This window comes from Engystomops pustulosus, chromosome 2 (assembly GCF_040894005.1).
Source record: "Engystomops pustulosus chromosome 2, aEngPut4.maternal, whole genome shotgun sequence".
Classification (NCBI taxonomy): Eukaryota; Metazoa; Chordata; class Amphibia; order Anura; family Leptodactylidae; genus Engystomops; species Engystomops pustulosus.
This window is the reverse complement of record NC_092412.1, coordinates 97844465-98406494: the sequence shown is the minus strand read 5'-3', so window position 1 is coordinate 98406494 and position 562030 is coordinate 97844465. Positions and strand designations below refer to the sequence as shown.

Genomic DNA, 562030 nt, shown 5'->3' with positions numbered 1-562030 from the left:
TTGTTATGGCGAACCTCTTACAACAGAAGACAATGGAGCAAATAATTTCTAGAAGAAATAATACTGTAAAATTTTCATGGAGAAAGACTAAGTAGTGCTGATATATGCAGGATGTGAATAACAGTACTGTGCAGTGTCCTCATATATAGGTTAGGAGTTTTAATACTGTGCAGTGCCTATACATACAAGAGTGAATCCAGACAGTGGCGTAACTAGAAGCTGATGGGCCCCAGTGCATGCCAGTCTATGCCAGGCCCCCTGACTATAATGTATGGTGTATAGTAATAGTCTTCTCATATGGAAGTGACATAGTTAGGGCCCCCTAAACCCCTTGGGCCCGGCTGCGACCGCAACCTCTGCACCCCCTCAAGTTACGCCCCTGAATCCAGATATAAATAAGAGTATAATAAGAAAATACATACATTATACATAATAAGAGTCAAAGGGGGAGATTCTTCATACGCCGGCACTTGATGAAATATCCAACCACCTTCTCCCCCTCCCCACCGATGCCACCGCCGGATACATCAAGAGGCTTTGGCCTTGTGACCAGTGGCGGACTAAGGAAGCCATGGGCCCTGGGCAGTATAAAGATTGTGGGCCCCAGTCAGTCTTCAGTTTTACAGACATATATACAGCCTTTTTTTTCCAGATTTATTGTGCAAAGTCTGACAGAATTGTGTCGCACACCCCATGTTAAAGGTGCACCAAAAATTGTGGTGCACTATGTGCAGGGAGTGCCAGATTGGAGTGCCAGATTCATGAAGAATGTGCACCACAAATCCTGAATCTGGTGCCCCCTGCACACTACACAGGCAAACTGCACATAGTGAAGACTGCACTGTTCTTAGTAAATGTGTCCATATGACTTCTCCTGGCTTTGACGCCTACTGCTTAATTTTCTCCCAGATGTCTTAATATCTTCGCATTGCACCACTAAAAATGCCATAGTCTTACAGTATAATGTCAACAAAATATATGCCTTACAACACAACTGTCCACACTGACTGTCCCCATAAGTAAAACATCCAAATTGGGGATCTCCAATTGTATTGTAATATACACTCACCGGCCACTTTATTAGGTACACCTGTCCAACTGCTCGTTAACACTTAATTTCTAATCAGCCAATCACATGGCGGCAACTCAGTGCATTTAGGCATGTAGACATGGTCAAGACAATCTCCTGCAGTTAGAACCGAGCATCAGCATGGGGAAGAAAGGTGATTTGAGTGCCTTTGAACGTGGCATGGTTGTTGGTACCAGAAGGGCTGGTCTGAGTATTTCAGAAACTGCTGATCTACTGGGATTTTCACGCACAAACATCTCTAGGGTTTACAGAGAATGGTCCTAAAAAGAAAAAACATTCAGTGAGCGGCAGTTCTGTGGGCGGAAATGCCTTGTTGATGCCAGAGGTCAGAGGAGAATGGGCAGACTAGTTTGAGCTGATAGAAAGGCAACAGTGACTCAAATCGCCACCCTTTACAACCAAGGTAGACAGAAGAGCATCTCTGAACGCACAGTACATCGAACTTTGAGGCAGATGGGCTACAGCAGCAGAAGACCACACCGGGTGCCACTCCTTTCAGCTAAGAACAGGAAAGCTCAACGAAATTGGACAGTAGAAGATTGGAAAAACGTTGCCTGGTCTGATGAGTCTCGATTTCTGCTGCGACATTCGGATGGTAGGGTCAGAATTTGGCGTCAACAACATGAAAGCATTGATCCATCCTGCCTTGTATCAATGGTTCAGGCTGGTGGTGGTGGTGTCATGGTGTGGGGAATATTTTCTTGGCACTCTTTGGGCCCCTTGGTACCAATTGAGCATCGTTGCAACGCCACAGCCTACCTGAGTATTGTTGCTGACCATGTCCATCCCTTTATGACCACAATGTACCCAACATCTGATGGCTACTTTCAGCAGGATAATGCGCCATGTCATAAAGCTGGAATCATCTCAGACTGGTTTCTTGAACATGGCAATGAGTTCACTGTACTCAAATGGCCTCCACAGTCACCAGATCTCAATCCAATAGAGCATCTTTGGGATGTGGTGGAACGGGAGGTTCGCATCATGGATGTGCAGCCGACAAATCTGCGGCAACTGTGTGATGCCATCATGTCAATATGGACCAAAATCTCTGAGCAATGCTTCCAGCACCTTGTTGAATCTATGCCATGTAGAATTGAGGCAGTTCTGAAGGCAAAAGGGGGTCCAACCCGTTACTAGCATGGTGTACCTAATAAAGTGGCCGGTGAGTGTATATTACAGTATTTTCTGGACTATAAGACGCACTTTTTAGCAAGAAAAAAATCTTTCTAAAAAGTGCCTGCGTATTATAGACCGGAGGTTAGGAGGATCCAGCACTGTCAGAACCTCCTGACCTCTGTAAGGGAGATCGGGTGATGCCCTGATATAGAGCTGCACCCGATCTCCCAGACAGGAGTCTCCTACTACTCTCCCCTCTCCCCGATGTCCTACAGTTCCAGGACCTGCGGTGATGTCAGAATCATGTGACTGATCACATGCTTCTTACATCACCACAGGTCTCATACTGCCATGCTGCACTGGGACATGGTGAGAAGAAGGGGAATGGGGGAAGTGTGTGTGTGTAGTTTTTTGTGTGTGTAGTTGTGTGTGTGTGGTGTTCTGTGTTTGTAGCTGAGCTCGTTGTGGAGCTGTGCTGTGTGTGTGTGGTGTTTTGGGTGTAGCTGAGCTGTGTCTGTGGTTCTGTGTGTGTAGCTAAGCTGTGTGTGTGTATCTGAATGGATGATGCAGTTCTCAGTGCATGTAACTATGGATGATGCAGAGCTGTGTGTGCAAATGTATGTCTGTGTGTGCTGTACTTTAGTTCGACAAGCAGGGATATTTTAATTGGTGTATATTTCCTTTTTTTTGGAAGCCTAAATCTGCGGTGCGTCCTATAGTGAGAAGCGTCTTATAGTCTGAAAAATACAGTATATTCCCCCTGAATAAATGATCATATAATAACCCTCTAATATAATGCATTTGCTTTGTGTTTTGAAACCTTGTGCAAGCACATTGGACAAAACTCACCATAACTAACCAAAACTCACCAAAAACACATATGTATAAGTAACAAAATGTGGTTTGATTTTTGTCAGAGTGCAATATGTCAGTATATACCAGTTTTTGGTAGAAGTCATTTGCGTTTTTGCTTTTTTTCATGCACATTTGTGATTTTACAGAGTTTTCTGTGCGTTTTTCATGTGCATGTTTCAAATCATATGATTCATTAATTGGTACCCACATGCCGCTTTCTGCATTTTTTTCACATCACCTAGCAACCCATCCATTTAAAACGCATTGCTCTTGCGAGACTTAAATGGGTTATGAAAAACGCATGTGAAAAAAGCAAATAATAACAACTCCATTGAAAACAATAGGACAGTGCTATGCGTGTTTGGAACGTCAAAAGCATGCGCAGAATTCACGTGTTAATGTGAGTGTGAAAGGGGCAAACAGTTTAACACACGTCACCTGCTTACAAATCACATGTGTGTTTGTGTCCTCTAGTTATTATATACCACATTGTTATTATTTAATTACAGCACCCACAAATATTTTTATATATTAATATTTTTATTTACAGTGCCACTCTTTGCTAGTATGAATAGTTAAAAAGATCATCACTTACAGGAGTGATGCCAACGCTCACCAGCCAGGTATGTCACTACTCATGAATTGAGTATTTATTGAGAATTTATTCTGGGGGAACAACTAAGGAAGGCCTGTGTGTGACCTTAATCCAGGATTCTAACCTTTTTTCGCAGATTTGTTTGTTTCTCCCCTATTGGATCTCTTTCTAGTCCTAATTAGTCCCCTGATGATTCACCTCAACTGGTGATGAAACGCGTAGGGCAGGGAAGGACGGGGAGGACTTTTTCTTGATATGCCCATAGGATGATACAGTGCACTTGTCTAGGGATGATGGGTACTGTCCTTGTAAGGACGGGAGCATTTGGGGCTGTAGGGACCATATAGAGTTGAGGGCGAGTATATACAATATCCCCCTCCTAGGTCCATCACAGGAATACATATCCTGAAGCCCGACACTCGATCTGGTAAGACTGCTCCTTTTTTATTTTAATGCTGGTTTGTTTTTGTGTTAGTATATAACTTCTGTAAGTGATGATCTTTTTAACCATTCATACAAGTAAAAGTTAAGTTTTAAGTGGCTAGTCTTTTGCTGTTGTCGTATTTACTTAGAGGCTAGAACATTACAAGTATACATTGTTACAGGAATAGATTTGGCTTCATTCCTTTGTTGTTAATGAGTAATGGCTGGCTTTCTCTCTATGGGCCTGAATCAGAACCAATGGCTTAATGAAGCAAAAGAAATATTTTCAGATAAAAACTTCACACAACCTAAATACACCCCCTCCTACAACACAGCATGTAAGGAATTGTTAAAAATATATAAAGAACAAATCATATCATGGTGGGTAGTCCAATGCATTGATAATTACATCAAGAATAACATCGTCCCATGAGTAACCTTGACAACAGCAACATGTATATGTACCCCAAATTTACTACATAAATGGGAACAGGAGGCAACAGCCTTTTCCTTAAAGCTACTGGGAGGAGAAAAGTAAATTAAATGAACTTGAAAAAGCCCTTAAAGGAAACCTACCACTTGAAGTGGCAGGTTTCCGATGGCAATACCGGGCACCAGCTCAGGGTGAGCTGGTGCCGGAGCTTATTTTAGTTAGTGACACAAAATATTTGAGAAGGCCAAGAAAGATGATGCGTGGCTATCGCAAAATATCAATTTTATTTCAATACAACATTAAAAAGATGAATAAAACAGTGTAAAGACAAACATATTTAACAATTGGTGGTCCATACCATACCTGGGATTTTGCCTCGCTTTGCGCGTGCGCCTAATTTTTGTTTTTGGCGCAGCTGCGCCACTTTTTCTGCGCACGCGCGGACGTTTTTCCTGGGCGGTTGTGTCGCAGTGCGCCTCAAATCCCGCACCTGCGCAGTTCTCCACACTCATTACGTCCTCCTGTGTCTCATCCCAGACATCTAATCTCGCGATACCAGCCCACAACAAGCGGGGCTTCTTGATAGGCCAGCTGTTCCTTAAATGTCTCACTCTCCTTTACACTCATCACTCCCTTGAAGAAGCGCAACGGCGAAACACGTGTCGGGGTCTTACGTGTGGGGTCCTACTTATTGGTATGGTATTGGTCTCTGGTTTGCTCACTTTGCATTTTTGTACAGCAGCATTTAGCTGAATATTTGTTGTTTACATTGTTTGCACCTTATTTGACCATATAACCTGCCGGAAGCCCATAAGGGTGTTACCTGGTGACCTACATTTTTTTTTTTTTTTTTTTTTTTTTTTTATTCCTCTGTGTGGTCTATACATTTCACCAATTGTTAAATATGTTTGTCTTTACACTGTTTTATTCATCTTTTTAATGTTGTATTGAAATAAAATTGATATTTTGCGATAGCCACGCATCATCTTTCTTGGCCTTCTCAAATATTTTGTGTCATTGACTTTGACGGATGGCGAGCTGGCCTACGCTTATTTGTCATACTTTCTTTTTTGGTAATTTATTTTAGTTAGTGTTTTAAACCGCGGTATCGTGGTTTAAAACACTTTTTAAACTTTATAACCGGCGCAGGTAGGTACGCGCTCGGCGCTTACCATGCGCGCGGCTCTCATTCACTTCCTATGTAGCCGCGCGCACGGTAAGCGCCGAGCGCGTACCTGCCTGCGCCGGCTATAAAGTTTAAAAAGTGTTTTAAACCGCGATACCGCGGTTTAAAACACTAACTAAAAAAAAGCTCCGGCACCAGCTCACCCTGAGCTGGTGCCCGGTATTGCCATCGGAAACCTGCCACTTCAAGTGGTAGGTTTCCTTTAAGGAACAAATCAAGGTGACAAAAAATTCAGTGGGAAACCTGATTTCACCACGAAGGAATCCCAGCTTCAGTCCAAACTGGAGAAATTCCAGTATCACCTAAAAGAACAATTTGTTCACGATCTCCAAGATTTTAGAAAAAACAGTGTACCCTATAATTGGAGAACAATCGCAACAGAAAGGCGGTCATACTGGAGTCTCTTAAACGGACACTGAGAGATCAGATAGCGAATCAAGAAGTAGACGTTATCAGAATAAACATTTTATTAACTGCAAGACAAAAGGGGTCCTCTATAAGATAACATGTGGGTGCAGGGAGGGGTAGTCGCTGGAACTGCCGCAGGAGTAGTCTCAGGGGTCTGATGCTGAGGCTGAGAGTCAAGCAGCTGTTGGAGAGCGGAAGCGACTTGTCCTAAAAGTTCTCCTTGAGCAGCAATCCCCTGCGACTGCCGGGCGACAACACCGGAAAGTTCTACCAGTATCTGACATGGCTCCTTTGTGGGGTCCATGGCCGGATCTTACTGTCAAGGCTGTGAGTCTGTGAACCCTCTGGACCACCGCAGGTGATGGTACTAGACGACACCTGGGATACCTGGTCTTCAACAGAGCCCGCCGCAAAGCAGAATGGTCTTGCTGCGGCAGGGTGCCACCAGGTCGCTCCACAGGTGCGACTAGCCTTCGGTGGCTGCCAAGGTAGAAACGCAGTAGACGGTCTGTACCCGGGGTGACAGCAGGAGAACAGCACAGGAAGGCACACTAGGAGATCGCAGGAGCTGGAACACAGCAACGGACTGGCACACGGATCAGGAACACAGGAACGGTCTAGCACACGGGACAGCAGGATACACAGAAACTCAGGACACACAGGGGAGCTTTCTCTTCAGGGGATGGCTTGAAAATCCAGCAAGGGTCACAGGAAGGGGCAGGAATTTATGTCAGGCCAGGCCAATTATCGGCGCTAGCCCTTTAAATCTTTGTGAGCTGGAACAGGTGCGCCTTAGGAGATGGGGGATAATAGGGTCTCTACTTGAATTTGTAACCTTTCAGGACCCTTGCATTGCAAATAGGCGATATGCTTGTAGTGTATAGCCAAAACATGACACAGAAGCCATCCCTAACCCCAGACTCCTCCCCCTCTCCCCGCCCAGTTATTCCCTTCTCGTCTATGTCTTGTACTGTCTACCCCCTGTTCATATTTTTGTCTTGTTCTATCATTGAAAAGGATGGGCGGACCCCCGCAGCTGGTAGTTTACAATCTCTACTTCAATATAATTTCACAGTCTGCTGCCATGTCACTGTATGACATGATGTAATATGTATATTAATGCTGGGGTCCTGCGAGACCACCCTTCTTGCCTTGGAAATTCTGTTCGCAATTGTTACTCTTTTTTCACCAATAAATGTTGATTGAACATAAAAGGAACTGGCTCACATAAAGACCGCCCCAGGAAAGGAAGACAAAGAGTCACCTCTGCTGCGGAGGATAAGTCTACCTAAGCCACCAGATTAGAGACCAGGTCAATACCACAGCAGACACATATCTACAACAACTGTTGGACATCGGACCAGTGGAAATCTGTGCTTTGGTTTAATGAGTCCAAATTTGAGATCCTTGGTTCCAACCACCGGGTCTTTGTGTGATGCAGAAACCTGGTTCCCACCGTGAAGCTGGAGGAGCAGGTGTGATGCTGTTGGTGACACTGTTGGGGATTTATTCAAAATTGAAGGTATACTGAACCAGCATGATGACCACAGCATCTTGCAGCCACATGCTATTCCATCCGGTTTGCGTTTAGTTGGACCATCATTTATTTTTCAACAGTACAATACCCAAACACACCTCCAGGCTGTGTAACCAAGAAGGAGAGTGATTGGGTGCTACGTCAGATGACCTGGCCTCCAGACCTGAACCCATTCAAGGTGGTTTGGGGCAAGATGGAGCGCAGAGTGAAGGCAAAAGGGCCAACAAGTGCTAAGCATCTCTGGGAACTCCTTCAATACTGTTGGAAGACCATTTCAGGTGACTACCTCTTAAAACTCATCCAAAGAATGGCAAGAGTGTGCAAAGCAGTAATCAAAGCAAAAGGTGGCTACTTTGAAGAACCTAGCAAGACATATTTTCAGTTGTTTCACACGTTTCCGTTAAGAATATAATTCCACATGTGTTAATTCATAGTTTTGATGCCTTCAGTTTGAATCTACAATTTTTATACTCATGAAAAAAACTAAAGGTGTGTCCAAAATTTTGGTCTGTACTGTATGTAGTGATTGCATGTTCTGTGTGAATCATCAGTGTGCATTTTCTGAGTAATATGTTTTTTTTGCTACTTTCGGTCACCAGATCTATACTATTGGTACACACCACTAGGTTCTTTCAAGTGACCTGGAAAAGTCAGTAAACTAAATGTCAAAACCAACTCGGTGATGTCGTAATGCCACAGTTCATTACAATTGTTATTCATTGTCAAGAATTCTGAAACAGAAAAGGTCTTACATTTAGATAAGAGGAAGTGGCAAAGTGCTGCACTTGGAACATCTGTGAGCTGTCTGAAGGCGGGATCTGTGAGCAGTGTGGAGAAGTGAGAATACAGTTCATTAGCCTGTGTGGAAGATTGAAAGGGACTAGTGTTCCTCTGTAATAGCCCCACTGTTTTCTATCTTGCTAAACTTGCATATCAATGAAGAGAGCCAAGAAAAAGACCATTTAGGTTTGCAAAGACTGGTCCCATGCCATTATTGTGGCAGACGCTGTGGAGGAAGCAGAAGAAACAATAAGGCCTCCATCTTTGAGATATGACATGAGTAACTGTCTACTCATTAAGATAAATTTATGTTCAGGAAATGACCAACATTAAACTCAGAGCATGAAAAACAAGTTGTGACCTTTTATATAGTACTATGTATAATCATTATACATCAATAATTTAACTACATAAAATAATCTCTGTATAATTAAGCCTTTAAGGAGCATGTCATTTTAGTTTTTTGCATTCCCATTTTTTACTTCCCTTCTTTAAAAATAAATTTGTTTTTCTGTTCTGACTTCTCTTCTGCCTTACAAATTGTACTTCCTAGTGACAACATTTCATATTCCATGCCGAATACTGGGAAGCTGTAAAAAAATTCCAAATGCAATGATATTGTAGAAAAACATATTTGCGCCGGTTTCTTGTGCTACTCGTTAGTGGTCTGTTCCTACCATATATGAAGAATTTGCTATGGGGCGTGTACTAGCCTGATCTGGCACTGGGAGCTAAGACTACTTAGCTCCTGCTGAGTGACAGGTCCTGGAGTCTCATACAGATTCCAGGCTGCCATGGTAATTGTAAGTCGCTCCCTGATGACAGCATTTGGAGTGACAATCCTGTCCAAGATGGTGGCGCCTATGCGCCACTGGCATTTACCTGCCGCCAGCGGTTTTGCGGGTAGGTGGTTAACACCCGTGATTGGTGGGTGGGTGTTGGCTGCATGGAGCTTGAAACAAGTGATTGGTTAGTTTGTAATTGTGTTGGAGTTTCAGATTTCCACCAATCTGAAATTAGGTTGCTATTTAGAGTTCTCAGTTTTGTAAATTAATTGCCATTACTGACACTGGAAATTTCTGTTTGCACAAAAAAAAAAAATAATAATGTTGCAATTTTCCAATACATATAAAGGAAACATACCATGAGGAATCTACCATCAAAGTAGACCTGATGGTATATTCCTTCTGCCTACCTCTGCCATAATCTGCAATTTAATAATATTATAACCTAACTTGTCAAAAACCATAAGTAATATGTAAATAGGCTGGAGAGGCTACTGGGGCGTGTACTAACCTGGCCAGGCACTGGGAGCTAAGCCTAGTAGCCTCTGTAGTTAATTTACATATTACTAAAATAAAGTTTTTGACTAGTCTATAATATTTACTAAAGTCAAATTTGTTCCATTGTGTGAAGGGTATGCAAATGTCTGTATTTATGAATGTGCCTGCTTAAAATGTTATAAAGAGGCATTCTGTCTAGCTCTGACAGAGTAATTCTGCCATAGTGATTTTTTTACATTTTGTGTCACTATCTAAAAATTATTAAAAACGCTGCATTTTTCACTATGCCCTTTACGCTGCATAATAGGAAGGGTTTTCTCTGTAGCAGACACCTTATTTATATAACATACAGAACAGGATTACACTGGACCCCGCTGTGGACCCACTGGACCCCGCTGACGATGACGTAAGCCGACACCTGGGACCGGAATCTAAGTGGCACCCAGTTTTCAACAGAGCCCACCGCAAAGCGGGTTGGACTTGTTGCGGTATGGTACCACCAGCTCGTTCCACAGGTGCGACTTGTCTGTGGTGGCAGCCAAGATGAGGTACAAAAACATAAGGCAGGTTTGTGGTCTGGGACAGGCAGGAGGTCAGGGCAGACGGCAAGGGATCAACGTTAGAGGCAGAGCAGAAGGTCAGGACTGGCAGCGGAGGAGCGTAAACGGGAAGTCTGGGGTCACAATGGGAAATCAATAAACAGGCACAGGTGAACAATACAAGCTTTTAAGGAAATATAGCACAAAGATTTGGCAGGGTGTGCAGGGAGAGGCAGACTTAAATGGTATTCTGTGAAATGGACAGAGCCAATTAATGGCACACTGGCTCTTTAAATCTTCTGAAGCCGGCACGTACGGTCACCCTAGGAGTCTGGGACGCGTGCGCACTGCCGAGGGAGCGGAGACAGGAGTCTGGGACAGCTGGGGCACAGGGAGGGCCATGGGCGAGCCCGCGCCCCGAGACATGGGATTCTCCAGTAAAAAACAAGTTAGCCCCTATCTACTAGATATGGCCAAACTTGCTCATCAGTGAGAATCATGAGAATGGGGGTCTGTTGTACCCTGAGATAGAGAGAGCAACTGGTTACACATGCAACGGCTGCTCCATTCATCTCTATGGTTCCGGTGGAGATAGTTGAACACCATATATGTTCTTGCCTTGTCTCCATAAAATTTAAATTGAATAGTCTTTTTGTTTTTATAATATAATCACAAAAAGGAGAATATGATAATCCACAAAAAATTAAAATGTCCAGTTTATTCCATCAGAGTTAAAAATAACATAAAGTGCATGATCCCCCTAAGGACCTGCACCTTTTAAACTTTACAATTCAGTTTTATTCATGAGTATGTTCGAGCACGTAGGTCTTACAAGACCTGGGTATGGTGAGTGAGATGACTATTTTTCTTTTTTTGTGATTTTCAGAAATCTGTCCAGAAAAAGCACAACCATATCCAGACTTAAGTAGTGGCGAACCCTATGAAGTCCCTGCAGGCTACCAACTGCCTATATCTTATCATCTGCCATTTTGACATGATGTATACAAATTTGCTGTGGGTTGCTACATGTATGTTTTTAATACAATGAATTTATGTTTGAATAAAATTAGTTTTGTCTTTTGGATGAAATATGTTTTCCCCTGACTTTTTTAAGTTTGTTATATCTTTCTTTGATTTCTTTGATTTTGTTTCGGACAATCTGACTATTCGGACTGAGCGCAGGATTTAAGATTCAATTTGTGTTGCAAGATAAAGCACTTACACACACCAGGAAGAAGAAGGTGAACTCCGGCAGACCTGAGCGGGTAAGTGACACATGCAGGATATCGGGCGCACGATCTTAGTGAATCGCGGCAGATGTGCATTCCGGTCGGACAATGCCATTTCGGGGATTGTGCAGGACGGGTAAGTAAATGTGTCCCAAAAGGTATTTAACAGTGCACATACTCCATTCTTTAGTGTGTCAGGTTGGATGCCAGGGTCCCCTGACACTGTGGGCCCCGTAGCAGATGCAATGGCTGCTACCGCTGTAGTTGTGCCCCTGCTGTGATGTCAGAAAAGTAAAGCAAAGAGATGTTCAGTTCCCTTTTGTTTTATACTGATTACAGTTATTTTAAATATTTAATTTGTTGGATTACTACAATTTTCTACAAACCATACAACATCTGATCATAGTAAAGCAACTGTTGAAATATTCCCTTATCACTTCTTGAAAGATTATTACAAACGCTGGATGTTGCAGGGCTTTTCATAGCCTGAATGTCAAGGGACTTCAGCGAATGGAAAAATCATACTACATCACCACTTCCAATTACCTAGTTACCAAACACAATATAATACTCGGTGTATTCATAAGGAATAGTGTACACAATGCCATAATCATCTATTTATGTGTATTATTTTTTATATTTCCTGCAGCTGGAAATAGACATTCTACAAAAGAGGCAGAGGATTGTCAAATTCTCCTTCAGATAAAGTTTCAAGCTGTGTGGGAGACCTGTAACATGTGAGACTGAATCTGAGCTGTGTAATCACAATTGGGTATCAGCTATTACTATTCTATGTGGGTTGTTTGCAACAGTTGCATGAAAAATCACAAAAACACAAAAAAACATTAAAAGTCGCAGAACATAGACCAGTAGGGACTGGTTTCAATTTGCTCCAAAACTTGCGCCTAAATGTTAAGTCAAAAATCATTAACTCAGTCCAATTGTGAAAACTAGTCTATGCGAATACTGAATTTGGTGCCTGCTGGGTCTATGTCAAAGTGAATATGTACTGTTCTATGTTCATTTGGCGCAATTGAAAGTCACAAAGCAGCATTTGTAACTGCGCCAAAGAAACCCCAAACATACACAAAAAAAACCTATTATATGTTAACCCCGATTGTATCAGTTTCCATGGACATGCTCTGCTTGTTGAAACTGACATCTGTGATGAAATCTTACGGACCAAGCAACTTGTACATGGTTTCATTTCCACAGACTGAGCATGCTTATGTGCAAGTAACCTAATGCATTGCCTATAAGTTTTCATAATCTTCAAAATTCACACTGTACTACAAAAGAAATATGCAACATCCCCCACCCCCGGGGCGTAGCGTAGCCCAGAATACAGGAGTGGCTGGAGGTTGCGGCCTAGGGTGTGCTGATGTCACGGTTCTTGGTATGGGGACCGGAGGGCTGTCCTACACCCTGGCAGGTCTCCAGCAGGTGGTGTGTGCAAAAAATATGGAGGGAGAGGCTGATGTACTGGTTCTCCCTGGGGCAACCCTAAGTGTCTGTAAGATAGGTTCCTGGGTAATGGATGGGGAGCTCGTGGTGGTAGACAGCCGTATCCAGGGATCAGACTGAGGCAATGTTGTGCAAATTATCTTACGATTCTTTATAGAACAGGTAGCAGGCATTGGGCCTAAACGGTTAACAGGAGATCTGGTACTGGTGTGGTCGTGGAGAGGGTCTTCAGGAATAGTGCACCAGCCTGGTAGTCGATGCAGGCTGGGATGGAGCTGTGTCCAACTTGTGGAAGCTGCAGCTCTGGATTGAATCTCCAGACTCGGGTCCTGGGATTAAGTTAAGTGTCAGTGCTGAAGGTGTACTACACACTGTCTTTCTCTGTTCGCTCTGTCTGTGTAGACAGACCATGCGGTCTAGAGCATGTGCAGGCTCCTGAGAAGGAGCATGAGGTCCAAGAGGCCAGTGCTTCCACTGCACAGGGGGTTTATTACTCCCCCTGGTCAGGTGGTAGCACCTCTCCAATCATACTCCAGTTTACAATCCAGCCAACTCATTGGTCAATTACTTACACATAGTTTTTACTTACACATAGTTAACTGGGACACTTTAGCAATATAATGCATTATTTTATGCAAGCTCCTAAATGACTAAATGTAAAAGTTGCTTGTCTGGAAATAAAAGCAGGTTAAAATATTTCATACAATGGAAAAAGTTTAGTAGATGACATATACAGCTAAAGAAAAAATATGCATAATTGGTATGGCTGAATCAATAAAGACCCAAACTATATAATTATTGTGATATTAATCATAGGGTCAACATCTGCAAAGAGTTTGTATGTTCTCTCCGTGTTTGCATGGGTTTCCTCCGGTTTCCTCCCACACTCCAAAACATACTTGTTGATTAGATTGTGAACCCCATTCGGGACAGGGACCGATTTGGCAATCTCTGTGCAGTGCTGCGTAATCTGTGTGTGCTTTATAAATATAGGAATTATTATTATTAATAATCCAGGACAGTTGTCAGGCTAAGAGGTTGTGGATCCTCTGAAACACCGCGGACGATGGCACAAGCCACTACCTGGGACCGGAGTCTAAGTGGCACCCGGTTTTCACCAGAGCCCGCCGCAAAGCGGGTTGGACTTGCTGCGGCGTGGTACCACCAGGTCGTTCCACAGGCGTGACTTGTCCGCAGTGGCAGCCAAGGTCGAGGTACAGAATCGGCAGGCAATCTCGTAGTCGAGGTCAGGCAGGAGGTCAGGACGGGCAGCACAGGTTCGTAGTCAGAGTCGTAGCAACAGGTCAGGACAGGCGGCAAAGGAGTGTAGTCAGAAACGGAACCGGGGTCACAACAGGAAATCTTAAGAACAGCACAAGGCATCAAATACAGCGTTCTCTAGGGCACAAGGCACAAAGATCTGGCAAGGGTAACAGGAAGAGGCAGGGTTAAATAGTTTAAGGGGGAAAGACCAGCGCCAATTAGTGGCACGCTGGCCCTTTAAATTTGCAGAACCTGCCGCGCGCGCCCTAGCTTTTGGGGACACGCGCACAGCCGAAGGGGACGGAGCAGCCACAGACGGAGCCGAAGCCAGCGGGACAGGAGCCTGGACCCGTGAGTGGCACTTGCGGCACGCTGACGGGGGACCGAAGGCACGGTTAAGCCCGCGACCCGCGACGGGGATTGCGGGACCACCCGTGACAGTACCCCCCCCCTTCGGCCTCCCCCTTTTCCTGGGCTGGAGGAATCTCTGCAGGAGGTCCTGGTCCAGGATATTGTCCTCGGGCTCCCAGGATCTCTCCTCCGGCCCGAACCCCTTCCAGTCAACCAAGAAGAACTGCTTACCCCTCACTGTCTTGGCATCAAGGATCTCCTTTACCTCATAGATGTCAGAGGAGCCGGCCACAGGAGCAGGAGGAGACAGCTGTCGGGAAAAGCGGTTCAAGATGACAGGCTTGAGCAGGGAGACATGGAAGGAGTTCGGGATGCGCATGGTGGGAGGAAGGCGCAGCTTATAGGAGACTGGATTGATGCGATGCATCACCTCGAAGGGACCCAGGAAACGAGGACCGAGCTTGTAGCCAGGAATTTTAAGCCGGACGTATTTGGAGGACAGCCAGACCTTGTCACCAGGAGAGAAGAAGGGGGAAGGCCTGCGTCTTTTATCGGCTTGAAATTTTGTTTGAGTAGAAGCCTGTAATAAGGAAAGGCGGGTCTGCTCCCAGATGGTTTTTAAGTCCTGTACCAACTCAACAGCAGGAACATCAGAAGCCACGGGTAGAGGTAGAGGCGGGCGAGGATGGAGTCCATAGTTGACAAAAAATGGAGCGGAGCCCAAGGAACTCCAAGGAGTTGTAGGAGAACTCCGCCCAAGGCAACAGAGTGGACCAATCGTCCTGACGGGCAGAAACAAAGTGGCGTAGATAGCAGCCCAAAGTCTGGTTAACTCTCTCCATCTGCCCGTTCGACTGGGGATGATAGGCGGAAGAGAAGTCCAACTTCACCTGTGGTTGGCTACAGAGAGAACGCCAAAATTTCGAGACAAACTGTACTCCATGGTCAGAGACGATGTGTCGTGGAAGTCCATGGAGTCGGAAGATGTGGTGAAAGAACTGGTCGGCAAGACATGGAGAAGCTGGCAGAGGAATAAAATGGGCCATCTTAGAGAACCAGTCAGTCACCACCCAGATGACGGTATTGCCTGAAGAAGACGGTAGATCCGTGATAAAATCCATAGCAATATGAGTCCATGGACAGCTGGGTATCGGCAACGGCAGAAGAAGACCAGCAGGCTTAAGACGTGAAGGCTTATTCCGGGCACAGGAAGTACAGGCACCCACAAAATCCCGGACATCCCTGGTCAAGTCTGGCCACCAGTAGAATCGGGTAATGAGGGCCATAGAACGCTGCACCCCAGGATGCCCAGCCACACGAGAGCAATGTCCCCAAGACAGAATTCTCCTCCGTAGCACAGGTCGTACGTATGTCTTGCCAGGAGGTAATAGACGAAGATCCACTGGCGGGGCCAGTACAAGTCGGTCAGGAGAGATGACATGACGAGGAACCGGTTTTTCCCCAATGACATCCGAGGCACGAGAAAGGGCGTAAGCCTTGATGTTCTTCTAGGCCGGACGGAAATGAATGAGAAAATCGAACCGGGCGAAGAAGAGTGACCAGCGAGCTTGGCGTGGGTTGAGTCCCTGAGCAGTCTGGAGATAGAGGAGGTTTTTGTGGTATGTATAGATGCTGACCGGAAACCGAGCTCCCTCCAGGAGATAACGCCACTCTTCTAGGGCAAGCTTGATCGCCTATAATTCTCAATCTCCTATACCGTAATTCCTCTCTGCGGAGGAAAAAGACTTGGAGAAGAATCCACAGGTGACTGTGCGGCCTTTGGGACCCTTCTGCGTGAGTACTGCTCCGGCCCCTACCGAGGAGGCATCCACTTCCAGATGAAAAGGCTTTTCAATGTCGGGACGCACAAGGACTGGAGCTGAGGCAAACAAAGATTTTAAGTTCTTAAAGGCCTCCTCAGCTGCCGACGGCCAGAGTCGGGGATTGGCACCCTTCTTAGTAAGCGCCACAATTGGAGACACCAGAGAGGAGAAACGCGGGATGAACTGGCGGTAATAATTCGCAAAGCCCAGAAATCGCTGTATAGCGCGCAGTCCCACTGGGCGAGGCCACTGAAGAACCGCCGACAGCTTGGCAGGATCCATATGGAGGCCTTTGTCCGAGATGACATAGCCGAGAAATGGAATACTCTGCTGATGGAACAGACACTTCTCGAGCTTGGCATAGAGACGATTGGTCCTTAATCGACTGAGTACTTGCCGTACTTGGACTTGGTGGGTCTCAAGGTCCGGAGAAAACACGAGGATATCGTCCAGATAGACCACCACACAGACATAAAGCAAGTCTCTAAAGATGTCATTCACAAACTCCTGAAAGACGGCTGGTGCATTACAGAGTCCGAACGGCATCACCAGGTACTCAAAGTGTCCATCACGGGTATTAAAAGCGGTCTTCCATTCATCCCCTTGGCGGATACGAATGAGGTTGTAAGCCCCACGAAGATCCAATTTGGAGAAGATCTTGGCTCCACGAAGGCGGTCAAACAACTCAGTGACCAATGGCAACAGATAACGGTTCTTAACCGTGATTTTGTTAAGACCGCGATAGTCTATGCATGGTCGGAGTGACCCGTCCTTTTTGGTCACAAAGAAAAAACCTGCACCAGCCGGAGAGGAAGACTTGCGTATAAATCCCCTCTGCAGATTTTCTTGGATATAGTCCGACATGGCTGTGGTTTCTGGTACTGAGAGCGGATACACACGACCCCGTGGGGGAGAAGTGCCCGGCAACAGATCCACAGGACAGTCGTAGGGACGGTGAGGTGGCAACGTCTCAGCTTGCTTTTTTGAGAAGACATCACGAAAGTCCTTATAACATGCAGGAAGACCCTCCAGGGCCTTAAGGGTCACAGAAGAAACCAGAACAGGCACAGGACGAGGCAAATCCACACAGCGAGATTGGCAGTCGGGGCCCCACCGAAGGATCTCCCCCGTCTTCCAGTCAAGAACGGGTGCGTGGAACTGCAGCCATGGTAGACCCAACAGGATGGAGGATGTGGAACGTGGGAGCACATAAAAGGACAGTCTCTCCTTGTGCAGCACACCGACTTGCACGGACAGTGGCTTGGTGCGGTAGTGGACCAGGTCAGAAAGGATTTGTCCACTGACGGAGGAGATGACCAACGGCCTTTCAAAGCGGACCACAGGAAGGTGATGCCGGGAGACCAAGGCAGCATCCACGAAGTTCCCCGCGGAACCTGAGTCCAAGAAGGCAGAGACCTGGATCTGGGTGCCGGTGCCCATGCTGAGAAGCACCGGTATCATCAAACGTGGAGAAGCTTTGCTCACACCTAGGGACACTCCTCCCAAGAACCCTAGGTGCTGGCGTTTCCTGAAGGTTGGGGACAGATAGGACAAGACCCCAGGAAGTGTTCAGGACTGGCACAGTAGAAGCAGAGGTTTCCCTGACACCTTCTGATACGCTCCTGGGAAGAGAGTCTGAGCCTGTTCACCTCCATTGGCTCCTCTACAGGTGGTACATCAGGAGGCTGGAGCAGTCTTTGAAAAGCAGGAGCCAGGCGAGGAAATCATCGTGGGCGAACTTGGGGTTGCTCTAGGCGTAATTCCTCAGCACGCTCTCTAAATCGCACATCAATCCGGGTGGCTAAGGTGATAAGACCACCCAGGGTAGACGGCAGATCCCAAGCGGCCAGAGCGTCTTTAACATGAGAGGTAAGTCCCTTCTTGAAGGCTGTGGACAGGGCCGCGTTGTTCCAGGAGAGTTCCGAAGCCAAGGTACGGAACTGGACCGCATATTCTCCCACGGATGAGCCGCCCTGGCGGAGATTCAACAGCGCAGTCTCAGCAGAAGAGGCCCGTGCAGGTTCCTCAAAAACGGACCGGAACTCCGCTAGAAATGCAGTGAGATTGTCTGTGACTGGGTCGCCTCTGTCCCAGAGAGGAGTTGCCCAGGCCAGGGCCTTACCAGAGAGAAGGCTGACGATGAAGGCCACCTTGGATCGTTCCGTGATGAATTGAGACGGCATCAACTCAATATGCAGGGAGCACTGGGTTATGAAGCCCCTGCAAGACTTGGGATCACCATCATACTTCCCGGGCATAGACAGCCGTAGCCTCGGTTCAGCGGCAGGAAGAGAAGCCGGGGTAGTGGGAGCCACTGGAGCGGCCTCAGGAACCTGTTGTTGCTGCTGGGTGGCCAGCAGCTGCTGCAGCATGGCGGTAACCTGTTCCAGCTGTTGACGTTGAGCGACAATCTCTCGGGATTGTTGACCCACGATGGCAGCCAGAGTCGGCCGAGTAGGAAGCGGCACCTCAGCGGGATCCATGGCCGGATCTTACTGTCAGGCTTAGAGGTTGTGGATCCTCTGAACTACTGCGGACGATGGCACAATCCACTACCTGGGACCGGAGTCTAAGTGGCATCCGGTTTTCACCAGAGCCCGCCTCAAAGCGGGTTGGACTTGCTGCGGCGTGGTACCACCAGGTCGTTCCACAGGCGTGACTTGTCCACAGTGGCAGCCAAGGTTGAGGTACAGAATCGACAGGCAATCTCGTAGTCGGGGTCAGGCAGGAGGTCAGGACGGGCAGCACAGGTTCGTAGTCAGAGTCGTAACAACAGGTCAGGACAGGCGGCAAAGGAGTGTAGTCAGAAACGGAACCCGGGTCACAACAGGAAATCTCAAGAACAGCACAAGGCATCAAATACAGCTTTCTCTAGGGCACAAGGCACAAAGATCCGGCAAGGATAACAGGAAGAGGCAGGGTTAAATAGTTTAAGGGGGAAAGACCAGCGCCAATTAGTGGCGCGCTGGCCCTTTAAATTTGCAGAACCTGCCGCGCGCGCCCTAGCTGTCGGGGACGTGCGCGCACAGCCGAAGGGGATGGAGCAGCCGGCGGGACAGGAGCCGGGACCCGTGAGTGGCGCTTGCGGCGCGCTGGCGGGGGACCGAAGGCACGGGTGAGCCCGCGACGGGGATCGCGGGACCACCCGTGACAACAGTGAATTGATAGTTCCACGACTGTGTTTGGAACCAGGGGCGATTATAGCATATTTGCTGCCTGAGGCGAAAATCCTTGTTCAGTAACCAACCTCTATTTCCCTGGTATTTTTGGCAGGGGAACAGGAACAAATCTGACAAATATTTTATAGGTGTCCATATTCTGTTGAGTAAATGCTGCAAACTTTACTGACAATTGTTAAAATTCCAACAGGAATTGTCTGTGTCTAACTGTCTCTGGCACGGACTGTCTCTGACTATGTCTGTCTCTGACTCCAGGTTTCTCTGTCTCTTTTATTGACTGTCACTGTCTGTCTATGATTGTCTTGGATTGTCCCTTCCTTATTAAGGCTTATTTTTGACACTGTCTCCAATTACCTCTGACTGTCTCTGTTTGTCTCTGGTTTCCTCTGTCTCTGACAGTCTGCCTGTGTCCCTGCATAGTAAGGAGTTAAGGTGCTATGTCCATCAGCATATAAATTGCACCTGTTAAAGAGACAGGTGTGATTTATTTACCTGGTGGGCATAAGAGTCCCCAAAGGGTCAAAAAAGTCATTAGTAGGTCCATGATTAGGTTGTTTGGTTAAGTACTGTATGTTTTTAATTTTGATATATTTATTAATGCAACACTATCATTTTCCTTTGGGGAGGAATAAAGTCGTATCTTATCTTAAACCTCAGGATTTTTGTTTCTTTGTTCATCCTAACTTAAACTAAAGGTTGTCTTGTGTTTTAATATATTTTTTTTAAATAAATTAAACCTGCTGTATGAAAAAAAGATTTCTTCATTTTGCTATCTTCTGTCATAAATAACTTTTTCAAACAGCAATTAAATAGATACGGCGATACCAAATGTTTATACTTTTATTTGTTAATTTTTTAAATATCTTCTAGGGAAAGGTGGTTTGAACTTTTGGGGTTTTATTTTTTTTTTACAATTTTTTTTAGACCTACGGTACTTTAACCCTGGGGAGCCTGATTGCTCCTATTGCAGTATATGGAAAATTAGCTTCTGAGGTGTTATAAAGACCTCAGGCTGTCATGGCAACATGGTCATGTTACCTTTAACTTTAACTATGCTTTCATGACAATGGAAATCCCCGAAAATCCCATCAATAGCGGAACCTACTATGAAGATCTGTAATAATTGTATAATTTAGTGGTCTATAGCTTTTAATTGTGATACTAGTACTAAATATTATGAAAAGTGGGAGAAATGGTTGGAAACGTCTTACTATAACGCTTTGCCTTGTTAGAATCTACCTTTTTAGACAGGAATAAATAGGAGAAATGCTACAAATTGGACACTATGTTCATGCTATGCTTTGGCCAACATTCAGATTGCCTACTGTTATTGTAGTGTTTTTCTTTGTTACTGTTGTTACACTTTCTATGTGTCTAATTTCAAAGACTACAGTACTATACATGTAAAACAATGATGCTTGCTAAAGTTATCATCACTATATTTTAAAAAATATAAGCCTGACTACACCATGCAGGTCGTTTATCTTTATTTTTCCTTTTTTTTTCTTATTTTGCTACTTTTTTTGGCGTATTGCAATTTTTGCACCTTTTTGGGGACTTTTTGAAATGTCCACTGAAGTCCACCAGACGTTAATTTATCGTCAGTAAGACACATTTATCTTCTATTCAAGATGTGCTCAATTTATCTTTTCACATTAAAACATTTTTTTGGCGCAAAAAAACAGGCAAAAACAAGCCAAAACAGAAATAATATAAATGACCCCCTATGTCCGACACTTATTCGGGTCTGCCGGGATTCACTAAGGTTCGTGCACCTGATATCCAGCAGGTGTCGCTTCTGCGCCGAGGTCCACCAGAGTTCACCTTCTTCGTCCCGGTGCATGTAAGTGCTGATCTTGTGACACAAATTCTTTTTTAAATTCCCCAGTTATTCCGAATCTGTTGAGTTGTCCGAAGGCCACACCCCCGATTTCTGTAGCTTGAAACCTGGCGCCGATGCGACACAATCCGATCACGTGCGCCAAAATCCCGGGGTAACTTACTTTTTTTTTTTAAATTCCGCAATTTTTCAGAATCAGCTGGGTCTTCCGACGGCCACGGCCCCTGATTTCCGTCGCGTGCATGCCAGAACCGAATCGCCACAATCCGATTGCATGCACCAAAAATCGGGGCAATTCGCAGCAAATCGGAAAAATTCAGGAAACCTGATGTAAAAAAGTGATTTGGGCCCTTAGTAAATGACCCCCAATGTACAAAGTATTATAGCAGTAACAAATATCACATAGACAAAACAATGTTTGTACGCATGGAGCCTAAATAATAGTGTTAATTTTTATATTGCAGAGTATCTTGCATAAGAAAAATGCATCCTGTTCTGCTATCAGGAACATACAGAGCTATTCAACAAGTCTATGGTGCCACCCTCAGTTTATAGAAGGTACAGCATTTAAAATAAGTTGAAAATCTGGACTGTAAGGAAAAAAAAGGATGTTTCTGGGAAGGTTACAAAAATGGCACTATAGATCCTACATATAGATCCACATAGGAATGTCCCTTCCCGCCTCTGTAGTAAACAGCTCCCAATCTGTCATTTCAAAGCAGGCTTGTAGTTCCCATTCTACCTCCTCTGTCCACAAACTAATCTGCTTAGTACGAATGGGTAGTCTGTATCTCATAGGGCAATACTTAGGGTGTAACAAAGTCAGATTATGGTCAGATGTGCCCATAGGTGGTAAAGGTCGGTAGGCATCCTTTATGTTTACAATGGGTCTAAAACCTTCTATCCTCTTGTAGGATTCAGGACATATTGGGAAAACCTAGGTAGAATCCTACTCCCATCCACATGATTAAAGTCGCCCATGACAATAACCAAACTGTCTGGGTACCTACTTTGCTTGTCGCCGACCAAACCTTGCAGTACCTCACAGGCGACTTCCTTGATCGCCGATGGAGGAATGTATGTCACTATCATTATAACCACAGTAAATTCCCTGGGTAGATATGTAGATCTGATTGCCAATGATAAAAGCCCAATATCTTTACTGCAGCGTTGGGCACGAATGGTAACTTGATCCTGAGGGCACCATACATTGTTGATAAAGACCATAACCCCCACCCTCTGTTCTTACCAGACTGAACCCTGGCAGGGACACCAATGCATCCGTAATATTCGCATGGAGCCAAGTTTCAGTAAAACATAGTAACACATGTTACTTTTCTTGTCGTAGACCAGACTTTGCAATTCCACCAATTTGTTCCAAATTGACTGCACGTTCCTGTCAATATGGAGGGGATACAAGGTTTATTACCCTTTTTCTGCATTTTTCGCTTCTTCCCTCCTCAACATCATCTTTAGGTACCCATGGTCTCCCCAAAAGTCCCTTCAGAATACATCTCCTTAAGGATAATAGCGTGTATCTTGACCACGTAATACGTTTTGATTCACATACATTGAACATTCATATCCTTATACCCGCAGTTTCTGGTGTCTCATTCAGCCATTCCAAGTCTCCTGTTAAGGGGATTGTTCTGCCATATGCAGTATGATTCCTGATAGGACAATAGTACTTAGTATAGTTCGTACAGCCAGTTCTAGCTGACAGAGATAACTTGTGAATACTTTCAGTGTCAGTTGGGCTAGTGTCCCAAACTCAGGGGTTGTACCAGGCACCATATTTTGTACAGGCGGCTCCCATCGCGGCCACTCAGGTAGCCCATGCCATGCCAACACACAGCCCTGCTCAGTGCGCAACCGATGGGGCCACCCTGCATTTATACAAGGTACTATCCCACCGTCGTCGCCCCGAGTCGCGGGTTGGCAACAGCTATATGACCCCTTTAGCAGGGAAGGAAACATCCTGAGCACGTAAACCGACACCCTCTGGCTCCTTAACTCCCTGAATAGCCAGCCCGTTAGGGAAACCCTCCATATACCCCAGGTTCTGGACTCCCCAAGGACACATACCTTCACTGACATTTTTCATGCTGAAGTCTCCTTTTGCCTCTCCGTCCGTCTTCAATACTCAAGCCATCCAGATCCATGCTACAGTCCCCGATCATACTACTCAGTCCTTCCTGGTCCTTGGAAGGAGATGGAAAATCCTTGCAACTTATAACCCGAAAACTGTAACTCTAACTCCCTATGTCCACCTCTCCAGCCCTCCTACTAATGAGACCCCCAGCTCCTCAGGTCCGCTACTCAGCTCCATGGGTCGAGGGTCATTACAATACCCTCCGGTCTGCTGTTTGGCATTCCTCCTGGTTCCCGAGGGCTTTCCTCAAGCTCAGGGACTCCCTCGGCTCCTGTCCCTGTTTTACGATCATGGTCCCCGTGTCCGGCGATGTGCTCCGGCGGACTCTGTTCTAACAGCCTCCCCAGGCTGCCAGCCCCACATTCACACGCAGGAACAAGGAGAACGGGAAGCAGATAGACAGACGAACAGACAGCAGAAGTGACATGCAGCCAGCACCAGTGCCAGATTAAAGCTGCTAAATTTTTATTTATCATATTATTTTTTACTGTTCCCTTATAAAGAATGGATGGACCATTATACAAGCTCTTATACCTCTTGTGTCACCCCCTTCATCCTCAGTCCAGTGCTCCCAGGAGAATTCTAAGGTCCAGTGCAGAGACTTGTGTCCCCAGATGGATTCTCTGATCAAGTGCAGAAACCTGTGCCATCAGGAGGAGTCTCTGGTCCAGTACAGAGACCTGTGCCCCCAGGAGGATTTGCTGATCCAGCGCAGAGACCTGTGCCCCCAGGAGGATTCTCCGATCCAGAGCAGAGAACTGTGCCCCTAGGAGGATTCTTCCATTCAGTAAAGAGACCTATGCCCACAGGAGGATTTTCTGTTCCTCCGTTGTGCCAGTCTGACACTGAACAAGCCATGCACCTGTGCGTCCGTCACATGAACGTTTATTCATAGGAAGTAAGCAACGGATACAACAGGAAAAGATCGAGAACCATAAGGAATTGATATCGAAAGTATGTTTGAAAAGTAACTAACATTTAGTCATAAAACAATCATATTTATTTGCTGGAGCTGGACAACTGCTTTAAACATTATCTTTACCTTTTTAACTTAAATTTAAAGTGAAAGATAATATTAAGTCCAAAATAACTTTTTTTCTGTGAGAAAATCCTATAACAGAACCACTGAAAGAGGCTTAGCAAAGTTCTTAGAATAAAAATGTAAAGTTCTAAAAACCTTAAACGTTCAATATGATCTGTAATGTTTAATCTATTCCAAGTTCTAGAAATTGGTTCAGTTTTCATCAATAGCTCCATGAACCTATACAAACCACTAAACACTAAATTATTTATACAGATTACCACTTCTTGGGCTATACTCAATTATTTATATAGAAGACCACACCCTGGGCTAAATCATTACATAAGATAGTGAACTGTTTTGAGTATTCTCTCAAAAACTAATTATAATGTTTTCATTTAATTCTATGTGTGTGTGTTGGGGGTTAATTGCACTAAGCTTTTGTGTATAAAATGTTGCAAAAATGTTGTATCAACTGATTTACTCTAAATTTGTGTCTTCTTGGAGAGTGAACCAAGTACTCCATTAGCAGTGTTGACCTTTTATATTTTATAATATATATTACTATATATTGTCATGTTATTTTGTTTGTTTTTTTGTGGTGAAGGAATCTGAGTTGCTTGCATGTATTTTTGTACTTTAGCTCAGTGATGTTCAGACTTTTCTTTGATGAACTCTGCAGACATCTTCGCTGCCTCGTTCCTGTATCTTTTTCATCAATTCGGTTTTATAGTAGAACGGTCTGGTTGACACTTATTTGCAACTTTTTTTCCAATTCTTAACTGAAAATGATACTACTTTTATCAACTTATCTAAAACAATAAGCGTGCAACATACAATAAATGTGCTCCAAAAACACTATGAAAAAAAGAAAGATCTGGGCTAAATGATAAATCTGCCCCTATATATTTGTCTCAGTACATATAATGAAAAAAGTAACAAAACAAGAATGTTCATTTTACTATGATGTACTAAGTTATACAGTAAAATAAAGAAGTGGCTTATGTAAAGTTCTCTAACTTCCCTAAAAAAAAGCTCCCAAGTATTAAAGTCATATAAAACAAAAAAAGGAAGAAGGAAGGAGGAAAGGGTGAGGGGTGGTGCTATCCAGTGTGCTCCTCTCTGTCCATTGAAAACATGTCTGCTCTGATACACTCTGTTCTCTATGTTCCCACACACAGTGCACTGTTCCACCTGCAGCTGCTCCATTTATTACTCTAGTTTGTACTAGTTCCGCTTCCTGAATGAGATTATTTAACCATCATCATGGTCCAGCAAGCCCAGCAGATCGCGACACACGGTCAACAGCTAGGTCAAGTCACCCCCATGCTACAGCAGATGATGGCTACTCAGCATCAGTGCCAGGTTCCTGCGACTTCCCCTGTTACTCCAGTTGGCCTGCCTGCCATGGAACCCTGGTTGAGACTTTCCCTCAAAGTATGATGGGGACCCCAAATTGTGCAGGGGCTTTATCACCCAGTGAGCTTATGCCTACGCAGTTCATCACGGAACGGTCTAAGGTGGCATTTTTCATCTGCCTCCTCTCCGGGAAGGCCCTGGCATGGGCTACTGCCCTCTGAGACAGGAGAGACCCGGTTACAACGGACATCTCTGAGTTCCGGTCCGTCTTCGAGGAACCTGCATGGGGCTTCTTCTGCCGAGACTGCTGAACCTGCGTCAGAGGGACTCATCTGTGGGAGACTATGCAGTTCAGTTCTGTACCCTGGCCTCTGAACTCTCCAGGAATGATGCAGCCCTGACTTCAACCTTTAAAAAAGGCCTGTCAGCCCAAGTCAAAGACGTGCCATCTACCCTGAGTGGTCTCATCACACTGGCCACTCGGATTGATGTGCGGTTTAAGGAGCAGGCTGAGGAGTTACGTCTAGAGCATCACAAGCCCGGGTTCCACGTTTACCTCGCTTGGCACCTGCCTTCCAAAGGCTGCTCCAGCCTATGGCCGTACCGTCTACAGGGGAACCTGTGCAGGTGGATGGAACCCGACTTTCCCTCCAAAAACGTTCCAGACGACGCTACACTTCATTGGGGCATGTCCCGTCCGTCCCCAACATCCATAGGTGAGAACAAATCTTCTCCACGCCTGAATATTCCCGTCTTGCTCACCTCTGGAACAGGTGCCCAGTTCCAGATTTCGGACTTCTTGGACGAAGGTTCTCCAGGGAACTTCGTGGAGGCCACTCTGGTCTCAGGGCATCACCTCCCAGTCATTCGCCTCGAAAAGCCTTTGGTCATCTCCTCTGTCAGTGGTGAAATCCTCTCTGATCCGGTCCAGTACCGCACCAAGCCTCTGTCCTTGCAGGTTGGTGTGCTACACAAAGAGAGATTGTCTTTTTATGTGCTACCATGGTCCACGTCTTCCATCCTGTTGGGTCTACTATAGTTGCAGCTCCATGCACCCATTCTTAACTGGAAGACGGGGGAGATCCTTTGTTGGGGTCCTAATTGCCAGTTTCGCTTTATTCCTCATCCAGTGCCAGTCTTGGTTTCTTCTGTGGCTCCCATTCCCCTGGAGGGTCTTCCAGCTTGCTATCAGGACTTTTTGACGTCCTCTTGAAGAAGCAGGCTGAGACTTTGCCGCCTCACCGGCCCCACTCTCAGTACCAGAAACCACAACAATGTCGGACTACCTCAAAGAGAACCTGCAGAGGGGGTTCATACGTAAATCCTCTTCTCCTGCTTGTGCAGGCTTTTTCTTTGTGACCAAAAAGGATGGGTCACTCCGTCCATGCATTGACTACCGCGGCTTTAACAAGGTCGCAGTTAAGAACTGCTATCCATTGGCGTTGATCACTGAACTGTTTGACTGTCTTCGTGGAGTCAAGATCTTCTCCAAATTGGATCTTTGAGGGGCCTACAACCTCATCCGTATCCGCGAGGGAGATGAGTGGAAGACCACTTTTAATACCTGTGATGGACACTTCGAGGACCTGGTGATGCCATTTGGACTCTGTAAGGCACCAGCCGTCTTCCAGGAATTCGTTAATCACATCTTTAGAGACTTGCTTTATGCCTGTGTTGTGGTCTATCTGGAAGACATTCTGGTATTCTCTCCAGACCTTGAGTCCCACCAGTTCCACATACGGCAAGTCCTCAGTCATTTAAGGGCCCATCGCCTTTACACCAAACTTGAGAAGTGCCAATTTCACCAGCGGAGTCTTCCATTTCTCGGCTATATCATCTCCAACAGAGGTCTCCAGATGTATCCTGCTGTTGTCTGCTGTTCTTCAGTGGCCTCTTCCGGTAGGACTACGTGCAATACAAAGGTTTCTGGGCTCTGCGAACTACTGCCGCCAGTTAATTCCGCATTTCTCCTCCCTGGAATCTCCCATCATAGTACTCGCCAAGAAGGGTGCCACAGGCCGCTGAAGAGGCCTTCTCTAAATTGAATATTGCCTTTGTCTCAGCGAAGCCCTTACATCTAGAGGTTGATGCTTCCTCAGTAGGAACAGGAGCAGTGCTTACCCAGAAAGGTCCTAAAGGCCGCACTCTCATGTGTGGTTTCTATTCTAAGACCTTCTCCTCTGCAGAAAGGAATTACTCCACAGGAGATCGGGAACTTTAGGCAATAAAACTTGCCTTAGAAGAGTGGCGTTAACTTCTGGAGGGAGCTCATTTTTCGGTCTGCATCTTCACAGATCATAAGAACTTCCTCTATCTCCAGACTGCACAGCTACTCAATCCACGTCAAGCCCTTTGGTCACTCTTCTTTTCCTGATTTTATTTCCTTATCCATTTCCTTCCGGCTGAGAAGAACATCAAGGCTGATGACTTTTCTCGGATGTCACTGGGGAAGAACTAGCTCCTCGGCATGTCATCCCTCCTGAGTGACTGGCATGGGCTGGGCCTGTGGATCTTCGACAACTACCTTCTGGCGAGACCTACGTATGAACTGCTCTCCGGTGGAAAATTCTGACTTTGAGACATTGCTCACGTGTGGGTGGGCACCCTGGGGTGCAGAGCCTTGTCACCCTCATTTCAAAATTCTATTGGTTGCCAGATCTGGCCAAGGATGTTGGGGACTTTGTGGGTTCCTGTACTTCCTGTGCCCGGAATAAGTCGTCAGGTCCCAAGCCTGCTGGTCTTCTTCTGCCATTGCCGATATCCAGCTGCCCGTGGACTCGTGTGGCTATAAACTTCATCACAGACCTGCCACCTTCATCAGGCAATACCGTTATCTGGGTGGTAACTGACTGTTTTCCAAAAATGTCCCATTTTGTTCCCGTCAGGTCTGCCATCTGCTCCACATCTTGCCAGCCAGTTCTTCTGTCATAGAGTCAAAGATATAAAATTAGTGCTCTCCTCCTTATACTGTTTGTCAAATGGCGAGAGCCTCTCACCACCTCATCATGGACTGGAAATAAAAGATATCCCCAACTCTTTGCATCGCCAATCGTCCTCCTTTAGTGGGTTGAAACACAAACCTCGTCTCGTTACCGTGTCCGCGGTGTGTTCCCGATCCTACATCAGGAGGTATGCGAAAGTGCAGATTGCCAGGTTCAAAAGGGAAATAGTGAAGAGGTGGTGAGAGGCTCTCGCCATTTGACAAACAGTATAAGGAGTAGAGCACTAATTTTATATCTTTGACTCTGAGACTTTGTGGCGTATACGGGAGTATGCCATATTAGTGGCTCCTCCATATTTTGTATGTTACATTTTCCATCTTTCCTGGATATTTTATTATTTATTTCTGTATACTAGATCTTCTGTCATATCTTCCGACTGCATGGACTTCACCAGCACATTGTTTCTGACAGGGCGTTCAGTTTGTCTATAAATTCTAGCATTCCCTCTGAAACCAACTTCAAGTGAAATTGGACTTTTCTTCCACCTATCATCCCCAGTCTAATGGGCAGATGAAATGAGTTAATCAGACCCTGGGCTACTATTTACGCCATTTTGTTTCTGCCCATCAGGGCAATTGGTCCACTCCGTTGCCATGGGCAGAGTTTTCTTACAACTCCTTGGACTCCGCCATGGAACTGAAGACCATCTGGGAGCAGACTTGCCTTTCCTTATTACAGGCCGATAAAAAACGCAGGCCTCCTCCTGTTTTTGCTCCAGGTGACAAAATCTGGTTGCCCTCCAGGTATGTCCGGCTAAAGAACCCTAGCTACAAGCTTAGTCTTCATTTCCTGGGTCCCTTCAAGGTGCTGAGTCGCATCAATCCAGAGTCCTACAAGCTGCGCCTTCCTCCCACCATGTCCATCCTGAACTCCTTCCATGTCTACCTGTTCAAGCCTGTCATCCTAAACTGCTTCTCCCTGCAAGAACCTCCTCCTGCTCCTAAGGCTGACTCCACTGACATCTGTGTGATAAAGGTGATACTTGACATGAATATGTTGAGAGGGAAGCAGTTCTTCTTGGTTGTTTGGAAGGGGTTCGAGCTAGTAGGAGAGATTGAGTCCGATATTGAGCCCGAGGACAATATCCTGGACCATTATCTCCTGCAAAAATTCCTCCAGCCCAAAAAGAGGGGGAGGCTGAAGGGAGAGGGGGGGGGGGGGAGTACTGTCATGCCGTGCCCCCCCTCCGTGTGCCCATGCTCTGCGGTACATTCACTTACCTGTCATTGAGATTTCAAGGGCCAGCGCACCTTACCCAGAATTCTATTTAACCCAGCCTCTCCCCACACACCGTGCTGGAGCTTTATTCATCATAGCCTTAGAGAAAGCTTGTTCCTGTGCGATTATTCTGATTTCCCTTTCCTGACCTCGCTTCTGTGCTGCCTGTCCTGACCTGACCTTCCGCTATGTCCCCGACTCCAATCCTGTGCTGCCTGTCTCGATCTCCTGCCTGTCTCTGACCATGCTTCTGCCTCATAATTCCGGAATTCGCCTTGGCGGCCAAAGTCACGCCTGTCAAATGACCTGGTGGTACCACATCCAACCCGCTTTGCAGCGGGCTCTGGTTTAAACCGGATGCCACTTAGACTCCGGTGCCAGGTGTCGGCTTACGTCATCGTCCGCGGTGGTCTAGAGCATCCAGTACCATTGATCCTGACATGGTAATATAAATTAAGTAATTGGGTATTATGGCTGTCTGATAAGCAGCAATATGAATTTTGAAAATAGCACAATATTCAATATTTTTTCTTTCATTTAAAAAACACAAAACATATTACCCAAACTTTTCAACTAACACAAAATGCAGTGTATCATGAGAAAATAATAGTAATACCTACTTGAGTATGTAAATGCACTCTAAATATAAACATCTGTACTAACACATCAGATTCTAAAAATAGGGCTCTGTCAAGAAGGAGAGAAGTGGCTTTGGCGGGAAGGGGTTAATTGAAGAGTACTAATAATTTTGTCCACATGTGTACATATAGATTTAGATGTCAAATTTCCGATAGGACTGACTCCAAGACATAGAAAGTGCAGAAATATAAATTAAAAATCTCTTCATAAAACTATGCATCAGGCTGCCCAGCTTCTCTGTTGCTGTGAAATTGTAAAATTTGTCCTAAGTAAAATATAACACAAAGAGGGGTATTTTTTCAGGCAAAAATGTAAAATTTCAACACTAACATTTCAAGAGCAATTTTCTAAATCCAGACGCATCTGCTGGATGAATGCCCAGAATGACCAGGAGAAGTTCCTAGCACTGTGAATTAGTTCATTCATAAAATTTATATTTATCAAACTGAGTAGTAATCCAATATTCAACCCCTACCCACACCTGGATATAACAGTATGTGGGGATGTAATTTGGTTTTAGGAAGTCAAGGAGTTAAACACTGAAGTCAAGCTTTCCCTGCCTTAAAATGCCCCCTTGACTGTAATTGATGGTCCTGCGTCCAGGGACATCACTGCTCGGATCTCCTGAAGTCCGGATGATGTTGTCAATCACTTGGGAGGAGGTGTTCAGAGGCAGGGAGGGCATGACTTCAATGTTAAACTCTCCGCCTTATTTCTAACATCTAACGTTAAATCTGGTTTTCTGGGTGATCCCACCAACATGGGTCATGAAAGAAACATGATCTAGAAGCTGGTCAACTGCTTGACAGCATGCTGGTAGTGGTTTATTTGGCCAATTTGTGATGACAGGTTCCATTTAAAAAGAACAACTCTTCTTGAAAAAAAATAAGCCCTTAACCAAATTTGTCAGCCGAAAAATAAAAAAGTTATGCCTCTGAAAAGATGGTGATGCTAAAATTAACCAGATTTTCTCCAAATAAGCTTTTATTAAGTAATATTGGAAAAAAATTTAAAATCCATAAAAATTTGGTATTTTCGTAATCGTGGCGACCCATAAAATAGAAATAACACATTTTTATTGTATGGTGAATGGCCAGAAAAAGTAAAAAAAATCTTGCTTTGATGATTTTAATTTCCTCCAAAGAGTTAAAGGGTTATTTCAGGAATATGAACGTCTGATAATAAATCCATAATGCTATAAATAAATGAATATAACAAAACTCGATGTCATTAGTCACAAAATGGAGTTTAAATAGTTTGATTTTATAATTCACAAAATGTTAAGAATGTAAAGAAGACGGAGTTATCACCAAGAAGACCGCCACTGGAAAGTCGAATGATCCTATAGTGCTCAGTAACCCCTCCTCCCTCCCAGTGATGATGTAACAGATTGTCCTGCACTGTTACCATATCAATGATATGTAACTGCCATCACTGCACATTACACCACTGAGATGATCACCACATTGGCCATACTGAAACTGCAACCAACCAACTAGGGCGAAATATAGACCCCCACCTCCATTCATTTCTAACTAATAAAAAACACCTAAAGGGTTAACTTCTGAAAAGTGCTTTTTCATAAATTGAGGGGTTTAGTTTCCATTATGGGGTAATTTACAAGTCCCCCGGACTTCAATTCTCGTGCATGCGCAGTAATTAAATGAAAGGAGACATCAGTGGGCAGCAGAGAGCAGGAGCAGGAAGAGAGCAGGTAGCCGACTGGCATCTAGTGAGCATAGGGCAAAAACTGGAGCCCAGGGGGGCCTATGAAGAAAGAGGAGTGTCTGAATGGCCCCCATATGACATATAAGTCTGATCGACAGACCAGCAGTCCGCATTATTCATTAGGGGGCCACTCAGGCACTCCTCTGTCCTCATAGGGCCCCCTGGGCTCCAGTTTTTGCCCTATGCGCACAAGATGCCAGCCGGCTTCCTGCTCTCGGACTATCTGCCGCCCACTGATGTCTCCTTTCATTGAATTACTGCGCATGCACGAGAATTGAAGTCCGGGGGAGTGGCGGCCTGTGAAGAAAGGAGTGCCTGGAAATCGGTTATATGTCATTTGCTTAAGGGACTATTACTGAAGTCTGATTGAAGCCAGGGTTATGACATGGACTGCTTTAGAAAGGGGCTGGTGAGTAGATTTAGTAGGTATGTTTGGATGAAGGCACTCATTTTTGGTGACAGGTTCACTTTAAGAGTTTGCACCGCTTTTGTGTCGTGGTTGCATTTTGTCAAACACTTTAGACTGTACACCTAAAAGGGGCAAGATAGTGTGTGTTCCTACTTTGCACCACATTTATTACTGCAGTGCAACACTATTTTGTTGAAATAGCTTCCAAAGTGCACAAAAAGGTGCAATTGTGTGCAAATCCTGAAAAAAGACCAGATTAACTAAGAGTGTGTGACACTATTGGATTGTCTGGCACAAACTGCACATTAGTGAGGCAAACTTTGAAAAGCCACTGCTTGTGTTGGTAGCAGATAGTTGATAGTAGCAGAATCCAAGGTACAGGTCAGTAGTAAGGGCAGGTAGAGATGGGCAAAACCGAGAGCGGAATATAAATACACAGAAGAAAGTCAGGAAACATAGACTGGGTCCACCACAGAATTTCAGGCAAAAGCAGTCTTGCACAAGAAATTCAACAATTAGGCAACTCCCAGCGTGGTGGGATGCCTTTTATCACCAAATACGTATACTGGTTTAGCCTGAATGGTTCCTTTACATGGCTGCGCTATTTAAAAAAATCTGCAACTTACCTGAGGTAGTTAGTCCGCTATCATGTTTCTCTACCCTGCCTCTCTGCTCCTGATTAACAGGTCGCACTGCTACCAGCATTCTTCTGATATGGAAGTAGTACTTTGGTTGCGGCCACACGTGGCGTTTGTATTGCGGTTACAAATGCAATTGCCCAAGGGCAGATTATGGCCCGGTCACATATGCGGTTTTCATGGAAATGCATGCGATCGGTAATCAACACCTGTGGGGAAAGGGTGCACATTTATGAAGACTTTTAGACCATTTTCTGGTCACATCTATATAATTGATGAGGGGATCTGGGTTAGCAGTGTCGCCGCCAGGGGGGCAGGGTAGCTTGACTGTATAATGCTGCTTTTCGCCTCCATGACAGGAAGAGAGGACATCAATAAAAATCAATAAACATCTTTTTAGAAGAATAGGGGGCTTTAATCCCATGGATAGAGGCATCAGTGGAACAAGTTTAAAGACATCTAAAAGGTTATGTGTGCGGTTTGTTGGGCGGTGTTGCTGCTGAAAGGTTCTCTTAAAATATAATGAACCAATGCACAGCTATGCCTTAGAACCCAGGATCTGACAACAGAATCCAGGATCTGACAACCAGGAACAGGATGGTGTGAGGACCAGGGCATGCTGAGTAGCATGGCAGAAAGCAGAATGAGTAACTGGATAGTGACTACAGCAAGTAACATACATAAATTTCACTTGCAACTATTAACATATGCTTAGTTATTCTTGTCTTGTAACTGCTTTATTACAGTTTTGCTCTTAAAATCTGAATTTCATTTTTTTAAATTCTGTTTGTATTTTATAAATCCCTATTAGGCTCAAACCATTTCTTCATCAATCTTGTTTGCTTTGGTCATTGTCCTGCAGTACGTTGTCTTTTCTTATTCCCCTTGTAATCTGGTGTAGGAAGTGACTCTTCTAGTAGGCTTCAGCTGTGAAACAACCCAATGGGGGACATTTAATATAGTGTTTCTGCCAGTTTTTGGCGCTCTCACCGCATGTTCAGCTCTCCGACCTATTTATTAGCTGGCGGCGACTTTTTGCACGTGCTCTGACTCTACTCCAAAAAGAGGCGTGGCTTTGGCAGAGTGGAGACTCAGACACAATTAATATGTGTTGCAGCCATTTTTGGGCGCTGTAAACTGGCGGAAGTAGGCCAAAAGAAATTTGGTGTAGCAGGGACCCAAAACAGTGCTATTGCACTGTTGCCTGTTCTCCAACTGTTGGACATATTTCTAGTGCTCGGGACAGATTTTGGTCCCAGGGACAGAAATGTATCTGCACAGCTCCACGATATTAAATGTGTATTTTCTTTCCGAGAGCTGGTCGGTAACAAAGCCAATGCAGACACCGACATGTTATGTAAATGTCCCGCACTATAATCAGACTTCCTCCGATGAACTTGACACTTCTTTCAATTTGCTCGATTTTCACTTGATTACTCTAGACCATTTGCACCTATGAGAGCCCAGTGTAATGACTTTTGTGTTATCGTTTCCAATCCGATACTGTTCACTTTTGCAAATTAGAGCCATTGCTTCTCATTGTGTCATCTGTGTCATCCTTAAGCCATGGTGTGCAACTAACGAGTTTCTGGTTTTACCATAGCTTCTTTCTTGTACTTATGCAGTGTGAACATGGTGTTATTCTCACTACTTTTCTGCCTAGTGTTTTGATAAGACCCAGTAGCATTCACATCCCCAAGACTGAGAGATCAGATGTCCAGAGAATGCTCAGGGAATGTAAAGCATGCCCCTGGTCCACATGAAGCATATTCAATATATCAATGAGACCATAGGTATATTTCAATCCTCCTTTATATCTAGCTCATAAAAAGACATAAAGGCAACAGTACATCACCAAACTTCGGCAAGCAGTGCCATAATCCATTAGAAAACGGGTCCACATGAGGTCATAGGTAAGTTTCAAATGTGCAAGATGCTTAGGCATCTGCCAGACTGACCAGCTTGAACGAGTTTAGTTCAGCGGATCGTTGTTCAGACTGGTTAATCTGGCAGACAAACATATTGACCAATATTTACTAAAATTGCTTGCAAATATATTTAAGAAGTGTCCAAGACACAATTGTAGCACGCACTGCACTATACCTAATGCATATGCACTGAAATGGCTTTCCGGTGCTCAGTCAGACTGTGCGCTACATTTAACATGAAAAGTCCTACAGTATTATGTGGAACGCTCCATATTAAGGGTATGGTCACATGCTGCACTAGCGCTGCATTTACAAGAGCAGCGCTAGCGTAATAGGGGAATGCCTCCTGGCAAAAAACGCATTTGCCATGAAACGTCTGCGATCAGTAAACAATTGGACACGTTTCACTGGAAACACTAATGAGGTGAGGCCGAAGTACAGCCTCTGTGCTTTGAAACGCTGCACACCAAAAGATTCATGAAGAACGGGCGCCACAAATCATGAATCTGGCGCCCTCTGCACACTACACAGGCAAACTGTTTTTAGTAAATGTGGGCCAATGAGTATCTCAGAACAAACTCACTTGTGTTAAACCTGCCAAACTCTGTATTTAGAGATTCCATGCTATAAACAATTGTAAAGGTTTGTTAGACTTTTGAATGAGGTGCTCTATCACGCCAGACTATTGGTTTTATATATATGATTGTGCAGTTGCACATGAGTTTCCAGTTTCCAAAAAACTTGCTCTGTCTCTGCTGGATTTACCAATAAAAACCAAGAATAGCTGAACTGAACTCATAGGGGTTGATTTAACACTGCTTTTACTATAGTTTTCTGGTGTAGAAGCAGTGAAATAATTGCAAATTCTTGCAACGTGCAAGAATTTGTGATTAAAACGGTGAATACGCCACGCCATGTGGGGGCCACAGGAGGAGGCCGGCGGACAAGGGCCCACAGGAGGAGGCCACAATGAGGGAGGCTGGAGGATAGGTGAAATTATACTGTGCTTGCAGGTGGGGAAAGAGGACATGGTTTAGAAAAAAAACCTGCAAGAAAAGCAAAACGGATGCACTCATATGAATCAAAAACGCAATGTAAAAAACCCATAGAAACGTCAGATGTTTCACCGGCCTGTGGGTGAGCTGCATCAGAACCGTCTCGGCCATTGGCTGGTTCTACATTAGGCACTCGGAGAAATAACTTCTGTGTACTGGTCCTCAGCTGGTTTATTGTATGACCCAATTTTGGCATCCGCCCCTCTGTACACTTTACTCGACATCCAGATGACAATAATGATTACCCGGATAAGACATAAGCACCGCACGACCGATAACTGGAAGAAGGAAGCGGCACTACCGAGCTTTCTTTCCAGGATGTTAGTGTTTATAAAGCTGATCGTATTAAACCCGTGACAGCAGGAAGTGACGCACGTCACTCCAGTAAACAGTGCTGTTGCTGGGCAGCGGATCATACGGCGTGCGCGCTCCCGATACTATTGGCGGCCGTGCCCACGCTGCTCGTTCACGCTGTGGGCAGATCTCCCTCTGGAAGTAGACATTACATTACGGAAAGCAGACTTACAGCCCCCATCACCTACCGGCTACTCCCAGCGCTTCAGAGATGGGTTGTTGTTTCTCCAAGCAAGCGAAGAGGAAGGAGAGCGCTAAGGAGTCTGCAGCTGGGGAGCAGCAACAGCTCCAGCAAGTGGATGGAGGGGAGAGCAAGCAGTACAGCTGGGATAAGAGGGAGAAGGTGAGCTCCACCCGCCTCTACCTGGCACAACTGATCTACCCATTGGGCTTCACACATGTCCTGCACATGCAGATCTAGGTGTGCCTCAGCCCTGGCCCCATCCTGAATACCCAAGACTCCAGTAATAGGGGCACAGGTCCTCCAGAGCAGAGGGGTTTCTATAATTGTCCTCTTCTTTAGAACTGCTCTATTCTATGCCTTATATGTACCACACTGGGGATTGCCGTGCACGTATGTCGATTTTTTTTTTTTTTTTTTTTTTTTTTTTTGGTATTTTCCATAAAATTAAAACTACAGACCAAGTAACATCCAAACCAGAGAACAGAAAAAATTCATCCATGACATCATCTTTTTAAAAATCTCTTAACTTGATTGACATTCTCTTACTCTAAATGGGTGGTTACAACTTTGATTGTCTCCAACCCAGGGGATAGCAATCTGAATAGTGGGGGTCTGACACGCACCAATCATGAGTTTGATCCTCCATAATCATGTCTTACTGCTATATTCAGTACACTAAGTGGCATAAATTGCTGAGCACGGCACTCTGATATTTCTGGCATTCTCATTGAGTATGAATGGGAGTGCTGGAGATGACCAAACAAAGTGGTCATCCACAAATGGAATCCAGACAGAAAAACCATAATTGCTTGGCCCTGTTGTCATTTATTGCAGCACGAATGTTAGGAAATGTTGGTTAAGTGGTGTGTGGGTGTTTGCTGCAATATTCTGCACACTCCCACCCTGTTAGAGACTGCTTAGCCCATGAGCCTTTTCCATACTCCCTTCCTGATGTAATGTTATGTGCCAGGAAGGGGTTAAATGCCGTGCACCACATTTATCAAAGGTTTTTAAGGTCACTTTAATGTGCCAAGTGTTACATATTTCCTTGCCTAAACTAAGCCAGTAGGAAGGACAAAGTTAGACCAAACGGGCTTAAGATACACCAGATTTATCATCCAGCATCAGACGCTGAGAAATCTGGCTCAGTATACGGCTTCATTCACACAAACGTTTGGGAGACGTATATACGTCCCCCATACATTACAATGTCCTCACAGTGCCATACCGCTCCGTACCCTGTAGAAAGTTTGGACATGTCCTATCTTCCAACGGAATACGGCGCCGGGCTCTATGTTAGGCTATGGAGAGGGGCGGTGGTGAGCGGTGCTATGGTACGTCATGCAACGGTAGTGTGAATGTCGCCTAAGACTGTGTAGTCTTATATTTTTTTTAGACTTTTTGATTATTTTCCTTGTGTGTTTGCTGTAGCTGTGGCTGCTGATATATTTGAACCCCCACTGACGTGACAGTGATGCCGTATCCTCAGGATACAGTATGTGTACAAGTGTGAAAGTTTTGGAAAGCCCTGTTTAGTTAAAAATATAATCTCTCAATAACTAAGTCCTTTAGTCATTTCCCTTCTGAGAAAAGCAGAAATAATGTGAGTCTTGGTCATATGATTACAAACCACTTGAACTTTGCTGTATTTACTGGGACCTCCTAAAATACATTGCATCTTGTTTATGGATATGGAAAGAAATCTGCTGTTTGCTAATGAGCAAAGTAACATCCTATATACACTCAAAGGAGGCAACTCCACTTGGGGAAAGGAATCTCCATGGTGACTCCTGGTTAAGTGAAACTGGGTAGATGTAGAGCATCTCAAATATGATCTAAACATGTGTTATTGTCAAAGTGTGATCTGATACAGTATATTAAAGTAAACCTATCACCTATCATTTTTAGCTGATGACTGATTCCAATAGCCTGTTCTATGCTACTATAGAATGAATAGACTATTGGAACCCGTCACCTGCTAAAAATGACATTCCTGGTGACCGGTTTTCTTTAACCCCTTTAGGATGCAGCTACTTTGTGACCCAAAGCTAAGACCCTTTTTTTGTAATGTTGCTTTATGTCATATTTTTTTGAACACTATATACTTCATTCATAAATTCTGTTTACTAAACAGACCGGATGCAAAGTGCACCACAGGTTGAATATACACATTGCTTTTGCATTGTGTTTAGAAACGCAATGCAATTGGGGGGCAGCTCAGACCATTCATATATACATTTCCATTGAAACGCATAGGCTGTCAAGCTTGACCCTGCCCAGACCCCCTTGCATTTTGTTTCAAAATGCAATGCAAATGCAACACGTGAATGTATCCTGAGTAACAGCTGTACTTTTCAATTACCAAGGCTGCCTGCCTTCCAGATTGAAGGCACGGTTCTCTCTCGTCTTCTGTTTGTTTACATTGCTGAGTAGTGAGTATTAACCTGTTCTGCCTTCTCCCTGGCTGTATTATGCTATGAGCATTATTTTCCAACATCAAATTGAAAGTGAAGGGGTTAATCTTCACCACTTACAGCTTTTTAAACAAACACTGGGAGATAACTAATAGTTGCTCCCCTAGACCCACACTGTACCGGCTGGAAAACTGATCTAGTTGCTAGGGGTGTCCATTTGTTCAGCCGGCAGTATGTCTGGATTGTCTCTAATGTCCACTTGACATAGTTCACCTTGGTTTCCCATCCTGTGATGGATGGGGAATGCAGGTGGTGTGTCCCTTGATTTTACCAACTCTTCCTGTGTGGTATGCTTTGTGTAGTGGCTGTATATATATATAGGTTACCGCTACTACAAGACGTTATTGTTTTTAGCAGTGCAGCTTATTGTGTGCTGTACAGCCGTAGCTCTCCCAGGGATGCTGGTGTGGTGCCACCCTTCCACAGCTAGGTAGACAATGAAGCCACAACGATTTACATTAAGTGTGAAATGTCTACATTTAATTGCATGGTGGCCCAGTGGCAACTGCTATTACATGTTTGAATGCTAAAATTTGCATGGCATAAGATTTTTTTTTTCTTGTACTTTTTTGTTTCCTCCTTAAATCAAAATTTCTCTAGGGCCAAATGCACTTTCAAGAATAGTTTTTGATTGTAAGACCTTGGAAAGGAGTAATGATGTAAATATTGAACTTGTATACATGATGCAGAATACTATTGTGTTGCATTAGGGAGGGGAAGTACCGTTAGAGGGTCAGTTTTGAACAGGCATTTATGTTGTAGGTGTCTTGTGAATTATAATATTTTTGTTTGCTTCCTTTGTATCTCTGCCTAGTAACAAAATCTTCAGGATTGCTCTTGGTCTAGGGACTTAACTGGTGAATGCAGTCTTTGTGAAGTCAATCTGGGAGGTGAAAGCTGTGTGTAACACAAGATAAAGCTATGGGGCTGTGTAAAAACAACTCTCAGTATATATACAGGGATGACAGCCAATATGGCTCAATAGGTGCTTTCTAACCCCCGAGCTAAAACTATTTGTATGTTGACTTGTGAAAACATGGAAATTTCCTTCCTAATTTCCATTTTCAAAGGCTAATTGTTTCAAGTATATTTTTGAAAATAAACTGCAAATGTCAGTAAGAAGCTTCTGTAAATTAGCAATTTACAATCTTTTATCTTTTTTCAAATATATATTTATTGAAAGCAATTCAGAAAAATGTATAAAGATGATCTAGCCAGTGGCCCAACAATGCATGCGGTGAGGCTGTAGACTGTGCTCTGTACAAGAGGTCAACTGGGGTATACCCGAAACAATTGCATACACCCCATGCACAAGGGATAACAAACCGCAAAAATTCTGAGAACGATAAGATGCCACAAGTGGTAAAAAAGTAAATCCAATAAATGTGGTAGCCAGTACGGGTCCCACAGCTCCCTTCCCATTATGAACTTATACACTCTTTCGTTGAGACTGTCAACTTCCTTGGCATTCTGATAATGGGATGGAGCAAAGACCTGCTACCATCAACATATGAAACACAGGCTCTAGCCTGCTACACTAATTCACTATTTTACTTGTTGGTTCAAGGAATGTAACAACTGAGGAATATAGTACCATACTTGGCTTGGAGGTCCACAAAATACTATAAGGTTCTAGACACTAGGTCCACTGGGTCATTTCAACTTTTTTCTTTTTTTTTTCTGTCACCAGTGACCTCACTTTCACTAAAGACTGAGTACAGAAGCCCATTACATCTGCATTGCACTTATGCCTTTCTTTTTTCTCTAATTATTTATAATATAATTATGTGTTATAACTTGCCTTGCACCCTGACAGAATCCTATGTGTAGTCCCAGGGCTTGGGCTTTGGTTTGGTTTGTAATTCCAAAAATATGTGACATGTTTGTGCTACAGAATGCTCAGCTCTCAGCCCCCACCTTTGTGGTCCTGTACAGCTCCTCCCTACTGCTCCCTCACAGAGCTCGCAGCCTGGTCACAGAAAATCTCCATTACTTTGTTTGTTTGTTTAAATAATAATGTTAGCTTGGACATCAAATTCAGACTGTGATAGCTACCTACATTATTATTTTTATAGTGCAAATTTTTTAAGTTTGACATTTTTACATGAATTGAACTAAATGCTTTAAATTTAAATCCCACAGGTAGACCCAAAGGACTACATGTTTAATGGCCTCAAAGACCAAACCATGGGACGTTTGCCTGATAAAGTTGCAGGGCAACAATTTGTCATACAGGAATGTGAGAACTGTAACATCTATATATTTGACCACTCTGCTACCATCACCATTGATGACTGTACAAACTGCCGAATCTTCTTGGGACCTGTAAAAGGCAGTGTGTTCTTCCGTGACTGTAAGGACTGTAAGTGTATTGTAGCCTGCCAGCAATTTCGCACCAGGGACTGCAGAAAAATGGATATATTCCTATGCTGTTCTACTCAACCCATCATAGAGTCCTCCACTGGCATGAAATTTGGATGTTTCCAGTACTATTATCCAGAACTGGCTGCACAGTTTAAGGATGCTGGTTTGAGTATCTTCAACAATACATGGAGTAACATCCATGACTTCACACCAGTGTCTGGAGAAACTAACTGGAGTCTTCTTTCCAGCGATTGTGAAATCCTGGATTATGTCCCTTTGCCAGACAATGATGAACTGAAGGCTGTACGTGTTTCAGTGGATGTTAACAGGAGCATAGTTCCCGTCACTTGGGGACAGAGACAGAAGAAAAGTGATGAGTCGTGTTTGGTGGTTTTCTTTGCTGGAGATTATACCATAGCAAATGCCAGAAAGATGATTGATGAGGTAATTGGCTAGAAAAGAGTGTATTTATTTGGTTTCAGTCCGACTCTAATACCAGAGCATTCTAGAAACCCGCTTAACTGTGTACTGATCACCAGTGAAAAATGCTTCACCTAAAGGGGAAGTTAAAGGGTTTGTTCCAAGTAGTGAAAGGACATCTACCACCAGGATCAAGGATTGTAAACCAAGCACACTGACATAATAGTGTGTGTGCCACCTTTGACAGGATAGACTCTTCTTTGGGCTTCTTGTGCCCTTATTGCTAAGAAATATTTTATTTTGGAAAGGATATTGGTGTGCTTGGTTTACTATCCTTGATCCTGGTAGATGTCCTTTAAGTTATTCCTATCCACAGGAGCTGAGCACAGCACACTTGCAGCACTTTTTGAGAAAATTTACTAGAAACATATGTCTTTGGTTGTTTTCACAATGCCGTGTACTCTCCTAGGCAGGGCATTTTCATTTTTCTCTCTGTCTACACATCCGTGAAAAAAATGGACTTGTGAACAGACCCAAAGGAAACAGTGGGTCCGTTTGCCCTCCACAAAAAAAGGCCAGCACATGGAAATCAAAAACATCGTATACATGAGCCCTAAATGATACTATTTAGTGTTCTATTTTATATTAACATTCCCAGGACAACTTTTACAGCATATTCTACACGGTCATAAAGCACTAATGGCGCTTCTGATGGCTAATCACTGGTGATCATTACTGATCGCATCTGTTTCAATGGGAATGCAAATGTGATCAGGCCCGGAGCCCCGGCCCCAGACTTTTGCATTGTATTTCTAAATACAATGTAAACACCCTATGTGACCGCATCCTAAACATTCAGATAATACCTCTTCTTCCTTTTTTTTTTTTTTTAAAGTATCGGATCGAGTATCACAACACTTTTCTGGGTATCATATCGCACTCAAAGTTCTGGTATCTGTGCAACCCAAGTAGAGAGAAAGGGAGCAGCTCTAGTTTTATTAAAAGAAGAAATTAGAATCCTTTTATAAAATTTTCTAAATTGTATATAGTAGCCCAACTTGATATATTAAGGTGTGTGTGTTGTTTTTTTTTACTATATTACCAATAGGGAATAACTGGCAGATGCTTTGCATCAAAAAAATAGCTATTATGGGATAGGTATATATTTACCAAAATAAATGGCAATAAGATAAAAAAAAAGTCAGGACTATAAATGGCTCTGTACCTGTATATAGTGTTTTTTTTTTTTTTTTTTTCCTAAAAATGATAACCATAATGTCATAATTTGCAGATGATCAGCAAGGGTTTATCGCTCATTCAGACTAAAGAGGTTGTAATGAAACCAGAAGACGCTAGAAGAGTTTTTAAAGAGAAAACCACTGAGTATCTTCCGATATTGGAGAATGGTATGACTTTATTGTTGTAAATGTAATTTTTTTTTTTAATAAAAAAAAAAAAATTGGTGAAGGAGGATTGCTGGACCCCCAGTAATTTTGAGAATGAAGGAGCTTGAAATGGTTCCTCTGTATTTACTCAGATCAGGAGGTTGCTAATCCACATCAGCACAAAGTAACTGCAGATCCGGATAATATGCCATTACAACCAGTCAATCACAGTAGGTGATACGTAATAATGGGTAAAAAAAGTCAGATGTAGCCGTAGTTTAGCTGGCGATGATTGTGCCATAGACTTTTACAATCCTTGTACGAATAGATAGGCATGTCTTCACACTGGAGCAGACCAGATCACGATTGGCACAGAATGCTCTAGTCTTGATAGGTTTCCAAGCTAGGAAGATAATAATAATTTTGATCTTGTTTGTAACGTGGCTTTTTATCATCTTTAGAACCGAGGTAAACCTAAAATTTACAGCAATAATTAACAAGTGTTGTAAATTGTCTAACTCTATGGGGGTGCGGGAATTGGTGCAGCCACTGGATAGGATTTGACTGCAAACTGCTGTAGTTTGGCTGGTAAAAATTTAAGTTGTGGTTATGTAAAATTGAAATCTCAGGAGTGTGAAAATGAGTCTGGAGCACAAAATGGCTACATGCAGTCTAACCCCTTAAGGACAGCCTTTTTTATTATTTTTTTTTTTTTTCTCCTTTACTTTCAGAGATATAACTTTTTTCATTAGAGCTGTATGAGGGCTTCTCTGGGTAATAAATTGCACTTCGCAGTGAAGGTATTTTTTATTCTATGCCTTGCACTGGAAGGCGTGGGAAAATATCGGAATGCAGTGAAAAAACGCATTTGCACCATTTTCTTGTGATCTCTGTTTTTACGACTTTCGCTCCAAATAATACTTCCACTTTATTATTTGGTTTGGTACAATCACAGGGATACTAAATTTATACAGGTTTTATTGTGTTAACACATTAAAAAAAAAATCTTAGATGTAAGGTGTGTTTTTTTTTTTTTTGTTTTTTGTTTTTTTTCCATTGGTACCATATTGAAAGTTTCGGGACAAGCAAGTATAAAAATTATTTTTTTTTCTACATTAAGGGTCCGTTGTTGCTTTGGAGTTTAATGGAGATGGAGCAGTACAGAGCTGCCAAGAGGTTACTGCTGGCATCTTTAGCAGTACAAAGGTAAGTTGTATCAGATCTTCTTTATATTCTTATCTCTTTATTTTATGTGTGTTTAGTTTCTGATCTAAAACTAAATACTTCTAAGGGGAAAGTAGAACTATGCTCTGGAATATATAGGTTTATATGATTTCTAAATAGACAATGATTTACCTATGCTGGTGTGTAGTCACAGTAGATGATCAATCAAATAAACCTATGCATAACAGGGCTTTGCTATCCAGGAGAAATATCCATAAGAGTTAGCTTTTTAAGGCGACTCCAAATTCCCTTCAGTTTACAATCCCTTGACCAGACTCTATTCTTAGAATCTGACATGTCACAATAATTTGTTATAACTTTGAAATGCTTTAATATATCAATGTTATTTATTTCATGTTATCCATGAAAATTTATTAACACTTTCAAGGGAGACTCAAACAAAATCAATTTTTATTTTGGATGTTAGCAGGTAACTTTTTTTTTTTTTTTTTCCCCGTTCGCCAGAACATAAAAATAATATTTTATCTTTATTCTATGGTTCACTATGATTATGGTTATACCTCATTTATATAGTTTTTCTAATCTTTGCTCAGTTTTACTGAGCAAAACCAATACTGTATTGGAAAAAAAAACATTTGTTTTTACTATTGTCAACATTTCAGGGGCATAACTTCTATATTTTTGCTGACAGATCTGTTTAAGGACTTGCGAAGAGTTGTTGTTTTCAGTGGTATCATATTAGGGTGCATAACTTTTTTTGATCACGGTTTCAATATTGATTTAGATTTATTGTACAGATTGATACGGACGCAGTGATGCCAAATATGTACATTTTTGTGTGTTTTATGTACATTTGGATTTGTTATGTAACTGGGGTTATTAGGGGACATTTTATTACATTATTATAAAATGATTTCTACTGGTGTTGGTGTGTTTTTTTTTTTTTAATTATAAACTTTTTCCACTTTTGGGCTTGAAGTAGTCATCCGATTGCTTGTTCAAGCATTGCAATACATGTGACCGTGGCAAACTTACACCTGGGATCAGAGTTTTTCCGATCCCGGGGGTTAAGTGCTGGGTCTGGGCTGTGATGTCACCGCCCGACACCGGTACCAGCAGGAACCAATGTCCCGCAATCTGCTTCTGACACACCGACACAGGCGGCATGTCAGAAGAAGTACACTTAATGGCCACTGTAAAAAAAAAATATATATATATATATATGAGATACGGCGGTCATTAAGGGGTTAATTCTATCCTATCATCCATGGTTAGCAATTCCATGAATTGCCTTAACACATTTTAAAGTAAATTAACCATCAAAATAACCGAAACTCTGGTAATCCTCTTATATCGTTAACCATGGCCTCTTTCCTTCTAAAGTCATATTGGAAAATGATGCTATTAAGTGTCAAGTGGTGTTACCAGAGTTCCTCCTTGCTGCACTGTCTATTCGTCTCCTATAAAAGGTGCTTATGTGTGGACGCTTTCCCAAAGTAGCTCTATTTGCGACGTATAATTGAACTGCGTGCACTACCATTGGATTAACTGGCCATTGTGTGTGGTTTGAGGAGCGGTTATTGTTGATAGGTTCTCTTTAAGTTGCCGTACACGGTGTTGCTGAGTTTTGGGGGGTTTTTTTTCACCTCTTTTAATACATGTATATTCTTCTTTTGTGCCAAATAGGTATTTGTTTCTGAAAGCAAGACCTCCTCTTCTCATGATGTGGACAGTTTCTTCAACTTTGCTGATATGCAGATGGGAGTATAGAGTCCAGCTGTAATTGTTGATGTAGACCTACATTTAGCCTCCTATGGATAACTGTGAAGCTCTATAATGCATCTCAAACAAAATCATGTGAAGACTTTGTATAAAGAAATGGTATGTTTACAGCTGGATAAAGTGCTATCTAGAGGGCAGGAGCGGCAAAGTACATTTTACCAACTGTATCATGAGAACAAAATTTATTGAATAACTTGTCATACATTGTTGATGGATTTTATCAAAGAATTAGTCCTTTACATCTTGTGAAAACTTGGATATTACTTATAGTTGCCAATAGTGTAATGAATGAGGAGAGATTCATGTTATCTATTGTTTGGATTTCCTCATATAGTACATTTCCAGGAGGCGAAGTGTAGATTAACATGTTAGCTTGTATAAGGCCCATTCAACAAGTTTTCTGGTCAGTATTCTAAAGCCAACACCAGAATTGGGTCATAAACACAAAAGATGTACAAATTATTCCATTTATACTTTTTCCTGTGCAGGATGTACTTGTTTGTTTGTTTGTTTGTTTGTTTTTTTTTGTTTTGTTTTTTTTTAAATGGTTTTAAAACTGTTGTGCAAAACTGGCTTAAAGGGGTTGTCTGGGTTCCAAAAATATATATTTATATATATTATGCCTGGAGGGGGCATTTGTTTAGCAATGCCTGTTACAGCAGTTGCAGTCTGTAGCCAGTGAATTTACAACTTATAACTGCCTGCGGCTGTATACAAACAGAGGCCGGCAGTAACTGGTGGTGCTGGAGCTGTACGGGAGGGAAGTATGCACTATACCTTATTTTCATAGCCTCTGGGGGCATATATTAAGTGAACCTGGACAATCCCTTTAATACTGTATATTTGATTTTATTATTGCACAGCGACTTTGAATCACTGAAAATATATGCAAATTTGGGGGGAGGGCAGCTTATCATACAATTTATACCTGTCTCTTGTGTCAGCCGTATTGGGAAAGCTGCAGGTTTTTGCACCTCAAGCTATAAATAAATGGGGGTTATAGGGATGTGGCCTAACTTCTTATTTGTGCTAGAAATTGTTGTCAATTATAGCTTATAGGGGTTGTCCACTTTAAGCACATTGCAGCAAATAATTAATATTGTTTGTGTAATGAAACATTACTACATTTTCCAATATACTTTCTGTATCAATTCCACAATTTTTTTTTATTTTAGATCTTTGCTTGCTGTCATTCTAAAGGAAGCTATGTATACATCCTGTATATAAACACCGGTCCATGGTCATGTGATGCTACATAGGTATATGGCTCATTAATATCACACAGCTTCGATTACACTGTGTGTTATAACGAGTCATGTGACATCACATGACCATGGATCGGTGTTTATCTAATGTAATGTAAACAATGAAGCTTCCTGTTTTATGACGGCATATAGACTACAAGCAAACATCTTGGAAACCGATACAGAAAGCGTATTGGAAAATTTAATAACTTTCCATTACACAAACATTTATCTGTTATTTGTTGCAATGTGCTTAAAGGGGTACACTCATCTGGACATTCACTTTCATTAATCTGATAGATTACCCGTGTGAAGATATTTTCTCATAAATGTAGTCATATGGTCCCGAAGAAACAAGAGTGTCTCCTTGGATACAGCCACCTATGCTGAGAGATTGCACAAAGAAACAAAAGGTTTTTGCATATAAAATGTCTGGGAGTTACTGCAGGTCCCACAGCCATCCTGTGGTAATGATTGCTAAATCCAGGAGGTCATACATGGGTCAATAGCGCATGTCTGGCCACTGCTGCCAAAATGTGAGGTGGTCGTATCCGAGGAAGCTATCTCATTTCTAAGGGATGACATTACTACATTTATGAGAAATTATCTTCACACAGGAACATTTTTTTATTTTAATAACATCCAATTGAAGAAATGTTTACGTATGGAAAATAAATTTAATTAAATATGAATGCATAGATGGGAATACCCCTTTAATGTAAGCAGCCCCTTTAAATCTCTAAAGCGTATACGATGTAAAATCCAGCACTTGTGGTGAATAAAAAAAATCCTTATTTCACCCAAAAATTAAAAACATCTGTATGCCAGGTTAAAGTGCATAGTACCAATATGTATCCATGGAATACAAAAGAGAAACACTCAGACGACCTACGCGTTTCGGCAATAAAATTCATGTCCTTACGCATGGTCTAACAAACCTTTAGCTCATATCTGTGAGTTACATTATGTGAGCTACACAAATAGGTTTGTTAGACCATAATTAAGGACATGAATTTTATTGCCGAAACGCGTAGGTTGTCTGAGTGTTTTTCTTTTGTATTCCATGCATACATATTGGAACTATGCACTTTAACCTGGCATACTGATGTTTTTAAAATCCTTTATTTCATCCAAAAAATAATCTTTTTATACACCACGAGTGCTGGATCTTACATCACATACGCTTTACCATTTCCACACTGAAGTTGGCATGGCTACTCTTCTCGGGCACCGTTCACACTGAAGGAGGTCATTTGGGAGTGAAAAGGACAATTCCCATTATGGTGAGCTGTTGTAATTCTTTTACTTTTTACCTTCAAATCTCTACCCGCAAATATGTCAACAATGTTGCAAAATTTGCATTCCATATGGTTGTCTACCATAAAAATTCTAAAGAAGTGCTGTATATTTAATGTTTTGTAATATTTATTTTATAATTTTACACAGATGGAATACATTTTATTACAGTTTATAAAATGCACTTGTAAATTGATGATTTTATACTGTGAAGGCAGAATGTTTGTAGGCAAAACATTGTAAATTATCCTTTTGTTACATGTAAATAACACTGAATGCTATTTGGAACTGTGCACATTTCTGTAAACTGGAAGTAAAGCTTATGGTAAACATAATCTGCCTTGCACACCAATACAGTACCCACTGATGTGTTCTTCCATCATGAAACGGTGAGCATTTTGGGGTACGGTTCTCTCATACATGCATTTTTTTTTGGGGGGGGGGCTTAAATGTTGTGGCCAAATATCATCTCTTGTTACGTCTACCCATAGCGTTTGGTGAATGGGAGAAAATCCGGAACCATATAAAGCCAAGGATGAAGGAATATGGAGAAGCAAGATTTCTTTTCTGTGGACATGTTTGTCTTTCAAGTTTTCAGCATTAAGTGTACCATGAAGGAACCAGTCATTGGCTGCATACTGTCTACAATCCCAGCACTAGCTCTTTACAGAGTTGTGTTGTATAGCAACCTTTTGTCTATAACGTGAGCAACATGATTATTTAAATAACTTGGCTAAAACGGGTGATGGCAAGAATCTTTGCATCACTTTATAGGTGTCATTCAAAATAGTTAAAGAAAGTGATTACCCATGCTACCCCTCTGCCCTTTTTTTGAGGAAATGTATATCTTTAGAATGCTTCATAATGCAGCTTGTTTTTTTTATTGTACAAATGATAATTTTTTGCTATTTTAGCTAAATCTGATATATGCATGCATTTAAAAATAAATTAATTAAATCACTTTAGTCTTTTCCTTTCTCCAAGAATTGTATAAACCATTATAAAACTTATCAATGATTACATAAATGAGTGCTTCTGCACAGACTAGGAAGAGCCTGATGGAAGTCTCTATCCTTCATAGTTAGAGGGTGGTATTACTTCTCTCTACTTCTGCAGGGCATGCAGAATAGAATCAGCACTCCTTAGTTTTTCAGTGAATCAGAGACTTCCTGCAACGTTGGTTATCCAAAACAATATTTCTCTCTAAAATGTTCTTCAATTCTAAACATTGCATTTATTCCTTCTCTTAGGTTTCAGCGAATCTATTGTGAAATTAAAGGAGCAGTAAAATGTAATGTGATGTACCTGAAGGGTTCAGTTTCTGTATTAATTTCTACATTCAATTCATTGATTATTTCTGTGTATTATTGGGTGATGGAGAAAATATTTGTTTAGTTTTAATATAAATAAAGTAGAATTTTGGTATTCTGAATTAATTGAAGTTTTTGGGTTTTTTCAAAAACTTTTTATTCTGATCTGGTATATTAATTTCACATTTCTAATGTTATCAATCGGCAAGAAGGTAGGTTCCAATAAAATGCCACATTCACATGTAATGCCAAGCAGTTGAGATCCTGCCTTGATATTATGTTGTTTTTAGGCCAACACGAAGGCTACCTGGACCTCTCCAGTTTTAACCCTTTTTACCCCTACACTCTGCTTTGGAGAGATTGCAATGCTGCTAACTCTTGTGGTGGTCCCATATTGAATGGCAGCTTCCCCATCATGCACAGAGAACAGAGTTGACAATGGTAGGGTAAATCTAAGGTCCGACCCAGGTCCCAGACCGCATGGGATTGTATCTGGGTAAAGAGCTGTGCTCCTAATAAGTAATTCCTTTATTTGTATAACACACAGATTACGCCCCGCTGCACAGAGCTTGCCAAATCGATTAAATCCGAGGAACACTAGGCCGTATCGCCCCCGCCTCAGGTGGCAGATTGCGGACCCTTTTTGGGGGCGGCAAATCACTGGTAGTATGGACTGGCCAAAAGCCACCTGGAGGATGCCCCTTGACCTCTGCAGGGACATGAAGAAGAGAGGTTAAAAAGTTCCCTCCCCGCATCCTCCCGCCAGTGATTTCAAAATAACCACACTTGAGGAGGATACAACGGTTTTATTAGTATGTTATAGTCACATACAAGTTTTCATCCATAAACCTAGACAGCAAACTTTACTTCAGGGTGGGAATATATAGGCCGTCATGGTGGACTAATGGAAATGGAATTACCGGTAGGTAACTAATTCATGATTTCCACTTCGTCCCCCATGACGGCCCACCTGGAGATTTACAAAATGAGTAAGGAAATTAGGGAGGGATAACTGCTTGCAGAACCTTGCGTCCGAAAGCTTTTGATGAGGATGGTAAGTCCAGTCTGTAGTGCTTCGAGAATGTAGAAGGGGTGGACCATGTTGCAGCCTTACAGATCTGCTCCAACGAGGCTCCTCTTCTCTCTGCCCAGGATGTCGACATGGCCCTGGTCGAATGCGCTCGGATTCCTGCAGGGACTGGTGTTTTCAGCCATCTCGCAATGGTTGATCCACCCGCCAAGGTTCCGTAGCTTTTATGTAGAGCGTCTTACGTCCAAAGAGTTCCATTTTTGTTCTTTCTCAGAGGATGGATTTTCACAAAAGGAGGGGAGCATAATCTCCTGGTTCCTGTGAAAGTTAGAATTTACTTTTGAATCAAAGTTCGGGTCTAACATAATAATAATTCTATCTTCCAGAATTCTCATATAAGGCTCTCTGATTGAAATTGCCTGTATTTCACCTAGCCTTCTGGCCGAGGTGATAGCAATCAGGAATACAGTTTTTAAGGTTAAGTTTTTAACATCAGAAGAGTCAATTGGTTCAAACGGTCCTTTTGATTAAGTGTTCAAAACTAAGGACAGATCCCAGGAAGAAGTTTTGTTAATAACCTGGAGGAGGCTGTAATAAACCTTTTAACCCACCTGTGTTCAATGAGCGGCTGGTCAAAAAAGGCGCTAAGAGCCAATACCTGGACCTTCAAGGTACTAGTGGATAGTCCCAATTCCAGACCTTTCTGGAGGAAATCAAGGACCTGTAAAAAATTAGGATTAGATTGGATAGGTGGGTTGTCTTTACAAAAATAAGAAAACTTCTTCCAGATTTTGTGGTAAATAGCAAATGTAACAGATTTCCTACTTGCCTTTAGAGTCTTGATAACTTTACTGGAAAGTCCTTGAGACCTTAGGTAGCTGGATCCAGGCTGCAAGCTGTAACCTTCCTAGTTTCGGATGATGTATCGGACCCTGTGATAACAGGTCCCTTGACAGCGGGAAAATTATCGGATCCTGCTGCAACATCCTTTTTAATAGCGGGTACCAGCTTTTCTTTGCCCAGTTCCCAGATAAATATAGTTCTTGTTTTCTCCTGACTTATCTTTGCAAGAACTCTGGCGATCAGGGGAATAGGGGGGAAGGCATAGGCTAGGGGAACGTTCCAGGGATGAGAGAACACATCCAGATTTTTCTTGCTCTCCCCTTTTTCTAGCGAAAAGTAGTGATGGCACTTGGTGTTCCTTCTCGTAGCGAATAGGTCTATCTGAGTATTTCCCCAGCGGGATACCAGGTTGTGGAAGACTTCTTTTTTCAGACACCACTCGTTTGGGAGAATTTTCTCCCTGCTGAGAAAATCGGCTTTTATATTCTCTGCCCCTTTTTAGGTGAGTGGCTGATATCCACAAGACGTGATCCTCTGCCCACGAAAATATTCGCTGAGTTAGAGTGCTCAGAAGCGGGGATCTGGTTCCCCCTTGTCTTTTTATATAAGATACAGTTGTCATATTGTTTGATAAGACCAGAAGATGATGGTGGGATACATTTGAGCTGAGGGCCTCCCATACTGCACGCAGTTCCCGATAATTGGAAGACCTTCTGGCCACTTCGTTTGTCCAGGTACCCTGGGAGAAAGGATGAGGCATTACTGCGCCCCATCCCTTCTGACTTGCGTCTGTTTGAATAGACATGTATGGGTTGTTGGTCCAGAATATCCCTCTTTTCATGTTTTTCTCTTCCAGCCACCATAGAAGATCTTCTTTCACTGCAGTAGGAATCAGGACCTTTTTGTCTAGATCTTCCTGTCTTTTGTTCCAAGACTTCAGTATCCACCTCTGAACGATCCGGGTGTGTGCCTGACACCAGGCCACTGAGGAGATACATGCCGTCAATGACCCCAGAACCTTCATGGCTTCTCGGATTGAGATCGTAGACCTTTTCCTGAACCTCTTTATTTGTTTCCCGATGTGTACGGCCTTTTCCTGTGGAAGGAATGACATTTGGTAACTCGAGTTCAGATTTATACCCAGAAACTTTCTTATTGTGGCTGGCAAGAGTTCCGATTTTTGATAATTTATTATCCAACCCAAATTCTCTAAGGTTTCTATCGTGCAATTTCTTGATGAAATTAAATCCTCTAGGTCTTTGCCAATAATGAACAAATCGTCCAAGTAGGGAACGATAAGTACATCTCGTTGCTGGATAAAGGCCACTACCTCTACCATCACCTTGGTGAAGGTTCTTGGGGCTGAGGATATGCCAAAGGGGAGTGCACAAAACTGGAAGTGAAGTGTAGTACCCCCTGGAGATAAGACCGCAAACCTTAAGATTTTTTGTGAGAGTGGGTGGATAGGCACATGATAATATGCATCTTTTAGATCTGTAGTGCACATTAACGCATCTTTGTGAATGAGGTGTGTGGCAGATCTTACCGACTCCATTCGGAATTTCCTGTAGATGATGAAGTCGTTGAGGCGTTTCAGGTTCACAATCAATCTGTTTGCACCATTTTGGTTTCTTCACCAAGAAAAGAGAAGAATAAAATCCAGATTGTTCCTGCTGATAATAAGGACAACACTTCTTGCCAGATCAAACCGTGGGATGTAACAGACATAGAAGATGGTGATATATATCGCGTAGGAGGAAGACTGATAAATTCTATTTTGTATCCATTGAGTAGTATATCCATCACCCAGGGATTTGAAATAACTTTTATCCACTTCTCTTTGAACTTTAACAACCTTCCTCCTACCCTGGCGTCATTGTTTTCTATTTGTATTTGTATCTGCGGGAGAGGAGAAGAGAAATCCCCTTCCTTTACCTCCTTTTGGGTAGCTCCAGCTCCCCCTCTTTCCTTTGTCTCTGTCTTTTTGGTTCTTGAAGTCCCGAAAGGGCAGTTTCCTCTGTGCTGGCTTCTCCGGAAATCCTTTCTTCTTGTCAGAAGCTCTTTCAAGAATTGTATCCAGCTCTGGACCAAATACAAATTCTCCAGAGAATGGTAGGCTGCACAATTTTGCCTTAGATCGCATTTCCCCACTCCACTGTTTTAACCACAGTGCTCTTCTGGTTGAATTAGTAAGCGCTCCTTCTTTGGAAGAAACCCGAATCCCTTCTGCCGCGGAATCCGCCCTTAATATGAGATTCTAGCTCATTGAGCCAGTAGAGTAGGTTCCTTGCTACGGACGTAGCTGCCAGGTTTGATTTTTAGGTTTAACATCGACGTCGCCCAAGCCTTTCTTAATAAGGAATCCGATTTTCGATCCATAGGGTCTTTTAGCTGCGCTGAATCCTCGAATGGGAGGTCCGTTTTTTTTTTCACAATCTTCGTGACTTGAACGTCTACCTTGGGACAGGAATCCCATAGTTTTGATTCGTCCGGTTCAAATGCTAACCGTTTCCTGAAGTTTTTTGGACAAGACAATCCTTCTCTCCGGTTCACGCCATTCCTTAGATACAAGTTCCTTTAGGGTATCATTTAAGGGGAATACCCTCTGATGTTTTGTTTTAAGGCTACCAAACAATTCCTCTTCCTTAGATCTGGGAGGAGGAACATCTTCTATCTCTAGAGTCTGTCTAATGGCCTTCAGGAGATTGTCCAACTCCTCTATTTGGAACAGGTGTCTTGAATCCACAGTTCTAACTGACTCCTGCGAGTCTGTCGGATCATCGCCTTCAATAAACCCCTTAAGTTCATCCAGGAAAGAAGATTTTTCTTCCTTCATAAAATTATCTATACAGGTTTTGCATATTGGCTTCCTGTAAGATTCGAGCATAGAACGAAAACACATATTGCATTTCTTTACTCTGCGTTTCTCCGATTTTTGGGGTTTTTCAGGCCTACTAGCCTTATCCCCTTAATCCTCCTTGCCCTTTCCCCTAGACCCCTGGTCTTTCTTTTTCCTAAAAGTCAATAGGAGGATAATAAGTGACCCGATATCTTTTACATAACGTAAAACCATTCCTGCACAATTTACCCCACTTACTGAGACTAGAGGATGCAGGAAAGTCAGGTCTGCTTCATCAGCCATAACGAGACTACCAAAGTGCAGGAGACACGAGAACCAGCAGTAATCCACAGAGATCTTAGACCGAAGATCAACGTGACTAGCCCGCTTTAAATACCTTAATGGGGAGCCCATCCCCCATTGAAGAGGCTACCGCTGGCCTTCCCGGCTCCCAGAGATGCTTTGCGCCTTTTTTGGCACCACTTCCGGTCGCGGCCGGAAGTCGACATTCGACCTCGAGGACGCCGGTATGTGTAGTTTTTCTTCGGCTGCCGCACGTACAACCTCCCAGATTGCGGTGCGGCGGACCGGATGCAGCCAGCAGGGAAGGCCAAAGCCGACCGAGGACCCCAGTCCGCCCGGATTTTGCCGAGGACGGCATACCGGTAAGAACTTCGGGCCCCCCCTCCCCGGAGGAGAGAGGGCACCTCTCTTAACCTGACCTCAACAGGGACATGAAGAACACTGGCGGGAGGATGCGGGGAGGGAACTTTTAACCTCTCTTCTTCCTGTCCCTGCAGAGGTCAAGGGGCATCCTCCAGGTGGGCCGTCATGGGGGACGAAGTGGAAATCAACATTAAGAAGTGTTAACCCTTTAGATGTTTCACAGGGGTTAAAACAAAATGGAGTTATAACTTCGAAGCTGAAAATTTTTTAGACATTACATTTAATTTTGGCCAAAAATTAAACCGTCACAAAGTTTAAATTGATCTAAACAAAAAAAACCAAAAACTCCCCGAAAGTTTGATACATATGTTCGTGGGCTCTTTTGTTATCATCCATATTAATCTTCTACTCTTTGATTTGTCATCAATATGCTGCTTGCAGCCAAGTCCAGGGAGATATCTGTGCATCCGTTGTCACAGGAACATCAAGCTGCTTGGAAATGGTCTCCTAACCATCTACAGGCCACTGACTGATTACAAGTTTGTAGACACCTGTTATGTTAACTTGTGGAAACCCTTTAATTTAACATATCCCTTCACTCAAATGTTTTTCTTGCGTACCATTATTTCTTTCCAGGTTTGTTTCATGGTTGAAAAGCAATGTCTGCCTTTATTTGTTTACTTTCATGTAAATTTAATTTATTTTTACTTTTGTCAAATTATTTTTATAACCACTGCGAGGCTTTTCTTTCATTAAACAAGGAGTAACAACAATTTTCTCCACGTGTGTAATGCTCAGTAGGTTAAACCTCTTCTAAAGTTTCTTCTAATGTCACGGAATCATTGGTACACAAGAAAGCTCTTATTAACCGCTTAATGCTCAGCATCCGTTATATCGGACGCTGAGCCGATGCCGGTTCAGCTCAAGATCTGAGCAGTGCCGGCTGTAACCCCCGTGATCGCAGACAACTGAACTGTGCTGAACCGCGGCATCTAACATGCCTCTGGGGGGTCTTTCCCCCCACGATCGGCACCCCTGAACCATTTCAGATGATTGCTTGTTCAAGTAAAAGAAAAAAAAATATAAAGTAATAAATTACTAAAAATGCCCAAAAGCCCCAAAACATACAAAGAGACATATAACCCCCCAAAAAGTCTAAATCATAACACAAATCCCATATATATAGAATTACCGCGTCCGTAACAACCCGTAGAATAACAGTAAATAATTATTGAACCCATATGATAAACGCAGTAAAAAAAAAACTGTTATAAACCCTCCAAAAATTATGAATTTTACCTATTCAATCCCCAAAAAAATGCTATAAAAAGTGATCAAAAAAACATATGTACTCCGACATGATACTGGTGCAAAGTACAACATGTCCCGCAAAAAACAGGCCATCAACCAGCTCCGTAGCCAAAAAAGTAACAATGTTATGCCACTTGGAAGACGGAAATACATAAATGATAGATTTTTCCCCAAATTAGAGTTTTATTTGACAAATTTAGTAAAACGTAAGAAAAAATATTCATATGTAAAATTTCATTCAAAACTGTATCCCCAAAACGGTCAATTCTGAACATCCGGAAAGGCGATATTCGGTTTGTAAGCCGCGTGCCATCAAAATAAATTATCCAGACATTTCAAAAATGATGAAAATGTAAAGTAGACAAATGGGAAATGTTATTCAGCAACTTACTTAGGTGGTAAATCTATCTACCTGAAAACGCAATGATTTTGAATTTCAAAAAATTCATATTTTCTTTTTCCATGACGTCCCCCATGACGGCCCACCTGGAGGATTACCCCTTGACCTCTGCAGGGACAGGAAGGAGAGAGGTTAAATGTCCCTCCCCCTGCATCCCTCACCAGTGTTCTTCCTGTCCCTACACAGGTCAGGGGGAAGAGAGGGTCTCTCTCCTTCTCATCTCCTTAGGGGGGTGGGAGTGGAGGGGGACGCCTTGGAGGCGCGGCACCTGGTGCTAAGATCCTCTCCTCTCCGGGCCTCGATCGGTTTCTTTCCTGGCAGACATCGTGGAGGGGTGTTGGGTGTGATCCCTGCGGTCCCTCTGTGGTCTACGGCAGCACCGTAATGTTCCGGCTCCCGACGGTGAAACGCAGCCGCGTTCCACAAGGCCCGATGACAACTTCCGGTATGCGTTCCAAGGCTGATGACGACTTTCGGTTTTGCGTTCCACAGGGCCCGATGACGACTTCCGGTCCGCGCGTCGCACCGGAAGTGACGCCGGGCCTCTCGTCATTGGCGTTCGGGAGTCAGGAGCGTGGAGCGGTGAGTTTAAAAAGGCGGAGAGTCTATTAGAGACCTCTCTTGCTACCAGGACGTCCGCAGCTTTTGTTCTTACCTAAGTGTGTCACAAGGCGCAGGTTAGTAAGATGTGTCCATGGCTGGCGTTTTTTTGTACTTGCACCGCTCCACTCATACCTCTACCTCCTCCCTTGTCCACAGGCAACATGGACCCAGCCCCCCTTCCTCAGACATCTGTAAGTTAAGGGGGTCTGAGGGGCGGAGTGGTGGAGGGGGGGCCCTGAATATACATACATCCCCTATACATCCTCATGGTTTTCTTCTCACACCTAGGAGAAAAAGGAAAAAGAGAAGAAAGAGGATAAAAAAGAGGAAAGGAAGGAAGATAAGTCAAAGACTAAGACTCTTCCATCTCGTAGATGCAACATGTGCTTTAACAAACTCCCAGAATCCTACAAAAAACTTCCTTCATGGATGAGATGAGATCGATGTTTAAATCTGAAGTAAAAAGCACAGTTGCATCCCTCCTTTCCAAAGGAATTCCTCCAAAAAGGTTCAAACCCTCTGAACCCAATCCGGAGGAGATGGATTCAGATCCTGAAAGGGCTTCCTGTTCCTACCAAGGTGGTGAAGAGGAGCAGCTAGACAGCCAGGAGCAAAAAAATGATACTAGATTCCTCTTTCCTATGGATAACGTGGACACCTTACTAAGGGCCGAGAAACATTGAATGTTGAAGAACCTAAGTAAACAAAGTCTGTACAGGATGAGCTCTTCGGTTGTTTAAGAGCAAAAAAGAAAAGAGTGTTTCCAGTCAATAATGTGCTGGAAGACCTTATCCAGGAAGAGTGGAAAGACCCAGAGAAACGGCTATCAGTAGCCAAAGACTTCAGGAATAGACTCGTATTTGATGAAGAAAAATCTAAAAATTGGAATTCAATTCCGAAAGTGGACATCCAGGTTACGAAAGTGGTTAAGAAGACTGACCTCCCCTTCGAGGATGCGACTCAACTTAAAGACCCCATGGATCGCAAATCTGACAGCGTCTTAAAGAAAACCTGGGAATCAGCGATGCTGAATCTAAAGGCAAATATCGCAACTACATCTGTCGCCAGAACCATGACCTGCTGGTTAAATGGGTTAGAGAACCAGATTATCAGCGGAACCTCGAGAGAAAAACTCCTAGAGTCTCTCCCTCTGCTGAAACTAGCAACCACCTTTATTGCAGATGCGTCAGGGGAATGCGTCAGATTCTCCGCCAAGGAAGGAGCACTCTCTAATGTCGCCCGTAGAGCCCTCTGGCTCAAGCAATGGTCGGGAGATTTTAGGTCAAAATCAAATTTATGTGGCATACCGTTTACCGGCGAGTTCCTATTTGGTCCAGAATTGGACACGATCCTGGAGAAAGCTGCAGATAGGAAAAAGGGCTTTCCAGAACGCAGACAGAAGAGGCATTCCTTTCGTGATTCCCGCAACAAAGTTCCATCCTATCGTGGGAAAGGAAAACAAAGCAGATGGAGCTACACAAAAGGAGGTAGAGGTAGAGGTTACAGTTCCTTCCAAAGTACCCAACCCAACCCTGCCCGAAAACAATGACGCCAGGGTGGGGGGAAGACTAGCTCTTTTCCCCGCTCAGTGGGAACAAAATATAAGGAATACATGGATTCTACAAGTTATTCGGAAGGGCTACAAGATCGAGTTGAACACTCCACCTCCTCAAACGTTTGTGACAACAAGAACTTCATCTCAGCTTCTTCTGTGGGAAGAAGTCCAGTCTCTGTTACTCAAAGACGTAATATCTCCTGTACCTCCTCATCAACAGAAGAAAGGATTCTACTCTCCCCTCTTCTTAGTTCAAAAGCCGAACAGAACCTACAGAATGATCATAAACCTAAAAAATCTAAATACCCATATCAAATACAGGAGATTCAAGATGGAGTCCCTAAAGTCCACAACACCATTAATTCCAAAAGGAGCAGCTCTATGCACCATCGACTTGAAAGACGCGTATTACCACGTCCCAATCCATCCCTTCTCTCAAAGATACCGGAGATTCGCGATCTTGTCCCCAGAAAATCAGGTAAAGCACTTTCAGTTCAGAGCTCTACCATTCGGGATCTCCTCGGCTCCCAGACTATTTACAAAAATTATGGCAGAAGTGGTAGCAGTCTTAAGACAAAAGAACATACTACTAATCCCTTATTTAGACGATCTCCTCCTAATCTCCAGCTCAGAGGAAACCCTTTTATTCCAGAGAGACACGACAATAGCAGTCCTAGAACACTTAGGTTGGATAGTAAATTTCGAAAAATCAAATCTTCAACCAAGCACCAAGTTAAAATTTCTAGGAATTCTACTGGATTCAGTGCATCAATGCTCCCTTCTCCCAGAAGAGAAAGTCAAAAATCTTGTTTTGCAGGTGTCAATGTTCCAAAGCAGGCAGAAGTGTTCAATCAGAGAAGCCATGAAGCTCCTGGGCCTTCTCACGTCCTGTATAGCCGGTGTCCCCTGGGCTCAAAACCATTCAAGAGACCTCCAGAATTGGACCCTTTCATCTTGGGACAAGAATTTAAACCATCTGGAGAAGAAAATCAACATTCCCCTATGGGTAAAAAATTCTCTAAACTGGTGGAAGACAGTAGAAAATCTTACCAGGGGCTTAAAATGGAGCAATTGGCCAATAACGTCCATTTTGACAGACGCAAGCAAGACAGGTTGGGGAGCAAAACTCCCAGGGAAACTGGTTCAGGGCCAATGGTCTCAGTCAGAGATAAACAGGTCCTCAAACTACAAAGAACTGAAGGCAGTCTGGGCAGAAGGTCTGCTCGGAACAATTACAGGGCAAAAACCTCAAAATATTATCGGACAACACAACCACAGTTGCCTACCTCAAACGCCAAGGGGGCACACAATCCACATCTCTACTCAAAATATCAAAAAAGATCTTTCTTTGGGCAGAAGAAAATGTCCTCTCTCTGACGGCAGTCCATCTGAAGGGATCAGAAAACAAAGAGGCAGATTTCCTGAGCAGGTACACTCTAGATCCCCACGAGTGGTGCCTAAACAAGGAAGTATTCTCCCACTTGACTCGGAAATGGGGAATACCGCAAATAGACCTATTTGCCACCAGGGAGAACAAGAAAGCAGACCACTACTTCTCCTTACAGAAGAGCACCCCAGACTACCTTCTAGATGCCTTCTGCCACAGTTGGCATGCAAAGCTAGCCTATGCCTTCCCTCCACTTCCTCTGATTTCAAGGACGGTGCAAAAAATAAGACAAGAAGACCTAAAAATTATCTTGATAGTTCCCTTCTGGCCAAAAAGAAGCTGGTTCCCAGCACTAAAGAATATGGCATTAGAAGAACCAGTCATTCTCCCCCAGAGGAAGGATCTCCTATACCAAGGGTCGGTTCATCATCCCAATCCAGAGTCATTCCATCTATCAGCCTGGATCCTGAGAAACAAATGCTGAAAGCTAAAGGTCTCTCAGAAGAAGTCATTGCAACATTACAGGCAAGTAGAAAGCCAGTTACTTCAGCGATCTACCACAAAATCTGGAAAAGATTTGTATCCTTTTGCCATCCTGAAATCCCTAATCTGTCTTCTCCTAACATACAGCAGATATTGGAGTTTCTTCAAGCAGGGTTGTCTAAAGGCCAGCACGCTAAAGGTTCAAGTCTCAGCCCTCAGCGTCTTCTTTGATGTCTCTCTGGCTGACCATAGGTGGGTAAGACGTTTTCTTAGAGCATCCACTAGGCTTAGTCCTAAATGTCCTATCAGGACTCCTCCCTGGGACTTATCAATAGTCCTGAATGGCCTTGTACAAGGTCCCTTCGAGCCTCTAGAGGACGCAAGTATAAAAAATATCACCTTAAAAACCGCCTTTCTCGTTGCTATAACAACAGCTAGAAGGTTGGGGGAAATTCAAGCACTCTCCATAAACGACCCCTACCTGAAAATTATGGATGATAGAATATCCTTAATGCTTGATCCAAATTTCCTGCCCAAAGTAACAACAGATTTTCATTGTAACCAAGAAATTATTCTCCCCTCCTTCTGCCAAAACCCCAAATCTCCGGGAGAAGCTAAATGGCATACTTTAGACGTGAAAAGAATAGTGCTTCACTATCTCGAAATAACTAATAGCTGGCGGAAAGATTCAAACTTGTTTCTTCAGTTCCAGGGCAAGAACAGGGGGAAGAAAGCGTCGAAGATCACCATTACCCGCTGGATTAGACAAACTATCCGGGACTGTTATACTATCCAAAACTTAGAGGTTCCTACAAATCTAAAAGCCCATTCTACCAGGGCAGTGGCCACTTCTTGGGCAGAGAGAGCAGGAGCATCCCTGGACCAAATCTGTAAAGCCGCAACCTGGTCCAGTTCCACAACTTTTGCAAGACACTACAGATTGGACTTACATTCTGTCAAAGACTTATCATTTGGTAGAAAAGTTCTACAAACAGTAGTCCCTCCCTAAAAATTCCCTAAGTTATCTGGTATATCTCCAGGTGGGCCGTCATGGGGGACGTCATGGAAAGCGAGAATTAGACTCACCGGTAATTCGTTTTCCATCTAGTCCACCATGACGGCCTGGAATTTTTTCCCAACCCTTACAAATATTATGTTATGGTTTTTGTTGTATGTGGAGTAACATGCTAATAAAACCTCTTGCATCCTTCCTTGGTGTAATCATTTGGTAAGACACTGGTGGGGGATGCAGGGGGAGGGACATTTAACCTCTCTCCTTCCTGTCCCTGCAGAGGTCAAGGGGTAATCCTCCAGGTGGGCCGTCATGGTGGACTAGATGGAAAACGAATTACCGGTGAGTCTAATTCTCGCTTTTTTTTTTTTTTTTTTTTTGTAAATAAACGCAAAACTTATCAGCCAAAATTTACCACTAAAATGAAGTACAACATGTGGGGAAAAAACAATCTCAGAATTTAGATAAGTAATAGTGTTCAAAAGTTATAACCATATAAAGCGACGCAAGTCAGAATCCAAAAAATTGGGCTGAGCCTTAAACTACAAAATGGCTGCGTCCTTAACGGGTTAAAAGTGAAGTTTTAATATCAAGAAAGGACAGCAGGTATAAACAAAGGGGTTAAAATCCTATACATACAATGCAAAAATAACAGTAAGTAAAATAAAAGGGAGATTGATCAGGTTATGGTGTAGAAGCACTGATATACCGTAAATACTCGAGTATAAGCCAACCTGAGTATAAGACGAGGCCCCTAATTTTACCACCAAAAACTGAGAAAATCTATTGACTCGCGTATAAGCAGAGAGTGGAAAATGCATTGGTCACAGCCCCCTGTACTATATAGCCAGTCCCCTGTAGTATATAGCCAGCCATCCCCCAGTTTACCCAGCCAAAAAAAGACTTGCATACCCGCCTTCTGGCGCCCCCGATGCTGGGCGCGGCTCCTCTTCTTTCTCTCTGCTGTAACAGCCGGCAGAGACGCGATCACGCTAATACAGCAGAGAAGAAAGAGTAGCATTGGGGGCGCCGGAAGGTAACTATAAGTTGTTGTTTATTAGTTTGTTTGTTTTTTTCCCCCATTGACTCGTGTTATAAGTGGGATGGATTCTTCAGCACATTTTTTTTGCACACGAGTATATACGGTAATCTGAATTTCTTGTGCAATGAAAGATTGCGATTATTCAGGTGACTACTCCATCTCCACGTCAATTGGAGATGGAGTATTGCATGATTGGAGTGCGTCTACGCAATTTTTTTAAAATCGGCAAACATTATCCAGCGAATGTTCGCTGTTTTTTACCGAAAACTACACTGGTCTGACCTGGATGGACGTAACCCTAATGGATACGTCATGAGTTCTAAGCTTCTTGATGTATTCGCCGGGGCAGTGGGAGGGCGTGGCTTTATCATGGCGCAACGATAATTGCCCGCAATAAATTCCATGATAATATAAGCCTGGTCCTGGAGTAGCAAAGAAAAATCATCAATCCATCTGCTAGGAATCCCTAAATAATATCTACTTGCATCAGTGACTCTTCCACCTAAGAAATATTTCTGTTAAGGCAGTGATGGGGAACATTTAAGGCCCCAAGTGCCTGAACTACAATCAAAACCCACTATTTATCCTAAAACATGTCAATTTAACCCTATATGTGGCAGCCTTTTTTCGTTAATTTTTACTCCCCACCTTTAAAAATCTAGAACGTTTTCAGTTCTCCAAGTAAAGAACGGTGGGTGGTGAAATTGGCAAAAACAAAAAAAAAAAAACACATTTGCAACATTTTCTTGTGGGCTCGGTTTTTATCTCTCACTGTGCGCTCCAAAAAAACATGTCTACTTTTATTCATGTTTTTTTTTTATTTATCTTAAACCTTTTTTAATGGGAAATTAACACAGGTTCCCAATGATGCTAGCACCTATCGTGGGTGTTAGCAGTCATACGCAGCAAACCCCACGCCTGTATGAGGAGTGCTCACCCTGTGAGCTTTCTCCATACATCCCTAATAGCTCCATGTCGTAATAGTACTGCGTGGAACTTTAAATCGTATAAGCGGACTAAGGACGCCAATACGTTGAAAGAAGGTGAGGAAATTTGGATTATCATTGTAGCATACATCTAAAATAATAGGAAGAATCGAGAGGCTCGTAGTATGCGCTCAAATGATAACAAGCCCTGTTGTGGCTGATGGTTGCAGGAGGTTACCAAGAGCCCTGTCTGGTGCCCAAAGAGAGGGCTCTGAGTGCCGCCACCACTACCCTAAAGGTTTGAAATCATTTCAAATCTTTGGTGATGTCCTTCAAGCTAATTTGCATAATTTCTGAAAAAACAAAAAGAGGAACTGACTTTGGAGAGGGGGTACACACCAGCATGTAAATTTGTTTAGTTTATATTACTGAATCCTGCTGGCAGATTTCCTTTAAAGAAAATCTACCACTTGCACCAGGTAGTTTTTATGTAATTACACTTGCTGGCGGTATGACCCTGAAAAAGGATATTCTCTTCAGTAATGCTTAAAATCATCAAATCTGGAGAAAATAGATTTATTAAAATACTGTATATACTCAAGTATAAACTGACCCGAGTATAAGCCAAGGCCCCTAATTTTACCACCAAAAACTGGAAAAACCAACTGACTGGAGTATAAGCCAAGGGTGGGAAATGCATTGGTCACAGCCTCCCAGCCAGCACCCTTTAGTGGCCACCCAGCCCCCTTTAGTATAGTCAGCCCACAGTTTTCCCAGCACTTAAAAAAAATAAACTTACATACTCACCATCCGGTGGTCCTGATGCTCAGTCGCAGCTCCTCTTCTGTTTTCTGTAACAGGCAGCAGAGGCGTTGCGGCTCTGCCAGCTGTTACAGAAGAGGAGCTGTGGGGACCGGGGCATCGCGGAGAAGACAGAAAAGGAGTCGCACCGAGCATCTTGGGCGCAGGAAGGTGAGTATGTAAGTTTATTTTTATTGATTTGTGTATAAGCCGAGGTGAGGTTTTTCAGCACATTTTTTGTGCTGAAAAACTTAGCTTATATACGGTAAGTAAATCAGGCTTGGGCAGGAGAATGTGAAGGAATTAGTGCAGAGACCAGAATAATTTTAAGCCGACGAAGCCCCGAGCAGCTTGGATAATGCTCCCAGGATCTCCCAAGCCTAATTTACTTCTTTTTATAAATCTATTTTATACGGATTTGATGATTTTTTTTTTTGTGTTATGAAAGATCCTGTTTCAGGACCATAATGCTGACATATAAGTGTGATTATATATAAACTACTTGAGGCAAGTGGTAATTTCCTTTAAAGGAAACCTACTATCAGGAATTTAGGTAGATCTGATGGCAGGTTATCTACACACCCCAGTAGCCTTTTAGAAAAATTTGCATATTAGATAAACTCTAGATTTGATTAGCCATTGTTATTGGCTTACGCAAGCATAGTTTGGGGTTTTAGACCCCTTTTACACTTTTGATGTGTAGAACTTGCATTGCACTCTGACCCATTCTATTTAATGGGTTTTGGCAAACTTGCATTTTTTGTTCACGTGCGTTAAAGGTAACCTGTCATCAGATATTGACCTAATTAACCATTACCAGTATCTTGTGAAGCAGATTAACACCTTCCAGATCATGTATCTGTCAAGTTCTGCCCCTTTTCACACAACCTCAGGTTCTCTAATGACTAAAATTCACAGAGTGAGCTCTAAAGAAATCACACCAAGACAGAATATGGTATAATATCTCAATCTCTGTGATGTGATGCCATGAAAAGCTAGGCAGATGTGAGAAACTTTATTTGTGTCACAAAGGATTATACATAACATTTAGTGAGCCTTGTTGCCAGAATTTTTGCTAGGATTTTAACATCTGAGTTTAGGAGGGAAATTGGGCGGTACGAGTCGGGAAGCAGGGGGTCCTTGCCAGGCTTAGGAAGAACTACAATAAGGGCCTCTCGCATGGAGTCAGGGAGGGAACCACTGTCGAGCGCATCGGAGTACAGGCTAAGTAGATGGGGGACCAGGGTCTCACAGTTATCCCTATACCACTCACCTCCCAGCCCATCAAGTCCAGGTGTCTTACCGGGGGGCAACGATTGGATGGCCAGTTCCACCTCCTCCGCCGAGAGCGGAGCATCAAGCTCCGATGACTGTGCCTGTGTGAGCCTCCAAAGTGGAAGACTGTCAAGGAATCCGGAGATCTCGACGGAAGAGGCGGACAATCTGGAGCTGTAAAGAGAGGAATAGAATTCATGAAATACCATGTTTATGGCCCGGGGTTCTGTGATCATGGCTCCACTACTGTTAAGGATAGAGGGAACGGAAGCACAAGGACGTTCAGCCCGCGATAAATACGCAAGCAGCTTCCCATTTTTATCTCCGAATTCAAAGATGGACGCTTCCCTGGCTAGCAGGCGCTTACTGGTGCGCTCCTTCACTACAGCTAGATGGTTCCTCTGCGCCTGCGCCCAAGTCTTTTTATTCCCCGGAGTAGGTTTCTCTAGATAATCCTTTTCTGCATTCACCAGTGCAGCGGTCAGCCTCTCCTCCTGCGCATTTAGAGACTTTCTATGGCCAGCTACCCCCGACATGAACGCTCCCCGCACCGAGGACTTGTACGAGTCCCAGACTAGAAGAGGATCAGGATGGGTTGAGTGTACATCCCAGAACTCGCTGTGCGCTGCCCTAACAGTACTCTGGACCGCTGGGGATTGGAGCCAGGCCGGGTGCAGGCGCCATAAGCGGGAGTCGCTGGGGGGCCTAGAAGGAGACTAATGAGCAAGGCGGAGTGGTCCGACGCACTGCGCGGGCAATAGGATACCTGATCAACGTGCGGCAACATATCAGGGGAGACAAAGGCCAGATCAATCCGAGAGAAGCTCTTGTGCACAGAGGAATAGAATGAATATTCTCTCTCTTGAGGGTGTTTACTACGCCAAACATCGGCGAGGTCTAGAGAAGTGAGCCACTCGTTCAGACGGACCGAGCCTGTGTCTAGGCCGCTTGTGCGATCTAAGGAGGGATTAGGGACTGCATTGAAATCACCAATGCAGAGTAACGGGCTTGGAGGCATAGCAGCAAGTTTACTGGAGATTAAGTGCAATACAGCTGGATCAAAGGGAGGGGGGACATAAATAGACGCTATAGTAAAGGTAAAGCCCCACAAGGCGCAATGTACGATCACAAAACGGCCAAAGTGATCCGGCGCTACCTGTATGACCTCTATGGGAAGCGCTTTGGATATGAGTATGGACACTCCCCTAGCGTAGACAGAGTAGGAGGAATGATAACCTCTAGCCACCCATGCCCGCTTCAGAGAGAGGACCTTCTGACCCGTAAGGTGTGTCTCTTGGATACATACAATATGGGGGGCCTGACGCTTAATGACATCTAACATCAGGGCCCTCTTGAATTTAGAATTAAGTCCCCTCACATTCCAACTCATTACCTTAAGTGAAGACATATTAGCGGAAGGGAAAGGGGTGTGGGGAAGGAGACGTGAGCAACCAAGCATTCATCCTTTCATACCACAGAGACATAGACAGACAGACAACAGTGAGCATAACAAATATAACAGAACTGAACTAACAATCCCAAGAATACAAACCCCCTGTCTAACACCCTAACAGCAGTAGTGTAGACCTATACCCACTAACAGTCAAATAGTAGAACAGTGGTCCCTAACTCAAGACAAACCTACACCATTTGTCCCGGGACCTTCAACCCTTAATGTATAGATGATCAGGAGGTTATTAGGCAGCCATATTTAGAGAGAACCAAAGAGGAGATAGGGGATGGGGGGGGGAAAGGAGGGAGACGCAGGGAGGTAATGGTAACAGGGAGGGGGGGGAGAGGAGAGGAGGGGGGAGGGGAGAGGAGGGGGAGGGGGAGGGGAGAGGAGGGAGGGGGAAAGAGGGAGAGAATGAAGTGCCATATGTGGCGCACTGGTCGATATGACCAAACAGAGAACACAAATCAATCACAGGGTACATTTGTGAGGCACGTATTGTGTAAACAAATGTTAGAAAACTGTAACAGTGATTTGGGACCCCTAGATAACTATTCAGGACTAAGTCCAGCACTGTCATTGCATATCAGATAAAAGGATATGTGAGTCCAGTCACTCAGGAGGTGCGGGCCTTCCAGCTGGAGCCCGTGGAGCTGCATCAGCCCAGTGAAGTGCTTCGGTTGGGCAGGTGAAGAAACGAGTCTTCTGGCCGTCCACAATTCGGAGCTTGGAAGGATACATCATGGAGTATTTATACCCCTTGTCACGGAGACGGGCACGGACCTCGGTGAATTGTGCTCGCTGTTTCCTGACGGATGCAGAGAGATCAGGGTAGAAGGACACTCTGCTGTTGGCATAGAGAATTTCTCCCTTGGTACGGACAGCCCTGAGGATAGAGTCCCTGTCCCTAAAGTGCAGCAGCCGGGCCAGGAAGGGTCTTGGATTGCCCCCTGGAGGGCCAGGGCGGGATGGCACACGATGGGCCCTTTCCACTGTGAAGAACGGGGAGAAGGTATCTGCAGGAAGCATATTTTTGAGCCAATTTTCAAAAAAGGATACAGGGTCAGACCCTTCCACTTTTTCGGGGAGGCCGACCACTCTGACGTTGTTCCGTCGCAGGCGGTTTTCGAGGTCATCAGCTCTGTCGATGGATGTAGACATTTGGCGCTGAAGCTCTCTGATCTGTGTCGGCATAGGCCTCTGGACGTCCTCCACATCAGATATTCTGCGTTCAGTTTCAGTAATTCGCTCTTTAGCTTTGTGGACATCGTGTCGTAATAGAACAAAGTCCTGTCGCAGCTCATCCACCTTGGTGACCAGTTTGGATTGGCACCCGTTAATGGCCGCCAGCACCTCTGCAAATTTCCGATCCAACTCCGTGGCCGCGTCAGACGGATCAGCACCCTCTTCATAGCTTACAAGCTGTGGCGGGCTCTGGGAGCCTTCAAAGAGGGATGGAGAGGAGTTTGGGGACCCCTGAGGAGAGCAAGGCTGTGTGCGGGAGAATCTCCCTAACTTTTTGGCAGCGTTTGACTGTATCTGTTCCAGAACAGCTTGGGATGTGGAGCATTCCTGCGCATCCAGGGGTTCCAGGGACTGGAATGGAGGATCTTCATGGACAGATTCATCATCCGATGGAGGCGCGGACACCCCGGGCGCTGCTTTGAGCATTTTAGCCGTCTTCCTCCGATTACCCATGGCGTCTGGGCAGGGGGGGGCCAGTGATAAACAATCAGGAAGCCTAGCGTCCAGTAGTTAGCAGAGATACAGTCCAAACCCACGTGGAGTATTGCAGCGGCACTGCAAGGGTTAATATAAAACAGAACCCAGGAGCAGGGGATCACTGGGAGTATGGGGGACTCCGTGCTGGGCTGTATAGCTTGGGGTCCCCAGGGCAGAGGTGGGCAGCAGCAGGGGAATTACTTCCCTACCTGGTCCTGGCTCATTCCAGCAGTGTCAGGGTTAACCCTGCGCGCCTAGGCCTCAGGCAGCGCAGGGGAGTCCACAGGATGGCGCCTCCAGCAGGATGAAGGGCTGGCTGGAGCGTTGCCACAGTGCCCTCGGCGGTGGGAGCAGCGTCCCAGGCTGCAAAAGACAGGATCTCCCCGGCGATCGGTGTAGCAGCACCGGGCGGCTAGGAGCGGGCCGCCGCGCGGGTCACGTGGCCGGCCGCGGGGAAGCACGGAGGAGCGGCGCGGAGTCCGTAGCCGCCTCCAAAACGGCACCGGAGGACAGCGGCAGGTGTGTGGGGCACCCCGGGGCAGAGGGGAACGGGCACAGGTGAGGGATGGCTGCCTTAGGAGGGAGATGGGGTGTCGGGTCCCGGGAGCTCCGCGGCGCACGTCCTCTCAGTCCGGCATCAGGCCACGCCCCATCAAAATCCTTTATTTATATAGCGGACACAGATTATGTAGCGCTGCACAAAGCATGGCAAATTGGTCCCTTTCCCCAATGGGGCTCACCATCTTAACAATCTAACAGTATGTTTTTAAAGTGTGGGAGGAAACCGGAGGAAACCCACGCAAACACGGGGAGAACATAAAAACTCTTTGCAGATGTTGACCTGGATGGAATTAGAACCCAGGTCCCCAGCGTTGCAAGGCAGAAGTGCTACCCACTCAGCCGCCATAATAAAGGTAACCTACTATTGGATCTACCTTAATAGGCAGAATCCTGATCGTAGGTTTTCTTAAAAGGAAGTCTATAATAAAAATCGAAAGCATGATAAATATTTATTATCCATGGCCTTCTTTTTTCTTAAGTTTTAAAATTATACTGAGCCAAAAGGGCTCTGGAGGGTGTTACCAGAGCCCCTCTGTGCTGCAGATTCACAGCTTGCTACACTTTGCAGGAAAAACATGTGTACTGTATTCAGCTCACCTGAGTGCAGATAGGGCTAATGCTGGTGCACAGAATGAATCTGAGTCGGGGTCAGTGCAACAATTTCAATAGGAGAAAATCCTGCATTCAGGCATACATTGCTTGAAATAGAAGGTTAAAGGGAACCTGTCACCAGGGACCTCCTTTTCATTAAAAACAGGTTGCAGAAGCCCTTGTATTGAAAATGTACCTTTCTGCTGTCTGTAAGCATTTGCATTACAATATAATTGTGTGCTATAACTTACAGAATCCTCTGTGTAGTCCCAGGGGTTGGGCTTTGATTTGGATTCATTTAAAAAAACAACTACGCCCCAGTAGCCTCTTAAAAAAATTTACATATCAGCTGATTAAAGTTTTCTAAAAGATAGCCGGGACGCGAGGATTAGCCCAAAAAAGGGCTATCCTCACGTCCCATTCATCCACCTACCACGCGTTCTACCTTTATAGTGGTGGTAGGTTCCCTTTAAATACCTAAACACCTAAAAACCAACCCAAAACAAATAGCGATGCAGTTTTAACTGCAACATGTGACTGCACCCTGAGGGTGCGTTCACACGTTGCAGTTAAAACTGCAATGCAAGCAGCTTTGAGGTGGTTTTAGGTGCAGTTTTGTCAATGGAACAGGTGAAAGACATGAAGTGAACGAGTGATTGACATTTGTGGAGCAGGTTTTCCCTTCAAAGGGTGCAGTCACACGTTGCAGTTAAAACTGCATCGCAATCAGGTTTGAGGTGGTTTTAGGTGCAGTTTTGTCAATTTCCCAGGTGAAAGACATGAACTGAACGAGTGAATTTGATTTTGAAGGAGAAAGCTGCTCCACAAATGTCATTCACCTGTTGATTTGATGTCTTTTACTTAAAATAAAATAATATAAGTAATATCACCTAAAACCAACCCAAAACTAATTGTGATGCAGCTTTAACTGCAACGTGTGACCGCAGCCAAAATCAAATTCACTCGTTCAGTTCATGTCTTTCACCTGTTCAATTGACAAAACTGCACCTAAAACCACCTCAAAGCTGATTGCGATGCAGTTTTAACTGCAACGTGTGAACGCACCGCAATCAGCTTTGAGGTGGTTTTAGGTGCAGTTTTGTCAATTTAACAGGTGAAAGACATGAACTGAACAAGTGAATGTGATTTGTGGAGCAGGTTTCCCCTTCAAAATCAAATTCACCCGTTCAGTTAATGTCTTTCACCTGTTAAATTGACAAAACTGCACCTAAAGCCACCTCAAAGTTGATTGTGATGCAGTTTTAACTGCAATGTGTGACTGCAACCTCAGGGTGCAGACACACCCAGGGTGACAGGTCCTCTTTAAAAATAAAATCAAAATTACAGCAAAAAGAATTAAAATAAACTCACAAACCATATATTTTCTGAAAGCAGACACTTGCCCCATTTTCAAAATTGCATTAAAGAGTTTATAGACATAGGCGCCTTCATGAAATTTTGATTTAAACTAAAACATTTTATAAAAAATACTTAAAATTGACTTTTAAGTGCATTTTGCAATTAACATTCAAAATTTCCTCTAATATATTTACAAATCTTGAATACTTATATAAACAAAATATACTTTCCTAAAACCGTAAGATGTGAGGAGATCATACATACCCCACATGTGTATATTCACCAAAATATGCAGCAAAGAGAACGTTAAATTCACAGGGGACACCAAACTGTGCGAGTGTCACACAGATCTATCACTGTATGCTCCCTTACACAATGTAACCCAAATAAATAACTATATATCCATAAACCAAGCTAATGAGATAATAAAAGTCACTTTTAGAAGTGCGCCATTGTATTAGCCGCACAATAACAGAACCCTCCGCGCTTCATAAGAATTTGAGAGAGAACGTCATAACATAGGTGTAAATAATGGATGATGGTGGGAAATAAAAACTTTATTTATGAACATGTTCTGGGTTGCGGTGTTAGTATGTAGTCACATTAGGTGAAGAGGATCAAATGTTCATCGTATCAGTCAATTTTCACAAAAAAAAACTAAATAAAAGGCAATAAGAGAGAAAGTGTGTTCTTAGATAGTTCTGCCTACAGAAGGGTTAAAAACATGAATATTAGTTGATATTATTCCTTCTCAAAATGTAGTAACATATAAAGTGAATATTTCCATTATCTGTGAGGTGCAGCAGCTCCTGTGCCGGGAGGTGGGATGATGTTATATCAATGCGTCCGCCGGCCTCCTCTGCACACAGCAGCAGCTTGTGTGATAACCGCTGAGCCCTGACGTCACATAGGATTGGCTACAATGGTGGAGGTCAGCCCAGCAATTCATCATAGGACTATCCTTCATCCTCATGAAACACAGAAAGGCTCTCACCATATACCCAAAAATAAACCCCAGTGTCAAGAAAAAACTTCTACACGGTCCCTGATAAATCTGCAGCCTTATATAATATTCAAATATATAATGTTTTTCCCCCCTAAAATGTAATGATTATATGTTCCAATAAATAAGATTAAAAGCTGTGAGTGCGGCGTCACTTATAAATATGTAGATATTAGTGTGTTTCATGCAGTTGCTACCAGTACAAGAGACAAAGACATTTTAATTACCCCTGTAGTCAGGCATATTGTCAGCCATTCAAGGGTTAATCCTTCAGAATCCTTAGTGTGACCTCATAGATGTGCTGATGTCACAATTCCCACTTATGATAAATTGACCTCTGAATCAGAAGGGGCAGGGAATGGGTGATAAGACGCCGAGGCGTGAAGAACCGCGGATCTATGGACCCCCGGTCGCATGGACCCCCGGACGCATGGACCCCTGGACCTCGGGATCCCGGATACCTGGGTGACAGATATGTATTGGCAGAGACCCTCTAAGCCCAGAGGAAGGGCGATCCTTCAGCCATGGTTTCCCTAGAGGTTTCCTCCACAGGGGGTTTTTCCTCTCCTGAGTGCTGAAGGGTGACTCTTCGTGAGTCAAGGGTCTGCCATGGGATGGGATTATAAATAAATATTTGGTTATTTAGTTCCCAATTATTTGTATTTTGTCTATTTATTGGATCTTTTTGGTTAAATTCCGGTATCAGGAAGCTGGGTGTCATCAGCTACTAACAGCTTACACCCCAGTGTAGCACCCGTGTTTGACCTGTTAGATGCCGTGGTCTGCTTCATTCAAATGCCTCCTGGGGGATTGTCACCCCATGATCAGCCCCCCATTCTGCTGTTGATGGGTGACAGTAGTTGCTATGGCAACTCTGAGTTCCGATCAGGATCCCAGGACTGTCCATAGTCAGAACCCACACAGATGGATCTTACAATCTCTGTATCAGCCTCTGCACAGGGTGACAGTGATAACATCCTGCAATACATCAGTACTACAGGGAATTATAATGGACAAGGAATCATCTGATGTTTATGTCCCATAGTGGGACTAATAAAGTCTACAGACATGTGGGTACATAGGTCTCCGTATAACCCCCCTGAACTGATATGCAGGTGCAGAAGACCCTCCAACCTCCTCTATACACCCCTGAGCAGTCTGAGCCTTCAACCATACAGTAAGTCCCTTCAGGCTTGCTGTTTACTAATCCTATGACAACTGACCCGCTCCTTCACATACTCACACATTACTAACACATATGCTACATACACACACATTACTGACACATGCTCTACATACTGTACATAGATAATGAAGAAAGTAGCAGCACTCCGTCTTCCAACTCAAGATTTTTTATTCACATGTGGATACACGTCTACGTTTCAGCTAACTCAATGTAGCCATTTTCAGCATTAGCTGAAAATATGCTCTGCATACACACATAACTGACACTTGCTAATAGATGGACATGTGTCCACAAATGCCTCATATTGATATGTTCACATAAATAAATCCACATAATATCACTAAAACTGTAATAACTAGAATTCTGTTTTTCAGTTAGAAATTTTAAGACAGTCACAACCTGCAAAATATAGCAATAAAACAGAATAAAACGTAAAGACGCCCGTAAAGCCTATATCATTTTGAAAGCAGACAACCAGGCGATGCATTTGGCAATTAAAATTCTAAATTTCCTCTAAAATATGTACAAATCCAGATACTTATATAAAGAAAATATACTTTCCTAAACAAGCAAGATGGAAAGAGATCATACAGACCCCACACCAATATATTCACCAAAATATGCAGCAAAAGGAACGTTAAATCCACAGGGGACACCAAACAATTTTTGCAGAAAATTGCACTGAGCGTCACACAGATCTATCATTGTATACTCCCTTACATAATGGTAACCCAAATAATAACTATATATCCATAAACCAAGCTAATGAGATAACAAGTCACGTTTAGATGTGCGCCATTGTATTAGCCGCACAATAACAGAACCCTCCGCGCTTCATAAGAATATGAGTGAGAACATCATAACATAGGTGTAAATAATGGAGGATGGTGTCATAGAAAAACTTCATTCCAGAACATGTGTGTGTTTGGTGTTACATATATGTTTATGGACATGTTCTGGGTTGCGGTGTTAATATATAATAGCGACATTAGGCTAAGAGGATCGAATGTTCATTGTATTAGTAAATTTTCGCAAAAAAAAATCACGAAATAAAAGGCAATAAGATAGAAAGTGTGTTCTGCATAGTTCTGCACAGAGAAAGGTTAAAAACATGAACATTAGTTGATATTATCCCTCAAAATATATTTCCATTATCTGTGAGGAGCAGCAGCTCCTGTGTGCAGCAAATTCTCCCCTGATGGAGGAAGGGGGGGGGTCACACTTCAGAGGGCTGCATCTCTGGCTCTGTGACACATAGAACCTCACTTCTGTTTTCCTAAGAAAGAAGAGAGTCTCCTCTTTTAGAAGAATCTAAATTTGATATTCTCACTTTAAAACTGAATATCTTTGGATCCCTGGCACCTAGAAACAAAATTCAAGATTCATTTGAAAGAAGAGATTATCCCCTTTAAGGGGGCCCTGGGCAATTGCCCACTTTGCCTACCCATAGCGCCGGCCCTGGCACGAGCTCACCCTGAGCTGGTGCTCTGTATATGCATCTTACACCTACCACTGCAAGTGGTAGGTTTCCTTTAACAGGTGAATGAGATTTGTGGAACAGGTTTACCCTTCAAAATCAAATTCACCCATTCAGTTCATGTCTTTTCACCTGTTAAATTGACAAAACTGCACCTAAAACCACCTCAAAACTAATTGAGATGCAGTTTTAACTGAAACGTGTGACTGAACCCTCAGGCCGCGGTCACACGTACCGCTAGGCGTGCGTCATAATGCGACGCTAGCGCACAGGGGGAGGTCCTCTGCCCGAACGCACATGCGTTTCCAGGGAAACGCATGCGATTGTTAAGCCGATCGCATGCGTTTCTCTGGAAACGCATGTGCGTTCGGGCTGAGGACCTCCCATGTGCGCTAGCATCGCGTTATGAACGGACGCCTAGCGGTACGTGTGACCGCAGCCTCAAAGTTGATTGCGATGCAGTTAACGCATGCATTTTGTTAACGCATGGTTAACATTGCGTTTACAAACGTAAACGGTAATGTAATTAGGCAAATTACCTCACATCAGCTGTTGTATATGCGTTCCAAACGCAATGAAAACGCAACCAAAACGCAACGTGTGAACGCGCCCTTAGTCAGTAAAAAGTAGTTCGGAGTATTCAAATCAAGCAAATTATAAGGGTACCCATACTTTTTAATGCATATTGCACGTTTTCTGTAAGTACAATAAACCTCATTCCAATCCTGAAATATTACTGTGTCCATCAGTTATTAGATATATCAAACTGAAATAGCTGTTGCAAAAACCCAAATTTTGATAACTAAAAATGATTAAGATTAATAGGGGTGCCAAAACTTTTTCATTTATATGATTATACTTTTTCAATATTATAATGCAAATGCTTAGGGAAAGCAGAAAGGCAGATTTTCACTGCAGCTGTAATGGGCTTCTGTAACCTTTCTTTAGTGAAAAAGAGCTCCCTGGTGACAAGTTCTCTTTAAAACATTGCTTTATTTTAGACACAAAAAATGAAAAACATAATGGCACCATAGGCTCTGTCAGAGTCTGTCTATGAAACCAATGTTTTTGCTTTATTTTAGGCACAAAAATGAATGTTTTAACCTACTTTTTAAACCAATATATGCCTGGATGCTCGAATTTTTTCCTATAAAAATACACTGTGCAGGAGCATCCCCCCTCCCAATATGTAAGATTACAGCAGGCAATGGGCAAGTGCTGATAGAGCAAAGGGGAGGGGGAAGTGCTCATGCACAGTGTAGCAGCCTGCGAGGCTGTGTTCACCCAATGTTTTGCATCTCTCATTGCGTTTTTGATGCAATAAAAGACCAGTTTGCACACACATTTTACAATCCTAATCAGATGAAAGCAAATGTCTTCTGCACCCTTGAAAAATGCATAGAAGTTGGGACTTTGATAAAAAAATTTAAGGGTCACTGCTTCCCAGCAAAACGCTAATGAGAAAACACAATGCAATTAGAAGTTGCGTGTGCTTTTTTAAAACCGCAACATAGAGAAAGTAGGGCCACAAACACATTCATTTAAATACAACAGGAAGGGGAGCGTCTTTTCATGTGTCAAAAATGCACTACATTGTGTGAAGATGGCCTGAATCTGCAACACAGAGGGACTCTGGTAACACCCTAGAGAGCCCTTTTGGCTCAGTATTATTTTAGAAGTGGATTTTAGAATCAATGAGGCCATGGGTAACAACAGTCAGGGCGCCTGTGGATGTAAGTCTTAAGGAAGGCTTATCATGATGGAGTTTTATGGTAGATGAAATCTTAGACAGTGTGGGTAGCAGTTCACTGTATTGAGTACAATAGAAAGTGCTTTTGAGGAATCGCACCTGGCCGCCTTAGAGAGAAGCACATGGCAGGCAGCAGGCATAGTGACAGGCGCTCGGTTCATCCCGCTCTGTGTGTGCAGGGAGGGGAGGAAGGGATGGACACCAGGGAGGAAGTGGAAGAGGAGGAGCGGAGGAAGCCAGCGAGCAGTGTCAATACAATAGGCTTCTTGTGTGTGTGTGTGGATGTGTGTTCCTGCTGGGAGGAAAGGCTGAGGCGGCTTGGTCTTGCTCTGTGTCGGCGGCCGGGCGGTCTGTGCTCCGGGCATGTGTATGGGCAGCGCTCTGGACTGAAGAGGACGTGATAGACTGGGCTGGAGCCAGTGTGAGGGCAGGAGAGCTACAGGGAAGGTGAGAGACTACTTCATGTCCGTAGCGAAGGCCATGTACCAGCACATGCGGGCACTGCCTACATCTGTGCTCCTGCCATTCTGTGTGTGGCGGTCAGTGTGTGGAGCGTGTCACGTCAGCGAGCGCGTCCTCCTCACACTGCAGCCGCTACTGAAATTTGGCGCCAAGGCAACCTGAGGACAAGCGCTGTCAGGGACACTGTCTTGTGTGACGTCATCGCGGCTCCTCAGTGACTAGGTGACAGGACCAGGGACTGGCTGTGACATAAATAGTCCATAATAGTCCTTTCTATCCTAGGCCTAATTGACATGAATGAATGTAATTATCAGTTTTGTTTCCGCAACCAATATAAAGCTTTCCACCCTTGTGGAGATCTGTATGTGCACACAGAATAAATACTTTGAAGACGCTTGTACTCTGCACTAAGGACTGATTAAGTACTTCCAATTTTTTGCACACAGTGAGTACATTTTGTGAGTTGGACTATGTTCACATTTAGTTTTTGCTTCCGTTATTAGTACACGTTTGGAATACAGATTAGCTAATTGATTTGGAAGAGGTGTTATTCCATCCAAATTTCGATTTTGCATAAAGCCCAAATTCCTGGACAATCGTAGCCATGGTTAGCTGCAGTAGTTTGACGGACTGGCTGTTCGGCCACCAATCTGGCATTATGTCCAGGACAGCTGAACCCAGCCGTAACGACTTACTATCTCTTAGGAGGAAGGTGTGACACGAGGTATGATGACTGGTCATACAATGGTCCACCCATTCTTATAGGGCAATAATGGCAAACCCCTTAGATGCTCTGCTCTGTCACAGGTTCCAATTGTATAGGCACCAGAGGACACCAATACAGTAGAAAGAAGGAGAAGAAGTTTGGATTATCATTGTAGCTTCCTTCTAGGGTCCTCGGCTACCTGGGACTGCAAGAGGCCTCGAGTCCTGTCTGGCGATGTCTGCGCTGGGGTGATGGCACAGGTGCCCATAGAGAGGGCTCTGAGTGCCACCTCTGGCACCCGTGCCATAGGTTCCCCACCACTGTTATAGGGGATCCGAATAGATAGACAAAATAAATTAATAAATAATGCCGCTTAATGAACTAGCCATCAATGGCCATCTTATATACGGAGTAGCCTGTAGCTTTGTATCTAATGCCTGCAGGATATTGAAGAAAGATTTGAAGTTACATGCAATTGGGAAGTATGATAGGCCTGCCGCGATTGTTTCACACCTAATATATTGAACAGGTAAATTAACGTACTCATAATTCATTAAATGATCTGATGTTTGAACAAACATTGTCCTAGAAAGTATTGGGCATGTAGAGGACTTGCTGTGCTAGTGGCGTCGCCTTCAGCAAGAAAAGAGTTGTAAGAGAATAAAATCATGTTTTTCTACACGTCAATAATATATATTTAGAATGCTCCCCTAAATGTATTTCCGGTATATCTATAGGACCTTGAGCTTTAGTGTATGGCATATACAGGCAGTCCCTGACTTAAGAACATCTGACTTACAGACGACCCATAGTTACAAACGGAGCTCTGAATGTTGGTTATTTACTGTACTTTTGTTACAGGCTACAATTATCGTCTGTAACAGTTATCAAATGTGTCTGAAGATAATGTTTATTGTTAATCCTGATTCTTATGACAACCCAAAAGTTTTAAAATTCAATTGTCACAGAGACCAAAAACATTTTTGGCTGGGGTTACAATTATACAGTATACAGTTCCGACTTACATACAAATTCAACTAAAGAACAAACATACAGAACCTATCTTGTACGTAACCTGGGGACTGCCTATACTCGAATTCTAAAGATGTAAAAATGCCAGGAACTGTACAAAGAACACAAAACTGTATGTGAGGTTATTCAAAACATCTAAACAGCTTGGGCTATGCTGACATGTGTGTTTGGCAGGTTCTGTCATACATTCCATTATTGGGAGAAAACCTAGGGCACTACCCCAAGTATTTTTTCTGTTCTTAATAATAGATGTGAAATGGAAGGTAACAGTTGATTCATTAAAGTCTATGAGGAACGGGAGAACTCTTAAACGGAGATGGTAACGGAAAGCCCAGATTCGGGTATGAATGACCCTGGCTGTCTCACTTTCAGTATTGTTTTTCAATGAAAAACACTAAAAAAAGATACTGAACCACTTATGTGACATAAGCCATGAAGTATTTCCTTTCAGGCTGCTGTTGTGGCTCCTGGCTAACCCCTGGCTATGTTTTACAAATACACTGCAATACCACTGTTGGACCTAAACATTTCTGGGACCAGATATTCCATAAAAAAGTAGTCTTGTTACATATATAGGGATTAAGGGATGAACGTCTTAGTTTAGCCCAGTGATGGCTGTAACATGTCAAGATGTTTTTTCTGAAACGCAGCAATGCAGAAAAACACGGGGTGCTTGCGCAATCTTATTTGTCTTGAGCGGGCACCTGGATACCAGCACAGCTGCACAAAGTATGATTGTGACCCTTTCAGACGGCCAGTTGTGCCTAAAAGGCTTTTGTACCTGGCAAACACGGAGGCCTTGCCATGACAACACAAAAGCAATCCGCAATCTTGTTTTGAGGCGACAGTTAAGAGGTTTGTCTCCCCTGCGCAGAGCTTTCTCTGTGCCTCACTGCACTACGATTGAGCAGGTGGGCCACTGTGCAAAGTATGGTCTTTGTCCCAATTTTGCCTCTTGGCTTTTGATGCAGAAGTGACAGATGAGGAGGGCTCACGCCTCCTTTCCTCTGCACCAAATCTTTGCTTTTTTATGGGGTACATGTTAAGATTATAGGGAAAAAAAAGTAGAAAAGATGCTATAAGAAACGGCAGTACACTAAGTAGGGAATAGTGTGGTAAATGATTTAAACTTTATAAAACGCACCAATGCAATGCTGACTGAGGGGACCAGGGGGTGGACCTGGCCGGAAGGCAAGGGTATTTTTGTTCTCAAAACAAGCATCTAAGAATTTGCACAAACTCTGTAAAAAGGAATGAGTAGAAAAGTAAGTACAAAGAGGGATAAGATGAAGAGGAGGGCTGAGTTTAGGCCTATCATTTCGGTAATGCTGTTGATGTGGGGTATACTTCACCTAGTCTTCACCCAGGTTTAGTGATAGATTGTTGTGAGCAGGTCTTTTCAACTATCATTTCCTACTGTCATGGCCTTTCCACCAGGGACAGAGTGTCCATTTATAATGGGGAGGGATATTTTTGTCTGGCTGCTGTAATAGGAAAGGGGCACTACACTTTTGTATGAAGAAATAGGTAAGGTTATGTTTATTTACATGATCTATACTAATGAATGTCCCTGGTTACCTCACAGTTTGAGATAAGATATACATTTACACCCCTTCTTTCTTTCTTTTGGCAGCAAGGGCAGTCTAGAGCTGGGGAGCTGCTGAATGCATATATGATTTACTGTACAGTACTTGAAACTGTTGGGCTACATTCACACGAAGGTATGAGGGACGTATATACGGCCCCTATACACTTGTATGGGCTCAAGGCTCTGTACAGACATGTCCTATCCTTGTCTGTAATACAGCGTTGTGCGCTGTATATTCCCATGGAGAGGGGCGGGTGAGCTGTGCTCATCCCCTGCTCCTTTCCGCAGCGCTGATATATGCCCGCTGTACTACGCAATGGCGGGCATACATCATGTGAATGTAGCCTTATGTATAGTGTTGGAAGGGGATTGGTCCTGCCACAACAACTGTTGCATTGCTATGTGCAAATAGGACGCCTAACCAGACAAACAGCCACTCTCACCACAGACACAGGCCGGCGGGGAAAGGGAGGGGGGAATTCAGGAAAGAAGGTGACACGCAGAAGGGAGGGCAAGTGGGAATGGGGAACAAACTAGGACAAGATAGACTAAGAAGGTTTTAACTATCAAACCCTATTATGTGGGAGGGGAAATAATACCAGGAGTCATTCTATAAAGGTTAGGCAGAAGTTGCACCAGAGTATCCTCAAATTAGTTCTCATCTGTCATGGGGACCTTGTTCATGATTGAGTCTTTCAATTGGTATCGATGAACCCGGTATATTACATCACTTGGCGGGTCATTGTGAGAAGGGTGGGATTGTAATGCCTGATGGTCCCTTTTGATCTCCACCGGGGTATCATCTGGGAACTCTAAGACCGAATTGAAGAGGGAGCGATGCATCGAGTGCAGCTGGTTCGATTCCACCTCCTCAGGGAGACTGCGGATGCAGATGTTGTTCCTTCTGCCCCTGTTTTCTGCGTCATCCAGTTGATCTGAGAGGTATTGAAGCTGGAAGGAGTGCTCGGCAAGGATAGCAGAGTGGTGGCCTGGGTAGCCTCAGTAGCTGTGGCTCTGGCCTGGAGCTGCTGTACTTCTCCACTCAGGACTGCTATCTCAGCGCCGTAAGAGCTTTCATGGCGGGACACATAGCATTCTTTATGCATGTACTTTATGCATGTTCAGGTCCACCAGGCAAGCAAGAACGACTGACAGCCATCATGCACCAAAGACACGGGTGTGGGTGATGATCTTGTGCCCTCAGGACTCAAGGGTAGAGAGTGTGATGAGGCATCTCTCTCAGGGGACTGAGTGGCCACATGAGGTATTTAATCTCATGAGATGGGCGCACCTGGTTGATGAAAAGTAGGGGCCCCGGGTCCTATTCGCTGTGGGATCTGCGACCAAATCATAGGTTGCGGTTCCGGGATGATTATAGGCTGTAAGACGTCCCACACATATGAGATGATCTGTGGTGCGGTTAGGGGCCTGTACCTGGAGAGGGGGCTCTATCCTGGACCCCAACCGGTCTTGTGGAGGGGATCGTCAAAGGCAGGAGAGGATCTTCTGGGGCTAAGCCCTCCTGCAGTTCCATCCTCCCGGTACCCCGTGGGGATGGGCATGAGGTCTTCTCCAACAAGGCCAAGAAGCCCACTCAGGAGTGGGCCTGATGGATCTCTGCAACCACCTGGATGGAGCGCCTGGAAATGGCTGATTGGCGCAGGCGTGGACAGAGCCAGAATATTCTGTCGGTGACATGGGTCGGAGGCCGGTCCTGGTGACCAGGGAGGGAGCACTGACCTGGTAAATTGTATGCAGCGGCCAGGCCCTCCTCCTGTCCCAAGCTTGGCCTGCCGCTGCTCCCTGCTCGGGCGATCTGGTGCGGCTGCGGAGCAGGATACCCTCCAGAGTCTGCTACCTTGCCCTGAGTGCAGGCATGGGTGCCGGAGTATATTTTCCAATATACTTTCTTTATCAATTCCTTGTGGATTTCTAGATTTCTGCTTGCTGTCGTTCTATAGAAATCTTCTTTGTTTACTACTAGTGGACAGAAATCTGACCATGGTCACACAGGTGCATGGCTCGTCATATCACAGACAGTAATCACAGCTGTGTGTTATAACGAGCTGTGCACCTGTGTGACCATGGTCAGATTTTTGTATACTAGTAGTAAACTAAAAAGATTTCCATACAATTACAGCAAGCAGAGATCTAGAAATCCACAAGGAATTGACACAGAGTATATCAGAAAATTGTATAATTTTTTTTATCATAAAAGGAATGACAATTTACTTACATGGCAATATCCCTTAAAGGTAGAGGTAGATTTCCTTTAAAGGGAACCCGACACCACTATTTTTACAAATACAGGTAGTGACAGGTTCCTATAGAGCTCTAGTAACTATCTGACCCCCTGCTTGTCTCTAAAAAATATTCCCCTGAGATTCCCATATATTGAACTTTATAGTTTTATCTGGTAACTAAGCATGGCTACATGGAGTCCAGGTGGTCGTGGCCTCCTCGGGCTGAATCCAGCAGCTTCTCTCCATCCCTATCTCTGTATGCTGCTATAATGTCATGTGACCAGGGTGACATCATCACAGGTCCTATAGCTTTTGTTGCATTAGGAACTGTACACTAAGCATATATGTCATGAAATCACAGCATAGTTTATCACATGAAATCATAGCAGCCTGCATGGAGAGGAGTAGAAATCCATGGAGGCTGCTGTGATGGTTTTATGTGGTCAGATATGTACATGGGGTAAAGTTTTCATATTAAGTAGCTCAAGGACCTTTGATGTCACCCTGGTCACATGACATTAGGCCACGCCCCCATGGACTCGCTCCAAAGCTGCATAGATACCAGGCAAGATTATAACTCTGATTTTATGGGGATCTGAGGGAAACTACTTTTAGCTACAAGCAGGAGGTCAGATAGTTACTAGAGCTCTATAGAAACCTGCCACTACCTGTATTTGTGAAAATAGTGGTGACGGGTTCCCTTTAACAAAAGAAAAAAATTCAATGCCGCACTCATAAAAGCAAATGTCAACAGAAAAATTAATGTAAATTTTTCATCTGGTCAAGCAGGCCTATCAATCCATTGCTGACATCTGTTTCCACTCTACAATTAGTGTCTGCTCAGTAGCTAAATCTGACAGGTCTTTGGTGTTTTACTCCGTCACATCAGTTTTAACGGTATACCCGGAATGCAGATTGTTACTCTCGTTCTTTTCTCCTTCTGGTTAGACCTGTCTATTTTAAGCAATAGCTGTTTTATGTGAAGTCGTCTTCTTCTCAAATCTTGAGATTTGATGCCTGTTTAAACAAATGGTTTGATTCCACATTGAACAGCTATGATAATTGTACATTAGCAGAACATTGCACATGCACAATACTCATCAGTATTTGATCCAAATCCATCTTTTATCTTTTTTGAAATATCATTCAAAATTAGCTTGCTGGCAAATGTTAAAAGAAAACTATTTTTTTTTAAATTTTTTGTTTTCATAACTGAAATGTGTTGCCTATAAAATATATAACCATTTATTGCCATCCCTGTCAAATTTATAAACCATTTTTTGATTATTAACTCTATTGTGGTTGATTTATGAAAATGTTTTTTTTGTTTTTTAAGATAGATGTAGGTCCTAGATGTGTATGAAATATGATTGGAAAATACTGTTGACGTAAAATTAACTTCAATGGGAACCTCTCTAAGCTTGTTTTTTAAAAAAAAAAAAATTCTAGGTGGTATATCATTATAGACTTCATTGCCTTAAAGGGATATTCCCACGAAGACAAGATTCTTAAATATACAGGCGGTCTCCTGCTAAAGGTATCTGTAATGAAGCTTTATTGTTAGTCCTGGTTGTTATGACAACAAAAGATTTTTAAATCCAATATTCACAGAATTTGTCTGGAGTTAGAATTATAAAATATACAGTTCCGACTTGCATACAGATTCAACTTGAGAACAAAGCTACAGAACCTATCCTGTACGTAACCTGGGGACTACCTGTACTGTAATAATAATTATTTATCTTATTCAATGTTATAAACAAAAATACAGCATTTCACAGATATACCGTAATTCCAACCTGTCTAACAGGCCTAGAGAACACAATTTAAGTTGCCCCGGGATCTGACCATATATCTTCTATCATTTATGGTTAAGCATTTTTCTCATGAATCGCTTCTCCTGTCTGCTACAAATATTTGCTAAATTGGCAATAAAACTTAATAATACTGTAAACTAAGGGGGTTAAAAATTGGCTTTAATGTGTAAACATCACTAGGGGATTCAAATTTGAGAACTTTCTTTCATGGGCAAACCCCTTTATAGTGTAATCCTGTTGAAAGATGGGAAGTGTAGCAATTTAGCATGTTGCATAAGAGTAAATGCATGGACTGTACTGCTCTCCCCTCTGGACTAGTAATAGGCATTTCTTTTACTTTGGTTTCAAATTCTACAAGCAAGTGTTAAAACATTTAATAATGTACTACAATGAAATTTAAGGGTGACCTACCCTGGCATGTTTTTTTTAAATTCTACATAGTCTAAAAATCCTGGGCATTTTTTCTTATTCCTGTGCTGTTGGGGGGACACTTGGAACACCAGGGAGCCTCTGTTTAGGTGCTATAAAAAATGCAGACAATACTTTTTGGGCCGTCAAAATGATTGACATCCAAATTGACTTTATTATAGTCTGTTAGATTTTCTGGCCCCTTATAAAGCCTGTCCTTTTAACCCCTTATAATCATAATCTTTATATAGCGCCATCAAATTTTGTAGCGCTTTACAGATTATGAGGAACATATACAAATACAATAAGACATAAGAGGTATAACATTGTCATATGAAACAAAAGGAATGATGGCCTGGCTCGCAAGAACATAGTCTATGAGGGTGACACAAGAGGTGTAATGTTTCAGCCATTCTTTATAAGGGAACAGAATAAAATGTAATAAATTAGAAAACTGCTGCTTGAACCACTCGACAGCTGCCATTTTCTATACCTAGTCCAAGGTTAATAGGACTGCAGAGAAGCCTGTAGCTTTGGTATCTGGCATTTTTTTTTTTTGCTGGATTACACATTGGAGAGCTACACAGAATGGGTTGGTAAAAAAAGAGAATTAAAGTTGCATGCAGTTAGGAAATGTCATATTCTTGGTTTTAAGAGCATGTTTGAAGCTTTGCAGAATGGGTATTAGTCTGATAGCCTAGTCTAGGGTAAACGCTCTCGGAAACGGAAGTTGGGGTTTCCGAGAGCTTTCCCTGCCACACCACTTAATGGGCAAGACCCTGGTCGACGGTAAGAGGAGAAGAGAGAGATCCAGAAACAGGGACTGAAAGTGCAGACCGAGAGATTTGAAGAAAACCCAGAGAGTACTGTTTCCTTCAGGCAATAGAGAAAAGAATCCTGAGGAGTAGCTGGTGGTCCACGGTATCAAATGCTTCAGAGGGATGCAGAAGAACAAGGAGAGATTAGTATCCTCCAGATTTATCAGTGAGGAGATCATTAGAGACTTTACTGAAACTGCTCTTTCTAGAGTGCGTAATGTGGAAACCCAGCTTGCAGGAAATCTTGGTGAGAGTTGGCTGAAAGATACTGGGTTAGTCAAGAATATACCAGGCGTTCCAGGAATTTGAAGATGAGAGGGAGATTAGAGCCTGGTCGCTAGTAGCAGTACTGGATGAGTCCATGGAATCTTAATGCTGTTTTTTTTCTTATCTCAAAGAAGAATCCATTGAAATCATGGACATTCCAACTCTGGTGTAAACTGGGCCTTGAAGAGTTGGAAAATCTACTGTGCATGAGCATATTCATAGAAGAGTGTCCAACAGAAAACCGTTACTTTTTGACAAATTACAGTCTTCTAGTGACACATATTTATCAATTTAAAATGAATACACATACAACGACTTTATTAAGTAATTTGCTGCAACTTTCATTCTGTACAAATAGCTCTATATAAGGCCAAAATGTACACCACTAGTGAAAAGACCAGGATGAAAAGCCTCCTTGTTAAAAATCCAAGATTTCCTACACTAGACAAGTTTGTTTGGTTTCCTGGTTCATGTGTCTGCAGCTGTTGTTTTTTCCAGTTTTTTACATTGGTTTCTTCAGACTATAATTTTCCAACTTTCTATCAGGAAGTTCCTGTGCAGTTACATGCTGAATGGAGAGAAGGGACATCTGCTAAGTTTGATGTAACCCACTGCTTGCCATGCAATGGATGAAATTGCCATTTGTAAAATTAAACAAATGTTCATTGATGATGTTAACCCTTTAACGCTGAAGCCACTTTTCACCTTCCTGACACGGCCCATTTTTTAAAATCTGACATGTGTCTATTTAAGTGGTTATAACTTTGGAACGCTTTAACATATCCAGTTGATTTTGAGATTGTTTTTTCGTGACACATTGTACTTCATGTTGGTTGAGAAATTTAATCAATATATTTAGTATTTATTTATGAAATAAATGGAAATTTGGCAAAAATTTTGAAAAAAACAATGTTTTCCAAATTCAAAATTTTCTACTTTTTGGAAAGTTGGTCATATCACTAAAATAACTTGATAACTAACATTTTCCATATGTCTGCTTTAACTTGGCATCATTTTTCAAACATCCTTTCCTTTATTTAGGATGCTAGGAGGCTTATAACTTTAGGTGCAATTTTTCAGATTTTCACGAAAATCATCAAAACCTACTTTTGGAGGGTCAGTTTAGTTAGAAGTGACTTTATAAGGCCCACATGACAGAAAACCCCCACAAATGACACTATTTTAGAAACTACACCCCTCAAAATATTCAAAACAACCTTTTGGAATTTTGTTAACCCTATGAGGGTTTCATGAGGGTGAAAGATAAATGAAAGTGAAATTAGAGAAATGTAATTTTATCTTACTATAGATTCATTGAACACTAAAATTTGCACCTTCACAATGGGTTAAAAAGGAAAATGCATTTTACAATGTTGAGGGCAATTCCTCCTGAGTATGCCAATACCCATTTGGTCACTGTACCCTGCTGTACGGGCACATGGGGGCACTTGGAAGGGAAAGAGCGTTGTTTCGTTTTTGAAGGGCAAATATGGCTGAAAAAGTTTTCATGTGTCAGGATGCATTTGGAGAGCCATAGTGGTACCAAAACAGAGGAAAGCCCCAACATGAGACACCATTTTGGAAAGTACACCCCTTGGAGAGTTTAGCAACGTGTAATTTGTGTATTTTCCCCAACAGGTGTTTGATTCAATTAGGCCCCAAAAGGGATAAAAGGTGAAAATTTTCTCAAAAAAGTCACTTTTACCCCAAATTTTTGTAAGCCACAAGGGGTAAAAGATGAAACAACCCCATAAATGTGTAGAACTATTTCTCCTAAGCATAGAACTGCACCACTTTTGCATATAAAATGTTGTATGGGTACACAGTAGGGCTCAGAAGGGAAAGAGGGGCTTTGACCTTTTAGAAGCCAGATTTGACAATCATCCTTTACATGTGTCAGGATGCATTTGGAGAGCCCTAGTGGTACCAAAACAGAGGGGAACCCCAACAAGTGTCACCATTTTGGAAAGTGCACCCTTTGGAGAATTTAGCAAGGTGTAATATGTGTATTTTCCCCCACAGGTGTTTGCTTGAATTAGGTCCCTAAAAGGAAAAAGATGAACATTTTCCCAAAAAAGTCACTTTTACGGCTAATTTTTGTATCCCATAAGGCATTAAAGATGAAACAACCCCAAAAAATGTGTACTAGCATTTCTCCCAAGTATAAAATTGCCCCACACATGCAAATAAAATGTTGTATGGGTACGCAGTGAAGCTCAGAAGGAAAGAGGGGCGTTGGCCTTTTAGAAGCCAAATTTGACAGACATCCTTTACATATGTCAGGATGCATTTAGAGAGCCGTAGCGGTACCAAAACAGAGGGGAACCCCAACAAGTGTCACCATTTTGGAAAGCATACCCCTTAGAGAATTTAGCAAGGTGTAATATGTGTATTTGTCCGTAAAGGTGTTTGATTTAATTAGGACTTAAATAGGAAAAAGGTGAAAATTTTCTTATAAAGGTCATTTTACTCGTAATTTTATATAGCCACAAGGGATAAAAAAATGTAATAACCCCCCAAAATGTGTAAACCTATTTCTTTCAAGTGTAGAAGTACCCCACATGTGTATATAAAATGTTGTATGGGCGCACAGTAAAAGGAAAGGGGGATGTTTGCCTTTTAGAAGCCAAATTTGACAGAAATGTTTGACATGCATTTGGAGAACCCTAGTGGTATAAAACAGAGAAGAATCCGAAAAGTGACCCTAATTTTTGAACGCACACCCCTTAGAGAATTTTGCAATGTGTAATATATGTATTTGCCCCTACAGGTGAATGATCCAATTAGGCACTAATCATTAAAAAGGTGAAAATTTTCCTATAAATGTCACTTTACCCCTAATTTATGTAAGCCACAAGGGATAATATATGAAATAACCCCGAAAAAGGTGCAAAACTATTTCTCCCGAGTGTAGAAGTACCCACATGTGCATATAAAATGATTTATGGGCGCACAGTAGAGGAAAAGAGGGATGTTTGTCTTTTAGAGGCCAAATTTGCAAGAAATCCTTCACATGTGTCAGGATACATTTGGAGAGCCGTAGTGGTACCAAAACAGAGGAAAACCCGAAAAGTGACCCTAACTGTTGAATGTACACCCCTTGGGGAATATAGCAAGGTGTAATATGTGGTGTAGTGTAATACACGTGGTGAAATGAGCATTTGAACATATAGGTGGTTTCCAAATACGATGTGCAATGGAGTCCAAGATGGAAATTGCAATTATTTCTGGAAAGTTCAGTGCCCGTTATGTGGCGCCCCTTATGAAATAATGGAGGGGTATAGGGAGCAAGGGGACATAACAGTTGTTACAATTATTCATTTTACCGAAATTAATTCACAACAGGTTGGGCGTGAATTGTGAATGTGTTGCGTATAAGGAGGTACAATATATCAAGGGACCGACTAAACTTTTGTCACTCTGGAGCTGTCGCAGGTCTCTTAGTAGTATGTAGTGTCCATCCTAAACCTTCTTTTGGAACAGACTCTTTATTGAGTCCTACCTTTAGAAGCAGCAGAATTCACTGGGAAAATGCTGTCCTAGAACATCTAAACCAGAGGTACAGGGGCCCCGTCCTTCTTGTCCCAATATTAGTTTCCTAATATCTTCCGCTTGAAAAACGGAGAAATGATACGGCAGGACATGCACATTGGAACAGCTCGTAAGAGTTGTACAGCGTAATCTGTACAATGTGCACAGCCAGCACTTTTGTACCATATCTTCGTTTTCGTAGGGAAATTATCGCCAAGTGTTGCTCTTATTCACCCTAGCGATGCCCATTGTGACGAATATTGCTGCCTTTGGCTGGACCAAATCGACCAGCCAATAGCAGCAAACATGGACAGAGGGGGGCAACAAAACCCCTCTGGACCACAAGGCACAATTGGTGGCTGTCAGGAACAGCCGCCACCCTACCCCGATCACCCTGTCTACAGACATGGTGACCGGTATTACTGACGTCATAAGTAAATTCGCTGCTATTGGCTGGTCTGAATTGATGAGCCAATAGCAGCGATCATAAACTGGGGGGGTGTGGGGGCAACGTAACCCTTCTGGTCCATGGGGCAGGATGGATAGCTGTCAGGAATAGCCGCCATCTTGCCCCGATCACTGTGTCTGAACCGTGTGGGCAAGTCACTACCAGCCGCACCGTTCTATAACAACGTGCGTTGGGAATAGGCTATACAATCTTTATTTATTTTTTAAGCAATTTAGACAAATAAGGGCTTATTTTTTGCGAGACGAGATACACTGTAAAAAAAACCTTTATTTTAGTGGGGTTTTAGCTTATTGAAGCAATTTTATTAACTTTTTACATGTGGAGGAAAATAAAATCATCAATTCTTGTTTTGGATTTTTAGCATTTTTTTGGGGGGGTGTTCACTGTAGCATAACAATAATATATTATCTTTATTCTACGGATCACTACGATTACGGTGATACCTCATTTATATAGTTTTATTTATATTTGTCCAATTTTATTGAAGGAAAACTAGAATAGAAAAAATTGCATTTGTTTTATCATTGCAATTTTTATAGCAGCATAACTATAGTATTTTTTGGTTTACGGAGCTGGTTGTAAGCTTATTTTTTGCGTGACAAGTTGCTCTTTTTATTGGTATCATTTTGGTGCTTGTAACTTTTTTGGATCACTTTTTAGAACATTTTTTGTAAAGCAATTTGATAAAAAGTTTCAGTTTTTGGCAAGTTTTTGGTTTTTTTTTTTACCACGTTCACCGAGCGGGTCCAATTATGATTAGGATTTATTGTACAGATTGTTACGGACGCAGCGATACCAAATAAGTGGGGTTTTTTCGTGATTTAGTGTTTTTTATACTTTATTACTTGTGTAAAGGGAAATGTGGTGTTTGGGGGACTTTCACTTTCTTTTATTATTTATTTTAATTGTAAAAACCTTTATTTATTTATTTTTCCTTTTTTTACAGTTAATGCCATCTAAGCTTGAACAAGTGATCTTCTGATCACTTGTTCAAGCTTTTTTACAGGTTACACAGTGCAATACAGATGTATTGCACTGTGTAATGTAAGACACTGAGCATGCTGCGCATGCCCAGTGTCTTACAGCCGGGTCCTGTCAGAAGGCAGGGACCCGGCACCGGGAGGCGGATCGCGCAGCCCCGGGCACCGGCAGTCCCGGGGCTGCGATCGGAGCAGCGGACCCCCCCGGTAAGCGCCGCGGGGGGGTCCGATTCAACTTAAATAAACTTTAAATGCCTCTAACACGCCGCGGTCAGCGCGACCGCGGCGTGTTAGGGGTTAACACCCGCGATCGGAAAAATCTCCGATCGCGGGTGTTAGTGGCGAGTGTCAGCTATACTATATAGCCGACACCCACAGCTTCTGGCGCCGGCTCCGTTTAGGAGCCGGCGCCAGAAGCTTGACGTAATAGTACTGCATTTTGCGGGAACGCACCTCCCGCGATGCAGTACTATTACGTCAAATGTCGGGAAGGGGTTAAAAAGAAAATAATGTAGGGGAAAATAATTCTCAATAAGAAAGGTTGGAGTTCTTCATATATAGCAACATGAAAAAACTGGAAAGCCACTGGATCTGAGGGGGGTCTCAGGGGGTGCTGAGACCCCCACAGATCACGAAAACGAGGGGTACCTCCTCCGGACACCTCGTCGATCCGTCATTGTAATGGAGCAGACGGTCGTGCATGACCTTTCTGCTCCATTAATCTCTATGGAGCTGGCGGAAATTGCCAAGCGCAAGCACCGCGCTCACTGATCTCCGTCAGCTCCATAGAGATTAATGGAGCAGAACAGCACTGAGAGCCCCACTGATCAGCAAGTTAGTCCCTATCTCGTTGATAGGGCCTAACTTTTGTTCGTGGGAAAACCCCTTTAAGAGAAAAGGAGTGAAATGCATGTGGATAGTGATAAAAGATAACAATATGTACAAAAATAGGAATGAAAAAAATTTAGATGGTTCCACTATTGAAAATTTTTGGTTGTCGAGTATAGTAAACTGTAGGGTCCATTTGTTGTCTTTATTGTTACAATGGCAAAGACTGTTAATGTAATTCAACACATGTAACCAGCACCAGGTTTTACTGTGTGCAGCGCTGTGCCGTGTCCTCTAGCCTGGCCTGGCTTGCTTATGCTTCACATGTTTTAGTGTCCATGTGCCACTTATTAGTTTATAGCCACTAAAGATGTTCAGCTGAGATAAAAATTAATTTGTTCAAGGGGTTGTCCACTTCCAGCAAATATTTGATATGGTTTTTGTAAGGAAAAGTTATACAATTTTCCAATATACTGTATCTAGCAATTCCTCACAGTTTTCTAGACCTCTGCTTGCTGTCCTTCTATAGAAAACTTCTATGTTTACTTCCAGTGGCCAGAAATCTGTCCATGGTCTTGTGATGGACAGACAAGAGTACCAGTCATTATTATCACACAACTCTGGCTCGCTGAGATAACAGTTAGTGCACCTGCGTGTCCATCACATGAGCATTCACAGGTTTCTATCAACTGGAAGAAAACCTAAAACCTAAGCAAGTGCAGATCTAGAAAAGTGTGAGGTATTGATATTGAGTTTATAAAAAAATTGGATAACTTTATCTTACACAAACCATATTAATCATTTGCTGAAAGTGGACAGTAAGTGAAATTAAGGAAATGCAATGTCTGCTGTAGGAAATAAACTGTTGAGACCTGATTTGTTCACAGTAGATTAATTTTTTTTCTTTTCTGAAGAGGATGCGTCAGGATGAAGCGACACAGGCACCTCAGCAGCAGCGATAGCTCGGACAATGAAAGTGAGTAATACAGCGAAAGCTTGTAAGAAATGCTGATGCCTTTGTCTTTTGTTCTTTCGACATTTGAAGCCATAGATTTTTTTTTTGACTACTAGAGATAAACAGTAAAAGGGAAATCGTATATACTAATTCAAGATTTAGTTGCTTACTAATAACGCCTCAAATAGTACTACAATTCTGTGCACATCTATATAAGAAAATTGAAAAATACTAGGCATATATTGGCAATGCATATTCAGTTGTGTACATTACACCATTGCATTGAGAGTGAAACAAAATATGCCAGATTGATCATGCTTTGGAGATGATCATTTATTTTCATTGGTTAAACAATCTAGTTGTAACATTTAACCCCTTAAGGACGGAGGGTTTTTCGGCTAATTTCTCGCTCTCCAACTTCAAAAATCCATAACTTTTTCATTTTTCCGTGCACAGACCTGTGTGAGGGCTTATTTTGTGCGTAACAAATTTTACTTTCCCGTAATGTTATTTATTTTAACATGCCGTGTACTGCGAAGCTGAAAAAAAATTCCAAATGTGGAAAAATTGAAAAAAAACCGCACGTGCGTCACGTTCTTGTGGGCTCAGTTTTTACGACTTTCACTCTTCGCTCCAAATAACACGCCTACTTTATTCTTTGGTTCGGTGCAATCGCGGTGATACCAAATTTATATAGGTTTTATTGTGTTTTAATACATTTTCAAAAATTAAACGAATGTGTACAAAAAAGAAAAAAAATTTTTTGCCATCTTCTGACGCTAATAACTTTTTCATACTTTGGCGCACGGAAATGTGCGAGGGGTCATTTTTTGCGAAATGAGGCGACGTTTTCATTGCTACCATTTTGAGGTCTGTGCGACATTTTGATCATTTTTTATTTAATTTTTTATGTTATGTAAAAAGGTGTAAAAGTCGCATTTCGGACATTTGGGCGCCATTTCCCGCCTCGGAGGTCACCGCCGGCCGTAACCGTTTTTATATTTTGATAGATCGGGCATTTTGGGACGCGGCGATACCTAATATGTCTGTGATTTTTACTGTTTGTTATGTTTTATATCCGTTCTAGGGAAAGGGGGGTGATTTGAACTTTTAATATTTTATTAATTTTTTTTATTTTTTAAACTTTTTTTTTTCTTTTTTTTTTCACTATTTTTTAGACCATCTAGGGTACATTAACCCTAGATGATCAGATCGCTTCTACCATATACTGCAATACTACAGTATTGCAATATATGGCGTTTTTGCAGGTCTTACATTACAATGAGCCACTGGCTCATTGTAACGAACCTGCATAAACCATGTAGCCTCGTGTCAAGAGAAGACCCGAGGCTACCATGGTAACCGATCGCCGCCCCCCGATGACGTTCGGGGGCGTGGCGATCGAAAAAAAGATGGCGGCGCCCACGCGCCGCCGTCTTTTAAACGCCGCCCGCGACTTTGCGGGCGGCGTTTAGAGGGTTAATAGCCGCGATCGGTGCAAGCACCGACCGCGGTTATTAGCGGTGGGGGTTTTGTGCAAAATGCAAAAACCCCCACCTCTGTATGAAGAGGACTCAGCCCGTGAGCCCTCTTCATACATCCCTTATACCTCTGCGCCGTAGAGCTACGGCGCAGAGCGTTAAGGGGTTAAAGAGGGATTTATTACGGGCATGGCCTATTTTGACTTTATGGACCCAGACCCATTTTTGACATGTGTCAATTTAAATTGTTATAACTTAGTAACACTTTAATATACCAAGATGATTTTGAGATTGTTTGTTTGTTTGTGACACATTTTATGTCATGTTATTTGAAACATTTGAGTGATATATTTTTAATTTATTTATTGAAGAAACTGAAAAATAGCAAAAATTTTAATTTTTTCACTAAGTCTTACCACAAAAATGTCTTAATAAATAACATTTGCCATGTGTCTGCTTTATGATCGCAATATTTTTTTAAATTCTTTTTTATGTGTAGGATGTTAGAAGGCTTTTATGTTTAGAAATGAAATTGGCCTTCATAAAATGAAATTTCCAAAGTGATTCTAATTGACATAAACAACAGAAAACACTTCTATTCCTTTCCTGACATTCGAGGAAAGTCATGGTGGCTTAAGGGGGTTAAAAGTATTAGGATAGCAAAACGTTGGTACTTTTCCCCTGAATGTGGTTCAGCTCCAGGATTTAGGTTGCAATACCAAAAAAAGTAGAAAGGAAAAGTAATGTGCTGTATGCAGCCAATGTGTGCAACACGGACATCAAGCAGCCAGGACTCAAGGAACACATTACCCGCTCTCTGATGGCTTTATCCCTCAATGACATTTCGGACACACACAGGGAAATTTCATATGATTTGCCTACATTTTTTGAGCTAGGGTTGCATTCATCGTAAGGATTCTGTCTAAGGGCTTCACTAGAGTTTCCATAGAGATGAGATTCACATATAAATATAAATGCCACATATACTCGAGTATAAGCTGGGTTTTTCAGTACAATTTTTGTGCTGAAAAAGCCCCCACTCGGCTTATACTCCAGTATATATAAAAAAAATTAGTACTCCCCTCCGGTGCTGTCCCACCACGTCCTCTTATCCCCTGGCTTGTTTTCTGTGCTAGTCTCCGGCTTCCCGGCAGTGTGGGCAGAGGCACGTCCATGCTCTCTTCCCGCACACACGCCGTGACATCATCGGGCGGCGAGACGTGCATCGTAATGTGTGCTGGAAGAGAGCATAGTAGAGAGCCTCTCCTCGCACTGCTGGGAAGCCGTAGCCATGCTGAGAAGGCGTGCAGGGGGAGAAGAGGCAGGGTGAGCGCCGGACGTGAGTACTAAGTTCATAATTTTATCAGGGGCAGTGTTGGACATTCTATTTAAAGGGGTATTTTATTTGAGAGTAGTTGCAGATTATTTTTCATCCTAGGCTTATACTCGAGTCAATAAGTTTCCCAGTTTTTTGTGGTAAAAATGGTTACCTCGGCTTATACTCGAGTATATACTGTAGATTGATCTTCTCAGAGATCTCTCTATGTATTAGTACATTATCCTTATAGATATTTATAACACAGTTAAATTGAATTAATAAAAATGTATGATTCAAAATAAATCTTACATTTTATATTAACATTACCAGGACAAACTTTTCAATACATGAACTGTCATCATGTAGTAGTAGTATCATTATCCAATTCCAAATTCTGGTAGCAGTGCAACCCTGCAGGTCTAGTCATTTACTGTTACAAAAGCTGGTGATGGGTTCCCGTTAAATAGGTTTCTTACTGGTGGGGTGTCATCCCTGGGACCCATGTGTCCAAAATGTGAACGGTATACGAGTGTCTTAACCTTTTTGCCTTAGAAGTGGCTTGTAACTCACTAACATGTAATCAGCTATTGGACACTTATTGAGTTAACAACTTGCCACTAATGTATTCTCATTTTATTTGCAGGTCCATCAACTTCCTTTTCTTCCTGTTTTCAATACAGGAACAAGGGCAAAAACTCCACAGAAGAGGAAAAGAAGTCTGCAGAGGTATATACTACAAGTCCTGGAGGCAGAACGTCATTTAACTCCTTAACAAACAGGCCCTTTTTTGTTTTTGTGTGTTTTTCATTACCCATCTTCAAAAATCTATAACTCCTTTATTTTTCCATACAAGGGCTTGTTTTCTGTGTTACAAATTTCACTTCATAGTGATGGTATTTAATATTCCTTGCTGTGTATTGGGAATCGAGCAAAAAATTCAGTGAAATTGGTGAAAAAATACATTTGCACCATTTCCGTGTGGGTATGGATTTAACGGCTTTCATTGTGCACCCAAATGACATGTCTCCTTTATTCTTTGGGTTGGTATGTTCATAGGGATATCAAATCAAACTTTTTCATACTCCAGTGTACGGAACTATGTGTGGTATTATTTTTTTGCGAGCTGATCTGATGTTTTGCTACCATTTTAAGGACTGTACGGCCTTTTGATCACTTTTTTATTTTCTTTATGTTGGAAAATGGTGAAAGACATTTTCAACTTTGAGCGCTATATTCCATTATGAGATTAACGCAGGGAATGACATTTTATATTTTGATAGATTGGATATTTTGGGACTCAGCAATTCCAAACAATTTTTTTTTTACTCATGATTTTATATTTATATCAGTTCTAGGGAAAAGGGATTGATTTTTTTTTTTACTATTTTTTTTTCTTTTGAACAGTGTGGCAGTATATGGTAACTGTACTGATCGTGCATTACGTTGTAAGACGCTTGGCTATATAGCATCTGATCATTTGTTACAAAGGCCCAAGGCTGTTGTAGCAACAGATTGTTGCTCCCCGATGATGTCAGTGGAGGGACGATCAGATCCACGATAGAGGTGCCCACGCCACGCGCTGCCGGCTTTTTATTGCTGTGGCGATTGGTGGTAGACTGATCGTTAATGTTGCTGCTGTGTGTTTTCTGAAATATGCAGCAAATGCTCACCATTTACAGGGAAGGTTTAGCCCGTGAGCCCTCTCAACACCCGCAGCCTATGTGTGACATATAGATAGGTCACACGTTGTTGAGGGGATTGTCCACTATTTAGTAGCAGTTACTGTGTCTCTGCTTACTGTTGCAGCTCGGTCCCTTTTTCTGAATGCTACTGAGCTGCACAAAGGATACATGGATACACTTGTCACATGTCCTACTTATCATTGCTATCCAGAAAAGTGAGCATGAGCAGAACTGAAAGCAAAGTGTTGCAGGGGTCTGTGACTTGTTGCCGGGTTTATTTTAAAACTAAATTTAACCCCCTTAGTGACCACCCATACGGATTCAGTCACTAAGGGGCCTTAGGCTAGAGAAACCCGTTGGCCTAATTGAAAAACAGAACATTTTGAAGTTTGAAAATAGCAATTTTTTTCAAAATGTTTACCAAATTCACCCTTTTTCATAAATAAATGTTAAATATGTCAACCAAAATTTCCCACTATTTTGAAGAACAAAATGCAACGGAAAAACAAACTCAAAACACTTTGGTAAGGGTACATTCAGACAGCTGTATGCCTGCCCGGCCACAGCTGTGCGCTGTTCCATAGAGAACAGCAGCACATGGGGAAAGATGGAGCATGCTCTATCTTTTCCCCGTGCATGGCGTGGCACCATATAGACGCCCTATGGGGACATATAGACGGCGATCTGAATGTACCCTAAGTTAAAGGCTTCTAAAGTTATAACCGAATAAAGTGACACATGCTGGTTTAAAAAAAAAAAAAAAAAAATAGCCCTTGGTCATCATGGTGCAAATGAGCTTGGTTACAAAGGGGTTAAATATTTTAAATTCAATGCTGTTTTTTTAATAATACTCTTTACTGCCTGAAAAAACACCTTTATAAGATGTTAAATTGCCTCCTGTTGTAAAAGAGTCACTTGACAACTAAGCTCCTCTGCGGTTGAGGTAGGAGATGGAAAATATGCTGGAAATAGTATGGCATCTGCTTATGGACTGTGCCATTATCTACGTTTTAAATGCCATGTACAATTTTACAAGGGTTTAATACCCTTTTACTACTAGTTTTACAAAAGGAGAGGGTGTTGGCTGGGCCAAAAAATTATGCAAATGTGAATTTTGGTGCAGTTTACTCCAGAAAACTAACATTTTATTTTAGTTTATTTCTTAACCTAAACCCAGATTGGTTGCCTTGGCAGCTGGGAGCTGATATGTTATTGAGCAGACTGTAATAGAGAAGAAGTATAACCACAATATACTGCAATACAGTTGTATAGCAGTACATTGTATAAATGACCCCACCCCCTTGAGGGCCTGAAAGAATTGTAAAAATAAAGCACATATGAAAATATACAAAATCATAAATATGTTAGATTCCCCCAAATGTCTGATCTCACCCATACCCTGAATGTCATAAAGTAGATAACATCCAAATCTGAATTTATGCTTTTTATTCAAATTTTTATGGGATATAAAATGTCAAAACTATGAGAAAAAGGCTGTACAGTTATCTTTTTATCAAAAATGGCCTCGTGTTTTTTTGGGGTTGTTTTTGTAGTACAAGGTTATTTTAAAAAAAATTATTTATTTTAAATGTATATGACATAAACAAACTACATACATTTGGCATTTCCACAATCATACTGAACCAAAAATAAAGGGTACAATTTGTGTTGCAGATATCAAGCCCTCCTATAGCTTTGTACACTGAAAAATTTAAAAGAAAAACAATGTGCTGAATGGATTAATAATCCAGTAGTGAAGATATTACTGGGGATTGCCTCATGAATTGTATTCCCTTGACACTCAATTAATACCATCAGTACAGCATTTACCTTGGCAAACATTTAATAGAGAAGGCTACCTGCCATATATTTCACAAGGACAATAACCATAGATGTATTTTACACTCTAGAAGCTTGGATTGAGATGAATGTTACTCTGAGTACTGAGACAAGTGATTTGCTCCATGTTAGTTGTTACACTGAAATGTTGCAGATGATTACTGAATTATTAAACAATACACATTCATTGTCTTGCTGAATATCCTCCTCCTGCAAGGCCGTTCATCGTTCCAAGAATCGGACATGGCTAGCAGTTAATGGCTTGCCAGGTCTGGGACATTTGCCAGGAGCAGCTGTTAGGTCTCTTTAGATCTCTAGAAATCTTGTGTCCTATTTTATAATGAAATGGAGCAAGTTTAATTTTTTTTTCTCAAACTGAACTGGCATCCTATTTCTTTATGATAAATACAAATCTATAAATTTTACCCTGAGTTAATCTATATTTGTATTTGAATGACTGACCCCGAATAAATACTTTATTGGGTGGCTAATAGCTTGATTACTGAAAGTAGTGTAAATACTGTCCTTTTATCAACAAAATAAAGGTTCCTTTTGTGCAATTACAGTCCTTGTAATAATCATTGGTTTATAAAATTAGATTTCATTATAAACGGATTTTAATACTGTATATTGGTCTGCAGTAAGAATTTATTGATAAAGGAAATCTACCACTGGATTGTAACTTAACTAACCATTCATGCTGCTAGCTCCTGAGAGTGTGATAACATGCATGTGTTTGTCAGGAGCTTTTCTTCAGTACTTTTACTTATATTTTATGTTTATTTAAAAGAAGCACACATGCTTTGGGCGGCAGACACCAGAGCTTCCCATCAGTGTGAAAGAATCCAGTGGTAGATTTCCCTTTAAGGCTTCTGTGTGCAGTCACACATGGCGCTAGCGTTGCATTTACAAACGTGACGCTCAGCACTCCCCAGACATGCAGTCCCATGTCACATACACCTCATGCCACCTCAGCACCTGTCAAACATGCAGTCCCATGTAAAATACACCTCATGCCAACTCAGCACCTGCAAGACATGCAGTCCCATGTAACATACATTTCTCCCCTGACCTTATCACATCCACTCCTATCAAGCCCCCTCACCTCCATACACATGTATGCACACAGTACCTGTACACGTTCTACTTGCAGGCAGCCATTACAGCTCTACATCCTGTGAGGGCCACGGCCCTTTCCCGGAGGCTCCGCCCCTCCCGTGACATCACGGCTACCCGGAGCAGCTCCATTCTAGAGGCTAACAGTGCTGTAGTGTGTGCTGAGCAGTGCCGGCCTGCTCACTGCCATTGTAATGTACTGCACACGATTGCTGTGCGCTCCGGACCGCTCAGCCCACACACTACAGGAGATAATTGCCAAGCGTACTTTTACGCTTGCCAATTATTCTGGGGAGTAATGGCGCCTCATCATGCATCTATGACGCTTGGTGAGGCGTTAATGCGATCTCTGGCATACCGCCATGTAGTGTAAAATGCATACAGTGTCCCCCCATGTAGTATAAAATGCATAAAGCGTACCACCATGTAGTATAAAGTGCATACAGCATACTGCCATGTAGTATAAGATAGATACAGCATGCTGCCATGAAGTATAGAATAGATACAGAGTACCGCCATGTAGTATAAAAGGCATACAGTGTGACACCATGTAGCATAAATTGCATACAGCGTACCGCCATGTAGAATAAAATGCATACAGCGTACCACCATGTAGAATAAAATGCATACAGTCTGCGCCATGTAGAATAAGATAGATACAGCATACCGTCATGTAGTATAAAATGCATACAGTGTCCCCCCATGTAGTACAAAATAGAAGTTGATAAATATCACAAATGCAGCATATACATACAGCATATATACACATAAACAAATAGTAGATACAGCATATACACGCACTGCACATACATACATACATACAGCAAATATATACACACATATATACACATATTCATATATACACACATATACGCACATACACACACATAGGCATATACATAAACGTGACGCCTGGGGGTGTGCATTGGCCTAATCACATACGCGTTTCAAGTGAACTGCAATCATTCGGTAACCAGCAAAACACCAGGTGCTAGTTAATGATCTTATGCGTTCCACTGGAAACACATATTTGATCCAGTGAAGGCCCACTCCTGGGTGCTAGCCGCTGGCACTTTGTGTGACCGCACTCTAAGTGGGAAGTGGAGAAAAGGGCCTATGACCCAGTAGCAATTTACATGAACATTTGTGCCCAGTGTTGAGCCAGCATATGGTTCTGTTAAAGTTTTAATTGGTTTGAATGAATTCTACATCGTTTCCCATTATTGCACGTTTGTTAAACTTCCATTACGCTTGTCACGGAAATATTAATTTAATGTGTGTAGAATAGTGGAACTATGGGACAATTGGCATCTCTTGAAATGTCCAGGCAGCTTTTACAACATCCTGGAGTTCTTTACGGCTTGATGAACGCTGACCTTGTAGACTGTTCTGTGCAGGCTTCATCCAGGAGTGTCCTTTGCTTTTGTTTGTATGCACAGTTGTGCTGGTAGATGTATCAGGGAAGTTGGACTGTCAAAGAAATTGTCTGTGGATGTATTCTTGGGAAATGATTTGGAGTAAATGACATCTGTGTATGTGCTTGATGTACCATCCAAGGGGATGGATTTGGCATGTAGGACAGGATTGTAACAACAAAGTTATGCCTGCACCAGAACCAGAGACGTCCCAGTATGAGAAAGCTAAGAGGGAGGGGTTGGTGAATAGGCCCCCCAGAGATAACTCTGCAGTTAGCAGATATGGTTAAGGGTGTGAGAGGCTGCCAGGATGGAGTCACTGAATCTGCACCTCAAAGATCTACAGTCCTGAGTGTGGATCGGGTGGATGCCATTATCAAGCAGGGGTTCTAGGGCAGACTAGGGGTTGTCCAGATGAGTAAGGCTCAAAGCATGAGCCACAAAGATGCCTCTACTCAGACTGGGGAGATGAAGTGTGCCTATGAGCCAAAGACTGCTTATACACAAGCACCACTGCTGAGAGAGAAGACTGTCCACAGTGAAGTCGGGTTCCCAGGGGTGAGTGTAGGGAAGATATGACCATATGTCTTTTGAAGTCTGCACAAACCGGTCTTCAGGTGATAATTTATGAAACTTTAAAGAGAACTTGTCAGGGAAAATTAACCCCCTAAACTACCGTATGTACTCGTGTATAAGCCGAGTTTGTCAGCACAAAAAATGTGCTGAAAACCGTCCCCTCGGCTTATACATGAGTCATAAAAAGAATTTAAAAAAAAATAAACTTATATACTCACCCTCCAGTGGCCCCGACGTGCAGCGCTGCTCCCCCGATGTCCGCGCGGGTCCTCTTCTGGCTACCGCGGCCGTGTTCTGTCTTCTCTAAAATCGTGCTGGGCGCCGCCACGTTTCACCCCCAGGCGGCGCCTAGTATAACGTCAGCAGCGGCACGTCATACTAAGTGCCGTCCGGGGGAGAACAATGGCGGCGCCCAGCAGGAAGTTAGAGAAGAAAGAAGACGGCCGCGGGAGCCAGAAGAGGACCTGCACGGACATCGGGGCCACCGGAGGGTGAGTATATAAGTTTTTTTTTTTTTTTTTAATGCGGGGCAGTGCTGTATACTACTGGGGGCTTGCTGGTTACATACTAGGGGGGTCTGTGACCAATGCATTTCCCACCCTCGGCTTATACTCGAGTCAATAGGTTTTCCCGGTTTTTGATGGTAAAATTAGGGGTCTCTGGTTATACTCGGGTCGGCTTATACTCGAGTATATACGGTAAATATATTTTCATACTGCCATTAGAAAGCATTGCTTCTATCTTTTCATTGCCCCTCTACATGCCTGTAAACTTAAGCAATGAGGTCCTAAAGCTGTATGCAAATGACCTGCGAGATGTCCAATGAGTCATTAGCATATTCAAGCTGTCCAGCTTATTCATGAGTGGGAGGCACAGCCACACCCCCAGTGCTTGACTGACAGCCTGTATAATGGTGTGAGGTATAATGGTGTAATGTCTCCTCCATGTGCTTCCTAGTGCTGGCAACCACGCCCCCTGCAGCCTGTGTGTATGAGGTAGAGGTGACAGAAATGGTGACAGAGACCTGATGACAGGTGTCCTTTAAAGAACTCCAGGATGTTGTAAAAGCTGCCTGGAGACTTCAAGAGATGCCAATTGCCCTATAGTTCAACAATTCTACATACTTTAGATTAATATTTCCATGATGGTACTAATGCTGTTCTGATAATGCATGACTTCCGATATAATATATATGTGTGTATATATACATATTTATATATGTGTGTGTATTTATTTTAGGTGTTCCGGAAAGACTTGATCAGTGCCATGAAGATTCCAGATTCTCAACATGTCAATGTGGAGGACTACTATCACTTTGCAGACACTTGGAAACAAGAGTGGGAGAAAGGTGTCCAAGTACCTGCTAATCCAGATTCTATCCCACAGCCTTCTCTCAGGTAGAAAGCAGAACATCTGCGATAATGTGTGACCTCTGTGTCTGGTGTTTTATATACAAGGGGGGAAATGTATTAATGCGTCTGTCTTTAGACCACTGCAGAGACTGTTCTCTGCTGATTTATCTGGTGCAGTATAAGATGCTTCAAATCTAAATGGTTGTCGGCAGGGGGAGCGAGGGAGAGAGTGGATGTTGAAGGGGCTGGTTTGAAGAGGAGGGAGTCCAGTAAGATAAACTAAAGGATTATAAAAAAGTAAAACAATTTAAGGTCTAACCAAAAAATTATTTGTATTGAGAATTATATGCCCTTTTGAAACTGGTCATCACTGAAAAATGCCCTCCGTGATGATGGGTTCCCTTTTAAGACAAATTAAATTTTACATTAGTAGGGAAGTCACAGTTCCCCTCTGTTTTTAGGCTTCGGTTATTTGCATTAGTAATTGTGAGCCAAAACCGGCATGGTAGAACGCACAGAACAGGCACAGGTCTTTCCGGCAACTATACAGAGGTAAGGTATAATAGAAAGACTTGTACCTGTTCCGTGTGTTCGACCACACTTGGTTTTGTTGGTTTTGGCTCACAATAATTGATGTAAATTGACTGAACACGTAACAGAGAAGTGAGCTGAGCCTAAATGATCAGAGTCCAAACTACAGTATAGGTAGTGCCCAGGTTACATACAAGAAAGGTTCTATAGGTTTGTTCTTAAGTTAAATTTGTATGCAAGTCGGAACTGTATATTTTATAATTAACTCCAGTCAAAACATTTTTTGGGTCTCTGTGACAATTGGATTTTAAAAATATTGGGTTGTCACCAGGATTAACAGTAGAGCTTAATTGTAGGCTACTTTGATAACTGTTACAACTGTTTATAGTAGCCTAAAGGCTAAAGTTATGTAAATTGCTAAAATCCAGAGGTCTGTTTGTAACTAGTGATTGTCTAAGTTGGGTGTTCTTATGTTTTATGTTTTATACTGCTGTGTAAAAGCACAAGATAACTGTTCTGTAGTAAGTAACTTGCTGTATCTTTTGTGCTTGTTCTGTTGTTAGTGGCTGGATAATTTTTCCACATATGGTTGCAGTAAAGGGTCAAATGCTATAAATATTTTTTTTTGTTTGAAACATCTGCTTCTTTGATATTTTAGGATCATTGCAGAAAAGGTGAAGGAGGTTCTGTATTCTCGACCACGAAAGTACATCCATTGTTCAGGCCAGGAGCCAACAGAGCCTGGTTATATCAACATTCTGGAACTTGCAGAGAGCATGTGTCGTTATGATCTTGATGATGTGGACCTCTTTTGGCTTCAAGAATGCAACCTTGAGTTAGCAGATATGGGTAAATACAATTAATTAATGGACTGTTGTAGAAATTGGAACTAAGGTCTCTTGCCCATGAGTGAGTTCTGTCAGTGAAAATTGCACCGTGCACTGAATGGATCTCCCTACTCGAACCTGTGATCCTTGGAATGACCTCAGAATGTCAGTTTATTCCGGTGATCAGACATTCGGGTCAGTAGATCCCTTGACGCACAGAGCAATTTTCACAGACTGCAAGAGGCTTAACATGGATGAGAAACCTAGGATCATTTATGATGGAACAACAGATTGCTATTACTTCAGTATCTCTTTGCACTATATTATATCGATTTTTAAAGATAAAAAGTTCTAATTTCTGGCTAATGAAACCTCAGTTATCTGCTGTTGGCACACAAGGGATGTTAGGCACTTTACGTAAGGATTTATATACTCTCCCAGCCCTTTCATGCAAAATTATTTATTACAGGCTTTTAAAAAAATGGTAAATCCACAATAAACTGTAATACAATTGTATACAGTTAGGGTTTTTTATACTATATTCTGATTTACAAAATTCTAAAAGTATTTATCTTCTACCTTGAACACCATGAAGGAAAAAGTCCAAATTGCCTCTTTTTATAGGTGGTAAAATTGTGAAAAAATCTTAATAAGGGATTTAAGGGCCATATATTTCTTTAAATGGTATTTGTGAAAAGTGGCAGCTCAGTTTGCACAGCTCAGTACACTGAAGTATGAGAAAAATTTTATTTTTTAAAAAGGGAATGAAGACCTGACAATTCTCTATAAATGTTGTATGTGCAATATGTCTTATGAATATACATTGTTGGTGTCCATTTAACATCATGCTGCTTCTTTATTCCTTATTCTGAGTGATCCTCGTGTAGTGTTTACCTGCTGTGCTTCCCATAGGATGTGCTCCTTTGGATGAAAACACTATGGAGAAGACATTAGAAGTTCTGGAAAGGCAGTGCCATGAAAACATGAGTCATGCCATAGAGACAGAAGAAGGTCTAGGCATAGAGTATGATGAAGATGTCATTTGTGATGTATGTCGGTCTCCTGACAGCGAAGAGGGCAATGATATGGTGTTCTGTGACAGGTGCAACATCTGTGTTCACCAGGTGGGCTTCACTTTTTGTAGGCACCAAATTGGGCATTTTTTGCTTTGTAGAAATCACTGTATCTCAGATAAAGTCTAGTGCCAACACCAAAGAAAATACTAGTTTGTGCTTTGTATTTTTTTAATTGTAAAATGTTTTGGGAATTTCTCTTAAAATTCTAATGTAGCAGTTGACATTTCAATATAAATATAGTATAATACATCTATAATATATTTTATAGATGTTTTTGTTATAACAGTTTTGCTTGGCAAATACTTTGTTCAGCTTGGTGAGTAGAACGGAGCTGCAGAATACAATAAAAAAAAAAAAGTTTAAAAAAAAAAAATTAAATCCAGTCAACACCACTCCCCCTTCCCATAAATTAAAAAAATAATCTCAACAAGTATATAAAAATACTTTTTTGTTTGTTTTCCCCCTTTGTTGAAAGGCATGTTATGGTATTCTGAAGGTTCCTGAAGGCAGCTGGCTGTGTCGCACCTGTGTGTTAGGTGTACATCCACAGTGTATTTTGTGCCCAAAGAGAGGAGGAGCCATGAAGCCCACGAGAACTGGAACAAAATGGGCACATGTCAGCTGCGCACTTTGGATACCGGAGGTATGTATTCTATAACCTAGGTACACTTTTCTAGTCAAAATCCAATAATAAAATGGCTCTTCTGTTGATCAGTGAAGCTACATGCACAGCAGATAGGTTTTTTAGGTATGGAAATAGTTAATAATCTGCCTCCTGTTCTCACCCATTAGCTGTCAGTAGAGTAGGGACCAAAAGCTGACTTACACAACTGCTAAAAACAGGGAGAAAGTGAGGAAAAGGAAATTATATTTCTTTAATAAAGTATATTGCAAAGTTTACTATTATAATCTGCAACAATAGATTTTTTTAATAGAAAATAAGTAATAACACATAAGAGAGAAAATCTCTACAGTACCATATCCATTACTTTTAGGTTGGTTTTACAGTAACAAATTAGTATCTGCACTGGTGTTTAGCAGGGAAGCACAAACTCCTTCCATTATAGATCCATGTGCAAGGAACTCCGTCCTAAAGTGTGGTCTGTCTGTAACGCAAGACTCTTCACGGTCCATTGGCTGATCACAGATAGTGTGAAACTAGTCCTAGGTGACTAAGTTTGCCTCACTATTAGGGTTTCTTTTAAAAAGTACAGTATGGTAAAGGTGCAGGTAAAAATCAATCAATATTTTTTGTTGAACAGTTTGTATACCGGGTGCTTTGGCCATGAGTTGGACATATTTTGGGCACATGTATCATCGCATCTGGAATGTGCTAACTGTGCTGCAAAGGAAAGGGCTGGTCCTATTCCTTGTTTGCAGTGGGGGCAGTCATTTGTCATGGACATAGGTGGGGTGAGCGGCACTCACCAGCTGATGTCACTCAGGCTGCAAGCAACACAGCTTCCCATTGTCTGTGGCCTGCATTGTTGGTATTAATGAACAGAACCTCTCTCCTCCTCAGCAGTAGATATAATAAGTTTCTCCCCACTATGGCATCGTCTATCAGCAGGAATTACGATAATAGAGATGTCATTTTTTTTTATTCAAGGTCACAATTGGATTAAGTGACATACACGTCAAAATATTTTCAGATATTATAACTAAATGAGTTAGTACACGCAGACATGTACATGCTATGGAACTAGGAAAAAAAATCACTGGAGCATCTCTTTAAATTTATACCATACCTTTTTATTAAAGGTTTTATTCACAATACTTTAAGCATATTGAGCAGGTCATCCTTTTAAAATATCAATTTAAGGACACAGTGAAATATACTGATGTGATCTTTTTTAATTTTTATTATTGTATATATTGTATAAAACTCAGTGCTGTCAATGTTTTTGCATCCAGGTGAGCATTGCTTGCCCTGAAAGAATGGAACCCATCACCAAGCTTTCTCATATACCTCCAAGTCGATGGGCATTGGTCTGCAGTCTCTGCAAACTGAAGACAGGAGCCTGCATCCAGGTATAGTATATATCTTTTAATCTGCAAAAGATTTGTCTGAATATGGCTTAAAAATTGTACTTTGCAATGTATAATAATAGTATAATAATTATATGCAATGTATAGTAAACCAGCCAGATGGTTTCAAGAGAAAGTCTGCTCCAAGGCATATGATCCTATGTATTACAGAGCCTTCATATGTTCCTTAAAAATAATGTAACATAACTCACTTGACAGGTTAAAGGGTTGGCCTTGGTTTGTTTGCAAGATAGGTGATAATGTGCTTATTAATATTGGTCCAACCAAACGGATCACCTCCAGTCATGAAAATGGGTTTTTGCCATTTTCAAGGACCTGTATTTGCGGATGGCTTAACTCTCTATTTTGTTTAATGGATGCATTCTCACTGATGTTTTTTTTCCTAGTTCTGTGTTTGTGTGGCTGTAATTACTGGTCATGTGCTAGTGCCTTCCTATTGAAGTCCAAGTCTCACGTTTTTGCTAATTGCATTCAGGTTTATTTGTTTTTGCGTATTGTTTTTTCATTCTGTTGCACGACACACATTTAAATATATAGTAGAAGCCAATGCCCTTATTTAAGTGAGGCTCCAGTTCGTGTGGATCCAAAAAAAACTGATGATTTACAAATGACACACGGACTGTTTTTGGGGATGAGGCATAGAAAAGCTGACAAATGTGTGCAAAGCACAATGTAAAAACGGATCTACAGAGTTTGCGTATGTAGGAAAATAACGTTTGTGTGAGTGGGCCTTTACTTTGTTTAAATTAAGCCAAGTGTGCGCCCTGTGGCTCCATTCACTGTTTAGGGGACTGGGGCTACAGCGTTTTGGCTATTTGAATAGAGTTGATTGCTCATACTATATACTGTGATACTATATGACAGTATATGAGCTTTTTACTGTAGATCTGTATAGGTCTGCCGCCACGGGACAAGTAAATCATCCTCATCATCAGATACCATAGGCAGTTGATGTACCTGAAATATAAGATATTAGTTCAGCTAGCAGTTGACATCCCACACTCTTCTTTGCCCCCATGACTCCTTACAGGTGTTTGAATACAGCATTCAAATATCTAATTCTGTATGCATACAAATTTCCTAGAATAGAGTCATTATGTGATGGTCTCTGTCCAGGTTGGTGGTGATTTGTGGATCCTGAAGACAGGTTTTCTTTAATCTACGAAAAGGAGATTTAATTTTGTGTTTCAAGTCCCATTGGTGTGTACTGGGATCAATGTTTAGTGAGCTTCCAGACCTTCTACAATAATGCTGTTCCTAGCTGCTAGACCACAAACCAAAGAGTGGCTTTTTGTAAAAATACCCTCTACTTCGGCAGATTCTAGAAGACATGCACATGTCTAGTCTTATGGTTCCGGTCTTGTTTGTCTCCATATTATTGCTTCTGTAACAAAAGTGGGATAAGAATTTCTTACTACAAGATGTTACATAAAGTACATGTTCATGTGGATATCAACCTATGATATCAATACAAATGTCTATTATAAAAAGCAAAGCTTGTTGTTGTGAAAATATACTGCTAATATTCTGTCTCCGTGGATTTCATTTTCTTTGTAGTGCTCAGTTAAGAGTTGTATCACAGCCTTTCACGTCACTTGTGCATTTGAGCATACGTTGGACATGAAGACTATACTTGATGAAGGGGATGAAGTGAAATTTAAGTCATATTGCTTAAAGCACAGTAAGAACAAGAACTGTTCAGTAGATCAGGACGAGCCTGAGAAAGTTCATGTTGACAACAGACAAACTGAGAGTGAAAAAACTAGCCTTCGCGCCCAGAAACTAAAAGAGTTGGAGGAAGACTTTTACACAATGGTAAATGTGGACAATGTGGCAGCTGAACTGGGATTGCCAAAGCTTACAGTGGATTTGATATATTCTTTCTGGATGTTGAAACGAAAAAGTAATTTTAACAGACCGCTTGTACCACCAAAAGAAGAAGAACAGAATGGTTTAATGCAGCCAAAGGAGGACAGTATTCATACCCGGATGAGAATGTTCATGCACTTAAGGCAAGATCTTGAAAGAGTAAGTCCTTGTATTCATTATTTAGCAAATTTCACTTAGAGAGGTCTATATTAGTAAAGGCGTGTATTCCCTTTGAGATTACAATTCTGCTGCATATTTTTGTAAATCTGTAATGCTGTTCCTTTGTTGTTCCTTCTTAGAAATTTGAGTAAATTATCAACTGCAAGTTCCATATGTGTGTTCCTGCAGCAATCCTCCAACTGGCAGCACCCCAATTGGCTAACAATTCATAAATATCTGGAAGGAATAATAGCATAGGAATTAACTTGACCCAAGCACTGCCCTGTACCATGAATTAGTAGCAGTGGTTAAAGAGGTGCCATAGTAGCCAACCCCTTCGATGTGGGTCCAACAGCTAGGTTTTTTAAGTTTCCTATCAATGGGAAAACCTCTTTCCTAGCAGAAATTATTGAAAAAGATCTCTGAATGAATTGATTAAATTGATGATCCTATTTATTTTTTTTAACTGATATACAGGTTAGAAATTTGTGCTACATGGTTAACAGAAGAGAGAAACTCAAACTGTCCCACAGTAAAATTCACGAGCAGATTTTCAACTTACAAGTCCAGCTTGTCAATCAGGAGATGGCAGCAGGTAACCTACTTATCTTAAGTTCAATTTTCTTTTCAGAGAAGAGGAATACAAGAAGACCATGGGTTATAGAACTGACTGTGATACATAGTTATCTATTTTTGTGCACAGTATACTGTATGCACCGAGATGAACCTTCAAATATATCTGTAGAAGTTTTGCAGCTGTGTAATTTATTCATTTATATTTTCTGCTAGAAACCATCAAGATGCATAGTGCTAAATTACAGAGATACCGTTTGTTTGCTACTGAAATTTAGAAAGGAAATGTTCCCACCGTTCTCAGACGTGTAACATGGGAGCTGTGTCCTGTACACTGAATCTCTTTTTCTATGGGCTTTTTGTTCTCGTTTTTGAGTAGTTGTGTATCCTGATGATTTCTAGCCAGACCAGGTGCTTCAATGGGTATTTAGAGAATATCCTGTAACAGGACTGGGTTTGGGGGTAGTATTGGCTATAAGGAGCTAATTGATATTCTTAACACTTACCCCTGTAAAGATTGCTTTTATTCTTAAGTCAAAAGTGCATTGTATGTTACTGTATTAATGTAAACTCTTCTATTTAGGGCACTCTACTGTACTTTAGGACTGTTCTCAGCAAGTGACGTGCATTGGTAGCCAGGTGTTCTGTGTTATTTCTAGATGGGCTCTTCTGTATGAAAGCATTCTTTGTAGTGTGGCAGACAAGCATTTGCTCTATGAGAGACGACTTTTGTCTGGTACTTGTTGTTAAAATCTAGTTACTAACCAGTTAGTGACCACCATATGACTTTTTATATTGGTCACTAATGGCCGTCACTTAGTACATCTTCTACAGCACGTTTATAGGTCTCCTGTGTTGGGTGAAGAGGTTGTTCAGCTGTTTACTCACAGCATATAAACCCCTCAGATACTGCTACCTCGTGGGAGTTTAGGAGAGTGGCTCTACAAGGCAGGGGCCCTCTGTCTGTATTTTTACACCGACAGTTTGATAAACACCAAACTGTGCCATTTGCCATAGAAGAACTCAAACTAAAGAGTTTTTTTTTTTTTTTTTTAATAACTATAATTTTGTATCAATACCAGAATTGTGCAAAGTTCACTTATTTATACTAGACAACTGCACTGTTCTCATAACGTATAACCATATCCAGTCATATTTTATTTAACCATAAAAAGCAGTTGACAATTTTTAATTCCTGTAAATACATAATTATAAATATGCCATAACATGTTTAGCTTCTTTATTCTATTTGGGTACCTATCTAATATATTTTGCTACTTTATGTCTCTAGGGCAGCCATTATCGAGCGTGCTGGAGAATACATTGTTTTACCCTCCGCCAAGAATAACGTTGAAGTTAAAAATGCCCAAATCAACACTAGGTGACTATAAAAACTGTTCAGTGAAAACTGGAAAGCGATCAGGCCTGCTTGATAAAAACAATACTTCACTTCATGGTAGTGGCAGAGAACTACAGAAACATTCAGAGGTCACTAAACACTATACCCACTTTGCATCTGAACAAAGAAGGAATGGATTATTAGAGAGTAGTAATCCCCGCACTGAGAATCAGGAACCCGTGAATCAGCAAACTTCAAGATACAGGAGCTCAGGTAAACCAATGTCTCTACAAGCTGTAATTCATGGACAGTCTTCAAATGGAAGTGGGAAAGTTCAGCGTGAACATCTCAAGTCAGGCAAGTCGAATGGAATTTTACGTTCTAGCGTAGACCGAATCCAAAGGGAGAGCTTAAGCCAAACATCTCATGACCAAGAATCTTTAATCACAACACCTTTGTCCAGATCCGGGAACTTTAGAAGATCTAGTGTTGAACATTTTAGCCGATCATTCAAAGAAACCACAAATAGTTTGGTGAGGACCGCAGAAGATCTGTGGAGCAGTGAAAAACCTCAAAAAAGGCAATCTGCAAAAGAGCGATTATGGAACAAACAGACTATTGAAAGCCAGTCTTCTGGGACTCCGTATCAGGATAACGATGGCTATTGTCCAGACCTTGAACTGAGCGACTCAGAAACTGAAAGTGATGAAAATAAGGACCACATGCGACTAAGGAAAAGCAGCTCAAGTCGGGAAAGTCCTAACAAAGACTTAAATAGAAACAGTCGTAACAGAAGCAAAAAGAGTGCAATTCCACACAGCTCAGGACAGAGGTGATAGCACATCACTTCTCCAGTCCAGTTATTTAATGCTTGTGCATACCGACATGCAAAAAAGAGCGCCATCTCCTAAAATCCAGTGATGGAGAAGAAAGATTTCCATTATAGCTGGGTCATTGTAAGGATGGGATCTTGGAGAATGCACAGGCTTCAGTGTTTCTTTCAATGAAGTATATGCTGGAATAATATGAACAATTCCATTTTTTATATTGTTTTTACCACCAAAATGTCCTTTGAGAATATACAATACAAACACATTGTTTAATTTATATGGGACAGAACTCTGTACCATAGTTTTAATATGCTTTTAAATCTCTTTGCTAACAAAGAAAAAAGTATTACTTTGTGTAAATACTTTGTTTTTAATGTGAGTTTTATTGGCAATGTACAGGAATTGTTTGTCGTGCAATGCACTTGATGTAAATATTTTAACTGTATAACAACCAGATGCCAATGTGTGAATATTGTTTACAAAAGAAGTAACAGTAGAGTTACCTAATTTATCATTTTATTTCAATCACTTTGAGAAACTAAGCTAAGCATGGTGCATTTGCATGTTGAATCCACAATATTCAGCAGAATTCAGAAATGGCAGCTTGAACAAATCGCACTAGGCACCCAACACACTACCCTTTCAGTCTGTTCTGATAGAGGAAAACCTAACTGGAACACTCAGAACTGGTCTACATAAGCAGTTGCAGTACTTTGTACTCCCTCCCCCTTTTTGATAATTTTTTTTTATTTATTCTAATGGTTGCCAGCAGTCTAATACAGGATAAACATCATTTTAGAAAATCTGTGTCGTAGGATCAGTGATTTGATGAAGCATTGTGGCGATAGATTTTCTACCGCTTAAAACATACTGGAACCCATTAAGTAAATGCTGTGGGTGGTTCCTCCATTTCCAAACACTGTAGGTTGCCTTCAATAATTCCCTAGGAAAGAAACTTGTTACACGTGATGCCTGATCCGTCACACTTTTCTTGGGGGAGGGAGGGGACATGTCACCTTTTTAAAGTAATGGGAATTAAATTTTATTGGGATATTGTAAACCTATATTACATATAATATATCCTATCATATAATATCTGGAAGAAGGATATCATTAACATTGCTTTGTATTCTTTAAAAATAATACAGCAAAATGTGGATTGGATACAAGAGCGTGACTGGTGCAACCGGTTTCTTTAAAAGTTGGTTTATTAATATACACAATTCGATTTGTTTCATAATGCGTTGTCTTAGCCTACAAAGTTTTTAGCCCAAAAAAACCTCAATAGCGCTGAACCAATACTTCATATGGTACACATAATTAATCTTTATTCATCACATCAGTCATACACAATGAGTTATCCCAGTCCAGATATTATCACACTTGTTAGTTTTTTATGTGTATCTCTTTTAATGGGGTGTTTTTAAAGGGAACCTGTCACCAGGAGACCCATTTTAGCACTACCCCTGTCCCCACAGAGCATTGTACATACACTGCCAAAGTATTTTTGTATTAAAAATTGGTTTTACAGAAAAAAAGATATGTTATATTGTACCTTTCAGTAGCATGTGCTGTTAGACTAGGCAGTTGCCAAATGGGAGGGGCTGGAAAGGAGCAGTTTTCCCCCCACCCTTGGGGAACAGCTACTCCATGTGACCTTTTCAAATATATGAAAACACCCATCACTTGGCTTAGCGACGCCCCCTGCTCCTCTACAGCCAATCCCGAGTGAGGGGAGTTCTTCATACATTTGAAAAGGTCACATGTTTCCCAAGGGTGGGGGGGAACTGCTCCTTTCCAGCCCCTCCCAATTGGCAGCTGCCTAGTCACACAGCACATGCTAATGAAAGGTACAATATAACATATCTTTTTTTCTGTAAAACCTATTTTTTTTTTATACAAAAACACTTTGGCAGTGTATGTACTATGCTCTGTGGGGACTGGAGGAGTTCTAAAAATGGGTCTCCTGGTGACAGGTTCCCTTTAAATACTTTTTTCTGGTCATTGTGTATGACTGATGTGATGAATAAAGATTAATTATGTGTATATGAAGTATGCTAGTGCTAATGAGGGGTTTTTTTTTGGTAAAATATTAGTTCAGTGGTCCTCTATTTAGCCCCTTATTATTTGTATTATCAATTCCTTGTGGTTGATATTTTTCTGGTGACTAGCCTACAAAGTGTTTGGGTGAAGATCTGCTATTTTGTCCCTGAGGAATTGCCATCAACTAGTAGTTTACCTCTTCCTATACATACTGTATACCTCTTTTATGGTAGTCATAAAGTGACAATATGTTTGAAAGATTATGCACTTGCAGTTTGTATAAATATTGTGTTGCAAAATCAAATGGGTTTTCAAGAGAAATATAAATATATTTCTTTAAAACATGGGATTCTTAACTCCTTACTGTTCAGGTACTTTTTGTAGTTTTTTTTTCACCCTCCCCTTTCTAAAGCCATAAACTTGAGTTGCATTTTTGATGGCACTATTGTTTGGATACACTAAATTACTACAAAAAAAAAAATTATTTCACCACATTTCAAGTTTCGTAATAATTTTATTTTTTTTACATAGTTGGTTCTTTGTGAGCTTATCTTTTGCAGCACAAGTTATGGTTTTTATTAGCATTTTGGTGTTTATTTTTCTTCTAGTTCTTTTGTTGTTTTGCACATTTGTTTAACAAGTTTTTGCTTTCTTTTGCTTTTTTAATGGCTTTTAGGCTACCTGCACATGAAAAATCAGTCCTCCACCAACAGCACTTCATGAGTTAATGACTTACACCCGCTACAGTTCTTAATATGCTGCTTTTAAAACGAATGTGACATCTTAAGTGTTATCCTCTAACTGCACTTCCTAACACAACTCCAAGCATGCTAATATAGTACTAGCAGCAGGTAGGGAGCTGGGTAAGAGTTGATTCACCCATGAACCAGGTAAATAGGATTTGAATTGGGAGCATAGTAAATTTTAAGAGATTTACTATGTGCTCAAGTACTAAAAAGGTTCTCTTTTAGTCTTCCATTTCCTAGTTTCCTATTTATTGATGCCTCCTGCATGGTAAATGTTTAGCTGGCCAGTCCTCTCTAGACACTTCCTTTATGACAAAAGAAACCATAGCGAACCAGGCAAATGTCCGAAGTAGGGTGTATGGGGTGATAGATAATTTTTTCGAATATACTTTTACTTCCTGGGAAAACCACAGTATAAGGGCTCTTTCACATTGGTGTTGTTTTTCCACATACATGGTTCAATGATTTTCACAGATGCCTTTTTATTGGTGTTTTCACGTTTTGTTTTGTTTTTAACGGATCCGCAGGAAAAATTTTGAAACCAGTCCATTTTTCATTAATGCGGATCACAGAAGGCAATAGAAGTCTATGGTTCTTCAAAAAAAAAAAAAAAAACTTAACACCTGATTTCACAGCATCCGCAGAAAAAAAACACCAACCTGTTAAGGTTCAACATTTCTTTGAAAATCTTTATTTTGCGGACACATCGGAGACAAAACTTCGATGGGCAGCACACACCCCAATGTGAAACCACATAGGACCTGTAGGCTGGTCACATGCCACAGACCCAGCACAGTGCAATGTACAGGAGTCTTTATCATAGTGGAATATGATGCAAGGAGGCCCTGTCTGCTGATGGAACATCAGGCCTGATGTTTTTAAACGCATCCAAAACGCAAGTGTGAGGGGGTTTGGACAAAACACATGCATTTCACATTAAACGCACGCGTTTCGGCCAAAACTGCTCCCATTAGCGGTTTGGATGAGTTTTAAAAATGTGACAAAAATACCATGTGGGAAACCGCTCTTACAGGTGCTGCCTGGCAGACTCCTTGCCCTCTACTGCACTACGCTCAGTCCACAGAATGTGACCAGCATATTGTGTGGCTTCTACAGACCAAGCACATTTGTGTGCTGGTGCATAAGTAACAAATTTCTCATGTGCCTAGGCAGGCTAAGGTCTCATGGAGACAGACGTGTGCTCCATGCAAGTGGAGAAGGGGGGATGAGTGCACCTCATACATCAGCTCTCCATAGGGAACTGAGCAGACTCCCAACAAATTAGTCCAATGACAGGACTTACTCTACATGTTACAGCACAACTGCCTGGCCAGATCACAACCTGCAATGAGGAATAAATGTTTATTCTATCTTTGTGTCATGCTGCATTTGCATTGTTAAAGCTTACATATATTTTCAATACTTAAAGTGTAACTGTCATTCTGAGAAAAAAAAACATCTAAACTACATGATTCCACTCCAGGTGTCCCTGAAAATCATTACTGAAAGTATTTTGCCTCTCGGTCCTCATTTAGTACCTTTTTGGGCCCATAGCAACCATTGTTTCCAGCTCTCAAAAAAACTACAAACCACAAGAAGGACCTGTATCCTGTGACCTCATCACCAGCACATGCTGCTGACCAATGACACCATATCTATCTATGGATCTATCTCATATATCTATTATCTAGTCATATCTAATGATCTATGTAAACTTCAGCACAGCACATGAGGGGATGACTTGGAGAGTCTCTCCTGCCATTTCCTGCTTTGGAGTGTGAGGTGGTGGGGAAGGGGGGATTGTGATTGATCTGCATCTTCTGTCTGTGTGGTTTTGTTTATATACAGATGTAGGGGAAGCTGAGGGAGAGATAAGTGTAGTTGTGTGGTTACTACATTATTTGGGGCTCCTGGCAGCACTGAGCTGTGAGGTAAACAGCTGGGAGCAGAGAGGGGGGGGTGTCTCATTTTCCCTCCCTGTAGGACGGAATGTGCCTAGCAACAGCTATCTGAGAGATCACTGACAACAGGGGGAAGGCTGCAGAATACAAGAGGAAGGAGCAAGATTTGGGCAACTAATCCAATTGCAAAAGGGAAATTACTTGCCCTACAACATATCAAAAGTTTTTTTTAAATGAGTGTTACTGACACATGAGGTGTGTTCAGGATGTGTCAAAAAGACCCAGGATAACACTTCTATTTCAGTAACCAGGGCAATGACACATCTGAATACTCCCACAATTAGGTTATTATTACAAAAAAAGCCCTACAAATGGAAACTTGGTGTTACAAATGTTTGCTTTAACTTTTAAGATTTACAATAATATTTTATGAGCGTCTCTCATTGGAATTCACCAGAAAGGCTTAGATGACTGACTGAGATGGTGAAGTGCTGTACTCCGGGTGTTTCTAGCAGCCTCAACGGGTTTTGACGCAGGAAAATCTGAGTTGGTTTTTGATGCAGATTTTGAGCCTCTACTCATCAATGGTAGTTTCTGCTTAAAAATAGCTCATGTCTTTTACATAGTGTTTTATTGAAGACCACTAAATTTTGCAGCAGATTTTACTGCATTTTTTTGTTGATTACATATTGTTTTTTTTCTTAAACACAGCATGCTCTAGGTAGTGGTTTTACAACTTTTTATTTCCAAAATAAAAATGCTACAAATATAACAAGCTAAACATTGCCATGTTTTTTATATAGGTACAAGTCTATAAATCACCATGAGTGAATGGGAGTCCTTCTGTAGTCTAAAATTACTGAGTTTCACACTGATGTGCCAAGAACAAATATACTAGACCTTCTGCTTATAATAGCACATTACATAACTAACCCTACTGAGGCCCATATTTAGCTTTTGAAAGATCTAGAAGTGTGGAAGGTGAGAGCAAAATTGTGATTTAGGATGTATCCTGGTACTGTAATCTCTTTACCTGTACTGCGTGTGACTACAGGATAGGGGGAAGGCAATGCAGGAACCCTGCGCTTCCCAATATTAAGACCCCTGTTTTCCTTCTCTATAGAAAACCATGCTTAACGTGAAACAACAACAAAATTAACCTAATAATCCACCAACTGCATCTCTTCAAGCAATGCGACAGCTTCCAGTTCATCCTGCAGTCTGTGTAGTAGCACTAACAAAAAGAAAATTTGGAGTGTTATACAAATAAGCTGTACAAAGTCATGAGGAGCTCAACACCATTTTCTACATCGGAAATGTGCATTGTGTCCTAAGATATCACTATCCAGCTCTCCTGTAGGATGGAAGGTCATCTGCCACAACAAAGGGGCATGCTGAAATGGGGATAGTTAGGAGTGCTCTGGCACCCTGCCTAAAAATAAGGTGTTAATCTCCATGACAAAGTACTGATAGTGGTTCCTTTAAATGCCCAGCAGAGTAGTGTGCTGGTAACAAATTCGCAATGTGTCAGATGTTTGTTTTCAGAAAATGTTATCTTGTTTTTATTTTAAAATACTTAAAGGGTAACTTCCTTTTCAGGAAATGAATGTTATTGTTTGTGTGATAAAAGGTTATACAATATTCACATATACTTTATGTATGAATTCCTCACAATTTTCTAGATCTCTGCTTGCTGTCATTCGATAGGAAGCTTCCATGTTTATTTCCAGTGGATAGAAATCTGACCATGGTCACACAGGTGCGCGGCTCGTTATAACCCATTTCTCTGATTTACTCTCTGTGATACTAACGAGCCGTGCACCTGTGTGACCATGGTCACAATTCTGTCCTCTGGAAGTAGCTATAGAATGACAGGTCTAAAAAACTGAGGAATTTATACTAAAGTATATTATATAAATTTTGATAATACAAACAATAACATTTAATTTACCGAAATGGGAACATTCCAATTTTTTTAATTGCTTGTATTCTGCAGTAAAAGCTTCTAATTCAATGTAGTTGAAAACTTGTTAGGCTTTTGCAGCTTTCCACTGCTTTACAGTAGCATTTGAGTAGATTAGTTTGCTAGTTGCACTTACTGCTTGCTCTTTTTTGCTGGTTTATGACTTGATCGAAGTTCAACTTTGACCTGCAAAGAATATCTGGGGGAAGTTTCTTGTGATTATCCTCTGGTAACAGTTGGGAGAGTGTAGGATTCTGATATCAACACACCTGAAAATAGTAATTGCCATAAAGAAGTAACTCTTCGCGTATGCTGAAAAACCAGAGAGAGAGAGATTTATCATACACTCCCGCTCTGTGTGCTGGCATATGATAGAGTCCTGCCTCACACCGCCATGACAGATACATCATGATGCTTAGACCTCATGATGTATATCCCGGCTGTGTTTACGCAAAACTATGCCAGGTCCAACCGTTTTTTTTCAGTCAAGGCCTGCGAACATTCAGCAGGCTTTTAGAAAGTGGGCAGGCACGGGCATAAATGCTGGCTCAATCCACCGGCAGCCGCGCCCTCAAGGCGTAGAGGTGTAGGGGCACTGATATATGTCCTGCAGAGTGTTTTTTTATTGATAGCAAACAGACAATGTATTGTTCTCTGCTTACATTCCCTGTTTCTGGACTTATTACCATTTTGGTTAAATATTGTTTGGTGTCTTAGGACTCCAATCATCATAGAGTTATGTGATATAAGGAGTGTCTTTATTCCCTGCAAACCTGTATTATAGTTCACCACTGCTATTTATCAGGGAATAAAGCACTCCTACATGCTATATCATCTTATGGTGATCTGAGTCCTGCTCCCGTCACTGTGGTCAATCTGTGAAATCCAGCAGCTGCAGGTCAGGCCATGGCTCTTTGTTTTAGCCCTTAATGTGTTATAGTCATTAAGAATAAGTGAATTTTCCAATAGTGGTATACATATGTTTTAATAATAAACATAACTGTCTGACGTGAATTAGTTCTTTCATATTTAAGATTTGGTCATAAATTAGCGAAAGTTGTATAGAAAATTCAAGAAAAGTGCTGGAGAAGACTTGATAAAGAATAACATTCTGCAACTATTAGTGTTGTGTATATACATGAAAGCTGTGGAAACCAAATTAAAGGGGTATTCCCATTTCAGCAAATTGTTGTTTTTTTATAATAAATACTTATACAATTTTCCAATATAATTTCTGTATCAATTCCTCTGTTTTCTAGAGCTCTGCTTGCTGTCATTCTATAGAAAGGTTCTGTGTTTACTACTAGTGGATAGAAATCTGACCATAGTCACACAGGTGCATGGCTCATTCGTATCACAGAGAGTAATCAGAGCTGTGCGTCTGTGTGACCATGGTCAGATTTTTGTCAGTAAACATAGAGCTTTCCATAGAATGAAAGCAGAGATCTAGAAAACTATAAGGAATTGATACAAAAAGTACATAGGGAAATTGTATAACTTTTTAATTACGTTTGCTGTAATGGGAATACCCCATTACGTAAATTTTTTAATTGCATGGGAAAAGGAAAACGTTTTTTTTTTCCATTTTTCACAGCAAAATACATACAATTCCGTTATAAAAGAATATGAAGAGATCTCATAGAATATTGTTTGTTTGAATGTCTAATAGAATCACATTTTTTAATATTTAGTTTGGCTATTTTCTATTTTGTAATACGCTAAATCTTTATGTAAAGGGTGGTGCCCTTTTTATAATCGCTACTTGTGATCATAGCCAGAACGACAGAAAGGGTCACCCTCTGAATACCTGACATTGAAATATTTCACCATATTACTGGTTTGTTGTCTTTCTAGCAGCATAGGGCTCTGCTGAATATGTTGGTGCTATATATATGCAATGGAGAATTACATTTTGGCTTGCAGGATCATATGAGAATCAAACCTCTTCCAACGCTATTACACCTCTGCTTATCTATGCTGCCTGTTATTAAATCGTGGATTCCAATTATAACCTTCTTTCCTCATCTGCAGATCTGTTTGCCCCCTGTACATATGTACATCATGTAACTTTGTTTTATATATAAATATTGTATATATTCAATTTTGAAATTTCTGATGTCCCTGATGTTTTAGAAGTACTTTTTCATTAAATTATGTATTTGACAACCTGATATTTAGAATGTGATTTCTTTATGGTTAGGTTTTTAGGACACAACATGGTAAAAATGGTGAAAGTCAAAATGTTTCATTTTTTTTTCCTTACATTAAATGGTTTCTAAAAGTACCTTCTAGATTCTTTGAATATTGAACCAAAGCAATCTTTTCATAGACCAAGCTTTCAGCATAGTCTCTGTTCCTGCCTCATGTTCATAGATAATATTAATCAATTGTACTCACACAGATTTGCAATGTTGTGTAATACACGTTTTTTTTTCCTGATAATCCTTATCCATAGGCCCTGTCATCTTAAGGCCTCGGCACACGACTGTGTTTAGGGGTTGTGAGAAAACGACAGCTAATTGCAGCATTGCTTGCATGGTGTATGTGGTGTTCACCTGCTGATGTCCACTCAGCCCAAACAGGCTGCAAACAGTGGATGACTTTCCCAAATTTGTGACCTGTAACCCACATATGTTCATGTGGGTCTAGGCCAAGAATGGGCCAAAAAAGTTGGTAAACGGTTTTTGTGGCCCGTCTGACATCGCCGGGGAAAGTGTCCCCAATAGGAAATGACTGTGCGTGCATCACACCGAACTTTGACCCCAATATAGTCCAATGAGGCTGTGAGTTAGCTGACCGTAAGACCACTATGTAATGTTTTATGTTTCATACTATAATTATTATGGGATTAAATATACCCAAAATGTGCTTTTCATAACAATGTCATGAAATCCTGGCAAAACTCATGGATTGTCAGGCTTTCCTAATGATTTTACTATTTAATTGGGTGTTTTTTTAAGTCTTGTATTTGAAGCCAAAACCAGACAATCTACACCTGATTCTGGTTTCAAAAACGGCATACAAACTGGAATTTTGTTATTAAATTTTTAAACTATTTTAATTTTTCAAGAATATAACAGTGTCCAAAACGAAAACATCCAGCTCAGGGAAGTACAATCATACAAGAAGGGCATGATCGGCATGAAAATCTCAGCATAGGATAATTAAATCAGTCAATGATGCAAAAACAGAGATAATTGCCCCCCCCCCATGGGGCACCCCTTCTCTAAGGTGGAGAACACCCATTCTCCCAACCATTCACAAATCACGCAGACTGAGCTATAAAGCAGTCTGGGCTGCCACCCACACACCCCAAATCAAAGAGAAATGATCCAGGGTGCCTCTACAATGTAAGTGAGTTTATAAACTGGAAGTTCTGCATTAATCAGCCCGATCCATTTGGCTAACGTAGGACGCTTAGGTGGCTTCCAATTCAGCAAAATAGAAGACACACCTGAGGAGAGCAGACACCCGGGAGACCCAGATGCTCATTAATGTAGGATAGAATGCCCATCCAATAATACTGAATGGATGGGTATTACCATACCATGTGAAAGGAGGTACCCGTACCCTCTCTGCATCTAGAACACATATCTGAGGAGAGTCAATGCAAGTGCAAATGTGTCAGATACACTCGGTGCAACCACTTGACCTGTATCAGCTGGTCCTGAGCACTGATGACTGTTGAGCGGTAGTTGTGTGTGATTTCCTTAAGATGATGGTCCTCTGGTTCATGGATATCTCATTACCATATATTAAAGCTTCTCGCAGTGGGTGAGGGCTGGGAGTCCATCAATTGCTTATTAAAGCTGGGTGTAGGCATCCCAAGGTCTTCGGTTCTGTCAGTGGCTTCCATGGGACTGTGCTCAATCTTTAGTTCCTCCCTCCAAAAACTGGACCCCAGTGTGTGGCGCAATTGCAGCCACCTATAGAAAGCTGTAGGAGCTAGATTAAACTCTTGACTAAAGGATGCAAAGACAACTGGAATTTCTAAATGTACTTTAGTGGGTTAATTGTTATTTCCCAGCTATTTCTAAATTTGTTAAAACTGAGGAAAAGTCTTAAGACCCATGCATTGTACTGTACTGCATTATGACTCCATACAACTTTCAATGCTAGCCATATATATATATATATATATATATATATATATATATATATATATGGCTCTGATTTCATGCTGTATTTTGTTGACTGTTGTTTTTTGGATATTGGATATACTTTAACCTAGAAGCATTGCCAAACAATATTAGGTATCTATATGATTTCATATAGGCCAAATTAGCAATGGGCCTAAACCTGCAAGAACTTTTTTTTGCATATATTTTGTATATATTTAGATGATGGAAAGCTTTCAGTAATGCGTGCAATAACACTATGTGGTATTTTCTTTTTACACCTAATGGGAATCCAATATTCATTATGGATTTATGTACCTTATAGCCCTTAACCCAAATGGAAAAAGTTAATCAACAAGTTAAATATTTCTGCCTAGTTTGTGGCATTGTGTGACCTTTGGTCAGTAAACTACTTCTGTAAAGTCAGCTCTACTAGTTTATTGAATACCAAAGCCCTGATCAACCATATTAGTAGTATTAAAGATCTTCCCATTTAGAGTTTAATCACAGCCAATTTGTTGAAATTGAAATGGGGTTCTAGCAATAATAACCAGGCTGTTATTTTTTTCCGTTTTTTTTTTTTTAAACAGATGTCCTTCATAATTAAAAGGTTTGCTATCCTACTACTTCTATGTCTTCTGTGAAGTATGCAAGCCGCAAACAACGGGCCATGTGCCATTGTTTGTGGCCCACAGGACATCGGCGGGTGAGCTCTAATTTCCTCACTGCGGTGTGACCGCCATGGGAGCCGTGAAGTAGTCTAACACTGTACATTAGAAGGGTTATCCAGGGAAACATTCAGAGTTGGACATTGACTTAATAATAAATAATAATAAAGAGTTATTTTTCAATAGGAAGGGCAGAAGGCGCGTATTCGTGTTGTGAAAAGACCGCTAATTTGCAGAATAGTTCTAGAGACGAATAACAGGGATTATGCAGGTAGTTTTCCCATGTGCATGGTCCCTTAAGAGAAATTGAGTTCCAGATTACCAGTAAGTAATATTGCAATAATAAATAAAATTTAGACCGTGTTTGGACACACTATGTGTTTTTTTTGTTTTTTTTTTGCGCTGTGTTCATATCTTGTTATGAACTCCCCCGTATACTCCAAATGTGTCCACAGACTCGTAGACACAGGTTTCCTTTTTCCTCTGTATACACAGTATATGTACCATCTAGCAGGAAACTCTGGATGAAAAAGTGCAGCAGTCCACTCTATATCATCCTGCTTTCTGCTGGAAATAGCAGTATATGTTCAGTGGAGGCTATGGGTAGCAGATGCAACTGTACAACATTCATCCTTGGCCTCTGCTGAGTGTGTAAGTATCCATACAAGCACAGTATAGTCACTTAGAAGACACGATTTGTCTCCTACTGTAGGAGCATGTAGTGGGATACGTTGTAGCTCTTTGTTGTTAGTATCCACCTGATGTATCCTACAATGGAGGCCTAAAATCGCAATGTATATCTAGCCTTCGGCTACATTCACACGAACATATGGGGGACGTATATATGTCCGGCGTATATATGTCTCCCATGCACGGCAAGGGGCTCATGGCGCCCTACGGGAGCGGTACAGTGCGGCACCATACCATTCCGTAACCAGGAGAAAGATAGGACATGTTTATCTATGGAAAGGGGCGGGGTGAGCGGTGCTCATCCCCTCCTCCTCTCCCCGGCGCCAATGTTTGCCCGCCTTACTACACTACGGTGGGCATACATCGTGTGAATGTACTCCTCTGCTACTCCTCTGGGCTCTGGGTTTTCTGTGGGCATGTGCAAAAGAGGCATAGGCTTCACTCTTATAAAATGCAATATTTTAATTACAGAATTACTCAATGTGACATTGGCATACTAGCAATTTTTTCCCAGAGGGTAACCTGAATTAATTAATGATGTGAATTGCCAATGTGTGGTATATTCTTTTTAATATAATTTTGAGCTGATGTTAATTTATATTTTAAAATTCTTTTATGAATGTGCTTCTATGTGTTTATCTGCAGTTGTTAGTTTGTCAGCCTCGGCATTATCCAGTAGAGAGACAAATTGTGGTTACTTGCCTTATGAAATTGCCAAAAATTACTAGTAAGAGGCTATGCCCCACTGGAGGCCATCAATAGGTGTGTGTGGGGGAGATGTCACAAACCCAATGGCAATTAGTACATAAGTCATAAATAGTTAAGCTGGCCAATCCCTTTAAAGTTGTAACGTATCTTTTCCATTACATTAAAAAGAGAAGACAATTGATTTTGCCAAGGGATTATTGACTGCATTTGCAGACGTGGGTCGGATCCATGTAAGATCTGGTTAAGATTTTGCTGGGCTAGTAAGAATGGACATTCTTGAAAGTGCTGAAGAAGCTCCATGTTTCCACTCGATTAGACAGAAATATTTTGTTAATCATGCTAAGCTACAGATCTCAAAGTGCTTTAACTACAGAAGTTAAATATTAATAGGCTTGAAATATATAAGACTGGAATTATTGCAACCTGTTGAAATCAATCCACTGCAGTGACTCTGGACCGATATCTGCAGGTAAAGTCTTATATTTGCAGAACATAAATGACAAGAGATGACAGTCCAGTACTCTGCTTTTAAATCTATTGTGACTTTTAACTATTTTATGGGTATTGATGTCATGCACTTATGATTTGCTTTGTCTGTTAACCCAAATTATTGCATTTTATGCTGTATCTGGAGCTTTGTTAGCATGATGCCAATTTGTTTTTGGGTCAAAAGAGTGCAGGACATTGAATGTTCTCAGGGGAACTGTATCACCAGAATGACATACAAAATTTGTGTTGATAAAATTGGGACAATTAAATCCAGTTTCCAATCTGCCAACACATGTTGTCAGCTTCACACATTTTTTTGATTGGGCAAGATGCATCTGACAGAATTGTCTGAAAATTTAGGACACAGAAAGGACCATAGCTATAAATGTCCCAATATTTCTTTATATTTAAACATAGTAAACTCGCTCTAATTTTATTTATTTATAGATATTTGGATAGCACCAACATTTTCTGCAATGATGTATTCAGACTGTGATCATTAGACTGGGCAACACCAAGTCACTATTTCAGATAAATAATAAGAAACGCATGCACTGGTGCTCTGGAAATCCCAATCCATTTATTCACAAGTAATGTAATTGCAGTCACACTGTTATAAATAGATGATGCTTTTATTATATAGAGAGTGAACAGTACTTAGCAAACATGTTTTTAAATATTCCATACATTACTTGGTTATAGAAATATCGGATGGTAAACTTTACCTGTTTCCCTGCCAGTTTGCGCAGTAGGGTCCCTGCACAAGCAAATCTTGCACTTGTGCGGTGAGGAGCCTTGCTGCCCATGCTGGGTATTTGGATTACAAGGCTCACCATGCAAGGTTTGCTTGTGTGGTGAGCCTACCTCATGTGTAGGAGAGGTACAGGGGTGGTTTAAGCCTGCCCTGGGCCATATGAATATTATACACTGCTCAAAAAATAAAGGGAACACTCAAATAAAACATCTTTGATCTTAATGAATTAAATCTTCTCATTGAATACTTTGTTCTGTAAGAAGTTGCTGACAACAACATCACAAAAAATTTATCAATGGAACTCAAATGTATTAACCAATGGAGGTCTGGATTTTGAGTCAACCACAAAATTAAGAGGAAATACACACTACAGGCTGATCAAATTTTGATGTAATGTCCTTAAAACAAGTCAAAATGAGGCTCAGTATTGTGTGTGGCCTCCATGTGCCTTTATGACCTCCCTCTTGGCATGCTCCTGTTGAGGTTATAGATGGTCTCAAAAGAGATCTTGTCCCAGACCTGGACTAAAGCATCCGCCAACTCCCAGATGTGCTCAATCAGATTCAGGTCTGGGGAACGAGTGGGCCAGTCCATAGCTTCAATGCCTTCATCTTGCAGGAACTGCTGACACACTCCCGCTACATGAGGTCCAGCATTGTCCTGAATTGGGAGGAACCCAGGGCCAACCGCATCAGCATATGGTCTCACAAGGGGCCTGAGGAGCTCATCATGGCACCTAATGGCAGTCAAGCTACCTCTGGCAAGCACATCGAGGGTTGTGCGGCCCTACAAAGAAATGCAACCCGACACCACTACTGACTCACTGCCAAACCGGTCATGCTGTCGCTGGCAGCAGAACACTCTATACTGCATCACCAGACTCTTTCACGCCTGTCACACGTGCTCAGTGTGAACCTGCTTTCATCTGTGAAGAGCACTGGGTGCCACTGGCGAATTTGCAAATCCTGGTGTTCTCTGGCAAATGCCAAGTGTTCTGCATGGTGTTGGGCTGTGAGCACAACCCCCATCTGTGGACATCGGGCCCTCATACCATCCTCATGGAGTCGGTTTTTAACCGTTTGTGCAGACACATGCACATTTGTGACCTGCTGGAGATCATTTTGCATAGCACTGGCAGTGCTCCTCCTGTTGCTCCTTGCACAAAGGCGGAGTTAGTGGTCCTGCTGCTGGGTTGTTGACATCCTAAGGGCCCCCTCCACTGTCCTGGTGTACTGGCCTGTCTCCTGGTATCACATCCAGCCTCTGGACACTACCAATAGGAAAAACAGCAAATCTTCTTGCCACAGCTCGCATTGATGTGCCATCTTGGATGAGCTGCACTACCTGAGCCACTTGTGTGGGTTGTTATGTCCATCTCGTGCTACCATAAGTGTGAAAGCATCACCAACCATCAAAATTGACCAAAACATCAGCCAGAAAGTATACACAAAGCACTGAGAAGTGGTCTGTGCCCCCCCTTCTCAAGATCCACTTGTTTATTGAGTATGTCTTGCTAATTGCCTGTGAAATTGATTGTCAATCAGTGTTGCTTCCTAAGTGGACAGTTTGATTTCACAGAATACAGATTGGTTTTCTCTTCCTGACTTCAGTGATTTTTGACTGATGCCTTACAGACCCATTCCTTTCAATGGGCTTTTTCACACTTCAGTTTTTTCAGTGATTAGTTTAGAACCTATTCTTTTTGTGTTCACTCACAACAGTAGATCAGTGAATATAAAATGTGAAGTGTGAAAAAGCCCACTGAAAAGAATGGTTCAGTAAGGCGTCAGTGAAAAATCACTAAAGCCAGGAAGAGAAAAACATCTGTACGTATGTGTCCATAAGCCAAAATCAAACACATTTATACACTTAAATACATACACATAACATTCTACACTCACATATAGTATATACAAACTCCTACTGTATATACATACAGTATTTATGCATCAAAGTTGCATATATAGTGTTTATATACATACATATAGCATACATCATATTATTTTACATATGGTATACAGCAACTGTGTACACACATACATGCAGTATAAAAACACCATATACACATACTGAATCTATATACAGTATACACACACATACTGCATATACATGCAGTATATACACACATACGGTATATACAGCATATACACACATACTGGGTATACATGCAGTATATAAACACATGCGTTATATACAGCATATACACACATACTGCGTATACATGCAGTATATACACACATACTGTGTATACATGCCGTATATACATACATACAGCATATAAACACACTTACACACAGCATATAAACACATATACACAGAGCATATACACACTTACACAAAGCATATAAACACATATACACACACAGCATTTACACACACTTACACACAGCACATACACACAGCATATAAACACATATACACAGAGCATATACACACACTTACACATAGCATAAAAACACATATACACAGAGCAAATACACACTTACACACAGCATATAAACACATATACACACACAGCATTTACACACACTTACACACAGCATACACAGCACATACACACAGCACATACACACAGCACATACAGCATACATACATCTAACTATAAATACATATATAAAGAATTACTTACTTTTCTTGCAGACCAGGATGCTGACTGTGGCATCATGTCAGCGGGTGGCTGCTTCTTCTGGACTGGTAGGCTGCGGCATCATGTGGGCCTACATGCCCAGGAAGCTGCCGAAGTAGTAGGCCGACCGCGGACGCGGTAAGCCAGCCGGGTGTCCGCAGAAGAAGCCGGGCGTACAACAGCCGGGCAGGAGAGGGGGTAACGCACGGTCGGACTAGGCTGGGCGACCATGGTTGGAGAGGGTTGTCTGGGCGGCCACGGAAGGAGGGGACCGGCCGAGTGTCCGCGGAAGGAGGGAGCCAGCGGCAGATGAAATCTACAGGCCATGCTGCTGTAGCCGTCGGGACGGGCTGAGTGGCCGCAAATGAAGAGGCCGAGTCTGGCGGCCACAGATGAGGTGGGCCGACAGCGGACAGGGACAGAAGGCGGTCCCATCGCCCTAATACAAATTTTGCCTTGGCTGTTCTTCCCGGGCCCCTGTGCCGCCCGGGCCCCGTAGCAACCGCTACAGCTGCTACGGCTGTTGTTACGCCACTGTGTTGCTGATGGAAATTGTGTGGGCCAGAATGGAGGTCAATTTTACTTATTTTACCACCCTAAGCCTGTGTTCAGGAGATGTCTATGAAAATGATATTTTGCTGATCTTACAAACTCTTTGGGAGTGTGGAGCGTCACAGTTCTATTGTGGCAGAATATCATTAAATTTGATGGGGATGTCTCACATTGTAGGTATGACAATTTTCTGGCATTAAACAAGTGTCACATCTGGTGCTTTGTACATTTTTTGCAGAAAAATCTGTTAATTTTGTACACTGCAGACCTTAACACTTTTTAACTGCTATAATAAATCTGAAATCCAGAAGAGCTCCAAAGACAAAGTCTAAGAACTGACTCATGTATCATTCCTGATGATAAATCTCCCCAAATGATTCCAAATTGAAATGCTAAGTCAGGGCTGGCGCCAGCACTGGACGTGACTAGGCAAGTGCCAGGGCCCAGGGCTCCTGTGAGGCCCACATAAGGTTGTACATAAGGAATACATGGGGTCAGGGGGCTGGCCTGTATCTAATGAATCCATAGGAGAGGGGGGCTTTATTTAAAATAACCATAAGGGGGCCTACTGAAACCTGGAGCTAACCCTGTGCCAAGTGAGGGGACATTAAAGGGGTTTTCCCATGAAAGAAAATTTTCACATTTCAATCCCCTAGTGATGTTAACACAATAAAGATCATTTTAACCCTTTACTTCACTTTGCTGTTTTAGCTCCTTTCACTCCCTATGCTGCTCAATGCAAAATCTCAGCGTGTGAGTGGGGACTCTCTAAGCAGACACATTATGATCCATCTAGTTATGTGGGGTGACAATGTGGTTACATTATCAGGGTACAAGATGTATATACACGTTCATCTGGCTTCTGACATTGTACTAACACACTGACACATAGAAATAAAGAGGAGACAGATCAGAGATGCCTTAGATGATGATTACACAGTGGCATGACAGACACAGGCTAACAGACCATTACACTTGCAACACCCTCGCCGATGCAATGGCGAGGTAGGGTTTGCGAATACGTCCCACCTGCATGTAATCACATTACACTACAAGGTCCTGATAGGACATAGGGGTATTGCAGTGGTGAATCCTGCCTGGCAAGGCAGAGGTTAAGTATTTTGTATGATGCAAGATGCTGTTGTCCAATGATATGTGTTACATCCTGTGCTCTGTAAGCTGAGATGTGATTGGAGGAGCAGCCACCACCTGACCAAAGGGAGGTAATAAAACTCCCTGGCCAGGAATGTTCTGGGTCTTTTGAGATCTTCTTTCAGAGAGATTCAAGTGTAGGAGAATCCTAGAGTGAGTGAGTAATCTCTGTCTAACCCATACCAGAGCAGGAAGAGCCTAGCCCCTGCCTCTGAAGAGTGGAGTATAAGACTAGAGTTAGTGTAGTGAGGAAAAGGGGTATCATCTTACCTTTAAAGGTGATACCTGAAGCCCTACAGGACAAGCTGAAGCTTCCTACCAGGACACAGCTGCCTCCCAGCCTGCCCTCTACATCCAGGCTGGTGAACTAGCTCCTGAGGCTCCCTCCAACTCACATCTCAGCACTCCATCTACCTGTTAAAGGCACGTTTGCTGCGGTTCCTGCGGTTCAAATAAAGAACTGTAAGTTGTTTTCTTCAACTTCTGTCTCCGTCTGGTCCCTGCTAATACGGCTGCCTTCATCACCGGCACCCTGTCCATCACCCAGAGACTCACACTCGGGACATTAAGGGGTTGCCCCAGGGAGATTCGCTATAGAAGCCTCTCCCTCATCTTTTCTTGCCAACACCACCCTGCTGGAGACCTGCCAGGCTGTAGGACAGCCCTCCGGTTCCCCCGTACCAAGCACCGTGACAATAGCGCGCTCAGGCCGCAACCGCCAGCCACTCCGGTACTGCGGGCCCCGGCTGACTCCAGGCCTCACCTCAAAGGGCTAGGCCCCGGTGGGGGATGTTGCACACTGTTACACTGTGAGCTCTGCTACATCTCCCAGACATGTGCCTGCTTCCCCCTTCCCCCGGATCAATTATCTCCTTGTAGTTTGCAGACTCTCTGCTCACGATCTCCTGACAGGAAGTGATAAGTGAGAGTCTCTGAGCTCCGTTCAGGGGTCGTGGCTATAGCGGCACAGCAGAGACAGACAGTAATCTCAGCTCCACGATCTTGCACAGAAACCCTAAGTCAGAGGTTACATGGTCTTGTCTAGGGGCTACTGAAATTGTGTACAGCACGACTGATAGAGATAGCTTGGAGTTATATATTGCAAATGCTGCATTTTGTTATCCTGAGTACCTTTAAAAAACTTGTTTTTGTGGGAAAACCCCTTTAAGACAAAGCTAGCATATACTATCTGCATTCACATCTCAATTTCATTATGGAGTTTTTCTTTATTCACACATGATTGAATGTGTATATGTATAAAACAAACACTTTTTTCCCTATTTATAATGTATTGTCTGGGAGTTTATTTTACAAATCTGTATTGAAGTGAAGTGTGCTTTTGCTCCAATAGGTGGCATACTCCGTCAAACACTCCGTCAAAAGCTTTTTTTTCCCTCTTTGCAGAGCAGACATTATGTGTGTGACCTGTCAGCTGACAGAGATTCAGGAAATTCAGAGCTCAATGCGAACTGCCTACTTGTTGTAAGGATTAGGTTTTTCAATCTCAAGCCTTTCAAAAAAGCAACTTTCTGATTTCTAAGAAAACTATTTTAATTCTGTAAGTGCAATAGATTTGAAACAGAAAATTTTCTTGTTAGGTTAAAAAAAAGTTAGCAATTATTCTGATGGCTTTACACGAACAGCATAGACCCTTGATATGTGTTAGGCTTTTTCTAAATATGGTATATGCTGTCTAACTTATGTATTGTAACAGTGTCTAGAATGATTTGGGATGTTTTACTTTGTATGATGTTTTTAGTTTTCAATTGAAAATTAAGAAATTGTATTTGTTAAAGTGTAACTTCTGGTAGGGGGAGCAATGGCCAACAGGGTTAAATATTAAAAAGCAATGGCAATGAAGGTTAAATACTCCAAAAAATTTGACAGTGGGAATAGAAATAGGGACAGTTGCAACAATATTTACAGTTAAAGTAAGGCAGCTTATTTTCTTTAAAACTTTACAAATATTGGGTTGTTGTAATATCTGTGCCCATTCGTACTTCACCGCCTTCCTCTATCCGTGCGGCTGAGGATAAGTGTGTTTAAGTTTACTTTCTACCTTAATGGTCTGAACACTGATTTACTCATTTCCTAGCAGTCTTAGTAGATTTCCACCACTCCAGTCTGTCTTTTGTGGAGTTTGATCTTGTTTGCAAACAAACTGTTATCATGGTCAGAATCTTCATAGTATCATAGTATATAAGGCCGGAAAAAGACGCAAGTCCATCAAGTCTAACCTTTAAGAATTAAATAAATGTTTTATCCCCATAACCCGTGATATTTTTTCTCTCTAGAAAGGCATCCAGGTCTCTCTTGAACATGTACATAGAGTCCACCATAACAACCTCCTGTGGCAGAGAGTTCTATAGTCTCACTGCTCTTACAGTAAAGAACCTTTGTCTATGTTGATGGTAGAATTGCCTCTCCTCTAGGCATAAAGGATGCCCCCTTGTCTTAGGCCTAGGTATAAAAAGATCTTTGGAGAGATCCTTGTACTGTCCGTTCAGGTATTTGTACATAGTAATGAGGTCTCCCCTCAGTCGTCTTTTTTCTAAACTGAATAATCACAAATTTTGTAATCTATCATTGTATTCTAATCCCCCCAGTCCCCTAATAATCTTGGTTGCTCTCCTCTGCATCCGTTACAGCTCTACTATATCCTTTTTATACACTGGTGCCCAAAACTGTACACAATATTCCATGTGTGGTCTGACCAGGGATTTGTATAAGGGCAAAACTATGTCTTTATCATGAGAATCTATTCCTCTCTTGATACATCCCATAATTTTATTTGCTTTAGCCGCAACTGCCTGGCTCTGGTCACTAAAATTAAGTTTACCATCTACCAATACCCCCAAGTCCTTTTCAGCTCCAGTTTTACCAAGTAATTGACTGTTTAGAACATAATTATACTTTTTGTTTCCACGGCCCAAGTGCATAACTTTACATTTATCTACATTAAATCTCATCAACCATTTCTTTGAGGAGTTCAAGCTTCCACAAATCCCTCTGTAATGCTAAACTATCGACCTCAGTATTTATTACTTTACACAGCTTAGTATCATCTAATCTTCCTTTTTCTTCCCTATCTGGATTTCAGGAACTGATCTAATTGCCTTTGGGGCCGGAGCTCTAACATAAATCTCATAAATGGCTTTGCAGACCTGGTCGATGGTCTTATTTTGAGCTAGATGCCATTCATTTTCACTTCTGTATCTTGGATTATTTTAGCATTTGCCTGTTTTCTGACTATGCATTTGCCTGTTTTCTGACTATGCATTTGCCTACCAATTTTGTGCTGCATTTGTCCTCTTGGTTTGAACTATCTGCTCAACTTCTCTTTGGTGTTTGTATTGTACTGTATTTGTTTTCACATTGGTTCAGCAAGGGATAGTTGACCAGTTGTCACCTACCAATAACAGTATGCTGAGCAATTTTGTCCTTGTCTGTCCTTCCTGTCCATCCAGGCCGTTACCTTACAGCAGCATAACATCACAATGGAAACCGAACTCCAAACAAGTTATAACATTTATTTCACCAATGGTGCAATGGATCCTGTACCACTCGTGAAATAAATCTTATAACTTATTTGCCTGAACCTTGAGTCTGGTTCATCAAAGCCTGCACCCCACCCAGGACAAGATCCCTAGTGTTGCTTCTTCATACATCTGCCCATTCAACTACATATCCCTTTGAACACTAGATAGATTTGTTTTCAAGCAAATAAACATAAGATAGCCTTTGCAAAGAACTATCCATATTGGTAATACTAGTATTTCCAACCATTTTTATTACTGTCTCTAATATTTCAGAGCCATGTCTTCCATCAAGATTGAGTGTGTTGTCACTGAGAGGTACCGTATTGGAGAGTCACCAGTCTGGGACGAGAGGGAAGATGCTTTAGTGTATGTTGATATTACAGGACAGAAAGTCTGTCGCTGGAACCCCAGTACTAACAAAATACAGAGTGTTTCTTTAGGTAAGAGTGTGGGCCACCATTAATAAGATAATGATGGTCTGTTATTTTTTCCTTTCCTTTGCCAAATCAGTCCCTGTCCCAATGAGGCTCACAAGCTATTCAAACCCACGCAAACACGTAGAGAACATACAATCTCTTTACAGATGTTGACCTGGATGGGACTTGAACCCGGGACCCCAGAGCTGCAAGGCTGTTGTGCTAACCACTGAGCCCCCGTGTGGTTAAGTTGATATACATTAATTCTTTTTAGCTACATCTAAATTTATAATTGGGTGCTCTTGGATAAATTCACAATTGTTTTAATGCAGTATAATGTTAAAATTATAAACTTACCGCACCTTCTATTCTAGCACTGGGCACAAGAACACCTACAGTATATCCATTACCTTTTCTTTTATGTCAGAGTTGTTTATGTTGCCTCCTAGCTTCAGTGCTCAATATGCAGAAAAGTATAGTTTTTCTAGTATGTCTGTCTATATTGTAACATCGAATCTTGATGTAAGTATTTTATTCACTTTTTTTCTGTATGCTATAATTCAATAAAACATGTCTTGAAAAAGATTCTTAAATAAATATGACAACTAATTTGGTCTCTTTAGAAGAACCAGTTGGCTCTGTAGCACTTCGCAAGTCTGGTGGCTATGTAGTTGCCACAGGTACAACATTTGCAGCCCTCAACTGGGAGGACCAGTCACTAACCACTCTTGCTCGAGTTGATGAAGATAAGCCTAACAATCGATTCAATGATGGAAAAGTGGATCCAGAAGGAAGATTCTTTGCAGGTGTAGTTGAATTTAACTGATCCATGTCTTAATGGTCCCAGAGATTTCATTCTGGTGGTGGAGCACATCTCTGAATATAGTATGAGGCTGGAACCTCTTAGTATATTTGGCATGCAGTACCTTGGGGGAAGGAGGGTGAATTAACATGGGAGTTTAATATGCCAGCCTTAATAATTTGCCCCAAATGTGTTATTTATGTTGCTAGTATACAGTTTAGACCTTCCAAAAGTAAAAACATGCCTGGCAGCTCTACACTCTGAGTAAAGGGTGGTTTATGGTAATCACCTTGAATAACTGTGCTTTCCAGGAAATTTGCCAAACTCAATCCAATTAATTGCTTTGGGTTAATGTCACTACATTTTTTAAGTGACCCCAGACGTTCCTAAGGGTTAACTTACACTGTGTTCTCATAGGTACTATGTCTCAGGAAATACGACCAGCAGTTGTGGAGAGGAACCAGGGTTCATTATTTACTTTGCATGCTGATCACTCAGTGGTGAAACACTTTGATATGGTAGATATCTCAAATGGCTTGGATTGGTCTTTGGATCACAATACCATGTACTACATTGACAGTCTCTCGTATGCCGTTGATGCATTGGATTATGATGTGAAAACAGGAAAAACATGTAAGTTTGCATTATTTTTACATTGAATTAAACAAAAACAATTTCACTTTGTTAGTTTGGATTGTAGATTAAACAATAAATAAGATCACCAATCTTTTAATTAATATAATTGAAAATTCCATTTTGGCTTAATGAAAGTCAGTGTAAATTACAATAACTGCTTCTTTTTGTAGCCAACCGCCGCCATGTCTACAAGTTACAGCAGGATGAAGGGATCCCTGATGGCATGTGTATAGATGCAGAGGGGAAACTTTGGGTTGCTTGCTATAGTGGAGGAAGGGTCATCCGTATTGATCCTCAGTCTGGTATGATATGTAGTCATATAAGTCTTACTTTCTATTCTGAATATTTTTTTAAAGATAAATTTGTTGCAGAACCAGATTTTAAGGGGTATACTGATCATGGGAAGACAAAGTTTACATTTAATGTCATTTACATTGAGGATATAGTTCATTCTGAAATGCATGTCATATAATATCAGGCCACCAATGGTAACTCCAGGCTTCAATCACACGAGTAAAACTGATCCAACATTCATTGGGTGTGATGTCATTGTATTGAGGATTTTCAAGAGGTTTAGGAGGAGGGTGGTGGCGATTGGGTCCCTTGAGTATCTGCAATTCCTGGATGTTTTATTCAATTCCTTAATGGACACTGGAGTAGCAGTCCATGTGGAACTGGGAATTATTCTCTCCCTAAGCTCTGGCAGGTGGTTAAGAAAGGCCATTTAGGGTACCTTCCTAGGAGATGTTTCAAATAGTAGCCTCTACCTCTTCTTCAGTCGCACACATTTTATAATATATTTTAGGAGTGCTTAATAGTAGGTCCACTTGATGTAATATTTAGTATAATCTTTCTTTTTATGCTATAGGGAAAGTGATCCAGACTGTAAGGCTGCCAGTGGATAAAACTACTTCTTGTGCTTTTGGAGGAAAGGATTATTCAGAAATGTATGTCACGTCAGCCTGTGATGGTATGGATGAAGAATGGAGTGCCAGACAGCCCCAGTCTGGAGGAATCTTCAAGGTAATTCCGTGGTTTTTCATACTTCAGTTCAATCTTCAAACACACAGGGGCAGTGTTATCGGCTTCTTTAGGACAAATATCTTTATTTGTGCAAAACTGAAATGCTGGCGTATCAGATAAATATTCCCAATTAGGGTTAATGTATCCAAACTGTCTGACTGCAGAATGCATTCCCTATGAGTTTTGTAATAATGATAAGTATTATTATAATAGTGGTAATGAAAGTAATTACAGCAATTTTACATTTAGTAGTTATAAATACATACATAAATAGATAGAACAGGGCATAGCCTAGAAGACATGAGAGCATTTTAACTGCTAACTCGGGCTCATGCACACAAACATTTCTTTTGGAACATTTGCTAATGTATAAGACATTTCCTCATGTATTTCTATGGGTTTATTTACAAGGCCATGGTTTCCAAGTCCCTGTGTATGAGCAAACTGCTTGAGCAACAAATTTTGGAGCAGGTCCTATTCCTTCCCTTGTTTGGAGCTCGGGTAGTCTTTCCTACAGTTATTGGGGGACCTTGCACGCCCATGACACAGCCTGAAAAGAATGAACCACAGGCCTAACTGCCATGACTCCAAAAATAACAATAACATGAATGTAATATGAGCAAATCTTTTAGTATACCTTTCCAAAAGAAGTCTAATATCCATACCTCCCAACCATCCCGGATCCAGCAGAACATTCCCCAATTTCAGAAGCCGCCCTGCCCGGCAGCAGGTGTGGCCTCGGACATGTTGACCCCCCCCCCCCCCTTCCCATCCCATGAAGATGTACGATCCACTCTCTCTCACTACAAATACACTGCCCCTTTCTCAGCATCCTGCCCTCCAGCCTCTTCCTGTGGCCCACTGTCCTCCAGCCTACTCCTGCAGCCTCCTCTACCTGTAACCTCTTGTCCTCCAGCCTCCTCTACCTGTAACCTCCTGTCTTCCAGTCTCATATTGTGGCCCCATGTCCTCCAACCCCTTCCTGTAGGCTCCTGTCTGGGCTGGGGTTCAGGATGAGGATAGAGGACAGGAGGTTGCTGGAGGAGACTGGGGGATAGGAGGAGGATAGAGGACAGGGGACGGCTGAAAAACAGGAGGATTCTGGAGGAGGAGGGGGCAGGGGGTGGATAGAGGACAGGAGGAGGCTGAGGAACAGAAGGAGGATAGAGGACAGGAAGCTGGGGGACAGGAGGAGAATAGAGGAAAGGGGCCTGCTGGAAGGCAGGAGGCTACAGGAGGAGGATGGGGGGTAGGAGGAGGATAGAGGACAGGAGGAGACTGGGGGACAGGAGGATGATAGAGGACAGTAGGAGGATAGAGAACTGGGGGCTGCTGGAGGACAGGAAGAAGCTGGGGTACAGAAGGGGATAGAGGACAGGAGAAGGCTGGAGGACAGGAGGAGGATACAGGACAGGGGGTTGCTGGAGGAGGCTGGGGGACAGAAGGGAGGATAGAGGGCAGGAGGAGACTGGGGGACAGGAGGAGGATAGAGAACAGGGGGCTGCTGGAGGAGACTGGGGGGCAGGAGGAGGATAGAGGACTGGAGGATGCTGGTGGACAGGGGTAGGATAGAGGACAGGAGGAGGCTGGGAGAAGGAAGGAGGATAGAGGACAGGGGGTTGCTGGAGGAGGCTGGGGGACAGGAGGAGGATAGAGGACAGGATGAGGCTGGGGGACAGGAGGAGGATAGAATACAGGGGGCTGCTGGAGGAGGCTGGGGGACAGGAGGTAGATAGAGGAAAGGAGGAGGATAGAGGAGGGGGGCTGCTGGAGGAGGCTGGTGGATAAGAGGAGGATAAAGGATAGTGGGCTTCTAGAGGACAGGAGGATGTTGGAGAACAGAAGGTTGGAGGACAGGAGGAGGCTGGAGGATGAGAGGGCTACAGAAGGAGGTTGGAGGACAGGAGGCTACAAGAGGAGGCTGGAAGACAGGAGGAGGATAGGGGATATGAGGCTGCTGAAGGACAGGAGGTTACAGGAGGAGGCTGGGGGACAGGAGGATAGAGGACAGAAGGCTGGGGGACAGGAGGATGAGAGAGGACAGGGCAGGATAGAGGACTGGGGGCTTCTGGAGAAATGGCTACAGAAATGGGGCATTATACTATGTGCGCGCCATTATGTGCGCGACATTATACTATGTTTAGGGGTGGTGCAAGGGGCGGGACAATGGGCACGGTTTAGGAAAAATGGGAGGGACTTTTTTGTGCCCAAAAGTTAGAAGCATTGATATTTTTATATTGTTACTCAATGATTGCATTGTTTTATTTGTTTTACAGATAACTGGACTTGGTGTAAAAGGAATCCCACCAACGGCATTTGCTGGTTAAACAAGAAGACAAAAAGTAAAATGAGAACAAATATATGCTTGCCAGCATTTCTCCTGCATAAATATTTATGTGGTTAAACAAAGAAGTAAAATTAACCAAGAACATGGTTTAGCTTGCGATAATCTTCATGTGGAATTGCTTTATTAATAAACCTTTTATAGGTCAGAATAATAAATAGTCGGTGTATTTTTTCACCGTATCTAGCTACATAAGTATAAATGTGTGATTGTAACTTGCATGTGTGAGTATAAAAATATGTAAAATTTTTTAGTGGGAAGGGGGGCCCCATGCCGAAGCCTTCTATGGGGCCCTGCCACTCCTAATTACGCCACTGAGAGTTAGCAATATACAGGACAAATCAAAGGGCACATATTTTTTAAATAGATATATAGATTGATGATCCACTTGTGGCATAACAGAAAAAAAAGAGCAAACAATATTCATACCAAAAAAAACCCATCTTTATTTTATCAAACAGTGAAATATAAAAACAATATTAAAAGACATTTATCACTAATAAGATTGCTTGTTCCATCTAGGGGGGACTTTTTTTAACAGGTTTTATTGCATCTTTAAAGGAAGTCTACCATTTAGAAACACCCATCATTAGGCAAACATACCTGCCCTGCCCTCCCTTTCTCTCTCCCGAGAGCCGGTGACGTCATCAAGCTCTCAGGAGCATAATGCCCAGTTATACACTGACACCAATGCTTCTGAATTAGCTCTCCGTGGCTGCCATATAGATCCTGAGAGCTCGATATAGATCCTCCAAAGAGGAGCCGAATGAGCCGAGGAGGAGACAAAGAACCAGCGAGGCACCGGAGCATTGGAAGCAAGAAGAGAACCTTCAGGAGGTGTCAGAAAGGTACAGTACAGTGGGTTTTTTTAATTACAGGCTTGGCATTCTGGGGAGCATGGGCTGGCTATATGCTACAGGGGCAGGAAGGCTAAATACTACAGGGGGTGTCTGGCTTTATACTATGGGGCTGACAGGCTACATACTACAGGGACTGGCTGGCTATAGACTGCAGGGGCTGGAAGGCTATATACTGGGGGACAGGGGCTGGCAGGCTATTAATGGGGTGAGGGCAGGAGCTGGCAGGCTATATACTACATAGGCGCTAGAGACTAGCAGGCTATATACTACAGGGGGGGTGGCTAGCTATATGCTTCAGGGTCTGGCAGGCTATATACTGGGGGATATGGACTGGTCGGCTATATACTGACTGGAGGCTGTGACCAATGCATTTCCCACCCTAGGCTTATACTCAAGTCAATAGGTTTTCCCAGTTTTTTGTGTTAAAATAAAGTACCTCTGCTTATACTCTGTTGGCTTATACTCAAGTATATACGGTAAGCCTTGAGGTGAGAAGAGCTCCTAGTCCTATATCTTCAGGCGTTCCTTCGCTTAAATAAGCTGCTAGTAGATTGCTCTACAACAATACTATTTACTTATGTTTACCTTGTATAAATTTGCTGTATACTATTCCTGTATTTAACCTGTACATATTTGCTGTGATTTTTTTTACCTCTGGCAGTAGTAGATTATAATATACGCGGTTTGGGACTGGGTTTGGTTTTATAACCCATTGTGAGGTGACAAGCCTATTATCCAACTAGCTCTCTCATTTACAATTACATTATAATAGTAACATTGCTTCTGATTGGTCAACATTATTAAAATTCTTCTCAAGCAGAGAATTACCAACTTTGTTACCATTATCCTGAATTGGAGGCCCCCAGTGAGTTGATCAGGCTCATAGAGAAAACCCTATTTGCATAGTGAGTAATTTAATTTTGCAACACTAGACTTACCCTTGCGATGGCAGGGGTGTTGCAACAATATTACTAACAATATCCACATACAATACCAAAGACCACATACAACCTATGACTGACATTACACAGGCTGATGCTGTCTCACACACTAGTAGTCAGTCAGTGACATAGACATTAGTGACATCTAGTACCTCACTGGTGTTTATTTGCTCCATTAGGAAGTGAACATCATGGGGGCGTGTCCGGATGCAGACCAGGACAGACGCCTGAGCCTGTAGCTCCGTCCACCCGGGCCGAATTTAGCGACATCAGGACTCACCACAGCCCAGAACCGGCACCATTTGGGGAACCGCCGCCGTACTAAGGCTCCAGTGACCTCACCGGACTGCTCCGGCACTCCCGCTCCCCGCACTTTGGATGATTTCATAGTCCGGGAGACCCACGCCGTATCCAAGATGGAGCGGAGTGCGGAGATCCGGCCGCACGCCAGCACACAGGACCCACCTCTACCAGCCACAGCAGCCCTGCAGCCCGGCGACCAGGGGGAGAAGCGGAGCACAGCCATAATCAACAGAGGGCAGTGGGAGAACGGCCCTCCAGAGGTACAGTCACCTGCCCAGAGCCCCCTACCTCTGTCTGAGGGGGGACATAAAGAGGAGCTGCCCCTGCTTATAGATCTGGCCACATAAGCAGGAGCTGCATGTCTGCAGCCAAGCCCTAACCACCAGGCCTTATCATCTACAGCTGTATCCCCTACTGCAGCATCCCCTCTTCCACAGAGGCCACAATATTGCCATACGCAGAGTCCCTCTAATAGAGAGTTGGATGATATGGATTATGCTAATACACCCCCCACCCGAAGAGTGATCTCCAGAATCACATCAATCTTCATTATCAGGCCCGCAGCGACATCCACCAGCAGATTGGTGGTCCCATGTGCATCAGTTACCCACTAAACAAGACTTCCAAGCGCTGATACTTGAAGTTAAGGACACGTGCAGGTTGGCCATAGCTGAAATGCGCCAGGACCTAACGGCAATAGCTAACAGGGTGGATCAGCTGGAAGACGACCGTGCCTCCTCCAGAGGAGCAGTGAACACTCTCCATTCCCGCCTTCTAGAGCAATCTGAGAAAATTCAAGATTTACAGTCGCATGTGGAGGATCTTGATAATCGAGGCCGTAGGAACAACATCAGGGTCTGGGGAGTTCCGGAAGCATAGAACGTCGAAAATGTTCCGGAGGTTCTCAACCTGCTGTTCTCCTCCCTGATAGGAAGGAATCTGGAAGACCCTATCAAGACACCGAGCGCTTAGGCCGAAACCAGTTTCTGGACGCCCTAGGTATATTATCTGTTGCATTACAGATTTCCTTCTGAAAGAAGAGATTATGGCTAAAGCATGGAACAGGCCGCATGTTGATTTTAAAGGTGCTCAGGTCCAACTATTTCAGGACCTTTTATGGGTCACTTTGCAGCGTAGGAGAACACTACGCCCATTTCTAGAAATACTGCGGAAAGCTGATATATCCTACAGATGGGGATTCCCCTTTAGTTTGACGGCCCGTAAGGATGGCAGCAATATTGCGTTCCCCAGCGGATTTGACTGATTTTTGCACTTACCTAGACCTGCAGGTTCCAGTTATTCCAGAATGGAGATTACCCGCACCGGATCCACCATTATCGCCGACTTGGCAACGTAACACTCCTAGAAAACAACACAGAAGATCTCTGAAGCCGTTTAGATCCTCTCCGACTTCCACGTGCCCACGCATCGGGCTTTAGGAAATTGATACGTAGATATGACCTCTTCGATATATAGCGTATAGACTTTTTTGGGGGGGTATATTTCAGTACTTCACAGTTTACACTCTGCCAATATAGGTTTAATATCCTGGTCAGACCATGCTCCGGTCACGGTCGAACTGTCGTTCTTAAATCCTCCCCCTAGCCCTCTCTACTGGAGACCCAACGAGACCCTCCTATCCCACAATGTCACCAAAGAGGCACTACGCATATCATTACTCCAGTATTTTGCAGATAATTCCCCAACAGCCCCTTCGCTGCACATACTGTGGAAAGCGCATAAAGTAGTTTACTGTGGATATGCTATATTCCAGGGCACTTAAAAGAAAGCGGTGGAAGCGGTACGGCAGCAATGTGCACGGGAACTTAGAATATTAGAAAGCAAATTGGTTGCCCGCCCATCGCTCACAATTTTGCAAAAAGTCCTAGCCACCGGGGCCCAATTAAGAGAGATAGATTTGGTAGGAGCAGGAAAGCTTCTACGAATATGGTAACAGGGCGCATACACTACTAGCCCGTCAACTCCAGGATAGGGCTGTGGCAACTAACCCACATAGCCTCGGGGATAATACAGGGACCGTTCACTATAAACCGGAGAAGATAGCACAAATATTTGAAACTTACTATCATGATCTATATAACCTGCCTGCTCGTTCCCCCTCAGGTCCCCAGGCTCGAAGGGTGTCTTTGGAGCAATACCTTAGTGAGTGTAATTTTCCTAAATTGTCCTCTACTGCTTTGGAACTACTGAATCAGGAGATTACGGAGGAGGAGATACAGGAAGTGGTTAAGGCCCTTCCAAACAGAAAATCACCGGGTCCCGATGGCCTGCCATACGCTTATTTTAAAACGTACCTAGACATCCTGACCCCTAATATCATCAAACTATTTAATCCTTTTATGACTGGCACCCCAATCCCCAAGGCTATGTTGAGGTCTTTCATAACGGTGATCCCGAAACCGGGAAAAGATCCTTTGGATTGCATCAGTTACCTTCCTATCCTTATTGAACTCCAACTTGAAGATTTTTACTAAAATACTGGCGAACAGATTAGGGGAATGGCTCCCGCACCTAATACACAAAGATCAGGTAGGCTTTGTGCGTTTTAGGCAAGCAGGAGATAACACACGGCGACTAGCTGACCTGCTTGAGGTCATTAGGAAAACGGACGGGAGTGCTCTACTTCTAAGTTTAGGCGCTGAAAAGGCGTTTGATCGCCTGGATTGGGGTTTCATGATGGCGATCCCACGACATTTTGGTATGAAGGGGCCGTTCCTGCAGGCCCTACAGGGGCTTTACTCTATTCCCAGTGCAGCGTTACGTCTTCCCCATGGTAATTCTTTGTTTTTTGCAATCCGCAATGGAACTAGACAGGGATGCCCACTCTCCCCCCTATTATATGCGCTGAGTATAGAGTCGTTGGCAGCATACATTCGCTCATCAGTAGATGTGACAGGGATATGAGTGAGGGACAAACAATTCAAGATCTCTCTTTTCGCTGATGATGTGCTTCTAACACTTACAAACCCTATAATAAGTCTCCCTAAACCTCTACAAATTATTGGATAACTATAGTTACTTTTCCGGATATAAGATCAATAATAATAAAACGGAGGCCCTTCCAGTAAACGTTCCCCCAGGGAAGCTGGAGGCCCTTAAGGGCTCTTTCAAATATACATGGCAAACAGAATCACTGAGGTACCTAGGGGTCTGGATAACTCGCACATATAAGACTCTATATACAGCTAACATTCCCCAAATGATTAAGGAAATTCAGGATCTTCTAACTAAATGGCAGCCACTACATATTTCATTGTTGCTATATCTGTTGCTATATCTGTTTGAAACCCTCCCAGTGGCGGTCCCGATGGCAGTGCTGGGCAGGTTGCAATCAATGTGTTTGGGATTTGTATTGGGTGGTAGAAGTCACAGGGTTTCTAAAGTGGTACTGACAACAGGAGCCACTAATGGAGGATTAGCCCTCCCTGACATTAAGCTTTATTATTTAGCAACTCATCTCCATCATATCATCTCTTGGTCCACAATGCATGCATATACTAGATGGACAGATCTTGAGAAACTATGGCTAGCCCCATTACATCCAGCTACACTAATATGGGGCCCCCCACCAGTTGGTGCAGTAGCCGCACTGCTAGGTCCTATGCAGTTCACCCGAGATAGCTGGTATAGATGTAGGGTACGTTTCCAACTTGCTCCTATGCAGTCATTGCTTACCCCAATTCTTTTCACATCGCACCTCCCGGATAGTCTCACTAATAGCTATAGACCCTGGGTTCAAGCAGGTACATTTCAAATTTGAACTCTATTAGACCCCCTTACACGTAAGATACTCCCTCTAAGGGAATTAGTGGACAAACATTCTTGTCCGGCAGGGGCGGAGTTCATTTTATCATCAGATTAAACATTTTATCTCCTCCATATTGGGATCAGAACCCCCCCCCCCCCCAGACCTAAGCCCTTTGAGTTCAGAAGGGCCTTCTACCAAGGGCCTGATCTCCAGTCTGTACTCCATACTTAATGAGCGTACTAATGTATCACACCCCTACATGAGCAGGTGGGAATCGTGGTTGGGTAAACAACTCACCCCTGAACAATGGCAGAATGTCTGGGCACAGTCACGCCAATCATCTATTTGCACCTTATATAAAGAGAACCAACTTAAAATCTTATTAAATTGGTATCGTACTCCCCAGCTCCTACACAAATTCGACCCGTCTGTTCCTAATATATGCTGGAGATGGGGAGGACCTAATCCTACATTGTTTCATATTTTCTGTAGTTGCCCTGCCTTGCTCCACTTCTGGCTGGAGGTTAGGTCCCTTGTTGGGGGGATCCTTAATGTGCAAGTCCCACTGGACCCTGAAATTTATATACTAAATCTGTATCCTAGTTCTCTCAGGGGTCCGAGTGCCAGGTTGTTCCTACACATAATAACAGCGGCGAAGTGTTTGATTTCTCTGAATTGGAGACATCCTGCTTCTCCATCATTATTGGAATTATATACATGTCTTAGGGACCTCTGATCAATGGAATATATTATGGCTGTGCTTCGTCATACCACCGATAAATTTGAGAAGATATGGACGTATACAGCGCTAGATTGATTTCCTGAATGTTACGAGTATACTGCATGGGATGTTATCATACTTATGCTATACCATTAGGAATGCTTTACCTATTTCCTCCCGTCCATAATAAGAATAAAAATTTCTGGCAAAATTTTAGCAAGTAATTTATTGTCCACATTTTTTAAAGAAATCAGCCGATATGAGTCTACCAACCTATTATTCATATCAGCTTTAGAAACGAATACTATTAGTTGAGGGAGGTAAGATCCCTTTAACCAATGAGGGAGGTAAGATCTCTATAACCAATTAACTATTCAAACCTAACTAGATGAGTCAATATTTCCTTTTTATGCATGATATAGAACTCTGCAGGGATCCCATCGCCGAACAGTCCAACACTTCTTCTACCTCATTTTTTTCAATATCCTTCTTTAGTGCTCCTCTCCCTTCCACTGAGAGTTCCAGTATATCTATCTCCATCAAATAATTTTTTTAGCTCATTCTGTGTATTATTTAATTTATTCTGGCAAAAGTTGCTAGCGAATAAATCAAATCTATATAAACTCTATTAGCATCTTCCCATATCTTTCTGTTGTTTTCTGATGGATATTTTATCAAATCCTCCTCCAGTCCCTTAACCTTCCTACCCATATCTTTTAACCCCTTATCTAAATTCATAATTTACAAAAAATAAGTCATTTATGCTCTTACTGACCCATTCCTGCTTACCTAATAACCCTAACCAAAATGGTGCAATTCTAAATCCTCTATATATTTTAACTCTATTAACATCTAAATCCACAATCAATGGAGAGGGATCTGAAATTCCCCTAACACCAAACTTTATTTTATCCACTAACTGAAGTGTTTTAATATATGCAAAGGCTATATCTAACCTAGAAAATACCTTATGAGTGGATGAATAAAATGACTATTCCTTTATCCTTGGGTAGTATTCTCTCCACACATCATGCCATCCAACTCCTTCTATCACTTTTGCTAGTATATTATTCTTATGTGATGAAACTTTACCATCTTTTACTTATATTGTGTCTACGTGTACTTGCATTACTGTATTAAAGTCCCCTTTCACTAATAAGTGAGGGTCCCCTAACCCTGTATAAAAATTTTATATCTGCGTGAAGACCTGTGAAGAAAATGGTGGTGGTATATATATATATATGCGATCACTCATTTTTTCCCGGCTATTTCCCCCTGTAAGAAGATATAACACCCCTCTGTATCTATCTTAATTTTTTTTGCCAAAAATTGAAAATCCCAACAACTCGCCTCTAGAATAGAAAGAGCAAAGGGAATAATTCAGTTTTTCTACCCATTTTTTCTTAAAGCGGTATTCCCATCTGGACATTAACATTTAATTAAATTAATTTGCCATATGTAAACATTTCTTCAACTGGATGTTATTAAAAAAAATGTTCCTGTGTGAAGATAATTCCTCATAAACATAGCCATGTTGACCCTTAGAAACAAGATAGGTTCCTTGGATACGACTATCTCACATTTTGGCAGCGGTGGCCAGACATGCAGTATTGATGTCAGGTTCGCTAGGGAGAATGTTGGGACTTCTGGTTCTTCTGCTGGTGCCAGCAGCGTTCTCCGACCCCCGGCGCGTATCCACGCAAACTCCACCTCTCGTCCCGGGCAGCGGCTGCTAAGATCTCGCGCTGTCTAGGAGTTGTTCGGAACTGCTGGGACTTGTGGTACCTCTGCATGGTGCCTGGTTGTTCTGCACCATGAGGGGTCTATTCCCAGAAGCTGTCCAGCTCCTATTAGGTTCTGGAGGTGGAGTTCTGGCTGCATAAATTGCAGCTTCACTAGTCACCTGTGCCAGTGTTTGAAATCCCTTCATCACTCGCTCACTGCATTAGGTTGTATTGCTCTGTATCTGTATCTGTGTTGTTGTGACCTCGGCTAGTTTTTGACATTGTCTCTTTGCTTACTGATTTTGCTATTGACGTACCCTCTCGTTGTTACTCCGGCTAGTTTACCATTCTTTTGTGTTTTATGTTTGTCAGTCTGTTTGTGTTTCCCTTCCCACACTTATCCAGTGTATTTCGAGTCTTCAAGGAGTCGCCCCACGGTTTAGCGTGGGGGGGCTATAGGAAGGGACAGAGGTTGGGACAAGCTCAGGGCACACTATCCCCTGTCTTCTGTGTTTCCCAACCCTAACAATTGAGCCCTGCCTGACACCCTGGCTTCAGCGATCATTACCACAGGACGGCTGTGGGACATGCAGTAACTACTCGGAAATTTAATATTCAGAAACCTTTTGTTTCCATGTGCAATCCCTCCAGCAGAGGTGGCCGTATCCAAGGAGTCAGTCTTGTTTTTAAGGGACCATATGACTACATTTATGAGAAATTTTCTTCACACAGGAAGATTTTTTTTAATAACATCTAATTGAAGAAATGTTTATATATATGGTAGATTAATAAAACTGAATGTGAATGCCCAGTCAAGAATACGCCTTTAAATAGTTCTCATTTTTCTGCAACTGCAAGTGCAAGTGAGTTTCTTAAAGAGCTACAAGAGCCTATGACACCTTATCAACTCAAATACCGCCAACCGTTTACATACAGGAGTAGATCGGTTGAATAAACCATAGCTAAAAAGCGGGAGTAGGAGAGAGAGAGAAAAAAAAAAATAAGCTAACTTATATTATCAAAGACACACAATTTCGTAAGGGCTGGTGGTTTAATATTGATTATTAACATGATAACAAGAGCAAAATCACATTTTTTTAAAAAAAAGGTTTTATTTATGCATTTTTTTCAACAAACAAGTATACAACCAAACAAGCAGTTGGCTTTGATTAATTGTGCATATCACAATGTAGCTCTCTACATGTGCAAGGGGAGAAAATTAGCATACTAATGACAGCCAGTAGGGACTAAGCCAATGACCCCAATGGGAAGAGATATCTTATAACACCAATAAAAATTTAAACAAGACAGAAACAACACACATTCATACATATTCACCCAGAAATACAGTCGCAGCTCCTCCACAACCCACCCAGACGAAAGCAGGTAAAATTATCCAGTCGTCTCAAACCATCTAGACCAAATTTTCCCAAACTTATCAGGACATTTCCGACTTTCATAAAATATTTGAAAACAGAGGACATAGCTATTGACTAGAGGCACCATAGCCACAGCGTTAGTTTTTCAGGGTCCTTCCAAAACTATAACATTGCGGGCACAGACGAGTAAAAAATATTTTGTCATAGTGGCCTTGAATTGCCTCCCCAATGACACCTAACAAACATACCTGAGGGGTGAGAAGTATAGGAAACTCAAGGTGAGAATGAATAAATAAGAGAACCTCAGACAAAAAATCAGACACCCTTGGACAATCCCACACACAATGGAGAAATGTCCCCAATGCAGCCCCACAACGGAAACATAGATACGAAATTGAATTAGGAAGTCTCTGGCACTACCCACTGGATCAAAGAAAGAATGTTCCACTTCTTTCCAGCCCTTCTCCGCCAGGTCAGGGATATCAGTACACCACTTGCTGGGGGCTGAACTGGGAGAAGTAGACTGGACAAATGTATAGACCTGCGTAAGGGGCTTGGGTAGGTCAAGAGCCCTGAGGAGCCCCTCCAGCTTTCATAATTCCAGTGGGGGAGACAGGGAGTTAAATTACGCATTTACAGCTTGATGCAACTGTAAATAGGAAAACGACACACTCCTCGGAACCCCAAACCGCTCACCAAACCGCTCACCAAGAGCAAACACAGGGGCGTACCGATCGTGGTCGCAGGGGTCGCGACTGAGACCCGGCCCATTGCCAGTCACAAGCCTGCAGCTGACAGCAGGCAGATGTTCCGTCTGGTCCGTGCGCTGGATCAGGGGGGCCCGGAGCTGTCACAATTCAAAAATAGAACTCCCACCGTCCCACCCACCTCATCCGCCACACCCACCTACCTCATCGGCCATCCCCACGCACCACATCGATCCCTTAGGCTGACGAAGGCTTAGTGACGCGTTTGCCTGCGCCGGGTCTGCTGAGGTCTATGATCCGGCACCTGACCTGGCAGACGCATCATCAGCCGTCACCTGCGCCTATCTTCAGGTGAGAGAGCGTGAAGAGGAGCGGAATAACTAGGTAAGAATTTTATTTTTTATTTTACTTAAATACATGGGGCCCTGTTTCTATTTGGGGGGGGGGGGGGTATTATTGAGTTCTTAATTCTGAAAGAAAAACTTCACAATAGCATGTATATGCCTATGTATGCAACATAATGTTTATCTGCACATTATAAAATATGTAAATGTGTATTAATATCTTAATACACATGTATTAAGATATTACCTATGGAGGACATTGATTAAGACTACTTGTGGGGGGGGGGGCATTAATTATGGCTACTGGTGGAGGGGACATTAATTATGGCTACTGTGGCTACTGGTGGGGGGGGACATTAATTATGGCTACTGGTGGGGGGGCATTAATTATGGCTACTGGTGGGGGGGACATTAATTATGGCTACTGGTGAGGAGGGGGGACATTTATTATGGCTACTGGTGGGGGGACATTAATTATGGCTACTGGTGAGGGGGGGACATTAATTATGGCTACTGGTGGGGGAAACATTAATTATGGCTACTGGTGGGGGGGACATTAATTATGGCTATTGGTGGGGGGGGCATTAATTATGGCTTCTGGTGAGGAGGGGGGACATTTATTATGGCTGCTGGTGGTGGGACATTAATTATGGCTACTGTGGATACTGGTGGGGGGGACATTAATTATGGCTACTGTGGCTACCGGTGGGGGGGCATTAATTATGGCTACTGGTGGGGGGACATTAATTATGGCTACTGGTGAGGGGGGAAATTAATTATGGCTACTGATGGGGGGATTAATTATGGCTACTGTGGCTACCGGTGGGGGGGGGGCATTAGTTATGGCTACTGGTGGGGGGGGGCATTAATTTTGGCTACTGGTGTGGGGGGGACATTAATTATGGCTACTGGTGGGGGGGACATTAATTATGGCTACTGGTGGGGGGGACATTTATTATGGCTACTGGTGAGGAGGGGGGGTATTTATTATGGCTACTGGGGGGGCATTAATTATGGCTACTGGTGAGGGGGGGGCATTAATTATGGCTACTGGTGGGGGGGATTAATTATGGCTTCTGTGGCTACTGGTAGGAGGGGGGACATTTATTATGGCTACTGGTGGGGGGACATTAATTATGGCTACTGGTGAGGGGGGGGATTAGTTATGGCTACTGTGGCTACTGGTGGGGGGGCATTAATTATGGCTACTTGTGAGGGGGGACATTAATTATGGCTACTGGTGGGGGGACATTAATTATGGCTACTGGTTGGGGGGACATTAATTATGGCTACTGGTGGGGGGGGGCATTTATTATGGCTACTGGTGAGGAGGGGGGGCATTTATTATGGCTACTGGTGGGGGGGGCATTAATTATGGCTACTGGTGAGGGGGGAACATTAATTATGGCTACTGGTGGGGGGGATTAATTATGGCTACTGTGGCTACTGTTAGGAGGGGGGACATTAATTATGGCTACTGGTGAGGGGGGGATTAATTATGGCTACTGTGGCTACTGGTGGGGGGGCATTAATTATGGCTACTGGTGAGGGGGGACATTAATTATCGCTACTGGTGGGGGGACATTAATTATGGCTACTGGTGGGGGGCATTAATTATGGCTACTGGTGGGGGGGACATTAATTATGGCTACTGGTGGGGGGGGTGGACATTAATTATGGCTACTGGTGAGGGGGCGACATTAATTATGGCTACTGGTGGGGAGGACATTAATTATGGCTACTGGTGAGGGGGGGACATTAATTATGGCTACTGCTGGAGGGGACATTAATTATGGCTACTGTGGCTACTGGTGGGGGGGACATTAATTATGGCTACTGGTGGGGGGACATTAATTATGGCTACTGGTGTGGGGGGGATATTAATTATGGCTACTGGTGAGGTGGGGGGACATTTATTATGGCTACTGGTGGGGGGACATTAATTATGGCTACTGGTGAGGAAGGACATTAATTATGGCTAGTGTGGCTACTTGTCGGGGGTACATTAATTATGGCTACTGGTGGGGGGGGCATTAATTATGGCTACTGGTGGGGGACATTAATTATGGCTATTGGTGGGGGGGCATTAATTATGGCTACTGGTGTGGGGACATTAATTATGGCTACTGTGGGGGGACATTAATTATGGCTACTGGTGGGGGACATTAATTATAGCTACTGGTGAGGGGGGACATTAATTATAGCTACTGGTGGGGGGGACATTAATTATGGCTACTGGTGGGGGGGACATTAATTATGGCTACTGGTGGGGGGGACATTAATTATGGCTATTGGTGGGGGGGGCATTAATTATGGCTACTGGTGAGGAGGGGGGACATTTATTATGGCTGCTGGTGGGGGGACATTAATTATGGCTACTGTGGCTACTGGTGTGGGGGACATTAATTACGGCTACCGGTGGGGGGACATTAATTATAACTACTGGTGAGGGGAGGACATTAACTATGGCTACTTGTGGGGGGACATTAATTATGGCTACTGTGGCTACTGGTGGGGGGGACATTAATTATGGCTACTGGTGAGGGGGGGACATTAATTATGGCTACTGATGGGGGGGACATTAATTATGGCTACTTGTGAGGAGGGGGGACATTTATTATGGCTACTGGTGGGGGGACATTAATTATGGCTACTGGTGAGGGGGGGACATTAATTATGGCTACTGGTGGGGGGGATTAATTATGGCTACTGTGGCTACTGGTGGGGGGAATTAATTATGGCTACTGGTGGGGGGGGGCATTAATTATGGCTACTGGTGGGGGGACATTAATTATGGCTACTGGTGAGGGGGGACATTAATTATGGCTGCTGGTGGGGGGATTAATTATGGCTACTGTGGCTACTGGTGGGGGGGGCATTAATTATGGCTACTGGTGGGGGGGGACATTTATTATGGCTACTGGTGGGGGGGATTAATTATGGCTACTGGTGAGGGCAGGGCATTTATTATGGCTACTGGTGAGGAGGGGGGACATTTATTATGGCGATTGGTGGGGGGGATTAATTATGGCTACTGGTGAGGGGGGGATTAATTATAGCTACTGTGGCTACTGGTGGGGGGGGGGGCATTAATTATGGCTACTGGTGAGGGGGGGCATAATTATGGCTACTGGTGGGGGGGACATTAATTATGGCTACTGGTGGGGGGGACATTAATTATGGCTACTGGTGTGGGGGGGTGGACATTAATTATGGCTACTTGTGAGGGAGGGACATTAATCATGGCTACTGGTGGGGGGGACATTAATTATGGCTACTGGTGAGGGGGGACATTAATTATAGCTACTGTGGCTACTGGTGGGGGGGACATTAATTATGGGTACTGTTGGGGGACATTAATTATGGCTACTGGTGTGGGGGGGACATTAATTATGGCTACTGGTGAGGAGGGGGGACATTATTTATGGCTACTGCCCCCCCCCCGGGCCTTAATTATGGGTACTGGCGAGGGGGGGGTACATTAATTATGGCTACTGGTGGGGGGGGGAATTAATTATGGCTACTGGTGGGGGGGACATTAATTATGGCTACTTGTGAGGAGGGGGGACATTTATTATGGCTACTGGTGGGGGGACATTAATTATGGCTACTGGTGAGGGGGGGACATTAATTATGGCTACTGCCCCCCCCCCGGGCCTTAATTATGGGTACTGGCGAGGGGGGGGACATTAATTATGGCTACTGGTGGGGGGGGGGAATTAATTATGGCTACTGGTGGGGGGGACATTAATTATGGCTACTTGTGAGGAGGGGGGACATTTATTATGGCTACTGGTGGGGGGACATTAATTATGGCTACTGGTGAGGGGGGACATTAATTATGGCTGCTGGTGGGGGGGGACATTAATTATGGCTACTTGTGAGGAGGGGGGACATTTATTATGGCTACTGGTGGGGGGACATTAATTATGGCTACTGGTGAGGGGGGGACATTAACTATGGCTACTGGTGGGGGGGATTAATTATGGCTACTGTGGCTACCGGTGGGGGGGAATTAATTATGGCTACTGGTGAGGGGGGGACATTAATTATGGCTACTGGTGGGGGGGGATTAATTATGGCTACTGGTGGGGGGGACATTAATTATGGCTACTTGTGAGGAGGGGGGACATTTATTATGGCTACTGGTGGGGGGACATTAATTATGGCTACTGGTGAGGGGGGGACATTAATTATGGCTACTGGTGGGGGGGGACATTCATTATGGCTACTGTGGCTACTGGTGGGGGGGGCATTAATTATGGCTACTGGTGGGGGGACATTAATTATGGCTACTGGTGGGGGGACATTAATTATGGCTACTGGTGGGGGGGACATTAATTATGGCTACTGGTGGGGGGGGCATTAATTATGGTTACTGGTGGGGGGACATTAATTATGGCTACAGGTGAGGGGGGACATTAATTATGGTTGCTGGTGAGGAGGGGGGACATTTATTATGGCTACTGGTGGTGGGAATTAATTATGGCTACTGGTGGGGGGGGGACATTAATTATGGCTATTGGTGGGGGGGGGATATAAAACTTACCATAAAGAGACAAAGGCAAGGGTTTTCACAAACTAAGTTGTTTCTTAGTCATTGCGATCAGCGGATCTAAATTGAAAGCTTTAAAGTCTTGAGGATTGAGTGAGACCTGAACCACCAAATACCTAAATTGAGATACTACCAATAGTGGAACAGCGAGAGCTATATCCATTTAACCCGTAACCCAGAAAAGGACCCAAACCTCTCAATCAATTCTGAAAGAGATGGGGAAGCAACATCGTCAACAAGGTACACAAGAGTGTCATCAGCGCACATGGACACTTTTTATATGGAGCTCCTATCAATATGTTTAATAAGAGTAGACTTCCGAATAGCTACCGACAGTGGTTCAATGACCAAAGCGAATAAAAGAGGGGACAAGGAACACCCCTGTTGAGTCCCTCGTTCTAAGGGAAAGGATTTAGAGATATAATGGTTTGTTCCCACCCTGGGTCGAGGGAGAGGATAAAGTAGATGGATCTAAGCCTGAAAGCGGGGTCCAATAGCATAGCCAGGAATAGCCATAGGTATTCTCACTCAACTAAATCAAAAGCCTTACATGTGTCCAGGGATAGAACAAATCCAGGATCTCTGTCTTGACCCGCAGCTCCAATATTTAAAAACAACCTTTGGATATGTATATCCGTCCCCTTCTCAGGCATAAACCCAGTCTGATCCGGATGGACTAGGGATAAGATAACTTTAGCAATGATTTTAACATTTTCATTAAGCTCCAATTCTCTGGAATGCCCTTACCTGGACTCTCAGACTAATACCCACCCTCCAAAGTTTCAAACGTGCTCTTAAAACCCACCTTTCTAGGCAAGCCAATCACACTCGCTAACTGCATGAAGTGTCAACTCTCCCTTTACTAATCCATCCTATGTCCTCCTCCTGTCTATTATCCGGCAAACACCAGATATGTACCAAGCTCCAGACTTCTCTGCAGTCACTTTCCCCTTGGACCTTGTAAATAAGATGGCCTCTGATGGCTGGTTCAATTTTAATTTCTTAAATTATTTTATTTTGTTCCCTTATAAAGAATGGCTGGAACATTATACAATCTCTTTTACCTCTTGTGTCACCCCTTAATCCTCATAGACTATAAGTTCTTGTAAGCCTGTCCCTCACTCCTATTGTTCCATATGAATGTTTGAACTATAGAGATCAGCATTTGGGGTGTTGATAAGGCACTTAGATCCTATTGGCCATTATGCTTTTGTACCAGCACATTCTGGGAAAAAAGTTAATTAATTGTGCTCAGTTCTCAGAGACCTTGTACACAGATATTGTTTATACTAATGCTGAGAAGAATAAGATAAGTGGCTCCAGAATCATATTATTATGCAGCTTCGAGGACAGACTGGCTTCTCATTACATGTCACAGGGTATTAGCTGACAGGCGAGCAAACATGTTACATAAAATGAAGTTTGAATCATGACATTAACTTGACAATGGTCAGGGAACATGGCCGCTGTATCTAAGATGGCGGACAGTAGTCAAGATGGCGTCCGAAACCAGTGCGACCTCCTTAACACTCTGTAATGTAATATTATATTTGTATATGTCCCCTATGATTTGTAAAGTGCCACGGGATTTGATGGGGCTATATAACTAAAGATTATTATTACTATTATTGAGAGAGATGAGTCGGGGGAGGAACGGTCCTTACCCGGTACCACAATCAGGGCCTCATGCATAGACTCCGGGAGGACCCCCTTCTCCGCCGCTGCTTCAAATAGCTCTTTCAACCGAGGGCAGAGAGAATCACATCTACTTTTGTACCACTCTGCACCCAATCCATCTGGACCCAGTGCCTTCCCAGGAGAGAGGGATTGGATGGCCAGCTCAATTTCAGGTTCTAGAATAGGGGTATCTAACTCACACGCTTGGACACAAAATCACATATTTAAATAAAAAAGGGAGAGTGACCAGAGAACCCTTTTCAGTGAAAAGTTGTGCAATGTAGCAGGCCATCTGAGCCAGTGAATAAAGTAGCTACTGCTCGCCCCCTATCCCTAATAATACGGCGTCAAGTCAATGTTGGTTCAACGGAGCTGAACCATCAATGTTGGGATCGTCGGTAATCTACCTCTGACATCCCCGTATAATACCTGCGGTTGAAGCAGGGTCCCTTTAAATGCTGCAGCCAGTGTGACGTGCCGGCAGTGTTTTCGATTATTTCTATGTCAACCCAGGGGTTTGAGCTAAGACGCAGGGCTGTCCATAGTAAATGCTTGTAAGGTCCTGTCACAGACAGGCCCTTTCAGGCAGTAAATCAGCCTCTGCATCAGCATAGGCTGACAGTTCTAATACCCTTCAATACACGCCCACGTCCCTATTCCCAAAGCTGTATAGGTGCTGAGATACGCCGCTAGGTTGGCGTGGTCGGCTGGACTCCGCGCAGCTTCTGTGCCCCTGTAAACAAAAAGGGGCACAGCCCAGCGAGACAGCGGCACGGGACAATGGGATCCGCAGAGGAAGTTAATACAATTTTGTTTTTTAAAAAATCTCTCAGCAGCCGTAGGTTTTTAAAACAACCCCTTTATATGTAAACTGGCTACGTCCTGAAGGGGTTCATAATAGTTTAAAATGTTCCAATTTAATAGATCTAGCACAAAACTTGGCACAAAACATTGACTTTTGTCAATGTACTTTATGTCATAATTTGGCATAATGAAGAAAAAAGTTTATTTTATTTAAAAAATACTACACATACTGTGTGTAATGTTGTGGTTTACTCTTTAATTATGAATGCTAATGTGCAGATTCTTCTGTGTATGAGTGATTTGTGTTGTCACCACCCCCCTTCTAAAGGTAATGCAACATTCCATCTACCCAGACAGCAATAAACACTCACTACTGGGCTGATCCATTATTCTACCTATGGGGAGGAACATTGATTCACTGACCAATGGCTGCTATTGTGGGCGGGCTGTTAGCCTGTGTATTGTTGGGAAGTCAGTCAGTGGTGCGGGGGGTAACTCCGGGCTTCACTATGTCCTCAGCGCTCAGGTGTCTCCCCTGATCCCCTCTCCCTGCAGTGCAGGTAAACCAGATACTTATTAGAGCGCTTTCTTTTGTAATATGCCCGGGCATCCTCTGCTGATCACAGGTTAAGGTGCTGACACTTTATGCTTGGTCTATGTGTTGTTTATCTATAGGCAGCTCTTGCTGTATGATTGCTGTGCGCAGCTCTTGCTGTATGATTGCTATGCGCTGCTCTTGCTGTATGATTGCTATGCGCTGCTCTTGCTGTATGATTGCTATGCGCTGCTCTTGCTGTATGATTGCTATGCGCTGCTCTTGCTGTATGATTGCTATGCGCTGCTCTTGCTGTATGATTGCTATGCGCTGCTCTTGCTGTATGATTGCTATGCGCTGCTCTTGCTGTATGGTGTTTAGCTGTGCGCTGCTCTTGCTGTATGGTGTTTAGCTGTGCGCTGCCCTTGCTGTATGGTGTTTAGCTGTGCGCTGCCCTTGCTGTATGGTGTTTAGCTGTGCGCTGCCCTTGCTGTATGGTGTTTAGCTGTGCGCTGCCCCTGCTGTATGGTGTTTAGCTGTGCGCTGCCCCTGCTGTATGGTGTTTAGCTGTGCGCTGCCCCTGCTGTATGGTGTTTAGCTGTGCGCTGCCCCTGCTGTATGGTGTTTAGCTGTGCGCTGCCCCTGCTGTATGGTGTTTAGCTGTGCGCTGCCCCTGCTGTATGGTGTTTAGCTGTGCGCTGCCCCTGCTGTATGGTGTTTAGCTGTGCGCTGCCCTTGCTGTATGGTGTTTAGCTGTGCGCTGCCCTTGCTGTATGGTGTTTAGCTGTGCGCTGCCCTTGCTGTATGGTGTTTGGCTGTGCGCTGCCCTTGCTGTATGGTGTTTGGCTGTGCGCTGCCCTTGCTGTATGGTGTTTGGCTGTGCGCTGCCCTTGCTGTATGGTGTTTGGCTGTGCGCTGCCCTTGCTGTATGGTGTTTGGCTGTGCGCTGCCCTTGCTGTATGGTGTTTGGCTGTGCGCTGCCCTTGCTGTATGGTGTTTGGCTGTGCGCTGCCCTTGCTGTATGGTGTTTGGCTGTGCGCTGCCCTTGCTGTATGGTGTTTGGCTGTGCGCTGCCCTTGCTGTATGGTGTTTGGCTGTGCGCTGCCCTTGCTGTATGGTGTTTGGCTGTGCGCTGCCCTTGCTGTATGGTGTTTGGCTGTGCGCTGCCCTTGCTGTATGGTGTTTGGCTGTGCGCTGCCCTTGCTGTATGGTGTTTGGCTGTGCGCTGCCCTTGCTGTATGGTGTTTGGCTGTGCGCTGCCCTTGCTGTATGGTGTTTGGCTGTGCGCTGCCCTTGCTGTATGGTGTTTGGCTGTGCGCTGCCCTTGCTGTATGGTGTTTGGCTGTGCGCTGCCCTTGCTGTATGGTGTTTGGCTGTGCGCTGCCCTTGCTGTATGGTGTTTGGCTGTGCGCTGCCCTTGCTGTATGGTGTTTGGCTGTGCGCTGCCCTTGCTGTATGGTGTTTGGCTGTGCGCTGCCCTTGCTGTATGGTGTTTGGCTGTGCGCTGCCCTTGCTGTATGGTGTTTGGCTGTGCGCTGCCCTTGCTGTATGGTGTTTGGCTGTGCGCTGCCCTTGCTGTATGGTGTTTGGCTGTGCGCTGCCCTTGCTGTATGGTGTTTGGCTGTGCGCTGCCCTTGCTGTATGGTGTTTGGCTGTGCGCTGCCCTTGCTGTATGGTGTTTGGCTGTGCGCTGCCCTTGCTGTATGGTGTTTGGCTGTGCGCTGCCCTTGCTGTATGGTGTTTGGCTGTGCGCTGCCCTTGCTGTATGGTGTTTGGCTGTGCGCTGCCCTTGCTGTATGGTGTTTGGCTGTGCGCTGCCCTTGCTGTATGGTGTTTGGCTGTGCGCTGCCCTTGCTGTATGGTGTTTGGCTGTGCGCTGCCCTTGCTGTATGGTGTTTGGCTGTGCGCTGCCCTTGCTGTATGGTGTTTGGCTGTGCGCTGCCCTTGCTGTATGGTGTTTGGCTGTGCGCTGCCCTTGCTGTATGGTGTTTGGCTGTGCGCTGCCCTTGCTGTATGGTGTTTGGCTGTGCGCTGCCCTTGCTGTATGGTGTTTGGCTGTGCGCTGCCCTTGCTGTATGGTGTTTGGCTGTGCGCTGCCCTTGCTGTATGGTGTTTGGCTGTGCGCTGCCCTTGCTGTATGGTGTTTGGCTGTGCGCTGCCCTTGCTGTATGGTGTTTGGCTGTGCGCTGCCCTTGCTGTATGGTGTTTGGCTGTGCGCTGCCCTTGCTGTATGGTGTTTGGCTGTGCGCTGCCCTTGCTGTATGGTGTTTGGCTGTGCGCTGCCCTTGCTGTATGGTGTTTGGCTGTGTGCTGCCCTTGCTGTATGGTGTTTGGCTGTGTGCTGCCCTTGCTGTATGGTGTTTGGCTGTGTGCTGCCCTTGCTGTATGGTGTTTGGCTGTGTGCTGCCCTTGCTGTATGGTGTTTGGCTGTGTGCTGCCCTTGCTGTATGGTGTTTGGCTGTGTGCTGCCCTTGCTGTATGGTGTTTGGCTGTGTGCTGCCCTTGCTGTATGGTGTTTGGCTGTGTGCTGCCCTTGCTGTATGGTGTTTGGCTGTGTGCTGCCCTTGCTGTATGGTGTTTGGCTGTGTGCTGCCCTTGCTGTATGGTGTTTGGCTGTGTGCTGCCCTTGCTGTATGGTGTTTGGCTGTGTGCTGCCCTTGCTGTATGGTGTTTGGCTGTGTGCTGCCCTTGCTGTATGGTGTTTGGCTGTGTGCTGCCCTTGCTGTATGGTGTTTGGCTGTGTGCTGCCCTTGCTGTATGGTGTTTGGCTGTGTGCTGCCCTTGCTGTATGGTGTTTGGCTGTGTGCTGCCCTTGCTGTATGGTGTTTGGCTGTGTGCTGCCCTTGCTGTATGGTGTTTGGCTGTGTGCTGCCCTTGCTGTATGGTGTTTGGCTGTGTGCTGCCCTTGCTGTATGGTGTTTGGCTGTGTGCTGCCCTTGCTGTATGGTGTTTGGCTGTGTGCTGCCCTTGCTGTATGGTGTTTGGCTGTGTGCTGCCCTTGCTGTATGGTGTTTGGCTGTGTGCTGCCCTTGCTGTATGGTGTTTGGCTGTGTGCTGCCCTTGCTGTATGGTGTTTGGCTGTGTGCTGCCCTTGCTGTATGGTGTTTGGCTGTGTGCTGCCCTTGCTGTATGGTGTTTGGCTGTGTGCTGCCCTTGCTGTATGGTGTTTGGCTGTGTGCTGCCCTTGCTGTATGGTGTTTGGCTGTGTGCTGCCCTTGCTGTATGGTGTTTGGCTGTGTGCTGCCCTTGCTGTATGGTGTTTGGCTGTGTGCTGCCCTTGCTGTATGGTGTTTGGCTGTGTGCTGCCCTTGCTGTATGGTGTTTGGCTGTGTGCTGCCCTTGCTGTATGGTGTTTGGCTGTGTGCTGCCCTTGCTGTATGGTGTTTGGCTGTGTGCTGCCCTTGCTGTATGGTGTTTAGGCCCCTTCCACACTGGCGTTTTTCACGCGCGAGTTCTGCGCGTGCAATTGACGCGCAGAACTTGCATTGCACTCTGTCCCATTGTATTCAATGGGTCTTTCTTCATTAGCGTTGGTTTTCACGCGCGTGCTTGCGTTCGTTTTCACGCGCGTCAAAATCGCAGCATGCTCTACTTTTGCGTGTCACGCGCGTTTTTCCCGCCCCATTCAAGTCTATGGAGATGCATCAAGAACGCATTGCACTCGCAATCATTGCAAGTGCAATGCGAGTGCAATGGGTTTTAAACGTAAGGGTTGCTAGGTGACATGAATAACAGTATTTCCCCTGCTCGCGAACGATCATTTAATTAAAAAAACACAATGAAGAACAGTGAAGAATAGAATAAAAACAGTGAACACAGGATCATTTAAGAGAAAAACACAGTGCAGAACACAGTGCAGAATAGATTACAGATGTTCGGCACATCTGCTTACTTGTCGGGAGATACGCGCGGAACGGTGCGCCCAAAATAGCATGTGAAGAACAATATATATGTGTGAAGAACACATTGCAGATGTATTTAAATATATTGTTCTTCACATGCTCTTTTGGGCGCACCGTTCCGCGCGTATCTCCCGACAAGTAAGCAGATGTGCCGAACATCTGTAATCTATTCTGCACTGTGTTCTGCACTGTGTTTTTCTCTTAAATGATCCTGTGTTCACTGCGTTCACTGTTTTTATTCTATTCTTCACTGTTCTTCACATCTGCTAACTTGTCGGGAGATAATATACACGGGGAACAGTGAAGAATAGATCGCAGATGTTTGCAACTTATCAGAAGACATTATTTTTCAATTAAATAACACATTTTAATCCCAAACCATGGTCCCTTTGAAAAATGCTCGAGTCTCCCATTGACGCGCGGAAAAACGCAAAAAAAAAGCTAACAACACGCGCGTGAAAAACGCAAAAACGCTAATTACTCCAAGGAAAAAATGGAACAAAAACGCAGCCAAAAACGTCAGTTTTTCACGCATTGCACCCTGACGTGAAATGCAACGCTAGTGTGGAAGGGGCCTTAGCGTGATGCTGTTTAGCTGCGCGCTGCTCTTGCTGTGTGGTGTTTAGCTGTGTGATGCTGTTTAGCTGCGCGCTGCTCTTGCCAGGGATTAACCCTACTTAGTACACACATAAACCTCCCCCGGATGCAACATCTCATAGTTCCCTTTTTATTTATTTTTTTATTTTTTGGGTTCATTATTCAAATATGTTTGTTACTATCTTCCTGTTTTTCCTTGCAGAACTGCATTGATATTGCCTGACAATTCCATAAAGTACAATTTTATTAGATTATTTTCTCTTAATCTGCCTCTAATATCCACAAGATATTTTTTAAATGTCTAATTGACGCAGGTCCCTTCTCTAATATGATTTGCATAGGAATGAATTGGAGTAAACCATGAGATACACTGATTTCATACCCCAATTAACTTATGTGGGAGTTACTGAAACCGCTTAGCTCTAGCAGCAGGGCGCAGGTTTCGCTGTCTCGTTTTAGGAATGTGGGTCTTGAATGCTTATCTTGTGGCTATGCAATAAATGTCTTTTTTTTTTTTTTTTTTTTTTGTTCCCTTGTTTCCTATTCTAATTATGTGAGAAGTGGAGCATGTGGGCTGATACAGGGCTTCTCGGATTATATATAACTATGTTTGGATATTACAGACTGACACCTCCAATCAGTTATTCAAGGACCAATCATGGATTTAGTTTCTTCTTCCCACTTAAATTTCCAAGGCAGAAGTAAAAGACTGAGGGTGATGCCACACATGGCGTTTTGAACCCGTTTTTGGTCCGTTTTTAAGCAGTCCCTCAAAAAACTCATGCGTTAAGAAAACACATGAGTTTTTTGAAAACTCATCTGTTTTTGACAGGTTTTACCAATTATCTTAATTAAAACTGGACTGAAACGGATGCGTGGCATCACCCTTAGGCCCCTTCTACACTTGCGTTTTTCATGCGCATGTTCTGCACGTGCTTTTGGTGCACAGAACTTGCTTTGCACTCTGACCCATTGTAATCAATGGGCTTTTTTAGACTTGCATTTTTTTCATGCACATACGCGCGTTTAAATCTCGGCATGCTCTACTTTTGCAAGTCACGTGTGTGAGAAACGCACCATACAAGGCTATGGAGACGCATCCAAGTGCAATGCGTTTTTCACGCATCAATTGCCATAGAAAAGATAGAGCTCAATCCGGAGTCCTTTTAACGCGCTTTATCTGTGCATGAAAAACGCATTGAAATTGCATTGAAAATGCACGTGAAAGACTGAGACACTGAACAAACTCTGACTGAAAACTGACTGAACTCTGATGCAAATTGTCAGTTTTTCACTGATCAAACACTGATCGCACCCTGATCAAACTCTGACGTGATCTGCAATGCAAGTGTGGAAGGGGCCTTACAATATACACCGATGTAAATGAAGTCTTACAGAGGTTGTCTTGAAGGCAATTGGTTAAGATTTTCAACTGAGAGGAGGAAAGATTAGCTCCAGCCCTTATGTGATACATTTATTGGGATAAATAAGAATGCTTGCTAAGGGGAAGACTCCCATTATAAAATGAGAAAGTGATGCTCAATGTGACAGTTTCTTTAGTTACATATTTTATAAATTAATTTATTCAGGATGGGGCAGTTGACAAGGCAGCAGTTTGAAGCCCAGCTGGCATTGGACAGATCTTATAAGTTGTCATTGGAACCAACACCCGGTGACTATCATGTAAAATGTAGGACTTAATTGGTCCTGGTGCCTAGATCCTATAACCTTTTAAAAACTTGACTATAAGGTTTGTTAACCTAGGAAAGGGCCTTAGTCTTAGTAGCTGCACTCTTGTCTAACCTCAATCTAGTTCTATCACATTCCATTGTGTCCTGCATCCATATAAAAGGTGAACGCCTAAATGAAACCTTTTTCAGGCTGAGGGAATTTCAGAAAGAACGTGTTTATACATGTATTACAAAATGTCCTTAGTGCCACTATTAATAAAAATAAAGCATTTGCATCAATTAACCATCCTTAGCTCAGAGTGACATATGGCTTAAGTATGTTCTTAGATCTAAGTGAATCTATTTGACTTGGTTAGGAGAAGTGGTAAGTAGACTCAATTTAAATTTTGTCAACACTCAATGTATATTTTACCCGATCCACCCTTGTTGCCACAACTCATTAGTATGCTGTGGATCTGAAATGTGCAGAATCCCTTGTATTCTGGGAATTTTTTTTCTGCTAAATGTAATGTTTTGTAACCCCACCCACATGTATTATACTGTAAAATGTCACAATATAGAGATCTTAGACCTGTCCAACACATCCAGACCTTCAAGTTCAAGAGCTCTTCCTCCATCAAAAAGTGAGCGGTTTACGATTGACTGACTGTGGATGCTGAACACACAGATAATTTCCCCCCCCCCCCAAGGGAAACACAACATATACATTTTACAAAAACTAATTGTTTACAACTGTTCTATACGAGGAACACTCCTCACATATCAAGGTACACACACTTTACTCAAAAGTGATTTCCTTATCATTTCAGGCTCCTGAACAGTGACAAAATGGCAGAGCTTTTTCAGAAAGGTGAAAACCAAATGTCAGGAAACCATCAATGGATGTCCCATCTTTGTGAAGAACTGTGGGATATTCCCCTGTACAATCTATCAATTCCAGGTAACATTTTGAATATCATTTGTGTTTGTTTGCTTTTTAGTATTCCAATAAAAGGGTGCGCCAAAAAAATACATAATGGGGCTTAGAATGAGTATGGTAACATTTCTTCTACATTTTGTAAGTGTTATAACAGGGACTAGAAACCCAAATTTTTAAGTGTCTCTTTGGACCTGTCCCATTGTTTAATGGATAGAACTCGGTGGGTTAGTAAGTATGGGCCTAGTCTGTCAATATTTAGAATTGGTTTTAATACTTGATTTCTTCTTAATTTTTATTTTCAGGAAGTCATGACACAATGACTTATTGCTTAGACAAACTGTCACCAGTTGACCCGAGTTCTTCCAAGTTGTTGCTCTTTTTTGAGAAATATGTGCCTTCCATCACACGCGCCTTTATTTTAAAGTGGTGCATTACACAGGTATTTCAGTGTTTTTATGACTTCCTTTACTTCACCAGTCATTAGGTTACCATCAATGAGGGCAAATATTCTGTTTTTATAGCATTTTTTTTATTACTGTATATACTCGAGTATAAGCCGACCCGAGTATAAGCCGAGGCCCCTAATTTTACCCCGAAACTGGGAAAACCTATTGACTCGAGTATAAGCCGAGGGTGGGAAAAGCATTGGTCACAGCCTCCCCAGTGTATATAGCCAGCCAGCCCCTGCCCCAGTGTATATAGCCTGCCAGACCCTGCCCCAGTGTATATAGCCTGCCAGACCCTGCCCCAGTGTATATAGCCTGCCAGACCCTGCCCCAGTGTATATAGCCTGCCAGACCCTGCCCCAGTGTATATAGCCTGCCAGACCCTGCCCCAGTGTATATAGCCTGCCAGACCCTGCCCCAGTGTATATAGCCTGCCGCCGCTGCCGCCGGACAGATCGCACAGAAGATATACAGGGGTCGCCGGAAAGGTGAGTTTAGATATAGTTATTTTTTTGACTCGACTATAAGCCAAGTTTGGGTTTTTCAGCACATTTTTTGTGCTGAAAAACCAGGCTTATACTCGAGTATATAAGGTACATATTCTACACTATATATTTTCAAAGAATAAGTTCAAAACCATGCCATTATTCCCTACTCACCCCTCCCTCACTCCCCCAAACTATCAGTCTTGGGGTTCCAAATGTCTAAAGTCATCACATGTGATGAAAAGCCATTAAAGCAGCATTGAAACATTTCTGGAGAACTCGTTACTGTTTTAGGTAACCAGTTTCATAACTATTTAAATAAATTATGTCTCATTACACCTCTCAAACCTTAGACTGATGCCCAGATTGTTCTTTTCAGTGTTACTGCATATTCTCTGTTCATAAGCTACAAGTCAGGAATTGACCCTGCCCATTGTAAGGCTACATTCACACTGCTGTATGGCTGACGTATATACGTCCCCCATAGACAGCAATGGGCACATGCATGGTCACACGTGCGCCACCGTACCGTTCTGTAGCCAGGAAATAGATGGGGCATGTCCTATGTTTCCCAGTAATATGGCGCACAGTGGGCACATCGTCGCGTCAATGTAGCTTTAAATTTAAAAAAAAAAAAAAAATGTATCATGTTATATTTAAACATTTTCCCTGTGAGATTGGACTGAATTTGGCTGTCGCATCATTATTATGTATATCATTTCTACATATTATTCATTTTGCTTTAAGACTTTAAGTGTTATTGAGCAGCTGGACGCTGGAATCAGATACCTGGATCTCCGAATTGCTCACCGACCTGATGTGTTCTCAAACCTCTATTTTGTACACGGCCTTTATACAACCCAGACTGTAGAGGTAAGGCAAATGGCACATATAACACATGTTTGATCAAAATGAGATCTGGGTAATTTGATCTGGGATCAACACTCTGAAAGCCTTTTCATGTTTCTCAACCACTATTGTCTTCTGACTGCACACATAGTATTGCTAAGTCTTGCCATTTCTGTCCACATTTAATACTTTTAGCAGAGGGGAGTTTGTGGGGTTTTATTTTTAGTAGTTCTGCAACTTTCTTTATGTTATTTACAGAATTTCACATGCAATCAAGTTTTTTTTTTTTTATACTTATATTACATTTTGTCATTTGCTGCTACCTCTACTCAAAGGGAGTTTTCCTTGTACGGTATGAGGCCATTTACAGCTTGTTTTATTTTTTTTTAAGGCACCCAGGAAAGCTCCTAGATGGCATGGAATGGAATAGCGTAGCAGACAGTACTTTTTCATCCTGCTTACTTCTGGGAGAAACCCCCCCCCCCCCCATAAAAACACGTTCAGGGGAGACTGATGCCACTGTATAGTGTCTTTACACTACTACTACTGATCGTGTCTGTCCCCTCACATATGTGGCTGCTCAAATATGGCCAGTTGCTTTAAGGGAAACCTTCATAGATAGAAAAGAGGAAAAAGAGCTGGCACTCGCCACTAGTTAAAACATATTTATCTTTATTCCCTCTTCCTTTAAAAGGAACATGCACAAGCGGTAGAGGGAGAGATAAATTAGCAGAACTGGAAGGAGTGTGTAGGACTGCCTGTTTCACGCTGCTATGAGCGCTTCAGCTTGCCTCAAAACACTCAGCGTGCACACCTGTATTTAAATGGTGTCGCCGTAACACGAGTAAACAAGTAATGTTTACACATTATGTAACACAAGTAAACTTACAACTTTAAAAGCCTCTGGTTAAAAGCAGAAACTGGGTGGATCATATCTAGATCGCGCCCACTGTGGCAAGAACTGTGATTGGACCTTAGAGGGAACTGTCTTCTATAGTTTCCTCCAATCAGGACTTGTGTGGGAGTGCTCCTTAGACCAATGGGACATGAGGGTAGGGGTTCGTCATTTTTTAAGGAGAAATTATGGTTCGGTCTTTCTTATGGCGTACAACTAAAGTTCAACGGGGGAAGAAGTATTAATGAGGAATAAGGGACTATACCCATAATACATTTCCATTAATGTAATAGGGGTTTTTTTTTAAAAAAAAACCTATATCATTCTTGCTCCCAAGGCTCCTGTTTTGATAATCCACTATGCTTCCCTTCTTAGAAGTCTTTTGCTTCTATTGTCTCCGTTAATCGCAACAGGAATTTAACATGTTCTATTAAAAAAGGTGCCCCTTTGCCATTGTTTTTTTTTTTTTTTTTAATGCTCGTGAAATCATGTAAACGGCTTAAGTATAGTCTTACCTGTATAAAAATAAACATGGGAACAAAAAATGACATAAACAACATAGCATGATCTGCACATAATAAATTGCGCAATTCTGTGACTTATGCCTCCAATATTAAGTGTCTGTACTGTATACATAAATATACATAGAGATGGCGGCTCCCAAATTTAAAATTGCCTCTAGGAATACATTTTTGAAACCAATTATTTTTTCCTTTTGTGTAGTCTGCTGCAAACGATTCGATCTTTGATAGTCCTACTTATTCTAAATGTCACTGTCCGTTATCTGCCACAGTTTTCATTTGGGGGGGGGGGATCTGTCTTTATTATATAGCTTTTTTGATTTACCATGAAACCTCCTGAGCCAGTCACTGCCTGCTACGGATGTTTGCCTCTACTGTATAAGCATACATTTGGATATTTTCTAGCCCTCTGTTGTTGTATCCTTACAAGGGAGGGCAAAAATGCTATGTGAACATAGCCCCACAGTGGCAGGGATGTGCCTAGGAGGGAGATCAAAGGGGGGGGTGTTCTTGTTAAATTCCTAGATAACTACATAATTTACCATACACGATTCATCAAACACCATATTTGTGATACTGGAGAAAAAGGCATGACTTGCCAATATTAAGAATGCCATGTATAATGCACATGCAAAGGTGGGGGGTTGTTGAGCTGGTCGGAGGTGTGGATGGGAGGGTTGCTGTCTTTTTATTGCATTCTTCCTGCTAGCAGGTAGACAGCCTATTGATTTGACTGTACAACAACTCTGTATCGCTGTTCAATACACTATATGTTCAGTTTTTTAATTGGTATACAGATGCTTGTATATACATGCTTCTGTACAGCCTTGCAAAAATTCTAATAATTGTTTAAAAAAAAAAAAAAAAAAGTACAGCTATCTTTTAGAAACTGTGGTGCAGACAGTTTCTTCAGACTGATGTAATAATAACAATATTAATAATCTTTATATAGCACTAAAATGTTCCATAGCACAATACAAATGACATTTCGAATTACACAGCACCATGCTAGTTCTTTATAAACATTGTTTTTTTTTTTTTTTTTTTTTTTTTTTTTAACTTGCTTACTTTGTGCATATTATACCTATAGCTCAGTTACACTATTTTGTTTTTCTTTTATTTTCTAGGAAACGCTACGGGATATCAATGACTGGTTACAGCAGAATCCTCAAGAAGTCCTTATTCTAGGGTGTGATAATCTACAGTCCCTGTCCTCAGAGCATCACATGCGTTTAATAAACTGCATACATGGGATATTTGGATCCAAATTATGCCCCAAGCATGTATGAAACTCAAAAGTAACCATATATTTTCATGTGAGATCCAATCCTGGTTATTTATATATTCAAAGAACATGTGATGAGGCCGCAGTCCAGTGAAATCAAAGAGATCTTTTATTCACCCAAGGCAAAATAAGGTGCCATGGGTGAATAAAAGATATCTTTGATTTCACTGAAGTGTGGTCTCATCATAGGTTCTTTTGAATATTGCCTGTACAATCCTGTGGATGGGGCATGTTTGAGGTGAGCACCACACTTGGACTTGATCCGCTACGCTCGCTGTGCTGCTCCACTAATGGACTGGTTATTATATTTATCTATATATTTCTATATATACAGATAGATGGATGTAAAATGAACAAACAAAAGCCTAGTCTCCCTTTACAAGTTGTAAAAAGGGCACATTGCTTTATCTAAATTACAGCTGCAACACTGAGGTTCCAGTATTGATCTAGAACCAATTGTTTTTACAAGACCAGTTCAGTAGAATAGTGGACACTTCAGCTGTAATACCCATAGAAAAATAGTTCCCCTACTACACTACATAAAAGCAGCCTAAGTTAATATTCAAAAGTTTGTTCATCTACTTACTCTTCAAAGGGAACCCGGTAGCAGAAAGTGCAAATGGCTTATTACAGTGATGGCCAACCTTTTAGACAACGAGTGCCCAAATTACAACCAAAACGTGCGTGTTTTTCGCAAAGTATCAATGTGACAATTTAAGCAGTAACTTATTACTCCCTGCACTTCTTTAAATTGTATAGGCACCTGAGGACACCAATACAGTAGAAAGAAGGAGAAGTCGTTTGGATTATCATTGTAGCTTCCTTCTAGGGTCCTGGGCTGCCTGGGACTGGAAGAGGCCTAGAGTCCTGTTTGGCAAACTCTACCCTGGGGTTATGGCACGGGTGCCCATAGAGAGGGCTCTGAGTGCCACCTCTGGCACCCGTGCCATAGGTTCGCCACCACTGGCTTATTAGATCAATATGTTAAAAGCACTATGAAAAAGTTAGACCCTTTTAAAATCCCTTTTAGTTAATGCCGCTGTGTGGTGGCATCATCCAGAAAACCAACTTGAAAGTGAGATGGTAATCTGTTGTAAAACATCAAGGAGGCAGACAGTTTAGCAGTGAAGTCAAGCTCTCCCAACCTCAAAGTTCCCTGTGCTGTGATTGACATCATGTAGCAGACTTCAGATTACTTGCATCCCTGGACCCAGGAACATCGATCACAGCAGAGGGAGTTTTCTGAGGTCAGGAGAGCTTGACTTCAGTGCTAAACATTTCAAACAGTTAATTTTCTGCATGATGCCACCGGACTGGGTCATGACAGAAACATGACTTGTAAGGTGTTACTCTGCTTTACAACCTACAGGTAGTGGTTTATTGGGTCAGTTTCCTCAGACAGGTTCCCTTTAACCACACCTTTTCTTGGACAGGTTTAAGAAATTAAAATGTCTGCATTTACATATTTTCCTTTTGATTTTGAGTATGAAGTAACAATTCCGCAAAAGCAATATCTCGGTTATCAAAATCATCTCTGTACATTCCCTTGAATGCCTCCTGGCAGTAATTAAATGTACAACTGGCTATTACTAATGAACATGATTGATTGATTGATTGTTTTTCACAACTATATTTCCATTATGAATCCCTGAATCACAGAATTTAGAGTTCAATGGAAACTCCAAACTGAATTTAACGTCTTAGTATCTGTAACAGTTTATGTATGTTTCTATTTACAGGAAGAGCCAACACTGAGGAATATGTGGAACAGAAACTATCAAGCCATTGTGTGTTATGATAATGATTTGGCGTGGTCCTATGATTATCTGTGGCCATCTATTCCATACTGGTGGGCAAACACAACCAAGACCAGATCATTGATCCACTTCTTGGAGATGAAAAAGCACATTGGAAGACCAGGTATCGGATTCTTCATGTATGTTTTATTTTGTTTGTGGTAATGACAAAATGGGGTAGAAACAGAACATAATATAAGAAGTGGTAAAGGGGGATCCCAGCATTAAATAAAGTACTTATTTAAGTCTCTTACAACATAACATTTCTTTGGGTTATTTTACAACTTCAAATCCCATTGTGACCACGGATCTAATAACCAAAGCAGTAAACATAGTGATATACAATGCAAAAACACAGGACTGTTTTTTTTTTTTGTTTTTTTTTTGTAAGTGTAAAGTTACAATCATTTCCTCTAAAGGTCCAGTGTGGAAAATGGCACCATGTTGGCAGTAGATCCACTGGCTAAAATGGGAGGGCTCAGTGTACAGCACCAGTTTATTTAAACACATCCCATTGTTTGTCTCCACACTTTGAGATTGCAGTCCATAAACCTACTTGTATGAATAATTCTGGGTCATCCATGATCCAGCTACACGTTCCTGGACAACTTTGGTAGGTGTTAACCACTGCAAACCGGAACAGGGAGTGCCCAGGTTACATACGAGAGAGGTTCCATAGGTTTGTTCTTAAGTTGAATTTGTATGCAGGTCGAAACTGTATATTTTATAATTGTAGATCCAGACAAAACATTTTTTTGCCCCAGTGACAATTGGAGTTACAAAATTTTTTGCTGTAATGGGACCAAGGATTATCAATAAAGCTTCATTACAGACACCTTACAGCTGATGATTCCAGTCTGGGACTATAGTAAAAGTATCCAGAGAGCTTCACCAGAGGTCACAGGGGGCAGAGGGGTCCGTCTTTAACTAGGGGCTGTCTGTCGTCGTGTTGGAGGTGATATGACAACTTTGTGCTAGTTAGCTTATTCAGATCCTTACGCTTGGCAATTTCTTTTCTCCTTCCAAAATATCAAATTTATTCATTCTTTACACTTTTCATTTAATTATAGCTTTGTCAACTGTTAAAATAGAAAATTTAGTACCACTCTAATTACAAAACACATTAATGTTTGTAATTTGATTAATTATGTTATGTTGCATTATCATCTCTTCGGTCTTTACCAAAACTATTTTTTTTTTTTTACTTTTACAGATGGTTTTTTTGTGGCAGGTCTCAATTTAACAGAGAATACACCATACATCTTAAAACATCCATTTGGTTCTATGAAAAAAATGACTTTACCGAAGCTTCCATTTTTGTGTAAGTGGGTACAGAGGCAGCATCCGGGGAAGAGCAGAGATGCCACCAACATTATTGCAGAAGATCTTATTGGTACAAATGATTTTGTTTCTGCTGTGATAAAGCTGAATATGAAGCTGTTGGACAGAACTGATGGAGATTTGAACAATGGATTACATACAAATAGGACATGAATACCACTTCAATTTAGTAGGAAAAAAAAAGTCTGGGTAAAACTAACAGATTTTTTTCAAGAAGAAAAACACCATATAAACTGCCAAATGATACAACAAATCCTGTGCTGATTTGTTTGGAAGCCTGCATCGTGGCAATTCCACATCATCCATTCTATTGAGCTGTACCAGGTTGGGATGTTTACAAGACTACAAGTTTCATAGTACTTCCAAACAACAAAATTGAATGGCAAGATGTTTAATTTGATCAAACTTACTGTATACGAGGCCAAAGACGTACAAGTACATTTTTCTGTTTAGTCATATTGTTTTAGTTTACACAGCAGTATTCCTTCAGGTTACAGGCTCTCAAACATAGTTAATAACCTTTCAGACATGTGTCTGCCTGCCGCTGGCAAAATTTTGGGTTTTGGGGCGGGGGGGTTCACCCACACATGCTCGATGCTTCATATGGCTATGCCATAGTACAAAGGTTAACCATCTATTTGACTCTTTAAAATTCTACATTTAAATAAATTCACATTATATGTTATGGCTGTATTCAGCATATGCATAATGTGGCAAGAAACTTGAATGTTTAGCTGTATTGAGGTTTTGTCAACTGTGCTTCTTAATAGAGGCAACTTGTAATCCAAACTAGAAACATTCTGTGCATGTAAGAGAAAGGATTTATGTTTGGTGTAGACAGATTTTGCAATTAACCCGTTCACGACCGTGGCGTAATAGCACGTCACGGGTCGGCCGCGGGTGCATGGAGAGGGCTCACGCGCTGAGCCCTCTCCATAGCCGGTAAGTCTTTGCTGCATAATGCGGGTGTTTTCCCGCTGATCGCCGCCGTCTTCAAAAGGCGCATGGAGCGGCGATCCGTCGCCATGGTAGCCTCGGGTCAACCCATGCATTACAATGTGCTATCAGCACATTGTAATGTATGAGTAGTAAAATACACATATACTGCCATACTGTAGTATGGCAGTATATGATAGGATCGTACAGACAACTTAGGGTTAAAGTACGCTAGTAGGGAGTCTGAAAAATAGTAAAAATAATAAAAACCCTAAGAACTCAAATCACCCCCCTTTCCCTAGAACTGATATAAATAGTAAAAATCATTAAACACATCAGGTATCGCCGCGTCCGCGTTTAATCCCGTAAAGGAAAATTGCGCCCAAAGTTGAAAATGGCACTTTTGTCATTTAAAAAAAAAAAAAAAAAAAATTCTATAAAAAGTGATCACCAGGTCGAACAGTCCTAAAATTGATAACATTGTAAACGTCATCAAAAAACTACACCACCCACAGCTCTGTACACTTAAGTATAAAAAAAAGTTATTAGCGCCAGAAGATGGCAAAATCCCCCCAAAATTTTTTGTACAGGAGGTTTTAATTTTTTTTTTGTGAAATCCGTATGATCCAAGCCCACAAGAAAAGGAGAATTATTCTCACCGTTAATTCGGTTTCCATTAGTCCACCATGACGGCCCCAACTGGAGGATGACCCTTGACCTCTGTAGGGACAGGAAGCAGAGAGGTTAAATACCCCACCCCGGCATCCGTACTCCAGTGGCTACCAAATAACTACACCGGTCTTGGATGCAACCCATTTATTTTATGTTATTATTGCACACAGAACAACAGGTAACTTAAATTTTTGAAAATTCAGGGTGGGAATATATATGGGCCGTCATGGTGGACTAATGGAAACCGAATTAACGGTGAGAATAATTCTCCTTTTCCATAGCGTCCCCCATGACGGCCCCAACTGGAGATGTACCAGATAAGTAATTTTTTAGGGGGGGACAACAGCTTGTAAGACCTTCCTTCCGAAGGACTGGTCTCTAGCACTCTGAATATCTAGCCTATAATGTTTGGCAAAGGTTAGATGAGTTGCCCAGGTAGCTGCTTTACATATGTCCTCTAGTGAGGCCCCACATTTCTCAGCCCAAGAGGCTGCCACTCCTCTGGTTGAATGGGCTCTAATAGTCCCTGGAATGTCCAAGTTATTGGCATTGTAAGCTTCCTTGATAACAGTCCGGATCCATCTAGCAATGGATGCTTTTGAAGCTTTTTTGCCTTTGTTTCTTCCTTTGAACTGCAGTAAAATGTTGTCATGTTTTCTCCAGGACTTGGTAACTTCAAGATAATGCAGGAGACATCTTCTGACATCCAATGTATGCCATTCCCGTTCTTTAGCATGTTTTGGGTTCTGACAAAAGGAAGGTAGAATAATCTCTTGATTACGGTGAAAAGATGAGGCTACCTTGGGTGTGAAGGTTTTATCCAACATTAGTACAACCTTGTCCTCATACATTTTGAGATAGGGCTCTTTAATCGACAAGGTTTGAATTTCTCCTAAACGCCTAGCGGTTGTTATAGCTATAAGGAAGGTGAGCTTTAACGTCAGTTCTCTAAGATTAACCGTTTCTAGGGGTTCGAATGGTATTTTCGTGAGGTAATCTAGTACTAATGAGAGATCCCAATTGGGGATATTCTGTTTTATATGTGGTCTTAGTCTACTGGTAGCTTTGACAAACCTTTGGATCCATCTGTTTTCTGCTAGTGGGGCATCGAAGAATGCGCTGAGGGCGGAAATCTGGACCTTTAAAGAGCTTGTTTTAAGGCCCTTGTCAAATCCCGCTTGCAGGAAGTCTAGCACCTGTGAAATATTTGGGGATAGTTGGTTAGGAGGAATCTTGTCACAAAAGGATACGAATCTTCCCCATATCCTGGAGTAGATTTTGTGAGTAACCGGCTTGCGGCTTGCTTTGAGCGTGGAAATTACCTTATTTGATAATCCCTTGGATATCAACAACATCCTTTCAGGATCCATGCCGAGAGCTGGAGAGCCTGTGGGTCTGGATGGTATACTGGACCCTGGAACAGAAGGTCGTTTAGAGGTTCCAGCCTGATAGGTTCTTCCAACGCCATCTTCCCTAACCACGGAAACCAGTTCCTTTTGGGCCACCAGGGAACAATGAGAATAACTCTGGCTTGATCCACTCTGATTTTCTGAACCACTCTTGATATAAGAGGTATGGGGGGAAATGCGTACATCAGAGGCCCGTTCCAGGACTGACTGAAGGCGTCCCTTTGACCAAATGGAGTCTTTGGTTCCAGAGAGAAGAAATGAGGAACCTTCGCATTTTTGCTGGAGGCAAAGAGATCTATTGCTGGTTGACCCCATCTTTGTGTGAGACGTGCAAAGATGTTCTCGTTCAAACACCACTCGTTTTGATCTATGACTTGACGACTGAGATAGTCCGCTATCAAGTTCTCTTCCCCCTTTAGATGGGTGGTTGAGAGAGAGCAGATGTTGGTTTCTGCCCATGCAAAGATCTTCTCTGAGAGACTGAGGAGATCGGGGCTCCTGGTGCCCCCCTGATGTCGAAGGTAGGCCACAGTCGTGGTGTTGTCCGAGTATATCCTTATGTGTTTCCCCTTCAAATTTCGAGTGCTGGCTCTCAAGGTCTCTAGGACGGCTCTCAATTCTCTGTAATTTGATGAGCGGGATCTGATCGATTGTGGCCATAGGCCCTGAGTGGGACGACCTGCTACGTCTGCTCCCCAGCCTGACTGACTTGCATCTGTCCGGATATTTATTACTGGCCAGGGATGCCATGATATTCCTTTTTTTAGGTTTGAAGTGTCTTTCCACCAATCCAAGGATCGCTTGACCACTTCTGATATCCGTATTTTTTGATTCAGGTGCTGAGGATTTCTGTCCCAAGACGCCAATATCCAGCTCTGAAGGGATCTTGTGTGGCTCTGGCTCCACTGTACACACTGAATGGTTGACGTCATAATTCCCAGGATCCTCATGGCTTCCCGTACTGTGCATTGATCTTTCCCCTGAAATATTGTAGTCTGTTGTATCAGCTTCATTATCTTCTCTGGTGGTAAGAAGGACATTTGCTGAACTGAGTCCAATAATGTTCCTAAAAAGACTACTTTTGTACTTGGGGTTAGATTGGATTTCTCCAAATTTATTATCCAGCCTAACTGTTGCAGGATTAACATTGTGGCATTTCGGTGGTGTATCAGTTCTTGTTTTGAACTGGCCACCACTAACAAATCGTCCAAGTAGGGTATGACTAATATCCCTTTTTTCCTCAGGAATGCTATCACTTCGATCATAATTTTTGTGAATGTCCTTGGGGCTGAAGAAATCCCAAAGGGCAGCGCCTTGTACTGATAATGTACTTCTTCTCCCCTGGGTGACCGTACTGCGAATCTGAGAAATTTTTGTGAGTTCGAATGGATTGGCACGTGGTAATATGCGTCTCTCAGATCTATGGTACACATAAAGGCTCCCCGTTGGATCAGGACAGCCGCTGAGCTTACTGTTTCCATCTTGAACCTCCGGTAACGTATGTATCTGTTCAGGTTCTTCAGGTTGCAAATCATCCTGAATGTGCCGTTCGGTTTTTTTATCAGGAAGAGGGGAGAGTAGTACCCTTCTGTTAGATTTTTCTGAGTCACAGGGATGATGACATCCAGCTGTACCAGCTTTTGTATTTCTGACCAGAGCAAGGCTGAGAGATTTTCTGAGGGTTGTTCTGTCAGGACAAATTTTTTGGGAGGAAGAGAGGTTAGTTCTATATGGTAACCTTCTTGAAGAATACTTAGTATCCAGGGATTTGATGTTATCTGATCCCATTGCGAATGGAACCTCAATAATCTTCCCCCCACTCTGGCGTCATTGTTTCCTGTACGCTGGAGCGGAGTTACTGGCACTAAGTAGGAAGCCCCTTCCTCTTCCTCCTTTAGGGTAACTCCACTTACCCTGTTTACCTTTCCCTCTGTAAGCCTGTTTTCTATCTTTCCTTGGATTAGTTCTTGATTCAGGAAAGCCTTTCTTCCTATCCGCTGCTTTTTCCAGAAGCGTGTCTAGTTCGGCACCAAATAGATATTCCCCTTCAAACGGAATACCGCAAAGTTTTGACTTTGACCTAAAATCTCCCGTCCATTGGCGAAGCCAGAGTGATCTCCTGACGGAATTAGATAGTGCTCCTTCTTTGGCGCTTATTCTAACTCCTTCTGCAGAAGCGTCTGCGATGAAGGCTGTAGCCGCTCTTAATGTGGGGAAGGTACTTAATAGCATCTCTAGGGGTGCCATCTCTAATATGACTCTCCAACTCGGTCACCCAGTGAAAAAGTGTGCGTGCCATGGATGTTGTGGCAATATTAGATTTTAAATTTAACATAGCACACTCCCATGTCTTCTTCAGAAGACTGTCTGCCTTCCGATCCAAGGGATCTTTAAGCTGGATCGCGTCTTCAAATGGTAGGTCCGTTTTTTTGGTCATTTTTGTGACCTGGATATCTACTTTAGGCGTAGAATTCCAAACTTTGGTTTCAGCTTCATCAAAGGAAAGACGGTTTTTAAACTCCTTGGATATGGAAATCCTGTTTTCAGGCTCCCTCCATTCTTCCAGTATCAATTCTTTGAGAGTGTTGTTAATTGGAAACACACGTCTCTTCTTTACCTTAAGAAGACCAAATAGCTCATCCTGGATAGTCTTGGTCTCCTCCACTTCTATTTTGAGTGTATCTCTCATAGCTCTCAAAAGTGGCTCTAGATCTTCAGTTGCTAGCAGATATCTGGATTCCATTTTACTAGCTGAATTGGAGGGCCCAGGATCCATATCAACAGATTCTTTGGTTCCTTCAGAGTCCGATGCTGAATCCGACATGGATTCTATAATCCTTTGCCTTTTATGTGGAGGTTCTTGAGGTATAAATGCCGCCATGGATGTTGTAACTGATGTTCTAACTTCGTCTCTGATAAAGTTACGCATCTCATCCACGAATGAGACTCTCTCTTCTCTGAGCAAATTATCCACACAAGATTTGCAGACTGGTTTTTTGTAGTCTGTGGGGAGCTTTTCTGAGCACATACTGCACTTTTTTGAAGTAGCCTTCTTAGTGCCCGACTCCTTAGCTCTCCCTTTATCCTTCTCCTTTTCCCTGGGATCCTACCAAGGAGAAGGAGGAGTAATTAGTCCTTAACCGGACACCTATGTGATAATATGGGATATGTGGGTGACCCACCACCCTATCCCTAAATGACCCCACTTACAGGGTTCAAGGATATGAGGTCCATGTTTGAAGCCTCCACGCCATGCGCCTCCATATTCCCAATGGTGGAATCACTAATATCAGCAAGCCTGAACATTTAATAAAAAAATTACATGATAGCTACTGACAGATTTGAACAGTAATGTATAAGTGCAAGGGTACCTTCAAAAGCTTGAACAAAGGATATACCGCACCAGTTCCTAAGAAAAACATACATTGGGATATAGACCTATATCATATATGGCATAATTGAGGCAGAAATCAGCATATAACCGACCTTGATGGCTGGGGAAATGCTTAGAATGGCGTCCGATCTTGAAAGTACCTGAGTCAGGACTGACATGCGATCATTAGACCTCAGATCAACGTGCATATCCCGCTTTTTGAGTCTTACCGCTCCACGCTCCTGTTTCCGGGTCGCGCCATCATGACGTCACATCCGGTTTCGTCATTTCCGGTGGACGTCATCACCAGAGTCGGACGGAGCCGGCACACGTGACCTTCGTGACGGACGCGCTCCGGGTGTCCTTAGCTTCACGGAGCTGCGGGCAGAGCCGGAGAGATGTAGTCTCTTCTTGCGGCAGAGGAAAGGACCGAGGTCCGATCGAGGCCGAGACTACCTGGGGTAAGGGGAAAATCCCAGCGCCTATCATGATCCCCCCTCACCGTCCCAACTACTGGGGATGAGGAGAGACTTCTCTCTACTCCCTGCCCTGTGTAGGGACAGGAAGCCACTGGAGTACGGATGCCGGGGTGGGGTATTTAACCTCTCTGCTTCCTGTCCCTACAGAGGTCAAGGGTCATCCTCCAGTTGGGGCCGTCATGGGGGACGCTATGGAAATGCGGGTTTTTTACCAATTTCACTGCATTTGGAATTTTTTTTCCCGCTTTCCAGTACACGGCATGGAATAATAAATACCAACTCTATGAAGTGTAATTTGTTACGCAGAAAACAAGTTGTCACACAGCTCTGGACATGGAAAAATAAAAAAGTTATGGATTTTTGATCATGGGGAGTGAAAAATGAAAAAACAAAAAAGGGGTAAGAAGAAAATACTGAACCATTTATAATACATGATATAAACCATACCTCTAGAACAAAAAAAAGAACACCTTTCATTACTATGAAAATATTTTATTTAAAGAATATAATAATGACTTCCTTACAAAGAAAGTATTGGGGAACTTTATACATTCAAAAATGTTCATGTAATCAAATAGAATAAATAGCAGCATTACTGTAAGGCTGCAGCCAGTATCTCTCTGGAATCTTTACCATATTACTTGTCCCAGTACGAAAAGATTTGTCTTCTCGCTACAAAATCCAATCACTTACAAAATAGCTTTTTATATTTTCCATATGCAGCATTGGTAATAATGACAAGCACATCAGCTGATCCGTCTTCTGGTAAAACCTTCACTTCTTGGACCGATGCCTCCTTGTACAGCCAGCTATAACAAATGCATCACAGGTTATGTGACAGTACTATAGGAAAGCAACTGAAAAATGTTTTGGCATATATAGCTTAAATGTGTAGGTTATATAAGATCCAAGATCTTCCATGTTATCATTAAGTTATATGACAAGCAGCTCTTCTCTCATATTAAAGTAATATCTATTTCAGAAATACAACACAAGTAACATGTTAATAATCAGTTAAAATTTACATGTGAAGAAACAGAATTGCATCCCAATGCTACTGGTAAAGCAGTTTTATATCTCTACACAATGAAGAGGAGCAGAATTAATAAATAATAATAATAATAATTCTTTTATTTATATAGCGCACACAGATTACGCAGCGCTGCACAAAGCATGTCAAATCAGACTTGTCCAGGATAAACATGACTGTAGTTTTCTAATATATTGGTTACATCTAGTTCAAAACATTAAGTTTCATTTTAAAGGAAATCTACCAACAGGATAAAGGTTTGTAATCCAAGGACATGCGGGTGTGTGCCCACTCTGGCAGGATCTGCTCTTCTTTAAGATTCTTCTGCCCTTTTATGCATGATGGCTCCAGTCTCCTTTAACACTTATGGAACCCAGAGCCCCTAAGGATAATTTGCATAATTTTAAAAGCCTTTCAAAAAAAAAAAAAAAAAAAGAAAAAAAAGATCCTCCCACAGGGGGCACACACCAGCATGTCAGTGTGCTTGGTTTACAATCCTTCATCCTGGTGGTAGATGTGCATTAAAGCCTCACCGGTTTACAGCTCTGAGCTGTTAGACATGATATCTTAATACTGTATCTGCTCCAGTAGGAACAGTATTACATACCTTAATTGCGGACTTTCCAGTTTTATCCTAATTCTCATAATAATCCTCCCTGTATTTGCCAGCACTGTGCTTTCAATGGATTCTTTCAGCAGGTCAACGTTATAACCAAGAAGAGCAGACACAAGTATAACAGGCTCAGAAGTGTCATATCTAATACACAAAGGAAAAAAAAAAGTATATTATATTTTAACATTTTCATTATCGTAACTAACTTCCATGGACATGTTTGTGGGGTATGTCAGAGAAGAACAATATTACAGTCATGTCGTATCAACCACAAAATTGGATAATTGAGGGTTAAAGGAGGCATGGACCTCCCTTAATGAAATCTTGCATGGGCTTTTCTCGTTCTACCATTGGGGGACACCTCAATATGGGTATAGGCCTGGCTCTTAGGAAGCGGACAATAAGAAAAAAAAAGTGTTGGCTCTGCTCCGGGGGGCTATATCCTCACCACAAGCCCTATGCTAATCAGTTTTTAACCTAGTGTCTGTAGGAGGAAGAAATTAAGCTTCTGCACCTAAAGAGGAGGAAAAAAAGGTAGTTTTTGAAGCAGGACAGGTGTCTGCATGAGTTGCTGCTTCTGAAGGTGCTTTTTTTGCTGGTCACTTTGCCCCACACTGTGCATCAGCAGAAGGCATTCCAGTGCCCAAATACGGTGCAAGGCTACCAAGAGGATGATCACATGGCACCTAAAGACATTGGATAGGTAAATGCATGGGGCATTGGGCCCCTTTTGGGCATTTCTAAGTCTGGCTTATTCTGCCTGTCTTCCCTCTCCAGCAATTCTCATGGAAGTGTCCTTCCCTCCCCCTTCATTGGGAGCTGATAACCACTGATGCCAGCATTTCTGGATGGGGAGCGGTATTAAAGAATAAGATGGAATATTACTTGAGCCACGTGGTTTGATTAGCCGAGTGGTCCCTCCATCCTTTCGATGCTTTGTCAGATTGAGAAATGGAGGGGAGGGCACCGTGGACATTGACTTATTTGTCTCAATCACAAGCTCCCCGCTTATGAGGCAAAGGCAAGGGATCGCAGTGGACACAATGTTAATACTCTATACCTCTTCCCTCCATTACTTGCTTGGGGATGCGGGGAAGCAGAAAAGGTAGAATGGGTCCCAGCCATCCTTGTGGCCCACATTGGCAGGGCAGGGCTTGGTACATAGATCTGATGTTTCTCTTGGCAGATATATATGGGCTCTTCCACTTTGTCCTGACCTATTCCTAAGGTCAGCTATTTCACCTGAGTTTATCTTGGCTCCATTTGAGGGTGGCTATAGAATCAGCATTGCTGAGATCCAAAGGATTCCATCCTTTGGTCTGTTCCTTTTCCAAGCTCCTTTCTTCTTACAGTTGGGGCTGGACCCTGGCCTTAGTATTGCCTCTATAAAGGGTCAAGTCTCTGTTCTGTCCATCCTGTTCCAGAGAACACTTGTTGTTCATCCTCATCTCCATTCAAGCCCCTGCAGGAGGTATCCTTATGCTTCCTTTCTTGAAAGGTTGCCTTCCTGATGGCAATAACATCCTTACCTGGATTTCAGAGCTGGCCACTCTTTCTTGTTGTTCTCCCTAGTGCTTCATAGGGGAAAAAAGGGAAATTGGGATTTTTGTAATTACGGTAAAATCAGTTTCTTTTGGGACACAGTTCCCTACCTCCACTTTATGCTATATCCTATTCCGGGCACTTGTTGTGCTTTTCCCGGGTTCAGGACATGTTGGTTCTGTTTTATATTTGGTGAGGTTATAGCCACGGTGGCGGAGCTTCCTAGTGTCACCCTCCTAGCGGCCGGGCCTATACCGATAAACACATTTTTAATTTACTAGTAATTAATAAGTATATATAGAGGTTATTGATGGCAAAAGAAGCACTACAAAATGACTACAATGAAACAGAAATAAAAAAAACTTAACATCAACATTTGTGTTCTGCCACATTTGACACGCCTAAAAAAGATTAAAGTTGTTTGTAGCAAAACGTTCACTTACATTGGCACTAAATCAATTTTGTTATGCACTTCTATCATGGTGTCAAGGAGCTTCTGTGGAACATTCAGGTTCTTCAGGACGGCAAGTACGCTTTTCTTCTGATTCTCTGCTTCAGGGTGACTGATATCTCTTACATGAACTAACAAATCCTGATACATTAAAAAAAAAAAAAAAAATGCTCATTATCCAATAGTCCAATAATAATATGCGGATATCCAATAGTCTGCATATGGCAGGATATTAGATATCATCATCAAAATTGCTATATACTGCAATACTATATACTGCAATACTATTGTATGAGCAATCAGACCCTGTAGGGTTAAAAGTACCCTAGAGAGTCTGAAATAATAATTAAAATTTTTTTTTTTTTTAAAAATGTGAAAGTCTAGCTCGGTTTCTAGACAGTGAAGAGGTACACAAACTCAGAAGGAGGAGATAGTTTGCATAGGAGCGACCCTGAAGGGGGGAGAAGAGATGCAATACAGCAGATGCCCATTTTGATTTAAAAACTCATTTTTATATTCTTAATTTTTTACAATAAAAACATCCGCCTTAGAAAACATTTCATCCAGGGTTATCGCTTGGTTTGTACTGCAAAAGGTGAGTTAAATATTAAATTATTCTTTTGGATTTTTTTTACGTTGTTATTTCAGATACAATAAGTTATTTAAACACGTCACAGATTTGTGCTGGTGTCCTGTTGCAAAAGCCACCCAATCGCCTTTTTTTTGTTTTACACGATGGCCATTTAGTGACAATATGTGATAATGACTTTTCCAGGAGCAGTTACTGCACAACATGTAGAAAGCCATCTGAAGTTGCTAAAGAACTACATGTAACTCATTGGTTGGAGAAGAACGACCAACGTGATACTTACCGAATAGACAACATCTTCCAGCGTGGCAGAAAAAGATTCTATTAAATTATGCGGAAGTTGAGAAAGAAACCCAATAGTGTCCACATAAATCACTGGCATGCGACAAGGTAGTAGTCCACCATGTGCCGTGACATCAAGGGTGGCAAAGAGCTGGTCACGTGGATGTAAGCCTATATCTCCAGTAAGTGCTTTTATCAGGGTAGTTTTTCCTGAAATTATATTTAGAAAGGTTTTTAAAGGCTTTTAAACAAGAGTGGTGATGCCCAGCAAATAAGAGAATGCTACAAACCGGAGTTGGTGTAGCCCATTATAGAGATGATAGGAAACTCTCGGCGACTACGTTGGGTCCTTAGTAATTTCCTCTTGCTCCTCAACTTCTCCAAAGCCTTTTTAATCTTTAGTTCCCTTTCTTTTAAAAGCCTCTGCTGGATCTCAAAGAAGGTTTCACCTGAAGTAAAAAAAATAATGAAATATGATGATGATTACGCATGTAAATAAGATTTCTATAAGGGGGAGCAAACACAATACCTGATCCCATGATATATCGAGATCCACCACCCTGCTGGTCCAAATGGGCAGTTTCATTTTTAAGTCTAGACCTGTCGAAAATACAAAGAAAACACAATGACATAATAATCATCCATTATTAACGTTGAAGGAAATCAACCACTTGCACAAAGTGTTTTTGAAGTTGAGCTCACTAACAGATCCCTGCATCCATGTTGATTAAAGAGGGTATCTTTATAAGTCCCTGGACTATCCGAATGCCAAGATAAAAGCGGTTTAAAAATATAGCAATTACAGCCTGGAGTGCCGTAGAGTAATACGGAAGACCTCTTTATCTAAATATGCAAACCTCTTGAGTGACATAAGAAGTGCAAAGGATCCTCGGGCTGTTCTGCTCTGGGTCCTGACGCTGGCGTATTCAACCAGAATCAGGACTCAGGACTCAGGACACAGACAGGAGCAGCAAGAGACTTGGCCTCCTGCACCAATGTACACGTCCATCGCTGATTGGACTCAGCAGGGTGGGACAGACGAGTGGACAAAGGCATGACGAAGGAATGCCTGCTTAGATCTTAGAACTACTAGAGTGACCCGGGAAAACAGGTCTGTGGAGTCGGCCATTTTGGTGTAGTTGTCAGAGTTATGGAAATTGAGCAGTTGGAATTTTGGGTTACCGATTTCACAGACCTGAGGTCCACGGCTTGTTATATTAGACAGGCTTTGTGATATGAGCCATACTATGATGTGACCATGGACAGATTTCTATACAATGTAAGCAAGCCTACTATAGATTTAAAAGAAGCATAGGTCTAGAAAACCATACATAACTGATAAAGGAAAGGATACTGGATTACATTATACTTTTTCATTCTAAAAACAATAACATGTTTTTTCTTTAACCCCTTCAGTACGTAGCCAGTTTGTACGTTAAGGCTCAGCCTCTCTTTTGTAATCTGGCATATGTCGCTTTATAGAATTATAACCTTTGAACACTTTAATGTACAAAAATGATTGAAACTGTTTTTTCATGACACATTGTACTTCATTTTGGTGGTTAATTTTGCTTGATATGTTTTGAGTTGATTTATTAACCCTTTTCCGACATTGGACGTAGTACTATGTCACGGGCAGCAGGGACTTGAGGCATTGTGACATAGTACTACGTCCCACTTCTGGCACCGGCTGCATAATATAGCCGACACCTGCCACTAACACTTGCGATCAGAGATTCCTCGGATCGCGGGTGTTTACCCCTTACACGCTGCGGCGCATACCTGAGGGGGGTCTGCTGCTCCAATGGCAGTTTTGGGGTCTGCACAATCCTCCCCGTGAGCTGGGTCCTGCCTTCTAGCAGGACACGGCTGTAACACACTGAGCATGCATGGAACACAGTGTAATACATCTGTAATACACTGTGTTATAGGAATACAAGCTGGAACAAGTGATCAGAGCATCGCTTCTACAAGCTAACCTGTAAAAGTTATAAAAGAAAAAAAAAAAAAAAAAGTTTAAAACACCCAGTAAAAGACTTTTTAATAAAATAATTAATTAAATAAAGTGAAAGTCCCGCATCCGTAACAATCTGTATATGAAGTCAGTAACATTATTGGATCCGCTCGGTGAACGTAAAAACAAAACCCGAACAAAAGAACAAGCCAAGAATGTTAATTTTTCATAAAATTCCTTCACAAAAATGTTCCAAAAAGTGATCAAAAAAGGTTCTGTGCGCCAAAATGGTACCACTAAAAAGGACAACTCAACACATAAAAAATAAGCCCTAAACCAGCTCTGTCAACCAAAAAACATAAAAGCCTCCAAAAAGATGGTGACACAAAAGTAAATTAGATTTTCTCTACATGACTTTTTCTTCAGTAAAGTTGTAAAAATTATATATAAAGAGTCAATAAAATCTCATCAATAAGCTAATGACCAAGTAAAATGAAATATTTGTAAAGTGCATCTCATGTTGTAGAAAATAAGCCCTTAGTTGTCCAAATTGCCAAAAAAATAAAGATTGTATAGCCAATAAAAAGTGACAATGCATAATCTGCTCTGAATGGCGCAGCTTCCCTTCAATGCCCTGGCGTCTGCCCATACAGCAGTCACCACCACATATGGGGTATTGTTTTAATCAGTATAAATAGGGTATCAAACTTGTGGATTGTTTTGGCATTTTATCCACAGAGAACGTGTAAATTTTTTAAAAAACACATTCATTTAACAAAAAAAAAAAAAAATTTCAAAATTTCAAAATTGCACACAATTTAGTTTTAACACCTGTAAAACAATTAAAGGGTTAACGAACTTCATGAATGTTGTCTTACATAATGGGGTAATTTAGGGGGAATTTACTATTATTTAGGCCTCACAAAGTGACTTTAAATCTGGGTAGGTCCCTCAATAGCAAGATTTTGCTCCTAGATCGCACATAAAGTTCAAAGCCTCCTACAAATGAGATGATGCATAAAAAACCATGTCAAGATGGTCAAGCAGACATTCAGTTAATGTTAGTTATCAAGTATTTTTGCTGTTATGACTATATGTTGAAAAAATAGAACATTTTGAATTTCGAAAATCAAAATCATAAATAAAACACAAAACTTACCACCAAACATGAAATACAAAGTGTCATGGGAAAACTATTTCAAAATCACTTTGATATGTTGAAGCGTTCCAAAGTTATAACCACTTATAGTGACACAGGGCAGATTTGAAAAAAAAAAAGTGCCGTGTCAGGAAGGTGAAAAGCGGCTTCGGTGGTAGGGGGTTAAAAGTAACAAAAAATTTTTAAAATTCTAAATTATCCGATTTTGAGACCCATTTTTTTTCCTCACAAAATCTAAATTGAAATTTTTGGGATGATTTTTTTTTTTTTTACAGAGTTTGAAATATAAATTATTCGAATCCCCCCCCCCCCCATTTTCAAAAGTATATCTCTCAAACTATTAAAAACTGCTTTTAGGTAGATTTTTGACCCTTCGAGCACTGCATAGTAATAAAAACAAAATGAAGGTGAAATTTTGTCCAATTCTGTCAGCAATAGTGCAGAGACGTGGATGTTTTTTTGTTGTACGGGTACACAGAGAGGTCGCAAAAGGGAAGGAGTGTCATGCAGCTGCTAGTTTTGTCCTATAGAATGTAGCAGATTTTAGTTTCCTCTTTAGCACCCTTACGTAGGCTATAAAATTGGCACTATTTTTGCGGGATGAGATGCATTTTACAGTGATAACAATAGGGCATGACCACCCCAAAATGGTGAAAACTTATTAACTATTTTTGGGAGCAAAGGAGAAGTGAAGCATCAATTCTGGAATAGTTTTTTTGACTCTTCTTTGCATTCCCCATATAGCCTACTAAACATCTTAACTTTATTCTATGGATCAGTACAATTAGCATTAGGATCAGGGTTACCAAACTAAATTACTAAATACTAAATTTGCTAAATAAAACCTAATGTAGGGAAAAATCTATAGTTTATGCATCGCTGTCATCCAAGTGGCATAATTTTTTTTAATTTAAATCTACGGAGGTGGTTGATGGATTGTGTTTTGCTGGACATGTTGTATTTTGCACCAATATCATATGTTTATATAGACTTATTTTTTTGATCACTTTTTATAGCATTTTTTATGGGATGAAATAGGTAAATATCATAATCTGGTGAGTTTATTTTTTACTGTACATTGATCATTGTGCAGGTTCAATAATGAGTTTTACTCCATGTGTCGTTACGGAAGCGGTCATAATATATAAGTGAGGATTGCGTTATAATTTTGACTTTTTTAACATTATATGTCATTTTATGTGTTAATGGGGTGTATGGGCATACAACTGACACCCACACCCAGTGTATACAGATGCCGCTTCAGCTCCAATTATGACCTGAAGCGGCATCAGCTCATAAATCCGTCAGAGAACAAAGCCCAATGTTATCCCATATCTACAGAACAACAAGCTGATCAAAATGCCATAGAAAATAACCAGAGCAGCAGAGGACATACTTGTTCTGTCACACAATTTCAACAGGGAAAGTGGTCAGACCCTCAACTATCAGGACATGTACCATGAAAATCAAGAATGATAAACCAGGGACACTTACTCAGATCCAGGCACCATGACTGAATCTTTTTTATATTTGTTTTTCCGTGCCCTCCTCCTTCTAAAGTCAACTTTAAAAATTTTGCTCATGAGCCTAAAGATCAGCCCCTGCATGATGCAGCTTCACAGGCCGTTACACTGATATACAGAACACCAAGACAGACTTTTGGAAAGATAGGCCGCTATACATTAAGGTGATAAATATAGATCAAACTGTAAATCTTAAAAAACAATAATATTTGTAAATTCCAATGGCTGATAAAAGCCTTCAATTTCCAAATGGCATTTCTCCCAATGCCAGCATGAACTTGGAAACCACCCCATATATCTCTTACAAATTTTAAGCAAGTTCCTGTAGGCCGGCGCAGCCCAGATCAGCCTTGGAACGACCTCAGAAAATATCAATTTAAATGGAAAAATCATTTTAAAAGAAACCAGGTCTCTCTTGACTTTTTGAGAAGAGCCCAAGTACTACCATTACCCATATCATTGTTATCCACACTGGTGGAATGACATCAAGTAATGTACAATTAATAGTTAGTCTTTTACTTCCTGCCATTTCAAACCCTTTACCCAAACCAAAAGATCTGAACTAACTTTGGGTCCAAAGACAGATGACTATTTACCCAACTGTTGAATAGTATTAAAAATCAAATCCCAATCTATCAGCTCCAATGTGGGAAAAATGCTCACTTGAGCCCAAGACCAAACATTCCCTATGAAATACTGACGCAAATCGAAACTTAGTCACAGGTAAATTATCTGTACGAATGAAAAAAAAGGGGCCTTCCGAATTTTAATATAACTGCTGATAGCAGATACCAGACATACTTTAGAAAAGCAGCTACCTAACCTCAGCCCTTTCCCAATTGGTTCATTTTTGAATGTTTTAGACAAATAAACAAAATATTGTCTTCCAGTAATCCTGAACTTTCATACTGGATGCCATTAACTTCCTCCTCGATACCAATTCATCCAAGCACGACGGTGCTCTAAACACTGTACACATATAAGTGGAACAGCAAACATCTTGCAGAACAGTTTAATCAATAAATCAATTGTAAAAGGCCTCTTCACATCCTTCCTTGAGTGAGAACGCTTGTAACCTCTTAAAAATAGCTTGACCTGGAATTAATTGCCTCCAAATTGAAAAATTTCGAAAAAAAAGGCTATCCCCTGAAACCGTTTTACCACTGAAAGTAACATATTTACAAATGATAAAGACAAAAAGATTAGCAGTAACAACAGATGTATCCAGCGCACTACATAAAGACGATGGCAGGAGCATCTGAATGCATGCAACACAGTATTCTCATCCACACATTTGTGAAAACTGAATAGAATAAATTCCAGGTTATTTTCAATAGATGCAAATTGAACAGCGGGGAGACGTTGGCGCAAAGTTGGGGGTCTATGTGAATAAATGGTATGGGATAGGTGTCGCTGCTGGTATAATATGAGCCGCCCGAGCTCATAAAAGTGTACAACACAATAGAAGTGGGTTTTTACTGTAGTGACCCTGATGCAGAAACATATATTGTTTAATCCTTGAACTTTAAAAAAAAAATAAAAAAACAATTAAAACATTCAGAACCTTGGAATATCTGGGTGCAGGCTGACTGCCGTACATAAACACATTACTTCCACACAAACAGAAGCTTCTTGAATTGTGCAGACAGGACTAATCTACCCAGCTAAGTTGTTCCACCAACCTCTTGAGCGCTTCTAAGATAATATCCATGCTGGAATAAAGCACTACATAACTCAGGTTACTTTCCACTCAAAACCGCTGAATAAATGCAAAACCCTTGTAGCAAATTATTAAAGGAATGAGAAAAACCCTATTATGCTCCTCCTCCTTCTCATCCTTCTGTAAGAAATCATTTTAAGATGGCAACAGTGATAAAATATCTACTATTTTTTTCTCCAGATTCTCTCTTTTATTGCTATTGTGAATCGCTATCTCTAGCCCAGTGCTAACCGAGCAAAGACAGTGGAAATATTCCTCACAAGCTCTGTTGCTAAGCTTTCTATCTGGGGAATTACAGACTGACCCACATGAACAGTCTCACTTTCTGTTGATAGTTGCGATGCTCATCTCCACTCCGTCTGGTTGGCCAGCTCCATTGCTTATTGCTTCCCGCACCAACTTCCCCCAAAGATGTCCCAGCTCTCACCTTATCGCTCTCACAGCTCCTAAAAAACCGCTTCCGGTGCTCGTCTCAGACCTCTGAGACACTGGCTCCGCTGTTGCCGGTGAAGCACTTTGGCTCCTGATGACATCTAAATTGTGCACTTGCACAGACAGGCTTCGCAAACAAGGGTGCACAGCTATGAGGAGCTGCGCGCCCAAGCTATCTCGTAGGAGGATCAAAGAGGCTATTGGGGTGTGGAGCAGCTGCGCCATGTAGCCTCAGCTGTGGCTACTCCACGCCCCAATAGCCTCTTTAAAAAAAAATCTACATATTAGGGAAATAAAAATTATAAAAAGATTGCGGGGACGTGCAATAGATGTACCTACCACCCGATTTACCTTTATAGATAGATCCGTGGTGGTAGGTTTCCTTTAAGGCTGATCTTCACATGTCAGATTAAGATCGGATTTTCCAACAGAAGTCCAGTTCTGCTAAAGATTTACTACAGACATCCAGTTTGAACTGTAGTGGACCAATGCTAACTTCACTTACATTTATTAGGTTAATCCACGTTTTTTTTTGACCCAGAATAGGTTACACAGAGCTGATTCCCAACTTAATGTTTGCTTGGAAATTTGCTACGTATGCAAATGGGGGCTGTAGAAACTCTGTTACAAGTCGGAGTGTAAATTACATGTGAATTAACAGTCAAATTTAAAAAAAAAAAAAAAACCTTACACATAACAGATCCTGAACAGCTGGTCCAGAAGAACTGGATGAATAATATAATATGTGAAGCCCCTTTAACCCCTGGAGCCCCATGCTAACAAATGAGTTAGACCACCCATGACACTTGAAAATTATTTAGCATCTGGAAATTGGAAACAAGAAAACCAAGAGAACTAAAAAAAAAAAAAAAGGAAACCATCTGTTGTCCTTACCTCAGCAGTGGAAGCTCAGCTAGTGCAATCTGTAACTTGGCTTCTTTTGTGCGTGCATTGTAGCGGAAAATACTTAGGACCACACTATATCTATCGAAAACTTTCACTCCCCAGCTGGCTTCCAGCTCTTTCTGTTGTAGTAAGTATAATAAAATAAACATTGTTAAGATCAAGATTGAAATCTACAAAAAATAAGTTTATTATCAATAAAGGTTGTCTCAGAGGGTGATGGCTAATCTTAAAGGGGTTGTCTGAGAAAAAAAATTAGGAGCCGAGCCGTGTACTCACCTCCTCTGTCGCTCCTGTTTACCCGTGCTGCGGTCCCTCTGATCCATGTCCCCGTTTGTTTACAAGGGCACGGAAGCTGTGCTCAGGGAGATTCTGGCTGGCAGAGGTGGCTTGCTACTCCCATTCGTCACCATATCTTAGCACCTGATATAGTGCTGAGAGATAGGGGTGGATGGGAGTGCCCGGCCACCACAGCTGACCGGAAGCTCCCCAAGCACAACAGGGGCACGGGACATCAGGAGCGATGGAGGAGGCAAGCACATATTTATTTTTATTTATTTTTTAAAATCCTGTCCAAGCCCGGCTCCTAATTTTTCAGAACTCTCGGACAACCCCTTTAAAGGACATTTGCCATCAGTTAACTGACCTAATAAGAAGTTTGTCAGGACTACTTTTACTTTAACTCTAGGGCACGGTTATGGAAATATAGGGGCACATGTATCATAGTTTCAGCTAGCCAAATTGTCTAATTTTAGCGACTTTTGACGTTTTTGCGACTTTTAACTTTTTCATGTACGCCTTGGTCTGCACCTTGTGCAGTGTGCATTATGCATCTTTGTTTTCCAGATGTTCTGTGCGAAATTTTTTTTTTTTTTTTTAAATTGGTTACTTCTAAGGGTGAGGTCACACGCAGCAGTTTAATTGTGTTTATAAAGCATTTTGAAACTCATGTGTTAACATTGCGTTTACTATGCATTTTGTAAATTCAAATGTTAACAGTAACGTAATTAGGAAAATACACTATCCTCAGGTTTCAAAATGCATTAAAAATGCAACATGTTAAATCCCAAATTTGTCCACTCTTATATATAATTCCCTCACGTGGCTTGTGTCTATGTGGATTTGAGACATTTACAACAAAAAAGTCTCAAAAAGAAGACATAATTTGCACCTGCAAATGAACTGAACAAGTATCACAAGTAAAAAGACAGGATCATACATAAGTTGCAAAAAAGAGCTGCCAAATGTCTGTAAAATTCACCTCAGAGAGACCAAACTATGATGCATGTGCCCCATAGTTATAAATGTTATGCCAAATACCCTAGAGCGCTCAGGCTATGTCACCCAAGCACTCCCCCCGTAGTGCTCGCATTTTTTTTCAATATACATTACGGGGTTAAACGCCCAGAAAAATCACTATTATATTTTGATAAGGGGTTAAAGAAACCTGTTCTCTTCAAGGGGTTGTCCCGAGAGGATACTTCTTTCCTGGTCGCATATGAAAAGTTATTTTCAATGTGCCAGGGTCAGAGAGCATGAGGCAGGGAACTGTACATTCTCCATTACTGGCATCAAATGTAAAATCTGGAGGGCAGGCGTAGATTCCCGCACTGTCAAGTTACCTCACTTGAGGCAGAAAGTCTCTCAACGTTCAAGAAAACGGCAGTGAGCTGTGGAAGTCCTCGAATGATTTCTGCAAGACAGTAAATGAAACAGATAAACGTGTTCAGTAATGACATCTGGAGGACAGATTCTCCTTGCTGTTAATAACCACCCTGGATGACACTACTATTGGAGTTACCGCTTTTACTGTCCTATATCTTAAAAGGGCTGATCATTGACACAAAATTCTATTCACGCAGTCCATTTAAAAGCACCAGTTGTCACTTATGGCTCCATTCATGATGCTGCTTAGTTCCCTAACGCTGTAGACTGGCATTGATATCACACATACCCGACACCAGAGGAGACAACTGGCACATCATAGATGAACCTCCTCAGAAAATTGACAACACAAGAATGAGAGCTGTGGTCTACATCTCACTCAGCGCTATACTTAAAGAGGACCTGTCACCCAATTTATTGGCACTAAGAGCTGCGGCGGGGTACAATGTAATTGTCGGACAGCTCGCAAAGCTGTCCGACGTATTCATGAGGGGGCGGGGTTGGGGCATGGCTAGCGCGTGGCAGTCACTGCCGGCCTATGGAGCGAGCGGGGCGGTCCGGGGAAGAGGCAAGCTGTCCGATGATTACACTGTACCCCGCCGCAGTGTTTGATATCGTTACCGGAGGTTTCCGGTAACGCTATCACTCTAACACTGCGGCGTTTGATCAAGCACTAGGAGCTGCTTACTTTAGTAAGCAGCTCCTAGTGCCGAAAATGTAGGTGACAGGTCCTCTTTAAATGTGGCTTTGCTAAATGGCGTTATCCTGGGGTTGACAAACATGGCCTCTTTCTTCCAGAAACACCGACTCGTCTGATGGTAAATGCCAGTACTACAGCTCAGCTGTATAAAGATGAATTAATCTCAACTGTAACATCGCATTTCGGAGAAACAACACTAACCCCTAACAGCTGTCCGTGGGGGTACTGGGTGTCTGACCCCTACTGATCCGATCCCCTATGGCAGTGGTGGCAAACCTATGGCACGGGTGCCAGAGGCGGCACTCCAAGCTCTTTCTGTGGGCACCCGGGCCATCTCCCCAGCACACCATACAGCCATTCCTGCAGTTCCTAGCAACTTAAAAGATGCTTTCAGTGATAGTTACTTGGGACTGTAGGAAGAGGGAGAATTTGTAGACAGGGCCAAATTATCTTATTATTAGAAGCTACAATTATGCAAATTATTCCTCCTTCTTTCAACTGTGTTGGAGGCCAGTATGATTGAACTATGTTGAAGAACAGGGATCAATAAGTTACTGCTTTAATTTTTGGTTGTCACCTCGCTATAAATGAGAGGGGTTTGGGGTTGCAGTTTGGGCACTCCGTTGCTAAAAGGTTCGGCATTGCTGCCCTATGGTATAAATAAAGCTAAGTTCACACAAGCAATGGAAGAGGCTGGCGTCATTTATAACTGAATAAATAATGTGGGCTGCAGCACTATTTTTATGGTTCAATAAGAGTTTATTGAGTAAAAACACAGTTGTGAAAAAGTGACAGTAATATGAACAGTAAAAACGAAGTACAAGTGCCCAGAGACCTACATAGCGGTCTAAGTATTCGGGACGCAGCCCCAAGATGTAGCTTTGTATATTGACAAATAACGCAGGCGTAGGCACTTAAGGTACATTATTACAAAAACAAGTAGTAAGAACAGCTAGAGGAAAGGGAGATTAGGGGAGGATGTAAGGGGGGGGGGACGGAAGTTGGGGGTGGGGGGGTAAGGGAGCCCCCCTGGCTCAGCGGGGTCTTTGAAAGAGATATACTTGTATCAGGAGAGTGATGATATGGAAGATACTTCAACTATCAAGGGTTACCCGTAAGCCATGTGGCACATAAGTCTGAGTTCCTCCACTGTGTCCATTTCGACCAGGTGGAGAAGTAGGTCTCCATCCGGTTGCCGTCCGACGCGCGGAGTTGTTCCATGCGACAGATACGGTCTATTTCCTCAACCCACATCAAGCGGGTAGGGGGGATTGTAGATTTCCATAGTCTGGGGATCACTAACCTGAAGGCCACCAAGAAATGCCTTAAGATACCTTTCTTAATGTCGCGTAGGCGACCTGGTAGCATTGAGAGTAGCGCCATTGCGGGTGAGAGATCCCCAGAGGCTCCACACATATCCTTATAAAGATCCCAAACGGCCGACCAGATGGAGGCCACAACCTTACAATCCCACCAAACGTGGCGCATAGTTCCCAGGGCGGAGAGGCAACGCCAGCAGGTTGGCGAGGCTGATGGGAACATGTTGTGGAGGCGAACTGGGGTCCTATACCAACGGGTGAGGATCTTGTAGTTTGTTTCTTGAATTTTACCAGACACAGACATTTTGTGGGTGAGGATAAGGGATTTCTCCCAAGATTCCTTGGCAAAGTTCTCCCCCAGCTCCTTTTCCCAGGTCGACATGTAAGATAGGAGATGGTCCTCGGTATCAGTATCAGATAAAAGCCTATATAGAAAAGACACACCATGGGGAGGTACAATTTGTTTAGAGCATAGGTTCTCGAACGTGGTTAGGTCCTGGGTAAAACACTCTGTGGGGTTCAGGGAAGCTAAAAAGCTCCTCAATTGGAGGTAATGGAGCCAAGCCCCTGGATAGCTTCCCTTTTCACCTAAAATGTCAGAGAGGGGACGAAGTCCTGTATCAGATAGAAGGTCAGCAATTTTTCGGGGTTTCCCGTCAATAGGTTCCAGGAGTGGGGAGGATAATAGCACCTGGGGTAGGCCTGGGAATTCCCTGGCAGGAGAAAGGGGGCCAGGGATGCTGGTTATATTAGTAGCGGGTGCGAACTTGCTCCATGCTTTCAAAACCCCTGACATTAGAGGAGAAACTTTGAAGATCTCCCAGTTGGTTTTGGGGGGTAGCCAGAATAAGCCCGGTAGGTTACTAGGGTTGGGGAAGGCACTCTCAATACTAACCCATAGTTTGTTTTTGTTCTGTGAAGCGATGTCAAGGACTATTTTACAAATGGATGCTCTGTAGTAGCGGGTAAAGTCCGGTAATCCTGCCCCCCCGTCCTCTTTATGTCTAGTCAGGAGGCTGTATTTTATTCTGGGGGAAGATTCCTTCCAGATGAATTTAGTGGCAATTTTACGTAAGCTTTGAAGAAAGGATCTCGGGAGGTCTAATGGGAGCGTCTGGAAGAAGTAGAGGATTTTAGGTAGCGAGTCCATTTTAAGAGAGTTTATTCTGCCAAACCAAGAGAGTGAGAGTGAGCTCCAGGATTTGAGGTCTGTCTCTAGAGATCTAAGAAGGGGAGCGTAGTTGAGGTCAAATAGTCGTCCAATGTCCGATGGGATCCGGACTCCTAAATATTTTATATGGCCATTAGCCCAAGAGAAGGGAAGGGAAGAGCGCAGTGAAGGGATCATCGATTCAGGTAGGGAGATGTTAAGGATGTCAGATTTTTGTATATTAACCTTAAAATTACTGACTTTACTGTATAGCTCGAATTCCTTCAAAATGTTGGGGAAACTGTTGACAGGGTCTGTAACATACATAAGTAGGTCGTCAGCGAAGAGTGATAGCTTGTGGGTTCTACCTCCTATCCTGACCCCCCCAATCGCCGGATTGTTCCTCAGAGCGTGCGCCAGAGGTTCCATAACTAGAGTATATAGAAAGGGAGAGAGAGGACAGCCCTGACGGGTGCCATTACAGATGGGGAAAGGAGCTGACAGGGAGCCATTGACCCTAACCCTAGCGGATGGACCTCTATATAGAGCCATGATCCTCTCTCTCATGCGGCAGCCCAGGCCCACCCCTCTGAGCGCAGCCTCGAGAAACCCCCAGTGGACCCTGTCGAAGGCCTTTTCGGCATCTACTGTCAATAGACAAAGGGGTATCCCCGAACGCCTTGCCCAGGAGGAAATGGCTAAAGTTTTTATCGTGTTGTCTCTCGCCTCACGTCCGGGAACAAAACCGACTTGGTCTGGGTGTATAAGATCGGGGATGAGAGGGGAGAGACGGGTCGCTATAATTTTGGCGTACATTTTGACATCGATATTAATTAACGAAATAGGCCTGTAGTTGCTACATATTTTGTGATCCTTATCGGGTTTCGGAATTACTGAAATATGAGCTCTTAGGGTTTGGGGTGAGAAGGGACTGCAGCACTATTTTTGTTGTTATAAGTAACAGATGCGTCAGGAAAGGTATACAAAGAAGTTGACGTAAACAGATTCTGTATACCTTAAAGGGGACCTACCACCACGATTCTACCTATAAAGGTAGAATAAAAAGGAAAAAGCCAGCTCACCAGTAGTTCCTCTCTTGCAGACCTCCAAGGTGCACGGGTAAACGTGTAAGCCCACACGAGCATAGGAAACTCAAATAGATAAAAATTCCAGCACGATCACGGAGGACGCTTGAAATATTTCAACAGTTTTATTCCATGAATAAAAAGTCACAAAAGTCCACGCCCCAGTAGCCTTGTTCCTCCGCCTACCATGTAATCTTCGGCCCTCGTGCGAATATCCTGCGTTCTGCGCATGCGCAGGACGCAGGCCTACGGGTGCGGGTCCGTAGCTCCGAGGCCGGCGCTACTGCGCATGCGCAGACGTCATGGTAGGCGGAGGAACAAGGCTACTGGGGCGTGGAGTAGCCGCGACTAGTAGCCTCATGTCCGGCTACTCCACGCCCCAGTAGCCGCTTAAATAAATTAGCATATCAACTGATTAAGGTTTACGAAAGGATAGCCGGGACGTAAGGATTAGCCCAAAAAGGGCTATCCTTACGTCCCATTCATCCACCTACCACCCATTCTACCTTTATAGGTAGAATTGTGGTGGTAGGTCCCCTTTAAGTATTAGGTGTTCATTTTCCTGTACCACACCAGGACTAACAGATGGCACTATCGGTGGTGTGAACTTAGCTTAAAGGGGTCCTCTAGTCATAGCAAGTTAGGCCCTATACACAGGATTCAGTGATGGGATCCCCACCAATCAGAAAGTGGGGGCATAACTTGCTATGACTGAAGAACCCCTTTAAGAAAAATCTCTTTAATCCTTTAAGTATTTCATAAAACATCAAATAAAACAGCAAATAAGCAAAGTAACTGTGCAAAATTCATTAAGACAATACCTGTAAGAAACTGAAAATTTCCTTTGCCAAAAATGAGTTTACTATCAGGGGTTTTGGTAGACATGATTAACGTATCCACAACCGTCCAGTTAGGAATACTTTGTACAAGTGCAACAGCCTCAGCCATCTGCAGATCAGCTAGAAGAAAGGAAAAAGCATTAGACTCTAAAAACTCTGATCTGCATCTCACCTTGCATTCCCTTTATGGCACTAGCATTGCATTTCTATGGAAACCTATGCGCTGGGCAACCTGCGCCCAGTGTCTTGCGTTTGAAAAATATTTTTCTAGACAGCAGGTGTTAGTCACTAATCGTTTGTCTATACCAGCCAAGAAATTGATCAGGCTGAGGCCTTCCAAGTGCCACGTGTGACCACACCCTGATGGTGTGGCAGCAGAAAACTGCCTGAGAAGTTGCCGCTACCCCTCATTTTAGTATATACTCCCTACACCACAGGTCTATGAACAATCTGCATGCAGGAAAAGGGACTCACTGGATGCAACACAATTGGGTATTGTCCCCACCACCGCCACATACATCAAGATGCTCTGGCGGCTGGGCTGTGCAGCATATATATTTCTATGGCAGGTCCTATCTGCGCAATTAATGGTGTCATTTCGCTAGCAATTGTGATTATTTCAGGGCTTCTACGCTGGTTTTCTGGCTCTGATAAATGTCCCCCAATGATTCCATGTTTGCTTTGTGTTGATAGAAATATTTCACACTTACATGATGCGGTAATCTTCTTGTATTTGTTATCAATGGCCTCCTTCCTTCTAAAATCAACTTGTAAAATGATGCTAATGAGCCAGAAGGGCTACCCTCACTTCTGCCTAGCGCAGAGCCTCCAGTGACAATGACATATTATATCAACAGCGCACACCCGCTACAGCCCAATAAAAGGGCCACAGCCTGAAGCAGCCGTGACCATTGAGTCTCTCTCTCTATAGAAAGAAACCGGAGGGGACGTGCTGTGACGCTGGACAGAAGCCGCTGCCCCTAATAGAATATATAAGTTACCCCTTACACAATGAAGGTTCTTACTTTCTGACTGCAAGTAGAGATGTTGAAACCTTAGATCTGAAATACAAGGATTAAGAAGTCGCATCATTTTTCCTCCTATTATAATTTTTATCACCACACTGTGCAGTCCCTCTTAAAGGTAAGTTTTCTAGACCTATATCTATAGAGTGATTCCCACCACAGGGTGTGAAGGGAACCTTGTCCTATCAGCTATTACTGGGCACCCAGTGACTGCGGAAAGGCTATGTGTGAACTGCCTGCAGCACCTCTCCATGGGTGCACATTACCAGTGGTGTTGAGCGCCTTCTTTGCGCCCCACTTGACATCTGGGTGCACTATAAATATCTTCTGAGCCCCTTGAAGAGGAGGGACATAAGGGACTAAGAGCTCCTGGACGTCATCCGCATCCTCCTCGTCGTCCATGTCCTCGTCTGTGGAGCTCCAGCCTCCGCTATCTCCTCCATGCCAGTCCCCCGGTCTCTTAGCACCGCATGGCGGGGTACCCCTCCAGAGACACCGCACTGCATGCCGCACTCCTCCGCTAGGGGGAAGCAGGAGGCGCCTGAGGGGCTGCAGGGCATGTGACCCGGCATGAAGCCGCTTCACTGCGGTGACACTGAGCGAATGATATGTGACAAGTGCTCGGAGGACCCGGGAGAACAACATTGCTGCTGGTGCCGGGTCACATGACCTCGGAGGACGATCCGCAACTTAGCAAACTGTGGGCGTGACTCCGCGGCCCAAGGTCTAGTGAGCTCCTCCCCTTCCCTTCCAGGCCGGTCATGTGATAGTGACGTCACATCTTCCCTGTGTAGCATGCTGTGGGTGACCCCCGGCAGGCCGGAGGTTAGAGGCTGCTGAGGATGACAGCCAGGGGCACCCCCAGCCGCTTCCTGCAGAGTGTGCTGCACAATGGAGTGGGCAGATACGTGTGCCAGCTCAAGAGGCTCACCCTGGTCTTCAGTAAGGACGCGCAGCCCTCCCGGGGAGCCAGGTACATGACATAGCTGTCCTCCAGCGGCCAGACGTGCACGCTCAGTGCTTCTCCTGCATGCAGAGCGGGGGGCAGCTGGTGTTTGCCAGTGCTTCTCTCTCAGGTGGGAGGCATCCATACATCTTAGAGGTTCATTCCATTCATGTGTATCACGGGATTTCCTAGATTTGGGAAAATCTTTGGATCCACTCTTATTTTTTCCCTTAAACGTATGTTATGACTGGGGCACCAATCACTGGGATCAGTGATCACTTGCCATTCATTCAGACAGGACCATTGAGGCCAGTGAATGGCTCAGCCGTCATGTGTACAGTGCTTCGGTGCGACAGACCCACAAGCAATTGAGAAATGACTCGCATTTGTAATTAAAGACAGGAGAGGCGAGAATCAAGGGGGCTTCACCTTTTTTTTTTTTTTTTTTTTTTTTTTTTTTGCTCTCGGTTTTAAAAATCTTGGTATATTACGTTATGATTTACTCCTGCACATCCCTTGAGAAAGCGAAACTCCTAGTGTTGGTACATGGTACATGTATAGTAGGTATAGTTTGTTGCTTATATCAGTTTGTTATTTTGGGACAATTATATTTTACATGGGTAACCATTCATTTGAATGAGTTGTAAACCAGCTGACAAATTAAAACTCCAGTGAATGTATGTATTGATACCTTCAAAACCAAACTAATTTTCAATATTAACCATCTATATAGTCTGATGCTGTATATTATATATCTATGGTTCTGTATTTTGTTTTTGCTACCACATATTCAGTAAATTACCAAAAACCTCAGATGCTGTTGAACAAATGTGTGTCTACAACAAGGATGCGCAGGAACTGCATAAGCATAATAACTGCAGATTTTTGATGAAGCTTTATTGTAGAGTAGAATTGGTACAATTTTAAAGAAAAACAAAAAGAAAACTTGAAATGTAGTCCTACACCTTGTATTAGTGAGTACTGTCTACGTGTGAGTGTCTTGAATATGCATCCGGGACCATTGACTTCCGTTCTTTATTTTCAGGGAATATATTGAAGAGAAAGTAGTTGACTTTGCCAAGCAGAATCCTGGTATTGTTGTGTACATCAGTCCCAAGCCTTGTAGGGTACCCAAGCTGGTGGGAGAATATTGTAAGTACCTGTATACTACACTCTTCTCTGTTTCCTAAAGAGCTTACTGAAGGTATGCAAAGAGTGCACTGATTACCCCATCAGGACTGCTCCACGTAAATATATATGGCAGCTTTTACTGTGACAGATTGCAGAAAGGACGTTTTTTTACTTCAACAGTAACCAACCTCAAACAGCTATATCTCCTGAACCGTGGCATCCAGAAACGCCATTCTGGTGTCAAATTAAACAGGAGATTTGTGTTTGGCCGCTTCAGAGATATCTACCCTTAAAGTTGCTCTAAAAAAGTTGATTTTTATGTACAGCTTTTTATTGCCGACTGTAAATTTAAGAGTGGATATCTCTGGTTCGGTTAAGCATCCATACATATTCCATATATCATATGAAAGGGGAAACTCTCCTGTTTAATATGACACCAGGAGAGTTTCTAGCTGCAAGGGTTCAGGAGATATAGGCATTTGAAGTGTGCCCCCCTCCAGATGGTCAGCAGAATGTAGAAGAAGTTGCAGGAAACGCTTTCACTTTTCACTATTGCAGAAGCACATGCACCCTCTGCATCTGAAGCTGAACCTGGGAAAGGGTGATGGAATAATGCTGTACAAATTTATAACAAAGTTTTAAAAAAAACACTTTAATTGGAAAAATTACCAAAAATCTTTTTTTTTTTACATTTGTAGTCAGTTATTGGAAAATTTTAAAGGACATTGTAAACCAAACATACAGACCTACTGGTATGTGCCCCCTTTGGCAGGATGTGCTGTTCTTTTAGCTTTTTATGCCCTTGTTTTTATGCAAATGAGCCTGAGGGACTCCAGGCTCCATTAACTCCTATGGAGCCCCTCAGACTCATTGGCATAATTTTAAAAGCCTTTGAAAAAAAAAACAGGGCATAACAAGCTAAAAGAAGAGCAGGTCCTGCCAGGGGGCACATACCAGTGTCAGTGTTCTTGGTTTACAATCCTTGAACTGGTGATGGATGTACTTTAAATATGTAATTATTAAGTCTATTGTATCAAGATAAGTCTCACATATCTTGGAAAAAAAAACAAAGTAAAATTTGTTATGATATTTAATGCTTTTCCAGCGATATCGTCATTTACAGAAGTGCATAGCAGAATGTAAAAAAAATGGACCTGGTCTTTCTGGCACCAATGGCCATCAGTACAGAAAGGGTTAAAGGGAACCTGTCTGGGCTATTGTGTACCTTAAGCCATTTACAGATACTCATAGGTTAATGTACCAAATTACCATGTTTTTAAGACTAGTTGTAGGTATTTGCTTGCTTTACCAGTGTTTCAGTGCTGCAGATACATTCATTTCATGTACTTTATTATTCTTTGTCTCCAGTGAATGGAAGTGTCAGAGAGGAAGACATCAACAGCAAGACTGCTGAGGAAATTGCGCAGCTCATACAGAAAATGGCCAACCAGTCTGGTCTGGATATCATCCGTATACGTAAACCTTACCACACGGATAACCCTAGCATCCAGGGACAGTGGCATCTTTTTACCAACAAGCCAACTTCTCTAAATCTACAGTCATTTGGTGGTGCCAGCCAACACACGGACTCTCCATGAAAGACACAATGCTGTGCATCTATTAGATAGCAAGTCTATACCCCATTCCAAACTAAGAGGATAAAGTTTTCTTCATCAGACATTTCTTTGGTTGTCTTTCTAATATTGTGAATGGTAAATCTTTGAATAAATAGCTTTTCTTATGTTTCTTTCGTTCTGAATTTTCCTTGGTATGCAGAAGGTGGTTGATCTAGTATGAACATGATACATGTAGGAAAGTCCTGCAGCAGTGTCTGTCTAGAGTCTAGATTTATGTGTGGGACATCTGCAGTGTATTACAATGGTAGCAAGGATGATAAGATTATATTTAGTATTATTTACACACAACAGAATAAAATTACAGGAGAATTAATTGGATGCCCATATTTTAAGATCTGCAGAATTTTAATTTCTGCCGCAGAATTATATTGAATATTTCACTTTTTTTAGTGCAGATCTGCTGCATTTCTGAAAAAAATGCAAGTCCCCTGAAATATCTCATATAGAATAGAAGGCAGGTGTTCATGCTCATACTACACTCCATACTACAGGGTGGCTGCTCCTCAAGCACCAAACAAGTGTATGCAGCAAAGGTCAGGTGCAGCGTAGATCTCGTGTTCTCCATTCATTAAATACTTTTCTTCCGCTGTTCTGTCTCCGCCCAGGCGTAGCACACATTCGTGTGCAAGAGGCCTTATTCCACGACATTGTTAATCCTTATACAAACTATACATAAGGTGTTATATAATGAAGGTGGATCAAAATTATTTCTTGTTTAGAACGATATAGTTTAATATGTATATACTATTATGCTCAATCAGGAGATCATATATGGACACATCTGTATTGCATACTATACAAGGGTGGTAAGGTTATGGCAAAGAGAAATGTCAAACTGGTCATCAATAACATATACTACTTTTTACCACTGTACAGCTTTTTATTAGATCTATTAATACTTGGATAACATTAAGTATTAATGTGTACATGATAGTTGCCACAGTGAATATACAATATCAGACAATGGATTACTTTAAATTTGCAAAGCTAGATGTAGGGTAAGTACACGCCTGCCTCAGCCCCTGTACCAATCTTTTTATATTACAAAACACTTTATGTATAGTTACATCAAATTTGTAAGAAAGTAAAGTATGACATTAATAAAGGTGCCTTGCAATGCATAGTCATTAACAACAAAACTGTAGGTATTAAAAGGTACATAACAATGAATAACAGATGGGGCCAATTTCCTTGATTCAAACAGGCAGAAGAAAAAAACAAAAAGGGGAGGGAGGAGAGGTTTAGATATACCCTCCTTGAGCCAGACATAAGAGGGTTTTAAAGGGGTTGTCCACTTTCAGAAAATATTTGATATGGTTTGTGTAGGGAAAAGTTATACAAGTTTACAAGCCGACCCGAGTATAATCCGAGACCCCTAATTTTACCACCAAAAACTGGGAAAACCTATTGACTCGAGTATAAGCCGAGGGTGGGAAATGCATTGGTCACAGCTTCCCAGTATATGCCCAGCCTGCCCCTGTAGTATATAGCCATTCCACCCTTATAATAAAAATATAAACTTATATACTCGCCCTCTGGCAGCCCCGATGTCAGCGCGGCTCCGCTTCTTTTTTCCTCTCGGCTCCTCGTCAATCTTCCTTCTTCTTCAAAAGCCTGCAGGGCGTAGCCATGTTTTCTTCTGGCCAGCAGGCGCATACTATGACGTGGCCGCTGCTGACGTCATAGCACGCGCCTGCCTGACGGGAGATAACATGGGGAACCGCGCCGAACATCGGGGCTGCCGTAGAGTCAGTATATAAGTTTATATTTTTTATTGACTCGTGTATAAGCCGAGGCGAGATTTTTCAGCACATTTTTTGTGCTGAAAAACTCGGCTTATGCATGAGAATATACGGTACTTTCTCTATCAACTCCTAATGGTTTTCTAGATCTCTGCTTGCTGTCCTGCTATAAAAGCTTCTATTTTTGGATATAAATCTGTTCATGTGATGTGACGGACCGTTCTTATCACAAAACTCCTATTACACTCTGCTATAATAACTGTTCTTGCACATGCGTGTCCATCACTTCACATGGACAGATTTCTATCCAATAGAAGTAAAAATAGAAGCTTTCTAGGACAGCAAGCAGAAATCTAGAAAAGCATAAGGAATTGATAAAGAAAGTAAATTGGAAAAGTGGATAAATTTTCCTTACACAAACCATATCAAATGTTTGCTGAAAGTGGACAACCCCTTTAACTTTAAGTATAGCATTTTTTATTCAACTATTTATTAAACAATTTCCACAACAATACAAACGGCTGTAAATCACAGCTAATATAAGGGGAAAGATATAAAGTGGAGGAGAAGGAATGGCAGTAGCCGGGTGTATATATATTTGTAGGCTGCAGGGAAATGACTTGGGCCATGAAGAGTGTGGAAAAGCAACAAGCCCAGCTGTATGCTTATGTATTGGTTGGATATAGTCCTTACATAAGTCCAGTACCCATAATGGTAGCGTTCGCTCTACAATTTCAGGCCAAATAAGGCATTAAACGTACTTGTCCAGAAACGCCAAACCCTTATACAGTGATACCAGATGTGGAGATGATCACCATAGTCACCACATATGCAAAAGTGGGGAGGAGATACCATCTCAGATACCTTATAATTGACGGTAAATCGATTAAAAAAATTTCTATTTTAAAAAATTTGTGCTGTCATGGGTACAAGGATTATCAAGCTTCTTTACAGACATCTTATAGGTGCTCATTGCAGCCTGGGACTAAAGTAAAGCATCCAGAGAGCTCTTCAGCAGAGGTCACAGTGGACAGAGAGGTTCGTGTGTATTCTAACTCACAAGGATGATGTAGAAGAGAGGAGCTGGCAGTCTCTATTTAGATTTCAAACACATTAGCAATTCAATGGGTGAGGAAGAAAAACACATTTTTTCTATAGATACCCAGTGAGGTTTTTACCTGTACCAATCTTTTGCTCTTTGTTCAGAAAGGGAACAGTAAAGAATCTACTTGTAGATGTTGTCAGTACAAGCGATATTGTGTATTACAGCTCAGAAATCAGACAGAGCAAGATATAGCCACATTCTTCGAGGCAGAATAAAATACAAATATTTATCTATTTTGTCCCTTTTCAATTCATTTGAAGTAGCCTGCATGTTAGATCAAAAAAAGAGAAAACGCGTATTTAATATTATATATGTATAGCTCAATGCTGTAAGGGGCATGGAATTATATACTGAAATGTATCTCTTGCTACTTCATCAATAATCCTTTGTTCCAAGGCAAATGTATTTCAGAACAGAGCATGCCTTCTGCAGATGAGCAGCTATTGGCCAACGAGCATCCTGCTCAACAGCATCATCCGGCTGTGAATACATCCTCAGCCACAAAACACACACATCATTCCTGCTGATGTGCAGCTCAGACCCCATCGCTTTCATTCCCCTTGAAGAATTTTGCTTTTGTCACTGTGCCTGGTGGCTTCTGTAAGGATGGCTGCTGTGAGCCAGTCTCAGCCGCTGCGCCAGCCCTGCCTCTACCACTCAAGTAGCAAAGGTAGTCATTCTGCTAATTTCAGCCTTCTGTATTTTTCATGTTATGTCATTGTGTACTCTTTGTTTCTATAAAAAGCTATATAGGAATGCTGCTGTATTTATAACTATGATATACACAAAGCAGTATTACAAAAAGACATGTCACAGAAATATATAGAAGTGTCATTAAGTAATAAAGAACATTAACAGGACTGCTTACTACGGTATCACTGAGTGATTACTTGTTATAACAAATTCCAACGCTTATGTTGATCATTGCAGCCTGGGGCCAAATTTCAGTATATTACCAGCATCCAGAGAGCTTCACCAGAGGTTACAGTAGCCACAGAAGTCTGTTTGTAAATATTGATTGGTTGTAAGTTGGTGTTTGTAAGTCAGGGACAGCCAGTATATTGTTTCTTGAATCAATTAAATGGATCATAAAGATATGGCAGCTTTCTTTCTAGAACAGTGCCACTTCCGTCATTGGGTTATCACTGGTATTGCAGCTTAGCTCCATTGAGGTGAGCAAGAGACATATGAAATAGCACATACAGCCTGTGGACAAGTGTGCTGCTGTTACCAAACAAAAACAACTATGTTCGTAATCCTGGTAAAAACTCCACTTTTTACATAAATTATTATGATTTTCTGTTTAATACTGTGCTTAATACTATTATTTCTAAGATAAATGTATAAACTGACAAGTGACTATTACCATTATATTTTTAAAGTGGTATATCCCTTTGCAATCCAGTATTATCATTACAACTTGTATAATAGCTCACTACGGCATATAGTCCCCCCTACCCCAAATGGCAAAACCTATTTATCAAATACATTTCTAGAACAAGTAACAGAGAAACAGCACACTGTGTTTAAAGATCAGCCAATTTACCCAATATTATATGTCAAAATAACTATAAGATTTTTAATTTTAAAGAAGAAAGTACTATAAAGTTATGTTACATTACATTTTGTATTCAGAGAGAATCTAGATTTACGTTAAAGAGGTAGTTTTAGCTCTGTTGCACATTTAGAATTTCCAAATATACTGGTATTACTGTTTTTTTTAACTCTAACAGTCCTGAGGATAAGCCTCCTATTCTCTCTGTAAGGAATTTTCCTATCTTTAGAAGTGATGGTGTAGCCTAGGTTGTGTCATCACTTCCTAAAAAGACCCAACTTCCTGAACCTCTAACATTCTTCAAGATAAAAACACTTTTCCAGCATATAAGTGCTTAAGTCTATCCATTCACTTCTATGAAGCCGTTGATTATATATTAATAATAATTCTTTATTTATATAGCGCACAAAGATTACGCAGCGCTGCACAAAGCTTGCCAAATTGGTCCCTGTCCCCATGGGGCTCACAATCTAAACAACCTAGCAGTATGTTTGGAGTGTGGGAGGAAACCGGAGGACACAGAGGAAACCCACGCAAACACGGATATTTCCAGCATTCCAGCACCATATAACATCTAGAAAAATCAACTTGTATTCTACATGTGTGTTGTATAAGTAAATAATGTTCCTTTACATCAACATTATATTTATTTATTTCTTACTTTATTTTAGTCATTGTCAATGTGAAGAAACCTTTGCAGCCAGTTCAAATGAGCTGCAAACAAGTGGCGCTGGAAATGTATTCTCTGTGCTCGCAGCTTGATATTCTGATCAGAGGAGAGGTCCAGCATGTAAGTATGGTTACAATCCATATGATTTGTTTATATCATTTTCACATGTTTTTGGTTAGTTAGTCCACAAATATACGGTAATTAAGATATTAGGTTAATTAATTTGCATAAAATGTACATTGGTAAATACAGCATTATTGTTTGGTGTAGTTAACAATTAAAGAATTAAAATATATTTTTCTATGAGCAAAATGTATCCCCTATCCACAGATTTGATTTAGACTTACCGTATATGTTACAGCGACTTGTTTGTTCCAATAGAATTACACTACTACTTATGGATTATACATATACTGTATATGTATATATTACAGCACATTTACTAAGAACAGTGCAAACTGTATGCAGTTTGCCTGTGTAGTGTGCACAGGGTGCCAGATTCAGGGTTTCTCTCAGTTTTTTTTTGGTGCCCCTTTAGCATGGGGCGCATGACACAATTCTGTTGGACTTGCATGTGAAATCTGGCGCATGACACGTATGTGTCGCGGACTCTTCTTAATTACCTGTGCAAGCAATTTTCACTAGAAAGAACGTGCAAAGTCCGACAGAAAACTGGTTCATGGAACTAAGTAAATGTACCCCATTGTATAATTTATAAACTATGGCTCAAACTGGAATGTACAGAACCATTGCTTTAGTGCTTGTGACTTCCAGGTATGTTCTGATGAACTTTGTTGTAACTTTATAATTTTATTCTGAGAAAAACTATCCATTTATATCAATAGTTACAGGAGCAAGTTGTTGAAGATACACTTCTAGGAGGATCTGACATATTTCACACAATAGGTAAGATCTACAATATGTTGCAATGTAACTAGTTTTCTGGGATTTGTGACATCGGCATGACCTATATTTTGTGTACTTAATACAGTGAATGTGATTTTGCCTGCAGCATGTGGTGAGTCCTATGGGGGGAGAAAGAGGAGGGGGGGGGGTGTTACGGGGTTGGTGTCAGTTGCAGCCTGTATGTGCCTGTGTCCCCTCATGCATTCTTCCTCTTCTCCACACCATCTCCCCACCCCCAGTTCAATGCACATGACAGGAAGTGGGGGGGGGGGGAGCTGCATGAGTGTGGAGGAGATAAAACTGATGTATGCTCACACTGGCTACAGCTGCCCCTCCTACTGCTGGCAGGGAGCAAGGTAATGTGAATTAAACTTATATAAACTACAAAAATTATTCAGAATGTTGAAAAGCATTTTTCAAATCAGCATAACATAGCATATGCTATTGGAACCTGTCACCAGCTAAAAATCACTTTCCTGGTGACAGGTTCTCTTTATTGCATGATGACCTATTTAGACCATATAAAACAAAAATAAGAAGATGCACAATAAAATGACACTAAAGTGCTTTTCTTCCAATTTAGGTTCAGAACTTATTGATCGAATGAAGGAGTGTTTAAGTCACTTACCAGAGCCAGCACCATGTCTCGAGGTGAATATTAAGAATTTGTCATCAATAGGTTTGAAATATGTAGGTTGTAAAGTTGGAATAAAGAAGAGTCTTTAAAGGACATCTACCACCAGGATGAAGGATTGTAAACCAAGCAAACTGACATACTGGAGTGTGCCCCCTCGGACAGGATCTGCTCTTCTTTAGCTTCTTATGCCCTTGTTTTTTTAGGAAAAAAAAGGGATTAAATATTATGCTAATGAACCTCAGGGGCTCCAAGCTCCATTAACACCTATGGAACCTGGAGCCCCTCAGGTTCATTTGCATAATTTTAAAAGCATTGTTAGTAAACACCAGGGCATAAGAATTTTAAAGAAGAGCGGATTCTGCCAGATGGGGCACACACCATTATGTCAGTTGGCTTGGTTTACAATCCTTGATCCTGGTAGTAGATGTCCTTTAATTGAATAAGATGAGTGCTGGAGTAACCTTTATGAAACTTTGTATTATATATCCTGTACATGTCTTATTACTTGTCCTGAGTAATTATGCATGCATTAACTGGTATGAAGACTTTAGAGTCTCAGTCTCCCAGCAGTCTATACTGTGTCAGGGGTTCCTACAGCGATTTGCAACCTGAAACCCATAGTAGCTATATATTGAATGTAGACGACTACCCAAAGGTGGTATAATTTGTACTGAGAAGCCTTGGAATGCTTAGGCCAGTTTCAAGGTGCATTTCAATTAAAGCCAAAAAAGGAAAGGTAGTTTCTTCAAGGGGTTCTTTCTCCATCATATAACATGAGGTGTACTCAGTATGCATTAGGTGAGACTAAGGCCGGCGCCACACAGGGCGCTTTGTCTGCGCTTGCAAACGCAGACAAAGTCGCGCCCACCGGGGCGGGCCTCGGCCCGATCGCATCGACGTTTCTATGGAAACGCCTGCGATCGGGAACGAGCCGCCGGTGTTTCGCATTAAATTAACGCAAAACACCGGCGGCTCGTTTCCATAGAAACGCCGATGCGATCGGGCCGAGGCCCGCCCCGGTGGGCGCGACTTTGTCTGCGTTTGCAAGCGCAGACAAAGCGCCCTGTGTGGCGCCGGCCTAAGGACCCATACTTATAGTCTGTGTGAAGGAAACCGTGAGGTTTTGTGCCCCTGAAGGGTACGCAAGGTCACTTAGTTATACTTTTTACGCATGGGTTCTGAGAGGCGCAGGAAGTGATTTGAAGTTGTCCACACAACCTCCGCATATGGCACAACAATAAATCACAGCCCCAAATGGTTATAAGACCCCTTTCACTAGCCTCTGTGAAACAGAACCTGCCACCAGTTCTCCTTTAATATAACCCCGGTCCATAACGGGATTATATAGGGTAAGGAACCAACCCATTAACATGTATATAACCGAGAAACACGGACGCTGGGGTTCGTGAATCGAAATAAAAAAGCAACCCAGGATAAGTGGATAAGTTTTATATTTAATTGTCTTAAGGGCACACTAGACAATACAGTACACACAATATATATATATATATATATATATATATATATATATATAGTTAAACAGAGTACAAAATACAAAGGTAGCACTTTGTATCAGCAGTTCAGTAAGTTAGTTACCTTGTGTGTGAGCCTAATGGAAGATCACACCTTATGATCTTCCTCTGCACTTGATAGTAAATCAGTTCCCAGACAAAAGACCAAGTGGTCTCAGAGGTGTCTGATTATATCAGGTGCAGACACACCTCTGTCCCTCCCAGGAGGGGTCATGGGTCCCTACTGCCTGGTATCACATCCAGAACCTTGGAGAAGTCATAGCTTCTTAACAGTGGCGTAACTAGGAATGAGTGGGCCCCATAGCAAATTTTTGGCTGGGGCCCCCTGCAACCATAGGTCCTTAGTGTTAGGCCGGCGCCACACAGGGCGCTTTGTCTGCGCTTGCAAGCGCAAACAAAGTCGCGCCCACCGGGGCGGGCCTCGGCCCGATCGCATCGGCGTTTCTATGGAAACGCCTGCGATCGGGAACGAGCCGCCGGTGTTTCGCGTTAAATTAACGCAAAACACCGGCGGCTCGTTCCCGATCGCAGTCGTTTCCATAGAAACGCCGATGCGATCGGGCCGAGGCCCGCCCCGGTGGGCGCGACTTTGTCTGCGTTTGCAAGCGCAGACAAAGTGCCCTGTGTGGCGCCGGCCTTAAATGGGTTTCCACTATCTTTTTCTATAATGGAGGGGAATAACAGACACCGGCAGTGGATGAAGCTCTGCATAAGGTCTCCTTATACCCTGTTTACTGTATTAAAAGATGTAATAATAATGCTGCAGAACCATCTGATACATGCACCACCCACTGCAGAACCATCTGATACATGCACCACCCACTGCAGAACCCCCCGATACATGCACCACCCGCTGCAGAACCCCCGACACATGCACCACCCGCTGCAGAACCCCCGACACATGCACCACCCGCTGCAGAACCCCCGACACATGCACCACCCGCTGCAGAACCCCCGACACATGCACCACCCGCTGCAGAACCCCCGACACATGCACCACCCGCTGCAGAACCCCCGACACATGCACCACCCGCTGCAGAACCCCCGACACATGCACCACCCGCTGCAGAACCCCCCCAATACATGAGCCAACTGCCGACGGAACCCCTCAACACACAGGCCAGCTGCTGCAGAACCTCCCTATTTACACTTAAGCTGTTGCAGAACATTATTATACACAAATCAGACAGAATAATGTCACCTAAAGGGGCTGTTACTGCTTAGTCTGAACGTGTATCACATTTATTACTGACTGCGCCACATTTATTACTGACTGCATCACATTTATTACTTCAGAGGAGGAAGAGGAAGAAGATTTGGCACTCACCACGTAATAGCGTATGTCTTCTTTTATTTCTTACATCATAGACATCATGGACATCATAAACAGGTACCACACAGACAGGGGAAGGGATGTGACAGCGCGCTGTCACATCCCTTCCCCTGTCTGTGTGGTACCTGTTTATGATGTCCATGATGTCTATGATGTAAGAAATAAAAGAAGACATACGCTATTACGTGGTGAGTGCCAAATCTTCTTCCTCTTCCTCCTCTGAAGTTTGAATACTCTGTCCTGTGCGAGCCAGTAATTTGAGCACCACCATTTGCATTTACCTACAGGCGACGTTTTCCATAAGAAGAATTGGCCATAAGGGTCAGACAAAACCCCTTCCACAACTCCGCTATAAAATCAAATTAAATAAGCTGTGCCCCATACACTCTCTTTCTACTTTTAATATAATTCACATTTATTACTGGCTGCTCCACATTTATTACTGACTGCATCACATTTATTACTGACTGCATCACATTTATTACTGACTGCATCACATTTATTACTGACTGCATCACATTTATTACTGACCGCTCCACATTTATTACTGACCGCAACACATTTATTACTGACTACATCACATTTATTACTGACCGCAACACATTTATTACTGACCGCTCCACATTTATTACTGACCGCACCACATTTATTACTGACTGCGTCACATTTATTACTGACCGCTCCACATTTATTACTGACCGCACCACATTTATTACTGACTACATCACATTTATTACTGACTGCGTCACATTTATTACTGACTGCTCCACATTTATTACTGACTGCGTCACATTTATTACTGACCGCATCACATTTATTACTGACTACATCACATTTATTACTGACTGCGTCACATTTATTACTGACTGCATCACATTTATTACTGACTGCGTCACATTTATTACTGACTGCGTCACATTTATTACTGACTGCGTCACATTTATTACTGACCGCATCACATGTATTACTGACCGCAACACATTTATTACTGACTGCGTCACATTTATTACTGACCGCTCCACATTTATTACTGACTACATCACATTTATTACTGACTGCGTCACATTTATTACTGACCGCATCACATTTATTACTGACTGCATCACATTTATTACTGACTGCGTCACATTTATTACTGACCGCAACACATTTATTACTGACTGCGTCACATTTATTACTGACCGCTCCACATTTATTACTGACTACATCACATTTATTACTGACCGCATCACATTTATTACTGACTGCATCACATTTATTACTGACTGCGTCACATTTATTACTGACTGCGTCACATTTATTACTGACCGCATCACATGTATTACTGACCGCAACACATTTATTACTGACCGCAACACATTTATTACTGACCGCAACACATTTATTACTGACCGCTCCACATTTATTACTGATTGTATCACATTTATTACTGACTGTATCACATTTATTACTGATTGTATCACATTTATTACTGACTGTATCACATTTATTACTGATTGTATCACAACAGCTGCTGCAGAACCTCACATTAATGTAGAAATGCAGTGGGTGGTGGGGGAAGGTATGAGGGGATGATGCAGAGGGGTCTGTAAGGGACACTCAGGAGCTTCTTAGCTGCTCCTGCACACAGGACACTAAGGGGTTAAGGCAGAGTGTGAGGAGACACTTGGGGGAGGGAGCACTTAGCTTTAGCTGATTCCCGAGGAGGCTGCTGCTTCTCTTCAGGTGCCGACTTCTCCCTCAAGTTCAGTCTCCCGCGCTGCTGACATCCCGAGCAGGGATTGGCTGCCGACAGTCTCCTCCCCTCCCTCTCTCCCTCCTGATATCAAGATCCTCCGTGCAGACTGCATGGAGCAGGAGGATGGTGCCAGCCCCTATATACAGCCCTGTATCTCTGCGGTACCGCTGTGCTGCCCATTACAGGGGCGTAACTACAGCCAGGGGCCGAGTACGGGCCCCTGATCCTGCCGGGCCCCGTAGCAATTGCTACGTCTGCTACGGCTGTAGTTACGCCCCTGCTTCTTAAGGGGAAGTCATAGGGTCAGGGTTCTGGTATCATTGGATCCAGGTGAATCCCTGGATCGCATTGATACCAAACACATTTGCTATGGTCCTATCCAGATATTTTTATATGGTTGGACCCAAGAATGCTAGAGCCTTTAACATTGGGCCACTGTGATCCCCTGAAGATAAAAAATCCAAAAATGTGGTTGCCCTTAGGCTGCAATGGACCATAACTCCATAACTGTCCCTAATCAACATATTGGTTTAAGAGTTTTTATTACTCTTTTTCTCCTGTTTGAAAATGGAGGGATAATCAGCTCAAGCCTTTGAGGACGATGCGGCTACAGAGATCTTTTGAAGGCCGCACACGTGCCATGTTAGGTAACACTCTAGTTAGCTCCATTAGGCTAATTATGCTGAGGCTGGGGGAAGTGGGGAATTTTAGTAGTATAAGGCCTTCCTCTCACTGGCCATATTTATCAAAGTCTGAAATGCGATATTTAGTGTCATCACTTTTTTTAACTTATTATGATGTACTGTAATAATTTTTTTGGGGGGAAGCATTTTTCCTAGCTAGCTTGAGCATGTTTATAAGAATATCATTGGTTAAACACTCATTGAACTTCATGAATAATGTAAAAGTTGAAGTTGAGGAAACTCTCTTTGTTTTATGTATACTGTTCAGCTCTATAATATTTATAGACAATTTCCACATCACATTCATTTATAGCATGAAATATATATTTTTAAAATTTTATTATAAGAAAACTATATTTCTTATACCTCAAAATGACATTTTTTCTCCTGCAGGATTATCTTGACACTTCAGGGTTATCCGTGCTGTTTCCAAGGGTTGAGATATACATTATACATGAAAGACCTGTTGATATTTTAGAGAGACCTGCAATGGATGGTAAGTAGGAGCCAAAAGTCTACATAAAATGGATTACAGGCTTGCATTTGGGTAAAAAAAATAATGTAAAATATTAGACTAAGTAGAATTTCATTTGCACACACATAATAACATGGATCCTTTCATACTGCGGTTAAATCAATTTTAGATTCTATGCACCTTCCTTTCCATATACAGACAGTCCCACAAAGGGGCATTCCCATAAGGACAAGTTTCTTATATGTACTCAGCATAACAAAATAACACATTCTCTAATTAACAGTTATTAACAAAAATACAGCATTTCACAGATATAAGTCCAACCTGTCTCTATCAGTCCTGCTGTACCCAATTTCAGTTTCCCCTAGACACGACCCAGTAACTTCTCACTGAGGGTCAGGCACCATCTTGGATTTTTTCGGTGAGATCGTGCAGATGAGATTTCTGTCTGTAGCCACGCACCTTGCACGGAGCTCAGAGACACTGACTGATTATATTCTGTCAGCACATGGTGAGCAGAGAGAGAGGCTGCAAACTACAAAGAGATAAGTGATTTGGGGGAAGAGGGAGGCAGGCACATATTTGTGAGCTCTAGCAGAGTTCACAGTGTAACAAGCCACAATGAGATAAGTGACCCGGGGGAAGGGGGAGGCAGGCACATATCTGTGAGATGTAGCAGTGCTCACAGTGTAACATGCTACAAGGCGATATGTCAACCGGTCTATCAGCCTCTGTGTATAATCATCTCATGCAACTCTCATCTTTCTTTCTATGTCTCAGTGTGTTAGTACAATATCAGAAGCCAGATGAAAGTGTATATACACCTGTACCCTAATAATGTAACTACATTGACACCCCACAGAACTAGATGGATAATACAGTAATGTGTCTGCTTGATGAGGCAGTATAGAGAGTGATAGGAGCTAAAACAGCAATAAAACTGAGTAAATGGTAAAGTATAGGGGTTAAAATGAGCTTTATTGGGTTAACAATCCCTTTAAGGACTTCCGACTTACAGACAACCCCCAGTTACAGGCAGACCTCTCTGCCCTGTGACCACTGGTGAAGAAGCTCTGTGGATGCTTTACATTAGTCCCAAGCTGCAATGATCAGCTGTAAGGTCTTTACAATTAACTTTTATTGATAATCCCTGTTCCCATGACAGCACAACATTTTTAAAATTCAATCATCACTGGGACAAAAAAAAATTGTCTGGAGTTATAATTATAAAATATACCAGTTACGACTTCCATACAAATTGAACTTAAGAACAAAGCTATAGAACATATCTTTTATGTAACCCGGGGACCGCTTATACGGAAGTCACTGAAGTTTGGTTTGTTGGAAAATAACATGCAGCAGATTTATTGTAGAAATTACTGCAAATGAAAATCTTTTATGTTGTGAATGGGGTTAATTGGCAGCAAGCACATTGATTTATTAAAGGGTTGTCTGGAATATATTACTTTTTTACTAGTGGCTCAAAAATAACAAAAGAACCAATCTTCTTCCACTTTGGCGCATCTCCTCTCATCATCGCACCTGATAACGTAAAGAGGACCCATAAGGTCGATTACGGACACAAAACCAACTACAGGTCTTTATGAGTCCTAAATCAGCCTGTATGAGCTCTGTCTGTGGGTACAATAACAAAAAAAGTGTATAAAAGCAGTCCCCAGGTTACGTACAAGAAAGGTTCTGTAGGTTGTTCTTAAGTTGAATTTGTATGTAAGTCAGATCTGTATACTTTATAATTGTCACATAGTCAACATTTTTTTGGTCTCTGTGACAATTGGATTTTAAAAATGTTGGGTTGTCATAAGAACCAGGATTAACTATAAATCTTAATTACAGACACCTTTGATAACTGTTATAGCTGTTTATTGAAGCCTAGGGCTAAATTACAGTAAGTTACCAACATCCAGAGGTCCGTTTGTAACTAGGGGTCGTCTGTAAGTCCAGTGTTAAGTAGGGGACTGCCTGCACTTACTTAGATGCCTCCCCAATGTGCTTTCCAAAGCAGAAGATAAAATAAGAGTGGGTCCTTTTGACAGTCCTTCTGACAGTTCGACAGTCACAGAAATGTTTGCGTCAAATGAATGAGATGTCTTGTTTTCTTGCAAACTCTTCATCATGGTCTTCTCATGCTTTCATTGTGCTGTTTTTTTTCTTACAGACTACTATGCTCATATAGGAAAACTTAATCAGCTTTTGGTATTAAGCCAACAACTTGAAGATGATGTCAAGCACTTAGGAAGCCATAAATATGTAGCTCATCAGCTGTCAGTGCTCTATGTGAGTCAATTACATTACATTACAGTACGGTACTTTATAAAGGACCAAATGTACACTATTCTACTGCAGTAGTTTTATATATAGGACATAATGTCCTGTGTGTGTATTGCTCTGTGCTTAAAGGAAATCTACCACGATTTTTTAAAACCGAAATTAAAGAGGACCTGTCTCCCCATTTAACGCCGCAGTGTTATAGTGATAGCGTTACCGGAAACCTCCGGTAACGCTATCTAACACTGCGGCAGGGTATAGTGTAATTGTCGGACAGCTCGCAATGCTGTCCGATGTATTCATGAGGGGGCGGGGTTGGGGCGTGACTAGGGGCGGTGACTGCCGCCTAGCGCGTGGCAGTCAATGCCGGCCTATGGAGCGAGCGGGGCGGTCCGGGGTAGAGGCAGTGCCTCGGACCGCCCCCCCTCATGAATACATCGGACAGCTTTGCAAGCCGATGATTACACTATACCCTGCCGCAGTGTTTGATAGCGTTACCGGAGGTTTCCGGTAACGCTATCACTCTAACACTGCGGCGTTTGATCAAGCACTAGGAGCTGCTTAATTTAGTAAGCAGTTCCTAGTGCTGATAAATGGGGTGACAGGTCCTCTTTAAACTAAACATACCTAATGTCCGCTTCATCATCGTGACACTGCAAAAAAGAGGTAGTGGGAGGTGTGAATAATTAGCTGCCCGGAGCGCCGGACATTGTGTCCTGAAACTCAGGTCTGCTTTCAGTAGCCTTTTTTTCAGGCAATCCCGGCATGTCAATATTAGAGAAGCCCACCGCCAGGATCAAAATAAAGAGGACATTAGTTGAGTATGTTTAGTTTAATTTTGGTTATACTCTATGGTACAGACATGTGGGCTAGTACATTTTTGAACTTCACTCTGTCACGTGGAGCTAATCTGTTCAGGGCAGATCCCCAATATTCAGAAGTCAATTCACAGTTACCATTTGAAAGCGAGGTGTGAATTATTAAATATAACATGCAGTGTACAAGGAAATTGACAAAAAATATCACTGCTGCAGCCTCTTTATGTAAACAGACAACCAATGATGGGAGCCACAGTTCTGTACTGTTACTTCATTAATAAGCCCCTGGGTTTGATTATTACACAACAGGCAACTACAGCAAAACACAGAGCAGGTAGATACACTATATTGGACTATGCCAGTACAATACAGTAGATTTGACCCTGATATTTCACTATACAGTGCTTCAAGGGTCTTGTAAACTCTAGAAAGGCACAAAGCCACACTTCCAACAGTACACCTTATAAGAAAGACAAGGCTGGTTACCTTGAGAGTGCATTTAAAAACGCAATGCAAGCTAAGGGGCAGGCCTTGGCCCGATTACATATGCTTTTTTATGGAAAGGCATATGATCAGTAACCAGCACCCAGTATCTGGCATTGTTTAAATGCAAGACACCAAGTGCTAGTTACCAATCACATGCACTTCACTGGAAACACGCATGTAATTGGGTCGAACCCCATCCCCATGTGCTTGTGTTGTGTTTAAATGCAATGCTAGCATCACATGTGACTGCACCTTGAGGCTGCTTTAACCCCTTAAGGACGAAGCCATTTTACAGCTCAGCCCCATTTTTTGGATTCTGACTTGCGTAGCTTTATATGGTTATAACTTTTGAACACTGTTACTTATCAAAGCGATTCTGAGATTGTTTTTCTCCCCACATGTTGTACTTCATTTTAGTGGTAAATGTTGGCTGATAAGTTTAGCGTTTATTTTCCAAAAAAAGAAAAAATGATGAATTTTTTTAAACATTTTTTCGTTATTGGGGCCATGTGACAGCATTTTTTGGGGGGTTGGTATCACCTATTGTTGAAAATTTAGGAACTCGTTTTTGAGGGCAGAAGTAGAAAAGCATCAATTCTGTACTGGATTTTCGACAGTTTTTTTTTTCGTGTTCCCCGTTTAGACTAATAATCATGTTATCTTTATTCTATGGGTCGAGACGATTACGGGGATACCAGACTTGAATATATTTTCTTACATTTTACTAAATTTGTCCAAAAAAACCGTAATGTGGGGAAAAATCTATCAATTTTGCATTGCCGTCTTCCAAGGGGCATAACATTTTTACTTTTTTGTCTCCGGAGTTGGTTGATGGCTTGTTTTTTTGCGGGACATGTTGTACTTTGCACTAGTATCATTCTGGAGTACATATGTTTTTATGATCACTTTTTATTGCATTTTTTGTAAGATTGAATAGGTAAAAATCATAATTTTTGGTGGGTTTTCAACATTTTTTTTAATGGCGTTCATCGTACGGGTTCAATAATGATTTACTTTTATTCTACGGGTTGTTACGGACGCGGTGATATTTTATATGTGGAGATTGTGTTATGATTTAGACTTTTTTTTGGGTTACATGTCTCTTTATATGTGTACATATAAAAAGGGGGGGGGGGTTTGTGTATGGCGTACACCAAATAATTAATATTCCCACATCTGAATGCGTAGTTGAATGTAAAGAGAAGAAAGCAGATGTAAAGGGGGAACAATCTTTATTGAAAATGAATCAAAAAGAACAATTAAAATCATTTAAAAACCCAAAGAACGAAGTTCATTTAGGTGCGCAACACAAACTCCCATAGAGAATATGAATATCATAGATATAATAAATACCCAACTGTGTCCATGCACTTCCAGTGAGGAATGGTTGAGGCACGATATTGTAACAAGGTATAGAAGGACTGTGAAAATAGTTACACGGGCACTGCCCTATATATGCATCCAATAACACAAGGTATATATGCAGTCCCAAATAGTATGCGTACAATAGCCAAAATACAAAATACAAAGACAAATGGGTTACATTACCAAAAGTAGTCTGGGAGTGAAAAAGCCCCACGCGTATCGCCCATTAGATGGGCTTCATCAGGGGATAATGACATGTTCATAGCGTTGTTCTTTTATATCCCTGAATGCTGCGCCGAGAGTGCGACCAGCTGAGCGCCGTGTATTGCCGGAAGCATGCGTCACTTCCGGTAAAGTTACCGGAAGTGCGTCATGCGTTCCAGGGAACCCAGGAGCTTGCGTTCCAAGGACGCGATAGTTCCTGGACCCACCAGTAGGGATTGCCCGCATGAGTAGGTAAGCATATGCATAAACAAATAAACAGAAAAAAATATGTTATTATAATGGGTCTTTATTACTGCCAGTTTACTGCCAGTTTCTGATCTGTGCAATAAAGCGGCACAGCTACCTTCATCTTGCATCACCTTTTGAGTCACCCCCTGTCTTCACTTTCTTGTGTCACTTCTGTCACCTCAATTCACACTGCTGGGCATTCAGGACACCCAGTATGCATTGTTTCTACACACGGGAATTCACCCCATCACCTGCACCCTTTTGCTTGGTTCATCACTTTGCACCTCGGTATTATTAATCAACCCATTATAATAACATATTTTTTTCTGTTTATTTGTTTATGCATATGCTTACCTACTCATGCGGGCAATCCCTACTGGTGGGTCCAGGAACTATCGCGTCCTTGGAACGCAAGCTCCTGGGTTCCCTGGAACGCATGACGCACTTCCGGTAACTTTACCGGAAGTGACGCATGCTTCCGGCAATACACAGCGCTCAGCTGGTCGCACTCTCGGCGCAGCATTCAGGGATATAAAAGAACAACGCTATGCACATGTCATTATCCCCTGATGAAGCCCATCTAATGGGCGATACGCGTGGGGCTTTTTCACTCCCAGATTACTTTTGGTAATGTAACCCATTTGTCTTTGTATTTTGTATTTTGGCTATTGTACGCATACTATTTGGGACTGCATATATACCTTGTGTTATTGGATGCATATATAGGGCAGTGCCCGTGTAACTATTTTCTCAGTCCTTCTATACCTTGTTACAATATCGTGCCTCAACCATTCCTCACTGGAAGTGCATGGACACAGTTGGGTATTTATTATATCTATGATATTCATATTCTCTATGGGAGTTTGTGTTGCGCACCTAAATGAACTTCGTTCTTTGGGTTTTTAAATGATTTTAATTGTTCTTTTTGATTCATTTTCAACAAAGATTGTTCCCCCTTTACATCTGCTTTCTTCTCTTTACATGTCTCTTTATATGTTATGGGGCTTATGGGCATTTTTATTGATTTATTACTTTATTTTTTATTTAATAACATTTTTTTTTTACTTTTTAACTTTTTCCACCATGGGACATGAACAAGCAATCATCTGATTGCTTGTTCATGATAATACCCTGCAATAATCATGTATTGCAGGGTATTAGCACTGTCAGCCTATGCACTTGCATAGGCTGTTACTCTGCCAGTAAGATGACGCCATCTTACCGGCAGTTCTTGCAGGCAGTGCTGGGGACCAGATCGGACCCCAGCACTTCCATAGCAGCGATCGGCGCCCCCCGAAAACGGTTTTGGGGGGGGGCCATCGTGGTGGAAAAACCCCTCAGACCCATGTTAATTGCCGCACCCCGTGTTTCCCGATGCTGGTTCGGCTCTGATCCAGAGCCGACCCGGCATCAGCTCCGTGGCAGTTATATCCGCCACTGAGCGCTAAGTCACTGTGCACTGCTAAGTCACTAAAGAAAGCAGCTCCTAGTGCTACAACAGATGCAACAGTGTTACACTGCTAGCGTTATCAGAAACATCCAACAAACACTGTACAAAAGGAACCCCGTATCGTGCTCAAAGCGGTCTGGCGTATTCATGAGGGGGTGGTCTGAGGCACTGCTTCTCCCCCAGACCACCCCTCCCACTCCATAAGCCGGCGGTGACTGCAGGGCTTGATGCGGCAGTCACCGTCCCTAGCCTCGCCCCCTCATGAATACGCCAGACTGCTTTGAGCAGGTCAGGCATTCCTATTGTACAGCGGTGTCTGCTAGCGTTATTGGAGGTTTTGCAGCGTTATCAGTGGTTATGGAGTGTGGAGAGTGTGGCAAATTAATCAAAACTGGTGCACAGTTTTCATTTATCTGGTGCCCTCTGCACTGCTGTGGAAGTATGCACCATTTTCTTGTTGCACTTTGTTCATGCTGCAGAATTGTGCCGCATGTCAGTAATAAATGTGGCACAAACTCCGACTAAGCAGTTACACGCCCCTTTAGCTTCACATTTTTTCTGTCAGTCAGAGACAGTGACAAAACTGGCAAGCAATTTTCACATTCTTTTCAGAGCAAAAGACAGAAAACTGGCGCAAACACCAATAAATGTGGGAATGTGTCTGTCTATTTAAAGACTATATTATGTCTGTTCTGGAATATCTATCAAAGTGATGGAAACTATGCTAGAAATCCAATGGGCCACATTACAGTAAATGGGAGCCACCGGGCGTTGTCTGTATCTTTTATGGAAAGAAATTATACACGAACATGGGCCAAAGCTAGGCAGATAAGATATGGCAGCCATATAGGTGGTCACCTATGTCTATAAAGTTCCATATTATGGTTTGCTTTTGCGAAAAAAATATTTTTTTCAATTAAAACTGTTTTCTTTTTCAGAAAGTTCTCAGTTACTTCAATGGCTGCCTGTATTTAGATGTTCTGAAGAAGGATATTGAAACCAACTTTAAATCTGTGAAATCTGCACTAACTACAAGTGAGGGATCACGACAGGAACCTCTCTTACCAGGACATCTTCTAACATGGTAATATCTAATTCTTCAAAATTAATTTGTCATAGCCTTTATATCAAGTTTAACAATTATTTTGGGTTCTGGAGGACAACCCACATTATTATCAGCAATATTCTCCTGTACTTTTATACAGTATACATTGTAATAGCTCATCTGCTGTCTTCATTTGTGCCTGTTTATGACAAACATAGGAATAACATGTACTGAAGATGAATATTAAAGAATTTCTAAAAAATAAAAATCCCCAATATATAAGCAACTGATCAGTCAGGATTTTAGAGAGAGTGATCTGGGCACTGAAAGTCATGGGAACTTACCAACCGTTATTTAATTAAAGGAAATCTACCATCAGATGCCCTGATGATTGACTTAATTAGAACACTAATAGTTCTAATTGTAGGTTACGGTACTTAGAAAACCATTAGAAAACTTTATTTTTATGTTAATGTACCACAATGTACCTTCTGGAAATCTCAAGCCAACACAGAGTATTAGCTCTCTGCTGACTCAATATTTCTGGCACAGGAGGGGGGAGTGCCGAGAGAGTGTGTCACAGGTTCAGGGGGCATGTAATAGCCAGAGACCCTGGAGGGGTCATTAGCATGCAATAAAGTTAGTTTTTTAAGCAAACAGAAGGGGCAGAGCTTCGATTAACCTCATAGCGCTTTATGTGGTACGTGTATATGTCACACACAGCCTAACTCCCATACAAAATTAATAAAACCACACAAATGATGATGTTTTCACATCCAACCTCATAAATAAAGGAAGTAAATGACCAAAAAGTAACATTAACCCCCACAAAAAACAAGCCCTAAAACAGCTTTATACACAAAAAAAATATAAATGTTATGCCTCTTAGAACATGGCAATGTAAAACAAGCAAATTTCCCACCAAATGAGTTCTGTATGCCGCAAAACAAGTCAAACATCACATGCTATAAAAATTAGGTATCACCGTAATCACGGTGACCCATAAAATAAAGATAACGTATTATTTTGGTATGGTGAACAGCCAAAAAAAAGGCTAAAAACCCTAAACCAGAATTAATGATTTTCTTATCCCCACCAACAAAGAGTTAATACAATCTCATCAGTTAGCTATTTAATGCCCCATAAATGATATACTGGAAAAGTGGATCTCAAAATACTGTATTTTCCTGGTGATAAGGCGCACCTGACTATAAGGCGCATTACTAATAAAGGCCTTATATATGGAATAATTCCATATATAAGGCGCATTGGTCCGGGGGCGTGGCTTGAAAACCGAGCGGAAACCAACGACTCTCCACACGGCAAGAGGTGAGCGGTCTCCCCAGGGAGATGGGCAAGGGGGTCCGTTCAGGTGGAGGAGGGCAGCGGACCCTACTTACATAGGTCCCCGCTACCGGAGACAGCAGATCTCCAGCGAGAACTACAGACCGCGGCAGAAGTTGGTTCGCGCTATGGCGCCCGTTGTTCGTGCCGCGTGGTCTGCAGTTCTCGCTGGAGATCTGCTGTCTCCGTTAGCGGGGACCTATGTAAGTAGGGTCCGCTGCCCTCCACCATACATAAGGCGCACTGGACTATAAGGCGCACTTTGGATTTCTAAGGAAATTTTAGGTTTTTATGTGCGCCTTATAGTCCGGAAAATACGGTAAGCCCCCATATGTCCACAAAAAATACAAACATTTTATAGCCTGTAAAATGTGACAATGCAAATCTGCTCAGAATAGCGCAGCTTTCAATCTATGCCTGGCTGGGCTCCCACAAAGCAGTCTATCAACACATATGGGTATCGGCATACTCGGGGGAAATTGGAAATTAAACTTTGTGGAACTTTTTGTCATTTAATCCACTGTGAATGTTTAATTTTTGGCCCAAAAGTAGTGTATTGTCCAAAAAAATTACAAATTCCACTTCTATTTTGTTTTAACCCCTGTGAAATACCTGGAGGGTTAATAAACTTCTTAAAGTTGGTTTCTTATTCATTGAGGGGTGTAGTTTCTATAATTGGGCAATTTATGATGTTTTACTATTATTTAACCCTCTCAAAGTCACTTAAGTCAAAACTTAAATATACGTTTACGTAATTGTTATAAAAATGTGAAAACGGGAGATTTATCACAACTCTGATGGGTTTAATGTGTAAGTTTTTGTGCCCAAAAAAGTCACATGTTCATAATTGTGCACTTTTTTCACACCAAGATTGGCGAAAACTGTTGCAATTCCTGATACTCATCAATTTTGGTACATAAAACATGCCATTACAAACATGCACGGTTATGGGCGTAGAAATGCACACATCAAAGATGTGATGAATACCTTTATAGTGCACTAACCTGTAAAAGTTGATAAAAGTATATGTTCTATAGTAATGTTAATTATAAAAGCAGGTCATGAATTAGTGTTAAAAAGCAAGTGGGAACCGTTCAGTAGGTGGAAATGTGAAATCCTGATGACAAGTTCCCATTCAAGTTCTGTACATGACCAATTAGTATAGGTGCTCTTTGATCAAGGGCCATTGGCACTGTCCATATTTCCATACCTACTATCTAACACTACAAAACATTAAAAACTGTATTTTTGTAGGTGTTTTACATGGTTCATATATTACTGACATGCTAAACTTACTTCTCTGTCTTTACAGGTTGCTGGGTCTTACTGAAACAATTATTTCAACAGTCTCCTTACTTCCAGAAGAACTTACTGGAGAAATAATGTCTGTTCTGGCTTTCTCCTTGGCATACTGAACTTAATTTACATGTATTTGTAGACATCTTTGTACTTTAAAGTATTTGTGCAAAATAAATACTTAGCAGAAACAAATGACTTACGGTAGTAATTAAAGAAAATGTGCCAATAAAAAATGAAAAGGATACAAATGGGCTACATTAGGTAGCTTAAATCCAAAATTACATGTTTTTAAATGAATAGAAAGTGCTTCTTGGATGTGGTGAAGAACACTCACATACTCCAGGGACCAGTTTTAGTGTATTAGGTAGGTACACAACCCTGATGGACAGCTTTCAGAAAGATATCAGCTAGATTGGAATAAAATAACATTAGAAGTATTTTTTAGGCCAAGTTCACGATTCTATACTGGCTTCCTAGGACACCATCAACGTGTCACCATTTGTTGCTGCTTTCTAGAAAAGGTGGTAGGGTGTGGCTCACCCCAATAGAAAATACGCCTTGAGAGTTCGGGTCAACAGTTGACTTCTTTACTGAAGAAATTCAGGTTCAAAACAACACAGGCAAAGCATAGGACTGACTCCCCCTATCTCCCTCCACATTGAGGAGAGGCCTGGGTTAGCTGTCCCTCTTTAGGTTCTTCTCCTGGTCACTCAGGCAGTCTGGCAGAGTCTTCCCCTTCCAGAACTGTTCCCTAATTACAGGACACTAGGGAATGTGACTGTTCTCTTTGTATACTTTCTACTGGGGAGAGGAGTAGTGAAATTCAACACAACCAACGACAAAATGATCTCCCATAGACTTACAGCAAGTTTATTAAGATGCAAACAAGTCTATAGACATTCTCCAGGTCAGACTGTCTCTCAATGTTCTTTAATTCTTCCTACAGTTTTATACATACATAGTACACATATATCTCTTATACTATTACATCCTGCTCTTGACCAACCTGTGTTCACACATTACAACTGCCTATTATACTATTACACCCTGCTCTAGTCCTCCTGTGTGTATACATTACAGCTGCCTATTATACTATTACACCCTGCTCTAGTCCTCCTGTCTGTATACATTACAGCTTATACTATTACACCCTGCTCTAGTCCTCTGGTGCACACATTACAGCTGCCTATTACACTATTACATCCTGCTCCAGTTCTCCTGTGTGTACACATTACAACTCCCTCTTATATTATTACACCCTGCTCTAGTCCTCCGGTGTGCACATATTACAGCTTATACTATTACACCCTGCTCTAGTCCTCCTGTGTGTATACATTACAGCTTATACTATTGCATCCTGCTCTAGTCATCCTGTGTGTATACATTACAGCTTATACTATTACATCCTGGTCCAGTCCTCCTGTGTGCACACATTACAACTCCCTGTTATACTATTACACCCTGCTCTAGTCCTCCTGTGTGCACATATTACAGCTTATACTATTACACCCTGCTCTAGTCCTCCTGTGTGTATACATTACAGCTTATACTATTACATCCTGCTCCAGTCCTCCTGTGTGCACACATTACAGCTCTCTCTTATATTATTACACCCTGTTCTAGTCCTCCTGTGTGTACACATTGCAGCTTATACTATTACACCCTGCTCTAGTCCTCCTGTGTGTATACATTACAGCTTATACTATTACACCCTGCTCTAGTCATCCTGTGTGTATACATTAAAGCTTATACTATTACACCCTGCTCCAGTCCTCCTGTGTGTATACATTACAGCTTATACTATGACACCCTGCTCCAGTCCTCCTGTGTGTTCACATTACAGCTTATACTATTACACCCTGCTCTAGTCCTCCTGTGTGTATACATTACAGCTTATATACTATTAAATCTTGCCCTAGTCCTCCTGTGTGTACACATTACAGCTGCCTCTTATACTATTACATCCTGCTCTAGTCCTCCTGTGTGTATACATTACAGCTTATACTATTACATCCTGCGCTAGTCCTCCTGTGTGTATACATTACAGCTTATATACTATTAAATCCTGCCCTAGTCCTCCTGTGTGTACACATTATTGCTGCCTCTTATGCTATTACATCCTGCTCTAGTCCTCCTGTATGTATACATTACAGCTTATACTATTACATCCTGCTCCAGTCCTCCTGTGTGTACACATTACAGCAGGGGCGTAACTACAGCCGTAGCAGACGTAGCAATTGCTACGGGGCCCGGCAGGATCAGGGGCCCGTACTCGGCCCCTGGCTGTAGTTACGCCCCTGTAATGGGCAGCACAGCGGTACCGCAGAGATACAGGGCTGTATATAGGGGCTGGCACCATCCTCCTGCTCCATGCAGTCTGCACGGAGGATCTTGATATCAGGAGGGAGAGAGGGAGGGGAGGAGACTGTCGGCAGCCAATCCCTGCTCGGGATGTCAGCAGCGCGGGAGACTGAACTTGAGGGAGAAGTCGGCACCTGAAGAGAAGCAGCAGCCTCCTCGGGAATCAGCTAAAGCTAAGTGCTCCCTCCCCCAAGTGTCTCCTCACACTCTGCCTTAACCCCTTAGTGTCCTGTGTGCAGGAGCAGCTAAGAAGCTCCTGAGTGTCCCTTACAGACCCCTCTGCATCATCCCCTCATACCTTCCCCCACCACCCACTGCATTTCTACATTAATGTGAGGTTCTGCAGCAGCTGTTGTGATACAATCAGTAATAAATGTGATACAGTCAGTAATAAATGTGATACAATCAGTAATAAATGTGATACAGTCAGTAATAAATGTGATACAATCAGTAATAAATGTGGAGCGGTCAGTAATAAATGTGTTGCGGTCAGTAATAAATGTGTTGCGGTCAGTAATAAATGTGTTGCGGTCAGTAATACATGTGATGCGGTCAGTAATAAATGTGACGCAGTCAGTAATAAATGTGACGCAGTCAGTAATAAATGTGATGCAGTCAGTAATAAATGTGATGCGGTCAGTAATAAATGTGATGTAGTCAGTAATAAATGTGGAGCGGTCAGTAATAAATGTGACGCAGTCAGTAATAAATGTGTTGCGGTCAGTAATAAATGTGACGCAGTCAGTAATAAATGTGATGCAGTCAGTAATAAATGTGATGCGGTCAGTAATAAATGTGACGCAGTCAGTAATAAATGTGATGTAGTCAGTAATAAATGTGGAGCGGTCAGTAATAAATGTGACGCAGTCAGTAATAAATGTGTTGCGGTCAGTAATACATGTGATGCGGTCAGTAATAAATGTGACGCAGTCAGTAATAAATGTGACGCAGTCAGTAATAAATGTGACGCAGTCAGTAATAAATGTGATGCAGTCAGTAATAAATGTGACGCAGTCAGTAATAAATGTGATGTAGTCAGTAATAAATGTGATGCGGTCAGTAATAAATGTGACGCAGTCAGTAATAAATGTGGAGCAGTCAGTAATAAATGTGACGCAGTCAGTAATAAATGTGATGTAGTCAGTAATAAATGTGGTGCGGTCAGTAATAAATGTGGAGCGGTCAGTAATAAATGTGACGCAGTCAGTAATAAATGTGGTGCGGTCAGTAATAAATGTGGAGCGGTCAGTAATAAATGTGTTGCGGTCAGTAATAAATGTGATGTAGTCAGTAATAAATGTGTTGCGGTCAGTAATAAATGTGGAGCGGTCAGTAATAAATGTGATGCAGTCAGTAATAAATGTGATGCAGTCAGTAATAAATGTGATGCAGTCAGTAATAAATGTGATGCAGTCAGTAATAAATGTGGAGCAGCCAGTAATAAATGTGAATTATATTAAAAGTAGAAAGAGAGTGTATGGGGCACAGCTTATTTAATTTGATTTTATAGCGGAGTTGTGGAAGGGGTTTTGTCTGACCCTTATGGCCAATTCTTCTTATGGAAAACGTCGCCTGTAGGTAAATGCAAATGGTGGTGCTCAAATTACTGGCTCGCACAGGACAGAGTATTCAAACTTCAGAGGAGGAAGAGGAAGAAGATTTGGCACTCACCACGTAATAGCGTATGTCTTCTTTTATTTCTTACATCATAGACATCATGGACATCATAAACAGGTACCACACAGACAGGGGAAGGGATGTGACAGCGCGCTGTCACATCCCTTCCCCTGTCTGTGTGGTACCTGTTTATGATGTCCATGATGTCTATGATGTAAGAAATAAAAGAAGACATACGCTATTACGTGGTGAGTGCCAAATCTTCTTCCTCTTCCTCCTCTGAAGTAATAAATGTGATGCAGTCAGTAATAAATGTGGCGCAGTCAGTAATAAATGTGATACACGTTCAGACTAAGCAGTAACAGCCCCTTTAGGTGACATTATTCTGTCTGATTTGTGTATAATAATGTTCTGCAACAGCTTAAGTGTAAATAGGGAGGTTCTGCAGCAGCTGGCCTGTGTGTTGAGGGGTTCCGTCGGCAGTTGGCTCATGTATTGGGGGGGTTCTGCAGCGGGTGGTGCATGTGTCGGGGGTTCTGCAGCGGGTGGTGCATGTGTCGGGGGTTCTGCAGCGGGTGGTGCATGTGTCGGGGGTTCTGCAGCGGGTGGTGCATGTGTCGGGGGTTCTGCAGCGGGTGGTGCATGTGTCGGGGGTTCTGCAGCGGGTGGTGCATGTGTCGGGGGTTCTGCAGCGGGTGGTGCATGTGTCGGGGGTTCTGCAGCGGGTGGTGCATGTATCGGGGGGTTCTGCAGTGGGTGGTGCATGTATCAGATGGTTCTGCAGTGGGTGGTGCATGTATCAGATGGTTCTGCAGCATTATTATTACATCTTTTAATACAGTAAACAGGGTATAAGGAGACCTTATGCAGAGCTTCATCCACTGCCGGTGTCTGTTATTCCCCTCCATTATAGAAAAAGATAGTGGAAACCCATTTAAGGCCGGCGCCACACAGGGCACTTTGTCTGCGCTTGCAAACGCAGACAAAGTCGCGCCCACCGGGGCGGGCCTCGGCCCGATCGCATCGGCGTTTCTATGGAAACGACTGCGATCGGGAACGAGCCGCCGGTGTTTTGCGTTAATTTAACGCGAAACACCGGCGGCTCGTTCCCGATCGCAGGCGTTTCCATAGAAACGCCGATGCGATCGGGCCGAGGCCCGCCCCGGTGGGCGCGACTTTGTTTGCGCTTGCAAGCGCAGACAAAGCGCCCTGTGTGGCGCCGGCCTAACACTAAGGACCTATGGTTGCAGGGGGCCCCAGCCAAAAATTTGCTATGGGGCCCACTCATTCCTAGTTACGCCACTGCATTACAGCTTATACTATTACATCCTGCTCCAGTCCTCCTGTGTGTACACATTAAAGCTGCCTCTTATACTATTACACCCTGCTCCAGTTCTCCTGTGTGTACACATTACAGCTCCTTTTACACTATTACACCCTGCTCCAGTCCTCCTTTGTGCGCACATTACAGCTCCTCTTACACTATTACACCCTGCTCCAGTCCTCCTTTGTGCACACATTACAGCTCCTCTTATACTATTACACCCTGCTCCAGTCCTCCTTTGTGCACACATTACAGCTCCTCTTATACGATTACACCCTGCCCCAGTCCTCCCGTGGGCACATATTACAGCTCCTCTTATACTATCACATCCTGCTCAGTGTTGTAGCAGCTCCAGGCCTCCTGTGTGCACACAATACAGCTCATCTCATACTATCACATCCTGCTCAGTGTTGTAGCAGCTCCAGGTCTCCTGTGTTTGCTACTGACACGTTACATGCGGGTCAGGATTAGCTGCTCTCTCTGTTCTGGTCCAGCATGAAGAAGGAAGCAAGAAGAATGTGGGGTGGGCGCTGCACCAATCACAGAAGCTGACACATTGCGGCTCCTGGCAGAGGAGGAGGAGAGTGGCCGCTGCTGTCCCGCCCTTCACCTCCTCAGGAAAGGTACGGGCAGGAGGAGGAGGAGACTTGTTAGTAAACACAGACCCGGGGGCAGCCGCAAGTCTGTGGGAGCGGAGGGACGCCCGGCCAGGTGGGCATGTTACCTTATAGCGAGACTAACCCCCTCTATGTATGAGAGCTGCAACAGCCAGCAGGCCGCCATGTTTGATTCTGCCTGCTTGATGCCATTCTGTATGACAATGTTTGTGTGAGTGTGCGAGCGAGGGGGACTGCATGTACATTACTTATACCACAGCTTCTTCTCCCCTGGTGCACGTATTTACTACAAGCTGCTATAAGTCTTCCTTTTTATAATGCAAGCTGTTCCCTGTCATTACCAGGGGAAGCAGCATCCAAAGAGGGTTGGGGGGACCAGAAGCGGTCAGGATTGGGGCATAGCTGCCCCTGGGATGCGCTCACACAAGTCAGGTGCCCGTGCCATGTAATGGCAGCTGAAGCTTGTGTCACATGTATGGAACATTCACATTTTGGAAGTAAAAGTAGATGTGGATTATAATAGCCAAGAAGGCAATGCTGACAAGTGAGAAAGAGAGATTCATGCAAAAGCCTAAAAAATGTGAGTGCACCACAGATTTATTAGAAGGATCTAAGTGTTAGACAGTTTACTGCACCATAGTTATCAAAGTATCCTAATAATCCTAATAAAGGATTAGACTGTCTAGTTTAACTCTGTATTCCCTGTGTTTTAGTTTATTCCAGAAAAATGCACCGAAAATATGACTCTTCTCTGCTCATTTTTACATGACTTTTGGAGGAGATTTTTTTTTGTGAGTAAATGGGTTAGATTGCACATAAAAAGAGAATTTTATAGGAAATTAATCCCCTACCCGAGGGGGCTAGTAGTTTTATTTGTATTTGTTGACAGGTTTTGCATTAAGGGGCATCTACCACCATTTTCCCGTTGGTAGACTGTCCCACTTGCTACTCTAGTTACCTAGAGCCTCTTTGCACTTCCTCCGGGGCCCCCGTGGTATGGAGAAAATAAACTTTTATTTTGATTCAAATGAGCCTGAGGTCATTTTATGCACTCTCCCCGTCTCATTCGTATGCACCGCTCCCAGCTAGCCGCACGGTCAGGCAGCCGGTGACATCATCTAGCACGCTTTATTTCTTGCGCAGCCACACAGGATACCTGCGAGCTGCGCAAGACAGAAGATCTAGTGACAGAAGAGTGCCGGATGGACTCAGCGGCTGGCTGACCCACGGCTAGCTTGGAGCAGTGCATACAGCGCTTGGTCACGATGATAAGAATGCACGCGCCTTGCATGTGTGAAACTGCTCCCCCCACCCTTGCTCCCGAGAGCCGGTGTCGTCACCGAGCTCTTGGAATGCACTGTCGCATGCGCACTGTATCTTAACCGGTTAAGGACCGGGCCCTTTCCTGTTTTTTCATGTCCATTTTTCACTCCCCACCTTCAAAAATCTATAACTTTTTTATTTTTACACGTAAAGAGCTGTGTGACGGCTTGTTTTCTGCGTAACAAATTGCACTTCATAATGATGGTATTAAATATTCCATGCCATGTACTCGGAAGTGGGAAAAAAATTCCAAATGCAATGAAAATGGTGAAAAAACGAATTTGCGCCATTTTCTTGTGGGCTTGGATATTACGTCTTTCACTGAGCGCCCCAAATGACATGTCTACTTTATTCTTTGGGTCGGTACGATTAAGGGGATACCAAATTTGTATAGGTTTTATAATGTTTTCATACATTTACAAAAATTAAAACCTCCTGTACAAAAATATTTTTTTTGATTTTGCCAACTTCTGGCGCTAATAACTTTTTTATACTTTGGTGTACGGAGCAGTGGGTGGTGTCATTTTTTGCGAAATTTGATAATATTTTCAATGATATCATTTTTAGGACTGTACAACCTTTTGATCACTTTTTATATATTTTTTTAGATTTTTCAAAATGGCAAAAAAGTTCCATTTTCGACTTTGGGCGCTATTTTCCGTTACGGGGTTAAACGCATTGAAAAACCGTTATCATATTTTGATAGATCGGGAAATTTTCGGACGCGTCGATACCTGATGTGTTTATGATTTTTACTGTTTATTTATATTTATGTCAGTTCTAGGGAAAGGGGGGTGATTTGAAATTTTAGGTTTTTTTATTATAATTTTTTTTTTTAAACTTTTTTTTATTTTTATTTATACTATTTTTCAGACTCCCTAGGGTACTTTAACCCTAGGTTGTCTGATCGATCCTATCATATACTGCCATACTACAGTATGGCAGTATATGGGGATTTTCTTCATCATTCATTACAATGTGCTATCAGCACATTGTAATGAAGGGGTTAAAACGAAATAGCCTCGGGTCTTCGGAAGACCCGAGGCTACCATGGAGACGGATCGCCGCCCCCCGATGACGTCACGGGGAGCGGCGATCCCGGGTAAGATGGCGGCGCCCATGCGCCGCTATCTGTTTGAGGCTGCCGGCAGCTTTGCAGCTTTGCCGGCAGCCCACGCTGTAAAAACACCCGCGATCGGTGCTAGCGGCAATATGCAGCAAAGACTTACCGGCTATGGAGAGGGCTCAGCCCGTGAGCCCTCTCCATGCAGCGCGACGCGACCGCCGCCGTGAATACACGGCGGGCGGTCGCGAACCGGTTAATTTCGTACGGCCGCAATACAAAGTGGATGGCCCTGTGAAATTAAGGTACAGTACGTATGCACCAGTGCTTTCCGAGAGCTCAGTGACGTCAGCGAGGGTGGTGGGAGTAGTTTCACACACAAAGCGCGTGCATTCTTATGACCGTGACCAAGCACCGAGCATCCTGGTGCGCTGAATGGGGTCATTTGATAAGTGTAAAAATAGATTTTTGGCAAAACTGCAGATTTAGCAATATTATACTGCACCAGATTTATCACAATTCCTTGTAAAAAGTCAGGAATTGCAGTTATTTTCCCCTCACACCAGCTCCATGCCAAGTCGTGGGCATGGGCGGGTTATAGTGCAATTCTATGACATTGCAGCTGCCCGCAAAATACATCAGGAGATCGCAACCAACTAAATTAAAAACATTATATTGGATAAGTGATGTATAAGGAGTTAGATTCTGTGGTAATTGCTCACCTTCTATCACTCTTAGTTCCATTATGTATTATATATCTGCTCGTTGCTGCAGATTTTTCTATGTGTAGTGCATTGGATTTTTTTTGTGACAGAAGCTGGCAGTCTATCCAATGTGTGCGCTGAGAGTGTGTATATGTCCTGATATGGCAACATCAGTCAAACTGTGGTTCTAAGTATAAAGGAAAGAATATCCTAAGTGTTCTCTACAATCCCACAGGGTTTCAGACTCCAATTGGAAAGCAACACCCAGAAGTTTTGGTTATATCAAGAAGGAAAAATGCAAAAGAGATGATAGCTGTATCCAATTCCTCGTCAGATCTCTGCCAAAAGTAAGAAGTCGAACTAGCAGTGCTGTTCCATCTTATTTGTGTTTTGATCTTGTAGGCAAGCTGTATTACATTGCATGGTGTTTTTTCTTTTGGGGAGAACCACATCAAAATTCCTCTACCAAAGCAGTTAGAGACTCTTTAACGTACATTGAATACCAAACAAAGATAACCCAGTACTCAATATACAACTCCTATTACTAGCAGAAAACATGCAATACCAATGGAAGTATGTAGGATACCCAAATAACTAAATAAATAATTAGTCATGTAATTTCATACTCAATCCGTAATAAACAATATATAGCTTTATTTAATCGGCCATCAAAAACATACTGTTTGAAACGAGTCCTCAGAGTCGTCGATTCTTCTTCAAAATTAGATTGAGTGTCACAGATTCGTCTGGCTCTCAAAAACAGACCTGTGGGGATGGAACGTATCTTATGGGCCGGATGGAAGGAATTGGCACGTAACAAAGCATTAACTGATGTTTCCTTACGATAAACGCATGTACTCAATTGTCCACCCTGTCCAACATCGATTTGAATATCCAAAAATTCTAGATGTTCCTGGCTTGTATTGCTTGTCAACCTGATATTCAAATCGTTGGAGTTGAGATCATCCAGGAATTGGTCCAAGCCCACCTTTGGTCCCTCCCATATGAACAGGACATCGTCGATAAAACACATCCAACTGATGACCTGACCCGATGCCCTGTCCATAGCCTCTTGGACCTCATTCCTTTCCCAATATCCAAGGAATAGCACGCTGCACTTTGATTGGCCCCAGGGTACCATCTATTCTGGGTTGGGGGATATATATACTGAGCACCTACCACACCACAGCACACCCCCTAGAGGAAGCGACGGCGAAACGTGCGTCGGGGTGCTGTAGCGGTGGTCAGATTTACTGCTCTCAACAATTTTTTGGCTACATACTACACCCTGGTGGGTAATATAACTGGTTACAGCCCGATTGTGTATACTGATGTTTGTTTGGTACCTTGAGTGTATTTACCATGTATTGTAATACCTTAGACCACCGTGTGCGCAGTGTGAGTGTTGTCTAGTGTGCGCAGTGTGAGTGTAGTCTAGTGTGCGCAGTGTGAGTGTAGTCTAGTGTGCGCAGTGTGAGTGTAGTGTAGTGTAGTCTAGTGTGCGCAGTGTGTGAGTGTAGTGTGTGCAGTGTATTACCGAAATTTTCATACTCCTCCTCGGGCAAAAATACTCCTCAAAAATGGTGAGAGGAGTATTTTTACCCTTCTGGAAAAATGTTAGTGCGACCTCTGGCCGATTAAATAAAGCTATATATTGTTTATTACGGATTGAGTATGAAATTACATGACTAATTATTTATTTCGTTATTTGGGTATCCTATATACTTCCATTGGTATTGCATCTTTAACGTACATTGCCTATGTGCCCTTACTAAGTTAGGGTACATTCACATTGCGGTATGTCTGCCGGGCGGGCATACTGCTGTGCGCTGGAGAGGAGGAGACCCCTCCACCCTCCATATAAAACAGCGGCCGCATGCTCTATCTTTCCTCCATGTAAGGGCTAATCCTCACGTCCCCACAATCTTTTAATAACTTTTAATTCCTTAATATGCAGATTACTGGGGCTTGGAGTAGCCGGAGCTGAGGATAGAGGCGCGGCTACTCCACGCCCCAGTAGCCTCTTTGATCCTTCTAAAAGAAATCTTCGGGCCCTTTTCCGTGAAGCCTGCTGGCAGCACATGCGCAGAACAGCAGGCCCCCAGCTGTGCAGCTCCGGAGCAGTGACTGGCAGCAGCGGGCCTGCAGTTTTGCGCATGTGCAGGCTTCGCGGACGAGGGCACGCAAGTCCTCATAGCTGTGCGCCGAAGATTTCTGGTAGGAGGATCAAAGAGGCTACTGTGGCATGGAGTAGGCCCGCCATGTAACCTCATCTCCGGCTACTCCACGCCCCAGTAGCCTCTTCTCAAAATTGACATATTAGGGAATTAAAAGTTGTTAAACGATTGTGGGGATGTGAGAATAAGCACTTGAAAGGGCTATCCTCTCGTCCTATAGATGCACCTACCCCCCGATCTACCTTTATAGGTAGATCTGTGGTGGTAGGTTTCCTTTAAAGGATACCTGTCTTCAGGTCTCTGTCACTTGTCGTGTCACCACTGTTAGCAGCTCACCTGTTAGACCACCTGTTAGAGCAGCTCCCAAGGATCCCATCCCAGCCTTTATCTAGTCAATTCATACATTAATCATTGTAAAATCATCTATTCTTTATTATGTAAATGAGTCGTGTAGATTCAGTGGCAGTACCTTTTAATCGGTTTTAAGAAACATGTGAAGAGGTTCCTATAGAGCCCTATTAACTAACCGACAGAGTGACATCAGTCAGAGTCATCATAATAGCAAACTGTACCCCATGCATGTATCTGACCACATGAAGTCACAGCAGCCTCCATGGAGGCAGGAGAGGAGTAGAAGTCCATGGAGGCTGCTGTGACTTCATGTAATCACATACATGAGGTACAGTTTGCTATTCTTAGAAGGTTAAAGGACTTGCGATGATGTCACTGGTCACATGTCATGAATGTAACACAAGGCACTGTGTAAAAATATTGACGCAATATTTCCCATCTGTACATAGAGCTTTATATGTCTGTATTTGAGTATTAGCAGACGGGCCCTAAGTATAACAGGGTAGTGATTTGAAAAGACACAGAGCTGTCAGTCAGAATAATGGGGCGTGGTTCACTGCCAGCCTGAGAGAGAAAAGAGTCACAGATTCCAGACGTGAGTCACAAAATTTAATTTGCATATCAGAAAAATGTCTAAGGTACAGGGCCTCACTGACAGCTAATTTTAGGTGATATGGGGAGGACTTGCAACTCTTTATGAGCAGCCATTGTTACTCAGGGTTGTCAAAATCTGTTGACAGGTCCTCTTTAAAGGAATTGTCCTGTTTAATATTACACAAGAATTACACAAGGCAGAATGTTGGAAGGTGCAGGAAAGACTTAGCTTACGGTCTGCAGAATTGTAGAAGTACATGCACCCTCTGCATTTGTAGCTGAACTTGGGGAAACGGTCATGGGATAATTCTGTACATATTTATAACATATTTTGCTTAAAAGTTACGGTAATTCAGATTTACTACTTTAATCGGAAAAATTACTTATTTTTTCACATTTATAGTGATTTTATTGGCTAATTTTCTAAAGAAAAAATATGTAATTAATAAAACTATCCAACGAAGTTAAAGTCTCACATGTCATGAAGAAAACATAGTAAAATTTTTATGTTATGTAAAGTGTTTCCAAAGATATCGTTGTTTAAAGAAGCACATTGCAGACCTGCAAAAATTGACCTGGGCATTCAGGCATCAATGACCCTCAGTAAGGAAGCAGTTGAAGGAAATGGACCATTTGGTAGTCAATAAAGCAACGTAGACTTACCTGGCAGCGTCTTCTCCCTGATACCGCCACATACCTTCATGAAGCTTGATACACCGGTGCAGGCTGTGTTGAGATATCAGATAGACATGACTAAGGGGTGATCCCTGAAACGCGTAGGCTGCTTGTTGCAAAGGCTGCAAAAATTGCATTACTAAAGTAAAGTATCTTTAAAGTTCTGCTCATACTCCTATTTTGATTTTTTCCCAGGACAACTTCTTCTAATCCCATCCACTATGTTGTGATAGTAAATCATTGTGGTTTAGCTGATGGAGGTCTACTGTGGCACAGTTCCTCTGTAGCCCTGACATATGCCAACTTTTCTGTAACATCCACAATTATTAAACCCCCAATTTTTGTAGCTACACTCATTATATTGCTCCCTACTTGTTTCTCTCTATTAACCCATGCCTCTCCTCAGCTGGGAGAAAGAGTGAGGGCTCTTAATCAGTCTTAGGGACACAGTGGCTGAATTTTTATTGTAGTGTGGCAGGCATGATGGGGTATGACGGGCATTGTCTGAAGGGGAGCACTGTGGTAATATACCAGACTATATTGCCTGGTTACCCATTGGAAGTGTGCTGTGGAAATATATTTTTCACCTCTTTTATGCTAATTAATTACAAGTTAAGTATAATAATGGATGCATTCTTTTAATTGCCAGGGAGAATGCCAACAGCAATTCTCTTACAAGTATAAGCAATGGGAGCTTTGCCAGATCGATGACACCGGTACGTTGTTATTGAATAAAGCAAGAATTGATCCCTGTAAATAAACTCTTACTATAAATGTGGCATTTGAGTACCGTATATTCCGGCGTATAAGACGACCTGGTGTATAAGACGACCCCCCTACTTTCCTGTTAAAAATATAGAGTTTAAGATATATTCGCCGTATAAGACTACCCCTTTTCCAACAGCCAGCCCCCCTGTATATAGCCAAACTGCCCCCCCCCCCTAGTATACTGCCAGCCTGTACCCCCAGTATACAGCCAGCTATTATACAGCCTGGCGACCCCCAATTGTGCAGAATGCCGGCCCCCCAGTTTGCATTCTGCCGCCTCCCCCTCTATATAGCCAGCCTGCTTGGCACACTAATAATAAAACAGCTTCTCACCTTTCCCTCGATCCACCGAAGCTCCGCTGCTACACTCCGGCCGGCGGTGACAGCTCATTGAGCGCTGGCGGCTCACAGAATATGATGTCAGCCGCGTGCCGACGTCATATTCTCTGCGACGCCGGCACCCACGTAGCTGTCACCGGTGGCCGGAGCGTAGCAGCGGAGCTTCGGTAGATCGCGGAAAAGGTGAGAAGAAACATTACCGGCGTATAAGACGACCCCAGAGAAGACAGAAGATTTTTCTGTCTTCAAAAGTCGTCTTATACGCCGGTATATACGGTATGTATAACATTCACTAATAGAATCAAATTACATTGTATGAAACAGTGACCTGGAAATATAAAACTAGTCCTATATTAATTACAAAGTCTGCTTGTGCTTAGTATTTTTTAACAGAGATTGTATTGGTATTTTTTACTAATACCAATTATTTTATCCCTTCCCTTTTCCTGATAACCACCAAAATATACCCTGTACTAGTGAGCAGAATTGCTTAGAGTTGATGCAAATAGTATTGGGTTTGTAGGTTGAGTATTCAGAGGGATTGTAATCAGACTCCATAAATCATAGCTGTAATTGTGCATTTAGATTTGCATTCAAATATTTGTATGTTTGATAAACTGTAGGATTTTTATGTATGATTCATTTAATTACTTCCATTATTGCATAATAGGTTAAGAGAGGTCGAAGACAGTCTGAGAATCTCTCTCGAAGAAATTCTTCAAGGCGTAGCAGGGACAGCCGGGTATCAATAGGAGAAGTAGCGGAAGCTGTAACTCTCTTTGAGGTTATCAGCATTGGAAAAAGAGCAATACAGGTAAGTTTTCTTGTAATCTTTAGTGTTTAGTAAGAGAACCTGTTCAAAACTTTGTGGGGCCATTTTATGTTCATTTATAGATTTTGTATTATCTGACATTTTGCATCACATTGTAAAAAAATACAGTTGACCTACTTACCCAGTACCGGTACTCCCTGCGCTTGCACAGTGGAGCGGTGAAGCTGGGGTGCAATACCCTTGCTTCACTGCACATGCACTGGTGCACAGATCCGGCTGCATTGAAGTACTGCAGAGGCGCGGGGAGCAAAATATGTACATCTTTGGACCCATCTCTATGTAAGTATGAATGTTTTTTTTCATAGCGCCAATGGAGGGACCTGCCCGTGGTCAATTTGGGACACTAAACCACCGGTCCATAATGACCTGTGGGTGGTTTAGTGTCCCAAATTGCCCCAACAGGTCCTCTTTAAGGTCCTTGAAGGTAGATTGATCTTGGACAGTTAGGATCACATCCTCCATCTGCGGCCATTTTTTTATGGACAAGAATGGCAGCTGATGGGGTAACAGATTTTTTGGAACCAGAGGCAATACTTTAAATTTCAACAAAGCAGTGCAGAACTATAAATGGATGTATATTGGTTAATCACCTAATATCCTACCCCTACACTTACACCCACAAAAAAAATTAAGCAAATTGGTCAATGCCTTTATTGATACAAAAAGAGGATAGAAAAACATCAGCAAACTTTCTCTTTCCAGTGGAACAGCATAAATATACCAAACTTCTGTATGGAAATTACTTTTCTAGTCATATTTAAACATCTTTTCATCCTCTGTTGGTAATAGCTTTTACTCCTATTAGATTCAATAGCTCTGAGTATGATTCTCTGTTACCAATCCGGATCTGATAAAACATTGCACTAGAAATAGAAAAAAAGGTAGAACGCTCAGGGTACCACAATGTTGGGATGTAAGGACACAGAGATAGAATCTGGATGCACCATATGCACAGACTGTTTAGTAGGTGGTATGATGTTATACTTTTGTAGTGGTAATGTATTCCATGGTGCTCTCCCTTGTAGTCTGTTGTAGATGACTGGATTGAGGCCTATCAAGAAGACAGGGATGCAGCTCTGCTGGATCTTATTAATTTCTATATTCAATGCTCAGGATGTCAAGGTAATTGCAATCATCTATTTTTCATGTTAATAAAATATTAATTAAGTAGTAACTGTATTGATCTAACTAAAGTGGTTTCTTGTTTTCAAATAAAGCTTAATCATTTCAACATAGAAATATACTTTAGGGTACAGTATTATGCTGTAATTGCATTAATCATGTTTATGCTCATAACAGGGGTGTTGCTAGGGTTCTCAAAGATCTGAGGCCTGAGCCGAATTCTCAGTAATGTTCCCCTCTGTACACTACCCCCATATGTGCTCAATCGCTCCAAAAACAACAGTAGAATACTGGAAACATAAGAAGCATAAAGAAGAGCAGATCCTGTCAGAGGAGGCACACACCAGTATGTCAGTGTGCTTTTATTACAATCCTTCAGCCTGGTGGTAGATGTTTTTTAATCATGGCTTCTGTTTGCTTCTTACGTGGAGGATTATCCTGGTCCATGTGAGGCTACCTACACATTTGCAGTATATCTTATCAGGTTACCTGTGAGCTGGTTCTTTCTTCTATTTGGTGTTATATCTACACCATGAGTACCCCCATTTTAGTCCTCACACTGTAAAATGCCCTCTTTGTGATTGTTACACTCTATAACGACCCAATTGGTGACCCCACACTTTATAATACCAGCCATTGTGGGCCCATACTTTAGATTGTTCTGATTTCTGGGCCGCATCTGCCATGAGGCAAGATGAAAATATTGCCTTAGTCGGCAGATCGCAGAGCCCTTTGGGGGGCGACATGCAGGCAAATCGCCTCTCAAATCATACCAACTGATGCTGAGTTGAGACACGGGGGTGTAACAAACCAGATCTGGAGCGGAGGTCCAAGAATGAAATATAATCAATTATTTGTGTAATTTGTGTTATTTGGCCTATTATAAGTGTAGACATGTCCTTTGCCTTTGTCTTGAACCTAAGCATGCCTTACCATTCCACATTCATTATTAGCTGTTTTTGCACTTTTTGCATGCTCTGCCTATTCTGGGCTCATTCTTCATCATTTGTTTTGCATTATAACCAAAGTTTTCTGGTATGTCTGTGGTTTTACTGTATTTACTAAAGAAATAGATTTATGTTTCAATTGTCATTTAGACTGGATATTTAAGCTGACTTACTCACCCCATAAACACTTGGGTGGGCAGACGTGATATTTTGTGTAGTTATACATGCTTTGTCATGTGGGATTGTAGTATGTGTTACTCCCACAAAGAAATGCTATTCACTAGTTCAAGTTAAAGATAATTTGGAAGTTTGTTGGACTCATGTTGCAAGTATGAGATTTGTTTTACTGAACACATTGTAAATGACTATGTCCAAGAAGGTTTTCATCTCATGTTTCGGGCAAATGCTCAGTATACATTGTTAATTCTGAGTGTATATACTTGAAAGTCATCTTTCTTTTTATCTGCACAGGGGTGGTAACAGCGGAGCTATTTCAGAATCCAGTGAACAGAAACATAATGCAGAAGCTAACCGAAGAGTTTGATGAGGTAAAAAATAGATTTCCTGAAGTGAGAATCATACAGGTGATCATAGTTTTTTGAAACTTAAAAACATCAGGCGGAAACAGTGACTGAATTGTTTTTTTTTTTTTTAAATTCACCCCTAAACAAACACTTATAAATAAAAAAAAAAAGGCAATCAGTGAATTATATTTATAAACAAAATTACACAGATTAAAGTAAATCTAACCTCAAAATTCATCATGATAAACCAAGGGCACTTGCTCATAGATCCCTGCACTGTGACTGTGGTAATCTTCTTATATTTATTATCCATGGCCTCCTTTCTTCGAAAATCAACTTTTACAATTATCATAGTATCACAGTATATAAGGCCGGAAAAAGACGCAAGTCCTCTGCCCACTCCTCAAGCTTCCACAAATCCTTCTGTAATGCTAAACTATCGACCTCCGTATTAATTACTTTACACAGATTAGTATCATCTGCAAACATTGAAACTTGACTGTGTAAACCCACTACAAGGTAATTAATAAAAATTAAAAAGAAATGGCCCCAATACAGACCCCTGTGGAACTTCACTGGTAACATCAACCCAATCTGAGAATGTGCCATTAATGACGACCCTCTGTTTTCTATCACTAAGCCTATATCTTACCCAAATACACAGATTTTCCCCTAGTCCCAGCAGTCTCATTTTATGTACCAGCCTTTTATGCGGCACTGTGTCAAAAGCCTTTGAAAAGTCCAGATTTACAACATCCACAGCGTCCTCCAGATCCAGTCTGGAACTTACTTCTTTGTAGAAACCAATCAGATTAGTCTGACAGGAGCGATCTCTCATAAACCCATGCTGATACAGAGCCCTTCTGTGCTGAAGATTCACAGCACTTCCCCTGAGGGAGCAGAGTAGGTGGCTGAGACAGTGTAACAGACTCTGAAGCTGCTTAGTTTTAAAATTTGATTTTAGAAGGAAGGAGGCCATGGATAACAAAGATAAAAAAATTACCTGGATCTACACACAACAAGGATAAGGGAATTCTAGATCAATTCTTTTGTCCGGGAGAGAGTAATTAATTAAATAATTATCAGTCGATGTATAATCTATTTTTATGAGCATTACTCAAACATAGCTCTCGGATCGCTAAGGCCCAATACAGACTAGACAATTTTGGGTTAAATTAACCTTGCTGCTTCCTAGACTGATTACAGAATGGCATCTTTACTGACTAGGTTTTCCTTTACTAGATTGATGTGTTATGAAGCTGACCTTGTTTGATCTTCTCAGGAAACTGGCCTGCAGTTTAAGAAGTTCATGGCTTATCCGTGGATTTTAACCATCACCTGGCCAGTCAATTTGGTAAGATATTTTAGTGTCTCCAAGATATATGAGGAATTGCTTCATAAACTTGTATAATAAAACCTAACGCAAAAACGAATATACACCGCTCTTTTTTCTAATTGATGAGACTTTATGTTTTTCATCGTGTTCAGTATGGCAAATATAGAGACTTGATGGTTTCCCTTAAATCTGATTAACAATTCTTTGTGTATTACAGGACAATGAAGATTACCCTTTAATCAGGCCAGGAATTTATTGGAAAAAATTTAGGTCAAACTTTTGTGAATTCACAGCTGTGCTGGTCCAGCAGTGTCAGTACAGTGTCATCTATGATGGATATCTGCTGAATACGGTTATATCTCTGCTTTTAGGACTGTCAGACTCTTGTGTAAGAGCCTTCCGACACACCAGTACATTATCAGGTAGGATTCTAATGTACAGCTTTTTTTTCTTAGCCTAAGAGTATTCAAGTTGTTGAAGTATCTAAAAACTGTATAAAACATGATACATTTGTGCCCCTGTAGTTTACTAAGAAAATGTAAATTTTTATGTTAACTAAGCAATGCTTTGTCTGGGGATCTGGCTATTACTTACACCTACACCCCTATACCTTCTGCCAAAAATCTTGTGTATTAGGTCCTTGGGATCAAAATGTGTCCGTGCAGGAGAGGGGAGTGGCAAGAGAGCGGGTCACAAGTGTTTCATGGGGCATGTAATAGCCAGAGCCCCACAGCTCTGGTGGTGCCCCCTGAAACCCTTGTGCTTCATGAACATAAAAGTTAGGTTTTTAGCTTAAAGAAAATATCTAGTTAAACCAAGCATACCTCCATACAGCTGCCTGCATGCTGATGCAGAATCTTATGTTGATTATCCATAAAACCTTGTGTGGTCTGCAAAAAATAGCTTTTAAAATTATGCAAATTAACAACCGGGCACTCCTGTGCATATCACACAGGGCTCGGGGGTGACCTGCCTGCTTCTTGTTATGCACGCCTCCTGTGTGCTTTGTATTATACCCACACCTTCCCATTCCGCAGTTCCCGGGAGCCGGGTGACTGTGATTGGCACCTGCAAAGATTTCCTTTAAACTAAAGGGCCAGCGGTCATAATAAACATATAACTCTAATCGGCAGCGTTAATAGTTAATAAAGTGGAAATTTGACAGTAGACCTTTAAATCTTGACCCTTTCATGACCAAGGGTCATTGGTGTCTGAATGTCCATGTCAAATTTTGCAGTTCTGCTCTGCTCAGTTAAAACATGTTGAATCTATATTGTCAGTATGCACAGCATGTTTTGTTTCCTTCTATGTCGTTGAATTCTGCATTGTGAATTCTGTGAAATTCAAAGGCATGATCAGCATGTAGATCTGTGCCATACAAACTGCGAGACCACTGCACTGTGACTTAGTTGTAATTACTAGTGCAGAGATGGGAACTACGACTTATCCCCCCTCTATGCCACTTGGGTAGAAAGGGAGCGGGCTGTGGAGTTGGCTGGCACTGGGTAGGGATGCCAAGCTCCTGTGTGGTAACTATATCCTGCGCCTACATCTACCTTGACAGAAATGTATCAAGATGCCAGAGCCATGTCTGGGAATGTCATCTAACATACCAGGTCATTTGTAGAAAAATCATATACACATTATTATATATCACTATCTAATAATTTTACTGTTGAAGTCCATTTGCACTTTGTGGAACTATAAAGCCACTTACAGTGCATGGTGGGTTATATGAAGTATAGCCTTCGAGGATTAGAAAAACAATTCTTTTAACATTTTTAACATTTTTAAAACTGATAATAGTCTGTGTGTATTTTACGTTGGTAAAGCCGCTATTTTCCATATTTTTCCCAGCTGTAAAATTGCTGTCTGCACTTATAAGAGTTATTCTAAACCTGGACATCAATATTGATAACTCAGACAGATTGTTTGAGGTAGAGAAAAAAAGGGCTGATCTTAAAAGGATAAATCCAAGGCTTGAGCAGCTGGACAAAAAAAGGAAAAAGGTAAGGAAAACAACTTGGCAAAAGTTGAGGATATGCTAGAATCCTTTATTGTACTGAGTGTGTAAAATTTTGGAAAATAAAATCATGGATTCATCTATGGATTCATCTATCAAGATGAAGGAACCCATCATAGATATTATATATTGTTCGTTCTGATTTTTGGTTCCTCTGATGGAATAGAAGAATGGATGAATGAACAAAAAAGTCCACTCTGCCTCTAAAGGGATCCTGTCATCAGAAGACCCTTTAAGCTCCCCCATGTCCCCATAGAGAATAGTGTACACATTGCCAAAGAGTTTTTATTATAAAACTGACCTTTTCCTATCGGGAAACGGTGCCGTCATGCATCGATTTCAAATAAAAAAAAACCTTCAATGTCCCCCATATCTTCTCCCCCTGTCGCATCCCCTCTCAGGACGTCATACATGTCTGCCCCCCTCCTCACTGGCCATTCCTAAGGAACTAAGCTCTGCATACAGAAAGCTAAACTTTCATATAACTTAACTTTTTTTCAGAAAAAAACAGTTTTACTATAAAAACACTTTGGCAATGTGTACACTATTCTCTAAGGGGACATGGGGGAACAAGTAAAGGGCTCCTTATGACTGGTTCCCTTTGACTACGGAATGATCACCTTAAGGTGATGCAAAGTCATTTAGCTACTGTCTTTTACAAACACCCCATCCCATGGAGTTTAATACCCCATCCAACTTGTCTTCAGGATATGGCTGGTGGAGTGAAGGATAGTTGTGGCATGTGTAATGCACTGATGTACATGAAATGACCTCACATGTGCTCCCCCTTGCTATATACTTCTATATACTTATCACAGTTCTTTTTTTATAAGGAGGCATGGGAGGTGGTTATCAATGTGTAACAGAGTAGGCCAGTCTTCTGCTGTGCCAGATTTATCACTGTGTCTGATGCTTGATAGAAAATCAGGAGTAATTAAAGCCCTTCTGTTTTCCTTTTGATTAAAGGAGAGGTAATGTGAAATCATATGAATGAGTATCTGCATAATACAGTAGTAAAATATCAAGATATTCTGAAAGTTATGTATTTTATTGCATTTTTTATTTTGCCTAGCTACAACAAAGACGTCATGAAATAGAAGATATGATGGATGCGCTGTTTAAAGGAACTTTTCTGCAGCGGTATCGGTACGCAGTATTCCTAGTTCTGTACAAATTCCCCAATCCTTGATATAAAAATTGGAAACAGAATAGTTACTGTATTTGTTGGACTATAAGACGCACTTTTTAGCAAGAAAAAATCTTGCTAAAAAGTGCCTGCGTCTTATAGACCGAAGATCAGGAGGATCCAGCACTGCCAGACCCTCCTGACCGCTGTAATGGAGATCGGGTGATGCCCTGATATAGCGGTGCATCTGATCTCCCAGAGAGGATCCTCCGTACAGCTCTCCCCTCTCCTACAGGACCTGTGGTGATGTCAGAATCATGTGACTGATCACATGCTTCTTACATCACCACATACTGCCGAGAATGGGGACATGCTGCCTTGGGACAGGGTAAGAAGAAGGGGAATAGGGGAAGGGGGGGGTGTTCTGTGTGTATAGCTGAGCTGTGTGTGTAATTGTATGGATGATACAGAGCTGTGTTTGTAACTATATGGATGATGCAGAGCTGTGTGTGTAACTGTATGGATGTAGCAGGGCTGAGTGTGTAACTGTATGGATGTAGCAGGGCTGAGTGTGTAACTGTATGGATGATGCAGAGCTGTGTGTGGAACTGTATGGATGATGCAGAGCTGTGTGTGGAACTGTATGGATGATGCAGAGCTGTGTGTGGAACTGTATGGATGATGCAGAGCTGCGTGTGGAACTGTATGGATGATGCAGAGCTGCGTGTGGAACTGTATGGATGTAGCAGATCTGCGTGCGTAACTGTATAGATGTAGCAGAGCTGCGTGCGTAACTGTATGGATGTAGCAGAGCTGCGTGCGTAACTGTATGGATGTAGCAGAGCTGCGTGTGTAACTGTATGGATGTAGCAGAGCTGCGTGTGTAACTGTATGGATGTAGCAGAGCTGCGTGTGTAACTGTATGGATGTAGCAGAGCTGCGTGTGTAACTGTATGGATGTAGCAGAGCTGCGTGTGTAACTGTATGGATGTAGCAGAGCTGCGTGTGTAACTGTATGGATGTAGCAGAGCTGCGTGTGTAACTGTATGGATGTAGCAGAGCTGCGTGTGTAACTGTATGGATGTAGCAGAGCTGCATGTATAACTGTATGGATGTAGCAGATCTGGGGGTGCTGTGCTTTAGTGCTGCCAACAGGGATATTTTAATTGGTGTAAAATATATTTTTCCTTTTTGGAAGCCTAAATCTGGGGTGCGTCCTATAGTAAGAAGTGTCTTATATTCTGCAAAATATGGTATTATGTATCCTGATATGTTCCATTACTGGGTTACTGATTATTAATAATACATACATTTCTATTATTTTATGTTATTAGGTGTGTTTTGTGTTTCTCTCAAAACAAATGTGATGTTTTTTTCTTCTTTCAGGGATGTGGTTTCTGAAATAAGAGCATTGTGCATAGAAGAAATTGGTGTGTGGATGAAAATGTACCCACATATGTACCTGAATGACAGTTACTTGAAGTATGTGGGTTGGATGCTGCACGATAAGGTGGGTTTGTTGTAGCATTTTCTGTGTGTGACTGATGACAAAGTGCAGTCCTTGACTGATAACATTCTACAGCTGTGACTGGTACCTCTCCATACCACTTATCATATGTAAGGTCCCCTCATTTGTCTGCGTGTGCGCCACACTATTCTGCCGACTCAGAGTAGTTACGTAGTTTGCGTAGCTCCCGGCGCCTCACTGTCTACGTAGCCAACCCAAGTCAGCAGCGCAGTTTGGTGCATTTCATCTGCGCATGTCCGTGCGCACAGTACTAGACATGCTGCCCATGCAGGCGTGAGAATGCCTGGCGGTCAGCGAGAACTAAGGACAGTGGGCGGGATGGGGGTAGATGATGTGTGCAGGGGGCGAGCCAGGGGAGCGTAAAAATGAAGGAGAAGGGTGGGTGAGGGGCGGGAGTATACTTTTGAAAATCTCACACACGGAGGAGCGGTTTCCCAAGGGTGGGGGGAAACTACTCCTTTTCAGCTCCGCCCAGGGGGCTACTAGACTAGTTACCCAGTACATGTAATTCAAAGGTACTATATTAGTTATCTTTTGTTCTGTAAAACCGATTTTTCATACAAAAAATGTTTAGCAGTGTATGTGCAATGCTCTTTGGGGACGGAGGGGTTGCTAAAAAGGGGTCTCCTGGTGACAGGTTCCCTTCAAAGTAAAGATCACAGCACATGCGTCCTCATGCAACCAACTTATGTATAAAGAGCATCATATGTATGTCTGGCATGTACCAACATGCAACACCAAATAATGTAAACTGTGCAGTATATGTTTCACCATGTATGTCGGTATAGTGCAGTGCATGCAGACGATAGAAACCTGTGGGGAAAGGAAAAAACTGTGTGAAGAGCTATGTGAACTATGTGAAGAGAACTAATAATATTCGTGTTTTACTGCATTTCTATCATATAATTAGTTAATCAGGAAATCTTTCATCAAAATCGAGCATGATAAACCAGGGGCACTCATAGATCCCTGTGACTTTGGCAATCTTCATATATTTGTTATCCATGGCCTTCCTTCTAAAATCAACTTTTAAAATCAGGATTTGTATTTTCTCTCTGTGTTTGTGTGGGTTTCCTCCGGGTCTTCCGGTTTCCTCCCACAATCCAAAACATACTGGTAGGTTGATCAGATTGTGAGCCCCATTGGGGACAATGACTGATCTTGCAATCTCTGTGCAGCGCTGCATAATCTGTGTGTGTTATATAAATGAATCATTATATTATTATTATTATTATTCCACTGTGTGCATTGAGATTAAGAAGATTATTAAAGTAAGAGTACCTGGATCTATGAGCAAATCTCCCTGATTTATCATGGTAGATTTCCTTATCTTTGATTGCCTTTAGGTTCAAGAAGTGCGCTTGAAAAGTGTAACAGCACTTCAAGGTCTGTATGAGAAGAAGGATCTGGTTTCTAAAATGGAACTTTTTACACTGAGATTTAAGGTAAATTAGTTTTTGTTACTCTTGCAAATGTTATTTGCCAATTATTTGTCCGACATACATATTTAAATGTAAAAACAAAAGGTCACATGACTGTGCAGTTCTTGGCCCAATCTAAAACGTACAGAACTTTTTAAATTTAAATTTCTAGGATCGCATTATATCAATGACTTTGGATAAGGATCATGAGGTCTCTGTTCAAGCAATGAGGCTTCTTGTCCATATGTTAAGGTATGTAATCAGCACTTATACATAACTATACATATAACTAATATAAAAAATATAAGTAATCAGACCTATATACCCTCTGCTAAGAAGTTCTATCAAGGATCAAGGCTGTATTATTAGGATTATTCACTAGAGGGCAGTATATGACCTTTTTCTGCCTAAGAGAGAACATGGCATCAGTGTTGCATACAGCCAAAATTTGCCTGTAGAATGAAATTCTCAGTCCCTCATTTAATAATTATATTTCACAAGTTTGTTTCCATAAATTGAATCTCTAAGCAATGAAAATCTCTAAACATTTCTCTACAAATCTCTACAAATTTGCACCAAATTTTTTAAATATGAGCACAGTGTTCGGGTTGACATTTGTTAGTTTAGGCCATGGACATTAAAAGAAGTAAAGGGAGAGGTCAATATAAATTTTAATAGAGGCCTATATCCTGCATTATATTTTGAAATAAAAAAAAAAAAATAATGCAATCACCTTATCCATTTTGACTGGTGTGGAATACGTGTCAGGCTTCATTCACACGTCAATGATTTAGTGTAAATAAGCACAGGAGAGGAGAACTAGCATATATGAAGAAAAAGTAACCTATTTTAATAAAAATTTACACAGTCTAAAGTCCGGTTTGTGGAAACTTTTATTAAGGGTTAAAGTGTCATCACAAATTATAAACCATCTTGCAGCAATTTTTTTTTAAATTTCGTACCCTATGTCCTTCTGTAATATTCTGGTCCAGTCGGAATTTCTGTAAGATGTCGAGTGCACTAACAACTTTCAAAAAGCTTCTATGACTTTTGGATTCCTGGTAGAGATTAGGCATATAGGAGCTCATTAAGGGTCCTGAGACCGCAGTGTGGTCGGATATTCTGTCGATTTCCAATCCGCGCCGCATTGCCAAAGGCATTTGACACCGTGCCACATAAAAGGTTGGTATATAAAATCAGACTGCTGGGAAAAGGAGAAAATCTGTGTATTTGGGTAAGTAATTGGCTTAGTGATAGAAAACAGAGGGTGGTCATTAATGACACATTCTCAGATTGGGTTGACGTTACAAGTGGAGTGCCACAGGGGTCAGTATTGGGGCCACTTCTTTTTAATATTTTTATTAATGACCTTGTAGTGGGTTTACACAGTCAAGTTTCAATATTTGCAGATGATACTAAGCTGTGTAAAGTAATAAATACTGAGGTCGATAGTTTAGCATTACAGAGGGATCTGTGGAAGCTTGAGGAGCGGGCAGAGAAATGGTTGATGAGGTTTAATGTAGATAAATGTAAAGTTATGCACTTGGGCCATGGAAACAAAAAGTATAATTATGTTCTAAACGGTCAATTACTTAGTAAAACTGGAGCTGAAAAGGACTTGGGGGTATTGGTGGATGGTAAACTTAATTTTAGTGACCAGAGCCAGGCGGCTGCTGCTAAAGCAAATTAAATTATGGGATGTATCAAGAGAGGAAAAGACATCGTTTTGCCCTTATACAAATCCCTGGTCAGACCACACATGGAATATTGTGTACAGTTTTTGGCACCAGTGTATAAAAAGGATATAGTAGAGCTGGAACGGGTGCAGAGGAGAGCAACCAGGATTATTAGGGGAATGGAGGGACTAGAATACAGTGACAGATTACAAAATTTGGGATTATTCAGTTTAGAAAAAAGACGACTGAGGGGAGACCTCATTACAATGTACAAATACCTGAACGGACAGTACAAGGATCTCTCCAAAGATCTTTTTATACCTAGGCCTGTGACCAGGACAAGGGGGCATCCTCTGCGCCTAGAGGAGAGGCGATTTTACCATCACCATAGAAAAAGGTTCTTTACTGTAAGAGCAGTGAGACTATGGAACTCTCTGCCGCAGGAGGTTGTTATGGCGGACTCTATGTACATCCAAGAGAGGCCTGGATGCCTTTCTGGAGAGAGAAAATATCACGGGTTATGGGGATAAAACATTTATTTAATTCTTAAAGGTTGGACTTGATGGACTTGCGTCTTTTTCCAGCCTTGTATACTATGATACTATGTACGTGATTAAATTTTGGCACATCGGCGCCGGCTTGCACGGGACACAAATCGGGGGGTGGGCCGTCGGACAACCCGACGGATTCAGACTACATGCAGGATTTAACATTTCAAATTGTGTCGCACTTACTTGCACTGGGAAAAAGAAGGTGAACTCTGGCGGACCTCGGCAGGGAAACGACGGATGCAAGAACTCGGGCGCTGTCAAAATATCCCTCTTCCTTTTTCTTTATAAACGAAAAGCTCCATAGCATTTATTAGGAATTACTGACCCTATGTTCATACAACATACTACTTGCCAGCTTGTTCACTTATATTATTTACCATCATTTTTTACCCTCAAATTGGCATCTTTAGATCAGTTTTTGTGTTGATTTGAGATAAAAAAAAATACATCAGCCCATTAAGTGGTAGAAGCCCTACAGGAAGTAAGCAGCAATAGCTACACACAAAAGCATCTACGCTTAAAAGAGCAAACTTATTAAAAGTAATTTAGGACACAAGCCCTTTATTATTACAGCGAAGAAATGTTTAATATTCACCCATTATTCTTATAAAGTTTGTTTAGAATGTCCTTACAGAATAGAAAACAGCCTCTGTACCAGGAATGAGCTTATCCGAATGGCACAGCCAGCGGGCAGTGCAGGGGACAATGATCTCCTTGGACAGAGCGGAGAAGCACCCGAATTGTGTAGCTGCACAATGAATTTATTTGGCCTTTGTTGTGATAAATGCAAATTGTGTCTCATATAATAGAAACTGCTCTTTCTTCTTTTAGGAATTGTGAAGATCTGTTTACCACTGAGGATTGTGAAACGTTGTACCAGTTTGTGTATGCCTCTTACAGGCCACTTGCTGCAGCAGCTGGAGAATTTTTATACATAAGGTAATAGGAATTATCATCTTGTATACAATTTTATGGGTTATGTGCTAGAATTAAATCTTAAGTCTCGTCACACATGGTGTTTGCAACGTTTGTTCAAAAATTTAGCTGAAGCTCCCTGGCGCTCCTAGGCGCTTTAATTCTCTTGATGTATACTGACCAGGCATACTTTTTTGTCTCTGTCTAGTTGGTATATGTTCAAGTTTTAATAATTTTTTTTGCTGTATGGAATCTTTCACCAGACCAAAAATGTATACCGACAGCAAATTTTTTGAACAAAGGAACTAAGTGTAAAAGGTGTCATTCAATGACTTATGACAAAAACCTCAAATACACTGTGCTAACATAATGTAAAAGGACCTAAGTCCCAGAGTTGTTAATAAGGTTTATGTATCTGCAAATAGATAAATAACATTTATTTTATTGGGCTGTCCAGCCACAGGATAGGGGCTAACTTTCTGATCGGTGGGAGTCTCAGTGGTGGGACCCCCACTGATCATGAGGACAGGGTTCCATTGTACCCACGTTGCACACCGAATGGGAGATGGAGCGGAAGGTCAGACATGTGCACTGCTGCTCTTTTCATTGTCTAGAGGTAAATTGAGCAGCAGTGCAACTGGCTGCTCTGTTCATTTGGGATTCAACGAGAGTGCAGAAATGACATCCCCAACAATCAGCAAGTTAGCCCCTACTCTGTCAATGGTGGCTAACTTGTTGTGAATGGATGACCCCTTTAAGATCTAGTGTTTATCTTCACTCTATTTTCATCAAAGAGATTCCCATGGTCTTCACTCGGAATGTAGAAAAACCATAGCCAGGGGAATGGGTTTGGCAGAATCAGTGGGAAACATTTTAAATGTGCGGAATAAGTGGGAGGCTCCCATCCTTCACCACCTCCCTAAGCAATCAGCTGCATGCAGGTGAAATAACACTACTTTATATAATTTTTTTTCACATAGCCCTCGAGCAGATCATGCTTCTGTTTATAAGCTCCTTCATTCCAGGGGCAGTGGCAAATGTGACCGGGAAAGCAAACCTGTCAGATTACAATGTTGGTGTCCTAAAGCAATCCAGTGACATTGATTCTGATTCTGATCTACTGGATCTAATAATCATGTGGCTGTTGGAATAATAGCTTTTATTTGTTAATATTCAAATATATTACTAATAAGAAATCTAAAGGCCTATACCATGCTAGTAGGGTTAAAATTTATATTGCAATTTCAACATTTACCGTCTATACACCTGTATAAGCCATGTTTTTCAGCACAAAAAATGTGCTGAAAAACTCCACCTTAGCTTATACACAAGTCTGGAGCCAGGAGGGGATGGGAGCATTGGGGAGCCACGCTGAGCATCAGGAGCGCTGGAAGGTGAATATGTCAGTTTATTTTTTATGTGCTGGGCAAATGGGGTGCTGGCTTGCTTTTTTCTAAAGGGGGCTGGCTGGCTGTATACTAAAGGTGACTGGCTGGCTGCATACTAAAGGGGACTTGCTGGCTGTATACTAAAGGGGGTTGGCTGGCTGTATGCTAAAGGGGGTTGGCTGGCTCTATACTAAAGGGTGCTTGCTGGCTGTATACTACTGGGGGTTAGCTGGCTGTATACTACTGGGGGTTGGCTGGCTGTATACTACTGGGGTTTGGCTGGCTGTATACTACTGGGGTTTGGCTGGCTGTATACTACTGGGGTTTGGCTGGCTGTATACTACTGGGGTTTGGCTGGCTGTATACTACTGGGGTTTGGCTGGCTGTATACTAAAGGGGGTGGCTGGCTGTATACTAAAGGGGACTGGCTGCATACTAAAGGGGACTGGCTGGCTGCATACTAAAGGGGACTGGCTGGCTGCATACTAAAGGGGGCTGGCTGGCTGCATACTAAAGGTGGCTGGCTGGCTGCATACTAAAGGGGGCTGGCTGGCTGTATAATAAAAGGGGGCTTGCTGGCTGTATACTAAAGGGGGCTGGCTGACTATATACTGAAGGGGGTTGGCTGACTATATACTAAAGGGGGCTTGCTGACTATATACTGAAGGGGGCTGGCTGACTATACACTACAGGGGGCTGGCAGGCTATATACTACAGGGGTCTAACTGGCTATATACTGGGAGGCTGTGACCAATGCATTTAACACCCTCGGGTTATACTGGAGTCTATAAGTTTTCCCAGTTTTTGGTGCTAAAATTGGGGGCCCCGGCTTATGCTCGGGTCGAGTATATACGGTTTGCTTTACTTAGACACTAGATTAAGTTCTCTCCTACCTTTGTGCTATGCTACTGTATCCACTATAAAGATCTGATAAAAAACAAGAATAGGGAGACGCAAATTGAGAATGTAGGATTGATGGAATGTAATAAATAGTGTGTATGTTTTTAAATTGTGCATTTTCTCATTTTTGGTACAGAGGAATTTCCTTTTTTATGTTATGAGAAAGCTGTCAATAAGATTATTATAGTTATTTTAATTAGCATTTTTAATTAAAGTGTTAATTTTCTATTATTTACAGTGCCAAACTGTATTTTTTTAAATCTACAGCTAATTCCTTAAATGAGTAGGGAATATCCCTTTTTAAGTTTATATATGCAGTGTTTTTTTAAAGCAAACTCAGCAGCCCATTTTTTCTCCAGGCTGTGTAATACACCATTCAGTGTTTAATTTATTACTTTTTTTTTCTATATATTAATAGACATTTAGACCCAATGACTGGGACAATACCTGGACAGAAGAATGAAAACTCAGAGCACAAAATAAGGCAATTGAAGAAGGTTTTGGACTTCTTCCTTGAAAGCAAGGTATGCTTCTGAAAACAATCACTTACAAAAGCTTGTATTCACGTGAGAAATGAAAAGCACATAAATAATAAAAAATACAAAAATTCTGTCAATGACAAAATACCCTCAAAATCTAAAATTTTAAAGGAAACCTCTGTCAGCCACAGCAATGTGCACGCTTCACTAAAGCTGGAGCTACTGCTCATGCGCAGAGATTCGATTTGGGAGCACAGGTAGGAGGGATCACAGAGGCTACTGGGACGTGGATTAGCCTTTGCTCCCACTCCCCAGTGAGGCCATTCCATGCCCCTGTAGCCTCTATGGAAAATGAGCATATAAATTAGATAAACTGTAGATTAATTTAGAATGCATTATAGGAGATTAGGGATGGATAGTTTAGGGCAGTGATGGCGAACTTGTTTATCGCAAAGTGCCAACACAGAAATGTAATTAGTGATATACACTCCCTGCTCTGTCACAGCTACAATGATAATCCAGATCTGTCTACACCTTTCCACTCCTCCAGTAGTCCCAGGTAGCACTGTCACTTTAAAATAGCTTTGTGCACAGCAAGTCCTGGGCTGTCTGGGACTGCAGGAAGATACCTGGAGTCCTCTCTGGTGATGGCCTGGGTGCCCACAGAGAGGGCTCTGAGTGCCACCTCTGGCACCCGTGCCATAGGTTCGCCACCACTGGTTTAGGGTTTTGACTGTTACTTGGAACCTACCATCAGATCTACCTTAGTAAGTAGATTTCTGATGGTAGGTTTCTTTTAATGGATCCCAGAAATTCTGTAATGTCAGCAAGTATCATAGCACTTACTAAGGATAAGCGAAACTACCAGCTTCTTGGCCTAATAATGGTTAGATGTGACATGGTAAAAAATATAGCCCCACACCATCAGCAACTAACATGCTAGCAATGAAAATTATTTTTACTGACCATTTTTAAAGACTTTATTTTTTGTTTTACTTAAGTACAAAAGTGTACAAAGGCAAACATCCACTTTAAGGAAGTACAGATAGAAACATAGCAACTGACAATCAGCGCCATAATGTCAATGTAGGAGGATTACATCAGCCAATGATACAGAAACAAAGAGATAGTTGCCCCCAAGGGGCACCCTTTCCCCAGTGTGTAGACCATACATTCAACTGACCATTCACACATCACACATACTGAGCTATTTCTCCTCCACACCCGAAGCAATCTGAGCTTTCACCCACACATCCAAGATCAATGAGAAACGATCGATGCTGACCATTTTTAGAGGAGAAAAGCTGTTTAGTGACTGTAATACAATCCTCCTGCAGCCATTTCTGCATGCCAATTATACTAGACATATCTCATCGACTCTCATATATTGTATGAATATACAAATATGTGGGGTCATTTTCAGGCCATAATCTGTAAATTGAAGGAAATCTACTATCCGAATCAATTATGATAAACCAGGAACCTTTTCTCATTCAAGGAGGCACTGTGACGGTGGTAATCTTTTCATATTTGTTGTCCATGGCCTCCTTCTTTCCAAAATCAACTATTAAATTATGCCATTCAGCTAGATGTGGTGTTACCAGAGCCCCTCCATGCTGCAGCTTTGCACTTTTATAACTTTTTATAAATTATTGACTGTTTCTGAAAACAATACAGTTGGGATGTACTGAAAACACTGGCCATGAAACAATTTTCCATTTGAAGAGAATTCTTTCTAGTATTTTGCTATATTGACTTGACATAATGTATTATTTATAATAGAATTCTTTTGTTCTCCTAGTTACACGACCATGTGACATATCTTGTTGACAGCCTCTGGGATTGTTCACCTGGATTTTTAAAAGATTGGCAATGTATGACTTCCGTCCTTTTGCAAGATGATGCAGAAAAGAGAGTCGGTAAGCTTAAAGGACATCTACCACTTGGAACCACAGGAACATGGCTCTGCAGGAAAACTGTAGAAGGGGCCAATGTGTTTTCATGACTCCGCTCTGGTTTAGTGTCCTAAATCTACCTAATTGGGTGCAGTGCAGGTCATAGGGTGCTTCTCCAGTGTTTATGAACCAGCGTGCAGGCATAAGGAGCACTAGACATGTGTCTGTTGCAGATCAGAGTCATATATATAGATATAAGTTCCCTGTAAGGAGACCATAGTTGAGGACACTAACCCATCACTCCATGAGGACCTGTGGGAGTCAGAAAAGTGAGATTGCTTCACTGTTTCATAAAACATTCTGGTCTCCGAGTTTACTGTAGAGATGGGGCTTTATAACTACTGTTTTTTAAGCAGGGACCAGCTTGGGACACGAATGGTTGAGATGAATGGAAATCCCATTGGTCCACATATCTCCACAGATCTAACATTTAGTTATTTTCTGCTTCTAACTATTGCTTCATTGACTTTAAAGATCTGAGCGCAATTCAAGAAAACTTGCTTGTAGAACTCATGTTGGCAAGTGTCCGACAAGCAGTTGAAGGTCATCCTCCTGTGGGAAGAGGCGCAGCCAAGAAGGTATGTCTATGCTTTCCAGAAATAACACACTCTATTGACTTATTTTAATAGACTCTTCTCATCTGTATATTCTGTATAATTAACTGTTCGATCTCGTGTAGATATTTAGTGGCAGCAATGAGTGTTAGAATCTATGCAGTATTTATGATGTCGAGTCATTATATTTCTGTGATATCCCTGAATACAAACAGCTGCAAGACCATAGCTATAAGCCTATTAATAGTGCATATTTTCTGCACGCCTGTACACCATTATGCTTTTATCAGTGAGATCACGTTTCCACCCTTACACTTAATACATTCTCTTCATATTAAAGATATTCTAATGTTACTACACAAGTAAAACTGCCTTCATACCAATGTTGTTTTATGTAAGATTCTCTCGGCCAAAGAGAAGAAGGTACAACAAGAAGACAGAACAAGAATTACCGAACATTTTGCAGATACCCTTCCATTAATGTTGGAAAAGGTAACATACAAAATCATCAATGCTCACCAAATTAAGATCACTGCTTACTGTCAGTGACTAAAATACATTTTATTAAAGGGGTTGTAACTACTGTTCTACTTATGCCCTATCCACAGAAAGTAGGGAAAACTTTTCTAAAACCAAACATGGACAAAACGGAACTAATTATTTTTCCTCCCACAATCTTCCCTTCTACCAAACCTTACAGTCACAATTTATAGGTCCACATTCTCCTTTTCCATAAGTCTGCTGCCTTGTAGTCATCTTTGACTCTGCCTTATTCTTTAACTTGTCCCTGACTGCCCATTGACGAAGGATGTCTTTTGCTTCTGCTCCCACATTGCTTTAGGCCACTTAATGTAACTGGTGGGCGATGTGGCCACTGACCAAAACCATGCCAAAACTAGCTATAGGCTGATCGTGGTACTTCCTGATACTCCCATACTATTTAAAGGAGCGACAGAATGTATGATCAGTCAGTCACTTCACTCATTCTGGGGATTGCATGGGGTTATTTTCTTATGTTTGATGGAAGTCCCTGCAGTCTGTCCCTCACTAATTATTATGTTATCCTTTATCCTGTGGAAACTTGGTACAACAAGTAGAAATCTAATATACAAAACTCATTAGAAAGTTGCTAAACTTTTTGCGAGTTTATTATACAAATATTAAATCTTGCATTGAATATCATATCATAATCTACATGAGTTCTGCTGTTTTTTGTAGTTTTCAACAGATCATGAAAAAGTGATAAACCTTTTGCAAATCCTGTGGTATTTTGATATGGATGTATATCTTGAAGACCCTATGGAAAAAGTAAGTAATGATATATAATTAAAGATTATTATTATTATTATTATATATGACTGCTTCTTCCTACTTAGGTCACTATTTCTAACCAGGTACTGTTGGATAGATCACTTGACTAACCTGGTCATTGGATACTAGTTGTATAAGTAAGAAAGCTTGTATTTTAGATAAATTATAATCTACACACAACAGGTCAGAACTGATATCATATTTGACATTATTCTAAATAACCTAAATACAGTGGCAGATTAAATGGGTATTCCCATGAAGACACAATTCTTAAAAATACTCGGGATACTAAAAAACACATTGGGGGAAATTTAACAATGTGTCTCAGGCTCTGCCAGTTTCTAGCTGGAAAACACTAGAGGCCACGACCCCTTATTCGGACAAGTCAGGAAAGTGGCAAAAAAAAGGTCTAAAAGCCTTGATAACTGTGGTTTTAGGCATTGCTTTTGGTGCAAAACCACCAGAACTGTGGTGCAAGTGCATTTATAAATCCACCCATTCATTAATTTACTGTTATTAGCAAAAATAAAGCATTTCACAGATATAATTCCAACCTGTCTCTATCAGTTCTGGTGAACACAATTTTGGTTGCCCCGGGATCTGCCCATTAATCTTCTGACTTTAGGGTCAGGATTTTTTCTCTCATGAATAGATTCTCCTGTCTCACACTGCAGTGTCACTGCATCGCCCCTCTCCCCTGCATTACAAGACCAGCTCACTTTAATTTATATCTCCAACCTCAGTAATGAATATATACACGCTCCCAGTAATTTATATCTTCCGCCACTGGTAATGAATATATAAACTTACCTGTAATAAATATATACACTCATCAGTAATAAACATCTCCAGCCCCCCAGTAATTAATATCTCCAGCCCCCCAGTAATAAATATATACCCGTATAAGCTGGCCAGAGTATAAGCAGGGACCCCTAATTTTACCACCAAAAACTGGGAAAACCTATTGACTCATGTATAAGCCGAGGGTTTGGTATACAGCCTGCCCCCTGTAGTATACAGCCAGCCCGCCCCCTGTAGTATACAGCCAGCCTCCTATAGTATATAGCAAGCCAGCTCCCTGTAGTGTGCAGCCAGTTCCCTGTAGTATACAGCCAGTCCCCTGTATGCCAAGTACATTAAAAAAAACAAACTTAATACTCACCCTCCGGCAATACTCACTCACCCCCAATCCTCGGCACGGCTGCCGATCCTCGGCGCAGGCTCCTCTTCTTTCTTTTCTTTGCTGTAATAGCCATCTGCCGGCGGGCGCACACTATGATGCGTTGGTGTCGCAGCTGATGACGTCATAGCATCATAGTGTGCGCCGACCTGGAGATCGCATGGACGCGACTCTGCCGGCTAGAGAAGAAAGAAGGGGAGCCGCTGGGAACTGCGCCAAGGATCGTGAGCCATGCCAAAGATCCGGGCGCCGGAGGGTGAGTATTATGTTTTTTTTAATTGACTCGTGTATAAGCCGAGGTTAGGTTTTTCAGCACATTTTTATATACAGTACATCTGCCTACTAATAAATATCTCCAGTCCACAGTAATTAATATATAAACTCGCCAGTAATTAGTATCTCCAGCCCCCCAGTAATTAGTATCTCCAGCCCCCCAGTAATTAATATCTCCAACCCCCAGTAACATATACACCTGCCTACTAATAAATATCTCCAGTCCACAGTAATTAATATATAAACTCGCCAGTAATAAATATATACAGCCTCCCAGTAATTAGTATCACCAGCCCCCCAGTAATTAATATCACCAGCCCCCCAGTAATTAATATCTCCAGCCCCCCAGTAATTAGTATCTCCGGCCTTCAGTAATATATACACCTGCCTACTAATAAATATCTCCAGTCTACAGTAATTAAAGGACACCTGTCATCAGGTCTGTGTCACTATTTCTGTCACTACTACCTGTTGGAGCAGCTCACACGGATCCCATCCCAGCCTTTATCTAGTAATTTCATACATTTTATAATGATTAATCATCTTTTCTTTTCTATTATGTAAATGAGGATGGTCAGAGGCAGTGATGTCACTCCTGTTACCCCTCCCCTCTCCTACCCCTGCTCATGTCTGTGTGTAATGTATAGTAAAGCATGGCTAGTGTGTGTACTGTATATGCTGACATGCTGCACCCTCCTAATACACAGAGACACAGACATCAGCTACAAAAGTACCTGACATGTTCTGCTATAACATGTCTGCCTGGAGCTGTTGTATCTCTCCTATACACATACAGGCTGCAGGGGGTGTGGCCACCAGCAAGCACATGGAGCAGCCTATACAGCATTATACAGGCTGTCAGTCATGCACTGGGGGTGTGGCTGTGCCTCCCACTCATGAATAAGGTGGACAGCTTGAATATGCTAATGCTTCATTGGACATTTCACAGGTCATTTGCATACAGCTTTAGGACCTCATTGCTTAGGTTTACAGGCATGTAGAAGGACAATGAAGTGATAGAGGCAATGCTCTCTAATGGCAGTTTATGAAAATATATTTAGTTTAGAGGGGTTATTTTGCATGACGGGTTCTCTTTAATATATACAGCCCCCCAGTAATTAATATATAAACTCATCAGTAATTAATATCTCCAGCCCCCAGTAATACGGTAAACAAACACAGCTCCCCAGTAATAAATATATACAGCCCCAGTTATTATTATCTCCAGCCCCCAGTAACTAATATTTCCAGCCCCCAGTCATATATATATATATACAGCTCCTCAGTAATAAATAATCCACTTCGCCAGTAATTAATATCTCCAGCATCCAGTAATAAATTTATAAAGCCCACCAGTAATAAATATATACTGCCTCCAGTAATTTATATATCTCCCGCCCCCATTCATAAGCCTCCCATTAATCAATATCTCCAGCCCCCCAGTAATTGTTATCTCTAGCCCCAGTAATAAATATATCCATCCCCCAGTAATTCAGTAATTAATATCTCCAACCCCAGTAATAAATATATACAGGTAGCCCGTTAATAAATATATGTTAAAAAATAGTTATGATAAGGTCCCTATTTCTAATGGGCAAATTGTGCGCCAAGGCCCTCCCCTATTGTTATCCACCATTGCCTAAGTGTAACAGAAGGGGGATTTTTGTACATGCAAGGGCTTCTGTTCACCAATCAGTATTATTCCTTCATGGAGGTTTCTCTTGTCACCGGTGCACTGACCTACATTACACTTTCTAGCTAGAAAAAATAAGTTAAGAAGGCGATAAAAAATAAGACTTTTCACCTCCATTAGTAGGGCAAAATAACTCATTTCATGTTGTATTGCAGCACCTGGAGGCCCTGTTGAAGCAGATAAAACACATAGTTATAAGTCATACAGACCAGGAGGTGCTGGAAGCCTGTTCTAAAACGTACAGCAGCCTCAGTAGTGAAAATCACACCCGCCAGAACTGTCAGGTCAGTCTTTCCAAGAAAGAACTGATTAGGCATCTTTTGGACACCTACAGTCAGATGTTAAAGGACGTTCAACAGGAGGTAAGTTACTATATGGTAGTCAGCTCTTGTACTTATTCTTTTCTATTTAATTCTCCTGTTATTATTGTGTTACATTGGAAGTAGTAGTAGTCCCAGTAGTAGTAGCAGTAGTAGTCCCAGTAGCAGTAGTAGTCCCCGTAGTAGTAGTAGTCTTCCCAGTAGTATTCCCAGTAGCAGCAGTAGTAGTCCCAGTAGCAGCAGTAGTAGTCCCATAGCTGTTCCATCATTAACACACTGACACATTAACCCTTCCTATTTTGGTATTGTAAGTAACGACAGATTTCACCTGAAGACTTCAGCATAACTACCCTGCAGCAGTTTCTCTATTCATTGTACAGAGAAGGCTTCAACAAAGACTCCATTGTCTGATATGTAATATCCAATTTCCATGGTACATAATGATATGTTATTGTGAAAATGAATTACATTTCCTTATTTTACCTATTATTTTTCTGACATGCATAATTTTCTGTGTCACCTACTGTAGCAGATCATGTATGGACTACAGGCAGTCCCCGGGTTACATACAAGATAGGGTCTTTAGGGTTTGTTCTTAAGTTGAATTTGTATGTAAGTCGGAACTGTATATTTTATCATTGTAATCCCAGCCAGAACTTTTTTGGTCTCTGTGACAATTGGATTTTAAAAATGTTGGGTTGTCAGGATTAACAAAAAATCTTCATTACAGACACCAGTGATAACTGTTACAGGTGTTTATTGTAGCCTAGGACTAAAGTACAATAAATTACCAATATCCAGTGGTCCGTTTGTAACTAGGGGTCGTATGCAAGTCGAGTGTTCTTAAGTAGGGGACCGCCTGTATTGTCATGTCAGTCAACAAGTGAAACTTAACTTCTGTTTTAGGGTGAAGAACCTATGACGGCAGAAGATCTGCATCCTATGTCCTGCACACTAAAAAGACTTGCAGCTTTTCACAAGTGAGACATTAGTATAAATGCATGTATCGCCTCTCATTTCTTAAACGGAATACGATGACTTTTATAGAACATCTTAAAGTTTTATCTTTACTACAACATTCCTTTAACATACAGTTATGTTATTCGTTCTGTGGATAAACCTAGGCTATTATCCTAAATTCAGAAAATTTTGGATGATCTCTTTGTGTCTTATATACAGTGCTCACAACCTTAGTCAGTGGGATCTGTATCAGAAGACTTCTGAGCTCCTTCTGTTTGATATGCATCGACAACACTTGCCAGCTGAGGTAAGAATGTAGTTTCTCTTCGCATTGTAGCTTCATATTCTCTTGCAATGCAAAAAGCCAATAGTGAGTAGAAAAAGAAGTCCTCTTATATCCAATATGTCTGCTCTGGCCTCCTGCTTCTATAGTTAATGGTCAATGACAGATTCTTAAAGGAAATCTACCATTTGCTTTTATGCATTGTGAACCAAACATACCTCGAGAATACTGCAGATATGCAGATGCAGAAACATATCTTGTTTAATCTCTGAACCAAGCGATTTTGCTCAAAAGAATGATAAAATCATGATAATGAGGCTCTGGCACTCCTGTGGCCGTCACACAGGGCCCTGTGCGCTCTCCTATTACCCTAATTATGCACTCCTTCAGCCTTGTCCTGCCCAGCATAAGCCTAGAACAGGTAGTGCAGGAAAAGTGGTGTATGTGGAAGTAATGTATTTATGTACGGCAGCCAGGGCACCCAGCTTTCCTAAATTCTCGAATGACATGTCAGCATAATGTCATAATATTTGCAGGATAATGGGAAAGCTGGATGATGTCAGAAGGCTCTTGGGAAGGCTTATTTGGGGGTGGGGCGAAGCAACCTTATGCATGCTGGAGGCATGTACAATTAGGGTAAGAGCCTCATTATCATAGTTTTATTATTGTTTTTTGAGCAAAACCAATCGGTTTAGAGATCAAACAAGATATGTTTCAGCATCAGTGTAGCGACAGCATTCTTAATGTATTTTTGGTTCACAATGCATAAAAACAGATTTTTAAACAAGTTTCCTTTAAACACATTTGATGTATATCTACATTCTTACATTTTGGAGTCACATTGTTGCTACATTCTTTTGACATAACTCTCCTTCCTTCACTTGTCTAAAGGCTAGGTGAAGTAAAGTGAAAGGAATCTTTTTTCAACTTGATCAGATGGCTCTCGTAAAGGATTTTTTAAAATAAAGCTTAGCCATATATTGCCAAAGTTGGGGAGAAAGTAAACTTTGTAGTTTACAAACAGTAGTATGGTAAGGCAATCTGTAATATGGGATTGTAGGAGAATTTTGTAGGAGACAGACGATTTATAGGATGGATATATTTATAGATACAGACATATAAAGAATATGGCTAGCTAGATGATAGATATGAGAGACATGTAGTACAAGGGAGATAGAGGATCGATTGATTGATATATGGATAGATAGATTGATATCAGATAGGAGATTAGATATGACAGATAGATGTATATACAGCAGATAGATGATAAGCATCTTCACCTAGGCTTTCAACCAAGGGTTACTAAAAGAGCAATACATCCTCTGCCCACAAAAATCCACATGCAGGGGGCCACTTTAGGACAAGGGACCCTGGGAAAATGCCCAGTTTGCCGCCTGATGTCCGCCTGATAGTGAAAGCTTTTTGAATGATCTTTTTCTTGTTTACCTGCAATCTGTCATTTTAGATGACACTGTTTTTTTAATTATGCAAATGAGCTGCTTAGTGCACCAGGGACATCACTGCACCCAATTTCTTCTTTTTACAACTTTTTTTTCTAATGGGAATATTAGTCATTGTATAAAGAGGTGGGGGAAAGGAAAGCTTTGTATTGTAAAGTACCAAACACAATGCTGTGTCTACTTCTGGGGTGATTTGGGATCTGGCAGATTCACATTATGAAACAGATTGTAGATCCTAATACCTTTTTTTTCTAGCTTCTGCTGCCTGCCCTCCAGTGTATGTATTATGCCATAGTATGGCAGCTCTTACCAGTCATAGAGAATTCACATACACAGGTATGTTTTATACTTTTACTTGAATTTCATTGAATTCAATTTTATGTATAAAAGTGTAATATGATGAAATACATTTTTTGTGTGTCTCTTCATATCAATAGGATGAGTTTAATATTTTTGCAGCTCGGGTGAAAGACTTTTTCCAGCTGTGTAGGAAGTACCTTGATCATAAAAATAAGTCTATTAGAGAGCAGGTAAGTGCTGTGTTAAAGGAAGTCTTCTACATATATTTAATAAAATGAAAATGAGAGACAAATCTGCTGCGCCTTCTTGATACAACACCCCAATATGTCCCAGGAAGTTTACGATGTGAAGCAATAATAAGTACATACTGGTGGACTAGCAATATAATGAAATGGGACATATCCCTGTATTATTGTTTAGGCTACTTGGTGTTTTTTACTGCCTGAGTTTTATACCAGTGACTCATGATATTGACCACTCATGCACGCCTGGCCTGAGCCGCACATTCATGTCTGAGCATGTAATGCTAGCCAAGCATATGCATAACAACTATCTACTATGTTTTGGAAGCCTAAAGAATACAAATGTATGTGCTTGCAGCCCAGTATTATATTAATCATTTAGTCAATTGAGTGGAGTATGTAGTTAATGCAGCTCTTCTCTGAGACAGTCTTCAGAATTGGCTACTTGGATATTATGCCCCTGTTTCATCAATGCTGTATGGCTTATCTGGTCACACTGCTATCAAACACAAGTGACAACATATCTCGGCAGCTAAGCTGAGGCTAAGTTAACACAATTTCTGCCGTTGATGGTCCATCATATCACAGTCACCAGAAGAAGGGGTGGATAAAGCTTACTCTGATTTTCGGTGAACACTGGAACCCTAAGAGAACGTCTGACACAGATGTGGACATTGCCCTGTGTGTAAAAGAAAAGAATACATATTTTCATATAACCAACTAAATACATTTCATTTTAGTCCTATTAAATGTTGTCTTAAAACCTGTTATGTAAATGCATGTTTTTCAGGCCTTCCTTTCCCTGTGCGACTTGCTTATGTTACTACACAACAGAGGATGCAGATTGATTTACAGTATAGATTCAGCACTGGAGTCAGAACTGCTCTCTTTTGTCCGCCGACATGTTTTTCAGGCTGAGGAAGAAAAGGGCAAAGGTGATTTTGTTCAAAATTGCGTCTTATTTTCTTTAAATTATATTTAAAAGATATTCTAAACATGCTAGTCCCCTGATTCAAGATCATGGTTAGGAGTATCAAGGGAGCAGCAGGCAAGATGTGAAGTGCCGCTCTATTCAGTGTTTAGGGCTCGGAAGTCCCTCACTTGGAAATCTTTGTCAGACCCATAGAAGGGCAAATAAATTGCTGTAAAATCATCAGACTATGCACATATAGTTCACATATTCCAGATCCTGTCAGTATTCCGACAGAAATTAATGGCAATTTTCTTTATTTTGAATAATTATTTTGTTGATATTATAGCAGCATTGATATAATTTATCTTTTATCTCTTACACTTTGTAACTTTATATTGTGTTTTTATGAAAGTCTACATTTATAATGGTATAGGAGAGATGATAATCCACAAGTTAACATTAGTAGCGTGTTTCATAGAAAAATACATTGGCATTATGTAGACTCCTTTCTATATTCTTCATCATAGTCTGAGATGCCTGTTGTGAATCCGTGTTACATGCGAGATGTGTACCAGCAGCTGCACACACAATGAGGCCAGTATCATCTAAGCTGGACGTCATACTACAGTCAGCGATGGGATTGGGATGTCTTCTAATATGACTTGTTCAGGGTTCATGTATTCACAAGTAACCATTTTTTATTATTTTAAGATGCTGTTGTATCCGAGACCAATGAGGACATGACCCTGGTTATTTTACATAGGAAGAGGATGTTGCTAGCGGTTTATTGCAAGCTGATATCTTCCAGCATAGTGGAAATGTCTGCTGTAGCAGAGATTTATAAGCAATATATGAAGGTAAATAACATCCGGAGAGATAATATTTCTTTCTTACTGTATGTTTCAATTTAGCTACATGTATCAATGTAATACACTACAATTTAGTTTATTTTTTTAGTTTGTTTTTTTCTTTATGCAGGAAAGGAATATGTGTTGGCCTTCATTGCAGATAAATGAGTATATAAGCTCATCTACAGGCTCAAAGAAGGGTGCTTCCACTATGCTATGAATAATATTAGCATATTCAGTATCATAGTATTATTACATAGTATAGAACAACAAAGAAGTCTATGGACACAGGGATACATGGTGCAAAATCACTGTGGGTGCCCCAGAGTGGAATTGTCACTTAACAGCAAGAGATTTACATCACTGGCATAATGGATGTGTTTCATTTTCATTATAGAATTTGCAGCATGTCATCTATTATTGCATATTACAATTGCTGACTTTGCATCCTTTCCTCAGCATGTATCCCCAGGCCCACAGCAGCCTATTGATTATTTCTATGTAACACACATATGCTACACAGATAGTACAAACACAGTGTAGAAGAAAAAATCAAGAAGTGGCAAAGAAGGCAACTTGAAGGAAATATACCATAAAAATCAAGCATCATAAACTGGTCCCCTCTCCATAGGGATGCCTGGCCGTACTTATGGGAAAATATAGAGCATGCTCTATCTTTTTCCCGGCGACAGTATGGTGGAAAAACGTGTGTGCTCACCGTACTGCTGCCGGGCACCATAGGCTATGGGGGCACATATCCAACCGCAAATTGTGCGGCCAGATATACGTCCCCACAATGTTTGTGTGCAAGGTGCCTTACTTATAGATCCAGGCACTGTGGATGTGGCAATCTTCATATATTAGTTATCCTTCCTTATAAAATCAACTTTACCCAGAGCCCCTCCACGCGGTAGGCTGTAACACTGGGACTATTTACTAAGGGTCGCACGCTGCACTATCATCGGACTTTGCGCCGTTTTCAGGGTTGTCAGGTATTTAATGGGATTGTGTTGCACGCGGTCAGATTTTGGCGCAGCTGCGCCGTCTTTCATGCGACACAAATCGGTGGGAGTGCGGTTGGATAATCCGACGGATTCGGACTGAGTGTGGGATTTAACTTTCAAATTGTGTCGCAAGACCGAGCACTTACATACACCAGGGAGAAGAAGGTGAACTCCGGCGACACATGCAGGATATCGGGCGCACAATCTTAGTGAATTGCGGCACAGTGCATTCTCGTTGGACAATGGACTTTCGGGGAACGCGCTGGACTGTGTAATTAAATGTTCCCTACTGTCTCACCCTTTCTCTCTGGTCCCTCAGCACTTTCCCCTCCCGATGACTAATCTCATCACAATAGAGGAAGTTGATTTTGATGGTAGACTTCCTTTTAAAACAAACACATTTCTGTAACTTAATATTTTTTTTATTTCAAATAGCAAAGGGAGATTCCCTGTGAGTTACAGCATGAGCAGGGCAGTATGGATAATATTGTTTTTTGTTGATATTTTAGACCTACAATGATTTTGGTGACATAATTAAGGAAACCTTAAGTCGAACAAGACAGGTCAACAGGATAGAGAGTGCAAAAACCTTGATTCTTTGCTTGAAACAGGTAAGAACATAAGACTAGAATCCCTTATAGGAGATAAAAAGCCTGGTATAAAGGCTAAAGATGGTTATCTGCTTCGCTGAATGACTGCAATTATTGGATATGTTGTTGGATTGGATTGTTGGATATTAAAACATTAGAATGGCACAGACTTGTCTAAGCTTGATTCATTTTCTGGTATACTTATTGGGGGAGATTTATCGTACGCACCACCTCTCTGGCTCCAGTTTCTTGCTGTATTGGGAGGGGCGGTTAGCATACAATTCTAGAATTGTGCTATTACCAGTGACTGTTCAGACCTGAACGCCCGCTGGCTATAGCGAGAGTGCAGGATAGGTACACCCGCACCGGCCCACTCCACCAGTGGCTGCACCTGTATCCACTTACTTGGGGAAAATAATCGCAATGCCTGTAGGTTCGCAAGGCACTGCGATTATTTCAGGGCTTTTATGCCAGAAAGCTAGCTTACAAGTCCCCCATTTTTTGGAATTTTATTTGGGATTCTGTTTTGGGCTCCACATTTTGAAAAGGATATAGGAGAGCTGAAGAGATTTCTTATGAGGGAGACTAGGTTACTAATTGGGTTGGAAGGTCTGCTTCGTGTTTGCAGAGAATCTTATTAATCCTGTTTACAATAATATCCAGTTTAAAAATGATATTTTATTTGCACATCCTATTTATATTATTTGTTTGTTGCATCAGTTATTGTGAGCCAAAACCAGGAGTGGTCAGCCACCAATGTAAAAGAAAATGATGAAATAACTGAGATGTGAACTGGCCTGTTTTGTTATGAAATCCATTGTCTTCATAAGCTCTGCTTAAAGGGGTATTCCAGGAATCAGCATAATTCATATACAAGTGGGCACTCAAAATATAAGCTAATGTGTAATTAGTTGTTATTTAAAATTTTGCTCCCCTTAGCAGAAAATGCTGTGGACATCTAATGTAATGAAGAATTAAAATGCTACTGGCCCTTTAATCAGTCCGTTAATTTCCTCCGCGCGGTCCGTTGCAGGACAGAAGATGGCTGCTGGTCACATGTCCACATCACATGTTCTGTAGCTGCCTGGGCAGGTCATGTGATCACCACTAAGTTTGGCTGTAGTTGGTTGGTTGCAGTGCATCCAGTATGGACAGTGTTGTGGTGATGGCAGTTACACATCATCACTATGGTAACAGAGCAAGAAAGTCTGTTATATCATCACTGTTAGCAGAGCCTGAGAGGTAGGAGGAGTTACTAAGAACTAAAGGATCTTGGGACTTGAAGTTTCCAGTGGCGGCCATCTTAATGATAACTCCACCTACTTTACAGAGGCCATAAACTTTGTAAATCATAAAATCAAACTATTTAGGCTCCGTTTTGTGACTAATGACATTGAGTATTGTTACATTCATTTAGTTATATCATCAAGGATTTTTGTGTCAGACGTTCATATTCCCGGAATACCCCTTTAATGACTGTTATTGATATGAAATGCAGACAAAGTGTCATAAACATCTCAAACTAGCAAGTAAAAAAACATGATGATCAAGCCTCTGGCTGGGTTGGAAGTAATTTTTTTTAAATGCATATGTTACTGAGTCTTTCTATAGAGAAATTAGAAGGTTTTAGAGGGCCAGATTAAAATGCTTAAAGAACATCTGTCATCAGGTCTGTTACTATTTCTGTTACCACTACCAGTTGGAGCAGCTCAGAATGATCCCATCACAGCCTTTATCTAGTCAATTCATACATTAATCATTGTAAAATCATATTTTCTTTATTATGTAAATGAGGCTGGTCACATGGAGAGAGACAATGATGTCACCCTTGTTACCCCTCCCCTCTCCTCCCCCTGCTCATGTCTGTGTGTAATGTATAGTGAAGCATTGCTAGTGTCTGTGCTTTATCTGCTCTGTCCTCCAAATACACATGTGAGAGACATAGACATCAGCTACATATCTACCTGACATATTCTCCTATAACATGGCTGCCTGAAGCTGTTGTATCTCATACACACACAGGCTGCAGGGGGGCGCCAGCACCAGGAAGCACATGGAGGAGCCATTACACCATTATACCTCACATCATTATACAGGCTGTCAGTCAAGCAGAGGGGATGTGGCTGTACCTCCCACTCATAAATAAGCTGGACAGCTTGAATATGATAATGACTCATTGGACATTTCACAGGTCATTTGCATACAGCTTTAGGACCTCATTGCTTAAGTTTACAGGCATGTAGAGGGACAATGGAGGGATAGAGTCAATGCTTTCTAATGGCAGTTTATGAAAATATATTTAGTTTAGGGGGTTATTTTGCCTGACGGGTTTTCATTAGATCAGTTCTACTCAATACCTTATGACCTCTCTCATTATGTCCTCCTCATTATTCCCCCATACATAATGCCCCCTCTCACATTATGCCCTTATTCTTATAATGCCCCAATTTATAGGGCCCCCTCTCCTTATGCCTTTTTTTATGCCACAATTTATAGGGCGCCCTCTCCTTATGACCCTTTTATAATGCCCCAATTTATAGTGCCCTCTCTTCTTATGCCCCTCTTTATATATGTCTCTATTTATAGTGCCTCCTCTCCTTATGCCACTTGTATAATGCCTCTATTTATAGGGCCCCCTCTCCTTATGCCACTTGTATAATGCCTCTATTTATAGGGCCCCCTCTCCTTATGCCACTTGTATAATTCCTCTATTTATAGGGCCCCCTCTCCTTATGCCACTTGTATAATTCCTCTATTTATAGGGCCCCCTCTCCTTATGCCACTTGTATAATGCCTCTATTTATACGGCCCCCTTTCCTTATGCCACTTGTATGATGCCTCTATTTATAGGGCCCCCTCTCCTTATGCCACTTGTATAATGCCTCTATTTATAGTGCCTCCTCTCCTTATGCCACTTGTATAATGCCTCTATTTATAGGGCCCCCTCTCCTTATGCCACTTGTATAATGCCTCTATTTATAGGGCCCCCTCTCCTTATGCCACTTGTATAATGCCTCTATTTATAGGGCCCCCTCTCCTTATGCCACTTGTATAATGCCTCTATTTATAGGGCCCCCTCTCCTTATGCCACTTGTATAATTCCTCTATTTATAGGGCCCCCTCTCCTTATGCCACTTGTATAATGCCTCTATTTATACGGCCCCCTTTCCTTATGCCACTTGTATGATGCCTCTATTTATAGGGCCCCCTCTCCTTATGCCACTTGTATAATGCCTCTATTTATAGGGCCCCCTCTCCTTATGCCACTTGTATAATGCCTCTATTTATAGGGCCCCCTCTCCTTATGCCACTTGTATAATGCCTCTATTTATACGGCCCCCTCTCCTTATGCCACTTGTATAATGCCTCTATTTATAGGGCCCCCTCTCCTTATGCCACTTGTATAATGCCTCTATTTATAGGGCCCCCTCTCCTTATGCCCCTTTTTATAATGCTTCTACTTATAGCGCCCCCTCTCCTTATGACCCTTTTTATAATGCCTCAATTTATAGTGCCTCCTCTCCTTATGCCCCTTTTTATAATGCCTCCTCTCCTTATGCCCCCCTTTTTTACCCCCCATTCCATCCTCCCCTTTTATAGCAGTACAGCATTTAAGAACAAAAGAAAAAGTACTTGCCTTCCCCCTGGTCTCTCCGTTGGCAGCTGTCTTCTGTCCTGGCGACGTGGTGACATCATTGCGCTGTATTGTCAGAGGCCGCATGTGGCCAGCGGGCCGTACAATACCCCGGCCTGTTCTAGACAGTAAGCATGGTAGAAGTATGGTGTTCACATTAAACAGTTTGCACGTTGGGATTGATGTGGATAATAGGAGCTGCTGTGCTGTTATTTGCGAGAGCAATGCTTTTTTCCTTGGTGATCTAGCCACGTAACTGAAAGCTTGACTTATCACGTCTGTGGTCTTGTTATTATAGAAATACAGATGCTTGCCATTTCATTCAGTATACTGTAAATAGCACCCCTTGACACTGGGAGGAAGGTCATTTGGAGACAGCTGAAAATGAATGCAAATTAACAAAACTTAAATGTCCTTGTTCTGGAAAAAGACTTGACCCATTACAGCTTTGCTTCTTTTTTTTTCCTGGCATGGCGTGGTGTCTGCAGCTGTTTGTGGAGCACAGAGAAGCACATGACAGTGCCACCCAGTCCTCCTCGTCATTCACTAACATAAAGGAGCTGGCTCGCCGCTTTTCTCTAACGTTTGGCATGGACCACGTGAAATGCAGGGAATCTATAGCTATGATGCACAAGTATGTGAAGTGAAGGTTTTTCCCCTGACATCTACTGTGCTATTTATATGCTTAACCGTACAACAATGAGGGCAATATTAGGCTGTCATTTATTTAGAACACCATGACTTGTAGCAGACATTGGGAAAGAGCAAAACAGAACTGAAATAGAGCCGCTAATATTAATAAATCAGATTCTCATAATGAAAACAATACGAGAGCAGAAAGCATCAGCCTGAAACACCCACATATAAATACAGGACTTGAAAGTTTAATTACATGCTTATCTTGTCTCAGGCAATTGTCCCCTGTAGATGGACTCCAAGGGCCACTTCATACACAGGCTACATGAAGACTGCATTACGTGGCCTGACTGTGTCTGGTCTAAGGTCATCGCATGATTTGTATAAGGTTATGTACTCACAAGATGCTCTCATTGACCCGAATGCTTATCAATTCAGCTTAAAGGGTATTGAAGGAATTGGCATAATTCATATTCAAATGGGTCATTAAAATATAAGCTTTTATGTAATTAGTTGTTGTTTAAAATTTTGCATGAAAATTGTTGTTGACATACACTACAATGAAGAATTAAAATGCTACTTTAATAAGTCCATTGATTTTGTCCCTGCATAGGAGACAAGGGACAGAAGATGGCTACATCATATGTCCTGCAACCGGCGAAACAGGTCATGTGATTGTCGTATGCTTGGCTCTAGTTGGTCGGTTGCAGTACATCTAGTATGGCTGGTCTTGTAATGAGAAGGGCGGTGTGCAGTGATGGCAGTTACACACATCATTTATATTGTAACAGAGCAGGACAGTCTGTTAGATCATCACTGGGAGCAGAGCATGAGAGGGAGAATCTGTTACTGAGAGGTCATGGGAGTTGTAGTAACTTGTGGTGGCCATTTTGTACTTTATGAAGCCCATAAAAGTTAGTAAATTGTAAAAGCAAACTATTTAAGCTCCATTTTGGGATTAAAGACACTGAGCTTTGTTGTATTCATTTATAGCATTATATATATATGCTATATATATCATCATATGTCTGGAATACCTCTTTGAATAAGATTTTGTGAGTTTGTGGAGTACAGAGATCAGGAACAGGACAGAAACAACATGCTGGAAACCAAAAAAAAAACCATAAGGTGTCAATATCCTGAAGAGATAAAGTTTCTTAGAAGAAACATCCTATTTACACGTATTTTTATGATCTCTTGTATATAGGTAGAACATAGAGGGGGGTATATACTTTGAGTAAATCTTAGTCCCAATAACTGCAGGCTGAGTAAAGTGTAATTGTTTACTGTTACAGGCTGTATTATTTTCTATAATGGTAAAATTCCCCATAATGTTTTATTGTCGGTACAGCAGCTACATTCTGGGCATCCTTGTACAATAATCTAAGGGAAGCGTTATGGGAATTGTGAAGCTGTATTACAGGATCAGTTCAAGAAAATTGTAATTGTATAGCCATTGAATGTGTCATTTAAAGAAGTGGCCCCCAAACTTTTTTTGCACCAGGGACAGTTACATATGAGACTAAAAGATAGTGGTCACTGTGGCAAGGTGTGGCTTTCTAGCGATACCAAGCATTAGCAATGCAGAGCCGGCTGTGCGCGGCGGCTCTGCTGTGCATCGGACAGGGCACTCCGCAGCCACGAAGTGTTCCACGACCCAGTCGTTGGCAACCACTGATTTAAAGAATACATCTTTAGTTGTGCTAAATTAGTGCTTGCTAGAATTGCTGTCCTTTGCTAAATGTGACTATCATTGACAATTACTTTGCTTGTCTGTACTATTACCTACACTTTAAGGCAAGGCATCGAATTTGCTTTCAAGGAGCCAGCGTCAGAGGACAACCTTCCTCCTCCCAATCTGCCGTTTCTCATGCTGATCAGCGAGTTCTCAAGCAAACTCCTCCGAGCTGACAAGAGGCTGGTGTAAGTGTCTCTGGATTCAGAGCTGTATATGGATACATGCTTATGCTGTTTTCGCCAACTAACTGACATTGTACGTAAATACGGGTGATTAAAATATTTCCAGTGTTTACTTCATTCCTAAAATAGATTTATTAGGAAAAAACCCTGGCGTAAGAACAGTATAAAGCTGTCAAATCATTGAAGCCTTGTTATACCAGAAACATTGGGGATTTATCACGTGCCCTGTGAGAGCTAGTTTTCTGGCATCAGAAAGCCACATTTTTCTTCTAAATTTACTAAGAAGCTTGTGCCTCTTCATTTTTAGCAGATCTTACGCCTGTGGCCTTTTTTTTTTAATTTTTTTTATAGTGCCTGAAATGTCAATCCAGGCAAACCTAAGTTTTCTTTTTGGTTGCTTATATTTAATATGCAATCTATGAACCGTAAATAAGCTTGTTAAAAATTGTGCATTCCTTACATTGCCAGAAGACCCTACACATTTTGGTTCCTCCTTGTATTAGAAGTGGGGGGAAGCAGACATTAATACAGGGAATAACACAGGGGAGATTGCCCATTGGCAACCAATCAGAGCTCAGCTTTCATTTTATAAACAGCTGTGGTAAAAGGGAAGGCTGAGCTCTGATTGGTTCCATGAGCAACTCAAACAGTTCTGCTAACAGATACTTCTGATAAATCTCCCCAATTATGTCCCCTCCCCTAGCTGTCTAATCTTATAGTAAAGGTTTAAAGTGATGTGACAGTGGCAGCCTATATTTTTTTGGTTTAGTACTAGCACTAGCCTTCCCCTACTACATGACTTGACTTTGATTTAATTTTAGCTCTTTCTGCCTACACTGCAATATATTTCCTCTGATACACTGCTAAAAGAAACTGAAATCACTTTTCAGTCTGGCATTATCTCTCTCTGAGTCATATGCTGCACAATGTGCCAGTTCAGGCATAAAGGCTTCCTATTGAATGAGGACGTTTCATAACTGCAGACATTAAACTTGACAATGTGTCACATATTAATGTAGTGAAGTTGTGACTAAGCTAGATGTAAATTAAAGGTGGTTTTAATTCAGATGGCAATAATGTCTATTACCTCACTTTGTACAAGATGACAATAGATTTTGCTGACTCTGCATTTTGTGATGCAGTTATATGGGACGCAATAATGGTCCTGTAAAATAGAATAGTCTTATCTTTTGCATCTCGGCCAGTGGGCTCATGGATGGGGTTGTAAAATACATGACCTTTTGTTTGATACTGTAGAACACAGTCAAAATTCTAATAAGTTTTGTGCTGCCATGTTGTCACAATCTGGGGGAGGGGGGAATACAACATTTGCAATGTAAAGGTTATTTTCCACACCAATTAAATGGTATGCTCCAAATCATAAATGCTGTTCCCGCAGTGTATGAGATTTCCATTAATCTCATACACTACATTACTACTGTATTCCGCTTTGGATTTACTACATGGAAACCTGCAGGTAATCTCTGTGCCATCTCTTCCAATTCTCCAAAATTCTGGAAGATCCAATGGATAATCAGATTCCCTTTATTCCACATATTTCAATTAGATGAATGAGGACATCATGTTTTTATTAAGAAAAAAATGGAATTGTCCAGCATAACAATTACACTGTTTCCACAGGTATGGATATCTCCAGAGGTTTGCCAGTGAGCAGATGATGCTTTGTAGAGGAGCAGGCTGGCATCCTCTTACTGTGTACAGCAATTCCTTGCTCGATAATCATGATGAAGAAAGCTCTTCATGTGGAAGCTACTTTTCTAGAGATCGCATTATTTCCAGCACACCCCACCATTTAAAGAGGAAACCAATGTATGGTGAGAATCAGCAGCTCATATGACCATAACATATTGGGAAGCAGTTTGCAACGTGTGGGATTCATGTAGAGACAACATGTATGTACAGTTATGAAGTATAGTATTGGATGAATAGATCAGGTTCTGAGGAATTGTGTATAGTGGGGCAAACTGGAGAAGGGGTGGGGTAGATGTCATAGAATTTGCTTACTTGGATGTTCTTGGGGGACATTTGAAATTTTGGTTATTGGAAATGAACCTCTTTTTAGGAAGTATATTTCAGAGAACTAGCACAGCTCAAGAAAAGTCCTGCCTACGGGTATGGAGGTTTGATTTGTGGAATATGTACAGCAGTGTTACCATGTTATCTACCCTTAGTACTTATTATTTCTTGTAAGAAGTCCCTCCACGCAGTCTATGTACGCGTTTGAGACAAAAAAATATCATGCGTTATGGGGATAAAACATTTATTTAATTCTTAAAGGTTGGACTTGCGTCTTTTTCCAGCCTTATATACTATACCATATAATGTTTTACTTCCTCAATAAACTTAGGACTGCTGTACCAGATCCTTTATAACTGCATGTTCTACATTACAGACCCAGTTCCTGGGAGAGGCCTGGTGAGCAAGAATGGAATGGATGATCGGGATTCCCTGCCTCCTCCTAAAAACAAGAAACAAAACGCACCACGCCTGCTACCTTCAGAAAGCACAGTATCCCTGTAAGTACAGTGTTGGGGGCCACTTTGTAATTAAAAGCATAAAGCACTAGGGCAAGAATCTGTGGGATATGCAGTAATGACAATACCAAAGCAAAGAGCTAGAAAATGTTTAGAAAAAAATATGTATATACACTTTAACATTCCAAATACTGTCATATACAACTCCCAAAAGGATTGGGGAATTACAAAATATGGGGGAAACAGGATGTTCCAGATGGATAATGGGACCACCACAGAGTACCTACGACCCCCCTCCTCCGTGTGCCCCAAAATCTAAGCGTACCAAATTTAAATATGAAAGAATGCTATGTCCAGCAATAGGACAAAAAGTGGGGGAAGATGGACAATGCTAAATGAACCAATTAAATAAACCAGAGGTACCTTCTGGTGTTAGAGTTCCAGTGATGCATGTCACGCTTACCCACAGGCATGATAAAGGCAGGCGGAGGGAAGTCAGAGGGGAGGCCGAAAGATACACCCCGACGCACATTTCGCACAGATGCTTCGTCAGGAGCATTTTGTAATTCCCCAATCCTTTTGGGAGTTGTATATGTGCATTATTTTTTCTAAACATTTTCTAGCTCTTTGTTTTTGTATTGTTGATTCTATAATTTTGAGAGCTGAAAGGATATCCTGTATGTGGGCCTAGTTGTTTTAGTGATATGCAGTAATGACCCATTATGCCAAGCTGTAGCACCAAACACAGGCAACAGGGTGACTTGGTGTATGCTGGAACACTTTCTTTCTGATGATCAGATGTAAAAGGTAAAACACTGTAAAACTAAACTACTCAGAGACAAACAAGATAAGACAGCTGGGAGCACAGGTGATAGACAGCTGTAGAACAGAAGATAAAGCCTTGGGGACACAGCTGTTTCTCTCCTATGAAGAAAGTAAAGAGTAGCAGCAGCTGATGAGGGTTCTAGCAGAGGCAAGTGACAACTGTTCCTCCAGTTTAGCATTGTTGCCTTTAAAATCAAATGGACCAGACACCATAAACTTTTCTCTTACCTTGGACAGAAAAGTAACTTCTAAAAGCTGCTAACAGTCCAACTCAACTTTTACCTATAATTTAATATATGCAATTTAGATATTTTTCTTTAATCTAATAAGATATACTATTGAAATATAGAAATAAAAAGACTATTTGCTCTGCCTTTAGTGGCCCAATCTCCATGGAATTGAAATCTAAAAATCTTGCAGTGGATGAAAACAATGAAGATGTGGATGTAGATGAAATAGAAACAGAACAGGTAAGTAGAACAATGACCCTCAAAGGGGATCTATCAGACTGACTTACTGTATCCTATATATAATACTCTCCAACCCTAGGGTTAAATATGACAGACTGGATAAAGAGCCCCATCCCCTTTTAGTTTCCTGGCTTTTCTAACTTGCCCCACCAGAAAGCCGGCAAAGACTAGAGCTAAAATCTGTGCCAGGTCGGACCTAGTCAGGTCCCATCTGCAGAGGGGGCTTCAGGATTTTGAATGAAGCATCTAAGTAGATCTGGGATGTTGTGTGCCAGCAATTTTTAAGAATGCCCTGCAAAACCCCAGTCCTTATACATTCCTCCCATTGTTTTTTCCCAAACTTTATTAATTATTTAACTATGAACTACAGGACAACAAAATGGAACGGCAGTGAAACAATGGATGGCTGCGTCCCCAGAATTGAACATCTTATCCAAGGAGGGTCTGCCACAGCTTGTGGGCCAGAGAATGAATGGCCCATCTCTGAGCCCACAAAGGACTTGACCAGTGTAAAGCACTTACATTTGTATATTAAAATGAAACTTTTGTACATTTCTAGATTTTAACATTTTCTTAAACATGGGATACATTTTGTACAGAGACACTTATTCTCTAAATGTTTTATGAATAAAGCAATTTTTTATTCCACCTAATGAATGAAGTTCGGCTCTATATATTGAACAGGTTACAATGGTTTGTAATGGTTAATTCAAATAGTGTAGCATGGTCTCTCCCCATGTGAAATGCATCAGCTCAACTGGACACTCAGCAAGACAGAAGAGGACAAGCCACACAATCCATTTCATGGATCACCCAATACATATATTTTCCAGAATTACAGACAGCACTCCAGGAGTTTTTGCAAATGAAGTGTTTTTAATTAGGTATGCAGGGGTAGCAGCAGTTCCTTCAACAGCGACGGTGAGGGCCTATAAGCCCACTGTGGAGAGTGGGGAGGGATAAACACGGTCATGGTATGAGAAAGCAGGTGGATATGCCCAGTGGTCCAGTCTGCTTTGAGCCAGCTTTTCAGGAAAAACAGGCCTAGGCTTCACTGTTTTATGCCAGCCACACAGACTGAAACATACAACACACCTGAAAAAACATTGGTAAAACTTTACAACATTGTGTGCAAAATAGAGTTTATTTGAAAATACAATATTTAAATTCATAGTCTTTAAACTTTTCTACACAGCAAATATTTACATAAGTAGTTTTATCCAAAGTAATATAATAAAATGAACAAAATGCCTGAATTTACATATGTACATTTAAAGGCACTCTACTAAATAGTTGCGTTTTCTTCTGGAGAATACAACAAAAGTCTTTCATTGATGGGTCCTGTTACAAAATGGAATGTGACAAGAACGACACCAAAGCAAATAGGTTCTATAGTATATGCTGCCTAAGCAAACAGCTCAGCATAGGATCAGCATACACAGGCACGACTAGGACAAAATGCAACACAAAAAAAAGAGACACCCTTCTATGCAAGGGGCAGACAGCTAGCTCAAGAGTCCTTACAAGTTATTGAAAAACCCCAAGCATGGGAGGTATGAGGGGTGGAGATGTCCTTTAAGTATTGGTTAGCGAAACTTATAAACATACAATGGAAATATGAACACGTCCAGATTATTGAAATGCAGGACTCAACAACGCACAGCAAAGTAAATGTGATCAACATAAATAAATAGTTTAGCAATAAATAAAAAAAATCATTGCTTTTTAAGTCACTTTTGATTGTTTTAAGTTATTGTATATTACATATATAAAGTGCTGTCCACAGCAGATACACATGGCAGGCCAGCTGCAGGATTCTCTGTTTTACTATTCAGTTCATTCAAAGTCATCTTCATAATCATATTCCTCAATGTCCACTTTTGACTCTTCAGAGGCCATATCCAAGTAAGATCTTTTATCCATTACATAGGTTTTGTCATTCACTACATCCGTCTCCAACGTATTTAATTCTGCGTCATACCTGACATAGAAAAATATTGATAAAATAGGCCCAATACAAAATCTGTGTGTTCACTTCACACATTGTGTACTAGTATTAGATTATCTACAAGAGACCAACATTTCTTCTGCAGATCCCTCATGTTTCCCTGATGGAAGTCTTTTCTTTCCATGCAGAGGTGAAATTGCAGCAGGATGTATTACTGGAAAAGATTTAGCTTACCTGTACATGAACATGTACATTGTCAGCATGTGTGGTCCAAACTCTGGCAGGAGAATGGACCTGCTGAGCTTTGGGGCCCGGTCAGTCTCACACATGGGGTTGTGTAGACCATGACTGTGTGTATGAGCCAAAGGACAGCCCAAATCCTTAATATAACTTTAACATGATCCAAGCTCTAAAGTTATATTTATCAATTAAAGAGAAGTCTTTAAATTAAACAGTTAATTATTTTTAAAAAAATAGCCAGAAAGCAGAGGCTATGAAATTGTTTAGTTGATGTGCTTTCTGTGTTAGACTTGTATTACTGGCATTAATAGTAAATGTATGAAGGAGCATATAGAAGGATCAATGAAACAATACATTTTCCACAACCCGTGAACATTATTTCTCTTCCTACCCATCATTCCACTGTTCTGTGGCTGCTTCTTCAGCTACTAAGATGGCATATTCTTCAGCAGCATATTTTTCCCAGTCTGAAAGTTCTTGTCCTTCATTTTCCCCAACCTGCAGGATAATCACTGGCGTCAGAGCAGACAAACCGAAGCCTTACATCTTTATACAGGTTGTGGATTGTTCATTACTTACACGCAATACAGAAAATGGATCCTTCTGTTCATGGTCCAAATATTTGTCAAGATTTATGAAAGTGTCAAAAAACAGATTTGCTTGTTTGCATTTCTTCAGGTCGTGGAGTGTTATTTTACCTATGGAGAATAGAACATTGTCAGAATGTTAAGGATCGTCCATCCTTATGTTAGCTCCAAGTTGGTAAGGTGCTTCCATGTCTTGTTACAACACTATATTGTAACATACTAGTAAAACCCTTGTCAAGGTGCTATTCTAGGGAGGCACATGTAGAAATATTGGGTACAATGTATACAACTCTGCATTATCAGATATCAGTGGTATACTTCATAACAAAATTATACACACATGGTAAAAGGAGGACACATCCTTCTTCTACACCACTGAACACTGTCAAAATGTTTAATCTGAATTTGACACATACCATCACACTGAGGTTTTACAAGATCCAACATCTGACACAGACAGTCCTCAAATGGTAAGGGCTCAATAGCCATGCTCTCCATCTTCTGGCATTGTTCCTCGTAGAAGTATTCAAGCTCATACATGGACAGCACTCCATCTCCATCAAGGTCCATACAGCGAAACCAGTACTCAATGCTGAAAAATCACAGCCAAAACAAGTGTCAAATACAAAACATACATACATGCATTCAGAAACCTACAGATCTTCTACTCACCTTGTCTGTGTTTTTTTGTCCTCTTCAGATAGGAGAAACCACACAAAGTCTGCATAGCTAATCTTCCCCTCCTTTGGTGCTTTTCGACCACTGAAAAATAAAATAAATGCAGAAACCAGTAATTTATCAAGAGAAAACCACCAATTTATCAAATGCTCAAAGATAAAAAGCTTAAAAATGTAATTGGGGGAGGGGGGGGGGGATTGCACTTCTAAAATAGACAGAGGGTGGTCCCTGTACAGTAACAGGGATTTTACATATTAGTTACTTCACATTGTAGATGTAGTTTAAAAATGAAGTAACTAGTCTATCAAAATCCTGACCCTTTCCATATTTTTATAAACTTTGCATTTCCAATTGGAAATCCATGCACTGGAGGTCACAGCTGCAGACACTGCTTCGTTCACCTTCCTTGTCAATGTATAGAAGGGCAGATTGTGTCATCTATAGGGGAAATATAAAATACTGCTGCAACAAACTGCAGAAGTTAAGGGTGGACTTGCCTTATGCCATTTCATCAGTTCTGTTGACTCACATTTCCTAATCCCTGTGAGAGGTTTAAAGAGGACCCATCAGGTCAATTTGGGACCCTAAACCAACTACAGTTCCTTATGGACCTGTGGTTTAGGGTCCCAAATAGACTTGTTTGAAGACCGTACGTGGAGAAAAATGTAAAAAAAAACTAAAATAAACTTTTATACTTATCTATATGTGACTCCAATGAGGCACATCAGAAGATCCTGCTCCTCTCGCAATGCAGCAAGTGAAGCCAGGATAATGCCCCAGCGTATGCGCTGTACCTGTACCTTATTTTTTTTTTTACTGATTTCTCACACAGCTTACAGGCAATTTGGGATGCTAAGCCACTGGTTCATGAATGACCTGTGGGTGGTTTCACCATAACAGATTTCCTTTAAATGGATCCAAGTACTTTGCGCAACATATAAAATTTGAACACTGGTTTAAGAATATCTTGGAATTTATGTTGCGATAAGAACAGGAATAAATAAAAAGAATATACTCACCGAGTAACTGCTCCAGAGAATATTCTTTCAATGATTCTACTTGCTATGGCTGTGGGTAAAGAGTGAACATTAGTAAATTAATCCTAAATTGTAGTTAAAGTGGAATATAATCTCATCTATATACTTCAAATCGGTTAGCATTTTCCTACTGGACAGTGAATCTTGACCCTGATACAGAAGAAAGTTTCCCCTCCGCTTCAGTTTTTATAAGCACAATACAAGACTACTGGAAGGATAGAGAAAGTACAGTAAGGGATTATTTTACCATGGTCGTTGTGTCTGGATAAGTCCTGCTCATCAATGTACAAGTCGTGGTCAGCATCTAGCTCCCAGAACTTGCAATAGATGACGTAAAAATGTTCATATGAAAAGTAATCTGCTGACTGGTTGATATCTTCCTCCTCTAGCAGGGACACATGCTGAAAATACAAGGAGTTATACATCGATGAGCTACAATAGCAATCACATTTCTTAATAGGACACCTGTCATCAGGTCTCTGACACTACTCCTGTCACCACTACCTGTTTGAGCAGCTCACAAGGATTCCATCCCAGCCTTTATCTGGTCAATTCATAAAATAATCAATCATTCTAAAATCATATTTTCTTTATTATGTAAATGAGGCTGGTCACATGGAGAGAGTCAGTGATGTCACCCTTGTTAACCCTCCCCCGTCCTCACCTTGCTCATGTCTGTGTGTAATGTATAGTAAAAGCATTGCTAGTGTGTGTGACATGCTGCATCTTCCTAATACACATCTAGGAGACATCAGCTACACAAGTACCTGACATGTTCTCTTCTCCCACACACATGTGAGACACAGACATCAGCTACAAAGGTAATGTATAGGAGTAGTTGCATGTCAGGTTGTTACAACTACTACAGGCTGTCAGTCATGTGTATAGGAGTATCTCATACACACAGGTTGTAGGGGGAGTGGCCCCCAGCACCATGAAGCAGATAGAGGAGCCGGCATCATGAGTGACACCATTATACATGAATAAGCTGGACTACCGAGTATGATAATGATTCCTTGGACCCATCTCAGGTCATTTGCATACAGCTTTACTACCTGATTGTTCAAGTTTACAGGCATGTAGATGGACAATATTTATGAAAATATATTTCGTTTTGAGTGGTTAATTAAAAGGACATCTAAATTTAATATAAATTTACTTATGGTAATGAGCCAGAGGTGCTTAGGCCTACGACAGTGCCCCCTTGGCTCCGTCCGCTAATAAATTATGCATGTCCCTTTCATAAAATACATTTTTTTGGACTTTCTGCAAGGGCTGCAGACAGCAATGCTGGCTAAGGCTAGGTTCACTTCTAGATTTTTTGTACATGCTTAGAGCGTACAAAGCCTATGGCATATATATGCGAAACGAGTCCATAGGACTTACATTGGCAGGCAGAGATTTTTTTTTTTCCCTTTATCTACTTCGTATACGTGGTGTCCAGCAGGAGCCAGTGGTAGAAAAGACGGAGCAGCCAGGATTTTCCCATCCTACTTACAGCTGGAGAGCATATTATGAGTTCAGCGGAGCGTACTCTGGGGGAGTCTCCCGGGTGATGTAACCGTTACATCACATGGGAGACACCCGGAACAGACAGCAGCAAATCACTGGCTGCTGCTGATGTTCCCACCTTCCCCTGCTTTCAGGGGGTGCAGTCCAACAGGAATCCTCCCAACAAATCGTTACAATAAACTGAAAACAGTGATTTGAATCTAACTCATGTTTCTAATGCAAAATACTGAGTAGAATACTGGTGTAAAACGCACAGAACCAGAACTGTCCACTGATCACCTCTACATATATAGATCATACTCACCTGCAGAAAGTTACTTTTCCTGAGCTCTGCACACGTGATCCGACCAGACCATGACCGGTTTACTATGTAGAATATCCTCTGAACTACCTAGAAATAGTATATCAAAAGTTATTATGCAGCGTGATACACAAATTGTGTTCAACTTTGAAAGGGCCTCTATTGTTATTGCTTTGTTGTGCCCTATTTTATCTTCACGATCTGTGAAAGAGAACCCCATTATCTGTAAAGCACTGCAGCATATGCTGGTGCCATATAAATGTTAGGTCTACCATCCTGCTGCTACTTAGGGTCAGCTACACAGAGTCAAAGATATAGGAGACATATCAGCGAATCTCCTGTTCAATAGAGCACTATGGGAAGCATGTAACCCAATTACTACAAGGCCATCTGATAAGTGGAGAAACTTGCACTTTTCTTATTTCACTCGTTCTGGAAGTCAGTTTATTATAAGAAGTGCATTTTTATATAGTGTCAGTATAGCACATTGTAGAGATGACCCCTTGAAACGGTGGTCACTGGCGAGCAGATCGACAAGGTTAAAAGGAAACCCATGGAGAGTTTAACACTGAAGTCAAGCTTCCTCTGTCTTAGAACACCCCATTTACTGTAATTGATGGTCCTGTGTCCAGGGACTTCATTGATCAGATCTCCGGAAGTCCAGCGCATGATGTAAATCACATGAGAGGTGGTATTCAGAGGCAGGAAGAGCATGACTTCAGTGTTAAACTCTCTGCCTCCCTGACTGTATACATCTAACATCAAAATTGATTTTCAGGATGCTGCCACCACACGGGGCCATGAAAAAGAACATTGGCTTTTTGGGCCAATTTCTGATGACAGATTCCCTTTAAGGTTAAAACAAACAAAAAACCACCCCAGCAATATGGCACCAATGTTTGTGTGAATACAACATTTCTATGGCTATAAAAAGCAATTTCATGCCTGGACCTCATTCACACGAACATGCAGGGATACACAAATAGCGCCCCCCATAGAAATCTATGGCACCCGGCACCGAGAGGTCAATATGTGCCATCTCGCCACACCGTGACCAAACAGACGGCCACTCGGCTTTCAATGGAGAGGGGAGAAGAGAGCTCACCCCTGCCCTCCTACACTGAGCATAGGTTTGCGTGAATGAGGCCTAAGACCCATTACTTAGGGAAACATTACTTACTGTTGTGATGTACCGTGAATGAAATTCTGAAGCTTCTTGTAAAAACGTTAAGTGAGGGTGAGTGTTCACCACATCCTGTAAAAAAAAGTGAGGGGAAACTGTACATTAAATAAGAAAGGTGTCCCAACAATCTAGCAGTTTTAGCATCTAAGACTGCTTTCACAAGGATGCTGTGGGGATGTATGCCAACAGACATATGTCCCCATAGACTCCTATGGCGCCTGGCCGGTGTGACTACATACACTCGTTCATACGTCTGTGTGATAGAGGCCTCAGGAAGATTGTGTATAATGGGGTATCCTGAAAACTTATGTGTAATCCTAAATTCACCAAACCTCATAAGTTATGCTCCAAATATCTTTCGGTATTAAACAACAGATCTGTAACCAAGGACCTTGTTGCCCTCTTGCCAATATCTTTCTAGTTTTAGAACAGCCATGGAAAGCGGGCCGAGGAAAATTAGGTCTGGCCCCTTTTACAGATCTCAAATAAAAAAGAGCACTAGTCCAGCCCTGGTGATAAGTGAGTAAAGCTAGCCGTTTGGAGTTTGGTTTTGGTGCTATTGTGTCTTCCTTTCTATTCAGATGAGGAGCGGTGTTGAGTCATTTGTTCAGTTTATGTAGACTCAGCAGTCAGATGTAACTCTGACTAATGCAAAATCTGCAATTGTCACTTAAGCTCCCACAATGCACTCAGTTCTGGTACCTACACATTCTGTTTGGTTTAGAGGACAACAGAGCAAATCATGTAAGCCCCAAATTGATATTGTTCAAAGTAAAGCGAGATTACCTTTATGTAAAGCAAGAAAAAAGCCAGTCAAGTTCAGGTATCTTGTATCCTAGTATTGAGTATAGCTGCTGACTTTCACCCTTTACTCATCAATCACTGATATATTAGTAATCAACAATTAAAATAACTAGGGATGAATGTAGTTGTGCTGCTGCCAAGATACAGAAAACCTGTACTTCACGTGTGCGCCTAACATGAAGAGCAAACGTCCATAGCGTATCATAACATGCTTACTTGTAAGAAAGGTATAAAATCCTCCTGTTCCAAATAAGTACAGCCAGGCTTGGCTAATAGTTGCATAAACTTTGCAGCATCATCATGACAAGTCTGCAACACCCTAAATAAAAAGACAGCATTGAGCAGTTTTTCTTAAAAGAGGATTCAAAAGTCAAAGATCATACGAGTGAAAACAGTGACATCTTTGGATGTGATGGGCAATGCTTGTGGCTTAGCTGTGAGTGTACTCAGACTGTAGACCACTCTGCGAGAGCAGGGTCAGGGCAAGTACAATTTTTATTTTGCCTCTTCTCCCAGGGGTTTTTCCAATCAACGGAGTAAATCCTGGTGGGAACCATAAACACTGGGTTCAGGCAGGAATGGGCCGTTTGGGAGCAAGTCAATGCTGAGGACATGTATTGCACTGGTGCCACACCATCTGTTGGCAGGCTACAGCTAGCTTATTTTGCCAAAAATTGGTCTGGATCCATACAGAGTGATGGCGCATTCACACGTTCAGCTTTTTTCAGATGCAGTTTTTGAGGTCAAAAGCAGGGGTGGATCATAGTGGGCGAGAACATAATTGAGAGGAAATGTTCCTCGGATTTTTTCACGCCATTCCTGAAACCCACTCTAAGGAATAAAGATGGGAACTAAAGACCAACGTAGCTTAAAGAGGAACTGTAAAGGATTTTTTCCCCCCACAAATCAACAACTCTTCGGATGCAAAACAACTGATTATTATCTTTGTTACCCAAACCCTGCAGTTTCTTTGCTATACCCCTCAGTAGCTGCTTCCTCTGCCTGCGCTGATTAGCCCTGGAGTCTGTAGAATAAACAAACTCTACTGAGGGGAGGGGCTGCTGGTCTGTGCTCAGAGGAGGTGGTCATGTGACAGAGCTCTCTCTCTCTGTATGTAGCAGAGCTGGATGTGTTGCAGACAGTGGATACATATGTCTCCTGAATAGACTAGTGAGGTACAAAATCTCCCCTGTTCCTTATCAGTCCCTCCATTCCAGTCTGATTCCACAGAACTTTGTCACTCCCTGCACCTCATGCTGCTCCTCCCCCTTTTTGGTCATCTGCACTTTGTGCACTGTGCAGATAAGCTATTAACCCTTAGCGCTCACACTGCACAGGCTATACACTTTATTAATGATTTCTACCACTTATTACATGTTCCCTGCTCCTTTATGTGATGTATATAGTGACTAGCCTGGAAGTTTCCATCTTTTATGTGCGTTGTTCAGTGGATTTACTTGTGGGGAAACTAAATGGATTTAATGCTAAATTACTTTGAGAGAGAACAAGGAATTATGGGATCTGTGGGCAAGCTACCTGACCTCAGCTTGACAGATATTAGTCTCCACCCACTTCACCTCTGGTGAGAAAGAATTTTGTCAAACACTTTCAGAACAGAAAATGCCATAACCTTGGAAAGAAAAGGGCGAGCAGCACAAAGTAGGGATCGTTCTATTTTTTTTTCCCCCCAAAGGGGAAATCACATAGATTTTTACCAAATTATTATATCTAACTTTACAGTTACGCTTTAAACAATACAAGAGGCAATCCCAAAGAGAAAACTGAAAATACTAAAAAACAAGGTCACCATGTGCTCTCCTAATGAAGCGGTAGTTTAAAGAGAACCTGTGAGCAGAAATATAAATAAATCACTACCAGTATGTTGTGAAGCAGCTTAACATCTTCCACACCTTCTACTTTTCATGGCCCATCTAGAAAATTTGCTTTGAAGTGAGATGCAAGATGGTAGTATAAAGTCACTGAGGCAAAGAGTTTAATCCTGAGGTCAAGCTTTCCCTCCCATGGATATTCCGCTTTGCTTTAGAGGATGTTCTGGTGTCTGGGGATACAAGGGACATACCTCTATGACCTTCTATAACCAAGTGACATTGCACTTCAAAAAGTAAAGTTGGAGAGGCATAGAGTTTAGTACAGAAGTCATGCTCTCACAATCTGGAAACCAAAAGAGCTGGTTACCTGTATTCCTGGACGAAGGGCCATCAAATACAGTGAAGAGCGTATTCTGTAGCAGGGAGAGCTAGACTTCAGAGGTGAACTCTATGCCTCCGTGACCTTATACAACCAATTACAGAGAATATTTTCTGGATGAAGCCGCCTAATTGGGCAAAGGAAGGATCATCTGGAAGGTGTTCATTTGCATTACAACATACTGGCAGGTGTTTATGAGGTTATTTTCTGCTGACAGATTCCCTTTTAAAAGGCACAATTATATATACCCTGCACAGGAAGGGCAGAGATATAAATATATATATAAAAAAATAAAAAGGTCAAGGTATACAGAATGTTATACATCAATTTTATCTATACCCGCTATATATCTTGCTGCCTGTAGATTACACATTTTCATGGTGACAGGATGGCATTTAACGCAGACAACTTGTTTATTTCTTATTGTATTTGAAAACTGTAAAACTATACTTACTTTCTCCACATAGCCACAAACTTGTGCACTGACACATATCCGGTCCTGTCGCCGCCAGCTGCATAAAACAACGGTGCTTTCCAGTAAAGTGGACATTCACAAGCCTTGGGATACAAAATATACAGATGTGTGTGGTAAGAGGAGATTGTGCCTATAGAGCTGTGACGTCAGTGCAGGGACACCAGGCATTCACAGAATAAAGTGCACTGCAGAGAGATTTCCTTGCATCTGATGGAGTTAACAATTCGATTTAAAAGGGGTTTGTCCAGAGGTTTAAAAAAAATATGGGGCAACTTTACTTCCAAAACCGCTCCCACTTATGAGCAGTGCAAGTTATTGCAACCAAGCTCCATTCATGTCTATACAGCTGAGCTGCTGAATGAACGTAAGAGTTTTCAACCTCCGGACATCCCCTTTAATAATATTTTGCAGGAAACTACACAAGCCTCTTCTGAATAGTACAAGAAAGCATGGAGGGGCAGCATGTCATGCAGTGTAAACCTTGAGGCCGAAACAAACCTTCCCAGATGGCCATATATAGCCTTGTGGAAATGGCAATCTGTAATACAAGGCAATGATAGAAGACAGGCCACAGTGAGCTCTTAAATTCTCTAAAGAATCACACGAGCAGCATTTGTCTTGTACGCTGTCCCAGGAAATGTGGTGTACACAGCAAAAATGTTAAACAACGTGCATGAAGGTCCAAACACAAGATCCTCCAACACTAAAAACACAACGCCACACCGTAAAACTGCAGGGCAACCCACAAAGCAGAGGTAATACAACATGGACCATTTTGTGTGAACCTCCACAGCTCGTCTGATTAACGTATTCAGCCGAATCCCATTAATATGAGCTCAAAGCTCAAGACCAGGCCGCCTGGATCGCGGCCGTGAAACTACATAGATGAATTAAAAAGGTAGGTCCCAGCTCCGCAGTTAAAAATGGTAACATCCTTTCTATTTTAAGATGTTTAAATAAAGACATAACTATCTGTACTTAACAGCTTATTTAATTCACCTATGGACAATATATATTTTATTACAAAAGCTAATACTACACCCAGTTCCACCAATACACTGCCTGCTATGGCTGCCTACTGTTTGGAACAGAGATTTAGTACAAGTTGCCTATTTGGAACTTTTTTTTTCTAACCACAAAACTATACAGGGTGAAACAAAAAAGGTTGGGATTGTGGAATGCCTTACAAAATACACATCTGCTCAAAAACCTAAATATATACATGCAAAAAAAAAAATAAATAAAAAAAATTCACAAATCTTTCCAATTCTAAGCTTGGGGACAACTTTAACCCCTAAACGCCGAAGCCACTTTTCACCTTCCTGACACGGCCCATTTTTTCTAATCTGCCCTGTATCACTATAAATGTTATAACTTTGAAACGTTTTAACAAATCCAAGGGATTTTAAAATTGTTTTCTCGTGACACTTTGTAGTTCATGTTATTTAAAAAATGTTGGTGGTTTGTTTTGCATTTATTTACGAGAAAATCAGATATTTGGTGAAAATAGCAAAAAAAAAAAAACTTAATAACTAATGGAATGTCTTCTTTATGTGGACATGGTTTTTTATGCATCCTCTCATTTTTGTAGGAAGTTATGGGGCTTTGAACGTTAGGTGCGATTTTTCACATTTTCATAAGAAACGCAAAATCCTGCTATTGAGGGACCTGCTCAGGTTTCAAGTCACTTTGAGAGGCCTAAATAAAAGTAAAACCCCATAAATTACCCCATTATACAAACTACACCCCTCAACGTACGTAAAACAACTTTTATGAAGTTTGTCAACCCTTTAATTGTTTTACAGGGGTTATAACAATACCCCGTATGTGGTGGTAACCTGCTGTATGGGCACACTCCAGGACATGGAAGGGAAGCTGCGCCATTCAGAGCAGATTATGCATTGTCACTTTTTATTGGCTATACAATCTTTATGTTTTTGGCAATTTGGACATATAAGGGCTTATTTTTTGCGACAGGAGATGCACTTTACAAATATTTCATTTTAGTGGGTCATTAGCTTATTGATGAGATTTTATTAACTCTTGAATGTATGGGTGAAAAGAAAATTGTCAATTTTGGTTTCCTTTGTTTTTTTTTTTTTGGGGGTCGTACACTAAAAATACTATATTCTCTTTATTCTACAGATCACTATGATGACGGTGATATCTCATTTACATAGTTTTTCATTTATTTTTACAATTTTACTGGAAAAATAACTAATATAGAGGAAATCTCATTTGTTTTTGTATCTCTTTTGTGAAGAGATTTTATGAAAAATGTACATTTTTGGCGAGTTTTTTGGAGTTTTGTTTTTAAGGCGTTCACCAAGCAGTCCCAATAATGTTTCTGAGTTATTGTACGGATTGATACGGACGCGGGGATCGGAACCACGAACCTCCCCCCCCCCCCCCACGAATCAGTTGGTCCGATTCTTGTGAAATGCCCCTAACACGCCGCGGTCAGCGCGACTGCGGCGTGTTAGGGGTTAACACCTGCGATCGGAAAAATCTCTGATTGCGGGTGTTAGAGGCGGGTGTCGGCTATAATATATAGCCGACACCTGCAGGTTCTGGCCCCGGCTCCGTTCAGGGGCCAGAAGTTTGACGTAATAGTACTGCATTTTGCGGGAACGCGCCTCCCACAATGCAGTACTATTACGTCAAATGTCGGGAAGGGGTTAAAATCTTAAATGGAAACTCCATTTCCAGGTTCACTTCACTCAAGCTTCACATTAAACCAGTCCCCAAAGAGAACAGAAAACTGCAGTCCACATAGTTATTCCTGGGTTCAGCAAAATGAAGATTCCACATTAAAACAAAACAAAAAAACAAAACATTAATCAATCCCCAACACCGCCCCCGTGGTGTGACAATACAAGGTCATTGGATCAATTTTTAAGAAATATTCGTCAATTTTGATTTTCTCGATCCAAATGTGCATTTCTCAAGATATCCACTTTTTGAACATTTTTTTTTACCAATTTTGATTTTCCAGTTACAGCGCCATAGGTTAATGAAAATGACTTGGATTGAATTCATTTACTTTTTCTATGTAATCTGCAATAAAAGGGGTACCCATTTAAGATTTTTAAGTTGCATATTTTTGAGTTTGGAATCACTGAATTTATTTTAAAATATTTCACATGTAGATCTTTAGTTTTTCAATGAGATGTGTATTTCATGAGATATTCCACGGTCCCAACCTGTATAATCCATCTGCTTAACTCCTCCTGCTCTATAACATACACTTAACCTATCACTGAAAATTTTGGTATGGTAACATCCTTTATTGCAACAGGGTGGAAGGAACTGGCAATTCAAGTAATATGAACATTAAGATAGGCTTTAAAAACCAGTTATCTGGAAGAAAACCATGCTTCACCCACACCCAGAGATTACCTGCCACCAGGCCCTAATAGATTCCAGGAGTCCCAATCCCCTTTTAAACAAGGCTAGTTTCAGACTTGCACTAGATTTCTTTCTTTCCATAAAGGTTCGGCATGTATGTTTCGTAAAATTAACATTTTATAAGGATTTGAACAAATAATAATGAAAGTACCTTAGCTACTTTGCTCATATCTTCAAGACTAGCCCGCTCGTCAGGAAGAGCAGAAAAAGCCTTCTCAATCTTGGCAATGATACTATCCACATTAACATTGGCTTTTGGACATCCTTTGGGAAAATAGAATTTTGGAATGTGCTGGCTTAAGGTAGGAGTCCTTGGTTCTTCTCGCTTTGGTTGTATCTAATTGAAGGAAAAAAAAAAACAAAAAAAAAAACACAAAACTTAAAATTTTCCATGACACTGTTGAATAGGAGTCATTCATATCAGTAATTTTACTTTAACTGTATATTATTGGAGCAGATTACTTTTAAAAACCTTTGGATAAACTGGTGCAGAGTTATAGTAGACCGTCTAAAAATGCCAGAGATTGATGAGAGTCTGATGCTGAATGAGAAGCCTGGCATTAGCTGAGACTGTCTAGTTGTAACTTGAACCTCTTTTTCTTAGCTTATGCCAGATATATGCACCAAACTTGTGAAATAAATTTGTGACACACTTTTGATAAATGCGCTATAACGGCTTGTAGACAGTTTTTACGCAATCATTAAACAATTAAACCATTACAACAGCGGTCTTCTACAAAATTGTGGACCCCTAGGGGTTTGACTGCAACGGACACCAAGTGACCATAGGAACTTGCAGGCCGGTGATTGCCCCATACAGCTTTAGATATACACAGTCCATGAAGTTAAAACTAATAGATTCATTTCTTTACATGGAAGTTTCAATTTAAAGTGCAGTATAACAAGATGGGAAGCATGCAAAGCTAGAAGTTTCCATGTACCGAGCAGCGTCTTGTGCCAAAGCATCCCATGATTCCACAACTACCGACACCCAATTGTCCCATGTTATTCCTCCCAGAACCATTTCAGGGAGAGTACAATCAATTACTTGTTGCAAATCTCCTATTTCGACTTTAACATCAAAGATCTGCTAGATCACATGAAAAAGGTCTCATTATCAGTTCGAAAAATAGAAGAAAACCGAGCTGTTTTTATTGGCAAAACACCCATCAGGACCAACTCTGGAAAGCTTTGAAGTAACAGACTTATGCATTCTCATCTTTTATTAAGTCTTTATTAGGATTTTCTTAGTTTCTTATATAGTAACAGGACCAAAGAAATCTGTTCAAGTGACTAAATATATGGGTTGCATGACTAGGAGCCAAGGTCATGTAGACATGTCCCATGCTGCTCCCAATAGTTAGGGTTTACGTTTAAATCTGGAGCTGCATGGTAGGCCATAGGATGACAGATGACATCTGGTGTTAATGCTCCTTGTCCAAGCAATAAAGAAAAGTGTGTGGTTGGAAACTTGAGGACAGTGATCCAAGACAACTAGAAATACGGTCTGAAAACAGATTGAGTCATGAACCCCAGGTTCCTCTAGAAATGGTGATTACTTGCATTGTGGTTAAAGGGAATCCCTCATAGCTTTTTATCTCTACAAACTTTGGGCTCCATGTAAGAACAAAAGGAAGGTTCAGAAGAGGAGGTGGGCATATCTGAAGCAGGATGTGGGGTATAAAAAGAGTTAAAGAGAACCTGTCATGCAAAATAACCCCCCTAAACTAAATATATTTTCATAAACTGCCATTGGAGAGCATTGCCTCTATCCCTTCATTGTCCCTCTACATGCCTGTAAACCTAAGCAATGAGGTCCTAAAGCTGTATGCAAATGACCTGTGAAATGTCCAATGAGTCATTAGCATATTCAAGCTGTCCACTCTATTCATGAGTGGGAGGCACAGCCACACCCCCAGTGCTTGACTGACAGCCTGTATAATGATGTGCTTCCTGGTGCTGGTGGCCACGCCCCCTGCAGCCTGTGTGTGCATGTGTGTGTGTATAGGAGAGATACAGCAGCTCCAGGCTGCAGCCATGTTACAGCAGAACATGTCAGATTCATGTGTAGCTGATGTCTGTGTCTCTCACCTGTATATTAGGAGGATGCAGCATGTCAGCAGATGCAGCACACACACTAGCCATGCTTTACTATACATTACACACAGACATGAGCAGGGGGAGGGGAGGAGAGGGGAGGGGGAACAGGGGTGACATCACTGCCTCTGACCATGTGACCAGCCTCATTTACATGATAAAGAATAGATGATTTTACAATGAATAATGTATGAAATAACTAGATAAAGGCTGGGATGGGATCCTTGTGAGCTGCTCCAACAGGTAGTGGTGACAGGACTAGTGACACAGACCTGAAGACAGGTGTCCTTTAAGCCCATAAGGGCTTTTTCTAAAAATTTATTTTGGTGGAATACTGATCCAGGAAATGGAATCAAAAGGTATGAGTAAAGAAAGAGCTACATAATGGTTATATCGCTTTGAAGGGCTGAAAAGCTGTGATAGATTCCCCCTTATAGTAGCTCTAATTGAAAACTAACGCTGTATTTCCACTTCCTATGATGCCCTCCCACTGCCATAATTGGTCATGGGAGGTTTCATGCCATGTATGCAAATAATGCTCTTTGGTAAGACCACTGCTCCAGGAAAGGGGTTTGAAACCTTGCAGATGCAAATCACTGTTCAGTACTGCACATGCCCGGATATTTGTAGAAACAAAGCCTTCAGTCAAAATAAGGGGGTATGGTTCACTAGCAGCCAGAGAGAAAACAAGAGTCATATTCTGAATAAAAGTCAACTATGCAAATTAGCATTTCAGAAAACAGCTGTAATTAAAAGGTACAGTGTCTCACTGGCAACTCATTTTAGGTTACATGTTTTGTAGTTTTAACCCTTTACCAGCAGGCATTGTTAGTTAGGAGGGTAAAATTCTGGTGACCGGTGTTCTTTAAGATTGTATGTGCTGAAAAACGTCCCCTCTGCTTATACACGAGTCACAAGTTAAAATACAACACTTAAAAAAAATAAAATAATAAACTTATATACTCACCCTTCGATGGCCCCGATCTGCAGCGCTGCTCCCCCGATGTCCGCGCGGGTCCTCTTCTGGCTTCCCGGCTCCTCTTCTGTCTTCTGTAAATCGCGCTGGACGTCATACTAAGTGCCGCCCGGGAGAGAGCAATGGCGGCGCCCAGCGCGATGTACAGATGACGGCGGAAGCCAGAAGAGGACCCACGCGACATCTGGGGAGCAGCGCTGCAGATCGGGGCCACCGAAGGGTGAGTATATAAGTTTTTTTTTTGTTTTTTGTTTTTTTTTTTAAGGCTGGGCAGCACTATATACTACTGGGGGCAGGCTGGGCAGCGCTGTATACTACTGGGGGCAGGCTGGGCAGCGCTGTATACTACTGGGGGCAGGCTGGGCAGCGCTGTATACTACTGGGGGCAGGCTGGGCAGCGCTGTATACTACTGGGGGCAGGCTGGGCAGCGCTGTATACTAGAGGGGGGTGGGGGGTCTGTGACCAATCCATTTCCCGCCCTCGGCTTATACTCGAGTCAATAGGTTTTCCCAGTTTTTGGTGGTAAAATTAGGGGTCTCGGCTTATACTCGAGTATATACGGTGTATATCTATATCCATCTATATCTCAAAATAATTTACTACACCATTAAAGATGCTTGGTACAGCGCTCAACACAACGTGGCTACAATACAGAACTGGGAATCTGGCTCCTTTGAGGCAAGAGTGGAAGTTGGGTTTCCTTAGAACAGGGGTCGGGAACCTTTTTGGCTGAGAGCCATGAACGCCACATATTTTAAAATGCAATTCTGAGAGAGCCATACAATATGCACGTGCCCCCCAGTAGATAGGTAGCCACAACAAAAACAAAATACACACCACTCCTGCACTCCATGCAGCAGTCTCCTCGGCTGCTTAAGCGATGTTGCCTGGGTCGTAGAGAGGATTGCCACCAGATGTGACAAAGGACGTAACATCACAGTCTGCTGATCAGCCATCAGAAAAGCCACATCTGCCTTAGAACAAGAATTTTCCGGGTTTGGGAATCATTGCTCTAATGCATTCAAATGAACCCTGAACCTGGAATCCCACTATCCACAGTTACGATAGGACTGTATGGACTTTTCATCCATAGTGATATAACATGTCACTCAGCAGCTTTACCAACTAAGCCACTGAATAATGGGATATGTATGAGGGTAGAACATTACACCACAATGCACGGAATGTTAGGACAAGATACACAGGATAAGAGCATTAGGAAAAAGACTTTTCTTAACTTCTTACAAGCATCTGATGGTCAGTTTTGTTTCAAAAGTGCAAACAATAATGTTACCCCCATACAGGAGGGAAAAAGAAAACAAAAAAAAAAAAAAAATTTATAAACAAGAACCAAGTATAAAATATCTCCAAAGTACCAAAATTACACAGAAATCCAGACGTAAAAAAAGAAAAACGTTGACGTTCTAGCACACCTAGTATTAGGATTATAGAGGACGTGCTACTAGCAATAATCTGCTACACAGATAAAGTAGAAGAGTTGAGGAAAATTGGAGAAGGTTTTATAATACAAAAAAATAACATTAAATTTGCTGAAATGTGAACACTCCTTTAATGCAGCTGTATTGTAGAAGCACTAGGTGAAGTTTGCATGTTAATGGGGTTTTCCCCACGAACACAAGTTAGGCCCCAAGTTGCTGATCATGGGGGTTTTAGTGACGAGACTCCCACAGATCACAAAAATGAAGGGTCCGATGGGGTCCCCTCGTCGCTCAGTCATTGTAATGGAGCAGATAGGCGCGCATGACCTTTTTACTCCATTAATCTCTATGGAGCTGACTGAAATTGCCGAGCGTCATTGGGACCAATAAAGAAAGCAGTACTGCTGCGTATCCAGGGGCTGCATGATTATCGGTCATTGAACATTGCTGCAGACTGATCAAGTGTTAATGGCGTGTATTCTGTGAATGGCATTCTGGGAGCAGCTGTGACAATAATTTGTAGTTTGTTATGACATTTTGAGAAGTCGATTCACAGAATACAGGTTGCCGTTAACATGAACCATATTCTCCGGAGGCCTGTGCCGATGGCAACTCACTGACAGATTATTGTCACTTGTATCAACCCCAAGTCCTGCTATTAAATACAGTTATATACACACACACACACAATAAAAGTTTACTGTTGTATAGTTCTATTAAAAAAGCTAAACCATCATATGTTGTTGCAAAAAGGAAAAATTTACATGAATACAAGTTTAGGTTTTAACATCGGCTCATCAGATCTTAGAGGGAGTGGTGGAAATTTCACACAGTATCACAAAATCCCACATTGACAGCTGTTGTCTGAATAGTGGAAGGGAACTTGTGTCCTATTATGGCAATGGAAGATCATGCAGGCACCAGATACAATCTCACATAAGAAAATGTGGAAAGTTTATTTTAGACAGATCTTCCCTTGATATGACGTTCTGAGAAGAGTGCAGATACAAGAATCGTGCACCATGCAGAAGACATTAGTACAATGTACAACTACATGCGCTATAGTATGCAGGTTTATCTGATCACACCATAAACATTCTGCTCATTCTACAGATTCTTCTACCTCTTAAGATTAGAAACAATCTTATCTGTAGGGTAGAAAAACATCACTAGTGTCAGAGAAAGCACAGAAAACTGTTAAATAGAACATGCAGATGACTAAAAAACTTCAACTCAGATCAAGTTCACACCATGCAACCGTCAGCAAACCGACCTGAACCTGCTGAAAAGCCTTCAGCCGCTTCTTAAATCTGGAAGGTAAAACAAAGTCGCAACCACGAGCCAATAATGCCAATTCCTTCCTCAGATCTGGGTCTTGCCTCAAAGAGATCTCCTTTATCCTCATATTTCCAGATTTCATATAAAAATGGAAGAGACCAAGAAAGCTTCCAGAAGAGCAGAGCTGCAATCCCTTTAATCCTCAAAAGTCAAAGCTTAGGCAGCAACTTCTAGAAGGGATGAGCAACGCAGGAGCAGGACAGATGCACTGTCTGGGTCCATACATTGACAGAGACTAGCACATAGCCAGCGAGAGACTCTGCTAGTACTGTCCCCATGGGGAGGGGGCAGCCCTTTACAAAAGACATTCCAGACACTTTGCTCTCCGACAGGTTCTTGTGATAGAAGAGTAGAGGAGTTCACAGTCACAAATGGGGGCAGGGACTAGCAAGCGTCATACAGAAAAGACCCCAGCAGTGCCTTTACATTCCAGGTCCCTTTAATGTGGCCTCTATCACATCAGCAAATATGCAGCAATTGATAAACCAGAGAGGACAGTGCAGTTATTTAATACACCACATTGATTCTACATTGACCTGGTTAAGGTACAAAAACATTACCCATCTGAAAGCGTGGGAAGCGTATCCGATCAAACACAAGATCATTTACTTTTAATCACCGAATACCAATTGGATCCCAAAAATGACATCCTTTCCATGGTTCAAATTGATCACAATAAGTAAATCATTGGCCAAGTTTCTATACAACTCACAGCCTATAGAGAAGAGTGGCACTGTTCCATGAAGAAAGAAGTAATATTTCAACGCTCAACCTGTTCTAAATCTGTCCATACATTAGATTAACACTGAGAGATAAGCGTTTGGTTAACAGCTATCAAAAGGTGTATGGCCAGGAAAGCAGGTCACCCCACTAGAGCCATAAGTCACAGTACACCTGGTTAGATTGCAGGGGACACCCAGATTCCACAAAGCCCCAGCATAGGAAAGAAGAAAACTACATTTATATAGTGTCACTATGCTGCTAAAATAAAACAAAACATATGTATATCTAAAAGCAAATCGTAGATGAAAGAACATTGACTATAAAAACCCTACAAAGTGATTAGAACAGCGGCGGTCCTTCCACATACCTTGTCAATATAAAGTCCAATAGTAAAGGTCTTCATGGCTCAGATTTCCTCCTGTCCTATTAGCATTGTACGTGTGTCCTATTCATACATAGGCCGTACATAGCACTGCTGGAGTGTAATGAGAGGATTTACCCCATTCACATTCTAGGAATTCGCTCCTTTGCTCTCCAAGCAGCAAATTCTGTTTAACCATAAACTATTCTGATAACAAAGAGCACAACTCTTCATTTTTCAAGACAGACAAGTAAATAGATGAAGTAAGAAGGACTGTGTCACATCTCTGAAGACAGGCTCCTAGACTTGCTGAGAAACGGCAGCATAGATACAATGACTATAGACATACCAAAAGTACCCAAATTTACTGAAAACATGCCATTTGCAGCTGACAATAGTGACAAATGTACACCAGACATAGAAAAAGTGTAACATGCTTAGTGCAATTTAATAGTGTATGTATGAAATACAAGAAAACTAATAGAAATACATCCGTTTCCTGGACAATGACTTATTGCCCAGCAGTATGTGTGCTGGACCGTTCTTTTTTAGTGAAGACTGACAGACTCTGTCAAGCTGGGGGTTATTTTTAGTGAAGACATGCAAGTTATTTATCTCCCCCCCATGTGACAGCCCACATCACACATTCCATGTACATGTATTATCCAAGATTGAACATAGAAGAAACCAACCACAAAAAAAAAAACAAATTAACTAAAATCTATACAGACTGAGGCATCTGCTTGGTGCTCCAAGGTCCAAAGTGCAGAAAAACCAATTCTTAAATTTGGGTCGAAAGAGTAATAAGCTTTCTCTCTACATCAGAACCGAAAATTGCTTGGAACACACACACACACACACACACACACACACACTCGAAATCCTTCTTTTCTTACACTTCCTCAATGCATTTAGAGATAATATCTTGTTTAGATGTAGGTGGAATCTTCTCTGAATTGCTATGCATTCTGTTATATGTGGAGAAAATGTGCAAATTTTTGGCTCGGATCAGTCAGCTTCGGCCGTGCGAGCCCACAGAAACAGGGCTGTGGAGTTGGAGTTGTGATAAATTAGAATTAAGGCCAGGGGTGAGAAACATTTATTGATCCAAGGGCCATAATGTCATACTGATCAACTTTAAGGGGATGCATCATTAACCAGCAGCATAGGTGAACCAACAACCACATTACAGCACAAAATGCCACCCCAGAAATTATAAATGTCAAAGTACAGCAATAAATACCAACCCAGCAATTCAGAGCAGGCAATAGTACTGAAGACCCCTAGAGCAAAACAATACTACTAGAGACCCCATTAGCATCCTAATACAGGAGGAGCAGAGCAAATAAATCCTCTCATTTCTGGGCTCCTCTTCTCTCCTCCATGTGCTGCTCTGCTGTGGCCTATGCTGGTTGTATGCAGCAGCGTCAGGACCTGGAGCAGTAAAGGATATGGGAGTAGTACAGCTGACAAGTACTTCTCACTCCTGGGTCCTCTCCTGCAGGCATTCTGCTCTGGATCCTGACCTCCACGCTTACAACCGTGTCAGGAGTCAGGTCAGAAGTGGACCTGGGAGCAGTGAGAACTTCTCAACCCACTCTTCTGCACCAATGAATGCATGCATCAGTTATGGAAGCACTCGCTTGACTGTCAGTAGGGAGTGGACCGCAACTCATGCTCGACAGGCTGCATGTGGCCCATCAGTGCACCCCGATCCCTTTTTAGTTGGAGGTGGATGTGGCTGCACTTTATGTACAAGCTCAGTAGTGAAGCTACTCTGTCCCTTATTGCTGTGATCTATAGCAGAGAAGAAATGCCGCATTTATCTCAGAATTTCTAGATGGACCAGGAAAAAGGAACTGCAAGTGACCTTTTTGGTGGAGCTGGAGTCAAAATTTGGGAAATGGAGGGCTCAGAGGTTTGGTTTAGGGACTCCCCAGCCCTGGAAAAGCATTTGTCTGTAGGATATCAGTCAGCTCATTCCTCCATTGTCCCATAGCAGCTGTGATAAACTAGAATACAAGTCAACTGTATCATTTTCCAGAAGAATATTTTAAGGTAATCGATCTTACAAGACTTGCAAGCCTCTACACCAACAGATACTACTAAAGAATGAACACCGGGCATGATTTTACAAGCTAAAAGGATCAGAGTAGAAAAACCACCCACTTACATTCTACCAAAATAATTCAACTCCGTGTCCTTCTAAAGACAAGGACAAAACCGCACTGTGGCCAGGTGCTATACCCTCCTATTCTGGCTGTGATCTGCCCACAATTTGTGTCTAGAGGCCACATTAGTCAGAATTAGAGCCGTGTGAATGGGGCCTTACTGGGTCAGGGTGATTGTGCCATATTATTGCATGTCAAAAGGGATCCCAATACCTCTACAGGTCAGAGGTTATTTGCATATATTTTAATACCATATTACATTAAAGCAGCTTAGTCCCAGCACTGGACAACCTGCTTTTATTTTAATTGTTTGAATGTAGATAGTCACAAACTGTACTTCTCGTCTCCTGTTGCACTGTTCCCCCAGTTCAGACAATGGACAAAATGATTCACATTCTGCCAATTTGAATTGTTTGTTTAATTCTGGAAGAACATGTTTCAACCAACAATCTGGAAAAAAAAAAAAAAAAAAAAAAAAAAAAAAAGAGACAAGGAAATGCAGAGTTATGGTATTTCCTTCACTAGTTTAGTGCCACCTGGTGTTACACATTCATGTGTACAACATGCACTGGAGGTGGACATGCACACTTAGTCACCCCAAACAGATAGCGGATTACTATACAGATCCTATGGAACGGCCCACTGAAACTCCCTTAAATATTGCTGCTGACATCATCTACTGCCCATGCCCAGCTCCTAGATCCCTACCAATGATTATCTACTCCCAACATGTGTCCCCTGATATCTGAGAGGGGGTGGGGAATGGGGGGCAGCTCAACATCCTTCAGCATATACAGAAGTAGTGTGTCCTAGAATGAACTTCACCTTTTCTACAAGTCTTTATAGAAATGCGGGAGGATTTCTGGTGTGTAATAAAGGCTAATCCATACACACCAGCTCCTGCCTTGTAGACAGTAATGTGGAATGCCTATAGACAATCCGGTTTAATATGTTTTAGGCAGAGGGCGGATAGTTCAGAAAATATGAATGATGCTAAATTTAGTGCCCGGTGCCAGCTGTCAAACACATAGGCCTATGAATGACGCGGAATGAAATTTTAGCTAATCCTTTCAAGAATGCCAATGCATCCTGGAAATTTCACTAGCGTTCCTAAAATAGAGCATTACTATACTGGAGCAGCCTCAACAATGGTTGTAGAGGACACAGAGCTACAGCATATGTAACTTTAATCCCGTCACAGGCCACCAGTATCGGGCTCTGCAGCCTTGGTATGATCCACTTTTTAAAGTATTTTCCACCTCTAGTAATGGAGAATGACATAAGCCAGCCATACACGAGATAGCAATCTCTCACAGCGCCCCCGCAACATGCAAGATGTTTATTTCAACAGCGAGATGGATAGAAGCAGCTGCCAAACACCTCCAGCGACACTATTCTCCGGGAGGAATACAACCATTTTTCATGTCTGACAACTCTATTCTCTGGCTGGCAAGACCATCCTGCTGCTGGTACCATCTACAATAACTAATGCTAATCTATACAATCCTGCTAGAAGAATTTAGGTACTTATTGAAGGATATTCACTCTAAGGCTAGCAGCACACGGCAGTGGCTAGCCTGCAAATTACAGACAATGAGCCGAGCGGATTTCACAGACCAACGCCAGTGCTGGGAATGGGACTCCTTCCTCACATCATGATATAAAGAGAGTCCCTTCTTCCCTGAAAAATATCAGCACCAAACTAATTCTTACTGTTTGGTGCTCAAGTTCCATGGGAAAAGGGAGACTCTGGGCATCTAATCACCCGTCAAAGTTTTGTGCTTTTAGCCTTAGATAGGCTTCTATTGTTTCTCAAACCAAGAAGGGAACCCCTCCTCTAAGTTTGTCTCGTACATGATCACATACCCCAATTTATGCCAGTTCCTGACTGCCATATAGTTTTCTCAGTATAAAGTGAAAAAAAAACAAAAAAAAAAAAACCTGCAGCACCTTCGGTGATTCCTTCCATCAAAGAAGAAATGTAACCAACCCCTGTTAGGGGTACTCACCCGATCACGACTCGTCTTATGACTAAATGCCACGGAAAGGGGACCTGGAATGGACCATGATCCTCCTGTATGGAATTGTTAGATTCTGGTATAATAAAGCAGCCTCTAACCACAAAGTTTCCCACAAGGTTCCAAAAATTAGGAGCTTGGGATCAGTTTATAAATCAAGAAAAAGAAATTCTGGAAAAATAGGTGGCGCTAATAGCCAGGAATATTGACCAACTATCCGAAATAATAATAAACCCAAGTATTATAATAAATTAGGTTTATTATTATTTCGGATAGTTGGTCGATATTCCTGGCTATTAGCGCCACAACTTTTGCCAAAATTTCTTTTTCTTGACTCCTTTATAGAGCTTGCTCAGGTGTTCTAGCATAATCTATAGCAATCATGCCAGTCATGTTCTTTTGTAGTATAGCACTGCAGACCTAAAAAAGGAATTGCAATGAAGAAAACTGGTAATAACCGTTTTTTTGGGTTCCATAAGAGGGCTTTAACATAAAAGAGGTTTCGTACCTGTCTAAAGGGCTCCCACTCTGAATAAGGAATTTTAAGACATGCTTGCTCAGCCAACCTCTAATGACTGTTCTATAATGAAGCCCCGAGACCACACAGTTTCGCAGTTTCTATAGCTCCCTTTCACAGTTTCTGTAAAAATGGACCAACAGTGCACGCCTCTGGTATGTCTATAGTATAGACCAATAATTCAGTAGGTGGAACATACAAAAAACACAAACAGACAAAGCCTCCACAATGGCTAAAAGGTAAATTTGATATACTTTGAAGAGCTACTTACCACTCTTGATCCATTGGATCTACGGGTTCTTGGAGTAAGCCCATTCCTAGGGCTGCCAAAGGCTCCAATGGGAAGAGCAGAAGGAGATCGAGAGGGAGGACTACAAGTCACTGGTGATAAGGACACGTTATCTAGCAGTTTATTAGCAGCCTGCATTTTGGAAGCGTCTCCACTTTCATTAAGGTTCTCGAGCATAACATTTTCTCCATTTTTGATTCTTCTCAAGTAGTCCTTCAGTAGTAGCTGCGTTGGTGTCTCACTCAGCCAAAATAGAAATAGTTCATCGACCTTCATTTTTAAAACTGGCTGTAAAACCTTGTTTGCAGGCATGATAAAGCTTATCAGTAGAGACGTGGTACGTCCACTACTTGCTGAGTCAACAGTAGTTTCTCCTGCAAAACAACAAAAAAAAAAAGGAAAAAGTAACTGAATTTATAATTAATTCACTGTACATAAATATCTGAGTGTCAGGATGGTCACATAGCCACCGTGTTTTGTCATTGTTTTCCATGGACAGCACAGAGAATGACCTCTATTTGTCTATTTGAATTTTTACAGACCACATTTTGTAAGAAAACAAAACATTGAATGACATCCTATTTTTTTTTTACTTAACGTATGTTTTTATCCTGGAGCCATATATTAGAATTACCAATCTATCAAAATAATGAGTACACAATAGCCATGAGCCCCCTTAGGTACATCACTACTAAAAAAAAAAAAAAAAAAAAAAAAGGGACAGAGTTCTGAGTTTCCCCAAATCGAGCAAGGGTGACCGAGGTTGGTGATGTATATGAATACAGCTCATCATATCCTAGGCTTACACCTACACTCTACTTCATTATGGCGTGGGGAGTGCCAGTAACTGATGGGAGGTTAGAATTTAATTAGAAATATACAGGGTTTGTTGTCAGTATTTACAGGAGCTATGCCATTGACACCATGTATATATTATATATAAACACACACATTTCACATGAACTGACAACTTATAACAAAGTCACCTGAATACAACATTAAACCCTTGAGACAGATAGAAATAATACATTAAGATAAAGGCATCAGGCTCTATGGTGCAGCACACTGTATTCTGTGCACATTGTAAAGCAGAATAGCTGCTAAAAACATAACACTTCAATGTTTTTGACACAATAAATATCCTAATATCTTCCAACCATCGATACTGCACCTGACACCTTTTAATTCACAAGCCAACAGTACATAATGCCATGTGGAGGCTGACTGTTGTATACATACTGTATAGAGGGACCAGCACAGTGCATATGGTAGCCAGCTCCTGTACTCGAGACATGAATAGCCACCTTCTTCTGCAGTACAGGGGCAATACTCTGCACAGAAAATGTGTAGTGCATTAGTAGGTCTTCTGGGGCCACAGCAGGTATATACTGTAGTATACTCCACAGCTACCACACACACATAAAGGTAGCAGCACAACCACCAACTGCACAGGAGCAATAATCTGCAGAGCAGTAACTATGTACATACATACAGGTAACAGCACCAGCAACTGCACAGGAGCAATAATCTGCAGAGCAGTAACTATGTACACACATACAGGTAACAGCACCAGCAACTGCACAGGAGCAATAATCTGCAGAGCAGGTATATACATTCCACACAAACAGGAAGTAGCACCAATTGCAGTAACTACGTACACACATACACAGTGTACAAAGTCACCAGGAGCCACGTACCGTCCTGTCACCCCTGTCCCTCTACATGAATGGAGTAACGGGCGGCAGAGACACTTCCGCTCTGCACAGCGCTCTTTTACACCTCACTCGGCGGAAGCCGACATATTACCATGGAGTTGCTCCCGGTAGGTATGATGTCACGGGAAGGGGCGGAGTCCTCACCTTGCAGAAAGCAGATATGCAGTGATGTCTGATTATACGTGTAGAGAGAGGGTGCACGGGACTATTGTCTGCTTACATGTGTGTATGGAGATGAGGGTGTGCAAGAAAGGGTAGCTGTACTGTGATATCTTAAATGGGACTGCATGTCTTTTGGGAGCTGAGGTGGCATGAGGTGTATGTTGCATGGGATTGCGTGTCTGGTGGGAACTGATGTGGCATGAAGTTTATGTTACATGCAGGGTGTAACTACAGTGGTAGCAGCCATAGTAGCCGCTATGGGGCCCACAGTGTCAGGGGGCCCCGTCATCTGACCTGACACAGTAAAGAATGGAGGATGCGCACCATTCTATCTATATTGTACTGCACATGTCCAGCATAATATGTATATGACCTATACTGTGATGTATATATGCATTATCTGTGATGTGTATAAGGTGTCTGTCTACACTGTATGTGAGTATGTTGCATATGGCACTGTATGTATGTGTATATGGACTTGAGTGTATTTATATGTGTGAGTATGCTAATATGTATATTTTTTAAATGGGAAGGGAGGGCCCCATACAGTAGCCTGCTAGGGGGCCCTGTCACTCCTAGTTACGCCACTGGCTACATGGTACTCTGTTTCTGCTGGGGGTTGAGGTGGCATGAGGTATATGTTACATGGGACTGTGTATCTAGGGCATGAGGTATGTGTTACATGGGACTGCATGTTTGATGGTGCTTGAGGTGTATGTTACATGGGACTGCTTTTCTTGTGAGACATGAGCACCGGTCCCATGTAACATGAACCTCACACAACGTCAAGCCCAGCCAGACACTCAGTCCCATGTAACATACATCTCGTGCCCCACCAGACACATAGTTTCTTGTATTGTACATCTCATGCCACCATATGCCCCACAAAACACACAGTTCCATGTAACATACACCTCAAGGCTCCCCAGACACCAAGTAACACGTAACATACACTTCATGCCACCTCAGCACCCACCAGACAGCCTGTATGTTGTAACATGCACCTCAAACCATCAGACACACAGTCCTGTGTTATATACACCTCAAACCTCACCATACACTGTCTCATGTAACATACACCTCATGCCACCTCAACCCTTAATATGCACACTGTGTGTGTAACATAACTCAGGCCTTGCAAGAAATGCAGTCCCATATAACATACACCTCATTCCGCCACCAAACATACAGTCCCATGTATACCTGATGCCCCATCAGAAACACAGCCTCATGTGACATACAGATCACGCCACCTCAAGCCTCACCAGGCGCGCAGCCCCATGCAACATACACCTCAAGACCCACCAGACACGCAGTCCCATGTAATATACATTCCGTGCCACCTCAGTTTCCATCAGACCCACAGTCCCATGTAACATAAACTTCCTGCCTCGTAAAGTCCCACCAGACATGCACCTGTCATGTAACATACACCTTTTGTCACCTCAAGCCCCACAGCCATACTGTCCTATGTAACATACACATCATGTCACCTCAAGCCCCAAAGCCATACAGTACCATGTAACATACACTTCATACCCCTGCTTGTTCCCAGGTGCCCTGCTACACTGATCGTGCCGTCTGAGGGTGGGGCCAGGTGGCATGAACACAAAGGAGGTGAGAGGCTCATTTAAATATATTTATAAAGTAGACAAGGAATCCATACCAGAACTTTTATCCTCACACCTTAAAGTATCACCCTCAGCAAATAATAAATGAATCCAGTTGTACTTCACACATCAGGCCCCAGTACGCTTAAGGCATATGGGTCGTATTTTAAGCACCGCCTACCCTAGATGCGGAATAATGGATGCAGACTTCTGGCACATAAGTTGGATCTGCGTACCGATCCAGGAGTTCTGGAAGGAAATAACAAACTTCCTAATCCGTATTCTATCACTTCCAGTACCACACACCCCTGAGGTATGTCTGCTGGGCCTACTTTCTGAAGTAGATTGGAACCATTACCAAATATATTTTTACAAGAAACGCTGTTTCTGGCCCGGAAGTGCATAGCACTGAGGTGGTACGCCCCCAATACTCCCACCCTCAGTATGTGGAAGTTGCAAGTAAACCAAATATTGCCATATGAAAAAATTATATGTAAACACAGACAAAAACCAGGTAAATTTGATCACATATGGAGTAGCTGGTGTGACTAAGGATTAAGGATGGCTATGTGAGAGGTGCAAACTGGATAGACCTGGCTAGATATAATATGCAAAACCACCTTGAGGGTACTTATCGACAGGGTAGAGCAATAGGACAAACTCGCATAGTGGCTGTGTGAGGAGACTGATAATAAACATGCTACTGTCTTACTCGGAGAGAGACTGGGGTTTTGGCTCCATGGAATGGAAAGATTCTGCTTTGAAACTATACAGGATAGCTGGAATGCTGCCTAATGACCAGGCAAACAAATATCATTCCCCATTTAGGGGAAGAAAGATCAAAAGGAAAAGATAAACCCTGAACACTTCGATAGACGGACTCTATTGATGCACTGTTTATTGTATTGATGTTGACTTTGTTTCGGTTAAGCAGAAAAAAAATCTGTAGATCTGTAACGTAACACTGGAAAAAATGAAATACTGTACTTGGAAATGTACTAATGTGTTGTATATTGAATCTGCAATAAAGAAGTTAAAAAAAAATAATTATAAAGTATTTTTAAGAACAATGCCAATGTCCCAGGAGATCATCCCCTGACAGATGGGACAAGCAAGTAAGTTTGGGACATACAGCCTTGCAGCGATGGAGACCTGGATTCAAGTCCCAGGGTCAACATCTGCAAAGAGTTTGTATGTTCTCTCTGTGTTGGCTTGGGTTTCCTCCCACACTCCAAAACATACTGGTAGGTTGATTAAATTGTGAGCCCCAATGGGGACAGGTACTGATTTGGCAAGCTCTGTGCAGTGCTGCGTAATCTGTGTGCACTATATAAATAAACAAATTATTATTATTATAGAAGCTGTGAGTCAGGAAGGCATTAAAAGGAAACTATTAAAACGCGAAACGTATTGGATATTTAGTCTTAATGCATTGTCTCTGAAAGGAATGAATGAGAATTGCAATTTCAATGTTTATCTGTAAGGATTCAAGTTCATAGCCTAGCTGACAACCACTGTATATACTGGTAGGTCTTTCCGTATATTGAGATCATATATGATATCAATATATGAAAAATGTATAATAACATAATTTCAGAAAGTTTTAGGGAAATAGTACCTTACATGTGGTAAAATAAGAAATTATACATTGTTTTTATTTTATGGTCAATAAACATTTATTGGAGAGTGCAAGACAAATTACACAGGACTTAAAACTTGGACAGTCCAAAAATATCAATAACAATATAGCATCATGACAATCATACAATGACATAATGAAGTAACTTGCAATTCTAATCTATGTGCCTTATAAGGCATAACGTTACATAACAGTTAGGCTGCATCAAATAAGTCAAAGTCAGAATAAAAACGCATCAAAACTAACTAAGATAACACTACATAAATACATCTACATACATACAACCATACATACAACATTGGAAACAAAGAAAATTTAGATCACATACTACATCAAGTTCAGAATAGACAATAAGGGGAAACAGAAGTGCAGAGGGAGTCTTCCAAAGAGAGTGAACTGCTCAAGCACTCAGGGGACTACCCCAGAGGAGACCCATGCCGCAAGGGCAGGTGAGTCCCTAAAGGCTAACCAGGAAGACCATATGGAAAAGAACATTGTCACTCTGCCCTCATCTATCGCCTTGAGCTTCTCTATCCTTTGGATGTGAGTCAGAGCAACCACCCAGTCACTTCTCGATGGGGTTGTAGTCGACCTCCAATGCCTTGGAATAATCTGGCGCGTAGCGACCAGAAAGTGCCTCAGCAAACCCTTTTTAATTTTTGAAATAGGACCAGGTAAGGCGGAGAGGAGAGCCTGTTCCGGGGCTAAGGCCAGATTAGACTTAGTTAAGGCGTTGTACAGGTTATTGACATCGCGCCAAAGCTGGGCGATTAGAGGACAACTCCGCCCGTTTCAGTTTCACATCGCCAGCATTGGTCTGAGACCTGTGGGTAGATCTGCTTTAGCCTAACCGGTGTTCGGTACCAGCAGGAAAGAATTTTGAAGTTAAGTTCCTGCAATCTACATGATGAGGAGAGAACATGTGTCAGTGTGTATATTGTATCCCACTGTTCCAACGTTAGCTCTTTACCAATATCTGTTTCCCAAGCCCTAGCATAATATGGTTTCGCGTCACCAATCTCCTTTGCCAAAAAGATGCCATATAGGAGCGAAATGGTATGGGTGAGTGGGGTTTTGGTGAGGCAGAGTTCTTCGAAGGTAGTGAGAGTAGATGTTAGTGTAGCAGTTGGTGCTAGTGAAGAAACGAAATTTCTCAGTTGAAGATATTTAAGCCAGTGACCCGGGCGGGTTCCTGCACTAATGTCGGCCAATGGACGGATCCCATCCTCGGATACCACGTCCCTAATTCTAGGTAGGGCATCCTGTCTAAAACCCAAAAAGGAGTTGGCCTGGATCCCTGGCTCAAACTGGGGGTTTCCCAAGAGGGGAGTCATAGGACCAGGGACAGAAACTAATCCCCGCTTAAGCGCAAATCTCCTCCAGATTCGCACCAATCTTTTTAACATGAAAGAGAGCGGAAGAGACTGAAGTGCGACAGATTGAGGGAGACAGAAGAAGCCCAGAGCATGAGGCAAAGAAAGATCTAGTTCTGACCTAATTCAAATTTTGCCTTCCTTATGGTGGAAAAGGTCTAGTATACATGCCCCTACAGCTGCTCTATGATAAGTGATAAAATCCGGTAGTCCCGCCCGAACGTTTAGGTCTTGTTAAGAGGCTCCTCCGTATGCGAGGAGGGGAGTCTCGTCATATGAATTGGCGCGATAACTTGTGAAGAGTCACAAAAAAGGTGCCTGGGATGTCCATGGGTACCGTCTGAAACAGGTATAGCAACCGAGGCAGAATATCCATTTTTAGAACATTAATCCTTCCAAACTATGACAGAGCCAACCCCTTCCACTTATTTAAGTCAGTAATGATGGATTTCAATAGTGGTTCGTAGTTGAGAGCATATAAGCTACATAAGTCTGAAGAGATTTGCACCCCCAGATATTTAATGGAAGTGCTAGCCAATTTAAAGGGAAAATTTGAGGTCAAGTGCTCTATTTCTGCCTGCGAGAGGGAAATATTTAACAATACTGTTAAATCTATAACTTTTTTATTTTTACACGTAAAGAGCTGTGTGCCAGCTTGTTTTCTGCGTAACAAATTGCACTTCATAGTGATGGTATTAAATATTCCATGCCATGTACTCGGAAGCGGGAAAAAAATTCCAAATGCAATGAAAATGGTGAAAAAACGCATTTGCGTCATTTTCTTGTGGGCTTGGATATTACGTCTTTCACTGAGTGCCCCAATGTATTACCGAGTCAGCTAAGTGCGGGCATTGCCCAAACATACGAAGCGCTCACCAACACACAGATTGGGATTAATAAAACAGTAATACTTTATTATTGAAAATTACATAAAACCATATAATTATATCCTTATCACATAATTCTTATAATCATGAGAAGCAAACATCAATATATTTACCGGATATTGTAGCATCACTTCCCTATCGGGGGACCTCGACAGAGGAAGGCAGTTTCCCGGCTTGCATCACAGACAGACGTGCGTCCACTTGTCCCGTCTGGAAAGTCCCTGCCCCCTGTCAGGATCCCCTTGCTTTTATATCATTTCGTAAACAAAGGCATCATCTATTTTAGATACTGCCGCATCATTTTGTAACATGAAATGAACAAAGGCATTATTCCGTACTAGATACTGTCACATCATCATTTTGTAACATATGTATCAATGATCACGCGCTGGTATGTGCAGAAGACTTGTTATTGTCCTGTGCAGCGCGTGATTCTCGCTTTTAACACTGCGTGATCACATCATGGATGAGACAAAGGACAAGGTTTTACTCCATTTTGTATAATCCTTATTAGAAACTTAATAGGCCACATTGTCACATTCTAATTGATGTAATTATCATTCACACTCCAAATGCTTCACATTTGTATCACAATAGGTCCTTGACAATGTAGACTATTTGATGTTTCTATAGTTGACCATGACAACTCGTGGTCTGGTAAACAATTTATAAGCCATCACATCCTCTCTGCAGATGGAGAATATCCCATGGAAATGTCCCACCAGTGATGTGATGTAGCTTCTTGGATGGAAGAACCCATCTTAACTATTTTATCAGCTACTATAGTTGTTGTGACAGTATGGTATTGCACACTCTTATTCAATTGTTGAATCAATTGTTGTCCATACTCTGAATGTTGGATCAATTGTTTTAACTTAGTCAAATTCAAATCCCATGACTGCACTTCTAGAGTAAGTGGAGTCCATTTTATATCTTTGAATATCATGTGATCATGAGTTAACAAGAAAGTTTCATTATTCCAAACTAACACATATACATTTTTCATGCATCCTACACAGGGCGTTTCCATTCTTGGAATAACAGGAACATTGGTGACCACACATATTTTTTGAGGGGCTACTTCAACTAATAACTGATAGGTTAATGGCAATATAGTAAATTTACATACATTAATAGAGCATGTAACAAGCATGGTTCATAAGTCTTGGATTGTAATCTACAAATCTTTCCCTCTAATGTGTCATTACAAAAAGATAAATCATGAGTATAATTCTGTGAATCTATGTAGGTCCCCTGGAACTCTGGCATCCAATAGTGCTGAGATCCTGGGGGCCCCAACAGTATAGGCATTACTACAAATTTACACATAGTTTTTACTCTGGTTACATTGTATACATTGATTATACCATATATATATGTATCATTTTTGGAGCATCAATCTTGAGCCAGGATTGACTCGGTATGGCAGTTTTAAACACTTCTCGCCACACTGCTTCATTCCCAGTCATCAACTTAGTTTGTATAGCATCATGCTGTTGTATATAGTATACTACTTGCATAGTACATAGAGTGAAATTCAAAACTCTGCGAGTATTAACCTCTAAACCCTCTAAAATATTATCAGTTCTATTAATAGTCCTTAATAGAATAGTGTCCACATCAATGGGTTATCACCAAGGGTGCCATATGGTAGGCATCCATTGTCCCTGTAGAGTCAATGCATCTTGAATTCCTTTTCCGGCTTGGCTTAGCTTGTTGGCTAGAGTCTCAATATCAAATCCGTTGACAGTACAGGTTACTGCACCGTATCCTCCCAGTAAAGTGTCATACCAAGCTTGTCTTTTTCTTTTCTGGTTACATTTAGGTAGAGGAAGAAATGTCACTGTAGTCATTATAACAGTTTTATGTGTTTGTGTCCCCACTTTGGCACAAGTAGAGAGTATTCTTTTAATATGTCCTGGATCTACTTTTGTTAATTAGGACTAGGTATACTAGGAAAGATCCTCGTCCTGTGATAACACTATTATTTTTCCAGGTTATAACAGACTTTTCTGACGATACAATATTATGTTTGAAACCTTCAGTAAAGGGTATTGTACAATTAGTTGCCAATTGCCGCTTATCACTCAATGGCACATGGATAATTTGCTAGCTGTTCACAACATTTTAATTGTAGTTTAGAATCAATGATTGTATTCAAATTGTCCTGGTACATCAAATACCAAGGCCTAAATAGGTTGCTGGAGGATTCTGGTGGTCCTCTCCACCCTTGTCCTTGTTCAAAAGATATATCAGCAACCAAACATGTTTTCTTTGCAAAATAGGTGAAATTATCTTAGGTTCGATTAGTAGGATTTCCTTTCCAACTCCATCCTAGCGTGGTGATGTTAGTCTTTTCCAATAAGGCACCAGGCGTTCAGGTTTTACTTCCGGCCAAATACCCGCCTCCAAGGATTCCAATAGTTAGGTACGTCTAAGGGAAAGAAACACAAACATTATATTTACTCATTCTCTCAAGTAACATTTTTCCTGTGGAACATATTCCCATTTTTCTACTCCAGGTCTCATGATAGCTTTCCCCACTGCTATCACTGCTGTGGGAGAGGGCGGTCCTTAGTTATTTAGAACCCATATTTTAGCTCCAAAATTGGTAGCATCAGAAGAGCCAAAACTTTTATCTCCCCTTATGTTAACTTCTAATGGGACAGACCCTTCTTTTGGAGTAGCATTATTGATGGGAATAAGCAATAACTGGGCAATTGTTTGGTTTTTCTCTGTACCCAAGTTGATCATCTCACCCTGATAATCTTCATCAATTACGCCTCCCAACACTATACATCCTTTCAGAGCTAAACTAGATCTTGTGACTATTTGCTCATAGTGAACTTTTGTAATTTTACATCCTAAATAAGTGGCTATTTCCTGAACCTTACCTGAGGAGATAAGATTTACCTCCATTGAGCTCAGATCCAAACCTGCCGACAGTGGTGTAGCTCGAATGGGTGTAGCTGCATTCTCCTGAATTTTCTTATACAGCAGTGAATCTACTATATTATTAACTTTTACTGTGATATTAGGGGTCAACATCCTCATTAAAGGAGTCATTGAATCAGTAATGGGCCTATTATTTAAAATCCGTATAGCCTCACTAAGGTGATCCCTCCATTGCCCATATGCACTGTCTGACGGGTTTAGCTTCTTTAGGGTGCTTTTAAGAAACCCATTCATCCTTTCCACTAACCCTGCTGCTTGAGGATAGTAAGGCATATGATATACCCAGTGGATGTTGTTGTCTTGTGTATACTTTTTGACCTATTCTCCAGTAAAATGTGACCCATTGTCTGATTACATCTGCAACGGGACTCCATAATACTGGGTAACAGTTTCCAAAGTTCTCAGTGTACTCCATTGAGTGGCAGACTTACAAGGAAATCCTACCCTCAATCCTGAGTATGTATCCACTGCCGTACACAAATATCTGCATCCCCTGCTTTCTGGCAGAGGGCCAATGAAATCAATTTGCCAAATTTGAGCTGGTAGTTGTCCTCGACCTATGTGTCCCATTACTGTGTGGGGAACTTCTCTTTTCTGGCTATGTTGACATATTGGGCAATTCTGGATGGTATCTTTAATTATGTCAAGTGTTAGAGGAATTCCTCTATCTTGGGTCCACCTGTAAGTAGCCTTTTTTTTTTTTTTTCAAGTGTCCACTTTTGTTGTGTACCCTGAAGCCATGATTGCTTTTCTTTCTGGAAGAAGTGTCTGCTGTTCTGATCGCTGCTTGTTTATCTGCTTTGGAATTAAACAAACGTTCAAGTGAATCAGTTGGTACATGAGCATCAACATGAAAAACAGTAGTAGGGGTGTATTCAAGAATTTATTTGTATCCCCCGGAAATTTGATACTGTTTCAGGGCAACTAGTTTAGAAGCCGGGAGAATATGTATTGGGGGCATTTATACCTTCCCTTCCAATAACGGACATGCTTAATTTTCCGTTTTTCTTACCCCAAATGCAAATTTTCCTTCTTTCAAATGTAGTGTTATCCCTTTAAGAATATCAATGTCAATAATGTATTCTGGTATCGGGACCACCAAAACGGGGTAGTTTCTAATGGGCAAGTTACCTTTAGGACCTTTAATTTTTTTGAGATTTCCACATATTAAAGTAGCCTTTGCCCCCTTATCAATCAAAGCTGGGACTCTTTGAATATTACCCCCTTTCAATGGATGCTAAGATTAACATAGGGGTGATCATCTCTTTTTATAAACACAGGGGTTTGGCTGGCTACTCATGCTGTTTCATTATCTGATCCTAAATCAGTGATTAATGACTTTTAATCCATTTCTTGTGTTACCTTGGTTGCAACCGCGGCCGCCAGTTCCTCCCAAGGATACACATATTGATAATCTGTCCAAGAAATTTCCTATGGCTTAAGAAGGTCCTTCTTTTAGGGGCTCTCCTGTGCTAGCCTTTTTTACTGATAATACTTTTTGTTTATACATTCTCTATAATTCCTGAGTTTCCTTCCCATCGATATGTTCCTTTTTCACCCCAGCTTTCAGCAGAGCTTGGAACATATCTTTCCTCAAGACCCTACTAGAATCCCCTTCTTGTTTTTTCCTCCAATCTGAGTTATAAGGTTTACTGTTCCCCGAGTGTTTGGGGGCTGCAGGCTCTTTCAAATCTCTAATATCTTGCAACTTTCTCATTCTGGCCAACACTGTGCTAATAGCTTCTCCAGCCATTGCTACCGTAAGGGTTAAAATGACTGCTTTATATGCTGGAGGTGTGACTATTTCTTATGCTGGCTGTGAGAGGGTAGTTCAGGAAATCATCTTCCATCCCTAATACAGATAAGGCGCTACGCATTGCCTCCTCTTTTAGTCTCTCAAGACCATCCCTTATAGTATACCAGGGTTTCTCATTCAACAGCAAATCTAACTCTGCCGGATACCTGTTCTGGAAACAGTGAGCCAGAATTAAAAGTAAATTCTGCACCCTTATCCCGGTATCCACAAAGTAGGTCTTAAAAGAACACTGTGTAATAGGGTCTGTGGATAGAGTGATAAACTTTCCCACATCTCCCTCATCCAGCATTACTCCCGTTCCTCCATATTCACTTACTCTGACCAACCACTGTATCTCACTTTCTCCTGTTCTCTCTAATCTTTTTCCGATACGTTTGGCTAACACACTCGGGGAAGGGGGGGTCTATTACAGGGTCTGGGGGGTCCTCCCATTCTGAATTAGAGGAAGAATCCCACACATCCCCATCCCACTTATCTGGATTCCAATCTATTGAGGCTTCTGCAATAATTTTGTGCACCTTGTTTTTGTTAACTTTGCCCTTTCTTTTCCTGTATTTATTCTGGGCTATTTTTACAGCAGTATTTTCTGCAATGCTCTTATAATGCTGTAGTTTATCATTCAGAAGGCAGGTATTACACTCCAACACCACCTTCTTCCAACTCAGTTTAGTTTCTGCTCTAACTGAGACTCTTTCCTTTGAAGTTGTTGATTGCGCTCATGCATATGGCTGTAGGCACTTGCCAATATCCAACAACGTCTGCCTAAAGCAACTGCATCACCTGTCCTAACAGGGACCTCCTCTAGTATGTGTACTAGATGAAGGGGTTACTGCATCACCTGTCCTAACAGGGACCTCCTCTAGTATGTGTACTAGATCGAGGGGTTACTGCATCACCTGTTCTAACAGGGACCTCCTCTAGTATGTGTACTAGATCGAGGGGTTACTGCATCACCTGTCCTAACAGGGACCTCCTCTAGTATGTGTACTAGATGAAGGGGTTACTGCATCACCTGTCCTAACAGGGACCTCCTCTAGTATGTGTACTAGATGAAGGGGTTACTGCATCACCTGTCCTAACAGGGACCTCCTCTAGTATGTGTACTAGATGAAGGTGTTCTGACCCTTTTAATTTTGCTTCCCATGGTTCCAACAATCCTGAACTACACAATTCCTGCACCCCATTATCATACGGAGCCTGGGACCAGCCCGGGACGTGTACATGTGGCGTGGTTTTGGTATCTTTCTTTTTCCGGAACATCTTGGCACCGTGCCAATTGTCAAAAATTTGCACTAATGTACGGTGTCCAATATGCTTCCACCCTATGTAGTTAGTTTTAGGATATCCCCTATGGTTCTTTAGATATCGCTTCCGATATCCTGCCGACTACGCCAATTTATGTATTACCGAGTCAGCTAAGTGCGGGCATTGCCCAAACATACGAAGCGCTCACCAACACACAGATTGGGATTAATAAAACAGTAATACTTTATTATTGAAAATTACATAAAATCATATAATTATATCCTTATCACATAATTCTTATAATCATGAGAAGCAAACATCAATATATTTACCGGATATTGTAGCATCACTTCCCTATCGGGGGACCTCGACAGAGGAAGGCAGTTTCCCGGCTTGCATCACAGACAGACGTGCGTCCACTTGTCCCGTCTGGAAAGTCCCTGCCCCCTGTCAGGATCCCCTTGCTTTTATATCATTTCGTAAACAAAGGCATCATCTATTTTAGATACTGCCGCATCATTTTGTAACATGAAATGAACAAAGGCATTATTCCGTACTAGATACTGTCACATCATCATTTTGTAACATATGTATCAATGATCACGCGCTGGTATGTGCAGAAGACTTGTTATTGTCCTGTGCAGCGCGTGATTCTCGCTTTTAACACTGCGTGATCACATCATGGATGAGACAAAGGACAAGGTTTTACTCCATTTTGTATAATCCTTATTAGAAACTTAATAGGCCACATTGTCACATTCTAATTGATGTAATTATCATTCACACTCCAAATGCTTCACATTTGTATCACACCCAAATGACATGTCTACTTTATTCTTTGGGTCGGTACGATTACAGGGATACCAAATTTGTATAGGTTTTATAATGTTTTCATACATTTATAATGTTTTCAAAATTAAAACCTCCTGTACAAAAATTATTTTTTTGATTTTGCCATCTTCTGGCGCTAATAACTTTTTTATACTTTGGTGTACGGAGCTGTGGGTGCTGTCATTTTTTGTGAAATTTGATAATATTTCCAATGAGCCTGAACGACCTTTTGATCACTTTTTATAGATTTTTTTATATTTTTCAAAAAGGCAAAAAAGTGCCATTTTCGACTTTGGGCGCTATTTTCCGTTCCAGGGTTAAACGCATTGAAAAACCAATATCATATTTTGATATATCGGGCATTTTCGGACGCGTCTATACCTGATGTGTTTATGATTTTTACTGTTTATTTATATTTATGTCAGTTCTAGGGAAAGGGGGGTGAAATTTTATTTTTTTTTATTATAATTTTTATTTTTTAAACTTTTTTTTATTTTTATTTATACTATTTTTCTGACTCCCTAGGGTACTTTAACCCTAGGTTGTCTGATCGATCCTATCATATACTGCCATTCTACAGTATGGCAGTATATGGGGATTTTCCTCCTCATTCATTACAATGTGCATCATTGTAATGAAGGGGTTAAAATGAAATAGCCTCGGGTCTTCCGCGCGAAGACCCGAGGCTATCATGGAGACGGATCGCCGCCCCCCGATGACGTCACGGGGAGCGGCGATCCCAGGTAAGATGGCAGCTTTGCCGGCAGCCATCGCTGCGAAAATACCCGCAATCGGTGCTAGCACCGATCGCGGGTGTTACCGGTAAGCCTTTGCTGCAACATGCAGCAAAGACTTACCGGCTATGGAGAGGGCTCAGACCTGGAGCCCTCTCCATGCAGCGCGACCCGACCACCGCCGTGAATACACGGCGGGCGGTCGCGAACCGGTTAAAGTTACTCAATTTACTGAATGTGTCGAATTCCTTCAGTATTGAGGGGAGGGAGATTTGAGGATTGGTCACATACAACAGTAAGTCATCAGCAAAAAGAGACATCTTGTGATGTATGTGCCCAACCTGAATTCCCTTGATATTAGGATTGTTCCTCAACGCTATGGCCAGAGACTCCATCACCAAAATGTACAGGAAGGGAGACAAGGGACACCCCTGCCTAGTCCCATTTGAGATTGAGAATGGCGGGGATAATGACCCATTCACTTTTACTCTCGCAGAAGACCTATGGTATAGGGCCAGTATATCCCTCATCCCTCATCCGGAAGCCTAGACCAATGGAGCGTAGGGTAGTTTCTAGAAACCCCCAATGAACCCAGTCAAACGCTTTTTCAGCGTCTATGGAAAGCAAGCACATGGATGTGCCAGAGGATTTTGCCCTTTCAATTAAGGAGATTGTTTTAATGGTATTGTCCCTGGCCTCCCTCCCCGGAACAAAGCCAACCTGTTCCTGATGTACGGTTGGAGCCGTATGGCCAACAGCTTAGAGTATACTTTAGTGTCCACATTCAGTAAGGAAATTGGTCTAAAATTACTGCAGTGTGTTTGGTCTCTCCCAGGCTTAGGAATAACAGTGATGTATGCCTGCAACGCCTGGTCTGGAAAGGGGCACTCCTCTGAGACAGAATTAAATGCCTTAGTTAGAAAGGGTAGCAGCTCAGCTTTGCATAATTTGTAAAACCTGGCTGTGAAGCCATCTGGACCCGGGCTCTTACCCGTCTTAAGATTTTTAATGACTAGTGCCACCTCCTCTTAGTTATTCTCTAAGATCGGAGTCTCGGCTTCCGTGTCTGGAATTTTTGGTAGTGGGTTTGTTTCCAGGTACTCTTCAATAGATAGAGTACTTGGAGAAGGAGTGCCAGACCCAGAGTCTTTTATGTTATACAGGGCAGAATAAAATTTGGAAAATTTGTCTAGTATCTGATATTCCTTGTGGACCAATCCCTTAGTTGCCGAGTTTATGGAGAAAATGTGTGTGGTCGGCGTGCGGGGGTGTATTGCTTTCGCTAACCAGGCTCCACACTTGTCCCCATATTCGAAAAAGCACACCTGTATTTCTGGTCTAAAATGGAAAGAATTTCTTGACGCAATAAGGATATTTCCACCTTCAAAGTCTCTGAGGGAGTGGATTTATTAATACATTCCTTATCCGCTAGAGTGTGCAGCGTTTTTTTAAGTTTGTAAGCCCTCTCCTGCTTCAATCTGGACCCATGAGACATAAAAATGGCTCGTATTTTATGTTTAGCCGCCTCCCAAACAAGTATGGGGGGAGTAGTTCCCGAAGTGACTTCCTCCATTGCGTTCCGAATAGTTGACTTAACCTCCTCCTCACATAAGGGATCATCCAATAGATGATCATTGTGGCGCCATGAGCCCTTTAGAACCGGACACAGTGACCCCTCCAGAGAACCAAAGACAGGGGCGTGGTCAGACCATAAAAAAGTGTCTATTGAACATATGGGGAGCATATCAAGTAACCTATGAGAAACGAATATATGGTCGAGTCTTTGGTAAGTGTTGTGGGCTAGGGAGTGATAGCTATATTCTTTAGCAGAGGGATGTAATGTGCGCCACATGTCCACTAGGTGTAGGGCACGAAGCTCCGTTTTTAGTCTGCGTCGTTTGGCAAAGGAGACAGATGACCTACCTGCAGTCGTATCCAAGTCTACATCCATCACCATATTGAAGTCTCCACCCAGAATTATGTCTGAGCCGTCTGCAAAGTCTGCCAGCAAGCGTAGCAATGTCACGCCAAAGGATGCCTGGTTAGAATTGGGAAAATATGCATTAGCGATGGTGAAGACAAAGCCTCGTACATTGATTTTCAAAAACATGTATCTGCCCGCAGGGTCAAGTTTGGAGTCAATCAGCGTAAATTGCAGGGACTTGTTGAACGCCACTGATACCCCCCCAGCTTTCCATTCAGGATGCGGGCAATGATACCATTTAGAGTACAAATTCGTTGGGCAAGTAGGCACCACGCTCGCCACAAAATGTGTTTCCTGAAAGAGAGCAATTAGTATTTTCTGTTTATTAAGGTGATACAAAATTTGGCCTCTCTTTGCCTGCGCATTGAGTCCCTTAACATTAAAGGAGCAGAAGGATAACCTCAGGTTACTCATAATGATATTGTACAGCGCAAAAGGAAACAAAAAGGGGGGCTGAAGAAACAAAGATAGGAAGATGAGAAGGAGAATATGATCCAATAGACAACACTCAATCAACAAGCACTCCAAGACAAAACACAAAAACGGAGTTTGGACAAAACACAAGACAATACAAAATACAGATAATCAATTAACCAAGTCTAAGTTGGGGTACAATATAACTACGCGTGTATAGCCAGGTAAACACGCAAACCCCTGGGGGAAATGTCTAGCCAAGAGGGAAAGACAAAATCTATATACCCCTTATTATAGCTGTTTCTGACGTAATAAAATGTATAAAATGTGAATATATCCAGCACAGATAGGCATTTGAACCCATTAAAGAGCTGATTTAAACAAACTATTTAACCCTCCTCCGACTATAGAGTGGTAAGCAGGATACCGTAGAGAAATTATCACATATTGCAAAGCTTCCAATCAAATGATAGAACAGGAGAGCTATCACTATAAGAAAAATGCATCAAACAGTTACTGGTTATCTTGAGGACGAGGAACTCTCTGCTGCTGCGGAGCTGGATACGGAGGGGCTGCCCGGCCTCTCTGGCCCCTTCGACCACCCTGTCGTGGGGGTCTTGCTGGAAGCGGAGGGGGGGTGCATCACCTCTTAGGCCCTCTGGAATTGGAAGCCTCGGGCCATTCCGTAATGGCAGGAGCAGGAAACCCCAGAGCAGCGGATAGACCCGGGACGGCTACTGGATGCTGCAAGGTGTATCTCCTTTCTGCATGTCGAATATGTAGATGAAATGGGAACCCCCATGAGTATGGGATGTTTCTTCTTCTCAATTCCTCCAGAAAAGGCTTGAGAGCTTTACGTTTAAATAAAGTGAGGCGGGATAGGTATGGTAGCAGCTGTAAGCGCGTTCCTTGAAAAACAACCTCTCCAGCTTCTCTGGCTTTGGCCATAATAGCGTCCTTGATCTGATATTTGTGGATCCTGCAGATGACATCCCTCGGTGGATCTTGAGCCGCGGGTTTGGCTTGCAGGGAACGATGTGCTCTGTCTAATTCCAGACGTGTTGCCGCCGGGACCTCCAGAAGGGAGTTGAAAATTTGCTGTAGAGTATTATGCAAGTTGGAGTTGTCCACTGTTTCGGGTAAACCCCGCACTCTAATGTTATTACGACGTCCTCTGTTCACTGTGTCATCCAGCTGATCTGCTAGAAATTGGAGCTGGAAAGAATGGGTAGCTAATAAAGTCTCGTGAGCATCTGCACGATTGATAAGGGTAGAAGTACTGTCTTCCACAGTGGAGACTGGCAGCCACTCTTTGAACATCTTCTCGTACCACCCCTAGTTCTGTAGCGTATGACTGCTCCAGTCTGGCCATGTAACTTTCCATGTCCTCCCTGTTAGGGATAGATCGGAGATGTGCTCTCTCAACTCCACTGCCGCTGGTTGGTGCGGACCGCTCTCCACTGCGTTGCGGTGCTGACGCTGGCCTTCCCCGGCGGGCCCCCCAGCAGTGAGGCCGCAGGACCTGTCAGGGAGCCACCGGGGATCGCCCCCCTCCTCCGATTCCCACCTCGTCTTTATCTGTCGCTCTGTCGGCAAACTCCTTGGAGTCATCTGTGCTGTCTTGCGGCACCCCGCTCCCTTGGGACGGAGAGCCAGGAATGAGGTGAGACGCCATCCTAGAGGCTACCTCCGGTGAGGAGTCCTTCGTGCATGCCGGCGAACGATGTCGGGGCTGGTCGGAGAGTCCGGCTCTTTCATTCCCCTTTCATGGCCGTTATCTGCTGTGCCTCCATATGACCATCATGGGAGGTCGGTGAGTGTGAGGTCCCGGCCGGAGATGGCCTGGCCGCCACTTCTGGACCTCGTGGTGCGGCCGACGGAGCTGCCACAGGGGTGAGAAATTTTCCGATCCCCTTCATATTTGTCCTCGTTAGGGGAGTGCTGGAAACCTTGGGGTCCGCACGTTTCTTGGGTCCCATTTTGAGCAGATTTGGGTGCTGGATTTCAATGGCACACAGCTATTTTCGGGAATAGTGCAGGAGCTAGCACAAGGCACGTCTAGTCACCGCCATAGCTAGGCCAAGCCCCCTACATTGTTTTTATTTTAGAAATTAGCAGATTGATAATTGTGTATATAATGGTGGTGTGTATGTCACTGAGCATGTCTGAAGAAGTGGCCACACCCCGCACATGTTGCTTCAAGCCCCGGCGTCCTGTTGTCCACGAAACAGAAGAGAAAGTAATTGTCTACTAATCTTCACCATAATTGAGTGGATTTTGGTTGAAGTTTGGGCACTCGGGCTCTAAAAGGTTCGCCATCACTGGTAATATATTATATTTAGGGCATTGCAGGGTATCTTTTAATATATATAGAGAAAAACCCAGCAACTTCATTTGACTACTGGCTGTTATGAGATTTTAATCTCATTGTATAAAATAAAGCTTTACTATTTGATAGCATAATGTATAGCATTGTTTAGTTGTATTGGCCTTGTGATTCATGTCATGTTTAAGAAACAGGGGGCACATGCTTTTTTATATCCAGGAGACCAAATGCTGTAAATGTGTTTTTTTCCTGTGGCCCATTGTGGAGATGTGCTGCAAAAGTGGAAGACATCTGATTGGCAAATTGTTCAGCAATAAGTCGTGGCTTGGAAGAAGTTATGTACCTGGTTGAGAGAAATCATCACATGTGAATTGCTAGATGCTAGTTCTGCCTGTGCCTGATCAGTAATTGAGTCACTGATCAGTAGACTTAAGTTAGACATAGGTTAGATTGTTCCAATATTGGAACAACACATTTACCATTAGTGACATATAAGTAAAATTGTGGTGCCCTATAACTTTAGAATATACCGGATATAACCCCAATAATTAGCAGTATGAAGGATAGGTAGTACCCTATGTATGAAGCATAGGTAGGCGTGTGTAAAACCCCTGGATCCGAATATATAAGTTTACATATATCAGTCATGGAGGTATTAAGGATATATGAAGAGGGCTCACCCCTTCATACAGACATAGGGTTTGCTGCATATTGCAGCAAACACCCATCGCTTATACTCCCCCGGTCGGTGATAGTACATGGGCGCCACCATCTTGGTTGAGATCGCCGCTCCCCCTGATGTCATTGGGGGGGCAGCGATCAGTTGCCATCTCAGCCTCAGGTCTTCATCAGACCCGTGGCTGTCTGGTTTCTGCAGATTCATTACAATGAACCAGTGGCTCATTATAATAAATATCATGTAAAAATGCCCTATACTGAAATACAGTAGTAGACAAGCAGACCATCTAAGGTTAATGTACCGTAGTCTAAAAAATAGGAAAAAAGAAAAGTTAAAAAATAAATAAAAAAATTTAAAAACTTAAAAATTCAATTGAACCCCTTTCTTTAGGACTGATATAAAATGTAATAAACAATAAAAATTACAAACATGTTAGGTATCCCCGTGTCCCATAGTGCCCGATCTATCAAAATATAAAAGTGCCTATTGCCAGCGGTGAACCCCATAACGTAAAATAGCAACCAAAGGTCCTAAATGCTGCTTTTACACCTTTTTACATCACATAAAAATGTAATAAAAAGTGATCATAAAGTCGCACAGTCCTCAAAACGATAGCAGGGAAAGGGTCAGCTCATTTCGACAAAAAAAAATGACACTTCACACAGCTCCGTACACTATTAGCAGCAGAATATGGCAAAAATGTATTTATTTTTTTCGTACACATTCGTTTAATTTTGGAATGTTTTAAAACACAGTAAAACCTATATAAATTTGGTATCACTGTGATCATACTGAACCAAAGAATAAAGTAGAGGTGTTATTTGGAGCATACAGTGAAAGTCGTAAAAACTGAGCTCACAAGAAATCGAACAAATGTCTATTACTAAAATATATATTGCCTGTGGATATTTTACTTTTATGAATTAATTTAATGCAGTGCTTTGAGTCGTTGGTTTTATGGGTATAATAAACATATGTAAGTAGACTATTTGACAGTGCCTGTTTAAATTTATTTATTGTTTATTATTTATTATTTGATTTTACTATTTGTCTTGGTATTGGTCCAAATAGCAGCACTGCAACTAGCCATATTAGTGTGCCATATAGACTGCCACCTCAATCTCTGTTTTTTAAACAATTGGGTTACCGACATTACACCACACACTGGATGACTCCAAGTAGGTTTCCTGACTGCAAAAGCCAAAGTGTTATCTTATATTGTAATCTCATGTTTTAAAATGCAGAGATAGTGGAGATATTCCACAAGTATAGGCCTAATACTATGATAAGCCTCCACACAAATGACATAACATGAAGATATACAATAACAAGCCAGTGTGTATAGGCTAAAAATATATACATTTTATTTTACAAAGGGACAAAAAAATGATGACATACATGAAATATAATAAAACCAAAATAAAACGTGCTAAAAGCACATCCAAATATCACTATGGACCAGTGAAGAAAACAAAAGTCCATAAACAACCACTGGTGGGGAAGGAAATATCTGTTAGCTGGTACTCTCACAACACAATCAACATTATGCGCATGCACAGGGATGTACAATTATGCGCAGTTCATCCATGACTATAAAAGGCTGGCTCCTATGAGGCACTTACCCCTGAGGAAGTCGCATGGCTGTGATGTAAGGCGTGAGATGCCTTCTACCACAAGTGTGGGATACTGTCTTCCCCACCACATACTTGGTTACTGGTTTATTTTTGCATTCGGTTCCATGGTCAGCGGGCATTTGTATTGTGGGCACTTTGCATTGTGCTTTTCCATCATTATACTTCATCATTTGGTGTTTCCTAGGATAGACATATGTATTTATCTCCATTTTTACCTATAGTTTTCCTTTATAGTGAGACACCATTGAGGTGGTTAGTTGACCATGTAACCTGTTTCTAACTCTATATATTATACCAGCATTTGCACCAGGGATTTCTTAGTGTGTGAGGGGACAGCTATTTCCTTACCCACCAGTGGTTGTTTATGGACCTTTGTTATTTTAACTGGTCCATATGACATTTGGATATGCTTTTAGCACGTTTTAATTTGGTTTTATTATATTTGATGTATGTCATCATTTTGTTGTCCCTTTGTGAAGTAAAACTTATATATTTTTAGCATATACACACTGGCTTGTTCTTGTATTTCTCCATAATCCCATTTGTTGTTATAAGAGTTATTCTATTATTAGGCTTTTATTATTAAAAGCCTAATTTTTTTTTGCAGTTTATTAGTAAACTAAAACTCCTCTTCTCATCTGAGCTGGATTGCTCCTCCGTTCCATTCACTTGAATTGGTTGGAGTGCAATGTGTTAGATCGCTGCCAATTTTACATTGATCATCTATCCTAAAACAACATAAACATAAAAAAAGTTCTAAAAATATTTAAAAATTCCTAAAATATGTTTAACATAAAAACTGCCAAAAAATGGGTCATTTTCTCTTGACAAACGTCTTTAAAGCAAATCAAAGGTTTCAGGAGGCTGCAGACATGACCAAAGTATGCCATATCAGACAAAATTCAGTTTTTTCACTGACTCCTTTGCTATGTTAGTGCCGTTCAGTGAAGTATATTCGGGAGTCTTGGTTCCATGGTAATTAGGGGTTTTCTTTAGATTTCGCTCCCTGTGATATCATTATGTTAGACATTGGAAAGGTTTCTAATCAATTATATAATATCACCAGATTGATTAAAGGGAAAAACAAATAACACTCTCCAGTGATGGTTATGAAATATATATGTTTTTCTCTGTAGAGTAGCTCCACTATCTACTCATTACTTTAGCATATGATAGGAGTTTTAATTATTCAGCTCCTTGGCTGCACTGGAATAATGAGATGGTTGAACAATGTCAAAGATTTCATTTCCATCAGCTTCTGTGAAGTGTTTATTTTAAGCCACTTGCTGGAGCTTCAATGGAGAGAAGAGCATTATTTGTAATTACATACTTAGCTGCAGCGATGACTGTGTGAGCTCGATTTGCCCTCCAGGCTGCTTCAATTACTGCAATGAGGGTTGATTAAATGGGTCATTATACATGATTGGCACGCGGTACTGTACTACAGCAATGTAGGAATTAAGGCTTAATTGGATTTTTACTTATGATTTGGCAGGACCCCTTCCATGCAGCGAATAAAACTGCTTAAGAAGCTGGTAAACATCTCAGTGGTATTGTCTTATTTACATTGCTAGAATTCTAAGGTAGGCAATAGAATGTATTTGAAAGGAATTGATGTGACTGTATAGTATGGAGTGCACCGGATACAAGGACGGTGCAGAGGACACAGGAGTGTGCAGGACCATAATGATATACGTCTTGTATATAAGTGAACTCTGAGCCACTACCACAAAAGTCCAAAATATCACGTGGAAAAATCTTATTTTTAACTGAATCACTGCTAATAGCACAAACGCAGTTCGTTATTCTGCTCCTTTTCACCCCTTCTATTCCCCTCTCAATTTTTGTCTATGTAATTTCATTCTTCTGTGAACTTCTAATTAGTTAGCGACTCAGGAGAGATTTTGAAGTAAATGTCAATTATTGAGGGAGGAGTTGGTAATAAATAGATAAATGAATTTATTTTTCATTAATAAAATATTTTACAGTTTATATGTTTCTGACATTTGCCATTACTATTGATTAAGGCACAGTGAATAGTTAGTGACCAGTTAAAGGTGCCGTTGAGGAAATAACATTAATGACCAATGACCAGCGCATTTGGGGATAGGTAATGCTTCTACATGTTTCACCACTACTCCATGTTTATGCCAGACCAGCTGATTGGTTTTGTCCACCTATTCTCATGGTGATGATCTCTGCTGCAGATAAATATTTCTAGACAACCCCTTGATTGATTAAATAATGCAACAAATTTTACAGCACCTTTTTGGCACAGTGGCTGAGTGGGTAGCACTTTTGCCTTGCAGTGCTGGAGTCCTGGGTTCTTGTCCCACCCAGGTCAACATCTGCAAAGAGTTTGTATGTTCTCTCTGTGTTTGCGTAATCTGTAGGCGCTATATAAATAAAGAATTATTATTATTTTAAAAATCAAACGATCACCACTGAACAACCTTAGGCAGCATTTAATGTCAAATTTTATTCTTTTTGTTCTTTTATTGATTTTCAAGCCCACTGCTTTTTGATACATTTGTAGTGATTTAGTGATATAGACATGTACAATACAGTCAAAATTTTAAAGCATAATTTTTGCCTTGGTTTTCCAATATACCCTTTGGAGCCACACTTTGGATTTGACTCCAGGGGATACTTCAGAGGTCTTTTCCCTTTTGAATCGGATTCAGTATTTTACATACTTCCCAACTAAATCAACTAGTCTGTAGCTATAGCCAACTATATCCCTTGTCTGGAGATAATTTTGTACTAGGAATTTCCATTCCCCCCTCCCTTTTCTTTTTTCTCCCTCTTTCCCACTACAGGCGGTCTCCTACTTAAGAACACTCGACTTACATACGACCCCTAGTTACAAACGGACCTCTGGATATTGGTAATTTATTGTACTTTAGTCCTAGGCTACAATAATCAGCTGTAACAGTTATCACATGTGTCTGTAATGAAGCTTTAGTGTTAATCCTGATTCTTATGACAACCCAACATTTTTTAAATCCAATTGTCACAGAGACCAAAAAAGTTCTGGCTGGGATTACAATGATAAAATATACAGTTCCGACTTACATACAAATTCAACTTACAAACAAACCTACAGACCTTATCTTGTATGTAACCCGGGAACTGCCTGTATATTGAAACCTACTGGGTTGCTCTCATCTGGAGGAAGGGTCTTATAGGCTCTCTTACTATGTATGATACGCCGCAGTCTAGAAGTATTAAACATTGAAATAAAGTGTAGATAGCAAATGATCTTATGTGCATGTCCTACAGGGAGACTAATATGAAATATGTGATAAATGAATTGAAAAAATAGTTAAAATGTTTTTAATAGTAAAATAAAGTAGGTGACGCAAAAAAGGTATTTCCATGTCTGTAAATAACACATCCCAACACAACTATTTTTAAGGAGTAAACAAAAAGTTATTGTGAAAAAGTAATTATTGCAGTTATCGAATTGACTAGAGAATGAAGTTATCATTATGCTCCAAAATATGTAGAATTGCGATGGAATAGTTGCATTTGTTTTTATTTCATAGAGAGAGTTGATAAAAATTTGTTAAAGGGTTTATGTGCTCCAGAATGATGCATTTACAAACTACAACACTTCCTAAATAAAACAAGCTTCTCTATATAAAGATTTGCTAATAAAAACGTGCCAAAATTTGAACACGTCTAACTTTTAGAGATTGTTTTCTTGTATTGTATTTATGAGATTGTTTGCATTTGCCTGAAAAGAGAGAGTGGGACTAAGTGCACAAAGCTCACACATATATTTAGGTCTAACCTAAGAATAGATGGTGTGAGGTTATTCTAGGAAATGTAAAGATGCATCAGTATCAAATCTGGAGCATTTGCAGACTGTTTAGTGCCTCCATTTATACAGGATTTGCAAATCTTTTCTAAAATGTCTCTGTATCCTTTGGAGGCAACATACAGTTTGACAGACACATTATCCCACACAAAGCATAATGTTCAAGCTGCTTATCTTTAGATATTAATGCCCCTTTAAAACATATCACATTGCAAATTTTTCCTAGCAGCTGCATGTAAAGTAAATGGCACTGTTTGCTCTCAGCTAAGAATTCTTTGAACTCGTATTAGGCATAACATATATAGAGCCTACAGCCCTACCTACAGCCTAGCACAATCAGAAATTTCTGGGAACCAGAAAGTACTATGTAGAGGGCCCACTGTATTCCATTGTATATTCTTACCTTGCTTTCTCAGCAAAGAATGTGTAAATTCAGATTGTGAGAAACGCTGGAATAGTGAGTGACATTAGGAATGAATGAGATTCTTCCATCTCAGAACAGGCATTTTGAAGTATACATTAGTAAGGTCATAAGACCTGATAAATCCAGTTTCTACTTCTGGGTACAGAGAAGTTCCCAGAATCTGCATTGAAAAATGCGTCAGGTGCTAACATGAAGTGATGGCTTTTTAGCCCAGATTGGGGGGAAGTATCTAAGCACCTTCATTCTGCACTTATTAAAACATTTATATTAATGTAACGTATTCAAATCTTGAAAGTTTTTTTTTCATTTATAGTTTTACAAAATACATTTTTATAGTTTTAACTTGGGTAAAAACAACACTGTCAAACTGTGTAAGCTTAGTACTTCCCATTTTAGCTCCACCCTTTCTTATTTCCAGTAGGACAAGTCACGTAGGTTTTATTCATTTATTTATTTGTTGTGGGGTATAGGATATTTTCCTCTTGTGTAAACTGATACTTTACAACATTTGTAAACTTCTTGTAGGTTGTCATTCAGGAGATACTATTATATATTTTTTCTATTTCGCGTCTAAACTTTCACTATATTGTTAAGTTCCTATTTCACTAGGGAAACCCAGACACAGTGGTGCCTTGAAGACAAATGAATCCCCAAGAAGTGTAATGATCTGAAAGCATATTCTACAACAATTAACAACTTCTCCACTGAACTGTGTAAACGGCACTGATACACATACAAGATGCTTGTTCTCCAATCTCCTCCTTCAGTTTCTTTGTGTTTTTTTAAATTGAATAAATAGCTGTTTCTACAATTACAATTTACAATTGATAAAATTGGTTACTCAATAGAAAGAAATACATCATTGCAAATATTTACCTTTATTATGAATGATTATGTTCAAGTTTATTTTATAAGGAAGGGGGATTATAAATGATTACCATAGTCACAGTGCCTGGATCTATGAGTAAGTGTCCCTGCTTTTTCATGTTTAATTTTAATTAAACTGCATATATGGTATCTTACTATGATTTGTAATAAAGCTTTCTCCACCAGTCCATGATGTTTGGAGGGTGACCTGTCACCTGAACAAGCATTTAGCTAACTGTTGTCACTGACCCCTATTGTACATGAAGTCATTACAGTGCTGGCAGTAGTAGTAGAGATTCCTAAGGCTGTTATGCCTTATGTTGAATAATGTTATAGGCCTCGTTCAGACAGCCACTGTGGGGCCACAAACTTGCGGCTGGATACATGTCCCCATAGATGCCCATGGTGCCTGGTGTTGTGGTGGGTGCACATTGAACACACTGAAAAAAAGGTAAGAATGACCACCCAGCGCTATTTCCTGTGGACAGGGCGAGCACGCGTTTGTCTGAATGTTAGTCAGAATGAGTCTGTGTGGTTATTTCTTTCATTGCATTCCCCTCATAAAGTGTACTGTCACGTAGTATACAAATAGCTCTTAATGCAATATTTTATTATAAGCATCATACATTTTGGTGTCTGAATAATAATGCCTCTTCCATCACACTTGAAAAATTGTACATGGTAGCAGTCTCCAGCATAAATGAAAGCACTTTACAATGTAATATCACTATTCATGGTTGTTACAAGCCTCAGAAACCAGGCCACCTCTAGTGTTCCTTATAGCAGGGGCAAATAATGTACTGATGCAACCACAGCAACTTCACTCAGCTCGTGGTCTTTTACTTACTGAATGGGGCAGTTTGTTCATTAACATCTGAAGGACTAAAATCACACAAGTAGTATACAGTTTGTATATTGAAGTGTTTAGTTATGCACATGACTTCCCAAAATCCTGTACATGCTGATTTATACCAGGTTTAGCTTCTATTAGAGATGAGTGAACACACTCGTCCGAGCTTGATGCTCGTTCGAGCATTAGCGTACTCGAAACTGCTCGTTGCTTGGACGAATATTTCGCCAGCTCCAGAAAATGGCATCTCCCGCCGTTTTGATTTTTGGCGGCCAGAAACAGAGCCAATCACAAGCCAGGAGACTCTGCACTCCACCCAGCATCACGTGGTACACTTACACGTCGATAGCAATGGTTGGCTGGCCTGATCAGGTGACCCTGGAATAGACTAGTCCCTGCCCACGCTGCTCACATCATTCTCTGTCTGAAAGTCATCACAGGCACAGCACAAAATCCAGTTGTGTGCTGTCAGTGTAGGTTAGAAACTAACCATACAAGAACCCAACAGGCCTTCTTAGGGCTACAATAGCGTTATATATTTTATTTTTTTTTATTTGCTTGTGGTTGGCCTTGCTGGCACTAGTAGTGCAGCTAGTACCATATTGTGACGAATTTGCAGGGAGACTTGCGAACGTTCTATTTAGCTCTTAGTGACACACATATCCATCTCAAACACCTAAGTGGGACAATTTATTAGGGGTTTGATTGAATTAGGCACAGTCTGCTGATTTTTTTTTTTTTTTTTCAAAACTGAAAGTCATCACAGGCACAGCACAAAATCCTGTTGTGTGCTGTCAGTGTAGTTTAGAAACTAGCCATACAAGAACCCAACAGGCCTTTTTAGGGATACAATAGCGTTATATATTTTATTTTTTTTTATTTGCTTGTGGCTGGCCTTGCTGGCACTAGTATTGCAACTAATACCATATTGTGATGAATTTGCAGGGAGACTTGCAAACGTTCTTTTAAGCTCTTAGTGACACACATATCCATCTCAAACACCTAAGTGGGACAATTTATTAGGGGTTTGACTGAATTAGGCACAGTCTGCCGATTTTTTTTTTTTCAAAACTGAAAGTCATCAAAAAAAACACCAAAAATTAATAATAACAACAAAAAAAACAAAAGAAAACCCCACAATTTTTGAAAATGTTGAACCCTAGGGGTAGGGGTAGAGGACGGGGGCGTGGGCGTCCAACTACTGCGGGGGTCAGAGGCCGTGGTCCTGGGCGGGGTGAGACACCACCTGCTGATGAGGGAGCAGGGGAACGCCACAGAGCTACACTCCCTAGGTTCATGTCTCAAGTTACTGGGACTCGTGGTAGAGCACTGTTGAGGCCAGAACAGTGTTAACAGGTGATGTCGTGGATTGCAGACAATGCTTCTAGCCATTTGTCCACCAGTCAGTCTTCCACACAGTCCACCCATGTCACCGAAATCAGCACTCCTCCAGCTCCTCCACCTCAGTCTCCTTCCCACAGTTGCTGCCGAGCTCTTTCCCGATGCCCAGGTTTTCCAGCGGGTGCAGTCTGTGGGTGATGATGACATTGTTGACGTAGTGGAAGAAGTGTGTAAAGAGGTGTCGGACGATGAGGAGACACGGCTGTCAGACAGTGGTGAAGTTGTTGTCAGGGCAGGAAGTCTGAGGGGGGAGCGGACTAAGGGATCGGAGGATGATGAGGTGACAGACCCAAGCTGGGTTGATAGGCCGGGTGAACACAGTGCTTCTGTGACGGAGGCGAGTCCTCGACGAGAACAGGTTGGAAGAGGCAGTGGAGGGGCCAGACGGAGAGGCAGGGCCAGAGCTGGTGCATCAGTGCCAAATGTTTCACGTAGTGAAGCTCCCGTGGCGAGGGCTAGATTTTCAGAAGTCTGGAGGTTCTTTAAAGAAACACCGGATGACCGACGGACTGTGGTGTGCAACCTGTGCCACACCAGGATCAGCAGGGGTTCCACCACTACCAGCTTAACCACCACCAGTATGCGCAGGCATATGAATGCTAAACATCCCACTCAATGGAACCAAGGCCGTTCACCTACGGCCGGGCACACCACTGCTCCTTCCCCTGTGTCATCTGCTGCCTCTGCTAGTCAACCCCCTGCCCAGGACCCCAGAAATACAGTGCAACTCACCCACACGCCCAAGCCCTCAACGTCCACATCTCCAAATTACTCAGCCTGGAGATGCTGCCCTATAGGCTGGTAGAGACCAAGGCCTTTCGCAACCTCATGGCGGCGACCGCCCCTCGGTATTCGGTCCCCAGCCGCCACTACTTTTCCCGATGTGCTGTCCCAGCCCTGCACCAGCACGTGTCAGACAACATCATCCGTGCACTGACCAACTCCGTTTCTGACAAGGTCCACCTGGCCACTATATATCGCTGACGACACATTGGGTTAACTTGGGGGAGGTTGGGACCGAGTCTGACCCTGGGGCTGCTCATATACTGCCGAGGATTGCGGGGCCTACCTCGGTCCAGGTCTCTCAGGCCTACTATGCCTCCTCCTCCTCCCACACCTCCTCCACCTCCTCCTCCGAATTACCATCCGTGGCCATGGCGCCATCAGTTGGTAGCTCTAGGCACCGCGGCAGTGCCTAAGCGACAGCAGGCGGTGCTCAAACTGCTGAGCCTAGGCGATAAAAGGCACACTGCCCAAGAGCTATTACAGGGCATCACAGCGCAGACTGATCTGTGGCTGGCACCGCTGAACCTGAAGCCAGGCATGGTTGTGTGTGACAACGGCCGTAACCTGGTGGCGGCTCTGCAACTCGGCAGACTGACACATGTGCCATGCCTGGCCCATGTGTTAAATCTCATAGTTCAGCGGTTCCTCAAGACATACCCCAATCTGTCTGATTTGCTCACGAAGGTGCGCCGCATCTGTGCGCATTTCAGGAAGTCCAGCACAGATGCTGCCACTCTCAGGGCAGTGCAGCGCCACCTCCAACTGCCCGCTCACCGACTGTTGTGCGACGTGCTCACGAGGTGGAATTCAACATTAACTATGTTATCCAGAGTTTACCAGCAGCGCAGAGCGATTGTAGACTGCCAGATGTCAACTTCCACCAGAACTGGTAGTCAGGTCAGTCAGCTTCCTCAAGTCTACAATGAGGAGTGGACGTGGATGTCTGATATCTGTCAGGTGCTGAGTAACTTTGAGGAGTCGACACAGATGGTCAGTGGCGATGCCGCCATCATCAGCCTCACCATTCTGCTGCTTGGCCTGTTGAAAAACTCTCTGGTCAGTATGAAGTTGGAAGCTTTGCGCTCGTCACAAGAGACGGGGGAAGAAGATTCCCTTGTTGATAGCCAAAGCACCCTCAGGTCTGTTTCTCAGTGCATATCGGAGGAGGTGGAGGAGGATGAGGAGGAGAATGTTGGCGAGACAGAAGAGAGGAGCATTGCTGTCCTTCACTGTTCAGCATGTATGGGCAGAAGAAGAGGAGTTGGAGGAGTTGGAGGAGGAGGAAATGGACAGTCAGGCCAGTGAGGGGGGTGAATTCTTGCGCGTTGGGACTCTGGCATACTTGGCAGATTTCAGGCTAGGCTGCCTATCCGATTACTGGGTATTCAATCTCCAGGACCCACGTTACAAGCAAAATCTTTCCACTCTCATCCCTGGAGAGGAAAGCAGTGTGAGAATGCCTGAATACCAGCAGGCCCTGGTGCACAAGCTGAAACAGTGTTTCCCTTCTGACAGCGCTAGCGGCGGAGGGCGTACTTCTGCGGGACAAGTAGCGAGGGAGAGTAGGCGAGCGGGTAGCTTGTCCAGCACTGGCAGGGGTACGCTTTACAAGGCCTTTGCCAGTTTTATGTCACCCCAGCAAGACACTGTCACCTGTCCCCAGTCTCGGCAGAGTAGGGCTGATCTTTACAGAAGGGTGAGGGAGTACGTAGCTGACTATACCATCGTCCTAAATGATCACACAGTTCCCTACAACTACTGGGTTTCAAAGCTGGACATGTGGCACGAACTGGCGCTGTACGCCTTGGAGGTTCTTGCCTGCCCTGCCGCTAGCTTGTTGTCTGAGCAGGTTTTCAGTGCAGCTGGTGGCATCATCACTGATAAGCGTACACGCCTGTCGACTGACAGCGCTGACAGGCTGGTGCTAATCAAGATGAATATAGCCTGGATTTCTCAGGATTTCCATTCTCCACCAGGTGAAAGAAGCTCAACCTGAATAACCGCCATAACCAAGCCAATTACTTATAAGAACAGTACTACACTTGATCTTATACAGAAGGTTCTTAGAAGTGCTGTTTGTAGCCCCCACCTGCTTTGAAAATTATAATTTTTTCAAAGTAAACGCTTCTGGCCCCCAGGCCCATTTTGGGGAGGAGCCGAGAGGCAGGGGCTTGGACAGGAGAAAGCTCGCCTGGCAGCGGACCGCCAGCTCCATCCCAAGATCCAACTAACATAGTTTTAACTGCAGCACCTTTAATCTACTACTACTTTACTGCCTCCATACATCATCCCCTTATCAAACGAGCTGTGTCAAGCCGAATTTTCGGGTGTTTCACCAGATACATAATGGAACTCGGCGCATCTGTCGACGCCATGCTGGAGACCTGAAGTTGCAATCATAGCGGCGCAATATGGATGCCCCATACAGTCGCTCTTAATCATGGAACCATTTCCGAAACAACTATTAAAAATAGAACCGCTATGCTATTCCATTATTCCTAGATGAAATATTCAAACGACCCCACCTGCTTTGAAAATTATAATTTTTTCAAAGTAAACGCTTCTGGCCCCCAGGCCCATTTTGGGTGGGGAGGAGCTGAGAGACAGGGGCTTGGACAGGCGAAAGCTCTCCTGGCAGCGGACCGCCAGCTCCATCCCAAGATTAGGCAGCCTCAGAGGCATCCATGCATGCTGCCCCTGCTGTTTCCTGTCCATTTCGCCTCCACGATCCTCCACAGCGTTCACCAATTTCTCCATGCGCAACTTTCAACTGTCTATACCCCAGACGCTGGAGCGCGAGAGGAAGTACAGCACATCATCCCCTTATCAAATGAGCTGTGTCAGGCAGAATTTTCAGGTGTTTCACCAGATACATAGTGGAACTCGACCCATCTGTCGCCGCCATGCTGGAGACCTGAAGTTTCAATCATAGCATTGCAAAATGGATGCCACATACTGTCGCTCTTAATCGTGGAAGTCGTCTCCATGGCTGCCTCCACATATCGTCCCCTTATCAAACGAGCTGTGTCAGACTCATTTTTTGGGTGTTTCATAGTGACGTTATGGAACTTGGTCACTATGTCGCCACTATGCTGTGTTATCAACTAAATATACAGTAGGACATAATTTCAGCGCTTCTTGCTCACCTCCTTTGGTTCCTCTCTGCCGCCTTAACCAGGCAAAATACTGATACATACAGTGCTACACGTTATCCTCGACAAAAGGAATTTTTTTAATTGGTTTGAAGCCTGAGTCCATTTGGAGTATGTCTCCATGACACTCTCTAGCCTGCCGCTGCTGCCGCTGCCTCTGCATGCCGTCACCTATAGTGTCAGGGTCAATTATTGGATGTTTTAGATGCTATCTAGCCTCATTCGGTCACTCTGTCATTGCCATGCTGTTGCCCATAATTTTGGCATAATGGTACAATTAAGCAGCCTCAGAGGCATCCATGCATGCTGCCCCTGCTGTTTCCTGTCCATTTCCATGGTGTTTCCATCATTTTCTGAGGTTTCAAGGGGTTTGGCCGAGCTTCCCTGTGCAGAGCCTTGGTGAAATATGCTCGAGTCTCCCAATGACTTCAATGGGGTTCGTTATTCGAGACGAGCACTCGAGCATTGGGAAAAGTTTGTCTCGAATAACAAGCACCCGAGCATTTTAGTGCTCGCTCATCTCTAGCTTCTACCCGTCCATGTATCTGTACAGTTTGTGTATTTGTCTTGTTGTGTGCACGCTTTCTATGAATGGTATAATCCTCCCACCTAGTGGACATTTAACAGAGGTGTTTTATAAAGAGAGAGAACCTCCTGAATTTCCCTAGTAGTTGCAAAATCAGGTCTGATTTTTCCTGCTTTTAGAAAAGTAGCAATCTTTCCTTTATATATTTAAGCCTTTTATTTCAATATTCAGATTCAAAACCCCGAAAAGCTTGACACTGCATTATGTGTAAATCCAACGGTCCCTCTTCTTTGGGTCATTAAGAAATAAAAGAAAGTCATTAGAAACATTGTTATTGTTTGTATTATTTCACCGTCTTTATTCAGTATAAAAAATTTTTTTTTTAGTAAAATGGAAAATGTATTAAATTTCTCTATTAAGGGCTTTCATGGACATGATGCCTTACTGATTCATGGTAAATAATCATGTTTTCCATTTTTATGTCATTATGGAAGTCTCTAGAAAAGATATGATGAAGGAAATTCATGGACACCGTCTAATAAACCAGTTAGGCCAGCTTTTATATAATGAAACTAATATAAGAAGTAAAAGCCTTGCAATGGTCAGTTACTGTGGGCAACAAAGTATGCTGCAGAATCTTCCTCAACGGCCCTTATTGATAAAACTGCTGCATAGTTTTCAGGTGTAGTGTGCACATAAATACATATATAAACTGCTTGTAAATGTATTTATGAAATGTTTGCTTGGTTTTGTGTCGCGGCTGCACTTTGTCTTTAGCGACACAAAAGTCTGCATCTATAGGGGCTTTCCAGTGCCTATTCACACTGGGGGCCACATTTATGTTGAAAGTTCATCATAATTGTGGCACACACCCGTTAAACTGAGTGGACAAAAAAAAATGGTGCACTCAGTTTAAGCGCAATTGGAGCATGCAGGGTTAGACAGATTATTGAAGAACGTACGCCGGTCTTCAATAATCTGGTGCAGATTGCCTCACTATTAATAAATGTGCCCTAACAGTTAATATCTCCGTTTCCCAGACACTTTAGATTCATATAAAAGAGGGGACTCTCTTCTTTCATAGGAAAAAGAAGTGAGATTCTATGTGTCACAGAGCCAAAGATGCAGCCCCCTGAAGTGTAATCCCCCCCACCCCCCCATCAGGATACAGGGAGAATTTGCTGGACACAGGAGCTGATAATGGAAATATTAACTATATATGTTTCTACATTTTGATAAGGGATAATATGAGCTACTATTTATGTTTTCAACCCTCTCCTATCCAGAACTATCTAAGAACACACTTTCTCTCTTATTGCCTTTTATTTCGTGATAGTTTTTTTTTTTTCGAAAATTGACTGATACGATAAAAATTCGATCCTCTTCACCTAATGTCGCTACATATTAACACTGCAACACAGAACATTTACATAAAACTAAAACACACACATGTTCTGGAATGAAGTTTTTATTTCACACCATCCTCCATTATTTACACTTATGTTATGACATTCTCTCTCAAATTCTTATGGACCACAGAGGGTTTTGATATAGCACAGCTAATACATTGGCACACATCTAAACGTGACTTTTGTTTTCTTATTAGCTTAGTTTATGGATTTATAGTTATTTATTTGAGTTATTATTGTGTAAGGGAGTATACAATGATAGATCTGTGGGTGACGTTCAGTGCAATTTTCTGCAAAAATAGTTTGGTGTCCTCTGTGGATTTAACGTTCCCTCAGCTGCATATTTTGGTGAATATACACATGTGGGGTATGTAAGAACTGCTCACATCTTACTGTATTAGGAAAGTATGTTTTCTTTATATAAGTATTCTGGACATATTTTAGAGGAAATTTAGAATTTTCATGCAAATTTTACATTTATTGCCTTTTGCTGCAAAGTTGCATGAAGGTGGTAGTGTGTATGAATTTAAAAGTTATTCTTGATTACATGGTGATTTCTTGAAACATTTGATTTTGACCGAATAGGAGCTTTTTATTTTGTGTGTGATATATTTTTAAACACATTTGTGGATAGCAACCAAATATGTCACGGTTTTTGTTTTACCAATTTTGGGAGTGTAAATTCTTGATGTTGTGTATTGTGTTATATATAATTCTGCTCACTTTGTGTTATTATTTTTAAATCCCTTTTTGTGCGTAAACTTCCACTTCGATTTATGTAAAAACGTACGTTATCAAGGCATTTTCAGTGCACTTTTTGTTTTACAATTTGTGTGTCACATCTCTCATATCCATCGACTGTATATATCATCTACTTTATAGTTCTGCATCTAGAAATCTCTATCATCTTTCATATTTATCTTCTATCATAATAATTTTAATTAATAATACCTTTATTTATATAGCGCACATAGATTATGCAGCGCTGCACAGATCTTGCCAAATCTGTTCCTGTCCCCAATGGGGCTCACAACCTATTCAACCGACTGGTAAGTTTTTTGAGTGTGGGAGGAAACCGGAGGACCCGGAGGAAACCCACACAAACACCAAGAGAACATACAAATTGTTTGCAGATGTTGACCAGCGCTGCAAGGCTGTAGTGCTAACCACTGAGCCACTATGCTTCCTGTCAATCTCCCTATTATTATTATTATTATTGTTATCTCCTATAAAATTCTCCCATTTTGCAGTTTGTTTTACCATAATAAAGGCAGCCTCTTACTGACTGGTCATAAAATAGTTAATTTGCACCTAGTTTTTTCTTGTTGCTTCTGATAATGCTGTAAATTTCCAATGTCTGTATCAACAAGGCAAGGCTATACTTACACAATATTTTATTGGTATGATAAGCTTTGTACGCTTTGAGCTAAGTGGTGCAGCAATAGTCACAGCTATGAGAAATGATACTGCGGTATGTTAGCATTATTCTGCAAGCAATATTCTTAATGGATTTTTATGACCTAAGCCTGATCAAGGATATCATAACAGGAATAAACAGCATTGAGTCACATTTTGCACAATACATTATTGTGTTCCTAGGTTCAGGGTCATACAGTTACACAAGCTTTTGTATTGGCTGGATTTAACTCACTAAAGGTCCCATCAACCTTCAGTCAGGGAAAAATAGGGTGCATTTGCACTTAAAAATGAGCTGTAAAAATATGTGTGTATAGGGGTGGACAAGCACCTGGGTCTAGGTACATAAATTATCCTAAATGCTACTCTTCTATATAACAATGCTAGTTTTATTGATGGCACATACACTTTTTCATGTCCTTTTTCCATGGCCATTCTCTTAAGACTTAAAGAGTAACTGTAAAGATTTTTTTTTCCACAAATCAATAGCTTTTGGAATGTAAAACAACTTTCCCTATTATGTTTGTTACCTATACACAGCAGTTTCTTTGCTATACCCCTTAGATTACCTCAGACTGCTTTCTCTCCATGTGCTCATAAGCACTGTGAAATACTTATGTGTCGTTTGCGAACAAGCTGAGCCGGCTCACTTAACCCCGCCCCTAACCGGTTCACCACTTCCCCTTTAACCCGATACAATCGGATTGAAAGTGGAGTGGCATGGGGTGAATGACTGGCCTGCGGCTCCTTATTATATATTGAATAGGGAGCCATTCAGGAGCCAGAAGAGCCATCTCTTCTTAGTGAGCGGAGCCTAATGAGCCAGCTCACTAAGAAGAGTCGTAATTCCCACCACTACTGTGAATCCGTACTTTGTTTATAGTGTGTTCCTCAGTCGGTTTCATGGCAGGGTAGGAGCTGCTGCTCCCTGCTCACAGAGGAGAAGGTCATGTGACAGAGCTCTCTGTGTATAAAGCAGGCTGGATGTGTTCCAAGACAGTGGATACAGATGTCTCCTGCACAGCATAGTGAGATACAAGATCTCCCCTATTACCTATCAGTCCCTCCATCCCAGTCAGTGATTCTAGAGAACTTTCTCTATCTCTATCTGCACGTCATACTGCTCCCCTCCCTATTTATTTTCAAAGGGGGAATCACATAATAATTTGTTAAGATCACTATAGCATTACAGTTACATTTTAAAAGAGTTGCTTTACCTAATTTTTTTGTAATGTGTGTGTAATTGTGGAGGACACAATTAAAATTTACTAATATACATATATTAATTGTTCTACTTTGCTATATTGATATTTAGATTGAAGCCTAATCATCCAGACATCCCTGACCATAAAATGTTTGCAGATGGATGGGTCATGTTATCAACCTGCCTTATGATAGTATTTATGAATATAAAATCAAGGTCCTGGCAGGGCGATTGTTCATGGACAGACGTAGATCACCTGACCCTCCATCAGCGCCCATTTTATGGTCAGAAATGTCTGGCTAATGAGGTGACAGGAGGGTTCAATTTACATACCAAGAAAGCAAAATAGAACTTTTAATATATTGGTAAATTACCAAATATTCTGCCCCACACACATTGTAAAATACATTAGGTAAAGTGGCCAACCCCTTTAAAGGGGTATTCTGATGTTGGCATTCACAGTTAATTGAATTCATCTGCCATATAGATAGATTTTTTTAAATTAAAAAAAATACATGTGTAAAGATAATTTCCCATAAATGTAGTCATATTGTCCTTTAGAAACAAAATATGTCCTCAGATACGACCACCTCTTCTGGAGTTCCTGCACAAATTAAATATTTTTTTTTGCATATGCAATGTCCAGGAGATACTGAATACAGCTGAGCAGTCAGGGCTCGATAGTGCATGTCTGGCTACAACTGCCAGGATGTGGTGGTGGTCGTATCCAAAGACAGCTATCTTCTTTCTAAGGGACAACTTGGGCACATTTCTGGGAAAATATCTTCACACTGGAAATTTTTTTTAATAACATGAAATTGAAGATATGTTTATGTATAGAAGATTAATTATATTAAATGTTAATGCCTAGATGGGAATATCCCTTTAATTCAAACTTGATTTTATAATTGGTTTTTAATCTACAGTATTTTTCGGACTATAAGGCGCACCTGAGTATAAGGTGCACCATCAATAAATGCCTGCTAAAATGTCTAGGTACATATATAAGGCGCACTGGACTATAAGGTGCACCTGATTATAAGGATGAAAGACCAGCAGGTGGCAGACCTGTGCACAGTTCAAGGCAGCTTCTGTCTGTAAGTACGGTTCATATATAAGGCGCACTGGACTATAAGGCGCACCTTTGATTTCTGAGAAAATCAAAGGATTTTTGTGCGCCTTATAGTCCGAAAAATATGGTACACAAATTACAACTCAGTGTCGTTTTATTTGCAGCTTTACATAATCATCCTTGTTATTCCTAAAGGTTGCCTACCATGTTATTCCTAAAGGTTGACCATGGATAGTATTTAGTCAGTTGACAAGTTGACATTGCTACCATTTCTTTGCCGCCAGATTGAAATATCCGTCAGGTCTAACATGATTTCAGATGTAGTCCAAAAATCTTTAATCATAAATATTGTATTTTTTTTCAGGTGATAACAGTGTCATTATCTGAAAGAGAAAACTTTATACAGGGCTTTTATACATGTTATTGTGTATAAATCTTCCGTACATACTTTTCTGCTTTTACTGTATCAACTGGGTACTGCGTGGCAGCAATATAATTTAATAACACATGTTTAAAATGTCTTTGAAGACATGTTTTTTTTAAGAATTCTAAACTAGAATCTAGTAGCCTGAAAATATAATTTCAGCTGAAAACTTAAAATCAATATTACTATTTATAGGTGTATCAGGGGACGACGGAAGTAACACAAAGCTGCTATTTTACCTACATTCTTTTGCATAATGAAATGTTTTCTTAGTCTTCCGTGAATAAAAGTTACAGGATTTGCAGACATTTCCACGTTACTCTTTAGGCTTATGGTTGCCACTTGTTTGGGAAAATGAAAGTTGAGTTGAAATATGCACCTTTTCCATTTTCATCTCTAATTGAATTCTCCAGTGACCCCCTGATTCCCCATGGCTGTATTTCAGGTTTTGATGATGAGAAATAGAATTTTGTATTTGGATAATACAATTTTCTCACTTGCCTTAAGCGACCTTCAGCTCAATTTTCCTTCCCTTGAGATGCCATATATTATAGAATTGAATTGAATTCCCTATTCATAGAAAAAAAAAGTTCCAATTTAATCTGAATATTCAACATTTTACATTGGTCAAGGTGATGGATGGCATATTGAAACACTTTTGGTTCAGGTAATAAAATGGCAGAATTTAGGGATTGTATTGAAAAAAATATAATGAAGTCTTTTCAATATTCTCAAAAGCCTGTGCCATGCACATTCTACGACAGAGCTTGGGCTGCTTCTTATTACAAAACCAATAACATATCCATTGCAAAAAGTCTGTAGTCAAAAATTAAGATTTCATGTAGGTTACAAGATGAAAAATGTAGTAGGAGAGGGAGGGGGAGAAAGATCTTCATATATTTCCATTTTAATGCATTGAGGTTAACCAGTTTACACTTTGTGGAAACTTTTGTTCATTACAGTTTAAATTGTAAGGATTATAGTGTTTAAGTTATCTTGCTAAACAGCTAGCCAAAAAAAATCACAGAGCTTGACAATCAGCCCGTCTGCAAGGCAAAAATAGAAATGTTTCCAAAATTATCAACAAAATCACAGAAAAATAGAAACTACTAAAAATTAGCTTTTATTAAATCCTTTTAAAACAACGGAGACAGATTATCTCCAAAATAGACAAAACAGATGACATATAACTTAAGTCCTAGTTACTGTTTTCTTATAGATAACAAGGTCTCTATACCAGGACACTAAATGCTCCACAAATCATTAATTCACTACACTAATTCAAACATCCTATAGTGATCAAAAAATTATAGACCCACTTAACCCTACGTGTTTCGCCGTTATAATATCGCGGCTCCTCAGGGGTCTTATTACGGAAAGAATGAACCAGAAAAGGGTCCTAACAAGGATTATTAGTGACATTGATAGTGTACAAAAAGTGAGAAAAAGAAATAGTTATGGTTTCTTCAATTCACGTCCAAATCATATATTTAGCCACTTATAGTGGTCGCACATGGTATGTACATAAATACTCATATCCACTCATTAAGTGTAATGCCGTCTTAAGAGTTCCTAGTAGTGTCAAAGAGTTATTACATACCTTGTTCATTTACACCTTAAGTTCTATACGGTCAGGAAACCTAAACTGTGATTTGATGTATCACCAGAAGGATTATTTTAGGTGTTCTATGGGTAAATGAGCGTCAGTCCCAAATAGTGTCCCCCGATATCCTTCAATTTTGAAGTAAACAACCACATATATTATACTTATTGCACTTGTCCAAACAATTCATAAATATGTCATGGTGGACTGTATATTATTGCACATATCCCTTGGCCAATGGCCAAAGTATACAATTTTTCACAATGATAGTTAATGTACACAATTAGTTTATGACAACAAATAGAATTCATAAAGACATGGGTATACACATGTTTCCCAATTTATGCATTGGAACAGTATCAATCGATAAAATTATTGCGCTTGCCCAAATACCACAATAGGTCATGTGCTTGGTAAACATGCCCATTGGCCAGTGGCATCAAAACATACAGTACAGATATTAGTATGCCGTGGTCGTACAAATTTCAATCCCACAATGGGGGTACTTAGCTTTAATATCGGAGGACCTTCCTGACGCCCAGATGGTACAGATATACAGCTAGCCAAACAGTCAGATGGTTGGGTAAGTTTGGTGTGGAAGAACATGACTGGTCCAGAAGTGGAATTTATGCATAAATTCCATTTGTTCCAGAAAATAGTCCATCTTTCTTGGTAGCGTACACTGGCCCCTCTCTGTTAATATTTCCTCCTTTCCTTTTGTAGTGTCCCCATATTTTGTCTTTATGAAATATTTATATTTCTCCCTGTAGTTCTTTCTTTATTATCCATCCTGTAATTTCTATTTGTAGTGCCCTAGGTTTTTCATTACTGTATTATGCCCCATTTTACAGTGCCGCTTTCTTTGAACTGTGTTTTTCTTTACTGTGCACCACATACTTATATATATATTGTACCTTTAGTTTTTATTTTATTTTTATTTATTGTGGTTTGATTTTCTGTTTATTTTGCTATTGTTTCTTATATTTTCCCCTCATTCGTATATTGCCCCTTCAGTTTTTCCTCTATATACAGCATTTCTAGTTATAGTGCCTGTTTAGTTTTTAGTTTTTTTGTTTATAGTTTATATTTGTTTATAGTGCCCACTTTAGCATGCACTATTTACTCACCTAACCCACTTCTCCCGCTGGACTAGTTGCATTTGCACTGATTCTGTTGTTGTGGCATTTATGGGATCTCTACTACCTCATGTAAAGTGGTAAGCTGTTATGTGGTATTCTTATGTACATTGCATTTATCATGTTGCATTACCATTTGTTGCAAATGCATTACATATCCCCTTCCTTGTTAAACTATTCATTTCTTTAAACCGATTTTTAAACTGATTTTTCCATGCCCCATTTAGATAAGTGGAACAACCAAATACATTCTTTTCACACTGTATTTCTATGTTGCCATCTACAACAAATAGTCATTTTGAAGAAAAAGACATTCATACACTGTAATGGATATGCACAACATTTCAGTACTAGAAAATATAAGATCATATTGGTAAACTAATTTCAGATGGTAAATTGTATGATAACACTGCGCGAGAGCTGTTCTTATAAATACAACACCCAGAATTAATATCCATATGATATGCATTCACGTAAGTGATTACTTGATCTTTACTTGACTGGTTTTGCAATTCATTTTTAGAATAGATGTTTTGATGGGAAACAATTGCATTTACAATTCAAATCAAATCAAACACACATTCTGCTGAGTCTTCTACTGTTGTCCTGTCAAGCTGCCTCCTCCCTATGGGGACTTGTCTGTTCTCTTCTAGATCATTGTGGGTGCCAGAGCTTTCAAAGTGAGCTAAACACCTCTGATCTACAGCTAACATGTCTTCCTCTATCATTGTGTTCTCTGAAGTAAAACTGCAAAGATGATTACAAATAAATGAAACTCCTTCCTGGCATCTCATGTGCTCACCATGCAAAATATAGTGCAATTACAATTGACATTCACAAAAAAATGCTAAATATCATAAATATTATAAATGATTACCTTAAACGTATACCGAGTAGATCATGCTATCAATTGCTATTCCCTTTGATAAATAAGAGCACAACACCGGTGACAATAGATTTGTAGATGCATTTTCTGTAGGATCTTTCAGTTAGTAAATTTAGGTTCTACTAAATATTTCATAATTAATGAATAATTTCACATTATGTCACATTTTAAATACAGTTACTATGATACTGAACTATGATATGAAAGTAATTTTTTACTTAATATATTTACTTATCTTTTTTTTTTTTTCAGATCCTGCTGATAACTTTTATGAGATGCTTAGAAGGGTATGAACTCAACATTTATTCACATACCAGGCCTAAACAATTCAGACTCCCCCAAATGAATTCAGACCCCTTATTAAGACTTCCATAAATGAGACTTCCACATTTATGTAGATGGACTTTACCCAGTATTGCTGATCTTTAGGCGCTGCATCTCCTATACAGAATGTGGCTAGGATAGCAAGGGGTGGACCAATGATACAGTTTCATACATTGCTGTTTTGAAAACATCCAATTAGTTCACCTATTTTCTGGTCCAACCTTTTTTTGCCCAGGGACTGACTGTGGGCATACATTTTTTCCAGGGACCAGTGGGAAGTAGGGAGGGGGTCTAGTGTCATTGTCTCATAGCTAAAAATGTATGTTTGGATGCACCACCATAACTCCCGGTGTGGCTAGCTTATTTATTTCCTGAAAAAGTGCCCTCTCACACTCATGTTGTCCCCTTTTCCTGTATAGCAAGCCTCCTCTGCCTCCACTGTCCCCTTTCCGGTAGCTGCTCCCCTTCTTGTAGCATGCCTTCTTTCCAATGCCCCCTCTCCTGTAGCATTCCCCCATTCCAATGTCCCCTCTCATGTAGCATGCCTTCCCCTTTCCCTGCAGGAATGGGGACAGTGGAAGTAATGTCCCTTTTTCTGCAACATACTCACCTTCTCTATTCCCCTGCAAGCAGTCTTCTTTTCCTTCAATTCTCTTCTGCATTAATATATGGCTCTTTTGTCAGCAGATGTAATGTCATGACATAATGCATTGCTCTATTGCCTATCTACACATTAACATGGAAATTAAGTAAAGGAAGAGAGGACTGCTGTGAAGGAAAGGGAAGGTGAGTATTGTATTTTATTTTTTTACAGAGTTTGACTGCGGCCCGGGACCAGGTGCTCCGTGGCCCAGTTTTGGGACACGGACCGGTGGACTTGTTACCACAAAACGCATCCCAATCTGAAGGCATATATAATATTGAAGAGCAGTAGCTAATATGATAAATGTTCTTTGTATAGACTCCACCTCCTGTATAACATTCAATCTACAAATTGGACTTTATTGTCTACTGAAAGGCTCCCTCAATGTGAGATTGGATCTATTAAACAGTTGTGATCATATATCCTAGTAATGTACATCATGCTAAATCAAACCTTAATAAATATTTAAAGGGAAGCTGTCCTCACATTTTCACATATACAGCTTGTTCCAAGTTCCCATAGAGCCCTATTAACCTACTGACACCCATCTTTTAGCTAGAAATAGTTTCCCTCATATCCCCATAAATCAACTTTATCTTATATTACTTGACATCAGAGGGGGCATGTTCTACTTGGCCAGTCCCTCCCCATCTACACCTCCTCATGTCCCATGCTTCTTCTCAGCATGTCATGTGACTTGGGTGATGTCATCTAAGGTCCTTTACCCAGTTACATTTACAACATCTATCCCACGTATTTTTTGAGTACAATGGCAATATCATGGCATGATTACAGGATGTTTCTGTATACTTAAACTCTTCCCTTTCCTCTTTGGAGTCTGCTGTGATTTGATTTTATGTGATCAGATGCATACATGTGGGAATGTGCAAATGTAACAGGACCTTAGATAACATTGCGCTGGTCACAGGATATGAAGTGGCCAATGATATAACAGAGCACTCTATCAATGTTCCACATAGCAGTGAGACCTGTCAATCAGGAACAAGAAGGCAGAGCAATGCAGTAACCACGGACTATGCAGGGCCTCATTGGACTCAGTGTGATTGACTTACATCAGGTGATTTGCATATAAGTTTACAAACAGATTTTTTTAACATTGCAACCATGGAAAAGAACCATTAATGGATAAGGGCAATGTTTTTTAATCATAGTTTTTAACAAAGTATTTATTTTGGGTGGGTTTATTTGCATGGCAGGTAATGTGGACTTGTAAGTCAAAATGCCCCAAATACCTCTTTAAAGGTGATGTATGTGGATTACCACAGGTCCTTACCTGGGTCCTGCTATTCCTGGTGATTGCACAGTGATTTAGTGAAGTTGGAGTAGTACAACCTTGCAGGCATCGAGTTGGGGGGAAGTGAACCTGAAGTTTAGGGACAATATTGAGGGTTGAATTGAGGTGATTTAATGTCCCAAAAACACCTAGGTTAACTTTGAGGTAAAACAATAAGTTGAGTTTCAGGAATTCAGGTTACCTCTTTCTCCATGTTATATAAGATGTCTAACTCTGTAATTTCTGCTGTTGAGATTTCATTTCATGTAAAACATAAAAAGTGAAGGATAATTTTCAAAAAATTTGCTACAAGCAACACATTTATAATGGACTATGTGACAACAGATCCAGGTGTCACTCTAAGTATACTTTTTAGAATGATTTTATGTGTTCATTATTACGATAGAAAACATACAATCTGTGTTGTGTGAAACTATTTTCTGAGGCAGCTAAGGTATTATATAAAAGGTTCTCTAACTGCCATAAAAGTAGGTGAAATATAACCTTTTATAGCTTTTTAGCCAAAAGCAAGAATTATTTAAGCAGATGAAATGGCTGCTTATAAATAACTAGGCATTAAACTGATGCTTCAAAGGAAGGAACAACAGAAAGAATAAAGTGCATAGAATGCAAAATCCCTACGTGTTTCATTTGAATATAACTTTAAATCTTACAATGCATTTGCATTTATGGCAGAAAAGGGTTTCGTTGTCAGCTATTGCATTAACTGCTTCAAATGATATATGGCCACATAATATATGCAGTGTAGATGCTTATTCAACAATGCTTCTAAGTAAGAATTTGTGGAAAGAGAAGCCGCATGACTAAAAATAGAAAAGTTATAAAAAAGCTGGTACACTATACTGGGCTAAAACTTAACATACATTATTTTATTATCATTTTACTAAACTAAAACTGACCAAAGGTTATTGACATCTTCCAATCTATCAACCTAGAGACTTGCTAGGAATAATAGTATGAAATATGTAAGCATTTACTTACCTATATATAAATAAACCTGAATGAAAAATAATAAATAACATGAACCACTAGTGGTAAAATCAGAGTACCATAATTTATTAACTGCTCTTACTGTTGATCTAAAGAATTCAATGTCGTTTATTATAAATCATACAACATACACATTATTTAAACAAGAAAGAAAAGTCTTTCAAACATGTACTTCTCCACTATCTAATTACCTAGATGGCACTTTACTGGGGGGAGAGAAGGAGGGATAGCTGTTGAGACTAGCTTAAGGGAGAGGGGGGGGGCACTGGTACAACTTATAAACATATATAGTACAGCTTACTGACATATGTATAGACATATAGAGGGGGAGGGAGTGGAGCGGATTACGACGTACTGTCCCAGGCGACCCAAGGGGGAATGTTTATCAGCTAAGCAGAGGATACCCTAAGTAAGGCTTCAACTATTAATTATTCAAGTACCAACTTTAGCCAACAATTCCAGTTACTGTTGATCTAAAGAAAGGGGATTGTTATAATATACCATTTATTCCAACTTGTAGTGGAACCAAGAACACAGAGCAGAAATATGGCAGGAATCTCTCTCTCTGGGAGTTAACAGGGGGTTAATGATTAATAAAAATGCCCTTTCCGGTATATGTAAGTGCATGTCTTGCTCGCGATTTAAATGTTAAATCCCACACAGTCCAAATCAGTCAGATCATCCGGCCCGCCCCCCGATGTGTGTTGCATGATGTGCCAAAACCCAATCACGTGCGCCAAAATCCCTTGCTAAATGCGTCGCAAATCAGAAATCGACGGAATATCCGACGATAGTGTGGCCCGCAGACACTTAGTAAATGAGCCCCTATGTATCACTACCCCGGGATAGATCCATCTGAACTCTACCGTCAATACCTGATATGAATAGCATGGTCTATTGAACTATTATTGTAGTAGCCATAGTGGCTTCTAAGGAGCCCCACATGTCTGGAGAGCCAAGCAGCTCAGTACAATAGAGAGGAGTAAAGTCTGTAGCATTACTAGCACATTTCCACTTTCTTCTCCTGCCAGCATAAATATCTGTTATGGTAGTCAAGAACACTGGAGGTACCCTTTTATACAGTCCAATACCTATACATCACACATATGAAACACACAGCCTGCAGTCCAAATGTGACCCACCCCCTGATTATATGTGCCCCATGCCAAGCTTTGGAGTTTTCCTCGGGAGCATGTTACTGCCTTGGAAGGATGATTGGGGGGGAGGGGATGTCAAAACAGAATTTTATGGCAGAAGAAAGGGTAAGGTTTATAACTTGGTGCATATTAAGTGACATGAATATAACTGTCTTGACTGTTAAGGAATAGTTATAGAGTATACAGTCTGGTATAAGGCATCCTGATGTGGCCCCTCAACAACTGGTATTGTTTAATTAGCAACTGCAGTTGATATGTACCAACGTTTGTAAATATTGCATGTAAATATTTGTATGGTTATATATTTTATGTGTACCACAGTGTATGTTTATGTGTGCACATGGAAATATGTTTGTTGCAGTGGTACAGTCCATTGGTGTAAAAATAAGAAGATCACCATATTCCCAGGAATCAGTGGCCAGTGACTTCTCAATCTACTGATATGTCCATATGCATCTAAACGCACCTTTGTTTTAATGGGTTAAGGAAAGTTTGCACTTATCATACACTGATCCATTTTGTACTGCTATTGACCCTTCTGCCTACCATCTGACAATATTGTGAAATTATATGAAAAAAACAGCTGCACTTCTATAAAAGCAGTGTGTAAATTTTCTGTGAAGATCAAAATATAATTGGGAAAAAATGGGAAAACAACTTCATTTGAGCAATCAAACTTAGGAGGCATAAGTGACCGTATTATTGATTGGTATCTCACTGCATAAGATAGATAACGGTGCCTCTTCTATGTTTCTATCTGTTACGATTAGGTAATTTAATATTCCTGGCTCTTACCTTCTATTGTTTTCACTTTATTACTCTATATTGCATTTTGCTCTTCAGAAATCAAATCATGTAATTGCTGTTGTTGAAATGAAATGTACTTTGTCCTTTAATAGACAATATGATCTTGAATAAACTGTTCAGTGATATTAAAACATTTTTTTTTTAAATTGAGTTTCAAACTTTCCTTTCTCTGCTAGGATATTTTTATTTTATTCTACCTTAATTTCTGTATTAGTACTGTAATATATGGTGAGTTTACATTAATGTTTCTAGTATGTAATTTTGAAGACATCAAGGACAGCAAGAAAATATTTCTTTACCTTGGAAAAGATGCAAAAAGTACAGTATAAATGTAATCAAAAAGTACTGTATGAAGTATTACTTTTGAGGTCTCTAAGACACATAGTGGGAGATTTATTACTGCATCTACACCAGTTTTCTGGCTTAGAGATAGTGAGTTAATACAAATTCTTGCACAGTGCATGAATTTGGGATTAGAATTAGGAATACAGTTTCACGCCAAGTAGGTATAGAGGGGCATGGCGGCCGGTGGAGGGGGAGAGCACAAGGCATTCTTTTGAGATTTTCATGCAAAACTATGCCAGGTCGGACTTTGTATAGTTTTGCTCACCAGCCAGGAATGTACCTCCATATACTGTAGGTACTTTTGGTTATTTTTGCACGATTGTAAACTATATTTAAGTAGTATGCAGCAAAATTGTGCTGATAAACTGGTAAACATGCCTTGTATGTATCTGGCAAAGGTAGTAAAAGGGATTCTGGTTGGGCTTAGTTAAAGATGGCCATGTCTGAGAGAGTGACTGGAGCAACTAAAAAATGTAGCAAAATGTTTGGACATTTGCTGTTAAATATACGCTTACAATCCCTGGTCCCCCCTTGATGTCAGTGTCGCTGTAATCTCTGTATTTTTTCCTTTGTCTGAGGTCTCTATTATTATTTATTGTCTGGACTTAGGTCTGTATTATTATTAGTTGTCTGCTTTGTGTGTCTGTATTATTACTAACTGGTCAGTGGTATAATTTACTGTTTGGTCTAGTGTCCGTATTATTTATTTGTGGAGTAGTATTTGCAGTATTTGGTTGATGTTGCTGGGGAATTTTATTCTACAACAGCATTGGGGTATTTGGTGCTTCTGTAGTGGTGGTTACTAGCCTTAGGTGAAAAAAATGCTAGATTTATTCTTTAGCATCAAACACTAGTAAATCTAGTACAGGGCAAATGTAATCAGTTTTACTGTGGGTAGACGTGTCCTACTAACCAGTTTCTGAGGAACTGTTCTCTTAGGCACTACTATTATTATAAATTAATACACCATGATTTTGGGAATATAGAGTTTTAAAAATTATGCTAATCAGTCTGAGGTGCTTCGGCTACATCACCAAAGTGCCTTGTCTTATAATTTATTCACTCCCCGTTACGCCACATTCCCACCTGGTCCTGCAGGTGATGTCAGGGACCAGGTGAGACTTGTAAAGTAACAGGGGAGTGAATAAATTATAAGACAAGGAGCTCTGATGTGCTCCATACATGTTGGCCAGACTTATAAGCATGATTTTTGTAACTCTATATTGCCGAAATGGCAGCATATACAGTTATAATAAAAGAAGTACAGAGGAAAACAGTTCCTCAGGAACTGGTTAGTAGGACTAGTCTATCATAAGTAAAACAGATGTTAGATGTTATTTAAGGCTTTTTTGTAAACTCTGAGCTAAGAATATTAAACCTGCCCCAACATCTACTACCATTCCATTTTGTTTTGGTAATAGTGCCAATTTTCTTTAGAAATTGGTGACAAATGAGGATTGCATGTGGTGATTATAGACAGGCAAGGACTGGCCAACAGGTGAGCCTGGTGCCCCGATGTGACTGGTGCATTGCAGAGTACGCTCACTGTTCCTCATAAAGATATTCAGCAGATAACATCTTATCCATCCTCTGTAACAGTATAATAATATTAGTAAAAATCCCCTTGATTTCACGTTTTTTTAAATTTACTGTAGATACATTGAATTACTGGGATTGCATCTAGATGCAGTGTCAAGCCAAACAGTTTCTCACTCCCTCAATCATGCTGTGGGCCCCCAAATAAGATCAGTAAGTTCAAGAAAAATATAAAACTTTAAGAAATGTGATCACTTTGAAAAAGGAAATTTGTATTTTTTTGGTTTGAAATGTTATATTCCTTTATTTGGGAGTTATTGCTTTTCTTTTTCTAATTTTGTTAGATAGTAAGCATGGAAATAAATCACTTGAAGAATATTTGTGAAATTCAGTTGTATGGTATGACAATATCATTTCCAAACTGGCTGTGCTTTCTATATGTTTTCATATAGGATAGAATTGTAATATTAATGTGGTATACATGTATTTGTTTTGTGTGTTCATTGACATACTTCTTTTTATCATTAGTTATAGAACAAAATTGTATTTTGTTGTATTATATTCTTATTAAAAAAATACCAATTCTTCTGTATCGTAGGTTTGTATGTAGCAATTTAACACAAATTGTAACCTACCACTTACTACACACAAACCTGCTGCACAAGAAACAAATATGTATTTATTTTTGAATTACTTATCTTATTGCATTATGCAGCATGTATTACAATAACCTTGAATATGTTGTCTTGGGTTATGGTTAACTAGAATCTCTCTAGGTTTTGGATGACTTTTGGATGCTGTTTGAGGCCACATGTGATCCCTGGGTCTGGTACATGGATGGCCCTAGGGTCCGTGAACCATTCTGCATTTAGTTTTTTTTTAAACTGTTTTATTGAAATATCATAATATAAAATTACAGTTGTATTGTATACAATTATATTGTATGAGCCAATCAATTCTGAGCATTTAAAACTATTTTGTTTGTAGTTGCTCAAGTTTTCTACCTCCTGCCTGTATTACAATACAATCATTTACCTTTCCCCTCCTCTTTGCATTGCCACATGCTCTTCCACTTCCTTGTTCTCATATCCTCCTCTGTTGACTTTCCCTCTTTTGTCTGTCCTTCTGTCTACAACATTTTTTATACTATGTGTAGTGCAGTGGGTAATTCCTAAATTTCTCCTATTCATGAGAAGGGCTCTGGGGGGAGGGCATTACCATAGCCCCTCTTCATGGCAGCGGAGAAAGTTTCAACACAGTGGGAGGGAGAAGTTCTCCCTACACACTGTAGCATCATGTAAACCAAAGAAGATTGCTACAGACACAGTGTCTGGATCTATGAGTAAGTATTCCTGTTTATCATGCTTCATTTTGATGGTAGATTTGCTTTAAAGGGAGCTTGTCATCAAGAACAGGCACAATAAACCTTACTCACGCCTTCCATCCACTGTGCCTTTGTTGAAAAGTGCATTACAGACGTCCCAACTCAAATGTGCCTCCGCCAACCAGAAAAATTGTTCCCCAAACTTTTTCCGTCTTTACCTATGCTGGCTCAGCCCACTGATGTATGACTTCACCCGCCACTAATTGGCCCCACCCCGTTGCAGGGAAATAGTGACAAGATCTGTAGTTTCCCACACAGTGCTCACTGCTAAATACACCATGCATTGAGTGGGACAGCATTCTGTTAAGGACAGGGAGAAGTCTTCCTGTCTGCTCAGGCTGAGATTTGAAGAGCCAATGCACTCAAAAGAGAGGGGTGTGGTTCACTGGCAGCATGTAGAAAACATGACTTTTCTGTTCAGAATATGACTCTTCTATACTCATTTCAGGAAAACAGCTGTGATAATGGTAAAGTGCGATAGTGGCAGATAATTTTGGGTTATATGGTGAGGACTTTTAATCCTTTATCAGCAGGTATTACTGGTGTGAAGTTCCTACTGCAAATGGCATTGGCTATTGTAATAGGAAGCTGCTTTGACGAAATTCTGTTGCACATGAATGAATGTATAAGACATTATTGTGGTGCAGATAATAAATATGGTGGGCATGAATAAATCTCTTAGCAAATGGAAATGTGTGATAATTTTCCTTCCCAAAACAACTCAGGTGCCATATATTTTGTAATATGGGCATAGAGTTCATCTAGTACAGGCCCTATGGCAAAAGGGGGGATCCGACAATTCAAACTTTAACTCTTTCTGCAAGGGCATTACTGGGAGAGACTTCTTCATGGGGCACACTTTCCATATTTGTGCTTAGGCATGTCTATACAATTACACACATTTATACACTCATATATACACCCATGTATATATTTATATGCACACACATGATGTTCTACACTAATAAACAAGCATTAATACACTTTTACACACATACATGCATGTATGCATTTTTATACACATTTATTCACTCATATATATATTTATACACTCATACATTCATTATATACACACAGACCATATAGACACACAGTGGGGCAGATTTACTTACCCGGTCCATTCGCGATCCAGCGGCGCGTTCTCTTTGGTGGATTCGGGTCCGGCCGGGATTCACTAAGGTAGTTCCTCCAACGTCCACCTGGTGCTGCGCAGAAGTTCCCCCGAGGCGCGCTGACATGCACTCAAGTACACCAGCCTATTCCTGGTGAAGGTAAGTGCAAGCTCCGCGACACTTTTTGTTTTTTAAATGCGGCGGTTTTTCTGAATCTGGCGGGTTTTCGTTCAGCCACGCCCCCGATTTCCGTCGCGTGCATGCCAGCGCCAATGCGCCAAAATCCGATCGCGCGTGCCAAAATCCCGGGGCAATACAGGGAAAATCAGCGCAAATCGGAAATATTCGGGTAACACGTCGGGAAAATGCGGATCGGGCCCTTAGTAAATGACCCCCAGTATGTACAAATCCATACATTTATACACACATACTGTATATTCACATCAAATAAGTGCACATTATATACATACATATAGTATATATACATCATATACTTAGACAACAGTATAAACAAACCATATACACATAAACTGCATACAAATACATAGAGCGTATAGACACATACATACAGTATATAGACATCATACACATACATACAGAATATACACATATACTGCATATACATACACACCATAAAAACACATACAGCATATTCAAACACATACATTGATGCACTCATAAACACATATGAGTAGCTGCTGACCACATGGTGGAAGTAAGGCATGAGGTAGAGCTGAGAGGTTCGTAGTTGTGCCATCCTACTGTCCTCTTTCCTCACATTTATCTAAACTCCCGACTGTGTACTGTTGAAAATGTGCATTGTTACATACAGATTATGCTGTACAATGAGCAGCATAATATGTATATAATGGTGTATATCCTCCATTCTTTAGTGTGGCAGGTCAGGTGGCCCCATAGCAGCTGTTATACCTAACACTGTAACACTGTAGTTATGTCCATGTCTATCTGTTGTCATAATGATCTGTTTGTGAATGTGTTCGGTAATGATGTTCTTATATTTCGTATACACAATAAGTACAGGCAGTCCCCTAACTAAGAACACACAATTTACAGACAACCCCTACTTAAAAACGGACCTCTGGATGTTGGTAATTTACTGTACTTTAGTCTTAGGTTACAATAAACAGCTATAACAGATCAATTTGCCATGCTTTGTGAAGCGCTGCGTAATCTGTGTGCGATATATAAATAAAGGATTATTATTATAACAATTATCAAAGGTGTCTGCAATTAAGCTTCATTGTTAATCCTGGTTCTGATGACAATCCAACATTTTTAAAATCCAATTGTCACTGAGATAAAAAAAAAAAATTTGGCTTGGGTTACAATTATAAAATATACAGTTCCGACTTACATACAAATTCAATTTAAGAACAAACTGCCTGTATATCACCATAATACTACTTTTATCCTGCACTTAAGCCCAGCTCATGGTACTCCTTATATCTCTTGTGTCACCCTTTTCATCCTCATAGACTGTAAGCTCTTGCAAACACGGCCCTCTCTCCTATTGTTCCATTTGATTGTTTTTACTATGTAATATAATATTATATTTGTATATGTCCCATATGCTTTGTAAAGCACTGCAGAATTTGATGACGCTATATAAATAACGATTATTGTTATATTATAATTATTATTACTACTTCTTGTTCTATTCTGCATATATGGGCACTGCACAGTACCACTTTTTCTATCATGTATCTGCACAATAAAAGAATGTTTTTCTGTATATCTGGGCAGAGTACTTTTACACCTTTACTATAAATATGGTTTTCACTTGGGGGACACCTTTTTGCTGACCCACCTTGGACTTGCACTGGGCCCCCCTAAGTGTCTGCCAAATGCATATTGAAACAAAATCTATAGTATGACAAGGGGTGTCCCGTTTATTGTGCTACATGTCTGAAATACAATTGATTTTGCTCCATGTCTGTAATACCTTTGTTGGACATTTTCCTGGGCTACATACCACATTCTGGTCAAAATGAAGTGGAAAAAATAATTGTTCAAATATATGTCTTAGAATTATGTGCATAGAACATAAAAAAGGAAATGTGCGTGCAATCAGAAAACATGTCCATGATGTAACGGTTATTGCATTTATATTATAAAGCTGCAGTGGTAACTGTAGAATATTTTAAAAAATGTGATTGAAAAAGAAACATTTTTAGATAACATTTTATGAGAAAGAAGCGGATTTTATTTTTCCTATTGCTGAGGATTGTTAATTGAAATAGTTTTTAAATGAATATTTAATTTTCTATACGTTTAGAATATTTTTATAAGAATACTGTATCACTCCTAGTATATATTTTTATACAGCACATGTGAGAGAATTATTGCTTAAAATTACTCAACTGAGTCTAAAGTATAAAATAATATTAATTTTTTGACTTTTCCTGTATAATTTTTAAATTCCTGATCTGTGTAAAGAGAATGGGAAAAGAAACTAAACATGTGAAGCCATATATCTTATTTTTGCCACCTGGTGGCAGTGTAAACTACACAATTTAATACAGACCATAAACAGTGCTTCTAAAAATAGTCTGAACATGGTCTTGTTTTCCTAAAAGGGAAATGATTTTGTTGCTAGACAGAGGTATTTTCTCGTTTAAATGAATTGTCTGAAACAATAATAATCATAGTTAAAATCTCATAAGCAGAGATTACATATTTATAATAACCAAAGGAAATCTATGCCGTTAATAATATTAGGCATGTGAAATATACTGATGAGATTACATTTTTCTGAATATAATCATATATATTTAGTAAAAGCTAATATATGGCTAATATCTGGTCACAGGATACACAGGTCATATGCCTAATTTGCATTTCTCTTTTGACTCCTGCCAAACTATTTTTGTGCTTGTAGTTTTGCTTCATTATTAGTTTCCTAGCAAACCTAGGAAGAAATGAACTAGTGTTAGAGGATAACATGAGCAAAAACCATATCATCATATCATATAATGATGAAGATTGAACATTTAAAAAACATCCAGCTACAGTAAAGCACAGTACAAATAGTGCTATACATTATACATCTTATTTTTATTATTATTATTGTTTTATAGACCATTAATTCCATGGTGCTGTACACTGAATAAGGACTTCATAAGGACATACATAACATAAGACAAGAAAGAATGGAAGTACAAAGATAGAAAACCACATTGAACACGAAGAAGTGGAAAGAGGACCCTGCCCATGAGGGCTCTCAATCTATATCTTCTTGGAGAAGACCACTTCCCAAAGAGGAGAGGGTTCACTGTGTATTAAAACAATAGTAAACAGTAAAAATATTAAATATGGACTTATTATTTAAAATTCCTATAATAACCTAGGACACTAGCTAAAAACACCATCACCATTAGTTATAATTAGGAAAATATACAAACATTTTCATATTAGTCTGCTCAGTAAACACTAGTTCTTATAGAAAATTAAAGCATTAAACCAATCACTCAAATTCAACCACAATTATGGTCCTGGTTGACAACGTAAGCGGAGCAGTCCAGATCTAGTGCTGGATACTGGTTTTCCATTTATTAACATTGCACATGCAGAAGGAGTACCTAGAAGGGAAAACTTTGCCTTGTCTTTGTCTTGCCGTAGTTTTTCTCATGATTTTGCAACAATAGTTTTTCTTTAAATCACTACCATTTGGAATGATAAATTAATGGTATGCAAAATATTCCCTTGACAAAGACCTGCTGCGGTTGAAACGCGCGTCGGGTTTGCACGCCAGGTAATAGTCTGTCCTGTTATTGTCTTTCCAACGTTATTTTCACCACTTTTTGGCGTTTACTTATCTATCACTGATCATGTTATGTCTCTTGTCACATTGGACGTATATCTGTTGGTAGCTATGGTACACTCGTATACACTCGTCTATGGTCTATTACCTCTTGCTATATTATATGTGCTTTTGTGACTTTATATTACTTATTATCTGTACTACTCTTTTGATACTTATTACCTGGCGTGCATTATGTATCTCGTCCTGTGATGCATTTATCTTTTATTTTTATATAGTTTTTATGTCTTTTGATATGTAATAAAGATTATCACTTTTCCATTGCTCATTTTGTAGCCTTGTGTTTCTTTCCCTCTTTTGCTTCTTCTTTTGGTATTTTATTTGCAAAAATAATAGAACAAGACTAAGGCAGATTGAGAAAAAAACATGTTCTAAAGATCAAAAGTTTGCTAATTATTTTAAAGAAAGTATGTTCATACGTCAATGATCAGCTGAAACAAAATATTATATGCTCATGTGATTTTCAAATTTGGATGTTCCATACATACTAAACAACTAAACTTTTGACAAAATTTTGTAAATTAATAGTGCAGATACTAATAGCAAACTTTGTAATATACTTCATTATAGAAGCATTATGTGTCCTTCTTTTCCTCCTACCTTTCTTTCTTATTAAAGCAGTTTCTGTAAACCAGCTCTGTCTCTTCATACACCACTTGCAGTTTATCATATAAGAACCTGATCATTTTTCCCAAATGACTTAAGTCTTTACTGAATCATCAAGTTGGATGGAAAGAGTTAATCATTAGTCTTATTATCATATTGAGGTGGCTCAAAGCTTTGATATACACTGCTCACTGCTGGAGAAAAAGGTGAAATAAGACACGTAAGACCTGATTTAGTTAATGTAGTATTACTCATGTAAGTGTATAAGGTTTAAATGCCCCTATAAATATCCTTTATGTCTGAGGCGCACCCCCATTACCCAACAATTGGCACCTGACATGCTAATAAGTTGGTGTCTAGGTGGTCTCCATCAACCAGTGATGTTCAGTTTGGATAATGACAGAGCAGTTTTAGCAGTGGGATTTCCTGAGATTTACATCAGACCACAGGTCAGACTCTGGTTGCACAATAGTCTGCATAAGAGGAACAATAAGCATGTTGACAACAGCCAGCTTGCAACTGGAGAAGCAGAAGAGATCTCGATGCCAAAGAGAAAGCAGAGGCTTCAGCCACATAGAAGGTGACATACTACTACCCTTACTTCCCATAATACAGTATGTGCAATATCTATTCTTCCATTCCTATCTGTCTTTTTTGTACCCTGCAACCTTGGTAATTGCAGGATATAGTACTCTTTATTTTGTGTATAGATGGCGTCATGAAAAGCATGATAAACCAGGTGAGCTTACTCATAGATCCAGGCACTGTGACCGTGGCAATCCTCTAATATTTGTTATCCATGGCCTCCTTCCTTTTTAAAAAAAACTTTGACAAACTGTGCTAATGAACCTGAAGAGCGATGGGCATGTTACAGAAACCCTCTGTGCTGTGGCTTTACAAGCTGTTGCTACACTCCTCTGACTTATATCCCCCCTACACTCCCTGTAATATCAACAGCAGTGAGCAGACCGTGGGAGGGGTAAGGTTCTCCTTGCACACTCTAACAGGCTGTGAAACGGCAGCAAGAAGAGGCTCTGGTACCACCCTGTAGCCTTTCAGGCTCATCATCATAATTTTAAAAGTTGATTTTAGAAAGGAGGCCATGGATAGCAAATATATTCTCCTAGACTGTAACCTCTCCTGTAAGCACTCCTATTGTTACATTTTGACTGTACTCTGCAATGAAGTATTTTATTTGTATATGTCCTCTATGAATTGTAAAGCACTACGGAATATGATGTCAGTCACAGTGCCTTCATCTATGAGTAAGTGTCCCTGGTTTATCACCGTTGATTTTGATGGTAGATCTTCTTTAAGAATAAAAAATGCCTGACAAATATGGATCATTTTTTGGTGACACTTTCTCTTAAAACTGCAAAATCTAAAAAAGTTAAAGAAAGTAGTTTTGATTTTTTGTTTTGTGTTATTTTATAGTCATGAAAGATTCACTTAACATAAGTTAAGACACCTTTAAGAACGAACACTTATAGTGCTTTATATTTTGCTTTATTATGCATTTACATAATGTGTATATTCTTGCATCCTTCCCTTGTTAATATCCTGGATGCTATGCATAATTAATGGTTAGTATCATTCATATCATAAAGAATCTTCAAAAATGATGCAATGACAAGCTACTCGTTGTGGATTCTGGTGAACGTTTTGTGGTTTCCTAACTTCAGTTAAGCATTTTAACATTTTCCGATGCTAAAATCTGACTCAGCCTTGAAATACCTAATTAAACTGTTTCATTTGAAAATGTCTGTCTTAACAGAAAATTAATGGTCTACAGTTTGTGGCTTTGTACAGTGTTGCCAAAAACTGAAATTGCAGAAAGCATGAAGCAGTACTCCGTGCAGTACTCAATGTTGGTGTGAACCAGCTTGGCTTATGTAATGTGAGGAAACACTAAGAAAACTTTCTGAAAGCAGCTGCATCCCCAACCCATTAGAAGACAACCAGCAGGAACTGTAATGCTTTCTTTCATTTCTAAGAAGCTCACACTTCATCATATTAAAGTTCTCTTAAAAGACATTAGGACGCCAGTATCTTTTTGTGTCTTAGTGATATTTCCTGCATCGGTTGGTTTTCTCATTAAATTTAAAACTGTGGATATGGAAAAGTTGAAAGAGACAGTTATATCAAGGTGACATCAGCAATCACATCAGTGTAATATCTCACCATTGTGATATCATCTTCAAAACTGCATATTCCCCAAGACCATCCTGTTATCCAGTGGATTCTGACCTAATGTGAAAACCTAAAGTCTATGGAATCTTTATTAAGCAAACAAATCCATAAAGCATATCCAAGATCAGAACTGAGCAGAGAGCATTTCAACCAATTAGAGGTCAGCTTTTGTTTTCCCACAACAGCTTATGAAATGAAATCTGAGCTCTGATTGGTTGCAATGAACACTTCTGCTAAATCACAGCCGGCAGTCTTATGCTGCACCACATTTATCACGCTGTCTGATTCTGTGTAATAAATCTCGCCCCTACATCCCACATTACATAAATGTCACACTGCACCCCGCGTTGACATCCCCCCTTCACATACCGAAAAGCAGTACACACAGCAAACTGTACCCCGGGAATCTTCATGCTGTGCTGCTCCTCCCACAGGTGTCACATGGTCATGACCTCATGGAAGGTCCTTTAGACCACTATATCTACAATATCTAATAGCAGGTGTGTGGAGCAGTCATAGGGCAGATGTGCCCAGCACCTGTTACCAACCACCTGACCCATTGGCGGGTACTAACAATTTCTTTTTTTTTTAAGAAAGAATTTGCTTCCCCCAGTGACTAGACGGGGCCCAACCAGTGTTGATGCCCATCGGAGGATCCTCAGGTTCTTCGCTGGGCCAGTCCGACCCAGAGCATATATGCTTTATAAATATTTTAACAACACTCCAGCTATGTTAGATATGCTATGCTTGTGACATACAAGATAACATACAACCACTTGGTTAAAGTTTGTGAACCTGGAGTAAGGAAAGTGGTGATTGGAATAATGAATAATGTCTGTAGAGCCTTATAACTGACCCACAAAAACTATTAGTAATGTCAGTTTTGTGGTTGTCTTTTTTCTCTTTGAGAAAGTAGCAGCTTGTTAACCATTTTTTGCTTAGAGCTACATAATTATATATAGCCTTTAACACTAATATCACATGGAAAGCAAAATGGGATGCAAGAAAACCTATAAGGGTGAAGAGAATCTGTATTATTAAATTCTAATATGTTTCCAAGCGGACCAGATCAGATTCAAGACAGTGATCCACTCACAAATTTAACTTGGGGGCATCCCTAGACGAAACTGCTACTATAACTCACCTCCACCACTAGTCATTCCTTGTCCCATTCTGTCCAACTTATGAAACCCAGAAGGGGTTAATTAAAAAATGTAAATTAGACCCCAAGCCTCTATTCATCCAGTAGAGTATCCACAAGAGATGATAAGCAAATGGTAAAGATCCAGACCTGTTGAAACCAACAATCCCCCTAACTTGCCCGTTACCAGCATGCAATTGCTAACATGATCTAGATACATAAGGAAGAAAAGTTAAGAAACACAGCTGATTGATTTGAAAAGAAAAACAAAATACATAACTTTAAGCACTGTCAACCTTTTATTATGAATATCCAATTTATTGACTCACACTGGAATAATAGATTCATGTATTGTGTTTTTCACGAAAGAGTAAACTAGCAAGCAATGGCATACAACCCATTAGCTAATTTTAGATTTCAAGGACCAGTATTGTCTTTGAACATGATTATGAATGCTATAAATGTATTGAGTCAAGCTGAAAAACAAACAAAGATCACCTGAGCAGTTGAATACTCATCAACACCAACTTATTTAACGATAAAAAAAAATGTGAAAAATGCATATTTCATGAGTATTGTGCTTTTGGGAATATTTGGTGTTATCGTTGTTTGTTACATCTTAATTATTATTATCATATGTCGTTATGATGATCCTATTGGTTGGAATAGGTGGAAGTGTAAACACTTATTACAGGGGTCTAAATACTGAAATAAGCATTTCATCATTGAATAACCCCCTAAACTAATTTAGATCTGCAGGTTTTTTAGTCAATTTAGTATTTTTTATTACCGTATATACTCGAGTATAAGCCGACCCGAGTATAAGCCGAGACCCCTAATTTCAACACAAAAAACTGGGAAAACATATTGACTCGAGTATAAGCCGAGGGTGGGAAATGCATTGGTTACAGCCTCCCAGTATATAGTCTGCCAGCCCCTGTAGCATACAGCCTACCCAACCCCTGTAGCAAACAGCCTACCCAGACCCTGTAGAAGGAAAAAAAATAACACTGTACTCATCTTTCCGACGTCCCCCATAGGTCCTCTTCTGTCTCAGACTGTCTCAGACAGAAGAGGACCTATGGGTGACGTCAGAAAGGTGAGTTTTGTCTTTATGTTTTTAGTTGACTTGAGTATAAGCCGAGGTAGGGTTTTTGAGCACAAATTTTGTGCTGAAAAACTAGGCTTATACTCGAGTATATAAGGTATATTAATTTAGTTATTTATTTTTACACACTTGGTCCACATTTATCAAAAACAGCTGCAGTTTGCCTGTGTAGTGTGCACGGTGCGCCAGATAAAGGAATTGTTGTGCACATTCTTCATGAATCTGCTGCTCTCTGCACTGCTCCAACTATGTGTATCAAGTTTTGGTGCACCTTTAACATAGGGCGTGCAACACAATTCTATCGGATACTGCATGATAAATGTGGTGCACTGTTTGACTGTGCACCGGAACGTCCATTTCAGTGCTGAATTTTGTGCCGTGTTGGGTACAGAGCAGTCACGACACAAATATGTCTGAAAAGAACGTGCAAAGTCAAACAAAACACCGGTGCAGGAGCTTTAATAAATATGGGAAATTGTCTTCGCCCCCCCACCCATGAGGCAATGGTGGCAGAGGTGGCACTCAGACCATCTCCCCAGCCCTGAGTTTGCCAGACAGGTTGAGTGACTTCTACCATCTAAACCAAGCATGATGAACCAAGGAAACTAACTCATAAATCCACCAGACTGTGGTAATCTTCTTATATTTGTTATCCATGGCATTTTTCCTTCTAAAATAAACTGTTAGAATTATGCCAATCACCCTGAGGGGCTACCTTAGCCCCTTTGTGTTTTGGCTTTACAGACTGTTACACTGTCTCACCCTCCCCTTTGCTCCCTCAGCACTTGTGCAGTATGAAATTTATGCCCACTGCAGAAGTGCTGAGGCAGCAGGGAGGAGGGTCGGACAGTGTAACAACCATTAAAGCCAGATCACAGAGGTTCTAGGAAAGCATGTCAAATGCATAAGCATACTTTTCATCCCAGCCTTTATCTAGTCAATTCATACATTAATCATTATAAAATCATATTTTCTTTATTATGTAAATGAGGCTGGTCACATGGTGAGATGCAGTGATGTCACCCCTGTTACCCCTCCCCTCTCCTCCCCTGATCATGTCTGTGTGTAATGTATAGTAAAGCATTGCTAGTGTGTGTGCTGCATCTTCTGACATGCTGCAGTCTCCTAATACACAGAGACACAGACATCAGCTACACAAGTATCTGACATGTTCTGTTATAACATGACTGCATTCTGGAGCTGTTGTATCTCTCCTATACACACACAGGCTGCAGGGGGCGTGGCCAGCAGCAAGCACATGGAAACATTACACCATTATACCTCACATCATTATACATCACATCATTGTAGAGGCTGTCAGTCAAGCACTGGGGGTGTGGCTGTACCTCCCACTCATGAATAAGGTGGACAGCTTGAATATGCTATTGACTCATTGGACATTTCACAGGTCATTTGCATACAGCTTTAGGACCTCATTGCTCAGGTTTACAGGCATGTAGAGGGACAATGAAGGGATAGAGGCAATGCTCTCTAATGGCAGTTTATGAAAATATATTTAGATTAGGGGGTTATTTTGCATGACGGGTTCTCTTTAACGACCTGGCCCATTTTAGTTTTTTCACTTTCAGTTTTCACTCATCACCTTCAAAAATCTCCAAGTTTTTTATTTTTCCACATAGAGAGCTCCGTGATGTCTTATTTTCTGCATAGCAAATTGCACTTCATAGTGACAGTATTTAATATTCCATGCTGTGTACTGGGAAGTGGGAAAAAAATTCCAAATGCAGTTAAAATGATAAAAAACCACATTTGCGATGTTTTCTTGTGGATTTTACATCTTTCACTGTGCTCCAAAAATGACAGGTTTACTTTATTCTTTGGGTCAGTACGATTATGGGGAGTCCAAATTTGTATAGGTTTTATAATGTTTTCATACATTTACAAAAATGAAAACCTCCTGTACAAATTTTTTTTTTTTAAGTTTGCCATCTTCTGGTATCAATAACTTGTTTTCATACTTTGGTGTACGGAGCTGTGGATGGTGTCATTTTTTGCGACTTTTGATGGCGTTTTCATTTCTATCATTTTTAAGGCTGTGCGACCTTTTGATCACTTTTTATAGTTTTTTAAATGTTTTTCAAAATGGCAAAAGAGTGCCATTTTCGACTTTGGGCACTCTTTTCCGTTACAGGGTTAAACACAGTGAAAAACTGTTATTATATTTTGATAGATTGGGCATTTTCAGATACGGCAATACCTAATTTGTTTATGTCAGTTCTAGGGCAAGGGGGGTGATTTGAATTTTTATTTTTTTTTACTATAATTTTTTTTTAAACTTTTTTAATTTTTAGTTTTACTGTTTTTCAGACTCCCTAGGGTACTTTAACCCTAGTTTGTCTGATCGATCCTATCATATACTGCCATACTATAGTATCCATGTACCGGAACCCGTCACGCGCCGTTCTAGTACAGCATGCATCGGGAAGGGGTTAAAAGTTGATTTTAGAAGGAGGGAGGCAATGGATAGCAAATATAAGAAGATTACCACATTCACAGTGACTGTATCAATTGTCCCTGGTTTGATTTTGATGGCAGAGGGCCTTTAAAGCGCAACCATCATCTGAAATATTTTTTTATATTGTGTGCTGCAATGGAGTGGGGAACATTTTTCTAATATACTTCTTTAACAAATTTAAAAGAATATAGAGCTATTCCCTCCCATAAAGATGCATATTCCAGCCTGTACAGTGTGTGTCTATGAGGGCCGCATGAGCTCACATATAATCTCCCTGTGTTTGGTTGAACAGCTCTGAGATGGGAGGATTAACCCCTTCCCATTTCAGCTTGATCTTTGAAAATACTGCTTATTGCAGCTAAGGAGAGAGCAGAAAAGGTTAACACTCACAAGCTGTTTAATGAACAGGAAAGGAGCGAGACCCATCTTTAATTTGGTAGACAGATTTGCCATAAAGTAGCAACACTGCAACTAAGGGGCACATTGCAGTCTCTTTCTCTACAAACCAAGCAGAATTTCTTAATGAAGCACATTAGAAAAATGTTACAACTCAACCCCCCCCCCCCACAATATCAAAAATCATCCATCTAAAATGAAGATCACTCTTTAAGGACCTCCTTCTGCATTCCTGGTAGTCCAGATTGTGCTAAGTTCAGTGCTATTTTAAAGCTATACTTTCAGAGGTTCCTGCAGAAGGAGCGTAGAGGTGTGGATAGGGTGGATTATCTTTGTTGCTCCGGCTCCACAATTCTTCCTATCGCAGGGTACCCTGGTGGGAAGCTATAATGATAATCTGAATTTCCCCTCCTTTTGTCAATGGTATTGATGTCCTCAAGACCCCAATATGATTGAAAGCTGTGGGGGAGCAGGGAGCAATAAGTTGCTGATTAAATTGTTGTTGCGGTACTTTGTGATAAATAAGTAGATTTTAAGGATGTTCCCATCACCCCTTGTGGCAGAATCCAGTCTAGGGATGCAAATATCTCTGGTTATTGTGAGAGATTGCAGCTTGTCTAAAAAAAAGACCTATTTACTATGTTAATATGACAGTAATTGATTAATAATTGCTGTATTATTGTAGCATACAGCTTTCTTTACAGCAGAAGATCGTGTGATACTGGGTTCTGAAATGGTATGTTGTACTGGAAGTTTTTTTGAGATGCTGTAGGTGCTTAGATCTGCTAACCAATAACTGTAAATGATCTTATAAAAAGAGGTTCAAATAAAATTGGTACCTCGTTCCTAAAGAATTACATATTTTAAGCTGGGGCATAACTAAGAAAAGCTTGGACCCATAGCAAAATTGTGCTTGCTCCCACCCTCCAAATAAGCATCACTATAACAGGTTGTAATGCACATTATTGCATGACTTCTACCTATGGGTGCCCATATACAGAGCATAAACCCATGAAAATGATCACAAAATGCCAGGCTCTACCTGTAAAAATAGCAAGTACAAGAACAGTCTGCAAAAAGGCGCTCACAAGCACCTCACACAAATCCAAAAATGTAGCTGCTACAAATTAGCTAGTGATGAATTAATGATAATTTACTGCTACAATTTAATGAATTGAATGTAAACAAATCCCCTCTACATGATGTGTAATACACTTGCAACACAAACTTGGCCAATGCAGATACTTTTAAAGGTTTGATCCAAAGTCAAATGTCTTGCAAAAGGTCAAAAACTGGAGGGACCGCAGAAAAACCTGCAGATAATCCAAAACACATCTGATTTGCTGTGTTTTTTTCCACTGTGACTTGAAGAGCAAACATGTGTTGGAAGAAAAATACAATCCTCATGAAAGAGGCATTGTATCTGAGCCCAGGATACAATTGTGGAAGTGTAGTAATTGGCCTCTCTGTCCCAATGGTTCCAGGTCAAATTCTTAATATGACCTTTTTTTAATCACGTGGGAGGACATTTAAAGCTGAATCTTTGAGATCGCACATAATGTAAACCATGATAGCAATTAAGAAGAAGATACCTTCAAATAATTCATTCATTTTCTACAATGTTAATACTTGTATTATTTTCGATGATAATTATTTCAAATATATATATACTTATAGACGGAATAAGCTTAACTGAAAATATCATATGGGAATTTATTGTGTAAATAGCCATTAAAGTCAGCAAGGATACAATTAGAACATGCTCATTTTCCAGAAGACTTTGCTCTCTAGTAATGACTCATAAAACATGACAAATGGGGCATTGCCAGGACAGTACATTTGGGAATGTTTCCTGCCCCAGACTTGATGTCATGTGTTACTGGTACATGACCAAAGGAACAGAGCTCTTTGAAAACATGAGACGTGTCACATACTGCCACATTACAATGGCTGTATCTTGATTTTATAGTAACCTGTTCTACAGAAATATGTTTAGACTATTTCATATTACAGGCTTCGCTTCTTTTTAATTCATTATCTTATGTTGTATAATGAGTAATGCAAAATGGCTCGCTGAGCCTTTGAAATGTGCAGGCTTGTATGCAAATGAGACATACCTATGGTTCTCGGACTCGAGCATTTTTCTTTGATGTACATTTCTGACATTCTGAGATTATAAAGAAGAAAAGAACTTTAATTTTATTAAGAAATCTTAATTGAAGTTAACATAAAAGAAGTTGCATGGTGTTAATTGGTCTGTTTCAGGCATAATTTGGGCCTTAGAGACCCATGTCCCTTACCCCCTGCCAAAGTGTCAAAACTCACATCTTTAATTCAACAATCTTTGTAATAATTACCTCAGGATAAGGTAAGCTTTGATTAGGAGTCCTTTTTAGTAAAAGTACAGTACACGGCTCCTTAAGAAAAATAAAGTAGGGCTGACTAGAAAGACAAACTCATATGACAGTGATTACAGGGGAACGTAGAGAGGCAATCCATCACATGAAAGGCAGCCTTGTCATCTGTGGGTGAATTACGGCCTTTTATTTCTCGCTCTTTGCAGTGTTTGCAACAGAAAAAGTTTATTAACGTTTGATAATGAACTTGATGAAAAAGGCTTCAGGCATTTGCATTGGGATAACCAAAAGAAAAACCTATTGACATAGTTGGCTTTCCTCTGAGCTTTTAATACATCTATATAAGTGCCCCGGTGAGTGCCCGCTGGGGTTAATCATACTGTGCACTTCAACAAGGATCTTCTGCCCAGTGATATGTATGTATCCCAACTTATTGCAAGGACATTTTCATATTTCTTCAGGGAAGTCTTGTGAAAACCCCTTTGTATTAATACACTGACTCAAACCTTTGGACTCTAGTAATTAATTTTCATTCAACACCAAATAAAACAGTAAATGCAGTAAAAATTACTCATACAAAACGCTAACTATATTCATTAAAGGAGTTATCCAATGCAAAGGCAAACTTACTTTAATGACAAACCTTCTGATTTTAGCTTAAATAGGTAATGATTCCACCATTCCAGTGCAAGCCACCTGGTCAGATGGCAGGTCAATCCAGGGCAGGTCTTAGATGCATCCAATAACTGACCTCAGCAGTGACTGCTATACACAAAGTGTATGTCACTGCTCTCATAAGTCCTCATTGAGGCCAGTGATTGGCTGCCTAGTGAAAGCCATACAGCGGGAGCCAAGTGCTCGGTATTTTTTAATAGTATGCTCCAGTAAAGCAGTTGTACATCCCCTTCACCTTATATGGTATAGACTTAGCATATTTTAAATAACAAATACTAGTTTATGAACACAGCAGTGCAGTGTGCACAAATGTCTAAGGCAATGTAGAGACAACACAATCGGGTTCATTTACTAAGGGCCCGAGTCACGGTTTTTCCATCGGGTTACCCGAATACTACCGTTTTGCACCGATTTTACCCGAATTGCCCCAGGTTTTTGGTGCACGCGATTGGATTGTGGCGCATCGGCGCCAGCATGCACGCGACTTAAATCGGGGGGCGTCAGAAAACCCAACGGATTCAGAAAAACCACCGTATTTTTTTTAAAAAAGTGTCTCTTGACACGCGCTTACCTGCACCCAGCAACGGATCATGAACTCCAGTGAACTCCGACGGACTTCAACGTAGCAGCGACACCTGGTGGACATCGGGTGCACTACCTTAGTGAATCGCCGGAAGACCCGAATCCTCCACAGAGAACGCGCTGCTGGATCGCGACAGGACCGGGTAAGTAAATCTGCCCCAATGACTCTCAGTTTACAGCTACCCCTACCTAGATTGGCATCAGCTAAACCATACCACCTGTATCATAGAGATTCATGATTTTATGTTTTCCAAGCTGACCATGGTGCTTTTGTTCTAGTCTGTATCAAAATCCATACCTCCCAACTATCATAGCAGACAAAAAGTGAAGAAATATCCAATTTTGTTTTTGCCCCAAGCAACGCCTTTTGCTCTTTCCCTAACTCCATCCCCACACTGCAATTTCCCCCTTAATGCCCTTCATCTCCCCATGTTATATTGTGCCCCCAGCTCCCCCTCATATTAAAGCACCCTCTTATTATGCCTTCCCAGCAGCTCCCCTTAATTGTGTTCTCCCTAGCAGCATCACCTCTTATTTTGCCCCCTGCAGCTCCCTATCTTTTAAGCCCCACCGGCAGCTCCCCCTCTTATACCCACCAGCAGCTCTCAATCTTATTTTGCCCTCCCTGCCGCTTCCCCTCTTAATCCCAGCAGCTTCCACTCTCATTTTGCCCATCATCAGCTCCCCATCTTATTGTGTGCTCCCAGTTCTATCTCTTATTTTTCACCCCACAGCAGCTCACCCTCAAATCAGCTCCCATTCTTATAGCGCCCCTTCAGTAAAAATAATGCATACTCACCTTTCCGTGTTACCCCACGACAGCTCCTCTCTCCTCTCCTTCTGCTGTATGTGGTGGGGAAGCTGACAGGAAAGGATGTCATCATTACATGATATCCTCATCTTCCGGCTCTGCTACACAAGGCAGAAGCAGAGTCACAGTTATAGCGCAGGGAGCTTCCAGCTCTCTGCACTTTCTCTATAATCAAGTCTGTAAGCATTACAGTTAAGCGTAATAGTTGATGTTCCAGATGTTCGCCGGGTAGGACAATGGGACAGAGCCTGAAAATAGGGACTTTGCGTGGGTTTCCTCCAGTTTCCTCCCACACTCCAAAACATACTGTTAGATTGATTAGATTTTGTCATGTCCTACACAAAAATTCATAAAAATCTTTCATTAAAATAGAAAAAACCTTGTGTCATAATTTTCTTACACCTGTAACTATTGTATACTTTGGGGTACGGAGCCGAATTAGGTGTTATTGTATGCAAAATGAGAGGACATTTTCATTGATACCATTGTAATAATAAAAAAATCATCTTTATTTATATAAGTTAAAACAATCATATGTAACAATAGGAGTGAGGTCCCTGCTCACAAGAGCTTACAGTCTATAAGGATAATGGACCCATTGCCTACAATAACAAGGGGAAAAGAGAGTACGGCTTTGCCCCAATCCACCCCAGTGCACAGTTGTATGCTCATCCCGGTGGAATTTAGCATTCGTGTGCCTAAGATTGTTTAAGCATGTTGATGAGTAAAGTATATGTATGTGAATATATATAAAAGTATGTGTATGTATGAGTGTATAAATGTGTGTGATAGTAACTTACATGGGTGAGTATACAAATATGTTTTGTATTTCTTCGACCCCTTACCGACATGTGACGTAGTATTACGTCATATACCGAGTGCGGGTGCACGGAGAGGGCTCACGGGCTGAGCTCTTTCCATAGCCGGTAAGTCTTTGCTGCATATTGCACCGATCACGGGTGTTTTCCCTCCGATCGCTGCCAGCAAAGCTAGCATGGACACCGCCATCTTGCCAAGGATCGTAGCTCCCCGTGACGTCATCAGGGAGCGTCGATCCATCACCATGATAGACTTGCATCTGCCAAAGACCCGAGGCTGTCTCGTTTTGAACCCCTTCATTACGATGTGCTATCAGCACATTGTAATGAATGAAGAGGAAAATCCCCATATACTCCCATACTGTAGTATGATAGTATATGATAGGATAGATCAAACAACCTAGGGTTAAAGTACCCTAGGGAGTCCGAAAAATTGTAAAAATAAAAAAAAAGTTACAAAAAAATTAAATTAAAAAAACATAACATTTCAAATCACCCCCCTTTCCCTAGAACTGATATAAATATAAATAAACAGTAAAAATCATAAACACATTAGGTATTGCCGTGTCCGAAAATGCCCGATCTATCAAAATATAATAACAGTGTTTGACTGCATTTAAGCACTTTTTTGCCATTGTAAAAAATATAAAAAATTCTATGAAAAGTGATCTAAAGGTTGTACAGTCCTACAAATGATAACATTGAAAACGTCATCAAAAGTTGCAAAAAATGACACCACCCACAGCCCTGTACACCAAGGTATAAAAAAAGTTATTAGCGCCAGAAGATGGCAAAATCCCCCAAAAAATTTTTGTACAGAAGGTTTTAATTTTTGTAAATGTCTGAAAACATTATAAAACCTATACAAATTTGGTATCCTCCAAATCATACCGTCCCAAAGAATAAAGTAAACATGTTTTTTGGGGCGTACATTGAAATTCGTAAAATCGAAGCCCACAAGAATACGGCGCGAATGTAATTTTTCTTCAATTTCACTGCATTTGGAATTTTTTTACCGCTTCCCAGTACATGGCATGGAATTTTAATTACCACCATTTTGGTGGTAACATAGCTCTGTACATTGAAAAATAAAAAAGTTATAGACTTTTGAAGGTGGGGAGTGAAAAATGAAAACGCAAAAACAAAAAAGAGCATTGGCATGAAGGGGTTAAAGAGAAAGGGGGGCCCCATGCAGAAGTTTGCTATGGGGCCCTGCCTCTCCTAGTTTCGCACCTGTGTAGAGAAGAGGGTTTAGTGAGTGGAAGCATTAGTAGGGAATTACAGTAGTCTAGAAAAGTCAGAATCAGAGCGACAATTGGCATTTTAGAGGACTTAATTGTAAGAAATAGGCAGATTCTAAAGATGTTTTTAAAGGAAACCTACCACCATGGATCTACTGATGCGGTGGCAGGTTCCTCTAATCTACAGTGGGATAGCCCTTTTTAGGGCTAATCCTTTAGTTGCCCAAGTCTTTCATAATTTTTAATTCTTCTAATATGCAAATTTAGTCAAGAGGCGAGTGGGTGTGAAGTAGCCAGGCTACAAGGCACTTTTACTCCATGCCCCATTAGCCTCTTGCTTTCTGCCTACCAATCCAGCTTGAGCACAATCGTCCGCAAAGCTGTGTACTGTGCATGTGCAGTAGCTCTGTCTTCAGAACCGAATCCGCGCAGCCGTCGGCGCATGCGCAGAATACGGCTTTGTGAATAAATGCGTGCAGCTCCTCGTAACACCTTCAAAAATCCATAACCTTTTCATTTTTCTAAATTAGGAGCTGTATGAGGGCTTGTTTTCTGTGTAACAAATTGCACATCAAAGTGATGGTATTTCATATTCCATGCCATGTACTGGGAAGTGGGGAAAAAAATTCTAAATGTAGTGAAAATGGTGAAAAAATGAATTTGCAACGTATTCTTGTGGGCCTGATTTTACAGCTTACACCCAAAATGACATGTCTACTTTATTCTTTCGATTGTTGGTAGGATCACAGGGATACCAAATTTATATAGGTTTTGTAATGTTTTCATACATTTACAAAAATTAAAACTTCCTGTGCAAAAATTTTTCCTTTTGCCATGTTCTGGCACTAATAGCTTTTTTATACTTCATTGTGTAAAGAGCTGAATGTGGTGTAATTTTTTTGCAAATTTAATGATGTTTTCAATGACTGTACAGCCTTTTTAATAAAATTTGTTATATTTTTCAAAATGGCAAAAAAGGACGGTATTTGGGTGGCATTTCCATGATATGGTATAACGGCAGGAAAAACTTTATTATATTTTGAATGATCGTATATTTTGGGACGAGGCGATACCTAACATGTTTATGATTTTTACCGTTTATTTATATTTATACCATTTATTTATAATCTGTTCTAGGGAAAGATACTACAGTATGACAGTATATGGGGTTTTTACACATCATGCATTACAATTTGAAAAATCGCACATTGTAATACATAGTGGAAAAAGAGACAGTCTCAGGTCTTTGTGTGACCCGAGGCTGTCATAGCAACAGATCGCCTGTCTACAATGACGCCACAGGGAGCGACAATACGAGCCAAGATGGCGGCGCCCAAGCACCGCTGGCTCTTTAATGCCTCTGGCAGCTTTGCCAATGGCGATCAACGGGTTAAGGTGTAGGTGTTTGTTACTTTGGTAAAGTGGTAGATTTCCTTTAATTGCAAAAATAGGTGCCAGCACTGACTGCGACATTTCCTAATGATGTAGAGGATGCCACATTAATTGATAAACTCCTCAAAGGGTTTTCCCCATTTAGATGATTTATGATATGTCCACAGGCCATCAATATCTGGATGACACTCATCTCTAGCTTCAATCGGTTGTGGAGCCATCATAAACAAAGAGCATGGAGATAAGGTTTCCAACTACCTTGAGAATGGGGTCTCCTGTCTATCGCAACTCCATTTTTAATGGGTGCAAGATAGAGGTCAAAGTGTTGCTATTTTGAAGTTAGATGCTAGTTCTAGATGTCATATCTGCATCTAATACACAGTCATAGCATGTCTTATGGATATGCCACAAGTCAGGAATTTCCCTTGAACACAAATTTACATACGTCTTTCCTCAACTGGACATGTCCAGATATGTGCATCGTCTGAAGATCAACTTTTTAAGACAACAGTGATTAAAATTTTGGGCCACATTGTGAAATGCCATGGTGTGCTTTTGAGATGTTGAATGGAGACAACTTAACTGGCTAACTGTGCCCACTTTCCCAACCATTTCCTTAAACCAAAGTGTGTGTTGTAAGCATGCAAAAAGTTGCAGTACAATCTATGTATTTATGCTGTAAAGTGAAGGATGCAAATTTAAAATGCTATAAACTGTTAATAAAAATTATTAGTTATACATATCCCAAATATGTGCAATTGGAAATCAGAACTTATCCCTCAAAAACAAGCCCTCATATGGCTATGTCAACAGTAAAATATAAAACGAATGACTTTTCATTGGCACAGTGAAAGAAAATGCTTGGTCCATAAGAACAAACCAACCCTGTGTGTGAAGGGGCTTAGACTAATCCTTACTATGTTAAGAAAGTCTTTTTGTCCTTAAATTGGTGTTAAGAAAGAGGATCTTACCTACAATATACCCATAATTTCTGTGGGGCTTTGCTAAATATTTCAACCTGCAATCTGAAGAACGATGTCATTATTGCACCCAAGAGACCTGCCGAGCTGTACAAATTTCCCCACACAGGTCCATCCACCTGTGAACTTTCCAATGCAGTCATTACTGTTTTTCCCTTATGTTTTGTAATTCTCCACCTGCCTTTAAATAACACTGCATTTACTGCAAATTACTTTGCTTTTTTTTTTGTTTACTGTTTATTTTGCTATGAATACTAAAAATAATTTGTCTTCGGTGAACTTATGTAGGTTGGTTAAGACTAGACATTCTATCCGAGCATATTAAACTAGTTTACATGATAAATAGAGACGGATCAACAATATGAACGTCTGTTTGTTATACTTGCACTTTTCATGATGGATTTACACAGGCCATAGATGTAGCTATCCAGCATGTTGAATGCTAGTGGTGGTATTATGTTTCCAGCAAAGGCAGCTGATTAAAGAGATGAGGGAATTTCCCCCCTGAATTAGCCATTGCAAGGTCTGTGACCTTCTGTAATTGATTTGATTGCTTAATTGGCTTTCCAAAACAGACAGAAAAAATGCTTGAAGTGCAGTTCAAAAAAGTGGAGAGAACACCTGTTTCTGTAAACTCTTGTAAAATGTCAATTGCTACCGCTACCATTACTGAGCCATTACGCCATTTGTACATCTGACTTCCAACTTCTATATGGTAATGCACATAATTGACTAAATTGCGTTTGAGTGCATTATTATTTTACTGCTTTGAAGTAGGATAAATGGAAATGTATTCATCAATATACATTAAAGTATATATAATAAATTGCTTAATAATAATTACCATTACAACAACCCCCTCCTAAATATATATTTTGCACGTAAATATGTCCAATTTATCACATATCATAGTTTTATATAATAGATGTGTTGTAGTTTGAAATTCTAGTAGATGTGTTTTAGTGTGAAATTCTCTTAAAGGAAACCTTCTATGAGGAATCTAGAATTAGATCTGATGGTAGATACCTCCTACCTGCCTCTGCACTAATATATAATTTAATAATCCTGAAACCTAACCTAACTTAAAAAAAATTATTATAGTAGAATGTAAATTAACTGCAGAGGCTAATGGGCCATGGAGTAGTAGTAGCTCTCAATGTCTGGCCAGGCTAGTAAACGCCCTTGTAGCCTCTGCAGTCAATTTACTTATTATTAATATTGTTTTTAACAAGTCAGGTTAGGTTCCAGGATTATTAAATTACAGATTAGGGCAGAGGCAGGAAGGAGGAATGTACCATCAGATATACTTCAGATAGTAGAATCCTCACAGTAGGTTTCCTTTAAAATCACTAGTCTAGGAAATCACTAGAGATCTCATTTTTAATCAAATTATGGGATTTAATGGCAATTTTACAAAAAAAAAAAATAACTAGTTGTGCACTAAGACATATCTTCTGGAATTGTCTGTTTTTTACTTTGTTTTTGTGTAATGTTGGTGGCCTGGCTAAGGAGTTGTTTGAGAAAGATGTTCCGCTAAGTCACTCAGGCAGTTGTGGTCCACCAGGCTTCGCCTCAATATCTGCAAAGCAGCTAAGTCCCTTGTTAATAAAACTTAGAAGGAGGTGGACTGTCCATCCCAATTGGTACTTTTCATTAGACTGTGTGAAATTGTATCTTTGGTGCCCATGTTGAGTTTCAATGTGACTTTGATATATTTGAGTTATTTGATTTATCAACTTAGGCATAATGTGATTTGTTTTGATTTTAATGCATCTTGTTCTTGTGATTGGTTATTCATTTTTATGTTTTAATATGACAAACGAGCCTTGTGTACATCTTATGGGAGGAGCTAAATGATGTATAGATAAAAATAGTCTTTATTTTATAGCAACCCTTAGAACCTAAAATGTACATTTGAAGTACATAAAGCGATAATGGAATTTTAAATAATACAAATCTTAGGTTTTCAAACAGTAGTTAAAGTACTATTCCACCAAGCAGAAATGGTGATAGGTAGTTATGTTATATGTCACATATTAGATCTTCTGCATAAGGTAGAGCCAATATTGGGAGTCAAGGATCCAAGGAGTTAGGACATTACTAGACGTGTAGTTATTGAAGATAAGGAGAAAGTGGTAAATCCGTCTTACACCAGTAGTAAAATAGCAAATTGAAGGTAAGTGACACTCCTGAATAGACTTGTACTTGAATGGCTGATATTGTTCTACAACATTGTGTTTTACATATTTCAAAATGATTTGATCAAATTATTGCTGCTTACATTTAGTTCCAGGAAAAACTGTGCTCTTTGACAAATCTTCTTTCACAAGAATGTAAAATGCAGTCACACTTGACTTTCCTCCATAATGACCAAATTTACTACTACATGATAATGTAACTTTCACAATTAAAGTGGTTGTTCGGTTTCAGCCAATAATGAAAATTGATTGTGTAATGAAAAGTTTTTACAATTTTCCAATATACTGAATATTCTGAATCAATTCCTAATGGTTTTCTAGATCTCTGCTTGTTGTCCTGCTATATAAAGCTTCTATGTTTACTTCCAGTGGATAGAAATCTGTCCATGGTCATGTGATGGACACGCAGGTGCCCAAGCCATTATTATCACAGAGTAATCAGAGCTGTGTGATAAAAATGACTCATGCACCTGCATTCCTATGATGAAAACATAGATGCTGTCTATAGGAGGACAACAAGCAGAAATCTAGAAAACCATTAGGGATTCATACAGAAAGTATATTGGAATATTGATATCTTACAAAATCAATATCAATTATTTGCTCAAAGTGGACAACCCATTTAACATATACAAAAAATTGTAATTAAAGGGGTATTCCAATTTCAGCAAATTAATGTTATTGTTTGGATCATGAAAAAAATACAATTTTCGAATACACTCACCATGGTCACACAGGTGCATGGCTCTTTATATCACAGAGAGTAATCAGAGCTGTGGGATATAGCGAGCCGTGCACCTGTGTGACCATTGTCAGATTTCTGTCCACCAGAAATAAACCCAGAATCTTTCTATTGAATGACAACAAGCAGAGATCTAGAAAACTGTGAGGAATTGATACAGAAAGTGTATTGTAAATTTGTATAACTTTTCATTATTCAAACAATACCCATTACTTGTTGAAATGAGAACACCCCTTTAATTTCAATCATCATACCAAATTTTATAGGTAAAGTAATATTAGGTTAATTGTGATCCTGGTTAGATGTAAAGACTGAAATATTCATCCCAAGGCTTAAATGCCAACTTAGCATTTTCTGGTTTGCCCTAGGACTGATCTTGTATTTAATACCGACAAGTATAGTCGAGTAGATAGATAAAACACAGACAATTGGTGATGAATTGCTCTATGAATAATATTCTATACCCTGACACATATAAGATTACTGTGCTGAGCTTGAACCTGGCATGTGTCAGTCTTGAAGATGGCTGGATACAGTGAATAATCCAAGTGACAATAATTATTAATAATTATTGAGAACTATCTTCAGGTTGAGATGGGTTGCTATCCATAGCATGTGCTCTCTTAATTGCCCTCTGAATGCAAGTGGAGATCTCAATGGATCCGGGACATGTCATTAAATAAGTCAAGTAACACACAGAAGCCTAAGCTCTCCCACTAACCACAGGTTTCTATTACTGCACACAGACATACTTGCCTTTGCAATATAGCTTCACTTAATCTCTGTGGCATTTATTAAAAGAATTAAATGTAAACCCAAGGGATACAGAACACATGTCTGTAATATTATACTGAAGAAAAGGAATTGGTTCGCTTATGAGGAGAGTGCATTAGATGTTTTCAAACATTGAGCTGTACAGTACATCCCACTGAGAATGCTTTTAACATCACTGGTCTAGTCACTTGTATCCAGTAAATGTAATGTAAAAAATATTATTCAAAAGGGATCAATGAAATGAAAGACTCTTTCATGCCTAAATGCTGGAAAGGGAATAGAATATTAGTGCATAAAATGTGCAGCAGCACCTCTATCCATGGGTCATTTTGGTACCAAACATGCTTGGAATATCATATTTCCCGGATACATACATATGAAGGATATATGATTGCTTCCACAAATTACATCTGTGTTGTTATGCAGAGGGAAGCCCCAATGACAAGTCCATGGCATTGTGTACCGTATTTTTCGGACTATAAGACGCATCGGATTATAAGGCGCACCATCATTAAATGCTTGCTAAAACATCTAGGTTCATATATAAGGTGCACCGGATTATAAGGCACACCTGATTATAAGGATGAATGACCAGCAGGTGGCTGACCGGTGCACAGCTCAAGGCAGCTGTTGTCTGTAAGTACGGTTCATATATAAGGCGCACTGGAAGTATAAGGCGCACCTTTGATTTCAGAGAAAATCATAGGATTTTTTGTGCGCCTTATAGTCCGAAAAATACGGTAATTGCTTCTGTCTCTATGTGAGAAGTCAGTAATTTGAACAATACGTATATATAAAATGTGTAAATACTAGCACAATAGTAATGCTGTCTATGAAACAGCTAAATGTTTATATTACATATACACCCCAAGGACTACAAAACCAAAACTATGGTTCATATATTACATACACAACCTAAGGACTATAAAACCAAAACCATGGTTCCCTACTGAAAAACAATAAATAAGGGACTAACTAGGTGGACAAGACTATTATTTTCAGGAATATGTTACCTGTTAACATTGGTAGGTTTCTTATACCCTGTGCAAAAGTTACAAGGTGATATTTGTCATATGGCAGAGATGGTCAGATGTTTCCAAGAGAAAAATTTTCTTAATGTTTATTTTTTGTTTTAATCCCCTCCATCACCAGTCTGGTGCCACGTACTGGTGAAGAAGAGGATTAAAAGGTTAAAATATATAAGGATGGGGTATAGGTGGTAGCAGATGAACTAGTATATAGATGGAGCAGTCAGTAACAGTCTTTAAGGTTCTGAAATTATATCTGCAACCTAACACTGGAAGATGCCCAATGTCCAGAGTCTACTACAGTCTGCATTGAACACAGTATCTAAAGGGTTTAAACACCTAAGATGGGATTTTAGCCCACAACGTAAATTTACAACATAGTTAGGAAGGGGTCAATTAAGATATGTTTCAAATATCTAATTGTTGAGATCCACATGACAATACCACCCGGTCAATCCAAATATCAACTATTTAAGACCAAGCCAAAAGAATAAAGGAAAAACTAATTTCAAGAGTTATAACAAATCGTTGCATCTTTCCCCAAAGATTGGTGCAGTAACTGAAAAGATAAAGGAGTCAGAACTACTAGGAGTGGGCCATTAAGTAGTGCAGACTTACTGCCCCTATTAAACCCTGAAGTAGACAATGCCCTAACACCTCAAATGACTCCCACCCTTAGCAGAACAGTACCAGTACCTCATTATACCATAGTTGGTGTCCTGATGGGTTTCCACAGAGGAAGTAGCCTTCGTCCTTCATCAGGGTGAACCAGAGATAATGTCCTTTTCCAAATGGAAAAATGGCCCTTACACTCATGTGGGGCACTTCTATTGGCCAATGAGATGCTCATTTCCTAGAATCTCCTGTACCTTTGAGTGTATACGCAGATTTTAAATGACTAAACTTGATTTTTAATAACTGCACCAGTTTTTTGTGGTTTGCATAGTAAAGACAATTTCAATATTACATGAGCAAAAAAATACAGCATATTCTATAATCTATGATAACATATACACGAGAGCCATTTTTATTATGCAGTTCTTTCACTAATTGTATTTACAAGTGTACTACTTGAGTGTTCAGATCTCTAGGTACCATGCAAATGTGTAGCAGCTGCCCAGCCAGATGTCCAAAACCCAGTGTACTGGGAGGCAGCCTCTAGCATTTCACTGCCTTGGGCTTCCCTATCTATGAGTAATGGAATGTATCATTATTAGTTTGTTATTAATAGGTGCCCTATTAATTATTTTTAATAAATATTTTGGAAACGAGTCAGGAGTTGGTGGTTTTGGAAAAATCTTAGTTAATCATCTGCCTGTACTGTGCATAATGTAGTATTTCAGAGAGCTGAGTTCAATGTGTCCAAGTGTGGGCTACACGCAGTCTGAGTCTTGCTGTGTAAAGCATATTAGCATATGTCTCTGCAGTGGGTTTTCAATGGCAGAGCTCCAGTAATTACTGTTCATTAGTATTCATTAGTAACCAGGCATGCCTGGTATAGAGTTCATGTTGAATCACTTCTGCTGTAACATGTTTGATATGGGCTGGATGCAGAGGTCAGTGTGCAGACAGTAATTAGGCCTGATAGTCAAGAGGTATTTTATTTTGTCACATTTAGATTTGAAAATAAGGTTTGTTTTCAATTCTTCCATATTTTATCTTCAAAAATAAAAAATAAGGGCCATAAATAGACTGATACATATAATAATGATATCATGTATTCCATCTCCGAGTTCTCATCAATGACACAAAAGAAATCTGAATGAGTTTTTATGTTAGATGGATATGCATTACTGTTTTATAGTTATATACAGGCGGTCCCCTACTTAAGAACACTCAACTTACATACGACCCCTAGTTACAAACGGACCTCTGGATATTGGTAAGTTGCTGTACTTTAGCCCTAGGCTATAATAAACAGCTGTAACAGTTATCAAATGTGGCTGCAATGAGGATTTAGTGTTAATCCTGATTCTTACGACAACCCAACATTTTTTAAATCCAATTGTCACAGAGACCAAAAAAGTTCTGGCTGGGATTATAATGATAAAATATACAGTTCCGACTTACATACAAATTCAACTTAAGAACAAACCTACAGACCTTATCTTGTATCTAACCCGGGGACTGCCTGTATACATACATTACCTTTTATTATGTCTGATGATTGAATTCCACTGTCTCTCTGTCTGTGTATGGTGATATAAAAAACATAAATTACCTTTATGTCTGGGCTAGGCTCTGTTTAATAGTTTTAAACATAATGTTAATGTACCTTTATTGTACTTACCCTGGTAAAGGTTTTGTATACGGAACTGTCAGGTCACATGACCCACCGGCAGCAGAACTGGTGTTTTCCTGTAACTCCCTGTGTCCTGCCACCTTCTGGTGGTTGGTAGGGGGTGTGATGTCATTACTGTATGCTGCCTTCTACATCATAACTACTCTGATAGCAGTGGTTGGAGGTTTATACATATGTCCTAAAGTTAAATTAGACAGTGTTGCAATGTACCAGATTTGTCGCCCAGACTTTTTCATAAATGTGGCTTCATAAAGCATTTAAAATTTGAACAATAGTAGTAAATCTATTTCAATGGGGGAAATTGATCACACTTGAGCCTAAAAAGTCAAATGTTTGTAATTGCAATTTTTTGTGGCAAATTAAGTGCATGCTCTGTGATAAATTCCTTCCATTGTGTACTGATATTTGGCATACATGATTTTTTTTATATGATATTGTTTTTTACTATATTGTAAGCAAGGGATATGCATGACTTACCAATCTGCAACTTTATTATCTTGCTTCTCCTACTGGTTTACATAGCAGGTAGCATTACACTAAATGCTCCCAATAGTACCAATCTATCCAAGTCCAGGGAAAAGAGGAGCTTATGCCAATTACCCACTTACCCCAGTAAAAGATTGCTGAACATACAGTAGACTGAATGGAGAGAAGAGAATATTACAGAATGTTCAGGTCCAAGTGTTTTTTTAAAGTTTGATGGTAATTGCATTGTATTTAATTATAGTAAATACTTAACAGTTTTAAGTTCGATGTGTATGTTATAAATAAATACTAATATGACCTGATAGAAGAACTATCATGAAGAATGATAATTGTAGGTAAGATAGGCAGATGGCTTATCTTGGCTGTCGTCAGCTGCCATGACAGTAAACAGACGGATGACCTACAGCTGACAGACATATATACTGCAACAATTTGTGGTGCTTATGTCAATAAACTATCCAATAAAGACACTAAGTACTTAAAACTACTCACAATTCCAGGACACTTCCCATTGTTCTAACTTTACTTGACCACTTACCAGCTTATCAAGAGGATCTTTACCTAATGCCAAACAACATTGTTAGCTTTTTTTAGACATCAGCTATCTAGATGTATTATAAAGTCCAAGTGCTGCTGTTCCCTAGGGAATATTTCACTTTTAAAAATGTGATATTCTTGAATTATTTTTAAGTGCTTCCAATTTACTTTCTTTGTGGTGTGATCTGCTATTTTCTTTCACACTATATAAACTAGTACAGCATAAACGTGGGCTAAATTTACCCATAGACAAAAAATATATAAATGTTCTTGGCAATAAAAAATCCTCTGAGTAATTTTATTTAACATTTGTGTTAAATCTGTAATGTAGGAAAATCCTGTTTGGAAATCCCAACTTGAATCCCAGGACTATAAGTTGATGACCAAGTATTTCCCCCTGGTAGTGATGAAATAGAAACAATGGAAAAAGTATATAGGTAGCTTCTAGGTGATATTGTAGAGATATTGGGGCAGATTTATCAAGCTGTCTGAAAGTCAGAATATTTCCAGTTGCCCATGGCAACCAATCACAGCTCAGCTTTCATTTCACCAGTGCTCATGAATATTTTAAAGGGGAGCTGTGATTGGTTGCCATGGGCAATTGGAAATATTCTGACTTTCAGACAGCTTGATAAATCTGCCCCATTGTTCAGTAATGCTCACCTTTTCCCCTCTTTAAGTTATAATATTTCACAAGAAACAGATGACAGTAGCTGCTATGTCTGATCCCCTGTGGTACACTGCCTAAGAAAACAAGAAAATTGTGATCCATTCCATGTAGTTGCTGACCATCCGATGTAGACAATAGTCGAGAGTGTGACTTCACATGTATGGCTTTTTTTTCAAATATTGTAGTAAAAACAAGAAAAACACACTTCGGGCCAATAGGTTTTATTATAATAATAATAATAATAATAATAATAAAACAATAATAAAATGCTGTCAATGTCATTGAACTGAAAGGCTCTCTGGTTGTTCAGTTATTCTCATAGAGGTAAAAGAAGCAATGGGAAAACCATAAACCCTTTTTCTCACTGTGGCTAAAGGCTCTCTGGGAATGCAGACTCGGTTATTCTCATAGTTGTAAGGGAAGCAATGGGAAAACCACAAACCCTTTCTCTCACTGCATTAAAGGTGCATCTGGTGTTCAGACCCAGTTATTATCATAGCAGTAAAAGAAGCAATGGGAAAAGCCCAAACCCTTCCTTTCACGGTTGTTAAATGTGCTTCTGGTGTTCAGGCCCAGATATTCTCATAGCAGTAAAAGAAGCAATAGGAAAACCACAAACCCTTTCTCTCACTGCGTTTAACCCCTTCCTGACGTGCGCCGTAATAGTACAGTTTGTCGGGAGCAGGTTGAAAAATAAGGCTCAAGGGGCAACAAGCAAGCAGCAAACACCCTCCGGAAACACCTGCGATCGGTGCTGGCACCAATTGTGGGTGTTAACCATGTAAATGCATCCGGCATGCGGACTGCCATATTGGATTCCATTGCTGCCCCTGTGAGGTCATGGGGGGGGGAGGGGCAGTCAGCTACTAAGACAGCCGGGAGTCTATACTAGACTCCCATGTCTGTCATTCACCCTGATCTCTAAGTGATCTCTTTAGTAAGCAGCTCCTAGTGCCGAAATTTTGGGTGACAGGTCCTCTCTAAGGCGTAAAAGGGGCCCTGGTGTTCAGACCCAGTTATTCTCATAGCAGTAAAAAAATTTTTACTGAAAAGTTTTTAATAATCTTTATTAAAAACATACATAAAGGTGGTCCCCTACTTACAGACGACCCCTAGCTACAAACAGACCTCTGGTTGTTGGTAATTTACTGTACTTTAGCCCTAGGCTACAATAATCAGCTGTAACAGTTATCACAGGTGTCTGTAATGAAGCTTTATTGTTAATCCTGATTCTTATGACAACCCAACATTTTTAAAATCCAATTCACAGAGACCAAAAAAATTTGTCTGGAGCTACAATTATAAAATATACAGTTCCGACTTACACAGAAATTTGACTTAAGAACAAACCTACAGAACCTATCTTGTATGTAACCCGGGGACTGCCTGTATATAATAATAGGATAATATAAGAACAATTTGCAAAAGCATATTTCATCAGACTTTGGTAAATCATAATATCAGCAATTAGTGTTCTCACATAACAACACAAGTAGAGGAAGCAAAACATTTTTACATGGCTCGACAAACCTTTTAATGATTTTGATGGAACTAAACTGCAACAGCACATTTACTATTTTGCTGAAGTTGCATACTATACCCTGACAGCACCTTTATGACTTTGATGGAACTGAAACTATACTGAGATTGTGCTTTTAATGGAAATCCAGCATGATAAACCAGAGACACTTACTCATAGATCAAGGCACAGTGACTGTGGTAATCTTCTTATTTCTGTTATCTATGACCTCCTTTCTTTTAACTTTTAAAATTTTGTTAATGAACCTGAATGCCCCTGGGTGTGTTACCAAAGCCCCTTCATACTGCAGAATCATTGGCTGTTACAGTGAGCAAGGAACCCTTTCATTGTGTGCTGAATCTTCCTGTTCTGCAGTGAGAGTACATCAGGCAGGGGGGAGGGAGAGACAGTGTAACAGGCTGAGAAGCTGCTGAACGGAAGGAGGCCATGGATAACAAATATAAGAAGATTACCACAGTCACGGTGCCTGGATCCATGAGTAACTGTCCCTGGTTCATCATGCTGGATTTTGATTGTAGATTTCCATTAAGTGTAGGTTCACTGAAGGTAAACCTATATATATATTCTCATTTCAATATTGTGCTCATTGCAGCTCTATATTTTATTATCATGTATCCTATATCTGTTAGATCTATACCTTATGTGTGCAGTGATAGATGTTGCACAATGCTGTCTGGACATCACAAAACGTTTTTCATTTTGTTTTCATTTTAGTTTGCTTTGTGTTTTCTTCTTCTAAGAGGTATTTAGGGGATTACAATATCAATATGTTGATATTGCACTCCTAAATTTGTTGTTTTGTTGCCATCATTCTCAGCATGAGGGACAAACACTGCAAAGCTAAGATATAAAACTTGTAATCCCCCAAATACCTTTTAGAAGAAGTAAACACAAAGCAGCACATTATCACTCTCATAGCTAGCCCCCCAAAATACCTAAGCATATGAAGATAATACATATTTATGTTTTTTTGTCCCAGTACCACAAATGAGAAATAGAAAAATGCCTATTATGATGTCCAACCCATATGTTTACAAACGGAATATTGAATTCATTACTAATATTAAATAAATATGGCTCACCCTGGGCTTTTATTGACTTTTCAAATCTAATTATTGTTTAACTGACATTGATTTTATTCATGAGCTCCAAAGTGTGCATTAATAAGGCCATTTGTAAACATAAACTACATCTTACTTCTTTTTTCTGCTCTCAGTGGTTATTGCCGATCTCTGACCTGACAAGGTCGCAGAGTAGAGTGTGTTTGTAATCCATTAACCAAATATTTCAGCACTAATAGTGGCATTTACCGCCATTTCTTGATAGGGAACATTGCTAATGTTTCCATTTTAGTTTACCAGTTCTGTGGATGGGAGTTATCAGATGTGGGTAATATTTTCTTGACGGGATTTTATCTTATGTCCATGTATAGTGGATACATCTATGCTTCAAGAACTCATTTGCTCGGGTTTGCATTACCATAAGTACACTGCAGTTTTATAAAAAAGGACACACTTAAACATCCCTCTTTTCTAATATTTTTTGTTTAGCATTACTGATGTATTAACACTTTGTATTTTTAAAAAATAAATCTAAATATTTTAAAATTTTTTATATAAAAGTCCAGTAGACTCCCCTCATAAATAAAATGTCTTGTAGTCTCCCCTCATCAATAAAATGTCCAGTAGTTTCCCCTCATCGATAAAATATCCAGTAGACTCCCCACATAAATAAAATGTCCTGTATTCTCCCCACATCAATAAAATGTCCTGTAGTCTCCCCACATCAATAAACAATAAAATGTCCTGTAATCTCCCCTCATGAATGAAATGTCCACAACAGCCCTTCCAACTAATATAATGTCCAGCAGAGTGCCCCATTAATATAATGTGAAGCAGAGAGGCCCCATTAATAAAATGTCCAGCAGAGTGCCCCCATTAATAAAATGCCCAGCAGAGTGGCCCCATAAGAATAATTTCCAGCAAAGTGCCCCCATTAATACAATGTCCAGCAGAGTGCCCCCATAAGTATAATGTCCAGCAGAGTGCCCCCATTAATATAATGTCCAGAAGAGTGCCCTAATTAATAAAATGTCCAGCACAGTGCCCTGATAAATGTAATGTTGAGCACAGTAGAGTGCCCCCATAAATATAATATACAGCAGAATGCTCCCGTTAATCTAATGCCCAGCAGAGTGCCCCCATAAATATAATTTCCAGAACAGTGCTCCCATTGATATAATGCCCAGCAGAGTGCCCCTTAAAAAAAGAAAATACTTTTTGGTTATGTTTTGATCTCTAGGACCCCTACTGTTCTTGGGAGCAAAGGGAAAAAGACCCCTTTAAATTATTTCCCTGCAGCAGTGCTCCTGACCATGCATTGTACAGGTAACTTCAGCAAAGCCCTTATTAATTAATAACACAGCAACTGACTGGTTGTTGTTGTGCCTGGAAACACCTTGAGGGGCTGTATTGCTTAACTGGCAGAGATAACAATTCAATGTGAGGATTGTGGGGTCCTGTCAGTCGTATCCTCAAAAATCACCAAATGATGGCATATCCACATCCTGCAACAAAGGATCTTAAAATTGATATTTTTTATTGAGGGATAAAAAAGACATACCTGAAATCAAATTTAAAGCAAATAAGTATTCATGAGAATAAATATTTGTGCATCATATCATCAGCTCAGAACTCTTACCAACCCTTTCTTCTAAATAACGAATACATTTTAATAGTAATGCTGCTCGTGCTTCTGGATCGTGTTTGGGGAAAAAGCACCAAAATCATTGATTGACAGCTAAGCCAGCTTGCGGCCCCTTATCAAATTTGGTGGGTATGGTTGTGATTGGTCAGGAGGGACATGAGAATCTGCTGTATAAGAATGGGGTCACATGTCCAGATGCCATTACAGACTAGAGACAGAACCAGGTAGAGGTTGCTGCTGTAGAAAGGATCAGTTAGGCAGGCAGGGAATTCTCACCAACAATTACCCTTTTCAGGTCTGTGATTAAGGACGGGTGGAAATCTGAAATACTTGTCCGTTTAAGGGTGCTATGAAGAACTGCACTGAGCTACTGATAGGGTGCTATAGTGCAGGACCAGACTTATTGTTATCAGCATTTACAGCATCATCCAGCAATATTTTACAAGAAATCTACCATCAAAATCAAGCATGATAAACCAGGGACACTTACTCAAAGATCCCGGCACCTTGACTGTAGTAATCTACTTATATTTGTTATCCTCCCTTCCACTGTGTCAATTACATCTGGCAAAGAGAGGGGAAGTGCTGAGAGAGCAGTGGAAGGGAGGAAGTTCTCTTGCACAGTGAGGTTAAAACACAAAGGAGCTTCGGTAACGCTTGTTAGCATAATTTTGGAAGTTGATTTTATAAAGGGGGAGGCCATGACAATAAATATAAGAAGATTAACATAGTCACAGTGGGACATATTTATCAGGACCTCTGCACCACGTCAGTGGCGCAGCGGCCCTGAAATAATCGCAAATGCTAGCTTATTGCTAGTACTTGCGATTATTTGCCCCAATCCACCACCTTCAAGCCAGTGGGGCATGAGGGGGCGTAAAGGGGGGGGGGGCGCGGCGGCCCGGGAATGGGCCGGCGCGGGGTGTTACTGTCCCCGCGCTTGCGCACTTGCTGCCGCTTTTCATATGTGAATAGTCGGCAGCTGCGTATTTTTCTACGCCAGGCCCTGGCAGATTTCCTTTAAAAGTACAATAGTTTTCAGTTCCATCAAAATCTCAAAGGTGCTTTGCAGTATAGTATGCATTTTAATCAATATGTTAAAGACGCTTTTGCAGTATAGTTCTATCAAATCTTAAAGGTGACATCACAATATAGTTTGGCAGTTCCATCTAAATCTTAAATGTGCTTTTGAAGTATACTTTGCAGTTACATCTAAATAAAAAAATTAAAGGTGTTTTCAGAGAATAGTTTGCAGTTCCATAAAAATCCCAAAGGTGCTGTTGCAGTACTGTTAGCAGTTCCATCATAATCTTAATGGCACTGTCCCAGTATAGTTTGCATATCCATTAAAATTTTAAAGGTGTCATCGCAGTATAGTTTGTTGTTCCATCAAAATCTTAAAAGTGCTGTCACAGTATAGATTGTAGTTTAATTAAAATCTTAAAGGCCTGTCTCAGTATAGTTTGCAGCTCTATCAAAATCTTAAAGGGACTGTCAAAGTATACACTCACCGGCCACTTTATTAGGTACACCTGTCCAGCTGCTCTTTAACACTTAATTTCTAATCAGCCAATCACATGGTGGCAACTCAGTGCATTTAGGCATGTAGACATGGTCAAGACAATCTCCTGCAGTTCAAACCGAGCATCAGTATGGGGAAGAAAGGTGATTTGAGTGCCTTTGAACGTGGCATGGTTGTTGGTGCCAGAAGGGCTGGTCTGAGTATTTCAGAAACTGCTGATCTACTGGGATTTTTACGCACAACCATCTCTAGGCTTTACAGAGAATGGTCCAAAAAATAAAAAAACATCCAGTGAGCGGCAGTTCTGTAGGCGGAAATGCCTTGTTGATGCCAGAGGTCAGAGGAAAATGGGCTGACTGGTTCGAGCTGATAGAAAGGCAACAGTGACTCAAATCGCCACCCGTTACAACCAAGGTAGGCAGAAGAGCATCTCTGAATGCACAGTATGTCAAACTTTGAGGCAGATGGGCTACAGCAGCAGAAGACCGCACCGGGTGCCACTCCTTTCAGCTAAGAACAGGAAACTGAGGCTACAATTTGCACAAGCTCATCGAAATTGGACAGTAGAAGATTGGAAAAACATTGCCTGGTCTGATGAGTCTCGATTTCTGCTGCGACATTCGGATGGTAGGGTCAGAATTTGGCGTGGATCCGTTCTGCCTTGTATCAACGGTTCAGGCTGGTGGTGGTGTCATGGTGTGGGGAATATTTTTTTTGGAACTCTTTGGGCCCCTTGGTACCAATTGAGCATCGTTGCAACGCCACAGCCTACCTGAGTATTGTTGCTGACCATGTCCATCCCTTTATGACCACAATGTACCCAACATCTGATGGCTACTTTCAGCAGGATAATGCGCCATGTCATAAAGCTGGAATCATCTCAGACTGGTTTCTTGAATATGACAATGAGGTCACTGTACTCAAATGGCCTCCACAGTCACCAGATCTCAATCCAATAGAGAATCTTTGGGATGTGGTGGAACGGGAGATTCGCATCATGGATGTGCAGCCGACAAATCTGCGGCAACTGTGTGATGCCATCATATCAATATGGACCAAAATCTCTGAGCAATGCTTCCAGCACCTTGTTGAATCTATGCCACGAAGAATTGAGGCAGTTCTGAAGGCAAAAGGGGGTCCAACCCTTTACTAGCATGGTGTACCTAATAAAGTGGCCGGTGAGTGTAGATTGCAGCTCCAGCATCATCCAGCATTGTTTTAAAGGTGCAGTCTCAATGGTTTGTAATTCCAGCATCCCCCAGCCATATCTTAAAGGTTTTCATGGGCTTTTTTGGTGTAAAAAAGTCTCAAAAAAGTTGCACTGAGGTTTTTGGGGACTTTTCATTAATCTGGCGTAAACATATAACTACTGTTATACTGGATATGTACTGAGACTTTTTATGCATTTTGAGATATTTTTGAGACATTTAAAAAAAATTCCAGGCAAAAAGTAGACCATATGAACATTTATTAAAGAGCCATAGCCGCTTTACTTAATCTGATGTGCAACAGAGCTCCAAAAATAGACATAGGCGGTTATTTATCATTATGCAGTCTCCTTGGGACAGTTCTATGTCTATTTTTGGAGCTCTGCTGCCCATCAGATTCATTTAAGTGGCTTTGGCCCTATAAAAATGTTCTTATGATCTATTTCCTGTCTCAAAATGCATGAAAAGTCCCAGCAGGGGACTGGAGTGACAAGGAAACTTTTTATGAGACTTTTTGTAAAAGTCTCAAGTCAAGAATCTGGCTCTGGAAGGTGTTGCACTAGCAGTAGTTCTATGTTTACACCAAATTAATGAAGAGGTGCAAATAGTCATGTGAGACTTTTTAGCAGTGAAAAGTCTTAAAAGCCCTCAATGTGACTACTTTGAGACTTTTTTACACCAACAAAGCCCAGGAAAACCAATGATAAATAACCCCAGAGAACTGTCCCAAGGAACCTGTCAAATGATAAATAACCCCCACAGGCTCAGTAAAATTTGCAGTTCCTGTATCATACCATGTTGAGTTAAAATCTAGTCTAAGACTAATTTGAATCAGTGTTACTTTACATTACTTTTCTTAGTAATATTTGCATCAGTGTTACCTTACAGTACAGTTTTAGACTTTGCTTTCCTGAGTGTTCTCTTATTGGCTTGAGGAGGAGGTCATAGATAGGTTTTCATGATAAGTCTTGGAGGGTCCGCTCTCATATACATTTTGATTTCTATTTCTGTTTGGTTAAATATCTGAAAGGGGCAATCTTAGTACTATTTGCAGTTTCAGCATCATACAGCAATATCTTACAGTTCCTGTCTTAGTACAGGATGCATCATACAGTGATACATTGCCATACCAGTCTAAGAACTATTTACAGTAAACTTTTAACTGCATCCATGTAATTCTTAATTGCAGTGTCCATCAATCCGTGGTGGTATACGTGGAGACTACTACAATACCCCTGTGGGCAGGAAAAGAGATGTAACATGCACATGCACGTATCAGTTGTGATATGAAACTTGTGGCTAATGGCATTGCACACCCTATTTTGTTCTCAAGCGGTTGGTGCAGGGTTGAGGTGGCCTGCGGAGATGGTTGTAGTGAGGAGATGGTTTGCGGAGATGGTTGTAGTGACTGGGAATGAAATATTGTGAACAGCCACCACCATAAGATTTTTAAAGCTGTCCGTAACGGTAGCTTTTCAAAGACAAGCAATTTTGCAACTGCCCCCAGTCAGGATCAGGGCTCATGGTAAAGAAGGGCCAAACGTATGCTTTTTCTACATTGCTTGGGGGATAGATAGCTGAACGCTTCCTTGGGATAGTGTGGACAGGGTTGGTGATGGTGGTGTCACATCCTCCTCTTGTGCATAGACAGGTGGCCTTGTTACTCAGAAGGCAGTGGTAGATGCTTAGACAACCAAAGAAGCAGAGGGAGCCTAAGGTCCATATTTTTCTTGGTGTGTCATCCCCTGCAGCTCATGTTTTGTTTGCCTGGGGTCTGGTCATATACTTGGTCATACTATACTACGATTGTTACTTGCCTTTAAATGTTATGTATACCTTAGACATTTTAGATTCTTCTCTGCCTATGGTACTTATAAAGATAATACAATAATTTTTCAAAGATGTATGTTTAGAAAAATCAGACAACTTCATCTCTCCCCCCTCATACAAGCCTTAGAGGCAAGCTCTAGCAAGTACTGCTGCCACGCCTCTCCCATCTCACAGCAGAAAGCTCAGTGTGATGCAGCTCAGTCCTCCTGCTTCTCTTCGTCAGCCATGTTCCCCATCTTAGCCCACTCTTTTTATGTAACACTAAATGCCATGTTCCCCATCTTAGCCCACTCTTTTTATGTAACACTAAGGCTACATGCACACTGCCGCGTGTGCCCGCCGCACCTTAGCACGGCGGGCACATGGCAGCGCGGGGAGAGGAGGAGGAGGTGAGCGCAGCTCACCCCTGCCCCTGTCCATAGCGATGTATGGCTGCAGCGCCGTAATACGGGAAAAGATAGGACATGTCCTATCTTTTCCCGGGCTACGGAGCGGTACAGTGCCACGCGTGTGCTGCACCGTACCACTCCCGTAGGGGGCGCCGTGAGCCCATAGAAGTGTATGGGGGACGTATATCGGCCGCATATACGTCGGCCGTATATACGTCCCCCATACTGTAGTGTGAATGCAGCCTAACTCATTGTGCCTCCCTCTCGTATGTCTAGCAGTGTAAATAGATAAAACAATATTTTTTATTAACATGATAACTATGCAGTGTGAATATAGAAGGGAGGGAAGCAGAGAGCTTGTGCATGGGAATCTAAACAGATAGTACATAAGATTTGACCAGTCCTAGAAAACACACAGCAGCCAGAAGTCTCAATGTAGAGAAATTGCAATTAGAAAATGATGATTTATGAATTCATAACGAGAAAAGCTCTGTGCAATAAAAGCTGCAACAACTTACTACAGTACGGTACATCTTTATCAATTTATCTTGGTGTCCGTAGCCTTTAAGAGAATACACAAGACTCTAAAAATGAGATAATAATCTAATAAGTTGTTTCCAAGAAAGTATTATACTTGTAATTCTAATGATGTGAATAAAATTATTGTGATAACAGCAGGAAGCGTTTGAATGTGTTAAGTAAAACAAACTACATGTCTGCATGATATTATTTAACACTATCTTATAGACCTAATGATTCTCATGCATATTTTATACATTTTCAACTTAAAAGGCTTATTCCTCCACATCATCTGACAGAACAGGATTTAATCAGGTTCTCCTGGTCGCTTGTTGCGAAGGAAAATTTAAAATTGTAATTTTAACATTGTGGTCTAATTGATGGTTAAGGAGAAATCTACAGTGTAGTCATTTAGTTGTTTCTTCCTAAACTTTTGGGACTAAACTGCAGTGTATTGTTTCTAGTAAAGTACAGCATAGCATGTTATTATCATTTATTACTGATCATTTCCTAGTCCAAGATAAAGCTGTCCTTACAGTCTTAATAGTCCAAAATTTCTATTTATAATGTAGAGGCAACTCAGTGGTGGATTTGTGAGGGTTGATAATAGTGACCATTATTGTACCTGTATGTTACATGGATCAATTAATCAAAATTTTTTAACCTGTACCTTACTTCCAATAAGTAGCCCAAAACAATTTAAACCAGTGATCCAGATATAGACCATGAAAGTCCAAGGCCCAGTGATATGTGTTGGGAGCTTAGGTTGGCTCAATTTGTCCAATCCTACAGAAAAGCAATTAACACCTTAAGGACACAGCCTAAAACTTTTGTTTTTCCCTGCACAAATTCCAAAAACCTTTTTTTTTATCCAACATGGGCATGGGCTTGTTTCTTTTGCAGTACGATTTGTATTTCCCAGTGCGTTCATTTTTATGGTACAAATAGTATAATGATTACAATTGATTAACTCCTTCATGTAGCGGAACTTTAATGCAGTAGACTGCTGTGTGTAATACACATGATAAAACTATTCTATAGGTTAGTACAATTAAGAAGACACCAAACTTGTACAGGTTTTCTTATGTTTCACTACTTTACCAAGTAAAACACTTTTTTGCCGCATTTGCCACAATGTTTTTATTTCTCAATCAAAAGAAGAGTTTATTGCAGGAAAAGGTAATGGTAAGATCGGTACTATTACACGGTACATCCGACTTTTATGTATTATGTAACAACATTGGCCATACACCCCCTCACTACCCTTATTCATTTTATTAAGAAATACACAGGCCAGCTAGCTAGCAGGTATAATTTAGGCTGCTTTCACACAGCCGTATGGGGGACGTATATACGGCCCCCACAGACGGAGTTGGGCCCACGGCGCCGCACGGGAGTGGTGCCATTCCGTAGCCGGGAGAAAGGTAAGACATGTCCTATCTTTCCCCCGTAATATGGCCCCGTGTCCCATGTTTCTCTATGGAGATGGGGAGGATGAACAGAACTCACATCCCACCTCCTCTCCCCGACATGTGCGGCTCGAAGTGCGTCACCTTTTCATGTGCATTTTGACATCAGGTTAGATTGCTTTATAAAATATATGTTTTTTTAACATGTTCGAATAAAGAAGGTGGATTTCATATGATATAATAATAATATAATTGTAGCCTCACCGACATTAACCAAGCCAGTGCTGGAGCCTCCCCTCCCCTCTACTTTAATATCCGCTTGCTCAAGGTCGCTACGGGTGCGACAATATCAATTTTGTGTGTGTGAGCAGGGGGAGGGTGTTATTTTATTTTTTTTAGCACAAAATATAATTATACATAGGTAAACGGGTGATTTTTGTTTATTTTGGATTTTAATTACCGTATATACTCGAGTATAAGCCGACCCGAGTATAAGCCGAAACCCCTAATTTCAACACAAAAAACTGGGAAAACCTATTGACTCGAGGGTGGGAAATGCATTGGTTACAGCCTCCCAGTATATAGTCTGCCAGCCCCTGTATCATACAGCCTGCCCAACCCCTGTAGCATACAGCCTGCCCAGTCCCTGTAGCATACAGCCTGCCCAGCCCCTGTAGTAGGAAAAAAAATAACACTGTACTCATCTTTCCGACGTCCCCTATAGGTCCTTTTCTGTCTCAGACTGTCTCAGACAGAAGAGGACCTATGATGTTAGATGATGTCAGAAAGGTGAGTTTTGACTTTATTTTTTTAGTTGGCTCGAGTATAAGCCGAGTTAGGGTTTTTGAGCACAAATTTTGTGTTGAAAACCTAGGCTTATACTCGAGTATATAAGGTAATTTATTTTTTTTAAACTTTAACTTTTTTTACTGTCCCACTAGGGGACTTACACTGGCGATACATTGATCCCTCATACATACATTGTAGTACTTCTGTACTACTGTATTTTACAGTATTTTACAGATAGTTTGCCTGTTAGACCCAGTCTTGGCAGACATGGAGGACTTCATATGACCTCCGGCTGCCATGGACCCTTCAGCACCTTGCGATCGTGTTGAACCCTGTTCCCTCTGCCTCTTTCCCTAGCTGCAGTGATTATGCTTGTTCGTTGTGCATGGAGATACTGAAAAATATCCCTGGTTGGTTGGATGTTGCATTGATTGGGTGAGAAGGGGGAGGTTCTCCAGGGCTCAGTTTTTGTAGGCCAATTCATTTTCTCTGACTGGCTGACCATTAACCTGTTAGATGCATGGACTCCTTCTGGATATGGAAAAATAAAACAAGATTGTTCACTATATAAGGCAAGATAAGGGATCCACTTCTCACTGAATAGAGTTGCCCTGTTTTAACCTGACCTAACAGTTTTTTAATTGCCTATTTATACTGTGCTAATCCAAAAATGCACATTTTTCCTTCAGAGGAGAAAGCTTTATTGTCTGGCAACGCAAAATAAAATGACACATTGCTTTAGGTACCAATTATCTAATATACAGAGTACTGTCCACTGTGTCTAATGCATTGTTACAAGATTTGGTGTCAGTTGTCTAATTTTACCGATTCAGTTTTTGATAAATGAGTCCTTATTAAAGAGGCTTGTTCACATCACTTACATATTCTACTGTCTGGAACCTTCTGGCAACTTTTTGCTTTTGTATACTTATTGTATTGCTTTCATTTTTATTCAAGGCATTATTTATAATCTACACGCCTTTTCATTTTGCTGCCTAAGAGAAATATTTCAGAATGTTTAAAGGGTTTTCGCAAGCACAGTGAAAATGTCAGTTGAATTTCCTTGATCAGTGCATTTCTTTTTTAGGGTGAAGCATAAGCAACCTTAATATACCGAGGAAACTTGTACAATTCAGACAGCATTTAATGCGTATGAAATGAATGTAAAATGTGTCCATCCTCTGCCAATTAAGGCGTCTTATAGCTTTGCTGTTCTTCATGACATAACGCTTCCAGGATTTCTGAAAACTAAAGGCATTCTTACTGACAATTTTAAGGCAATTTTACTGACCCATTGTTTTTGTTTTCAAACATTATTGAGAGTGCAGCAAATTATTCAGGATAATTTATTCTAAAACTGTATATATAGGGTTCAATGGTACATAAATGTACCCCTTCTCTCTAGTTGTGTGTACATATAGATGCTCACATTTGAGTTCCTGGGCCAAGAAGGGCTAGTGATGCTAAGATTTTCCTCTCTTTCTAAAATGGATGCATTGGTAAATAATCTAAAATATTTGTTTAATATCATTTAAAAGTGTTGGCCTATTATAGCAAACTTTAACAGAGTAAGCATAAGTCCCTGGTCATATAAACCCCGGGCAGCAGGACTTGTGGCTTCCTTTGATGGCCAAGGAATACCCTCCAACCATTAATATGGCAGTGGTTATGGCAGAGTGGGCATGCATACATTAATGCCTCCTCCATTTGCTGGAAGTTTCCTGTCACCCGCGGCAAATGGCAAACTTTAATAGGATAAGCATAATATGGGTGATTCTATTTTTGCCTTCTACTTACCTTGCTATAGTTTGCTATAGAGGCAAACACTTTTAAGAACTAGCTTCTATTGTCTAAAGTGATAGCTTTCTAAATATGTATGCCTTCTGATAGATGTTAGGGGCCAAAATCTATGTCTGTGACTGGGTCTGGAGTTGCAGCTGGACTGCAATTAGGAAAGATGATGAAAAACAACAATTCAGCGTTTCTTATACTGGCTCACCAACTGAAAAGGGCACTATTCTGACATCACAAATTCACTAAGTTGTGTTTTAGCCCCCACAATACTTTGGTTCAAACGATTTGCCATCTCTTTTTTTGTGGTGTCTAGTACAGGGCCATATATACCAGAGATGTGGTCATCAAGTTATATGATGGCTCATGCAAGTTTGCAACACTCAGTCTTGATGGCAGTATATCTAAAGCCCAAAGAGATAGGGAACAAATCCAACCATTAATAATAATAATCTATTACATTGCCAAGGGTGCTTCTGCGACCAATGTTTTTGTGACCTATGCTTCTGTTCCTGACTTTGATTCTCTGACGCCTGCCTTGACCTTCTGCTACTTTCCTGACATTGATCCTGTGCCGCCTGTTCTGACCTTCTGCCTGACCACAACTCTGATTCTGCCTGCAGTTCCTGTACCTTGCTTTGGAACTACTGCAAGCAAAGTCGTGCCTGTTGAGCGACCTGGTGGTATCCCGCCACAGCAAGTCCAAGCCACTTTGTGGCAGGCTCTGGTGAATACTGGGTGCCACTTAGACTCCACTCACAGGTGTCGGCTAAGGTCATCGCTCACGGTGGTTCAGTCGGTCCATCACCACCAACCCTGACATATATTCTATAATGCTTTACAAATCATGGGGGACACATACAATAAAATAAGACATTACAGAGTAAAAACATAGTCATATGAAACAATAGGGATGAGGGTCCTGCTCGCAAGAGTCTATGAGGATGAGGGGGGTTACACGTGAGGTATAAGAGCTTGTATAAAGGTTCAGCCATTCTTTATAAGAGAATGGAATGAAATTAATTTAATAAATAAAAATGCAGCTGCTTCAACCAGCTGTCAGCCGCCATCTTATTTACAGAGTCGAAGATCAATGGGACTGCAGAAAAGCCTGGAGTTTCATCCAGTTATGGAATGTGATAGACCTGCCTAAAGGGATGGGATTCAAGAGCATGTTTGAAGCTTTGGAAGATTGGGTATTAGTGTGATAATCTGGGGTAGGACATTCCAGAGAATTGGTGCAGATGGAGAGAAGATCTGGAGACGCGAGTAAGTAGTTACAATAAAGGAAGAGAATAATCCGAGATTGCAGGCAGATCAAAGATGGTTGGGTAATAGATGGAGATGAGAGAAGAGAGGTAGGAAAGTAGTGGACTGTGTAGAGCTTTCTGGATGAGACTGATTATTGTAAACTGTATTTGGAAGGAGACTAAAGAAGTTTTTGAGCTGCAGCTGGCAAGAGCGTGCAAGTGATTGAATATATGGTGCAAAGGAGATGTCAGAGTCCAGCACACCCCAATAAAACGGTCCTGCTGCCTTAGGGTTATGGTAATATCACAGACAGAAATGGAGAGTTTCAAATTGGGTTGGTTAGTGTAGAATTCTGCAGTACAGGGTGTTATTCAATTCTATTAGTTGAATAACATCACAGGGATATCATTGGGGAAAGTACGATTGTGATCCCTTAGCTCTCTGCTGCAGTCAGTTGTCAATGTTTTACACATTTCACAGCTAATACCCTGCTACAATACTCAGGATCAGAGGTATTTGACCACTTAGATACTGTCAATAACCTTCCAGTAAAAAACAAGCCCTATTATATTTAATATTGTAGCACAATGCATTGAAAATGTGAAACAGGGGAATCATATATAGGTGGTCCCCTACTTAAGAACACCCAGCTTATAGACGGACCTCTAGATGTTGGTAATTTACTGTACTTCAGCCTTAGGCTTCCATAAACCGCTATAACAGTTTTCATAGGGGTCTGCAATCAAGCTTTATTGTTAATCCTGATTCTTATGACATTCCAACATTTCAAAAATCCAATTGCCATAGAAACCAAAAATTTTGTCTGGGGCTACAATTATAAAATATACAGTTCCAACTTACATACAAATTCAACTTAAGAACAAACTTACAGAACCTATCTTGTATGTAACCCGGGGACTGTCTGTATCTGCCTAAAAAGTGGGCTCTGAAAGGATTTATGGGTCCCAGTACATAAGACTCTAGTTAAACATGGTGGTCCAGTGTTACTCTGCTGTGGTTTGTAGAACTGTGCAATGTGTTGGCACTACAGAAATTATTATCATATATCACAAGTTCGTTATACATTATTATACAAGTTCAGAAATAAAAGTTGTGTACTGTCCTTTCAGGTATCCCATAATTTGGCATCCACAGCATTATTTTAACGCAGGCAGTCAGAGTGGTGTGATGGATTCACCATAAATAATAACTTTCCACTGTCTATTTTCTATACATCCATAAATTGCTTACATAATTGTCACTGAAGGTAGTTTTCTCAGCTTGCAGACAGGTGTAATGCAGACTGAACGTCTCTGATACTGCAGTTTTCCTTTATTAATACTGTATCTCGCTCATGAGAAATGAAAAGAACAACATGTGTTTTTTTTCTAAACAAACGGGGGAATCATGAACTAACCCTTGTTGACAAATGCTTGTCAGGAAGAGGTTGTAAAATCAATACTCAGAACCTGCATTAAATCCCATTTCTTATTTAGAGTGAGAGTGGATTTTTAAGACAATCTTTCTTCTGTGTTGTGCAGACAGCTGCCCCCCTGATTAAAAGTGGGTAAACCCAGAAAGTGCTTTACTCATATTCAAATGAAGAGAAAGTTTATAGCCTCCCCTTTTCAAGATCTTTTGTGGTTGTTAAAGAGGAAAACATTCCTCTCGGCTTTATCTTATTCTTCTGACACCGTTTTAGTTTAGAAGATCTCAAACTACAAGTGAATACATGACATTCGCATTGTCTCCAGTGTACACATTTTACGTTTGATTTATGACATTACTATATAGGTGCACTTGACAGCTTTCAGATTGAAGAAGAGACGAGAGAGCTTTAATGTGAGATGGGTTATCTGGGTAAATCTATCAAGGGTTTCGTCCTGGGAGAACAAGGAGAGAGGCTTTGTAGAGCCCTGCTGTGTAGCAAGCTTCCATGCTGTGCACATCCCAAGCTCACTGACAGTTATGCTCAGCCTTCACTGTAATAACGAATAAAAGGGAGCTCCCTGTAGATTACAGATCTTCCGTGTTTTGACATTGACCTTAATACATAATTTAAGCACAAAGCCTGAGAAGTGTGGAACAAGATAAGAAAAGACCAGAGAGCTGGCAGATAAAGTGATGTTCAATCAGAAATCAGATTTGTTCCTGATCGAGGAGATGTGGGCATTAAAAGAGGAGACACTGAAGTACAGGGAGACAAGTAGCTGGGAAGGAATGGGGGAGTAAGAGAGAGGAGTGCCTGCATTATACACCATAACGCTGCCAAATTATATGGATAAAGGCCTGTCAAAATACTGTCCAATAAAAGTCAATATGCCCCACCGAAAAGATCTTCAAACAGATATGTTACTTGGAAGCATCGCTTCGCTCTGATTTGACATGACTTGGGAAAAAAAGAAACTGTTGATCATCTCTGGCTAAACATAATGTGTTTCTTGAAGATGTATATAAAATTAGGTTACTAAGTGCACTTCTACACCTGCTAGGTCATTCAACTATCTGTGTAAAAGAAACTCACTACATAACAGCATCCTTGTGCCAGACTATTAAAAAGTCTGCTAGACTTTTGTTGGTGCTAGATAAATGGGTCAGAAATAATGAAAATTTGGCATTGTTATCTAGTCTGCAAACTTTGTAATGAATAGTACGCAAATAACATCAAATGTATATTAGTGCTGTTGTTAAAAAGCTTGTTAATAAGAACAGAGAAGAATGGCCAAACAGGCTGAACAAGTGTCAATGAAGTTCAACCAGGAAAAGGATGAAGTGTATGGGTAGATTTTAGAACTTTGTTTTCCTCTTTTGGGAAAAAAAAAATATTCCGGGGACATTTTTGCAATGTCAGAAGGGATTGTGTGGAACAGGCTCAAGAACACTTTATCCACTCTTCTTTCTAGGTTTCCTCTGACTTAACAATTTCATTACTGAGAAATTTTCCAGTTTTGAATTTCTGTTTCTTACTTCCCTCTTTCCACAAGCCATATCTTCCATTTACAGAGACATAGGAGGGCTTGTTATCTGCGGGACAATTTGTATTTTCTATTGGCATCATTTTTCATTTTGTTCATTGAACAGGGAAGGTGGAAAAAAATGTGGTAGAAATGCCAAAAAATTACATGCGCACCATATTCCTACAGGCTTTTTTTTTTTACATCTTTTCCAGTGTGGTCCAAATAACACATCACTTTTAAAATCTTTTTTGATATAAAATTAAAATTCTTAGTTTTGCCATTTTCTGACAGTAATGGCTTTTCATACTATGGTGTATGGGGATGTGTAATGTGTCATTTCTTGCAGGACAAGCTGACATTTTCACTGAAACAATTTTGGGGACTGGACAGCATTTTGATCACTTTTAATTTTTATGTGTTGCAAACTGGCAAAAATGTTACAATTTTGGCATTTGGGTGCCCTTTTCACCATCGAGAATAATTGCTATTATATTATGATAGATTGGACATTTTGGGACGCGGAAACAACAACAAATTTATTATTTTACTTATTTATTTATTTTTATATTTGTTCTAGGGAAAGAAGGGTTTTAATGATTTTAATTTTTATAATTTTAAAAGTTTTTAATATTAAGCTCTTTTTATTTTTACTATTATTTCTCATCACTCATGCAATAAACTGCAATAAGTGGTTATAACTTTGGAACGCTTTAACATATCCAAGTGATTTTGAAATTGTTTTCTCGTGACACATTGTACTTCATGTTAGTTACAAAATTTTGGTTGTATGTTTTGCATTTATTTATGAGAAAATCAGATAATTGGTGAAAATTTGAAAAATTCTCAATTTTCGATATTCAAAATGTTCTACTTTTTCCACACATGAGTCATAACACCAGAAAACGTAATAACTAACATTCAACAAATGTCTACTTTATACCTCCGTGGTTTTTTTATGCATACTCTCATTTTTTGTAAACTGTTATGGGGCTTTGAACGTTAGGTGCGATTTTTCACATTTTCATAAAATAAGCTAAATCCTGCTAGTGAGGGACCTGCTCAGGTTTCAAGTCACTTTGAGAGGCCTAAATAAAAGTAAAACCCCATAAATTACCCCATTATAGAAACTAAACCCCTCAACGTACATAAAACAACTTTTATGGAGTTTGTTAACCCTTTAATTGGTTTACAGGGGTTAAAACAAAATCGCATGCAATTTTGAAATTAATTTTTTTTTTACTAAATTAATGTGTTTTTCATAAAATGTACAAATTTTCAGTGGATAAAATACCAAAACACTGCACAAAATTTGCTACCCAATCTCTCCCGTGTATAATAATACCCCATATGTGGTGGTAACCTGCTGTATGGGCACACGCCAGGGCATTCAGGGGGGAGCTGCGGCGTTCCGAGCAGATTATGCATTGTCACTTTATAATGGCTATACAATCTTAATTTTTTTGGCAATTTGGACATATAAGGGCTTATTTTTTGCGACATGAGATGCACTTTACAAATACTTCATTTTAGTGGGTCTGTAGCTTTTTGATGAGATTTTATTAACTCTTTAATGTATGGAGGAAAAGAAAATTGTCAATTTTGGGTTCTTTTTTTTGTATATTTTGGGGGTCGTACACCGTACACTAAAAATACTATAATATTTTTATTCTATAGATCAGTACGATTATGGTGATACCTCATTTATATAGTTTTTTATATATTTTACAATTTTACAGGAAAAAAACTAATATAAAGAAAATCTCATTTGTTTTAGCATCGCCATCTTTTCAGAGATATAACTTTCATATTTTTTAAACAAAGTACACGAGGTATGGTCAGCTCACCTGGGACGTGTTCGACACAAGGAGGGCAATCCCGAGCACGGCTACCTCCAGCTTCCGTGGAGCAATCAATGCAAGTCCAAAACACCGGCTCAAGGGAAAAAGCGCTTCACTCCATGTATGTAGTAAAATATAAATTCTTTATTCCAATCTTCATGATATCGTACAAAAAGTGTAAAAAACAGTGGACACACAAAAAGGCACTGAGTCAAGACGAACAAGCCTACGCGTTTCGGATGAACACTACATCCTTATTCATGGCTAACAAAAACCGCAATGATCCTAGACTTATATTGTTGCTCGTTAGGTTGTCAGCTGATGATCAGCCAATGACATTCGAGCCACATTTAACCAATACGTTCTCTAACAATTTAGGAAACAGAGCGAGTAACAATAAAACAAGAAATAATGTATTATATACAAAAGTCTGTCAAATAAAATGAGAACATGCAATACTTTTATATTGATATACATAATTACCAGGTGGTACTATACTATTTTTTATAGCTGGCATATAACGTCTAGTCGTTTATTTAACCCCTTAGGGGTCCGGGTTTCCAAACAGAAAATCCAATAAGTCTCTCTATTGAACATTTTTTTCTTTCGGTCCCCTCCTCGTATTGGGTTAAAAATCCTCTCAATTCCCATACAGGAGAATGACTTACAATCCCCACCATGGATTAACTGAAAATGTCTCGAGGCCATAGAAATGTTAACTGCATCTGCATTTTTTGCATCCGAGAGATGTCTCCTGATGCGGTTTTTGAGGGGGCCACTAGTACAGCCGACATACTGGAGCTTGCAACTTTCACAAGTGATTAAATAAACCACATAAGATGTGTTACAATTAATGTAACTCGCTATAGTATGTCGTTGTTCTGTATGAGTAGATTGGAAACATTTTTGTGGACCCGCATGATTGCAACATATACATCGATTATGTCCGCACTTAAAAAAGCCCTTTGTCGATAACCACGTATTTTTGTGAGGGAGTAGTGAGGAGTATAAACTAGGTGATAATATGTTGCCTAGTGTTGGGGCTTTCCTGGATACGAATTTGACTTTGTTTGCCAAAGAGCCGGAGATGGTGCTATCCGTGTGTAGCAATGGTAAGAATTTTTTAATAATACGTACCACATCATAATATTGCTCACTGTAAGATGTTGAAAAAGTTACTGTGCCTAAAGAGTTATCTGTATTGGAAGTTGCTCTACGACTCTTATCCTTAATGAGATCTACCCTAGGTATCTTGTCCACTATATTAGTAGCTCTATTTAACATCCATGTAGGGTAGCTTCTCCGGCTCAAGCCACTATGTATTTTCTGATTGACAGTGTCAAATTCTTGAGGATCGGAGCAATTGCGCTTGAGTCGGATAAGCTCACCCACCGGGACATTTTTAATTACATGTGTCGGATGACACGACGTGGCATCCAAGATAGAATTCACTGCTGTAGGTTTGATGTATGGAGAAATAAGGACAGTGTGGTTTGCTGTCAAGGAGATATCCAGAAAATGTATGGTATGTGAATGTGAGCAAGATGTAAATTTGAGATTCATGTCATTGCTCCCCAAGTATTGAACAAATTCCCTCTCCTCAACCTCGGTCCCCTCCCATATCAAGAGCAGGTCGTCAATATAACGGCCATACCACTTGATACGGGAGAGGAACGGGTTATTAGAGGAGAAAAGAAAATTTTCCTCCCATATAGCCATGTAGATGTTGGCCATGGAGGGCGAACATTTGCCCCCCATGGCCGCACCACACCGCTGTAGGAAGAAAATACCATCAAAAGAAAAATAATTCTTCGACAGCAAGAATTCCATTGATAAATAAATGAATTCCTTCACTGAATTATCATATTTACTGTAAGAAGTCAAAAAATAAGTGAGACATTTCAAGGCAACAGTGTGAACAAGTGAGGGATACAGGCCCACAACATCACACGACAGCCATCGGTATGTCTTCTTCCATTTGAAACCATCTAATAAAGACACTACATGTTTTGTGTCTCGAATATATCCTGGAAGAGACTTTACCAATGGTTGAAGATGATGGTCAACCCATTCGCTGAGTTTTTCCGTGAGTGACCCTATTCCAGAAACTATGGGTCTCAAGGGGGGCGGGAAAGTACCCTTATGAATTTTAGGGAGAGAATGATATATCGGTATAACCGGATTTTCAACATAAATATATTCCCCAATTTTTTCACTTATAGCCCCCATATAGACTAGACTAATAATAGACTATGAGGAGAAAGAGATTGCTATTGTAGGCTCACAGATTCAGAGCATGAAATCACACATGCAGAAGTTTGTTACTTGCAATGAATTTGAAAATTTGGACAGTAAAGTCAAGGACAATATTAAAAAATTGGAACAAACCATAATGGATGTAAAGAAGTCTAAATTCCATCGGGACACACAGGACTATGCATTGGATTGTGTCTACGATTGGAAAAGAAACAACAAAAAAACAAATGGTAACATAAAAACAAAATCCATATTGAAAAATAAAAATGACAAGAAACAGTCAAAAAAGGAGCAAAAAGTAAGCTTTTCGGATACAGAACAAGATACCTCGTTTGGAGTTACGTCTGATGATACTTCCGATTCCTCTGTAAATTCAACGGTGGATAAATCTAAGAATAAAAAGAAGAAAAAAAAACAACAATCAAAAAACGACGAAGAGCCGGACGCAAACATAAAAAAACGGTATCCTTTAAGGCAGGGGAAATAATGGATAACCCCGTTATAAATATGTCAAGCTACATTGTCTCTGATGAACAAACCGCGGTCCTATCCAAAGGACTTGGTTTTTCACCCTCCCACTCGTTTAATTTGTTTCAAACATTGTTGGATGTAAATAAGTTTGCAAGGAACGTCACATTGAAAAAACATTTCTCTAATTTGAATGAAGATAGTGTAACATATGAACACCAGGTTAACGGTACGGACATACCTAACAAAAATGTATTGTGTTTGAATAACACTATGAATTCTTTTCAAGACCAAGTAAATATCTCAATGTGCAGGCAATTATCATATGAATCTGAGAATCATGAATGTGTTAATCTGAATGACAGTTTTAAGATGCGCAATTCCTCGTTCTACCCGATACAGTCGCGCCCAGCTATTTTGGACACGTTCCAGGATCGGGTCGAGCAGGAATTGGTCGCACTAAATAAGGATATCTCCAAAAGGGAACGTTCATCCAGAGGTAACCTTACTGCCCACCAAAGAAAAGCTATTCAAGAATTAAAAAACAATAATGATTTAATAGTCCGCCAGGCGGATAAAGGTGGTGCGGTAGTTCTTTTGGATGGAGGTCTATATAGAGAACTTAATTTATGCATGTTACGTGATACTGCAGTTTACAGGGAGCTCATGTCTGACCCAACAAAAATTTTCCAAACATGTTTAAAAAATTTAGTACAGCAAGGTATCTATATGGGGGCTATAAGTGAAAAAATTGGGGAATATATTTATGTTGAAAATCCGGTTATACCGATATATCATTCTCTCCCTAAAATTCATAAGGGTACTTTCCCGCCCCCCTTGAGACCCATAGTTTCTGGAATAGGGTCACTCACGGAAAAACTCAGCGAATGGGTTGACCATCATCTTCAACCATTGGTAAAGTCTCTTCCAGGATATATTCGAGACACAAAACATGTAGTGTCTTTATTAGATGGTTTCAAATGGAAGAAGACATACCGATGGCTGTCGTGTGATGTTGTGGGCCTGTATCCCTCACTTGTTCACACTGTTGCCTTGAAATGTCTCACTTATTTTTTGACTTCTTACAGTAAATATGATAATTCAGTGAAGGAATTCATTTATTTATCAATGGAATTCTTGCTGTCGAAGAATTATTTTTCTTTTGATGGTATTTTCTTCCTACAGCGGTGTGGTGCGGCCATGGGGGGCAAATGTTCGCCCTCCATGGCCAACATCTACATGGCTATATGGGAGGAAAATTTTCTTTTCTCCTCTAATAACCCGTTCCTCTCCCGTATCAAGTGGTATGGCCGTTATATTGACGACCTGCTCTTGATATGGGAGGGGACCGAGGTTGAGGAGAGGGAATTTGTTCAATACTTGGGGAGCAATGACATGAATCTCAAATTTACATCTTGCTCACATTCACATACCATACATTTTCTGGATATCTCCTTGACAGCAAACCACACTGTCCTTATTTCTCCATACATCAAACCTACAGCAGTGAATTCTATCTTGGATGCCACGTCGTGTCATCCGACACATGTAATTAAAAATGTCCCGGTGGGTGAGCTTATCCGACTCAAGCGCAATTGCTCCGATCCTCAAGAATTTGACACTGTCAATCAGAAAATACATAGTGGCTTGAGCCGGAGAAGCTACCCTACATGGATGTTAAATAGAGCTACTAATATAGTGGACAAGATACCTAGGGTAGATCTCATTAAGGATAAGAGTCGTAGAGCAACTTCCAATACAGATAACTCTTTAGGCACAGTAACTTTTTCAACATCTTACAGTGAGCAATATTATGATGTGGTACGTATTATTAAAAAATTCTTACCATTGCTACACACGGATAGCACCATCTCCGGCTCTTTGGCAAACAAAGTCAAATTCGTATCCAGGAAAGCCCCAACACTAGGCAACATATTATCACCTAGTTTATACTCCTCACTACTCCCTCACAAAAATACGTGGTTATCGACAAAGGGCTTTTTTAAGTGCGGACATAATCGATGTATATGTTGCAATCATGCGGGTCCACAAAAATGTTTCCAATCTACTCATACAGAACAACGACATACTATAGCGAGTTACATTAATTGTAACACATCTTATGTGGTTTATTTAATCACTTGTGAAAGTTGCAAGCTCCAGTATGTCGGCTGTACTAGTGGCCCCCTCAAAAACCGCATCAGGAGACATCTCTCGGATGCAAAAAATGCAGATGCAGTTAACATTTCTATGGCCTCGAGACATTTTCAGTTAATCCATGGTGGGGATTGTAAGTCATTCTCCTGTATGGGAATTGAGAGGATTTTTAACCCAATACGAGGAGGGGACCGAAAGAAAAAAATGTTCAATAGAGAGACTTATTGGATTTTCTGTTTGGAAACCCGGACCCCTAAGGGGTTAAATAAACGACTAGACGTTATATGCCAGCTATAAAAAATAGTATAGTACCACCTGGTAATTATGTATATCAATATAAAAGTATTGCATGTTCTCATTTTATTTGACAGACTTTTGTATATAATACATTATTTCTTGTTTTATTGTTACTCGCTCTGTTTCCTAAATTGTTAGAGAACGTATTGGTTAAATGTGGCTCGAATGTCATTGGCTGATCATCAGCTGACAACCTAACGAGCAACAATATAAGTCTAGGATCATTGCGGTTTTTGTTAGCCATGAATAAGGATGTAGTGTTCATCCGAAACGCGTAGGCTTGTTCGTCTTGACTCAGTGCCTTTTTGTGTGTCCACTGTTTTTTACACTTTTTGTACGATATCATGAAGATTGGAATAAAGAATTTATATTTTACTACATACATGGAGTGAAGCGCTTTTTCCCTTGAGCCGGTGTTTTGGACTTTCATATTTTTTGGTTGACAGTGCTAGTTTAGGGCTTATTTTTTATGTGTTGAGTTGTCCTTTTCAGTGGTACCATTTAAGTGCACATAACTTTTTTTTGATCACTTTTTGGAACATTTTTGTGAAGGGATTTTATGAAAATTGACATTTTTGGCAAGTTTTTCGCATTTTGTTTTTACAGCGTTCACCGTACGGGTCCAATAATGTTTCTGACTTATTGTACAGATTGTTATGGACGAGGCGATACCAAATATGTGGGGTATTTTGGTGATTTTCAGGTTTTTTTTACTTTATTAGTTGTGTATAGGGAATGTTTGTGTTTAGGGGACTTTAACTTTATTTAATTAATTCTTTTTATTCAAAAGTGTGTTAAATTAGTGTTTTTTACTTTTTTTCTTTACTTTTACAGGTTAGCTTGAACAAGTGATCCACTGATCACTTGTTCAAGCTATTCTTCACCTAATACAGTTTAATACAGATGTATTACACTGTATTATGTGACACAATGAGCATGCTGCGCATGCTCAGTGTGTCACAGCTGGGTCCTGCCAGAAGGCAGGACCCGACTCCCTGGAAGCAGATCGCGCAGCCCCGGGCACTGTGATCGGAGCAGAGGACCCCCCCCCCCCGGTAAGTGCCACGGGGGGTCCGATTCCAGCTAAATGCCCCTGACATGCCGCGGTCAGCGCGACTGCGGCATGTTAGGGGTTAACACCCGCGATCGGAGAAATCTCCGATCGCGGGTGTTAGAGGCGGGTGTCGGCGATACAAGCTTGACGTACTATTACTGCATTTTGCGGCAACGCACCTCCCGCCATGCAGTAATAGTACGTCAAATGTCGAGAAGGGTTTAATATTCCCCTTACTGCTGTAAGACATATATAGTTGTACAGCAGAAAGCAACTGGTTAAAAAATAAGGTAAAAGAGAACCTGTAAATCCGCAAAAAGTACCTTATCTGGCAGCTTGAATGTGTTGTGAAGGTGTTTTTATAACACTGCACATGCCTATAAACACAACTTATATTCCGTGCTCTTATGCAGTAGTGATGAAAATTAAGGCTCTTCTTAGTGAGCTGGCTTATTAGGCTTCACTCACTAAGAAGAGCCGGCTTTTTAGGCTCCTGAACAGCGTCAAATATTAAATATCTAATAGGGAGCTGCATGTCAATCAGTCCCCCCACACCACTCCACTTTTAACCCAATTTTATCCGGTTAAACGGGGCTTGGTGAGCTGTTTAGGGGCAGGGTTTGCGAACGACCCATCACTATCATACAGTCGAGTAGGAGAGTAGCTTGACATGGTAGTTAAGTTGGACTGCCTCCTGATGGCCACTGGGACTGGACAACCTAACTCCTTCCATCTCCGCGCTCTGCTCCTTTCCCTTAACGTAGTTAAAATATCAAAATTATTATTTCTGGCAGTGAACCCCATAACTGAAAATAATGCCAAATGTCTGAATCATCACTTTTTTGCCATTTCATAACACATAAAAATTTTACTAAAAACTGATCAAAAGGTCATACAGTCCCCAAAATGGTAGCAAAGAAAACATCAGCTCATAATTAAACTGCATTTAGAATCTTTTTCCAACTTTCAAGTACATTACATGGGATATTAAATACTGACAGTAGGATATTAGGGTTGGGATTGGGGTCTTATTCATCAAAGGGACTATGCTATCTCTTTTTTTTTTGAAGTGTCAAATGATAGGTTGCAATATTTTACACAGCAGAAAATGCTTGAAATGTTCCTCATCCCTTTAACAAGCAGTACTTTTCTGCCACATAGTATCCCCACAATAAGCTGTGTGATGTAAAAGTGGCAATCCACAGCTGAAAAGTGCAGTTACTGGTTGTCAGGGTTAAGCTGCAATACCAAGCTGAAGAGGTTTAAAAAATATTTTGGACGCTGCAGTTTCCTAAAAAAGATGATCATTGAGGGTGCATGATGTCAATCTGCATCATGCATCATTTATGTAGGTTGTTAAACAACATGACTTGGAGATTGTATTGCTATGACTTCACAATGGCATTAATATCTGCTTTCCTGGTTCCCCTATTCTGCCATGCTGTAAATTATCGGTGACCAGTCTTAGTTCACTGAAAAAGCTTTTTGAAACACTGAGAAAAACAGAATGAATGCGCAATAAAATATTTTTCTGATATAAAATTGTTCTGTGTCCTAAAAAGTGAAAACATAAAAAACTTAAAAAATAAAGCATAAAACCAAATATAGTTTTGCTGTCTCCTTAAAGTCATAAGAAATGTTTCTACAAAAAAAACCCCTTCCGAAACTTCATTATGGATTTTAGAAGATGCTGATGTAAAAACATCCTTTAAAAAAAAAATAAAAAAATAATCTTTACATATTTGGTATTGCCAATACTGATTTACTGATCCATACATAAAAAGTGAATGCGATTGCATAAATGAATTGAAGTAAAGAAGAAATGTAAAAAAGTAAAACATAATAATGAATATTTGTTGCTCAACCTTCATCAACCATCAAGAACATTTTGGAACGGACTTTCAGGAACGGACTGGCACACAGGACAGGAATGCAGGAGCAGGATCAAGGGAACAGAGGAACGCTTGGGTACACAGGAGGGCTTTCTCTTCAGGGAAGTGGCTTGAAGATCCGATGGGGAATGATGGGAGCCGCTGGATTAAATACCAACCCCGAAGTGGCAAGCACCGATCACCTGTGCGCTGGCCCTTTAAATCTCTATGCTCCGTTGCCCTAGGGAGCGGGGGCCCTCATGGGGCCTAGTCCGGACGAGAACATCAGGAGCGTGGAGAGGTAAGTTTAGGGTCAGGGCAGTGGGGCCAGGACAGGGGGCACGGGCCCAAACCCTTTCCAGTCTACAAGAAAGAACCGCTTACCCCTCACGATCTTCATGTCCAGAACCTCTTTAACCTCATAGACATCCGGGGCATCTGCCTCAGGAGCAGGAGGAGGGGATTGCTGAGAGAAGCGGTTCACGAAGCCTGGGTTTTGGTGCGGTCTGTGGCCCGTAAAAGGGACAGGCGGGTCTTGTCCCAAACAGACTTGAGGTCCTGCCCCAGCTCCACTACCGCAGGGACATCCGAGGGTGTAGACAGCGGAAAAGGAGGGCAGGGAATATGTCCGTAGACCACAAAGAACAGAGCCGAGCCAGTAGACCCCGAGTCCAGGGAATTGTAGGAGAACTCAGCCCATGGTAGTAGGTCAGCCCAGTTATCTTGACAGGCTGAGATGAAGTGGCAGAGGTAACAGCCCAAAGTCTGCTTCACCCTCTTTACTTGACCATTCGACTGAGGGTGGCAGAAGAAAAGTCAAGGTTGGCTTGCAGCTGGTTACACAAGGAACGGCAGAATTTGGACTCCTCGATCTGACACAATGGGGCAGATTTATCAAGTGTCTGAAAGTCAGAATATTTCTAGTTGCCCCTGGCAACCAATCACAGCTCCCCTTTAAAATATTCATGAGCACTGGTAAAATGAAAGCTGAGCTGTGATTGGTTGCCATGGGCAACTGGAAATATTCTGACTTTCAGACAGCTTGATAAATCTGCCCCAATGTGTAGCGGAAGACCATGCAGCCAGAAGATATGTTTGAAGAACAAACTGGTAAGCCACAGGGAAACAGAAGACCCGGAAGGGGAACAAAATGAGACATTTTGGAAAACCGGTCCGTCACCATCCAGATGACAGTACTGCCCGAGGAGACAGGCAGATTGGTGATAAAGTCCATTGCAATGTGGGACCACAGGCAACTGGGTATTGGTAACGGAAGTAACAGTGTAGCCGGTTTGAGACAAGAGTCTTTGTTGCTGGCACAGGAGGAGCAGGATCTCACAAACTCCCAAGACAGAATCCTCTTACAGAGACCAGGTCTAACATACGTCTTTCCGGGAGGTAGCTGCCGAAGATCCAGCGGCGCTGCAACAACAAGCTGGTCAGGAGAAATTATGTGCCAAGGAGCCAGTTCTTCTCCAAAAACATCCAAAGCACAGGACAGTTCATCAGCCTTTACATTCTTGTCAGTTGGACAAAAATGGATCAGCAGGTAGAAGTGAGAGGAAAACAATAACCACTGGGTTTGCCTGGGATTCAAGTGCTGATCTGTCTGGAGGTACAGTAAGTTCTTGTGGTCAGTGTACAAAATAATGGGATGGAGAGTACCCTCCAGAAGATACCACCATTCTTCCAGAGAAAGTTTGATGGTTAACAGCTTTGTGTCTCCAATTGAATAATTCCTCTTAGTGGGAGAAAAAGTCTTAGAAAAGAAGCCGCATGTGGAAGTTCAACCCTTGGGCCCTTTCTGGGTGAGCACCACTCTAGTTCCTACGGAGGACGCATCCACCTCAAGATGAAAGGGTTTGTTCACGTCAGGCCTAGTGAGCACGGGAGCCGAGGCAAAAGTGCACTTCAACTTGGAGAAGGCCACTTAAACAGCAGTAGGAGACCAGGCACGTGGATTAACACCCTTCTTGGCAAGTGCCACAATGGGAGACACCAGAGTGGAGAAGTGCGGAATAAATTGCTTGTAATAGTTTGCAAAACCCAGGAACCTCTGTATGGCTCATAGACCCTCTGGGCATGGCCACTGAAGAACTGCAGACAGTTTCGCGGGGTCCATCTGGAGGCCTCTGTCAGAAATTATGTAGCCGAGGAATGGAGGGCTGTGCTGGTGAAACTGGCATTTTTCCAACTTGGCATAAAGGTGATTGGCACAAAATCGACCAAGAACTTGTCATACGTGTGGCTGGTGGGACTCAAGGTCTGGAGACTACACTAAGATGTCATCTAGGTAGACACAAGTATAAAGAAGGGCCCGAAAAATGGCGTTCGCAAATGCCTGAAAGACAGTAGGGGCATTACACAGTCCAGAAGGCATTGCTAATACCCGTCACAGGTATTAAACTCTGTCTTCCACTCACGGATTCAGATGAGATTGTAAGCACCACAGAGATCCAGCTTGGAGAACACCCTGGAACCGCACAGGTGATCAAAGAGTTCTGTAATCTACGGCAGGGAGTAGCGGTTTTTAACTGTGATCTTGTTCAGCCTGCGAAAGTCTATGCAGGGACATAAGGATCTGTCCTTCTTGGTGATAAAGAAGAAACCTGCCGGAGAGGAGGACTTGTGTATGAAACCCCTCTGCAGATTCTCTTTGATGTACTCGAACATGGCAGCCGTCTCGGGTACAGAAAGAGGATAGACACGACCTCTGGGAAGAGTGGCGCCTGGAAGGAGATCCACAGGGCAATCATAGGGACAATGTGGTGGCAAACTCTTGGCTTGTTTCTTAAAAAAAACATCTGCAAAGTCCCGGTAACAAGCTGGCAGACCCTCCAGAGACTTGGAAGACACAGAAGAGGTTAGGACCGGAAGTGGTGCCACCATACATCTAGATTGGCATTCAGGACTCCAACGCAGGATCTCACCAGTCTTCCAATTGAGGACTGGAGCATGGAGTTGAAGCCAAGGAAGACCCAGAAGAAGAGCTGATGTGGATTGAGGCAGGACATAGAAGGCCAGGTTTTCTTGGTGTAGGACTCCAACTTGAATACAGATAGGTTATGTGCGGTACCGGACCGGATTGGAAGGAAGGAAGCTGTCCGAGGGGTGACTTGAGGGGAACCTAGGCAATGTGATGCCAAGAAACCAGAGTGGCATCCACAAAGTTTCCTAAGGAACCAGAGCTCTGGGACTGGTACAGGCAGAGGTTTTCTTGAAAACATCTGGAACGTTCCCCAGACTGTGCAACCGGAGGCAGCTTTTGGAAGATCAGGGCCAAACGAGGCAGACGTGGTTCCAAAAACCGCACGTCTATCCGAGTGGCCAGGGTGATAAGACCACTCAGAATAGCCGGCAGATCACGGGCATTTAATGCATCTTGGACCCGTGGGGACAGTCCCTTTTTAAAGGTCACAGATAAGGCCGCATTGTTCCAAGGTGCGGAACTTGACAGCGTATTCAGATGAGTTTCCTTGGCGTAGGTTCAGTAGCGCTGTTTCAGCTGAGGAGGCTCGTGCGGGTTTCTCAAACATGGGACGGAACTCAGCCAGGAAAGCAGTATGGGTGACCGTAATTGGATCGTTCCTGTCCCACAGAGGAGTAGCCTAGGCCATGGCCATCCCGGAGAGGAGGCTGATGATGAATGTCACCTTGGAGCACTCGGTGACAAACTGAGATTGAATTAACTCTATATGCAGCGAGCAGTGTGTAATGAAACCTCTGCACAGTTTCAGATCGCCATCGTATTTATCAGGCATAGATAGTCTTAGCCTAGGCTCTGGTGCCGGTGGACAAGCCGGGATGACAGGGGAATTTGCAGGGGTAGATGCTGGATCTGCCGCAGGACTAGTCACAGGAGCCTAGGGTGCTGGGGATAGATGCCCATCTATCCCCAGTACCCCGCTCTCATGGCCTGAGCATTTAGGTATACAACTTTCTTATTTGTACATGGTTCTGTGCTGATCCTTGAATTGTGTGTCCATCCATTATTGTGTTTCACCCCTCTTTTTGTTGTTATCCTGCATTTGTATGGTCTAAAGATTTGATTAGCTCACCATTGATAATATTTATTTCTGTACATTGTTGTATACTATATTGTGGACAGTAGGGAGAGCTGGAGTTCCGGGAACAGTGCACATTATCATGTGTTGAGCACTTTCCTGAGGATGTCATTCATTTGTGACTTCGTTCACAATTTTTAAAACGTTTTTAAGCATGTTTTGTGGTGTATTTTTCTATTGATAAAGATATTATTTGTTTGATCTATCTTTCATGCCTCTGTTCTTTTTGTGGCTTTTGATTATATATTTTGGCATGTTTTGATCAGTGGTTACTGTTGGGCAGTGCTGGTCCACCTCTTGTGTATAGAAAGGTAAGTTCAGGGCAGCGGAGCCAGGACAGGGGGCACAGGTGCCCCCGCAATCCGTGAGATGGATCGTGGGGGTTCCCGTGACAGACCAGCTGCTCTTTCAATTATACATTAACAAGGCTTTTTGATGAAACATTATCTGTGTAAATTGGAACTCATTTTTTGTAAATATACCTATTTTCCTGTTTTTTTAATGGAAATTATATCAGAAATCCTTGAACTTGTGGTGCAAAGTATCTAAATCAGTTACAAGTTGAATTATAGTACCATGTGAACCGAATGAACACGTCTAATAAGTGTAGGATAAGAAATGAGAAAAAATGTAGTAATGAAAAGGGAGGGGTTTACAGAGCATTGAATCACATCTGTAAAGGGTACCAATTTTACCCTACTGAACTACTAGCTCTTTCAGTTAGGAGATGAATTGTGCATTCTAGAATTTCTTCTTTTATGCAAAATCTCAGCCACATACCTCTAGATAGCATCTAGAGTCAGATTGTGCCATCCTCTGGTGGGCCCTGAAACTGAGGCCATGTGACTGCCTCGTCACTGTCAATGAGTGGACTATGTTCCGTCATGCCACCCCCAGTAACACATAGAAATAAAGCGTCACCACCAGTAAAACATATATATTTATATCCAGCCTTCCCCCCAGTAACACTTATTTATGGAGCACCAGCTCCAGTAACACATAGATATACAGCACCACCTCCAGTAACGCATATATATACCGCAACCAACCCTCAGTATCATATTTATAGAGTACCATCTCTAGTAACACATATTTATAGAGCACCCCCCCAGTTACTTATAGACAGCGCCACCCCCAGTAACACATAGATATACAGCACAACCCCAAGTTACACAAAAATCTACAGCACAACCCCAAGATATATAGCACCACCCACAGTAACACATAGATATACAGTAGAAGGACCCAAATAATCTTGGAAGTGTCAGATGTTGCCGGCGCTCAGTCATACAAAAGTTTCTTCAATACAGCTTCAATTGAAGATCTTTTTATTATTAGGTTTTGCAACGTGATTCGGCTTGGAAAGCGAGCCTTCGTCAGGCATACAATACATGATAAGATTACTTCTCTTAAATACCTTTAAAAGACCGGAAGGAGTCATATTCTCAATGCTCCTAACCAGATATGCTTAAACAATAAACAATCAAAAAAACATGCATAATAAATGAAAAATATAAAGTTCATAATATCATTGCGTGTAATAGTATTATTAAATGAATTGGTGGAAATTTGCCTGTTCAAATGTGAAATACCGCAGGGACAGTAACTTATTGTCAGCGTGTTTTCGGCTGCAAGGCGTCGGGTTGCCGGGCAACCCCGTGTGACGTCGGCCTGCATGCCGCTCACCGCGGGAAAGACATCTGATTACCTATGTGTTTCCAGCTGCCAGGCGTTGGGTTGCCGGGCAACATGTGTGGCGTTGATCTACTTGACACTTGTTGTCCAAGAGATCTCAACTAGCGGAAGAGATGGTACAATGGGTGGAGAAACACCAAGCGTTTCGTGATCGCTATGCAACCACAGAGCGCTATCAGCCGGAAACACATAGGTAATCAGATGTCTTTCCCGGGCTGGCTATATACCACAGGTAGCTGGTAGGCTATATACTACAGGGGGCTTGCTGGCTATATACTGGGAGGCTGTGACCAATGCATTTCCCACCCTCGGCTTGTACTCGAGTCAATAGGTTTTCCCAGTTTTTGGTGGTAAAATTAAGGGCCTCGGCTTATACTCGGGTTGGCTTGTCAAGTATATATGGTAAATTTATACACAGCAGCCCAGTAACATATAGAAATATACACTGCTGTACCTTCCTTTGTTTCACCAATACACACCAACCTCTGCCTCTTCTCTTGGGATGTCGGGGTACTGGCACAGGTAAAAGAAGTGGCAATGTAACTATATGGTTGCTGTGGGGGACCCTTTTGATATATGGTTACAGCGGGAACCCATGTGACTATTTTGGTTACTGTGATGACACTGTGACAATATGGCTGCTGTGGGGACCCTTTTGGTATATGGGTACTTTGGGACTCTTGTTACTATATTGGCTTTTGAGCAGACAATGTTCCTGTATTAGCTACCATGAGGTCACCATTGCTGTATTGACTCCTGTGAGGGCACCATTACTTATTATGTTACTATATTGGCTACAGTTGGCGCACCATTACTTTGTTGGTTACTGTGGGGGCACTGATAATATTGTGGATACTGTGGTTGTATAAATGTTACTTCAAGGAGAGCAGGAGAACAGTATTAAGCTTATGATAAGAATTTGGAAGAGGTGATGATGAAACGAGGAACCTGAAATGTTTGTGTTGCTAAATCTGCAGGGACGTGTCTTGGCTAGAAGAAGCTGACATGACAGTGTAGGTCATAGAAGAAAATGAAAGAGAACATATCCAGTCATCTCATCCAAGTCACTAGATTTACAGTAAGTGCTTGATCTCACAAATCTGTGGCGAACCTGAGCGGGGTAGCGGCACATGCAGGATATCAGGCGCACAATCTTAGTGTACTCTGAGGGACCAGGTAAGATAATGTGCCCCATAGAGAAGCACAATCCAGTATCTGCACAAAAGGGTGATTTAGAATTGTCTCTTCATGGAGAATTCAAATATTTACAGACACTTATCAGCAGTGGTGACAGATCTGTATTCTTGTTCTGTGATTACGTCTGACCAGGACTGCGTCCTCCTGTATAGTCTACAGGGTTATGATACTCTTTGTCCCTATCTAGACCTAGTATCTACCAACTATATACTGACTGTAAGCCACAATGGGCTTTTTTTATATCCCCCTCTAGATTTTGTTCTTAGGTGCAACTTTCTATTTTAACAGGTCAGTGGATGTTCCTCATGTCTCCTGCCTAGGGATTGCAGCAATCTCCCTGTGTAGTTCCCACTATGCTTGTATTTATGTTGCCTATGTGTTGGTGCTGATGCTCTATTTCTATAGTGAGCTTATCTATTTAAGGGTGTAGCATACGACTAGTCAGTCTTATACAACGTATTTAACCCCTTGTGTTTGACCTTAGGTGCTGTGGTCACACACGACCACAGCACCTAAAGTGCTGACCCAGGTTTACACCCGGCGATCGGCACCCCTGCATAGGCTGTGCATAGGCTGACTGTTATAATGCACAGCCATACATCAGTATAGCAGTGTATTAATCTGACTAATTTATCAGATAATCACTTGTTCAAGTCCTAGAGGAGAACAAAAATAAAGTATTAAAAAACTGTGAAAAAAATGAAAGTCCCTTAAATGCCCCATGTACTATTAAACTCAGAAACCACAGAAAAAAAGTGAAAATCGCCACACAAACCACAAATATCATTTATCGCCATGTCCTTATAATCTGTACAATAAAATCATTACTGAACCCATAAGGTTAATGCCATAAAAAAAACAACAACCAAACAAATGCCAAAAAAAGTGATTAAAAATCTGATTAAAAAATCATGATACCAATAAAAAATACAACTTGTCCCATTAAAAATGAGCACTAAAACAAGTCAACAAAAAATAAAAACATTGCGCTTCTTAGAAGTCAGCAATGCAAAGTCAAGGGATTTTTCTCTACAAATGAGTTTTTTTTGGTGTAGAACTAGTCAAACATGAAAATCTATATAAGTGGTATATTGTCTTAATCATAATCTTATAGTGTTACTATATTCCTTGAGGGGTCTAGTTTTCAAAATAGGTCCACTCTTTGGTGTTTTTTACTGCCCTACTATCTTAGGGGCTCAGCCATTGTGCCATAGTACCCGAAATTTATTCCAGCAAAATCCTCCCTCCAAGAGCCAATAGATGCTCATTCCCTGACAAGCTGCACAGTGCGCCCCTACAGCAGTTTGTGACCAAAGTACTTTTTTTGGGAAAAGATTTTCACTTATACAAGCCAGTGTTTATACTTTCTATAAAACATCTGTGGTGGTAAAAAGCTCAATATAACCCATAATAAGTGGTGTAGTTTGTTGGTGGGGGATCACTGTTCTGATACCCCAGGAACTTTTACAATTCCTAATGGTACCTGAAAACAACGTAATCAAAATCTCCTCTTCAAAAGCTCAATGGTCCTCCTTACGTTCTGTGCTCTACTGTGGGCCCCTAGAGTGGTTATTTTCCTACTTGTAAGAAACTGCACATGAAATCCTGAGATGTGTTTTCTCATTTTATCCTGCATGACAGTGTAAATTTTAGGGCTAAATAATCATTTTGTTGTCAAAATGATTGTGATATGCTTAAATGGTTAACAAGCTTACCAAAGGCTGTTTTGAATAGCCCTATAAAGATAACCTGTCCTTTTTAATAATTAAATCTGAAATTTACTTAAAAATTTGGGAAATTGCAGTTTGAACAGTAAGCCTAAAATAAAATAAAACAATAAAAAGTGATGTCAACATAAAGCAGACATATGGTTAAGGTTACTTAGCAACCAATTTGGGTGGTTAGACTAACTCTATGATGAGTATAACATTTAGAAATCAGAAAATCACGATTTTTTTTATATTTTCACCAAATTTTCTTTTTTTTAATAAATAATTGCAAAACGTTTCAACCAAAATATAGCATTAATGTGAAGTACATGTCATAAAAAGTTTGTCTAAAAATAAACTCGGTAAAAGCGTTCTAAAGTTATAAATGCATATTGAGACACATGACAAATTTGAAAAAACTGGTGGGTCCTGAAGGTGAAAATGAGCTGTGTCCTTAAGGAGATGATACTGTGCAATGGTATTTACGTGTTTACAGTTGGAGAAGTCTTTTATTCTTTCTGGTAACATGAAGGGTGAGGCCCAAATTTTTTTCCTCTGCTGGGCCCTTTGATAACATCTCCTCTAAAGTCAAGCAAATATGACTCTTGCCTTATAATTTCTCATGTGAGGGGTCTAGTTTAGAGGATGAAGGCAGCTCAGAAACTCCTATCTTTGGCTCTATAGTACATAGAAACGTTCTATTGGTGTCATATTAAAGATAATAATGATAAAAATCTGATGTTTTATTTCAAATCAGGGTTACAGTACTGCGAGACACAGCACTAGACATACAGGCAGTTCAAAAATATGCAGGAATCTTTATCTGCAGCTTGCATTTCCAACAATTTCTTTTAGCTGCCTGTATCTGCTCACAAAGCCATAATCCCAGTTTGTATGTTTAGTGTATATAGACACTAAACTTCACTCATTTAATGTGAAAATAAGGTAAGAGACATATTTGGCTAACTTTGGGGGAGATTTATATAGGTAAACAGGTGACATTTCACATAAAAGAGGGAATTCATACACTACCCAAACAGGGTCATAGTTTACTGGGGTAAAACCTGGTGACAGGTTTTCTTTAAAATGTATATTCTGCATTATTTATAGGGCGGTTCAAGCAACGGAATATTAAAGAGGTGGTTCAATTTCAGGAAATAAATGTTATTGTTTTTATTATGAAAAGTTAAATAATTTCACAATACATTTTCTGTATCAATTTGTATTGTTTTTCTAGATCTCTTTGCTTACTTCCATTGGATAAAAATCTGTTTATGATCATGTGATGTCACACAGATGCACGGTTCGTTAGTATCACAGAGAGTAATGAGATATAGAAAACTGTGAGGAATTGATACAGAAAGTATATTTGAAAAATTGTATAACAGTTTATTATACAAACAATGAATGCTTTAACTGCTACTGACCAAATATAGACATAGATGTCAGAAAACCTTGGCATTAAACCCCATAGATGCCACGGTCGTTGCGGCCATGGGTGCTTGGCGGCGGTATGGCGAACACACATGTAGTCTATCTTTTCCCGTAATTACGTCCATATGCTGTGCCTAGCTATGGAGGCATCGCTCCTCTGCAGTGTGCAGCCATATGCTCACCTGGGCCACAGCCGGGCAACCATAAGTCAATGTGAAAGTAGCCGAAGATATCAATAGATTATTTGTACTGTCTCTTACCTTTTATTTGTAAGTAATAGGTAGCTGCAAAACTGGGTAACTGGCACTTTAGTTATCCCATGTAGTAAACATTGTAAACTACAATTTTAAAATTGTATCAAAATTGCTGTTTTCTTTATTAAATAATAAAAAAAAACTATATTCAGGGAAAGACTTTTTTTAACGTGCAAAAGTAGACCTATTTGATAAAAACAATAGAAACATGCTAATGGTGTTCTCATTTCTACTTGGATAATAAATATATCATGTTATTTATCATGGAATGTAAAAAGCACAAACACAAGAATGGAGTCTATCATCTCCATAATGTATTACACCAGCCCACAGACCACAGCACCATTATTTCAGACATACTAGTAATAATTTGATCAACTGTCTTGTAAAAAGATTACTTTTGTCCGTTATGCTAAGGAGTTTCACACTGCACCAAAGGCATGGCCATGATCATCCAAGAACCGATTTGTCACACCCCTCCCATACCCTTCAGGGTTATTATTTATTCTCCTATCTTCTGCTGCACCTTACTCAGCCCTCTGATTCAAGTCCTGCAACTCTCTATTGATCTGTGCGTGTGCAGTTAGCTTCCCCAGTCTGACAACTAATGCACATACCTGCATATGTGTCATGGGCCCTGGCTGTGACTCCACTCTCTCTGTCCCAATATGCCTGATGTCTATCCCAGTGCACAATAATAATACACCACCTCCTCGCCATTTGTGTGCGTGAAGGATTTAACGGGCACTGGGTGTTCCTTCCCCCTCACTCCGGTGCCTATAAATTAAAAAAAATTTTTTTTAATCAAAATTCAACCAGGTTGGACCTGGTGTAGTTTTATCCACAAGCGCAGCCTCATGATTTATCTGCTGTTTCAGTGGGGACGGGGCCTCATCATTTGCCGGTGCGTGAAGCACCAGAATATGGACCTCTTTGAGTTTTCTTTTTCCATTGTTTTATATATGTCCTTTCTCATATTTGCAAGCCAGTATATACCAATAGAAAATGTAACCATTACCTCCTGACAATGCTGTATAATCTCTGTGTAAAATATGGAGTCAGCACTTAACTCCACTACAAAGGGAAGCATGCAGCCTTCTGAAACACACAGCCCACTGTTTGTTTCTCTTCTTCTATAACAACACTCCCAGCTATCTGTCAGCTAAGTGCAATGGCCTATTGATGTGGAAGAGATAGGTGTATAATGTTACTAAAGATTAATCTTAACTTTAGTCACTAGGTGGCAGGTGGTTATTAAAAGTTGCTGAAATGTCAAAGGCAATTGACTTTATATATGGAGACTGGAAAAGTTATATGAGCAATTATATGATGATGGATAAAGGAGCCTTAGTTAGTATTAACTAGTAAATCTATGCATATGTTCTTGGCATTTGGATTTATTGCTCCACTTAAATGGTCTTATAATTTTTAATACAATAAATTACTTTTCAATCCCAATGACATCATTAGATAATTTTGTCTACATTAAGATGTGTTCAGAATATATAAAATCATGGGTCAGCACTTTTATGTACTATAAGCTTTATGATGATCAATTAGTTCATAATTTAACATATCCTTGGCCTACACAATGCTATATGGGATGAATTTCCATTTATGTGACTTGGTACCATCTTTATATGGTTATTAATGACATAGGATTAACAATAACTAGGAAAATTGACAAAAGATTACATCCTTTCAGACCACAGGATTTCCATCACATAAGACTTTCCTTTTTTAATGCGGCCCGTCTTCTTTATATTACTAAAGAATATTATGACTTAACATTTAAAGTCACTTTACACACCTGCTCACTATAGAGTGGCCATGCCAGGGACCTGCTGCTCAAATTTTATTCTAGTGAATTTAAACTCGATGCTACACAGCAGATAGAGCCTGATCCTCAATAACCCGTATATACTCGAGTATAAGCAGACCGAGTATAAGCAGAGACCCCTAATTTCAACACAAAATCCTGGGAAAACCTATTAACTTGAGTATAAGCCGAGGGTGGGAAATGTATTGGTCACAGCCTCCCAGTATATAGCCAGCAAGACCCCTGTAGTATGTAGCCTGCCAGACCCTGTGGTGAATAGCCTGCCAGCCCCCTGTAGTATATAGCCTGCCCAGTCTGTCTCCGATGCTGCCTCGGGTCCTTCAGTCCTCTTCGGATTCTTCCGCTCCTCTACGGCTCTTCACGCTTCGCCGGCACACAGAATTACGTCAACTGCTTGCCGATGTCATTGTTTGTGAGCTGCCAGCATCGCAAGGGGACCCAAAGAGGAGCGGAAAAACCCGAAGACCCAAATCAGTCCCGGCCCCCATGGGGTTCACAATCTAATCAACCGACCAGTATGTTTTGGAGTGTGGGAGGAAACCCATGCAAACACGGAGAGAACATACAAACTCTTTGCAGATGTTGACCTGGATATGGGGATAGAGCACGGTATTTGGCTATCTTCTGAAATCTCATTAAGTCATTGGAGTGAATGAAGCACCACTGATTCATTTACACAGTGATCACAGGATTTCTGCAGGATTTCTCTGCAGTCAAGGTCAGAATTCCACCAACAAACTTAATGAAACACAAGCATAGGAAGACCTATTCTCTTCCAATAGTATTTTTCAAACTCTCAAATTCCAAGCATACACTAAATTTATTGACTAATTTCCATATTTTTAAATTCTCTACCCTTTTCGGGTCTCTTCCACCATTAACAAATTGATATTTTGACCTTTTCCTACTTTGCTGTATCCTTCAAAATGGCAGGAGACAGAAGCATTGGTACCTGGGTGGTGAGGGAGTGAGACTAGTAAGTAATTTTTTTTTTATTTGAGTGAAAAAGGCTGGGAAGCCCCATTTATAACTAATGTTGCTAGAAAACCCATTTTAAACTCATTTATGTCTTGTCAAAAGCATTTGATTTTATTTCAATGCTGCATTATTCTTTTCTTTATCATATTAACTGCTTGCCACAAATTGACATAACTGTACATCCAAGGAGGCAGTGGGGGACATGCATCATAGGTTTTTTGCCTTTGGTGTATAATGGAGACATTTGTTAGGTCTTTTTTGTGTCTTATGTATGATCATGTCTTTTTTCTTATGATACATAAGTTTTGCCTATCTTGGCAGGTGCAAATTTTGGCTTCTTTTTGAGACCTTTTGTTGCAAATGTCTCAAATCCACATGGACACAAGCCATGTGAGGGGGTTACATACAGGAGAGGATACAAGCCATGTGAGGGGGTTATATACAGAAGAGGACACAAGCCATGTGAGGGGGTTATATGCAGGAGTGGAGACAAGCCATGTGAGGGGTTATATACAGGAGAGGACACAAGCCATGTGAGGATGTTATATACAGGAGAGGATACAAGACATGTAAAGGTGGGTTATATACAGGAGTGGACACAAGCCATGTGAGGGGGTTATATACATGAGAGGACACAAGCCATGTGAGGGGGTTATATACAGGAGAGGACACAAGCCATGTGAGGGGGTTATATACAGGAGTGGACACAAGCCATGTGAGGGGGTTATATGCAGGAGTCAACACAAGCCATGTGAGGGGGTTATATACAGGAGTGGACACAAGCCATGTGAGGGGGTTATATACAGGAGAGGACACAAGCCATGTGAGGGGGTTATATGCAGGAGTGGACACAAGCCATGTGAGGGAGTTATATGCAGGAGTGGAGACAAGCCATGTGAGGGGTTATATACAGGAGAGGACACAAGCCATGTGAGGATGTTATATACAGGAGAGGATACAAGACATGTAAAGGTGGGTTATATACAGGAGTGGACACAAGCCATGTGAGGGGGTTATATACATGAGAGGACACAAGCCATGTGAGGGGGTTATATACAGGAGAGGACACAAGCCATGTGAGGGGGTTATATACAGGAGTGGACACAAGCCATGTGAGGGGGTTATATGCAGGAGTCAACACAAGCCATGTGAGGGGGTTATATACAGGAGTGGACACAAGCCATGTGAGGGGGTTATATACAGGAGAGGACACAAGCCATGTGAGGGGGTTATATGCAGGAGTGGACACAAGCCATGTGAGGGAGTTATATGCAGGAGAGGATACAAGCCATGTGAGGGGTTATATGCAGGAGAGGACACAAGCCATGTGAGGGAGTTATATGCAGGAGAGGATACAAGCCATGCGAGGGGGTTATATACAGGAGTGGACACAAGCCATGTGAGGGGGTTATATACAGGAGAGGACACAAGCCATGTGAGGGGGTTATATACAGGAGTGGACACAAGCCATGTGAGGGGGTTATATACAGGAGAGGACACAAGCCATGTGAGGGGGTTATATACAGGAGAGGACACAAGCCATGTGAGGGGGTTATATACAGGAGTGGACACAAGCCATGTGAGGGGTTATATACAGGAGAGGACACAAGCCATGTGAGGAGGTTATATACAGGAGAGGATACAAGACATGTGAGGGGGTTATATACAGGAGTGGACACAAGCCATGTGAGGGGGTTATATACAGGAGAGGACACAAGCCATGTGAGGGGGTTATATACAGGAGAGGACACAAGCCATGTGAGGGGGTTATATACAGGAGCGGACACAAGCCATGTGAGGGGGTTATATACAGGAGTGGACACAAGCCATATGAGGGGGTTATATACAGGAGAGGACACAAGCCATGTGAGGGGGTTATATGCAGGAGTGGACACAATCTATGTGAGGGGGTTATATACAGGAGTGGACACAAGCCATGTGAGGGTGTTATATACAGGAGAGGACACAAGCTATGTGAGGGGGTTATATACAGGAGAGGACACAAGCCATGTGAGGGGGCTATATAAAGGAGTGGATACAAGCCATGTGAGGGGTTATATGCAGGAGTGGACACAAGCCATGTGAGGGGTTATATACAGGAGAGGACACAAGCCATGTGAGGGGGTTATATACAGGAGTGAACACAAGCCATGTGAGGGGGTTATATGCAGGAGTGGACACTACTGTAAATTAAGTCTTTGCTGCATATTGCAGAAAAGGGTTACCATTGACATCCATGGTCAGTGCTAAAATAGATCTAAAATATTATTTTTTGACACATCAAAAATTTGTCAAGAAACATGGATTCCTAATCAGAGAGCTGACATTTCCCAGTGCCACAAACTTGGCATCACATATTGGAAACCAAACTTGTGTATTTCCATAAATAATTGCAATTTCCATCTTGGGCATTCATTGCACATCATATTTGGAAACCGCCTGCATGTTCAAAATGCTTATTTGAACACTTGATTATAAACATATTACACCTTACTACTTTTCAAAATGGGGGTCATTTTTAGGGTTCTTTTCTGTTTTGTACCACTAGAGCTCTCCAAATGCATGTAACACATGTATAGGATTTCTGTCACATTTGGCTTCCAAAAGGCCAACATTCTTCTTTCCCTCTACTACATACCCTTATATTTTATATGCACAAGTGAGGAACTAGTTTTGTGTGGCTTACAAAAATGATGGGTAACTTTTTGGAAAAATGTTCACCATTTTCCTTTTTGGGGTCTGGTGTCACTTGTTGGGGTTCTCCTCTGATTTGTACCACTAGGGCTCTCTAAATGCACCCTGATGCATATAAAGGATTTCTGTAACATCCCATACAACATTTTATATGCACATGTAGGGCAATTCTATGCTAGGGAGAAATAGTTTTACACATTTTTGGGGGTTGTTTCATCTTTTATCCCTTGTGGCTTACATTAGGGATAAAGGGGACTTTTCTGGGAAAATTTTCACCTAATTCCTTTTTGGCGCCTAATTAGATCATTCACCTGTAATGGTAAAAACACATATTACTTAATATTACTTGCTAAATTCTCCAAGGAGTGTACTTTTCAAAATGGTGTCCGTTTAGCAGTATACAGGGATAAAATGGGTATTGGCATACTCAGATGGAAATTGCCCCAAACAATGTGACATGCATTTTCCCTTTTAACCCCTTGTTAAGGTACAAATTTCAGCACCGGCTTTCATGCGACAGAAATCGGGGACGTGCCATCGGACAACCCGACTGATTTGGACAAACCGCGGAATTTAAAAGCGAAATTGTGTTGCAAGATCAAGCACTTACATGCACCAGGAAGAAGAAGGTGAACTCGGTGGACCTCAGCGGGAAGCAACACATGAAGGAAAATTGACGCACGACCTTAGTGAATCGCGGCAGACCCAAATCCACGTCCGGCAACGCACAGCGTTATGCGATATGTCACAGCGTTCCAAAGTTATGACCACGTATAGTGACACATGTCAGATAAAAAAAAAGGGCTGTGTCAGGAAGATGCAAAATGGCCAAGTCGTTAAGGGGTTAAACACAGTCAAAAGATAGAGGCTGCCTAATATTAAATGCCGCCCATTGACTTGAATGAGTGAGACTAGTTCAAGAATTAATTTATTAATTATTAATTTAATTATTTATCTATTTTCTCTACACTGACTTACAGATTTAGCATTTTTTTTCTTCTAAATAGTGAAATGCAGTGTGTGGTTATATACAGTGTTAAAGATGAGTCTGCTAAGTTGTCACACTGAAGCCCATAGAACAGTGAATGACAAATACAGCTCTTCTAGATCTGTAGTATAATATATGTTCATGAAAGAGACCAGTAAGTGCATGGTATTAATCAGAACACTTAGCTTGTCATGTTTGAAAATAGTTAATACAATATTGCAGAAGAGGAGCTGAAGCCGAAATGAGTTCATTAGGGAGACGCATCATACAACCAGGTCTCTGCACCTGTTTGTCATTTGTTTTTTAGGGAGAGTGAAGATATTTCAAGACTGGAGCAGCAGACAGTATGATCCCTAATACTGTCCATGACATATAATAACCCTTATCCAAGTTATTGTATTGCAGGCAGCTGACGGCTCATTGACATGAAGCAAAATAGACCATATCATATATTATTTATTCTCATGTAATTTATTTATTACAAAATAAACATTTGAAATTTCTATTCGCTGTGTCTACGTCAACTTACAATTAATTTGAGAAGTTCTGCATCCTGAATTGTAAATCCTTGTGATACATTTCATTCATCAATATCATTTTTCTGAAATATAAAGTAACATAGATTTTTAATTAATTATTAAAGCAATATCCTGAGTTAGATTGTTGTCAATATGAATATTTACTTGTATTTAACAGTATGATTTATGCATTAGTTCATAGGAGTAATATGACCACATAGAAATTCTTGAAGTAAAAAAATAAATGATGATTATTTAAATAAATTATATTGGTCAGGGAATCATCAGTCATGAGATATAAGGGAGCTTGTCAGTAGGGCCACGGCAATAAGCGACCATTACACCAATGGGTTAATGCCAGTCTAAGGGTCCTTTAAAAAAGGGTGCTGTGCTTATAACCATTGCTCCACAAATGTCATTATTTTAGTATCGCTGGAGGGTTGCTGGATGGATCGGTCGTTTTAGGTACCCTCAGCTGGAGTCGATGATGATGGCTATGATCACAGTATACTGGCCATGCTGGAGGACCTGTAGCTCTGCTTTTATTCAATTCCATCAAATAGAAACCCAGTTCCAGAACTCTGCCAAGTGTGTTATTAAGTGGATAGAGTCTGGACCTATCCAAGTGCAAAGAATTTGAGCTATAGTACTCCTGCTTTTGACCCTCATCAATATGATCAAATGACCTATCATGAGAAAAAGTCATCAGGATCATTAATGGCTCCAAGCCTTAAAAAACCCTTTATTATGTAATGGAAGATGAGTCTGCAGATCTCACTTTATCCAACTCTGTTGCTCCTTGTATACTTCTCAAAGGAATCCAAAGTCAATGATTAAGATACACTTTGTACTTAAAGGGGTATTCCCATCAGGGCATTTACATTTAATTAACCCCTTAATGACCGCCCTATCGGGAATCTACGTCGGTCATTAAGGGTACTTCTTCTGACGCAATGCCTTTCTACGGCGCCGCGTCAGAAGAAGATTTCGGGACATCGGGTCAGTATAGTGCCGGTGTCGGGCTGTAATATCACAGCCCAGACCTGGCACTAACACCCGGGATCGGAAAAACTCCGATCCCAGGTGTTTAACCCCTTACACGCCGCGGTCAAGCATGACCGCAGCGTGCAAGTGTGTCCCCCGTGGATCAGACCCCCCCCCCGGTGAGCTTACCGGGGGATCCGATCCCTCCTGCCGCTGCCCCGGGTCCCGACGAGTGACCCGAGGCTGTCGGCTCCTCAACTCGCCGGGTCCTGCCTTCCTGGCAGGACCCGGCTGTAAGTAACTGGGCATGCTCAGTTACTTACACTATACACTGCAATACAGTGTACAATAAATCTAAATCAATATTGAACCCGCTCGGTGAACGATGAAAAAAAAAACTACGAAAAACTTCCCATAATATACAATTTTTCATCAAACACCATCACAAAAAATTTTCTAAAAAGTGATCAAAAAAAGCTACGTTCCCTAATATGATACGACTGAAAATAACAACTCTTTTCGCAAAAAAAAAGCCCTCAACCAGGTCTGACAACATAAAAATACAGAAGTTATGGCCCTAAAAAGTTGTCAATAGTAAAAACAATGCGATATTCTCCAATATTGGTTTTGCTCAGGAAAATTGAGCAAAGATAAGAAAAACTATATAAATGAGGTATCAACGCAATCATAGTGAACCAGAGAATAAAGATAAAATATTATTTTTACATTACGGTGAGCGGGGGGAAAAAAAATGCTAAAAATCCAAAATAAAAATTGAGGATTTTGTTTGTGTCCCCCTTGAAATAGTTAATAAAATCTCATGAATAAGCTATAGACCCCCTAAATGAATTATCTATACATTGTATCTCATTCCGTAAAAAATAAGCCCTCATATGTTTGCATTACCAAAAAAAAAATCTATAGGTAGTACAATGTGACAATACAAATCTGCAGTGAATGGCGCCTCCATTCATTCTATACTTGGCCGTGCGCCTGTACAGCAGTTTACCACCACATATGTGGTATCAGTACACTCGGGAGGAATTGGGCATCAAACATTGCAGTGCGTTTCATCATTTAATTTATTCTGAAACTGTCAGTTTGGCCTAAATGAATGTATTTTCCAAAAAAATTCCATAGTTTCTAAATCGCAGGTCCATATTGTTTTAACCCATGTGAAACACTTAAAGGGTTAATGGACTTAATAGAAGTTGTTTTACATACGTTGAGGGGTGAAGTTTCTATAGTGGGGTAATTTATGGGGTTTTACTATTATTTAGGCCTTACAAAGTCACTTGGAAGCTGAGTTTTCCCTCAAAATGTGAGTTTTGGCAATTTTCATGAAAATGAGAAAAATCGCACCTAAAATTCTGCACCTCATAGCATACTAGAAAAGTGAGAGGATGCATAAAATATCATCCCAACATAAAGCAGACATTCCGTAAATGTAATTTATCAAGCTTTTTGGGTAGTTTTACTTCCTGTCTGGAAAGCAGAACATTTCAAACTTGGAAAATGAAGAATTTTTACAAACTTTTGCCAAATTTTCACTTTTTTTCAGAACGAATCGCAAAACGTATCACTTAAATTTTATAACTAACATGAAGTACAATGTATCACGAGAAAACATTCTCAAAATCACCGGGATATGTTAAAGCGTTCCGAAGTTATAACTAGAGATGAGCGAGCACTAAAATGCTCGGGTACTCGTTATTCGAGACGAACTTTTCCCGATGCTCGAGTGCTCGTTTCGAGTAACGAGCCCCATTGAAGTCAATGGGAGACTCGAGCATTTTTCAAGGGGACCAAGGATCTGCACAGGGAAGCTTGGCCAAACACCTGGGAACCTCAGAAAAGGATGGAAACACCACGGAAATGGACAGGAAACAGCAGGGGCAGCATGCATGGATGCCTCTGAGGCTGCTTAATCGCACCATTATGCCAAAATTATGGGCAACAGCATGGCCATGACAGAGTGACAGAATGAAGCTAGATAGCATCTAAAACATCCAATAATTGACCCTGACACTATAGGGGACGGCATGCAGAGGCAGCGGCAGCAGCGGAAGGCTAGAGAGTGGCATGGCGACATACCCTAAATGGACTCAGGCTTCAAACCAATGGGTAGCAGAGAGGAACCAAAGGAGGTGAGCAAGAAGCGCTCAAATAATATCGGTACATGATAAAAGTTTGCCAGTATATTTTGTGGATTACACAGCAGGGTGGCGACAAAGTTAACATGGAAGCCATGAAAACAATCCAAAATTCTGCCTGACACAGCTCGTTTGATAAGGGGACGATGTATGGAGGCAGTGAACTAGTAGTAGATTAAAGGTGCTGCAGTTAAAACTATGTTAGTTGTTTCTTGGCATGGAGCTGGCGCTCCGCTGCCAGGCGAGCTTTCGCCAATCCAAGCCCCTGTCTCTAGGCTACTCCCCAAACAGCACTTCTAAGAACCTTTCGGATAAGATCAAGTGTAGTAGCGTTCTTATAAGTTTAGGATATGGCGGGTGAGGGGAATGTAAACAGATGCGCAAGAAGCGCTGAAATAATATCCGTAAATGGTAAAAGTTTGCCAGTATATTTTGTGGATTACACAGCAGGGTGGCGACAAAGTTAACAAGTTTGTTGTGGAAGCCATGAAAACAACCCAAAATTCTGCCTGACACAGCACGTTTGATAAGGCGGGCATGTATGGAGGCAGTGAACTAGTAGTAGATTAAAGGTGCTGCAGTTAAAACTATGTTAGTTGGTTCTTGGCATGGAGCTGGCGCTCCGCTGCCAGGCGAGCTTTCGCCAATCCAAGCCCCTGTCTCTAGGCTACTCCCCAAACAGCACTTCTAAGAACCTTTTGTATAAGATCAAGTGTAGTAGCGTTCTTATAAGTTTGGGATATGGCGGGTGAGGGGAATGTAAACAGATGCGCAAGAAGCGCTGAAATAATATCCGTAAATGGTAAAAGTTTGCCAGTGTATTTTGTGGATAACACAGCAGGGTGGCGACAAAGTTAACAACTTTGATGTGGAATCCATGAAAACAACCCAAATTTCGGCCTGACAAACCTCGTTTGATAAAGGGACGATGTATGGAGGCAGCTATATGGACGACTTTTGGAGGTAGCAATGGAGACAACGTGTGGAGGCTGCTATGGAGACAATTCAATTTGGATAGTGCCTGTATGTGGCAGTCCAAAAAATTTTTCAAACCAGAGGAGCAGGTAGGTGGCCCTCCAGAAAAATGGAATAGATTGAGTGCCTGTATGTGGCAGTCCAAAAAAGTTTTTAAACCAGAGGAGCAGGTAGGTGGCCCTCCAGAAAAATGGAATAGATTGAGTGCCTGTATGTGGCAGTCCAAAAAAGTTTTTAAACCAGAGGAGCAGGTAGGTGGCCCTCCAGAAAAATGGAATAGATTGAGTGCCTGTATGTGGCAGTCCAAAAAAGTTTTTAAACCAGAGGAGCAGGTAGGTGGCCCTCCAGAAAAATGGAATAGATTGAGTGCCTGTATGTGGCAGTCCAAAAAAGTTTTTAAACCAGAGGAGCAGGTAGGTGGCCCTCCAGAAAAATGGAATAGATTGAGTGCCTGTATGTGGCAGTCCAAAAAAGTTTTCAAACCAGAGGAGCAGGTAGGTGGCCCTCCAGAAAAATGGAATAGATTGAGTGCCTGTATGTGGCAGTCCAAAAAAGTTTTTAAACCAGAGGAGCAGGTAGGTGGCCCTCCAGAAAAATGGAATAGATTGAGTGCCTGTATGTGGCAGTCCAAAAAAGTTTTTAAACCAGAGGAGCAGGTAGGTGGCCCTCCAGAAAAATGGAATAGATTGAGTGCCTGTATGTGGCAGTCCAAAAAAGTTTTTAAACCAGAGGAGCAGGTAGGTGGCCCTCCAGAAAAATGGAATAGATTGAGTGCCTGTATGTGGCAGTCCAAAAAAGTTTTTAAACCAGAGGAGCAGGTAGGTGGCCCTCCAGAAAAATGGAATAGATTGAGTGCCTGTATGTGGCAGTCCAAAAAAGTTTTCAAACCAGAGGAGCAGGTAGGTGGCCCTCCAGAAAAATGGAATAGATTGAGTGCCTGTATGTGGCAGTCCAAAAAATTTTTCAAACCAGAGGAGCAGGTAGGTGGAGCTCCAGAAAAATTGAATAGATTGAGTGCCTGTATGTGGCACTCCCAAAAATTGTTTAAAACAGAGGACCGGGTCGGTGGCCCTCCAGAAAAATTAAATGCATAAAGTACTATAGGTAGAGCCAGTGGGCCCTGTCAAAAATAGCCAGTTTCCTCTGCTTTACTGTACAAAGAGCAGGAGAAGGAGGAAAATGAGGAGGAGGAGGAGGAGTGGATAAATTATTCAGGTTGAGCTTCCTTCACCTGCTGGAGATTGGAAATTAGGAGAAATCCATGCTTTATTCATCTTGATAAGCGTCAGCCTGTCAGCGCTGTTAGTCGACAGGCGTGTACGCTTATCGGTGATGATGCCACCAGCTGCACTGAAAACCCGCTCGGACAAGACGCTAGCGGCAGGGCAGGCAAGAACCTCCAAGGCGTACAGCGCCAGTTCGTGCCACATGTCCAGCTTTGAAACCCAGTAGTTGTAGGGAGCTGTGTGATCATTTAGGACGATGGTATGGTCAGCTACGTACTCCCTCACCATCTTTCTGTAAAGATCAGCCCTACTCTGCCGAGACTGGGGACAGGTGACAGTGTCTTGCTGGGGTGACATAAAGCTGGCAAAAGCCTTGTAAAGCGTACCCTTGCCAGTGCTGGACAAGCTGCCTGCTCGCCTACTCTCCCTCGCTACTTGTCCCGCAGAACTACGCACTCTGCCGCTAGCGCTGTCAGAAGGGAAATACTGTTTCAGCTTGTGCACCAGGGCCTGCTGGTATTCATGCATTCTCACACTCCTTTCCTCTCCAGGGATGAGAGTGGAAAGATTTTGCTTGTACCGTGGGTCCAGGAGAGTGAACACCCAGTAATCGGTGCTGGAATAAATTCTTTGATCACGGGATAGGCAGCCTAGCATGAAATCTGCCATATGCGCCAGAGTACCAACGCGTAAGAATTCGCTCCCCTCACTGGCCTGACTGTCCATTTCCTCCTCCTCCAACTCCTCCAATTCCTCTTCTTCTGCCCATACACGCTCAACAGTGAAGGACTCAACAATGGTCCCCTCTTGTGTCTCGCCAACATTCTCCTCCTCTTCCTCCTCATCCTCCTCCACCTCCACCTCCTCCGATATGCGCTGAGAAACAGACCTAAGGGTGCTTTGGCTATCAACAAGGGAATCTTCTTCCCCCGTCTCTTGTGAGGAGCGCAAAGCTTCCGACTTCATGCTGACCAGAGAGTTTTTCAACAAGCCAAGCAGCGGGATGGTGAGGCTGATGATGGCGGCATCGCCACTGACCATCTGTGTTGACTCCTCAAAGTTACTCAGCACCTGACAGATATCAGACATCCACGTCCACTCCTCATTGTAGACTTGAGGAAGCTGACTGACCTGACTACCAGTTCTGGTGGAAGTTGACATCTGGCAGTCTACAATTGCTCGGCGCTGCTGGTAAACTCTGGATAACATGGTCAGTGTTGAATTCCACCTCGTTGGCACGTCGCACAACAGTCGGTGAGCGGGCAGTTGGAGGCGGCGCTGCGCTGCCCTGAGAGTGGCAGCATCTGTGCTGGACTTCCTGAAATGCGCACAGAAGCGGCGCACCTTCGTGAGCAAATCAGACAGATTGGGGTATGTCTTGAGGAAACGCTGAACTATCAGATTTAACACATGGGCCAGGCATGGCACATGTGTCAGTCTGCCGAGTTGCAGAGCCGCCACCAGGTTACGGCCATTGTCACACACAACCATGCCTGGCTTCAGGTTCAGCGGTGCCAGCCACAGATCAGTCTGCGCCGTGATGCCCTGTAATAGTTCTTGGGCGGTGTGCCTTTTATCGCCTAGGCTCAGCAGTTTCAGCACCGCCTGCTGTCGCTTAGCGACGGCACTGCTGCTGTGCCTAGAGCTACCGACTGATGGCGCCATGCCCACGGATGGTCGTTCGGAGGAGGAGGTGGAGGAGGGGTGGGAGGAGGAGGAAGCATAGTAGGCCTGAAACACCTGGACCGAGGTAGGCCCCGCAATCCTCGGCGTCGGCAGTATATGACCAGCCGCAGGGTTACACTCGGTCCCAGCCTCCACCAAGTTAACCCAATGTGCCGTCAGAGATATATAGTGGCCCTGCCCGGCAGCCCTCGTCCACGTGTCCGTGGTCAGGTGGACCTTGTCAGAAACGGCGTTGGTCAGGGCACGGATTATGTTGTCTGACACGTGCTGGTGCAGGGCTGGGACGGCACATCGGGAAAAGTAGTGGCGGCTGGGGACCGAATACCGAGGGGCGGCCGCCGCCATGAGGCTGCGAAAGGCCTCGGTCTCTACTAGCCTATAGGGCAGCATCTCCAGGCTTAGCAATCTGGAGATGTGCACATTAAGGGCTTGGGCGTGCGGGTGGGTTGCACTATATTTGCGTTTCCGCTCCAGCGTCTGGGGTATGGAGAGCTGAACGCTGGTGGATGCTGTGGAGGATCGTGGAGGCGACGATGGGGTTTTTGTGGCAGGGTCCTGGGCAGGGGGCTGACTATCAGCTGACACAGGGGAAGGAGCAGTGGTGTGCACGGCCGGAGGTGAACGCGCTTGTTGCCACTGAGTGGGGTGTTTAGCATTCATATGCCTGCGCATACTGGTGGTAGTTAAGCTAGTAGTGGTGGAACCCCTGCTGATCCTGGTTTGGCAAATGTGGCACACCACAGTCCGTCGGTCATCCGGTGTTTCCTTAAAGAACCTCCAGACTTCTGAAAATCTAGCCCTCGCCGCAGGAGCCCTCGCCGCAGGAGCTTCACTAGTTGACACATTTGGCGCTGATGCACCAGCTCTGGCCCTGCCTCTCCGTCTGGCCCCACCACTGCCTCTTCCAATCTGTTCTGGTCGAGGACTCTCCTCCGTCTCAGAAGCACTGTGTTCACCCGGCCTCTCAACCCAGCTTGGGTCTGTCACCTCATCATCCTCCGATCCCTCAGTCTGCTCCCCCCTCGGACTTCCTGCCCTGACAACAACTTCCCCACTGTCTGACAACCGTGTCTCCTCATCGTCGGACACCTCTTTACACACTTCTTCCAGTACGTCAACAAGGTCATCATCACCCACAGACTGCGACTGGTGGAAAACCTGGGCATCGGAAAATTGCTCATCAGCAACCGGACAAGTGGTTTGTGACTGTGGGAATGGTCCAGAAAACAGTTCCTCAGAGTATGCCGGTTCAAATGGCAAATTTTGCTGGGAGTGGGCAGACTGGGGGGGAGGAGACTGAGGTGCAGGAGCTGGAGGAGTGCCGATTTCGGTGACATGGGTGGACTGCGTGGAAGACTGACTGGTGGACAAATTGCTCGAAGCATTGTCGGCAATCCACGACATCACCTGTTCGCACTGTTCTGGCCTCAACAGTGCTCTACCACGATTCCCAGTAACTTCAGACATGAACCTAGGGAGTGTAGCTCTGCGGCGTTCCCCTGCTCCCTCATAAGCAGGTGGTGTCTCACCCCGCCCAGGACCACGGCCTCTGACCCCTGCAGTAGTTGGACGCCCACGTCCCCGCCCTCGTCCTCTACCCCTAGCCCTCGGGTTAAACATTTTGAAAATGAGAGTTATAACTTGAATTTTTTTTTTAACTTTTTTTTTTTTTGTTTTGTTTTTTTTTGTGTTTTTTAGTTTTTAAAACCAAACGATGCTATCCTATTGCTATGGCTATTTTATAGCCAAGTATGAAAGCACACTGCTATGCCAGATGAGATGACGCTGAGTTATGAAAAAAATAAACGTAAAATAAAAAAGGAAATGGCAGACTGTGCCTAATTGAAATACAACCCCGGGCCCTAATAAATTTTCCCACTTCGGTCTTTGCGATGGATATGTGCGTCACTAAGCGCAAAACACAGTGGTCGCAAGTCTGACTCCAAATTGCTCACAATTTGCTAGTAGATGCACTGCAACAACTACAGCCACCAGCAGATCAACCAGAAATCCAATATATATAACGCTACTGTAGGCGTAATTAAGCCGTTTGTATTCTCCTATGGCTATTTTCTAGCCAAGTATTACAGCACACTACTATGCCAGATGAGATGACGCTGAGTTATGAAAAAAATAAACGTAAAATAAAAAAGGAAATGGCAGACTGTGCCTAATTGAAATACAACCCCGGGCCCTAATAAATTTTCCCACTTCGGTCTTTGCGATGGATATGTGCGTCACTAAAACACAGTGGTCGCAAGTCTGACTCCAAATTGCTCACAATTTACTAGTAGATGCACTGCAACAACTACAGCCACCAGCAGATCAACCAGAAATCCAATATATATAACGCTACTGTAGGCGTAATTAAGCCGTTTGTATTCTCCTATGGCTATTTTCTAGCCAAGTATTACAGCACACTACTATGCCAGATGAGATGACGCTGAGTTATGAAAAAAATAAACGTAAAATAAAAAAGGAAATGGCAGACTGTGCCTAATTGAAATACAACCCCGGGCCCTAATAAATTTTCCCACTTCGGTCTTTGCGATGGATATGTGCGTCACTAAAACACAGTGGTCGCAAGTCTGACTCCAAATTGCTCACAATTTACTAGTAGATGCACTGCAACAACTACAGCCACCAGCAGATCAACCAGAAATCCAATATATATAACGCTACTGTAGGCGTAATTAAGCCGTTTGTATTCTCCTATGGCTATTTTCTAGCCAAGTATTACAGCACACTACTATGCCAGATGAGATGACGCTGAGTTATGAAAAAAATAAACGTAAAATAAAAAAGGAAATGGCAGACTGTGCCTAATTGAAATACAACCCCGGGCCCTAATAAATTTTCCCACTTCGGTCTTTGCGATGGATATGTGCGTCACTAAAACACAGTGGTCGCAAGTCTGACTCCAAATTGCTCACAATTTACTAGTAGATGCACTGCAACAACTACAGCCACCAGCAGATCAACCAGAAATCCAATATATATAACGCTACTGTAGGCGTAATTAAGCCGTTTGTATTCTCCTATGGCTATTTTCTAGCCAAGTATTATAGCACACTACTATGCCAGATGAGATGACGCTGAGTTATGAAAAAAATAAACGTAAAATAAAAAAGGAAATGGCAGACTGTGCCTAATTGAAATACAACCCCGGGCCCTAATAAATTTTCCCACTTCGGTCTTTGCGATGGATATGTGCGTCACTAAAACACAGTGGTCGCAAGTCTGACTCCAAATTGCTCACAATTTACTAGTAGATGCACTGCAACAACTACAGCCACCAGCAGATCAACCAGAAATCAAATATATATAACGCTACTGTAGGCGTAATTAAGCCGTTTGTATTCTCCTATGGCTATTTTCTAGCCAAGTATTACAGCACACTACTATGCAAGATGAGATGACACTGAGTTATTAAAACAATAAACGTAAAATAAAAAGAAACTGGCAGACTGTGCCTAATTCTACTCAAACCCCTAATAAATTTTCCCACTTTGGTGTTTGAGGTGGATATGTGTGTCACTAAGAGCTAAACACAACGGTAGCAAGTCCCCCTGCAAATTCCTCACAATATGGTACTAGCTGCAAATAAAAAAAAAAAAAAAATTATAACGTTATTGTAGCCCTAAGAAGGGCTGTTGGGTTCTTTTAGAATCACTCCTGCCTAACAGTAAGCTAATAGAACACCCTAACGCTTTCCCTGACCAGCAGCAGCTCTCTCCCTAGCGGCATCCAGACAGAGAATGATCCGAGCAGCGCGGGCAGCGGCTAGTCTATCCCAGGGTCACCTGATCTGACCAGCCAACCACTGCTATCTACGTGTAAGGGTACCACGTCATGCTGGGTGGAGTGCAGAGTCTCCTGGCTTGTGATTGGCTCTGTTTCTGGCCGCCAAAAAGCAAAACGGCGGGAGCTGCCATTTTCTCGAGCGGGCAAAATACTCGTCCGAGCAACGAGCAGTTACGAGTACGCTAATGCTCGATCGAGCATCAAGCTCGGACGAGTATGTTCGCTCATCTCTAGTTATAACCAATTATCGTGAGGCATGTCAGATTTGAAAAATCGAGTCGGGTCATTGAGCTGAAAACTAGTGTCGGTGATAAGGGGTTAAATTCATCTGCCATATGTAAACATTTCTTCAATTGGATGTTATTAAAAAAATGTTCCTGTGTGAAGAAAATTTCTCATAAATGTAGTCATGTTGTCCCCTAGAAACCAGATGGCTTCCCCGGATACGACCACCTTGCACTCTGACAGCGGTGGCCAGACATGCGCTATTGAGCCCTGCCGGACCACTAGGATTCAGCAATCATTACCACAGGACAGCTGTAGGACATGTAGTAACTCCCAGACATTTCATATACAAAAACAATTTGTTTCTTTGTGCAATCTCTCCAGCAGAGGTGGCCGTATCCGAGGAAGCTATCTCGTTTCTAAGGGACCATATTTCTACGTTTATGAGAAATTATCTTCACACAGGAACAGTTTTTTTTAATAACATCTAATTGAAGAAATGTTTACATATGGCAGATTAATGAAACTGAATGTGAGTGTCCAGACGAGAATACCCCTTTAACTTGTTGCTGCTCTTGGACGTATTTTTATGGTTTGGAGCATGGCAAATTGTGCTCTATGCCTTAATAGTACATCATGGACCCAATGACAGTACAAAACAACACTGGAACTAAACCGTAACCGGGAAACACAGGCTTTCAGCGGTAATTTAACAGTGACTTCCATGTGTAACACCGGTCTATGACCTTACAGGCAGTGAGTCAGCCTATGCATCACAGTGACAGTGATAATACCCTGCAATACATTATTGCATTACAGTATTGCAAGGTATTATAATGAACAAGCAGTACAACAATTGTGTCAGGATCAGGGGTAGTGGACCCACTGTACCACCGCGAGTGATGACGTAAGCCGACACATGGGAGCGGCAGAGGCGGAGTCAAGGTCAGGCAGGAGGTCAGGACAGGCAGCACAGGAGCAGAGTCGGGGACAGGGCAGAAGGTCATGGCACAAGGCACAAAGATCCGGCAGGGGTCACAGGAAGAGGCCAGCTATTTAATAGGTCAGTGGCTGTCCAACGCCAATTAGCGGCGCACTGGCCCTTTACATTTTACTGAGCCAGCGCACGGGGGCACTCCAGGAGGCGGTGATATGCGCACGCTGAGCCTAAGGAAATGCCACTGGAGCGTGGAGAAGTAAGTGAGGCTGCCGATGGCACAAGTGTGCGCAAGACATGGGGCAAGGGTACCCGTGACAAATTGCTTCTTCATGTCCCATTTTTTGTCCCACATAAATGTAATAGAAAATGATCAAAAAACATATTTATATGAAAATGTACTGTATTTAAAGTACATGTCCTGCAGAAAACAAGCTCTTAATCAGCTCTAAAGATCAAAAATAAAAGAGTTATGTTTTTTCTACAACTTGTCCCCACATACAAAGTTAATACATTTTCAGAAATAGGGCATAGCCAAGGCAAAATAGTATAGCTGAAAAATGCCTGTAATTCTGCAAAAGTTGAGTCCTCAACATTAACAGAAAAACAAATATTTTATAGCTCACAAAAGTTTGTCCATGATCTACTAAAAACAACTAAGTTCTATAGGGCAAAAGTGGCTAATTCATGGCCTTCCGTCCCTTCTGCACCTCACTGTGCACCCATACAACAGGTAATGTCCACATGTGCTATGTCTATGTCCTCGGGAGAAATTTCAGAACAAATTTTAAGATTGGTTTTCTCCCTTTATATTTTGTGAATGTGTAAATTTTAGTGATACTTTAACATACTAGGTAAATAATTAGACCATTCTCAAAGGGTTAATAGTCCTCCGAAAAGCTGTTTCTTATAGTTTGATGAGGTGTAAATTTGAAAATAGAGTGATTTTTAGGGAGTCTCTTATATTATCTATTTCAAATCTCATTAAAAACAATAATAATCCCCAAAAATGTCAATTCTAAAATCTACTTAAAATATAGAAAACCAATGTTTGATTTGTAAGCCATGTGACATCAAAATAAAATATCCATTAAAAAAATTATGAAAACATAAAGCAAACATATGGGAAATGTTATTTAGTAACTACATTGCATGGTATAACTATCTGTCTGAAAATGAGATAATCTTGAATTTTTTTTTAAACCTGCCATTTCAAAATTTTTTTTATAAATAAACGCAAAACGTATCAGCCACAATTTATCACTATCATAAAGTACATGTGACAAAACTATCTTAAAATTACTTTGCTAAGTTAAAGTGTTAAAAAGTTATAACCATATGAAGCGACCCATGTCAGACGCATAAGCCTTAAGCTTTAAACTGTTTGAGTACTAAAGGGGTTAAAGGTAACCTGTCATCATGAATAGCCACAATAAACCTCCCCCCGCTGTAGCATTGAAAAGTGCAACAGTCATGTCCTAGCTTAAATCTGCCTCCTCCCACCAGTAAAATCATTTCCCAAACTTTTTTTGCCTTCGTCTATATTGACTTTGCCCAGCACCACTTGACTTCACCCAATACTGCTTGGCTCCACAGGGGCATATGAAATGGTGAGATGATCTTCAGTTCCCCACAGTGAGAGGGACAGCATTCTGGTAAGGAGAGGAAATGCACAGCGAGAGAACTTCCTGTCTGCTCAGGTCAAGCTATGAAGAGACACTGAGCTGTCAAAAGAAGGAGGTGGGTTCACTGGCAGCCTGAAGAAACATGACTCCTCTATTCAGAATTTGTCTACTCATTTGCATATCAGTAAAACTGCTGTAATTAAAGTACAGTGCCTCATTGACAGATAACTTTAGGTGATATGGGGAGAACTTTTAAACATTTACCAACAGGTATTACTGGTGATAAAATTCTGGTGACAGGTCTTTTAAAGCTGCATAATGTTTGCTTTATATGTGGAAAATAAAATATGTTAGAAACCAAACAAATGATGAAAAATCAAAACAGGTCAGGAAACATGTCACGGGAGCCCCCACGGTCTCCTTTGTGATGCTGGCCCCCCTCCCAGCCCCAGCATCATCCTGCTCCCTTCCGGTCTGGTCCGTGCGCGCGCTGGCACTCTAAGACTTAAAGGGCCAGCGCTGGCACTCCCAGGTTTCCTTAAAGGCCGGCTGTTCCCAGGATTCCCTGACGGATCTTTGAGCTCTATTGCCTAAGAGAAAGCTCCCTTTTGTTGTTCCCTGCGTTCCTGTACCTGCCTGCCTTGATCTCCCATTGCCATTCGCGGACCTGACCTCTGCATTCTTGCCGCCTGCCCTGACTTTGTGCCTGTTCCTGACCTGGAGCCTGGATTCCAATTCTGTACCGCAACCTCGGCTTCCACCGTGGGCTAGTCACACATGTGGAATGACCTGGTGGTACCCTGCCGCAGCAAGACCATCTCACTTTGAGGCGGGCTCTGGTGAAGACCAGGTGCCACTTAGATTCCAGTCCCAAGTGTCGCTAGTACCCGCGGTGGTCGAGGGGGTTCACTGACAGTAACCCTGACTAAACATCTCTGGAAATAATTCATTTCAAAGCAATAAATACTTGTACAATCATTAAGTTCTTCTGTTCACCTCATAATCATCAATTAACTGTTTAGCTGCCTTCAATTAATTTAATGGCTTCTTCTCTATCTACAAAATATTCCCTTAATGACATGTTTAACATTTTCATGCTGCACATCCTACTTAAGGTAGGCTACAAATAGTATACTGTATGCCATAAATGACAGGATGGCTGTCACAATTAATAACGGATTTAAACTGTTACATGCATTTACCATGGAGTGAAACATATTCTTCTTGCAATCAAACTTACGTGTCATAAGACATACCACTTTGAAGAAGTCTTGCTAATATAACTAGGTCTTGTTTATTGGTATGAGTGACACTAAAGAATTTGTAAAAATTAAGCTATAGCCTTGTAGTCTGAATAGTTGTACTAGACTATAAGTTGTGTTTGGTTAAGCAGTGCTGACATTACTATAGTAAGGATTATTCTCCCTGCAGATACCTGGCCAAATAAGGGGTTCCTGGTAATGGCCGCCATTCCCAACCTTTTGATGCGGTTCTTTATTCATTATGGTGGGGTGGGGGCATTGCTGCATTCTTTTTGTCATATGGTGCCACACAAAATTTAATTAGAAAAGATACTTGGTTAGAGGATTACATGCACAGTAGGAATGAGGGGTAGGAAAGGGTAAGTGCACCTGCTCCTCAACCTGGGGGGATGCAGTTTAATGGCCCTTTTGTCACTGCAAAAATGCAATGAAACTCGTGCATTTCATTTCACATTTCATGTGCTACAAGGATCTGTCATCACAGATCCTTCAACGGGAGAACTACCAACCATGTTGGGAGACCACGAACCTGCTTTATGGTCCATAATTAAGGGACTCTGCCCTAGTAGTCTTCTCCTTCTTCCAGAAGCTAATTGCTGTATTTCAGACAACCATCACTAGGGGAAAATCATTAGATTAAGTGGAATCCATATTGATTGGTAAATATTTTAACCTTGGGGTGGCTGCAGTCAGATATCTATCCTATTACTTTTTATACATGTTATCATTGACAACATCACAGGTCCTGTAGGCACAAGTGAATGACATGAAGCAATAGTTGGCTATGTGAAAGATGTTGTCCAAGGTGGAAAATTTTAAAAAAAGTAAATTTGGTGAAGGAGTGAAGCTGGAGATAGAGGGAATTTGGTGGGCTGGCAAGAAAGAGGGCGACATAGACTCGAGAAAGAAAAAATCATGAGGAGCAAACTGCTTAAACGGGGAGAAATTGAGGTGTTGGCTGGTTAAAGACAGGGGGTAAATATTTGACTGTAATCATCAGTGCATGCATATTGATCTTTTTATCTTATTGCATAAATGTAAAAATTACTTGCACTTCTTTAAATGTAAAGAAAACAACAATATTTTTCAACTAAAAATTTATTTGGAAAAAGAGTAGGGTATGGAAATAAAACTTTTTAAAATAGGGATACATGGAGGTTCAAGTTGTTTAAAGATGGGGATATGAGTTTTGAAGGATTGAAAGAGAAATGGACACATATTAAAAGTTATGTCAAGTCCCCCCAATCAGCAGTTACAGTGGTTGCATTCCTTATTACGCCAATGGTGCCTCCAATTATTAAGTTACATTGTCAGTGATGCAGAATATGATTACTAGACCACTGATTGACTCCAGTGGTCATATATATGCAAGTACATAAAGTCCAGGAAGACCAACTGGGTAAATGATACAGTCCTTTAAGTTAAAGGACATCTACCACCAGGATGAAGGATTGTAAACCAGGCACACTGAGATGCTGGTTTGTGCAAATGAGCCTGGGGGGCTCCAGGCTTTATCAGCATCTATGGAGCCTGGAGACCCTTAGGCTCATTTGCATAATTTTAAAAGTCTTTTATAGTAAAAAACAGGGCAAAAAAGCGTAAAAAAGAGCAGATTCTGTCAGAGGGGGCACACACCAGTATGTCAATGTGCTTGGTATACAATCCTTCATCCTGGTGATAGATGACCTTTAATTGCATCTGGATGATAATAGGGTGAAATTTAACTGGATATTATGTGCAAAAGCCTTCTCAATCCTGCAAATTTCTATAATCTATTTCTTCCAGTTACTAGTTGATGCGATTTAAATTTTAAAGAGTGTTAGCTTTCTCTGAATTGTGTAATATGGAAATTATAAGAAAAGTAAGAAAGTCTCGCTATACTACAATATTTTTCGGATTATAAGGCCATCAATAAATGCCTGCTGAAACATCTAGATTCATATATAAGGTGCACCGGATTATAAGGCGCTCCTGATTATAAGGATGAATGACCAGCAGGTGGCAGACCTGTAGACATTTCAAGGCAGCTGTTGTCTGTAAGTGTGGTTCATGTATAAGGCGCTCCTTTGATTTCTGAGAAAATCAAAGGATTTTTTGTTTGCTTTATAGTCCAAAAATACAGTACTTTTTTACTAGCTAAGAAGAAAGATTTCTAAGATAATATACAGTCCCAAATGAAACTTGTGTGTATATAATAGTGATGTACAGTTTAGAATAATATATTTTAATGAGCAAAACACCAAGTATGCAGAGAACTAGGGTTGGTAAAATGGCCCAATAAGACGGCATCATGTCATTGCCTCAGTTTAGCTTATTACTGCATGGCCTATAATGCAGGGCTAAATAAATGACTGCATTTGGATGTGCACATTTCGTAGTCAGTGTGGACCGGAGATAGTTGCCAGGTAGTAAGAGACTGTGACATATGTGGCTTCAGGCATTTGACCTTTTCAACTTGATCCCCTGACAAAATGTACACCCTTAACTGTCTAAATTTAAAGACATCTGCTAATACACTTTTTTTGTATTCCAAGGTAATGGGACAATACAATAAAATAGGTTGCATGAGAGCATGGATGTGAGAGAATAGCTGATACAATGAATGTGTCTTCATGAGGTATATTCATTATCTTGTCATGACAACATTTAGCAATAATTCTATTTTATTACAGGTAACTAGCTTTTGCCTCTCAGTTGCAAAAATCATAATCTGGCATTCATCCTTCCTACACTGAAAACATATTAAATATACTATAACATTGCTCTGTAGAGCAAAATGTTCCACATTTATACAGTTCTTTCACACCTTTACAGGGCAGACTTAAAACATATTCGTATATCACACCTAATTTCTAAACAACATAAAAATATAATATACTGCATAATGATATTTTCAGAAAAACAAATTGAGCAGGATATAAAAGAATCCATTACTGCAGAATTCTGCATGGAATTTTATGTTAAAAGTTACAAAAACATGTGCTGTCTGTTCATAACTTGCCCTGATTTTTGGGAGATAGGTGTCAGCAAGTAATGAGAGTTCAATATGAATACATCACAACTGGTATTCGTATCCTATACTTAAAACTATATCTAATCTTAAACATAGAAAATTCCAGCAATACAACAAAAAAAATTACTGAGTGCAAGCGCAAATAAGCCCAGGCTACAGGGCCAACACAAATACGGTAGTACAATGAAAAAAATAAGCAGCACTCTAAATTCAGATGAAAAAATACCTCTGTGCTCTTTTATACCCTTGTCATGTGTGACATTTCATCTATATTAACAGTGACATAGTGTTGGGGTAGGTCACATGATTTCATTTAACACCCCCCATAATGTGACATCATAAAGTGCAATGGTTACAAAAAACAGCATAAATTATCATAATATATATATATATATATATATATATATATATATATATATATATATATAAATATATATATAAATCTCATTGTAGTGCCATATGTAACAATAAAATACCTCGTACATATTAAATATATTTTAGATGCTGTCGACATGTCTACCGAGTATTACGTGAACGGAACATTGGGATGCTTAGCCAAAAATATAATACTGTGCATATGCAGGCCTACAATATTTCTGGCTATACGTTCCAGATGCGCCATATGAAATTTCCAGTTGTTGCATGCGCAGTAGACATGTTTGCATGCTGACCACATCTATGCTCATTTACTCATCTGTTTGAGAGGACAGGGAGATCAACCTAGATATGTGTGGGTATGATTTCATTGTGCATCAATATATACTTTCTATGATCAATTTTATTGATGTAAAAGATATACAATATGTAAATTATGTATTCTATGCATGGGCACTTTATTGTTAGATATGGAATTACAATGAGATTTTATATAAACGAATTTATGATGAATTTATGCTGCTGTCCTGTAAAATTTGCACTTTATGATGTCACATTAAGGAGAGTGGCGGATGGAGTCATGTGACCTACCTTAACACTAGGAGTGTTTGCACACTTGTCACTGTTATTTATGCTTTTTTGAGAGTTTAGAGCTTCAGAGTGCATTCACATGGGGAACACATCATCGCAAACAATATATAAGTGTGCTGGGTGAAAACACCCTAAATAAATTATTATAATATAAAAAAAAATAATAATTATAAGAAGAGAAGTTCCTCCCTTGTGGGTAAAACATGCAATAACATGGTGTAACTGATAACAGAATGCAATCTACAGATCCTTTCTTTATTTCCTTTTGGTTATTATACTCTGTCATGAGGTCACTATGGCACTATGGCCATCATAAACAAATGATTACAAGGTAATGTATAACAAATTGTATAATACAATGCACAAAATTAAGTGTGGTGCATACCCCTATGAATGTGACTTGCAAAAAAACATGAATATTCTACAGAAATTAGAGTTTTCTGAAAACAAATCTTCTGATTGAGCACCAACTATTAAGAAGTCTTCGATCAAGCAAAATGTTTTTCCAGTTTAGATTGCTAAAGCACAATGCTTACTCCCACAAATTTATTATCTCCATCAGAGGTGAGCATGGGTTCTGTCGAACATATAACTGTTTTGAAATGATTGAGCAAAAAGGGATATGCAGAAAGTCAAATGCAAAATGTCAAAAATGTGCTTAATTATCATGCTGTCTTCATGGTTTGTAAGCATACTGCTTTATCAGAATGCGGGGGTGCTTCCCCACTCCCACCGGGGAAGATTACAGCAGGCAGAGGGAGGGGTTCAAGGCTGTGGGAGCAGGTGAGGGGGTGGGAAGTTCTCCTATACAGTGTAACAGCTTGTGAAGCTACAGCACGGAAAGGCTCCAGTAATGACCCCAAGAGCCATTTGAAGTTAGAAGAAAGGGGGCCTTGGATAACAAATATACAAAGACTACCACAGGCACATGCCTGGATCTATGAGTAAGTGCTTGATTTTGATGGTCATGGTGAATTTCCTTTAAGCATAGATTAGTACACATGTGTATTGGAGGGTGACTAAATTGGTTAAATCATCCACAGTGTTGTTTGAATACAAATAATCCAACATGAAATCCAATTTTTGCATTAGCTTTCAAAAAGGGTATATAGGTGAGAATATACCATGGTGAGAAAGACATCTTATTGTAGTAGCCCAGAAGTAGCTAATTGTGTACCCAATTTTGGGTAGAATTTTTAAGTGCTGTACCAGAATTCTGGTATCAGAAATGCAAAGAAGAGTTTTTCAACATTTTGTCTTATTTGGGAATTATTGACAGAATTTTTCATACTCATTTCAGTAATGGGAAGACCAGAAAGAGTAAGAGATCTAGAATTGCCAAGATAAGCTAAATTTATCAAAATTTGTGGGGCATTTGAGGAAATATACTTTGAATTGCAGCTACACATATGCTGGCAAAGCTGAATTTAAAAATTCCACTCACCCTTCAAACGGAAGATATACATATTAATTAGAAAAAAGAAAGGAAGTATATGTCTCTCTGTTAATAGGCACAAAAAGAGAGAGAGTCCTCACAGGTTGCCTATTGACCTATTTTAACTACTTATAATAATTATTTATGCTAATGCCCACTTATTGTTGCCAGTCACATTTTATATGGCACTGAAGGCTGTGTTAAACTTTGTTAAATGCAGTTGATTATATTTGTTTGCAGAAGTTTATGCTAAATACTAATTTGAGATTAACAATCTTTTTAATTTAAACCTCCCAATCCCAACTCCAAGACTTTTTTTAAGCTGAGATTGATTAAACTATTCCATTGAAACGTGTAGGCTTTGCCTGTAGACCCTTGTATTTGTCTTCCATGTTCTATTTTTGGATACGTTTTTACTATTTTCCAAAGAAATGCCAACGTTTTTTATGGGACTAATGCATCTGAAGCTGGATTTCTCTGTTCTTTTGGAACATGTTTGAATCCTTTGGCGAAGGCTAATCCCTGCTCATTGCAACCTACAATCCCCGTCCTCCATGTCCAGATGAGCAGACTTTTCTTTGCCTTGTACCGTGTTTTTTCAAGCTGCACAGGTTCTCTGAATTGTGCTACCTTGGGCAACAGAATATTTCATAGTTTCAAAGGTTTATCACAATACCTGGTTTAACTGACCTAAATGTATTCTCCCCAAGCCACATATGTCCCTTCCCTACTTGTTTCTTCCCTGCCCACTTATTTGCCTTATTCAGCAGAATTTGCTAGCATTATTCAACACTAACTACTACACTTCATGCTTATTTATGCAATGTGTAACTGCACATGAAACCAGCAGCTTTATTTGTACAGAGTTAGTTTACAAAATTCTATACTATTGTATCAAGTATGCATTTTTGCATATCCCGTATTCCCCAATATATTGTAAGATTTTAAGAACAGGCCTTCTATTCTATTGTTCCTAATTTTGCTTATATTGTAATCATGTAATGTTAGATTTTGTTTGTACATGTACCCTGTATTTTGTAAAGTGCTCCAAAATATATAAGCATTATATAACTAAAAATATTATTATGTGCTGGTTGGTTCTCTATGGTGAAAGATATGGATATCCAAACATGATATTGTTAGGTAATACAGCTCATTCTACAAAAACAAGCCCTGGTAAGCAAGCAAATATAAAAAAGACTGTGTAGAACAGCAAGATGCCTAACCATTGTCTTTAGCCATGTCACTATTTCATGCATAAGCAAATTACTACCTACAGTATGCCAAAGCAAGCAAGTAGCACAGTTAAATTGACTTTTCAGTGAACTAGGACTTCCTTCTTTAGATCTAGGCTATTGAGCCACAAATGGAGCATTGTAAACTTACAAAATATGTAAATCACTTACATAAAGAAAACAAACCTGATTATTAAGTTTAGTATTCACTTTTATGGTAAAACATTTAAGATAATATTGGAAAATACAAATACACTTTGTAGAAAGTAATTTTTCCACAAATCTACATTCTATGCAATTCTTGAGATTAAATTAAAGCTACAAATAAATGTCTAAATTTAAACTTACTTTGGCAGCTTTGGTATTCTTCTGTGTTTCTGCTAAGTTATTGCAGTTTTCCTTAATGGGTCTCCTAGAAGTACATTTAAGAAGCAATCTCTATTTTGCCAAATGTACAGGTTTTTAGTTGAAAACATTCCAAATGTCAGAATTTAAAGGTATTTTGTGATCATTTTATCCATTTATTTCTGAGCTGTGACCAAAGATGCAACAAGCCAGCAGCTTATTTAATAATTACTTTCAATAGTTTAGATATTATGATTGTGTAACCCAGTTCTTAGAAACAGTACTACTGCTTCCTATTTCCTTACCAAATTCCTAATAAATGTTTCACTTTCCAGGAGGCATCAAGCACTACTCTAGCATTTATTCATTTACTCTTAATCCCACCCATGTATCCTCTTTGCTTTATATGTCCTTTGTGTGCCTCAAAGTGACATCCTGTTTGTAGTTACCTATTGTTTACTTTGTAAATTGCCATATCTAAGTCTTTTATCGGCATGTTGCAATATTGTATTGGTTTCAATAAATTTGGAGACTTAAGTTAAAGCAAACTTGTGACCAGGAATGTCATTTTTAGCTGGTGATAGGATCCTATAGCCTATCATATGCTTAAAATACCTTTGTCAGCATTCTAAATAATTTCAGTACTTTATAAAACTTTACTGTATATTACCTGGCTCCCTGCCAGCAGAATGAGGCAAGTCCCATGGAGCCTGTGTCTTAGTCTCCTCATTCCTCTTCCTCAATTCAACTCCACATCATACCACTCCTTCCCATCTTGCTTAATGCACATGACCTGAAATGAGGAGTGCGATGGATTAATGTGGAGTGTGTGAAGGAGAGGAAACTAAGAGGCACACAGGCTTATCTATTTGCCCTTTCCCCCTCACATACCATACTGTTCTGGCAGGGCTTGTATAATAAAGTTTTATAAAGTAGACAGATTTCAGAATCCCAACAAAGGCAGCACAGCATAGGCTATTAGAACCTGTCACAAGCTAAAAATGCCATTCCTGGTGACAGGTTCACTTTAAGGGTGGAAAGAATTGTCTCTAAACTTATTACCCAAATTGTGATTTCATATATTAATAGTAGCCTGTTCTAGTAATTTACCACTGAAAGCCTTTTGTCAATTTTAACTTTTCCTTTTCTGGATGTACCGTGAACAAATAAATGGTTTTGGAGAAAGCAGTCACTAGTTGCTATGTAATATTTATTTTACCAGAGTTTTATTCCTTGAGTTGAATTTAAAAATCATTTGCTTGTGAATTAGAAGTTCACTTTTGAAGTTGAGAAATAACAGAATACCTGACATGGAGACATCACTCATGTGAACTTCAAATATAAAAGAAAATAAATAAAGAAAAGTCACAAAAAACGATTCTTTCATATCGTCCGTTTATAATAAATATTTGATAATTAATCATCAATGATTGTTCTTCAAGGTCAACAAAGGATGTGGAAAAAGGAAGGCGGAAACAGCCCTTTTCCCAATTTTATATTATCCTATTTATATAACAGAGTTTAAATATCAACAGATAACACAAGACTTTCCCCACTTACTCATATATTGCCTGTCATTAGACAGCATGTATACCCAATTAATAATAAAGTGTATTATTTATTACATTAAATTATATTGGCAAGAAATCCAATTTTCTCAAAATATTATCATACAACAATTTGCAAGAATGGTGTCTAAAGCTATTGCCTGATGAATCCTTTACATGCTTTTAGAATAAAATAGTTCATAGAATAGCAACTTCTCTAACATCTTTCATTACCCCACCCAATCGAAAAAAAATACATTATTTAAATTGGACTATAACCTTTGTTTCTAAGCCTTAAACGTGGCATATTTTGTTCATTGTTTTGATACATTTTCTTTAATATGCAATAAATAGTAATATACATAAAGCATAATATAAAATAAATTGATTTTATATCACTTAAAATTTTCTACACACATAGGGGGAAATTATCTTTTCTCTTTCTAGTTTTCTGAAAGTCTAGTTCCTTTTTTGGCTGTTTTTAGTCTAATTTGTCTTTTCCTTGTGTTAAATTGCACTTGTGCCTGCTAGACTAACATTCCTGCTTAGTGTAGACGATGCAACTTAAAAAAAAAAAGTCACACATATTTTAACAAAAAAAATTTGCCACCTGAGCTTTTGTGCACCTTTTGAGTCTTTTTTTTGAACAGTCGCGGATAGCCTATGCAACTATCTTTAGTCTAAACCAGTGGATTCATTAGATTAATACAATGAATTGATGCAAAAACTGTGCACCATGAGTTGTGGTGCAAATATGGAAAAGTTGCTGATAAAAGAGGAAATTCACAACTGCTCAAAAATCTGAGACTTTTTTGTACTTAGAAAAAAGAAGAAAAAAAATCTCCCCATAGTGTTGATTTTAAACCAGTCAACATGGTCCTAAAATTGAGGTACTATAGCAAATTAATAGCAAGTTGTTTCAATTGGCAGACAAACTTGTAAAAATGTGTACACAGATACAAAGAATATTTAAGAAAAACTGAGTAAGTAAACCAACAAACCGATGACAGCTTTCAAAATGGAACATGTGTTGATAATAGTATATTTTCTTACAAAATAACAAAAAAATAAAATAAAAAAATGCTGTTACTATTCCAATAATATTAACATATCAATTTTACCCAATGCAGACTTATGTTAGTTAGAGGGTTGAAACCTATCACTTTTTGTGAATATGGTAAGTTATAACTTTCTATAAATGGTCACCTAGGCATTCCAAAAAATTCTACTGTGTGACATTTAAGTTTGTTTATTTGTTGGAGCACTACCAAAACAACTTTCATGAAATGTAAGCTATAAGTAAATATCTACCTCAATAAAGAAAAAAAACTTTTTTTCACTTTTTTTGATATAGTACTTTTGTTATCTTCGTATTAATAATCTCAGAGATGCTGTGGAAGACTGTACTAAGCTGTTGCCATGTCAATTACACAAGGCTATATTTTTGTGCTCATTATTATTCTTGGATGTCCCAATTTACATCTAAATGTACTGACTAATTTTGATCCAATCATGTCAAAAATGATAGGTAATGTGTGGGAGGAGATGACAGTCCTACCGCCAGGAATTGCCAGAATGAGAATTCCTCGGGGCAATGATTTAATGCCCAACTCAAGCACTGCTGTCAGAATGGAAGGCCAAATTATGACACATTATGCTGTACTATGGACTCACACATACAATACATATGAAAAAATGACTGAGATTGGAATTATTAAACCGCGCTTTAACCCCCGCTACATTTTCTTCTCTTTCTCTCTTTTTTCCTTTGGCTCATTGCATTTGTTCAGAGACACTAATCGTACAGAAATTTCTTCTATAGCAACCTACATTTGGAATCTTTCAGAGCGTGAGTGCATGATTAAAGTGGGAAGAGAAATAATGTCACTTGATGTATATCTCGGCTTAGGTCTTTCAATCATTTACTGTTCTTTTTTGCCTTTAACAAACTACATGTCAGCTCACACTTCGTTGAGGTGAAGGTTATATTTATTCCTCTCCTTTTTTTTGTAGTATTAATTTATTATTCCCTTTTCTTCTAGAGCAAATATCCTATTACAAGGGGAATCTTAAAGTGTAACCTTCAGCAATTTGAGAGCTAATTTCCATATTGGATAACTATGCCTAATTACAAAGCAACATCATGTTTTCTAGCTTCAGGGACTTTGTCTGTCAAGTGTAAGATTTTTGGCATATGGAAATCTTCTTGGGTGTGCATGAGACATTTTACTGTATGTTCCAACTTGACAAATAATTGACTTAAGCCATTGTTCTGTTGATCATGGTGTCAGTGCTTAGTTAGTAAAGGTATTCATTTTTTTACCAAATGCAGGGCACCAAAATTTTCTTGCTTTCCTATTAACTTTTAAAATAAAGTATACATATTATATGTGTATTATCTATAATGAGAAAAATACTTTTAAAAGATAAGCCAAATATTTTATAAAAGAATGATCACTTAACAAACTCTAATCAAATGTCAAAGTTACATGGTAACAGGGTAACAGGTGTGTTTATTTTTTAAAATCTTTTTGTTTTTTTGTAGCTCTGAAAACACTACTTACTATTATTATTTGTATTGGGCTATATTAATTCTATAAAAACTCTTTTCAACTTTTTAAGGCAGATAACTGCGTAGGTCAAAATGTCTGATGTTACTGAATAGGATGTAAGACTAGTTCATTCACATTGCTCAGTTGTTAAGAGCCTTCTGTCACCATTATAGATGTAACAATAGCTTTCGCTCTTGTGCTGTACACACTAATAATACCCTATTTAGTAAGGATTCATATGTGTCCTAGTTTTCTGAAAATATGTTGCCACTGCACACTAATGTTGAGATCTATTTTAGATGTAGTGGCGATATATTCTACTAAGTTAAAATGTGAGACACTGAGGAAAAGTACACATCACCAGAGAGACACTAATAAAGCTATACTAGACAGCAGCCTAACAGTGCCTTTTTTAAATACTATGCATGTCTACATATATCTAAAATATTGTACCAATATCCCAATACATGTACCTTTAAAGACAACTTACTCAAGCAGGTAATTGAAGTTTAGGGAAGGTAGTTAGAACTCCAGAAAAATTATATAACTATGTTTATACGCAAGTTGTTCAATTCAATACCCCTCTATTATACTTTTCTAAGAATGATTTGTTCTGTATTTTTAAGTTCTTAAAAAGTAAAAGGCTAAACAAATAAGAAACAAATCTATCTTATAATTTTGTGAAAATTACCTGATTTAAAGTTTTTGCTTTCTATGTATCACCCATACTACATAATACAGTACTTCTATCTACCTATTAAAAGATATTTTGTATTGCTCTACAATATTTTTATTGTATGTACTGTTTAAAATGTTATCATTTCTACTTAGGGTCTTGCACTTGTTAACAGTTTTAACTATATTTAAAAAAAAAGAAATAAACTAGAATAAGATATAGCATATGAGCACCATAATATCTACCATACATCAAATGAAAGACTGTGAAAGCCGTTATATTAACTAAAGTATAGGTGATTCACACTCTGTAGTGCAATAAAGGGCTAGTTACAAAATTATAGCATCAACAACTATACAGTCTTTTAGATACTTAAAATCTAACTAAAAATAGTTTTTCTCCACATTGAATAGAATATCTTTCAGTAAATGTTCTTTAATATTGTTTAAATCGTTTAAAAAATAGTTAAACTGACTACAAGTCAAAAGTGTTCATGATAAATACTTGGCTCAATATAGTCTACGTCAGTAGATTTGAAAAAAAAAGTAGTATGAAAATAGAACAGGCATTAAAAAAGAAATTTTCAGCCAGTCTAGTCCTTACCTTATCTGCCCTCAAGAAGGATATTTAAAAGTAACATATTTGAGGTCATATCTGGGTATGTGAAATGAAGCCTGTAAACAGCATATTTGTAAATATAGAATCTTTCCGTTAGTCCCTATGAATGCCCCATGGATGCAAGATGTTTGCTTTTGGTTTTAGATTATATCAAAGAGATGTCTTATAGCTGAAGCAAATGCCCAAGGGAAGAAAGATTCTTAACCAGTAGTTCTTCTGATGCCGTTGTATGTTCAAGGAATAGTAACAATAATGATATACGTGTAGTTAGGAGCAATTCTTATATATGAAAAGAGCTGTCATGTTTCCCGTAGAAGAATGACAACTTCCCCTGTAGCATCTCATTTTTCTGGCACCATGATATATAGGGCAGCGGCTATTGACATCATAAAATGGCAAATGGATAAAGGCTTTTTGTTTCAAAACTACCAAAAATGTTATTTTTTTCCCCATTTACATTAGAGACCACATTTTTGGAACTTTTATTTTGATCTCTTAAAGCATGGTGCTTATTTCATATAAAAAATATTTGTGATGTTTTCAACTGTTTTTAGATTTACTTAAAAACAATGACAGTTTTATTTCAGAACTTTAGAGTTTTAGAAGATAAAAAATTGTATAGTAGAGATATTTTTTTAAATGTAAAACATGCTTATACAATTTTTTTTTACTTGTAACTTTTATATTAACAATATAAAAACCATAAATATTAAACCAAAGTTTGTAAGAACATCATCAGAAATGTTTTCATTTATCTTACGTTAGTATTTTACATATTACAGGCTCCACTTTTAAGAAAAGACTGAAATTTTGCGGACACATTTATCAAGACTATAATTTTGACAGTGAAGTTTAAGATGGCTTACACTGTATGGAACATTTGGTTTATTTATTATAGTTAGTTTAGCACCTAGATATTTTTGTCACTTGTTTATATTTACAACAGGACTTTAGGGAACTATTTTGCAGTGATAAGTTGGAACGATTGTTGTATTTGTTGTTGTCCAGCCACCTTGAAGTCACAGGTCTTGTTATAAGGAACATGTAGAATCTTATAGTTATTATATAGACTGATGTTATTTACCTTTGACCAGTGCCTACAAAGTGGGGGAAAACAAGTATATATACTGTCGATTTTGCAAATTTTCCCACCTACAAAGAAAGAAAAATGTCTATCATTTTTACCATAGGTACATCTACCTGTAGGATTTTAGAGGAAAAGAAAAAGAAGAAACGAGGTGAGACATCTTTGGCGTATCTTTTTTGTTTAAACTGTATTTATTGAGTTTTTCCAATTTTACAGGTAAAACAAGACCCCAATAAAGGGTCAACAATACAAACATTGGATCTGGGACCCACAGGAGGGGAAGGGAAAGGAAGGGTTATGGAAAAAAAGGAAGGGAGAAGTTCTATCGGGTCACTATCAGGTTCCATTGAATTCAGAATGGCAATTCCAGTTCTGTTTAGCCATTAGCGTGATCCTTTTCCAGCTTAAAGGTCGGAATCCATAAGGTATTGGCTCGTGGAATGATGGCCTTACAGGATAGTTTCATCCAGTTCTGAGAGAAAGGCATGTATTGCTTTATATGGTTTATAGCTTTTGAACACTTTAACTTACCCAAATGATTATACGGTTTTTGTTTAATCTTTTTAGACATAGTTTTACCAGCTGCCCAGGTAACTATTATCTAATGGGTACATGACAGCAAAGGTGTGAATGATGCAAAATGAGAAAATAGTCAGCTATATAGAGTCCTTAAAAGCAAAGCTCCAGCTTTATTTAACCCGTAGTCTGTGAAAGCACAGAAAGATATAGTAAGAAAATTTCATCTTACGCATATCAAACCATTTCTGTCATGATCGATGAGCTTTGCTTTTACGGAGCGGGGAGTGTTATGTTCTCATTTTGCATATAGTTTTACCACCCAAATTAGTTACTAACATTTCCCATATGTCTGACTTATATTCTCATCATTTTTATAATGTCTTGATATTTTATAAATCATACATCAGTTTTCCGTATTTTCAAGGAGATTTCAGAATTGACTTTTTTGGGCATCATTTTAGTTTTTTATGATCTTTGAAGTATATGATATGAGAAACCCATTTATATGACTCAATTTTCAAGTCTGCCCCCATCAAACTATTAAAAACAGCTTTTAATAAGATTGTAAACTTTTCATAATAATTCAAACAAAATGGAGGTAAAATTTAAAAATGGCCTTATTTTGTTGATAATGTGTTCATTTAGCAATACATTTCACACACTTACAAAAGAGAAAAAGTGAAAATCCATTCTAAAATTCATTTTGCAATTTCTCCGAGTATGGATGTTATATATTAAATGGGCGCAAAGCTAGGTGCATAAGGGAAGGAGCATCCTACAGCAGCCATTTTTAGTTGGTTCATTGGTGCTGTAGAGAGACATGGAGGTATCCCACCACAGCGAGTCCAACCCGCTTTGCAGCGGGTTCTGGGGAAAACCAGGTGTCATTTAGACTCCGCTCCCAGGTGTCGGCTTACAGTATGAATTTTTTCCCCTTTATTAGCAAAATGGCTGCAAGCACAACTTGTTACATGGGTCAGAGAACACTGGGAAAAAGAAAGGAACACCCCCCCCCCTTCAGATGTGCAGACCTGTAAGCCAATCAGCGACCGGCTGACGTCACAGCCCTATAAAAACAGACGGCCATTTGCAATCCCTTGATTTCACACTGCATGTGCTGTCTCTAGCATCTAGCTCCTTTTACCCAGTAGCTGATGGAGTGATTTTTGCTCAAAGTCCAGGCTGTCCATTTTGGGGGATATGTATACCCCAAATTTCAATTCTTTTTGTTGCTAAAGTTGATATCAAGAAATCCATGTCAAATCAACATAGTTGCTGGAGTGATTTGTTCTCAAAGTCCAGGGTGTCAGTTTTTAGGGTTCTGTGTTCCTCCACCCTCTATGGCCTAACATGTCGCTTCCACCTCCATAATTTGCCATTGTGCCACTCTGACCTCCTGCTGCTGCCGCACCCTCCACACTTTGTCATTGTGCCACTCTGTGGCCTACCATGTTGCTTCCACCTCCATAATTTGTCATTGTGCCACTCACTGACCTCCTGCTGCTGTTGCTGCTGCCACCTCCACACTCATTGTGCCACACTGTGGCCTCCTATGTAGCTGCCACCACCAGAATTTGTCATTGTGCCACTCTCTGGCCTCACTGCTGCTGCTACTGCCGCCACCTCCACATTTTGTCATTGTGCCACTCTGTGGCCTACCATGCTGCTTCCACCTCCAGAATTTGTAATTGTGCCACTCTCTGATCTCCTGCTGCTGTTGCTGCTGCCACCTTCACACTCATTGTGCCACACTGAGGCCTACCATGTTGCTGCCACCTCCAGAATTTGCCACCTCTCTGACCTCATGCTGCTGCCACCACCTCCACACTCTGTCATTGTGCCACACTGTGGCCTACCATGGTGCTGCCACCACCAGAATTCATCATTGTGCCACTCTTTGACCTCATGCTGCTGCTGCCACCTCCACACTTTGCCATTGTGCCACACTGTGGCCTACCATGTTGCTGCCAGCTCCAGAATTTGTCATTGTGCCACTCTCTGACCTCATTATGCTGCTGCTGCCACCTCCATACTCGGTGGCCTATGATGTTGCTGCCACCTCCATAATTTGTCATTGTGCCACTCTGCGGCCTACTTATGCTGCTGCCAACTGACCGCTGTCACCCTGGAACATCCTGTGATTTCCATAATGCTGTTTTCACCCTCCACCACTCTATGACGTTGCCACTATGTTTTGTTTTCCCCTTCATTTAATCTGTCAGAAGGAATGAAAAGCTTCAGAATTGATAGCCAAAAGCAGGAGTGGGTACAGAACACAGAGGACATGCAAATATCCAATTTACTGGTCATCTCTGTTTTGAATCAACTCCTGTTTGTTTTTGGCTTTAGCAATACTGATGGATTATTGACCGATTGAAAGCGGACACTGACGGATGAAATGAAGGGCAAAATGATCAGTGACGTCAATGCAAAATTACTGCTGACACCCTCTCCACTCTTTTGGGGGGTTTCTACATGTATCCCTGTTTAACAGATTCTGTCGTAATCTACGGAATCATCTGTGTCAGTGTAAAAAGAGCACACTATTTGATGTTACAGTGGGATCTTGGCCCTGAGTTCAGTCCTTTTTGAGCTGGCACAGACGTTACCTTGTCAGGCTGCGTTCCCGCTTCACTTATTTGGTCATGTTGGCCCCTGTAAGTGCCCAAGGAATTGAAGAGTGAAGCTATTTTAAGAGCGGCGGCTGTCATGTGTATGTCATACTAGAACACAGCATTATTTGAAGACCAAACCACACTCCTTATGCATATTTGAGCATGGCACAATGTTCTATAACACCCTACAGGCTCTCTGCAGCCAGGAAATACCTGTTTTTTAACGTGATTCACCATGATTCAATTCAGTTCGAATCAAATTGTCGGAAAATTCGGTGAACTCGGGGAAACATTCACCCATCTCTAGTTATGGAGTTTTCCTGTATCCAGGACAGCCCTATGCTTCCTGAATGATTTATTATCAGAAAACTGTATGTTTTTTGAGGAACTAAAGGTTAAATATACAATAACACAGTTGGTCTTCCTATATTCCGGGGAGGTTTTTTTCCAATCTCCACTCTCGTCCCCACTCCCAGCTACTTCTGCCCTACTTCAATGTCATACTCTTTCCAGAAGCCAATCACCACTCACACCATCCTCAATCCCTGCCACTCCTCTCCGCTTCCAACTTCATACTCCTTGCTTGCTCCGGCAAGGAGGATGATGACCGAGGAGGAGAGGAGTAGCTCGGAGTGAGAACTGGAGGGGAGGTTGAACTCAGAGGATAAAGAACCACCCCCTCTGATTTGCTGCTTATTCTGGCTAGCAGCCAGGTAGAATTCAGAAGTTGATTTTGTTGTGATAGTAAGTCCTGCTTTTTATAGCTGAAAAAAAATGGTGGCCATTACTTTATAGACTGCTATGGGAGCAGTCAATAGCTAAAATAGCTCCAAATGTGGTGACAAGTTCCCTTTTGGAAAAAATAAGGTGATAAATAAGCTACAGGAGAATCCCCTAGAGAAGCCTCTACTAAAAAAACACTTTGGTCTGTTGGGAAAACAACCAAATGTCCACAGCAGCCCCTCCAATTAATATATCCAGCAGAATTCCCCCATTAGTATAATGACCATCAGAGTGCCCCCATTAGTATAATATCCAGCAGAGTACCCCAAAAGTATGTCTAGCAGAGTACCCCAAAAGTATAATGTCTAGCAGAGTGCCCCCATTAGTATAATGTCCAGCAGAATACCCCATAAGTATAATGTCCAGCAGAATGCCCACATTAGTATAATGTCGACCAGAGTACCCCATAGGTATAATGTCCACCAGAGTGCCTCCATAAGAATAATGCCCAGCAGAGTGCCCCATTTGTATAATGTCCAGCAGATTACCCCATAAGTATAATGTTCAGCAGTGTGCCCCCATTAGTATAATGACCAGAAGAGTACCCCATAAGAATAATGTTCAGCAATGTGCCCCCATTAGTATAATGTTCAGCAATGTGCCCCCATTAGTATAATGTCCAGCAGAATGCTCCCATAAGTATAATGCCCAGCAGAGTGCCCCATTTGTATAATGTCCAGCAGAGTGCCCCCATAAGTATAATGCCCAGTAGAGTGCCGCATTTGTATAATGTCCAGGAGAGTGCCCCCATTAGTATAATGACCAGAAGAGTGCCCCCATTATTATAGTGTCCAGCAGAGTACCCCATAAGGATAATGTCCAGCAGAGTGCTCCAATTAGTATAATGTCCAGCAGAGTGCCCCCATAAGTATAATGCCCAGCAGAGTGCCCCATTTGTATAATGTCCAGCAGAGTGCCCCCAATAGTTTAATGTCCAGCAGAGTTCCCCATAAAAAATAAAGTTAGTACTATGATGTCAGCAAGTGACGATACTGCTGCATCAAGGTTTCTGTGCTAACAGATCGCATAGAAGTCCATCTGACGGTCCGGCCAGGAACCGGAAGAGGTGCTGTGGGGTGAAAAGCGTGATGGGAGTTATTGCCGGACGATGAGTAATGACTTTATTTATTTTATATACTCGGGCATAAGCCATGTGGGGCTTTTACAGCACAATAATTGTACTAAAAAATTCTGCTTATACTTAAGTACATACGGTACTTAACTCACATAAGTAGTTGTCCTCTGTATAACTTGACACTGCAGCACTGAGTTATCTCATTTTATTAATAGGGTTAAACCAGTTATGTTAACCAGAGCTACACCTACACCAGAGCTCATAATCAAACAACCACAATGCTATTTTCTAAAGTGATCTTGTACTTCTGCTCTGCATCAAGTAATCCTTTGCTCTCCTTTTGTAAAGTAATTTATTCTTTGGTTTTGTCACTTACACAATCATCATCTGCCATCATCATATTACTAAACTTTAGAGAGTTGGTTGTGTCTGGGATATAGGAAATGACCTTTTTACTGTTTGAACTTGACAGGGGTCCAAAATTCTAGGCTTCATAATGCTTTTATTACACGCCATACGTCAAATAGTAACATACCGAACGGAGGATCCAACTTATACCTTTTTAGAATTATTTTCAAAGATAGTAATTATTAATATGTGCATATGTATATTTACTACTCTCTTAAGGCATTGTAACTTGTCTCATTATGTTACAATGGTGAAAAGAAATGACTAAAGCACATTTGCTTAGATTCTGTCTATGACATCTTTGTTCAACAATATTCTTTAATATATGTTGAAGCCTATGTAAAAAAATATAATTACTTTCATTTTATTACTGCCTAAAATTTCCATTCTCTGTGACTATTTGGTGTGTCTATTATTCTGGACACAATATTGCAATAAAAGTTCTTATTTTCTGGAAGGGAAATGTTATTGTTGGGAGTTCCCCAATGTGTAATTTAACTATTTGAGAATAAAAATTCTCATAAAGTATATAAAGAATTGCATTACATCTGTGACACATAAAATTTGGAGTTCAGCTATCAATTGTGTGTTTATTAAGAAGTGAAAGAGCAATAAGTGATTGCTTAATATTGCACACATGACCATATATATGTAACTTAAGCTGCCCAAAGTCTGAACATGTCTCCATTCTAATTTATTATGATTATATTTGTTCTACAAAGAATAAAGCTATATCTTATTTATCATCAGTTATAATATCATAGATAACACACTTAAAGACCACTAACATGAATATACTCAATCCTTGAAACTATGTATCTTTATTTCTGCTAGTCTCATTTTTGCAACTTTTGTTGTTTTTGCGACTTTTCACTACAACTTTTGCTGTTGTTTTTCAAGTACTCCTTGGTCTGCACCTTGTGCAGTGTGCAATGTATCTCTATTTTCCAGATGTTCCATGTGACTTTTCAATTATGTATCACTTTTTTTGCTTATTTTTGCAACCTTTTAGGTGCAAAGCTGCACCTGGTCCAGGGCAGGTGCAAAGGAAGGATTTTTTTCATGGACCCTGTTTTAACATGTACATTGGAATTGTTTCACATGCTTTAAATGTTTAACATTTTCACTTTAACCTGTTTTTTTTTTTAAATTAATACATTTTTGCATTTACATTTTTTTTTTTAAAACGTATTGGTTACGTCAAAGGGTGAGGTCACACGTAGTGTTTTGGTTGCGTTTTGAAACACATTACAACAGCTGAGGAGAGGTGATTTGCCTAATTGCATTTCTGTTAACATTTACATTTACAAAACGCAATGTAACTGTGATGTTAATGCATGCATTAACAAAGTGCTAACAAGTGCATTTTGTAAACGCAAATGTTAACTGTAATGTAAGTATGCAAATCACGTCTCCTCAGCTGTAATGTCTTTCAAATCGCAATGAAATGCAACCAAAATGCAACATGCAACGTCAATCTTAACACCAAGTGGGACCACAGCCTCATATGTGTGACTTGAGTGCTTAAAAATTAAGGACATGGCCTCAAATCCAAAATATACAGGATTGTCCACTCATGCATATAACCCCCTCACATGGCTTGTGTCCTTGTGGATTTGAGACATTTGCAACAAAACGTCTCAAAAAGAAGCCAAAATTTGCGTTTGTAAGGATAGGCAAAACTTAACATGTATCGCAAGTAAAAAGACAGGATCATACATAAGGAGCAAAAAAGACCTTCCAAATGTCTTCACCAAATTCACCTCTATGACACACTTGTGTTCACTCCAGTACATTGGAACCCAATGCCCCCATACTTTTATAGACTTACCACTTGTGTATCCACTTCTATACACTATGACATAACCCTATGCCCCCACTTCTATAGAATATACTCTATACTCCTATAAAATCATGATTCCCTCATACCCCCACACTTATACATTATGGCATCTGTTTGCATCATCTCCTTTAAAATAAAAAATTAACAAATAAATATAATAATGTCATTACTAATAATAATCATCACATCTTTCAACCATAAATGTGAAACTTACACTGTTGTGCATTAGAGATCTTTCACTGAATGATTTTATTATAGTTACTTTTTGCATAGTAGGTCATTATCAGGGGGCTGCTTATTTACAATTGGGATAGATATCCAATATGATCCAATTTCCAATCTTATCAGAGGTCTAAACCAAATTTTAATTACATGCTGTAGTATATTGCAACTGCAGTATCTAAGTGGTACTAAGGAAATACTCTCTCTGTCACTTCATTTGCACCTCCATTAAAACCAGAATGGGTTTTTCCTTGGTTGTAGTGGCAGCTAGGCCCTTTTTGGCCACATATATTTTCCTTAGGGAAGTTAAATGTCAGTAAATAAATGAATACACTGAATAAATGAAATTTAATTTAATGTTTACAACAGGTGTTATTTTGCTGCTGTTAAATCGAATTTAATCAACTTAATACATGTAAAAGAGAGGTGAAATTGCACCTGAGAGGTGAAATTTTTATCTCCCAAATTCACCCCTTACTAAACATTTATGAAAGCAAACCAATACAATTTTGGTGCTATTTAAAATATAGATGATTTCAGAAAAAAACAAGCCCTTATGAAGTCATGTCAGTATTAAGACTTAGGCCCCTTTCACACTTGCGTTTTTCACGCGCGTTTTCTGTGCATGCTTTTGACTTGCAGAACTTACATTGCACTCTGACCCATTGTAATCAATGGGTATTTTGCAGACTTGCATTTTTTTTTCACGCGCACACGCACGTTTTTTTTAGATGCACGTTTAAATCTCGACATGCTCTACTTTTGCAAGTCACGCGCGTGAAAAACACACTATACAAGTCTATGGACACGCATCAAAAACGCACTGCACGCATTTTCATGCGTGAAAAATGCATCGAAATTACATTGAAAACGCGCATGAAAAACTGAGACACTGAACAAACTCTGACTGAAAACTGATTGAACTCTGATGCAAAATGTCAGTTTTTCACTGACCAAACCCTGATCGCACCCTGATCAAACTCTGACGTGATCTGCAACGCAAGTGTGGAAGGGGCCTTATAGGTTTAAAGTGGTGATGCAGTTTTTATGAGGAATGTGGTTTTCATGAGGAATTTATTTTGTTGTAATTAAAAACATTTTAAAAAATAATGGGGCAGATTTATCAAGTGTCTGACAGTCAGAATATTTCCAGTTGCCCATGGCAACCAATGACAGCTCAGCTTTCATCTTACCAGTGCTCATGAATATTTTAAAGGGGAGCTGTGATTGGTTGCCATGGGCAACTAGAAATATTCTGACTATTCAGACAGCTTGATAAATCTGCCCCATAATCTGGTATTGGTACATGCATCACCGTAGAATAGTGTCAATGCCAACTATACTGCTAAATATTCATCTTAATGTATTGATTCTATAAGTCAGGCTTCCAGTGTGTGCAAGAGATGATGGAAACATAATGGGGCAGATTTACTTACCCGGTCCATTCGCGATCCAGCGGCACTTTCTCTGCAGAGGATTCGGGTCCGACCGGATTCACTAAGGTAGTTCCTGCACTGAAGTTCATCAGATTGCACTGAAGTTCAGCAAGCCAGGCCGGGTGCAGGTAAGCGCATGTCAAAAAACCCTTTTTTTTTAAATGCGGCTGTTTTTCCGATTCCGTCGGGTTTTTTTTACGGCCACGCCCCCATTTCCGCCGCGTGCATGCCGGCGCCGATGCGCCACAGTCTGATCGCGTGTGCCAAAATCCTAGGGCAATTCAAGGAAAATCGGCGCAAATCGAAAAAATATTTGGATAACACGCTGGGAAACTGCGAATCAGGCCCTTAGTAAATGACCCCCAGTGTATTCAATCACTCAATAATTAGACTTGTATAACACACTGGATTAGTTTTGGTACTGCATGCAGTACCAGGACCTTGCCACTTTTTATCCCACTTTTTATCACCGATTATTGCTGAATATAGACACACTAAGCTAGCTACTGCATTGGTAGAATGCTAACAAAATATAAAAAAGATAAACCTTAGTAACAAGAACTAAGATAAAACCTTAGTCTCAACATCTGTTAATTTTCATGTATCTGCCCTTATTATAGTCTTATGTTTTTCTACCACTGCAGAAACGTGTCAGCCTGGTTTTTATGTAGGGTATTTTGTTAACATTATGCCAATGCAGTAGCTAGCTTAGTGTGTTTATATTCATCAATTATTGATTCCGCATGTAGTGGGGGATAAAAAGTGGCAATACCCTGGTACTGCATGCAGAGAGTGCACCAAAACGAATCAAGTATGTTATGCAAATCTATTTATTGAGTGATTGGTGAATACATTATCTACCCATCACCTCTTGATTAGAGTAGCACGTTTTTATGAAATTCATTTAATCAAGAGCATTTTGAACATTCTCTCTGGGGAAGATATTAACAATTTTTTCACAAAAATGTAAACACAATGGGGCACATTTACTTACCTGCTCTCTCGAGTTCACAGAAAGGGCATTGTCCATCTATAACGCAGCGAGCGACGATTCACTAAGATCATGCACCTGAAAACATGAATGTGTTGCTTCCTCACTCTGGTCCGACAGAGTTCGCCATCTTTTTTGTGGTGCATTTTTAACATAGGGTGAGCGACACAGTTTAAAAGTTAAACACAGAGCTCGGTCATGCCCTTAATTTGTGTCACATGGAAGCAAGCACAGCTGTGCCACAAAAGGGTCACATGCAACACAATGCCATTGCACACAATCCTTAAATACCTGTGCAAGCCGTTTTAGCCTAGAAGAACGTGAACAGTCTGACAATAGTGCAATGCGCGACCCTTAGTAAATGAGCCCACATATCTTTTCGCGGTTTCTTTTAAATATATATATACACTCACCGGCCACTTTATTAGGTACACCTGTCCAACTGCTCGTTAACACTTTATTTCTAATCAACCAATCACATGGCGGCAACTCAGTGCATTTAGGCATGTAGACATGGTCAAGACAATCTCCTGCAGTTCAAAACGAGCATCAGTATGGGGAAGAAAGGTGATTTGAGTGCCTTGAACGTGGCATGGTTGTTGGTGCCAGAAGGGCTGGTCTGAGTATTTCAGAAACTGCTGATCTACTGGGATTTTCACGCACAACCATCTCTAGGGTTTACAGAGAATGGTCTGAAAAAGAAAAAATATCCAGTGAGCGGCAGTTCTGTGGGCGGAAATGCCTTGTTGATGCCAGAGGTCAGAGGAGAATGGGCAGACTGGTTCGAGCTGATAGAAAGGCAAGAGTGACTCAAATCGACACCCGTTACAACCAAGGTAGGCAGAAGAGCATCTCTGAATGCACAGTACGTCGAACTTAGAGGCAGATGGGCTACAGCAGCAGAATACCACACCGGGTGCCACTCCTTTCAGCTAAGAACAGGAAACTGAGGCTAAAATTTGCACAAGCTCATCGAAATTGGACAGTAGAAGATTGGAAAAACGTTGCCTGGTCTCATGAGTCTCGATTTCTGCTGCAACATTCGGATGGTAGGGTCAGAATTTGGCGTCAACAACATGAAAGCATGGATCCATCCTGCCTTGTATCAACGGTTCAGGCTGGTGGTGGTGGTGTCATGGTGTGGGGAATATTTTCTTGGCACTCTTTGGGCCCCTTGGTACCAATTGAGCATCGTTGCAACGCCACAGCCTACCTGAGTATTGTTGCTGACCATGTCCATCCCTTTATGACCACAATGTACCCAACATCTGATGGCTACTTTCAGCAGGATAATGCGCCATGTCATAAAGCTGGAATCATCTCAGACTGGTTTCTTGAACATGACAATGAGTTCACTGTACTCAAATGGCCTCCACAGTCACCAGATCTCAATCCAATAGAGCATGTGGTGGAACGGGAGATTCACATCATGGATGTGCAGCCGACAAATCTGCGGCAACTGTGTGATGCCATCATGTCAATATGGACCAAAATCTCTGAGGAATGCTTCCAGCACTTTGTTGAATCTATGCCATGAAGAATTGAGGCAGTTCTGAATGCAAAAGGGGGTCCAACCCGTTACTAGCATGGTGTACCTAATAAAGTGGCCGGTGAGTGTATGTGTGTATATTCAGCTTACCTTACTATTGTTATTTGATGTGTGCACAGATGAACAAAAACTGCTAAATGCACAAAGAAGAAAATTAAGCGCTAATGCTGTCCATATAAATGTTGCCCTGTAAAAAATGGGAAAAGCATATCGGTAAGGTGTTCAAGGAATTCTGGAAGAGCTGTTATAGAGGAATTTTGAGCTTTTCCATATCCTGGAATCATAGAATGACTCCGTTTAATTTCATGCATCAATTATATTACACCCCCTAAGTCATTGTTTAACATAATATTTTCATTATTGATTGTGGTCACATTTTCCTTAAGAAAGAGAGGTATTTTTCTATCATTGCTTCAAAATTTTCTTACTGTTTATATATTTTAAACTTGACTTATGAACATTCACAAATGCGTCCAGAACTACTGTCCTATAGAAGAGTAATTTAGCTTATGAAGGAAGCAGGATGGGGAAATTAATGGACAGAAGGGACTAAAGTCTCTTTATGGAGTTCACAATTAAAAAAGTGCCTCCAATCCGAGTTGTAGAATGATTTATTGAGTTGAGGACAGTAGTAGAACCAAAGGACTAAATTACATTTGTAATTTCCCATTACAGCTGTTATAGAGGAATTTTGAGCTTTTCCTTATCCTGGAATCATAGAATGACTCAGTTTAATTTCATGCTTCAATTATATTACACCCCCTAAGTCATTGTTTAACATGAAATGGAGAGAAAACTCCACTTGCCGCCGATGTGCGGGAGAAGGAGCAGATTTCATACATGTGGCCTGGTCATGCCCAGAATTTGAAGCCTACTGGGGAGAAATATTTGGTTTTATAAATAAAGAGTTTGCCATAGCCTTACCCAGGTCACCTTGGGGGTATATAAATTTAATAGGCAAGACCTTGGTAAAAATAAACAAGCAATTAGTAAAATCTTATTATTGGCCACATTGGGAATTGCCAAAAAATGGGGTAGCGCGCATTCTATATAGAATGGATTGAGCGGATAGGGGGGGCAAAGGTCTCAGGATTTATGAGGAGTACGGAGTACTTTTTCTTTTTCCCACTCTTCCGGCAGGGGTTGGGTTGGTGGGGTTGGGGGATGGGGTTTGGGATGATATGTTGTTGGGAAATTTTAATAATTTATTACTGTATCAAAAGGTGTTTTATATTTTTTGTGGTAATGATATTTCCTGTTATGTGAATGTACTGTATTATAACAAAATAAAAAGTTTTAAAAAAATGTTGTCCATATATAATAGTTGGCCTTTTTACCTCCTCCCAATGCAATGTGAATGTTAATTTACGGTATATAAATCAGTGATGGCGAACCTTTTTGAGGCAAAGTGCCCAAACTACAACCAAACCCACTTGTATAAATAGAAAAACCCAACAAAGCAATTTAAGCAGTAACATGTTACAACCTGTTTTGTCACTGTTTTTAATTGTATTGGCATCCTGAGGACACCAAAACAGTTGATATAAAGAGGAGAAATTCAGATTATCATTGTAGCTTCCTTCTAGGCTCCCCTGAAGAGGAAGAACTGCGGGACCCAGAGCTCCTTGCTCCTCCTGTAGTCCTGGGCAGCTAACAATGTGTAGCTTTAAAATAGCACTGATCACAGCACATCCTGTGTGGCCAGCGACTGCAGGAGGAGGTTTTGAGTCCTGTCTGGAAACTCTTTGCTGGGGTGATGGCCTGGGTGCCCACAGAGAGTGCTCCGAGTGCCACCTCTGGCACCAGTGCCATAGGTGCACTGATATAAATAAATAGAAAAGTAGGATAACTTTAAAATCTCAGAGACGAAAAAGGTACTAAAGAATGATGTGTTCTTATGGCTGTAAATATTTGAATGAATAAAATCTGATAGTTCTGTGTTTAATATATAATGGGGCACATTTACTAAGGGTCTGAATCACGTTTTTCTGCCGGGTTTACCGAATTGCCCCTAGATTTTGGTGCACGTGATCGGATTGTGGCGCATCGGTGCCGGTTTTCACGTGACAGAAATGGGGGTGGGGGGCGTTGCCGTCAGAAAACCCAACGGATTTGGAAAAAACTCCAAAAAAAAGAATATCACTCACATACACCGAAATCATTTTCTCTGCTTGAAGTGATAGTTATATCTCAATGTTTATTCAGCTATTTCCAACTGTTATACTTCTAATGTATCACAACCTCTATTTTTCTGTTTCTAGATAAATTATTATTGATGGTGGTCACATTTCCCTTAAGAAAGAGAGCTATTTTTCTATCATTGCTTCAAAATTTTCTTATTGTTTATATATTTTAAACTTAACTTATGAACATTCACAAATGCGTCCAGAACTACTGTCCTAGAGAAGAGTAATTTAGTAATTGAAGGAAGCAGGATGGGGAAATTAATGGACAGAAGGGAGTAAAGTCACTTTACGGAGTTCACAATGAAAAAAGTGCCTCCAATCCGAGTTGTAGAACGATTTATTGAGTTGAGGACGGTAGTAGAAGCCAAGGACTAAATTACGTTTGTAATTTCCCATTAGGAACACATGCTGGGGTTTGTGAAGCCTCCTTCCTATGAGTTACTTTGGCAGTCAGTAAATCGAAGCCATTGCACATTCATGTTCTTTCAATGAGTTCATTTTACATTATATATTAGAAATTACTCATTCTATTGTTTTATATTTGTAAGCATAGTAATTCATAGTAAGTCATTTTATGAAAGTCTATATTAGTTTTGAAAGTAAATATTTAAGGCTTCGTTATGTATGGATGGCATAGTTATACAGTAATATGTAAGATGACACCTAAAATAAAGACATTAGATTGTTATGATAGTTTCAACACTTGTTGTATCTGGTTTGGTGTACACTTGTAAAGAAATGGTTGCTATGACCCTCATCATTGTGCATTGAGATGGTCTTCATTTCCTAAGAGACCCATGTTTGCTCCTCGGGTGCACAACCCCTCCAATGCACCAGATTTTTAACATAGTTCTGAACTCTGCAAGAATCAAAAATCTTCACCACCTCAAATTTCAATTCACCTTGAATACCCACTGGAGCTGGAGGTTTAATATAGACCCAACAGGAGGAACATATTTCTTTAAAGGAAATCCACCATCAAAACCAAGCATGAGAAACCAGGGACACTTACTCATAGATCTAGACACTCAGACTGTGGATATCTTCATATGTTTGTAATCCATGGCCTTCTGTCTTCTAAAATAAACTTTATCTGATGGGTGTTTCCAGGGCCCCCAGTGATGTCTTTTCACTCACTGTTACAGTGAGGAGAGCAGGTTTCCACTTCTCATTAAGGGTACTTCTTCTGACGCGAAGCCTTTCTACAATGGCGCATCAGAAGATTGCGGGACATCGGGTCTTGCTGGTGGGCACAAAGATCTGGCAGGGGTCACAGGAAGAGGTTGGCAATTCAACAGGCCAGCGGCTGGCCAGTGCCAATAAGCGGTGCACTGGCCCTTTAAATTTAACAGAGCCAGTTCACGCGTTCCCACCTCCTAGGAAACGTCGCTGGAGTGCAGAGAGGTAAGTGCACATAGGGGCACACAGAGGCACACAGGTGCTTATGCTACCTGCAGTGGCACCCGTGACACTATATATATATATATATATATATATATATATATATATATATATATGTATATTACACACACACTGAGAACATGCACATACTGGGGCATATTTATCAGGGCCTTTGTGCCACGTCAGAGGTAGGCTGCTGTGTAGGTGGTAGCCGTGATATGTTGCTGTTCTGCCACAGTTCATTAATATGAGCTCTGAGCTGTGATTGGTTACTATAGGCAAAAATGATTTTGAACCCCCTACTTTACATTGTTTACATTGTTACAACAGTGATGGTGAGTGTATTCCAGATTACAGAGTGTGGTCAGAGACTTTCTAAGCAGACACTTCATATTTCCTCTAGTGCTTTGTTGTGGCAATGTGGTTACATTTCCAGGTTACAGGTTTATATACACTTTCATTTAGCTTCTGAACATTCACTATTATTAGACACATATGAGGGGATTTATGAAAAGTGTCTGAGAGCAGAATTGCTCTAGTTACCCATAGCAATCAATCAGAGCTCAGCTTTAATTTTCCCACAGCAATTTCTAAGGTAAAAGTTGAGCTCTGATTGGTTTCCATAGGCAACTAGAACAGCTTTACCTCAGACAATGGTGATAAATTTCCCTCATAGAAAGAGAGATGATGAGACACAAGAAATGCATATCACACATGACATTCTCAGCTCTACTATCACAGCCACTACATCCTGTCAAGTCTGCTATATGCTTCCCCCTCCACCTCCCCTGGATAAAGACCTTATCTGGCTGCAGCATGTAACTTTAAACTCCTTATGATGTGTTATTTTCTGTCAGGAAGTATCTGTGTGAGCTCATGCTGGAATGCAATGGTGGGGGCCACTGCAGAGAATAGCTCATGCAGCATCAGACAGGACAGCAATATGTTCTCCTGACCTTAAACTCAAAAGATTCAGGGTTAGCTCCAGGGGAAACTGAAATAGTGTACATCAGGACTGATAGAGACAGGTTGGAATTATATCTGTGAATTTTTTGTTAATAACAGTGAATTCGAGAATGTATTATTTTGTTACCCTGAGTATATTTAAGAATCGTGTCTTCATGGGAATAGACCTTTAACTCTTTTCAATCTAAGCCCTTTTTAGTTTGCTTCTATTTTTTCTCTGGTCTTTCTAAAGGCCATAACCATTTTATTTTTCTCTTTACAAAGCTATATGAGAGTTTACTATCTGTGAGACAAACTGAATCTCCTAGTCACTGCATTTAATATTCCATGCAATGTACTGGGAAGCTGGAAAAAATTCCAAAATGCAGTACCATTAACAAAACAACATATAGTAGTGCTATTTTCTTATGAGTTGCATATTGATGGCTTTCATTACATGGTCCAAAAGACACCTCCCCTTTATTCATTACTTCGGTAAGATAATGTAGATATCAAGTTTCAATACATATACAAGTTCTCGGCCTATAACCTCTATTATGGAAGTAATAGTCATGCAGGAGTTTCCCATTGGAGTAGACCAATTCAAGGGAAAGGAAAGGATTTTTGTATATTCTTTATGTTATTGCTTAATACACAAAAATATTCTATATCAAATCAAACAATACTATACAATACACACACTTTCAAATATTTAAAGAATATATAGGGGCAGATTTATCAAGTGTCTGAAAGTCAGAATATTTCTAGTTGCCCATGGCCACTATTTAATATTCCATGCCGTGTATAGGGAAGTGGGAAAAAATTCTGAATGCAGTGAAAATTATGAAAAATGCATTTCTTGTGGGCTTGGATTTAACAGCTTTCACTGAGCACCCCAAATGACATGTCTACTTAATTCTTTGGGTCGGTGTGATCATGAGGATAACAAATTTGTATAGGTTTTATAATGTTTTCATTGTTTTACAAAAATTAAAAAATCCTGTGCCATCTTCTGAAGCTAATAACTTTTTCATACTTTGGTGTACATAGCTGTGGGTGGTGTCATTTTTTGCAACTTTTGATAACATTTTCAATGCTACCATTTTGAGGAGTGTACAGCCTTTTGATCACTTTTTATAGAATTTCTTATATTTCAGAAAATGGCAAAATGGCATTTTTCAACTTTAAACACATAAACATTTTCATTTCTAAAAATGGCTAGTGGATTCATTTCATTTGTGATTTAAAGAAAATATATTTGGAACAACTATCCATCTGCAATTTTACATCTGACACAAAGGGGCCTGTGGGATTTCACTGTAAGATATAAAATAAATTGAAAATAAAATGCAGTGAAAATTCTACAAATTACTAAAACTCTACTGTCTGCCATCAGCTTTTGGAAATTTCTCAATAACAGTCTGTTTCTCTATAATCTATTTATTTTTGTGCAGTTTTAGTTATAACAGTACATAACCTTCTTTGTCTCAGCTGCCAAAAGCATGCACTATAGAGCACTGGCCTTGTAATTTAATAGGGCATGCTAAATAAAAGTCAAAGACAGTAAATAGTGGTCTCATTTTTTAAATACATATCGAAAAATAAATAAATGTACTCAATTCAAAACTTTTATATGGGTCCTGCCAATAATGGAGACTCATTCTCTTTTGTTCCTGCTTTTACTTTCTAACCATTTAGTCTCTGGAACATGTATGAGCAAAAATGTCTGTTCTCTGTACACAGCCTTAAAATGTCAACCTGAGTGGTGCGTTGAAATAATCCTTCTCATCTGCTAAGCTAAGCTAAAACTTTAATGAACATTAATTACCAGCACTATAGCAGGATTTGGCTCTAATTTAGCCTCCATTTAAATTAGCTCAAATCTATTGGCTTGATTTATTACATTTGCAGGAATCACACTATAAGATGGCAATTCCTTCTGAAAATGCCACATGCAGGCAGGAAAAGGAAACCAATTAAGAATCAGCAAATGATAAATGGCCATTTTCACCAGCAGTTTACTTAATATCCCCATTAAGTAAACCTCTTTGCATTTATCATTTCGTTCTGAGCTCAGTCTACAAGCTCTTTTTATTTCTGCTGAATTAACCCTCTATTTTAGCGTAAAACTTTAACACAGGCCTCTACATCGACTGCATTTGATACTCACCTTTCCGAGTTCTCAAAATATCAATGATCACATAACATGATTATAAAACATCTCCATCACACACATCACTCGGGACCAACATTTCCTCAGAGAGTGGAATTAGTTTCCTCTTTAAAAGTGCATTGAAACAGATTGATGTCATCACAACTTCCTTTCATCTCAACTGTACCCATGGTGAAAGCAGATGCAACACAGATCTGAGTGAGTGTTAAGGATTCTGAACAGAGAGTAGTTTAAGATTTCTTGTTGGGGTAGAGAGATAACATGCACAACAAATGTTGTCGATTACTGAGAAAATTAACAGTTATGAAACTGGTGTTGCTTGATATCCCAATGTGCAGGAAATTAGATGTTGCCTTTTGTTCTTCCCGTTACTTTATTATGTACACATTGCTTGGAGCAGAGGCTGGTGGGAAAAAGATTTAGACTTAAAATTTCCAATAATATTCTCATATTATACTGCATCAATTTTCTCCAACATATGGCTCTTCAGTTGTTAAAAAAGTACAACTCCCAACCTCTGATGGCCTGACTATTTTTTAAGAATTAAAGATGTACATAAAATAGAGAACAACAGGTTAAAGACACACGATCTTGAATAGCATGATAAATATATAGTATTACTTACAGACATGATGGCTCCTTTATTTGCACATTTTTACACTAAATGTGAATCAATCTAGATTACTTAACTTGTTTTACTTTTACCAATGTTACGACTATTTTGTATGGAATGAGTGTTTATTTTGTAATCTTATAATTCTAGAATTGGTGATTGAAATTGAATTGAATAAAAAAATAAAAAAGGAAGGAACAAAGGAGGGAGGGAAGGAAGCAAGGAAAGTCATTATAAGTCATAATCTAATATATGGGATTGTATACACATAATGGACATTTTAGAAACTACAATATTTAGGGGTTTTATATTAATATGTTTTTAGTTTATATCATAAATGTATTTTGTCTGCTAAAGTCTAAGCAATGCTTAAAATGTGTATGTTGTAGGAAATAAATACCCTCACCTTGTGTCTCCACCTACTCTCCCATATAGACCAATACATAGCATTACTTACAGTCATGGTGACCGCTTTACTTGTACATTTTGGCACTAAATGTGAATCAATCTAGATTACTTAAATTGGTTTACTTTTACCAATGTTATGACTATTTTGTATGGAATGAGAGTTTATTTTTTAATCTTATAATTCTAGAATTGGTAATTGAAATTGAATTGAATCAAAAAATAAATAAAAACAGAAGGAGGAAATGATGGAGGAAAGGAAACATGATAAGTCATAATAACTACTATATGGGATCGTATACACATAATGGACATTTTAGAAACTACAATATTTGAAGGTTTTATATTAGTTTAAATAATAAATTTATTTTGGTTTTCTAAAGTATAAGCACATTGTGTCTCCATCTACTCTCCCATATAGATTGGGAGCCCATGGGCAGGGTCCTCTTCCCACTTGTATTTTGTATTTTGTACTTGAATATGTTTTTATTTTTATGTAACATTTCATGGTATATATATATATACCCCTTATTGATTGTAGAGCACCATGGAATTATTAGCGCTCCATAAATAAATAATAAGAATAATACACATATCACTGCCCCGCAAACATAATATCCAAAGTTTATACATAACTACCGGTAAATAGCCTTTTATTATGTCTAAAAAAAAGATCAACCATGTTTCTTGGAAGGAGTATTATTATACAATTATTGTACGGGGCACTCTATCAGACATGAATTAGTAGGATAATTTATTTCTTGTGTTACTCCACTTACATAGTAAAAATATTCAATGTTATCATTACATTGTAGGATGGTGCTGAAGATGCTCCCAAGATTCTGGGATTCTGGCGCTATAATTTGCTTACATGGAAAGTATCCCTCTGCTGCAGTAAAATATATATTCAGATTTAGGAGTATAAGTATGTCAATTTCAATGAAATAACACATGTGAGAAAATATTACTTTTACAAAAATGATGCATATATTTTTGATCCCTTTAAATCAAGTTTGCACTTTAAATGCATTTAAGAAATATATCTTTAAATATATTCTAGTGTCATTGTAAGAACAATGCAAAGTGATAAGATTATATCATGTTGATAAAATACATCTCATTCTTTGTTTTCCCAAGCCACCAAAAATGTCACAGTTCTATTAAACTTGTTTTCTGCACCAGATTTGCCTTTTTTGTTTGTTGTTGTTATATTAGATGTTTTAACTGTTTTACGTATTGTGGTCATAAAATCACATTTCCAATATTCATATTTGAGATAAAGCAACAGTATAATGCTATAAATAGCCACAAGTATCAAACATTCAGTAGTTTACAATATTGCTATTGGAATGATTGTTCCAAAAAAGCCAGTTTGATCATATTATACATTTGAAGCAACAGCTACAATATTTACTCATGAGATTACACATTTGATTTATAATTCTTTTTCTGACAGCTTTGCCATTTATTTGGGGGGAATGCTTTTTTTATTACTTTATCGGTATCTCAATTTAGTTTTGACTTATTGTTGCCATCATAACAGCAACTGTCACTTGTTTAAGCACTTTTTATTTACTGCTTGCCTCTAGCCAGTTGCTATTTAATATGTGTTGTGAATTAAATGACTTCCCGTAGGTAGAGTTGGTGTCAAAAACTCCTGAGATGACTAGCCTTACCTTTTCTTGGCATATAATGCAGAATAAAAAGTCTTCCTGTTAACATATTTGAAAACTACTATTAATATTACATATGTGATTGACTCATTGTAGATCGTTTACATTACGAATGTCAAATACTGTACTTTGTGTAAATTGTTTTTAGGAAATGACAGTCAAAGAAAAACCAGGGCTTAGGGTCATTATGACATGGTAGTACTTTAGTATCAGTTACATCTCTGGTATCTGGAACGCAATATACAAGAATGTTTTTACTTTTTCATGTAAAAACCTGGAAATGATCACTCTGGTGACCTAGCATCAAAATCCCTCAGTCCTCAATTTTAAAGTCTACCTGTACAATGATTTATTCTATTTAACCCTCTTTTCTACCACACAGGCTGCTGAACTGGGACCTGTGTCTGCAGCCTGAGATACTTTTAAAGGCACTGTACTCAGGATTGGACTGGCCCACTGGTGTACAGGTGAAAGCCACCTATTGGCCGATGATCCAACCCACTGCTGCCACTGACTCTGCTCACTGCCACCCGTGTCAGGACTTTAACTATATGTTTTTCCTCCAGACACCGATGGAGTTGAATAACAGGAGGGTGCAGAGAGCTATCAGAGATAAGGGAGGATGAGATGCCACAATATGAGGGAGAGATTAGGGGCACAATATGAGGGGTAGATGAGATGGGCCACAATATGAAGGCGAGATAAGGTTTTTTTTTAACAGGGAGGAGATTCTCCAGATACCAGAAATCCAAAAGGCGTACAAATCCAGCACTCCGAAGTTATATCATCTGGTAAAAAATCTTCATAACATTTATTTAATCCGTCAATAAAAAGACAAAAAAAGACATACGGTCTCAATATACAGGTTAATGGTAAAAGTAACCTATTGGCATTTTACCATTAGCTTACTGTTATTTGTAAAAAAGAACTGTAAGGAACACATAGATAATTAATGTGTTCTTTCCAAGCCTTAGTTACTGGTGCATTATAGAGTATTTCTAGAACTTTTAACAATTAATGATGTAGCAATAGGGGAGAGGAGTACACAGTGGCGTAACAAGACAACAGTGGGCCCCAGTGCAAACTTTGGATGAGGGCTCCCATGTACCTAAACTCTTGTTGTCCTCTTCTTCCAGTACATTACGCTATATATATATATATATAGCATCATACTCACGTCCCATATGTACTGTCCAGCAGCAGCCCTGCTTATTATTTGACTGTCCAGCAGCCTCCCCTCACTAATGAAATGTCCAGAACATTCTGCTCAATAATTAAATGTCCAGGAGCCTCCTTCACTAATTAAATACTCAACAGCCACCCTCACTAATTAAATGTCCAGCAGCCTCCCCTCATTGATAAAATGTCCAGCAGCCCCCCCTAATTGATTCATGCGGCATCCACATGTGGCGTTTACATGTTTTGAAATGAAATACAATAGCTGAGAAAATTAGATTTGCCTAATTACATTGATGTTAACATTAGCATTTACAAAATATTAATACATATGTTAACAATGTGTTAACATTTTGCAACATTGCAACATTTTTTGGCACAAAAAACTCCAGACTTCAACTCCATTATTCAGACTTATTTTGAGACCGAAGCAGATGTAAAAAAGTCAAGAACAAGCCAAAACAAACAGAGATAAGATAAATGACCCCCATTGAGTCTAATTGGGAAAGTAAGAGATCTACAAAATCTAAATGTTAATACAGTTCTTGAACAATGTTTTAATAGAGAATGTTTATAGTGCGTGCAAAAATGCATAAGCACACAGACAAAAACTACATTAACAATCTTAACTTTCTAATAAAAACGACATTTGTAGAAAGTTTTAAAATGTTTTAATTATTAACAATATTCATAATATTTCATAAAATTATCATATGGTTATAATTGAACATCATTTTGCTTGTAAATTATGCTGGGCATATATCCACATCATGTGACAAAGAAAAGTATAACATAATTTATAGGGCAAATATCAACTTTTCCAAGGCAAGGAATAGGGTTTGATGAAAGCATGAGCAATAGAAATATGTATATTGAAAACTCATTCTAAAAAATACATTCATCTTTTATTTCAAGAAATCTGTATTTTCTCTAGTACTTTATATTGTAAAATATGAATATATTTGGCTAAAAACAGTTTGAAATGTGTTAGAAATGTAAAATTAGAAATGATGCCTATGTTCAAGGGGATTTGGATGGTACAGCAGGGAAATGGATTCTGTAGGGAATAGAGAAGAATAAATGTGAGATGGAATAAAGTAATTTAGGATATTTCCCTTGGTGTTTGGTAGCCACTAAGGATCTAATAACTAATGCGCAGGGGAAAAAAGTATTCTAACTTAAAGGTAACATTTACTTCTTGCTGTCAATCTAGATATAAAAACACCTCCCTCAGAACAAATGTATGGAAATGTTATGATAATTACAAACTTTGTGGGTCTTGTATGGCAAAATATGTGTTTGAAAGGCACATTTCACCGGGATTGCTTCTCTCAAGGTATTAGATCAACAGCAGAGTGGGATTAAAGCTTCCTACTATAATGTACATTTCCCTAGCAGAATAAATAACATGATTAAGGTATATGTGGAAGGGTAGTGACAGCATCAGATTCCATAGGTACAAAACCCCTCAGGGGATTCGATGCAATATGGAATGATTTATTCCGGGACTATTTGCATGCAAGTGATTTGCGCGTGTTCCACCGTGTTACAACAGACGTTACATTCCTCTTGACAAGTGAATATGCAAACATCCACCTTCTACAAAGTAGCTTCAACTCACTGAAAGAGATGTAATATATCACAATGATTGTGAGATATACTAGAGGAAGCCACTTATAATGATAGCCTCAGATGTGTTATATGTCAGCTCATACATGTGCTAATCAGCCTCAGAGTTGTAGGCATGAGCAGGTGTCTTAGTCTTGTGATCCTTGAAGCCTTCATCATAAGAAACCATCCCTACTAAATGATGCTTAAAAACTATGGAGAATTTACTATTTCTAAAATGGCACATGTGTGTCTTCTAGTGTTGACCTTAATGAAGAAATTGGAAAGAATGTTAATAAAATTTAGAAGATGATTGTATAAGCTTGTGGTTCTTTGCTGTTGTTCAATGTTTGCAAAGTTTGTGTACAATGTTTAAAGCACACACAAGGCGCTGACTGGGACAGTACTGTGAGTGAAAAGGGTTGTGTCTATGTATATACCCTCGCTGGTTTGTTGCTGAAAATCCCTCTTTCCAGCAAAAAGAGACTAGTCAGAGACCAGTTTTTAAGTTGAGCTCTGATTGTTTGCCTGAGCAACAAAACAGTTTTTAGAGTACGTATCTTTAAGAAGAATTTTTGTGAATGTCCGCTATTCACAACTTTTTAAAGCTATCCACAAATGTTTGTGAGGAATCACTGAAAAAAAACAAGAATATCTTTTTGTTACAAATATACTGATTTTTTTTACCTCACCATAAGACTTGAACATGTACTTATTATATATGTTGTTTTAAAAAGGTATTCCACTTTTCTTCCTAAAACTCAGGAAAACTTTCCTTGCACCACAAGACCTCTCAATTATTTCAAGGACTGTTGAACTCAAAATATAGAGTAGAAACCAATTTTATAACATTTGGGAAAACCTAAATCAAATTAGAACTTGTCTTAAATTGTTAGTTTTTGTTCTAGCAGCTCTAAATCAAGGTTCATGATAATATTGAGAAACGATCCTACACTGATTGGAAGCCAGTGCCCTGGAAAATATTTTATAATAAACATACACTAGTGAAATAGGACGATCAGAAGATGGGTCAAGGGTCAAGATGGCCCTAGACAGGACCCATGATGGGATACTTGGGACACTAAACCACTGGTTCAAAATTATGTGGTATGGTGTCCCAAATAGCTCTGACAGTTGAAATTTTGAGCATTGCAAGGCTGTCTGCTTCAGCACAGCCTATATTATAGTAGAAACCTTAAAGAAAACCTACCACCCCGGATCTGCCTATTAAGGTAGATCCGGAGGCAGGTTCCTCTAATATATAGTAGGATAGTCCTTTTTAGGGCTAATCCTTTAGTTCCCCAAATCATTTATAATTTTTAATGGCCCTAATATGCAAATGTACTAAGAGGCTACTGGGACATGGAGTAGCCGGAGCTGAGGCTACTTGGCGTGCCTACTCCACACCCCAGTAGCCTCTTGTGATCCGCCTATCAATCCATCTTCAGTGTGCAGCTTCCCTGTAGCTGCGTGCACTCATCTGCAAAGCCAGGTTAAGCGCATGCACAGTAGCTCCAGCTTCGGAGCCAAGACCGCTCAACTGCTGGCCTCCTCTGTGCACAGAATCCAGTTTTGCAGACGAGTGCATGCAGTTATGAGAAAGCTGCATGCTGAAGATGGATTGGTTGGCGGATCGCAAGACGGTGTGGAGTAGCCGCACCAAGTAGCCTCAGCTCCGTCTACCCCACGCCACAGTAGCCTCTTAGTAAATTTATATATTAGGGCCAACAAAAATTATTAAAAAAATTTGGGGACTAAAGAATTAGCCCTAAAAGGGCTTTCCTACTATAGATTAGAGGAACCTGCCACCGGATCTACCTTCATAGGTAGATCCGTGGTGCCAGGTTTCCTTTAAATAGCATACAAGATACTTACCCTAGACTTAACTATTCTAATTAAGCTGTCTACTTTTGGATGGGTGGTCCTGGTCTTTAACAGAGAGACTTTAATTGTCCATTTAAAAGCTGAGAGCTTAAAATATTGACATTAATTGCTTGAAAACAAGAAAGTGTAACTGCATCCGACAAGTAACTATTAGAGGATACAGACTGAATTTGATGAAGATGGGGAATAATCCTCTTTACATTAGTTATTCATAAAAGGAGTGCTTATATTACAAAGTAACCCGATAAAGTGCAACATGACCTGATTGTACATAAAAATCTATATTTACAGCTCTTATCCAAACCTATGTGTTTTAATGGTAACGGACTACAAACTGAGTGAGCAGTCTTATCCTTATATTTATATTTAGTAGGTTTGTGAGAATAAGGGTAAGATAGAAGGAAGTATGACTTCAGAATCAGTGTTTTTTTTCTTACTAAGATATAAAGGTCTGTATTGGTACTATAGACACCTCATTACTTGACATAAATATAGAATAGAAACTAATCTTTTAACATTTGGACAAAACCCAAATCAAAAAAGTACTTAAGCACTTTTCTTGGTACTATAGACACCTAGTTACTTGACATAAGGATTGTTAGAAAAATTGCTTACATTTTTTTATTTCCGAAAATTGCTCAGAAATGTTGACATAACCATTTAAACTGATGGTCAAGAGCAAAATATTATAGAGGGAAAGGCTATTTCATAAATGCTAAATCTCTCATAGAGGTATGTCTGTTCCTTAAATAATTTACAATTGGAACATACCGGAGTGTATGTTGTATATGTCAAGCTATAACTTTTAATCAAAGTAGTTATGAAACAAAGTGAAAACAATAAACCGTTCATTTCTCTGGATACAAATAGGTAAACTAACAGGGGCATCTTACATACCTTTTTGATGTTTAATAGTACCCAGGAGTCATATCCAAAGAATATTCCTACATTAACTTGTAGCAACCTTCCTAATTTTGAGCAAATACTTTCTATAGCATAAATCATCCCTAACCTCAAAAAGAAAGCATACTTTCAAGTGACATGGTTTACAGTTGTTGGGAAGTCATTACGGGTTGCTCGTGGTGCCGCAATCAAACTGTCGACTACTGAAGTTAAAGAAGCAATTTATTCTTTTCTGTTTTGACAGCTCTGCATCAGAATGACATCAGGTAGCTGCCATTGCTATCAATGGTACTGTGATCATTGCATTCAGCACCTCAACAGCGGTGTAGAATTGTTTAATCTGGCTTCTAATTTAATGGCGCATTCAGAGCTTTGTATGGTCAGGCCCCCAAGGCCCAGCATTTCCATTTGATACGTTCTTGAGGTACTTTCTATCAATTACAGTGCAGTCATTTACCTGAACCAGACCATGTGTCATGTTTGTGCCAGTCATTTCCCTCTAACATGCTGTTTTGAACATAAAGCTTATGAAAACTTGTCTTCATAGCCAAATGATATTTTAACTGTGTTGAACTAATGAACACTGAGTGCTGGATTGTTGGCCAGGGGTTGTTCTTTCATTTCCTTGGAGAGCTTGGATTGATTGCATCTTTCTTTCTTTTATTTTTTAGATGTAACTTTGGTTTTACTATGCCGCACATTCTTAGACCTTGGCACTTTTCCTAATAAAGCAGGCTGAACGTTTATTATTTATAAACTTTCTTGACAGATCTGAAAAGAGCTCAATTCTGGGCTTTGCAGTCTTAGTGAGGCAGTCTCGTCTGCTCCATTATTAAATTATCCGACTTTACAATCAATTGGACACTTAAGCTTTAATTTGGCATTTCATTTTCACATGCCAATATATAATGCTTTAACTATTTGATTTTTCAAAACACAAATACTCATTCAATACAGTTTTGTTAAATTAAAACAAAATATTTGGTGTTTATGGTATTATTATTATTTATGTTGTGGTTATTGCTTATATTAACAGATGGAATTAATGTGGTATTCCAGTACCTTTTTATCAGCTATCGTTGAAATTTTTTTAACTGATCGATTTTTAGTAATTTTATAAGAAACATACCAATGAGTATCGCAAAGAAAAATAAGGGTAAAAATCGATATTTGATTGCAACGGCACAAATTGCAGTGTCTTAGGACCTGTGGGATGTGAAAAGAATTAGTAATTAAAGTAAAAAAATATCCTTCAAAAAACGTTTTGCCTTGGTGGTGAATAGTAAAAAAATTAGAATAGGACAAAAAAAAAAGAAAAACAATACAAGAGGTAACTTGCCTGTGAAATGGGATAGCATAGCATTTGGGAAATGTTGTATGTCTCACGACATAATATTTATGAAATTCTCCATTAGTAAATTAATATGTAAGAGATGGATCCTAAAAAGATCCCAAAAGACTTTTCCTTTTAAAGCACTTTATGTTTACCTTTGGCTGCCCACACACCCAAATTCAAACTAAGGTTTAAAGAATTTAAGGGGAAGTGTGTTAATATATGATTTACAACTAGTCCACATTATTAAAACTATTCCAGAAACTCTCCAATCATACTCACATATTTTTTCATCCTAGATAGGGAAAATATTTATTATCAAAATCATGATTGTATCCACAATACTTAAGCCTGTTCCTGGCAATTTCTATCCTGTGCCCCCCCTTCCTCCGCCCCATCTGTTATCTGAAGCTCCAGTCTTCTCAGGCCGTCCCACTCGCTTTGAACTTTGTATATAAGATGGCAGCTGATCTGACTCTTATTGTTCTATATGACTTTTTGTACTCTGTAATGTTTTATTTCACTTTTATATTTCCCCCATGATAGCGCTATATAAATAATAATAATAATTATTATTATTATGGTTACCATGTATGGAAATGGCTTCTATTGTATGGAATAAATACCCACATTCCCAGAAACTATCACTTATCTTTAATGAGTTTTTATCAATTTAGGAATAGTGGACACCCCAAATATTAGTTGTTGGATTCAGTTGTAGTAGTAAGAGTTGACTGTTACAGTCAAAGCGATAGGTCACATGCTTATTTTAATCCAGTCCAATTTAATTGAATAGGCTGAACTTCAATCCCAAGCTCAGTCTGTAAACCCTGTAAAGTGCTGTGTTTGATAGACTGGGAAGAAGCCACAGACCTTGTCTCTTCTAACAGATGACCAATGTGGATGCAAGGTGTCAGATACCTACTCATCTGAAATTAAACTTGTATCCTAAGGAGTTGACAAAAAATCCTTAGATAAATGGTGTATAAATATTGTGTATATTCTTGATATACAGTATAAATTACCGTTCATTGACAATGTTTCATTTTATAAATATTCAAGGACAGCAGATATAAGTTTTCAGACAATGTGTTATAAATCTGCAGTTCATCCACAGTAGAATCTGTAATATAAGATTAGTTCACAGGATCACAGACCCCCAGCTAAGATGGGTTCATGGCAGCAGGTTATTTAAATTAGTTTTATTCCATTCTCATGCAGATAAGTAGAACATATAAATAGCACAAAAGAAAATACTAGGCCTTCTGACCACTGACTCAATATAGAAAGTAGAGTAGTAGAGCTATCCTAGCTGTAAAGCTGGAGGTCTAGTGCCTAGCACCTCAAAACAACATGTTTGTTCAAAATAGTGTTTTAATTTTCTATTGCTGAAAGCCATGTACAAATGAGAGAGAGGGTAGATAATGAGGTTTAATAGAAAGCCCAAACCCTTGACTCTTCTAGAGGGGGAAATTGAGACTGCCCATACCAGCAACCAGGTCATTCCCCGTCGTGGTGGCATTTGCACATAAAATCAACCTTTCTTTCTTTCCTGTACTCCTCTTGTGGATTTGTCTTTTTTTAACTGTTAACTACTTGATAAAACATTTTAAAGTATATTCTCTAAATTTATTATGTTTATTTGATCATATTGGTTTGCCAGCCATTTTTTTGCCAGCCATTTTTTTCCATTACGGTGCATGCTGGAAAAGTGGCTGATTATTATTATATTTGCTTATTTATATTTGAATTCTAGGAAAGGGTGGGGGGAGTTTGAACTTACCGTATATTCCGGCGTATAAGACGGCTTTTGAAGACAGAAAAATCTTCTGTCTTCTCTGGGGTCATCTTATACGCCGGTAATCCCGACCACCCGTCGTATATATTCACGGCGGCAGTCAGGTTGCACTGCATGGAGAGGGCTCACGGGCTGAGCCCTCTCCATAGCCGGTAAGTCTTTGCTGCATATTGCAGCAAAGGCTTACCGGTAACATCCGTGATCGGTGCTAGCATGGGCGCCGCCATCTTACCTGGGATCGCCGCTCCCCGTGACGTCATCGGGGGCGGCGATCCGTCTCCATGGTAGCCTCGGGTCTTCCGAAGACCCAAGGCTATTTCATTTTAACCCCTTCATTACAATGTGCTGATAGGAAAATAGGAAAACTGTAGTATGGCAGTATATGATAGGATCGATCAGACAACCTAGGGTTAAAGTACCCTATGGAGTCTGAAAAATAGTAAAAAGTAAAAAAAAAAAAAGTAAAAAAAAAAAATAATAATAAAAAAACCTAAAATTTCAAATCACCCCCCTTTCCCTAGAACTGACATAAATATAAATAAACAGTAAAAATCATAAACACATCAGGTATAAACGCGTCCAAAAATGCCCAATCTATCAAAATATGTTAACGGTTTTTCAATGCGTTTAACCCCGTAACGGAAAATAGCGCCCAAAGTCAAAAATGCACTTTTTTGCCATTTTGAAAAATATAAAAAAAATCTATAAAAAGTGATCAAAAGGTCATACAGTCCTAAAAATGATATCATTGAAAATATTATCAAATTTCACAAAAAATGACACCACTCACAGCTCCGTACACCAAAGTATAAAAAAGTTATTAGCGCCAGAAGTTGGCAAAATCAAAAAAATCATTTTTGTACAGGAGGTTTTCATTTTTGTAAATGTATGAAAACATTATAAAACCTATACAAATTTGGTATCCCCTTAATCGTACCGACCCAAAGAATAAAGTAGACATGTCATTTGGGGTGCTCAGTGAAAGACGTAATATCCGAGCCCACAAGAAAATGGCGCAAATGCGTTTTTTCACCATTTTCATTGCATTTGGAATTTTTTCATGGCATGGAATATTTAATAAAATAAAAATTTAAGATACAGTATCATAACATTTACAGTAAAATGGACGATGGTAATGTTGTTGTTGTATGCCTTATGTTTATGAGCAACAGTTTTCCTGCTATATACCTGCATGTCATAAGAATTTAAATTAAAAAAAGGACCATGTTAAATTCAAATCTGTTTTTTTTTTTATTTTTACCGGTGTTTTGTATGCGTTGGAAAAGGGGTAGTCTTATACGGCAAATATATCTTAAACTCTATATTTTAACAGGAAAGTAGGGGGGTTGTCTTATACACCAGGTCGTTTTATACGCCGGAATATACGGTATGTGTTTTTACTCATTTTTTCCGGCTCTCTGGTTCAGATCACTGATCACTAAAACAGTAAGGCCCTTTCCGCACTTGCGTTTTTCACACGCATGTTCTGTGCATGCTTTTGACACTCAGAACTTGCATTGCACTCTGACCCATTATAATCAATGGTTTTTTCAGACTTCCATTTTTTTTAACGCGCGTTTTAATCTCAACATGCTCTACTTTTGCAAGTCACACACTTGAAAAACGCACCATACAAGTCTATAGAAATTCATCAAAAACGCATTGCACTCTAAGACACATGCAAGTGCAATGCGTTTTTCATGCATCAATTGTCATAGAAAAGATAGAGCTCAGTCCTGAGTCCTTTTCACGCGCGTTATCTGCGCGTGAAAAATGCTTTGAAATTGCAATGAATTTGCATTGAAAATGTGCGTGGAAAACCGAGACACTGAACAAACTCTGAATGAAAACTGATTGCACTTTGATGAAAAACGTCAGTTTTTCACTGAACAAACCCTGATTGCTCCCTGATCAGACTCTCAAGTGATCTGCAATGCAAGTGTAATACAGCAGCCACCCTCCACATATGGAAAGGGCTCAGCCGTTGAGTACTCTCCATTTAGCCTTTGTGCTATTACAGCACTCACTGTTAAAGTGTTAAGTAAACCTACGAGTTCATGTTGATGAAAAGTTAAAGGGAACCTGTCACCAGGAGACCCATTTTTAGCACTTCCCCAGACCCCACAGAGCACAGTACATATGCTGCCAAAGTGTTTTTGTATTAAAAATTGGTTTTACAGAAAAAATGATATGTTATATTGTACCTTTCATTAGCATGTGCTGTGTGACTAGGCAGTTGCCAAATGGGAGAGTCTGGAAAGGAGCAGTTCCCCCCCACCCTTGGGGAACAGCTACTCCATGTGACCTTTTCAAATATATGAAAACACCCATCACTTGGCTTAGCGACGCCCTCTGCTCCTCTACAGCCAATCCCGAGTGTGGGGAGTTATTCATATATTTGAAAAGGTCACGTGTTTCCCAAGGGTGGGGGAGAACTGCTCCTCTCCAGCCCCTCCCATTGGGCAACTGCCTAGTCACACAGCAGATGCTAATGAAAGGTACAATATAACATATCATTTTTTTTCTGTAAAACCTATTTTTTATACAAAAACACTTTGGCAGTGTATGTACTATGCTCTGTGGGGACTGGGGGAGTGCTAAAAATCGGTCTCCTGGTGACAGGTTCCCTTTAATGATGCAAGATTTATTTTGCTTTACTTATTTTGCTACATTTGTATTTCACAATATCTACTATTTGCAATAAATTGACATACTGAACATCCATTTAATAATTCAATTTAATAATTTTGGCAGACTGCCAGTACAGTTTGTTTATAGATAAAACAGTGCCAGCGCAAAGAAAATTTTAGTACATGTAAGAAAAGAGGGGAAAGCATATTGATTCACATTTACACTGTGGCCAAAAATTAGGTACATTAAGTACTTTGAGCTATAAGGTTATATTTGAGCAGTTTTTACAGATACCTTTATAGTTTTAAATAATGAGATTGGTGAGAAATGTGTCTAAAGAATTGTGCAAAATCGATTAATAAAGCATTAAGGTAAACGGTACTCAGGGGTGGGATTCAAATGTTTTAATAACAGATTCTCTGCATGAATTTTAACCACCCACCAATCCTGCCATCACCACTCTCTCTCTCTCTCTCTCTCTCTCACTATATATATATATATATATATATATATATATATATATATATATATAGATATACAAATACAGTAAATATACAGTAATTAAATAAATAAATAAACAAAATTGTTAAAAAACAAACATCACTATACAACGATCAATATTACCAACAACTATACAAGGTAAAATAATACTGCCACACCACGACCACTGCATAGTGAAAATAAAACAACCATCCTTGCACTGAATGAAAACATTATGCAAAAAACTATGTTAACAAGGTTGTTGCTTACCAAGACCAAATGATGTCCACATAATGTTACTAAACACCACCATGCAAAATATAACATTACTACTTATACTTCTATGCAAGTACCACATTGTACTGCTATGTCATAACCCTACATAAAGTGGGTTGCAAAAGCATTCATAACTGGACGGTAAAAGGTCCGGACGTGTGGTCCACTTGATCATTAATATAATGATAGATAGATCGGGCATTTTCAGATATGGCGGTACCTAATGTGTTTATGATTTTTACTGTTTATTTATATCAGATCTAGGGAAAGGGGTGTGATTATAATTATAGATATATTATATATATATTATTATTATATATTATTATATATATATTATATATATATTATATTATAATTTTTTTTTTTAATTTTTACTTTCACTATTTTTCAGACTCCCTAGGGTACTTTAACCCTAGGTTGTCTGATCGATCCTACCATACTGACATGCTACAACATAGCAGTATATTTTCATCCTCATACATTACAATGTGCAGTTGGCACATTGTAATGAATGGGTTAAAATGAGACAGCCTCAAGTCTTTGGAAGACCTGAGGCTGTCTTAGTGACGATCTTCAGCGATCGATGAGATAAAACCTGCGAACGATGCTAGCACTGATGGCGGGTGTTACCAGTAAGTCTTTGCTGCGGTATGCAGCAAAGACTTACTGGCTATGGAGAGGGCTCAGCCCGTGAACCCTCTCCATGCACTGACACATGTGTGCCGTAGTATTACAGTGCGTGTCGGTAAGGGATTAAAAAAAACCTCTGCAATAAACTTTACCACAACTTTGGACCTTAGTTACTTGGTGTGTTCTTTGGTTTTCATGATTCTTTTTGTTCCCCAATGTGCTCTCACAAACCTATGAAGCCTATAGAGCTCTAGCTACTGAGAATAAATTACACATACATGTACTTTATAAATTAGGTGAGCTTACATATTTTTAATATTGATTTTTTATTAAGGTTTTTCACATGAAAATAACAAGTGAGTAGTATATGCATAGTTTAGGGATACAAAGTCTCCATACAATAATACATCTGTAGAATTCAAAATCATAAAATAGAAATAAATAAACAACAAAATAAATTGGGGGCACATAAGACAAAACACTAAATACACAATGAAAATACTTATTCAATGGCCAGAAATGCAAAATACAGGCAGTGGTATAATAAGTTTCCACAGGTTAACAAAAGTCAGTTCCCAGAATGCTGGACAACCACTGGGAGGTGAGACCAGCTATTTCTGGTGGCCTTCAACACATTGTTGCATCATGACTTCCCTTAGAAGACAGATGCTTGTGCCTGCCTTGTGTGAACAATTAGCTCCTTGATTGGAAACGTCCTGTTGCCCCTCACAGGACCTTTTCCATAGGTTGGGAAACTGAAACTCGCCAAACCAAAGACAGATCAGTAATAAAAAGATAGAAAGTAATAGAAATACATTCTGACCAGACAGTCTTTCATGCACCCCATTATGTTTGGAGGCCAAACATGGCTTAACTACAACACTACCATACAAGGCAGGTGTTTGTCTTGTTCCATAGATCATGGAAATGTAACCTGGGTATAGGTCATTCTATAACTTCATAACCCCTTATGAAATTATTTCTCACTTTCATCCATGGGGTTTCTTTAGAAGTTGGCCTCTCTTTAATGGACTAGGCTACTATAGGTGTGAGCTTTTCTGCATAGAGATTAATCCTGTTTTAGCAAGCATTTTAAGTCAGGCTACAATCCAAGAACATGATAATATGTATATTCCTATATCCTCTACACTATTGATCATTGGATCTACTACTGACAATAGCTAATCTTCACCCATTACAGAGCTTGTCTAAGAAAATATCCATAAACTTTTGTCGGCTCCAACTTATTGCTGTGTATGGTTATGAAACTGCAGTAAAGAATATCACTAAATTCTGTTTGCAGAGCGGAGGTAAAATCTAAGAATGTAGCAGCCCCATCAGCAAGTACAGAAAGTAGAATCATCTGAAATCAGAAAATAAAACCGATTATAAAAATTGATGTTCTTTGCTATCTGGTTTTAATAAGTAAATTAGTGTTACAATTGGTGATACATTCCCTTTAACAAGTCTATATAGATAATGGAAGTTTATTTTCTACACTCCCAGCATCGATTTTTGCATTAAGCTGTAATTGATAGTATTTCTCTGTTGATTGATGATTTGCATTGCTTGAATATTAGACTATCAATCACAGCCCACTTGTTCTAATGTAATCATATTGACTTCATGTCAAAAGTGTTTGCCTTTAATATGACAACAATTTTCATGATTCTATAAAATTTCACATGCTCACTACCCAATGTTTGAATGAATTATAATGCTAATCACTTTTTTCAACACATGTTCCAAAAGTAAAGTCAGAAAAAATATACCTTTTTTCTAAGCACTTCTCTATATCTATAATAAAGTGACATATTTTATACCAATGCAAAATGTTTTTTTTTTCATTGTAAATGAAATGAGACTATGAAACTCTTTGCTTAAAAAGGACCTGTCAGGGTGATATGCGACAGGTCCTTTATTAAGTCCGTCCGTGGCTGCTATTAAAATAAAAAACTTTATGCTTACCTTGGTCCAGTGCTCTGTGAGTCGCCACTTGTAATGGTCAGCTTCATTGTAGAAATGAAACAGCACGGGGAGCACAAGAGATGAGACCGATGAGCCTCTCTGGGTAAGTTTAACTCTTTTTTTTTTTATCAAGGCCACAGAGTAACTTGGTAAAGGGCAATTTGGGACACTAAACCGCCACTCCATAAGGACATGGTGGTGGTTTAGTGTCTCAAGTCGCCCAGACATGTTCTCTTTAAGGAGATTGTCATAATTAAGATGTTGAAAATTCTTGGATACCAGACAGTTGCATTACCTTTTTTGAAAGTAATACTACAGGTTATCAGTGGTAGACAAATTGTTTAATTTTACTGTAATTGGAATTAGAAAAAGGGAACATTGGCTTCTGCTTGATGAGGTTTTTACACTTCCTTTGAATCAACATAACAATAATCGATGGTTAAATTTCCTTCCGTCTTCCTATTCAAGAGACTGGATGATCCTGGATGATGCGCCACAAAATAAAAAGTGGCCATTATGCTGATGTTTAGAGAGCTTTTCACAACCCCATTGCATGACCAGAAAAGAAAGGTTGGCACTCACCAATTTCTTTAAAAATATCTTCTTTAATTCGTTACATTGTTAAAACTGGAATGCGTTAAAGGGATAAGAGATTTATATGCATAGGGAGCGTTCCAGGGACGAGTCGTTTCGCGCTAAATCTAGCGCTTAGGCAAGATGAAAGGGGCCAAATTCAGTTTATGCACCAGGAAATTCTGTGGTTTACTAGACCAACTAATAGCTGGTCTAAAGCACAACTCCACAGCTTAAAATACTCCTAATAAATCATCCAGCATGATTTATCTGGTGCAGCACAAGCTAACTCTGCACTGGTCTATTCAAAGACGGGTTTTATACATCTCCCTCATTGTAACTAGAGGCTCCTATTTTTTGAACATTTTTTAAAATCTGTTTTAAGATTATATACGTTTCTATTTGCTCCAGTCTTCCCTGGGACCTCCTGTTACTGCCAGCCTAATACAGGCCACAGTCGCATGCCTTAGCTGGTTTGTCCCTTTACATGAAACCACTACTGACCTTCTTTTTACAAACAGTGGTGGACCAAAGAAGAGGAAAACATGTTATTTTGCTTTTCTTACACTGCCTCTGACCAGTATTGAAAAGAAAGAAAGATCCTTGACAGCCCCTCTAAAGTAGCAATGTTTTAGACATTTTAGTTTTCTGGCTTGCAATGATTATTAGACCATCTTTTAGCATCCATCTGGTTAATAGGGAATTTCCCAATGTATATACTGAACATGGAGATCAAACATGGTTTCTACCTTGCACAGCATGTCAAACATTTATTGCAGTTTTAAATTATTTGTTAAAACAGAATAATTGGATTGACATCCTAGAAAACCTGGTGTTTTTATGGGTGCACCTTTTTCATGTCCTGTATTCTAAAGGGTTTATTGTATAATTTATTATGGCTTTGAACGTTAATATTAAAGACAGAATTTGGCTAAGTCATGACCCAAGCAGAGAAAACCAAAGGGAGAAGTGTGCTTATCATATCAGTTGTGTTATTTCACATCAATAATAAATAAACACTTCCTTAATGCGTTCTTCATATTAGCAGAATTAAACCTATAAATAATAAATGAGTTCTAAGTTGGCAATGAGAAAACTACTTTGCTTAATGGATACACTTGATTTACTTTTTGCTTGACACGTGAAAGTCAAGCCTTTCACAACCCGACTAAAACAGCCACAGAATGAGCAATGTGACCAGCCTGAATTTCTATAGCATACCTGACTGTTATATATTTAAATAATACTGTATCTTTTTCTTAATTTTATGAGAAATCACATTACAAATAGACAAGAGCCTATGTTGTTGGGTTTTTTTTATACTATGTTTTCTTTGTTTTTAAAAATGAAAGGATTTCTAAATTAGACAAACTAAAAAAAAGTTACTTGGCTAGATGAAGAAAAGATAAATAGAACATACAATACTTACATTAGTTGGTTGAATTCCCAGGTCCAGCAATTTTAAGAATTTAATTTTAGAAATTTTAATAAGAAAATTAGCAGAAGATTAGAAATGAGTTGACATGTTATAGCGAACAGGTAGATTATTTTTTTAAAATAAAACATTGAACAGTTTGGGTTTCATTGTGCCTACAAACCCATCCAAAATTTAGATATTTTTAGAATGTGAACCAGTAAAAATGGACAATGTGTTCTGATTCCAGCTATTAAATGTACAGCACATATGCTTCTTTCAACCTGCAGGAGACATTGTCATTTGAACATAGCCTTTGACTTTCAGAACCAGGTTGGCTACTAGGCTGAAACCTATAGATAAGTAAAGTATATTAAATTGCTCTATATGAATATTCAATAGGACTTGAATTAGGAAAAACAATGAGGGAATAGGACATTGAACAGCAATAGTCAAAAAGAAGATCAATACGAAGCTCCTGTTAAGCAAAAAGTTACCTTGGGTTTTAGATACGTTCATGTGTCTGATTATTCCTTGAGTATTGTTCATGGCTGAGACTGAGCAGTTCTTTACCTAGGTGTAGCAGTGATTGAGGTTAGTTATGGGAGCACCTCATGGAAAATGAATAGTTGTACACTGTTTTCACTATTAATGCAATAGTAATATGATGACATTTTTATATGAATTGCATGTTATGTTATTCAAATATTTACTTGGGCATTGTCCAAAATCACATTTTTGCTAATATTTAGATGGATTGTAACCGTGCCACTGAAACCTCCCTCATTCATAGGGACTTTATTAATACTGTACCTCAATGCACATTTTTGTAAGAATGTATGCTAGAATGAATGGAATAAAGACATTGATACAAGTGCTCCTATAAATCCAATACAAAATACACTATAGTCAGCTAAAATTTAAACAGATAACATGATTTACATTGAATTACATTATGATGGCAATTGTAATGAAACCAGTCAGTCCTTGAAGTTGCTGATTGTTCTAAAACAGTGAGGGAACATACAATGCATTACATATAGATACAGTATATATGGGTCTTTATGGGACCAGTCAGCGTCATCATGCTGACCCCTGTCCACTGCTAAAATTGCCTACATTGGGTACTTGACCTCCAGAACTGAACCTTCAGGTCTGATAAATTACATTTGCATTTCCATCACATAATGACAGGTGCACATGCATCTCTCACCTGGGGAAAAGATGGTAACAGAATCCATTAGGGAATGAAGACAGACTGTCACATGTAGTGTGATGCTCTGGATAGTGTTCTTCTGGAAAGCCTTTTGATGAAGTCCATGACTTGACAAAAAAGACCTACATAATATTAGGAAGGTAGTTTTAATGTTTGTATCTTCTCATCCCAAGACCTTGCTTTATAAACATGGCTCCTTCCCTAATTTTTTTGTAATGTGTATGTAAGTGTAGGGGGCAGGATATTAGATAATTTACCAATATACATCTATTAAAAAATTCTGCACTGCTTTCCTGATATGTAAAGTATGCAAATTCCAGGGTACCAATGTTAACTGTAATATGGTGAACCTTCGTATCTGAAGTGTAAAAAGGCTGAAGTAGAAACAGAGTGCTGTCCACAAGATTTGGATAACACCTGTTGGTAATCTATCCTATTATGCCAACAAGAAGTTCTTATATCTCAGTTCCTTGTACATCATATTATTAATTATATTACAAATGAAATACTTATATGTACATATGTCATCGATAAGCAGCGTTCACGTAAAATAAAAATGCTCAATATTAGGCAGCCGTTTATATCGAACTTGTATCGAGATTGTAATTGATCCGGGTTGTGGCTACAAATTATTGATATTCTTAGTGCTCACTTTACCATTTTTTTTACCTTTAGATTCACAATCCTTAGATTCTATGTAAAACGTTTAGTACACTACTGAGGTGGAAAGCACTTCTATATTCACTTAATGAGGTGTTGTTACCAAAAACCTGCATTCAGTACCTTATTTGTTTTTTATCTTGTCTGTAAAGCAATTGTTTTGCTACAGAAACATGTCAATTTTACATGGCTACAAATAGCTAGTATATTGAAGTTCTACAGTGACACGAGATACTGAAAGATGTTAGTTTTATTGAAACACTCTTTTCAGTCAGCAAGGTCACTTGTGGCAATAATCCGCTCATTAGAGGTGTAATCCATCACTCAAGTAATATCAATTTGGTGCCAGGGTTTTAATGCAGGTTTTACTAATCATTAGCGGCAGTTTGTCAACTGCATAATTCACATGGGATTCTGGGTATGCATGATTTAGCAGGTGACCCTTGACCTCAGCTGAGTAAGAAGCTTGCCTTAGAGGCAAAATCAAGAGGGACAATAAGCAGCTCTCACTCATGAACAATTGTTATGCCTAACAGCATGACTATCATTTTAAAAGGGAAAGGAGAAAAATCTCTGTGCTGAATAATTAAGGCTTAAGATTCACCTGAGACCTTAGGTTTGGATGGAGGCAAAACTTTGTGCTCTATTGTCAGCTATATGGGCATGGCAGCCCCTCAGCACGATTCCTATATTTCTAGGCAATTAATATAAAAATCTATATCAACAGAAATCAATTATGGTGTCAAAAATTGTTGGAAAACATGTTCCACTTTCGTTCTGCCTCCTTACTTTCAAGGTTATGTGATTTTAAAACATTGCATTAAGTGCATTCTAATTGCTGGAGCGTAAATGATGGAATCCATAATTCTGAGATTCAAATGCTATTAGCTAACTAAATTCTGCTTTATTCCAATTAGCGGTGCTCAGCTAAAGATTTACAAAATGTTGCAAGCAGTGCCTATGATTTGATTTCCAACACATAAAGACAAAGATGAAGAAGAGGGAACATTAAACTCTAAAACATCTTGTTGGAATTAAAACAAATTAACAGACATAATTTCATTGGTATAATTGATATGAGATAAACTGGATGTTGCTTCATTTGCATGCTTTCTGCTTGCTAATGTCTAAAAAAATAATAAGCCTGCAGAAAAAAACACATTAAATTATGCTGTAGATACTGTTCTGTTTTCTTGATTTTCTGCTCGATGTATGCTAATAAGAAGCCAGTGGGATGAGATCCGAATACTTACTACAACATACACTGCCTTGATATTCTCAATGGACAGTGGTGATTAGGAGGCTGCCTTGTACAATATCACAGTAATAATTCATTAACTAGCAATAATGAGTGATTCATAAGGATTATGGAACCATCTCCACTCGCAGCCACAGTCTGTTTTCCTTCTTTTTTTTTTTTTTTAAATCCTTTGTCAATTATTTTTTTCATCACAGAGCTTCTTGCGAACAGCCCCCAGTTGAGCTAGGCTTACCATAAAGGAATAATAGCAGACCTGAAAAGGCCTCCAAGCAGGAGAATCCTGAAGAAGATACAGTGAGGAACGCATCATCTAAAAATATACTTATGTTTTATTCTAGAATCCGGTTATCAATCATTTTAAATGAAGTGTTTAGTTCCATAGTTGTATTCCTGCATTTTATTCTATTGTTATCACTAAATTTGTGAGATTATTTGGTTTAAGCAAATGAATACATTGCTAGAAAGCTATTAATGCCTGTTACCTGTTTCTGAGCATTATGTGTATTTCAGGTTTCAGGCCATTTTGTTTGCTGATGTTTGTGTTCACCTATTTCCCCCACCTATTTTCTGGGTGCATCGGCAATCTGAAACATTTTGCTTTGTAAGAATGGCATATGGCATACAAGGAATTATATTGTAAACATCTCCTACATGGGACTAACACTGGAGATAAGAAGTAGTACATTTTATCCTTACATACAATAAATAAATTAGACATTTTATATGTTAACCATTGATCCATTCTTGTGCTTTCTTTAAACAGCATTTGTATATTATATTATTAATTATATTACAAATGAAAAACATGCAATAATAATATGTACATATGTCATCAATAAGCAGCGTTCACTAAAATAAAAATGCTCAATACTAGGCAACCGTTTATATCGAACTTGTATCGAGATTGTAATTGATCACGGGTTGTGGCTACAAATTATTGATTTTATTAGTGCCTACTTTACCGGTTCTTTTACCTTTAGATTCACGATTCACGATCCTATGTAAAATGTTTAGTACACTACTGAGGAAGAAAACACTTCTATATTCACTTAATGAGGTGTTGTTACCAAAAACCTGCATTCAGTACCTTATTTGCTTTTTATCTTGTCTGTAAAGCAATTGTTTTGCTACAGAAACATGTCAATTTTACATGGCTAGACGTAAGGGAATATACACTCACCGGCCACTTTATTAGGTACACCTGTCCAACTGCTCGTTAACACTTAATTTCTAATCAGCCAATCACATGGCGGCAACTCAGTGCATTTAGGCATGTAGACATGGTCAAGACAATCTCCTGCAGTTCAAACTGAGCATCATTATGGGGAAGAAAGGTGATTTGAGTGCCTTTGAACATGGCATGGTTGTTGGTGCCAGAAGGGCTGGTCTGAGTATTTCAGAAACTGCTGATCTACTGGGATTTTCACGCACAACCATCTCTAGGGTTTACAGAGAATGGTCCGAAAAAGAAAAAACATCCAGTGAGCGGCAGTTCTGTGGGCGGAAATGCCTTGTTGATGCCAGAGGTCAGAGGAGAATGGGCAGACTGGTTCGAGCTGATAGAAAGGCAACAGTGACTCAAATCGCCACCTGTTACAACCAAGGTAGGCAGAAGAGCATCTCTGAATGCACAGTACGTCGAACTTTGAGGCAGATGGGCTACAGCAGCAGAAGACCACACCGGGTGCCACTCCTTTCAGCTAAGAACAGGAAACTGAGGCTACAATTTGCACAAGCTCATCGAAATTGGACAGTAGAAGATTGGAAAAACGTTGCCTGGTCTGATGAGTCTCGATTTCTGCTGCAACATTTGGATGGTAGGGTCAGAATTTGGCGTCAACAACATGAAAGCATGGATCCATCCTGCCTTGTATCAACGGTTCAGGCTGGTGGTGGTGGTGTCATGGTGTGGGGAATATTTTCTTGGCACTCTTTGGGCCCCTTGGTACCAATTGAGCATCGTTGCAACGCCACAGCCTACCTGAGTATTGTTGCTGACCATGTCCATCCCTTTATGACCACAATGTACCCAACATCTGATGGCTACTTTCAGCAGGATAATGCGCCATGTCATAAAGCTGGAATCATCTCAGACTGGTTTCTCGAACATGACAATGAGTTCACTGTACTCAAATGGCCTCCACAGTCACCAGATCTCAATCCAATAGAGCATCTTTGGGATGTGGTGGAACGGAAGATTCGCATCATGGATGTGCAGCCGACAAATCTGCGGCAACTGTGTGATGCCATCATGTCAATATGGACCAAAATTTCTGAGGAATGCTTCCAGCACCTTGTTGAATCTATGCCACGAAGAATTGAGGCAGTTCTGAAGGCATTTATGGTATTTATACGGTTTTAATGACATAAATACATTAATTCATTAGTTCTTTTCTTAAGATAAAGAAAATGATGTGATTTTTTTCTTCATTCCATGCCCACCCCTCCCCATATCTCTGTATGATATAGCGCTGGGAATAGGGTGGGCGTGTAAACAAACAGGGGCACGAGCCGGAAAGACAAAATTGTGTGACGCTGGGAGGGACCGTGGAGGTAAGTAAATGTTTATTTGTTTGTTGTTACGTTGCCCCTTCCCGGCCACATATAATTTTTTAGGTCTTGGACAACCTATTTAATTGACAGAATTCAAACAGAATGGACAATAGGAATCTGAATGAAATCAATATTTGGTGTGACCACAATTGCCTTTAAAAAAAGAGATTAATTCGTGCCGGTACACTAGAACTCAATTTTGGAAGTAATTCAGCAGGAAGGTTGTTCAAAGCGTCTTGGAGAACCAAACCCAGACCTTCTATGTATGTAGGCTTGCTTATAGAAAATCTAGCAACAGGAATCTACTTAGTAGATCCAGATGAGAGATCCCCCAGATATGGCTCATTCCTATAAACCTTTTATGATTTTCTAAAATGTAACCTGTTTAAATAGTTTATTTAAATGCTAACTTCAGAGGAAACTTGGGGTGAGTAGTAACCTCTGGGAGTTCATGGCGCAAAGGGTACTCCATGTCCCAAGTATCCCTTCAGGTCCACCTCCCTGTGTGTACATGTCTCTTATGAACACGGTAGCATGGTCCACTTCAGGTACAGTAGCTTTTAGCATGCTGCCGATTTCAGGAGAGCTCTGTGAATGCGCAGAAGCTCCTGGTACCAAGCTAGCTTCACTAAGTTTACATGCGCAGCACGGAAGCCACTGTGTCTGAGACTATGAGAGAAAGTGTCCCAGTTGGTGATGCCATTAAGACAGACTAGAGCAATGAGAACCAGGAGCTTCTGTATATATGCAAAGGGCATCATGATGAGAACAGTACATAACAGTACATTAGACATGTCTATTGAACACATTAATCGAAAAGTGGCTAACCCCTTCAAGCTTGCTACAGTGGCTAGAACAGAAAACTTGTTAAACTGGTCAACTTGTTACTTGTAACTTTTGAAAGTTTATTTTTGTTCAGTATGATCACAGATGGAACAAATGTTTAATGTTTGTTGTATTTTAATACCTAAAATGTAGTGTACAGAGCTATGTAAGTTTTTATTGCTGTACAGAACTTGCTGGTCAGGAGTTTATAGCAAAAATCAGTCTCTAAACAGGATTAAATCCAAAGAAGGATTTAAAAAAATACTAATTAACTATAAGACTAATAGATGTTAGATTTTACTATTTGCCCGCTTAACACATAAATGGGCAAAGGGAACATAGAAGAACACTAGATTCTCACTGTTACTAACAGTGCTGTTCTGTTTGGTCTGGATGTCAGAGTTCTGCTCCTGGGGCCTGACTCAGGCATCACATCAATCATCTGATCAAATTTAGTTAGTTTAGCCTACTATAGACCCAGTTTGTAGTTAGCTCCTGCTATCTAGATATCATTATTTCTGATCTCTGTCTGCTTGTATCTTGACCTTCTGCCTAGTTGTCCCTTACCACCTAGGGTAAAGTGGGTTAAGTAGGTAAAGACAGCTAGGTAGGGGATTTATTCTCAGGGCCCACTATGTCTGTCTGTGTGTTCACAGACCCTGCAGTACAGCTTCAAAGATGATAAAATATGAATTACTTTGAACATCATGAGGCATCGAGTTGTCCTTTAACTGAAAAAATATGTAAACACATAAGTCATTTAATGTATGTATATCTAGAGATTCAATATAGCAATTCTAATGCATTCCCTATGCTTTTTGTTAAAAAGTGCAGGGTTACAGAGGTAGCAGTTTCACTTAGACCAGGGGCTGTAGTGCCACTTTAAAACTTAAATATGTTACCAGACTTTACCACAGTAAACTACTAGCACCCTCAGGTAGATTATGAGATGTTTTTTCTAGAATTCCCTCTTTTTGTGCAGTCTCACCAGTTTACCTATAAAAATGTCCTTAAAAGCCATGTGAAAATGAGCAGAGAGTCACATTTTGCCTAAGATGAATCAATTTTAGAGGCTGCAGGAGAAGTGTTGGTTCTACAGTATCTAGAAACATGCTTTTGATGTCATATTAAAGATGAGACTCTCATCTTATCAGGTTTTTGGTTCTGTGATCTACAGATCAGGAGATATAGACAGGCAGCAATTGAATTTATCTGCAGCAAACATTTACAACTATGTATTTAAGTGCTCAAATCTGATGCTAACCTGTTTCTATGTACTGTAGAACCAAAGATGGGGGCATCTGAAGTGACACTCCTCATGCAGCCTTTAAACTTGAGTTTTGTCTGGCAAATATGAGTCTTCCCTGATTTTTGATGCAATTGTTAAAGGTAAATGGGTGAGATTTCACATAAAAGAGCAATTTCTAGGAAGGATATTTCATACCCTACCTGAGGGGTTTAGTAGTGTTATTGAGTAAAATCTGGTGAAGACAACAATAATATAAAAAGAACATCATAAGGGAGGATTGCTGAAACAATTTTTCAATAGAACCCGGGAGCTTCACATAACTACTTTAAATATTAGTGCCGAATTTTGTCAGTGGAAGGACCAGGGCCAGCGCTATGGGTAGGTAAAGTGGGAAAGAATTGTCTTTCTAGGTGCCATGGATCCAGAGATATTCAGGTTTAAAGTGAGAATTTCAGGTGCGATTTTTAGAAACACACATGTAGATTCATACAAAAGAGGAGACTCTCTTCTTTCATAGGAAAAAAGATTCAGAGATACAGCCCCCTGAATTGTGACTTCCCTTCCAGATTCTTAGCCGGCAGGCTGCAGGGAGAATTTGCTGGACACAGGAGCTGCTGCACCTCACATATAATGGAAATATTCACTTTATATGTTGTTACATTTTGATAAGGGATGATATTAACTAATATTCATGTTTTAACCCTCTCTAAGAACACAGTTTCTCTCTTATTGCCACTCAGGAGTATAGTTAGTATCATCCTGAAAAGCTGAAGGTACTTTTAAATCTAGGCCTTTTGGTATCATATCATATTTAATATACAGCTCGTGGAACATAATATCTAAACTGTTGGTTAGCTCTTTTTTAGCTAAATCCTCAAAAGTCATGAATAGCATGGCCATCTCCTTGGTACGGGAGATAGGTTCTATTCTTCTGTTCTCAGGGCTTGTTTCACCTAGAATTTTGTGCAAGAGTTCTCTTCTATGAAAAATCCTCTTTTCAAAGTATTCCATCTCGGTGGTTCAGATGCTGGTCTTGTCCAACAGTGATCTAGTCTCAGTAGCTGCTCTCCGTCTTTTTCCACCAATCACGTGCTGGGTGACCCCTCGTGTCGGCTATTACTAGTGAAGAAATAACCTAGAGACCATCTGTGGAGATCATGGGTACTCCAAATGTATGGTCGGATAAGGAGGAAGGGGAGACAAGAAAGCGCTATCCTAGTGCAGTATGTCAACTAAATTGTCAGATTATATAAGATGGTAAATGTGGTCACCTTTTTAGTGCTTTTTAGGGCACTTTGAATGATCTCTCTAAATGGCTGCCGACATTCACCTTCTACATGCAGGGGACCGTTGAACCACATATGGACTGAAAGCCAATCAGTTGGTGACCAACTGCACAAAGCTCATGAAAAGTCAATAAACAGGGAACTTTTACTCTGATTTAAAGGGAATGTATCACATTAAAAATGAGGTTGAGTTTGCTAGATGACTAATTTACAGCAGGAGAAGCTGAGCAGAATGACATACAAATGTTGTCCTTTCTTCTTTGATCCTTGACATAACTTGAGATCATCAGATTCTCTAAATGCACAGGTTTGTGATATTGTGTCACAAGATGTCATATTTGTATAAATATTTGTATAAATATAAGGCTATTTTTTCATATTTTTATGAAAAAACTTTTCACACAAATGAAAGCAAACATAAGGGTGGACACTGTCGTTTTGGAGATACAATATTATTTATACATTTTCATTTATTGATCTAAATCTATGATAATTTTGGGTTTTAGCTGTCCAATGGGAACTGGTTTCATTGGGTGAGGCTTTTGACTAGGGTTAGGAAGTAAGAGCTCTACTTATGGAGATTTTGCCAATTAAGGCCGCTTTGGAGACTTATAACCATTGACATTCCACTTGATGATTCTGGGAAAATACATTTTCAGGATGAGAAAAGCAACGCCTCTTTTGCTACCTTGTAAGGCAGTCCCCTTATCACCAAGCATGTCTTTCAGGAAGGCTAATGACATGATGTGGGATTAAAACCAAACCAGTTTATCTAGACATTGTAAACAGAAATGTTTTGATGTGGTTACATCACATCTGTTTTGGGTTAATTATTCATCATTGAATATTTTGTGCATATTTTAGTTACAATGATTGTTACATGGTCCTTACAAAATTACTGCACACTTCTATGCAATTTTCTATTTACTTATAATGCTACTAACCTTAAAGGGAACCTGTCATCAGGAGCCCTTTTTCTGACTCCCCCATGTCAATATAGAGAATAATGTGCACATTGCAAAAGTGTTTTTATAATAAAACTGGCTTTTTGTGATAATAAGAAAAGTTAGATGAAAGTTTTGTTCTGCAGAGCAGCGTCCCATGGGAGTGGCCAGTGAGAAGCGTTTCCCCACCCACGGGAAACAGCTTCATCATGCGTCTATTTCAAATGAAAGTAAAATGCCCATATTCCTTCTCTTTGAATTAGACGCTTGATTGAGCAGTTTTCCGAGGGTGGAAACCTCACTGGCAACGTGCATGGGAGAAAGGTAAACTTCCATCTGACTTTTCTTTTTATTGACAAAAGCCAGTTTTATTATAAAAATCACTTTGGCAATGTGCACACTACTATCTATGGGGACACAGTGAAGCCAGAAAACGGGCTCCTGATGACAGGTTTCCTTTAATAGTACTTTTTCATTACTTTACCTTCTAATAAGTGTTTAATGGAAAGAATATACACTTACTAAATTGTCAGTAAGCACTTAACAATTATTGAGAATTTTGCTTTACTAACATATACTGGTATACAATTTGCAAAGATGTGTTAAATATATTTTACAAAAAAAATCACATGGGAGAAAGGAAAGTATATGTTAATGTGATTTGTAGAATTTACTTTAGATGGGTTTTCAGATAAAACCTGATGGTTTGAAAAATAGGTTGGAAACAATCTTTGCTACCTAGATCCCTTGTGCCCTTATGCTGATGGGATAGTCTAAAAACATAGCATATCTAGGTGAAAACAGTACTTTGTATAAATAGAATGCTTCAATTTTGCATAAACATTTATTAAATCTTAAGACCCTCATATGACTAAACCTACTTATTGTAATCTTGTCAAATTAATTTAATTGATATACAGTAGAAACCCTGAAATAATACAGCACAAAGAAGTAAATAAAAACATGTAAAAAAGCACATTTCAACAAACCAATACATCATTGTCAAGCAAAAAGATTACATTTTTGTTGTTCCTTTTTAACCCGGGAACTGAAGGTGAGTGAAATGCAAAACAGATAAAGTGAAGTAAAGATGAAATAAGACAACAAAAAGACAATGATAATAACAGGGAAGCCATTTTTAATAAGAAATTGCATTGGAGAAAAAAATATTTACAGCTACTATAATGAGAAAAAGAAAGTACAACCTCTTTGAATTCTATGGTCTCATGTACCGGGATATAATTTAAACTGTGGTCCACAGAAGGTAATAAAATTAGGCAAATACAACTGAAAAGATTCCATTGTGCTGTTATTTATTTATGTAACAAAAGCTAGGTAAAAATGCAGAAGTAGAGTTTAAAAAGGTATACTATAAGATTTGAGCGGGAAAGGACGTGCTGCTAATCAAATGTACTCAATTAATTGAACATCAGGAAGTGTGACCACATCTATAAGATATGTATACTACAATGGGAGCAGGTACTACTGGAAAAATTTAATGAGAATAATGTCCACGTATCCCTGAATACAACGTATGACAAAAGATGGGATACGTACAAAGGACTGACCATAAAAGACAAAATTTATTAATTATTAAAGACAACCACACATATAAACAGGACAAGAAAAAATAAAAACACTTAAAAAGTTACACACCAAAGGGTGTATCTGTCTGCCAGGGACAAATGAGCCCTGTAATCCCTCCCACGTACAGACAATATTAAGTAATGTAATAATAAATGTACATGATGGCACCTCAGGAAGTCACCAGCTAGGTCTGCTCCACATCCCTCCCCGTCTGACTTGGCCTGCCTGTTGTACTGGATTTCACCTTCGTTCGGATAGGTATCGTTCATGCACTGTCCTACTGAGCGGCACTGCATTCTTTCACAGGCAGCCTTGCTTTGATCACCAGGTCTTACTATATCCAGCATCACTCTGCTATTGATACATTATTGTCAATATCTTCTCCTTCACCTTCATTTGCAGTTTGGATACCTGGTGCCATCATGTACATTTATTATTACATTACTTAATATTGTCTGTACGTGGGAGGGATTACATGGCTCATTTGTCCCTGGCAGACAGATACACCCTTTGGTGTGTAACTTTTTAAGTGTTTTTATTTTTTCTTGTCCTGTTTATATGTGTGGTTATCTTTAATAATTAATAAATTTTGTCTTTTACGGTCAGTCCTTTGTACGTATCCCATCTTTTTTCTTGAGTGTTGTCATACACATCTATAAGATAGATGATAGATCAGGAATGCTCATGTCGAAGGAGTAGTAGGACCATTTCCAAACTATTTGATGTGCATTATCCAAAAAGTGAAAAAATTACTCACACATAGAAAACAATGACTGTTAACAATGTTCCTGAATGTGTACGTAATAGAAAATCCAACCCAAGCTAAGCAAGTTATTGATGGCACAATTAGACTCAAGACAGGCAGCACTATAAGACTGAACAAGTATGTCCAGGGTTGTACAGGCAGGTTTGTTCTTAAGTTGAGTTTGTATGTAAGTCGGAACTGTATACTTTATTATTGTAACCCCGTCAAAGTTTTTTTGGTCTCTGTGACAATTGGATTTTAAAGATGTTATGTTGTCATAAGAACCAGGATTAACAACAAATCTTAATTACAGACACCTCAGATAACTGTTACAGCTGTTTATTGTAGCCTAGGACTAAAGTACAGCAAATTACCAAAATCCAGTGGTCCGTTTGTAACTAGGGGTCGTATGTAAGTCAGGTGTTCTTAAGTAGGGGACCGCCTGTATTTATATGTAGGCAAAGGGAGCACCGTGGTGGCCCCCTGGGGGAGTGGCAAGGCCAGGGAACAGGGTATTTAATTTAAAAATATGTATATATATTATATATGCAATAACCTCATCAAAAACTATAGGGTACTGTTTTCGTGTGTATATGTACATTTTTATTTAAAGGGGCTGTCTGGGATTTTTAAATATAGGTCCTAGGGTAGGAAAAAGCAAACATTCAAGTCTAAGCATAACACAGGTAAATGCAGACTACATGGAAATCTTGGGAAAGTAGACTTACCTTTTTGCACAGATCTTTAACACTGGAAGTTATTCTAAATAACAGTTTTATTATCCAATATACTGCTTTCCGTAATGGAATAATTTGTGTCTATTTTTATTTTATATTCACTGTCAGGAGGAAGCTTCAGTAAATTACTGCAAAATAGATTTTAATTTATACTAATGCTGGTTTAAGACTCCATGACTAGGCTGAATTGCAGCCATGTTTACATGTAATTAGGCCTTAGGGGATAAATAACTTGGTATTGTATGTCTTGTGTGGAAGTACTCTGAGCAGTGATAATGTGTCATGAATGCTTGCAGAGCGGTTTTGCTATTATTATTTTGACATACTGGTAGAAGTATTTTAAAATTCGTTAAATAATAAAGTATGCCTGCATGTGTCCTAATGCACTTAAAGCCCCCTGTGACTTGCTGCCTTTTTGCAAAGGATATATTGTTATTAAATGAAGATGGAATGATTGGCTTGACATTGTCGGAAACAGGTATGAGATCCTGTAGTTCTGAATAAGTACAATACATAGAAAATTATATGATTGACAACTTGACAGAAGAATCATGTTGCCGAAAGAGAATAAAAGAGAGCAGTTTGGTAAAAAAATAAAGAGTGATGCCTATAATCTATTCTCAAATGTTCAAAAATAAACCAATAAAATAACTATGCTAGAAAAACAAAAAATAAATATTAGCATAGCAGAAACTAAGATGAAAAGGAAGTTTTCTATAAAGTGTAGTGAAATATCCTTTCGGTTTACATACAAACCATTGTTCCATGCAGGTTATAGATCGATTATAGTAATATGGTATTCCTTCTTTGTACTTACTTATGACTCTGGATTTAAATTATGTGGACATACAAACGAGGCAGGTTGGAAAACACTGGGGGTCATTTATTAAGGGCCCGATTCGCATTTTCCCGACGTGTTACCCGAATATTTCCGATTTGCGCCGATTTTCCCTGTATTGCCCCAGGTTTTTGCCGCACGCGATCGGATTGTGGCGCTTCGGCGCCGGCATGCACACGACGGAAATCGGGGGGCGTGGCCCAACGAAAAACCCGGCGGATTCGGAAAAACGCCGCATTTTTTTTAAAAAGTGCCGCTTATCTTCATCCACGATAGCTCGGTGAACTCCAGTGCGTTCCGATGCTCTTCGGCGCAGCAGCGACACCTGATGGACGTCGGAGGAACTACCTTAGTGAATCCCGGCCGGACCCGAATCCACCGCAGAGAACGCGCCACTGGATCGCGAATGGACCGGGTAAGTAAATTTGCCCCACTGTAGCAACACCCCATAAATGACCAAACAAAGACCCAAGCAAGGTGAGTAAATATTTGTTTTATTTTTTACTACAATGAACACATTTTTATGGGGGGTTTTTTCAGATGTGTGTATACAGTAGACTACCTTGAATTTGATTGAGCACGTTGATGACTGCAATTTAAAAATGATAATAAAATAGTGAACTTCAATATTTAGGGTCTTTATTACAATAAAAAATATATTACTATTACCCCCATGTCCCCACTCACTAGGAGTTCTAGAAAGAGCCTAAACTATGTGGGGCCAAAGACTGGTAATATGAGGCTAGGAAAGCACAAAAACTATGAGTTTTCATACTGCTAGTATAATGCTGCTGCTATTTTATTGTGTCTCCAGAATGTATCTCCAGAATGTACTTCCTCAGAAAACTTAAGTCTTTCAACATCTACAACAAAATCCTAAAGATGTTCTACGAATCTACTATTAAGCATTATATGCTACGTCATTGTCTGTTGGGGAGGGTCAATAAAAAAAAGGAATATAATAGGTTGGCACTCACAATCACAATCACCAGAAGGCCACATAGCATTGTAGGAGAGATAGCCTTAACCCCATTGACAGCATTTGGCAGGTTAGGAGTCGCAGCAAGTTTATTTCCATTGCAGGAAACTCATTCCACCCATTGCACAAAGTACTACTCCAACAATGGAGTGACTGGTATAGGCAGATCAGCTGCCAAAAAACAAGGTTTGAGAACTTCTTTATACCGAGAGCCATCAATTTCTACAAAAAATAGACTCAGGGAGCAGCAAAACCAACTTAATTCTAAAAAATTACATCTGCTAATTTTTCATATCATATACAACATGCTTATTTTCCATAACTTGGCATAATAGCAGCTATATTAATTATCTGGAGCATTGATGGCGAAGTTCCCAAATGGAAATTCAAGTAGTAATTTACTGCTGCATGCTCTTCCAAAGAGTTAAATGGAATTGCATCCTAAAATGACCAATAACATTGAATAATAACTTTGCATCTTGCCCCTGGCCTCCCGCCCCCCACTGGATGACTCATAGGACCAAGAGCAGAAACTCAAATGATAATCTGACCATGTCCACACCTTCTTGCTCCTCCTGCAGTGCTAGGCAGCCCAGAATGTGTGACTTTATAATGTGTGTCACTGAGCCTGGCACATATTGGTTTGCCTTGAACTACAGGAGGAGGCCTTCAATGCAGTTAATAGCCAACGTGCCCATAGACAGGGCTCTGCATGCCATCTCTGACACCCATGCCATAGGTTCACCACCACTGATATAGAGGAAGTGCTGTAACAGCACAAATTGGCTGCCACTCTTTTAACACCCCCTGCTCCTACCTGTCCTGGCTGCCATCCAATCATAGTTTATACAAATAGAACAAAGTTTTATTTTGGCAAAATTAGCTAAAACCTATTAAAGCCTACATAGCCTCCAAATAAGTCAACTGAGTTTTTTCTTACATGACCTTTTCATGGTGACAATTTCTGCAACAATTCCTCTTCCTACGAGATGCCTTTAAATGACCTGTTGTTCCATGGCACTGATATATACACTGGTCCTCAGCATGCTTCTCACATTTGTTTTTACTTGATTCTCATTGGCATCCCTAGTAGGGTTTTATAGTTCCTAAACACTTGGATAAATAGCCACATGTACTTGACTAGAAAAATCAGCAATGGTAACCATGTGACTCTAATATTATTACATTCATGTGTTCTCCTCTTCTTCTTTTTCTACAATGAAATTAAAATAATGCAATGTATATTTTCAGAAAATTTTTGGTCTAATTTGCTGTTTTTTTTATTAATCTAGCTTGAATAAGAATTAATAAAAAAAGGAGGTTGAAACGCATAATTAAAAATCTGCCTGAGATATTATTGTTCTTTATTTTCTGTCATTATATTGTAAGTATATTGCGTGACAGATCCTGGATTTCAACAAGCTAAATTTATTATAATAAACCATCTGGCTTGTTTAGACATGAAATATTAGAATGAAATACAATATGAAAGCTTTCTATTGAGGTGCAGTCATCTAAACAAACAACAAAGTTGTCAACGCTTGATGGAACTACAACATCCTGGTGGTAGTAGTAAAATAGCACAAGAGGGATCTAAATAAATGGTAACAATGGATAATTTTTAAAACAATATGGACTTATAACAAAGACTCAACATTTAGATAAAGGCTGACTTCATTACAATGTACAGATACCTGAATTGGCAGTACAATGATTTTTCCGAAGAGCTTTTTATACCTAGGCCTATGGCCAGGACAAGGTGGCATCCTCTGTGCCTAGAGAGAGGCGATACTACCATCACCTGCATCTGGCACCGAACTAGCAATGCCTCAGCAAGTTGGTGTTTTGGTGCAAGGGCAGACCGTCAGGCAGGGGAGCTACAATTTTACAATGATCTCTCATGGCCAATCATAGATAGAGGGTCTGCAGGACGTACAGTGCCTAGGGTGTAATATGGGGTGCCTAATATGGGGTATTACCATACTCAAGAAAAAACTAAATCTGAGATCTGGTTTCTCTGTTTATTCTGCCTGAACATGTACATTTTAGGGCTAAATAATTATTGCATTGTCAAAATTTTAAAATTTTGTATAGAATCTTTATGTACATGATAGAAAGATCTTCTATCAGCACAAAGTACCAGTACCAACTGGTGCAGACTCTTTATAAATACATGCACAAGCTCCAAAGATGTTCTATCCAGTGCAAAGTCACCAGAAAACTGGTGCAGACACTTTAATTAATGTGCATTACAATGTTCTGCGCCGGATGTTGTGTGTATTGAGAGGTTCTGCAGCAGCTGGCAATTGTATTGGGATGTTCTGAAGCAGTTGGCGTGTGTATTGGGATGTTCTGCAGTGGCTGGCATGTGTAGTGGGAGGTTCTGCAGCAGCTGGCATGTGTATTAGAAGGTTCTGCAGCAGCCTGTGCATGTATTGGGAGGTTCTGTAGTAGCTGGCGCGTGTATTGGGAGGTTCAGTAGTAGCTGGCACATGTATTGGGGGGTTCTGCGGTGACTGGCGCAATTATTGGGGGGTTCTGCAGCGGTTGGCACATGTATTGGGGGGTTCTGTAGCAGCTGGTGCATGTATTGGAAGGTTCTGCAGCAGCTGGTGCATGTATTGGGAGGTTCTGTAGCACCTGGTGCATGTATTGGGAGGTTCTGTGGTGGCTGGCGCGTGTATTGGGAGATTCTGTGGTGGATGGCACTTGTATTGGGGGGTTATGCAGCAGTTGGCGCGTGTATTCTGCAGGTTCTGCAGCGGCTGTACTGCTTATCATTATCAAAATTAAAAATAGATAATTTACATTGGAGCTTGCGATGCATGACATCTCATCCAGCACTCTGGCTTCTTCTTTCTTCTGCGCATGCCTGAAAGCTGGCACCTCTCATCATCCGGTGGGAAGAATGCCAGCTTGCTTCCAGTCATGCACATAGAGCACACACAGCTGAAGGCATTTAACACTGCACATACACTGGACTATAAATCCTACTGTTGAAAACCTGCCAGTCTAACACATAGACAACTGCTAAAAATCCTACCTAATGATAAATCTCCCCCATTGTACGGCTCTCACAGAATTATATTTTAAAATATGTGGTGCTTGTGGCTCTCTCAGCCAAAAAGGTTCCTGACCCCTGCCCTGCCCTAGCATCTTTCTTTCTCAAAGATCTGACATATGTGAATTCTAAAAGAGATACTTGCAATCTAATAAGCTCTGCTATCAATGTTTTGAACTTTCTTGTTGTAGAGTGAATGTAGAGTGAATCACATTATGAACAAAAAGTAAATGATTGTATCTTATATGTTTTGTTCATAGTTTGGAATGTGAAGGAGGAAACAATGACACACATTCAACCTTTTTTGAGCCGCGGCACGAGGCCAGAGTACAAGTGCCAGCTCATATACTCAGCATATGAGCTGGTACTTGTAGTACTCCAGCCTCATGACTATAGTATTTCTCATTTTACATTTGTACATGTCAGTCACTTGTAAGGGAGGATGGCAGAGATAACATGCTAGATAAATGACAGGACACAGGGCTCTGCAGCTTACCAGATGGAGTTCTTGATTTTCTATTGCAATGCATTGGCCTCTGTGCCCTGCAGTCCTGTCATTGGAGCTGGCAGTGCCCCTGGTGACGAGGAGGGCAACTGAGGGAGCTTGGGGCAGCTGAGGGAGCGTCTGCACAACTTGTCGTTGCTCCTCTGCCATGATGATCGCCGATGCTGGGCTCAGTGTGTGAGGGAGGGGTAGAAGCAGGACTACGGACGCAGCTCTGCACACTTGTCCTTTACCCCGACCTCCAGTATATAACCTCCCGTGGCTGTAGGGACATGACGGCAGCAGCTTGTCCGGGGGAGGGGAGGAACGAGGGCAGCTAGTGCCATACAGCAGTGTGCAGCAGGGTTTGCTTGGACTGGAGGACAGTACAGGGCCAGGTGATAGTAGCAGGATGGGAGCTGGCAAATGGCTTTTTTTTTTTTACCTGGTTCTGCAGTACTGTGGAGCAGAGGAGGATGTGTGGCTGAAGTCTGACAGCTGCACAAACTAATGAAACAAGTGCAGACTCCAGTGCACTCAGCCAATGACAAAGCCCCTTACATGCTGCTTTATACTAACAGCGTGAAAGGAGCTTTGTTATTGGTCTTGTGGACACTGCATCATATGCTGAGCAGTGCCCGCGCGCTGCGATCACTTTCCTCCACGATCGCAGCGCGCCGGTCTGCTTATCCAGGGTATATACAGGGTATTATACAGGGTATAATTGCCAAGCGTACTTTTATGCATGGCAATTATTCTGAAGAGTAATAGCGCCTCATCGTGCGTCTATGACGCTTGGTGAGGCATTAATGCGGCCTCTGGGGGGCACCATAGTTTGGGGAACTTTCCCTGCGGCACACCGGACCCGGAACACTGGTTGAAAATCACTGCCCTACACGACTTGGCCATTTTGCACCTTCCTGACACAGTTCTTTTTTAAAATCTGACATGTGTCTCTATAAGTGACCATAACTTTGGAATGCTTTAATATATCCAGGTGATTGTGATTTTGTTTTTTAACATAACACATTGTACTTTATGATAGTTGAAAAATTTAATAGGTTTAGTATTTATTTATGAAAAAAATGGAAATTTGGTGAAAATCTGGAAAAAAAAAAGTTTTCAAAATTCAAAATTTTAAACTTTTTGGAAAGTTAGTCATATCACCAAAATAATTTGATAACTAACATTTTCCATATGTCTGCTTTAACTTGGCATCCTTTCTCAAACATTACTGTACTTTTAAGGATGTTAGGAGGCTTATAACTTTAGGTGCGATTTTGCAGATTTTCACGAAAATCATCAAACCCTATTTTTGGAGGGACCAATTTAGTTAGAAATGACTTTATAAGGCCTATATGAAAACCCCCACAAATGACACCATTTAGAAATTATTCAAAACAACCTTTGGAAAGTTTGTTAACCCTATGAGTGTTTCAAGAGGGTGAAAAATACATGGAAGTGAAATTACAGAAATGTAATTTTATTTAACAATATATTCATTAAACACAAAAATTTTCACCTTCACAATGGGTTAAAAAGGAGAATGCATTTTACAATGTTTAGTGCAATTTCTCCTGAGTATGCCAATACCCATTTTGTCACTGATATGTGTATTTGCCACGGCAGGTGTTTAAATCAATTAGGCCCAAAAAAGTAAAAAGGTAAACATTTTTTTTTGGAGAGCCCTAGTGGTATAAAACATAGGAGAACCGGAAAAGTTACCCTAATTTTTGAACACACACTCTTTGGTGAATTTAGCTAGGTGCAATAGTGTAATAGCTAGTGTGTAGTGTAATACAAGTGGTGTAGTGAGCATTTTGAACATGCAAGTGTCTGTCCATATATGATTTCCCAGGTGGACATTCACAACAAAGGTTGGACGTAAATTGTGAATGAGTTGCGTATAAGATTTTGGAATATACCAGGGGACTAACTAAAATTTTATCACTGTCCTTCTTGTCCAAATATTGTTCCTCTTGAAAATACGGCATGATCTGCACATTGGAACTGCACGTAACAGTTGTGCAGTGCCATCTGTGCAATGTACAAAGCCAGTGTTTTGTACCATATCTTCGTTTCCATAGAGCACTGTACGGCTTCAGCACGTGATCTGATAGATCAAATAAAACCCATACATCTATCATTCCATAGTGCCTTGATGCCCCCTTTCCAAGTGGCTGCCTAGCAAAGGATCTCTCTGGTTTTTGGATACAGTCCCACATGCTACAGTACCTCTGTAACTGAGGGATTAGAATAGTGGAATGCTAGTAAAAAAGTTATCCATATACAGGTGGTAACCCTTCTCCATCAGTGGGTGCACAGTTGGGTCAATTGGAGACATAGCCCCTTCCACTGATGGTTGGTGCTGTTCTAGACAGCAGCAATTATCACTGTGTGTTAATTAACCCCTGTAATGCCCATTGTGACCAATATTGCTGTTATTGGCTGGCCTGGATCGACCAGTCAAAAGCAGCAAACATGGACCAGTGGGAAGCTAAATCCCTCTGGACTGTGAGGTAAAATGGATGGTCGTTAGGAACAGCTGCCCTCTTGCCCCAATCGCTGTGTATGAACCGTGTTGGCAAGTCACTTCCTGCTGCACTGTTCCATTACGCCACATGTTGGGAAGAGGTTTAAAGGCTATGCAATCTTTATTTTTTGGGGGGCAATTTGAACAAATAAGGGCTTATTTTTTTGCAAGAGTAGATGCCTGTTAAAAAAAAAACCTTCATTTTAGTGTGTTTTCAGCTTATTGATGAGATTTGATTAACTTTTTAATGTGTAGAGAAGAAAATAAATCAACAATTCTTCTTTCAGATTTTAAGCATTTTGTGGGGGTCAGTTCACTGTAGCATAAAACTAATATATTATCTTTATTCTATGTATCACTATGATTATGGTGCTACCTCATTTATATAGATTTATTTATATTTGTCCAATTTTACTGAAGAAAAACTAGAATAGAAAAAAATTGCATTTGTTTTAGTGTAGCCATTTTTGCAGGGGCATAATTTTAGTATTTTTTGGTTGGTGAAACTGTATGTTTATTTTTTGCATGACAAGTTGTTCTTTCCATTGGTACCGTTTTGGTGCTTGGAACTTTTTTGAATCACTTTTTAGAACATTTTTTGTAAAAGGATTTGATGAAAAATGCGTTCACAAAGTGGGTCCAATTCTGATAATTATTTATTGAAAAGATTGCTATGGATGCAGCATTTCCAAATATGTGGTACTGTATATTTAGGTGATTTTGTGTTTTTTACTTATATGTGTATTGGAAAGGTGGTGTTTGGGGGGCTTTTACTTTATTTCATTATTTAATTTTATTTAAAAAAAAACCTTATTGTATTACTTGACAGGCTGGCTTGACAACTGATATAGAGGTAATATAGTGCAATACAGATGTATTGCTCTGTGCTATGTAATACACAGAGCGTGCTTGAACGCAGCATGTAAGGGGTTAACACCCACCATAGGAAGAAATCCTATTACAGTGTGTCAGCTGCAATATGCATGTGTTCTTTATGGTGCTGGCTTCGTACATAAGTCAGCACCTACAGTGCTGTAATAGTATGGCACACGGCGTTAAGTACCTTCCCGCCGTGCAATACTATTACGGAGCATGTCGTGAGGGGGTTAAATCTCATGTCTTCAGGTCTAAAAAAAAGGAAATGCCAGATCTTTTGAGGTTGAATATCCTCTACCACACTTGGGGATGGTAAATTCCCTAGGGTTTCTCCACTTTTTACAACTTGACAGCAAACTCATTGCTTTAAGTGGTGCAAAAGATCAACTTATAAGATGAGGATAAATTCCGTTCAGTTTATTTTACAGCCCTCTATTACCAAAAAGTTGCGACATTGTATCCACATTTAGTTTAGCTTTACGTATATTTTGTTAAGATCAAAGTTAGAAAAACTCCACTGCGACTTCTATGATGTTTAACCTACCCTGGACATGGTGGATTTTATTCTGAATTTGGAAGTTTTATGGTCACTAAAGAGACATCCAGCTGCAACTGAATGTTGAAGACTATAGAGTGAGGGCAAAGTACGTATGTAGGAACAAAGGAACTTCGACATTAGGTTAATTAAGCTGCCATGTCTCCTGTACATGTAATATATTGATTGATGGAATGTCATAAAGCTATGTTGCAAACTTTTATGGAAAAAGAAGACACTTGGGGGGGATTTATCTTCCACATGAGGGAGCAATGTTAGACTAACTACCACAGATGCAATTTAACATAAGGAAAATCCACCTAAGACAAATTAGACTTAGAAACTAGGCAAAAAAGGAACTAGACAACTAGAAATCTAGATCTCCCCCTTGGTGTTAGATAATTTTCTGGTTTTCTGCTACAATGTTCCATCCAGTCTCACGAAGATCCACAGTGCAAGAGGAGCACTCAAGTCATTGTAAGGCTACATTCACACTGCCGTATGGGGGACATATATATACGGCCGACGTATGCACGGCGATGGGTGCACGGCGCCCTACGGGAGCGATACGGTGCAGCACACCGCTCCGTACCCCGGAAAAAGATAGGACATGTCCTATCTTTGTCCGTAGTACGGCGCCGTACCTCCTCCTCCTCTCCCCGTGCACTGCTTTAACGGCAGTGTGAATGTAGCCTAAGATTTAAAGATTTTTCTTCTTTTTTTTTGCTCTATCCCATGAAGATCCTGACAAAATTAGCTAAGTTTTTTTCTAATGTTTGTGGTCACCTTTAGTGCCCATTTTATTCCATGCCTGTTTCGTTATTATCTAAGTATAATGGAACTGACAGTTGTAACACTACTAAATGATTTAATGTTTCATGACTGTCTCAGACTTGTAACTACAGATGTCACTTGTTGATGTGAGACATTTATATTCCTATTTAAAACATACTGTGGATTGGATTTTAACCTAATGAAGCTCATTATATGTTAAGTAATCTCTATGTCACCAGAGGTCAGATTTAGTTCAGCTATCATATCAAGTTAAAAAGGAATATGATCTCTACAGCAAAACTATCATCTGTACTAAGAACATATAAAAATATTCTGTGAGGCACAGAGCTAAAAATGTTGCCATGCGTTTGCAGAGTGTTTGGGAATAAAATGGAACCTAAGACTGTAAAAATATATTAAGCAGGATTCCATTTTCTTAATTAAAATTTTACATTCTCCAGCAATTAACCCCATATCTACACACCTGTTTTCCATGTCATTGCCCAGGACATTTTTATTTTTTTTTTCCGTTAAAGCCTTCCTAGTACAAATGTTACTAATGTTGTATGGGTTTGTTTTGTTTAGGACAAAATATACTTTTTGACCCCTTAGCGCTCTAGGCTCGGCCTCCTGTGATTTGAGCTCAGCACAGCACTAGGAAAGCACTGAGCCGATGTTGGTTCAGCTTTCCACCAAAGTCGAGCCGGCATCGGGAGTTGCAGGGTGTCAGGGGTAATCTACCGCTGACATCCCTGAGAAACACCAACGTTGGAGTGGGCTCTGATTGCGGGTGTTTAACCCGTTAAATGTTGCTGTCAGCACGACACAGAATTTAAACTGCCTTCTGGGGGTCTTTGCCCCACGATCACCCACCCCCCGCCACCTTCAGGGGGCGCCGATCATTCCAATGGCAGCCCTGAGTAATGTGACGTCACCTTAAACGCACAGTGACAGTCTATAATCATGAACAGAATAATCATGAACAAGCAATAAGATAATTGCTTGTTCATGTCCCATAGTGGAACTAGTAAAAAAGTTAAAAAGAAATGTTATTTAATAAAAAAATAATAAATTAATAAAAATGACCATAAGCCCCATAACATATAAAGATATATATAATGCACAAAAAAGGCTAAATCATGACACAAACCCCACAAAAGTAGTATGTCAGCATCCGTAAAAACCCATAGAATAAAAGTAAATAATTATTAAAACCTTCCAAAAATTTATGATTTTTACCTATTTAACCCCACAAAAATGCAATAAAAAGTGATAAAAAAACATATGTACTTCAGAATGATACTGTTGCAAAGTACAACATGTCCCACAAAAAACTAGCTCCATAGCCAAAAAAGTAAAAATATATAGCCACTTGGAAGACGACGAAGAACAAATGATATTCAAGTATAGTGTCCCTTTAATCGTATTGACCGATTACCACATATACTCGAGTAAAAGCCGACCCGAGTATAAGCCGAGACCCCTAATTTTACCACCAAAAACTGGGAAAACCTATTGACTCGAGTATAAGCCGAGGGTGGGAAATGCATTGGTCACAGACCCCCCAGTACATAGCCAGCCTGCCCCTATAGTATACAGTCTGACCCCTGTAGTATATAGCCTGCCCAGCCTGCCCCCAGTAGTATACAGCCAGCCCAGCTTGCCCCCAGTAGTATACAGCCAGCCCAGCCTGCCCCCAGTAGTATACAGCCTGCCCCCAGTAGTATATAGCCTGCCCAAAGTAGTATACAGCCACCCCAGCCTGCCCCCAGTAGTATGTAGCCACCCAGCCTGCCCCCAGTACTATACAGCCTGCCACCAGTAGTATACAGCCACCCCAGCCTGCCCCCAGTTGTATACAGCCTGCCCCCAGTAGTATACAACCTGCCACCAGTAGTATACAGCCTTCCCCCAGTAGTATACAGCCTGCCCAAAGTAGTATACAGCCACCCCAGCCTGCCCCCAGTAGTAAATAGCCACCCAGCCTGCCCCCAGTACTATACAGCCTGCCCCCAGTAGTATACAGCCACCCCAGCCTTCCCCCAGTTGTATACAGCCTTCCCCCAGTAGTATACAACCTGCCACCAGTAGTATACAGCCACCCCAGCCTGCCCCCAGTGGTATACAGCTTCCCCAGCCTGCCCCCAGTAGTATACAGCCACCCCAGCCTGCCCCCAGTAGTATACAGCCTGCCCCAAGTAGAATACAGTCTGCCCCCAGTAGTATACAGCAACCCCATCCTACCCCCAGTAGTATACAGCCTGCCCCCAGTAGTATAGAGCCACCCCAGCATTACAAAAAAAAATAAACTTACATACTCACCCTCCGGTGGCCCCGATGCGCAGCGCTGCTCCCCCGATGTCAGTGCGGCTCGTCTTCTTGCTTCCTGGCTCCTCTTCTTTCTTCCGTAACCTCATCGGGGGCACCAGAGGGTGAGTATATAAGTTTGGGGGTTTTTTAAGTGCATTGACATATGTATTGACTCGTGTATAAGCCAAGAAAAAACATTTTTTTGTGCTGAAAAACTTGGCTTATACACGAGTATATACGGTAAATAAAGATAACATGATTGTTAGGCTATAAGGTGAACACCAAAAAAAAGTAAAAAATCCAGTACAGAATTGAAGCTTTTCTACTTCTTCCCTAAAAAAAAGAGTTCATAAATTTTCAACAATACGGGATACAAACCCCAAATGGTAACACTGGAAAAAGCATCTCATACCGCAAAAAAAAAATGCAGTTACATGGCCCAAGTGGCCCAAGTAACGAAAAACCTAAAATTTGATAGTCTACAAAAGGGGCCAATGAGAAAACTAAATGGTATTCCTTCCCTTCTGCGCCTCGCTGTGCCCAGGAGAGTCTCTGTACTCAGGAGAAATTGCATAACAATTTTAAGATGGGTTATCTTCTGGAAATGTGTCAATTTTAGGGCTAAATGAACGTATAACCGACAAAATTTGCCCATTCTAAATTTCACCTCCATTTTGATTATATTACTATGAAGATCTCAAGGGGTTAACAATCTTCCTGAAAGTTGTTTCTGACAGTTTGATGGGTGCAGATTTGAAAATGGGTTGATACATAGGGGGGTTTTAAATAATTAAAATTTCATTCAAAACAGTATTTATCCCCAAAATAGCCAATTCTGAATTTGATTTTGATAAAATAAATTATCTAGACATTTAAAAAATATGGGAAATGTTATTCAGCAACTTATTTAGGTGGTAAATCTATTAAGTGAAAGCGCAATGATTTCAAATTTCTAAAATGGTAAATTCTTTCAAAAATTCATAACTTTTTCTTTTTTTTTGTAAAAATCTCAAAACTTATCAGTCAAAATTTACCGCTACAATGAAGTACAACATTTGAGGAAAAACAATCATATAGGGGGTCATTTATTAAGGGCCCGATTCGCGTTTTCCCGACGTGTTACCCGAATATTTCCGTTTTGCGCCGCTTGTACTTAAATTGCCCCGGGATTTTGGCGCACGCGATCGGATTGTGGCGCATCGGCGCTGGCATGCGCGCGACGGAAATCGGGGGGCGTGGCCGAACGAAAACCCGACGTATTCGGAAAAACCGCCGCATTTAAAAACCGAAAATGTGTCGCATAAGGACCGCTTACCTTCACCTGGTCCAGCTCGGTGCATTCCGGCGCGATGAGTTTACTTTCAGCGCAGCAGCGCCACCTGGTGGACGGCGGAAGAACTACCTTATTAAATCCCGGCCGGACCCGAATCCAGAGCGGAGAAGCCGCCGCTGGAACGCGAATGGACCGGGTAAGTAAATTTGCCCCATAATCTCTATGATAAACAAGGCCCATTTCACACTTGCGAGTGTGATGCATTGGACTCGCATCTCGCATCACATTGCAGGCACAATGCAATATTCAATAAGAAAAATTAGATTGCTAAGCAAAACAAGTAGGCTTCGCCTGCCTTTTTAGTGTTCAACACCATACCATATGTATTTTTGTAGATGATTTCTTTTACTCATTGGAATAAAACTTTGGAATTTTTCGAAGTTTTCTGTTTGGAGCAAAATCTATTTCTATAGAATATATACTGTATTTACTATATGACCTACCCCTAAATAAAAACACTAAACAAAGGTCTGGTTTAAACTAAGGATTCAATTCATTAATCATATATTATCACTTTATATAGATTATTAGGAATGATAAATATTTTACTCAGGCTTGTTTTATAAAGGGATTTCCCTTTTTTAATAGTTAAATAAACATTACCATAGACTTTAAATCCTACATTTAGTAGGCCTAATTCCTATGGTCAGATTGCAACAAATCACAAGAACCTTTTCCATGTGATCTTCAAATATAACTTTCCATCGTTTTACATTGTACTTGTAATCATACCAGAAAGGAGAAGTATTGCTTGCAGAACTTTTTTTAGGTTGGTCAATAGCAAGTTAGCGGTCCTAACCGGTGAGAAAGGAAGGGTAGTTTGAAACCTGAGCCTTAGGGCTCTTTCAGATGACCGTGGTTGGTCTGTGAGTCAAAAAGCATGATGTGGCCAAATTTCATGGGCCAGACCATGTAAGTTTACAAATGTTCTTCTGCAGGGAAACAAGGACTCCTTAAATTACATATGACTATGATGCTCAGAATGCTCTACTGCTTGCTCCATTAAAGGGGTTATCCGGGTTTTAAAAATTACTCAGGACCGGGCTGGGGCGGGCTAGTTAAACATAATAAACTTGCACTTACCTCCTCCGGTGGCGCCGATGTCCCGCGCGGCCCTTTGATCTGTGCCCCTGTTTGTTTACAGGGGCACAGAAGCCGCGCACAGGGAGCTTCCGGTCCAGTCGATGTGGCCGGTTCCTCCCATCCGTCCCTATGTCTCAGCGTTGTAAGCGCGCTGAAATGAAACTGGTGCACAGAGAAGACCAGCCGCGGCGGAGGACATCGGCGGCACCGGACGAGGTAAGTACATGTTTATTATTTTTAACTAGGCCTCCCCAGCCCTGCCCTCAGTAATTTTTAAAACCCGGATAACCCCTTTAAATCTGGCCACTAAACAGTCTGTTATTTACAGTCTGACCATGGCTGCGTCTTTTAGCCCTTAATGACACTAGCAAAGATCTCATTCCAAGTAGTTTTGTGCTGACTCTGTTCACCTTCCACAAACAAGTTGAACTACTCACCTCAGGCACGGCCACCTGCTTGAAGGACTGGGGTGGCATCAGAGCAGCAGTCAGTCAGTTACTGTTCAGGGGCCAGGAGATGCTGCTTCTACAGTGCTCAATAGGATGTATTCTTAGCTACCTGGGAGTAGAAGAGGAGGCAAGAGGCACAGAAACTGGATTAAACGTCTCTTACTGTCCTATGCTGGGCATGCATGGTAATGCGCATATGCTATGTGACCCTCTCAGATGTCCCTCCATTATTGTGGATCAAGCTGTAAGGAGTAGGCAGCACATGTCTTGTGCTATGGGCAGCCTGCTGCCTGCAACTTCAATGGCAGGCCTGTTGTGCATGTTCCTCAGATCACCTTAATCCAGGTGCAACACCGCTGCCAATACAGAGGCAAACTGGTAGTTGCGAATAGCACCCTCTCCAGGCAAGGATCTGTCAGAGGGAGTAATGAACCCTCCAGTAAGTTTCTAGCACTGAGAGATTATGTAATTGCAGCTGTATACGCTGCCTGGCAAGGCAGCAGTTAAATGGTGTAAAGTATTATCCAATCAGTTGTCTGTATTGTAAACTGGAGTGTGATTGGAGAGTTGCTACCACCTGACCAGAGTGAAGAGAGAGTCAGTGTATAGCACACCTTTAGTGCTGTCACAGAAACCTATTCCAGGAACTGAGTTATGAGAATAATCCTTACAGACTCTCAGGGGTTTCCCCAGGGAGAAACCAGTACATCAGCCTCGCCCTCCTTATTTCTTGCACACACCACCTGCTGGAGACCTGTCAGGCTGTAGGACAGCCCTCTGTTCCCCATACCAACCACCGTGACAACAGCGTGCCCTAGGCCACACTAGTCAGTCACTCCGGTATTTTGGGCCCCGGCTGCCTCCAGGCCTCAAAAAAAGGCTAGGCCCTGGTGGGGGATGTTGCACAGGGCTGCACTACTTTGCTTCAGGTGAAAGGTTTTGGCTCTCAGGGGGAGCAGCAATGCAGTTTATAAAGCCTTCAGTGTAACAGCAGCCTTTGTCAGGACAGAAAGGGGGAGGGATTGCTGCATATTGTTGTGCTAAGGGCACTGAGGGGTTGTAATTTCATGAACACATTCAAAATCCCCTGCCTTTATCTCGCTTTTGTTTGTGTTTAATGTATTCATGTTTATAATATTCATAATTTGTATATTATGTGTGGTTATGTATACATATATATACACATGCTGTGCGTACTATATACATATGTATAGAAAGGTTGTTAGTATATTCTTTCCAATAAAGCAAGAAGATTCTGCTGATGTCCATAGATTATGTGATAGCTCAACATACATTGTTTGGTCAATGAAATCCAACTCCCACATTGACCAAGCACAGTTTTGTGTTTTAGCCATTAGGCTATGTTGATGTGTTTGCATTGTGTTTTCAAATGCATAGCAAAAACATTTGGCAAAAAATGCATACCCATTGTGAAAATAGTAACCTGTTCTTCATATTGTTAATCACTATTTTTATAATTATTACCAAATGCATATGCTGTTGATGTGTTTTGCCTGATCATGCGAACACACGATTTAAGGGGTTTCACATAGTCATTTGGAGTTGTGGAGCAAACATTTTACCAAACATATATTTGCACTTTAGGCAGAAAAAAACTTAAATTCTTTCACAATACCTGTAGATTTTAGTCACAGATTATAATTTGAATTTGTGTTTATGTGTTTATTTTTTTATGGGGTGGCATCTTTTCTGTTCTTGCCTCGGGCAGCAGAAAGGCTAGGTACAGCCCTACCCACTAGCTCTGAAACAACTGAAAGTCAGTAAGTTCAGATGATCAAACTGCTAAAAATATAGAATATTAGTCATATAATTGGTATCAATTATATATTATATTATGCAAATTCAAATTTTTTAAAAGATTAGGTAGAAGGATGCAAATATTTTGAAATATTTTAGATTAAATACATTAAAACTCCAAGGGAGGTTTCTCTTTGGGACACCTCCCTTATCCAGACAAGACTTTTTGTAACTTGTAACAGAATATCCATATAGTGTACACACTGTCCCCACCAATTAAATTACCACATTTCAATTCAATTTCAAATCTTAGTCTTGAATCTTAGTCCTAAATATGTGGTAATGTATATGGTTTGTGGAAATGCATCACAGAAGATGAATGCTAACAATGTAAAATGCAAAGGTAGGTAAGGAAGAAACAGTTGTATTAGTCTTACCAACTAGTGGCAGAAAGTAGATCTCACAGACCTTGAAGAAATAAACTTAGCTAAGTGAAAAAAAGAAGAAGAATGAGAAGAATTAGTAAAGTAATTGGTGGAGAATATTGAGAAATATTTTTGACGTAAAACATTGTTTAGTTGTTATATCTACTGAGATCAAAGGCCTATTTCAGTGCTAATTAACAAAAGCTATCGCAGACAGGAGACCTTCTGGCACTGCGCAGAGCTTCGGAAGATACAGCTGAAATCCTGTGAAGATTTAAATAATTAATATGACACCTTGAGCTTTGGGTAAGGATTGAAAGAAAAAAAACTGTACCTTGTGTTGAAGTTTTTTCACAAAGCCACAGTCAAGTTCCTAACTATTTGTCTCGATGAAAATGAGACACGTAGCTTGGCTGGACTTCATTGTCTACAACATTGGCAGCGCAGTATGTATTTTTTTTACTTTTTTTGTCATGCAAAGGGAGGTTTTTGTATGGTACTTTGTCTCTCTCAGGTCTGGCCACAGCAAAAATAAGCCATGGCCAAGAAAAAGGCAAATCTGCTTGAGGGAGGTGGAGAATAGTTATTTAATGGTTTTTAATCCCCTTAATCCAAGTAAGAATGGAGATTTTGAATGGAAATCCTATCCCAAAAGTCCTTATGATTCAAATTACTGGCTTGGGAGACAGTCTTTTGAAAGATCATATTTGTCATTTTCTAAAGTATATATGATACAGTATATTATTGATAAACATAGTTTGCCAAAACAGATCAACAATTTTGCTTGTAGTAAGTATAACTCATAGTAAGATGTAGTTTATATAAAATGAATCACCTCTAAAAATAAACTATTTTACACAAGTCTCAACTGTATGTAAATCTTTACTAGCTTAGGCCATGCACTGGTGCCCTTTCCAAGCTGTTTCCCCACTGATACTGTCTAAATGACTAATCCCCTATTGAGTTGGGATATAGATTCAATCTAGAGTCTTGACATAATCATATCTAATCCTTTCAGCCCAGTTCATTATTACTTCATAAATGTGGTATCTCTCCAACTGAAAAAAATCAATGGAATTCTTTTGACAACTCTGCATACAATGATACCAAATTAATTAACAAAGCAAAATTAATGGGCTCCCACTTGCAGAATGGATTTTTGTCAAATTGTTCATCCAGGAAAACAGATCAGTTAAAGAGAATAAACATGATGATCTTCAAAAAATTATTGGAAATACAATTCTTTAATATTTGTCTGATTATTTTGTCTTCAATCATCATTATAATATGTGTATATATTCTGTGAATGGATCATTATAATACATTGCTGTGTAATGTATCGTAATGTATCATAAAAAAATGTAATTGTTGATGTTATTATTTATAGTTCATATTTAGTTTTGAGGTAGAATTATTTTATCTGGTATGATATTTTCTCTACATCCTGATTTTCAGATTCTAGAAATAAAGTTTTGGGTCCTTTTTAGCTAGTTTATCTTAAAGCGTAACCGTCATTTGACCTATTTTTTATATTGTGTTTTGGTGAACATTTTTCTAACATACTTCATTAACAAATTCTGCTTAGTTTGTAAAAAAAGAGGCTACTCCCTTTCATAGAGATTTGAATTCCAGGCTGTAGAGTATGTGTCTATAAGGGCTGCATGAGCTGATATCTAATTTCTCTGTGCTTGGTTAAACAGCTCTGCGATGGGAGGGTTAATCCCTTTACATTCAGCTTTATCTTGAAAAATAATGCTCATAACATACTACAGCTGGGGAGTGAGCTGTGTAACAAACCATAGAGAGAGAGGCAATTTCAATCCAGTAGACAAATTTGCCATAACAACGTAGAAGTAACACTGTAACTAAGGGGCACTTAGCAGTCTGTTACTTACTCTTACTCTTATTCTTACTTTAAGCAAACTTTCATATTAGAAAAATTTTCACAACAACCCCCCCCCCCCCCCACACACACACACACACACACACAATATCAAAAATCATCTGAAATTACTGTTACCGTTAAGTGGAATCATTATATTTTTTTATCAAAATCATCTAAAAACTGTTGTTTGAGTTGCTAAGGAAGACTACTGTTATGCTAGGTCTGGGAATGAACAGACTGTATCATTAAAAAATAGAGTGGAAGAGGTTAAAATCCTCCATAGTCAGGCATAAAGACACCTCTCATGGAGCTGAAGGAATTGGCACATAGGGGCTCCAACTTGTACATGTTCAATATCTCAGCCTGCCATTCTGCCAATGTCTTCAAGTGGGTTGAGTCCCAGTGAGGTGAAACAAAGGTTATGGCTAGGTAAAAACAGAAACTATCTCTATTTTAGATCCTATAGTCCCTTTTAATTCAGGCAATATAGAGATTTGTGGTGTCAATTCAACCTGCCTATTCGAGACCTGTCAATTTATTGAATACACCATGCCGGAAGGGTATCTCCATCAATTATGCAGCATAAACAGGTTAAAATTGCATGTAGTATAGTTTGGAAACAGCACCAGGAAAATCTAATAATTGTGATCTTGAACTTTACCTGTCAGACAGCTCTTGTCCTAATACAGAGGACTTTGGTGAGCTTTGCAGGAATATGTTTTGAAAAGGAACAGGGGCGGATTGGAGTGGACCCTGGCCTTTGATCCTGGAAATATAGGAGTACCTTTGGCCATATACAAACAATAATAGGACAACCTTAAGATTTCAGGACTGAAGTGGACACCAATCAACATATGACTGAACGCCACCTGGCATAGTCTTCTGCAAAAGCCAGGTTAGAGAATATCAGGGTTAGTGGTCATAATGGGTATAAACTAGGCAGGTTGCCTGTTATTACAGCTTACAAATCCATGTTACACAACCAGTGGCCATAACTGTGTTCAGCACCAAACTTGTATAATAAACAATAAGAAGATTTCCAGCAGTGATGAAATTGCTCATCAGAACTGAGACCCCTAAATGGCATCTAGCAAGTAGTAACTGATCCCCAGCCCTCTTCTGACACCAGGGATGCTCTGAAGGACATCTTAAAGCTCCATCATTGGGAGCTTTAATGATCTCATCAAAATTATTCTGATCCCTCTTTTTCTCCTTCACTAATTTGTTTTTGAACCTAAAGAAAAAAAGATTAAAATGTTGTGGCTTTTGGAGGTCAATGTGTAAAAAGCAGAAATGCACAAAAAAGGGCCTGGTCTTGGAGGGGTAAATGGAAATCTTCACACTTTTGTATGTGTAGTGCAAAAGGACTGCGAAAAATTAAATAATATTCCAGAATTATATCTACTTTCAGAACACTGGGGGAATGTCCTAAAACTCCTATGCTGTGAGATCTCTGCATTATGTAGGCAGAGGCCTGTTACTGTTCTTACTCAGGACAAAAGGAAAGGACTGGGTAAGGCCCCTTCCACACTAGCGAGTGTGATGCGATGAACTCGCATCACACTCGCAACGCAAGCTGCCGGGAACGCACGGCCCGAACGCTGCACCGCGGGAGTGAACTGACATGCTGAGTTCACTCCCGCGGTGCAGCGTTCGGGCCGTGCGTTCCCGGCAGCTTGCGTTGCGAGTGTGATGCGAGTTCATCGCATCACACTCGCTAGTGTGGAAGGGGCCTTACAGTAGTCCAGTGATTCAAACCCAGTTACAATTTAAAAAAAAAAAAACATTTTTCAACATTTTTCTTTCAACTTACAAACCTAACTCTGTCTCTTGTCTTTCATGATTGAAACTGCTGACAGATCATTCTTTTATTCATTAACCCTTGTTAAACGGCAGCAGGGCATTGGCACATCCATTTTTGTTCAGAGATTGCTGCTCACCAGCCCTTTTGATTTCATTGCAGTTGATTGTATAAGCGAGCATTTCCCTTTAGGGTACAAATACCCAAGATCGGGCTAAAAAATTGTAAGATAAAAAAATAAGTAAACAAATAAAATAACACATGAAAATTCCAATCACCCCCTTTTCTCTGTGACATACTGTTTCAATAAATAATCCTAAAAGATCATAAACACATTAGGTATCCTGACCCGAAGCCCTTTGTCTGATCTATTCAAATTGAAATTGGTAATTTTTTTTTTACCATTTTGCCAATCTAAAATTATAAGAAAGATAACATACTCTTTCATCTACATTAGTGTAATCTAAAACTTATTTTCTTAATTATTTGTAAACCTACATTGTTTTTATTATCGTAGTGTTGTTTACTACACGATTATATATCCAGCCTTAATTACAAAGAATGTTCATTTGGAAAGAATGTATAGTATTCAGTATCCTATTTAGTATTCAGAAATGCAATAAACATATTATGATAAAATAATACTTTATAAATACTATAAGAGCAAAGGCTTACATTTATAGAAACTTTAAAAATATTAAATGTATGCTTCCATCAAGAAACTTATTCACTTTTCCATTTTAAGCAAAAAAATCTTTAGTAAGTTGTTAAATGAGATGAGAGAAAAAATAGGAGTGGTTTTCCCAGGGGAATTTAAATTAACTATTTCAATGATTTCACATGATTTTCACAGATGACAATCCAGATGCTAAGAACTAAATATGACAAGTTCACTTTGAAGAACCAATGTCACTAGCTGAGTAAATGTGTCAGGGAGTGCAGGTTTACTATGCTTTCAATTAAGTTGATTTAATTTATATATTATTTAGAAGTTTGGTTTCCTTACAGGGTGAGTTTGTTTCTTTTTTTTAATTTTGACACAAATTATATGCATTATTTCTGGTGAAATAATATTGTAAACCCCTCTTCTTAAAGTTGATGGGCACAAGCTGTCAATTTTATATTGACAGACCTTTATATGATGTAGACTGCTACAGGAAATGTTAAAGCTTCTAGAGATACTTCTGTATTCTGTATACTTCCTATTTTCATATATTATTATTAAATACTTTTTGAAAAAATGGACTGGTTCAGTCTAAAACTGGTCAGTCTTTGTAGACTATTAAAAAATTGTAAAATGTTAATACTTACTTTTTATGATATAATGGACATTTCTGATATTGCTAATGATTTTAGATAGATAGACATCTAACTAATCACTACATCCTAATCACTAATCACTATTAACACTTTATTTCTTACATTTTACACTCATCTTCACATAACTTTGCATCAATTTTTTATTATTATACAATATGCATTTATTTCTAGATTTTTTTAGCAATAGAAAAGCAGAATGACAAGAAGTACCAAGAGACTAGTAAAACCTGCAACCTGTAATGAGAACTGGGCAGATATACAAAGGAGTTCCTGAAAACCACAACCAGCAGTTAACTGGTTCAGCAATCCATCAATCAAGGCAAAGTTGATATTAACACACAGGTCCTGATGACACCATCCATATTTCCAGAAGAACATACACCCAGCTCATCCAATGGAACTTACTCTGAAAGGCAGCTGTCAATCAACACTCCCAGGCAAGCTTCCCTGGGTTTGGCTAAAACTCTTCAGAAACAATTCAGCAATGCTCTGAAATAGGGGAGTAGATAAGTCGAGACCTTTAATAGAGGAGTTTGTTATTAGTCAAATTCTGCTCATGGTTTTAACATAGAAAATAGCATGGAAAATCAAAATAAACCACCAAGAAATATTTTAAAATATGCTTTAAATTAAAAAAAATTGATTTAAACAATATGTAATTTTATGATTAGACACTATTGGGCACTTCAGACTCTAAATGAAATCTATCAAGGTTAAATTACAAGATACATTTCCTTCAAAGTCATGCTCCCAACTTGTATAAGTAGGAAGATCTGGATATGAGGAACTCAAATTAAATATCAAATAAACTATCTACCTGTCAGTTTTTGGGGTTAAAACCAATTACCAGCTCAGCAGGAGCCCTAAGTCCCAATCTACTTCTATAGATAATCACAACAAGACCCAGGATTAATAGAAGAAAAATAAAGAGCTTGTGGTATGCTTTACATTAAGCATCTTTGTTTCTATTAAATTATTATATTATTCCCATAAAGTGGAAAACTTGTGCAGATTTTATGCATCTCTATTTCTCTAAAGTTTTGATAAATATATTAGTGGCCACACTTTAATTCCTGAAATAATTCTATGTGTATAAGCTCAAAAAAAAATTCTATAAAAAAGTGAATGAATACTGTACCTTATAGACATAACATAAATAAGAGAAGAGTAGAGACACTTATTTATTTAATACTGAAATACTACCGATGTAACATGTTGTGCAATAGTTCACTTAAACATTAAAATTTGTGTAGCTAGAATTCACTATTGGGAGGAAAATGTAAGCATGTTTGCCAGTTTGCCAGTACATCTCCTTCATAGACTAGTAGTGTGCTAAAACAGACCTTGGTCAGACTCTTTAATTATCTAACAGCTATATCTTGATACATCAAAGCGATTCTCAATTAGAGTAATTTTGCATATCTCTGGTGGCTACGTCTATGAATGGCAGACATTCCTAAGGGGTGAAAAGTGAACGTGCGCTTCATTAGTGTGATTCCTTGTGAATGAGAGGCAGAATTTAGATATATACACTTGAAACTGGCCCATTCCCAAAAGATCTGGTGATCTAGCCACCTCTGCTGATCATGCATTTTACAGTGCCCAGTTATTTATGTTCAAGGTGAAGGAATTAAAATAAAATATTCCATCTTCACACATGATTGACCTTGATGAGTATTTAGGAAATGGAAATGAAAAATCTTGACTGGGCAAGTCCCTGAGGCATTAGCCAGTAAATCTCCAAAGTAATTATTATGTATTGTAGGTGATAAATACTGTATGCTTGTAAACAGGCTCTGTAAAGTGTTAGTATAGTGTCAATGAACTCATTACAGAAGAAAGGCCGGGTTCTCAGTCAAGACTAATGTTTGAGAGGGAAACACAAAAATACTTTTGTCCTACAAACTGGAAGATGAAAAAAAAAACAGAAACTGAAAATTGCTCAGAAAATATTTAGTTTTTTACCAATGTCATGTAGCACTTGAGGCTGGGGTAATGTGGTTAATGTGTACACATCATGAATTTTTATTAAATTATTGCTTTGCAATAACCCATGTTCTGAAATGTGACCACCATAAATAGTCTGCTATATATACTTTTGTCCTTAGATAATCGCTTTAGGAAGTTTGATTTATATGTTTTCAAAAAATATGTCTATTGTACTATTCAAATTCAAATAATTTAGCATTTATTCCATAAAAAAGTCAGATTTATGTTTTTCTTTCTAATATACTATTCCCTTGAGTAAATGACTAGCAGGTGGGTCATAATATACATAAATAACTGAGCCATCTGTCTTCCTTTCAGGAGATGCATTTGTCACTGGCAATCTTTTGTGTGCACAATAAGAACAATGGTAAACAGTTTATATATCCCAACCAAAATATTCTATTCCCTTTTCCTTAAAACAGACAAGGACCAGGAACAGTGAATGGAAAACACAATTTGGTCTTTCTTTTTTTCTTCCTCTGGCCTGTCTAACCTCTGGTAACCCTGACATTCTTTTCAGTAAAGTGTCTGATATTAAAGCAGATTGCTTTCATGCCTACATAAGTAATATCATATGCTTCACATCAGCCTATGCTCAAGATAGCTGAATTCCCACTGTATTATTGCCTGTGAGTGAACACACAATGCATACTAATAATCTAACTGAACCAGCCTGCCTTTCAACATTTCCAAATAGTAATATTACAGAAGTAAAGGGCCAAGGAGATGGAACCATGATTAAAATCCTATATGTTTCATGCAACATTACTCCAAATATGTTTTAAGTGCCTTTGAAGCTTACCATAGTTAGAAGTATGATAAGTGAACTTCATGCATGTGAATTTCTATTATGGTTGGCAAAAAATATAGAATAGTAGACTTTAGTAATTCTACTTATTCACTTTGTTCTTTAGTCATACAGTCCTACCCCGGGGCTAAAACTAAGATTATAGGCAGATCATCTATCCTCAAACAGTGGGTAATTACAATTGTGATTCCTGTGATCTCTAAATAAAATGTAATTAATTCAAATACACCTCATTACATTGTATATGCCAATTATATCTATTTATGAATGAACTATTTGTGTTCATCAAAAAATTGGCTAAAAAAATCAAATATTAGATTTTCTTTACAGGCAGGCTGCAGGATATGTACCAGAGAGGTTCTGTAGGTTTGTTCTTAAGTTCAATTTGTATGTTGATAGTAACAGATATTTTCTATATGTGTAACTTCAGACAAATTGGGGGAAAATTATCAGTAGTGTCTGTAAACAGAACTGTTCTTGTTGTCCATGGTACTGATCAATATAGGTATAGGAAAAGAGGAAAAAGTTAAAATGTGTTGTAATGTATATTCATTCATTTAGAATTTGATATTTTTAATGCTGTTAGCAAAAATTCCTTGCAAGACATCTCATTTATCCTATATTTTGTATAATAGAACAGTAGGAGTATGTCCCCAACTTAATACGCTTTCACTAATAACACATGGTCCTGTAGAGTATTGTAACCCTGTATGCCTCTATTAGTTGAGTTACTATTATATTGCTAATGTCTGTCCTGTCAGTTTTGCAGATTCTTCAGGTTAGGTGATATTCTCATTTCTCCTAGTTCCACATACATATGTCACTTAGGGAATATACCCTAAAGTATATCGGCTTACTGGTGAATTGTGCTGTTTATATACACACACACACAATTGTGTATATACATATGAGTGCCATCCAGCAATGTGAAAGCAGCGTGATTATTACTGTTGTACCTCCGTCCTGCAGACGGTGTTGGCCATTGAATGGAACGCCAACTTCTATGTTTAGCTGGAGCTGAAGCATGGCAGAGTGCTTATTACTCATACATCTCTATTGTCTACGCTCTCCGAATCTTCAGAGATGGCTGGAACAGGGATTGTACTGCAAAGGCGGAAAGGCCTATCTCTCACACAGTTGGGAGTCTGTTCCTTCTGGAATAGATATACTGGTTTGACTTAATCCCACATCATGTTTTTAGACTTCTTGTAGGTCATACTTCGTGTTAAGGGGGCTGCCTTTCAAGGTAGCAAAAAGAGGCATTGTTTTCCATTTAACACTTGGAAAACGTTTTTGCATACTTCCCAGAATTCCCTAGTGGCGCATCTATGGCTTTTAGTCTCCACATGCCTTTAAGGTGGCCTTAATTGGCAATCTCTCCATAAGGAGAACACCTACTGTCTGACCCTATCTCAACAAGAGTAAAAGAGGCCTAACTATTACACTAGATGTCTATTGCTTTGTCCCTATGCTGTGTTTCGCCGAATAATTTGACTTCTGGGGCATGGGCGATCGTCTTATTCCTGTCTAAATGATTGACAGGTTAATTATTCAATAGGATGTGTCACTTTTAAATCTTAACTCTGAAGGATCCAAAGTGAAAATCACTATAAATAGCTAAATTAGTATTTAAAGAAGAATGTTTATTGTTATGCTATCGGCAAGTCTGTCTCAAAGTATAAAAAAAGGATAACGTTGTGTTGTGCATATAAAAAATGCATATGTATAGGCACCTGCAAAGATGGAAGATGGGCTCCTAAAGGAAATATCCAAAATTAAAAGTATCATCAAGACAAGACCCCTTGGTTTGAGGGTATAAATACATTCACTCTCTGATCTCAACAGTTTATTGTCCAGATCGCTTCCTCTTATATCCAATTTAATGGGGCTTATTTACTAATGGTCCGCGGATTGCACTTTCGTTGGATTTTGGAAATTTTCAGGATTTGCGTTGCTGTGACAGCTATTTAGAAGGGGATTGTGTCAAACGTGATGAGATTTTGGCGCAATCGGATTTTAGCGCAATCGCGACAACTTTCATGCAACAGAAATCAGGGGGTGGGCCGTCAGATGATCTGACGGATTCGGACTGAGCGCGGGATTTAACTTTAAAATTGTGTCGCATAAACTGGGAAGAAGAAGGTGAACTCTGGCGGACCTGATCGGGGAAGCAACACATACAGGAAATAGGGCGCACGATCTAAGTGAATCGCGGCACAATGCATTCCAGTTGGACATTCTGGATCGGGGAATGCGCCAGGGACTGATAAGTAAATGTGCCCTGATGTGTTCAATTGCACATCCTGTCAGGTCTTTTATGTGTAGATGGTGATAACGCTTAAAATGCTCTGCTAATGGTGTAGGTTGTAAATCGTTATTCTGTGATATAGCCGCCATCTTGTTTTTCTCATAGTTTCTAACACTGAGAATATGTTCCCTAATCCTTGATCTCAAATCTATTATTGTGCAAAAAAAGAGAAAGCAGATGTGATGTAGAAAAATATATAAATCTTTATTAGGTGTACAATCAGGGGCGCACCTGCCATGAGGCGAGTTGAGCATCTCGCCTCAGGCGGCAAACCTCCTGCGCGACGAGGGGGCGGCACCGTGCCCCCACTCCCTGCCGGCTGGCATCGAGTTCCCCGCCGGCGCAGGCACCGTGCATCCAACCCCCGCCTGCATCGAACTCCCACCCGCCGAACGGGACTGTTACAGCCCTCCGTGTGGCACCATGCTCCCCGCCGGCACCGTGCTTCCGGTCCACCAGCACTCCAGAGCTCCGTCCAGCACCTGGTTCCGGCCACCGGCCGACACTCCCGCCCTCCGCATGCCTCAGCTCACTTCCGCTCCCCCCACCCCGCCGCTCTCCGCTCCAAAAGTTGTCGGCGCCTCCCCCTCCCCCTCCTGCCCCCGCGGTCCCAGCTCTCCCCCCTCAACCCTCGCTCCCAACTCCGAACACTGAAACGCCGACATCCCCCCCCCCCCCCGACTCCGACCCCGGCGCTCGGCTCCGACCCCGGGGCTCGGCTCCCGGCTCTGACCCCCCCACTTCCTCCAGGCCGCCCGACAAACCCGTCCGCGGCCTGCCTCAATGATTATGGTAAGTGTGAAGCTACTATATATTTAGATGCATCTATGTATTTATGTATATTCTGTACAGTGAATGTGTGTGTATGTATACTGTATGACTGTATATAAGTGTGTGTACACTGTGTGAGTGTGGGTATATGCATGCTATATGAGTGTATATGCTGTATATATGTGTATCTGCTGTATGAGTGTGTATACTGTATATATATATATATATATATTTAATATACAATACACACAGCGTGTCGCCATATACCATATTATACATACAGCATGCCTCCATTTAGTATATAATACACACGGTTTGCCTCCATATAGTATATTTTACATGGCGGGACACTGTATGTATTATATGGTATATGGCGGCACGCTGTATGTATTATATGGTATATGGCGGCACGCTGTATGTATTATATGGTATATGGCGGCACACTGTATGTAATAAATGGTATATGGTGGCATGCTGTATGTATTATATGGTATTTGGCGGCAGGCTGTATGTAATATATGGTATATGGCGGCACGCTGTATGTATTATATGGTATATGGCGGCACACTGTATGTATTATATGGTATATGGCGGCACGCTGTATATATTATATGGTATATGGCAGCACGCTGTATGTATTATATGGTATATGGGAGCACACTGTATGTATTATATGGTATATGGCGGCACGCTGTATATATAATATGGTATATGGCAGCACGCTGTATGTATTATATGGTATATGGCGGCAGGCTGTATGTATTATATGGTATATGGCGGCAGGCTGTATGTAATATATGGTATATGGCGCCACGCTGTATGTATTATACGGTATATGGCGGCACACTGTATGTAATATATGGTATATGGCGGCACATTGTATGTATTATATGGTATATGGCGGCACACTGTATGTATTATATGGTATATGGCGGCACGCTGTAATATTACATGGTATATGGCGGCACACTGTATGTATTATATGGTATATGGCGGCACACTGTATGTATTATATGGTATATGGCGGCACGCTGTATGTATTATATGGTATATGGCGGCACGCTGTATGTATTATATGGTATATGGCGGCACACTGTATGTATTATATGGTATATGGCAGCACGCTGTATGTATTATATGGTATATGGGAGCACACTGTATGTATTATATGGTATATGGCGGCACGCTGTATATATAATATGGTATATGGCAGCACGCTGTATGTATTATATGGTATATGGCGCCACGCTGTATGTATTATATGGTATATGGCGGCAGGCTGTATGTATTATATGGTATATGGCGGCAGGCTGTATGTAATATATGGTATATGGCGCCACGCTGTATGTATTATACGGTATATGGCGGCACACTGTATGTAATATATGGTATATGGCGGCACATTGTATGTATTATATGGTATATGGGGGCATGCTGTATGTATTATATGGTATATGGCGGCACGCTGTATGTATTATATGGTATATGGCGGCACGCTGTATGTATTATATGGTATATGGCAGCACGCTGTATGTATTATATGGTATATGGGGGCATGCTGTATGTATTATATGGTATATGGGGCACGCTGTATGTATTATATGGTATGTGGCAGCACGCTGTATGTATTATATGGTATAAGGCGCCACGCTGTATGTATTATATGGTATATGGCGGCAGGCTGTATGTAATATATGGTATATGGCGGCACACTGTATGTATTATATGGTATATGGCGGCACACTGTATGTATTATATGGTATATGGCGGCACGCTGTATGTATTATATGGTATATGGCAGCACGCTGTATGTATTATATGGTATATGGCAGCACGCTGTATGTATTATATGGTATATGGCGCCACGCTGTATGTATTATATGGTATATGGCGGCAGGCTGTATGTAATATATGGTATATGGCGGCACGCTGTATGTATTATATGGTATATGGCGGCACACTGTATGTATTATATGGTATATGGCGGCACGCTGTATATATTATATGGTATATGGCAGCACGCTGTATGTATTATATGGTATATGGCGGCACGCTGTATGTATTATATGGTATATGGCGGCAGGCTGTATGTATTATATGGTATATGGCGGCACGCTGTATGTATTATATGGTATATGGCGGCACACTGTATGTAATATATGGTATATGGTGGCATGCTGTATGTATTATATGGTATATGGCAGCACGCTGTATGTATTATATGGTATATGGCGGCACGCTGTATGTAATATATGGTATATGGCGGCACACTGTATGTATTATATGGTATATGGCGGCACACTGTATGTATTATATGGTATATGGCGTCACGCTGTAATATTACATGGTATATGGCAGCACACTGTATGTATTATATGGTATATGGCGACACACTGTATGTATTATATGGTATATGGCGGCACGCTGTATGTATTATATGGTATATGGCGGCACGCTGTATGTATTATATGGTATATGGCGGCACGCTGTATGTAATATATGGTATATGGCGGCACACTGTATGTATTATATGGTATATGGCGGCACACTGTATGTATTATATGGTATATGGAGGCACACTGTATGTATTATATGGTATATGGCGGCACGCTGTATGTATTATATGGTATATGGCGGCACGCTGTATGTTGATATGGTATATGGCGGCACGCTGTATGTATTATATGGTATATGGCGGCACGCTGTATGTATTATATGGTATATGGCGGCACACTGTATGTATTATATGATATATGGCATATAGCGTCAGGCTGTATGTATTATATGGTATATGGCGGCACACTGGACCTATTATATATTACATGGGGAGCGCCGGATGTATTTTATAATATATGGTGGCATGATGGATTGATTTTATATTATATGGCGGATTGTTGTATGTATTTTGTTCTTTGTGGTAGCTCGCTGTGATTATTATATAGTACACGGTGGGATGCTCTATGTATTTTGCATTGCTTTATTTTCAAATTAAACCAATGTGATTGTGTCTGGTCTTGAAACTCCTTGATATATTACATATATGGGGGGGGGGGCGTCTTTTTATAGCTCGCCTCAGGCAGCAGAAAGGCTAGGTTCACCCCTGTGTACAATCACAAGTTAAAACCAATTAAAATATCCCATTAAAGGGATAATGGGATATTAATGGGTTATTTTAATTGGTTTTAACTTGTGATTGTATACCTAATAAAGATTTATATATTTTTCTACATCACATCCGCTTTCTCTTTTTTTGCACTCATAGTTTCCATTTGGATGTGTTAAGTTTGCTTTCATTAGTACCCCAACTTGTTTTTCTTTAAATCTATTATTGTCTTGCCTACATACGGTAGAATCCACATGCATTGGAGGATATAGATAACTCCACTAGTGGTTCAGCCAATATGTTCTTTAATAGTATATGACCTACCCATGCGATCCTAAATTTTAAGAATTTTAAGAATTTGACATGCTGTTTATAGACCACAGGGAAAAAAGCCAGGATAAGCACATGATTTTTTTGTGTAGATGACTTTGGACTAGGTCATTTCAAATCGTGTAGCCCTTTTTCCTCCAAAATTTGTTGCAGATCTGTATCTGATAGAAGGAAGTTCCAATGCTCATCAATAATCCTTTTCATAAAGGGTAGTTATGAAGGGTAGTTATGAACCTAATTTTTCATCTTTCTTTTTTCCTTTCACCTTAAGGAGACTTGATCTATCAGTCCATAATGCAAGGTTATAGACATGTTTTATTTGTCCGCTAGAATAATTTCTCTGTTTCAAACATGCATTTAACCCCACTGAAGCTCTTTTGAAATTATCAGAAGTCAAGCGGTTTCTGCGGAGTCTGAGGAATTCCGCTTTCGGGATTCCCCTAATTGTTTTCCACAGATGCGCACTAGCTGCATGAAGGAGACTGGTGGTGGCTGTCTCTTTGCGAAATAGATCAGTTGTTATATTTCCTTATTCGTCTGTTTTGATTTTGACATCTAGGAATGGTACACTTTTCTTACTATAAAATAGTGTCATTTTGATGTTAAAATCATTTTGATTGAGTTTGTTAATGAAATCAAAGTTTCTTCTGTACCTTTCAAGATAAATTTCCAGATTAATGTTTGTGTATCCTTCTAGATCTTCTCCAAATACCCGATCTTTCTCCCACCATCCAATGAAGAGATTGGCAAAGGTTTGTGCACACGATGCATTCATAGCTGTTCCTTGGATCTGGAGGAAGAAGCGGACATCAAAACCTATCTCAGGGCCTATGCATGTTCTACATTCTGCAGAATTTGCATTGTGTCTCTAGTGTACGATGGTAGATCATAAACAGTGTGTCTTAGTTAATTTTCCAGCCATTTACTACAGTTCTCAGTTAGGCACCCCAAGCCCAAGACGTTAAGATGTCCCTTGGTAGTTATGAACTTTGGGTAACATATAGAACGTTGCCGGCTTAGGGTGCCTGAGAGAAATTCCTTTTCTTTAAGGCCGATAGCTTTTTCACATATGCCCCTTTCTAGTAGGTTATTGTATTTTTACTTGAATTCATTAGAGGGGCTACCCAAAGCGTATGGTAACAGTTCTTGTCATGTAATGACGACTGCTTGTATACAAAATCTGATCTTCTGATCTTTTAATGCTTGGGATTCTTCTTGTGAGATATTGTACAAAGCAGTATCTTCATTCAATTGTTCAATTGCTTCTATTACGAGATTAATAAAGATCTTCACTGATGGGCATATATGCAAAACGCGGAATATTAGGAACATTCATATGTATGTTAGGAGTTGTTAAATATTCCCCTTTGGTAGTGGTGACTTTGATCTATATCAATGTTTTCAGATTGCAATTCAGTAAGGATTTGTAGAATAGTATCGGCTGTCTGAGTATTGGTGAGATTAGGTATTTAATTATCACTAAAGGTCTGAGAGAATATTTTCTTAAGGATCAGTTTACACCAAACAGGTCTAAATCTTTGATAATCTCAAATTTCTTTAATTTTGTTGTAAGGCAAAAATTAAAACCTTTACTCAAAATCAAGGTTTGTGTGCCAGTTAGAGCATGGTGGGATAAATTAATTATCTTCATTGTCCCTTCCTTATTGTTTCTTCTTAATTCTTCTTCCAGTTGTGTCTGTACTGTTGTCCTATCTGTTTCTTTCCCATAAAAAAGTTGTGATGTTATGCCTTGTTTGAACAAAGTTTTGTCGTTATTGTGTTTCTAAGGGGTTTTCACTGCCTATATTGGTGGATTCGGTTCCTGATTCTGTACTAGAAATTTCACTGTATTCTGAGTTATTTGCGTTCGGTGAAGTCCTTTTTTTCTTTTTTCTTCTTCTAGCATGGACAAATTGCTTGTCGCAGTTATATACTTGCCCAGATCTTTAGAAATTGTGTTCAGTTACTATTTTCGGTTTTCAAGTCTCATTTTTTCGTCTTCAACCAAGATTTTCATTAACGTACGGGAACACTCTGTCAGGAAATTCTCTGGGAATAACTGGGAAATAAAGAGATTCTTAAACCTCAAGAAATTTAATTTTGTGTAACATATTGCTCCAAGGTGGTTTTAGTCCACCAGGATTGTATTTATTTTTTTTATTGAGATATCTTTAAATGGTTAAAGGGGTATTCCCATCTGGGCATTTACATTTAATTGCATTCATTTGCCATATGTAAACATTCCTTCAATTGGATGTTATTAAAAAAATGTTCCTGTGTGAAGATAATATCTCATAAATGTAGTCATATGGTCCCTTAGAAACGAGATAGCTTTCTCGGATACGGCCACCTCTGCTGGAGGGATTGCACAAAGAAACTAAAGGTTTTGGTATATGAAATGCCGGGATTTACTGCATGTCCCACAGCCGTCCTGTGGTAATGATTGCTGAAGCCAGGTGGTCCGGCAGGACTCAATAGCGCATGCCTGGCCACCGCTGCCTAAATGTGAGGTGGTCGTATCCAAGGAAGCTATCTCGTTTCTAAGGGACAGAATAACTACATTTATGAGAAATTATCTTAACACAGGAACATTTTTTTTAATAACATCCATTTGAAGAAATGTTTACATATGGCAAATGAATTCAATTAAATGTAAATGCCCAGATGGGAATACCTCTTTAACCCCTAGGCGCACCAGGACGTTATAGTACGTCCCCGGGGCTAGATGCTTAGCGCACGGGGACGTTCTATAACGTCCTGCTTCTGGCACCGGCTCACGAACGGAGCCGGTACCAGAAGCAGCGGCTGTCAGCTGTCTAGTACAGCTGACAGCCTGCGCTAACACCCGCGATCGGAGCCGGCTCCGATCGCGGGTGTTAACCCCTTACACGCCGCGGTCAAACATGACTGCGGCGTGTAAGTGTGTTTGAGCTGTGGATCGGATCCCCCGTGCCGCTTACCGGGGGATCCGATCCACTTCTGGGCAGCTCCGAGGACTGGCATGTGCCCCGGAGCTGCCCGGTCTCCATGGCAGCCAGACCCCTTCCGGGTCTGGCTGTAAACTGTCTGAGCATGCGCAAGCTTGCTCAGACAGTTTACACTGCTCTACAATAAAATAGTATTGTAGAGCAGTGTATTGAACTTAAACCAGTGATCAGAGCATCACTGGTTTAAGTTCAAGTATGTATAATTAAAAAAAAGTCAAAAACACTAAAGTTAACACATTAGAATAAATAAAAAATAAATACATAAAAATATAAGCCCCTAAAATGTCACTTTCCCATAAAAAAACTTAATAAAGTATAAAAAACATAAAAACACAAAAAAACCCCGCATATTTGGTATTGCCGCGTCCGTAACAATCTGCATAATAAAACAGAATTGTTACTGGACCCGCACGGTAAACGCCGGAGGAAAAAAACGCAAAAAACATTCCGAAAAAAGATAATTTTTAATTAATACCCTATAAAAAATGCTCTAAAAAGTGATTTAAAAAATGTTATGCACTCCAAAATAAGCCCACTAAAAAGAACAACTGTTCTCGCAAAAAATAAGCCCCTAACAAGATTTATCTGCCAAAAAATAAAAAAGTTATGCATATAAAAAGATTGTGATGCTAAAATGAATAAGATTTTCTCCAAATTAGTTTTTATTCAGTACAATTGAATAAAATACACAAAACCCCCACATATTTGGTATCCCTGCGTCCGTAACAATCTGCATAATAAAACAGAATCGTTATTAGATCCGCAAAGTTAACCCCGTAAAAAACAAAACAAAAAAAAGCTCCAGAAAAAAGATCATTTTCAATTAATACCCTATAAAAATGCTCTAAAAAGGGATTTAAAAAATGTTATGTACTCTAAAATAAATCCACTAAAAAGAACAATCCTTCTCGCAAAAAATAAGCCCTTAAACAGATTTGTGAGGCGAAAAATAAAAAAGTTATGCATATGAAAGACGGTGATGCTAAAAGTAACAACATTTTTGCCAAATTACTTTTTATGCACTAAAAATGGGAAAAAAATAAAAAATCTATATAAATGAGGTCTTTTTGTAATCGTGGCGACCCATAGAATAAAAATAATATACTATTTTTATGGTATGGTAAACAGCCAAAAAAAAAACCCCATAAAAATCTTCCTGAAAAGTGATGATTTTCATTTCCTCCACCAACAAAGAGTTAATAAAATCTCACCAATTAGCCTATAGATTCCCCCAAATTACGTACCAAAAAAGTGCATCTCATGTGGCAAAAGAAATAAGCCCCTATAGGTCCACATTAAAAAAAGAAAAAAATTATAGCCTGTACAATGTAACATAGCAAATCTGATCTGGATGGCGCCTCCTTCCCTTCTATGCCCGGCCGTGCGCCCATACAGCAGGTTACCACCACATATAGAGTATCCGTGTACTCGGGAGAAATTGGGTAACAAACTTTGTGGAGCCTTTATTCATTTAATCCATTGTAAATGTTTAATTTTCCACCCAAAATGAGTGTATTGTGAAAAAATATTACAATTTGCAGACTGCACCTCCATTTTGTTTTAACCCCTATAAAACACGTAAAGCGTTAACAAACTTCTTAAAAGTGGTTTTTCATACGTTGAGGGGTGTAGTTTCCATAATGGGGTAATTTATGAGTCTCGCTATTATTTAGGCCTCTCAGTGTCAATTAGAAGTTGAGCAGGTCCATCTAAATACAGGTTTTGGTGATTTTACAAAAAATTTGAAAAATGATACCTAAATTCTGAGCCTCATAACATTCTAGTAAAATATGTGGAATCTTAAAAAACCATGGCAACATAAAGCAGACATTTGGGAAATGTAAGTTATGAATTTATTTGGGTGCTATGACTATCTGCATCAAAAGTAGAGAATTTAGAACGTTGAAAATAAAGAATTTTTCCAAATTTTTGCCAAATTTAGTTTTTTTTCATAACTAAACACAAAAGATATCATCCAAATTTTTAAACTAATTTGAAGTACAATGTGTCACGAGAAAACAGTCTCAAAATCCCCTGGATATCTCATAGCGTTCCAAAACTATAACCACTTATAGTGACAAAGGTCAGATTTGAAGAATGGGGCCGCGTCCTTAAGGCCAAAATAGGCTGTGTCCCCTAGGGGTTAAGAATGCTGTCTAGGCTTCTATTCTGCACCTCCTCTGCACTTTCTGGAGTTAACAGACTGTGTGCTTGTCTGTTGTTTATCAAATCTAGCTTTGAGTTTATCCTTAATATTGAGACTTGCCATTTATATTCTTCAACACTGGCTTGACGGTATGAAAAAACATCTCACAGCTGATAATCTGTACAACAAAAGAAATACTGTCAAAATCTCAAAATAAGATAAGAAAAAACATCCCAGGTGTAAACCCCCATTCAGTGACACTGATCAATATACAGTACTATGGTATGGGAAAAGAGAAAAAAGTTAGGGGTATATTAAAACATAATATTTGTTTCTATATTAAAATTAGAATTTTTTTACTCTTGTTGAGATAAGCATGTTCACCTCTGCAGTTCGATCCATGCTCCAGTCATCTCTGCAGATTGGGAGAGCGTAGACAATAGGGATGTGTGTGTAATGAACGCTCTGCCATGCTTCCGCTCCAGCTATACAAAGAAGTCGGCATTTCATTCAATGGCAAATACCGTCTGCAGGACGGAGATACAGCAGCAATAATCATGCAGCTTTCACATTGCTGGATGGCACTCATATGTATTAAACAGCACAATTTACCAGTAAGCCAATACACTTTGGGAACGGCAGACTGGTGTTTATCAGGGCAGCGTCTCTCAATGTTTCATCACAACTTTAGTAGAGATGGGCTAATAGATTCTAACGAATCGGAATTTGTTCTGAATTTCAGGAAAACTTCGATTCATCATGAATCCAAAGTTTACGGTGATTCGAGGGAACAAAGTTTTTTCCCCCCTTTATTAGCAAAACATGTTACATGGGGCAGAGAACTCTGGGAAGAAGAAAGGAACACCGTCGATCACATGTGCAGACATGAAAGCCAATCAGCGACTCGAATGCTTATGTGATGTCACAGCCCTATAAAAACAGGCAGCCATTTCCAATAATGGCATTTCACACTGCATTTGCTGTCTGTAGTTTCTATCTGCTTGTGCTCAGTAGCTGCTGGAGTGATTTTTTCTCAAAGTCCAGGGTGACATTTCTTGTGCTTCTGTATACCCCACATTTCAAGTGTTATTTTGTTGATGAAGTAGATATCAAGAAATCCGTGTCAAATCAACATATTTGAAAAACCAATATGTCAGACAGAGAGGTGGCAGGTAGAGCAGGCACAGGTCGCAGCACAGTAAGGGGACGTCGCAGCAGGGGTGACTCAGTGAGGCCAGAACTGCCAGTGTCATCTAGCGGCAGTGTGTTAATTAACAACCCAAAAATTCTCGATTGGTTGACTAGGTCATCCACTTCCTCCAAATGACATCTATTAACCCCAGCCAAGAGTCAGTGGATTCGTCAGATAGAACCCTTAGTTGGCATGGCCCAGGAGCAGGTCAGCAGTCCTCACCTGTGCTCAACCAGGCTCTGTCCTGTTCATTTCCCTCAGCCAGAGATCTACTAGGTGATCTGGGCTCCAAGCCACTATACAATGAAGCCAGACTCTGAGGACAGTTAGCAGCTGTTTGGCAGTGAAGAGGTGGGGCAGACATCCGCTGCTTTGTGCAGTGGGCAAAAAAGTAGAGAGGTGGAGAGTGGCACGGGAGGTTATGTTGCACTTGCAAGTAGTCAGTAGGGTGGCCGTGAGTCAGTAGGGTGGCCGTGAGTCAGTAGGGTGGCAGCAGTGTGAGGACGGGAGCCAACCGTCAGCGGGGTACAAAACCCGCTTCGCAGGACCAAGTAAGCAGTGGCACAGGTGCTTAGCGAGGCAGTGGCGTTAGTAGTTCCTCAGTGCAGAGTGTTGGTGGTAAAATCACCAACTCGGCGGTGTGGCAGTTTTTTGTAAAGACACCAAAGCAGCCGAGCATGTGCATATGTAGAATCTGCAGGCAGAAAGTGAAGCATGGCCAGACAGCTAACGTTGGCACCACGGCCCTGCGTCAACACATGCAGCGTCACCATCCAATGGCCTGGGAGATACGTGATGTGGTGGTCCATCCTGCCGCCACAGCAGCACCTGGTGGCACACATGCCATTTCAGCCAGTCAAGGCTCCAGCACCTCTGCCGAAGGGAGCTGTTTGTCTTTGACATCTCCTAGTCCAGATGTTCCTACTCCTCGCAGCAGTCGTTGCACGAGGCGATTACAAAGGGACAACTGTATGCGTCCAGCCATCTTAAGGTGCAGAAGCTGACCATGCTCCTGTCCACGTTGTTGATACCGCAGTCCCTCCCTTTCCAAGTCGTGGACTCTGCACCCTTCAGAGAACTAATGTGCCGAAGGTGGAGAGCTCCAAGCCGAAATTTCTTTTCCAAAAAGGCAGTACCAGCCCTTCACGAATATGTAGAACAGAAGGTGGGCCAGTCCTTGAGCTTATCAGTTTCTTCCAAGGTGCACGGCAGTGTGGACGTGTGGAGCTGTAACTACAGTCGGGGCCAGTACATGTACTTTACGACCACTGGGTGAATGTGCTTCCCACCCAGCCACACTAACAACTTGAACAGTAGATGCCGCTTTCTCCTCCACTTTGTCAAACTGATGGAGACGTAGATGGAGACCGGGAGTCCCTCAGAGTCACTTTCACAGATGGCCCATAGCATGCTGCTTTGCCTAATTAGTGACAGCCAAATAGCCAACATCTGTCATAGGGATGACTTTTGGCTCTCCGCCCTTTTGGAACCCCACTACCGGTCCAAAATGGGTGCCTTTTTTCCAGCTGCTGAGTGGGAGGAACAACTAGCGTACTACAGAGAAATAGTGTGCAGACAGTTGGACACTGCCTATGTGCGCCATTGTCCATCCTCTGTCAGGTCTGACCAGGGGATTCCTGGCAGTCATCGATCATGTACTACTGCCATGGCTGCTTTGGGAGGATGGGGGGGAGGTAGGAGCAGCAGCAGCTCCATCAGCAGCAGCAGCAGTCTCGAATTTTTAATGAGCAGCTTCCTTCACCTGCCTAGTGAGGAGGGTAGCCGCCACCAGCAGCGGAACATGGAGCAGTCCCTAAACCAGCAGGTGGTGGCCTACTTGGACAGCACTCTACCACCCCAGCTAGAGGATCCCCTGAACTACTGGGGAGTCAAACTTGATGTGTGTCCTGCCTGGCCAATAGTATGGCATCAGAGCGGGTGTTCAGTGCAGCGGTGGCCTTCGTTACCTGAAGGACCTGAAAGAGAAACTGCTTGTTCACCCGTAATGTGGAGAGACTGACCTTTATCAAGATGAATCAGATGTGGAGTGGCCAGGATTTCAAAACACCAATGCTTTATGCATCAGATTACATCAGCCATGATGCCTGTCCCAAACATTGAGAAATGAGTCTGGATTCTAACTACCTGCCTCAGCCACTATTCTGATGCTGCCACCCGCCTGATGCCACACATCTGCTGCCAGTTTCTCCATCTACCTCCCACTTTATGTGCCACTTTCTGACCTCCTGCTGCTGCTGGCACCTCCACACTTTGTCATTGTGCCACTCTGTGGCCTCCTGCTGCTGCCACCACCACACTCTGTCATTGTGCCACTCTGTGGCCTACTATGTTGCTGCCACCTCCACACTCTGTCATTGTGCCACTCTGTGGCCTACCATGTTGCTGCTACCTCCACACTCTGTCATTGTGCCACTCTGTGGTCCCCTGTTGCTGCTGTCACCTCCACCCTCTGTCATTGTGCCACTCTGTGACCTACCATGTTTCTGCTACCTCCATAATTTGTCATAGTGCCACCCTGCGTCCTACTCATGCTGCTGCCAACTGATCGCTGTCTCCCTGGAACACCCTGTGATTTCCACAATGCCTTTTTCACCCTCCACCACTTTATGACATTTCCACTATTTTCATTTTCCCCTTCATTTTATCTGTCAGAAGGAATGAAAAGCCTCAGGATTGATAGCCAAAAGCAGGAGTGAATACAGAACACAGAGGACATGCAAATATCCCATTTACTGGTCATCTCCTTTTCAATCAACTCCTGTTTGTTTTTGGCTTTAGCAATACTGATGGATTATTGACCGATTGAAAGTGGATGCTGATGGATGAAAAGAAGGGCAAAATGATCAGTGACATCAATGCAAAATTACTGCCGACACCCTCTCCACTCTTTTGGGGGGGTTTTACATGTATTTGTTTTATGATGTTATAGTGGGATCTTGGCCCTCAGCTCAGTCCTTTTGAGCTGGCACAGGCCTTACCTTGTAAGGCTGCATTCCCGCTTCACTTATTTGGTCAAGTTGGCCCCTGTAAGTGCCCATGGAATTGAAGATTGAAGCGATTCTAAGAGTGGCGGCTGTCATGTGCATGCCATACTAAAATTCAGCATTGTTTGAAGACCAAACCACGCTCCCTGTGCATATTTGAGCATGACACAACATTCTACAACACCGTACAGTCTCTCTGCAACCAGGAAATACCTGTTTTTTTAACGTGATTCAACATGATTCGATTCAGGCGAATAAAAATTTTATGGAAAATTTGGCAAACCTGGTCGAATCGAATTTCGAGAACTTCGCCCCTTTTCTACCGTTCAGTTACCTGCTCAATAAGTAGTCACTTAGTGGTGCATTAAAAATATCAAATTGTAAAAGAATTTATATACATTACAACACATTTTAATATAGAAGTAAAGGTTATGTTTTAACCTATATTAATCAGTATCACTGAATGGTGGTTTACACTGGGGGTGCTTTATTTTCATATTTGGAAATTTGGACACTATTTCTATTGTTATATTGTTGTCCGTTGTAACCAACAAAATTTTATAAACACCTGTGGGTAAAGGAAAACTATGTTCCTATTGGTTGCCATGGGCAATTAGACCAGTTTTTCTTTTCGACACTTCTGATAAATCTCCCCCATTATTTTTGGTCTCTATGACAATTTCATTTATTAAGTATTGGGTTGACAAGGAAACAGGGATTCACAATAAATCTTCATTTCTGGAACCCTACAGTTGATCATTGCAGCCTACGGCTAAAGTTCAATAAATTATTAGAATTCAGAGAGCTTTGCCAGAGATCACAGTGGGCAGAGAGGTCAATTTGTAACCTTTGTAAGTTGGGTGTTCTTTATACTGCCTGTATTTTCCTCTATTTTACATTTTCTTTTGCTGAGTCATTGTGATTGATTTAACTGACCACTTATATGTGAATCTTAATTTATATCACATAGCTTTGTTTGCAACAGACGTATAATTTATTTATCGGAAAAAGAATCTTGCATCTTCTTTACTATAAACACAGTGTCATTGTACCAATGTCTTCTTCTGTCTGTGGGGTGTGGCTGAGCATGCTCTGATTGTATCATTATGTTTTACGCTTTTATTCTTAGTGTGAACAGTGGTTATGATTGCTGGATAATATTATTGAAACTTGACGGGCCGACCATGTGCTTTCCCAATGTTTTTATGTAAACCAGTCATTGCAACATCAAAAATTAGTTTTGTTTGCTGGGGTTTTTGTCCAGTCTGCAAAATGGCTCTTAAAGACAAGGTTCTGCTCTATCAGGTTTAGGAATTCAGGGTGCCACCAGATATCTCCCTCCTTGCAGCATATCTCCACATTGCTATCAGGCACAAAAAAGTTGCACAAAAGTTGCAAATTCTACTGCAACCCTCGTCTAAATCTTGTCTGCTTGGGACAGGAGCTTATTTGCAACTTTTTTATATGTCCACATCTGGATTTTAAATATATATCAGGCACTGAAAAATTTTTGTGCGTCTAACTAGTGGAAAGGTCACTAGTTTTGGTGCAAATATGCACATGGCCAAAAAAAAAGTATTGTGTTGCGGCTGAACTGTGTCCCACACCTAAAGGGGTGTGTTAGTGTTTAGTCAGAGTTTTCACCACATTTATTACTGACAGGCAACACAATTCTTCAACATGAACAAAGTGCTCCAAAAACAATTGGTGCACACTTCCATGAATTTGACACACTTTGCACACTCCACAGGCAAACTGCACATAGACTTTTCCCATTTCCTTGACCCATTTCACCTGTTTAATATTCATAAAACATATGCTTAGTGGGACACATCAGTTCTTTTAGCGATAAACACGCAGGGGGAGGGAATTTATCACCATGCTATCTGTTTTTTATGTCACAGTTGAGAGTTTTTTTGTCTCAGTTAAAATAAAAAAGACTAAAAACTCTGGTTGGCCCCGGTACATCCCAGCTCATCCCAGAGATATATGGAGCAGATGTCAGATTCATTATTCTTTAGCGACAAATAGGTCACCGCTCACCCCCTTTTTATAGACTTCACACTTACCCCAAAGTCTTGGAGCAGACTTTGTTAATTTTTGGAAGCCAATATACATTTTCCGAATTAGAGACCTGGCCCACCCTACGACTAAACAACTCCTTACTATCACAGATCTCTTTTCGGCATCCGATCAATTTACCCCAGTAACTGATACTTATCCCCAGATCTATCAATTTTGGCTTAAAATATTGGGATCTGCCTCCATACCACCCCTCACAGTGTTTGAACGGATTAGTCTAAATAATTCCACCTCAAAGGGTCTGATCTCAGATATATACGTTCTACTTATGACACAAACAAACCCAAAACCAGTTAGACACTCATATATGCTTAAATGGGAGGAATGGTTAGGTAAAACGTTACCGGAGTCAGTATGGAAGATAGTTTGGGAGAACGCACCCAGAGGACCTCTGTCAGCCGTTTATAAAGAGAATCAGTACAAAATCCTGATGCAATGGTACCATACACCAATGCTACTCCACAGACTTAACCCACTTATTCCTGACATATGCTGGAAGTGCAATGGACCTGGGGCATCTTTATTTCACATCTTCTGGGAGTGTCCATCTATTCAAACTTTCTGGTCTGAGGTACACATGCTACTACAGAAAACCCTAGACACTACATTAGAAAAAGACCCGGTAGTGTTTCTCTTGGGACTGCCTCCATTAGGACTAGGGAACCCCCGACCTAGGTTATTTCTATATATCTTGAGTGCAGCAAAAACTCTAGTTCCATTATTCTGGAAGAAGTCAACTCCCCCTACTTTATCAGATTTATGTACCCGTGTGCGGCACATGAGAACACTGGAATTTATGACCGCCTCTCTACATGAAAAGACGGACCACTTCTATAAGATCTGGGCCTCTTGGGATGCTATAGAAGACGGCCTTCCTTAGTGAAATAAACCTCATTACTATGGAGACACATAGGAGATCCATGGGTAGTTTCTTTTCTTCCATCTCATGTATAGACTGTTCTTCCTCCGGGAATGTTTATGTTTATTTTTCTTTAATTCCTAAATTCTGATATTTAGATGTGAAGTTTCAGAGTAATAATATGAAAATAGAAGCTTAACAGAAAATGGACCTCTCGATGGTCCCTGTTCATTCTTATCCTTGATAATGACAAGTTGTTTGTTGGACCAATACATTGTCTACATGATGTATATGTTCTGCTACCTATTGTGAAGGTTCTACAAGAACTTATTGTGAATACAATGTACACTTTTCATGATTATAATGACCTTGTTGTACTATCTGTTATTTTTGTGAAACTTTAAGCTATTCAATAAAATGTAAAAAAAGACTCAACTTGACAGATGAGATAAAAAATGTTTAATAGTACAAGAAACCAGATAATGTGATGATACACAGCCCCCCACCACCACCACCACCAATATTGTGATGAAGACAAGCCTCTTCACTACTCAAAACCTTCCTAAGGATGCTTCAAACTACTATATCATAATGCAATATTAGTGGTTTATAACAGCCTGCATCTGCTGACAGGTCTTGTGAGAAGTAGGAAGGAATTTCTAATGCCCTACAGCCACCATCTTTTAAATAGAAGTCAAATAAACAGAGAAAATCAAGCATGCATTGTGAAAGTGACCACTTGCCTTACACTCATTTTTATGTATATTTAGTCAATGTTAGGCACTTGCTTGCCTACTTGTTCAACTATAGACATTTGAATTGATAGACCAGTAACTTCAAAGTTTATTATGTTTGCATTTTGTCTGCTTTTAACATAGTTCTCCGTCTAGGATTCGGATCTTCCGGCGATTCACTAAGGTAGTGCACCCGATGTCAACCAGGTGTTGCTGCTGCACTGAAGTCCACCGGAGTTCACCAGAGTTAACCTTCCTATCGTGGGTGAAGGTAAGCGCGTGTCAAGCAACACATTTTTTTTTAAATTCCACGGTTTTTCCGAATCCGTCGGGTTTTCCGACGGCCACGCCCCCCCATTTCTGCCGCATTCCGTCACAATCTAATCGCGTGCGCCAAAAACCCAGGGCAATTCGGTGCAAACCGGTAATTTTCGGGAAACCTTTAGTAAATGACCCCCAATGGTTTTAAATAATGGGTATACCAATACTTGTGCTATATTAACATCTTTTGATTTTTGTAATAATGAACGGATGTGTTCTAGAGGAATTTCAGGTTTGTAGATCTATTAATCATTTACATCCTCAGGGTTATCCTCCATGGTGACGTCTTACTTATTTGCTTAATTTTATCAATAGTAACCGAATAACTGAAAATACATTCCATATTTGTTATGACAAATCATAAAATAAACTTTGTCAACTAAGTAAATAAAAAATAAGATGATAAAAAATATTATTTTAGATGAGAACAATCATCAGTGTCACAAACGGAAACAACATAATGCAGCATAAGCATAAATAGTGCATTGTAAACACATTAATCAGGAAACACTAGCTGGCGCTTGTAGTCTTTTTTGGTTACACTAGCTGAGAAAAGATCCGGGTCTGCAAAACACAGACAAAGGCAATCGCCAAACTTTGAGCTCATCTTTACTAAACTGAACCTTGTCAAAGCAAAAGGAGTAATGAGAATGGACTGTTTGGTTCTCATTTTTGTTGGTTGTGTCCTTGAAATTACTGTTATATAAAACAAAAGTATATTGATGTTACACAATTCGCAAGTGAATTTTTATGCTTTTAGTCATTATAATTTTGTGTGACATTAATATGGCTACTTTAATTCAATTTATAGATTCTGTGTTATTAAAGTAAAACAAAACATATGCCGATATTTTGTATTCAGCAGTTTGCCTTCATAGCGAAAACACACATTCATTCAACAGTGATAATTAATTACATTTCATATTTTTATTAAAAAAATAATTATTTTCAGATTGTACTTTCTGGCATTCATTAAAATAACCTTATATATATATGAAATGAAAAATTTAAATTCTATTAATTTAATTATCAATATGTAATACACAGATGTACAGTGCAGACATAAAAAATACAGTTGTCAGATTGACAAAATATAAAAAAGGTTACAAAGAAATATATATATACAAAGCAGATGCAAACAGCTATAAAATAAAAGGGATAAAAATTAAGAATTGTCTAGCCATGGAGGTCAGCCTTTCCCGTTGATATGGATCTCCAAAGACTGACTCTGAGCATGCTTCATGGATTTTTCTTCTGCCCCCAGCATGTGACATAATTTCAAGGGATATTCACATGCTAATGTGGTCTGTCCTATCCCTCAGTGAGGTACATTTTGAAAGTGGTTTATTATTAAATCAGCACAAAACTCTGCACAAAAAATGTTACAATGGTGATATTGGGGGTCATTTACTAAGGGCCCGATTCGCGTTTTCCCGACGTGTTAACCGAATGTTTCCGATTTGCGCCGATTGTACCTGAATTGCCCCGGGATTGTGGCGCACGCGATGATTGTGGCGCATCGGCGCCGGGACGCGCGCGACGGAAATCGGGGGGCGTGGCCGAACGAAAACCCGACGTATTCGGAAAAACCGCCGCATTTAAAAACCGGAAAAGTGTCGCTTGGGGAGCGCTTACCTTCACCTGGCCCGAGGTGGTGGATTCCGGCGCGATGAGATGACTTTCAGCGCAGCAGCGCCACCTGGTGGACGGCGGAGGAACTACCTTCTTAAATCCCGGCCGGACCCGAATCCAGAGCAGAGAACGCGCCGCTGGATCGCGAATGGGCCGGGTAAGTAAATTTGCCCCATTGTCTCCAATCAACTGGCTATCCCATTCTTCATCACCCCATAACAAACACCTAAAATCGCGGTTGTTATGTGATCTACAGTGTTTCAAGGAGGGATTCAGTTTCAAAATTAGCAAAATTCCCCCTGACCCTATCCTGTTAGTGAGGGCTCATGACTGCAGGATGAGGGGTGTTATTGGGAAATATATAATTTTTTTTTGTTTGAATATCCCTTCAAGACATAACCCCACTTGCACATTAATGAACCCTCTTTCTTTTGTTTAGGATGAGGGCCAAGCCACCTTCTGTGGAAGTGTAAAAATCCATGTTTACAATGTTTATAGGTCTGCCATAATTCTTTTGAACTCTGTGCCTGGCTGATTCCCCACCGCGGTCACCAGGACAAGATTTTGTAACAGTTACATCCATCACTGCCTTGGCCCTTAAGTATATTTAGGATTTGTAAATTAGAATAGGAACTTGGACAGACATACTACAAATTATGAAATACAGACATATTTTTCTACTACTATTGAACTGGTCCTCACAGTCCCC

General features: G+C 40.7%; 9 protein-coding genes and 1 long non-coding RNA gene across 26 annotated transcripts; 7 read left to right on the top strand and 3 right to left on the bottom strand.

Moving 5' to 3' along the window:
- Window positions 1-36935: 36935 nt before the first annotated feature.
- On the top strand, window positions 36936-50627 carry RP2 (RP2 activator of ARL3 GTPase). The gene is made up of 5 exons (XM_072135664.1): window positions 36936-37243; window positions 41701-42366; window positions 43634-43748; window positions 44848-44933; window positions 46599-50627. Exons 1-5 carry the CDS (start codon window positions 37112-37114, stop codon window positions 46680-46682), a joined length of 1083 nt encoding a protein of 360 aa, XP_071991765.1. The 5' UTR covers window positions 36936-37111; the 3' UTR covers window positions 46683-50627.
- Window positions 50628-77682: 27055 nt separating this feature from the next.
- JADE3 (jade family PHD finger 3) lies at window positions 77683-114406 on the top strand. 7 transcript variants are annotated; one of them, XM_072135657.1, is made up of 12 exons: window positions 78241-78266; window positions 85300-85387; window positions 93883-93944; window positions 97366-97448; window positions 104590-104747; window positions 105892-106082; window positions 106973-107184; window positions 107612-107779; window positions 109051-109167; window positions 110743-111213; window positions 111691-111808; window positions 113078-114406. In XM_072135657.1, the coding sequence occupies exons 3-12, from the start codon at window positions 93896-93898 to the stop codon at window positions 113959-113961; spliced, it is 2451 nt and encodes an 816-aa protein (XP_071991758.1). In that variant the 5' UTR covers window positions 78241-78266; window positions 85300-85387; window positions 93883-93895; the 3' UTR covers window positions 113962-114406. The 7 variants fall into 7 exon arrangements, with proteins under 7 accessions (XP_071991762.1, XP_071991757.1, XP_071991758.1 ...); XM_072135661.1 differs by lacking the exons at window positions 78241-78266; window positions 85300-85387 and adding an exon at window positions 77683-77704; XM_072135656.1 differs by lacking the exon at window positions 85300-85387 and having other exon boundaries at window positions 78131-78266.
- A 12782-nt stretch (window positions 114407-127188) lies between these two features.
- On the top strand, window positions 127189-141264 carry RGN (regucalcin). 3 transcript variants are annotated; one of them, XM_072135655.1, is made up of 7 exons: window positions 127189-127261; window positions 136178-136344; window positions 136944-137126; window positions 137540-137755; window positions 137929-138060; window positions 138627-138781; window positions 141058-141264. In XM_072135655.1, exons 2-7 carry the CDS (start codon window positions 136182-136184, stop codon window positions 141106-141108), a joined length of 900 nt encoding a protein of 299 aa, XP_071991756.1. In that variant the 5' UTR covers window positions 127189-127261; window positions 136178-136181; the 3' UTR covers window positions 141109-141264. The 3 variants fall into 3 exon arrangements, with proteins under 3 accessions (XP_071991756.1, XP_071991755.1, XP_071991754.1); XM_072135654.1 differs by lacking the exon at window positions 127189-127261 and adding an exon at window positions 133770-133923; XM_072135653.1 differs by lacking the exon at window positions 127189-127261 and adding an exon at window positions 133824-133847.
- Window positions 141265-141859: 595 nt separating this feature from the next.
- On the top strand, window positions 141860-182405 carry PLCXD1 (phosphatidylinositol specific phospholipase C X domain containing 1). Of its 4 annotated transcripts, none has more exons than XM_072135651.1 (7): window positions 141860-141973; window positions 166444-166574; window positions 166856-166992; window positions 168232-168357; window positions 170877-171032; window positions 172774-172954; window positions 174044-182405. In XM_072135651.1, the coding sequence occupies exons 2-7, from the start codon at window positions 166463-166465 to the stop codon at window positions 174322-174324; spliced, it is 993 nt and encodes a 330-aa protein (XP_071991752.1). In that variant the 5' UTR covers window positions 141860-141973; window positions 166444-166462; the 3' UTR covers window positions 174325-182405. The 4 variants fall into 4 exon arrangements, with proteins under 4 accessions (XP_071991752.1, XP_071991751.1, XP_071991750.1 ...); XM_072135650.1 differs by lacking the exon at window positions 141860-141973 and adding an exon at window positions 158810-158903; XM_072135649.1 differs by lacking the exon at window positions 141860-141973 and adding an exon at window positions 159336-159541.
- GTPBP6 (GTP binding protein 6 (putative)) lies at window positions 181541-201666 on the bottom strand. Of its 2 annotated transcripts, XM_072135645.1 has the most exons (11): window positions 201288-201666; window positions 201022-201057; window positions 199979-200116; window positions 194861-194931; window positions 193230-193360; window positions 186077-186147; window positions 185838-185996; window positions 185549-185757; window positions 184669-184817; window positions 182678-182827; window positions 181541-181849 (listed from the first exon to the last, which is right to left on the bottom strand). In XM_072135645.1, the coding sequence occupies exons 1-11, from the start codon at window positions 201664-201666 to the stop codon at window positions 181726-181728; spliced, it is 1617 nt and encodes a 538-aa protein (XP_071991746.1). In that variant the 3' UTR covers window positions 181541-181725. The 2 variants fall into 2 exon arrangements, with proteins under 2 accessions (XP_071991746.1, XP_071991747.1); XM_072135646.1 differs by lacking the exon at window positions 201022-201057.
- Window positions 201667-201721: 55 nt separating this feature from the next.
- On the top strand, window positions 201722-204844 carry MRPL43 (mitochondrial ribosomal protein L43). Its single transcript, XM_072135652.1, has 3 exons — window positions 201722-201994; window positions 203013-203119; window positions 204467-204844. Exons 1-3 carry the CDS (start codon window positions 201864-201866, stop codon window positions 204694-204696), a joined length of 468 nt encoding a protein of 155 aa, XP_071991753.1. The 5' UTR covers window positions 201722-201863; the 3' UTR covers window positions 204697-204844.
- Window positions 204845-207673: 2829 nt separating this feature from the next.
- LOC140116565 (uncharacterized) lies at window positions 207674-227833 on the top strand. The gene is made up of 8 exons (XM_072133057.1): window positions 207674-208252; window positions 209809-209927; window positions 210653-210713; window positions 211297-211364; window positions 217030-217132; window positions 219288-219406; window positions 224908-225053; window positions 227671-227833. Exons 1-8 carry the CDS (start codon window positions 208189-208191, stop codon window positions 227771-227773), a joined length of 783 nt encoding a protein of 260 aa, XP_071989158.1. The 5' UTR covers window positions 207674-208188; the 3' UTR covers window positions 227774-227833.
- Window positions 227834-233482: 5649 nt separating this feature from the next.
- LOC140118142 (cohesin subunit SA-2-like) lies at window positions 233483-282852 on the top strand. Of its 2 annotated transcripts, none has more exons than XM_072135640.1 (33): window positions 233483-233582; window positions 236902-237013; window positions 241113-241179; window positions 242241-242384; window positions 243428-243524; window positions 244943-245019; window positions 246278-246349; window positions 246549-246753; window positions 248189-248340; window positions 249427-249500; window positions 250867-250990; window positions 252355-252453; window positions 252602-252681; window positions 255488-255595; window positions 258278-258383; window positions 260140-260257; window positions 260768-260871; window positions 261247-261339; window positions 262066-262155; window positions 265460-265666; window positions 266531-266604; window positions 266804-266891; window positions 268583-268663; window positions 268765-268857; window positions 269660-269804; window positions 270494-270639; window positions 272144-272245; window positions 276347-276492; window positions 278292-278417; window positions 280056-280249; window positions 280828-280951; window positions 282114-282204; window positions 282575-282852. In XM_072135640.1, the coding sequence occupies exons 2-33, from the start codon at window positions 236973-236975 to the stop codon at window positions 282596-282598; spliced, it is 3492 nt and encodes a 1163-aa protein (XP_071991741.1). In that variant the 5' UTR covers window positions 233483-233582; window positions 236902-236972; the 3' UTR covers window positions 282599-282852. The 2 variants fall into 2 exon arrangements, with proteins under 2 accessions (XP_071991741.1, XP_071991740.1); XM_072135639.1 differs by having other exon boundaries at window positions 233514-233670.
- A 477-nt stretch (window positions 282853-283329) lies between these two features.
- On the bottom strand, window positions 283330-310344 carry LOC140118143 (serine/threonine-protein phosphatase 2A regulatory subunit B'' subunit beta-like). 4 transcript variants are annotated; one of them, XM_072135643.1, is made up of 14 exons: window positions 310322-310344; window positions 308498-308889; window positions 296737-296922; window positions 293157-293260; window positions 290711-290813; window positions 289688-289762; window positions 288511-288597; window positions 286942-287095; window positions 286677-286725; window positions 285652-285741; window positions 285396-285571; window positions 284972-285090; window positions 284784-284890; window positions 283330-284185 (listed from the first exon to the last, which is right to left on the bottom strand). In XM_072135643.1, exons 2-14 carry the CDS (start codon window positions 308825-308827, stop codon window positions 284041-284043), a joined length of 1725 nt encoding a protein of 574 aa, XP_071991744.1. In that variant the 5' UTR covers window positions 308828-308889; window positions 310322-310344; the 3' UTR covers window positions 283330-284040. The 4 variants fall into 4 exon arrangements, with proteins under 4 accessions (XP_071991744.1, XP_071991743.1, XP_071991742.1 ...); XM_072135642.1 differs by having other exon boundaries at window positions 310213-310337; XM_072135641.1 differs by lacking the exon at window positions 310322-310344 and adding an exon at window positions 309755-309824.
- Window positions 310345-317056: 6712 nt separating this feature from the next.
- Window positions 317057-322722, bottom strand: LOC140118141 (uncharacterized). Its single transcript, XR_011853145.1, has 2 exons — window positions 322250-322722; window positions 317057-318335 (listed from the first exon to the last, which is right to left on the bottom strand). It is a non-coding gene; the product is annotated as an uncharacterized lncRNA (long non-coding RNA).
- Between the last annotated feature and the right edge of the window lie 239308 nt (window positions 322723-562030).

What these genes read in the sequence shown, in the direction of transcription:
- RP2 (XM_072135664.1), top strand. Translation starts at nt 37,112, where the DNA reads ATGGGTTGTTGTTTCTCCAAGCAAGCGAAGAGGAAGGAGAGCGCTAAG. An exon ending in GCTGGGATAAGAGGGAGAAG is followed by an intron (nt 37,244 to 41,700) that starts GTGAGCTCCACC and finishes TAAATCCCACAG; the next exon opens with GTAGACCCAAAGGACTACAT. An exon ending in CCAGAAAGATGATTGATGAG is followed by an intron (nt 42,367 to 43,633) that starts GTAATTGGCTAG and finishes CATAATTTGCAG; the next exon opens with ATGATCAGCAAGGGTTTATC.
- JADE3 (XM_072135661.1), top strand. Translation starts at nt 93,896, where the DNA reads ATGAAGCGACACAGGCACCTCAGCAGCAGCGATAGCTCGGACAATGAA. An exon ending in ATCCCACAGCCTTCTCTCAG is followed by an intron (nt 104,748 to 105,891) that starts GTAGAAAGCAGA and finishes TTGATATTTTAG; the next exon opens with GATCATTGCAGAAAAGGTGA. An exon ending in GCGCACTTTGGATACCGGAG is followed by an intron (nt 107,780 to 109,050) that starts GTATGTATTCTA and finishes TTTTGCATCCAG; the next exon opens with GTGAGCATTGCTTGCCCTGA.
- RGN (XM_072135653.1), top strand. Translation starts at nt 133,828, where the DNA reads ATGCGAACTGCCTACTTGTT. An exon ending in AATACAGAGTGTTTCTTTAG is followed by an intron (nt 136,345 to 136,943) that starts GTAAGAGTGTGG and finishes TGGTCTCTTTAG; the next exon opens with AAGAACCAGTTGGCTCTGTA. An exon ending in AGAAGGAAGATTCTTTGCAG is followed by an intron (nt 137,127 to 137,539) that starts GTGTAGTTGAAT and finishes GTGTTCTCATAG; the next exon opens with GTACTATGTCTCAGGAAATA.
- PLCXD1 (XM_072135651.1), top strand. Translation starts at nt 166,463, where the DNA reads ATGGCAGAGCTTTTTCAGAAAGGTGAAAACCAAATGTCAGGAAACCAT. An exon ending in TAAAGTGGTGCATTACACAG is followed by an intron (nt 166,993 to 168,231) that starts GTATTTCAGTGT and finishes TTTTGCTTTAAG; the next exon opens with ACTTTAAGTGTTATTGAGCA. An exon ending in CCAAATTATGCCCCAAGCAT is followed by an intron (nt 171,033 to 172,773) that starts GTATGAAACTCA and finishes TTCTATTTACAG; the next exon opens with GAAGAGCCAACACTGAGGAA.
- GTPBP6 (XM_072135645.1), bottom strand. Translation starts at nt 201,666, where the DNA reads ATGTTGTTCTCCCGGGTCCTCCGAGCACTTGTCACATATCATTCGCTC. An exon ending in GAAGGCGCTCAACACCACTG is followed by an intron (nt 201,058 to 201,287) that starts GTAATGTGCACC and finishes CTTGTATTTCAG; the next exon opens with ATCTAAGGTTTCAACATCTC. An exon ending in CTGGAAAGTCCGCAATTAAG is followed by an intron (nt 181,850 to 182,677) that starts GTATGTAATACT and finishes CATTTGTTATAG; the next exon opens with CTGGCTGTACAAGGAGGCAT.
- MRPL43 (XM_072135652.1), top strand. Translation starts at nt 201,864, where the DNA reads ATGACAGCCAGGGGCACCCCCAGCCGCTTCCTGCAGAGTGTGCTGCAC. An exon ending in CAGCCCTCCCGGGGAGCCAG is followed by an intron (nt 201,995 to 203,012) that starts GTACATGACATA and finishes CTTTATTTTCAG; the next exon opens with GGAATATATTGAAGAGAAAG. An exon ending in CAAGCTGGTGGGAGAATATT is followed by an intron (nt 203,120 to 204,466) that starts GTAAGTACCTGT and finishes CTTTGTCTCCAG; the next exon opens with TGAATGGAAGTGTCAGAGAG.
- LOC140116565 (XM_072133057.1), top strand. Translation starts at nt 208,189, where the DNA reads ATGGCTGCTGTGAGCCAGTCTCAGCCGCTGCGCCAGCCCTGCCTCTAC. An exon ending in CTACCACTCAAGTAGCAAAG is followed by an intron (nt 208,253 to 209,808) that starts GTAGTCATTCTG and finishes ACTTTATTTTAG; the next exon opens with TCATTGTCAATGTGAAGAAA. An exon ending in TGACATATTTCACACAATAG is followed by an intron (nt 210,714 to 211,296) that starts GTAAGATCTACA and finishes CTTCCAATTTAG; the next exon opens with GTTCAGAACTTATTGATCGA.
- LOC140118142 (XM_072135640.1), top strand. Translation starts at nt 236,973, where the DNA reads ATGATAGCTGTATCCAATTCCTCGTCAGATCTCTGCCAAAA. An exon ending in TTCCATTAATGTTGGAAAAG is followed by an intron (nt 261,340 to 262,065) that starts GTAACATACAAA and finishes TGTTTTTTGTAG; the next exon opens with TTTTCAACAGATCATGAAAA. An exon ending in ATGAAATAGAAACAGAACAG is followed by an intron (nt 282,205 to 282,574) that starts GTAAGTAGAACA and finishes TATGAACTACAG; the next exon opens with GACAACAAAATGGAACGGCA.
- LOC140118143 (XM_072135641.1), bottom strand. Translation starts at nt 309,809, where the DNA reads ATGTCTCGAGTACAGGAGCTGGCTACCATATGCACTGTGCTGGTCCCT. An exon ending in TGTGCTGGTCCCTCTATACA is followed by an intron (nt 308,890 to 309,754) that starts GTATGTATACAA and finishes GTTGTTTTGCAG; the next exon opens with GAGAAACTACTGTTGACTCA. An exon ending in TTTGTGGCTATGTGGAGAAA is followed by an intron (nt 290,814 to 293,156) that starts GTAAGTATAGTT and finishes CTTTTTATTTAG; the next exon opens with GGTGTTGCAGACTTGTCATG.